The 576716-nt window shown below is 34.5% G+C and overlaps 1 protein-coding gene across 1 annotated transcript; it reads left to right on the forward strand.

The window, feature by feature from the left end:
• Positions 1-65536: 65536 nt before the first annotated feature.
• ZNF804A (zinc finger protein 804A) lies at positions 65537-343237 on the forward strand. Its single transcript, XM_070581636.1, has 4 exons — positions 65537-65812; positions 279337-279480; positions 336664-336794; positions 338884-343237. The coding sequence occupies exons 1-4, from the start codon at positions 65702-65704 to the stop codon at positions 342122-342124; spliced, it is 3627 nt and encodes a 1208-aa protein (XP_070437737.1). The 5' UTR covers positions 65537-65701; the 3' UTR covers positions 342125-343237.
• The last annotated feature ends 233479 nt before the right edge of the window (positions 343238-576716 follow it).

The following is a 576716-nucleotide window of genomic DNA, read 5'->3' on the forward strand; positions in this document are numbered from 1 at the left end:
TGACATAAATGTTTATGGTCATTCTGGCTTTCTCTTTTTTGAAACACTTTTCTCTAACTTTTGCCTATATCCATTACATCCTTCTTCCTTTCTTTCAGTTTTCCAAAAGATTTGTCAATGTTACTTAAATATTGCAGATGCTAAATCCTTGCATTGTTGGGTTGGCTGTTCAGAATTGTACTTTCTTGGCTTGTATTTGGAATGCAATTTATATTACAGCATGTGTCTCCAGAAATTGTGGGAGAGGAGCAGGATGTGTTGCCAGGCAGGTAGTCTCAGCAATTTGTCTCCTAAGATTCAGAGGAGGCAGGATTCTCTCTCTCCTGGTGTTCTCTAAGCCAGCCAGGATTTTGTATGATTGGCTGCTCAATACAGCAAAGGGAGATGACCTGTCCGTCTCCTGTTCATCATTACTTTAGGCTTTCAGCACTGCCATAATTGGCTCCCTACCCTCTAACTCAATGGAAATTCTCTCCTGGGCTATGTTTGGGCTCCTCTAACTCTCTGATTTAATCTTTTAAAAATTATTTCAGAAATTTCCTAAATATCTAGCCTTCTGATAACATCTGTTCTTGATTTCTAGTACTGTTATGGCTTTAACTTTTTATTCCATGTCTTTTCTGTTATTTTTAAAGGTTTAAGCAGGAAGAGAATCAAGGACATATATTAATCTGCCATTTTGATTAATTGTCCACACATTAAAAAAAAAATTTTTAGAGTGGTTTTAGGTTCACAGCAAAATTGAAGGGAAGGTGCAGAGATTCCATATACCCCTGGCCCCACACCCATAGCCTCCCCTACTATCAACTGTCAACATTCCCCACCAAGGCAGTACATTTCCTATAATTAATGAACCTACATTGACGCATTATAATCACCTAAATGCATAGTTTACCTTCAGGTTCACTCGGTGTTGTACATTCTATAGGTTTACACAAATATGCAATGACACATATTCATCATTATAATGTCATAGAGAGTATTTTCACTGCTCTAAAAATCCTCTGTGCTCTGCTGTTCATCCCTCACCTCACGCCAAGCCCTGGTAACCACTGATGTTTTTACCGTGTCCACAGTTTTGCCTTGTCTACACGCTTTTAAAATAGATTTTAGCATTATGAAGACATGCTTTTCCTTAAATCTGTCAATCTACACTGTGACTAGCTAGTGACTGTGGAATACTGTGTTGGTTGTTCCCCATTCTAAGCTTTTTCTCAGATTATTTTAAAAATAAATAAATAAAACAAAACAATCAGATACCCTTAACTTCAATTACTGGAAATATAATTGGAATCCTGATATTAAAATTGAAACTTAAATGTTAGCTAGCAGGCAATGGCTCCATGTGGTCGCTGAGATCCAGATTCATTAAATTGTGTATGAAAGACCAAATTTCATAACAAAAGATGATTTATAATTCTCAATGTAGAATACAGGTTCTACAAAATAGTAGATAACTTTTGGTTATATAGAGCTGAATCTACACATTTTTCTCCTCTCCTTATAAAATCCTACATTAATTGTTGTTAAGGATCAAGAATGGTATCAATTTATCACAAACAAACAAAAGTAAGATGTTTATTGAAATTTTACAAGCTAGAAAGCACATAGACAAATAGTAAGTGATTTATGTGATCAGAGGAGAGGGAGCAAGAAAGAGTGAGCTGATTGGCTCAAGAATTATAAGCACGACGGACTCAGGAAGAGATGGAGACTCAAGCTGTCAACAAACAGGTTACTTGAAAGTATTTTAGGGAAGTTAGACAACCAGAAGTCCTTTCCTAGCCCATGTAGTCAGCCAAATACTCCTCCCCTCCCATCGGAAGATGAGATGTCTACACTTTGGAGAGATTAAAAGATAAACTGGCTTAGAAGGAACCAGGTCCTGCTGTGGGGAGAGATGAGTCAGTGTACTGAAAACTGGTAGGATTAAGTGAAAATCTTCATATTGAGGATGAAACCACATACAAACACACTTCTTTCCCTCCCTGGACTCCTAGAATACTGGTTTATATCTACTAAATAGGAAATTGGAGTATTTTTGAGGAACAGAGCAAGTTAAGAGAAAATGCGTATAAATCTCCACACTTTGGTACTCACCAATGAGATGGTCCATTCACACTACGTGAGGTGTAGCTGTCAATAAGCCTCTATAAGGAACATAGAGCTCCTAAGTGGTTCTTAAAGATCTTCCCCTTTTCAGACAGCCACAGCTCATTATACATTGAAGAAAGTTCTTGCCTGGACAGAAAAACAATGAATGGACAAAGAAACAAACCAAGGCACATTACTGTATTTTAGACTGACAAGGATGAGAAAAGATCCTAAAAACTTACAGAAAGGGAAAGGAGTGCATACAAAAGAATTAGAAGCTGAATCTGGAGCTGGCAAACAGTAGGGTAACGCCTTCATGTTTTGAGGGACTCAAGCTAACATGCACTGAAATGTGAGACCCTAATAAAAATGTTTTCAGGTATGAAAATCTCCCCAAATTAACTTGCAATGTATCCTTTCTCAGGATACTCCAGGAGAGGGATTGAGAGCTCTCGGTCAAAATGAGGGAGTAAAATAGAAAGAGAAAATATGGACTCCAGAAAAACAGGGTCTCTAATTCAAGAGAGAAGTGAAAGGAATTCTAAGGATGTAAGTGAGGGAAGTACAGAATGGCAGCTACATGAGACTAGAAAGCAAATAATCCACAGTAGAGTAGGGATATTAAGTTTCCCCTAGGCGATTTTTATAAGAAAACACATAATAAATTATCTGATGTGTTTGAAAACATGAAAATTTGAGAATGTTAATGAAAAAGTATCAAAAATTAAACACATATTAATCAAAACAATTTTATGTCCAAAGAAAACAAAAAAGAAAATATTTTTTAAAAGAAATGCACTATGATGAGATATCACTACACATCTGTCCGAATAGCTAAGATAGAAAATAGTGACATCGCACAATGGTGGTGAGGACGCAGAGAAACTGCGTCACTCTACACTGCTGATGGGAACGCAAATTGGTACAGCCATTGTATAAAACAGTTTGGCAGTTTCTTAAAACACCAAATATGCTACTACTTTACAACCCAGCAGCTGTGTTCCTGGGTATTTATCCCAAATGAATGAAGACATATTCACACAAAAGCCTGTACATGAAGGTTCATAGAAGCTGTATTTGTAATAGCCAAGATGTGGAATCAGTCCTGGTGTCCTTCAAAAGGTGAATGGTTAAACAAGCTGTGGTACATACATATCATGAAATATCACTCAGCAATCAAAGAGGGCAAATTATTGATGTACACAACTTGGTGAATTTACAGGGAATTAAGCTGAGTGAAAAAAGCCAATCTAAAAATGAAGCATTGTGCATGATTCAACTTATATAATATTTTGAAATGATAAAAAAATATTAATGGGGGACAGATTAGTAGTTGCCAGAGGTTAGAACAGAGGGCAGTGAAGGTGGGGGTAAGAGGAGAGAAATGGGTATAGTTATAAAATGGCGACACAAGGGATTCTTATGGTATTGAAACTGTTAGTCATCTTAGTTATGGTAATGGGCTAGGAAGCTACATATGTGATAAAAATATATAGAAAGTAGTATACACACAAACGAATACCAGTATAACTGCGGAACTCTGAATAAGATGGGTGGGTCATATCCAGGGCAAAATACTGTTTATAGTTTTATACTATGGTTTTGCAAAATGTTACCATTGGGGAAAAGTGAGCAAAGCGTACATGGGATCTCTCTGTATTATTTCTTACAGCTGCATGTGAGCTGCAATTTTCTCAATAAAAGTTTCAATATAAAAATTTTTAGAAAAATGAAAGCAGGGTACTGTCTGGCTCAGCTGCATAAAATATTCATATTGCCATAATTGTGAAGAGAGTAAAGGAATGTAAACTATGTGTGTGCGTGTGTGTGTGTATGTGTGACTGTATATGTTTGTGTGCATAGGGGAGATAAAAGAGTTATGTAGCTTTATGTACTGTATAGGAAACTGAATGATAATATATAAAACTGAAATATAATTAATGGATATATAATGACGTTACACAGAAATATGAAAGAAAATGCTACCAGTAATAGTTGAAGGAGTTCAAAGTGATTGACTGGGAAGAGGAAATCTGAGAGAGTGTTAGGAGAGGCAGAAGATGGCTATGTTCAATTTTAAGCTTTGTTGTGTTGTTTTCATTTTAAAATTATATTTACAAACATCCTTGTTAACATTAAAAGTTAATAAATTAAGAAAAAAATCACCCAAACATTAAGTGAAAAAGCAGGCTGAAAAATTTAGTGTTTTAAAGTAAGCATCTGGTTAGTACATACATACAAATACGTAAAAATTGATACATTACAAATATTAATTACTCATCTCTGAACAAATGCATTATAAGTAATCAATAAGCAATCCACTTTACAGTAAAAAATTAATAATGATTAGAGTATTAAAAATCAGTCATTTATGTCTACTTTTTTTTAATTCCCAGGTATATGCTGGTTCCTAGACACTTAATTTTTAAAAATTCTTACGTAATTTTTTACTTTGTGTTTACAGAAACAATATGCCTGTACTAGAGATAAATGTAGACCCCCACAGTTGTAAATAATGTTTTCCTAACATGTCTAGAAATAAAATTGCTTTAAAGACAAACAATAGATTTCAATATCATAGGTTTGGGCCTGTTAGTCACAGCCAGTGTCAAAATATTATTCCATTACTATGTCTGATTCCTGCATGTCACACGTTCCTCAGCTCCAGGAAACCTCTTGTAGGTAATGAGTCAGGGATTACGTCTGTTTTGCTTATCATTACATCCCCAGGAATTAGTGCCTGAAATATATTAGGTCCCTAGTAAATATTTATTGAAGACTTAATACATTTCTATAGTTATAAACACTGCTTCTACCTTTACTGCCATTTTAGAGAAACTTTCGCTATTCCAACTTTAGGAAATATTCATGTGTATTTTATTTTTCAATTAATATTATTTATTTATTTATTTTACATTATCATCTTAACAAATCTAGAATTTGATTCTCGTGTGGTTTTTGAGAAGTGGCCAAGTACTTTTTCTCCAAATACGTAACCAGTATTTCTAGCACTACTATCTGAATAACCACAATATCTCCACTGATTTCAAATGATACTCTCATGGTATTTCAAAATGGCACATTTCCTTATTTGCCATTTTGCAATTATTTGCTTGCCTTTTCTAGTACCAGTATCATACAGAATTCATCATTGTAGTTTTGTGAAATGTTTTAATATACAACAGTTTTTTCTTTTTTCTTTCATTTTAAATAACTCTATTTAAATATGAATAAACATTCAGTGTCACAAATTCAACTACACGGAAGCACATAGAATGAAAAATTAAAGACTGACGTATTTGAATTGTGCTTTTTATACCACATTTCCCCATGGAATGCTTTCTGATTTGTATTCTATTTTATCCAATGATCATATTGGTACACTAGTGTATATTATTTTTATTAACTTTTTCATGGTATATTTCTTGCCATCTTTTTTCTCCACTGTTTGCATTATTTTATTTCGAGTGGATCCCTTATAAGGAGTATGTAGTTACATTTATTTTCTTTTTAATGTGAAACTTTGTTTTTTAAAGAAACAGTTTTCTAAATGATAAAAAATCAAATTTAAATAATCAATGCTTTAGTATATTACCTTAGCCTACATCACATTCTATAATTTAGAAAAAGTCACCTTATCTCTGTTATGAAAGTTGTGACATCATTTCATCCTGTCTCCCAGCCCTTCTCTTTATCTTTTTAATATTTCCAAGAAAACTGACAGCTATTCAGAGATTTCATCTTCAATTTCTTTTTCAGCATTCTTGAATGGATGTCATCCAGGCCAAGAGATTTGCATTTTTATAGAGCAACTAAGTGCTCTCTAAAAATATCCTTTCTTAAAACATTCTCTCCTAGCTTAGAATTCATATCACTTTTATCAACGTTGAGTCTACCTTTTACTGTGTGGGTCGCCATCCACCTGGCCAGAAAAAGCTGAAAACTTGAGTAATCCTTTGCTCATATGTTAGCAATAAACCATTATCCTAAAGTAAACTGGGCTTTGTTTTCAGTATTTCTTGTTTTATATTAAATATAATTTAAAAGATCATTTTACGGTGATTTAATACTTTTTCACAAGAATCATTTCATATTACTTTTGCTTGAAAAATCTATTTTTACAAGTTCATGCCAATTTGTTATGATTACCTTTGATTATCATGCTCTTTATTCTTTTACCCTTTTTATTTCAATAACTAAACTCTTCAGATAACCTTACTATTTTCTTCTCTCTTAGGATCATTTGTGGCTGTATCTTCAGAAGTTTATTTCTGAAAGCAATCCATTATTATCATTATTTTTCCTGTTAATGAGTCCTATATTGCCCCATAAATGTTAAAACTTCAATAACTATTTGTGTTATCTATCTCTTATAATTAAAAAAAAAAAACTTTCCTTTTGAAGCGTGTATATTTGACTAGACTCAAGTAACCAACCTTCACAATTATAAATTCTAGGAGTTCAAATTGAATCTCTTCCAGATTTTCTGTCATTTCAACTTCCCTGCCAGTCAGTTATTTCTTGTTGGTTGGAATTAAGTACAGAATAGCAATTCCTTTCATCATTCTCTCTAGCTTCTAAGAGATTAAATTCACGGTAAGGTCAGCCAAGTATTTACCAGCCCCAGCTTTTAACAGAATGAATTTTGTGGAAGGTCTGGAAGATTAAATCTTCCCTTTTTATAATATTGTCAGTTCCTTAAACTCTGTGAATTTCTGTTTCCTTATCTACAATATGAGAGAGTGATACCTTCTCTTGCTTGTCCATTTTACATTTTTTCAAGGACTGAATGAACCAAAGGACATTGAAATATTTTGAAAATCTTAAAAAATGCTCTACAAACATGCTATGGATTTTATTTTATGCATGCATTTCGAAAATGGTTTTATTTGGCCACAAATCCTACAAGATCAGAACTCTTAATTTCTTTCGCAATGTGGAACAAACCTAAATAGGTAGCTTATCAAACAAATAATTTGTTTTAGTATCTATATAACTAATCATACATAATTAAGTTAATAAACAATTAATCCATACACTAAATTAATGAGTGATTCATTCAGGGTTTAATAGTTACTCCATTTGGTAGGAACAGTAACCATCCCCAAAGATGTCTACCTCCTAATCCCCAGAACGTGTGAATGTGTTAGCTTAAGTGGCAAAAAGGAATTCAAGTTGCAGATGGAATTTGAGCTTGCTTATCTGCTCAGCTTAAAATAGAGACACCCTGAATTATCCAGGTGTACCCAATGTAATCACAGCATCCTTAAAAGTGGAAAAGACAGGTAGAGGGAGGAGTCAAATTGAAGTGATGTGATGTGATGTGATGTGAGAGCAACTTGATCCACTGTTCCTGGCTGAAGGAAGCTGATTGGATGGAGGAAAATGGCCATGAGCCAAGAATTGTAGTGAACTCTAGAAGCTTAAGGAGGTCAGGAATTAGAGTCTCTCTTAGTACCTCCAAAAGGAATGCAGCCCTGACACCAACTGGATGTTAGCCCAAGGAGACCCGTTTCAGATTTCTGACCTCTGAAACTGTAAGATAAATTTGTGTTGTTCTAAGCCAGCACATTTGAGGTATTTTGCTTCAGGAGTCATAGAAAACTGATATAATCTATATTAGTTTGTATTATTAACACGATTACAAAATAAACTTGTTTCTGAATAAAAGTACTTTTGACAATGTAGAGGAGGAAGACAATTCCTCTACCCTTTAGGTCCTTCTGGCTGGTCTAACAATTAAATTGACATGAGACAATTTAACAGGAGAAAGTCAAACAAAGTTTAAGATACCACACATACCTGGGAGAAACCCAGGAAAACTGAGTAACTTGCCAAAATGGCCAAAGCCCTCACCATAATACTATTCACAGCTAAAGACAGGAAGATGTTGGGGGTAGTGGTTTGGGACTTAACAGGGGAAGAAAGCAATTTACATGGAGATAGAAAAGCAAATATTTGATAAACAAATGTTTATTGGGTCATCTATAACCTATGTGATTTTGACAAAAATGGGCTTAGGAAGGATCTCCCCAGTCTATCATAGCCAGTTATCTATGTTGATGACCTGTCCTGGCGACAGTCCTTTTATCTGAATTCTTTTAAGGAAGGTCAAACTTTCTTTCAGAATCTTTTGTCCTGAAAACTAATCAAGCCAAAGAGACACATTTTGGAGTGGCCAATTCTGATCCCCCACAACAACTACATAAATTAAGCAATCCTGGTTGTAGGACTGTGGGAGCAGATGTCTTTCACTGTTGTATCCTAAGTGCTTCACTTTGGTAAAGAGACCAAATGGAAGAGAGACAAAACAACGCTTTCCGTCTTTTCCAAGACAGTTACTTAAGAAGATTTCCTCCTTGGCAATTCTCTTCTAACTGATGCGAAGCACTTTACTGCTTACGGAAATTGCTAACCATTCAAAAGTTGAACATTCAAAGTAAGAAAATTCAAGACTTCTTGTTTTTATTAGGTGAATCTCTAAACCATATTTTTTTATGAATATCACTACTAACAAACTGGAAACTATAAAAACAAGTTAGATGAAATCATAAAATTAAAATAATTAACCTAAAAATAAATATTACAATCACAAAATTGCATGCATACATACATGCACAAGCACACACATACACTTAAAGATAAGTTGAAGGGATTTCATGAAAAAAAAATTTGGCTGTATATTACACAGATAAAAATCTCCAGGAAGTACGAGCGTAATAAAATCAGATAGGCTTTCTTGGAAGACTAGAAGATATATATTTTTATAAGAAATTTTTTCATCATAATCAATCTATGGTTTGTTGTTTCTCATATGTTCTTAAGAAATCTCTCCAGTAGTACTGATGTTTTTAAAAGTTATGAAATCTTTTCAGAGCACATGAGTTATTTGATGCATTTTTTTGTTAATTGATTAATATCTTTTTCCCTCAGTATATCATGAACTCAATTGGAGCAGGGTTCATATGTGTTTATCGTCATTATTTTATCTCTAGAGCCCAGGATTTTTGGTAGAATAAGCATCAATAAATATTTGTCTAATGAAAAGTTTTTGTTATAAAGTCCTAATATCATTGAGGTCCTTCATTTTCTGAATGTTCTGGATAAAAAAATTTCTATCTTACAAAAAACACTGAGCCAGGTTTGTTCTATGCCAAATGACAAAGAAGCTAAAGACTAATATTCTGTAGCTTCTCCTGGATGATGTCCAGGAAATACATGTCTATCATCAGGAGAAAAAAATCCATATTTAAGCTCCAAATTAGAGACTTCTAAATGAATCACTGGATGTCACAAGTGGTCATCTAAGGTACAGATATCTAAGACTCTTCTGGCATTATAAGCCAGTTCAGCTTGTGGTGTCTTCTGTTAAAAAAAGAATGAAATAGAAGGAAATAGTCATTTTAGATAACTAGAATTTGTACCTCTAGACTAAAATAATATTTCAAATTGATAAAAAATGTTTTGAGATGTTAGGTTTTTAATGTATTTTCAAACGTAGTATAAGTAAATTCAAAGTAGGAAATTACAAATCAATGTGATCAGATTTCCAACTGGATTTTTAAAGTATGCTTCTTTTTTTTTTTTACCTTAGAGACATTAAATAAATCCTTCAAAATGCCTACATTCAAATGAGGTTACTACATATATTTATGGGAAATGAAAATGGGAAAAGGCATGCCCAGGGTGATTATACTGTTAACAAAGGAGTTTTTTATTTTGAAGCATCATTACCAAAGCAAAGGCTTTTCAAAATTCAAAGCAATCTATTGGGAAGCAGAAGAAATCAGAGAAAATAAACTCAATATTTAAAAAGAAAGTATGAATACAAACTAAACTCTCCAAATATGTTCTCCTCTGTTACATGTTTAAATCCTTCACATCTTTCCAGGATCTAGGTAGTGTTTAATAATGTCAAGGCTGCCAGGGAGAAGAGATCAGGAGAAAGAAAAATCCTAATTCTGCTCAGTAAAACACCTGGCTTATTGCAGTTCACGGAACTCATCTTTTTGGCTAATGCCCTGTAAATAAATATGCAATTTCTCTTTACCGAATTTACACTCAACTATAATTGATAAATGCACATAAAAATGTATGGGTATATGTAGTAAAATAATGGAGAATACATCTGAAAATTAAAGGAGATACTGCATTTATTCTTGTGTTTGTCAGACCAAAATCAGAGGAAGGAAATTCAAAATAGAAAGAAGAAAAACCAAAGTGTGCATGAGATTAGGAGTAGTTTATGAAATATGTGTTTATTTTAAAACTAACTAAAAGAAGTTCTTTAATCTTCAAAAATTGTGGAATTTCTTACTGTATTGATCATGATGATAAATCTTCAACTGAAATGTGAGGTAATGTGATATGAATGTTTACTATCTTGTGATAATCACTCAGGATATGATATAATATATACTTAGGTAAAATCTCAGCTCTACTGCTAAATAGTTGTGCAGCCTGAGTATATTACCCCAGTGGCCTTATAATATTCTTACCCTAAACCTTTTTGGTGAAGCTTTGAAATATTTGTAAATTGCCTCAAATGGTATATGGTACATAGCAGAACCATAAGACATGTAATATAGAAAAACACATTATTCGTTAGATGTGACTGAGTGAAAATTGAAGAATATCAGTTCCATAACTAGTAAGGATTTTATAGTTAAATAACCATGAGATTTCTTTATTGAACAGAAAGGGTCTTAGACACACACACACTCTAAGCATGGTTTCATTTCAAGGGACATCAGGCTTAGCAGCACGAGAGTGAAGTTCATCCAGATAAAATTTACCCTTATATTCACTGGCCAAAAGACTATAAAGTTGTTTTTTTTTGGTGATCTACTGGTAAACATAAACTGGGCCATTGATTTTGTTGATTTTTTTAGAGAAAAATACAAATAACTAGGATTTTACAGCTCTAACAGCCATGGCAAATATTTCAATAGGAAACAGACTTTCTATAAAAGTGGACTAAAATAAGAATATTCTTTTTCTATCCCTAGAGTGATAAACTTTACTCATACGCCCTTGGCCTAAACTCATTCTGAGAATCACTTCAGTGTTCAAGAGCAATATTTTGCTTTTTAACTGTCGTGATTACTAAGGGTTTTATTATTCAAATGTGAAATACTTTTTTTTTAAACATAAGAGCTTTGGCAGTTGGTTCATAATTTCACGTTGTTTCACGCCAGCTCCATTTTATTATGTGAAAATTGTTACTCTTATCTGTAGGGCTCTTGGGATTTTAGTGTATCATTGCTATATCATATTGCAGTCCATTTTTAGAAAATATCCCTTTTAGTTTATGGTCCACTGCAGTACAGAAAGAAATAAAATAAAACTAGAGGTTACAAGCAACACAAAGCAAAAGATTAACTTTTGCTTTTGTTTTCCTATATATCCTGTGTGATTCTCATAATGCATCAGATTCAAATAGCCAAAGTTCTTATTAAATACTAATGCTTAGGAATATTTTGAGAACAGTTTAATGAACATTCAAAGTATTTTGAATGTGTTATTTTCATTCATATTAAGTTTCTATGTGCAGTTTGCCTATAAATTCTAGAGAAATGTGACCATACCTAATACATATATATGTATATAATATATATACGTTCATATATGCATATAATATATATATAAATATATATTTATTTAATAAAAATATATTTTTATGGTGTCCATAACCTTATACATTAAGAATAATCTGATTTCTAAGGGAAGAAAGACATGTAATTTGTCAATAATGGTTATGTTAGTCTACTAGGGCTGCCATAACAAAATACCACAGACTTGGTGGCTTGAACAACAGACATTTATCTATTTTCTCACAGTTCTGGAGGCTAGTAGTCCAAAATCAAGGTGAGGGTTGGTTTCTGGTAAGGCCTCTCTTCCTGGCTTAGAGACTGTGTTGTAACATGGCCTCTTCTCTGTGAGTGCACAGAGAGAGAGAGCAATCGCTCTTGTTGGATCTCAGCTGTATTGGATTAGGGCCCCACCTTTACGATCTCGCCTAACCTTAATTGACTACATACAAGTCCTATCTCCAAATCTAGTCACATACAGGTTAGGGCTTGCAAAATATGAATTTGAGGGGGGCACAGTTCACTTCATAACGACATATGTTTTCATTTGTAAATTTACTCAACACATTTATTAAGGATCTACTATGAGCCAGGACTTCTGTCCTGTGCTAGAATACAATGTTAAATAGCACTGAGATCTTTCCTCCCACGTGGAACTTAAAATATAGCCGGGAAGACTCATATTGGATGTGATGAGTGTTAAGAGGGAAATGGTCTAAAATGAAAACGTAAGTAGGGAGATCTAACTTAAAGTAAGTTAATGGTAGTACTAATCCCTACTTTCGTAAAACATCAACCTAGACGAGATAAAAATGTGGTATATTTCACAATTTTTAAATTTCCCTATTATATCTATGTATGTTTCTCTCTTTGGTTATAATGATCACAGTAATTGAATGTGAAACACGCAAATACGTGTCAGCTCTGTAGTCTGTATGAGAATTAACATGTGCTTAAATGTATAAAGCATGTTAAATCACATTGTACTATTGGATTTGCCCAGAATATTATGAGGTGGCTGATGTGGGTGATGTTCAAAAGAGGTAGGTTTTTTCACTTGAATAAAACTTTGGCTTAGGATAATTAAGTGACCTGCTGAAGACAAGTGGTAATATAATGATTTAAATCTTGATTGATTAGTTAAAAATTTAGTTATAGATTTATTACATCATGCTGATTCTCTTAGTCTAATTTCCAGTCCCTTTGCAGGGAACTGACAGAAAAATTTAACGTTAATTTTCATTTTATAAATATATTGTCTCATACTTCCTGTAAAATTTTTTCGCAATTTCTCATTTTGATTGACTTCCTTAGGGAAAACATATATGTAAATAAATAAATGTGTAAGTAAGTAAATCTGAACTTAACACTAACTTCTTAATAGGGAAATAATTTCACCATGAACCCATTTGTTATTTGAAGGAGAATTGATCATCACATTCCATTCTCATTATATATCTAAAACATATTGAAAATGACAAAAGCACAGGAAATTACTGCTTTGTTTCAGAGGGAAGCTTACCACTAGTGCAGAATTCAAACAATTAAACAAGATTTTTAGATAAATATGATAAATATTATGATAAACAAAGTATATGGGCCTAAGTTGATACATAACAGAATTATCTCATATGTTCTTTCAGTGGGCTTAGGGGTTTCATATCTTGGAATATTTACCAGGAAAGATTAAAATTTACTGAGGTAAAGAGGAAGTTAAAGATGGAACAATGTTTACAAAGACCCAAGGATAAGGGAAAACGTAAATCCTAAAGCAACTGCGGTAAGTGCTGTATGGTTTATGTACAAAAGGTAAGGTGAGAACCATCAGAGATGGCACAAGAGAGATGAGAATAGCTAACATTTCTTGAGCGCTATGCGCCAGACCTTTCTTCTAAGTCTTTTATATGGATTATTTCAGGTATTCCTCAGAATAACCCTAGCAGTTTTTCAAGAAATGTAATACATTCAACAACATATTATAGTTGGTAAGACAATGGCACTGGAGCCTGATGGCCTTTAAACTAGTAGCTATGCAACTTTGGGGAAGTTAACCTCTCTCTGTCTTATTTTCCTCCTCTGTGAAATGGGGGTAATGATAACTGATCCACTTGGTAGTTAAATTGTGAGAATTACATGAACCAACAGATGGAAAGTACTTAGCTAGTACCTGGCACATAGTAAGCACGTATTTTAGTTATTAATGGTGTTATTTTCCACACTTTATATTTGCGGAAACTATCAGAGTGTTCCTTTTAAAATACAAATCAGAAGATATTAGTACTCTACTCAAAAGCCTGGATTGGGTTCCTAGCTCACACAGAACAAGAACCGAATTCTGAGCCCTCAAAACATCCTTTCACCACCCTCTTCCTCCCTTCACAAGAGCTTCCTTGGTCACCCAGCTGTTCATTAAACATTCTGCTTCAGAAAGCTTATCCGCATTAGTCCCTCTAACCAAAACACTCTTCCTACAGATATACTCATAACTTGAACCTTCATTTCTTTCAAGTTTCGTACTACAGAGATTTTTAAAGACCCCCTTATATAAAACAAAGAGGCATCTCCAAGTGGAGGGAATTCAACTAGACACACATACAGCTTTATGGCGTACACCAATGATTTTCAATACAAAGCCCTAGATCTCCAAGGGGCTTTGCCTTTCCAACCCAGGCAACTGGAAAACAGGACAATACATATGAAACAACTGTTTTCAGAAAATGGACAACAGACAGCACAGGACTGTGATTCCTAAAAGAAGGGAAATAAGTAAGATGAGGATAAAGATTACCATTGTTTTCTGCTCAGAAGCAATTTTCAAACTGAGGGGTCAGGGAGGGAGAATCCAATCAGAATTTAGCAGATTTTCTAAGTTGAGGAGATAGAGGTCAGAGTCTGGGGAGCCTGAGGCGGCTAGAAAATGAGAGCGAGAATAACAAAGAGGAGGGAGCTACACAGAGAAAGAAATCCCAGAGATTTCCAAAGGGGTCCCTTGAGTTTTTGTAGTACGTGCCTTGGGTGAAATGCCATTCATTTGGGCAAAAATAGACCAGAGAGCTGTAAGCTTAAAAATCCCCAGAATTCACACAGGGTAGGAGATGTCTGAGTTACAACCAGCCAGTGATCACAAGGGACAGTCAGTAGCACCCCAGAAGGAAAATGCCTTAGTAATGGGACTGAACTCTCCATAAAGTGTAGGGAGGATACTTTTGGTGACTGTAACAAAGTTTTAGCAGGACTATAAAAGATCAGACTAATCCACATGTAACTTAATGCCTATCATAACAGAAAACAGCACTCATCAAACAAGACAACAAGATCCAAACCACCAACTATATAACATCCCTAACATCTGCATTAGTTTCCTTGGGCTGCCATGACAAAATGTCACAGACTGAGTGGCTTAAATGACAGACATTTATTTTCTCACAGTTCTTGAGACTAGAAGTCCATGATCAAGTTGCCAGTTAATTTGGTTTCTGATGATAGCTTTCCTCCTGGCTTGTAGATGGCAGCTTTCTTGCTGTGTCTTCATAGGGCTTTTCCTCTGTGTGCATGCAAAGAGCAAGAGAATTCTTTTCTGTCTCTTCCTCTTCTTATGACATCAATCCTATTGGATTATGGCCCCACTCTTATGAACTCATTTAACCTTAATTCCTCCTTAAAGGCCTTATCTCCAAACACCATTACATTGGGGATTAGGATTTCAACATATGAATTTTGAGGCGACACAATTTGGTCATAACAATATCCAACACGTAATCAACTATGACAAGATACACCAAGATGGAGGGATATGTAATTACCAAGAGGCAAAGATCGGTAAATAGAACAAACCCAAAAATGACAGAGGTGATATAAATAACAGGCAAATGTTTAAAAGTCTCCTTATGTGTATTTAAAGGAAAATATAAACAAAATTAAGAGTTCAATAGAGGACAAAAAAGAATTAACAGAAACTCCTAGGAATAAATAATATTTCAAATAATCATTGTATTAGGTGAGATTAACAGATTACATGCTGCAGATGAAACTTGAAATATAGTCATGTGCTACATAACGTTTTGGTCAATGACAGACAGCATATACAATGGTGGTCCCACAATATTAGTACTATGTAGCGTAGGTATGTAGTAGGCTATACCATCTAGGTTTGTGTAAGTACATTCTATGATGTTTACACAATGATGAAATTGCCTAAGGACACGTTTCTTAGAATGTATCCCCATTATCAAACAACCCATGACTGTATAGCATAGGAATTATCCAAAAGGAAGCACAGAGGGAAAACAATTTAAAAAAAAAAGGAAAAACACACAGCACAGGGACAATAAAATATGATCTAACTTACGTGTAATTACATTTGCAGAAAGTGATAAAACAGATGGTGGGCAGAGAAAAATATTTCAGGAAAACAATGACTGAACATTTTCTACAATTGATCAAAAGTATAAACTAACACATCCAAGAAGTTAAACCATCCAAAAGCAGGAAAACAAACACACGAATAAAAACTAATCATATTTAAATAGCTAAAAATAATATTGATAAAGAAAAAATATAAAAAACAAGAAAAACAAAAAGACATTATATATAGTGAAACAAAGATAAACATTTCTACAGACTTTTCATCAGATGTTATACAACCAAGAACAGAGTGGAACAATATAAATATAGTATGAAAAAGAGAAAAAAAGTCAATCCAAAATTCCACATTCAATTAAAAAATATTCTGCAAAAATTAAGGCAAAATATAATTTTTTCAGGTAAAAGCTGATATTTGTCAATAACAGCACTGTACTACACAAATTGCTAAAGGAAGTACTTCAAGTAAATAGAAAATAACAGCACTTTACAGAAACTTATCTATGCAAAAAATTATGCAAAAATGATAATAATATGGATAAATTTGGTTTTTATATTTAAATTCATTAAATTTAATTATTTTTCCCCATAAGAGGTTATACAAACAAGAGCAAATAAAAAGCCAGAATAAGTACGAAAAGGGGGGGAAAACTCTAACGATAACAGTGGAAATCAATGAAAGGGAAAAATGTACAATCAATAGAAAAATTAATGAAATACTCATTTCCTGAAAAGTCAATAAAATGATAACCTTTTGCTGTACTGATCAAAACAAAATGAGAAGGATAAAAGAACCCACAGATAATCAATATCAGGATTGAAAAAAGGGGCATAACTACAAATCCTGTAATCATGAAAAATGGATAATAAGTAACTACTGTGAACAACTTTATGCCGATAAATTTGTCAACATAGATGAAACAGAGATAATTGCTGAAAGATACATTACCAAAATCAATTCTCGATAAAATAGCGAAACTGATTCACCCTCTGTTTTAAGGAAATTCAATTTTTAATTAAAAGTCTTCTCAAATAGAAAACTCAAGTGAATTCTGTCCAGCAATTAAAGAATAAATGGTATCAAAGCAACACAAACTATTTCACAAAATAAACGGTTGACCACACAACTTAATTTATCAAGCTGGTTTTACATTGAAACTCAGATTAAACGAAGACTTTACAGAAAACTGAAAATCAAAACTTCTAAGAAACACAAATTCAAAATTACTTATAAATATTAGTAAATGATATCCAGTAATACTTAAAGTGGATAATACAAACCATAAAGAAGCAGTCTTATCAGGAAGGCAAAGCTGTTTTTTAAAATTAGTTAAATATTTTAAAAATTGAAAAGTTCGATATTTATTCATAAAAAAATAAACTTTCAGCAAACTAAGAAAAGAATGTAACTTCCTCAGTCTAATAAAGAGCATCTCCAAACCTATAGCAAATATCGTACTTAATGGGGAAGTACTGAATGTTTTCTTTTGGGAAAAAAACAAGAATATCAGCTCTCATCACTTCTATTCAACACTGTACTGGAGATCCTAGTCAGATATAAAAGGCATATAGTTTGGAAATGAAGAATTAAAACTGCCTTATTCTCAGATTTTCCGATTACATACATAGAAAATCCTAAGAAATTTGCAAAGAAAACTCTAGAACTAACAAATGAGTTTTTCAAGGTCAAAGAAGACAAGTCAGTTCATATTTTTGTATATTAACAATGAGCGATTTTGCAATAAAAAAGGATGCCACTTTCAATAGCACGAGGAAACATGAAATATTTGCAATAAACTTTAAAAACATACATGCAAGCTCTGACATTAAGAGCTATTAAGCATGACAAAGTAGAATTCTATACTAAGTTCATGGATTGGAAGACTTAGCGTTGTTAAGATGTCAATTCTCTACATATTGATTTATACATTCAACATTATCCCAATGAAATTTTCAGCATGTGTTTTTGTGAAAAATGACAAGCTAACTATAAATTTGTCGGGAGATAAAAAGGACAAAGAAATGCCCAAGAGAGATCATTACAGGACAACTTCTATTACACAACTGCAAAGTTTAATACAGTACCACAGTAATCCAGATATAATGGTATGGATATAAAAACAGATATGTAGGTCAGTGAAACAGAATAGAGAATTAGGTATTAGAAATATATTCATATATCTATATGTATAGTGTGTGGGTGTGTTCATCTTATTGTTAAAAAAGGTGCCAAGACAGCCTCTAGGATGGCCCACATGATCCCTGCTTCGGGATATTTACAGCCTTAGGTAATCCTCTGTGTTTGAGTAATTTGTTTCTAACCAAAAGAAAATGGCAATGTTGAGATGTCACAACTATGATTAGATTGCAAAAGATTATGACTTCCCTCTTGCTATTCACTCTCTCTCCTGCTGGCTTTGACTCAGCATGCCGCCACGTTGGAGAGACCCACACGACAAGAAACTGAGGTCAACCTCTGACCAATAGCAGGCCAGGAATTTAGGTTCTTAGTCCAAAAACTTGTGAGGAACTGAATCCTGCCAACAACCACATGTGTAGCTTAGAAGTAAATCTTTTCACAGTCAAGCCTTGAGGTGATAACACCATGGCTAACACCTTGATTTCTTCCTTGTGAAAGACATTGAAGCAGAAAATCAGATACCCGTGCCCAGTTCCTGACCTACAGAAACTGTAAGAAAATAAATGTGTTGCCTTAAGAAATTGCATTTTGGGAAATCATAAGAAAAAATTACAAGAAATTACAGGGGAAGTCCCCTTCTCTTGTGCTCCCTTTTGGTCATTCCCATCCAAGGGTAACTACTCTCATGATTTCTTACTGTACAAACAAATTTCACTTCTTTTTGTACATTTATATTTTATATAAATGGATTGTACAGCACATATATTTATTTTGTGTCCGGCTTATTACATTCAAAACTGTGATTAGAAAATGTCCTTAATGATTCATAATAGAGGTCATTCATTCTCATTGGTGTGTAATAATATACTGTGCGCATAGGACATAAATTGTGTATTGATTTTACTTTTAATGGCACTTTGAGTAGTTAGGTTTTTTTGGACCTTGCAAATGGTGCTGCTGTGAACATTCTGGCACATGTCATTTGATAAACAGGTATTATGGATATCTTATAGGTATATTCTTAAGACAGCAATTTCTGGGATGTGGAATAAGCATTTAACTTTAATAGATAGAACCAAAATGTTTTCCAAAGTTTACAGATAGATATAATAGCTTTTTTTTAGTCTAAAAAGCTAATTTTATAGAAGAAAACTGAGACCTTTGTGTACAAATATTCAAAATTTATTTAAGTATTTCAATGAATTGAATGCCTAGATTTTGTTTTGTTTCTTTTAAATATATAGGTGGTACCATACGACCCATCCATTACACTTTTGGGTATTTATCTCAGGAAAATGGCCACATAGGTTCACACAAAAACCTGTACATGAACGTTCATAGTAGTTTTGTTTGAAAGACTACAAACTGGATACACAGATATACTTCAAAGGGTGAATGGTTAAGCTATATGGGGAAATCTACACCATGGAATACTACTCAAAAGGAATAGACTATTGATACAATTTGGACAAATCTCAGAGAATCGTGCTAAGTGAAAGAAACACCAACCCATAAACTTACATACTTCAAGATTCCATTAATCAACATTCTAATTTTATTCTACTAGTTAAAAATGCAGTATTTTTACAACTGCATGTGAAACTACAATTATCTCAAAAGAAAAATTTAATTTAAAAAATACATACAGGTTCCAGTACCTGCTGACTAGCGGAGAGTAGGGTTCAAATTTGATAAATGAATGGGAGATCAGAACCATGTTGCAAAACACGTAACCGCAGTTGCCTGGAAAGAAAATTACATAGATAATTTCCTTTATTTGTAATTTGCTCTTGCAAAATTTTATATAAGGGAGGAGTCTGCAAAATAATTTTAGGTCTAAGGAAAGAACTGAAAAAACTTAGAGGCAAAGCTAGATTTTAAGCAACAGAGATTAGAAATCCTCCAAGAACAGGAAAATCATCTGTCTGGAAAAACACAATAAAATTTATTTCATTTCAGAAGTCACCCCTCCCAAAAGACTGACTTTCTCTAATTCCCACTCCATTCTCCCTCTTCACATTCCTCCCACCCCAACTGGGGAAAAGGAGCTAGGATCTCAGTGATAATGAAATAGCTAAAAATAAATTCTGGAAGCTTCAGTGTGCTTTGTATTTCAGACCATTTTAAATTTTGTTTAGTAGCTTTGAGAAATTTTACATTTGTTTGGGTATTTATTTTACATTTACTATTTATTATAATATCAGCAAATTTTTGTTTTATCACTTTGTCTTTTTTCTCAGGGGTTCTAAACCATTTTTGGGGAGGAGGATGGGGTGTCCTCTGACAGTCTTGCAAAGCACAGGCCCCTTTATTAGAATACTGTTTTTTAAGTGCGTGAAACAAAATTCATAAGACTACATGGGGAAATCTATTTTATTGGAATGCATTGAACATAATATTATAAAACCAAAATTATGATGTAGCAAATTGTGTGCTTCATTGTTAATGCATTAATTTATAAATCAAGTCCACAAACGACCATGATTTTATCAGTGATGAGAGTAAATGATATTTGTGATATCTGCAACAATTCTATGTTTTCTATTGGTAAACAAGCAATTCTAATACTAGTGTTGTGTGTAGTCTATATATATGATTTTTTTAAATGATCAATTTCAAATAGAGTTAGTGAACATGCAAATGTAGAGTTCTTTTATTTCAATCTAAGTTATTAAGAGAACATCTGAATGCTCTCCATGCATCCCACGGGACTCTCTGCGCCCCAGGGTAAAAACAGCCATCAGGTGTTTTGAGTTGTTCTTTACTTCAGTTCTTCCATTCTAATTCAGTTTGAATTGGGAAAAGAATTTATGTAAAGATTATAATTATTTTAGTATTTAATGTTTTAAAGATGTCTTGGATGACACTTTCAAGATTTTCTAAGATGCCAAAGAATCAGGTTGCTTACTCACAATATTGGTTTTAACATAATTTTCCCCCGGGATAAATCCTATCGTATATCACCTAATTCTGTGTTTCAAATATATTAAGCCTACCTTGATATTATATTTGACAGAGAAACTGTGGAAATTTAGGGAAAATAAAGAAAAAGGACTTATGGGAGTTAGTTTGGGGGAAAGAAAAGAAACTGTAAAATGTCAAGCGAGCGGCATCTGTTGCCTATTATCAGGAATAGAAGTCTGAAGACTTCTGCATGTTGGTGTCAGAGTCACCAAGGAAAACACAACACAGTCAGGCATGGATGGAACAAGGCTTTACTCACATAGAGAAGAGACAGCAAGATCAGCTTCAATAGTGGGCATCAGTCTCCCACAGCCAGTGGGTCCTTCCCTCTTGTGTGGCAGGATAAAAGGTCCTGGTCCCCTTCATTCAGGGGACAGACAGAGTAGTGGGGCTGCCAGGTGCCATATGACCCACACACCTAAGCAGAACAAAGGAACACACATTGATCTGGCACAGAGAAAGGATTCCCACACAAGAGGATCAGCCCAGCACAGGCTGTAAGGACTCTTCATGTCTTGGCAAAGAGATGTTCCAGGCCCAAGGCCCATTCCTATGTGGCCAAGTAGAGGTCAAGGGGTGGAGGGACAAGAGATGCCCATGAATCTTTGCGTTTGTGAAGACTCCTTGAATTCTTTTCCCAGTATTTGTAGTCTCTTAGTCTTCTATTTAGGAGGCTTGAGCTTTAAATCTGACTACAATTGACTTGGACATCACTTTATTTTAAAATTAATAAATAATGCTTTAAGTGCCCAATATTCAAACTTTGATGGAACCTTGCCAAGATAGCTGAAAGAGTCTTGTGGCATAGGAACAAAATAAAGGAATGGCATTTCCCTACCTTTCACTCTATCCTTACTCTTGGATCTCTGTTTTAATCTACTGTGTATGAGTCCTGGGTAACATGTTATTAGACAAAGGTGGGGGCGAGGCGGAAGGGGACTCTACTGCTTAAAATAATTAGAAAACATTGTGTTTATTTAACCAAAAGTAAGCGAACTTCAAGTCAAATTGACTTAGGAGAAACAAAAAATGCATTTGTCCTTCTAACTAAGAAGAACCAACGTGGAACGAATTGATCCAAATATTTAGATATTAGCACCAGGTTTATCTGTCTATCTATCTATCTATCATCTATCCATCTATCACTTGCTTTGTTTGTATGTTGGCCTTATTAGCTCAGACTGCAGATGGACTTTCTCTGTATTACAGGAAAAGGGAACCATGACTAAAACATTTCTAAGGTTTTATAATACCAGAAAGCTTTCATTAGCCTGTATATACCAAAGGACTTCTCTATTCTTGATTTTTTATACATGTGTATATATATGCATATCCCTTATTATATATATGAATATATGTATTCCAATATTATAAATGTATATATTATCGATTATATTCCATATAACATATATAATATATTATATGTCCATATAATATACGATATTATATGGAACATTGAAATATACATATTCCAACTGGTCAAGGGATAGGCACAATATGGTTACTCAGATATGATTTATGAGCTTTCCCCTGAAGAAGGGAAGGGCAAGGGGTGGCCATGTACTTTGATTGGCATCTCAGAAAAGGTAGGAATAATTTCATAACAGGATGGTGTAAGAGTAGATTGCTGTTAGTAGAGGGGAGAAGGGATACTGGATGACCAAAAGTGACATGTACACTACAACTCTACCAGATGATTTATAAGATCTATTTCAATTTTAAAATTATGAGCATAAAGTCCTGTATTCTTTCCTTTTTTTGGTGAGGAAGATTTGCCCTGAGCTAACACTTGTTGCCAATCTTCCTCTTTTTGAAGATTTGCCATAAGCTAACATCTGTACCAATCTTCCTCAATTTTTCGTTTTGTTTTGTTTTGTTTTGAGGAAGATTAGCCCTGAGCTAACATCTGCCTCCAATCCTCTTTTTGCTGAGGAAGATTAGCCCTGAGCTAACATCTGGGCCCATCTTCCTCTACTTTATATGTGGGACGCCTGCCACAGCATGGCTTGCCAAGAGGTGCCATGTCTGCACCTGGGATCTGAACTGGCAAACTCCGGGCCATTGAAGCGAACGTGTGAACTTAACCACTGCGCCACTGGGCCAACCCCTCTTCCTCTATTTTGTATGTGGGTCACCACCCCAGCATGGCTGATGAGTGTTGTAGGTCTGTGCCTGGCATCTGGGCCCACAAACCCAGGCCACCAAAGCAGAACACACCAACTTTAACCACTATGCCAAATTTAACCACTACGCCACAGGGCCGGACCCTAAAGTTCTGTATTCTTGAATGCTCCTATTGATTTAGTGGCAGCATGGAATCTACTTCAGTACATTTATGGAATATTTTACTAAATTCTATCTTGAGACGTTTTTCATCTCAAAATTCCTTGGAAATTTCCTCTTAACAGATGCAATGTGATATACTTTAGGTTCACAGTTCTTTGGTGAGAAAATCTGATATCAATCATTCCTATTGACATTGTTACCTTGATATGAAGAAATATAAATGCCTCAAATATTTTTGCCACTTTGGAGGAAAAATAAAACACTTTAATTCAACACTTAACAACTTGTAGTTTAGTTAAACCTTTACTTTGTTCTTAAACTAGAATGCTTAAGTTCTGTTCATTTCTTCTCTTTTTGAATGTGATATCTTTATGGAAGGTAGGAGAAGCTTACCCATGTAGTCTAATGTAGAGTAACTGACTATAGCAGAAGATACCACTGTGAGGAGCAAAAAGTGAATTCAGAGATTATTTCAGCAACTTATTTTTAACCATTAGCAAGTCCCTAAGCCTCAACTATATTTCTCCTATTCATGCTGATTTTGTCCTTTTAACTACTAAAATTGGTATCAAAGATGCACAGAATTGATCATTTTTAAATATCATTTATTCTAACACCAATTTGTTTTTTTTCAAACTTGAAAAATGAAATAAATGGAAATTTTAGCAAAAACTCTGGTAAATTTTCTTTAACACTTGCAAGATATCACATAAACAATAAAATTAAAATGTATTTAAAAGATTAAAAAATAAACAGATGACTAATTAATTAATCCTATTATATTTAACTTTCATTCAACTCCAAGCTCCTGATAGCTCCTGCAAAAAACAAAGTGATGTGATTTATTATAGAGTTTAATTAAGAAGAAAGGATAAAATTCACAAAGAAAAATTCTTGAAACTAAACTCGACAAATAATTAATGATTGGCCAATATATGCGGCATGTAAAAAAAAAAAAAAGGCAACCTTCAATTTATGTCTTATAGAAGATACTAATGTCCTCTTTATTTAATTTTCCTTCATTCCAAAAATAAATTAGATGTAATAGTATTGCTAAAATTCAGAAAAGTCGTTTCTTCAGGGGATTAGAAATGCAGGACTTTAATCTAAATTGATTCATTAATGAAATTTATATATTTCCAGTAAGATAGGTATTTAGCCTGTCTCTGGGAAAGTCTCCCACTACTGTGTGTTGTTTAAATAGGTCTGTGAAGGCAGTTATGCTGTAGCCATTGATTTGAGGCTTAGCTTCTAAAATATTAAAGTTTTTGGTATTTCTTGAAAAGAGGATCCCAGGCAATTATATTTTTGCATGTGGCTTTTATATTGACTAGAACCTGACCTGGAAAACAGTCCATGGTCAATAATATTTTTAATGAACAAATAATAAGAGGCTGTCACATTTGCAACAAGCTAGAAGGTAGACCCCCAAACTGTCAATTTCAGAACTTAAATTTATCTAAAGCATAATTCAAGAGCACATTTAATGCACAAACCAATATTTATATAACTTTTTCAAGGTCAAATATATAGAATACTTTTTAAAGCAAAGTACTTTTTAAAAATTTTTGAGAGGGTCAATTCAATTGGAAGCAGAGAGGAACAGAAATCTGGATAACACAGTCCATGAAGGGTCCACTCAACATTCATAGCAGGGTTGAGCACAGTGCAGATTGGATTGGAAAGGGCAGACAGGGAACATGATTTACCTGTACAATTAACTATGAGCTGAAATAAAGACCCATTATAGTACTGGAAGTCCTAGCCAGAGCTATTAGGCAAGAAAAAGAAATAAAAGGCATTCAAATCAGAAAGGACGAAGTAAAATTTTCTCTGTTTTCATATGACATCATCTCATACATAGCAAACTCTGAAGGTTCCACTAAAAAGCAGTTAAAACTAATTTAAAAAATCAGTAAAGTTGCCAGATACAAAATCAAAATCAGTTCCATTTCTACACACTGATAAGAAACTATCCAAAAAAGAAATACAGGAAGCAATCACACTTACAAGAGCATCAAAAAAAAAAAAAAAATACTTAGGAATAAATTTAACCAAGGAGGTGAAAGGTCTGCACACTGAAACCTATAAAACACTGATAAAAGAAATTGAATAAGACACAAATCAATGGAAAGATATTTTGTGTTCATAGATTGGAAGAGTTAATAATGTCAACATATCCATACTACCCAAAGAGATCTTAGATCATTGGAACTGCGTTAACAAAGACATCAAAGTTGGAGATAAGCATGTTTTCTTTCTAGAGCTTAGGGTGTATTTCTGGTGAGTCTAGATGAAATAGGTGAAATAAAGTCATTTAAAGGAAAATTAATATATTTTATATATATATATTAGATATATATATATAAACTATGTGTAAACCAAAAGATAAGTTTAAAGAATAAAGAAACATTTAGCCATAAAAAGTAATAAAGTACTGATACATGCTACAATGAGGACGAACCCAAAGCCTTTATGCTAAGTGAAAGAAGACACAAAAGGTCACATATTATATTATTCCATTCTTACGAAATATCCAGAACAGTTAAATCTATAGAAATAAAGCAGATTGGTGGTTGATCGGGGCAGGGAAGAGCCAGAAATGGGGAGTAACTGCTTAATAGGCATGGGGTTTTATTGTGGGGTGAGGAAAATGTTTTGGAACTAGATAGAGGCAGTCCATGCACACCGCTGTCTGAGTTGTTCATTTTAAAATAGTTAATTTTGTGTTATGTGAATTTCTCATAAATTAAAAAAAAATTAAAAATGAAGAAACAATTTCCAGAGTGGGCTGGTGAGCACTGCCATAGCAGAGTATTTACAGGGATTAAATTCCTTTGAAATCCCCTTTCAAAAATGTTTGGGACATATTTTCATAAATTAATGTGTCACACTCAGTGAGTTCTAGCATTCCAATTGTACACATTAAGTACCTTTGCTTGTCATCCCACCATTGTTTTAATTTCAACATATCTTTAAAAAAACTGCATATTTACCCCCAAAGTACACATTCTCAGAAGTTTCTATTATTGTAATCATTCTCCTAGAAAACAGTACAATACATATATCCTCCTTTTGCCAAATTCAGTCAATCACAACCTATTATTGATCATTTATTCATGACAGCTTTCTTTTTTGTGAGGAAGATTTGCCTTGAGCTAACCTCTGTTGCCAATCTTTCTCTTTTTGCTTGAGGAAGATTGTCCCTGAGCTAACGTCTGTGCCAATCTTCCTCCATTTTGTATGTGGGACACTAACACAGCATGGCTTGATGAGTGGTATATAGGTCCACACCCAGGATCCGAACCTGAGAACCCTGGGCCGCAGAAGCAGAGTGCACAAACTTCACCACACCACTAGGCCAGCCCCCATGACAGCTTTTACAGTTAGCACAGCCTTCTTCACTCTCATCTAGAACATCATTATTTTACTAGTTGACAATTCAAATAATGCCTGATTAGTTACTCCTTCATTTTTCCCCTGTTACAGAATGTCAATGCATTGCAAATAGATTAATTTTACTGAGAGTGGTATAAATTTTTTCTTAGGTTAAAAAAAACTACAAAAGTAGACTGATTAGTGGACCCAGCTTCCTTGTATCTTTCTGATGCCTAATTCTAAGCCATGACTCCCATCCTTAAGGTCATTTCACAATCCAAGATATCTCAAAACATCATGTTCAAGATTTAACCAGCACTAAAGAAAAAGTGTGTGAAGTAAGATAGCAAAATAGGGACATATCCAGCTGAGTCAGCTCTTTTTAAGAAACTTTCCAAGAAATTTCAGCTAACACTTCCGTTTCTAGCTCAGTGGTCACAAATAACTGTGAAGGAGTCAAGGGAATAAAGTGTTATAATCAATCACTGCCCTGAATAAAATTGGAGTTTTTGTCATTAAATTGAATTACAAAATGTCTATCAAGTAGACAGTTAGCAATCTCTTCCTTTTGCATCTACGTACTAAATATTTAAATATATTACATTATGTCTTTTATGTTATATATTATGCATTATGTGTGTCTGTGAACTATAGTGGACATTATGTCAGAAAGTATAATTTTATTCATTAAACAAATATTTTGACTGCCTACTGTGTTTTTGGCACTAGATTACATAGTGAAGAGCAAAATCTGACTTGGTTCCTATTTTCTCAGGGAGCTTATAGTCTAATGAGGGAAACACTCTCTAAGGCAATAAATTGTACAAACAAATATTCAAATATAAATTAAAGGGCAACCTTCTATGAGAGCATATAACCAAGAAATCTGACTTACACTGGGGAGAGAATCACCTGAGAATTCACTGTGAAATTGGCGCTAAGCTGAGATCTGAAGGATAGATGTTAGATAAGTGGTGGGAGTGTTTCTAGACAGAGAGGAAAAGTGGACAAAAAACCAGTAAAGGGAGGGAGGAACTGAATATAACTGGAGAGACTGGAGTTAAAGGGCTAAGGGCAGCAAGATAAAAGAGTCTGGACAGTAGACCCTAAGAGACCATAAAAGGCCTTTTCAGCAATGTTAAGGGTTTCTATAATTACCCTATAGGCACTGAGTGCTACCGCTCTCTGCTTCATACTTTGTCATGATTCCAGAGGCACTTTTTATAATTCCACACATACGATGCTTTCCTTGCCTCTACATCTACTGCATTTCTTGTTTCCCCTTCCTAGCCTGTTCAGGTGCTGCCTACTCCCTCTCTGCAGACCTCACCTGTCTAAACCATGTACATCCTTTGATGCAGCACGGGGAGAACCTTCATGATGTCTTTCCTGACATCAACTACATTCCCTTTGTTATGGTTGCAAAAATACTTTATCATAAACTGTACATATTTCTGCTTTGATTCTTTCCTCATTGTTTTACATTTTCTGTTTTTATATCTGCCTTCTCTATTAGACTTCAAGCCTCTTGAAGCCAGCATATGACTTCTTCAAGTTTATTTCCCTAGCACCCACAAAAAGCTTGGCACAGATAATGAGTCAATAAATAATTTCTGAATGAAGAAATGAATGAATGTTGGTCATACTGATTTATTTTACTTTGTAAATCTAGTTCTAACACTTTACCTTATTGTGCCAATCTGTCAGGGACTTCAAAATATCTGAGGAAAATAGTATAAAATTGTACTTCTAAACTTTCAAATGTAATATTCTCACTTAGGAACACCATTGGGATAGTTTGATGAAACTGTTCTGACACTAATACTGAATCTCTTTAGCATGAATGAAAGTAAATTGTTTTTATCTTAGAAGCAAAAGTGTTAGAAATTTCTGCTGAAGATGCTTTCTATCACTTAAAAAACAGTTTATTAATCCTATTATTTATTAAAAGCTATGTGTCCCTCAGACTATCTGAAGTGGAGGAATTTTTCTTATCTGCAGTCTGCGTCTGCTATGAAAAACATATTCATTGAGAATTGAGATGATGGCAAACAAAACCATTATTTTGGGTTATGGTCAATATGTTCACTTGGAAGGAATTCAAATATGTACATTTTGCTATAATTTCTATCTGCTTACAATAGTATTTAAGAGTTCTGGACCCAATTCCACTATGGGGGAGGGGTTCCCTCACACCACCAAGCCAATCTCAGTGACACCAGCTGGGTGTACTACAATTTAACTCAATTCCTACACTATCTACCCAGAGATAGTACCAGATTCCACAGCTTAAGGTTCAGTCCTATAAGACTGTTCCCCACCCACTTCAGATGGAGTGGCAAGTCCATATTGTTACCTGTGCTTCTGACCGACTGACTACAGGTTGGGGTTTTCATGACCCCCTCCTTGGACTTCAGATGCTGGTCACAAGTCCAGGTTGTCACCTGTACTTCTGACTGACTGGCTATGAATCAAAAGGTTCCCACTACGTCCCTCTTGGGTTCAATTAATTTGCTAGAGCGGCTCACAGAACTCAGGGAAACATTTTACTTACTGGATCGCCGTTCATATAAAAAGGATATAACTCAGGAACAGCCAGATGGTAGATTTACATAGGGCAAGGTGTAGGGAAAAGGTGCAGAGCTTCTGTGCCCTTTCCTGGCACATCTCTCTCCCCAAATCTCCCTGTGCTCACCAACCTGGAAGCTCTGTCCCTTTGTTTTCTTGTGGAGGCTCATTACACAGGCACAATTGATTAAATCATTGGCCCTTGGTGATTGAACTCAATCTCCAGCTCCTCTCAGCTCCCTGGGGTTCAGAGGGTGAGACTGAAAGTTCCAACCTTCTAATCACATGGGTGGCTCCAATAGCAACCAGCCCCCATCCCAAGGTGCTTTCCAAAAGTCCCCTCATGACTGTAACAGAAGACATCCTTATCATTCTCAACCCTTAGGATGTTCCATCAGTTCGGGGAGCTGTGAGTCAGAAACAATGGATGGAGACCAAATATGTCTGAGAAATAGATTTTGGTCGTCTGAATGACCAAATACATATATATCACATATTAAAGTCTCACCCTAAACGGACTTTTTACCATCATTGTGAGGGATGAGGTGTCTCTGAGTAGAGGGGCACTGGTATATATCTCTACTCCCTTCACTCCCCAAACCTGGAGGACTCTCCGTATTTTCCTTCTTTTCCTAGAGTACTCGAGCTATTTTTTCTCCCAATTTTTTCAGTTTTTCTCAAGTTCCTGGATTACTTTGCAAAATTGTGCTGCTGAGATACCTCCATCCTGTGATCCGCTCTGAAGACTGAAGTTGTTTCACAAGTTAAGCAGATAAATGTATATACCAATAAACTGATGAACAGGACAGTTAGTCTAGAGCAGAGAAGGGGAGCAGGAGGAGAAAGAACTATAACTTTTATCACATTGTCCTTCTTAATCCTGAAGAGACATTTTCACTTGCATTAACTATATTTATCTTCTCTGCAACCCTGAAGAATAAGAGAGGCAGGTGTTATCGCCTCAAGTTTACTCATCTGGAAAATGGGGGTTTATAACGCCAATCTCACATGATTGTTGTGCATTTAAATGACACAAACATGTAAATTGTTTAGAACATTTCTAAAAGATAGTAAGTGACTAATATATGTTAGCTATTATTATCATATTCCCGATTCCAAAGAAATAGCTTAAGGCTAAGAGATGTTTATTAATTTGTCCAAAGTAATAGAGGTCAAAGCTAGGATTCAAATTAATGGCTTCTGGGTCCAAATGTGGTGTTGCCTGCGTTGTGTTTCTCAAAAGAGATTGCCATCTTGAAAAGGCCTTTGGAGGCACCTGCCTTTAAAATCAAGTTCACTAATGGTTTTAGTGGGCAGAACTGCTCAGGAGTTGGGCAAGGTGGCTGGCCACACCTGTATCTGATCAGGGCAAGGCAGAGGAGACCGACTCTAAGAGGAACAGACTTCAGCAATCAAGGTTAATTGGAATGGAAATAATTTAGTTTGGACTGCACTTCAGTACTTAAATATCAAAATTTGACTTTAATTAAAGCATCAACTCAACTATAAACTGTGATACTATGTTTTCCCAAAAAGACAGTCTCTTTGACAAAATACAGATAGCGTGATTCATTAAACTCCAGTGATAAAGAGTTAGCATAAAATATAGTTATCTATGTCAGAGAGGCAGGAGCGAAGCCTGATGTGAAGAGGAGGTAATAAGGAGTAGATAAAGGCTTATAAAGCTCTGTCTGAATTAGAACTTATTTTAGCTCATCAACCATGACGGCATTGTTAGACGAAAAAAAATTGTGTGTTTATATTCTTCTTATTTTTTTTAAATGATCCCAATATACTAATACGTAGTAAAGTGCCTGATGGGAAAACACTCATTTAAAAGCAAATTGCTAATCCTATCATTTCTACAGCTAATATAAAAATGAGAGAGGAGTGAGTTTGGGCAACAGCTAAACAGGGAAACTGTTCAGTTAGCTCTTATTATCATGTCTTAAGCATTGAATATCAGTTCTTAGACAAGTGATGACAGAGTATGTGCCGGGACTAATGACTGGGTGCCTCCAATTCAGGTGAGGAATATATTAACCAGCATTACAACAGGGTGTGACAGTTCTCTCAGTGCAACATTTAAAAGTGGGCTTTAGATAAAAAATCACTATTATGATATTAGTAGTATAATAATCAATTGCTCAGCAAATTGGCTGCTAATAATATAAATATGGAGAGAATTTATAAAGAGATTTAAGAGAATGTTTTTGTTCTCTTTAATAAATAAATCTATAAGAAGTCATGCACTTGGAGAAAATCCCCTACATCTAATACATTCTAATTAAAATTTATTAAATATATATGTAGCAATATAATAAAATTGAAAAATTAACTTTTGACAAATATAAGCTTTGATTAAACATTTGGCTCATCTTAAGTACTTACAAAGTAATTGTAATTACAAAATAATCTGATTATTTTGAACAGGTTTATAAAGATTCTTAGATTTACAAAGCTATTTATTTCAATACCTTCCCCGGTTTGCTGCAATAAGACCAAGAAAAAGATACCCACCTCAGCGCAGCCAGCTTCATGGGACATGGATTAACAATCCATTGATTTTGGGTCAGGGTCTGGGATCTCGTTGCCTCTCTCAAGGGGATTAACAGTTTTTCAAAACGACGTTTGTAACTGCACTGAGACTTTGCTTAATTTTTTAAAGTTAGACTTGCTAAGTCAGAGAGACTTTCTTCATCATCCACGACTTTCACATAGGTTGTATCGTATGAAAACACTTTGTCTCCTCCTTAAATCATGCATTTTTTTAGATCAGATAGGTCAACGTTAGACAACCCACCGTGCTGTCATCTGATCCTTTCATTCTGTTTTGTCAGCGTTATTAAAAACTGTGTATGCCTAATTTGTATTTTATTATATTTTGAAGGTCCATACGGAGAATCATCTGCCAGATGATAAGGATTTTATTCCTTGCGGTCAGGTCTCCATTTTAGGGTATTTGGATAAAATATTGTTTAAAATGTCCCCATGAATGCTCCTTCTATCGGTGGTTTCACAAAAATGCTAATTAGCAGTTTGACTTCCTACCAGGTTATAAAGTGTGATGAGCGACAGCGATTGTTTTGTTTTCTATTCTTGGTAGTGATTTCTACTTTTTTTATTTATTTGTTTCTTGAGGCTATTTGGTTAACTCAATGTTCTGTATGTTTATTACTTTTCCTGCTTCAAAAAATGATTCATCTGAGTGAAGAGTAATGAACTTCAAAATACATGTATTACTGTGTTTAAGATTGATGATGGCCAAATATGCAACTGGGTTTCTAGGAAATAGACTCTGAGGCAGAGATGTGAGTTCAGGAATTCCCTGGGGAGTGATCTCAATATCGATACATGTGAGGAGGAGTTACAAACAGGATTGGGCAAAGAGAGAAGCCCAGGTGGCAAGTAGTCACAACAAAGTCCTCAGCCAATCCCATGGGGAGTATTGAAGCTTTGATGGTTCTGTACTGTTGTCCCAAACTGAGGCAGTGGGACCCCACATCTACCAGCTGTTGGAAGTAAACCACCTCTGGGAAGTGGACATGAGCATAGGCAAAGGTTGACCAAAAGAAAAGGACTTAGCTGAGAGGAGCAGGCAGCCAACACTCCCAGGGGATGGGGGAATGGATGCTTCAATCTTGAAAGCTTCTTTTATGATTAATAATGTAACATGAAGTACACTCATTAAGTAGTTGTGGAATTAAAGGATTTAATCTTTTGTCTTGTTTTGCACAGCAGCAATTTAAATTTAGTTTTATAATAAGAAAGATGATGGGTGTTTCAGTAAAGATGAGGACTTGAATACATGTTACTGAGACCTCTCAACTTTCAGCTGAGTCAATTTAGCCACTAGAGCAAAGATGGCTGCTCATCTTATAAAACACTGTGGAGATTAGAAATTTGGATAATACCTTCCTCCTTCTTGCAGATGCAGATACAAATATCAGTTTTTTGTGGAGAGAAGAAATAATAGAGACGTGAGAATTGAAAGAAGGAATCTCATGTCTCCAGTGGCACTTGGAGCTAGCATCTCTGGTGGCATTGCTGTCGGGAATCATCGTGAAATGGATATGTGGTGTGACTGAGCTAACCAGTAAGAGTTCTCCAGGCTCAGGGAAGTGGGCTGCTCTCTCCTGCTTTCTGTCTATGGCTGTAATAGACTGAGAAAAAGATTTTTAAAAAGCTGGATCATGTTGATAGACAAGGAGTTAAAATTAGTAATATAGCAAGAATCCAAAATGGTGACAAAGATAAAACAACTTAATGGAAAAATTACGTTACAGATATAAAAAGGATATTCATAGAAAGGAAAACACAAATAAGCTTTTGCAAATAAATCCCCAAATACTAGAAATTGAGGATGCCATTATCTTCACTAGAATTCAGGAAAAATAAAGCACTAATGATATGCTATATTTTCTCATATAAGATTAGGAAAAAAAATAAAAAACCTCTAACATGCAGGAACACAGTAAACATGTACCTACCGTTTCTGCCTAGGCCAACATAAAAATTCTTCCATAATACTGCTTAAAATGTTAGTTTGCAAACCCCACTATTTTATAAATTCACTATTAAAAAATTCATGTATATAGCCATGATAACCTGACAAAATATCTTACATTATATGAGGTGTACTATATCAGTTGCCTTATAATACTACTTATTGAGACTTAATGAATTTGTCCTACATTATGGTATATTAGGTTACTGATAAGCATATTCTGATGTCCTTGTTTGACAAAAGAGGCCATTTCCTATCATTTGAAATATCCAGTGATTGAATAGTATGGGTAAATTTTTATGTAAATTGTTATATTTATTCTGTTATTAAAATGTATATCATAAAAATATGTCATACAATCGACCTAAAAATACCCATATTAAAGTCAATGATTACATTTCATAGAATATTTTAAACAGTAAGTATCAGTAAATTATTTGATAAAAGTATGGATGATTTATCAATTTTTCCCATATTTATACATTGAACTATTTAACACAAGAGTTTTGTTCAGATATTTTGACAAAGTTCTATTTTTACTTTTTGTTAAGACTACTGATGTTGTCAAGGTTGTTCATTTTCCAAAAATGGATAAATTTTAGCAGTTGGTAATATAAGTCAAGAACATTGAGGTTTTTTATCACATTCAGAATATTTAATTTCCCCTCCATCTGATAATAATTTTGCATGTAAAAAATAACACAAAACTATGTCAATTCGAAATAACCACCCACACACCTTATGGAATTAAAATATTGTGTGGGATTGAAATCATGAGTATCTTCTGTAAGCATGATCTCCAAAAGCATATTTTTCTAAAAAAAATTATAATAATGACAGTTGTTTGAACCAAATGATTTGATATTTTAACATCAGGAACTTGCTCAATAGTCTCTGGATCTTAGTTTATAGTGTTAACTAGAGCATTTGGATTGTAAGGACATAAAGTCTCATGGTAGTAAAATATAGTAACAAGATTTTAGAATGAACAGGGAACAGAAAGTCCATTAAAAGCTATCATCTTTTTAGCATTGCATTGAGGGGTTTTTTTAGGTGCATATTTTTGTTGTAGATGAAAGGTTATGTTCTCTACCAAGTTAAACAGTCGGTACTTTACTAGCATATGGACACAGTCTAAGACATAGGGTAAACATTTGCAGAATGCCTCTGAGAACTAGCTTTACTATCAGAACAGACTTGGCGTGGTACAAATGGAATGTAAAGCATGCTTTACAATTTCCCATAACTGATTGATGCTTAAAACATGATAAAAATAAATTTGGGAATTTCCTTCCTACTTGCCATCCATTAAATGGGTAAAATTATTTACTGTATATACATGAGCCATTTGGAGCAATTTTCAGGATAATTTTTCTGTTCAAAAGCCCTTGAGTACTAATGATTCCTTTTATATCTAGTTTAATAGTAAAGGCAAGGGAGTAGTATTCTTTTAAACATGTCTCATATTTTTCTCGTTAGGATAATTTGCATACACAAAACAATATTTTAAGAAATATAAAAAAAGAACGGATTTCATTAACTGAAAATGAAACGTAAAACTAAAAACAAAATCTTACATAGTCATTTAAACATTCGTCAGCTCTGTTCTTCTAGTGTCTTTATTAAGTTTAATTCACCAACTTACACTCCAATAACTAAAGAGGATTTATAATTTTTAAAATATATTGATTACAATCTTCAGACGTTCTGGAAATTTGTGATTTAAATCATTGTTTTGGGGAAATTACCATCCCATTTTGTCTGACAAAAAAATTAAATGGATCAAAATAGGAATTTGGTTTTTATTTTAATATTCTTAAACTCCAAGTAGGAGTACCTTAGTTTACTCCTTAGTCAATGACTACTGTTTCATCTATTTAAAAATATTGAGCACTAAGGTGTCTTTTAAAGGCAATCACAGAATTACAGGACAAATTTTTAATTGGCATCTTCTAGGTCCCTAGTACTGGATATATTATGTGACACCACCTCCATTCAGATCCTCAGATACATCGTTGATGACGACATGGCTTATAGATGAGGAATGCTCAAATAATCAAGGGAAAGAAAACAATAAAAGATAATGTCCCAGTAATTAAGCTGAATGTTCAAAAGTAGTAAAAAAATAAAGATCTATGTTCTACTTATAGAGAGTTGGTTAAATTTAATAAAATGCCCACCATCTATGTTCATAGTTAGTAAGTCTTGAGAGGTCATGTTAGGGCCAATGCTATCAATTACCAGTAACTTTAAAAATGTATTTATGTTTTTTTATTTGTTTTATGAAGTTAGTGTATACTCTTGATCTATTTAAATGTCATTAAATTGACTTTCATTTCTTCATATTATCAAGGTTTAGTTCTTGAGTTGAAGGAAATTATTTAATTGTGCCATCTGTAAGATATTACCACCAAATCAGCCCATTAACATAGAAAAAAACATATCTGTATATTTATCCAATTGCTTGTTACTATTGTGGAATCATTTTGTCAGAGGAAACGTCGGAAGGAAACACAATAGCTGTTCCATGAGCGCTCTGCCTTGGGAGAAGAGCTATAGGCAGATTCAGAGGCTGGATTGTCTGCTGTTGAGCCACAAATTCAATTCAATTGAGCTGAAATTCGTTAAGCACTTATTATATATTATATAAGCACTTTACACACAGATTATATGAGAGATATGAGGAGGATGTGGATGCTCCTTTTGTATAGTTTGCAAACCTTGTAGGTGACACAGATATGTAAACAATTAATTAAAATACTTTGCTATAAGTGGAGTTTATGTGGGAGGCTCTACACGGGGTGCTTAAGAGCCCAGTATCCCAGAGCTCAAATCCAAGCTCTACCACTCACTGGCTGTGTGACATGAGAAAAGTCACCTACACTCTCGCAACCTCAGTCTTCTCCTGTGTAAAACAGGCATAATAAAAATTTCCTCATGGAGATGTTGTGAGAACTAAGTTAGACACCCACATGTAAAGTTGTAAGCTCAATGACTGGTATACTCTGGGATACTGGGCTGCTTAATTTCCGACCATTTGAGGATTATCTAATCATCTTTATGTTACTAATTTCTAGTTTTCTGTTATTATAATTTGCTTAAATCCATTGAGTGAATTATGTCTGGCATGCAAATTCTTTAAAAGGAAAACTACGTGTATTCCGTGATTATTTTCATAGCAGCTGTATACTCACACTTGCCCTCACAAAATACATGTACATATAATTAATTAACTCATGTTGCTTAACTGTGTTCTTCAAGTCTATATCCTTATTTATTTTCTGTTCTTTCAAACACTGAACAATTTGTATTAAAAACTTCAACTATGATTGTGTTTATTTCTCGTTTTAGTTCTGTCAATTTTTATTTTACTTTTTATATTTTGAAGCTGTGTTAGTAGGTACATCAGATTTTACTGGTATAGAGAGAAACGTTGTCCAGCTCAACAGCTACATACTAGGGGGCCAAGGATTGTATGGAATTAATCTAGCTAGAAGACTATATTGCATCATAATTTACATTAATCTACTTTGATATCCAAGATGCATTCACTTTTACCACTAACAAACAGGAGAATAAAAGAGAACTGTAACAGCTATTATCACTCTGTACCTTTCAAAATTTTAAATGTAGTGTTAGTCTCTGTCATTCCGTGAGGGATAGTGCACTGTTTATTGGTATATTATTTGGTAAAAGGGGGCAACAATTTTCTTCCACTTTGCTCTTCTTACCATAATAGCTTTTGCTCCATGTGTCAAAGAGTCAATGTAAAGATTCAGTTGCTTATGATAGCCATCCTAACTATACGTTCAGAAAGTGGGAAAACTTCTTGCTGCCATTGTCTTCCTAGGTCATGCTGAAACCCAGTCTTAGTTAAAGGCGAAAACAGTGAGGTGTAGGAATTTGGAATAATGTATAAAGAACAATTGCCTTTCTCTCTTAAGGTAACTATGTTAGGTGAGAGAAATGCACCATTAGCTTCTCGTTTAATAGAAGAGGAGCTTCTTTCACAGAAAGGAGGAAGGGCTTTCTGGCAAATATACATCCTCCAACACCTAAACTTTCCTAATAAATGCACTAAATTGTATATAAGGAACATAGACCTGTGAATTTAACTGATAAAGTGCTGAATATCTTTGAATGGAGAAAAATTAGAGAGATTCTCTGATTGGGATCCTTTGCTCTCACTCAAGTGTAAGGTTCTTCAAGCAGACATGATATCGTTCACTCTTTTATTCTCAGTGCTTGACACAGAATAGTAAACATTTATGAAAAGAATGAATGAATGTTTTTGTCAGACACCATTTTATTTTTTTCCATCAAATATTACATTGTTTCCAAGGAAAAATGAGTTTCAAGTTCTAAACATAAGATTTAAAAATGGACATTTAAACACAAGCAATGAAAAAGTTAGGAAGAAATTCATAATCAAGACCTTAAGGGTTTTAACTAAAAGGGAACTAAAAATTATTTGATAATCACTATAGATTTCCAGTCCAGAAAATGTACTTTAATTGTCTCTACATGTTTGAGTTATTTTTAAAATACAGGTTAAACATGCATTTTTAACTTACAGCAACTTTCCATTTCAAATTTATTATATCCAGAAATTACAATATTTATAATTAATTTTAAATTTTGCCAGAGCAATCTTTTAACAGAATTGAGATACACCGAGTAGAGTAAATCTATTAGGTGATTTGCATATACCTTCGTAGACACATTAGAATGTAAGCAGTGGCTGGGAATTTCTTTTGTTCCTTTCTAAAATCTTCCCCTTGAGGATTAGCTTGAAAAGAAATGTGTCTGAAGCTATTGGCAAACTATTTTTGTCAGCGAGATATCAGCAAAAAAAAAATTCTTCTAGCAGGGTGAAAATCACTAGACAAGAAATAATTGCTCCTAAAAAATGTTTTCTTTTCTTTGGCTCATACATAATTTGAAGGCCATACCAGAATTGTTTTGGATGGAATGCTTCCATACATCAGCTTAGGGCCAATAATTATTTGCCAATGTGATTCTCCAAACAGATAAAGTAGATATTATCTCTATTCCCTACAGCCAGAACCTCTGCACTTAATTTGTTTACTTCAAAATTTGATTCAGAGTACATTTTAAGGTTCTACTAATTTTTCCTTCCCTGGGAAGAAATTTTTAAAAGTCTAGAAAACCAATTATCCTTAAATAGTTGCATGCATGCATCTGTAGACCAAGTAATCAATGAGGCAGGACTTTAAAAGTTGAACTCACCTCAAAGATCTGTGACAATGTTACGGCATAAAACTGGGGTTCTCCCACCCAATGTGCACAAACAAGCCAATTAATTACATTATCAGCTTTTGGGGAAAGAATTCAGCTTTAATCTGCAAGATGGATCTCCATGGAGATAGGGGGCGTGTGCCCTCAGATCTGTCTCCCCTATTCAGGATTAGGGGCAAAATTTAAGAGGTTAGTGAGAACAGGATAGCACACAGAAATGCTGGCAGGACAGATTTTGATTGCTGGGCTTCAAGTATTTCTAGTAAGATTCTAAACATTTATGATGAGGTTCTGAGCATTTATGGTAAGGTGGGGAGGGCATTGTAATACGGGATCTCCCTCGCTTCAGATAAGAGTTCAACTTTCAAGTTCTGGTCATTTCCTGGTCCTTTGGTTCTGCCGTCATTTCAGGTCAAGATTTCTTCTTCTGAGCACGCTCTGGCTACGTAACTTTGCAAATTTTCTGAAAGACAATTTCTTAATTACTCTGTTGATAAGATGGGGTCAGTTGAACTGGTCCTGGAGGGCCTGAAGTTACAACACACTAAAACTTGATTTTCTAATGTTTCTAGAACTTTAGCAGCATACTTTTTAGGTCCTATAAAATTTATACTACTTTTTCTTCTTCTTGACAAAAGTGTTTTGAATTCACATCCACGTAATTTATTACCTACTTAATAGATTTATAAAATATAAAAATTTAGTGCTATTAAAGGAACTGTGGAATTAATCTTACTCAATGTTCTCCTTTTACAGATGAGAAATTAGCATCCAATAAGTTTTCAGGACTTGACAAAATATGATCTGGCAGGGCCAAGGATTAAATTATGGTTTCTCGATTTGTAGGAATCATATCTGGATTCTTTAGGCACCAACTTAAAGGTCAGATAATTTAGGAACTATTCCCTAATTCCACAGACTACTTTAAGTGCTACAGCTGTGTGATCTTCATGTACCTATGCATCCATTACTCTCAAAGTCATTGTTTAATTATCCACCTTTATCACAAGTTTATGAACTTCCAGTCATAGCTGAAACTATGACTACCTTGTATATCTACTTATCCCCAGTGTATTTTTTGTCATGGTGATTACACTACTTTATTCATTTGCCAAAAGTTGTAGAACTTTACACACACACACACAAAAGTGAATTTACTCTATGAACATCATACCTCAGTGAAATAAATGTGGAACAAAGGAAACATATTTGTTGTTTTACAATATTTATCTTAAGTGTCATAGTAAAAAGACTGTTCCATAATTATATTGATAATTGACTACTAAATTTAAATTAAATTGATATTTACTATGTGTTTATAATTTACACTTTTTGTTTTGACAGTATATCATTCAGAGTTCAGCAAGAAAAAGAGAACCAGAAAGGGATACATATTAAGAGATTTATTGCATGTAATTAGCTTAAGAAATTGTCGGGGTGGCTATGCAAGTTCAAAATCCAGAGAGCAGGACATCAGGAAAAATAGGGTAGGACTCTCAGTCATGGGCTGAAGCTGCTGTCCACAGGCAGAATTTATTTTTCATCAGGGAAGCCTCAGTTCTGCTCTTAAGACTTTTCAACTGAAAGAATCAGGCCCACGGGATAACATAAAATAATCTCCCTTACTTAAAGTCAACTGATTATGGAGTGTAAGCACATTGATAAAATACCTTCATATCAACACCTAGATGAGTGTTTGAATAACTGAGAACTATAGACTAGCCAAGCTGGCACATCAAAAGACTATCACATCTTTAGAACTCCTTTGAAATCAACATAATGATTAAAATAACAATTTTGTCTCCAGGGAAAAAAAAATCTTCATTTCTTTTATGCAATTCTCTTCTGGTTTTAGAAAAGAGCTCCAGAATTGTATTTTTTCTAATCTATGGTAAGTTTAGATTCAGCTTATATTCAGCTGCACTTTCTCTATATGTTTTTGCTAGGTGTCTCCCAAAACCATTTAACCTCAAATAATGACTCTTTGTCTTAACTAATTTACTCTCCGCTAAACATTGGCCTCATTTATTATAAGATTCTTTTAGCATTATGTCTATCATAGCCTTAGAGAAAGTCTCCAGTATCTATAAAAGGCAAAAGAAACAGAATTTAACAATTGTTTATTTGTGTCCTTGATATTCACATGTAAAATTCGATGGTTAAATTTTATTAGGAAACAAATACCAGTACTTATAACTTCTAAATAAATGCACAAAACTTCAATCTCTTTTTACCAAGGATTCATGCAAGAAACTTGCTTCTTCTAGAACTCCATTTCAGAGATACTTATCCAATCCTAGGGCTGTCAGGCCAAGTAATTTATTAAACACTACAACTTCTCCCAAATGTATCTAAAATAATAAAGAAAACCAGTCACTCTTCAAGAGGAATGCATCTTGTGTACAATTATGTAAATTTTTAATATCATGCCTATAAGTATTCTAGAATGTTTAAAGAGACCATTCTTTAGAACTAAAAATGATTTTATTACACTTTTTAAAGGTTAACATAAAAGTTAAATGAAAAGGTAAAAAGAAAATTAAATGAACTATAAAACACATACAGATTTATAAAAGGCCAATATAATTTCTAATCTATTTGAAGGTTTGGATATAAGGATACTGATAGAGTGCTCCCTCTCTAGGTTCTGTCAATAATAAGGAACGAGAAATAACTAAAAGAAAAATGAATCACATTTCTCTTTTTATCAGATAGAAAAAGTTCAATAATTGAGTCTTTTGGAAAAGCACCAAAATACCAGGAATCTAGTGTCCTGTTCTTGTTCCTGTCATTAAACTCTTTGCTTTCATTCGTCAGTAGATAAAATTCAAGAAAGTTTTTACTACATTTTTGTAGAAAGCAAAAAGTTCAAGGACTCTACTAGTGATCTCAAACAGGGTGGGAATACGTTTCCAGAATAGGGCAAATGAGGAGCATCTCAGTGGGGATGTCCCTGGATATAGTATCTTATGCTTGTGTTGCATGGTATTAGGACAAAAAATTAAATTGAAAATTGAAAAGTAAAATAATATACACTATTTTACATGTTTAAGATTTTGTAATGAATTGTTAAACAAAATATTTGATGAAAAAACTTTCAAGAGGAATAACTGACAAGAAGCAAATGGTGATTTGGATGCATATTTTTGCTTTTTAAAATCATTATTCTAAAATAATTTTATAAATTCCACTCTCTTATAGAGTGAAAATGATAATGCAAGTTTTGGGAGAGAGAGGGAGAGGGCAACTGGGAACATTTAAAAAAACTTCATCTGAAAAAATAATCTCCTGTCAATAACTTTCCTTTCTTAATTTCATAGACTAATACTCCACAAAATTTCCATCAAAGTGCCCTTAATAAGAAAGGAGAGTAAAATGTTCATTAAGGATGTGGGAGTATATCTCAAAACAAAAATTTACCTAGGCTCATGTCTTTTTTTTTTTTTTTTTTTGAGGAAGACTGGCCCTGAGCTAGCATCTGTGCTCATCTTCCTCTATTTTACGTGGGATGCTGCCACAGCATGGCTTGACAAGCAGTGCGTGGGTCCACACCCAGGATCTGAACCAGTCAACCCTGGGCCACCGAAGCGGAGTGTGAGAACTCAACTGCTGTGCCACCAGGCCGGCCCCCTCATGTCTTATTTTTAATGTTTACATTAATTTTTGCATTCCTTCAGTATGTAATATTCATCATGTTTTACTACAGAAATTTCACCAAAACTTCCAGCAAAACTGACATTCCAGGAATATGTGCCAACTTCATCCAGTGGCTCTTCACATCCTTGGAGGTATTCATGGCCTTATTAGAACAAAAAAACCCAAGAAGCTTTGTGAGTTTTTGTTTAATTTTTCATGTGTGATTTCTTTGCAGGTAAAACTTTTTATGTAAACTTGTATGTTCCATTACAGTATATGCTTTTGATGATTAGACTTTGGAAATCCTTATTGTTCCAGTATGGCTATTATCTAAAAATGGAGTCAAAATAAGTACTGTAACATCTGTTCCTGCTCCTCTAAACAGTGCCGTCACGCCCCAACTCATCCCCACCCACACAATACACATACCTTAGCTTCTCAGGTAAAACGGTACTAAATCTTAGAAAACATAACAGATTTCTTGCTTCAGTTCCAATGTGTAAAGAGTGTGGAAATTGACAAATCTATCATTATAACAAGGTTAAGCTAAGAACTCTAAAAAAGAAAAAAAATCTGACTTTTCTTGGACCCATCAGAGAAAGGAGGTTGCAGGGCAAATCATCATCCTGAAAATCAGAGAGGGAGATGCATTCAGAGTCACAGCTGAAATCGGCTTACCTGGAGAGAAAGCCACTCCAGCCATAAACTGGCAGAAGCACTTAAATGGTAATTGTTACAAACTGCTGGAGTGTGACAGATTGTACTAGCTTAAGAGTGAGAAACTCCTGGGGGCCTGCAGTCTTAGATGGGCCCTCATATTTTTGTGAGCCTTGTCTCCGGTAACCCCACCAGTTTCTCATGATGAGGACCTGACAAAGATTTCCGTGTGGAACTTACATGGGGAGAAAAAGAGTAACGATTGTGAAATACAGCCAGAGCCTGCTCTGTAACAGCAGCCAACTCACTAAGGGAAAATCATTTACTAGAGTCTATGCCAGCTGGAGAAGGGCATGTCTCCCACTCCAGCCCTCTCTACCCTTCTAATATCACCTAAGGGGGCAAGGAATAGTCAACAAGGGTTAGGGTTTCAAGAGAATAGATTGGGAACACTATAGCCTAGTACGAGAGTAGTGGGAAAGAGAAAATAAACCTAGGTCACTGGAGAAACACTTGTGGAGGTTGGATCCCTGAAACATAGGTCTGGCTAAAAGAGATCCAATTGAAAACTTACAGAAGTCTTTTCATCCTACATACTTTACCACCACACGAACAGTGAGTGCTCCAGCACAAGAACAAGAGATTTTAGCTGAAAGAGCTGCAAGACATGGACTCTCTGAGGAGTACTTAGAGAAGCCTAAAATGAGGAGGCGAGATAAAACGAAGGGCACTAGAGGAATAGTGTCCCCGCAGGCACCCATAGCTACAGCAAACATTGAACACGGCCCCTTCCTAGCCATATTAACCTATTTACCTCAATTACTATTACCTGACATTCCCTATCACTGGACATTACAACATGCCTGGATTTCAACAACAACAACAACAAAATCATAAGGCATGCCAAGAAGGTAAGAAAAACACATACTCTGAAGAAACAAAGTAATCATCAGAAACAGACTCAGATATGACAAAAATGTTGGAATTGTCAAGCAGGGAATTTAAAATAACTATGATATCACCACACCAAAGAATGGTAAATATGTGAGGTGATAGATGTGTTAATGAGCTTGATGGTGGTAATCAATGTATAGGTACATCAAATCATCACGTTGCACATACTGATTATATACAATTTTTATTTGTCAACTATGCTTCACTAAAGCTGGGAATAATGAAATAAAATAACTATGACAAATATGTTAAGGGCTCTAGTGGAAAAATAGACAACACCCAAGATGGAGGATGTAAGGAGAGAGATGGAAATGCTAGGAAAGAATCAAAAGGAAATGTGGGAAATGAAGAATACTGTAACAGAAATGAAGAATGCCATTGACAGACTCGTCAGTGGACTAAACACAGCTGACAAAATAATCAGTGAACTTGAAGACAAGTCAATAGAAATTTCCCAAACTAAAATACATATAGAAAAAAGAATGGAAAAATATATAGAACATCCAAGAACTGTAGGATACTTATATCAAAAGATATAACTTACACATAATTGGAACACCAGAAAGAAAGAAAAGAGATAACAGAGCATAAGAAATATGTGAAGTAATAATGACTAAGAACTTTCCAAAATAAATGACAGACACCAAACCAAATTCCAGGTGCATCAATCTCAGAGAAGATAACCAACTAAAATAAATACGAGCCAACAAACTTAGGCATATTATATGCAAACTCCAGTAAATCACTGACAAAAAAAATTTTTGAAAGCAGTGGGGGTGGGCTTACTTATAGAGGTATGAGGATAGGAATTATAGCGGAATTCTCATAAGAAATTAGGCAAGCAAGAAGAAAATGGAGTGAAAGGAGACCATTGATCTAGAATTCTATATACAGTAAAATTATCCTTTAAAGTGAAAGAGTAATGAAAACTTTCTGAGACACACAAAACCTAGGGGAATTCATTGCCAGCAGACCTTGCCTGCAAGAAACTGTAAAAGAAGTTTTCAGGCAGAAGGAAAATGGCATAGGTCAGAAATAAGGATCTATATAAAGAAAGGAAGAGTTTTACCACTGGATTTGTAATTACTGTAAGACATTTAGAAAGAAATATATTTGGTATAATGAGAGAAAATAAAGTGTACTCATATAAAATGCTAGTTAAAACCAGAGAAGTCAGAAAAAGAGGAAAAAATAAACAAGGAATAAATGTGACAGAGGGAAAATACTAATAAAAATGCTAGATATTAACCCAAGCATATGAAAAATAATTTTAAATACAAATGATTAAATACATCAATTAAAAAATAACGTCAGTCAGGGGGCTGGTCCCATGGCCGAGTGGTTGGTGTTCTACACGCTCTGCTTTGGAGGCCTGGGTTCAAGGGTTTGGATCCCAGGCATGGACCTACTCCATTTGTCAGCCACGCTGTGGAGGTATCCCACAAAGTGGAGGAAGATTGGTACTATATTAGCTCAGGGCTAATCTCCCTCAAGCAAAAAAAGAGGAAGATTGTCAATGGATATTAGCTGAGAGCAAATCTTCCTCACCAAAAAAGAAAAAAAAAAGTCAGTATATAAAAAAAAGAGAATATACTACATGTTGTTTAGAAGAAACCTACTTTAAGTATACAGTCTAATAGGTTGAAAGTAACAGGTTAGAGAATGATATAACATGATAACACAAATCACAAGAAAGCTGGTGTAGCTGTTTTAATTTCAGGCAAAGTGGACTTCAGAACAAGAAAAATTATCAGAGATAAAAAAAGAGCATTATAAAATGAAGAAGGAATGTATTATCCAAAAGACAAAACAATCCTAAACATATATGCAACTAACAACAGAGTGTCAAAATATGAGAGGCAAACTGATAGAACTGAAAGGAGAAATAATGAATCCACTCTCATAGTTGGAGACTTTGAAACCCTGCCTTAACTAATTGATAGATCAAGCAGACAGAAAATCAGTAAGTATATAGAAGACTGGGACAGCCCTATCTATCAACCTGAATTAATTGACATTTATAGAATAATCCTAGCTATTTCTTCAGTTGAGTTGAAAACATATGTCCACACAAAAACCTGCATAAGAATGTTTAAACAGGCTTAATCATAATTGCTCAAAACTGGAAACAATCAAGATGTCTTTCAGCAGATGTATGGATAAACAAACTATAATACATCTATACCATAGAATATTATTCACTGATAACAGAGAATGAACTATCAAGCCATGCAAAGGCATGCATAAATCTTAAAGGCATATTGCTAGGTGAAAGAAGATAGTCTGAAAAGGCTATGTACTCTATCATTCAGTTTATCTGACATTCTGAAAAGGGTTAAACTACAGAGACAATAAACAGATCAGTGGTTTCCAGGAGTTTGGGTGGGAGGAGAATTGAATAGGTGAAGCACAGGGGATTTTTTAAGATGGTGAACCATTCTGTAAGATGCTCCAGTACTGGACACACGACAGTATTTGTCTCATAGAACTTCACAGCACAAGGAGTGAACCTTAATGTATGAAATTTATAAATCATTTAGGAGGTTGGAGATCCCAGGATGGAATGCATAATGTGGCAAAGGAATTTATTTGTATTATAAACATATGAAAAATCGTCACTGAATCATGTGAGGAAATAGATGTTCACCTAAGTAATTTTGGAAATAAATTGATTTTCTAAGACTAAAAGCAAAATTAACTGTACATAAACACTGTATTCTAGTTGATAAAGTTGTTTCCCATTGGAGTAAGGGTTAACAACTCTGAAACAATTATATATGTATACTGAAATTGAAGAACTAAGTAAATGGATGGCAAATGGTGGGGATTGCTTTTCTTATTGTTGGAGTGGGAGGTTACAAATAAGCAAGGGGTTCCATGTAGCAATGGATTAGAACTGGAGACATCAGTACGAACTCTTGTTAGGTTTAATATAGATACTGATGATTACACATAAAATTATCAATAGATATTTGTATATACGTGGGTTAGTATACACACCTATATTTCCTTGCTCTCTCAGCTGAGAGATCCTAGAAACCATGTCACTCCAGTAGCAAAGAGCATACCTAGTGTCCAGATCTTGCTTTTTAATACCATTCCCCGGTAAAATGAACCAAGACTTTAGGTGTAATGTCTGATTTGGGGGTTGCACTGGCAAATATACAAGATCAGCTTGGAACATTTTGAAGTGACAGAAAGCAAGGAAGTACTCAAAAAAAAAGAAAAAACCCTGCAATGATGGGAGGACATAGGAGACAACTGAAAGTGCTCCCAAAGGACTTTGGGAGGCAATTTACTCAATAAAGTAGTATTGGATTATAACCAAAGTGTAAAATAAATATACATGAGTCCATAATAGAAATAAATGATTGAATAAATAAATAAATGAGAGAGAATGGATGTCCCGTGCCAAAGAATTCCAAATAATTTGTGTAGATACTCCCCACTCAAGGAGAGAGAAGACAAATCCCAGTCCTTAAGCGTAGCCTGCTCAAAGCGATTTCCTTCCAAAGAGCACAGTGTGGAAAGGGACAAGAAAAGAGTAACTTTACAGTGGAGAAACCTGAGAAACACTACCTCAACCACGTGATCAAGGTCAACACCAACAGTGATAATTCATGTTGACAGCATATACCCTTGATAAAATGGGAGGAGAATGGCAGTTTACCATTGTGGCCTTCCTCCCTCAAACCCACTATCCCAGTCTAATCATTAGAAACACATCAGATAAATTGCAACGGAAAACATTCCACCAAATAACTGACCAGAATGAGAAACCGACAGAGGCAACAGGAGGGTAAAAAGACATGATAACTAAATGTAACACGGGATCCTGGAGAGGATCCTGAACAGTAAAAGGACACAAGGTAAAAACTAAGGAAATCTGGATAAAATATGGATTTTATATAATAATAATGTTCAATATTTTTTCATTAATTGTGACACAAAGACCATATAAGGTAAGATATTAATAGTAGAAGAAACTGGATGTGTGGTGTATGGGAATCCTATAGTATCTTCACAATTTTTCTGTAAATTAAAATCTATTCTAAAATTAGAAAGTTTATTTAAAAATTCTAACAGTTTTCTGTTTGCCTGTGAAAGCCGTTAGCTTCTTTTCTCTTAAAATTAGAGCTCAGCCAGTTTGAAAAAAATAGAGGAAGCAACATAAACACGCCCATTTCGAATTGACAGTGCTCTCAAGCGAGCAACATAGGAGAAAGGATTCTCACGTCTAGCATCAAATATACATTTCTCATCCTTCCGCAAACTGTGCATATCTTACAGAGCAGCTCACATTTTGGTCTTGAACAAGCAGCCTCAAGTCGTCATTGTAACAGAGCATAGTAATTGATATTCATAATGACAACTCTAAATTTATTAACATACCAAATTTTATTAGAATACTCTGTTTACTAAGTCAGTGAAGTATGTAATGTATTTAAAATGAATGAGTTTTTAAAATTTTAAAGGTATTGAAAATTCACTTAACTAGAACACTTAAATCGCTAATGATGACAGTTAAATTATTTCTTAACTATATGGTAAATTATACGTCCTGAATTCCATAATAGCAATTAGATTATATATAAATGATGTTTCCATTAGCAAATCTCCTAGGGATGAAGTTGCATTATATGAAAAGTATATTCTCATTTGACCTTTTGATGCAATATATTGTTTGATTCCTGATGTTAAACTTTCTTGTATTTCTGGATTAATAAATGGACTGTTACACTCTTGCATTAGTTAAAATGGTTTTCTATCGCCATTTTGCAATGGTTTTCTTATCGCCGTTTTGCATAGATGATACTTTATCTTGATCTGGAAACACTATGTCAAAATGTTTTCTAAGAAAACAATAGCTTCTGAGGAGTTTATGTAGCATTGCAAAGGAAAACTTGAGGGAAAACTTTTCCCTCCTCTGTAGAGTGATAATTAGCTGGAAGATATTTGTAGATTATTTTCTCATCCCGGAACTTTCAAAATGTCACTCGCCATTATTTAATTGTAGGTTAATTTGTTAATTTCGCCTGTATCACAGGCAATCTCACTGTACATTTTTTAACCCAAATCAAGGGTGTACAGTGAGGGTAAATCAATACTCTTTCATACCCTCCTGGTCAGCTTTGCGATTGGTATTTGGTGCATTTGCGAGTTTGAATGAATTTGCTATTCATTGTTCTTATTTTGCATTTTAATGAGAAGTTGGAGGGGAATATTCAAGCACTACTACTATACTAATCAGTATTAATTTTGTAATGCCTTGAATATTCACATTCACCTACTGCTTTCTTTGTTCTTCTAGAACAGAATTTTGTAGAAACTGGCTGACTCTTCAAGGCCCTGTCTCTAGATCCTGCCTCCTCCATTATCAGCTCCTTTCAGGACCTAAAAGCCATCATACCCGGCATAGATCTTCAGGCTAATGCATGATTTTTCTCCACTCATTTTGTATCTATTACATTTGCATGGAAAATGCTAGTTGGATTTCAGCTACCTCTCCTGTCCTAGCTTGAACCTTCCTCTTGTCCTTTATTCTGCCCACTTCTGCTTTTTATTCTCTGTGTGTGTTTGTTATCTGACACAACATTATTTTAATTAGTTTTAATTTTTATTGAAATTAACTTAGTTAATATCCTTGGTATAATACTTCTATATGCTTCATTATCTTTTCAATAATTGGTATGACAACTCAAATATGTGCTATTCTAACATTCTTCCTCACTGATAACAGCACCTCTGCAGCGTATAATAGTATCGGTCTAAGCCACTGTCAAGAGTGTGGCATTACAGGTGATTTTTAAAAAATTATTTATGTTGAAGAATTGAATTTATTTTGATTAAAGTATCTTAATATTCAGTACTACCTCTCATCTTCCGGATCCTTTTCTCAATCCTTTAACAATATTTTTCTCATAACTTTGAAATTTTCAAAGGTTCAACAATTCTTTTTAAAAAACCTGGTTACCATTTCAGTGTATTACTGTCCCAGTTCAGGAAAAGTCTGGCTACCGATTTTAAAATAAAATAAAAACAAACAAAACAAGGTAATACAAACAAACAAAAATAACTAGGCATTGCGAAAAACACTTTTTTGACGGGATGTTTTACTTTTAACTCATGGTGAATATCCAGACCTTTTAAGATATGCGATTGCATGAGACTTTTCAGTTCAGCAACAATTTCTTTACGATCTTTCTCTATTTCTTAGATCAGTGGACTTTAAAATGGGCTTCTTAGAATGCTGAGCCTTTTCTTCGAGAAGCTCTGTGTCCTAACTCCAAGCTTCAGCTGGATCAGCTTGTATAGTATAAGGCTTCATTTGAACAAAGTATTTTGCAGCTAAAAAGAATGCCTATCCTATTGTCCTCAAATTGGCAAACAGACAGTGTAAAGCAGCTACTTTAAAAATACCTCAAGTCTTTACTGGAAATATGACAGAATCAGTCATTTAACCTATCAATTGTAACAGAGTTTTCTTGTAAATAACATCTCTATGCTTCAATATAACACAATCACATGTGGGAAAATAAATAACACCCATCACACTCTACTACACATGTATTCCATTAGAGTGAACACACTAGTTATTTCTACACCAAATAAGGAAGTCTTATGTTGTGTGGTTCATCAAATTTTAGTTGAGAGCTTTGAAAATTTATACAAGCTCACAAGGATCTAGTACCTTTATCTACCCTTGGTTATAAACCTGTGAGGACTTTATTGTCTTTGCATTTTTAATAACACTGTTATAATTACCAGGAAAAAAATCTCAGGTTTACTCAACAGAGCCAAATTCATTTAGCATCCCTGATGTTCTGATATTGAGACCCTTTTCCTTTTCCTCCCCTCCCCTCTCCCTTCCTCATTATCATTCTGAATGTTTGTCTGCATTCAGTGGAATAACTGGATATTCCAGACCTATCTATTCTTCTATACTGATGGATTTCCAGTCCTCGGATTCAAACCCCAAACTACCATGCCTTCCTAATTTTATGGCTAATCAAATTTCCTGCACTTCCTGGATCTAGAACTTTGACTTCAAACCTGCTGACTGCTTAAGTTTGCCATACCCCATTGAATTCCTCTTGTCTAAATAGTCTCCCAGACTTTGTATCCTCTGATCTGCTTAATCCTATTATTACTTATGACTTGCTGTGCATGTGCAATTTTATTTTTGTACTCTGATAGCACAATTATGCGCCCTATTTCCAATAATACAATTACTAAGATGTTCATTAAGAGTAGCTGGATAGAATTGGAAACTTAAAAATTTGAAACTGAGGCAATGTAGTGAACTCGCTTTTTCATTTTTAGCCATGTAAAAATCTTAGCATACTGGAAATATCCAAGTTAATGCTTATAGTGTAAAGTATTTTGGCTTCGATTGAGTCAATTGATCTGTGTAGCCATTATGAGTTGCTTTTCTTTGTTTCATTCTGTATTTTAGTAGTATTTCAGCTTTTCAATGTATAAAATGCTGTCACAAGTCAATTTTTCCATAGGATGTAAAATAAGGACATTAAATTCATTTTACACTGACTATGATACTTTTAGCTGATTAATACTTAGGTTGGCCTTTTCATTTTATTTTTTTTTTATTTTTTATTTTTTTTTTTAAGATTTTATTTTTCCTTTTTCTCCCCAAAGCCCCCCGGTACATAGTTGTGTATTCTTCGTTGTGGGTTCTTCTAGTTGTGGCATGTGGGATGCTGCCTCAGCGTGGTCTGACGAGCAGTGCCATGTCCGCACCCAGGATTCGAACCAACGAAACACTGGGCCGCCTGCAGCGGAGCGCGCGAACTTAACCACTCGGCCACGGGGCCAGCCCCTGGCCTTTTCATTTTAAATCAATCGTGTACAATTTTTAACATAGAAATTGTCCACATTATTGTGAATTAATAGAGTAACTGCAAAACCATGTGCGTTTTCTCACTTTTCATATGATCAAAAAAAGCAACTATAAGAATCAATTGAAATGAACCAACATTTTGATTAAATATTAATCAAGTACTGTGCATATATGTAACTGTGCATAAATGCATAATATGTAACTTTTTCTTAAGTGTAATTTTATATTAATAGACTAAACTAGTCCAACTAATATATGTGCTAGTTTGTAATAACATCTGTGTGTGTGTGCTCTTCTGTTATGATAATTCATTACGGTCAAGTACAATTACATGTATTGGGAAAAGTACATTACTGACATAAAAAGTGATAAAAATTAATTAGTGGTCGCTAAACTAAAAATTATCAAGCACATTAACAATATTTTTTCATGTTGAACATCATTTCTGAGATATGATCATTGTACTTTAGAGTATGGACTCCAGGCTATCAATCTTAACTACACCAATTACTTGAATATCAGTTTTTCTACTATAAAATACAAATAATACTATTGTTTAATTCCTGGTGATATTGTAAAGATTAAAGGAGATAATGCATATACAGGTTTAGGCACAGTATACATTACATAGTAAACATTCAAATGTAACATAATTAGTATCATCATTTTCACTATTAATACTATCACCTTTTTCATAGCATTCCCAACAGGGCAGAGAATTCAGAATGACATATGCACCTCGGAGAGGGAAGGCATCAATCAAAATCTCTTTTCTCAGCTCTTGAAGAGAAGACTGTAGTTATCACTTCAATTACAGAGCTCTTAGACACTGTAGCTCTGTTCAGAGAAAGAATTCGCAGCAGTCAGAACACTGGCTGTGCAGATGTAAGATTCTCAAAACATGGTCCCCAGACTAGCGATCAGCAGTCTCAGTATCACCTGGGAACTTGCTAGAATGCAAATTACTGGGCCTTATCCATGACCTCTGGAAACAGAAACACTGGAGATAGGGTCCAAAAATCCGTGTTTTCACAAGTCCTGTTGTGAACCACTACTCTACAGCTTTGAGTACAGATTTTAGTCTCAACTATGAGGTTATCAGTCAAAGAGTAGAACAAATTAATGCAATGAATAGCAGCTAATGGCAGAGCACATTATTAAAAGTTTCGGGGCCAGCCCATGGCTGAGTGGTTAAGTTCGTGCGCTCCACTTTAGCGGCCCAGGATTTTGCCAGTTTGGATCCTGGGGATGGACATGGCACTGCTCATCAAGCCAGTTTTAGGCAGCGTCCCACATGGCACAACTAGAAGGACCTACAACTAGAATATACAACTGTGTACTGGGGGGCTTTGGGGAAAAGAAGAAGGGGGAAAAAAAAAAGAAGGTGGGCAACAGATGCTAGCTCAGGTGCCATTCTTTAAAAGAAAAAGAAAGACAAAAGTTCCATACAGCAGAGTATCCTTCAGATGTACATAACTTTTTTTTTAATGACTTCATTAAGATTGGCCTATAGTAATGAGAACTCTTCCCATTGGGCTTGAAATCAAAGATAGCTGGAGTTAATAAATCTCTGTCACAAAATAAGATCCTAGTTGGAATAGTACCCCTATAAGTTAGTTTTCTAAAATCAAGTCAGTGATATTAGGGTATAAGTTTTTGAGGCTTAAGGTCATTTGCTAGATGACACTTATTCCTATGGAAGGAGGAAGATGAATGGGTAAATTATTTTCTATTAGTCAATCATTAAGCCCACACATTATCTTGAGTGGCCATGTTCATACTTTCTTTCCTTTTCTGAAGAAAGCAAAGAATCTTCCTTGAGAAAATGCTAATGAACGTACAGTAGTCAATATCACTTTCTTGAAATAAGTTAGCTCATTGGGAGAGGAATTAAGTTTCGTTCATGAAGCCAACATTTTAAACCCAGACAAGTAATACATTAAATGCAGACTAATGGCAGAAATGCTAAGTTTCTGTGGAATAGTTAAGTCACGAAGAAAAAATATAGTTGAATATCAATGTGAAATTGTTCATGTTGTGGTTTTCTAGCCTATTGCCCTGACATTCAACAACACTTGAAGGTTAACTGTTACAGATTTATAAGATTTATTAGAGCTGTATGTAAAGTAACAGCTCATATAAATGGAATGTATTTCCCCTTATCTCCAAATTCCCTCTAAATTTCTTTTTGTCAAATATTACATTCCAATGTTATTTTCTCTTGTCTAGGATATGTAACATAATTGAAGTGTTCTCAACTGCATGTATGATACTATTTTCACAGAAGAATGTTTTTTAGAAATCAGTTCCTCGCAGTCACATATTCCTAGATAAATTGCCCCATCAATTTAGAACTTAATGATCTGTGGCAATATCAATTCTCTTTTCTTTCTTTAATAATACAGCTCTTGAATTTCACTTAGATACATAGCCAAGCACTACATTCCCAAGCCTCCTGCGTCAACTTTGTGTGACTATGTGACAAAGTTTTAGCCAAGTGAATATGAGCAGAGAAGTGTTATATGCAACTTCAGAGCCATTCTCTTAAAGAGAAGGGCCATGCCCTCCATTTGCCATCCTCACTTTCGAATTTGCTCAAACATGTATGCAATGATGGAAGCAGGAGGAGTTAGATTACAAGATGGAAGCCACATGTTTAGCGTGGCAGAACACTAAGGTAAACCCCCTGGCTCACTGACACTCTGTCCTCCATTACATATCCATTTCCCATCATGGATGAGAGAAATAAACTGTTTTGCTTAAGTTTTCATTGTTTTGGGGTCATTTTAAAGAATTTGATGTTTATTCTCATTGATACACTGAGGAAACCTAATTTATACTTGTTTATAAATAGAAAGGCAACAAGTTTGTTGATATAAAATAAAAATGATGAGATGTATCACGGGGAAAAGCACTGTTATAATGCTTTTGCTTTTTGAAATACTTGTCCTAATTCCTTTGCCCCTGAAACTCAGTAAGTCAACAATAACTATCGAGCACATTCTAAGCTCCAAGGTACTTACCCCTCAAGGCCCCTGGGATGCAATGGTGAGCAAACTAGCCAAAATTGCTGCCCTAAACGTGCCTTAATAATGTTGAGGAACTGAAAAAGTAAGTAGATAAATAAATTCATTGTACGCATAATAATCAGGCTAATTTAAATAGGCGTAGATTTCTTAATTTCTTCTAAAATTCTAAGAAAAAAATCCTGAACAAGTATTATTACATCTCCACTTAAAATCACTAAAAAATATTATCATTTAAGAAATTAAGGCCCCCTTCACCCAATCTCCCTGACCCTTGCCCCTAAGCCATCCAACTTAATCTTGACTGTGTTCATCACTGTTAAGTGTCTGTTGTACATGTAGTCTTTCTGCCTTTTTCCTATGCTTATCAATATCCACCTGTTTATCTGTCTGTAGAAATACATATGCTAATCTATTTACCAAAATTAGACCATACTGTGATTATTGGGCTTGATGTCCTTAGATGAGAATCTTGCTTAAAAAAATAGAGACATACCTATTTATTAAGAATTGATCTCTAATATACCACTGCATGCATTTTTATTAATTTCTGTGAGTTATTCTCCTTTCATGGATATATTAGTTTTCAAATTTTAGGTATCATAAATATTCTGCAATGAGCACCCTTGTGCTTACATTTTTCTCTCTTCATGATATTATTTCTGTATAACAGTTTGCAAAAAGTAAGATGGCTGAGTCAAGGAATATGCACTTTTTAAAATTTTATAAACAAAGCCAATGTACCCTTCAAACAGTTGTATGAATTTACATTACCGCTAACTCTAAACAACCAGTACATGCTATAAATTTATTTTTATTTCAGATAATCTGATAGAAAAAATATAGTCAACAACGTTTCACTTTATTGGATATTGATATTTCTTTTGTGAATTGTTCTTTTATACATTTTGCTTATTTTCCTAAGACTTTTTGCTTTATGCATTTTGCTGTTACGTTGTTTGGTGAACAAATGTTTGTGAATGTTATATTTTCTGTATCAATTGTACTCTTTGGTATTTTTGGTTTTAAATTCTACTTTATAGGGTAGAAATTTGGATGCTACGATTTTCGTCTGTTTGCATTTAATTACTCTGTCCTTGCCCATCTCTTTACTTTCAACTTAACTATTGCTTTAGATTTAGGCACGTTGCCTGTTAGATTTTATAATCCGAAAAGCTTTCCCTTCTATGGGATCATTTAAATTATTCTCATTCATCGTCAAAACATATATGCTTGTCAGATGCCCATTATTTTCTTTTTTACTTTTGTTATATTTTTATAATTTCTCATTTTTTCTAGATCAAAACAATTATTTTCCTAAAATTTAATGATCAGCAAAAATGTCTTTTTCCTTCATATAGAGAAAAATGACCAATTAAAATATGAATATATAGAAAAAGTAATCAACCATAGTTTTACTATTAGGAGGTTATCTATTTACACTTTGTTGTAATATCATAAAGTCACATTTTTTTGTATGTATTGTGAGTATGCATAGGGGTGTTCTTTTGTGTATATAGATGCAATTTTATACCTGCCATTTTTATAACATTATCTTCATGGGCTTTTTTTGTTGTTTTTTTTTTGAGGAAGATTAGCCTTGAGCTAACTACTGCCAATCCTCCTCTTTCTGCTGAGGAAGCCTGGCCCGGAGCTAACATCCAATGCCCATCTTCCTCTACTTTACATGTGGGACGCCTACCACAGCATGGCCTGCCAAGCGGTGCCATGTCCACACCTGGGATCCGAACCAGCGAACCCCAGGCGGCCAAGAAGTGCAATGTGCGAACTTAACCACTGCGCCACCAGGCCGGCCCCAATTCATGGGCATTTTTTTCACAACAATTAAAATATTATAATATTATTGGCAGTAATATATCTTTCAGATTACTTGTATTGTTCAACCATTTTTCCATTGTTTAAATTTTACATTGTTTATACCGTTTGGCTATCTTACATAATGGAAAAACAAATAACTGATTTCTTCCTTAAGATTCATAACTAGAATTCAGAATCCTTGTGAATGTGCTTAAAAGTTGAATGTTATAGATTCAATCAGTTGTGAAAATCCAATTCATACTAACAACTTAAATGAGTAATTTTATCATAAAGATTCTGATAGCAAGTCGATCTTAAAAATATGTCTTTAGGAATCTTCTTCACTCTTCATCTTCGTAGGAGAAAAATACATGGTGGTAATAATATCCATCAATTCTTCCTGACCTTCTTAGAGTGCAGGCATGCAAAATATTATTGGCCCATCATGAAACTTAGCATGGGACTCTTGGACCTGCAAGGTTCAGGGGCCCACCATGGAACAATCCATTTCGGTTGTGACTTGGGTCATTTGACAGAAAAGCTCAAGCTTTGTGGCTGGTGAATGGGAGTGAGGTTTATGATATATATTTTCAAATTTATTTTCATAAATATTATACTACTCAATAGTCCCATCTATGGGGGATAGTATTGAGTCTTGATCTTCTATTCTTTTCTTAAATCTGTCACATCTGTTCTATATACAGCAATATATCCACAAAAGTTCTCTCATATGAATACCACACATGCCTGGTTTCTTAGCTCTGCTACAGGATTTAATTTTTGTAAATTCTACACAGTCTTTTTGGTATATTCCAGAGACTGCTTTGCAGGGATCACCAATGACCTTCAAGACTACCAACTTGAGATTACTTCTCTGATCACGTCTTATTTGAGCAATCATAGCATTCCTCACAGTTGATCAATCTCTCCTTAAATCTGGTCCTTTTTCTCTTAAGGGAAGAGTTTCCAAGGCATTGTATTCTCTTGGTTTTAAACACTCTTCGGCAGCTCATTTTCTGTCTCCTTTTTTAGTCGCTTTTCCTACAGTTAACCCTGATCTATCCTCCAGCCCTCTATCTATCTACAACACTCTCATGTGAGCTCATACAGTCCCATGCCTGTAAATGACACCAATATGCCCATGGATCCCAAATGGGTATCTGATCCTGACTCCAGACTGTATACCTTGCCATCTATACTCTCTCTATTTGTACTTCAAAGAGTCACCTCAAATTTATTAAAAATTAATCTAAATTTTAGCATTTTCCCCAATCTACTTCTCTCTAGACTTCCTCATCTCAATAAACTGCATCAGTAACCCCTCGTTTGCTAAGAGCAAATTCTCAGTTATTCTGTATTAGGCTTTTCATCACCTCACATCCCATCTATCACTAAACCTTGCCAATTCTAGTTCAAAAGCATTTCCCCAATTCATTTCTTCATCCCCATCTCTACTCACCATTGAGACAAACTGCTTACATTTTAGTATCTTATCAGTATTCTTCCTGCTTTGACCTCTTAGAACTCTTGACGTACTAACTGCGGTGATATTTGTACCTTCCTTACTTCCTTCCATTTCTGTTTTTGGTGTTTTTACCCAAATATGTTTATGGATATCAGTCTTATCTTTTTTCTTCCACTTCCTTAACATTTTCCTTCTCTTCTAGTTCTTTCTTCTTCCTCATACCTGACATGAACGTATGTTAACAAACTACATTTACCCTTATTCATGCCAGCGTCAGCTTATTTTTTTTACAAATATATACACGTTCTTGTTTTTTTAATACAAAACCAGATTTTATTTTATACTCTTCTTTCATTTGTATGTTACATTTCTTACACAATAAAACAACTAGGTAATCCTACCAAGTCAATGGGTATAGATACACTTTATTATTTTAATAGGCACAAGGTCTATGATATATACAATAATTCATGTGACTATTTCCTTATTGATGATAATTTTCTTTGTTTCCAGTTTTTTATAACTATAAACAAACAATGCTGCATTAAGTATTCTTGTGAATATCCTTTTATTCTATGTAGAGTCTCAAGAATGCAATGGCTAGGTCAAAAGTTATATGCAATTTTCATGTTAATAGAGGTTGCCAGATTGCTTTCCAAAAAGACGATAATACATAGGAATGTAATATTTGTTCATCTTGACTTACAATAATTTATCTTAACGTTGCTCCTTTTGCTAAGTTAGTTATATAGCATCCAATTACATTAATTTCTTTGGCAACATATTAGAAATGTAGCTTTGGCTCTTAAATTAGCATTGTTCTGGCATCAATCCCAATGCTACTTATTAGGATTGAAAAGTAAGGGGACAAAAAAGATAAAAACCCATTATCAGTATCAGATAAATAAATCACATTGTTCAGTTGGTGATCTACTGTTCTTTTAAGACGTGAAAGAACTGTATAATATAAATTGTCTAATTTACTTCTTAAGATTGAACCTAAGAAAAATTGTGAAATTTCTTTCTAATCCTTTTTACATTTGCTTTAGTTTCCACATTTCCACAATTTCTACATTTCTACCAGCTATTCAAGACACATATCCTCAAGCAGGAAATTAAATTGGTGCTCTGTGCTGCCAAGCCTGCCCAATATCAGCTCTAGGGAAGTTGCCAGAGAATCAGAGAAATTAAAGCTTGAAAACACATAAGATACTATCTCGCTCATTCCCTTTCGTTTAGAGGTGAAATCCCTGAGGCTAAGGAAGTTGAGTCACTATTCCTCCAATATCCATGGTCGCTTTAGTTGGACATATCTTAAAGTGGTTTCTAGTAAGCTATTACTTGTGATAGTGTCTACCCAAATTTAGGTTCCATATTTATTGATTCTAAGATGTCTTTTTGTTTTTTACATCTCTGTAATTCAGATGTGTCTTATAATCAGTGGCTTCTCACAGTTAATTGGCAGTATCTTTTCATTTATATTAGAGATAAAAAGGGTACTTCTTATATTTGATGGGGTACTCGATTTCTTAAAATACAGTGTTTGTTTTTAACAGGCCCCACATTTCAACCCAGAAGAACTGAATTACAAAAACAGGAATATGGGGGATAGACCTACTTTTAGGTAATAATTAATAATTACCTAAAAAAGTCACCATCTCCTTTCAAATCATACAATAACAGTATCAGCTACAGATAAGGTCAGTACTGGTTATTCAATACATATCCCATGGCTAGTTTATTTTTATTTATTTATATTTTTTTGCTGAGGAAGATTCGCCCTGAGCTAACATCTGTGCCAATCGTCCTCTATTTTGTATGTCAGTTGCTGCCACAGCATGGCCACTGACAAGTGGTGCAGTTCTGTGCCTGGGAATTGAACCTGGGCCCCCAAAGTGGAGCATGCCGAACTTAACTACTAGGCCATGGGGCTGGCCCCCCATGGCTAGTTTGTACCAGTGTTTCTCATACTTGAATAACATATAGATCCATTTTAAAGATTCCCTAGCATAGATTAAGTTCATCTGTGGCATGATTTTACTTAAATATGTTAACATCAAACCAATTATAAAACCCCATACGCTTATATCTCTTATGTAAATACAGAACAAAAAAATAGAAATAAAATAAAAATACAACAAAACACCCAAGTTTATAATCTTAATTTAATACAACAGATGATGTTGTTTTGCTGAAACCAAGTCCTATCTCAAAACATGAATTTGTTTGTGAGTATTTGTGTGTCACTGCTGATCTAAGCATGTCTGACGATTATGGTGAATATGGATGCTCTATGTGATGCATCTTAGAATAAACAAAACCTCTGTATTAAGTTCCTGGATTTTTCATTAGTCTGAAAGAATAAAAGCTGTAATACTTGATATCAATGTGATCACAAACATGAACGCAAACACAAGAGATATATAGTGTCAGAACGTAGTTGCAAATTACCATTATATTATACGGTTTTACAAATGATCAAGAATACTCTTATTATGTTAAGATTATGATAGTATTGAAAAGGAAAGTTTTAAATCCCAGTAATATATTCTGCAACTACTAAGAATATATCACAGACGCATTTGAAAAACATTGGGATGTGCTTTTTTTTTGTTTTCCCAGGATGACAGGAACAGGAACTTGGTTCACAGAAGCTCAGGTAAGGCTGAGTTGCTGGCACTCAGAAGTGCACCTAACTTGTGGGTCTTTCACTTTAGTGATGGGAAGTTATCCAGACAGACAGAGTAAAAGCATCCAGAGATTGTAATGACAGGAAGTAGGAAGTCCAGGCACGCGAAGATAGCATCAATGGTCTCAAATAGCAGTAGGCAAAGTCAGGGAATATTTACTCTCCTATAGAAGAACTGGACAGAGTGAATAAGGGCTGGGATTCACGATGTAGGTGTCCAGCTACTGGTCTGGGAAAGGAGACAGAACCTTGTTTTTCCATTCAATTGCAACAATGTTGTCCTGAAATCTTGTGTGAACCAGGAGCAGGTCAGGAACAACGCTCAGCTGCTGAGCAGAAACCGGGTGCCCAGATTTAAGTTAAGTAAAGCAAGATGACGAACAGGGAGTGCGGCAAATCAGTACAAGCACAGAAGACAGGGGATCTTGATTTGAGCCACAATTGTAGAGGGGGAAAGATTGAAGAGGAAATTGCAGCTGCAGAAAGGGCAAAATGGAAGTATAGTGGTGGCAAAAAATAAACTGCAACTTTTTTAGACTAATGTCACTCATTTAAAACTTTTATATTTAAATTATTAATTGTAATTTTTTTCAGCTGGAAAGTTGGCAATTAAACCCATATAATCTATAATTATCTCCTAAAATATTTTAAAATATTTTCTGATTAAGAAATATTGATTCTGCCTGTTTAGAATTGCAGTTAAATATTCAACCTAATATAAATTCGCAAAGGCATTGAGAGGAACATCTTCTATTTTTTAAAATTAGAGTGGCATTGTTCCATAGAAATAATCCATGTCAAAATGGTTACTGATAACAGAAATCCTAATTGTTTTGAATAATGGGAATAGACCATGGATTCAAAGAGATTGCAACACAGTACGAAATTTAAAGATGCTTACTTATGTACTTACTTTCTGATTTTAATTTATTGCCCCCAAAAGGTATGCTTCCTCTGAGAGGATGGAGAAGTGCTGATTTCTTACTCAACTTCTCTCTTCATTTTTAGCAAAATTCAAATGAAAAGATTCTTTCACATTTTAATATAAGAATTCCATTACGTCTAGTAGTAGTTGTAGTTAGAAATCAGATTGCCCATGGTGGTGGCTCATTATTCTCCTGAACATTAAGGTTGATGTGGGGAAGACTCAGCAGGCATCAGAGCTCATTGGTAATGGCCTAGTGAGGATCATGCAGTGTGATTAGTAGTTTTATTTGAATGACCATTACAGATGTGGCTACTCAACTGCGATAACGGTAAACAAAAGGAATCTGCACTCTCTTCTGAAATATGTCTGTGCAAGAGCAAGGTGTAGGTACAAAATCGTGTTGACCATACTCAGTGTTAGGTAATTTTGAGATCGATTATCTCATGTGGAGAGAAACAATAAAGATAAATTTTATGCAAAAACCTATGTTCTTTCTTAACTGTTAGCATCCTTCATGTACCAGCAGCAAATCTATGGTGTGTTTACTACTTTTTATATATACATTTAGATTTGGCAGTCAAATGCCACCCCACTGTATCATCAAGCATTTAAGTGGCAAAGGCAGACTATTCAGACAGTAAAGTGCCTCTTTTCAGAGAGTTTTAAGATATTTCATTTATTGAATAATACATATAATTATTTATTATTTCATAATCAACTTTATGTTTATTTTATGACATATGTATCATAAGATAGATATATGTACACACGTATGTATATCATGTATATGATAGATAAACTTTGCCACTGGAAATACAATATGACGTTCCATATAGATGATATTCTGTCTCATGGAACAATGCATGTAGTTGCAGTTCCTGTTTCCTGAACTAGAAATGGAGTTGCATGATGTAGATAAAGATATGAACATTTTGTCAGAAGTATTTTGAGAGAAAAATATTGTGAAAACCCTAGCTTAGATTATTATGACTTGTACACACAAGAAAACTACACTATCTGATTCTTTCATGTATGGGACATCTTCCATTTCTTTAGGAGATGCCTTGGTTCGGTTGAGTAATAGTGAAAATTTTATCTCCTGTCTAATAACTGCAAGTTTCCAAAACTTCAAAAGACATAATGAAAATCATACAGGTCATTAGTGGTTCCCAAAGTGATGCGTCCAGAGAATGACTGCATCCTCAAAATATAAATAAAAAATAACTGTAATGATAGGAGCCAAAAATGGATTTAGTCTCCACACAATATTTAGTGGAGATCATTTAAATGTTTTTTTCTAATTGGATTGTGTTCATACTAAATTCTAACAAATTATTAGGTGATCTGTTCTATAGTGCATAGAAGTTTGGTGAATTCTTGCTCTCTCTTTCTCCCAAGACTTCCAGACTCCCCCAAGTGGATATCTGAGAAATTTAGCCAAGTATCTCCAAATAACTTGGACACTTCATAATGAGCTTTGATCAATCCACACCAACTTTTTTTCTTTGTTTGCATTGAAGCATGGCACATGGAGAATTTCCCTCAGATGAATCTAGCACTCCCCTTTTCTACCCCTGTAATTTAAGATTTACTCACATGATTACTGCTTCTCTTGTAAAAACTCTTTCTCTCTTCTTCTGTCAAAGAGTGAAATTAAACGGGCAGATTATTTAAGGACCATATTGCAGTTTGCAGAGTCACTGCTCTCTAAAATCCTTTATATAGGACACCCGGAATGTACTGTCTTGAAATCTTGACCTTCAAATAAAGAAGATAAACACAGTTTATATGAAAGCGCAGTTTGCTATGACATAGGAACATCACAATGTCTGGAATCTGCTTTAACCAATTGAGCCATTCAAGGCAAGAGGAAAATAAAGCCTTCAGCAAATCCATTGTCTCCCAGCCTCCCACTGCCTGTTATCGATCTTTTTAAGTGCGGACTAATGAGTCGTATATATACCTGACGAGACGCTCTCACCCTACCACCTCACAGGAGTTAAACTTACACAAAGAGAAAATCAGCCGGGCGAGAACGGGGGTGGGAGGTACAACCAGGCTGATGGCTGCCTTGGCCCCTTCAAAATCAGCGCGGTGGTCTGTCTTCAGGGAACGAAGCAGACCCCATTCCCTACTTTCCGTAACAAACCCATTAGCTCCTTTGCAGATTTTCCATTCAGATCGCTTCTGGGGCGAACGCTTTTGTTCGCTGCCACTCTCTGTAATGGGAAAAGAACTATAGAGAAATGCAAAGCAAGCTCGTGGCAGCAGCCTCTTTGCGGCAAAGCATCCCTATCTGTTCAGCTTTGACAATTTAGGAAGAACTGAGGTTCTCCGGGGAGGTGAGTGAAGGGAGCGCCAGATCCAGGAACACATAAAGCAGGGAGTCCCGATTTTTACCTACTATCCACTTCCACTTGGATCGCCACAACTCTCTCTCCTCCCCCAAACTATCAAACAAACACTTAGGATCTCTACAAATGGGTGGTGGTGCTGCTGGGTGGGGGGACATTTTCTTTCTCTAAGGTTCGGAACAGGATCCAGCCTCCATACTAAAAATACATTAAAAACAAATAAAATCAAATAAGCCAAAAGCAACGGGTAGCAACTACCTCGAGAGAGAAGCAGCTGCTGGCACCTGCGCGGATACGCTGCAGTTGGAACCGGTTGGCTTTTGGTATTAAATTATTAATTTATTTATCCCCCATGCCCCTCCCCCATCCTCCACTGCCAGGCAAGAAATCTCCGTCTCTAAGACCGCCCCCACCTTAGAGGAGTCTCCCGCTTCTCGGTCGCGGGCCGCTGTGCCGCCCGCCCGCGGTGGCCGTCGTGTCCCCGGCCCTCTGCGGCCGCGGCGTTGAGCGGGGGGCGTCCCGCTCGCTGCGCGCTCCCCCTCGCGCCCCGACCGGCGCGGCCGTGGGTCCCTGCGGCGGCGGGGGAGGGCGGGGGAGGCAGCGGGTGACAGATGTACTCCTCTGACAGCTCTCAGTATCAGCCCAGTGGCTCCCTGCCATTGGCTCAGTGCAATGGACCGGCAACGCCGCTCACTATAATAACACTCATGCCTGCCAGCAGCAGCAACTCCGAGTGCGGGCGCCGAGCGCGGGGGATGCTGCTGCCGCCGCCGCCGCCGCCGCTGCCGCTCGGGCGGCTCCCGCTACCCGGCTCCACTCGGCCGCCGCGCCGGCACTGACGCCCGCTCGGCCCGGTCCTGCCCGGCCGGCCGGCCCCTCCCAGCCCGCTCCTCCCGCGGGGCGCAGCGCCCCAGGGCGAATTCGGAAAGAAACCCAGCCTGCCTGCGAGAGGGAGGGCGCCGCGAGCATGCGGAGGCGGAGGCGCCTGGGCGCGCGCGGCCGCGGGGCGCAGTGAGCCCGGCCCCGGAGGGCGTGCGAGGGCGGCGGCGGCGGCTCGCCGGGGCGCCCGCGGGTCTCGAGCCCACCCTTCCCGGGCTCCGGCGCGCTGCGGCTGCGGGCGCGGGTGCAGGGAAGAGGCGGCTGCGCTGGAGGAGGCGGCGGCTGCCCCATGGAGTGTTACTACATTGTCATCAGCTCCACGCATCTCAGCAACGGACACTTTCGCAACATCAAGGGAGTTTTCCGGGGCCCTCTCAGCAAGAACGGGAACAAAACTCTGGTAATCGCCTCTGTTTCTCTCTCTCTCTTTCTCCGTCTGTCTCTCTCTCTCCTTTCTAAGAGGGCATTTGGAGGATTAAGGTTACGATGAGATTTTGGAGGTGGCATGATTCGATTTGGTTTACAATATATTCGTTTATTTATGTCGTGGGCTTGCGGAGAAAATTAGGTGTAAAAAAGGGCAGGCATCTTAGGGAAGCTGTGATCCATCGCTTTGGTTGACTCTTCGACACCTCACCGGACTCTCTCCACCTCACTCCATAATGCTGAAGATGACCACAATTTCTCCTTATATGAAGCAAATTGTGTTAACAGGGCCTCTTTTTAAGAAAGAAAAGAACCCTAACCCAGAGTGACCCCCTAACATCTTTCGGCTGAGGAAGGTGAAGGTGAATGAGGATGTGGTTGTCTCTGATGGGGGCAGGGAGCCATGTGGCTGGTGGCGCGGAGCAAGTGGCGGGATTGAGTGATGGTCTCAGAAGGAGTTTGTATTCCGGCTGTCTCCTGAAGGACTGGCAGCAAACTTCTCTAGTGAGGACTTGTCAGTACTAAATGTAACGGAGTGACTCCAGAACCCCATGCCATCAATTTTAAGCAATTCACTCAAAAGAGGTTGGAGATAAGTATAAGGGGCGAGCATTATGTCACAATCAGAGCCATTAGGAAACATGCTAGGCAAACAGAACCCAGGCAATCGTTAGGAGGTCCTCGCTGGACCACAGAGCTTCAGCTTTCAGCATCCTAGTAGGAAGAGCACTCCTGATTGGTGGGAGAGGATGTGCTGAGCATTTGAGATAGTGCAGGGTGATAGCTCTTACTTTTTCTTCCAAATCCCCTCTTAGCTGCAAAATCTCCCTACAGAACTGACTCTCGTGTATTGGTATCTCCTAAGTATACACTTCAATAAAGAACAAGGAAGTAGAGGGAAGGCTCATTAGGCTAAGTACCGCAAAGAGAGTCCAGCCAGAGCAAGATGGTGATATGCAAATATCTCACTGAAGTCTGGGGCCATTAGCAAGCAGCACCTCTCCCCCCTTTTTTACGAAGCGGTTACTTAGCCTGAATAGATTGAGTAGAAGTTTAAGGACAGACTCAATTAGTTTAAAAGTAAATACAGTATTCTTAATCTACTTTTCTTTATATATCTTAAAATATGATTCTACACAATTTTTTTTTAAAAGTGCTGTGATGTGTTTTTCAAGAATGAAAAGTTCTCATCTGAAGTTTTACGCGAATTCTAACATTATGTGATACATGTGATTTTTTTCGTTTTCCCTTGAATCTATTGGCCTTCTCTCAGTTCCTTTAAGACTCAAAGAAGCGGGGTTAGCCTGTTGTTTTTATTACTATTCTGGATAACTGTTTGTTGTTGTTGTTGTTGAACAAAGAAAGAAAATACTTTCTATGATCTTTCTTAGTGGAGTACTATACAGAGCAGTAGGCAAAGGCTTAAGGCAATTATTGACGTTGTTCTGGCTCAGCTTAGAGAACTCAGTTATATGGGAAAGTAAATATTTTTTGGGAAAATTACTTTCATTTTGAAGAAAGTATGCTCTAGTTTGTTTTTTTTAAATCTAGTTTCACCTATGAGAAAAGGCAAATTTATTGAACAAGGTCTCGTCTCCGTAGTTACAAACATGGTGTAGGAGTTAAAACCATACAATAGAGTTCATAGGAAAAAAAATACTTGTTTGCCAAACCTCAACTTGTTAAAATTCTGTTAATCTTGATTCTTAAGTCAACCTTGGATTTCTAACGATGGTTGAACTTGCTTATGCTGATTGGTTTGTTGTGGATTTGAAGTTATTAGTTCTTTATCACTCATATTGACAAAAGATAGATTAAAGTCTAGATCTGGGATAAAAATGGGTGTTAAAATGCAGCTACCTATATGAGAGGGATAAATCTAAATATAGGCAAATGTCAGAAGCAACAAACTGGGAAAAAAGGCTTCCAAATAGCTCCTATCGTATTTCTCCTGGTTACAGTAAAAGGACTTAATTGGGACGTCATAGCTAGTCTTTCTAGGTTGTTTATAAACTGCCAAGTTTGTATTTCCTGTGTAAGAGATTTACACTGATTGAAATGATGTGGGGTCTTGTATATGATTCAACTATATTTGAAACTATTACTTTATAAGTTAATAAAAGTCATATGTTTGTTTTCTATATGCCTTTTGATGATTTTGTTATTGAAGAGAATAAGATTTATGTCTGTCTTTAAGTGTAACAAGAGATTCTAAATATGTTCATAAATGAATGTTTTAAATTAAATAAAGAATGCTTATTCTTTATGAGCATTCTTTATTAACATTTATACTTACCTAAAAATGTATCCTTTTTGGCACATGGGGTGCTAAGGGGACTTACTAGAAGCTAGAACGCACTATAAGCTAAAAACAGAAAACTGAACCTGAAACTTCTCAGAATTAGCAACCTTAATAAGAAACATGCATATTATCTTAAGAATGTATATATGCTACATTTTGAACATTTTCAGATAAGAATTTATGGTTGTCATGTTTTTAATCTCAGTTTCATGGAGTAATAATTATGAGATCTTTTCTACTTTCTTGCTTGTTTGATTTTGACATATTTTGAATTTTGCTTTTAAAAACATCATCACATTTTGCATTTTGAAATGTGTGTTAAAAGGATTTTAGTAATATCTCAAGTGTTTTTTTTTCCTTCTCATTTCAGGAAAGCACAACTTAAAATCATAAAACCATTTAGGGAAAAGATAATTTGAGTTTTCCAAAGAAATTCCAATTATTTTCAATCACTGGATAACTAATGGATATTCTGAACATTTTTTAAATTCCAATTTTTAAAAATGATTTTATAATCTTCAGAAATCATTGAACTGATTTAGGATAACCTGTTACTATTACCCCAAGGATTTTTCATAAATTAGAAGTTACTTAGAGAATAAAGTTACTTAAAGAGTAAAACTCAAATTCCAGTGACATTGATTAATTGCTTTAGTTCTAAATCCAGAAGGTAATCCTGCCACTCATACTGAGGTGATTATCAGAATGTACAGTCTTTCCCATAGGTCGTATTATGCCACTCACACATAAAATTAAAAAAAAAATACTTTAAAGATTAAGCCTCTTGTTATCTTGACCCTATTCCTGAGCTTTTAAATATATTCTTGACGATTTTAACTGAAAGTATACAAATTTTCATTTTGCAGTGTCTTACAAGCAAAGAGAAAGGTCACTCTGCTTGTCATGATTTCTGTTATAAATAGCATCATATCTGTGATATAGCTTTAATTCCATGGAATAATAAGCTAATAGTTCATTAGTGCCCCAGACTGTGTTTAAATAAGTTATATGGATTAGTGGCAATGAATTAAGTTTACTTTCCATGTATTCTCATTCTTTTTCCTTAGATTATCCCAACCACCATTGGGTATGCAATTGTTTATTGGATAAGGACATTTTGTTATACTTATGTTTTGCAATTGCTCCACAAAATTTCTTTAACCTAATTATATGTTTAAAAACTTTTAATACAAAATATTTAAATATATATTATAAATAGATACATATTTAATATAGAGTTTAAATATATATTTAATGACTTTTAATATGGAATTTGGGGTTTGCCTTTGGAACTTTGGAAATCATTACCAATTTGTTCATTACATTTTGTTGGTCAGCATCTTTAGATCTTGTAATAGTATTATATCTATTTTACTGACTATGGAATTCAAAAGAAATGAGTGGTGGTTTTGAGGTCATACAGTGAGTCAATGTTATAATGCAGGTTTCCAGACTCCAGATGTATTTCCTTTATAATTTATATACTAAAGTAGGGAATCCATACCAATTGATATGATAATATTCATACTGATAAAGAGATGGTAGAGATGTCAACTCTTGTTTAAAGACACTCTCCTTGTTCACTTGCCTCCAGATGTGGGGAAATAGTGCCAGATTCACAGAATAATTTGAATTAAAATTTATTTTATTTCTCATCCTCCAATAAGCAAATACCAATCATTTCTGTCTGGCCTCAGCCCTGTTTCTGTAGGTTGCCCTCCATTTCTAGTATCTTAAGTATCAGGTTGGCAAGAAAAGAAATATTAATTCATTAATCTGTCTTCAACATATTTGTTATTTAGTTCATTTGGATTTATTGAGATGCCTCAATTGTAAAGCACAGAATATTCTAGGCCCCACAGGCTCTGTGTTAAGTATGGTATACTAAATATTATTCATAAAGATGTACTTAGGGATACTTCAGTTCATTTTGAACGTGTTAAAAAATATTCACATATTTTGACACATTTGCAGGTTTCTTGTCACTCAGGACATTTTCATACGTGTTCATTTTGAAAAGTATGAAAAAATTCTGGGTTTTTCCCTTTGTGTATACAGGAACTCACTAAAATTAGGTAGGTCTTTGAAATATACTATATGGCCTTTTCTTCTAATTATCATTAGCTAGTATAACATTATTATTCATGTCATTCCCTCACATTCCCTTACACATTTCTATATTTCCTAGGGAATGTAATTTAAAGGTTTCTCCACTCATTGGAAACCATTTGTGTGGCACATTTGAGATTGTGCATAAGATTAAAGAGACTAGTTGTTCAATTAGTGCTGCTGAAAAATTATCACTGTTGGATTAATATCCTCAACAAAGGTCAGGGGTGAGGGTGGATTAGGGTGATATCTTAATATATCCTCAAACTTTCCCACTTTATAAACTTGTTCACATAAACTGTCAGTTATATAGTCTTCCAAGTTTCTTTCACACTATTATGCATTCAGTGTTAAAGACTGTCTTGCGGCTCACTTTCCTGAATTTAAGGTATCATATATTCTTTGCTATACTTGTTTTTTATTGTAGCAAAACTTTGCAACATGTGCATTTTCAGAACACATTATTCAAGTAAGGAAATTAATTTATAATTGAATTGTTGATAATATGACCAACCCAAAAATGTAAGCAGTATTTTAAGGCAGATGTAGTCAAGTAATACCCATGATTCCAACATACCTTGTTTAATTTCTTTCGCTTATCAAATATTGAGTTGTTTTTGATAGCTGAAATTCAAATAGTGACATAATGTCTTGTCTTCACTCATCAGTTCTACGGCAGCATTTTTTAGGTTATCGATGACTGCAATTATATTTTTACTGAAAATACAGATCAGCAGGAGCCTTGGGGACCACCTAGCCAAAGGTTTCATATGCTTGTATTCAGGGTCAAATTCAGGCGCAGAAGTAGTTTGTTTAGCATGCACCATGTTTTAAAATATTTGGGTTTAAATGTCATTCAAAGAAGAATGCGCTTGACAGTTTGCTACTGTCTACATTGCTCTTTATTGTTATATAGGTTTTTCACTTACTTACGTTACCTTCCTAACCAATAAGGGCACTTGAATTTTCCACCCTTTGTTTAGTCCGAGGACCAAATTTTACATGTGGGGAGATGGAAAGATTTTCATCAGTCTACATGTGCCCTTTGTTGTGCCAACTTTCAGATAGACAGTGGTTTTCAAAAGACTTTTCTGTGCTATCTGTTTACTGTACATTGGTTGAACTGCTTAATAGTATTCTTCACATCATATATAAAGAAATGGGTGTGGATTTGAGGGTGATGCATTTTTGCATTTTAAAATTGTAAATTTTTGCTCACACCACACACTTTTTTGGTAATTTCTTGTTTTTGGACTTTAAAAAAATTAATTTTGAATGTACTTTTATTCTTTAATTTATAATTTTAGTAAACATGTTTAGCTACAGTGACATATTTGGAAAGTAGTTTTCTGTAAGTATTATGCAGGGGGTAAATTAAATTTTTTAATAATTGCAATGATAATACAGTGTTGGAATAATTTCCTCCAATAATGCTATTTAACTGCTATGTTACTATTGAAGGCAATTGTTGTATATTAGGAGTTTGAGTAATCCTAGAATGAAAAAAAATAGCAGTTTTAATCTGTGATGGACTGCAGTCAAAATGCATGAAGAAATGATGTATATCTATCACTTTTTTATATCGCTAACTACAAAAAGTAAAAAATATAATTTTATTAATTTTCCTTTCTAAAAATTGTAGCCTGAAACCATTTGATCTGTTTTATCTCATTCTAAATTATCGTTTGATTCTGAGAAAATTCTTACCATATACACTATATTATGATGGTGTTTTCAGCTAGCAAGTTTTCATTAATTTTGTAAGTGTATTACCGTACACTTCCTAGCACGGTATAAGATAAAATGGGGTAATAAATAATTAAAACTCAATCCTCGTTGTCAGAGTAAACAATGTCCATTACCTTATGTAGTACTCTGGACTCTCATAATGGTTTGGCACCATTAGAAGAAAGTTATATACTTTTCTAAATGTAAGTACACTTAATGTAGTAAATGTTTATGATGACAATGCCATATTCAAATTACAAGAAAACTTTTTTTTTAAATAGCTTTAGAAAAATGAGCTATGCAGAGTGTGATGGCTACTTTTGTGTCAACCGAAATAGTAGCCAGTTATTTCCTCAAACACTAACCTAGTTGCTGTGAAGGTATTTTGTAGATGTGGTTAATGTCTACAATCTTTTCACTTTAAATAGAGGAGATTACCCTTGCTAATGTGAGTGGTCTCATGCCATCAGTTGAAAGGCTGTAAAGCAAAACGAGATTTCCTGGAGAAGAAATTCTGCCTCAAGACTACAGCATCAAATCCTGCCTTGAGCTTCCAGCCTACTGGCCTGCCCTACAGAAGCCCCACAAACCCACAATCACTGAGTCAATTCCCAATTTCTTCAAATAAATCTATCTTCTATCTTTCATCTATCTATCTCTCTGTCTATCATCTATCTATCTCTCTGTCTATCTATCTGTCTATCATCTATCTTTCCATCTCTCCTATTGGTTCCATTTATCTACAGAATGCTGATTGATAAACTGAGGATCAGTTTATGACGTCTCTTTTACAATAAGGCAACTCAATATTTGAAATAGAAATCATACTTGGATTTAATTGGAAATAGGTGAAAATGACATTGTTAGACTATTTAGGTTTAAAATTGATAGACCTTGTTTTGGAATGTTTCTGTTATTTTGTAAGGAAATTTATATAACTTTATTTAAAAATTTTCCCTGGATTACAATCTATTTCTCAATTAATTCCTCCCCAAAAACCTTTATAACGTGTAGAGTATAGTTACTCTTATCTATTCAGCTCCAATAGCTAATCATACGTGTATTTATTATACTTGAAGATAATCAGGCTATCTTTAAATGAGAGAAAATATTTTTAAACGATATCAAAAGTATACAATTTGGTAGCCTAAATTTAAGAAAATAGGCTTTAAGGGGTGGCTGTGTAAAATTAAGTACTTGAATTTTACAAAACAGAAATGTTTTCATGAAAAATCTACAGAATGATGTCAGTGCCCACCAGCTAAAAAACACCAGGAACACAACTGTAGTTGAACCAAGTTGGACATATTGGTACTTGTTGGAACAAGGTAAACTGCACACCTTAGAGGTCCTTGATGCATCTCATGAAGAGGGAATAAGGGATAGTTTTATAGGATTTGGGATTGTGTAAGTTGATTTTGTGGAGGGTTGATGAAAGCATTGTTTTTTTTCTGGATTGTACTGTGAGAAGGAAGTGCCAATTCTGTGGTTGGTTATCTTAGTACTTTTTATCTAGGAGGCAACAAGAACAGAGTGGGGGTAAAGCTGTCATTTGTAAAGAAGCAGCTTTTGCTCATGTTGGCTGGCAGATGGGGATGTTTAATAACAAAAACAGTGTGTTTGTTTTTGTCTGTGCTCAGACATAATTGTAGAGTGGTCTTGTTTTTTTCTAGTTCCATCATACTCATAGATGACCTTGTCTGACGTTAGTGGACTATGAAACTGGTCATGTTTGATAAGAGAACACCACGCCTTACTCTTAGATCCAGACAGGCTCCTAGCCCGCAGTCCCCAGGGACTGCTTTTTTCTTACTCAGATGTGACATGAGAGTGTGTGGTTGCAAACAAGAGGGAGGCAAGGCCATCAGAGAGGAGAATTCAAGGAAATTAGACCCAAAGCTGGGGATTTTTAGGGATGTGGGAGAGAAGGAGAATGGTCGAGAATTACCAGGGTAGAACAAGTAAGACATGTGCCCTGCGCTAGCATGTTAATATGAGGACATTGGGAGATAAAACATCCACCCATCTCTTGAGAGAGATACTAGGGGAACAATGTTTTCAACAGAGACAGACCTCAGCTGGAGCAAAAAGGTGAAGTGAAACTTCAGTGAAAAATCTAAAGCTGTAGAGATTTCATTAATAATGGACACTTCTGAAATCAAGGAGATACAGTCCAAGTGTTTTAGAACATGTGAAAATATAGAGAATTGTGTCATAAAAGAGGATGTAACATAATAACATGGAGGTTGAAGTCCAGAGAATGAGAAAGAATTTGGGAATTCTGGGCAAGTAACATTGAAAATACAGGTAGGACAAAGTTCATTCTGATAATCCCAGTGCAAGTAGCAGTAGCAATGGAGTGGTGGAAGATGACAGAGAGGTAGGAGTCCTGTGGGGAGCACTCAGAGTTCTTGGGCTCACCTTTGACTCCACCTGTGAGACTTTGTTGTGGATGGTCCTACTCTGAGGCTCAGAACCTTCTCCTGCCCCCTGCTGAAGTGTTATGGCAGAGGGGCACGGTTAGTCCTAGGGTGCAGATTTCCTCCATATTCAGCCACTGGGGGTTCAAAGTATTAACAATGATTCAAAGTTAACCCATCCAAATTGCCTTGTTTGTGTCTTTCAGATAGGAAGCGCCTATAGAATCTGATGTGGAGCAAACAAATTTTGGTTGGAGTGACTTTAGAAAAGGTCTGGAACTCTGGGCATTTCCAAGCACCTTAGATGGATTATGAAAAGCAGGAGAGTTTTGGACAGTAAGATACTGGGAAGGAAGAAAGACCAGTTGCAGAAAATGATGGGGGTTCATGATGAGAGGTTTGTGCTGAAGGATTTTTCCTACAACTGATCAAGGATAGAAAGATGGGATAAAATATGCATTCTCTCTTTGTTTAATGAAAACGTCTCAAGTGACGTAGTTCAGTGGCCTCCAAGGAAGTATCAGCAGAAGATGGGTAACGTTACCTTTGTGGTATTTCCCTCAAAACCTGATTTTGGCAAATCACCTCTTCTTATTTAAATGAGACACAGTAGCTTCATGGTAGGAAAGAGAATGGCTGCTTTCTCTCCAGGATTGTGTTCTTGTGTCCAGTTTAGCATGTCTTCATCAAAATACTTACTGTCATACTTTTGCTTAGTGGTTGAAAGCATAGACATTTTATAACCAGATGAATCTGAGCTCAAATCCTAGATATACCTCTGTATCGGTAAATAGTTAGTAAGAAAAAGAGATAATTGGTCAGATGAGACAAATCGACCACAGCTAGTCGCTAGCTTTATGACCTTGATCAAGTTCACTTCTCTCACTATCAGTTATATCATCTTTAAATGGAGATGATAATAATACCTAACTAGAAAACAGCTTTGCAGATCAAATGAGATGAAGCATATAAAGTAATTTGCGCAAGATTTGACACGTAGTAAATTCTTAATATGTGATGGTAGCTATTGACAATATTTCATCCTGGAACATTCACATCTATATTAGAATCTCATTCACTCAATTCAGTATGTATAAATTTACATTATTTGGATGCTTTTAGTATTGAACAATATCAATATTTCCTTTTTTTTCTCAGTTTACCCATGGCACCTCTTACATACTTATCCTTACCTGAACATTCACTAAATCTCCTCCACTAAATATGGATTGGACCCTGAATAGTCTAGGAGATAAAGAAATGAAAATTCTATGGAAACCTTCAGATAGCCATTTTTTTGACTCATAGATTTCATGGAACGATACTTTGTGCTCATAGGAAGCTGGCTCTTTGGGAAAACTTAGAATTTTTCTTAACTCTCTTCAGTAATGATTTCCATAGCTCTGATTCCCTTGCAAAGTCTTGGATCACTGCAGTTCTGGTGTTACAAAATTAATATTTACACTAGGGGGCAGCATAACATTTCCTCTTGCTCTCATATAGACAGGCACTATAGTAAATAATCATGGATTCATAAATTTGTCAAATATAGTTACCACAGTTTTAATAGCTAGAAGTCACTTTAAAATTTCACTCAGCAGGAAGTCAGTATGGATATATGACATGGGTGTGATGTATTTGCTATATACTTTATTTGTACACTTCACCAAGTAATTATTCTTGACCATTCTCTACCTCAGTCACATGTGATATACGTAGTAAGATGGAGCTGACATAGAGTTGATGTCCAACTATACCTTACTAGGCTATCATTTTGGCTGTACAACTGTCAGTTTTCACTATTGAAGTTGATGTTTCTGGGTTCATCTGAGTACTTCTAAACTACTAGTTTTATGATTCTTAATGCCCAATTTATTTTAATGTCATAGTTAATTTATAATTAAACTTGATTGACGTTTTTCATGGAATACATTATTAAGCAAAATAAAGGTTGACTGGGATGACCATTTCTTGTTGAAACAAGAATAGCTAAAACACGAAATACGAATACGTGACATTCTGAATCCAACTCTATTTTCGTGATTGCCACAAGCAATACTACAGAAAAATAGTTGAAAAATATCTGAGACTCAAATTTCCCAGTTTTATTAAAATTTAATAGAATTTCCTCCGTAGTAATTGAGATTACATTTCTTCGGGAAAACGTGCAGGTTGCATAAAATAGCACAAACTGTTCTATTTGTGCCACTAATCACTGTGAAATTGTTGATGCAACAGGAGAGATGCAATTTTTATGGATCAGGACTTAGAGGAGTTGGTATTATGATACATGCTGCTACCCAAAAACTCAGGAGGCTATTTTTCAGGTAGAATGATATTAGTAAAATTTCCGATGTAGCATATTACATATTGCTGTCCTGGAGAGCCACTTTTAAGACAATCTGTTAACATATTATTCCACAGTAAAGAGTTAGTGAAGTAAATAATGATAATGATAAATCAAAACAAATTGATCCACTTAGTACAGTGCCTAGTATAGCTGTAAGCATAATTTGATGATATAAGAAAAAATTAGAGACTGATGTTGTTTACTTATATGTTAAATTGCTTTAATTAAAATACTATATCAATAATTCAATTCACATACGCTACAGTCTGAATAATTATTTGCCTTCCAAGTACTAAACATGATAACCATTTTGCATTATTAATAAGGTGCCAATACAGTTCTATCAACTATAGAAACTATAGGTCATGTGAGAGATTATTCTCTGTTTTCACTAGTACTCTATGTAAAATAAGTATAATATGTATTCATGGGCGCAGGCAAAATTGACATGCTCACACACAGCAAAATCATTCTCTCTCTTTCTCTGCCTCTCTCCCTCCTTCTCTCCTTCTCTGTCTCTCTAACTCCCTTCTTGCTACACCCCCACTCTAGTCTAGAAAAGCAGAGAAGATATTGTTATTCCGATTTCAACCTGTCTGCCTATTTCTTTCTCAGGAAGTACACAGCATTGTACTAGCAGTTTGGGCCAGGTCCAGAGATTAAAAAAATTATTTATTTGAGAAGTAATTAAGAACTTCTCCCACCTCAGCCACCAGATATAGTATGAGAGGTCTGAAAATAGCACTGGTAAGATCTTTGGAAATGTGAAGCAATTCGATGGCCAAAGTTCCACTGGATGACCACAATGGTAGGAATTAAAAATAAATAAACAGAGAGAGAAGGAGAGAAAGGAAGGAAGGAGAAAGGAAGGAAGAAAGGAAAGAGAGAAGGAAGAAGGAAGAGAGAAAAAAAGAAAGAAAGAAGATCGTTAAATTTTCTTAGTTAAGAATGAAAACTAATATAAGAAGATCTATCACCTTGAATAATTGGATGAAGATACATCCAGGTTTGTCTGGGAAAATTCCAGTTTAGTCTGTTTTCCTGGAATGGTACTGCCTTTAACTCTCAGAATTATGCTGAATTTGGATGATAATCTATACACTCATCCTGCTAAATATAGAAACCGCCACAGTGACAGGAATCTGCCTGAAATGATTCTCCATTCTCTATCCTGGCTTAAATTCTGTGTTCTTTTAGGATTTGTAGATTCCTGTGAGAATGCTATTTACAGATGATGTCATTAATATGATACTTGGCTATTTTTTCAACAACCCTAAGCCCTATAATAGGCAATGATAAAAGAAATGTAGTTACTCTTTCTCCCACCTTTTGGCAGTTTGAGTTTAGCCACGTGACGGAAGAAGGGATGTTCAGAAGCAGGATGGTGCAAAGGCACAGGGCCAGTTGGAAATGATTTGAGCAGCTCAGTGGGATTAAGAGGAGAAAGGAATCACAGTGAGGGTCCAGTGGCCACAAACGAGTGAAGCCTTGCCAGTGAAAAGTTCCTGAGGCTGAAGAGCCAGCTGTGTTGTTCCAAGCTGACTGTTTTATTGGCAGAATTTTGCCCAAGCATTGCCAGTTTTGGTTCCTCAACAAGCCTCATTCAACAGGGTCACCTTTGAATCTGTCAGCTACCTAATACTTCAGTAAGGGTATTTTATGCTTCATTTAGTGTGTTAATTTTGGATGATTTTAGCTGAGAAACCTGAGTAGAATTAGGACAACTGTTGAATTGCACTTATTTTTTTCAAGAACTTGAATATTTTGCTGGGTTTTACATCTAGAGAGTTTTGACAGCGTCACTCCCTCCTTTGCTTCGGATCATTCCTCTTCCTGTTCTTCTACAGTGAAAGGTATCCAGCCTCTGGAACTAGAGACACTTAGATTTGAATTCTGGCTATGTAACCTGGGCCATTTACTTAACTTCTCTTAGTTTCCGTTTCTTTATCTATAAACAACAAAAATTGTAATTCACTTAGTCTCTTCTATATCCCAAATGTTATTTTAAACATACTATATAAAATATATGTAATTACTGCTGAACTAGTCTAAGATGGGTATATGTGAACAGGGTTATTGTCAGTGTTAAATAATATAAGGAATTTCTTTACGTCAGTGGCTGGCACATAATCAAAGCTATTATTTTTACCATTATTGATGTCTTGAAGATTTGTCCTTCCTCCTTTCCAAAGCTAATATATGGACTTGTGCTTTTCAGATAGAACATGAAAGATGCCAAAAGAGTAATACAGAACATAGGTGCTTTAGGGAATCCAATGAAAAATAGGCCAGGGAACTGATCATAAAATTTAACACCTATATACGTCCTATGAGTGGATTACCTAGTTTATTTTATGCAGAAAAACTAACGTCCTCAGGTGTACAGATTCCAAACTAGATGGTCATAATTATCACCTGAGGATTTAGAAAATACAACATCCTAGGGGCCGGCGCGGTGGTGCAGCAGTTAAGTGCGCACATTCTGCTGCGCAGGCCCAGGGTTCACTGGTTCAGATCCCGGGTGTGAACGTGGCACCACTTGACAGGCCATGCTGTGGTAGGCTTCCCACATATAAAATAGAGGAAGATGGGCACAGATGTTAGCTCAGGGCTAATCTTCCTCAAAAAAAAAAAAAAAAGGAAAGAAAGAAAAGAAAAGACAACATCCTAGATTTCACTTCTTAGCTACTAAATCTTAATATCTATGAGTAGGGTCCCGGAATCTAGCTTTCGTAAGAGTCCACAGATGCCTCTCACTATTCTAGCATAAAGTGCATCTGGCCTGGTTTCAGTGGATGTGTTCCAGAAGGATGTTTGGATGTCACACACTCATATTTAGTATGAGCGGTGAGACCCTGTTCTTGTCCTTTCTTAGGTTCTCTGCCCAACACTTTTCCTCATCCCACCCATGCCCCCAAATAGATCCTCTAAAAAGCTAGCGGAAATACATTTGTTTCATCGTAAAGAAAAATGAAATTAGAAAAAGTGCAGCTAGAACATAGTCTAAGTCCTAGCTTCAACCTCCTGAGGCAATGTAGTTAACTTGGGCAATATCCTTTTCAGCAGTATTATGAATATTTTATTAGGGGTAATAATGCATTTGATAGTATTCAATGATTTTCAGTGTATTTTGTTTTAAATCATTGTGTTGAACAACAAAGCAAAGGATTGAGCTAATAAAACAGATAAACATCAGGTAATTTACAAAATAAAAGACATAAAGTTGAATAGTTCTATGAAATCTAGAGTGGTACTAGGTACTTTTATGAAAAGTATATCAAAGATTTAACATTGGTAACCAGGATTTATAAATAAAATCATATGTACCAATTATATTCTTATTAAATCAGCTAAAATATCTCAATTACCTTTTGGGATTCAATTTAATTATTTTGTTTTTAAATTTCATGTAATTATTCTTAAGGTATTGTTAGCTTATAGGGGATTATTTTTATCACTTTTTAGAATTTTTATTTGTAGTGTGATTATGATTCCATTAGAATCAATTCTGTAATAATTGTGTGGTTAAATCAGTTATTTAATATAGTTTGAAAAAGTATCTAAATGCTTTGATTAATCGATCTAAATAATATTTTCAAGTCCTAAGATTGAATCAACTCATTTAATTAAAGTTTTCAATTATTGAGCACTTATTCTGTCAGGTCCAGTGCTAAAACAATAAAATATTTCATTTAATCATTTCAGCAACTCTTTAATTTGGTATTGTTACCATTGCCATTATACAAATGAGAAAACTTAGTTTTTAGATTTTATTCAAGGTCATCTATGTTGTTTTTAATTCATAACTGTCTTGTGGATACTGTAGACAGTGGATAGGAATACTAAGACTCAGCATATGTATGTCCATGTCTATTCCATTTGTTTAGCTCAGCGCACAAATAATGAACATCATCCATACTCATATCCTAGAAAACATGGCTGTGCCCAGTTATAGAGATTTAAAATTAGGAAATCTATATATAAATCCTTAATATTTCTCCAAAATATCATGTTTTTATTCTCGAAAAGAATTTTTAATTTTATTTCTCTGATTGCTTTCCTATTTTTGGTACCAAATTCTGGATACTTAATTAAAATTTGCATTATTGCCCATTTGTTTGCTCATCAATAAAGTGTTCAATAAAGACATTTTCATGTTTCTTTTTCTTTTTTGTATAGGTAACTGAACAAAAGCTAGTTAATTAGATTAAATAAATTGTGTCAAATGGTATATTTTATTTACATTATATATTCCACCAAGGAAGAAAAAAAGATTATTTAATAAAAGATATGATTTCAGTAAAATTTAGGACTCAAGATATTTTTCTAGTCGTTTCAATTCACTGTGCAATTGATTTCCCTCAGCTTTTTTCATTCCTAGTGTTTGCGATCTTCTATTTACTAAGTGTTAAGAGTAAGACAAGTTCTCAAACTAAAGCAGATAGCGAATTATTTGCAAGTCATTTATAGCTGAAAGAGCAGCATCATTTTCTGGGCTGTATTATTGGGTTTTTCATTTGTAGGAATAAGATAAGAGAACCTGTCCATTTTCTAATCACAGAGCTCTGCAGCGCACGTTTGTAAAGGGTTGACTTTCAGCGTTAGACAGTTCGTAATGGGTAGGTTATCCTCCCATCTTTCTTAGAAGATTATTTTCAGGGAGAGTACAAGAAAATGAAAAAATCTGAAGCCTTTTAATATGTTTTTTGGTAAGATGCTGGTGCTTCTAAATTTTCTCCTAATTGCTGGCTGTGCTGCAGAGGAGAGGAGTTGGGTGGGGGATGCGGGGGTGATGAGAAAAGCACCTTGTGATGTCTGAACGGAAAGGATCCTTTGAGCAGCCCTTTGGTATGATCTGTAAAGAGCTTTCTGCTTTATCCTCATCAGTTTGGTCCAAGACTAAACTGTGTGTGTGTGTATTTGTGTGTGTGTACACACATATATCTGATCAAGATAAAACCTCTAAATGTAGTTACAAGCTTCTGGGGTATCTTAGGGAATAGGAACATTTTTAAGGATTAAGGATGTCTTTATGCTGAGAACACATTATATATAGTAACTTTTTGAAGTAGAGAATAAAGGAAGTCAACATAATTCACTGCAAAACTGAAACTAGAAACAAAAACTGTACCGCTAAAAATAATACTGATAGTAAAAATCCTTAGAGTGGACACTCACAAGATAATCACATACCCCTACATCACACCCTTTGTCACATTTCTTCAAAGTTCATATTTTTATATAAATATGTATCCGTAGCACAAAAAGCATATGCTTTTTAACCATTCAGTTACCATTATTACCTCCATTTTACTCATGAAGAACTGAAGAGAATCTAAGGATCTTAACTGAGATTACAAAAGTTCACAAGTAGTTTAGCTTAATTCTGTCTTAGAGTGTGTTTTAATCACAGACACAAGAAGTGCTAGCTATTTATATTAACTTTTATAATAATAATTGCTATAAGCACTTCCATTTTACAAAGAAGAATAACTGTAACTGAGAGGTCAGTTAATTATGCAATGCAAATTTTATATATTACTTGCAAAATATTCTACATTCTACCCTTAAAACTGTTTACGATTAAATCTATACATAATAACAAAAGTATATCAAATTAGAAATCTCATACGTATTTCCCAAAATAAGTGTACAAGTATTCCCAGGAAAGTATGTATTCTAGCTTTTATAAGTTTTAATTTCATATCACATAATTCTATTGGTTTGTCAGAGAATCAATAGTAAATACTCCACTAAATTAAAAATGTGTGCTATTAAAGACAGTTTGTATGGAAACATTTAAAAGTAGAGAATAATCATATTTAATCATACCTTGTTGAGCTGTTGCCTGTAAATCCCTCAGATCTGTTTTGTGTGCTAAATATTGCACACCAAAAAATTATAACTCATTAACTTTCTTTAATACAAGTTAAAGGAATAAATAGTGTTACAGAGATTTGTACAAGTATAAAGTAAAATATATTGCTTTGTATTCTCCTAAAAAATTGCTAGCTTTGCAAATTGATTCTCAAAAGGGAGAAGGGGGCAAGCAATGATTTTCACCAGAAAGAAGGCTATGAGTGTGAAAATAGGGTTGCATTTTTGACAGTGGATAGGAAGCTAAGTGATTTGATTTTTATTTTAGCAATTATCTCTCATCAAAAATTGGCAAAATGGACTCAAGTATTTCTTCATCAAATGTGAATTAAGCAGGGTAGTAACACCAGCTGATGATTTTCCCTTTCTCCTCCAGTGGTTGCTTGGTCATCAGGGTGTGGAATCACACTTATTCTTCTTGCTCAAGCCTGTTGAAAGTAATCTTCAAGTCATGATTGGAGAAACACGAAAAGAAAAGTCAAATGGAAGGAAAGAATAGTAAATAAAATAAGAGATTTAATAGACATTCTACAGAGAAGAGTTACAATTATTGCTAGGGTAAAAAGTATCATAATTACTTGATCAATTTCATCAGCTATAAACACGAACATCCTACTGATAGTTTTATAATTTGAGAATCCAAGGAAAAGGGTAGACTGTTATCTTCAATTGTAGTAAATGTTTAGTAAGAAGATAGCTGTCATTTATTTCAAAATTGAGTATTTGGATTTTTCATGTATTTTACTTTTCTATATATTTCATATTTTGTACCAATAATAATTGATGATTGGTACATAAGTAAGTAGATAGATAGATAATGACATAAATGAAACAGACTATAGTCTATTACTAATTTCTGTCAATTTTGAAATTTCAGAAAGCTAGAAAGAAAATATCATACATACACATTTAAAATGCACTTGAAATTTTGTTATATTTCCACAAACATTTTTTCCATGTCTAATTTTTTGTATAGAATCCTTTAGAAAAGCTACTTTCCCGATAAAATATTTTTCTTTCTATTTTTAACAACACTGTCAGATAATTTTTTTTTAATATTTAGGTACTTAAGATCAAAGTTTGGAACTCTGACAATTTTCTGGCAAAATACCTCGTGAACTTGCATATTAATCCCAGTAACAAATTATTTCCTGTTATCAGCATTTGCATTCATGATTACATATGTACATATATTTGCATAAATTGTATATCTTTAGATGGACAAGTTGATATTAAGTGAAAGAGCATTGGATTTAGAATTTGAAGATTTAGTCCCTAATTATTCTGTCTAATTAACTATGACCTAGTTTCTGGATAGTTATGTATGATGCTTGAGAAACTATATATCTGCTCAGCGGCACATCTATTCATCTATTTCCATATTCCTGTAACACATATTTATAGATTACCTCTACATATAAGATTCTGTACTAGGCGCTGTTAATGCAATGGAAAGCTATAAAGACTTGGTTCTTTGCTTCCAGAGTGTATTGACTAATGCAGATGTCTCCAAAGTGGGATGCACCCTAGAAAGTGTACAGTATACTTTACAGAGAACAAGTAGAAATATTAAAAACAATCTTTATATTTGTGATTATCTAATTTCAAAATGTTTTTATAATATTTTATACTGGAGAAATGCATGTATGTATTGGTATGTATTAGCTTGAAAGTCTTTTGTTAATAGGGTTGTACTGTCAAAAAAATTCAGAGACTGGATTAGGATAAGGGAAAAGAGTTGAATGAAATATCTTGTATACCAAAGACAATATCATTTTTAAAGAAGAATTAAAAATTTTTTGGCTTGCATAGTTTGAAACATCGCCTATTCGATGTCCCCTCTTGTTAGGGAATTAAGCATCGATTTGTACATAGTGTGTTCTAGACATATTTCCAAGTATTTTGTTTGAATTAACAAGGTTTCATCATCACAACAACTCTATTTGGAAAGTACTCTGCTTATATCTAACTCACAAGTGTCATTCAAATTCAGGTAATCTATCTCCAGAGCCAGAGCTTGGATCCACTATGCTAGACTGTCTCTCATGTGTCAAGTTCATTGATAGAGTGCAAAGATAAAGCCGGATCTGGAAACAAGAGTAGTATCAATAGTTTTAATCTATTTTTTATTATTTACATCTTTACATCGTGTCATGAGATAGGCAGTCTTTCTGTTCTTGTGAAGTACCTCTTTCCCCATAGCATTAATTTATAGTTTTCTGATCATATTGTTTTTAAGTGCTGTTTGAATAGTCATCCAAGATTGAATCAAATTTGAGCCTTACACCGTGCCGAGCACTGCATCAGGACCCGGGAAAATGGAGCTTATTGAGATAAATCCTCTGCACCAGTAGGAACTTTCACTTTGCACTGAATATTAAAATAATATTTTATTATTTCTTTTTAAAGATTGGCACCTGAACTAACAACTGTTGCCAATCTTCTTTTTTTTATCTGCTTTTTTTCCCCAAATCCCCCCAGTACATAGTTGTATATTCTAGTTGTGGGTCCTTCTAGTTGTGGTGTGTGGGATGCAGCCTCAGCGTGGCCTGACAAGCAGTGCCATGTCGGTGCCCAGGATCCGAACCAGTGAAACCCTGGGCAGAGCGCGAGAATTTAAGCACTCAGCCACGGGGCCGGCCCCGTAAAATAATATTTTAAATTACATATAAAATGCTGAGTGAAAACCCTGCCTAACTCCTTCAGTAGAATTTCACTGTATTTATTGAAACTGATTCATAACATATATACTTTGGGGTATATCAAACTATTATTTTGTTTTTATGTCAATTTCAATTGTATATAAATATTAGTGTTGAAGTTGCTCTCAGATAACATTGGTAATTTTACTTATTTTATGTTAGAACTAAATATAAAAGTGTTTTGGGTGAGTTAGGTTGTATGGTATATTCGTTTATTGGGAAATATTTATTAAGCACGTCCTGAGTGTGCACCTGTGGCGGGTTAGGTGCTAGAAATGTCGTAGTGAGCAAAGGCTCACCAATTCCCTGCCCTCAAGAAGCTGATGGTCTGGCAGGGGAGGTAGGTGTTCATCACTAAGTGTGTGGTCTTAGGTTCCTAGGGCCGCTGTGACACAGATCCACAAACTGGGTAGCTTAAAACAACAGAAACTTATTCCCTCACAGTTGGAGTCTGGAAGTCAGAAATCAAGATATTGGCAGGGCCACCCTCCCTCTGAACCTCTAGGGCAGGACCCTCCCTTGCCACTTCTAGCTCCTTGGAGCTGAGGCATTCCTTGGCTTGTGGCGGCAGAACTTCAATCTCTGCCTTTATCGTCACATGATATCTTTGTTTCTGTGTTTCTGTGTCTCTGTATCTTTACATGACGTTGTCCCAGTTTGTCTCTATTTCTTTTCTTATGAAGACACTGTTCATTATCGGATTAAAGCTCAACCTATTCCTATTGATCTCGTCTTAACTAATTACATCCACAAAGACCCTATTTCCAAATAAGGTCATTCTGAGATGTTGAGAGTTAGGGCTTCAGCTTGTCTTTTTTGAGGACACAGTTCAACCCATAATAAGTATCATTGCAAACTATCTTAAGTGCCATGTGGGAAAGGTACAATGCAACTGGATCATTTATTCAGTACACTTTCATAAGAAAACCCAAATCTTGCATATTTTGGACCTACACACTGTTCTAGTCTCATCTCCACCAACTCCTTAGCAACTCTAAAATTTCTTGTCATATTGGCTTTCCTTCAGTTTCTTAAAGATGCTAAACTTCCTCTCTCCAAAAGGCACATGCCATTCTGTTTTCTCTGACTGAGTCCCACCTTCTGCCACCTCTACCTACTTAGATTTACCCAGCCTTCTTTACATTCCACACTAGACCATATTCAAGACTTCTCAAGTATTTTGTGCCATTCTACTAAGTGCATGTAAATTTTAAACAAGGACATGTCACATTTTTCATATTTGTTATATTAGTTGTTCCAGGAAACATTTGTTTTATTGATTTTTGTGTATTTCTTAGGATCAGAATAATGGTTATCAAAACCATGCCAAGTTTTCATAACTGATATCTGCTGAATATTATAATAATACACATTTTTTAAAGATGACATCCAAATCCAGCATTTAACACCAGTCCATTACATTTCAAAGCATGACTGTCATTATACTGTCTATGATCTTAAAAAAATAAATGCACACACACTCTCCATATGTAATATGTGGCAAATGTCAATACCAAGATAATGAATGATGTTGTCTGGTGGATACATTAAATGCAAAATATTACTCAAATTATGACTTTCTGCTAAGCCCCAAAATTTAAGTAAAGAATCTTATTTTAAGGAGAAACCATAATCAAGAGACACTTATAAAACAGTATCAAGAAATCAGTATGTTTATTTGGACAGTCAGTCAAATGGGCTGAGGATTCTTAGGTACGTCTGGTTGTTCCCAGAGTTCAAGCATGTCAGAATTCCTGATAATTGATTGACGAGAGTAGTTAAAATAAAGCTTGCCCATTGATCCATTTGTAATGATTAAAGCAGTTTCAACCCTGATTTTATTCAGCTATTCTTTCATGTGATGTTGATTAAAAATACGATATGAACGGTCGTGTAACAATGTTAATGCACTTAATGCCTATGAGTTGTACACCTCAGAATGATTAAATTGGTAAATTTTATACTATGTATATTTTGCCGCAATAAGAAACAGGCCTAAAAGTACTGTAAATCTATAGTCTAGCTGTAAATTCAATGCTTCTGGCTTTGTGTGAAAGTTTCTCATCTCACTTTGGTACAAATATAATCTTAACTATCTATATTCCAGTATTCCCAAGAAAATGTACATGCGTGTCTGCATGTCAGGGATGTAGTAAGTCTGTATCATATTTTCTCAGAGCACCAGCAATGAATATAAAAGACTGAGTTCATGTGCCAGCTTGGATTACTTACAATCTGGAGAAGACACACACGTTCATACATTTTGAATTATTCATAACATAGGTTCCAGGTTGTAACTGAAAAATGAGACTCCATCTGTACTGTTCTAACTTCTAGAATACTATAGTAAGGTTTTTTCCTTCTATGGGGAACCACTATATTTTTTCTTCCTCAACTTTTAAAACACCTATTTCCCATTTGTTTTAATTTATGCAACGTTCTTCATGAAAAGTTGGTTATCACTGGAATTGATTTCTGTACAGTATTGGCATTTATAACTAGGAAGCGTAACAGCTGATTTAATTAATGATAAGTAGTGCTGCATTATGCAGTTGGAAAAATCTACCACTTTGGTGAATGGGGGTGGATGAATGGCATGCAACTGCTTCTGCATATTGGGTTTCAGTAGTATTATATGACTTCTAGCACGAAGTGATTGTTCCATCTGTGTTGGGAATGTTCTCTTATTGCTTCTAATCGTTAAAAGAAGCAAGATACTTTGGTTATACCCAAGGACACTCGTGATATTATCAGAACTATTCAGTCTTTCAGATGTCTGCATTTTTAATTCAAGAGCACCCAAGTGAAAACGTTAAGTATCAAGCTGATAGGGGTGGGAGGACAGACATAATAATAAACGTGGTTTTTTCCTCTACTAAATATCAATTCCAGTAATACAATGTGAGGAATATAATTTTAAAGTTTACATTTTATAAAAATGTTGGTTACTAGATTATAAAAAATCATTAAGCACTTATTATTGCTTTCATATCTTTCTTTTTTCCATAAAAGAATCCTATGTGTTAAACTTCGTTGGAAAATTGTAGTCAACTTGAAACTTTAAAATCATTATATAATGTAATATTTTATCTTCAGATTGATAAAGAATAGATATCATCTAGATCTGTATTATCAAAATAATCTACAGAAAGGACTTGTTTATTTTTATTACATGAAGATAAATACAACATGAATAAGTTGTTATTTATAACGAAAAATAGAAGACCCGGGTGGAGAGGTAGGTAAATAGTTGGATAAAAAGGTACAATTTTAGTGTGAACAGATTTTCATAAATTTTATTTCAAGCTATTTTAACTTTTATAGTGTAGGTTGAGTGGAGTAAGTTAATTTACATTATATTATTTTGTTACCATTTTATCAATTAATAATATATTCTTTCATCAATTTATTTTGAGCATATTGTTAGAATTTACATTAATATTATTCCTGGAGATAAATTTAAATAAAAAATTTAAAGACAGTTTATTTTATTTGAATTTTCATACAGTTAAACATCAACAGACAGCCTAACAATGAGGATTTCTTGATATATAATATTCGGAGGGGAATTTTCCAATCCTTTTGCTTATGTCTCCTAGTCTCGGGTGTGGTGATTAAGTTGAATTTTGCAGTTCATGTTCAGTGGTGTACTTCCTGCATTGTGAATGGAGTAAAATGTTCATTTAATAAATTTCTAAATGCCGTTCTTCTGTTTTAAGCCCTATTAAAGACTGTAGAAAAACTACTGAGAGAATTTGAGCTTCTGGAATTTTTAAAGCTATTTTGGATAGTTACTACCTGATAGCAGTTAAAATCCATATTTTCATCCTAAACTTAATGAGCTTGGGAAATATTTTTTCCTTAACCATAAAAAGAGATATATGCATTTTACCGTAATTATTTCTGCTTCTGAATACATAGAAATACAATACCTCCAATGTTCAGAATATCTTCTCAACAGATAAGTGATTGTGTTTTTTTATGCTGTCTTCTTGACAGCTTTTTGTAATGGTTGCAAATCTAGAAAAGATGTCTTTATGACTGAAAATGAGAGCGTAGCCCCCAGCCTCTCTATCTAATTACCAAATGGTCATGTTTTACATAAATACACAATGTGGAGTTCAACTAGTGTACCTTAAAAATGTTTTGATAGAATGAAATTATAATACTAATAGGAGTTAGAAAAATTTCTTTCCTTCAAAATGCTCACTTATACAAATGAACTGTTTAATGTTATAAAAATTAAAATGAATATCAGCAGAAAAACAAGACATTCAAAGATATTCACGTAAAATCGGAAAAGGAGAACAAAAACTCATTAAGAATAAATGCATACTTCTTCATCAATAGATAAAATTCTAGTATCTCATGTGGGTCTGTGCATGAAATTTCTCCCAATGTCTAATTTAGCCCCAACTTCAGTGGATAAACATACAGTTAAAACACATGTTTAAGTTGGTGCTTGGTGCTGGCAATGTAGTCTGGTATGATGCCAATAGCAGAGAAAGCTAAATAGAAAATTCACTAATTATGCTCTGTTTACTATTTTATTGTCAACTCTGATCATAAAGACGATCTATCTTGACTACTCTCATTAGTACATGAAAGTGAATCATGATACAATTGGATTTAATCAGTATATCAAAATTTCATACTTATGCCTTTTCCAGAAAGAATAAATGTGTTGATTTATTGCTATCTAGAATGAAGATAAATTTATAGTTTATTTTAATTACATATCTCTCTAATTAATTTGCTTTTGAGAAGCTGTTTTATTATACAGAAACTTTTTGTTACTTAAACACTTTGCATTTTACTGAAAGCTTTCGCATCTGTGTTCCATTTTCCCCTAAACAAATTGTATTATTTTTTAGAGATCTTGCCTTGAAATGAATTACATCTACAACATGCCCACACTGAACCAGTCTAATACTTAGCCTGAGCTTGACATTTGTTGGAAATTATTGAATGTATAAACAAATACACCATATAAATCATGCACATATAAGGAAGGGGAGAATATGCTATTTAAATAATTTGTCTTAAGTATTGTAATTGCAAAATTTTCCCTGATTATTAAGCATCCTTTAAATTGTGTAGGTACCTAAGATTAGGAATGGGTTCGTTCTAGGAAGTTATTCAAGTTAATGTCTCAGCTAGGTCAAAAGCCCAAGTCTTGAGAAGTACCGGTTTCGGCATTCTTAAGTCACGAAGCCAATATGGTAGGGAACTGAGCTTCAACTTCCTAGGAGAGTCTAGAGAGAATTAAAAAAGAAAAAGGAGAATTGATTCATTCAATATTTATTCAACATGGAATTTCTCACATATCCCTGTCACAGGCTCGGGGAAAACAAATAGCCCCTCTTCCTATGTGGTGAAGCTTGGATCTGCTGAATTAGTCAGGCATTAATCCAAACGATTACAAAAGCAAATCTAGCATTGCTGTTGTTATAAGAGCTCCATAAAAGAAGAGCTTTGTGCCCTGCAAGGCTGTAATAGGGATTTGCTATAGCAAGGAGATCATAACATTCTGTTCAAGATACACTGTAGATAATAGCGAAGGATAAGTAGGAATTAATTTAAGGTGGATTGAAGGATTGGAGGCAAAGCGTCCCTTAATGTCCCATATCAGAAAGGAAGAATGGTTTATTTGAGAAACTTGAAAAACACATATGTGACTGAAGTAAATATGGACGAAGAAACTTGTTTAATATGAAATCCCCTCAAAATAGGTTAAGAACCAGATATGCCAAACTATTTACGTATGACTACACAGACTTTTACTTTTCCCTAAAAGCAATGTGTTCAATGAAGCCATTCCTGAATGGTTATGGGCACGTGTATGAAACCATTATATTTGTGTTTTTATAGCTCATTCTCACTATGAAATGAAGACTAGAAGGTATTCAAAGTGTATATGGGTTGGCTAAATATAAGGCTATTGCAGTAGTTCCGACCGGTAATAAAGACAGTTTGAACTTGAGTGGTGATGTTTGAGCTGGAGAGAAAGCTATGGCTCAAGATCTTGGATTTTGTAGAAACACTCAGCGAGAATGCTGGCATTGGTAGTTGCTTACTTCATAGACCTCTGGTTTCCAATTTTTTGAGATCTCCAATGTCTTTATGTTCATGGTAACTCATCAATGAACTTAAAATTGTTTTTATTTTTTAAAATTTTATCCAATGTTTTAATTACCTGAGTCAATAATTAACATTAATCTCTAAATCCATATTTTCTTATAAAATAAAGTACCACATAAACCTCATCATCTAAATTTTTTATACTAGAATTTTCCTGTTTCAATTGTATGCTTGCACTTATTGTATGTATCAAAACTACAAATCAACTTTTCTTATGTGATGTAGACATTTTTATTGAAAACAAAATTTCAAAATTTAATCTATTTTCTTGGTAAAATTGATTTTCTCTCTGAGAAATTATAGGATAATTTTTGAAGTTTTTTTCCCCCAGGTGCAGAGGAACATGTGAATTTGGAGAAGCAATTTAAGCATTGAATTTAAAAAATTTGGTCCTATATTTTATTTGTTTTACTGCAGTAAATCACATTTCGTGATCACTGTGGCAACGAGGTTCTTACAAAATTTAAAAGCATAAGTTTCTAAAGCCACCCACATCAGCTAGTATCAACAGAGTAACCATTAAAATTGTCTAAAGAAATACATTTCCAACTGTACTGTAAAGAATAAATAAATAGCAAAATCAAAACAATTAGTCACATGCTAAATTATATAATTTTCACTAAATATTTTTCTTATTGAACTGTATCTCTGATTTAGGGAAAAAGATAAAAGGGAATTATTTTTAAAGTCTTTGACTCCCAATGCGTATCAGTCCATTTACATTAACAGTTTTATAATTTGTTCACCTTAGGATCTCACGTGCAATAAATTTTCAGAAGTAAAGAATTAAAAATATTAAATTCTATACATAGACATAGGTGTAGCATTAACCATCTGGACATAGCTGAAAAAAGTCTATATGCTGGGGGTATTGTGAAGTGACTCAACACATAAAATTTAAAATGTTCACTTGGCCTTTAAAATCATAGTGTAAAGAAATGTAGTAACCTGCAAAATTATATAATATTACTAATATAATATTAAGGAGAGGAGAAAACATCTAAAATATAAAACATGCTTGCACATGGACTGATAAGAAAATTTAAAAAGTAAAAATATTTATGTTGGCATGGTGAGATAGTGTATGCTTTTAAAGCATGCTTCATGTATTATGATTCTGTTCTTACAATCAAGACAACCTTGATATGCCTAACTCAAGATAAACTTAATCAAGATTTACTATTTTATTAAAATATCCATTTGCCATCTAGAACTGTAAACATCTGTTCCAAATTGGTTAGCTTACAAATTTATATGATGATGTAGCATAATTTGACATGTGGACCAGTTATCATTTCTGGCATATGGTCTTCAGGCCAATTCATAAAATCAAATTTTAAAAATTAAAGGTCTAGGGAGATTTTCCAAAGCTATATGTGGAAACTTTATAGTAAACTAGATAGATATTTAAAAGGAATGAATTCGGGATAATGAGTGTTGTTTGATGAGCAAATAGAAAACAGTTGCATAAAAATATAAAATAAATACTTCAAAGTACAACTTCAATTTTATGTACCATCGAAATGGAAAATCTGTTGAAGTTGGTTAATCATAATTGCTACAAACTAATATAATATTAGCTGAAGCGTCAATGTTAAAAATAATAAATTCAGGGCATTAATTTCTAATCTGTTTTATTGATAACAACTGCATTGAATATTCTGAATTTTCTTGTTGTACTAAATAGCAAGTGCTTTTACTCAATATGCATGTTCTTTTGGGCATAGAAGGAAAGAAAATGAGAGGGTGTGTAATGTAATTATCTTTTCTGGTTTATGGAGCATTTATGATGTCTCTGGCATTATACTGGATGCTGTAGATATGAAGATGAATTATCTCTTAAGGGGCTTTAGAGTCACAAAATAGAAATAATATTTGACCTGAAATCAATATACTAAAAAATAAATTACAAGCAATCTCTGGCTAAAATAGTGACTGCAAAGCAGTGTTGATCTTGCAGGACCCCCATTTAGTCTTTTTAGTCACTTCAATCCTCCCTTATGGTCCTTTCACTTTCTCATTTTTAACTGTCAGGTCCTTTGCACTGCACTAGGCTCCAGTGAACTCAGCCTAAAATCTAAGTGATTGATAGAGACTGGTATGTTACATTCCTAAAGGATTCTTCTACTTCTGCTAGATTTATACCCTTTTATACCTAGGTAAGATCCTAGAGATAGTTTATTCAACCTCTATTCAGAAATTTGAACACTGAGGTCCAGAGACAGGCTGTGATGAGTCCAAGGTCATTAGCTATTAAGTCATAGAATGAGGACTCCTCCATTCTCTGTTTTAATATGGGTAAGAAATCTAAGCTAAACATCTCCCTGTTTATTTCCAAGAACCTCTTGATGCCAAACACTTTCCTCTAAACTCACTTCCTCAAACGAATATTGTGTAGAAATGTAGGAATGTATAATACGATGCTTTATGTGTTTTGTAGTTCCAGATTTTTTAAAAAAAGAGATCCCAAATTCTTTCATTTACAAAAGAATTGCTTTTGAATGCAATCCTACATGAAAGTAACATTACAGGAAAATTCTAAAGATATAAAACCCAAAGTTTAGTCTACTCATCTATCACTTATAATGGAAGCTATGCAACTAATGATCCATTCATCATTTTGCAAATCTACTTCCAATGTATTAGGCTGCTAAATGCCTGGAGATGCAGGGGACTGGAATGAGGCTATTGTATTAAAATAAGTACTTTAAAATTGGAAAGTGTGAAAAATAAACTCTTTAAAATTACCAAGAGCTATTGAAGAACTTGTAAATACATTTTTAAATATGTAACACACAAATGAAATAATCCGTTTAGAAGACAAATTTTGAAAATGTTTGATTGTTAAAATTCATTAAAACATGAAATGGCAGTATTTTATGGTTTTCTTTACAGATTCAATTTAAGAACTATGTTATACAATGTTAAAATATATTTTTAGTCTGTGAACACATTCTAATAACTATGTCACTGTTGAAGTAAAGCATATTGAAATTTGATATAACCTTAGATAATTTTTAAAAGTGCTGGATTATATGTTAACATATTGTTTATATATTTTATGAAATATTAGCAGCCATTCATGTATTCCAAACCAGCCTGTAAGCCTTGTACATTTCTGGGTCTCTTTGAACTTAGTGTGTCTCTAGGCAGTGAAAACAAATTTTACTGTTTCCCTAAGCAAAGCATGGATGGGAGTCTGTGCCTCCTTCCACTTGGCTATTCCCCAGTGAAAACAAAACAATATTGGAAAACAAATATCAAGAATATATTCCAAACTAAATATAGGGCATTGGAGTTACCCATTATTGCACTAGATTTCAATACTGTAAATATGTTCAAGTGCAAAATGCTATGCCTGCTTCATTAATAAGTTATTCTAGGTAATAATACTAAAAGCCAGTGGCATAACATCTTTAACTGTAATTGATTCTGCATTATTTAATGAGACATTTAATGCTAAATTTGGGAGCTTTTTCATCATATTGAACAATCGGGACATTACACGTTGATCAAATGAAATAGATACAGGCAGCACATAACCTACACTTGATACCTAGTTAATATCAGGGTTGAAGATATTTATCCACTTTTCCAAATAAAAGAAATGAAATGTATGAAACAGTAATCACATTGTTAAATTGATAAGTTGAATTTTAATCAACAGATTTCTTTGTCTCTTCCAAAAAAGATAATTTTGGTTTATGAAACAAAAAGCACCCCCTCCTCCGGTTTCTTGTATTGAAATAAAGGCAGATTATATATTAAACTAGCAAAAATTTAACTTTGTGAACCTCAGAGGCAGGACACTTGGATTTGGAGAATGTAAATATAGTTTTTTGGATCAAGCAAACAGATTCCCATGAAAAGGGGCAAAGTATATGAAGAACTAAGAGATAAAACATAACTAACATTTGGCATATAAAGTCAAATAAAATATAAAGATAGAAAAGTGCACTAATTGCTTCAGAAACGTTATTAAATAATAATGGAATATCAGACTTGACAAAACATTTAATTTCACACTGGTGTCAGGAAGTGGGTATTTTTACAAGTGGTTAATAGGAATATATAATGATACAGGACTTTTGCAAGTAAATAAGGAAGTATCTACCAAAAATTTTAAATGTTTGTACACTTTACCTCAGTAATTCTATTTGTAACAAATTTTGAGTAGGCTTCTCCAGTGAGATATAAATATGACATAGTTTTATATTTTCAATCATTGAGTTCAACTATATTCTTCTCATCTATCCTTCATTCTCCTTTAATGACTACTTTGGCAGATTCTACTACATTTGGTAGCTTTTAGTTGTTGCATTAAATACCATTTATAGTTTTAATTGTCAATATCGTATTCAAATGAAATCTCCAAACTACCTTATGTCCTCTTTCTAAACCTCAGCGGACCCAATTTAATTGGGGTAGGAGAAGGGAAAGGGAAAGGAAACGAGGTAAGTATCCCTTTATTTCCTTGTCTGGCCAGACTTGTAGCCTTTTAGTCCTATACAGAATCTTTTCAATCTAACCATGACTACCTCGGCATGCCTTCCTGTAGCAGATATATTGAGTATTGGGAATGAGCTCTCAGAAAAGTTATGTTTGGCTGTTTTATTGCAGGATCCTCTGATGTGGGATAGCCAAATGAGGGTTAACCTTAAATACCTGACCTCAGCTTTGCTTACCAGGAGCTCTTCCCAAAATATCTTCCTTCTGGCAGGTCATTTCCCTATAGACAACCCTCTTGGATAGAGCTTTAGAAGGATGGCTCAAATCCTGTTTCCTTCCATGGTGTCTACTTGACCAACAGGAAACTTATCCTGCCTGCTGTTCCCAACAGTGAGCTTGTGAACTACATCAGTTCTGCCCCCTATCTATCCTGCTACCTCTCTTAATTTTACTTTCTGTAATCAGGGGCGGATAAATGGATCTACTGCTTAAGCAGAATTCTAACCTGGGATAAAATATCAGTTCTTCCATCTAGCCAATATCTCCCATGTCTATAAGTGAATCTTTTGGACCTTTTCCTCAAAATGAGTTGCTGCAGAGCTAGTTGGGGAACCCCTCATTAAGATTACTATGTTTCTCACCAGGCACAGGAAACCGCATACTTCCTCCCTTCCTCAGTTCTACACTTAGAAAAACTGGACAAAGGAAAGGGATAAAGGTGGATTTGAAGGATAAAATAAGTTAATTGAAGTAGTGGCCTTGAAGGAATGTAAATAACCCTAAATGTTGGTTATTCTTCAGATTATAAGGATCTTGGGTTTCTTGTTTTGAGGACTAAAAATCCCACTCAACATCCTGATACAGTTCTTGCAACCTAACCTAAGTATATAATCACAAACGCGCAAAAAGATATTTGTACAGGCCTCTACATTTTAACATTGTTTTTTGTAAAAACAAAATAAGTAAAATAAAATAAAATGAAATTTAATATGAGGGTTAAGAGTTGGAGTTAGCTTTACTCTAACGCTAAACCTTAGAATTACTCGCCCAGTTTGAATGAATCCCATCCAAGCTCTAGCATGGACCCTAGAAATGTGTTTATATAGCCATATGTTTTTGTAAAATTTGCAAAAGTAAGATATTTTAACTGCAATTGGTTAAGACGTTTTCTTTTTCAATTTCTCCCAAATATATAGGTCGTATCGTAGTATATCTGACATTTCTTATGCTATAGGAAGTCTGATGGTTCCAGAAAAAACATGTACAATCACCACTGATAGTGACATGGACTGAGGAAAAAATATTGAAGTTATAAAACTGATATTCCCCAAATTTCCAATTCCGCACTGTCTGTTGATAGATAAAAGTAAATCGCTTACAGGATTATGTGGTTCAATACAATGTAGCAATAATTTACAAATTCACTTTAATTGCTCTTTTATATGCCTTAATTTCTGATAAATTTTGTATATTTTAAAGAATCATTGATCATATGCAAATTCTGTTACAATAGAAGAGCCTTAACCTGGTGGAAACAGACACTATCTGTATGGGGGACACAATAATAGCTCCCCACAGATGTCCACATATTAATCTTATATTAATCTCATATTAAGCTTCAGGCTTGTGGGTATATTACTTTGTATAAGAAAAGTGACTTTATGTGATTAAGTTAAGGATCTTCAGATAGGGAGGTTATCCTGGAATATCTGGATGAACTCAGTGTGATCAAAAGGATCCTTATAGGAAAAAGAGACAGGAGAATCAGGGGCAGAGAAGGAGATGTGCTGACAGAAGCAGATGTAAGAGGGAGGGCGAGAGAGAGAGAAAGGCATTGGAAGATGGATTCAAGGAATGGATAGCCTGTTTCCTACAGAAGCAGGAAAAGACAAGGAAATGAATTCCCCTTTGGAAGGAACACAGCCCTGCCAACACCTTGATATAAGCTAAATAATACCTATTTAATAATAATACCTATTTTGGACTTCTGACTTCCAGAATGAGGTAATAAATTTGTGTTGTTTTAAACAACTAAGTTTGAGGTAGTTTGTCAGAGTAGCAATAGGAAACTAATACAAACTGAAAGGAATTTTTTGCCGTGTTTGGCAGCACTAAATTTTCATTTATTCTTTATGTTCTTCATTGAAATTGAATATTTATTTTGTTTTGAAATTTTGTATTGCTGGTTTTGTTTTCTTTTTCTTAAAAAAAAGTTGTATAAACACGAGACTTACAGAGATTGGATCTTCCCTTGCATAGAAGAGTGATTAAATTTTACAGCCTATTTTTTCCTTTTTAAATAATCCAATATAGTGTTCTGGTTATCAAGTAGATATTATTCCTTTGCAAAGTGCTTTGGCAAAGACCTAGAGCTTTTGTAATTCATTTTCTTCTTTAATGGTCTGTACCTGTTGAGAAGATAACATATACGCATTCAACAAGAGAGTTTCTCCTCTTTGACAATGCACACGCTTTTTCATCTAAAACAACTACATATTGTCTGTCTAACACCGGAAAGGATTTCTTATGGAAGTTTAACAATTAAGTCAAGCCAGATGCTCCACTTCAAGAATAAGGAGTAGCTTGGCAGTAACATTATAAACCTGTCTACTTGTTTTTATTTAGAAGTCGTTAAGCACTACAGCAAAGTAACTAATTACCACTGTTCAAGGTACTGTAATCACCTTGCGTAGAGCGTCAAGTATGGGAGATACAATAATAATGAATCATATTTATATCTGAAAGTATTATTAAAGAGGCAAAAAAATTATGTTCTCCGCAGTCTTACCCCTTATAATTTAGTAAATCTGAATTAGTTAATAATAAGTTGAGCTCAATGGGTATTGATTAATTTAACATTTCAGTATCTCATTTTTAATTGCTGAAATATTCTAACTGAATTAAATTTTAAATTTTTTTTTGTAAATCTCGTTGTCTTTATCAGAATGCTTGGACTAAAAATGTGCAAGAGTTTTCTTATTGGGAATCATAATGCTACTTCATCCTTCTGGCATGAATAAGTGCTTTGTTTGTTTATTTGTCTGCTTGCATGCTAGGTTTTTAGTGCCCCACAATCTACAATGGGCTGTTTAAAGTCACAGACTTGGCATACACTTATTGAAGTAGTTGATAGATAATGATATGTTAAGGAAGGACTAAGAAATATTAGTAATTCTCAATTATTGTGCCTGATAAAAAAATGAAAGAAAAACTTTATTTCTGAAATTTCACTGTTTAAAAACATTAGAACTCTCATATTTGTATTTTGTTATTGTCTCTTCTTTGTCCAATTTTATAATTCTAACATGGATTATTAAATAATTCTTAAAGTAAGTGAAAATTATTTTTAATGTTTCCAAATAGCTCTTAATTTTTGTATATGCATGGACACATACATCCGCTATGTAAATTATACAGAAGGAAAACAACTTGCTTTGATGAACATTAGTCAGGACTGAAAAATCTAAATGTCTTTATTCAAATGTTCATTGACTCAGTGTCTAAAATGGAATTTTATTTATTTATTTATTTATTTATTTATTTTTAAAGATTTTATTTTTTCCTTTTTCTCCCCAAAGCCCCCCGGTACATAGTTGTATATTCTTCGTTGTGGGTCCTTCTAGTTGTGGCATGTGGGACGCTGCCGCAGCGTGGTTTGATGAGCAGTGCCATGTCCACACCCAGGATTCAAACCAACGAAACACTGGGCTGCCTGCAGCGGAGCGTGCCAACTTAACCACTCGGCCACGGGGCCAGCCCCAAAATGGAATTTTATTTTAATGATTCTTCCATTAAAACAAAATGAATACCATGCCAGTGAAATACTCATTAATTTAAACTTTCTTTTTTTCTTCTTCTGGTTAGGCATCTGGGTTGTTCAACATAATTTTTGACCCTGGTGCAATATAATTTAATACATACTTACTCTTCTATGTTAATAGATGATGTTTTCTCTCATTTTATTACTCTTTAATTATTCACTTTGAATTAACTGTACTTGATAGTGATCATTCTTTTTGTATTAAATCTACATGCACAGCTATTCTAGCATAAAAATTCAAAGTTATTTCTACTAAACTTAGAAATTTTCCTTAGAAATCCTGTAAATATTTTGCTGACAGTTTATGGAAAATATTATTGTGTATGACTATGTATTGGACATAGAATAGTCTTCTTTTAAGAATATCACACAAACATTCTATGTTAGTGTTTCTCATCTTTGTTGAATAGAGAGGCATGGGCACTACTAGAAAACAATACTTCTATATGGAAGAACCTATTCATGCTCTCTGAAATCATGAATTTGACAAATTAATTGTTATCTTTTCCCTATCTATACTGTTTCGGCATAAATCTGCCACTGATGTTGGCAACATCAAAACAGAACAGGGCATTTATATGAAATCATCTTTATTTTAAGGACAAAGAGTAAGAATTGAGAAAGATTTCCCTGGGGCCTAAGGTTGTCAGTCACAGAAGTGAATATTTAGGGTTATAGACTGCGCTGTGCCAGCTCTGAGCATTTGATCCCTAGTGAAGGAGTCTGGAAGCAAAGACACCCCAATACCAATGCACACACATACTGGCCAGATCTTGGCTTCTAATACCATTTCCCACTAAAAGGAGCCGGGACACCTAAGAGAAATGGCTGATTCCAGAGCTGGGTCAGAGAAAACACAAGATGAATCTGGAATATTTTATTATGAAAGAAAGTAACAAAGTATTCAAAAAAATGATGCCGGCATATGACAAGGACTCAGGGACCAGTTTGAAGGGACTTACACTAACTAAATCTGTGATGAATTGAACCTCAGAACAAACGACAATATGGACAATAATAAATTAAAAACCATGAAAAAAAAAAATCCCTGAGAATCCATGAGTTCAGTGGGTCCCAACATTCGCACATTGGAACCACCTGAGGATCTTTAAAAATAAGGGTGTCAGGCTCTCACCTCCAGACATTCTGTTTTTATTGGTATGAGGAGCAAAGAAGACATATGGGACATCAGATTCATTTGTTTTCTTTCTTAAAATTTACCATCGAATTATAGGTAATTGGACAAAGAATAATATTTTTCTAAAATATATGCTTTTTTTTTTAATGTTGGTCCTCTAAGCAGAGGAAATTTAGTTTTTTTCTAGCTTTCTCAGTGATAAGATTAGGAAACTGATGTCCTCAACATGTGTATGATTTGAGTAAGGTCAAACAAACGTTTTGGGGCAAACTGGAAAATGTTCCTAATTCTGAAAATAACTTGTTCCAGTAAACCAGGCTTTCTACTTTGCCGTAGTATACCTTGTGTCAGATTATATGTTCAAAGGCTCCAGTGGATTGTAAGAAATTAAATGCATAGAATAATATGGCCCTAGGGGTTAAATAACTTACCTTTCCCTTTTCCATTATTTCTTTCCATTTGTTTGCCCTACTATTTCTAGCACACAAGAGCCTTGAACTTTTAATGTTCACGGTGGTTTTTTTATTTTTAATAATGCATTTCAATGGCACTAGTTTGGTTCTTAAAGGTCAATTTTATAAAAGAAGATTCAACTTAAGTTAATTCCATTTTTCTTTTATCTTCTCTGATTTATTTTTTAACCTCACTTGTTTTACTTTTTTTTACTAGAAATCATATCATGTTATTTCATATTTTAATTCTTAATTAAACACTGATTATCTTGTTTGTATGAAAGTATCAGAAAACCAGAGAGATCTTGAGATATGAATGTGATAAATATTTGAATTTTCTCTATCCCAACTAAGTGCTTGGGCTAAGACAGAGCATGGGAGATGGGCACAAGGTCTGGGTGTGTGTGGTACGTGTGCAGTGTGTGTGGGGTGTGTGTGTGTGTGTGTATTTACCCAATTGTAAGGCAAACTCTTCCACAGCAACCTCTCCACGTCACCTATTCTTTTTTTCCTGTTATTTTCTCAGTATACTTTTCAGTGTTCAATTCATTTAATGCTTCTAATTATGAAGTCTTTTTAATTATCAGAGTCTATACTTTTCATGACTATCAAAATTAAGTTCTTAGGTACTTTGGGATATTAAGATGTAAGGAAACATCTTACATAAGAAAATGGGGTTCATTTTCTAGGGTATTACTTTTTAAAAGTTATGATACGTCAGATCATGCTCACTTTCTTCCTAATATATACTATTGCTATTTGAATTCAATGGCAATTTAAAATAGTGTGTAAAATGTTTTTACATTGCTTCATAATGTTGTAACCATGTAATTTCAATTGTTTCTGAAACAATATCAGTTTCTTAACCTTCGAGTTACTCAAGTATGTCTTATTTCATTTTTAATTGCAGTGGATGGAGCTTAAAATTAAAATCTACTTTTAGTACTAGGGGCATTTTTCACTTAAAAGACCAATTTTAATCTGATGTAGGTGGTTCTTTTAGAACTCACGGTAATTATCTAGTAAATGAGGAGAAGATAAGATGTGAATTACTTCATGAACTATTTTCCCCAGCCTTGGAAGATGTTTTGGGCCGAAGGAGACTGAGTGCTATGCTAAAACATGCATAATGTTTACAATGACTACCTGATATTCTCTGGGGAGAGAGACTTAGGAGAACATTCCCAATAAAGTCTGAGCGATTATATTTAAAACTTTTTCATATTTGCTGAAAACGATTTTCTGTTTAATAACTAGTTAACATTCTATTACTGTATTCTAAATATTCAGAAATGGAATAATATAGTATTATCATCTGAAATGAGTTATGGTCAGGTTTCTAATGTGCTAGTAATTCTGTTTAAAGCAGGAATGGGAATAGTGCAGTAACTTAAAATAGATTTATGTTGTGTGCATTTCTACCCAGAATTAATACATTATAAAATACTCTGCAGGCATAATACATTCTTCTCTGTATTTTTAGAAAATAAAATCTTTAGTGGATTTCAGAATTATAGTGTTTAACAATAATTAAGCTATCTATTTTGAACTAACCATTTTAATGTATCTTAAAAAAATTGTAACCAATGTCTTGCTGGGACACAGTAGCCTGAGGGTGTAACAAAATTGTAAAAGCAGGAATCAAACAAGTTTTCTAATCTAGTACTCACGGACAGAAAATTAGGAAATCCCTATTCCTCCATCCTACTCGATACCATTTCATTCTGGATCCCTGGGAAACTAGAGAATGGTGTCCTTCTTCTCTACCACTTCCAATGGTGGTCATGTGCATTCCTACCCAGTTAGGCTTGTGAATATTGGAAATTGCCTATTAAGGACTTTCCTTGTCTAGAATTGGCTGCATGGGTGTCCTGCATACTGCAGAACTTGCCATCGTTCCCTGTACTGTGTGCTAATTATCATCCCCTTGGCGGTCACATGGTTCTTTGATCCTTCCTGCCCCACAACGTAGAGTTTGCCCAGGTCTCGCAAGGATTTTACCAATACAACCCTTCCTTCTTACTTATTGTTTATTCCATACCCTCCACTCATGGCTGTGAATCCACTGAGGTATGATTAGGGACCAATCTGAATGACAGACTTCGAAAGTTACCTCTTTCTGATGACAAGCAGACTTTGTATGTGAGTCAAATTTGCATCAGGGTTCATTGGTCTACCTATGACCCAGTCTTATAAAAAATTTTTGAGGGCTTCAAAGTTGAGGATATTACTCTGGGCCTTCAATTCACAGAGACATCATAATGAGTGGTTTACAAAATATGTTAGATCTTTGGGTATATTTTTGGTCATTTTGTGGGTATTCTTTAAACTCAGTACAAACTTCAAAATTTGAATTTCAAGGGGCTGGCCCCGTGGCCAAGTGGTTAAAATTCCACGTGCTCTGCTTAGGTGACCTGGGTTTGCAGGTTCAGATCCTGGGTGCAGACCTACTCCACTCATCAGCCATGCTATGGAGGCATCCCACGTACAAAGTAGAGGAAGATTGGCACAGATGTTAGCTCAGGGCTTGTCTTCCTCAAGCAAAAAAAGAGGAGAATTGGCAACGGATATTAGCTTAGGACACATCTTCTTTATACACACAAAAAATAAAAAAATAAAAAAATTGAAGTTCAAAAAGCTTTCTATCAGATTTTAGTTACATTTACATGACTACTGAGTATATACATTTAGTTATAATATAGAGCTTTTTAGATTTGATATATATAACCTTAGGTGGCTTTTTTAATTGTATTATCACTGAATGTGGTTCATAAAAATCACCATTTCCAATGTTCGGCCTCCATTTTTTCTCATTATTTTGTGAGAATAAAGCAGAATGAATACTTCAAAGGCGTAAAAATGATGGACATTTCTATGTTTATCTCTTCATTGCGGCTTACCATCCACCATTCATAGTCCCAAAGGCTACATGCTCACGTTTTCCTTCCTTTACTTTTCTTCATGAATCCTTAATTCTAGCAAGATCGATTCAGAACAAGAAGATTTAATCATAGACTCTTAATTCCATGTTAAAGTTTGAATATGGGCCTTCGTAGAATAGGATTTTTAGTAGTTGCTTGAGTGATAATACTAGAGTCATTATTTAATTTTTGTGTTTCAAAATATGTCTCTCTCTAATAAATTCCATTTCTTCACAGAATATTTCTTCATTATAATCAAATGTTTAAATTTTACAAGTGCTGATGGACCAAAGGAAATCTTTTATGGTGCTGTTTGAAAATCTTATGTTATATAAAATGGACCTTAAGAAAAACTGGCGGATGATGAATAATAATGTCACCTGCATAGCTTAATTTGGAAGATTGTACTTTAAATGTGCACATTTTTGTGATTAAGGTCATTCGAAGTTGAAGTGCTTAAAGGGAAAAAAATTTCACATAATTGCAGCTCATCTTCTATGTTCTCTAAACAGAAAACCATGTGGATATGTCCGTAGTATTGAGGTGTATATGTGAAAGTTGTACTGCTTGTCATTTCCTACAGAGAAGATGGCCTAAAGAGCACACCTGCTTCTAGCCTTTCCCAGCTGAAAGAGTGTCCAACCTGAAATGCATATATGTCTTCCGTTTTTCACTATCACTCTGAGAACTAGGTCCAGGTTCTATAATGTGGCCTACAAGGTCTCTAATAATTTGGAAATTGCTTCTCTCGTTAGCCCCACTTCCTTCCTCCCTTAGCTTCATACTTCATTCATCTTTGCAGGGTTCTAATCCAAGCAAATTTATACAAGAAGTCCTTTGGTAACAGATACTTACTGCAGTGAGTGACTATCTGTGGGGCTTAAACCATGACAGAGCCCCAAGGAGCCCCCAAGGCTGAGGAGATTGAGTCATCTATTCTTGAAGTCTAACCTAACCCTAAAGTAGTATGATGCTTCTCTAGGGCAGAGCTTCTCTAACACTGTTGTGAAACACCTTTGGGAGGCTCTGAATGAAAAGTATATCAACACTCTTTATAGTTCTCTGTGTACTTCATGTCGTTCTTTGCCTTCATGTACTTATTTGTGCTGTTCTTTCTCATTGAAACACACTCTTACAAGGTTTATTTTTCTTTCTTTCGTTTTTTTTTGTTGTTGTTGTTGAGGAAGATTTGCCCAGAGCTAACATCTGTTGCCAATCTTCCTCTTTTTGCTGAGGAAGATTCTCCCTCAGCTAACATCTGTGCTAATCTTCCTCTATTTTGTGTGTGGATCACCACCTCAGCACGGCTGCCAACAGGTGGTGTAGGTCCATGCCCGGGAACCAAACCTGGGTTGCCAAAGCAGAGCTTGCTGAACTTAACCACTAGGCCACAGGCTGGCCTCTCACAAGCTTTGTTTCTACTTATTTGTTAACTATCTTTTTGGATTTAGCACAGGCATCACCTTCTCTAGGAAGTCTTTTTTAAACTTTGAAGATTCATGAGATGAACCTCCTCAGCAACACCAAACTATAGTTTGTAAAACTCGACCACTGTTCTTAATATAGAGTTTTATGATGCTTCAGTTGTCTTACACCATTGGATACTGATACTCTTGAATATTAAGTATTTATTGAATTTATTTTTGGATTTCTAGCAGCTGTTGCAGTTATCAATGAGTGACTTTTATGTGAATGGATGAAAAAGAACAACACAGGAGATATTTTACAAATAATGGAAAGTTGTCAGATTTGACACATTTTAAAATTCATCTGTATTTTAAGTATTAAAGTTGTTAGACATTTATTTTCAGGGAAGATAGATAAGTAGAGATCAAGGTAACTGAGGAGACATATGCATTTGGCCTTGGTAATGTCATAGATATAAACTCAGATATCTTTCAAAATGGAAATGAATGAACACAGTTCTAGGAAATGAACATCATTAACATTTCTTATGAAAAAGAGAGATGATGACCTTTATTTTATACGTCATTGTTAAAAACTTACATAAAATGCTTTGATTCAGGGTTTCCATTTTTTTTAAAGTAATTTGTCAGGTGGATTCATTGGTGAATTCTGCAATTTTTAAGACAGAAATAATACCAGCACCACACAATTTCTTTTATAAAATCAAGGAGGAAAAATGCTTCTCAACTTATTTTGGGTAGCCACTGTTTCCTTGGCACCAAAACTAGGCAAAAACAATACAAGAAAACTATGGACCAATATCTCTCATGAACACAGAGACCAACATCATTAACAAAATATTAGCAATTCAGTACATCAAGAAATAGAAAGAATAATATGCAATGACCAAGTGATGACTAAGTGAGGTTTATCCTAGGAATGCAAATTTGGTTTAACAAATAAAAATAATTTAATTTGTTTTATTAAACTAAGGGAGGAAAAAAAACACATAATCTTAAAGATGTAGAAAAACTTCAAGATTGATTCATAATAATGACTCTAAATAAACTAGAAGGGAAATTCCCACCCTAAAAAAAGGGCAGCTATAGACAATCCACAGTTGGCATCATATTTACAGATGAAAGACTGACTGATTTCCCCCCTAAATTTGGGAATAAGATGAGAATGTCCACTCTTACTACTTTTATTCAATATTGTACTACTTGATAATATAAAATATAAACAACAGTTACAGGAACAGCAGGCATAGATCTCAAAACATTGTGCTGACAAAAGCATTTAGATGCAGTAGTATAATCTATAGTGACAGAAAGCAGATCAGTTGTTGCCTGAGGCCAGGGACAGAATTGACTAGGAAGAGAAACAAAGGATCTCTTTAGAGCTATGGAAATGTTTTATATTTTTGAGTGTGGTCACCTCCTGTATACATTTGTCAAAACTCATAGACATACATGCTTAAAATGAGTACATTTTATCATATGCAAATTATACTTCAAAATGTTTATTTTAAAAAAGAAAGTACATTGTTTTATTATGGTATAGAAAATATATATACACACAGATATCACTGCATTTAATAACAAATGATTTCTGAAAGAGTATACCGAATTGTTTCTTAACTTTTAAGGATTTTTAATTCTGCCATGAAAACTTTTAGCCTGTGTCTTACCTTTATGGTGTTTTACGTTACATTTTCTGGTTTTTAATTGCAACATATGCAGAGATAATGTTTTTCTTCTTCATAGAGATATGCTCTTTATGGTAGGTTTTCTGGCTTCATTGGTTACCTAGGATTAGAAATCAAGTATTCTATGTTAATGTATGTTATATCTTTTACCCCAACAGATTTGCCAGACCACTGACAGAATAAGTCAGAGTCACACTTCTCTGTGATTGATCTTATAATCTGAAATGTCATCTCCTTTAACTCTCAATGTCTGCCTGTCTTCTCAAGACATACACACACACACAAACACTGCACACACACACACACACACACAAACACTACACACACACACACACACACACACACCACACAGACACACACACACACACTCTTGATATGCCTCCCGTTCACCTGGCTAGAAATTCTCTTCCAGGGCAGAAAATCCTCAAACAACCTACAAATTACAATGTTTGCAGGCACTGTTTTCTTTTTCTTGATGCTAAGTTTAATTATATAATTCCGTATTTGTGTTTTGTTTCTCTTACTGAGTTTTTATGGTATTAAATTGTTTTAATGGGTTCTCTAACTTCATTATTTACCAAGAGAAATAGTGTTTCCTTTTATTTGTTCTTCATCTGTCCTCAAGTGGCCGTCATTTAACATTCCTGCCATATACTCAACAGCCTCTGTCCTCCATTCCTTTGACTTTCCTTTCAATAGATAGTCTCTTCTTTATTAAATCTTAGACATATAGCAGAGGGTATATTACTATTCTCTATAACAAGGGATGATGCGTCATATTTGCTTTCAAATACTCTTCTAAATATTCAAAGTTTGCTTGTCTATTTAGGACAATGTCTTCTGAAAATAAACTATAATAGTTTTCAAAATACATCAGTTAGGATATAACAGGAAAAAGAACTGTAAAAGTCAGGAAATATATTTACTTCTTTCTTCTCTTTTCTGTTTTGTTTTTCTCTCTTTCTACATTATCTTGTGTAGGCATATGGCAACCACTTGCTCAGGAAGCCAAGTTTCATTAAAGGCTCTGGCAACATCCCCAACTCATTCTTCCTACCACTCCAGTCCTATACACACAATTTAGGCATAACAGTTATAGAATTTCTTGTGTGCCAAATATGGAAGAAGTCTAAGAGCTCATACCTGAGAGCACACTCTCAATTCTTGTTCCTGTATTCTTAAAAAGGTAGATTCTTTGCATGTTAAAATCAGGATCTTTTAGAATGATGGCCTTTGAATTTTCTTGATATGATCGTGCATGATAGTATGATATATTTAAGAGGATTTACATTATCTGACATTAAGTTAACATAAATATAAAAATTATTTTAGTTCTATTCTATTGATTTGCTACTTCTGTAATGAGAACCATATTTATCTAGAATGGTAAAACTAGATGAAAAATTATAGACACAGAACTTCACATTAGAAAAACACATCTACCCATTTTTTGACACAGCATAGAGGAGCATATCCTGGTAGAAAATATCACTTAAGGCCCTATTGTTTATTTTCCTTTAAACATTAAATACTACTTTTTTATTTATTTTCTTTCTGTGATAAACAGCAGCATGTTGATATGCAGAGAATAGTGCAGTGGAAAGAATGAAACCTAGATCTTAGTTCTGTTTTGTCATGTATTGTCGCATGATCTTGGTTAAGACATCTAAACATTTTGAACTTTGGATTTCTCTTTTATAAATGAGAATTAAAATACTTTCTAGCAGGCTTTTTCTCACAGTGAATTTATGAAGAACATAAAATATGCTCTTGATAAATTTGCTTTGAATAACTAAAAGGAGATATACACATTTGAGTCCTCTTGGTTTCCTGATTTTATCTTATTTTTACAAGATATTTGCAATAAATAACTCAGGTATAGTAGGCATATTTTACTAAAACTTCAAATAAAAGTGTATTTGTAAATTTTCTGGCTCTTCTCATAGTAAGGAACATAGAAGCTAGAAGAATCATTTTATTATTGATTCTTCTAACGTTAATATTACATATTGAGGAAGTTACTAATCTTATAGAAAGTAACTATATATATCTCTATATAGATATATATTTATGTATATATAATGTTGATATAAAAAATAATCCAAAGGAAAAAGCACTGGGAAGCTGAGCCCCACCCACTGACAGTGTGAGTTCCCTGGAGTCAAGAATAGCCCATGCGGGGCGGGCCCTATGGCCTAGTGGTTAAGTTCAAGCACTCTGCTTCAGTGGCCCTAGGTTTTGCTGGTTTGGATCCTGGGCGCGGACATGGCACCGCTCGTCAGGCCATGCTGAGGCGGCGTCCCACATAGCACAACCAGAGGCACTCACAACTAGAATATACAACTATGTACTGGGGGGCTTTTGGGGGGAGAAGAAGAAGAAAAAAAAGAAGATTGGCAACAGTTGTTAGTTCAGGTGCCAATAAAAAGAAAGAAAAACAAAAAGAATAGCCCATGCAAAATAACTTCCATTACCAGCTTGATTCTAAAAGCATTTTACCATAAAATTCTTCAGAACACCTTAAAGTGCCTTTAGAGTGAATCATGTTAAATCAGTTGTTTGTTTTCAGTGGAGGGAGTAGAATATGGAGTTAGGAATCTCTTGTCCTACTTCCTAGAAAACAAATAGTAAAAGAAATATGCAGAAATTTAGCTGTCAGGGTTAGAGGCAGTATGATAATCATTGGCAGAAAAGCAAGAACCAATGAGAGATACGAAGAATGCAATATAGCTAAAAAGTTTGTGATCACTGCATTTTCAAAAGGAATAATTGAATAGATTATTTAAATATCATTTTTAATCTGTACTAATGCCAAAATAAAAATGCTCGTGTGTATATAATTTTACTTTCTCGTTATTTTGTGTTTTGGAAAGCATTTGTTAACCAGTCTTTATTTTTTAAGTGTAGATGCGCTAATTGTAAAGTAAAATATTAAAAGGCATAAAAATTCATCCTGATTTATAGAGTAATAAAATCTACAAGTGTATGTCTGGCACATAAGATCAGATTTTATCAGAAAAAAAATTCTGTAGGCATTAAATCCGATACTGATATTTAATATTTACGTCTGATGTAGGAAAGGTTTTTTGTTCCTTTTCAATCTGTTATATAAACAGAGAAAAGACCCTTTTGTATTATATGAAAGCATTTCAACCCTGTGAAAAGGTAAACAAGATGCTGCTTTCTCAAAAAGCTGTAAAACTTAACTTCTCAGCTTGCTTTTCTCAAACTATTGAAAGGACCATGTCAGGGAAATGCGCTGGGCAGATACTTTGCTTCTACTGCTTAAGTCTCAGGTGTTTAATATTGCACCACACTGGGGCAGCAGTCAGCAAGCTCAGTTTTCTTAAATAAAAGTCTATCACAAGTACCTGGTGTTTGGCTTTTATTTAAAAGAGTAACAGGAAGTGTAGATTTCCTTTCTTCCTACATTTGACTTCAAAACTATTACCTGTTTGTAGTTTGTGAGAAACTAATACAGAGACGCTTCTGATTCATCAAAGAATTTTGGGGACCAGGTCAGCCACTAAAATCCTGTACATGGCATAACCACATTAGTGTAACCTACTTGAGGCATATTTATCTTAAAATTAATGACAAAAAGCATCCCAGCAGTTTCATTGGTTTCGTGTTTACTACTTTCTGCATGATTTCTGTATTTTCATCTCTGGTAAAATGGTTCATACCTTTTTTTGATATATTAGGTGTTCTTTTGCTTTTAAATAAAATGTGAATTCTGTTTTTTGTGTATGTACTTAAATAATTTGAAAGTTTAAAGAAACTCTAAGGCCACAATCATATTAATGTGATTGTATTAACCTGAGTCTTTTCTTTCTGTCTCCTCTATCAACATTTTATCCTTTTATGTATTAAAGCAATACTATCCATGTGGACTGTTTAGCTGCAAATGTAGTTTTCAACACCAACGACACTTATTGGCATAACATTTTACTTTACATTGAAAAGTTATATTGGCTCTGGTTTATTGCTAAGGGTATGATGACCAAACAAAGCCATTTTATTAGTAAGATAATTAAAGTGACTTTTTTGTTTTTCATAGAGGAAGACAATAATTTTTTTAAATATTCATTTCTTGGATACAGCTATTTACAATTTTTTAAAAATAAAGTTTTAGTGGGAAAATAGTTGAAGAAGAAAGCATTACACTGAATTCAAAAAGAAATGCTTACTATGTTAGAGGGTTGTAACAGCTAGGGAATGTTACAAACTGAGAGCAAGACACTAACAGCATTTAATGAAATATTTTAAACTTTTAAATTATTTCATTCATTGGAGTTTGAGAATGTGGGATTTTGATGAAATCTTTGATTGGTTAATTTCTAGGTGGTTGAAATAAATTATTTATGAAAGAGGGCCCTTTGAGTTCCTTTGTTAAATAGCACACTTCTCCAGTATCTTTCTAAGCACTTGTCCTGCCTTTGTTTGGTGTAGAGTTATCTTTTGATCTTTGTCTCTAACTCTTTCTTCTTTGTTCTTTCATGTTTCCTCATTATGGTGTGAATCAATGTGATAGCAATTGAAGTCATTTTGCTTGATTGCAGATTCAAACAACTGTTAGGTGTTCTCATTTAATGGTCTATAAAATAAAGTAAAAATTAAATATTTATGTATACAAATTTCCTGAACACTTAAGTGTCTACACTTACTCCCATAGTACACAGCCATTTTGGATATAAACAAGGACAACCCAAATAACAACAAATAAAGATATTTCCTTGGCTGTTACTGTAGCTATTAGTTCAGATACCAGTAAATTTTTTTGACAGAGACTGAAAGACAGACAAGGGAGTGGGAAAACTTTATAGTGTAAAAAGGGACTCAGCAAGAAGAAAACAAACAATTCAATTTAAAAATGGGCCAAAGACCTTAACAGACATTGTATGAAAGAAGATATACAGAGAACGAATAAGCATATGAAAAGATGCTCTACATCATGTGTCATCAGGGAAATGCAAATTAAAACAATGAGATACTGCTACACACCTGTTTAGTGGCCACAATCCAGAACAATACCAAATGTCGGTGACACCAAATCCTGACTAGGATGTGGAGCAACAGGAACTCTCACCCACTGCTAGCGAGAGTGCAAAATGGTACAGTTACTTTGAAAGACAGTTGGTGGTTTCTTACAAAACTAAGCATACTCTTACCTTGTGATCTGGCAATCTCTCTCCTTGGTATTTACACAAAAGAGTTGAAAACATATCCACATAAAAACTGGCACATGGACGTTTATAGCAACTTTGTTCATAATGGGCAAAACTTGGAATCAACCGAGATTTCCTTCAGTAGGTGAATACATAAATAAACAATGGTACATCCAGACAATGGAATATTACTCAGTGCTATTTTAAAGCCATAGAGTGGCAGGTATGGTGTCCGTCCAACTGACTTTTTGCAATTCAGCATCCAGCATTTGAGATTCCTAACTATGTGTACAATTTAATATAGGTCAGGTAATTGTGGGTTATAGGCACTAAAATGAATTATATATTGTTCTATTAATAGTGCTATTCTTGTCTGCATTTTGGGAAATTCTTAATTGTAGTTCTTAATCCACTTTGTGTCTGAAGTTTAAATTCTACAGTTACCTGCGTACCTTGCTCAGGGGAGGGATGGAACTTTAAAAGCAGCTGTATTCTTGGGGTCTTAAGAGAGTCATTGGGAAAATATAGGAGTGTAGACTAGGCACGAGGAGGGGGGAGGTGATGGAGCACTGCAGAGAGAGAGATGGGAAGAATAATGGGGTGTGGAGAGCAGTATATAGGGAAGCAATTGAAGGACAAAGAGAAGGAGAATTTAGTAGGGAAATTAGTTTGTTGTTGCTTAAGGTTGTCAAATTGCATTTTAGTGAAGGAAATTTGTTAATCAGAAACACTAAAAGGAAGTTGCTTATTAGACCTGAAAAACCATACTCTCTTTCCTTTCTAAGGTGTCTGTCAAATGAAGATCCTTGTTCAAGTCAAATATTTCCCAGAGTAGCCACTGAAAGCACTGTAGTATTTTGCAAAATGTCAAAAATCTGCAACAAATGCATTGTGTGATTTGGGGTTTTAAATTAGTCAGTCTACTGACTACAAATGTCAGTGTTTTCTCTTTGAAAAATAAATATAGTGCCCCTATTCCTTAAAATTTAGCAAAGTTGACAAAGGGTGGTTACACATGGGTACTTTGTTTTTCTCTCAGTTTGAAAGTGTTAGACTATGAAGTTTTGGTGTCTATGCTTTTCTGACTGTTACTTAAACATTTTCTGACCTAATGTGTGCATAAGGAAAGCTTATGCCCATTCTAATTAGCTTTTATTTCAAGGTTAATTTAAGTCATGGGAGAATAGTTCATTGTAATAATAGGAAATTGTATCATTTTCTTAGTATTTTTATATGCTTCTTTTTTAAACTTTCGTTTGCCATATAGTGTTTTTTTATTTGATTGTTTTAATTTATTCAGTGTTTTGAAAGTAACAATCCTTTAAGTATACCTAATAGTAATTGTCTTGGAATTTTACAAAAATTTTACAATTTTACAATCAAAAGATATGATTCAATCTATATTTCCCAGTTATCTAAGTCACAAAAGAGATATCTTCATTTGTCTCTTTGTGTGACGTGGCAAATTCATTGTGCTTTTATCCCATCCCCAAGATTTTCCCCTCTTCCACCTGAAGATCCATATAATCTGGGATGGGGGAATCAAATTAAATGTTTATAGATTACCTAATGTGTTTGGTGTCAGGATTATTTTTGACATTCTAAATTTGATATCAGATGTTTAGAATGTAATTTTTATACTTACCTTTATTTTTAAGTATTCAAATGCTTGCTGGAAGTTTTTAAATTATTTTGCTGGAAATGCATTATACCTTTCTTGTCTCCCATTTCCAGTCTTTTTTGATGAGAAAATTCTCTTCAATTATGATTTTGAACTTTATTTCTATTCCAGTTGGTGTGGTTTCTGTAATTTTCTCTCATTATTTTTAATTCTTCTATCTTTTTCTTCTACATTTGTATAGTTCTTGTTGCATCTAGGTCTATTTTAGTCCCAAATTATATTTTAAATATCATCTGAGTCCCTTTCTTTTGTCTTTTTTTCCTCTCATCTGAGCCTTGTGTCTTCTGTTTCAATGAAGCCATACATTTTTTCCTTTTTTCAAAAGATTCAAAAAGTTTTCTGAAATGATTCCTTCCTATACTGAACACTGTCTCAGGACATTTATTTTTTCTAAGCCAAACTTGCTTTCATCTTTTCATAGACATATTTTTAGAGTCTCATATTTACCCATCCTTCCATGACAAAAGACAGGTGCTGTTTTTCATTAAAATAAGACTTAGATGTTATAATCACTTCTTTTTTAATTTATTCAAATTTTTATGCTTCATTTCATTTACTAATACATACAAATAATTGAAGAACACAGAGGAAAAAGCATATTAAATGATCAAGCATCACAGAAAGATCTTATTAACAATTTGTATTCTCAAATCCAGAAAAGGGAAGTTTGATGGAAAGGGTTTTTGTTTGTTTGTTTGTTTTTTTAAAGGAACATCAGGAATTTTAGGAGGTAATAAAACATTTCCTCTTTAGAACACTTAAAGACAAATGGAAGGGCCAGCCCAGTGCTGCAGTGGTTAAGTTCTCACATTGCACTTCGGCGGCCCGTGGCTAGCAGGTTTGGATCCCTGGTGCAGACCTACGCAACCCTTGTCAAGCCTTGCTGTGGTAGGTGTCCCACATATAAAGTAGAGGAAGATGAGCATGGATGTTAGCTCATGGCCAGTCTTCCTCAGCAAAAAGAGGAGGATTGGCAGCAGATGTTAGCTTAGGGGCTAATCTTTCTAAAAAAAAAGACAAGTGGAATGTGGAAAATGTTCAAATATCCGCTAATCAATCCTATCTTAAGTATCTTCCAGTATCAAAAATGGAGTACCAGCAAAAGTTATCTCAATATTTGTAAGCCAGGAGAACACGTTTTCTACATGTAGTACAAACTTAAACTTACGAAAAAGATGTTGTTTCTGGTGATGAAGCTCATTGCAGGTGATGATGCTAAAAGAAGCAACAGTCCTTTCCAAGATAAGATATGTCCACCCCAGTTAATAAAATACATTTCCAAACACTATTAGATTTCATAACTTAAAATTAAACTTATAAATGGATAATATTTTCTCATGAGAAAACTGATTTTTGGTGATGATGCTAAAAGAAGCAATACTTTCCAAGGTAAGATATTCTCACCCTAGTAATTAAAAATATATAAAAATAAATATTAAATTTTACAACATTTAACTTTACAGCACATGAAATACAGTCATATTTACAGTATTACAAATGAAATAAACTCCTTAGTATGATGCCTTTATTTTAACATACACACAAAAACTTGGATATCTTGCTTCAAATAAAGCACAAGTCTTTTTTTATGTAGAATTGCTTACTTTACTGTTTGTACTGAATTGAAAACCAAATTAATCAGATGACATTGATTTTTTTAATTGTTTTTTCTGTTGGTTTAACATCTTGAGTGTGCAATTAAAGACAAAAGTATTGCTCTTTTCTGACTTTTATTTTTTTGAACTTAATATTCACCTCATTCATGATATGGGGATATATGTCCAAATTACTGTATCCTTACCTAAAGGAGAAGTTCGGAAGATTCCCCACAGTATTTCATGCCAGTAATAAATTGAAATTTCAACCATTCTCACTGTTGAATGTGAAATTTCCTTAAGCTTGCTGCTTGGCTTTGGTATTTTAATGTCGTTGTTAGATTTTTTTGAGTTGCCATTTGAATGTAGTTCAAATGGCATCTTCATGCAGTTTTTAACTAATGCTTTCTTCCAAGTTTATTTTCACACCCAAATCCACAACTGGTTAAACAAAACAAAAAAGAAACAAAATAAGGATTCCTATGAAAATTTCTTAGTATGGTTCTTATCGTATCAAGGGAAAGTACCTCATTATGATAAAAATGGAATTTTTCACATAATAGACATCTTTTTAGTCTTATAATCATAGTGAATCAAATCTAAAATAAGCTACACCTTAGATTATTAACATGTGTTGCAGCTCCCAATTGTTTTCATTTATTATACTTAAATATATTGTATTATACCTTTCTGTGTAGCCCTTTCTCAATGTTTTTTTTTTTTTCTGATTAGGACATAAAATTCCAGGAAATCTCTAGCAATCACGAACCAATATGTCATGGAAATAATATTCTTAATAATTTACTATCTGAACTTCCAACTCATTTGTCATTGCCCTTTCTCCAAACACCACCAGAAGACATCTGTGCCAGAACGAATACCCTTCATCGCTCCTTGCAGCTCACTGAAGCGCCACCACCGTAGGGGACTGTGGACATACTGGTATAAGAGTGTTAGAATAACATATTATGGGATTTGAGTTTGTGGTACCTGATTTGGGGGAGGGTGTAAGGAAGTAGTCTTTGTTCTGAATTAAGGAGCAGGGTGTTTTTATGACTGGCTGTCTTAAATCTTATCAAGAAGGAGGAAAAACTGGGGCGAGGCTAAATCTATAATTAGTAAAGAAGTGTCAGTGATTCATATCAGCCTGATGGAGAATGCTGATCATTTCTGTGTTTTGGCCAGTGTGTTCAGATACGATTATAGAGTGCTCTTGTGTTTGCTTTGACCCAACATGGTGACAGAGTGGCCTTGTTTGATATTCATGATTTGTGAAATTATGTTCGACAGGAGAACACTAGGGCTCAGTGGTGAGGGCCATTAGTTCCTAGGTGTCAGGGGCTGCTTTTCTCTTTTTCAGCTCAAACTTGACAAGCCAGAAAACATATTGTTTGTGTGTCTGTGTATTTCCCCCAAATTAAATTTCTTCTTGCAAATTTAGGGTGAGAAATTTTAAGTCAGAAAAATTGTATTGAGACTTGAAGTTAAAAAGGCACAGAAAAATAAAATTAGTAAATGAACCCTGTTCACAGCCTAAACTCAAGGAAATATGGAAAGAAGAAGAAAGGAAATGAAAATCTAAATATTTATGTCAATATTTATATTTATACACGTTTATATATAAAGAGAACTGAATTCAGCAACTGAGAATTTGATATATAATTATTATTTAGTAATTTTATTTGCCTAATTAGATAAAACTATTGAAATAAAGCTAATCAATTCCATGTATTATTTATGTTATTTGAGAAATGCATCATCAACTGAATAGTATTGTTAAATATTTACATATATATGCATGAGAATTTATTACAATTAGGATATTAATAATGTTTCATTTACTATATTTTTAATTAAAGAAAATATTCATCAGAAGGTCGTATCATTAATATCTGTGTTAAGACGTATTTTGTCTTATTTGAAACTCATATCAGCAAAGTTTTAGTAGTTATTATGGGTAGAAATAATAAATGTGACTATGGAAAACCATTCTAAACTTGTATCACAATTCAGGATCACAACACACATCGCCTCAGGAAAAATTAAATAAGGGCTTTATGGCAGAAAGTGATCTTGAATATGTTATGCAATTTAACCATGGGATAACCCTTCATTTAATCCACCAAGTCTTTCTGAACAATGTATTACTTTTTCCTTTTAATTTATTTTTAACCTTATAATATTTGAAAAATTGACAAGTATTTAGAATGCTATTTGTAGGAAATCTATCTAATATACATTTTATTAGTTTTCCCAACTTTTTATTTTGAAAAAATTTGAACTATATGAATAATACAATGAATACTCACATAATTTAGATTCTCCAGTCAGTAACATTTTACCATATTTTCTTTATTTCTCTTTATATTTGTGCGTATTTCTGGGTGTGTGTATAAGCAGAATCATTGAGAGATATTTGAGAAATTGTTACATTTCACCAGCAGCTATTTCAAAGACCAAAGACATTCACCTAGATAATCATAAATTAACACTCAAGGTATTTCTCATTATTAGAGTATTAGATATACACTCCATATTCATATTTTTCCAGTGGTCACAAGTTGTGTTTTAAATGAGCATTTTCTATTATTTTGTTGTGCTTTGTTTCACTTTGCTTTGATCCAGATTCCAATCACAGATCACACACGTAGCATATATATTTAAAGCATTTTTTAGATTCTTAATAGCATTGTATATATTTTTAGATTTAGTGTATTTCTTCCCTTCTTTTGATGCCAACGCTTGCTAATATGTATATCAGAAGAATCTCAAAACTAACCTGGAGGAGACTTCTTGTAAAATGATGATATGATACTGTAATAGATTAAAATACTAAAATACTTTATTAGATATGTGTTTATTAAACTAAACATTAATTCGAGTTGTTGCCAGACAGAATTACCTGAACACTGAGTCTTTAGGGAGAGATCCTGTCTTTGTAAGCTGTCTCTACTTAATGTCCACTCATTTCCCCATATTCACCTAGATTTTCCCCCCTTATCTCCATAGTATAACCTCCCAGCTATATTTTCATAAGAATCCTGAAATTCTCATCTCATTCTTAGCAGACTGCTTGCAACACCTTTTCAATTTGGTGTGAATTTGTCCTTGCTACACTTTAGTGATTGACTATATACTTTTGGGGTGTTATGGGAGGGGAAAAGGAATAGCTATCCAAAATCAATGTGCCTTGTGAGGCCACAGTCTAGTTGGGGAGCCAATAGAGGTCACTTCTAATATCGGGTAAAATCTGGGTTTGGTGTCTGCTCCTATATCCTGTTATCATAACTTCTGTCATGCGGTGGTTAGAAAATGCACAGTAACATCTATTCTTACTCATTTGGTATCGCAGTTAAACTAATGGAAAGCAAGTCACCAAAATAGTGTTTTTGAAAATAAATTATGAATGAAACTCAGAGTTACTAGATAAAGGAAAATTACTAATTATCTTCGTGCATGATTCTTTTTTTTAAAGAATTTCCAAAGCCCAAACTTTCCTATGAATCCTTTGTAAGTCTTGGTAGAAAAAAAGTGTCTGAATACACTTAACTTTAATACCACATATGCATTTGCCCATACAAAATTGTATTTAGAAACTGGTAAATATGGTAAATTTGAGTAAAGATGAATAATTGGAGAATAACTCTAAGGGTAAGTTGATGTGCGTATGGCTTAGGACAGGGTTGGCAAATGCATATATGTTGCCACCCCCTCATTCTCTGCCCTAGGCAGACATCCCAAATAGATTATAGCAGTGAGATGAAAGAATGTTTTTTTCTGGGAATCTAGTACTAATCTCAGTATCCTTCAGAGCACACAGCTTAATTTAACAGTTTTCCAAAAGGCAGAGAGAATGATTATAGAATAAAAAGGAAGAGAAAGGAATCCTTGCAGAAGAATTAGAAGAACATGGAAGGCAATGGGAAATAGTTGAAGTCACAAAGTAGTAGTTTGACTGATGAATTTGGCATGAAGGTATATTTTGTCTTTTTTGCCTTGTGTTAAGAAATTATTTAAACATCTTTGTATAGAGCATATATTTCCCATATGTTTTGTTTCTGTTACCTGTCTAGTTTGTGAAGGCATTCATTTAGGTTTCAAAGAATGGTAGTGAAACACACCAGAACTAAATGACAGCATTTGTATCAATATCAGTATTTTATTTTTAGAAGTGTTCATATTTCATAAAGTTTAAATAAATCAGTGGAAATAAGTATGCAGCAGAACCAAACTATACGTTTCAAAGAAATTTCTATACAAATAGAAATCATTGAATTAGACAGTCATTCATTTTATATGCTTAATAGAATAAATTATGAATTATACATTAAAATAACAGCTTAAAAATCCACATACATAACATTAAAATTAAATTTTATTTATGTTTCTAGATATATTCTTTTTGTTTCTTAAAGCTTCAGTGCATGGTTTGGTTGTGTATCCTAGTTGTTAGTTTAATTCTCTGTGGGAGCTCCCACCACAGCATGACAACTGACAGAAGGGTGATGTGGTTCCACCACCAGGAAAGGGTTGTATTATGTAGAGAAGAATAACTTGATACAATCCACTGTATCAATTTCAATATATCATGTTTACATTCTTCTTGTTCAGAAAGTGTTTGAGCCAGAGGAAATATTGTTCCTGCTTTGGCCACTTTGCAATACAACAATATTGTCCTTACTGCAACTCTTGCAGCCGTGGTTTTTATATTTTATAGACTATAATTATGTGCCCTTTTATACTAATTAAATAATTGAATCATTGATGTAAATGATTCCAAATGTAAAGACTTTGAAACTTAAACTCAGCAGGGTATACCAGAATCTGGGATATCTCTAAAGCTTTATAATAATTATTATTATTATTTTGTGTGTGAGCAGGGAAAGATTCATCCTGAGCTAACATCTGTTGCCAATCTTCCTCTTTTGTTTTTTCTTTTCCTCCCCAAAGCCTCACTACATGATTGTATATCTTAGTTGTGGGTCATTCTCATTCTTCTGTGAGCCACCACCACAGCATGGCAACTGACAGACGAGTGGTGTGGCTCCCTGACCAGGAAGTGAACCTGGGCTGCTGAAGTGATGAGCACCAAACTTTATTCACTACACCATCAGGGTTGGCTCATAATAATAATAATTATTTTTTTAAATATAGCATAGTATTCAATTAGTTTAACTCTAAAATAACAGAGAATTTGAAGCTGTGTCACATATCATCAGAAAGCTACATGAATATTTACACACATACAAACTCCTGCTGCTGAAAAATGATTTAAAATACTAACGGCAAAACATTTTCAGAGTTCTTAAAGATAACAATTCAAACGTTTCAAAACGATAGTGAGTAATAGGTTTTAAGCAGTTACAGCGGTTATTGATGACAAGAACTAGCGTTCTGTTATGGAGACCTAGTTAAAACTAGTTAAAATTACTGCTTTTATGTGATGTTTTATGATCATGAAGCTGCCTGTGGGGATGCTAGAATGCACATGAAGCCTGCCTCTATGGAATATGCTATTTCTATGCCCCATCTCAAGGTTCTTTTGAGAACAATTCTACTCTCTTCACGTAAGCAGCTCACCAATAGAAAGCACTCATAAAGATGGGAATTTTAATTTGGAGCTACTGACTTGAGTTACTATATTAGTTTTCTCTTGCTGTGTAACAAATTGCTACACATTTAGCAGCTTAAAACAATGCCCATTTATTATCTCACAGCTCTGTAGGTCAGAAGTCTGGCGCAGCATGGCTAGATTCTCTGCTCAGTTCTCACAAAGTCAACGTCAAGATCTTAGAAGGCCTGGACTCTTATCTGGAAGATGTAGGGAATAACCCATTTTCAAGCTTGTTCAGGTTGTTGGCTAAATTCAATTCCTTGAGAGTGTAGAACTCAGATCTCTGTTTCCTTACTGACTGTCAGTCAGGAGCCGCTCTCTCCTGGAGGCTGCCTGCATTTTTTCTCATGTAGCCACTCTCCATCTTCTGTTCAGAAAAAGCACATCCTGAGTCCTCCTCATGCTTTGAATTTTAATGACTTCCCCTTCTGCCACATCTCTCTCTGGCTTTCTTTTCTACCTCCTTCTTCTGCCATTAAGGGCTCATGTAATTACCCACCAAGATAATCTAGGATAATCTCCCTATTTTAAGATCAATTGATTAGTATAGTTAGTTACATTTGCAAAGTCCCTCTTGTCCTGTAACATAAAATATAACCATTGGAGTAACACCAAGAAGTGGAGATAATGGAGGCCAGAATTCTGCCTACCACAGTTACTTTCCAAAGGAGATTGGCACATTTAATACAAGACACTCATTTATTTTCAAATATTTTCTTTAATCAATAATAAAAAATTAGAGCAATTTCAGTGTATAAGGAAATACGATCGAATGTGAATGTGAATTTTATTTATTGCAGGTTTTGATGTATATTCTAAGTTGATTTTTTCAAAATGGAGTCTTTTTAATTACAATGGCAATATATTCTTTCTTCAGAAGCTGGGAAAAGAGATTCATTCCAAAGCATGCACAGAAATACTAGGAAGTATCTTAATGTACAAGTACAATATTATAATCTATTACTCCAGATTCAAAATACTTGTACCCTGGGGCCGGCCCGGTGGCACAGCAGTTAAGTTCACATGTTCCACTTTGGCGGCCTGGGGTTCGCCAGTTCGAATCCAGGGTGTGGACATGGCACTGCTTGGCAAGCCACGCTGTGGCAGGCATCCCACATATAAAGTGGGGAAAGATGGTCATGGACGTTAGCTCAGGGCCAGTCTTCCTCAGCAAAAAGAGGAGGATTGACAGCAGATGTTAGCTCAGGCGTAATCTTCCTCAAAAAAAAAAAGAAATAAGTACCCTAAATTTTTAACTAATCAAATTCAATGGTAACAACATGTACAAATAGCAAAATAAACAATCAATATCTAAAATGAAAAATTATATCCATGTACTCCCAATTTTAATTATATGTTGTAATATAGTTAAACAGTGCAGTAAAATGATTTTGTGGTAATTTTGTATTGCAGTAGTTGTATGATTATATTTTCTCATGATCAGCAGAAATTCTAAATTTTCAAATTGCATGCTATCGTCTGAGGCAGATTAGCATAAAATTTAATTTGTGCTAATTAGCTAGAGGCAAGGGAGGAAAATTAACTTGACACATTATTTTGCATTTACAGTAGTCTTATAATGTGCATGGGAGAATTTATTAATTATTCTCTTTGCATCAATATCAGAATTTACTTCTTAGGATATCTTAACTGGAAGAAAATATTTGTTTACAAAATATATTGCAACGAAAATTGAATTGCAGAAACTGGCTATCTAGAAAGTAGTTCCACAAGAAACCTGCATGGAACATGGTTTTTGTTAACCACATGTAAATTTTGGTTTTGATTGAAATAAGGATACATTTAACTTTTGAATGTTTATAACATTGAGGGTCTAGGAAGACAAATAATCCTGAGTAGTGGATAATTTGAATTCTTTTGTGAAGTGTGCTTACCTTAAAATGCATGTTATGAGGTAGAAAATCTAAGAGTTTGACTGTAATTTGAATTTTAGTGCTGTATGCTATACTTTCAGTAAATATAGCCTTTTAAGAGTATCTTATTAATTTACTTTATATCATTCATTAATTAGCCAGCCCTGGTGGTCTAGTGGTTAAGATTTGACGTTCTCATCACCAGGGCCCTAGTTTGTTTCCCAGTTAGGGAACCACATCACCCAACTGTCAGTTGTCATACTGTCATAGCTGCGTGTTGCTGTGATGCTGAAAGCTCTGCCACCAGTATTTCAAATACCAGCAGGGTCACCCAGGGTGGACAGGTTTCAGTAGAGCTTCCAGACTAAGACAGACTAGGAAGAAGGAGCTGGCCACTGACTTCCGACATGACTGGCTACGAAAACCCTATGAATAGCAGCAGAGCATGTCTGATATAGCGCAGGAAGGTGAGAGGATGGTGCAAAATGACCAGGCAGGGTACCATTCTCCTGTACACAGGGTTGCTAAGAGTCAGAATCTGTTTGACAGCACTAACAACAAATTCTTTAATTAGTATCATCTTTAGTTGTTAAACAATAATTCTAATTGTTCTTGACATTTCAAGATTTAGATCTACAGTACTGACTTTCACTAACTTTCAGTAACATTATTTCTTTGATCTGTGGACATTCAGCAGTTGTGAAACACCAGTGACTAATTAATGATTTTTTTAGGTTTCTCTTCTTCCTTTGACCCAGTTAGCCAGAGTTAGATTTTATGTTAGGTAAAGCTTATCACACACATATTGACATATAATGATTTACGTCATCTGAACTTTTGGTTACAGATCTGCTGTGTCCCAGACACTATCCTGGGAGTGATTATTGCTCGGGAATATTGCCCTCTGGGAGGATTACATAACGAAACGGGCCCTCAAACATTCATGTATATATTAGAAGAAGAGGAAAAGCCACTAAAGAGTTAAAATCAGCAATCTGTTTAAGTTATATTGCTTCTTTTTTTAGATTTTTAGAAGTAACATAATCCAGATAACAAATCTATATAAATCTCAGTGTTTTTATATGTAGTATGGAAATACATGTTAATTCACATATCAGAGAATTCTTGTTAGGATTAATATAAATCTCAGTGTTTTTATATGTAGTATGGAAATACATGTTAATTCACATATCAGAGAATTCTTGTTAGGATTAAATGAAATAATTTTCATGTGAAAACGCTTTAAAATTTCTAAAAAGCTGTTGTGTAATTTATCCAATTAAATTTAAAGTCACATATGTTTTTCAAGATATCTTCAAATTATTAAAAAACAATCTCTGAAAATGTCAAAATATCAAGCATTTTAAAATCAATACTCATTGTCTGAGGCAATGTGATTTCTTGGAATATGAATTAGTTTTTAGTGTTATCTAGTTCAAAAAGGATTTAGAAAAGGTAACAAAAAGTTAAAAAAAATAAACTCCAGTTATCTCAGATTTAAATTAAAAATATTAATTAGAACATTTATGAGATCCCTTAACAATTCAGAGATATTATTTTCTGTTTATAATAAATTATAATTAAAATACAATGACATTTATTTTTTTTGCAATTACATTTAAACAGAACATCAACCTTTAGTTGATTATATAATTGAAATAACATTATTACTTCCTCCACCTACCAATTTTCAAAAGGAATCCTATGGTTTTCTTTTTTTCCACAGTAAAAGCTTGGCAGGAAATTTAGTCGCTAGAAACAACAGGAGCCACTCAGAAGGTTTGAAGAATCATGAAATATACTATTTTGGGTCCTTGAAGAAGGGAAAATATTTGTTTCAAGAGCTATTTGGAAAGTTACACTACTTGAGTGCGATGATCAAGATTAGCTAAGCTCAAACCAAGGTCAAAAGACTTTCCTGATTGCAGTTGTCTATTATTTAAAACAGCTAGAAAGAAGAGTATATCTACAAACTCACAGAGGACATATTCCATAGATAGAAATAATAAATATAATTTTTGAGTTTAATTCATTAACATTGTAATTACTATTGCCCTAAAATTGAAGAGCCTAGGGTTTAGACGATGGAATTTGTCATTTAAGCTTCTTTCTTGGTCAGCAGAATGTCTGAGAGACACTATTCCCCATTCAGTACCAGTTCACTGAGAGGTACTGACCTACACACCTGGTCTCCAGCTTGCACCGACTTTCCTGGCCTTGCAAGGGAGCTCTCCTGGTGGTTGCTGAAAACAAAAGTAACAACTATGCTCCCCCCACCCCTGCTCTTTCATTGTATGAAAATGAGATTATGAGACAAAAAAAGAAACTTTATAAAACAATTCATGTGGTGACAATCTTGGCAGAGTCTCCAAAGGATAAATACCCATTTCTGTATTTATGCTGATATAGTGGGTAAAGTTTTTTTCCTGGAAATGTAGTCACATGAGGTTTTGGGTCTTTATTGATTAGGTGAGATATAAATTACTTCCTACAAATGAGGTTCTCACACATTGTATAATTGTTTGTTGGTTATAGGTCTGTCTTTGCTTTCCTGATCGTGGGTTCTAAAAGAGGAGATAGAGTTTTAAATCACATTCTACCTCTTATTAGCTCTAGTTCCTTAGACAAATTATTGGATTTTTTTTCTGAGCTTCTGTTTTCTCTTCTATGGAATGGAATTAATAATACATATTGCTCACGTTAAAACATGTAGGGTACGACTGACAAAAAGAACTCTAGAGCGGGCCTGGTGGCATAGTGGTTAAGTTCTCACATTTCCCTTTGGCGGCCCAGGGTTCGCCTATTCAGATCCCTGGTGTGGACCCAAGCACCGCTTGTCCAGCCATGCTGTGGTAGGTGTCCCACATATAAAGTAGAAGAAGATGGGCATAGGTGTTAGCTCAGGGCCAGTCTTCCTTGGCAAAAAAGAGGAGGATGTGGCAGATGTTAGCTCAGGGCTGGTCTCCCTCAAAAAAAAAAGAAAGTCTACTCTAGAAAAAAGAGGAATTCTAATAATTATTAAATTCTTCCTTTACCACCATTTTTCTATGTGAATATCCACTATCAACACTGAAACATTGAAAGTGGCACATGAGTAGTCACAAAATAACTGAATAGATCAATTAACACATGAATAAGGGAATTCTTTTCAAACTCTTTTATAGTTAATTTTAAAATAATATTAACTGTCTTGAAGTCATGTGTCAGTGACCTTTTAGATGATTTAGTTACCAAATCTAGTTTTGTATATCAGGGAACTTGTGAATGAAATTGGACATGATTCTTAACAAGCAGAAAGCAAATATAATAATGTAAATTTAAGTGGGTAATGCCACCTCATGTTTCCAATAAAAATAGACTCTTCTTGAACAAGTAGAAGATATGGAATAATTCTAAAAGTTATTATCCAGTGCTTATTTGGTGTTAAGAACTGTTCTAAATACATAAATTGTCTCATTTAAAACTGAGAAAAATTTTGTGAAGAACACGCTATTGTTAATTGCCATCTACTAGTAAGTGACCGAGAAAGTACTCAACCTAGGCATGCACACATACGTGCGCGTGAACTCACACACACACACACACACATAAATAATCAGAATTTTTTAAGTTTTTCTCTAAATTAGTTTCAAATTTTTAAGAAAAAATTTGTTTTTTTACGTTTGAGTTCATTACATTTCTCTAACAAATATGAATAATTTCTAGATCCAAGAATTTTTTCTTGCCTTTCCTACCCTCTAAGTGGTATACTTTGTTAATTATTTCAGTGATGAGCTATGGCTTTTAAACTGTCCTACTGTTGGTTTATATGAAAATGTGTTTATTTTCCACTAATTCTTGAATAATAGTTCAGCAGGGTTAAAACTCTAGTTTAATATTTACTTTCGCACAGCATTGTGAAGATTTTACTGCATAATTTTCTGTCATCGTTTGTATCACATGAGAAGTCTATTGTCAGCCTATGTGCTGTTTCTTTTTATTTTATCTGATAGTTTTAATTCTTCTCTTTTTTCTGAATGTTATCTATTATCAGGCCAAGGCATTCAGCTGCTGATTTGTTTTAATTTACCTTTTCAGCACATAGTGTGTACCTTTAATCAGAGTACTCCTGTCATTATATTTCCAGAAAAATCTTAATTTTTCCTCCTAAAAAAGGGCTTCCTGATCACTTCCTTTATTTTCTGGAACTTCATTAAGACATATATTAGAGCCTGTCAACTTGACTCTCATGTCTTTGATGAGTCTTTCAAGGTTTTATTCTTTCTTTTTTTTAATATTGCATCCTGGGTGATATTCTCTATTTCAGTTCTCTAATTCCCTATTTGACTGTGACTGTCTTAGACATTATAGTGTGTATTAAGTTGTTTAAATATGTATATTTCTATTTACTACCATTTAATATTTCCACTAATAATCCATATCTGTTGAATATAATTCAATGTTTTCTTATTTCTATGGATGCTAGATTTTATCTCTTGGAGGACTCTAAATTTGCTTATTTATATTGCACTCGAATTTCTTCTAGCTAAGCACATCTATTGCTTATTTGCTGGTTGTCTTTCTTTAATTTTTGGATTTTAGAATGTTAGTTATAGATTCACTTTAAATGCTGCTGTGTGTTGTGTGTATGCGTGTGCACGTGTGTGCGCGCATGTGTGCATGCGTGCATTTTTCCCCTCTTCTTCTTTCCCAGCTCCCTTCTTCCTTGCCTGGTATATTTGCAGATGCCTTCTTCTGACTCCCAGTAGTTCTCATTCAAACCAGGTTTTACTGTTTACCTGGGAATCCTTTCCTGTGGTAATATTAGCTATATTATATATTTGATGTCTAATCAATAATTTTTTCAGGTCTTAATTACTCACCTGCCTCTCTAAAGTGCTCAGGTTTGTATAATAAGTCAGGGCCCCAGACAGTGATCAGTGCAGGCTTTTCAGCCATTTCCTTGGATGGGGGTGTGTCACCTCCGGTTTTGTTTTGAGTCAATAAGCCCAGACTTTTATTCCCCATCTATGTAGATATGATGTTGGCCCCTCTCTATCCACTATTGTGGTGTTCAGTCCGATCTTATTCAAGGAGACTAACCTGTATGGAGCCAGTCAATGGTCTTTCTTGTCCTCTGACTACTGACTGGGTTCAGCCATGGGAAGCCACAGTCAGAGATAAATGGGAAGACAGAGAGAGTGGCTGAGGTATTTATTACTTTGGATACTTCCCTGAGTTGTCAGAAGAGACTGGAGATGTTCTCAAGAGAGAATGGCTCTTTATCTCAACTAAACTGACCAACTTTACACTGTATGACCCTAACCTTTCATGTTCTGGTAACCACTGTTCCCCTTCATGACTTGGGATCTAGAGTGATAGCAGCCTTCCCCTGGGATACAGCAGTAGCCCTAGTGTTTTCACAATATTTTGACATTAGTCGGCATTCAGTCCCTTTCACAGACCTTCCTGAACTCATGTCAGTGTGCACCAGTTTCTGCAGACTGGTTAGTAAGCCGTCTCTCCACAGGCCTACTGTAGTGTCCCTTGCTCGATTCTGAAGCAATAGTCTCACTCATCTGCAGGTTCAGATCCACTTAGCTTTGTTTTTCTCTTCCATATCCGTCTGATGAAATATTTAATTCAGTTTATGAGATTTATCGTAGTGTGCCATTCTCCGTTTCCAAAATAATCCCTCTATCATTGCTGTGTGCTTTGAGCAGGCAGTAGAGTGAGTCACTTGTTCATAAAATGAAATTAAAATGCTATATTGCCCGATCTCTTGGCTTCCTCCACTTATGCAGTATTAAAGTTTCTGAGGCAGAGAAAACTTAAGATTTTACACCTGTGATAGGTGGGGGAAAATACCTTCAAATTACCCAGGAAGCTATTTATGGGAATGAAAGTCAAATGAGTGTCTTCAAAGGCTGACTCCTGAAGTGAAGTGGAAATAGTGGAGTTATAAAGATAAATATAGGCTACTTTTATAATATCCTTACTTGTTGCATGTATTTCATACCCTAGAGACCTAACAAATTCAGAAAAGAAAAGCAGATAAGAATATGAGGAACTGGAGATGAATTGGATCATGGATCCAGAATCAGGCAGAAAGAGACTAGAGAAGTCCTATGGAGAGATGACGCATCAGTCGGCAGCTCTTAGGCTGTTTCTATAATGCCCTTGCTTGTTGTGATTATTCCATGCCCTAAATTCCTAACAGTAGATCATTTAAATTTAGGATAATGTGTATAAGCCTGTACCCAGATACATATAAACCCTGAAAACATCAATAAAAATGTATTTAAATAATTTATTTTATGATAATTTCATAAAATGTATTATCATTCAAAAAAATCCTCTGGATTCTGTATGATGACTAGAAATTTAAGCATTAAAATTTATTAAATTCACTTCTTTAATTTCAGTTGCATGGTAGTTTTTGTAAGAATTAGGATGACTTTGTTTAATGATAAGAAAGCAAGTATGACAATTTGCCAGGTGGGCAAAGGGCAAACTTGGTTTCTACAAATGTTTTAAATCTCATCATAGGAAAAAGAAGAAAAACTTAGATGAAGAAGGAAAAAAGAAGGGAAGGAAGAAAGAAAGAGAGAGCAAGGAAGGAAGGTAGAAAGAAGGAAAGAAGGAAAGGAGAGAGGGATGAGGGAAAAGGAAAAGAATAAAAGTCAGAGCCAATTTATTTCTCATGTGTGTACATTCCTCCCAATTAAAAAGAAAGGCATTGCTTATGTTTGGTATTCAAAAGGCATTTCATAGCCCATTTTTATGCTTTGTAATTAACCTATATCTGCCCCTCCCCAGTGTTTACAATCTCCATAGCTCCATGTGGCTTTTGTCTTTACTTCAGGTACCTTTGTCATGAATAAGGGTACACATTTACCATATCCTGATTCCTCAATTGCCAGGAAAGCTTTGCTTGCTTAAATCGGATTCAGCTGTGGTGAAACTTATGCAGAATAAATATTGCTTGTGAGAGCAACTAGTTTTCTAAGGCCTATGAGATGTGACAGTATCCTGTTTACTGATAAATTGCAGTGTAGCAGAAAGAATGCTACAATAAGTATTGATTTCTTTTGTGCATAGAACTCATTTTGCTACAGCTTGTGAATTGCCTTCATGTGCCGACAATCCATTAAGTATTACTTTGTGTGTCTCTTCCTTCATTATTGCTTTTTTTTTTTTTTTTTTACTGCTTTATGCTTTACTACCATTAAAATAGATTGACAAAGAAGAATGAATAAAAGGGAAACGTGGTAGCACCACAATTTGGAGGGAGATAGATGACTTATTAGGTAAAACTGAATTTCTGCTAGTACCCCCAAGGTTGAACTGTAAAGAAAATAACTTAAAAGTTTGCATTAAAACACCTTACAGAAGAATAGGTAATAGAATGACTTGAATTCTATTCTAAAATCAATAATTTTACTTTGATATTTTATATTTCTTGCAATCAACACAAAATATCTTACCTGCTTTGACATTATTGTAGTTTTATTCCTTTCTTCATGTCAGGTCTTTTATTTTATGTGTATACACAGAGAAAACACCTTAGAGTTTAACTCCCACCTTCCTAAACTGCCAACTCATATTTTTGTTATAAATTTGAAGGTTTAAAACATTTTATTATTACTGCTTTGTGTCTGTTCCCTTAATTTCTTTATATTGTTGCATCTCAGAACAGCAGTTTAAAGTTAAAAATGTGAAATATTGTATTGTCAAAATTTAAGATTTTTATGCCATTATTACTACTGACTTTTTTATACTGGCTGACTTCATCTTTGTCAGAGAGTGGTAGAAATACAGTAATCCTGAAGCATATGAGAAAAAGCATATCTTTCAAGATAGCTTACAACAACTAGAAGAAAATGCGTCACTATGTTATGTGAAGGCATGAAAATGAAGAACCAGCAAACCATAGTACGAATAAAAAGGAAATGCATTTTTATAAAGCAACATAACTATATAAAAGAAGCAAGAGACTAAATTTGAAAGAGAAAATTAAAACACTGGAAAACATAATGCATTGCATTGGAAAACATAATGAAAATTGAGATTGTGGGAAATTAATTTTAGGATGAGGAGGAGTAATGAGAGGATTTCAATATAGACACGTAAGGTGAAGACCATGGTGGGGAGAAAAAGGAGGAGGAGAAATTGAACTATGGGATGGAGATAACTAGAGAAAATATGATAAGTGTGGAGTAAAGAAAATGCTGATCAACCTAAAAATTATGTATTTTCCTGAGTTATAGACCAGAAGGACAGGAATACAAACATGAATTTAAAGAAAATTATAGAAAATATCCCAAATCTAAAAAAAAAATCCACAAACATCTAAGTAAGAAAATAAGGAGCCTACACTGTAAAAAAAAAAAAAAAAATCTCACATCCATAGCTGTTTATATTAAAGGATTAAAGAAAAAATATTATAAATTTTTATCTAGTATTTGTTGTCAATCATGAACAAAATAAAATTATATCAGTGGTCTGTACCTACTCACCCACCCACTTCATAGCTAAAGCCACACAGTATTCTGTTAAATCTTATATATACCTTAATCATATATGTGTGTATGTAGGTATATATGGGTATATGTACTTATATTTATTTAAGGATAGGTAGAGAGATAGATAAATAGATAGATTATAGATGATACATGATTGAAGATAGATACATGCATTTGGATGTGTGTGTGTGTATATATATATGTATGGAGAGAGACTATAGGCATATATTTATTTGCACATGTATATTATGCACATACATGTATATATTATGAAAAATAATACATTCATTAAAAAAATATATTGATAATTATATTATGATAAATAATCATTGTTATTTTAATTAAATTTAACAAACTATATGTTTAATTGCAATTCCAGAAATGTGATTACAGGGGCCAGCCTGGTGGCACAGTGGTTAAGTTCACACATTCAGCTTTGGCGGCCTGGGGTTTACTGGTTCAGATCCCGGGCACAAACCTATGCACCGCTTATCAAGCCGTGCTGTGGCAGGCATCCCACTTATAAAGTGAGGGAGATGGGCACAGATGTTAACTCAGGGCCAATCTTCCTCATCAAAAAGCGGAGGATTGGTGATGGATGTTAGCTCTTGGCTAATCTTCCTCAAAAAAAAAAAAAAGTTGTTACATGTTTTTAGCTGCATGAGGAGTTGCAACTAAGTGTAATATGTTAATTTCTTGAGATGACATTAAATAGTGGTTTAGACTAGATAACTGACTCTGAAATCACAATACCTGAATTGAAATCTTGGCTACACCTCTTACTAGGTGTGTGACCTTGGCAAGTTATTCAGTTTTCATTGCTTCAATATCCTCGTCTCTAATTAAGAATAATAATCATACTCAATTCAAATAATTATTGTCAAAACTAAATATAATAAAATATGTAGGATATTTAGCATATAGAAAGCACTGAGTACCTGCCTGTTGATATCGTTGTCATTACTGATCCCCTTATCACTGTTACAGGTGCTACCCTTACTGCTATTACCTCTGTTGTCCTGTCTCCACCATCCAGCACTCTCCCTTGACAACATTTTTGTTGAAGGAATGAAAGTATGTCTGAGGCTGATAAACTTAAATCTTAAAAAAAGCCAACACACATACAAAATATTGTTTTACTCCAAACTAATGATGAGTCATTAGCAGGAAATCACTTAGGTAAAAACGTAGAAAAAGGACTTACAAATTACTGTTACAGAAGTATAAACATAAATTTTTCGAATACTGTGTTAATTTTAACCTTGCTTTGGCAATAAATCTGATTTATGTTCACACATACAAACACAAAAAACATACAGCTTTTTTAAGAAGAAATCACATGTATTAAAAAACCCAACATTATAAAATATTAGAATGATGCATTTCATTTTATCTTGTTACATATATATGAGGATTATTTTTTAAAAGGTGATACAATAAACCGCTGATTATAGAGCAAAAAATGTGATGCCAATGTTGTTTTTGATATTATTAATAAAATTTAAAAATTTTTGAACCTTACTATCTATCAGATATTATTGGAGTTATTTTTCACTATTAACTCACCTTAATCCTCGCAATTATCCTATTTGATGGTTACTATTTTTAATCTTCATTGTATAGAAGGAGAAAGTGAGCACAGAGAGATTTAATAATATTCTGATGGTTTTGTAGCTAATGAGTAAAAAATCCAGGACTACAATTCAACAGCCATATTCTGCCTGTATTTTTCCTATCATTTCTCTTGTCATTGGGTGAGTTTTTTTCCTCACTAAACAGTTAACAAAAAATAAAAAATATAATTTTTTAACTGGATAAGCAAATGTACATACATTTTAATATATATAGTATCACTAATTGTTCGTGCTTTTATGTTGTAGTCATCGAAACTTTAAGAACATTTATTACATAAAAACAATTATTCACTAACTCTTTCAATGACACAATACTGGAAAGAGTGACAATATTCACTATATGTATAGTAATGGCTTTTACGCTCACTACTTATGCATTACTTTTGTAATAACATGAAAAATAAAGTGAAAGTAACTGAATCCTGTTGACTATAGCTGCTATAAAGAGTCCTCATAAATAATTTAGTTTGTTAAGTTAAAGGTAATATGGTTCCATCCCATGAGAATGTTGAGAAGTTTAGTTTTAATGAAAATGTGCTTAGAAAAAATATCAAGTAGAGTTTATGTTGCATTGAATATTTTATCATGCCTGTTATATGGATTCTTTAGTAAGGAGAAATATATTTTGCTTCACTTTTTCCAAACAATAAAGATCAAACATTGGAAATATTTTTTAAAAGCACTTAAAAAAACATTAATGAGAAATACATATGTGTAACTAAATTTATTAACACATTATTTACTTAAACTTACTCAATTGGTTAGATGGTGTTATAAGGATGGGATAAATCTGTAATACTGGCTGTTAAAAATCAGTTAGTTTTGCATAATTTAAATGAAACTTTGTATATTTACAGGTACTTTTACTTTATGCATGAAGTGATACAAATGAATGACCTTTGGCTAAACATTGGTTCTATCACTGCAGTAAAACAGAAAAGAAAAAAATCTTTTTTTCTCTAATGTCACCAGATATATCTAAGCTGATGATTTGGGCTACAACCAGTAGAAATACGAAACCTGGCTGATTCAACGGATACATGATTTTATTATCTCACCTACAGGAATTTTAGAGCATAGAGGGATTCCAGGTATGGTTGATTAAGGAGATCTCAGCAGTAACATAATTTTCTTGTAGTTTTCTAGCCTGCCATTCTTGGTGCTGATTGTGGTAATTGCAAACACATCATTTAAATAATGATATCTAGAAGATGAAGAGGAACCATCTCTTCCGGTTAGCAGCAGACTCACCCTCTCACCCTCACATCTCATTGGCCTGAGTTGGGTCAAAGAAGCTATCTCTGGCAAGAGAAATGATATTATTGTGAGCAAAGTTGATGGTACCTGATCATCTACATGGCAAAGATGTTGGGAATTAACTACAATGCCAAAAACACTGAGCATACAAAACCAACCAACCAACAACAAACTTACATATAAGAGAAAAATTCAAAATGGTTTTATTGAGGGAATAAATCTCTAATGCATCTTGCAAAATTTACACGTTTTATTCACATTATTCTTTGTTTCACTTCATGATTACTCTTGAAAATAATTCAGTTGTCTGAGGGATGGTAAAAAATTGTTTTTTCGAGGTTTCAGTATGCTAGAGAAAACTAGTGTTGTCTTATGCAACTTTTAGTTAAAGTTACTAAGTGAAATTTCACATGTGGGTTTTCGGTACTCTTTTCCACCTATGCAGTGTATACTTGATGTTGGAGGTTGAATGATAAACACCCATAATAATAAACAGCAGGCATTTTGAACTTACTCCCACGGTAATCCCTTTTACAATTTATTGTCCTTATTTATTTCCCTGAATCACTGCCCCAAGGACTTTGATTTTTCAGAATATTGCACGGCATGATTTTTTTTTACCCTTCAGCTTCAAAGGCTAGAACAGTTCTTAAAGCAGAGTTGCTAAATGGAAAAATGTATACAAATAGAGGCAAGGTTGAGGTAAAAAAACAAAACAAAACATAAAATTGTAGAATGCTAGATTTAGGAGCATAGTATTATATCCGAGGATATGTGAATATAGGTAAAGATTTTAATAATTATATTGGAAAAAATATCCTATAATTTCTTTCCTTAATATTGCAAAGCCTTTAATTTATTACATTTGTAACATTATCAGTACTCTTATCATATGTGCCATTTAATGTCTTCAGTAATATCTAATTGGGGCCGCGTCATTGTCCTTTGCTCTAGATAACATCCTGTACTCATCAGTTTCTTTTGTGGCATGTGTGATTAGTTTTCCTCGGTAACCTTTAATTGACTGCCAGAAATGTTTATTAGCTTGATCTCCTCTTCCTTATTTAGTTAGCTATTCCTTTAAAGCATAAGTCTGGCCAGATGTAACGATAAAAGAGGCAGATGGCTCTAGAGTGATTCTTTTCTGATAAGGAAGTAGCTTCCTCTGAAGATGTGGCTCCACAACCATTCTGGCCCAAGGCATATTGAATGATTTGTGAGCTTGTACAGCAGGCCTTTTAGTCCCATGAAGATAGAAACATTGAACATAAACACATTTAAGAATAAGGAACCTGCATTTCTATGTGATTATTTCATTTCCTGGCAGCAGGGGTACACAAATGACATAAATGGGTAGAAAATTAAGTTTATGTGAAGGAATAGAATATCGTTGCTAATGACTACCCAATTAGTACAGTTATGAGAAAATTTATAATATAAAACTAAATCTATTTTGTTACAGGGTTGGTGAAACTCTGATTTTATTGGGCATCTTTACTCTTTGCATATAAACCCTACAGCCATTGCATGTATGAAATCTGTATTTTCCTTGTTTTGGAAATATTGTGTATTTACATGAAGAAAAATGGTAGTGCATGTATTGCTGGAAGTTGTCAAAGGTCAATACCTACTTATATTTGATTTATTCAGCATTTGTTATCATTTGAAAAGATTTATTGAGGGTCAAGTCTGGACAACAGGTAAGGCAATAGTGAATGCTGAAAGATGTCAATATGTTGAAATCTTTGAGGAAATGAAATATAAATTGTAATTCATACCTGTTTAAAGGATTTAACATAAGGACTAAAATCCGCTGCCTTGTTTTAAAAGTGAAATTATAAAATTCAGCATATTAGAGATTACCAGGGGCTGGGAAGAGTGGGAAATGGGGAGTTATTGCTTAATGGTTAAGAGTTTCTGCTTGGGCTGGCCCAGTGGCGCAGCGGTTAAGTTCACACATTCCATGCTGGCAGCCCAGGGTTCACTGGTTTGGATCCTAGGTGCGGACCTACGCACCACTTGTCAAGCCATGCTGTGGTAGGTGTCCCACATATAAAGTAGAGGAAGATGGGCACAGATGTTAGCTCAGGGCCAGTCTTCCTCAGCAGAAAAAAACAAGAGAGAGAGAGAGTTTCTGCCTGGGCTAATGAAAAAGTTTTGAAAATATATGCTAGTGATGATTATATAACATTGTGAATGTAACTAATGCCACTGAATTGTATACTTAAGGACAGTTAAAATGGTAAAAGTTTATGTTATGTATACTTAACACAATAACAATATTCAGACAAGCATACCAAATGTGAAGACAATTTTGTGAACATATATTCAATAAGCATTTCTAAGCCACAAGATAAATGCAATATAAAATAAATATTTTTTAATTTAATGGTAGGATGAATGATGTACCTTGTTTTCCCTATTCTCTGTTCAGGATGCCTGGCAGAGTTTGTAAGCAAAATTTATGTACTAATGGAGTAATCCTCTCTCTCTCTCTCTCTCTCTCTGTCTGTCTCTCTCTCCTATGCAAATTCAACAATATGTTTTAATATCTGGTATGCATAATTCATCACACTTTTAATAATATGCTCAAAAATTCTTAAAAAAATGATTTTCAAGTTACTAAATCTCTTTCTTTCCTTCTAACCTATCAGCAAAACTCAAGCTGAAGATCTGGATTGCTTTGTCATTCTTGCTTATTTCAGTATTTTAACTGTTTTTAATAATTTTATGTTTTAAATTTTCCTCAATACACAATGCTTTAAAGCTGTTTAGAATGTTTATGTGCCTGGGGGTATAAAATTATTTTTGTTCCCTGGAAAAGATCATTTTCATAGATAAAATATCATGAACAATTAAATGAAATAACGATGCATTTTCATGCTAAAAGGAACATTTTAGAAAGTTAGAAAGTAAAACACTCAATGATACTTTTAAATCTATTTTTAAAAGTCTCAGTTTGAAATATGCTACATATTGCCTATTCTAAGAAAACTCAAAAGAAGAGAAATGAATTATAGACTGCAGCATATATCTGATACCATTGAAAAACTTCTAATTTTTTATGGAGAGAAGCTCTAGATCTCTTGTTCCTAATAACCAACCAATTTGTTGACTCATACAGATATGGATATGAATCTATACTCTGTGTAATCAAAACAAAAATTACTAACCTTAAGTAAACACTTGTGTACACCGATTGATGTAAGAATATGGCATCCATCAGGTCGTGTGCCATCCTCACAAGCACTGAACTCACTGTTGCTTTATAATGTTAACTCTTCTGAAAGTCAAAGCATCTCTCAGTTGAAAATATTCACATATTGAACGATACTCCAAATATGAGATTTCTAGATGATTTATTTTCAAATAATGTTCACCTAAAATTTTTCTCAAAATAAAGTAAAAATAAGCTTGAAATTAGCAGGTAGTTTTTCAAGTTTAGTCTTACCCTTTCTCTTTATTAATTATGGGACCATTGGAAATACATTCAGTCTCTACAGTTACTTTATTAAATATACACCAATAACATAGCTAGAGTTACTGAAAGAATTTAAAACAAAATACATTTGGAAGCTATTGGTGAGCAATAATATATTTTAAGAAAATAGAGTAATTTGAAAAGCTTGATTATAACAGTAGGGCCATGGTTTAGGACAACATGAGAACACTTAGTTCTAGAGATAGGTGATTTAATCCTTACTACATTTGAATATGTAATTAGATCTATGTAATGAGATTTTTACAAACATAAAATCTTAAGCTCTTCTTACGTCTTATTTAGCCTTAAAGTCCTGCCCTTCCACATGACTTCCAAACAAAAACTGGATATATGCAAGTGGCTCCTTAGAATTTTTCTTCTCTCATATTCTGTGTAGCCTGGAATACACTCTTTGGTATAAAATCCATGGCTGTATGTAAAACAACATATAATGTAGAAACAAAAGAATTGGGCAGTTAGCCATTCGATGGAATGATTTTTCTTTTTCTTGGAAATATATATAGAAGTAGACTATCCCAGATTTTTACAGAACAATTTTGCTAAAAGAACTATTCATATCAGTAAATATGAATTCTAAGAAGCAGAACATTTCATAAGCTATAGTCTATAGGGAGACCTGGAATAGGAATTAGTTTGTCCAATCAATGATAATGTACCATTGGTTTAAGAGCGTCTCAGAAAAAATGTGGTGCAATATAAAAAATTAAACCTACCATGAGTTTGTAAAGGATGAATGGTGGCAAGACTATTGTGCATTTTGGGACCTAGAATTTGACTATCATAGCTCTGTGCATTTTGTAAAGACCTCAAGGAAAGCTTGATTATGTAATGTGATTGCTATTAGCTTTCTAGTCATCCATCAAATCCTCCATGCCTTGTATTTTATCATTCAGTTACAAGCCTTGTACAGTGATACATGAATAATTTGACAAACTGTTGTTTAATGAGTTTAAGTGAGTTGGCAATAACCTATTAAGAGATAAGACTTACGACTGCTTCTTTAGTAAAATATTTTAACTCAGAAGAGAAATTCTAACAATGGAAATTCCTTATGAAATGGCAGGCCACTCTGTGAAATATTACTCAAGTCATTCCAGAGAAACAGCTTTTAGCCCTCCTATAGTAAGCCATTTGTTAAATCAACAAATACTTACTGAGTATACTGAAGTAGTCTTCTCTTACTTAATCTTCAATTAAGATGCATTGATCACTAGTGTCATCACTGAAATTGGCCCTCTACTGAAAGCAAACATCTCTTTGGAGACATGTCCAGTTTTACTGTGGGTGGCTTAGAAAAATATCACTCCTGTATTTTCTTTTGTATTTGCTTCTGTAACCATACATGTTAAACTACATTGTGTAAGCAGGCATATAAAAACAGATTCCACCAAATCTTTGTTTGAAAATAATTCATAGAAAAATACAATACCTATTTTGGATACAGCCTCCTCCCCCCCCCCCCAAGTAATTTGTTAAAGTAAGATAGAGTTATTGAGTATAATCTTATAATTAAGATATATTTAGTGAGGCCCACTCCATCCGTATGGCACTTTGTGTATGCCACTTTTTTGTTGGCACTTTTGAAGAGATGGTCATTATTTTCCTTAGCATAATTTTGATAAGGTGTTATTTAGGGCCCATGTTAATATCTACAGTTCATGTCAAAGGACAAGAGAAGAGACATTCACTCTGGTCTTGCAACTTGCTCAGCACAAAATCCTTGAAAGCTTTTCTATCTTTTTTACCAGAAGTACCACTGTTTATAATAAACTAGGAAAAAAATACCAATAATAGAATAAGCTAATGCATTACAGGATTCATATTCTAAGCTAATTACTATGAGATATAAGGTCACCTACAAAAAAGAGGTGGTGAACACAACGTGGTCTGTAAAGAAGTCGCAATACAAGGATGTACACCTGAAATTTATATAATGTTATAAACCAATGTGACCTCAATTAAAAAAAGATATATTCTAAATGTTGATATTTAAGATACAGAGTTGGATTGTATTTGTTTCTATATGTTCATTTATGAAATGTCTCCTCTATTTAAACAAATTAATTTACAAACGTGAGTCTGCACATAAACACATACATAAATGCACAGAATCATGGACACACCTCTATGTGACATACCTAGTGTTTCTAAAAACAAATTTCAGTAATCTGATTTTGACATAGTATTGATATGAACTTTCACTTTTAATCTCATTATGCTATTGTGAAATAGCATTTATGCTTGTTTTTTACTATAGGTAAAGTGTAATTAAAGAACAGTCTGCATATTTCTGTTTTATTAGTTGTTTTATTTTGGGTTTATATTTATTTTTATTTTTTGGTACACATTTTTTTCTGTATATCGCTCCAAGGACCGCAAGTGAGAGGACAATACTCCTGTCCAGCTGGAGGAAATAGAACACAGAGAAATGATCCATACTTTCTGATGAGAGAAACAGTAAGAGATACTTTACAATTTCCTCATTAGATAACCTGCCGGTAAATTGCAGTGAAAGATGGTTTCTAAAGGTGTATATTAAATGTTATTTCCTCTAAAAAGGGAATTGAACTATATAACGTACTAAAAGCTTCATATTCACTTACGTATGTCTTTGTTTAGAAAACAAATTGGGCATAGAAATACATTTTAGGAGACAAAAGCAATAACAGTTCAACAGTGTGTCTTTATACATAGTAACTGGTGTGTGTGTATGTGTGTGTGTGTGTGTGTGTGTTTAAATCCAGTGCACAGCAGTTACTGGCAGCAACAGTTCACACACACTGATTCAGCACTTAATTTTTATTAGAAACCCCTAACCGTCTTCCCTCATGGTGTGAATGTGTCTGCCTCCAGGACTAGCACCATGTGTTGAATTCATTATAGTCTTTCATAGGATCCCAGGAGAGTTTATTCACAGATGTAGATTTACTGCCAACCACCTATAACTGTCTGTTTGGCCTTCATTGTGAGCACAAATTCAAGAAATTATCCAGTGGAAATAATTCATAGCAGTGTATTAAAAATAATAAGCACTACTCCTAGTCAGTGATGCTGGAGGTTTATAGTTTCTGACACTTGACTCTGGTTTTGTGGCAGCCCTCAGGATTTATGTGTAATATCATATGTCGCTTCAATGTCTCACAGTAGAGCCTGAGTTTTTACAGCTTCAAAGAAAGCTGAAGGATGCTGGCACCATAGATCTGTCTGTTTTATTGATTTTCCCATAAGTGTATTTAATTATTCAACGAAGGATCCATTTAACAATCCCATCTATTTTTAACCAATTAAATTCATATTAAAGATTTACCAATATCATTCTAATAATAGAATGTTTCATGGCATTTAGCCAGCAAGTACCCAGTACTAGGATTCTGTATTCATGGATATAAAGATCTAAAATAAGAATGCTTTAAGATAAATAAAAAAACATTCACAGCTATCCTTATAAAGAATGAATTGTTTAATTATTGAAGTATTATAAAGCTATATGCCTTTTTGACATCCATATAAATATTGACAAATGGAAATATTATTCTTATAGGAGTAGAAATCTTTACATGTGATATTACAAGTCTTAGAGAAAGTATGATCATGCAAGATTAAGGGAGGAAGTGCAATAATAATTTGCTGTGGAGTCAGAACGCATATCTTATTTCTGCTTATCTGCCAAACGTTTACTAAAATGTAGCGTTCTTATTTCTTTGTATTATTGTATTCCTTCTATTGCTGGAGGAAAATCTTAGATTAAGATAATTTATTAGATCAGGGCATTCTCAACTATCTTTTTTAAAGGGTCATACAATTTATGAGTTGGAGGGCCTTTAAAAACCGTATACTACATACACTTGGTTTTATAAATAATCGAATGCCCATAGAGGCTCATCCAAGGTAACCTAAATATGAGTGATATGATAGCTAGATCTCACACCTTCTTACCTCTGAGTCCAGGGTGATTTCTACTTATATTGTATTTTATAACCTCAACCTCATAATTTATCTGTTTGTTATTTTTCACTCACATGCTGTTTCCTCTGAAGCCCAATTTCTGGATAAATATTCATACATGCAGCGTTTGTTACAATTGGCTCCTGTTACTTGTCTATATTCCCAGGAGGAAATTCAACTTCAGTTGCCCAATGTTGACTTCTAGGGGGTTTAGGCCTTAGCTCTGACATATGTTTGATTTTAAATCCACTTCAAAAACAATAGTTCCCATCTATGCCTATGCATTGCATTTTCTTTATTTTTTCTTCTTGTATTTCTTTTTTAAACATGTATGTGGCTAGTGTTTCTCTATTGATAAATTATTTTCCTGTGCCTTTTTATCTTCCTGTACTCCTTTTCCCTTTTTTACATATGATGTCAGCTTGGAGTCAATGGATATCAACATAAAAAAATAGGAAACAAAATAAGATAAAGAAAATCTTGCTAATGGTCAGCTACTATGAGAACAAAATCAATGGTGCAACTAAGTTTACTTTTATTGTTATGTACTGGAATGACTAACGTAACATTCTGTTGTAGACTGACAATGATCTGAGAATTTCAGTGTAAAATGGAGACACCACAAACTTCTTTCACAACTGCTATTTTCTTGTCCATGGATTACTTCTTTCAGCAGCTTGGTGTTTACTTCTCCAGAACTAATTGTTTGTATAATGCATATATGCTCTATATTCATTACTATTGTTATATAACATACAGATATGTGTATATAACATACATTTACGTAAATTGATTAGCATGTATATGCATATAGAGTTATATAGTTTTGAAATATGTTTCATGACCTAACAGTATGTAACTGGCGCTGTCTAGATTGGCTTTCCTAGAAGCAGAGCCTGAGACAAGAACTCAAGTACATATAATTTATTGAAGAAATGCTCTCAGGAATAGGATTATGAGATTTAACCAATAAAATTTGCCTAGTGAAATTTGAATTTCAGATAAAAAGTGAATATTTATTTGAAATATTTGGGACATATTTATACTAAAATAATACTCATTCTTTTTCTGAAATTCAAATTTATCTCAGAGTCCTTTATTTTACCTGATGACCCTAGTCAAGAGAGAGGGAGTGAAGAAAGCTAAGGCAAGGGAAGGAGCTAAGGAAAGGTGTGGGGTCATTTGGCCAGGAGCTTCATCCTGATTCTGTGTGGAGCACTGATTCTATTGGAAGTAGGAACTACACTGGGAAGTTGATCCCACACTGGGGCTGACCTTTTGTACCAGCACCACTCACTCCTTGTCTACAGGCTGTGAGGGGTTGGGGTGGGATTAGGAGGGAAATAACCTCCTGAATGGGCAACTCCCATTCTAACAAGGGCAATTCTCTAGAGAAGGCGGTAGCTTTGAGTCGTTACTAGCCAGCAATCACTCTAAATACAGATGTGTTTATGTGTTCATGCCCACAAACCTATAAACGTACCTCATCTTCCCTGCAATGGAAATAGCCACGTGTATCCTATCAAATGGGATACAGATTATCAACAAAATACAAGGAATGCCTTCTTATAGCAGGCACTTAGGGCATCTCATAATCAAAAGGTAGATTTAGGTTTGTTCTTGTTTTTTGTAGTATTATCTCTTTGTCTTTTAGAATCACTTTTAGAATTTTTAATAGTTTTTACTAATAATTGAAACAATTACATCCTCTGATTATTATTATTTTTTTTCCTTTTTCTCCCCAAAGCCCCCCAGTACATAGTTGTGTATATTTAGCTGTGAGTCCTGCTAGTTGTGGCATGTGGGATGCTGCCTCAGCATGACAAGATGAGTGGTGCCATGTTGGTGCCCAGGACTGGAACCTGCGAAACCCTGGGCCTCCACAGCAGAGCGCGCGAACGTAGCCACTCGGCCACAGAGCCAGCCCCAGCCTTTTTTTTCCCTTTGGTTATTATTCTTACAAAACTTAGTTTGCGTGATTTGTTGAACAGAGTGAGATGACTGTTTTATTATCTGTTCCCAACATTTATATTCTCCATAAGGCAGTTCTAATTTACATAAACACTATATAAGTGTTCTACCTGGAGTAACCAATTATAATATTTATTGGGTTATATTACTACTGAGGGAGAAGTGTCATTTCTATACTTCTATAATAATGTTAATTTCAAAGATATTTTACCTTTTCCCAGAATATGATGCATATGTGTGTCCCCTGTGCCAAGTGACACCTGCCTGGCCAGAGGACAAAATAATTGATTTCTAAGGGGCTAAAAGTAGGTCAAATAATACTTTTTCAGCAAAGATAGGATTGGGTTAAGAATGCCAGAAGGTGAATACCAAATGAATTATGTGTTAGGAAAATAATTAATTTCAAATGATGGAAAAACCAAGTAACAGCATAGAGTTCAAACTAGAATTGAAGCCTTGTGTATAAAGCATCTAGTTTATAATCTAGTGGAGACAAGGCACGAAGATGAGGGCAGGTTGGAGAGAAATGATGGAAGTCAGGTGATTATTGGGAATTGTAGATGTGTCTGGGACTTGCCTGTGTTGGATTTCTGAGGTTTGCTCCAAAGGACCAGAGGTTCAGGAGATACCACCTCACCCACATATAGATTGTTATGAAATGCTTGTTAGTCCTGGAAATGCAATATCATTCAGCGTACTTCCCATTGAAATAATATTTTAAGTTATCCAAATAAATCAATTAACCAATCTTTTAAATAGGTTGACAGTATAGGTTTATTATAAAATTAACATATGTTTCTTCATGGGAATTTGAGATACGAAAATGTGCTATAAAAAATTCAGCCTTAGGTAATCACTCCAAGACAACAATTATTAACCTCTTTTTTTCTCTCTTCCTTTCTTTTTACTTTGCATATCATTTTTACTTAATTATGCTCAAATGCTGTATATAAAATTAAATATGCCAATTAAAATATCTGTTCATCCTGATTATAAATAAATATTTGCTTGTTGCAAGTAATTTAGAAAATGGAGAAACAATTACATTTGTTGAAGAAATATCACTCATAACCTAAAATAACAACTATTGCTATTTTAGTATTTCAGGATGTTTATTATTATTCACGATTTAAAAAATAGTCATTCCAGTAAGTCAATATGCACATCATTAATATAAAATATTGCTAATTTTTGCAATGAAAAAATTATATGATGATTTCTTCATGTGTGAAAGAGGGAATTGTATTTTAAATTCTATTAAAACAAGTCCCAATTTTAAAATTATAGCTATTATTATTATAAGATATAGAATTAAATAGCACATAATGTTGACTTAAGTCCTCAGATGGGCCAGCCCCAGTGGCCTTGTGGTTAAGTTTGACATGCTCCACTTTGATGGCTTGGGTTTGGTTCCTGGGCACAAACCTACACCACTCGTCTGTCAGTGGCCATGCTGTGGTGGCAGCTCACATACAGAAAGAGGAAGATTGGTAGTGGATGTTAGCTCAGAGTGAATCTTCCTCAGCAGAAAAAACAAATGTCATCAGAAAACCAAGAGAACCTATGTGATTTGTCAAGGGAATACTGAAGCTCAAGAAAGCCATTTTCTGTAGCATGAAGAGATGAGGAAGGAAAGAAGCAATTGAATCATCCACTGTATGTCCTACCTTTGTTTCTGGTCATGGAATCTGTATGAAATAATTGCAAAATCCAAATGAATTCCTGAATTTGGTGTCCCAGATGATTAGCAACCACTATTTATATTAAAAATGTTAGAAAATCAGAATATATTGCTAATTACATTATTGTATTTAATCTGCTAATGTATAAATCTAAGTACAGTGTTAGATCACAGAATAATATCATCCACAGGAGATGCTCTTATGGAAAACCCACTGATCACGGTACAGTAATTCAAAGAACTAATACTTATCAAAAAGGAATGTTTAGTAGTTCTTCTAAAATTAAATAATGTGAGAAGTTACCATAGGAAAAATCACTCAAACACACATAAAAAAATCATCAAGCATGGATTGCATTTTGTAATATTTTAATACTTAGTTTTTCCTTTGATTTGTAAAACTTTATAATTTAAGAGCTAGAAGAGGGCTTAGGAGATCCTCCATCTAGTTCAGCAGCGTTTAAACTGTCCTCAGTTGAGCATAAAGATTCCACAAAGGAGACGTCAGAATGTGATGTGGATATTCACTGAGTGGCTCTAGGTGTTCTGCTCTCAATTGTGCCAAAGCATATCTACTTTATATCACATATTTATTGGACTTCTGCCTTTGGATTTTATTTGGAAAAAATGTTAACTTCATTAAAAATGAGGTGAAAAATTTGGATTTAATTTGGTCCTATTTTATGTCCTATGTGAGAAATTAATGACCATTCCAGTCAAGTTCATACACTGGTTAATTCAGAACCAACAATAAGGCTTCTACAAGTGCTAAACCCTTTCAACTGCACATCATCACTGTCTGTGTGCACCTGAAGACCTGTCTTCTAAGAGTGCTGGGATGGTCTTCTTCCCACTACACCATAATAATGAATACAAAATATACGGTCTAGTTTGGGGTACAGAGAACACGAACAGTTCAACCAGTATAAAAGGTTAATATTCTTAAAGTTATCAAGTTAAATTTTAATCCTCAAACTTCATTTCTGTAGATGTGGTAATTATACCTTTGATAATTTCTCCTTTAAACCTAAAAAAAAAGTTTCAATCATATTTTTGAAAAGAAATGTATCCCCACTACCATTTAAACCATATAATCACTCAGCAGTATAAAACTAAAAGTTCTCGTTGACTGACTTAACCTACTCGGCGTGAATCTTTGTGCCTTCATCAGTTTCATGAAGGGAGGATTAAATGATATTAAATGACCCTTTCCGTCTTGTATCATTTAGGACGCTTTGAACTACAAATGGCGTGAAGTGCTCATTTAAACTGGCTTAATCAATGAGGAAATTTATTACCACACATAATAGAAATTGCAGAAATATGGTAGAATCTGAGGTTTGTTGACTCAGCAGCTCAAGTATGTCATGTGTGACCCACGATCTCTTCATCTCAGTCTGGTACTGTCTGAGTTTGCAACATTCTTGGCCAGTAATAAGATGCCTGAAGAAGTTCTAGGTAGCATATCCAGACCCAGTGAATGTCCCATAGGTAGAGGGAAAAATATATTTTCTCATGAATTTTTTATAGAAGATAATAATGTTTTTGTAGAAGCAATCCAGCTGACTTGCCATCATGTCTGACGGATTAGAAGTGATTCATATGAATATTCTTGTACCAGTCAATGGCGAGGAAGAGGAAGTGCACCATCCATGCCCACTTTTGGGACTGGATGTAGGTTCACTTTACCATGAAACACATAGTTATGTACATGGTGCGTGGAGGTGGACACCTGGATAACGTTGGGAATCTGTGACTGAAAAGAGAGCAGGAATGATGATGGTTAGACAAATATCCGTGTCCACTACACAATGCTCACAGCATATGGCTATATTTATAATCAGCAATTACAAATGGTAATGAAATCAGACCAAGTAAAACTAATCTGAATTTGAATAGAGTCCTCAAATATCTTTGTAGGCATTCCTACCCAAGCCTTCTCTACCATTTAAACCTTTGTTAGAATCAGCTTAAAACAAAAGAACAAATTTGCATTGGTGATACTAATCTGAGGGCTTTCAATGAATTAAATATTTGGGCATCACGATGCTTAATGATTCATTTATTAGAGAGAAAATTAAACAGTGAATCCAAGTAACCAAATGACGTTGGGAAATTGGCACAGAAAATGACCAAAGCTGATGCTGAACTGCAGACCTGCACCATCTCTGCTCTTGAAGCCGTCAGCTTTTTTTTTTTTGAAAGTATTTTATTGAGGTCATATTGGCTTAGAGCATTGTATAAATTTCAGGTGTACATCACTATATTTTAGTTTCTGTCCAGATTGCGTCGTGTTCACCACCTACAGTCCAGTTTTTATCCATAACTATACATATGTGCCCCTTTACCCCTTTCTCCCTCCCCCCACTCCCTTCCCCTCTCGTAAGCACTAATCTGCTCTCCTTATCTATGTGTTTGTTTATCTTCCACATATAAGTGAAATTATGCGGTATTTGTGTTTCTCTGTCTGACTTATTTTGCATAGCTTAGTACCCTCAAGATCCATCCATGTTGTCGCAAATGGCAAAATTTTGTCTTTTTTATGGCTGAGTAGTATTCATATATATTCATATATATATAAATAAAAGTACATATATTCATATGTATATATATGTATATTTATTTATATATATATATAAATAGAAAGAAAACGTCTTCTTTATCCATTCATCCAGTGATGGGCACTTGGGATGCTTCTACATCTTAGCTATTGTGAAAAATGCTGCGGTGACCTTGAGGGTGCATGTATGTTTTTATATTATTGATTTCATGTTGTTTGGATAAATACCCAGTAGTGAAATAGTTGGGTCATATGGTATTTCTATTTTTAATGTTTTGGGACATCTCCATACTGTTTTCCATGGTGAGCCAGCTCTTACACTCCCACTACTTAACTGGTTTTAGCAGGGAGCCCTGTGTAACGCTGAGTGGCATATCAGGATAACCATAAATGTAGTCCTGAAAATCAAGCTCATGTTCCCATGATCATCACACAAAATAATTCCACTGAGCAAATTGAATCAGAGCAGCTAAGATGTAAAATAGACAATTATAAACATTGATAGACAACATTTATTGAATCCTTATTGTACGGTACCGGTTCTGTGACAAATGTAAAAGACAGGTGCTGTTATTATTGTTATCATCTTCATTTTATAGAAGAGAAAACAAGTCATAGAAAAGGTAGGAAAGCATGTGGTTAGTAAGTAGTAGAGCTGGTCGTCCTACCCAAGCAACATGGCATGAGAGCCTACATACTCTTCAATGCTGTACTATCCTGCCTCTAACAGAGACACATGGGAGAAGAAAGATGAAATTTTAATATGAAGAACTGGCTTCACTTCTGAGAGGAGAAGGAGTCTGTCAAAACTGAATTATTTTATTATTCTAGAAGATATAAAATGAATTTATATAAATTATTTTGTAATATTATTTAGATGGTGACTTTTTTCTGTTTGCAGTATAATATGTGCTTATTTGTATTACTAAGTGAAATCTTTTAAAGTCATGTTGCTTCAAATAGTTTCCAAACTACATAGTTCTTAGAGAATATGGAAGTATGCTTGGTGTAATTTCATAAGAATAACACCAGAATTCCAAAATCAAATTTATAAAATTATTTTAAGTCTGGGTCAATTTTTTCTCCTAAAAATAATGTCCGGTATTTTTATTAGATGCATAATTGGCCTAATGAATACAGAATTGTTCTCATTAAATGCATGAATGCCTAAGTGAATAAATAAATTTAACTTAACAGATAGATAGAACATCTGTCAGTCCTACAGTTTCCATTGTATCTACGGAAAAATATTTTCTGTATAAAAACTATTTCTCGGGATCCTTGGAGCTCATATAAGGTTGTAAGCCTTTCAAGGTTCTAGGCAGCCTATAATCAAAATCAAATACTAAAAATCCTATAAAGTCCATTTGAAAGTGATGAAAGTTAAAAATAAATGATTGACAGTGAAATAATAAGCAACGTATATTTAATATAGGCTTAAATCATGAAGAAAAGACTTAAGAAATGGCATCAGGGAAGCCACAAGTTTCACCCTAGAAGTCCATTCAAAGGCAGCCTTGAATGATATAAAAGCAACCTGAAGACAGCAATTTCTGGAAAACAAACTCAACAAAAAAGACTGAACTGTTAGAAACTGCCACTGGAAACATGTGTAAGAGGAGGGCACTTCTCACTTGACATGAGGCATTGTCTGAACCAAGTCGGAACTGCATCAGCAAAGAACCTGCGGAGATTCTAAACAGTAGGTGAATATGTGTATACAATGTGGAAAGGACCATTGGTCACTGTTAGCCTAAACTGGAGATAAAGAAGAGAATGTTTTTGCAGTGTGTGCCTTTTTATATTGGCATGGATATCAATGTAAGACAGTGATTAAACCCTCCTCAAATAAAGTTTTATAGTGAATAGAATACCAAGAGGCACAAAAATGATATTACAGAAAAATACAGCCAAAGACCTGCAGAGTGTCTATGGCAAAGTTTTAGGGATTAACTACAAAGATGCTTTATAAGACAATATAGGAAGGCAGTAGGGCCCTTTCCAGTCTACTGGAATAAATCTTCCGTTTCTCTCAAACTCAAAACTTCTCCAGAACAAGTTGAATGTGTGCCTTTTTTTCTTCCAATTATATTTTAGTCATTTTAGATTGCTGCCTATTTCATTGGTAAGAGGGCAAATTAGCATCGAGTTTGATTCAAAAGAGGTTAGCTGTTTGCCTGCCAGTCCTTTCAGTCATCTTATTATGCCTTGGAAACATTTTATCTAAAGGAAAAAAAGATTTAGTGCCACCGGATTTCTAAAATAATCGAGTGGACATTAACAGCTTGATTTTCTTAGAAGTCAGCTTCATTTTTTTTCTCCAACTTAATATCATAAATATCTGAAGGCAAATGAAATGTTACAAATTCATAGAACAGTCTCCCTGGGAATTGCTATTAGTGCAGAATTGCTAACCACTAACGAATTACTGCAATTAGGGGTACCTGAGTGGCATTGTAAGGCCACTTTACCTCTCTCAAGTTATATGATCCCAGAATTTGTGTTCCTTACGTTAATAGTAAGACTCTCTGAGTGAATAAATGGAGATATTTAATGATTATTCATTTGACAAGGTGATTTGGTGTCAAAAGGAGTTCTTTAGAGTTTAGACTCTTATAAATCTGAAGTAATTATAGGTCCTCTGGGAAATTCAACTACATTTCCAACTTGAAATAAGAGCTACAAGGAAAATTACTCTTTATAAGCTAGTTGTAGAATAAAAACTGTGCTTTTTTATAAAGAATCTTGAATTCTCCACTGCTGACATGTGTGCATAAATTCATATGTACCAGTGTACTTTAATTGTAATCAAGGACTGCATGGACCCTTCGTTTGTGATAATCTCCTTTAGTAGTCTTTGTCATGTTTTGATTTGATGAGATAATTGAAATGAAACTGTTTAAAAACTGTTGCATACCATAGAAATATGAATTTATAGGCAAGAAACTGAGTCAAGAATAAATCAGAAGTACTATAGAAGTAAAGATACTTCTAGGCTCCAATGAGGCTAATAGGAGAGTAAGAGTTCTCTAAAATTCATACAATGCCCTCTTTCTGTTTCTCTCTCTTTCTTTATTATCTATCTATCATCTAGTTATATCTATAGATAGATATAGAGGTTGATAGTATATAACTCATTTTAACTAAACCTTTAACAATGAAACTTTTACTGAACTCAATAATGAAGAATTACAAATATCTTAGAGAAAATGTTACAATTTTTTAAAATTTGGATTCTTTTAAAAATAACTTTTCTTTTCTTACAGTACTTGGTAGCTTCTCAAATCTGTGTCTTTGGAACTATCCTTTCGAATTTGAAATTCTTAATTAACAACTTGGATAAAGACTTTGAATCAATTTTCATCAAACTTTTCAGGAGGAATTATATGATAGATGACAGAATTAGAATGAAAGAGTATCTCTAAAGACAAAAAAAAATGTTCAAATAATATGATGAACTTTAACAAGAATAACTATAACATCCAGTACTTTGCATCAATAAATCAGTTTTGTGACTTTGGCTACCATAAATTCAATTTATTTTTTATTTTATTTTATTTTATTTTAAAGATTGGCACCCGAGCTGACAACTGTTGCCAATCTTTTTATTTTCTTTCTGGTTTTTCTCTCCAAATCCCACCAGTACATAGTTGTATATTCTAGTTGTGGGTCCTTCTAGTTGTGGCACGTGGGATGCCAACTCAACGTGGCCTGACGAGTGGTGCTATATTGGTGCCCAGGATCCGAACCAGTGAAACCTTGGGCCGCCAAAGCGGAGCATGCGAACTTAACCACTGGGCCATGGGGCGGCCCCAATAAATTCAATTTAAATAAAGAGCATAATGGATCTGATAAAAGTGGCTTTTTCCAATTAGGAATCATTACCAAAATTTCTAGAAGGCTAATCAAATAATTAATTCAGTTAAAAAATTTTGTAGCTGCTATATGTGAGACAGGTATATATATAAATATAGTATACCCCCTGCCCTATATTAGTTCGTAGTGTATTGGAGGATATAAAGAGATAATGATGATACAGTGTAGGATGGCCATGACTGTGATATGATGAGGGTTGTGAGAGAAGGCACACCTCTCCCTGATTGGCAGGAACAGGAAATGACTCCTGGTAATGATGACACCTAAACTGTGTTTTAATAGTGCTTCTTGGCTGCATTGTAAGATATAGGGAAGAGACAAATGGGAGTTAAAGTTGGGAAAGTAGAAGCGTTGTAGATCATCAGAGTCTTAGTATGGAATGCTAAAGATGTTGACTTTATCCTGTGAATGATGAAAAAGCCATTGTGATATTTAAGCTGTGGAATGACAAGTGTACGTTTTAGAAAGATCACTTTAGAAACAGGGTAGAGTATGAAACAGAGTGTGAAGAGACACTAGGGTTATTAAGGAGTCCTACATGAGAAGGGACTGCAAACAAGACTTACAAGGCTAATTTATTCAGGTATTTAATACTGTCATGTTTCTCTGTGTTGTAATATCACTTTTATTCATAGATGAAAATAGACGATGTCACTTTTGCTTTGAGGATCTAATCTGGACTGGTGCTTTTCAAACTGGCTTTGTGTGTGTGTGTGTATGTGTGGTCCCTTCTAAGTGCTGCAGAGCCGACTTCAAGAAACAATGGGGAGGCGGAGCTACCAGCTCTTTGGGGGTCTACAGGTTAAAAATTATTTGGAACTGGATTAGGTATATTAATGAGTCTATGTAGTCCCACACTGAAGAAAGAGTTTGAACGACACTGCACTATGCATACATACTTAAGAAACCCGTCTTAGTTCTAAAAGGTGCAGGCACTCATTCATGTGCAAATTTGCAATCTGATAGTAATTAGAAAATTCAGCAAAAAGTTTCTAATAGGTCCGTATTTGCCATCATAAGTATCACTGTGATATGTGTGTATGTGTATATATACATATACATATATATTATGCATATATCTACTGGTGTTTGTGTTTGTATATATTACATATATATAAAAATATAGCTACAGGTGTTCATGTTTGTATATATTATATATATACATGTATAAATATATAGTTGAATAGATGTTAAGGAAGTTTTCAGAGTTATTTTTTCTTTAATTCCAAGTGACATGCCAACAGTAGGATGTATTCGCTTTTCCGCTGCTCTCCTATTCTAACAAAATAGACACTGCCATGAAGAAACAAAAAAGTTCAGAAAGCTAGATTAGCTATACAATTGGCTTTTATTAGAAGTGCCTTTTATTGATAACGATTCTCAACTAGAGACTGCAGCATCCTTCAGATGGCATCTGGGTATGAGGATGTTTGAGGATTTCAGGGAGTGGGGGCTACTATAGACGTTTAATGGGAACGGCTGGGTACACTAAACACGCACGATGTTCACGACAGTCTCACTCAACCAAGAATTGATCCCCTTTAAGTGTCAATAACATTGAGAAACGCTGGTATTTAGGTTTAGGCTGAAGGAGATATAATGACAGTTGAAGCTAGTATTTTTAGTGGCAGTTAGGTGCATTTCATATTTTAGCTCTTTAAGCAGCCATCTCTTGACATGTGTTTTCTCCAACTTACCCTTCACGTTCCAATTTCGAAGTCCAATATCCCTTTACTTCCTCCATTTCCAGTAATTTAAGTCTCTCGATCTGGCTTCTCTATTCCCTCTATTCTCTATATTCTTGTATATATCTTTTACTTACCCTTCTTTGCTTCTGTGTTTATGAAATCCATCTGATGCAATGTACTCTGAACAAAACAATACTCATGTCCTTGAAACTTTGATTTCAGAATTGTTCTGGTTCATAATAAAGATATTATCCTGATTAGCAATAAATTTAACATTACTTTCCCTCACAGTCATGAGCACATGTAAAAAAAAACCCAGTGTGTATCTGGCTTTTTCTTTTCACAGTTGCTCCCATTTGATTATGAGCAATTAGACTACTACATAAACATTAGGACTTATCATGATAGCTTCTTTTTCTTGCATGTTCATGAGGAGTTCACCACATAAATGTTTTTTAATGGAAAAAATTCTACTATTTACTATTAAAATTCTGAGTGTCATATATGTTTTCTCAGAACAACAATTACCGTAGGTAAAAAGTAGTTTCCTGGGGCCGGCCTGGTGGTGCAGTCGTTAAGTGCACACATTCCGCTTTGGCAGCCCAGGGTTCACTGATTCGGATCCCGGGTGAGGACATGGCACCGCTTGGCACGCCATGCTGTGGTAGGCCTCCCACATATAAAGTAGAGGAAGATGGGCATGGATGTTAGCTCATGGCCAGTCTTCCTCAGCAAAAAGAGGAGGATTGGCAGCAGTTAGCTCAGGGCTGATCTTCCTCAAAAAAAAAAAAGTTGCTTCCTTATTGTCTTATTTACTGTGGAGAACCTATCTAATGTGAATGGATCTGTTATTGTCTCATTTAAAATAAACACAACCACAAACAATGTATTGCTAAATACTATTACATAAAATATTTGGAAAGTGAACATACTCACTGTAGCTATAGTTAAAAATCATAGGAATTAAAATCTCCTTGCATGAGGTATATTAGGGGATGAATTGCTTGCAAATAGGAGCTGTATATTTTGAATGAATGGTACAATGTAGAGAGATCAGGTGCGCATTTAGCTTTGAAAGGAAATGCCAAACAAAATTATGTTTACATAAAATATAGAATAATGCTTTTTGAAGACAAATCTGTTTTCTAAATAATCTAGATAATCATCATGATGAAACTCAGAAGCACATGCTTATATCAAAATCACAGAATTTTCAGTATAAACTACTTGTTTTATTTCAAAGATGGGAAGAGTATGAAGTATGATTCCTCACTTAAAGAGAGTTGTAGGGGTGACATCTCCACCAATTTTAATACATTCAAGATAAGACCATAGTTGATAAGGGAATTCACAATAATTATTGAGTTATAGAGAAGAGAGTTTCAGAAGATTAAGAAGATTGAGTTTCCGGAAGCCTTCATAAAAGAGGCAGAAATGCATCCTTAAAGGATAGGTAAGATTCCCAAAGGAGAAATAGAGAGGAAGGACATTGAAGGCTTAGATGATTATACAGTGTTTTGAAAAGATGCTTTAAATAACAGTTTAGGTTGAATTCATATGGAAAAGTAAATCAGAAAGCTAGAGAATCCTTAGTTTGTGAAATTCTTGGAATTAAGGAGTTATGGGGCCTGGACTTTTGTTAATAAAGTTTTTTGGAGAGAGAATGAGAAACTCAAATCAAATATTTCAGTCTGGGTTCCTAAGAAAGCAGAGCCTGAGGCATAAACTGATATGCTATTACTTTCTTAGGGAGTGCATCTCAAGGAACAGCAGTGAGGGACAAGGGATTAGAGCTGGGGAGCACAAAGAGTGGAACTAGGCTATTCACTTTTAAGCTACTGATTGCTCCATTCTTGAGGATGTTCCCTGAGCCATATAAACTGTGTCAAGACTGTTCCTCAAGGAGAGAAAGGAGAAAGTAAGAATAATTTAACCGCGTCTTCTCAAATTACATCGGTTAAACGTTCGCTCATGAGTTGTTAATACTCCTCCTTTTCCGGATTGTAAACCGGACAAGAATTGAGGCAGTGTCAGATTGCGCCTGTTTGAAGTTGATCAGAGCCTAACAGAGCTGGAACTGCAAGCAAGTGAGGCATGAATGGTAGGAAATATATAGGAGATTTCTGATATAGTGATATTTTGGAAAAACTGACATGACAACATAATTGAGAAAAAGATAGTAAAGACAGGAAGCCCAATTAGAAATTTTTAAAAAATAGCCTAGGTGAACATATGAAGACCTTCCTTAGTATAGTAGTATTTGGAATGGGAAGAAAATAATGACTATAAGAAGTTGTAGAAAAAAAAAAAAATATATATATATATATATATCAGGGCCTAGTAGGTGACGGGATACGGAATGGTAGACATGACATTACGTTTTCTCAATCTGGTTTGAATGGTGATACTGTTCCCACAGGAAATGATTTTTGTTGTTGTTGTCTTTTTTTTCCCAAGTAGATGTTCATGTTAAATGTTTTAGACATACAGAATTCAAAATGCACAGATCTCATTAAAGATTTTCTAACCATGTATATATACAAAGTGTAGCTAAACAGATAGTATAGAATATATTCTCATTTCCACAATTAGTAAATATATTTTCTGCTTCCTTTCTCGGAGTACAACTACAGTTACAATCTTACTCATTTGAGCAGTAACGCAAGGGGTCAGAGAATGACTTTTCTCTGAAAGAATAATGATGTCTATTATTTCTGTTTCCCAGAAGTGTAGGATTATGCTGCATGATCAAAAGTTAATTTCAGAGAGTTTCTATAGAATTTCTTATAGAAAAATAACTCCCCACCCCCCCACCCACACAATAACTATGAATTTTGGTACATGAATATTTCATGTGTTGAAGTGGGAGCAAATGTGGTTCAGGGCTTAAAAACATAAAAGAATAGCTATTATTGAATGAAAGTTAACTGAGCAACAAACTGATAACTGACATAACCTCCATCCCTGCCAACATGGTCACTTTGTTGATGAGCCCATTGGGTGAGGACAAGGATGACTGGGGAGAAGCAGCCCAGTATCCACAGAACGGGTCATCCTCTCCACTTGATGTTAACATCCTCCTCTGCTGAGGTGATCCTTTGGTGAGCATTCACATGGGACACAAATATTTTCACATTTTTCCTCATTCAAAGAGCTCTAACCACACACATCTTCCCCAGACTTCCTTGTCACCATTCTTCCAATCATGTTCCATCCAAGCCCCATCCAGCCAAATCATTGGCCACAATCCATGAATCAGTATGTAATCACATGTCTGGCCATTTCTCCATCCAAGCAAAATGAACAACTGGGTGCACTGCTTGAAGCTTTGTCTATTGGGAGGATTTCACTTCACCACTGTCCTTCAGGGATGCTCCAGAAAGGGGCTGTGGTTCTGCAGCTGTCCACCCCCAGGTGGTGCTTGCATATTGTGAAGAACCATCAGTAAAATAGGCCCAAGTCTTCTCTTCCTCTGTCAACTTGTTGAAGGGAACTTCCTGTGAGGTCACAGGTTCAGGATGGGAGAGAGGAGATAATGCAGTAGGAGTACAGACCACGGGCATTTGGGCCACTTCATGTAACTTGCTTGTGCCTTCAGGGCTTGCTTGGGCCTACTCTCATATATGCTATTTCATTTTGTGATGTAGTGCTGCTGTGCACGCCCAACTTTATGGCTTGGTGGGTCAGGTAACTGAGCATCTGGCTTTAATGACATGTGAGTGACCGAGAGTTGCCTGGGCTGACATATCAATGAGAGCCCAGGGAGGCTTCAGATAATTATCTCCTATCTTTTGTAATACCCAACCAGCAGGACTGCTATGTTTCAGGACTATGTATTGGGCCATGTATCCTCTCATGGAAATATGCTAACAGGATTTTATTTAGGCCCTATGTTCTAATATCTTTTGGATATCTAGTATTCACAATACTCAACTTTTTCTATGTCACTGAGTCACGTGTTCAAACATTTGGAACTTTTGTAGAAAATGTGTCCCATTACTGCTTATAGATTTACTAATTTGCTTTACAAGATAGAACTAGAACTATGTCTATATCTTAGCAGCAAGCCAGGCATAGTTTATGTATATATTTCATTAGTTTAATAAGTAATCTCAGTCTACCAAAAATCATTGTATGGCACCTTTTATATTAAAATTCTTTACCCAAAGTGCCATGTTTAGTAACTTTATAGCAATAAACAGATTTAAGGTTAATTATTATCTACTGCTTTAAAACCCATGTTGGCTCGTTAGGACTAACCTTGAGAATCCAAATATAGTAATGCATCAAGTTGAAAATATTTAAATATTTTTTAGCATGGAGGCTTTCTTGCCTTAACCCAAAATTATCCATCTAGGTACTTTCAATATGTATGCGTAGGGAAATGTTTTATACAATATCATCTCAATAAGCATTTAGTATTATGATCTATGATAAGAAAATGTATACCTGTATAAATATGTAAACTATGTATAAATAACCTTCACTCATTTAATAAAAAGCCTCATGGGATTTTAACATGTGAACCACCTCATGTTTCCTTCCTGCCTAAAATATCTCAAGAATCTCCGGCTGCACCCAGAATGATATTCAAACTTATTATTTTAAGTCATTACATGACCTGCTTGCTACTCCAATCCCATCTCCCACTTCACACTCTCTAAACTGCAGCCTTACGCCTGTGAGCCTTTGCATGGCTGGTCCCTTCTTGTCAATCAGCTTTCAGTTCAAGCATCGTTTCCCTAGACAGAACTTTACTGACCACCAAATCTAATCCTCTTGCACCTAGTTTCTATGACTTCACCGACTTTATTTTCTTAGGAAATATATCACCATGTGAAATTACCTTATTAGTGTCTTTGCTGTGATGTGGAAAGGTTTGGAAAGGCTTTGTGCTGCTCCTTGGGGTATAGCCCAATCTTCCACAAGGTGTGAAGTTTGATGTCAAAGTGTCAGTGTCTGTTTTCATTCTCTGAAACTAAGGAATTTTAATTCAAGAAGCAACTTCTCTTAGGATCTTCTTGTACTTTCACGAATAAGTCCAAGCAAAGTAGATATGAAATAGACATAAAGATATATTGGTGTGATGGCTAATTTTATATGTCACCTTGACTGGGTCATGAGATGCCCAGATATCTGGTTGAATATTACTTCTGGGTGTATCTGTGAGAGTGTTGTCAGAAGACATTACCATTTAAATTGGTCTACTGAGTAAAATAGATGGCCCTACCCAAAGTGGGTGGGCATCATCCCATCCATTGAGGGCCTGAAATAGACAAAAAAGCAGAGGAAGGTTGAATTCTCTCTGCCTGCCTGGATGAGCAGGACATTGATCTTCTGCCTTCAGCACTCCTTGTTCTCAGACCTTCAGAACCGAACTGGAATCTACACCATCAGCTATATGATGATCAGGCCTTCAAACTATAGGACTGACTTTCACGGGGCTCCAGCATGCAGATTATGGCATGTGGGAGATAGCCTCAATAATCATATCGAGCCAATGCCTTATAGTAAATCTCTCTATATAAATATATGTATATTTATATATATATATACTAATTTTCTCTCTATATAGATAAAGATTGATATAGATGTAAATATAGATATATAGTCAGCACCATTTAATGATGGGGATGTGTTACGAGAAATGTGTTGTTAGGTGATTGTGTCACTGTGTGAACATCATAGAGCATACTTACACAAACGTAGATGGAATAACCTACTACACACCTAGGCTATATGGTACTAATCTTATGGGACCACTGTTGTATATGCTGTTCATCATTGACCAAAACGCCGTCATGTGGTGCATGACTGTATCTAGATAGATACATAGATATATGCATTGTCTTGGTTCTCTTTTGCTGCAGAATCCTAACTAATACAATTGGAAAGTATTTAGACTTTATTAATCTATTTTATTCCTAGAGAAAATTAAGTTAATTAAAAACATATACATATATCTGTCCTCTCTGAATCTTTTTTCCTCTGTTTCCACTGTTATTCTGAGAGCAGTCCTGTAAATGAATGGGAATTTAAGAAGACTGACATTAGTTGAATTTAAGGAGTACTTTTGTATATTTGAAATAATTGAAAATTGTACAGGTTGCATATGAGTTTCAAGTTCCCTAACTAAAGAATTTTTAAAAAATAACTGATGGTCTTCTGTCAGAAACAAAAAGAATGGCTGGATTAAATTAAAAAGAATTATTTTAATAGATGAGAAGTTGTAAGATAATCCCTAAAGGTGGTTTCAAGATACGTAAAGTTTGTTTTTGAGGTGAATTTTTTTTTTCTCTGTTCTAAATATAAGGTTTATAGTGTATAGCTTTCCTTTCTATATTTTTTCTTTTTTCTTTTTTTTTGGTATTACATATTTTGGTGCCAGACAAATATATTTTCACCATAGGAGCCGACACAACAACAACAAAAACATGTAAGACCATAAATTATGGAAATTGTTTTTATTTATTTTGTATCTATATATAACATTATTTTATATGAAGATATAATATTTATATTGCTTGTGGGCTTCACACTAGAAGTTCAACTAACATTTATTAGAGGGAGTTAGCTATCTGTGTCTAATTTATATTTGTCATGCCATCTTCTTTTTCTTAATACCGTGGAAGAATCTTCATGTTATTACCTTCAAAGTGGTATTTTTTGGCTCTGAGGTAGTGTGGATCTGTGCCAGCAGTTACGATGCTGTTTCTTGATTTCCCAGCATTTTGATTTTGACAAAGATTGCTATTTTCTTCACAAGTCAGCTGTACATGTTGCTCTGGGAGCCACTCTGGGCAAGCCTGTCTTCCACACTCTCCATTGACTTTATATGTGTCTAGCTCCCTCTATTAAAAGCTCTATTTGCTTACTATAACTGGATTGGATTTTGTTTTCTGCAATTTAAGCTTAACTGATAAAAGGATCCAACCCATCCTTCAAGTACCGCAAATTATGTAGAAATCTCCCTTGCTGAAACGTTTCATCTCAGTATTGAAAAAATACTGTCTCTCTTCTATGAATAATAGTAGGTTGTGTATGGCGCCCTAATGAAACTTATCTACATAGTCATACTTGTTTTTCCTTTTTTTCCCTCTATGTCATAAGCTCCTTAAAACAGTAACTGTGTGCCATATGCCATTGTATACCTTACAGTGTCTGCTTCTCATATTTGGATAATATTTTGAGAGGAAATAAAAGCATTAGTTAGATTACATTACAAGAGTATTACCAAAATCCTAGACAATAAAAATGTTAATGATGCATTCGTTTCTTAGATATTTCATTATAAAAGGTATTCTATCTAAAATCAACTATTAAAATACTGCCTTTTATATTGTTATTGTTCATTTTCCTTTTATATGAAATGCATATTTAGTACAAGGCAATACAAAAATGTCCTTAATGCAAAAAAGGAAATGATGTGTCTTTTGAGATGGAAATTAAATTTTTATTTGGGTTATTGCATATTCAAGTTAATACACATGAGGAATTAACCAAGGTCATTCTGAGACATTTTAGTGATGTGCAGATGCTTACTAAAGAATAGGCTGAGCAATAAGATTTTGTTTAGAAAACTTTTGTGTAAAGATTTAATCGATTATATCATTAACAGTTGTAATAAATCATTCTACTGTATTGTAATTTTTAACTCTAAAGACCTTTGATTAACTAGAATTACTTGTAGACGATAGGGTTGTTTATTGTTAAATTGTGTTGGAAAATGGGTTATTTGTTCTGAATAGTTGCCTATCTAACTTAAAATATAAAAGCGATCCAGAAAGATTCAGATGTCTTCCTCCTGCATCACTTACTGTTCCTCTCACTCTCTCTGACAATCTCAAATCAGCAAAAACAAAATCAGGTGCACATGCATACGCTAGTCTTTTGCTGCCAGCATTTAAATTTGCCATTTTATTTTAATGATTGCAAATTGTTAAATATGCATTATTATTTATATATCCAGAAGCTACATTTCTAAGTTTTATAATTGCTACCATATTTTGTTTGATTTTGTATGTTAAAACACATTTAAATTTAATCAGAAAAAAAAAGCTAATCATTTAAAGATGACTTCTGTAACTTGTGAACTATTCCCAAACAGCTGAGAGGGCACATTCAGTAAGGAACTCCCTCAATATTGATAACAAAGTCATTTATAGAAAAGTGAATGTCTTCACAGGTCATCATGTCACATATTTAATCAAACACAAACAGAATTTAAAAGTTCTGCCTGGTATCTATTAGAATCATCGGAGCAGGCCAGCATGGCCAGAAAACCTTGTTTTGTGAGGAGATTGAATGGTCCATAATCTGGCTTGTCTGAATTTGAATTTTTTTTTTTTAATATGGGTTTTTCCCTGGCTTCCTTGCAAAAGGACAGCTTACTCTGAAATACATGGATAAAGATGATACTCTTCTGTATAGTCTCAAAATTTTCATCCTTAAATAGATCTTAATGATCCTTGCCTTCAAAATTTTTATTTAATAGATGATGACACTGCAGCATAAAATATTAGTAACCCTGAAAAACAAAAAAAAGAAAAGTGAGTGTTAAGACCGTATTCAGGGCTGTAGTGTTGAGGATGATCATTAAAATAAATAATAAGGCCCATTCAAGATTTATAATAAGAAAACCCAGGTAAATATTCCTTTATCAAGAGGATAAACTAAGGTTAGATACACTTGATAAAGAACAAAGATAAAGGAGATTTGATGTTACTTGCTTTTCTCCATGCCTTATTTATGCTAGAAAAGAAGGAAATATTAAAGGATGAATGTTGGAAGGCGTGAGAATTGCTAACTTTTTCTCTCTGGCTTTGGCATGCTTTCGTATGACTGGTAGCCAGATTAAAAACCTATTAAATAACCAGCACCCCAAGGGAGTGGGTATGGAAAACTTTGGATTCTTTTTTAGCAAAATTGCAAAATCTCCGGAGTAAAAGTTTTTCTAGTCCCCAAGGGTCAAAATAGTTTGAGGCCTCACATGTTATTGCTTCTACAAGAATGAATGTTCTGCACCATGAGGGGAACCTGGAGAACGTATTGTTCTTGGGTAATGAGGACTAGGTGGCACAGACACAAGTTGGTGAGTACCCAAGATGTTTAAAGTTTAGTTAAAGGACTCATTTCTAGGGAAATATACCTAATTTGGCCTGAGCTTTGTAGTTCTTCGTAGTCGCAATAAAGAAGACTAAATGACATAAGTGCAATGCTTCCTAAAACGTCATTGGGATGTTATTCCCCGAAGTATTTCTATAAGTTTATCAATATGTTACAGGTGTTTTGATAAATAATTTTATTTTAAAGAAAAATTGGGTGTAGATTGATTTGGACTGATAAACGATCAGGAGATTTTCACATTGATAGTTCTTCGCTGAATCTGCATCGCCTCACACAGATACTGGCTTATAATAGGCAATGAAAGAGAACATGTTTCAAGCATATGCTCAAGCATCGTTTTATGCCAACAAGACTAACACCAATGAGACTAACATTTTTGTGAACAAGTCCCTCAAAATTCCATGCTTCCTATCAGCTTTGTTACTTATAAGTAGTGAATCGTGTTTAATTTACATCACCTTACTTGGGCATAAATATCAGAAACTATTATTTAATTTTTAACCTTAAGAACAGTGATAGACTTATTTAGAACACAAAAGAAATATTATGGCTCTGGAGTCACTAAACATTTCTCTGAGGAATACAACCATAATTTCATATGTTACCATTGTTCGTGATTATTAATATCTGGGATTACTTCCTTCATGCATTTTCCCCAGGCAGTACTTTACATTGTTGTGATGGTTTTGCAAATATTATTTTATATTCTGTTTTGCCCAACTAATTTTTTAATACACGCATGTCAATCATGTTACATTTTCTTTTGATTATGCGACAGTATCTAAATAATCAATGTAATAGTTGTATAATGTATAATAATTTGTGGACCGGTAGAATCGTTAAAAATTACAATCAACAAAATAAAGGCTCATAATGTAGAAAGGCAGAATGACGTGAAGATCTCAGTTGTGAGGTAAAGATATCATTTGGTTTTAAAGCATATAACTTATTGGATACAAGGTGTGCAGGTTAGAGCCACTCACCTTCAATTATCTGTATTTTATTGCTAGACTTGATAAAAGCTCACCCAGGTAAAACTGGATTTAAGAAAAGTTGTGGTTGGGGTGTGGGTGTGTGTGTGTGATGTGTGCACATGCATGCAAAAATATAGAAAGGTGCAACTAGCATAAATGGAGAGAAGAGGATAAATGTTAAGTGATTTTAAAATGTCAGGTGAGGTCCTTTGTGTTTTATATGTGTTAATAAAATCTCCTCCCCTCCATGTCCTCTTCTGACGACAGTATGGAACACTCTGGAAGAGCTTATGTGCCAACCATATCATAATTCGTCTAAAATCATAACACCTAAACCCAAAACATTGCAGGCATCTTATCCTAGCAGGATGTCAGACATAAAGACAAACCAGTTAGACATCATGAAATAATTGGAATAACTGTTTGCTGTAATTTGTTGGGAAATGGCAAAACGGAGTCCTATTCATATAATAGTATAAATAATCTTCTTAAAATGAGTTTTTGTGTGGTATGTCTCTCAAGATTGCTCTTGTCTTTCAATTGCCCTAAAATCTCTTTATTTCCAAATTTCCAAGTTCCTTCCAATTATTATTTTTTCCTCCTGCTTTCTTTATTTTATTTTTTTGTCATCAGAACACTTAAGATATAACTTCTTCTCATCATAAGAAAAAAACATTTGCGACTGTGCAGCAATGGATGTTAACTAGACAGTGTGGTGATTTCTCAAGATATACAAATATCAAATCATTATGTTGTATACTTGCAGCTAATATAATATTAATTGTCAATCATATGTTAATTTAAAATAAAAATATCCTCTTAGCAGAGTTTTAAGTATACAATACAGTATTGTTAACGATAGGCACTATGGTATACAGTACATCTCTGTTTGAATGTTCTTACCTTTTTCCATCTCCCCTTCCTTGTAGATCTATTTGTTGTTGTTGTTGTTTATACAGTAACCCTGTCCTGTCTTTCCAAAACAAGTTAGTCAAGATTCTTTCATGGCATCTCAGTCTTTCACCTTGTCCACTTTTCACAGTCTTAACAATAAATGTCCAGCCCCAATCTGGCAAGCATAGAATTTTTCCTAGGCAATGATATGTGAGAGAAGAGAGGGGTTGTGAATTCACACAAACAAGATTCTCTTTTGTTGCCCTACATCCCTGGAACTGGTGAAAAGGAGTTATCACATTAAATAGAAGGTGTCAAAGAAACCCACGGTCCTTTTTCTTAGTGTACTCATAATTATATGTATTTGTTAGTAACTGGAGAAATCAGTGGGATATTGACAACAAAAGCAAAGATAATTTTTCCAGATAGTAAGAAGTGGCTGCTTTGGTCTGCAACACCTAACTTTATGTTTCTGAGAAAAGATTTTATTGCTCAAAAATAAATTTGACATCAAAATGCTGTGTGAAAATAAATCCAGGCTCGCCTCTGCTGCCTCAGTTATCCTATGCTTAAGTAATCTATTTGTGTGTCTACTGCTGCAGCAAATAATTTAAACACTGCATTGTAATTAATACTGAGGACAATGTACATGAGCCATCACAGAAGTTTACGTTTTCTTCTGTATGTAAGCTTTGTCTAAAATGACTGGAAAATAAATAGTGCACAGAGAAATTTTCTATCTGAAAAGTTTGCTTTAAGAACTTTGAGTTAAAACTTAGTTAGTTAGAAACTGTGAATGTTTAGTAAAAGCTACTGTGAATGTTCCCAAGAACTGAAGTTTGATTCTGAACTTTCACATCTGTAACTAAGCACATTGTATTTAATTTACCAATTACATTTGTAATTATTTCAGAATTGCCCAGAATCACCTTCAGAGGACTTAGAGAGTGAAGATACTATGCTCAATATTGACACATGAAATTGCTAAATATATGTTCTGAAAGTCAAATAATGTCATTGAAATACTGCAACAATGGAAATTATCTCTTTTGGTTTATATATCTATAACTTCAGCGTCACAGATAGCTCTATACTGATAATTAAGGTGAAGTTCTGTTTTATCTTTCTGTAGAGGAGGAAGAACTATCCCTCTGCCCTCTAGGTCCTTCTGGCTGGTCTAAGAAATAAATTGACATGAGACAGAATAACAGAAGAGAATCAAACAAAGTTTAATAACACGTATACATGGGAGAAACCCAGGAAAACTGAGTAACTCCACAAAATGGCTGAAGCCACCACCTTAAATACCACCTTCAGCTAACGACAAAGGAGGATATTGGGGATAGTGGCTTGGGACTTCAAAGGAGAGGAAGGAAATTTACATGGAGATGGAAAATCAGATGTTTGGGCAACAAATGTTTTCTGGGCTCTCTATAGACAATGTGACCTGAGAGAGAACTTGAATAAAAATGGATCTTGCCAGGTTCCTCCCAGTCTACCACACCTAGAGTTATCTATGGTGATAGCTGCTTCCTCGGACAGGCCTTCTATCTTAAATTCTTTTAAAAAGATAGGAGGAAGGTCAAAATGTCTTTCTAAGTCTTCTGTTCTTCAAAATAATCATTCCAGAAAGAGACATTTTGGGGTGGCAAATTCTGATCTCCCACATTTTTTAGATGCCATCAATTTAACACTGAAATGATATTGTAATATAATAATAATATTATATAATATAGTAATAAATAGATAAAATAAATCCCAAAAAAGTTTCATCAGAGTGTAAAATTTGGGCATTGAGCAAGATCATAAAATAGTTCTAAAGCTGTTTCATGTTAGTAGTATTTGCCCTACAGGAAAATTTAAGCTTCATTTACAGTGTGCAGCCATTCAAAACAGCATAACTTTGCCTAGGCTATTAAAGTAATCATCCAATTTAAGAACATATTACTGTGAAGACACCATCTGGCATAATACAGAATCTAGAGGGCAGGATTGGTTTTACTATGGATTTTTAAAGAAAGTATAAAATAACATAGATAATCTGTTAAATAGCTCTGTACAATATTAAAAATTATCACAAGCCCAGGAGGTAAAGTAGGTATACAAGCACATTAAATAGTATATTTTCTTTCCTAATGGAAACTCATTCTAAAGCTATGTTTAAATAAATCATACATTTAAGTGGAAAAGGATCTACATGACAGGAATTTAAAAAAACTGCATTTTCTGACACATATCACATGCTTAGCAACATACCCACATATTTCACTGTTTGGCGTATGAGGATGTTCTCCAAATGGAAGTGAAGGGGAACAGAATATACCATCCCAAAATAAGCCTCTTTGGCACCAGGATTATCTTGAGCTGGTTATTTTTTAAGACATAGCATATACAAGAGAAGCTCTGAAAACCAAATAGAAGTTACCCTTTTTTAAGAGAAATTAACATTTATAAGGGAAATCTCCATTTGTAAGGATACCTCGCTCTCTGTACCAGGAAGAGGAGGATGCCTACATCTCTAGAAATTCTTATCAATGAAGAAGGCAGCAGGCTTAAATCTCTGTAGCAACCATATCCTCTTTGTTAACTGTGCTTTTCCTGATAGCCTCCCGTAACTGACTCCCTGCCCTCCCCAACATCATCTTCTGTCTTTAGCTGGAGACGGTATTTAAGGTGGTGGCTTGGGCCATTCTGAGGAGTTACTCAGTTTTCCTGGGTGTCTCGCATATATACAGGAGGTATACATGCTTTTAAACTTCTGTTTGTTTTTCTCCCTTTAGTCTGTCTTGTATTACAGGGAGGTCTCAGCCAAGAACCTGGAAAGGTAGAAGGAAAATTATTTTTTTACCCCTACAGAAGACATAGTCTTTTTATTGCTCAGTGTTAACATAAAAAGGCTCACCAAATGTTTAAATTAAAGATGATGAGTAAATGAAAAGCAATAGAATATATTGGAGTATACGAGGAAGCCATTTGGTTTAAAACTAATTCAGCCTGACCTTGTTTTTCCAGAAAGACCTGATGTGGCCTGTTGAGTATGCATTGTACATCTGCTTTAAACATTTGCAATATCCCAAAGCCAGGAATGATGTCCTTAAAGACAGAGATGTTGCCTCCCCCATATTAGCATTTCTTTAAGGATAAGTGTTTCTTTCCAGAAACTAAGGATTAATTGCTCACCTGCTTTAACTCGTCTTGTGACGAAGGATCTGCTGACCATCTACTAGCTGTTCTCACCTTGTGACCACTGACCTGCTGTGATAGGAAAGCATCTCGTGACAGTAGTAAAAGAGATCCTGCCATATGTGACGTATGCTCTTTGTTCCAAGATGGTATATAACTACTCTGTCTGTCCCACTTCTTCGGAGAGCTGCTTCCCTTGGTGAAAAAGTTCTCCCAGGCTATAGGCATTAAAGTGGTGCATAGTAAATGTACTCCAATTTTAACTTATGGATTTGTTATGGATTATTTATGTCAAAAAGGATAAAACCTATCTGTAGAGAAGAAATTAAAACAGGTATACGTGGATTAAAGGCTCATTTCATTTTACATAGATTCATAAAGGCTACTTTAGGAATAATATAATTACAAATATTGAGACTATCTTACATGGATATGAATCTCATTTTTAGAGATAGCAAACCTCTCAATATTATACTTTAGTATTTTGGTTTGAAATTGCAAAAATCCTGCTATATTTTAATAAGGATATTTCTTTAAGTAAGCTGTTTATTTCAAATACGTCTTGCTTATTGCTTTCAGTTCATGTATTAGTCTGTTAAATGCACATTTTAATCACTATGAAAACAACAACTGCTTTCTATACGGTTAAGCAACAATATTGTACAATGCATAACAAATTGCAATGATTAGCATTAATGTTTGCAATGTTTCCAAAGATATTTCGGTCACTAGGTTGGCTTATGATGGTCTAGAAATCTGAGTATTTCTATCTTGAAAATATTGTTTGTTTTCCTGTTGTTCAAATATTTGTAAATGACAGATTAGATGGATGGATAGGTAGATAGATTTTTAAAGTCCCTTTATTCTGCAAAATCTTTAATTGGCACACTGTCTTGAAATTGAACACATCACTGTGTAGTATTAGAAACTGACAAAATCCTTGTATAATGTTAAACTTGTGAGATTCAAGGTACTTTTGGAAGTTTTATATCCCTCATAAATTTTTGTTTATTCTTTTTGTTTCAGTTTTACTTCTACTCAAAATCTCTCAACATTTGTATATAAATTAATTTTTGCTAAGCTATGTACCAGGAAAAGGTCATTATGATCTTGCCTCAAGCAGCTTGCAGTAAAAGAAATACATTAATAGAGTCATGTGCATAAATCCTTAAAAGATGGACTAAGAAAGGACTTAAAATTACACTTATTACCTTATGTAAGTAAATGAAGTATATAGAATATATTCTTGGAATGCTCATGTGCATTTATTTGAGTTTTAAGTGGCAAGGAAATGACAGTGGCTTCAATTTAAAAGAAAACTTATGAATTTGAAATCATGGTGTTTCCCCTAGAAAGCAGAAGGAGGGCATCATGGATGTGATAGGGTTACATAACAATGGAAATCAGGTCAATAATCAGAGGATCTCCCAATACGGTACTACATAGAAGCAAGAGAAAACTTAGGTGGATGTACGTTAAGTAAAATTACCTGGTAAACAACTCAAGTCAAAAAAGATGCTAATATTGGAAAGTGTACCTAGTACGGGGATAGCACAGATAAAGAAAGAGTGGAAGGATGGGTAGAAGCTTGTCAGACAGACAGGAGAGTAATTTTACAAGGAAGAATAACAATATTTGGAAAAGTTTACTTCGAGAAATAAAATAGTGTTGTGGGTTTAGGGCACTAGGCTAAAGCCTTAATTATAAGATTAATGTGAAACAGTCACATTTCAGTTTTATGCAGAGAATTTTAAAAAATTTATTGAATACATGGAGTTATTCCTGGGGAAATTTAGAATTTTTTAAGAACTGAAGCTTTCATCACCAAACATAGATGGTTAGCTGCTAGGACTTTGGAATGAGACAATTTTGTGAAGAAGATATTGAACACATAATTCTCTGTCTGCAAGCATCATTATTATCTTCTCTATTATTTAATAAAACTTAAATATACTTTGCTTATCATCATATGTAATAGGATTTTTATTACATGGGGGAGTAAAATGAACATAAATCTGATATGACTCTGACATCAATTTGAGTAAACTTCTCCTACTTCCAATCATAATCTTCCACTGCCTAACATTTTTAATTAGAATTTTTGGAAATTGTTTTATTTTTAAATATTTATAGATTCACAGAAAGTTGCAAAAATAGTGCAGAGAGTTCCTTGTACCCTTCACCCGTTTTCTCTCATTGGTTGCATCTTCCATAACCATAGTACATACTGAAACCAGAATATGACAAAGATATAAAATATGGGTATAATTCTGTCATTTTACCACATGGGTAAATGTGTGTAACCACCACCGGAATCAATATGCGATATTATTCCATCACGAAAAGATCTCCCCCATGCTATTCCTTTCTAGTCACCCCAACCCTCTCCTTCATCCACCATCCCTAATCCATGGCAACCAATAATGGATTTTCCATCTGTATAATTCATTTCAAGAGTGTTATATAAATGAGAAAATATATTGTGTGACCTTTTGATACTGCTTTTTTCTTTCAGCATAATGTCTCTGAGATGTATTGAAGTTGTTGGTGTATGTCAGTAGTTGATAGCTTTCCTTGCTGAGCGATATTCCATGGTGTGGATGTACCACAGTTTGCTTAACCCTTCACTTATTGTAGGACATTTTGATTGTTTCCAGTTTGGGGGTTATCATAAATAAAATTGCTATCAACACTCATTTACATGTTTTTTGTGTAGCCAGAAGTTTTCATTTCTTTGGATAAATGCCCAGAAGTGCAATTGCTAAATTGTATGAAATGTCTATTTTTAGAGTTTTAAGAATTTACCAAATCATTTTCCAGAATGTTTGTACCATTTTACATTCCCACCAGCAGTATATGAGAGTTTTTCTGCATACTCACCAACATTTGATATTGTCACTATTGTTTTATTTTAGCTGTTCTAATAGATGTTTACTGATACCTCATTGTGGTCTTAAGATATTTTATATCAAAATAAAATACTAATTTTCATAGAAACAGATCTCTAAATAGGTCAGAAACTCTTTGTCTTTTTAAAATAGAGCGTTGAATTGACATTTGTAGAAAAGAGATCATTTTGCTGTGAGTTATCAGGGAATTAAAGAAATATGAGGAAAAAAGATCTATTTCACGTCAGTTGAGACTGAAACCAGATTTTTGGACTAGAATTAAGAGACATTCCACATTCTCATGAGAAAATAAATAATTTTAGCAATGAGTTTCAAGAATGGCAATGACAAAATAAAAGAACTGATCTCACTTATATATGAATCTAAAATAATTGAATACATAGACGCAGAGAGTTGACCAGCGGTTACCAGGTGCAGGGAGGTGTGGGAAATGGAGAGGTGCTGGTCAAAGGGTCCAAAGATGTAGTTACATGGGATGAACAGTCTAGAGATCTAATGTGCAGCAGGATGGCTATAGTTAATAATACTGTAGTAGATACTGGAAATTTGCTAACACCACACACAAAAAATGGTAACTATGTGAAGAGTAGATATGTTAATTAACTTGACTATTGTAATTATCTTACTACGTATATGTGTACCAAATCATCACGTCGTACACCTCAAATAGACAATTTTTATTGTAAAATAATAATAATAAATCATGTCTATTATCTGTCTTCCTACTGCATCATCCCCAGAACTTACACTAATTACCTAAATATAGCCCTTAAAAGAATACTTTTGAAAACATACAGAGTTGTATCCCTTGGGTATGACTGTCTTAGATCATAGAAAAGTATATTCCTAGCAATAGTTGTGAATTCTAAGAATCCCAGCTCCATATCCTCTAATTTTTTTTTAAAAAGTCTATGTGTAAAACATATTAAAAGAACAATTGTTTTTAGTATGAAATGTGTTAATATAACATAATAACAGAAATAGATTAAAACTCAGGATTTATGTTTTCTAGCATTACTAACATTAAAGAATTAAATGGAACTGGAAAATAGTTTCCTTGGTAATTTCACCAGTGTAAATCTCATCTATAACTGAAATAGCACAAGAAACACATAACATTTCCTTTGCATTTTCTTAAAAGGAACGCTATAATTTTTTTGAGAACATATGTTAGCATTTCATTTAGGGTCTTATTAAAAATGCCCTGGCATTTCTGCTTGTCTGAATAGAATTTCACTGCCTCACACATCTTGTGCATTATAAAATACCACATTAACCTTTCTAACAGTGCTTGATATGACACAGAAGATATATTTTGCCAAGAGAATGTATTATTCATTAAGTAAATAGTAGAAGCAATATGAAAGAATTGTCTTAGTACTAAAATTTAATCAAAGCAATTAAAGTCAAAAGCATTAATATATTGCTAGACATATTAAAGTCATTAAATATTGTTGGATTTTTCCTTCAGGAATGAAGTAGACTCTTACAAGTACTCATTTGAACTTTTATTGTGTCTCATCATTTTTGTACTAACTCATGGTACTGAATTCATTTCAAGTACTTGTGCATAAGATACTGTGAATTTTATTCTTCTATTGTGTCTGTAGTTGATAAATCATTTCTAGCTCACTATTTATTTTAGTACCACTTTACAGATCTACTATAATAATATACCAGAGGAGACATTTTAAACATAAATAGAAATGATTTTATATACCATGACATTAATAATTTTAAGGAAAAAATTGCATGCAATGTTTTATGATTTTATAGTGGATACTTGAATGCCAAATGCTGTTTATGTAATTACACTAAATACTTTTACTTACAGTCAAATATGGTGACAGGAGTTATCAGTTTATGAGCATCTACAATGTGTCATATCTCATACTAGATATTTTATATTCAGAATCTCATTTGATATTATTATTATTGTCATCAGAGAATAACTTACCCAAGAACATAAAACTCGTAAATAGCAACTACAATCTGTGCATTGAGAATATATTCAAAACAACCTTGGGTGGTTATCAACTGTGAACAACAAATGCTATGATAGGAAAAACCCAATATACAGCAGTCAGAAGTCCCACACCTAAAAGTTTGCTGGTTGAGTAAAGCTTTTGAACAGAGTTTCAAACAATATATTTAGTAGTTTAAAAAAAAGAGATAAAATTAAGAAAGTATTTAAATATGTTATTCTTGTGGAAAGTAAACATGTGATATATGAAATCACAAGAAATATAAGTAACTAACCCAACAAACTTTTCCAAATACCTAATTTAAAAAGACAAGTATGATGCAAATATTAATAAAATGTTACGTGGGGATACCCCAAATTTAAAGCTGATTTCCCACTGTAAGCTATGCTATAGTTGGATCCTTTCAATTACAATGAATAGGAAAACTCAAATCACTCAATGACAGAGATCAGTCAATGTGTATTGTTGCTTCTATGACCCATCAAACTAGTTCCCAATAATAGGAAATATCCATTCTGCTTCCAGCTTTAACCTGGTGATTTCAGAATGGGAAATAAAGAACGTGCAAGGACTGCTGGTTTGCAGCCCAAGTGCAGCTGTAGGATGGGTTCCAAGGCTGCCTGGGGTTTTCTGGTTAGGGTTGAGATTTGGGTGGGACTGGATGCTATCAAATCATTGTTGTACACCTTAAACTTATACAGTGTTGTATGTCAATTATATCTCAATAAAACTGGGAGGAAAAAAAAGGTACGAAGGCTTTACACCAGAGATTCCCTCTGGTCTGACAAACTGTTTTCCACAGACCGGTGGTGTTCTTATCCCTCCGTGCAGAAGTCTGAGTCTTGTGGAAAATTGTCACAAATCTCTTATTTCATTAGTGACACTGAGTGAAAAGTTTCTTTCCATTTTGCAATAGAAACATGAAAAACAAATCACCATAGTTTCTGAAAAAAGATTCAAATAAGAAATGAGGTGGTTTATGCTTCCTTTGTACCTTGGAGTTCTGGAAAAGAGGCATGGAAATCTTGATTAGCTTGCTTAAAAAAAGACAAAATAATCACAATGTGTTCATCTCTTTTGTTTCCCTTTAGTAGAATCTCACTTTATGAAATTAGAAGACTTCAACCTAGAAGGACTACGTGATGATCTCCCAAAAAAGATACACGAGTATATGTCAACAATGAAGCTATCTTTAAAAATAGTCCATTTGAAATGGAATCCATGATTCCAAATGACTCAGTTGGTTCAGTTCATTACTCAGCTGCTTATTTTCGAAATTATCTTTAAAGTGTTTTAATTTCCTCAGTGTTATCCCTTGTAAGCCAATTTACAAACCCAAGTAATCTAAAAATCATGTTGCTGTGCAAATTATTGAATGCAAAACTGAAAAAAATAGATTTGTTCATCTGATGGAAATGAAATGCTTAATCGAATGTTGAATGTAGAATGTAGAAATCACTTTGTTGCTGACACATTTTTTTTCCTCAATTATATGTATTTATGTAGCACTTATTACTATAGTGTCTAGACATCTTGACAAATGTGTCATGCCAATATAAAACACTATATTCTCTGGCCAAGCCTATGGAAAACCATATGGCGTACTGAGTTATTCAAAAGCAAACACAAAAATAAATCACCCTGTGTGATCAGACATTGGGTATTATTATTAGATTATGGTGGTGTGACTTTCTCTTCACATGTTCAACTTAAATACTAATATAATTAAAATATGTCACGGAAATTACTAGCATTGACCCTGGCTCATAATAAAAGATTAATAAATAGTAACGAATACTATTAATATAGCTACTAATAGGGTTACCCTTACTTGGCCAAACTCCTGAAAAATCTTGATATTGAGATTCAGCTAAGCTTCAGGAATTATTTCCTCCCTCTTCAATTTCAAGAAGTTTGTAATCTCAGAAGCTTAAACTGTTTTCTAGGTAATTGACTAGAAAGACAAGATTCTTTGACTTGGTTACTTTTAAATGCATTTTCAAAAATCTTTCTTTTTCTTTCTCTCATAGATCCAAAGTCAGGCTATAAATACACTAAAGCCCAGGTCAACAAAAGGAATATTTATATTACCCACAAAAACAAGCTTTCTTACTTATACACACGTTATTAAATAAATTTTGTAGTCCTCAGAGTTGAAGAATATAAATCAAAATGAGGAACGTAATGGGACTATGCACACATTTTACCAGTGGCAGAACCTGGAATATGGAAGAATTTTGTGGGAAATGGTGACGCAAAAAGACACATATTTCTTTATATGCTTGTAGCTTCCACCACTGCCAGGCACAGAGACACAGAGTGGTATGGATAAACAGTCCTACTCTTTTCTATGTCATTGTAGTTTACTGCAATCTGAGATGAGATTTAAATAGCCTTAAGTAGGAGAACATACCAGATCCTGAGTGAAACTTTGGCTAACTGATTATGTAGGACTTTTCATGTCTTTCAGTTCTGATGTTCAGTCTCCCTTCAGATTGATTCCAACACATGCATATGCCCCTTGATGTCTAGGCTGTGCCTTCAGCTCTGTATTGATTGCTTACAGGATGAAAAACACAGCCTAGGGCAACAAAGATGATTAAGATGTAATCCTGACCTTATGAATTTCTCAGTATGGTGAGGGGGAGAAAATCTTGCCAACCTCTCTTTCTTGATAATATTTTTGTTGGATATTTTATACTTGCTGCTTTGGAACTCAAAATGACCATTCTTTTGTGAAAATATGAAAGTAATAGATTATAAGCATATAGATAATAGTATCTATTAATAGATAGTAAGCATCTGTTACAGCCGCATTTTCATAAAAGAATACTTAATAGTCTAGTACTATAATATACTTAGTATTATACTTAGTATAAGTATATTGATACTATTATTACTTATAGTATAAGTAATAATGTTTAGTATTCTAGTATTTCTTTGTATTTTTTACTCAATATTGATTAATTCATTTTCTAATAAGATGCTTTTATCATTCATAAATCATGAGTTCTATCTCTTCCCTTCTAATATTTAGATTCCTTATTTCTTTCTGTTTTTCTACACATTGATGGCCAGCACCCTCAGTATTATGTTAGACGGTTGTGGTTAATGAACATCTTCGTCCTTTGCTCAATTTTAAAGAGAAGGTGTTAAACATTTGTTTATTAAGCCTAAGGTTTGCTATAGGTTTTGGTATTACTTACATCAAAATGGGAAAACTTCCATTTACCAATAGTTATCATTTTTTAAAAATCATGAAAGTATTGAAACTGTCATATGAATTTTCTGTAACAAATGATAAATTGGGTATGTTTTCTCCTTTACTTTATTAATGTAGTGAATTACAATGATAGCTATTTCTGATGTGACACCTTATGCTATAATTTTTAGCTACATTTTTATATAATCATCATTAGTGACTCTCTAAACTACAATATATACTTTGATTACCTGAGTGTAGACTTGATTTTAATTAAGTATGTCCATTATTCTTTATAATATTTATTTCGAATTTTATTGGTCCATACCATACATAAGAACTGAGGTATAGTAAATATTCACTCACAAAACTTGGGCTTTCGGAATGATAAAGTCCATTTGTCTAGCCTAGATGAATGAATGAACTTGAGATGAATAAGTATTAACTCGGTAAAGGACTAGAATTGTTTTTGAGAAGAGCAAATACATTTTCTCAAAGACAAAAAAGTTAGATCCAAATAGAAATGAAAGATAATGAAATGAAAGTTATAGTGGGAAAATAAGCAATAGAGATTAGCAGCAAGGAAAGTTGAAAGAAGAATTAAATAAGCTTTGAGTAATTGATGGATGAGCATTGCTCAGGACAAAAACTCTAACGGTATAAGCTTGGATTTATCTTCCTAGGGCACCCAGATTCAGGAGCGGTTGTAGAAGCTTTTAGGAATTTTGAAGAACTAAAAGTTCATGGACTATGTTGGCATCAAATTATCTCTGATGTCCTTTTAGATAAATTAGATTACCCAAGGATATTGAAATGGTTACTGTGCAAAGACATATGGCATTGTGATAAATCAGAACATACTTCATTTTGCACCCCTTGGCCAACTTAGCATTAATATATTCTTTTTAGTCTTTTTAATGCTCCATTTGCTGCATTCACTTTCCTCTGTGCATCTTAAGGACTGGTGATTCCATGGACCCTGCCTTTGGAAATTACCATAAACAATTATCAAATATACAAGTGGAGTTCCGGAAGAGATGCTATCTAAGACTCAAATGTAGCTGCAAAATGGGTTGTCCATGCAAAATTTGGCAAACACAATGTGTGGAACACTTGATCAAAAACAAAAAATTGAAGCAACACTCTTGGAAGCGCACAGTGGGTGAAAGAGGGAGCAACACTCTTGTAAACGCGCTTTCAGTGAAAGAGGGAGCTGAGCATGTTATATTTGTACGTATGTTTTGCAGATGTAAAGAGACTACTTTCTACAGAGAAAGAACAATGAAAATAATTCTTAATTAAAATTCAATTAACACTTTGTTATCAAAGTACACCATTTATTTATTATCTTACTTTGGAGGATCATTAATAAAAATTAGCAAATAAATATGCCTGAAATCTCACACTTGATTCTCCAATTTGATTATAGTATAAATAATAAGAATTTTGATCCAGTAAACTATTGTGCTGGCTAAACTCAAAGCTTGAGATCTTATTTTAGCTAAAATGATTAACATGAAAAACAGTGGTATGAACAGAAAATTAAAGTTTTATATTGATTTAATTAGGTTAATTCAGTCCTTAATTTTATACACTGCTTATATAATTACACACTCAGAAAAAAATAGCCATTTGTTCATTCACCAGAGTTACAGGTTACTCTGAACTGTAGTTATATGCTGATTTGAAAAGCTTAGAGACTAAGAATATTCACTATTAATTGCCTTGTGTTGTGTGATTACCAAATAAGACAGACTGTTCTATAACTATTCTTGGTACTAGTATTGCCAAATATGGTGATACAAGAGCCAATCCCCAGCACCCAACGTCCCAATACTTCGTCTTCCCTACTTTAAAAACTTTGTATGTTTTAGCCTTTTTGTCTCTTCCTGTATGCTTCAGTCCTTTCTGGGTCAAACATAATCAAATAATGGAAACCTGAGTATCATTAGAACCAGTGAAGGCATTCTCCAGCACCCACTGCCATATTCAAATAGAGTTTTTCTTTAGAAAATTAACTCAGTTGTTGAATTAGTTGAAACGGGGGATGACAGACAGTTCTTTTCATATCACTTGTTAGTTTTCTGTATTTTAGCCAACAATCTGTAACAATTGTGTTCATGTTTTGGGAAATGAATCCTGACACTCATTCAACACTTTTTTAATATCAATTTTTCAAGGGCCTCATGGACTCAGACTGTGCTACTTTAGTGCCAGGATTAGTAATCCTCAGTCAAATCATAAGTGAAATTTCACATGTGTTATATATTCTTAAGAATCCCCTGGTTACCTTCTTCCAGAGTAGGGCTCATGTACATTCCACTAGAGATATGGAATGTGATTAACACCAGGTGAATGTTTTCTGGAAATACCCAAATGATTCATGAGATTGCCATAAGCAAGGGAGATGAGGGAGTTGTTGTGAGGATGTTAAGAAGTACCAGCATCTGCATCTTGATGGTGCCCATATGTTTATTGAACACTATCCAAAGACCGCACGCTGTCTTTGTGATGACTCTGGAGAACAGGTCTCAATACACAGAATATTTCAGAACCCAATCTTTTGTTTCCCAAGCATAACGCCAAAGTGCTATTTTTTCCTTAAAATTCTATTTCTTTATAATTATGTAAAATACCAGGAAATTTACTATAAAGACTATATCTTTCAGAAACAGAATAGAGTCACAGGTTCACTTGTTGATTAGGGCAAGAGAGAGAAGTGTATTCAAATTTTTGTATTTTTTGTAAATTTAAAAATTCAATAATACTCTGTCTTATATTCTACTTGTTCCTAATTCAAGAATTTTTATTATGTGCAAGATTAAATAACATCATGAAGTTGGTATAAGGAATTTTCTCTTTTTTAAAATTGAGGTATAATTGACATATAACGTTATATTAGTTTCAGTTGTACAACATAATGATTCAATATGTGTATACATTGCAAAATGATCACCACAATAAATCTAGCTAACATCTGTCACCAGACATAGATACAAAAAGTTTTTTTCTGGTGATGAGAACTTTTATATTATTAAACATAGTTAACTATATATAGTAATAACTATAACTGTATCTACAGTTAATAATACTGTATTGCATATTTAAAAGTTGCTAAGAGAGCAGATCTTAAAAGTTCTCATCACAAGGTAAAGGGAACTTCAACTACAAAGAATGTAAATTACTCAAACTTTTCAGTTGCTTCATCTGTAAAATGAGTTTAATAATAATACTTAATATTTCAAAGATTAAATGTCCAATGGATATACTTAATAAATATTAGTCATAAGATTATGAATATGAGCATTAAAGTACTTTTAACGTCACAAAATTACAAAACAATTGACAATGCTACCCTCACTTCTCACACCAATTGTAAATTCAGGGTCCTCTAGATCACAACTTCCAACACAAATGCAACTTTAGGGGTTTCCCAAGACCACCCTCAATTTCCATAATTTGCCTGAAGGACTCACAGAACTCACTGAAAAATGTTATCCTCATAGTTACAGTTTACTTCAGTGAAAAGGTGCATATTGAAATCAGCCAAGAGAAGCAATGTATGAGGTAGAGTCCAGGAAAGTATCACGTGCGTGCCAAGCTTCCAGTTGTCCTCTCCCACTAGAGTTGCAGACATTGCTAACTTTCCCAGCAATGATGTTTGAAAACACAGAATATTGCCAACCAGGGTAACTCACTGGAACCTTGGTGATCTGACCTCGTATGGGGGCTCTGTCATGTAAATATGGTTGACTACCCATGTGATTAACTTTAGTCTTTAGCCTCTCTGAATGTAAACTAATTCTGAAAGACCCAAAGACTCTATCATAAATCCCATCAACAGATTATTTAGCATGGCCCCATGCCCCTAGCTGAACAAAGACACTTTTATCAAGCAAGACAATCCAAGGATGTAGAGATTACCTCCCAGGAGCTCAAGGCAAAGGCCAGATCTCTCTTTGGGCTAGGATAACTGTTTACTATACATTTGAAAGTGCTGGATGCTAATGTCAGTATTTTAAATGGAAATTAAAATGTATAGACAAACTAAATGTTAGTGATTGCAGCTCTGTAAAATAATTCTGTAAAATAATTAATAGTATATTGTTTATCCTAGGTTTTGCATTGAAGTAAACCAGTAATTTTTTTAGAAGCAAGATGTTAATTGTGCTTTAAAGTAGTTTCTGTTTTGTTGCACAACCAACTAGAATTTTATTTGCCCTCTGGATAGCAAGAGGCATTTTCAAATTATAGATAAGCAATATAGTTGCCATTTGGTGCTTGTTTATAATAAAGGCTTTAGCATTTTAATTTACATGTTGTCTAATCTTATTTTTTTTATTCGAAGTTGAGTTTTAGGTATTGATTTTTATCAATAAGATACAAAGTGTGCTTTTAAAAAAGTAGCACTGTTGGCGTAAATGCAAAGTACTAATTTACATATCATTTTGAAAGAGGTAACCTTTCTTTTTAATCGTTTAGTCTCAGATATGATGTGTAACTGTACAACAGGTATTTTTGTGCATTCATTTCAATCATTATGGTAATAAGCTTAAAGAGATAAAAGCTGTTCTATTTCTTATTTTGCATTGTTAAACCTGTGCAAGTGTTTCAATTACCATAATTCTGAAAAATTTTATGGCATAAAATTCTAAGGTAATATATTCCCTTTCTTGTATTCAATTTCATTTTTTGTATTCAGTCTAAAATACCTGACAGCTGCCTTTGAATATGTTTTGCAGGTATCAGAAAAGAGTAAAGTGTAGGGTAGAACTGAAAAAAGGCTAGAACAAAGTTGATTCTGACAACTGATCATGTGATAAGAAAAAGTAAGAAATTTTGGCTTATTACATGTTACTTTGATAAAAATAGCATGACTCTACAGTAAAACTACTTTCTCTCTCTTTTTTTTTTTTGGTGAGGAAATTGGCCCTGAGCTAACATCTATTGCCAGTCTACCTCTTTTTGCTTGAGGGAGATTGGCCCTGAGCTAACATCTGTGCTAACCTTCCTCTATTTTATGTGAGATGCCACCTCAGCATGCCTTGAGGAACCACTCTAGGTCCGTGCCCAGGATCCCAACCTGTGAACCCTGGGCTGCTGAAGAGAAGCACGTGAACTTAACCGCTACGCCACCAGGCCATCTCTTAAAACTGCTTTTTTGAAAGGTTTTTGTTTGTTTGTTTTTTAATGTCACATTGATTTGAACTGCCTCTGAACATGCTTGCTGCCTACTTGGTTAATAACCATTTATAAATGTTTATTGATCAAAATCTACTAGGTCCTGGGATTCTAGTGGTAAAGACTACAGATACAGTTTCCAACCACTAGAACACCAGAGTCTAGTAGAACACATCTCAAATAACCTGGTGAAAGTGAGCCACGTTGTATACAAATAAAAAATATTCTATAGCTCCCAATTTGAGATTCACAAAATGTTACCCTCTGCCAATCTGTCTAGTATTGAGTCTTTTTATGTTTGAAAGCTTTTCTCTTTTTAGGCCCTGACAATTTCTAGTAGACGTCTTTGCCAGCTAGTTTGGAACTGTGAGCTCTGGTCAGCAGATGTTTCTTGTTTCTTCATTAATAATCACCCAACGTTAACATGACCTAGTTGCAACTTTATATCTGCCTCTTTTCCTTCTCCAAATCACTAGATGTGCATGTTTTCCACTCTTCTCTGGCTCAGTAAGCTCCACCATTATCCACTCAATTGTTCCAGGCTAAAATCTCTCAATTATCCTTAATTCTTCTTTCCATCACTCAACATATTCAATGAATGAGCAAGTTTTCCTGAATGCCTCAATTTGCCTCTATAGGGGAGGAGGACATTTCCTCTCCCTAAATGGGGGTTCATCTGGCCAGAGAACGAATTAAATTCACATGAGACAGAATAGCAAGAGAAAATTAAACAAAGCTTTATGAGGAACCATGGCCCGGGGCCTTTTTCCTGAAGGAAGAAAGGGCACCGAAAAAGTGGGGTGCACATAGTGGTTATATACCCCCAAACAGGGTGTTTCACATGTGATTGAAATGTCCCTCTTACAACAGTCATGAGGCTGCTCTGTCAGCACAGCTCTTGATGGAAACGGCAGATAGGTCTGCTGTCTCAGTGAGCACCGCAGGTGGCAGGTGTGTTGCCTCGGGCTGGGGGGGGGCGGTCACAGATGAGCGCTGCAATGGTTCCCAGCCTAAAGAAAGATGCTTAATCTTTACAGAAATGCCAAAGTTGGGAGGGGGAGGGAAGTCAGTTACAGGAGGTTACCAGACAAGCACAGTAAAATGCAGATTTAAGTCCTTGCCTTTGGTATTGATTAAGAGTTTTTAGAGAGAAGGTCATCTCCTTTCTTCTTCCTGGTACAGAGAGGGAGGCACCTTTTACAGATAGAGATTTACCTTACAAATGTAAACATGTCCTAACAAAGGGCAAGTTCCATTCCTCAGAACCTCCTTCCCTGTTCTAGTTTATCAAAAGCAATCAGCCTCAAATAATCCTGATGCCAAAAAGACATATCTTGGGGTGGCCAGTTCTAGGTCCCCACACCTCTATTTGTCTCTAACAGAAATGGTATTCCTGACTCACTTCTCTATATATTGCATAGGCAACTTCTCATTAAACTATGGTTGCTTAGGCATTAATTTTGATCTCTGGAAATAATTACAACCTAGATTCTTTCGTGGGGCTTTCCAAGTGACAGGTCTAGCCAGGGATATCTACCATTATCCTAATTTTTTTCTTGAAGTGTAATAATATTTGAAATAGATTAAAGATGGAGAAAGTTAAAAGCTAGGAAACAAACTTTAAAATTCAAAATGAAATTGTATCACTGGATACAGTTATGATGCCATATGTCATAGGCTCAATAAATATCAAATTTTTAGAAAAGAATTTGTTTCACAATTTTGAATTTATGTAAATTATTAAATATTTATATATAAGTAAATACATATTTATATGTAATATAAATGTATATTACATGAAATATTAAAATCGGAGAAATAGGAGACTTTCAACCTATAAAATATCAATATTTAATGATGGCATATTATGTGTATATCTCTCCTTAGTTTATTCTTATTGAGATTTCTTCTATTTGTAACAGAAAAATTGGAAATACTGGAAGTTAGATAAGAATGTTTTGAGGAACAATAGTAGTAACATTCAAAATAGGCATGAATTATAAAAGTCTAAGGTGAAGTGAATTTAGTAGCATAAGAAGTAATTAGCTGCCTGGGAATCCTATAAGTAATGTATGGTCACCATTATATCAACGTTCTATATACTAGTCCTAGAATGTGCCAGAAACATAAATGCCCTGGTGAAATAATTCCTATGGAACTCAGCTGCCAATACTAGTGTCAAAATTATATAGTGATATATAATTGTAAATAAATATTATAGTGAATCCATTTAATGTTACTTGAAATATTCACCTGTTAACAGGCAAAAATAACAAGGAAGTGGACAGATTTTCTATTTAAGGGTTATCACCTCCTAGTCAGTTGAACCTAGATAAATGTCTTTTCCTCTCTGGTCTTCATTTCCTTTATCTACTAATTAGGGCTAGCCATACCTGCCCTTTGTAACTCACAGACTATTATAAGGATCAAAACCAACATGTTAAAATTACTCTTATTAAGTAGAGTGCAACTGCAAATTTAAAATATTATTATAGAATGTTTTCAAATAGAGTAATATGATTGACTCAGAAAAGTACTAACACCCCAAGAAAACATCGTTCACCAGTATGTATAAAATGGAATTAATTAACTGCAAATACAAACCTTACCTCCAACATTACTCATCTGCCAAACAAATATCCGTATAAATATGTAGTTATTTCTTAAATATCAGCTCCCAATTATTTTTATTTTTTCAGTAGATTTGCCCTATGTAGTGCTAAGCCCAAATAATCATGTGCAGGAAGAAAAATAAAATTGGTAATAGCTCAGTCAATACAATCAGAAAGCCCTGGATTATAATCTTGTTTCTGCTATTTAATAGCTTTTTGACTATAGGCAAGTTATTTGCAAATATATCCAATGGAGATGATAAATATCATTTTTTTTGTGTGTTGTTTTAAGGGTTAAGTGAATTTTTATATAGCATTTTATAATGCTTCTTTATTGTATCTACTACATGCTTACTATATTTCAGCTTTTTTTTATATCATGGTAGTACAAAATAGAGATAACACGTAAGATGCCCAGTATTTGCTCAGAAATAATAGCTATTGATATTATATTACTCTAGAATGTCACACTATTCAATCTGAGATTATGCTCTAGATTAAAAGTAACCTTGATCCAAATGATGAGACTGGGGCGATCGTATGGATGGATACTCCATAAATACGAGTTTTGCTGTACCATTTACCATGTTTACTAGCTAAAGTTTTCCGTATAAAGAGCAATTTGAAGATTCAATAATTTTTTTCAAAAACAGGTAGTTATATGTTTTAAATTCTTATTTAAGTCGATGTTCATGTTCTACAAACATGTTTTTTCAAGAATGTAATTATCACTATCCCTCAGGGATCATATTTAAACTAACTTATTTGTGTTGAGATATCAAGAACAAAAGCCCCAAGTCTTATTTATATGAAAATAAAGTCCTCCAACCAAATGTACAAACAGAGCATGAACTCATGCATATTTAATTTTTCTTCTCTCCTCTAGGATTAGCAAATATCCCATTCTTAGAATATTTCATTTTCTTAGCACAGATGTGGAGGCAAAGTTAGAAATAAAAGTATTACTTGCATTATAACTTCTCCTGGGCAAGATCACGTTTAACCTGTTTTTCCCTTATCTCCTAGAATAGTTAGTGCCTGGGACAGAGGAGATAGTGGAATATGTTTATTGGATAAATAAATTATGGCAATAAATAAAATCAATTTTATCATATCAAATATCATATAGTGTATGAATTATTCAAAGTATATGTTAGTATTTTTTCTGTCACAAATATAAGAAACTCTAACATAATTAAATGAAAGTTTTGTCGTTCTTTTGTGAATCAAGTTTTTTAACAGTAAAGATCATAATCAAAAAGGGTATTTTTGATGAATCAACCTGAAAAGGTTTTCATTTCATTTCAGACAAGCCCACAAAGGATTACATGGTTACTGAAAACTTATCTGAATAAACCCAAATCCTTCTTCCAGAATCATACAGGAATCTGTTTTTTTATAGCCTTTAAGATATTTTCCCTACCTTTCCTTTGTTAGTTTATCGGGAGTTTTTTAAAGCTGGTTCAGCAATAACGGTAGTAAAATTTAATTACTTTCAAAGAGTGGAAAAGTTGCACAGTCCAACCTTTCCTGCTTGAGTCTTTGAAGAATCAAATACAAAGGAAACAAAATGGAAATCCATATATGAAATGTTTGAATAGAGAAACACCTTTTAAATGTGTAAATGTTTTCAAAATAGAATAGTTTTCTCTCACCTTTTGAAACATGTGTAAACAAGCACATTTATAATATGTTCTTACATGTTATATTTAGAATAACATTTTACATATGAAATAAGTTGATTGTACCCTTGCATATTTAGTGAACAACTTAATGTTCCTTTACCTAAAATACATTGAAATAGAAAAGTGGAATTTACTTTTAAATAGGTTTAAATTTAATATAATAAGTTCTAATTTATTTTAAGAACAAAATACTTCCATATCAGATATTTAAGAACTTATCTACAACTAGATTCTACTCTTGTTATTAACACCTACACTTAGAAATATGTCTCTCTCTTATATTTTAAAGGTTAATATATAAGACTAGCTCACAATTTTAATTATTTATTATTAAGCTTTGGAATAGACTAGCCACATTTTAGAAGGAAAAATGATGAATTCTGTAACTCATGGATTTATGCATTTCTGCTATTTTGTTGGTCTCATACGTTCTACTGAAGTTAACTAACACAGTATTCAAATAAAACATTGCTTTTCCATGTATTTCGATTTCACATGAGATTCTTGCTCATTGATTAACTTAATACTAAGAAACTCTTGCAAAAGATTTAAGATTCCATAAATGTACAAAGAAGATGTTAATTCTCACAGTTGGCAAAAGAGTTTTATTTGGATTTGTATAAAGATAATGAATATTTATATGATTATTTAGTTCTAAAAGTATTTCTAATATATGATGGTCCTTTGGACAGTTCAAGATTGGGGATTACCAAACTTCAAGACTGTACAGAATGTGCTGTTTTTTTCCTTTTTATTAAATTTTTGTGTTCTGTACTTATTTTTATTGATTTTTTAAGTTTTGTATTTTGAGTTCCTAGATGGCTGATGACTTAGTTTTATTACATTCTTTAAATGATTCTGTTAACTAATGTGGGTATATGATAATCACAAAGAAAATAATCTTATTTACAGTTCAGTGTGGTGTAGTTGTGTGGCCAGACTCACCTTAGCTGTCATTGACTAAGCAATGGAAAATATTCAAGTCTCATAGTGAAAAAAGTATTTGTATGTCCAGTAATGTATCCTGTCCTGTGCCAATCACTATATTATGTCTCATTTTGAAAAATTAATTGGGTTTTATTTGTGATGAATCCCATTGAGGACATGGTCAGGAAAGTCAGTTCCCAGACACAGTAGTATAAGTAGTGGTATAAGGTGGTGATGCTAGGGTAATAAAGATGGAGGAAGAGGACCACAAAAGGAAGATTCCATGTCATGTTTGTTAGGTTGAAGTGATGGCTGCACGATTCTGAAATTAATTGATGATAACACAATGATTTGATTAGGGTTCTGATATTTGCCTTTATCGTTTCATACGTGTTTAATATCAGATTTTCTTATTTTAAGAAAAATATTGGAAATTTGATGCCAATTTTAAAATTGGAGAATCAAGCTGGTGAAGTTTGCTTCTGAAGTCAGTAGGCTGGAGGGTTCCCCCTTCCATGGCCTCCTAGGATGACAGTAGAATTTAAACATAGCCAAATGTATAATCTGGAAAACAATGCTGAATGGCATATCATGAGTACAATTCAACTCTCTTAGTTCTAGGCAATGCCAATCCTGTTATAAATTTACAAAAGATGCAGCTCTGTCCATCATTTTAAAAAAAAAAAAATGTGATGAAAGGAGCTAAATATTATGATCTAGGGCTAAGATTGCATTTCTTGGATGCCTTTATTGGCATGTGATCCTCTGCCACTGCCACTCTGTATTCTCTGGTTGAAATCTAATCTATGGCAGATAGGGGTCCTGACAGTCTAGTTTTACCTGTGGCAGTAAAAGCCGACTGTGGATTATTCAGGTGTTAATTCCCGCAATGTTAGCAACTTCTCTTTGAATGTTCTCCTAAATCTAATTTAGTAATTTCTAACATTATTTTGACAGAAATTCAAAACAGGAGAAGATGCTTAGGGGTGATGCTATACAAAGTTTCCCGAAGGAAGTAGGTCTTAAACTAACATATGGAGGAAGGACAAAAGTTTATTCTTCTTCCTTGAAGAATAGTCTGGGATGAGGGTTGCCAGATTACCAAATTAAAATACAATATACTCAGTTAAATCTGAATTGTAGATAAACACATTTTTTAGTTTAAGTAATGCCAAATGTTGCATAGGCCACACCACACACTACATCTATATCTATATAATCTGAAAATGAAATTTAATTTAATATCCTGTATTTTGTCCACGAAAGTAATCCATAACCAATCTATAAATGAAAATATGGCTGAGTTTATTCTAAGCTGAAATCTGAGGACCATGGCCCCGGGGCCTTTCTTCCCAAAGGAAGAAAGGGCACCAAAGAAGAGAGGTGTACAGAGTGGTTATACACCCCCAAGCAGGACGTTTCACATATGATTGAAATGTCCCTCCCACAATAGTCACAAGATTGCCCTGTCAGCACAGCGCTTGATGGACACAGCAGGTAGTGGGTCTGCTGTCTCAGAGGGCGTAGCAGGAGGCAAGTCTATTGCCTCGAGCTGGGGGGTCACAGGTGAGCTCAGCAATCAGTTTCTAGCCTAAGGAAAAATACTTAATCCTTAAGGAGATGCCAACGTTGGGAGGGGGAGGGAAGTTGCACCTTTATCTCGAGGGCCTTTGTTCTTGCCATAGGGAATATCTAAAGCAGATATACAATGCATGCTCAACAGCCATGGTCAGGCCCTTTTGGAAAGACAAGGTCAGGCCGAATTAGGTTTATACCAAATGGCTTCCTCATATTCTCCAAAATATCCTATTGCTTGCCATTTTTATTTGTCAATTTTATCTGGTAACCTTACTTGGGACATAAGTGTGGTTGGTTTAAGACTATCCTCTATCCTCTGTACTCCTTATCTCACGTCCTGTCCTCAGGATGTGGCCGTGGCTTATCTAAGCAAAGTTAGGTGCTCCTTCTCTGCTAAACATTGGACAAAACAGCTCTGATGGATATTGGACAGCTCAGTTGTAATGTTCCAACTTCGCATATTTATACTTGGCAATAAATTTTACTCACTTACAGGCTAATACTAATCTGTGAAAATGTGAGGTTAGAAAATACCAATCTGTAAAAAAGTTTATGATTGGAAAAATTTGTATTTGTATCTGAGCTCACTTATATAACCCTTTCATCACTATTTCTCCTACAACTGTCTAGTGTTCACACATATGTCATTCAAGGTCACTTACTCATACATCTTCAGGAAAGACAAATTTCAAGACATTCCCTATTTCTGCTACGCATTTGTCTTTTAAATCTTATTTTCCCTTAGGGTAATATCATAGAAATAAAGCCATATTTGTGGAAATGCCAATAGCAGCAATTAAGACCAGAATTATCTCAGTGTTAAAGAAGACCCTCAATTTACAGCAAGACAAATTTGAAAGATGAACCAAGCTTAGTCTTCAAAGTTGCCTTCCTTACACACAAAGTGGCCCTTCCTTCTCTGGGGAATATGAGCTGTGATCCATGATGTATGAGCATGTTCGGTGGAGGTCTAATACTGGAAAATACTGTTGACCTACTAGAAAATATCAAGGCTTCTCCTTAGGACTTAGAGCCAATTCTGGCCAACTTTCTATAAGGTGAATCTTTTCTATGAACTGAGGGCCTGTCTCTGTCTATTCACAGGAGCCTCAGCGAACTCCAACAATGCACCTAACTCTGCCCGTAACGCAGTTGTGTTCATATTTTTTATTTTTCAGCACATTTGTTGTTTTTGTACTGTGTTCTCCACACATGTATGAGGCTGCGGGATGAAACGTTCTGCTTCCTATATCAGGTTTTATTTTCCCCTTGAATTTAAATGGTGGATTTTAGAAGGCAATAAAAAAGGGTTCATTACTCTTATAGTGTTCTTAAAGTTATACTGAGAGATATAGTGCTGTGATTTACAGATTTATTGATAGATAGCTACAGACTTGTGGATAAAGTGAACCTTAACACACCTGATTCTTAGCAATGAATATTTTAAAAGCACATATTAATGTAAAATAATCAATTCTTGGTGCATTTGAACAAGATTCGTGTACCGTCTCTGACTTTATTCTCTTCGAATGCATTCCTGATTAGTTGCTTTGTTCCAGAATGGCCAATAATGCTTTAACAACCAGAAATATTTTTGAATTCTACCTTTAGAAAAGGGGAAATTATATTTGGAACAGTTTTCATTTAAATCCTGTCATTATAAAGTATAGAAATATTTACATTCCCTTCATTGCATACAAATAATTTATTTCATGTTTAATAAAAGATTAGTTTGTTTTATTGTATTTAACCCTTAAAAAAAACAGTGCATTTTCACTATAGGCTCAGGGAAATATAGTTCTCAGTATTTATGAGTATTTATTTCTTACTCTTGCCTTCTAATTCAGTAGTTTTCATACTGTAATTTTTACTTCTTGGCTGAAGCTGCGTGTTCATTATATAATGAAATATTTTGGTAAATTTGCTTAAATTATATTTAGTAACTATGTTTCTGTGATTATAATATTTTGAGCCTTCGCATATCAAATTGCTATATTTGCAGAATACTTTAAGATATGCTCTTGTCCCTTCAGATTTTCTTTTTTTATTTTATATATAAATTTCCCAGATTTGCAGGAAAATGTTTTATTCGATTATTTTTGGAAAGATAATATGACTTTGCATATCTGATATCCATAAAAGAGTGCTTAAAGTGGAAAACAAGACTAAAATGTCTCTGGATTGTTTAATGTGTACATTTTTAAATAATACTCCAGAAAATGATTAAATGATTTTAATGTATGTGCATATATATACGTGTGTGTGTGTGTAAAATGTCTCTCTCTACATATTTCTAACTTGGTATTTTTGCTGAATACTATCCTTAATTTTTTTCTCTGCTTTTATAATTGGAATGTTGACCACACTAGAGAAAAGTAGGAAATTGAACAGTTTAATGCCATCAAATTTACGAATTTAAACCTCATTTCAGCCTTCAGTCTTTCTTAACACTCCTTTTATGTAGATTTGATCAACAACCTCTCCAGTTCCTTCAAAGTCTAGTCTAAACATTCAGCAACTCTCAAGGCCTCTCTAAATTCTTCCACCTTCTTCCTGAGACCACTTCTTGCTTCCTCTTTCATTATGAACCCTTTCAATTTCAAGAAGTATACAATCTCATCGTCTGAACACATGTCCACATCCTTAAATATTGTAAAACACAGCTTCCCATGCTCATCATTCAGTGAAGAATCAGGAAAGTGATCTTCAGAAGATCATCAAAATTTAGGTCAGTATCAACTCCATGTTTTGTTTCCTGGATCAAAGGTGAAACTGGATCTGAATCCTTGCTTACAGCCTTTATTTTTCCTTTTCCTACAGGCTACAAATTGTAGTCACCAGGTCATACCTCTTAAACACATCTAAATTTCTTCATCACCTTTGTCTGAATTATTGCAGCAACCTCCACATTGGTCTTTCTGGTTCCTTGAGAGATCCGTTTCTTGCAAGTCAATATTCTGTATTCCCAGTGATTCTTGATTGTGCCCTTTTCTTTAAAGACCAGATAATCTTTACATTTTAGGTTTATTATGTTTTTCTCTTTCTGTCTCTCTAAATGTCCTATGTATGTATGGAAAATGATGACATTATGCAATCAAATGATTTGGAAGTTGTTATCAAATAAGATGTTTGTCATAGTTTGAAGAGTGGGACATTAAACTTAAAAAAATTAGCCAGTTGCAAAATTATCTTGAATTTGTATAATAAAATGTTCTCCAGAGGATGTCCTACTTATTCTTTCATCCTTTCCAAGAGTTTCAAAGTGATTATTTGAAAAAGTGGTGGAAAAAACCACAAAAAACCTAATGCAAGCAGAACGAACTTGCTGATCTCTCTAGAGTATGAATAAACACACATGTAAGTCTCTTTCCATTTGGAGTTTCCACGATTTTCTTGAAGGGAATTATAGAAACTTAGCAACTTTTTGAAGAGTTTCCCTACTGTGTAACCTCCTTTTATTTTATTGATTAACTCTATTTCAAACATTTCAAAGCCTGAAGTGTATCGCTGATTAGCATTGTGCTGGAAAGGCTATTATAGTTTGAGAATTTTAAAAGAAGGCATTGTAATGAGTTTTTTGAAAACTACTATGGGGAAATTTGAAATCTATTTTTGTGTATTGCTGTGCATTTCTGGGGATTTTTGAAGAATCACATGAAGATGAATGTTAAGCCTCAGTTAATGTTGATTTCATTTGTTTTTAGTGTTGTGACATAAGGAATGAAAATATATCATTTGAGATAGCAAATAAGATAATGTGAAAGTGTTCTGGCGATGCAAAAGACTGATCACTAATAACATTTGTATGTAAAGTTGATATATAAAAATGGTAACTAATAGTACTTCTCATTTACAAGTCACTATTTTAAGTGTTTTATATAAGTTCACTACTTTAATCCTTCCAATAATCTTATAAAGTAGATACTATAATTAACTCAATTTTATAGGTAAGGAGACTAAGACTTAAAGAGATTAACTGATTTTCTCAAGGCTACTTGTAAATAATAATGCTGAGATTCCAAGCAGATTGTCTGCCTTTGTATTCAAGAACCTAACCACAAAATTACAAGTAATTATGTTTTTATCTAATCCAATATTTTAGGGAGAGTTTCTCCAAGCAACAGTCTCATTCACTTAAGCTGATTTTGAAAATTAAAAAATGGATTTATACTCATACACACGTCTCTATGTTATGACATAAACAATGATGTGACACACTACACTGTTAAAATAGAATAGCGTCTCTCCATTGTATTTTATGGACCACAAACTAAATAAGTATTTATATTTATAACTTAAGAAGTAGAATTTAGGTAAAAGAAATTGTGAATTTCACAAGGTTAAAAATTTATTTACTGTTCGACTTCTCAGCCTTTATATTTATACTTATTTATATTGTATCTCTGCGAGAAAGTACTAGACTATGCAATTTTTTCAAACTTATTTGGTGAGGGATACAAACTCAGAAACACACACATGCATTATTGTATATTTATATAAAATATATATGCACAATATTTTTTTTTTTAAAGATTTTATTTTTTCCTTTTTCTCCCCAAAGCCCCCCGGTACATAGTTGTGTATTCTTCGTTGTGGGTTCTTCTAGTTGTGGCATGTGGGACGCTGCCTCAGCGTGGTCTGATGAGCAGTGCCATGTCCGCGCCCAGGATTCGAACCAACGAAACACTGGGCCGCCTGCAGCGGAGCGCGCGAACTTAACCACTCGGCCACCGGGCCAGCCCCTATGCACAATATTTTATATAAGTATGGTAGTACTATAGTACTTAGAGCATGTAAGATATATATAATATGTAAGCTATATATTACATATAATATATAATACATAAGCTATATACATGTAACATGTAATATATAATATGTAATAATACTCATGGAGGTATTATTGTTCTCATAATAACCTTTGGGAACTAAATATTAAGAACAGTATTTGTTATTGAAAATAAAATTTGTGCAATTAACTCATGAAATATTGCATTATAAATTTATAAAGCAAATAAAATGCATAGCATGCTAAATGCAGTTTATCCTAGATTGAATCCTTATACAGAGAGAAGACATTAGTGGAAAAACTGATGAAATCCAGATAAAGTCTGTAGTTTAGTTAATAGTAATGTACTAACATTAATTTCTTAGTTTTCTCAAATGTACTGCAATTATGGGATTATTGCTGTTAAGGAAAACTTATGATGAGTACATGGGTACCCTGCATACTACCTTTGCCTCTTTTCTGTAAATATAAAATTATTCCAAAACACAAAAAAATCTTTAAAGGAAACATAACATGAATATTCAATAGTGAATCTCTCTATCGTTGGGGAAAATAAAAGATATAAATAACTTGATGTTATATGGATATTAAGCAATTTTTTATTTATTCTCTATGAATAATAGGATATATCATGTAAAACTGACATTAAAAAATCAATGTTATGACTTTACATACTATCAAAAATGAATCATATATATATATATGTCCAAAATTATATATATGTATGTATATATTTTTACTGAAAGACATAGAATTTTTTACTGAGATAATGTAGCTGAACTAAATGAAATCTGGGATAATTTCACTTTGAAAAAACATTTAACTTCTGTACTATTTCTACTCTATTGCAAAGAGTTTAGCAAGGCATAATGTCTGTTTATGGTAGAACGTAGGTGGGCCTAATGTGTGAATTTTAAGGCGCTATGTCTTATACTGGCCAAACCTTATAACATTTCTTTAATATTGGGTCATGTAAAGGTATCCCAAAGCCCCTGCCTCTGTCTCCTGCCTCAAGAAACAGAGGCACACTCTATCACAGGTTTCCTGCATTTGGCCGCATGTTTGGAAGAAAGATGACTGGGCAACCCAAATGCTATAGCAAGGCCCCTAGAAGGGTTTGTTTGTTGTTCAGGTTTTTTCAGTAGTTCTCCTGTTTTGTTTTTTATTCTTCCCCCGGTGTACCATATTGATTGCCCGACTTTCAACCCCAGGGTCTCATCAAATGTGTGAGACCTTTCCACTCTCCCAGCTTCAGTGTCAGCATCTGAAGAGGGTTTGACTCACTGCTTCACACAGGACATACGTGAAGTGTTAGCTATTATTGTAAAATTAACTTGCACTTAATTTACTTTTCTCTTTGTCATGTAACTAAAACCATGTGTTTTTTTGTGTTAGTATCAGAGCAGTTGGGAAGCGCTAGAGAGCCGAATAATGTTTTGCTTTCTGAGTTCTTACTGGAAATACTTTTCCCAGAAGTTAAATTAGGTTTACTACTTCAGCACATTTTACTCGAGGTCTGTTTGAAAGTCAAGAGATAAAGCTGGTTTGTGATTTCTATAGAAATTTTGCCAAACATAAAAGTGGCATAAAACCATTATGCATACAGGCAAGTACAGTTGGGATATTTTCAGTCTGTCAAGTTTGCATTTTAAAAAGTGTAGTAAGGCTTTATGAAAAAAAAATTGCTTTTCCCCAGTTTTGTTATCTCTTTCTTTGAATGTCAGGATACATTTGTAAATCAAATTGTGCGCAGCCAGATAATGCTCAAACCAAAAGCTTAAAGCTTTCAGGACGGTTTTTAGGTGCTTGCATAGGTTAGTTTGATTTACAGAAAGTGGTTAAAATAACATTGCGAGTTTTCAAGGCAATACTGGCAGTACAATTTACTACTAATAACAGCCTATTCAGGTACATATTTTTAAACATAATGGGAAAATCAATCCAGCAATTGTTTATTGAGTCCTTTCCGTGCTAGTCACTGTGCAAGAGGCTTAGAAGGCAAGTGGGAAATAAAAACATATAACTAAACAAAAAGAAAACGAGTTCTCGACTCTCCATATATCACCAGAGAAGTGCAAATAAATTTTGGGCAGTATTTCTAGACGCCACAGTGGAAGTGTGCTTATACGCAGAATGTATGCAATAGAAGCATCTGAGATTGTGCAAGGGTGTCGAGGTCAGGTCTGTTAGCCATAACATGAGATGGACTTTGGATATTTTGTATGAACCTGACAGTGGTCCTGGCTGCTAGTTATCTCAGGCCCCAGTGAGATTCTGAGATTGGAATTACAAGACTAAGCGTTTGACATAACTTTTCTCAGGAAGACTGTATCCTCAATCCTTGCAACCCAACGGAAGCGTATTTTGCAGCTATTACTTCCCCCAAACTGCTGATACACACCTTAGATGTTGAAAAGAGGATGGAGATATTTCTATTACATTCCATGATGTCTCTTTTCCTTTTTTCACGTGATCTCCATCTATCTTCTCCCTCTGTGTCTTCTTATTGTGCCCCACCCATAGCCCATCTTAGTGCTGATCTTTCGCCACCTTGCATAGCAATGTTTAATGCTGTCTTTGCCCGTGGTCTTCCTCCTTCATTCAGTAAATTTTTATTAAGCACTTACTATTTGCTGAGCATTGTTCTCAGTGATGAGAATATAGCAGTGTACAAAACACAAAAATCTTTACACTTCTGGGTCTTAATGAATACATCTTATAAGGTAATACATGTTAACAAAGAAAAAAAGTCAAGGAAAAGCATCTGATTTTTTTTTTCTAGCTGATATTCTATTTCACAGGGTACCATCAACTCCTATCAAATCTAAAGAGTCTTATTTCTAAGAGCAATTAATTTATTCAATCACTTATTTATTTCTCTGTTTATTCATTTTTGATTTAGACATGACCACTTAATGACATAAACATTTAAAGACAGGACTAGGCTTTTGTGTTGGATGCCACAGCTTCTTTTTATGAATTGGTTTATGAGGCTCATAGATACTGTCTAAAAGTTATTAATACTTCACATGGATGACAAGAGTCTAAGGAAAGAGCTATACCTTTAAAACTATAGGTATATTAGCCAAGACACAATTAATCCCCAGGAGAAATGACCTAACTAGATGGAGAAACACTTAGAAATAACTGGAAGAGAGGTCCCTCAGCTGAATGTCCCTGGGTGATCCCCAGCAAGTAAGGAATGCCAAAGATGTGTGCAGTTACATCAAAGACAAAGTGCCTAATTATGTGAAAGACCCAAATCATAGCTAAAAGGATGTTCATTTATTAGACTGATAAATTGCTTTGTAGCGTAGGATCTACAGTCAACTAAACCCCACTGTGAGTAAGAATTTTCAGACTACATCTGAAACATTGTGTTTATCTAAGGTATTTTGGAGATCCCTTCGTACAACCCCAGGTCTAGGTGACAGAGGAAAAGTGAGACACAATTCTTAGCAAATAATTTTGTCATCTACTGAGAGAGAAAAATTTGTGAAACAACTATTTATATACTATCACTAGATTAAATGTGAATTAAAGTGAGCATACATGCAAAGGAAGGAAATTTATTTTGATCTGAGGTGTTTAAAAGATAAAACCTTGGAAGAAATAAATTAATACTTAAATCTACACTTAAGGAATGAATCGGATTTCTATTGGCAGAAAAATGAAAATTTGAAACTTTCATAATATCACATTTTAACAATGCCACAAATCACTGAACTTTCAAATTGTGAGGAGATAATAAGAGGAATGATTGAGAGTGTCTGAGAATGTTCAACATTGTATCAAATATTTGAAAGCTTCCACTCAGGAGAAGAAAGAGTTTGATCTTTCAGAGACTAGGAATTGAATGGATATTTAAAGGAAATAGATTAAGGCAAAAATATTGAAATTATATCTGCACCTATCAGGGTTTTTATTCATAAGCAATAAAAACTGACTATACCAGAAGCAGGAAAAGGAAATTAATGGGAACATAGGAGGTAGCTAATAAAATTGGAGTGAAGAACAGGCTTAGAAAACTGGCAAGAATGAAGGAAGAATGAGCCACATAAAACAGGCTGTCAGATGCGCAAACATCTAGTTTAAGGCTTCACGTGGCCATGCTGCCAAGAAGACTTTGGACAGTACAGCTGCAGGGCACTTGACACTGCTGCTGCTGGGGCCCCTAAGCCACACCAACCTCCCCCTCTTTTTTTTTACTGAGGAAGATTTGTCCTAAGCTAACGTCCACTGCCAATCTTCTTTTTGTACGTGGGCTGCCACCACAGCATGGTCAGTGATGGATGAGTGATGTAGGATTATGCTCAGGAACCCAATCGGGGCCTCTGACGTGGAGCGTGCCAAACTTAAGCACTAGGCCACTGGGGCTGACCCCGCACTGCTGCTTTTGAGGAAAATTTCTGAAATGTTCCTACTTCTTTGAGGCCTCACTTAAGAAAGAATCAGTGACCTGTAGGTGGTAGTATTTAACTGCCCTAGTTCAGGTCAAATGTATACTTGTATTTAAAAAAGGAGAATCATATACTGTTTGAGTCTCTCAAAATTACCATCTAAGGGATTTTTCCATTTTAAAAAATTATTTTGCCTTTTTCAATTGTTTCTATCTCTTGCAACCAAAGTAGTTTCCATACATTGATGCAAGCCCGTGAACTCACACCTGTATTATATATATGACATTGATGAATAGTCTATAAGATTTCCATCCTAAATTTTATGTAAAATTTTGGAAATCTGTGTATGTGTTATACATTTTATCAAATGCCAAAGTGAAGCAAGGACCCATTAAGTATAACAGTTGTCTATTTTAATTTGTTATCATCAGTCATTATCTTTCAATTATGCCCAATTTCAAATTCCAGTTTTTTCTAACCAAGAAGGAAATAAAATTGCAAGTAAGTATTCACAACATAATAATTTAACAAATGATTCAAAAGCTTACAGTTGCAAGGGGACAAGTTCCAAGCATCTCTTCAATTGTTAAATTCCTATGCAAGGAGCCCAAGCATTTTTTGCATCTTTTAAATCAGAAATGTTATTTCTAACCATTTAATCGTTAGAGTATGTTAACTTTGTATGATATCATATAACTTTAAACAGTGTATTTTTTTCCATGTGTATGAAATCATGCCATCTACCTAAATGTTTCTCAAATCTTTCCATTTATCTCAATGCTTATGGCTGTCTCTAGATCTAAGTTGTTATGGGTTGAATTGCATCCTCTGAAAAAGGTATGTTGAAGTTCTAATACCCAGCACCTCAGATGTGACCTTATTTGGAAATAGGGTCTTTAGAGAGGTACTCAAGTTAAAATTAAGCCATTAGGGTGGGTCCTATTTCAATATGACTAGAGTCCTCATAAACAGTGGAGACAGACACACATAGCAGGATGATAATCTGAAGACCACATGAGATCACAGCGGCTGAGATTGACCCATGCAGCTACAAGCAAAAAAACATCAAGGATTGCTGCCCATCACCAGAAGCTGGGAAGAGGCAAGAAAAGTTTCTATATAGAATCTCAAAAGAAGCATCGCTCTGTGACATCTTGATTTCAGACTTCTAGACTCTAGAACTGTGAGACAAGGCTTTCTGAAGTTTTTAACAGGTTATCATACTTTGTTACAGCAGCCCTAGCAAACTAATAAATAAGCCATCAGGCCGTCACTGTTTCTAGCTTGGATTAATGCAGTACATGACTGCCAGGTACTACTGTAAAGGTAGTGCCGTGCATGACCCTAGGGGGAGCATTCACAGAGATTACTATAGTGAGGTTGCCTTATAGTGCTGTAATGTGCACAATCCACCTTGTATGCAAACTCCTTGCTCTCCTAGCCTGAATTAGGGAACTTTCTTCTGAATTCTGATAGGAATTTATGCTTCTTGCATTTATCAAATTTTATTGCAACATTTTATTTATCATTCTCCCTCATAGACTCTGAGTTAAACGAAGTCAGGGACATATTTGCCTTTTACAAGATATATATCCTGAGACTATCACAATTATCTATTCAGTAAACAATTGACAATCACATTATCATAAGTTTACTTCTTGTATTAGCCATGAATTCTAGATAAATAAGGTTTCTTTTATGAATATAAAATGCTGCATAATATTATGGATCATCATCATAATAATTCTCTTTAAATTCAATGACTTCCAGAAAGGAAATGCATTTTGAGAGTAAGGAATTCTCATGTAATAAATGATAGTTTGGTATCTGGAGTAGCTGGATTCTTTTTGACTGCAAATATTCAAGTTGTAGGCATTTAAGAGATAATGTTGAGTTTAAAATATGGCAAACAAATAATTAAAAATAAGGCAATAATACTCAAGACTAAAATTTATTTTTTATATTTGAATAGTGCTTTCAGGTTTTCGGTTTGGGAAAATGTGATAACAATATAAAAGTTATTAAATGGTGCATATTACACATGAACTTTAATATCTTCTTAGGAAATAGTTCAGACAAGAATTATCAATAGCAAGGTTGAATTGGGTTTAGAAACAGAAACAAAAACTCCTATAAAATTTCTGAAATTCTAGAGTAATCAATAATATATATAGTTAAGATGAGAAGCAGGATATAGGATTGATCAAGAACTTCAGATATAGGGTCTCAATCCAGAGGAAAAAAGATTAAGGCTATGAAAACTTCTTGGTAATCAAAGTAAAATTGCTTGAGGATATACAGTTGACAAATTATTTCTCATAACTTACTATTATGAAGCAATAATGTAGTAAAATTAACACATCGTTTCAAAAGTGTGATAATAAAGTTTCTTTTTGGAGTTATGGTAATTGTTTCAAATATAAACTACAGTTGTACTGGTTAGCTATCTAAAAGTACTGTGATATTGAATAACAAACTGTAAACATAAGCATATTGTTTCTAACCAAAGTAGAAATTAATAATATATAGAATAGGTAAATTATAAAATTATATATAATTAAGTTACCAACTTTAAGTAGAGTGTAAAAAAAAGAAATGGCAACTTCTTGCTACATGCTTAAATTTGTACTTGCGTTCCTAGAGGTTATGGTTTATTTTAAATCCCCTGCATCCTTATCAATGCTATACTATTAATAAGGAAAAAAATGAAGAACACAAGACTTACCACCCTGATTCAATATAGCTCCTTAGTTATTGTTCTGTTTCTCTAAATATCACTCTTACGACTTTCTCCTCTCTCATTCTTGCCAACCCCTCTAAAATCAGGCTTTTCCCAGCCAAACCCATCACTTATCCAGATCATTAATTACCTTTCCTGAATATTTAATGTAACTGCCCCTCCACCACTCTCTGTCACTTTCCTTTTTTCTTCAAATAGCTTTCGTCTTTAATGGTGTATGTCTCTAACTCATATTCGTTCCTGCACATGAAAACTGGGACTGAGTCTTCACTGCTCTGAATCTCTAATCCCTGAAACACATAATCATTGCTCAATTATTTTGTAAATAGCTCAAGTCAATGAATCTGTGGTATAAAACCCAATTAAATACAGAAGACTTGTGAAAATCAAAACCACTTTTCAATAAATAAAAACATAGTAGCCATGTAACTTTTTTTCATTTTTCTGGTCTACACGCTAAATGTGTCTTTACTAAAATAGTCATTAAACCATCTTTAGTTGGGCTTATGTGAGAAAATGTTTTGATTAGTTGCTCATTAATTATAGCGAAAAATTTGTGTGCATTGATGATTTGAATTAAGAGACTCATAGAACCAACCAAAGGAATTTCAGCATTTTGTATTTTGTTCCTTATTTTCCCATTATGAACATACTACATTTATTTTCTTGAGGCTTTAACCATCAAACACACTCCTAGGAGAAACTGTGACTTGACTTTTGGGTTCAAACTGGACATATGAAACCGGCCAGCAACTGAACTTTGCATCTTCCATGACATCTAGTGCGGGACTTCATGAACTTTTTGCTGTATAATCCACATGTGTGATTTCCTCACTTCGCTTTAGAAAGAGTCCACAACAGAAATTTATATAAGTATGTCTCCATTCCCAGACGGAAATGTAACATCTATAAATAGACTATTTACGATATAAAAGCATGACAATGAAACTGTTTTTATAGTACCAAATCATTCCCCTGACATTTGTCAGTTACAAAATGACAGTTGAAATTAAAATCAATGTAATAATTTCTGAAAAAAGTGTGTGTAATTTATGCTGTTTCAAATTTCTGAATTTTATAGTTCATATAATTTATGGTAGTCATTTTTTTAATATAACTCTTCCAAGGAAATGTTAAAGCTACTAGAGTATATTGGTAAAATTTTTATTTAATAAATACAAAGCTATCAAAAAATATTTTCTTTCCTTAAGAAAATGTCTATGAATTAAATTTGATGTTGAAAATTCATACAAGTAAGTGGTTTTGAACCAGGTTTAGAGTTGTCTTTGTTATCAACATATTTGTAACAATATAATTTTGTTGGTGTCATTGCTTTCTGAAAATTTTTGTAGAGAATCGTGAAATGATAGTGAATAAGCCAACTTGATCTCTTACTTCAGTAGCTGTGAATAGCTGACCTGGTTGATCAAGTACACAGGATTAAACTGGAACATGCTGCTGAACCACAGTTCTACGGTTAGAGACTAAAGCTGAAAGAAAAGTCAGTCCTTCCACTTCTATTACTTTTTATCCCATTGATGAGACTCTAAAATATTTCCCACAATAAACAGGACCGATAGGTCTTTGTGAATTTACCTATTTCAAGTAGAGTTATATAACCATTTTATTTTCTACTGAAAAATTACTTAGAAAAATCAACATAACACTTGCTTCTACATTATTTGTCTAGAGCAGCAAAGCAAAATTCTTTTTGTAGAAATGAAATACCAACATGCTTCTAATTTAAAGAAAAGTAGGCCATTTTTTTTCTCCACAAGTACAGTCATGCGTCACTTAACAACGGGGATACGTTTTGAGAAATCCGTCATTGGGCAATTTCATTATTTTGCAAACATCGTGGAATGTTCTTACACAAACCTAGAAGATATAGCCTACTACACACTTAGTCTATATAGTACTAATCTTATGGGACCACTGTCATATATGCAATTTGTCATTGACCCCAGTGTCATTATGTGGTGCCTGACTATATATCAATGTGTAATATATCACTTCAAAAGGATTTACATGTCTAAATTTGCTTATTAACTTATTAAGTTTGTTTTACTGGAATCCTTATGTTGGTAAACAAACCAAAATAATTCATTGGTAAATCATTATTTTTCTAGTTAAATAGCAGAGCATCTTTTGATGATAAGATGGCCGTTCAGAGGTTTTGAATCTTAGTAATTCAATATAATGTATTTAACATCCTGAAGCCTTTATATAGAATCACACATCACTTGAATGATAATTCCTAGATTCTGGGACTAAACACAGATAAACAACCATAAGGATACTCAAAAGATTTCTTAGATTATTTTCTATGGTACAGTATTTGATTAGGAAACATAAATATTGATAATTAGGCTAATAGAGCTTTCAAATTTAAAGTGAGTACTTAACCTTGTCTTTGAGTGCTTGGGAACTAATAAGTTTATCCAACTAAATCTGTCATATAGTGACTATAAAATACTTGAGCAACCTTGACTTAATTACTGTGAAATTAATTTTATTCAGTGAAAACATACTCTATCTTAAGTCCAGCCTTGCAGATGTTTCTGTGATTTACAGTTAGAGCATTTTTGAATAACTGATGAAAAAGAAAAAGAAAGAAGCTAATCAAAGACAAGCCATGACAGCTATTTGGAAATAAAAGAATTTATAAAGTGAAGCTAAGCCTCTAGAAGAATAGAACTTATGCTCAAGAGCATGTGTAATGAAATGTAATTAGGCACAGGACCCTAAACAAAGACTGAAAATGGGTTTTGACTATAACTGCTATACATATCCTATAATTATAAGCCTTACATTTTTTTCTAAAGTGAAATAATAGTCAATTGTATCTGTGTTCTCAGCCTTCACACCACACACACACAAACAATCAGAAGACACGTGATCAGGTATTATGGTAACTGAAAATGAGAAAAATATAAAATTCATCATTATTTGATGCTACCACTTCTTTCATTTCCTTTATAATATGAATTATCTTTATTGACTAAGTAAATAAAAAATAATTTTGTTTCTGATTTCTTCCTGTAGGTCAAATCACGATTTCTTTTCTCTAATGGATATTACTATAACTTCTTATCACTTTTGGGGGAAAGGTAATTCAAATATATATCATAAACTTTATAACATGCTTACTACATAGCGTAAAACAGTAATTAGATATACATATTTTCTTTATAGACATATGTATGTGTGTGTGTGTATATATATATATGTGCACTGGCCTGACAGCCCAGAGCATGTGGAGCTTAATAACAAGTAGCAGTAATGATAGTGGTAGTTGTTTTAGAAGGGCAGCTGTTACTCAAAACCCCTCACGTATTTCCAAAGGACATAACAGAAGGTCATTGGTGAGTTGCCGAGGCCCCGAGTGACTCTCTTCCTGTAGAACTCTGAGGTCTAGCTGGCCTGCTACAGCCCTGGGTCATGAGTAGGTGGATCCACACCACTGCCTTTCATGAGCAACCCCTCTCTCTCTTGACTGGTTTCTCTCTCCTTCTTTTGTCCTTCTCGTCTCTTTTTTCTCTCTTTTCTTCCCCAAAGGCCCCATCAGCCCTACTCATTCCTGACAGAACAACTTTAGGAAAGTGACCTCATGATGCTGAATTCCATCTACTTCTTCTTTTTAAAAATTTTTACTTATTTGATTGCAGTAGCATTGGTTTATAACATATAAATTTCAGGTCTACATCGTTATATATTTCAATGTCTGTGTAGATCACAATATGTTCACCACCAGAAGACAAATTACAATCCATCACCACATACATGTGCTGAAGCACCCCTTTCGCCCTCCTCCCTACCCCCTTCCCCTCTGGTAAGCACCAATCCAATCTCTGTCTCTGTGTGTTTGTTTGTCATTGTTTTTATCTTCTACTTATGAGTGAGATCATACGGTATTTGATTTTCTCCCTCTGACTTATTTCACTTAGCATAATGCCCTCAAGGTCCATCCATGTTGTCACAAAGACCAAATTTCATCATTTCTTATATCTGAGTAGTATTCCATTGTGTATTTATACCACATCTTCTTTATCCATTCATCCCTTGATGGGCACCTAGGTTGCTTCCAAGTCTTGGCTATTGTGAATAGTGCTGCAATGAACATAGGGGTACATGTATCTTTACACATTCGTGTTTTCATGTTCTTTGGGTAAATATTCAGCAGTGGAATAGCTGGATCATATGGTAGATCTATTTTTAATTTTTTAAGGAATCTCCATTCTGTTTTCCATAGTGGCTGCAACAGTTTACACTCCTACCAGCAGTGTGTGAGGGTTCCCTTCTCTCCCCATCCTCTCCAACACTTATTGTTTCCTGTCTTGTTAATTATAGCCATTCTGATGGGAGTGAGATGATATCTCATTGTAGGTTTGATTTACTTTTCCTTGATAGTTAATGATGTTGAACATCTTTTCATATGCCTGTCGGCCATCTGTATATCTTCTTTGGAGAAATGTCTGTTCAGATCTTTTGCCCATTTTTTAAATGGGTTGTTAATTTTTTTGTTGTTGAGATACATGAGTTCTTTATATATTTGGGGTATTACTCCCTTATCAGATACATAGTTTGCAAATATCTTCTCCCAGTTGTTAGGTTGTCTTACGTTTTGTGGATGGTTTCCTTTGCTGTGCAGAAGCTTTTTAGTTTGATGTAGTCCCATTTGTTTATATTTTGTATTGTTTCCTTGCCCAGTTTCATGGTTTCAGGTTTTACATTCAAGTCTTTAATCCATTTTGAGTTAATTTTTGTGTATGGTATAAGATAACGGTCTACTTTCATTCTTTTGCATGTGGCTTTCCAGTTTTCCCAACACCATTTATTGAAGAGACTCCTTTCTCCATTGTATGTTCTTGGCTCATTTGTCAACAATTATCTTGCCATAGATGTGTGGGTAGATGTACATATTTTCAATTGTATTGCAATTAAATTTTCTATGTAAACAATTCACTAAAGTATGATATTTTAATGCAGATTATAAAATAGTCTATAGACTTTTAATTACTAATTTATAAATTGATCTTTAATCATTAATTTAAAAGTATAGCCTTTCAGTGAGACATGGTCTGTTATGTTAACATACTCATTCTGCTTAATTGTAACTCAAAAGTCTAACATTCTATGGAAATCAATATCTTTTTAAGATGAGAAGCAGAATATAAGATTCCTTTTGAAGTAACTTAACAATTTTGCTTCCATCTCAATCCAGAGAAAAGTAGTCAAGGGGCTAGTAAAACTTCTTGGTAATCTAACTTAGCAAGATATTAACGGCATGCATTAAATGGAGGTTAGAAATTCTAGATATGTATTATGCTCACAGCAAAGTTTATATTGAATTCACCACTTGTACTGACTGATGGAATCAGTCCATAGTGAATTGCAAAAAATATTCAGTTTTAATTCAGAATGATCATCTTTGTGTACTTTAAACAGTGACATCAGTAATTCTTTTTCACTTAATGTTAAATAAAATATTTAAAAAAATACTTACTTCATTAAGGAAATCTAAATCAAAACCAAAATGAGATATCACCTCACACTTTTAGGATGGCTAATGTCAAAAAAAAAAAAAAAAAAAAAAACCCAAGCAACAAGTGTTGATGAGGATGTGGACTATTGGAACCCTTGTGCACTGTTGGTGGGAATGTTAAATAGTGAAGCCTGTATAGAAAATAGTATGGCAGTTCTTCCAAAAATTGAAAATAGAATTACTATATGACCCAGCAGTTTTACTTTTGTGTATATATTCAAAAGAATAGAAAATTAACTGAAAAAGAATTGAAAAGATATTCGCACATCTGTATTCATAGCAGTATTACTCACAATAATGAAAAGGTAGAGGCATCTGGTAACGGACCGGATTATGTTCCTTCAAAATTCATAGGCTGAAGCCCTAACCCCAAATGTGGCTGTATTTTGAGATGAGGCCTTTAAAGAGATAATTAAAGACATTATTCCAATAAGGCTTGTGTCCTTATAAAAAGAAGAAGGGACACTAAAGTGTGTGCATGCAGTGAAAAGCCCACAAGAGGACACAGCAAGAAGGTGGTAGTCTCATACCCAAGGAGCAAGGCCTTGGCACCACCTTGATCTTGAACTTACAGGCTTCAAAACTGTGAGAAATAAACATCTGTTCTTTAGGCAACCCAGTCTGTAGTATTTTATTATAGTAGCCTTAACTGACTAATACACAACTCGAATACCCATTGACAGGTTAATGGCTAAACAAAATGTGGTATAGTTGCACAATGGAATATTATTTAGCCTTAAAAAAGGAAGGAAATTCTCATGTGCTACAACATGGATGAAACTTGAGGACATTATGATAAGTGAAATAAGCCAGTCACAAAAAGACAAATACTGTGTGATTTTACTTATATGAAGTATTTAGAATAGTCAAATTCATAGAAACAGAAAATAGAATAGTATTTGCCAGGGGCTGTGGGAAAGGAAAATGAAGGCTGTTATTTAATGGGTATTGAGTTTCAGTTTGCAAAATAAAAAAGTGCTAGAGATTGGTTGCACAACAATGTGAATATACTTAACGCTACTGAATTGTAAAATGATTAAAATGGTAAATTTCATGCTATGAGTATTTGCCACAATTTAAAAAAAATCAGAGGAAAAACACTCATTTATAGCAATGATCATGGTATAAGATAAAGATAAGTCATTAAAACGGTTTTCACTTTTGCTTTTGAAATTTCAAAGTGAAATGATAATTTAAGTCTTAGGAGTCAAAAGTATCTTAAGTGAAATGTAAGAAACTATAAGGAGTCCATTCTGTCCAAAAGTTCAAGCCTTAAAGAAAATCAAAGGTGAAAAATGTGAATGGTAGCTGTGAGTAATCCAATTGTTGCGAATAAATAAGGCACTTGTCAGTGGTTTAAAATCTGTTCACCATTAAAGCCCCCTTTCAACTTCTTTTGTCATGCTTTATAGGCTGTTGTATATTAAACACAAAGATTTCAACAGCTTTTTTCTAGTAATCATAGCCATATAGACATTAAACCAAATATGAATATTAAACCAAACTGGCACAAAGTAATCAGTGATACTACACAGTACATTTTAATCACAGCCAATATACAACCAATGGATTCTATGACACGTTGAAAATACATCCTTTGAAGATCTATGGTTGAGAATTTGGGGCACATATAAAGGAAGGTGAAATTCAATTTCAAAGAGTAGTGGTTCTTAAACATTAGGATGCGTTGGAATCTTGAGAGCTTACTAAAGCAGAGATTACTGGGCCAACCCCCTTAATTTCTGTTTCAGTGGGTCAAGGGTGGAATCTGAAAAACTGTCTTTCTAAGAAGTTTCCAAGTGATGCTGCTGGTCTACGGACCACATTTTGAAAGCCACTATCATAGAAAATATGGAGGGATATTAAGGAGTAAGTTTTCAGTCATTGAAATTAGAACATATAGAATTAAAATACTATAATTTTTGGACTATTGTTATCTTGATATTTATATGAATTTAGTAATTATCGTGACATTTTATACAAATGATTCCCAAATGATAATAACAAAGTATCTACATGTAGATTTATTAACATTATCTAATAAATGTATCCTGTAACGTACATCATCTTAATTAATGGCCCTCTTTTAACTGCATACATATAATACAAGAATCAAATCATCCCCATGGTTTACAGAATGAGAAATATGCTGTATCTAGGTGTGATGTATCAGGTTTCAGCGATCATACTCTTGTTCTGATCATCCTTTTATGCAATTATTTATAGTACCTCCCTGTCTTGTGAAGAGGGTAGTGATATTGTCTCTATCACATTGCTTCTGCTTCACAGCCACTGAATGTTCTTGAGATTGGCAAGTGCCTACCGGAGAATGACCTGAACCATATGTACATGTTCTCTTTGCAAGGCTCTTGTCTTCTTTCTTTATGGAATGAACACACTGCCACCATCTACTTTAAGGATTATGTGTCTAATTTTATGGCTAAGAATTGTGTGACTCAAATGATTGAATATTAGGGAAACTACAATAACAAAGTATGTGGGAGTTTTTAAACTTCCCTTTCCTTTCATATTTAGAATGCGAATACTTCTCAAATACAAACTACTCAGAGTACTATAAAACACATATTCTACTATAATCTGATAAACCATTGCTCTAAATTTTAAATTTTATGAGAGAAAATGGGTTATAAGATTTCCACAAATTGGTCAGAAGCTTACTTGTAATAGCATTAGTAGCCATATACTGTTGTACATCTCTCTTTAGAAGTACTTTTAAAAAAAGTACATGGGGAGGGGAAATGACTAATTATTTGTGTGAGTGGTCTACTAATTTATGAAGCCATTGCATAAGATGCTGAGTCTATAAGTGTAAAAAAAGCAGACGGAGTTACTATTTCAAGAAACATATACAGTTTTTAGAAGAGAAAGATAAACAATGAACAAATAAGTTAACATGAAAAATGTCAGAGAATTAAAAAAGCATAATGTGTTAGCAAGTTATTTACTAGGAACTATAGATTACGATTGCCAAATGTCTAAAATTGAGACTATCTGAAAAAAGGAGATGAAGCAACTCAAATTTTTGCACCCTCCTGGTGAGAGTAAAATTACTATGTAAAACTGTTTGGCAAGGTCTAAAATCCTGAATATGTAAATGCGCTATGTTCTATCTATCACCCCAAAATCCCACCTGTAGGTATATCCAATTGTAGTATGTGTTTGTGTTTGTGTGTATTACACCAAAGACATGTACACGAATAAGAATGTTCAGAGTAGTATAACTCAAACCCTGGAAACAGCTCTCATTTAAATTTATATGCAATAAATAGATTATGATGTATTCACACAGTGGGACACTATACAGTAAGAAAGATGAACAAATTAATGCTACACACAGGAAAATGACTCTCATAACCATGATGGTGGGCACTGGAAACCAGGCTCAAAAGTATTTATGATTCCGATTATATAAAGTTAAAATAGGCAATACTATCCCAACATGTTAGAAACAAAGATATCTCTTACCTTTGGGAATGGGGCTGCAGTGCCTGGGAGGGGATAAAGGAATTTTCTCAGATAGTGGTTTTATTAATGACCTATTGCTATATAAAAAATCACTGTAAACTTAAAAAAAACATATGTGGCTTAAAACAACACGTTGAGTGTCTCAGTTTCTGTGAGTCAGGAGTTTGGACTAGGTTTAGTTGGGTTCTTTGCTTCAGAATGTTATCAGACAGCAGTCAAGGTGTCAGCTGGGCTGAGTTCTCATTTGTAGGATCAACTAGGAAAGAGTCACTGGCAACCTCACTCAAGTTGGTAGTATTCAGTACTTTACGGTTGTAGGACTGAGCTGCTCAGCTCCTATAAGCGACCTGCAGCTCCTTAGCATGTAGACCTCTTCATGGACAGTTCACAAGATGGCTGTTTGCTTCCTTGAGGCCAATAGAGAGTGAGAAAAACTCTAGCAAGATAGAGTCGTATATAACATAATATAATCATGGGAGTGATCTCATCACCTTAGCAGTATAACATAATCAAATTATGAGAGTCACATCCCATTGCCTTTGTCATAATCTGTTGGTTATAAGCAAGCCAAATGTCTCACTCACTCTCTGGAGGAGGACGTACTCCAAAGTGTGAACATAAGGAAACAAAGATCATTGGGAGACATCTTAGGGTCTGTCTACTTCAATGGAATGTTCTATTTCTTGTTAGTTTTTATTATTGTACATGAATGTAAGGTATTACAATTACTTCAAAATAGACAACAGTTTTTCTTTTTTGGTAACACCTTTACTGAGATGTAACTCACATAACAGTCACAGAATTGTGCGACCACAGCCGCAATCAATTTTAGAACATTTTCATCACTCCTTCAAAAACAATTCCATACCCACTAGCAGTCACTCTCCTTCCTCTTCCACCCAGGCTCTAGGCTACCACGATCCTATTTCTGTCTCTATAGATTTGCCTGTTCTGGACTTTTCATATAAATGGAATTATACGATATGTTGCCTTGTGTGACTTGCTTCTTTCACTTAGCTCAATCTTTTCCAGGTTCGTCCATGCGGTAGTATATATCAACACTTTATTCCTTTTTTTATGGCCAAATAATATTGCATTAAATGGATATTTCACATTTGTTTACCCACTCATCATATGATGGACACTTGGCTTGTTTCCTCTTTTTCGCTTTTATGAATAATGCTACTATGACATTTATATATAAGTTTCTGTGTGGACATATGTTGTCATTTCTCTTGGGTGTATACCTAGAAGTGGAATTTCTGAGTCATATGGTAAATCTATGTTTAGACTTCTGAGGAACAGTCAGACTGCTTCCGAAGGGGCCGTATCATTTTGGGTTCCTAGCAGCAATGTACAAGGGTTGCAATTTTTTCATATCTCTGACAACATTTGTTATTATCTTTCTTATTATAGCCATCCTAGTAGATGTGAACTGGTATATCACTGTGGTTTTAATTTGCATTACCCTGATGGCTGATGATTTTTTTTTAATATGGATGTGTTTACTAGGAGAAAATTTATTGTTATACCCTGTGATTTAACTATTTTCTGTATGTTATAATTCGTTAGGTTATTTTAAAAACAGTGTTACTGGTGCTACCTATGATGTGCAGAGAAATAGAAAATCATAATTGCTCAGACCCAGTCCATATGGATGTAAAGCAGTTTTTTCGGTTTTTCTTGTTTGTGTCATCAATTCTCCTTCCAGTCACCAACAGCATTCTCCCACCTCTGCTGTGTGAATACACCAATAAGATGGAAGTCTTGGTGAATCATTGCCATTGGTCTCTATTCCAACTGATGCTCCACTAAATGGGAAAGAAAAAGAGAATATACTAGTACCTAATATTATCTATCACCTAGTCATAATCAGGAAGAAAAACCAAGTAACTGATCAAGACTCATAGCTATAATGATGTAATGTGACATAGAAAGAGTAAGTAGAAAACTCCAATGAGACTGGAATTTGTTATTAAATGTTAACATAAAGTCAGGAGAAAAATGGTAGAATTTAGGGAAATATTGATCACTCTGTTCATTTGCACACATTGAATCTGGATAGAGAGATTTATCAATAAAAGTGAGGAAAATGCATAGTCTACTGTACTCCATAGATATTTATTCAAAGCTGTCTGTCATCAACTTCTCTGAAATTTTGTCTCTCTGAGGTAATTTGGGTTTTAGATAAATGTTAGGAAAGCAATTCTACATTTTTTTTCTAAAGTAAATGCCATGGAGAATACACAAAATTTAATTCTATCACTTTGTTGGTGATGGCTAAACTGTTTTTTGCTGGTGAATCTTAAACATAATAAAAATATACATAATTAACATCTATCATAAGGTAACTGGTAAATTATGTAATCCAGTGGCAACTGATATCAAGGTTGGCGAATGAAAATTATGTATACAGCATATGTCTTGCTCCTGTGGACATAAAGGAAGAACATATATTGTTACAATATACTTCTTCATTCCAGGAGTATAAAGGATTATGTTTTGAAAATATTATTTCTTTCTTTCTGGATGGGTCTCACGGGTAAGAGAAAAACAATCTTTCCAGGAAAGAACGTAGAACTTTTTAAATTTTTGGTGATTGGATTGGTTTAGTCAGAGATTGTGAAGGAAGAGTCTTCCCTCCTCACCATGTGCTTGAACTTTCGCACTTCTGTTCTTTTTCCTTCAACTTGGGGCAGAGCATATTTTCTTATATGAATACCTCCTTCAAGGTCCATTTCTGCAGTTCACCAAGGTAGTTTGCATGTGTAAGATGAAAAAACAGCACACTTAATCATTTATAAAGTTTTTTGGAAAAGGATAAGTTCTATTTTTTAATCCCTTTCTTTAAAATACTTGCTCTGTCTAAGGGCACCTGATCTCAGCAATACATTTTTTTTTCCTTTTGGTGAGGAAGATTCACCCTGAACTAACATCCATTGCATATCTTCCTCTTTTTTTGCTTGAGGAACATTAGTCCTGAGCTAACGTCGTGCCAATCTCCCTCTGTTTTCTGTGTGTGGGATGCCTGTACAGCATGGCTGATGAGTGGAGTCGGTCTGCACCTGGGATCTGGACCCATGAACTTGGGCCACTGAAGTGGAGCCAGTGGAACTTTAATCACTCTGCCGCTGCGCCAGCCCCCCAGCAATACAATTTAGCCTTAAATGAAGTGATAGTAATGAAAGAGGAAAGGGTCAGTGAGTATACAGATGTGTGGAGAAAATCAGAGTGAGAGAGTTAAAGGATCGCAGCAGGTGTCTTCTGGATATTGATAATATTAGAGATCCTTAATGACGACCTAGAATCGAAAAGAGACTACACACCATGAGGGAAGAGATAATTACTCTCTCTTTCTTTTTCTTCTCAATGCCAGATTTTATTTTTTACATTCTACATGAAAATGAAATAAAAATTTTTAAAAAAACCTCTATATTTGTTTTCTAGCAGAATTGCCTTAGTACCAGTGAGAGAATGATTGTAAGATATTTTAATCTACATTTCCTAATATTCCCTTCTGATTTATTGTAAAATCTCATGTAAATATGTGACTGTGAGCATGTTTAATACGTATAATTTCTTCAACAGTCTCTAAAATCATTATTGAGCTCTTATGAACTTTAAATATGTATATTGGCAAAATTTCTAAAATGTCATTCAAATTTATAAACATCTCACTGAGAGCTCATAGGATCTTTTGAAATCAAGTTGTTTATGATTATCTTAAAAAATACAGGTTATTTACCCAGTTCAAAAAGCCGTGATGTGAAACCAAAATAACCATGAAGAAAGCAGAGACTCCTAATTTTCATTAAATAGGGCCAAGTGTGGTGATAGTCACTTTGAAGTAAAGTCATAGCTTAGTCAGTTAAGTACATGTGATTCTCTGTGTTAATCTTAGCTGCCTGCTAGGGCTGTAGAGTAAAGGCTGACATTTCCGGGTCCTAAACACCCTCTATAGAGAACACCATACTATCTTCTATGAATGTCACAGGATCCCAAACTCTGAGTTGATTTTGGTAAATGCTTGTAAAAGGAACATTTCTTTTTTGAGAGTTAGGAATATTGGTAAAAAAAACAAGTTGTTCTTCTTTTCATACTCTGAGATAACTTCCCTCATGCGTCTCTCTATAATTTGTCCACAAAAGCTTGACTATTTGGTATCTATAATGACATGGTGAAGGATTTGTACTGCTAAAGCATTGCCTAGCCATGCAGCAGATAAAATTGCACTAAGTCTCATTACCAAAAATGAAGACGGGTAAATGGGGTGGAGCAATAGATGTTTGGATATAAGAGCAAATCTGCGCTCAGCTAGATATTAGTATTTCATGGATGACTCACCAAGTGCAAAAACTGTAAAACTCTAATGACCTTCCAGAAGAATTCTTCTTTGAAACATTATTATATCACAGTTATTGACGGTGTTTACAAAACTGATAGAACCAGGATCATACTTTGTGTGTGTGAGGAAAATTGGCCCTGAGCTAATGTCTGTTGCCAATCTTCCTCTTTTTGCCCGAGGAAGATTATCCCTGAGCTAACATCTGTGCCAACCTTCCTCTATTTTGTATGTGGAATGCCACCAAAGCATGGCTTGATGAGAGGTGCATAGGTCTGCTCCCAGGATCTGAACCCATGAACCCTGGGTCACCAGAGCGGAGAGTGCGAACTGAACCACTATGCAACTGGGCTAGCCCCAGGTCATTCACTTTTATACAAATATTTATTAAGCAGCTTCTCTGTGACAGGTACTATTTTAGACAACACTGAAAATACAGTGGAGAAATAAGAGAGAAAGTATTTATATTCCAAAGTGGTTTACTTTTTCTTGGGTTAGGAGGACATTTAAACAATAAGCAAATAAACAGTTGTACACACAAATGAGGAAATACACAGCAATATGTGCAATAAATAAAATGAAACAGTTTTGTGATAGAAAATGCCTTGTGGATACAAACGAGTTCAGAAAAGTTTTCTTTGAGAGAGAAATCAGAAATCAGGCATTGAAGAAATACAGGAATGAAAGGAAGAGTCAATATGGAATGACTTAGTAGTAGAAGGGTGCTGGTGCAGATGGAGAGGGTCTCAAAGTTTCTTCTGAATTTTCTTCTGTTAAGAAGTTCTTGTCATTCTGAGTGAATAGATGGCACTTTAGAGTCCCAGGTTTTCTTGGCTGATTTATATAGACCTCGTTATCTTTCTTGTAAACTTTTATGTAAAAGTTAATTCTTCAGAATGAGTAATTTTTCTGTTTGTCAGAAAAATTAGTCGTGCCTTTTGAAATAAGGCAAATTTGGGAGACACACCTTCCAGTGTCATAAAAGGAAAAAAGTCACCTGAGGATTAGCTAGGGAAATGTAATTAGTTCATTCATTATTGCTATTGATTAAAGTCCCAGACTTAATGAATTTGCATATTAATTTGTATATTGCTCCAAGTGGGACTAATAACCCCAGATATTAGAGTTCATGGTCCTATTGGACATTAATCAGTTATTCTAACATTGCCTAGCTTCGTAAATATTGTTTGGACTGGTTTTAACATCTGTTTCCTTCATTAATTAATGAGTAGAAAAATTCTTCAATGCATGTTTATTTTATATTGGATTTGGAGTCATGATTTTAACTTTTTGAAAATTATATTTTGATATGTGAGACACTTAGCTAAAGTTTGGTTGCTATGGTCAACAGTATCCTTGACTCTCTCTTTTCTTGCTTATCTAGATGTAGGAAAGAACAGAGAATTGCTCTCATCTCAGGGTTATTCCAGTATGTTTGTAGACAATGTTGATACATGGGTCTATTTTCATTTTCATTTCACTGATTTCATGGGACGTCCTTACTTCCCAAAAGACACCTCAGAGTTCTTTCACTTCCTAAACTATAACAATGTCTGCTTCTGCTTTCTTCAGTCACCCATTCACATAGTAACCAACTGGATCCATGATGTACCAACTCAGAAATCTTAAAGTCATTTATCCTAATTCCTGATAACAGTTCTTATCCTTTAGCGTCTCAGTTTTTAGTGCCACTATACTTGTTTCTGAACCTCAGAAAAACTCACAGGCCTTAATTTTTTCCTTTCAGATTATTGACTCTCTTTCACCCTTTCTGCTGTATTTCCTTATTCTACATGGCTTAAATGACATGATGAAGTTTCTGAGCTGCTTTCTCACAATCACCTTTCACGTTTATCCTTACTGCATACCCGCCAACAATACCTTAACCCTAAATACTTACTGGATTCACTTCCTCTGCTTCTATGTAAAGGAGGCTGAGCCCTATTTTAAAAACAAGACAAAAATAAAAAAAAGAACCAACTCTTTACAACCATTATTAATAACTTTGAGTAGATTCGAATCCAAATAAAAGCCATGCATTTGTTGATATGTGTTTTATCTTCTAATCTATAGTTTCACCCCCATCTTTCCCTTTTCATTAGCTTGTCAAATAATTTCATAAAGTGAATTTTGTATTTGAGTTATTTGTCCTGTAGAGTTTCCCATAGTCTTTTTTCTTTTCCTTGATGGATGCATTCTCAGATTTCTATGGTGTTGTTTAACATCATCCTCTGTCCACTGTTTTGAGAGTTTATTCTGAAGTCTTGTGATTCAAGGTGACTTCGTTGATGTGTCTTCCATCGGGAGGCCCCTGTGTGGAGGCCCTCTTTCTGCATTGTTTTAGCCATTCATGATGACTGCCTAAATGCATCAATTAATTAGAGGCTTCAAACTGATGATATTCTAGTTCTACCATTACTTCTTCATTAATTATTTGGAATACTTTTAAAAAGGAAACTTTTTGTATCAGCTGTTTTGTTACCGACAGGCGGTTCATTTAGGAAAGGTAGAATAAATACAACATTCTTCCTCTTTATTTACCAGTTTCCAAACTAAGGATTTGGTTCCCTTGCATCCCACAAAGGGGATGATGGGGCTGTGTGTGTATCATTATGAACTCATGAATTTGTACATTTGATGTGTTTAAATCTGTTGAAGTTTTTATGCTCATTTTTAAAATCTTTGGTCATTGGGAGCCTCTTTAAGATGGCTGCTGAGTCCTTTGATGTAACCCTGCTAGCATTTGATAGCTTTTATGCTTTCTATTCTTTCGATATACTACAGACTCATTTCTGGGTTGTTACACCACAATCTAGGACGACAGTGGTGCTGATCGCTGCTAGATCTTTAAAAAAATTGTTTCCTGGCCTTGTAAGGGGCAAAGTTAGCAAATATGTGTTATTTGGTTTATTTTTGAAATTAAATACAGTATAAATTCATGCTGATAGCTCTAATTCAACTTCAGAACTACAGAAATGTTTACCCTAACCTCAGAGAACTTGAATATTCAACACTAGCTGCAAAATTCTCTTAAAGCTTCACAAACTAAAACATGTAAACTTACAATTAAATTAGTTTTCTCTGATTTGGGAGAAGAAAGTGTCTAGTTCTAATACAAACTGATACTCGTTGCCTTTTAAAATTTCCCTTTAAAAACTATTTCCGAAAACCCGGTCAGTCATTTCCCTAAAAAATGATGTTGATGAGTTGATTAAAATATTAGCTAAATTCTTTGAGTATATCCAGTGAGTATTAAGATATAATAGACTGAACAGCATATTGTAGTTTATGTGATTAATAACTCATTTATGAAATTAGAATTGAAGTAGTGTTTTAAGGGATTATGTTAGCTTTTCTGGCATGACTTTTCCCCTGCACTTTAGAGGAATCTACTTTGCTTCAGACTAATTCCAGAATTATGCTGCCAAGCAACTATGTTAAAGCTCCCGTGAGTCCTGAGTATTGTCTTGCTTTGCCTTCAGATAAAAAGCTTTTGACGTGCACAAATTGGTGGTGGCTTCGTTCTGTTATAATGATTTGTTACGTTCCCATTATATAATTTTCTCATTTGATAAATATTTTTGAGCCCATAACTTCCAGGTGGCACTTATTCTAGACACTAGGAAAATTGTAGCAGAGAAGCCTAATAATATCCCACTTCTGGTTGGGCTTACATTGTAGTGATGAGAGGAAGTGCGTAAACAAACACGTGTCAAGTGGTGATAAGATACAATAGAGCAGGATAAGAGAATGAGAGGGACAGGGGTGATGGGCGTTACTGTCGATGGGGCTGTCAGGGAACACCTGTTGTTTGTACTGCCTTCATAATTCTGACACCATTTAAAAAAATATCTCAAAATTGACAAGAGTCTATGCTAATAGCTAGGATTCCTGCTAATTAATGAGAAACACTATAGACAGCAATTATCTTTTAAGGTGTAACCTGTTTCCAAGGTCCCCCCAGGCTTTCTGTAATAATGTGCTTCTATCTATAGTCATTCCACAAACATTCCTTGAGTACCTGGAACATGCTGGACACTGCTCACAGATATTTAGATCTTGCCAATAGAAATATGCATTTTGTTTGTCCCAGAATTCTAAGATTTCGAGAATACAGAGACATCACTATAGGAAATGAACCCATACATAAAAAGAAATTTATTTTCTCATAGTTCTGGAGGCTTAAAGCCCAAAATCAAGGTGTCTGTAAGGTTGTTTTTTTCTGAGGCTTCTCTCTTGGGGTGTAGGCCTCTGTCTCTTGTATCTTCACGTTGGCTCCCTCTGTGCGGGCCTGTGTTCCAGGCTCCTCTTCTTACAAGGACATCTCTCATATTGGGTTAGGGCCCATCCCAATGAACTTATTTAACTTTAATGACCTCTATAAAGGCCCTGTCTCCAAATACAGTCACATTCTGAGGTACCAGCATTAGAACTTCAATATATCAATTTGGTGGGAGGGGCACAATGTAGCTCATAACAGAGTTCTAAAGTAAGCATTTGACATTTAGTTTTCCAATAAAGAGATTTTTTTCTTCCTGGCTTCTTCTCTTTCTCTTTGTTTTGGTTTCTGAAGTTTAGAATAAACAGAAAAAGTTTGACTTGCATTGATGATGATGTCAACAACCTAGCACGCTCCCTGCCTACCCTGCTCTATTTTTGTTCGTATTTGATTTTAGTAGTAATACTGTCCTTTTTCCCCCAGAGCATGATTTCAAATTTGTAGTCAAAATCTTTAAAAAATTTGCATATGTATAAAATGTGACTTATTCCATGTTTTAAAAAATATGTTCTATAAGAAGAGTGAGTCTTCTTTTTTTTAGGTAATACATTTTTAAAGGCGGATAATCCTACACTTTAAGTAGATAGACTACCACAGGGTACTAGAGTATGGGGGTGGGGTACAAGATAGGGCAGAAAAATATGATAGCCCTAAAGTTCAAGAAATCCATATAAAAATAAGTGAGGTAAGTGATTACCACAATCTTCCAAGTTTGTAATATAAAATAGGCATCTCTTTATTTTATGTGTTAAATCTTAAGTATCATTTAAAATATAATGACCATGAAAATTAAAGATAATACATTTCTAGAGAATGTTTTTTGAAAAGCAATAGAACTCATGATACACTGAGTAATCGTTGTAAAGTAAACTGTAAGTGTTGTTACTTTTGTTCCCCTCCCTTTTAGACCAGAAGGTAAGTCTAGAGTCACAGGTTCCTGTTATGTAACAAATGCACTTGAGTTTGGTAACCAGTCTCTTTCCCCCTCCATCTCCTTTCTCTTTTCCATCTTCTGCTCTTTCTCCTCTATGATTTTCTGATATATCTCTGAATAGGAAACCTTCTCAAGAGTCAGCTTCTCTGGTTTCTCTTATAAGTTGATAAGATCCTGCCTTAAAATTTTAGCATCCCTACCTCTGGCAGAACCCCCTCTCCCGCAGTGTCCTCCCCAGAGCATGTCTCGCCTCTGGGAGCCATCGTGTCTCCTTTGTTTCTCCACATGGAAATCCTCAAGGGATGACATCACTATTGTCCTCCTCTATTTGGCCTGAAGCTGTCCCTGTTGGAATTAGAGAAAGTGGTTTGTTACTTTCTGCAATAGCAGATAAGGCAGTTGCCTCATTTAGATGAAATAAAGTATTAAATGTTTTTTCACAGTATTGCTAGAACTAGAGAATTATTTTTCTAGTTTTCTTTCAAAATAGTGTTTACTAGTGAAATTCTCATCGTGCAAACGTCCAGTTTGGTTATCAGAAAGTTACTATTACATAGATTCACAAAGAAACAGAGATGAAAAGTGGTCATTATAAATCACTAAGCTTCATGTTTTCCACGTGGCTCAATACCGTTTTGGTAGTGTGAGCTACATTGTCTTTTAAACGTTGAAGACTATGTTACCCTGAGTGCCCTAAGATGGCAGTTCCGGGAGAATATTGGGTTTCAAACTTCTTTTTAGTAGCAAAATATTTTTGCTACATAAAATCTTAGATAAATAGATATCAACATCTATCTATCTGTACATCCCACATTTGTATAAATATATATTTCATATTATATATTATTATATTTATAATATAAATATGAAGTATTCTCATTAAAGATCTGCTTGACGTGCCCTTCATTCTCTTTTACTTCATTCTCCTTTGTAACCTCTGAAAAGTCTTTTTTTTATATCTAAGGCTGTGGGGAGTAGGTTTCTCTCTCAGCAGCTGAACCTGTGCTGAAATGGCTTGTAAGAGAATCCATGGTCCCAGTGTAGTACCATACAATGGGATTCTAAGTTTGGAAGTGGACAAAGCTGTAGAGTAAGAGAAATTTTCTCAGTACTCCAGTTTTCTCTTTTCTGTGAAACAGTTGCATTCGGCTCTAAATTTTGCCCTCCTGAGACATGTGTTGTCAGTCTTTTTTTCTCTGAAATGATTGAAATTTATTTTTAGTTTCTTAACTCACCACTTATAACAAATTTCTGCTTACACATGACCCATCCCAGGAATATTTGCATTTCGAAAGCAACAAAGCCATAGTTCTGAGAAAGTAGAATCCAAGACCTCCATCAAAGGTAAATAAACTTGGACTTGGGTGCTGGCTGGGAGCTTTCCCAGTGCCTCCAAAATCTAGTCACTGGAGATGTGGGCTTGACTACCCATTCATCCCCCTGGCCCTGCCCTTCTCCCTGCCTTTGCTACCTTTGTTATCCATATGCTACGTATATAAAAGTTTGTTTCCACGTGAAGATTTCTATAGCTCTTAGAAATTCCTGTATCATTGGCTGGTATCCCTATAAGGTTGCCTTCTTAGAGTTTCGGTCCTGGAAAACAAAACTCCCTGTCTTAGTCAGTTTAGGCTGCCATAACAAAACATCTTAGACTGTGTGGTTTAAACAATAGTAATTTATTTTTCACAGTTCTAGAAACTGGAAGTCCAAAATCAGGGTGCCAGCATGGTCAGGTTCTGGTGAGAAGCCTCTTCCTGGTTTGCAGACGGCCGCCGTCTCACTGTGTCCCTACAAGGTGGAGAGGAGAGAGAGATCTAGTGTCTCCTCCTCTTTTTATAAAGGCAACTAATCCCGTTATAAGGGTCCCACTTTCATGACCTAATCTAGTCATAATTACCTCCCAGGGGCCCTGCCTCCAAATACCATCACATCAGGGATTAGGGCTTCAGCATGTGAATTCTACGGGTGGACACAACCATTCAGTCCACAGCGCTCTCAAGTATCTACAAGTAACTCTCCAGCCTCCTTATCCCCTATTTACCCATCTACTTATCTAAGTTTATCAGGAGTATAATTCTTGGACCAGTAATATGCCCTAAAATGTTTAATACGTCAATCTGCATAAATTAATAGTAATTTACTTTAAAAATGAAAAGAGCTTTCCAAGTCTGAATACACTGTTATTATTTAAATGCTCTTAAGTGCAATTAATATAACTATTAATGAAATCCAACCACCACATTTTGATAGTGTAATGTGCCCCAAATAACTATCACTTTCCATCTGTTAAAACTGCATTTATTATTCACACCATTGGGTTTCGTGATATTACTGAGAAGAGCAAAAGTTATTAATATTTATTAAAATTTCAAATGAAGACAGTCTGCTCTTTTACTTTAAATTCTATATTAACTTGTAAATGATCAGGCTATGTAGAAAGCCATTCATCATAAATATGAAAATCTAATATAAGATTGGTTTAACTTGTTAAAAAAAGATTGTGAAAGACGTGTAAACATATAGATAGAGGTATAGATATAGATCTGCATTTGTAAGTACACATATGTATGTGCACACGCACATCAATGTATGTATACATTCATATGTATCAAACATATATGCCATATATAAATTATATTAGATAGACTTTGGAAATAAAAGTCAACAAAAAGAGCTGAGGCAACTCGAGTTTTCTCCAGTTAAGATCGCTTAGTCATCTGCACGAGATAGGCTGCTTTATGTCAGCTGCAGCCGGCAGAATTTGGAGCACAAATGATCAATACTTGTAATATTCGTTAAATTATGATCTAACTGAGGTCGGAGGCAGAGTGTCTTAGATGATGCAAAACAAAAACGTGGGATTGTAAATTAAGAAAAGACATGAAAAAACGTCTTGTGATTCTAAAGAAAATCATAACTCTAAAGAAATTAAAAGAACTTAAGTTTACAGAAAGCAGTACCTTAGCTTTAAGTATTTTTTCCAGCCTTATTGAGGTATGACTAACAAAGAAATTGTGTATATTTAGGTTGTACAACATGATGTTTTTTGAAGTATACAGTATGATGATTTAATACATAAGTACATCATTAACTGATTACCACAATCAAGTTAGTTATCACCTCTGTCACCTCACAGTCACCTTTGTGTTTGTATGTGTGATATGAAAACTTGATATACTCTCTTACCAAATTTTAAGTATACAATACATTGTTTTTAATTATAGTCACCATGCTGTACATTAAACCCCCAGAACTTATTCATCTCATAACTGAAAGGTTGTACGCTTTGTCCAACGTCTCCCCATTTCCCCCACCACCCAGACCCTGGCAACCACCATTTTACTCTCTGATTCTACAAGTTCAACTTTTTTAGCTTCCACGTATGAGTGAGATAAGCAGTATTTGTCTTTCTGTATGTGGTTTATTTTGCTTAACGTAATGTCCTCCAGGTTCATTCATGTTGTCACAAATGGCAGGATTTCCTTCTGTTTTATGGCTGAATAATAGTCCTTTGTATATAATATTTTCTTTATTCATTATCCATCGATGGACACTTAGGTTGTTTCCACATCTTGGTCATTGTGAATAATATAAATGAATATGGGAGCGCAGGTATCTCTTCCAGATAGTGATTTTATTACCTTTGGATGTATACCCAGAAGTATACATACATATACGTGTATATTAGATGGATTTTGCTCAACCATATGGTAGCTCTATTTTTAAGTTTTGGAGGAACCTCCATACTGTTTTCCAATTTACATTCCCATCAACAGTATACAAGAGTCCCCTTTTCTCCACACTCTCTCCAATGTTTGTTATCTACTGTCCTTTTGATAATAGCCTCTCTAACACATTTGAGGTGGTATTTCATTGGGTTCTGATTTTCATTTCCCTGATGATTAGTGGTGTTAATCACCTTTTCATTTACCTGTTGGCCATTTGTGTCTTCTTTAGAAAAATGTCTATTCAAGTCGTTTTCCCACTTTTTAATTGAGTTATTTGTTTTTGTCCTATTGAGTTGTATGAGTTGCTTATGTTTTTTGATATTATCCCCTTATCAGATATATGTTTACAATATTTTCTCTGATTTCATAGGTTGCCTTTCCATTTTGTTGATTGTTTTCTTTGCTGGGCAGGAGCTCCTTAGTTTGATGTAGCCCCATTTATTTAATTTTCCTTTTATTATCTGTGCTTTTGATGTCATATCCAAAAAAGCATTGCTACAACCAATGTCAAAGAGCTTTTTCCCCTTTCTTCCAGGAATTTTACAGTTTCAAATCTTTCATTTAAGTCTTTATTCCTCTTTGAGTTAGTTTTTTGTATGGTGTAAGACAGGGTCCAGTTTCATTCTTTTGCATGTGGATATCCAGTTTTCCCAACACTATTATTGAAGAGATTGTGTTTTCCCCATTATGCATTCTTGGTGTCCTTAGAAAAAGGTTAGTTGATCATATATGTGTAGGTTTATTTATGGGCTCTCTACTCTGCTCCGTTGGCCTATTGTCTGTTTTTATGCCAGGCCACACAATTTTGATTACTAAAGCTTTGTAATATAGTTTGAAATCAGGGAGCTTGATGTCTCTAGCTTTGTTCTTCCTTCACAAGAATGCTTTGGCTATTTGGGGTGTTTGTCATTCCATATAAGTTTTAGTATTATTTTTTTCTGTTTCTGGGAAAAATGCCATTGGAATTTTTTTTTGCTTTTGGTGAGGAAAATTCACTCTGAACTAACATCTGTTGCCAATCTTCCTCTCTTTTTGCTTGAGAAAGATTAGCCTTGTGCTAACATGTGTGCCAGTCTTCTGCAGTTTTGTATGTGGGTTGCTGCCACAGCATGGCTTGATGAATGGCATAGGTCCATGCCCAGGATCTGAACCCACAAACCCAGGCTGCCAAAGAGGAGCACAGTGGACTTAACCACTAAGCCATGGGGCTGGCTCCACCATTGGAATTTTGATAGGGATTACATTGAATCTGTATATTCATAACTTTGGATAATATAGACATTTTAACAATAGTAATTCTTCCAGTCTACGTACATAGAATATCTTTCCATTTATTTGTGTCTTCTTAAAGTTCTTTCATCAATGTCTTAGAGTTTCCAGTGTACTGATCTTTAACCTCTTTGGTTTAATTTATTCTTAAATATTTAACTCTTTTTGATGCTGTTGAATATTTGATTGTTTTCATAATTTCTTTTTCAGATAGTTTGTTGTTAGTGTATAGAAACACAACTGATTTTTGTGTGTTGATTTTGTATCTTGCAACTTTACTGAATTCATTTATTAGTTCTAACAATGTTTTGGTGGAGTCTTTAGGGTTTTCTATATATAAGGTCGTGCCTATGGCAAACAGAGACAATTTTACATCTTCCTTTCTAATTAGGGTGACATTTATTTCTTTTTCTTGCCTAATTGCTCTGACTAGGACTTGTAGTACTACATTGAATAGAAGTGTTGAGAGTGGGCACGCTTGTCTTCTTCCTGATCTTAGAAGAAAAACTTTCAACTTTTCACAGTTGAGTATGATGTTAGCTGTGGGATTTTCATATATAACCTTTATTATGTTGTGGTACATTCCTTCTATACTCAATTAGTTGAGAGTTTATCATGAAATAAGGTTGAATTTTGTCAAGTGCTTTTTATGCATCTACTGAGATGATCATATGATTTTTTTTATCCTTTATTTTGTTGATGTGATGAAGTACATTTATTGATTTGTGTATCCTGGACTACCTTTGCATCCAAGATACTTACAGATCTGGTCATGTTTTTAATGTGTTTATTTTAATCAACTATTTTTTAGAATATTTTTAGATTTACAAAAAATTTTAGCAATAGTATAGAGAGTTCTTACATACTCCAAAACCAGTTTCAGCTATTATCTAGCATTAATATGGTCCATTTGAGAACAAGTAATGAACCAATATTGATACATGATTACTAACTAAAGTGCACACTTTATTCAAATTTCCTTAGGCTATATTTAATTTGCTTTTTTGTTTTTTGGGGAAGATTAGCCCTGAGCTAACATCTGCTGCCAATCCTCCTCTTTTTGCTGAGGAAGACTGGCCCTGAACTAACATTCATGTCCATCTTCCTCTACTTTCTATGTGGGATGCCTACCACAGCATGGCTTGGCAAGCAGTGCCATGTCCACACCCGGGATCCAAACCAGTGAACCTTGGGCTACTGAAGTGGAACATGAAAACTTAACTGCTGCGCCAGTGGGCCAGCCCCCTAATTTGCTTCCTTTATTCCAAGATCTCATTCAGAATAATGCATTACATTTATCCACCCTGTCTCCCTAGGCTCCTCTTGGCTATGGCCATTTCTCAGAATTTTATGATTTTCTATTACCTTGATATATTTGAGGTATACTGGTAAAGCATTTTGTAGAATGCCCCTCAATTGGGATTGGTTTGATGTTTTCATCATGATTAAACTGGGGTTTTGGGCTTTGGGGAGGAATGCCACCCAGGTAAAGTGCCATTTTCATCACATCAACACAAGGCTACGTGTTGTTATCATGACTTATTTCTGTTGATTTTATTTTTGGTCAACTGGCCCAGATAATGATTGTTAGGCTCTTTCTGTACAGTTCCTCACCTCCTGCCATTCAAAATTGTCCTCTTTGGAAAAGAAGTTACTGTACACACTACTTATGCATATACTTAAAGAGTGGGGACTTATGCTCTACCCCTTGGAGGGTATAGTGTTTACATAAAACATTTGGAATTTTTCTGTACATGAGATTTGTCTCTCTTCCCAATTTATTTATTTAATTATTTTTTTATGTCAGCATAGGCTCATTAATACTGATTTTATACTTTGGGTTATAATTAACACTTCTTTATGTATTTTGGTGCTCAAATTATTTCACCTTTACCTTTGAGAACTCCGTCAATTGGCTCCTGAATGTCTCTGCTTTACCTCCATCATCGTGCATTTTCTTTTGTTGGTTTTTGAGCGCTTCCTTGCTTTCTGTCACTATAGTGTGCTCCAAGCTTATTTTATATATTTCCTTTACCATCCTAGAATCATTCACTTTTTAAAGGAGCTCTGATTCCTTTTATGGGAGAATGGCATTAGAAACTAAGATCTGGACTCTAGGTGTATGTGTTGCTATTGGGTTGTCATTGCTTCTTGGTCTTCTTAGCTGATAGAGCAAGGAAATATATGTGTGTATACTAAGTTGTATATATAACATATCTATAAATATTTCTGTAAGTTTCAGAATAAGAATTGTTAACCCATACTCCAGTAGGAAGCCATTTTATTAAGTAGAATACAGTGCATATGTACAATTTTTTTGCTTTCAGTCTTAAGACTGAACTTAATTAAAAAGTTACGTGGCACCCTTTCCTCTACTCCTTTCAGTGATGTTGTGTCATACACTCATATTATAGTTAGATTGTTTTTTCACATTTGACATTCCACACTGAGATTCTCTCAACCTCCCAATTAAAATTTTTAATTGCACGTATTAGAATTTACTCTTCGTGCTGTAAAGTTATATAGGTTTAGACAAATGCATATTACTATATATCCGCAATTACACTATCATGCAGAATAATGTTACTGCTCTAAAATCCCACTATGTTTCATCTAGTCAAACTTTACCCCTTTCCCTGAACCTCTGGAAATCCCTGATCTTTCTGTTGCCCCTATAGTCTTACCATTTCCAGAATGTCATATAATTGAAATCAAATGGTAAAAGCTTTTTAAGACTCGTTTTTTTTTCACTTAGCAATGTGTCCTTAAAGTTCCTCCATGACTTTTTGTGGCTTGATAGCTCATTTACTTTTATTGCTGAATACTGTTGCATTCTGTGGATGCACCACAATTTGTTTATCCATTCACCTATTGAAGGTTGTCTTGAAAGCTATACATAATGTTAGGGGTGCTAGACACTGAGGGTAATAGGCCTTCAGTTGAGGTTTTATATTAATCTGGCTAGGAGTTAGGCTGTGTTTAATGTTGCTATAGCTATAAGTACCAGAGGCTTCAAATTCCTCATGTTCTTTTATTATCTTTATTATTTTTGTCTCCACTGTTGTCTTTGAGATTCTTTAAGAACTAATCCTAAGGTGGAGTCTGAGTCTTGCAACTCTTTCTTCTGTGTTCCACTGTTACTTTTCTGATCTGTTGTCAGGGTGATAAGCTATAGGAGACAGGACACCTTCCATAATCTTATAATTAAACCTTATTGACTCTTGTCCCTATGCTATGACTTTCACAAATGTCTTTTTTCCCTTCCTCCTCTCCTAGGAAAGTTAGAAGGGGCTGGAGTTGGGGAAATGCCCTTTACCCAAGTGGGATTAGACTCTGCCTATGTCTTTTTCCTTGGAAAGTAAAACTTCATTATATAAAATGCCCTAAATTACTAAAAAACTCTTAAGGATCTTTCTTGGCCCTTCACAGTGAGAATCTGGTGAGTTCCTTAAGGTAAAACCCACAGCAATGTGAGGACTCAAACTGTGGCCTCCAAGAGCTTCTCTTTCTCTTGTTGTCCACATGCAGCCTCTAGCAATTCATCACCATCACTGTTTAAGTGTTCGTAACAGTCATGGCTCCAGCGACAGGTGCTCCAGGTAAGCACATCTCGGCTGTGGTTCTCTGAATTCACCTCTCCAGATTTGAGGGTTGTGGTTTGCCTCGCAACTGCAGTTCTCTGGGTCCAAGGAAAGTATGTGATTTTGTTCTGTTCAGCTTTTTTTTCTTCTTGGAGCTTCAAAATGTTATCTTCTAAGTTCTTTATATGTCAGAGCTAGAATAAAAATTTCCCTGGTCATACAATTGTAATTGATTATTCCTAAATATTTGCTATTCATCTTCCGGATATTAAGTTTCTTAACTTCTCCCAATTAGGAGTCATTAGTGTATCCTGTTAAGAGGATGGACTCTGTAGTCAGACTTTAGATTTAAATCGTGACTTCCGCATCTACTAGATATAGCCATGGGAAAGTGATTTTACCTCTAAAGGTTTAACCTTCATCTAAAAAGTGAGTACAAATCTCTGACTCGTAGGGTTATGGAAGGGTTTCATAAAATAATCCATGTGAATTATCTGGCACATAGTAAACTAATTCCTAAATAAATGTTAGCTATTAATATGTACTATTATCTTTACTTTCATTATTACTCTCAGTCTGTTACAACCACATTGGCTCCTTATTGTTTCTTGAGCATATCAGGTATTTCGCTTGATCTTTGCCCTGTCTGTTCACTCTGAAGAACTCTTCACACAGATAACTGCAGAAATAACTTCCTCATCTCCTTCATGTCATATTCTAGTCTTCTTCAAATATCATATTCTGATGGAAGCATATCCTGGCCATCATATTTAAAATTGCAACCAACATCCACCACCCTCTATTACACTCTTGATACCCTCTTACCATGCTCTACTTTCCCATAACATTTATTTTCTCCTAAAATTCTATATTATTTATTTTTAATATTTTTTCTATCTCTTCCATCTTTATTTAAACTCCATGAGTACAGAGTTCTCTGTATTGTCTAAAATTCTCTCAATATTATCTAGAATAATATCTTATATATAATCTGCGCTCAATAACTTCTTACTTAAAGTTTGAATACTGCTATCTAATAATTACATAAGAAAGAAGCATTCCATTACAGAATGTGGGCATGTGACAGTGTATTAGTTTCTTAGGGCTACCATAACAAATTGCTGTGAACTTAGTGGCTTAAAACAACAGCAATTTATTCTCTCAAAGTTATGGAGGCCAGAAATACAAAATCAAGGAGTCAGAAGGACCATGCTTCTCCAAAGACTCTAAGGAAAATCATTCCTTGCCACTTCCAGCTTCCAGTGGCTTCAGGAATTCCTTAGTTTGGGACTGTGTATTCCAAACTCTGCCTGTCTTCATGTGGCTTTCTCCTTTGTGTCTGTCTTCTCTTCTCTCTTCTAAGGACATTTGTCACTGGGTTTAGTGCCCACCTGTGTAATCACAGATGATCTCAACTTGTGATCTTTAACTTAATTACATCCTTAAAGCCGTTTTTCCAAATAAGGTCACCTCCACAAGTTGCTGGTGAACATGTCTTTTGGGGGAACCACCATTCAATCCACTACAGATGGAATCATTTGGTGTCATTGCTTAAACACTTTCTTAATTGTGTCTAGATGTATAGGAAATACTTTGTTACTCAAAGTCTGGTCTCTATATCAGCAACATGAGCAACATCCAGAAACATTTTAGAAATGGGGAATCTCAGATCCCCTAATCTTGTAATTAAGTCAAACCTGCATGTTAATAAGATCTTTACCTGTTTCATATGCACATTAAATTTTGAGAAGTCATGACGTAGAAAAGAGTGGAACAGAACCTAGGTAAAAACACGTAGAAATTAGGGAGCTAGTTAAATTTGAAACGAAAAGAAGAGAAATGTTACAAGTTTTATGAAAGTAGCTGACAGGCAAATTACATACATTGAAAAGCAAAGGAAGGTGAGTAGTTTAATGAATTCAGAGAGCAGAATTCAGGCAATCTATAGAGAAAGGAAAGTTTGATCAGATGAGTTACATAGCAACAGGAACAAACAAACCACCCTATAGATAAAGCAGTACACTTTGCTGAGATTAGCTGTATCTATCTTCTTTAACCCCATTCAGATCAGGAGTGCATCAAAATCACCTGATCGGGGTAAAACACATATTTTGATGTGTACCCTCAGAGTTTCTGATTTAGTGGGTGTGGAGCAGACCCCAGTGGTTTCAGTTCTAACATGTTCCCAGGTGAAGTTGATGCTACTGGTCCATGAGCCACAATGCTTTCTGTCGTTCCATTAAAAAATTGTCATAGGGGCTGGCCCCGTGGCCGAGTGGTTAAGTTCGCTTGCTCTGCTGCAGGTGGCCCAGTGTTTCGTTGGTTCGAATCCTGGGCGCGGACATGGCACTGCTCATCAAGCCACGCTGAGGCAGCGTCCCACATGCCACAACTGGAAGGACCCACAATGAAGAATATACAACTATGTACCAGGGGGCTTTGGGGGAGAAAAAGGAAAAAATAAAATCTTTAAAAAAAAAAAAGAATGTCACCAATGGAAAGTTGAAGAGAGCTCAGGGGGAAAATGTAGGCACTTCATCATTGTAGTCAAAACGCTTAAATTGTTTTGAAATCAATGAGACATTCTGTTTTTCAAAAGGTTTTAGCCTTGATTTCGGTAAAGAGAGTTCAAGCATAAAAATAAGAAGCCATCAGCTACCGAACTAAAGAGAGGTATGCAAACATTTAATGAGTTTGAAATTTTGCCCTTTATCACGTTTGGGGCAAGGATTAAAAAATAAACTCAGTCAGTGAATTTTCAGGCCAAGGAATTTGTTCTTTCTGAAACATCTAGGAAGTAAATTAGTCTCTTATAAGAAATTATGTTTCTGACCAATATGTAGAAATGTGTTATATCACTAATTAGGATTTTTAGTATTTGCAACTATCATCTACTATTCCATAGAGAATCAAGAAGCTGAACTAAGACTTTGAAAATGTTTAATTAACTCTGAACCAAACAAACAGAGAAGATAAATTCATATCAAAGGGAATGAGAAAATGTTCACTGTGGTTCCCTGGGATATTTATAATAAGACTAGTAATTATTTTGTGTATCCATTACTACCGACTTTAGAAGGCACTTAATAAATGGCATTGAATAAGTGGGCAATTCCTGAGAAACTCAGAATAGAACAACAATGAGCTTCCAACACAATATGGGAGAGGAAACATTTCGAAGGCTACAGCTGCTAGCAGAGTAGTTCCACTCTTATCCTTTCATAAGCCCTTTTTTCATGAGTTCATTTCTTTTTAATGGGGGATTATTAATAGAAATATTGAAAGTTAATATTGCTATCCTTTAGAATTCACACAATTTTAGTGACATAAATAAACGTGTGTGTATATTTAATATATATGAAAACATTTCATCAAACTTTTTCAAAGGAACAGATTTTTTTTTTTTTAATTTATTAAAGATTTTTTTTCTCCCCAAAGTCCCGCGGTACATAGTGGTATGTTCTTCGTTGTGGGTCCTTCTAGTTGTGGCATGTGGGACGCTGCCTCAGCGTGGTTTGATGAGCAGTGCCCTGTCCGCGCCCAGGATTTGAACCAACGAAACACTGGGCGGCCTGCAGCTGAGTGCGCGAACTTAACCACTCAGCCATGGGGCCGGCCCCTTAAAGGAACAGATTTTTAAAAAATTGTCTTCCTCTTAGGAATACTTTTAGTGATGATTTGATAAGTGTTCCTAGTTGATCATCACCATCAGGATGATGAATAGGAATTTTTTCAAGTAAGATAAAATAATAGGACAAATTGCCATGTCAGCTATATAATAATGGATATATTCTTTAATATATATTAATATTTAATATATACCATCTTTATTGTTTATATACATTTATTGTTTCAATAGTATTAAAAAAATGAATTTATAGCACTGACCCTGAGTTCTAAGATGGTTAAAGATAATATTTTTCTCAACGAAAAATTAAATTTGCCCATAAGATTATCAATGACTAAAAAGGAAAGTAAAAGTCAATTATATGAAAGCCTTTATTTAAATAGAACAGAAATTGCATTGTTATGTTTGAATTAAATTCTAATGAATTATCAAAAGTCATGAAAGAAATCATGTGTTTATATTTTGCTTTCAATGATGAGGAAACAGTGGTGTGAGTAGTCTTATAGCTAAATATTACCTGTGTTTTTTCCAGATAGTCCCTATCCTATTTAATACATGCTTTTGTAAAAATTTAGGTATAAGTGACATATAACATTATATTAATTTGAGGTGCATAATATAATGATTCGATGTCTCTACATATTGTAAAATGGTCGCCACAATAAGTCTAGTTAACATTCATCACCATACATAGTTACAGAATTTTTTTCTTGTGATAAGAACTCTTCAAGTTTATTCTGTTAGCATCTTTCAAATAAGCAATACAGTGTTAACTATAGTAGCCATGCTGTACATTACATACTCACGATTTACTTATTTTATAACTCGAAGTTTGTACCTTTTGACCCCCCTCACCCATTTTGCCCACCGCCCCCCACCACCACCTCTGGCAACCACCCATCTGATCTCTGTATCTATGGACTTGTGTTTTTGTTTTTGTTTTGTTTTTCACATTCCACATATAAGTGAAACCCTACAGTATTTGTCTTTCTCTGCCTGACTTATTTCACTTAGTATAATACCCCCCAAGTTCATCCACGTTGTCTCAAACGGCAAGATTTTAATACATCCTTTACCTTGACTATCTTGAAAAAAATGTACGCTACATATGTATATCAGATCTAAATCAGAGGCGAAGAAAACATTGTAACATTCATTCTAACCATATTACTATTCCTGTAGTGTAACAATAGAATTCTAGAAAATAAAATTGCAGGACGCAAAACTCAGGTGTCAACTTGTCACCATGTTACACTTAAAGTAGTTATTAAAATCATTATGCTATCAACTCCTGAAGTTTGGATGCACCAAATATAGCAACCTGGTTTAATAGCTCACCATTTTATTTTGAGTGAAAGAAAGAAAAGGAGGGGGCGAAAGGGTGGAGAAGGCTGCATGAAAGATACTTGTAAAGGTGTCTTTCTATCAAAATGCAATGAAAAAATAATTCTCAGCCTGAATATTGGATAATTGAAAACTTGTTTGTTGAACTTAGAATTTTTATTGTCTACACAATCAGGAAAAAAGTTACCTGCATAGCTTAAAGAAAATCTCAGAAAATGCTAAATAGGAAGTACAAGACAGCCAACTTGATATGGTATCATATTTGTGATTTAAAAATTAAGCAGAAACAAATGCCACAGATTTTTTTTTTTTTTTAGAGGAAGATTAGCCCTGAGCTAACTACTGCCAATCCTCATCTTTTCACTGAGGAAGACTGGCCCTGAGCTAACATCCATGCCCATCTTCCTCTACTTTGCGTGTGGGACGCCTACCACAGCATGGTGTGCCAAGCAGTGCCATGTCCGCACCGGGGATCTGAACTGATGAACCCTGGGCCACCAAAGCGGAACGTGTGAACTTAACCGCTGCGCCACCGGGCCAGCACCAGCCACGGATTTTTTTTTTCAATCTTGTTCGGTGATTGACTGATGATGAGTAGAATTGTCTCTGTAGAGTGTAACTTGTGTTGTTTATAATTAGTGTCCAATATAGCAGTGTAGCCTAGGAAAAACACTTCCTACATCATTCACTTTTCCAGCTGTTCCTTTTAGCCTTGCATATTTGTGAAGATTAATATTTCTTAATGAGAAAGAGCAAGAAATTGACTTGAATTCAATATTAGGCTTAGAATGCAAGCATGAATTTGGAAGTATTAGTATTTTGTTTTTATCACTTTTTCATTTTATTTTTTCATTTAAAATGGAAAATTTATATTTTATAATGATATGTATATTTGTATGTGAAAAATGCATTTCCTTTAAATTGAAGAATTACCAATTAAAAGGTAACATACCTTAACTTTATGGGAAGAGTGTAGATCAATATTAAAGTTTACAGGTAATATGAGGCTATCAGGTAGCTCACTATAGACTTCTTTAGCTTTAATTATTTTAAATATTATAGGATTGTGAATGAACATATATATTATAAGCATATATTATATAATCTCATATTTCTTATCATATTTTATTTTATGATAATAATAAATTATATTTATTATTTTATAGTATGCTTTAGAATTGTTTAGATACATACTTTTTCTCTGCTCATTGAGAACTAAAACTATTATTTTTAAAAAAATACATTTTAGAGCTGGCCTGCTGGCATAGTGGTTAAGTTCATGTGCTCCACGTCACGAGCCCCGGGGTCAGAGGTTCAGATCCTGGGCACAGACCTAGCACTGCTCCTCAGCCATGCTGTGGTGGCGTTCCACATAAAATAGAGGAAGATTGGCACAGATGTTAGCTCAGCGACAATCTTCCTCACACACACACATAATACATTTTATTTTTATTTTTTGTTTAATTTTTATTGGTTGGAAGATTAAATTGATTTGTGCATAAAATCACATATTTTGGCAGAAGTGATACTAAACAAAATTTGAAGAGAGAAATTATTTTCAGAAAGAAATATGAAGCATGTTTAAAGCAAGACATAAACTTGAATTCAGTATTCAGGTTTAAAATAATGCAGATATGAAAGTGGATTATATTTTAGTGCTAAAGCATGTATTGTTTCTCAAATTATTTGTATTGTATAATATTCTTAAAACATTTAATTTGTGCATTAATACACTTTTATGGCTGAAAAGGCATGAAATACTTAACAGTTGAAGAGTTAAGTAATAGTCAAATAGAAATGTCAAGCCCACATATTTAGTAAAAACTTATGTTAGAATCCAGAAATAAATATTAAAGTTTAATAAAATGCTTTACAAAATACAATGACGTTTAATGTTTGAAACATTATCTATTTATAATAGTTAGTTTTTATTTTCCACCTCTGGCATATATGTTCATAAGTGTATTTCTTAACACAGTCCATTCTAGACATGTTTCTTTCTCTGGACAACAAAATAATACTCTGAGTTCCTGAAGTTTGACTTTTTAGGGGATTAAAATATATTGCCTTAGTTACTTTATATGAAACCATTTTCAATGCAATCAGAGCTTTAATTTAACAATATTTTGTACACCCAAATCAAGGATTGAAAGAGTTCATTATTGAAAGAGCATCTTTTTGATAATATTTGGGTAAACCAGTTGGAGAAGGCATATGCCATGCTGTGTATGGTATAATGGATATAATTTTATAAAGATAAAAAATATAGGGCATTAATTTTGTTATAAAATATTTTAACAGGGGGCCAGCCTGGTGGTGTAGAGGTTAGGTTTGTGTGCTCTGCTTCCACAGCCCGGGGTTCACAGGTTTGGACCCTGGACATGGACCTACACACCACTCATCAAGCCATGCTGGTGGCAGCGTCCCACATGTGAAAAATAGAAGAGGATTGGCACAGGTGTTAGCTAAGTGCCAGTCTTCCTCAAGCAAAAAGAGGAAGATTGGCAACAGATGTTAGCTCAGGGCCAATCTTCCTCCCCCATCACCTCTCCACCCCCTAAAATTAAAAAGATTGCTATAGCAAAAAAACTTGCTCCCAAATAGTTAAATAAATTTTAAAAAGATTTTTTCTTTTACAATTTACTTGTAAGATTCCATGTCCTTAAATGAAACATTTATAGAATTTACAGCTAAGTTAAAAAGACCCAACCAAAGGAAGAGGGAGTAGAAGAAAAGTGATGCAGGAAGGAAAACATATACCTAATATTGTTGCTGATATGAATCAATATTAAATAATATAGGCTAAAAAATAAAGTATTCTGAACTTCCTAGGAAGTACAAAGGCTAAAAGTATGAAAAACATAATTGGCATATTTGTTTAGAAGATTCACTTATCCTGGTTGTGTTCATTTATTAACTTAAAAGACACATTTAAAGTGTTCTACAAACCGTCAAAAGGTAGCCATTTAGTTCTCTGACATGTCAATATTTTACTTTTAAATATTATGCTAGGGCTTTTAAAAAATATATATGCATTTGAGACATATATTATATATATATATATATTAGTAGTAATATAATCAGTATGAGTGTTTAGTTTTAAGGTGGGGATTAAAAGTGCTCTAATAAAATTATCCCTGTGTGTGTATATATGTGTATATGAATATGTATTTATATGTGTATATTTAATTATATAAACAATGTATACTATTCAAGTGACCTCAATACCTTGACTCTTCAGATACTCTTTCATATCTTTGATTTATAAGTGGCAAGTGTACTATATAAATCTTTGAAATTCCAAATATCTTTGCAAAATATAAATATAAACATTTTGATTTTTGGTGACTCTCCCATAAAACTCCCCAGTGAATTAAATTAGTAAAATGGATTAAGGCAATCGATTCTCACAAATGGTCAACTTGAGTCATTTGTTAAGTAGGACACATATTAGTTTTTGTCCATAGATGGAGAACGGGCAAACTGTGGCTCATGAACCAAGTCCAACCTGCCAACTGTTTTGGTAAATAAAGTCTTATTATAGCCCAGTCATATCCACTTGTCTCGGTATTGCCTATGACTGCTTTTCCCCCAACAATAACAGGGTTGAGGAATTGCAACAAATACCATATGGCTCGTAAAGTCTAAATGCTTGCTATTTTTACAGTGTGTGCCAGCCTCTGCTATTGATGATTATCAAACCCGGTTGTAAGGTTCATCTGGATTACGTTATTAACACATCAGTTATATATGTTCACAGCTGTTTCTTGCAGTCAACACACACATTCACATGTGTAGTCACACAGTTACATCAACACAAATGAGCACACATACTCCTTGTATATATATTTTTTTAATTTAACACTCAATCTGGGCAGTTTTATAACTATTTCATTATGATAATAGTCATTATCACCATTTCTCCCTAAAATTGGAAACATTTTTATTCCCGTAAGATCAAGTATACTGAAAACCATTTTACTATGTGAATTTATACCAGAATAAGAAATGTAGAAATAGTGATTATGTGCAAAGAATGTCTGAAAATGCGTCTTCATATGTAAAAGAAACTTTCATTGTCAAATGTCACTAGTGCTTTCTTTACAATGTAATTATTTCCTCACACAATGTTTTTTTCCAGACTCTTTCAAATTAGAGAAGAATAATAAGATACTGAATCTGCAGGTGAATTTCTCAATGATAGGCACTGAGTTGTCACAAATTTTCAGTAAAAAGTCTGCTTGCACATTTGTCAGATGTTCCACTTTGGGGATGGCACACTATGAAGGTGGCAAATTATGTTTACAATTAAATGCCAGGATTCAGCCAAGCCCATCAGGTATATAACATCAAAATTGTTGACGAGGAAATGACACATTAGCATCAGCTGTACTGCATAGCAGTGGCATGCTCTGCATTCCTTTATTGTGTCAGCAGCCTCTCATAGTACTTCACTTTCTAAGTTTTTCACAATTCAGCTATTTAATTCAATTTATTGGTAAATCGAATCAAGAACAAATGATAACCACCCCTTTTCAGTTTTATGCTAAACTGGTCAAATATATATATTACTGGGTATATGAGTGTCATCATTTTCTAGATACCTAAACTACAACCAATTACTTTCCTTTGTCTTTTATTTTACTACAATTTATAGAGCATAATAATAAATGTATTGTAGCACCATGATTATATTAGAAATTAAATATCCAAATTTAGTATAACTGAATCTATATAGAATTTCAGCCTCTACTTTAATTAATATTGTAATAATAAAAAATTTGCAACATGGCAGTCAAAAAAATCATTTTAGGTATTTGCTTCCTAGCTATGCAGATCAATTCAAAAGAGAGTTACAAAAAGCATTACAAATAAGTTGTTGTTCTATTAGAACAGATCAGAACACTATTGCCTATTACAGGGGAATCACTCAAACTTGGGCCAAGTATTAATTATTTTATGTAATTTGAGTCATCTGTAGCTTATAGCGATATCTACATAAAATGCAAATCAAGACCCCTGAATTCTAACAGTGCTAGTGGCAAACTATAAAGATATTCAGTTTCTTTAAGTGTATGTTTAGGAAGCCTGTTCTATATTCACCTTCATGCAAATTTGATTATCAGCTACCTGGCCCCATAAGCTGCATAATATCCTGAGAGTGACTAATATCCAAACAGAAAGGAAAATGGCACTGTGAGTGAACCATCACAATATTCTAGCTCTGCTGACCCTAGTAGAGGGGCACACTGGCAGAGTTGAGAGTTTCTGTGAAATCTCATTAGTCAGAGAGAGGAGAAAGTAGAGGGGACCTCTGCGTGTGAGGCAGAAATCAGCAAAGCAGAAAACAATTCTTTGCATTTTTTGTCCCTTCCCTCATGACAGTTCCAGCTAAGATGAAGATAAAAAACACCGTGGAATGAAGATTTTTTGAAAATTATTGTCCTCCTCTTTTCTGACAACTCTCGGTGTCGGATTTGACTTGGGAGGATCACTGAGTTGAGTGTGGAGGAACGATGCCCTTCAGGAAAGTTTACAGGCCGTGGCCAGCAAAGCCTTCAATCACAAGGAACCATGGGAATACAATTCCTAGCCATATCATCCAAAATACAGGCTGCCAGGGGATCTACCTCCTGGAGGTATGGCATTCTAAGGTATTTTTCTGTCTAGCAAAAAGACCTAAAATACAATTAATTAAAACCAAGGAGATTATTGTTGATTATGCAGCTGTTGCTCTGACTGCATTTGGGGCTACTTTGTTGATGCAGGACAGTTTCTCCCATTCACCAGAAAATCTAAGAAGTATTGCTTTATTATGTTTGCTATCATTGGTGGGATAATAAATAAATAGAGGTAAATAAATAATAAAAATATTAACGGGTAAAATGGAAGAACTGGTATTTACATCAAGCAACTCCATCTTGCCAATGATGTGTAAGTGAGCCACAGTACAAGTAATCAATCATATAAACGGCATGTTCGTGTTATTGTGAGGTGAATAATATCAGAGAAACTGGATGAAAGACCCAGAACTCTAGAGTCAACTGCCAGGAAAGAATGTCAGACATTACATTATGGCTGGATTTTACTAGATTTCCATGTTCATTTTACCCAGGAACTTATTCCTAGAGGATAGTTATTTTTTTTGTTTGTTTTACAGTTTATAGGGCACTCTGGTAGTCTATATGAGAATTAAAAAAAAATACGTGTGTAAGATTAGCCTCTAACCTCCAGGTGCTAATAATCTATTTGAGGAAATAATATGTATTATTCATGTAAAGATAATGAATGTGAGAAAACCTGTAACAAAACTGTCCAATGCTCATTTCTGAATCAGCTGATCAGGAATTTTGGGAGAAGTAGGATTTGAATTGGATGTTGAAAATTTGGCAGAATTTAAATTAATAGAAAACAGGGCATTTCTGAAAGGAGAAACATGACAAATTTGCTTGGAGAATCTGGCCACCTTGTAGAAGATTTTACCTAAATTGAGAGTTTTTTATTAATGTAGGAAGAAGTACTGGGTGCAGAATTAAAGGACTGATGAAAGATCTTTTTTATTCTGATTGAAATATGAGTTTATGAAGGGAATGAAAAGGTATAGTTTTACTTTGTCATTTATTCACCATTTTATTTAGCCGTCTGTGAGGATTTTTTTACAACAAGATTGAAAGTTATGTGACACCTGCCTGACTCTACAGGTCTCTCTCCCAGAGTGCTCTGCTTGCCCCTGTGCTAACCACCCAGAACATATTACAGGTCACAAAACATACTTTGATCTTCTTCCTGATTGTGCCATTGTGTAGGTTATTTTCTCTTTTAGCCTCTCCTATTGGTCCCAACAAGATTCAACCTCATCTCTTTTACCTTTCTCAGATGCTTTCAGTACACGCATTAGATTCTTTACCTCTACAGGCTTGAAACACTTAATGGACACTTTAAATATGGTGTGTTTTATGTCTGTGTAGTTATTGGTTATGCTCAATGAGAAAGGTAGACGTTTTTGTCTTGTCCACTGCTCTATGCCCAGTACCTAAAATAGTAGCTGACTCACAAAAATTTCTCAAAAATCTATGCGTTGGGGCTGGCCCAATGCCCTAGTGGTTAAGTTCGCGTGCTTCTCTTAGGCAGCCTGGGGTTCAGTGGTTGGGGTCCTGGGCACGGACCTACACACCACTCATAAGCCATGATGAGGCCGCATCCCACATAGAGGAGCTAGAATGACCTACAACTAGGATAAACAGCTATATACTGGGGCTTTGGGGGGAATAAGAGAGAGAGAGAGGAAGATTGGCAACAGTTGTTAGTTCAGGGCCAGTTTCCAAAAAAAGAATACTGTTAAAAAAAAAAAAAGTCTATGTATTGACTGAAGACTATGACCTCCTTGAGGGTAGGAAGTGTGTTTTACAAATCTCTTGAAAGGTAGAAACTACCATGCAGTACCACAAATTTCTTTATTTGGAGTTTGTCTTACATACATCAATTAATTGTTGTTAAGTGAATGAATGGTTGGAAAGACAAATGGCTAACTTGAATCATTTAAAAGTTCAAAACTACCATTTTAAAAGAAAGATCACCAGCCTGAGAATTTAATTGTGAGTTCCAGTGCTGTTCTGATTTAAAATTGCTTTGTTACACTCATCCAGTCAGTGAAGTTATTTGGACATCAGTTTTCTCATTTGTTAAATCACGGAGCTGGACATTGTACAACTATTCTACTTGTTAGGAGCTATTTTTACACGTTTACCCAATACATTCTTCAGCAAAACCTCTGCTTCAAAGGTTGCTTCTTTGCTCCACAAACACGTAATTTAACACCTAATTGTCTCCACATTATAGGAAATGAGAAAGTTGTCATGAAAAGGTCATTGAGGAGAATTTATTCAGCACAGCATGGCAGTTTCTGGCTTTCAAGCGCTGCCTGGGATGTAATCACTTGTCTAGTAGCTGAGAGGCCCTTCTAAACTTGAGTGGATTTTTCTGACCTATTTAAAACCCACTTAAATTTCTGGCATCTTTTTTTGCAACATGGGGACTTAATTTGACGTATGTAAATGAGATCCCCTTCAGCTGAGTAGCTGCTCTTGCATATATGTTGACTTCATAGGGATGGCTTTAAGCATTTCCTTTGTTTAGGTAGAATTTTGAGGATAAGGGATAATCTTGTCTATCAAGGACGTGACATTTTTAAAGTCCTGTAGCTCCTATCAACACCATATCATTATTCAGACATTTATTAGTCTCAACTCTGAGCTCTACTTTGGGATAGATAGGAACTAATTTTTAGAAAATTAAAATTACACTTGAGGGAGAAATTTCCCAATGCAAACAAGGTAAAATTTTTTTAAGTATTTTGGCACAAATGTTAGTGTTCTGATGAATGGTTACCAATTTATAGAACTTGAAAGTCAGAAACAATGCAGTTACTGTAAGGATTTCAGAAATCCATATTATCCACTGACTAAATAATTATCTATATTCATCTTTTGTGGATGTGTATCTATGCTGTTGAAAAAAATAGCAAATTAACTTATAATTATTAAATGCGCAAGATTTTGTCATCTAATATTTTCTCAAATAATACATGCTAAATATAATACCATCATATAGTGTACACAAAATATTTGATATTCCTGAAATTAAAACATTAAATAAATATCAAAATTAAAATATTGAGTTCATGATAAAAATAAATAAATTATGAGCATGTCTTGCTGTATTCATAATTGTATACATTTTCTTATCTGTTAAAGTAAAGCATAATTATAGATTATTATAAAGTGACAGTAACATGTTATCAAAATAACTATATAGTACATTGCTACTTGAGTTTATTTTTGTAATTCGTATTTTCAAAAATATTTCTAAAATAAAGATAGGTTGCAAAATCAGAATGTATAGTAGTTTATTATTTAATATCTAATTTAAAAGTAATTATAATTTACTGATATGTTTTAAAGAAGTTTTTAATTTACTCATATATTTTACATTTGCTGTGTCCATAATCTCAGGATACAGTGATTTTTTTCATGGACAGAAACCATAACAGGGTCTGTAATATAAAATTAATGTACTAATATTTAAAATAATCATGCCACATAAGATAGATAGCCAACACCTTACAAAGAATGAAGTGCTGTCACATTGAGTTTACTGAGATGAGAAAGTGAGATCTGGGTGCCTGTAAAAGAAAGCCCGAGACTTGTTTTGATTTTCGTTCTTGTGGTATAACTATAGCATGTTAGTTTATGGCTCCTTGTCAATTTTTCTTGCTTTGATACATATAAACACCAAGTGCCTTAAATCTCTGAAATGTCATTTTAAAATATACAAGTACAGTACATAGGCTGTCATTTGACAAATGCGTGTGAACACAGAGTCAGGAACATAACATCTTTCACCATCCCATTTTCCTCACTGCTGATTCTAGGTCCCCTCAGGCAATAAAAGACTCTAGAGATTCCTTAATGGAATACAACTTATGGCCACAACTTTATTATCTTAAACGAAGAACATGGCAATTGTTCCCAGATGGATTCAGCAAGTCACTAGGCAGCAAGATACCTAATTCCCTCAAATGACTGTTTGAGATCTCTTTTAACACCAAATTGCCTTGTGCAAAGGGAATTGGGCTATCAGTCCTGCCTTATACTTATATTTGGAATATAGTTCTACCCTTGGAGCGGCAGCAACTATCATTTGGCACTTTCTCCATCAGAGAATTTCAAGACTTAAGAGAAGTGGGCTCCATTTCTTTCTAAAATACTTGTAAGATTGTGAAAGCATAATAATATAATGTTCCATCTCTTAAAAGCAGTTCAGAAATTTCTCCTTTCCTGGCTATTTATTTTCCAATTATTCATTTTCTAATGCACCAGTCACTTAACACAGTTGCATATTGGCAAATATGTTCCTTTTTGTGTTCTTCATGACTACTTCAGAATTTGATGTTCATTAATTTATGCCACATTTAAATGTGCTCAAATCTGTCATTTGTCAATCAAGCTTTCCTTAGCTTCCTAGTGTTACCCTTTACCATTCTTTATGACTCAGCTCTTGAAAAAGTTGTCTCCCCATGGTGTGTTCTGTTTTTGTGTTTGTTCATTCGTTTTGTTTTGTTTTGTTTTGTTTTAAAATCTCTCCCTCAGTCTTCTACTCAGATAAGGGACAGCATGGATGCTTGGATCAACTTGAGTAGCTACAAGTACTTTCTTCTCACTGGATCATAAGTTGTTAGAGTTTAGAGGGGAGGTTGAGACCAGGAAGGGTGAAATTATAAGTGATCATTATGATAAACTAATGACCTTGAAATTTATCTTAAATAGATTGGATAATTAAAACACTATAGCAGAGCAGTGAATAATTAAGATTGGCCCTTAAAAAGGGCACTGTCAACACTGTGGACGTTGTATTTGTAAGGAAAAAGGAAATTAGAAGACTAATTAATCCAGGAGAGAAGTGGAGAAGTAGCCATGATAGTAGGGAGGGAGAGTAGGAAGTTGAATGGAGAGATACTAAGTAGGTCGAACACATGAAATTAGATTTAAGAGATGAGTGAAAGAGTAGTGGCTAAGATTACCTCTTGATTCCTGCATAAACTCTTGGGCAGATTTTGTGGATTTTCATTTCAAAACCTATTTTAGAAGATAGGGTAGGTCTTTGGGTGAAGAAAAGTGATAAATTCTAGTTAGTAGAATTAATATTTAATAACCGTGTGGAACATGCAAGTTTAAATATTTAGCAAGCAACTAGATATATTTGTGCATTTAATGATAAATAAATTTGTTGCTGCTCCAGTCAACTATTGTATTTCAGCTTATCCAAAAGCCAAAGTAATAGCTCTATTCATAAAGATTCTTTGAGATAATTCCACTTGACCCAAAGAAAGAGTATTATGTGTGTGTCTGTGAGTGTGTCTGTTATGTAGTACGTAGCAGAAGAGTACCTGTATTTTAGAAAAGTGAAATAATAGAAACAATCATAGAAGTCCTCTAATCAGAGAGCCATGATTCTCAAAATTTAAAAGTTTCTGGCAGCATGATACTGATGCCGGTGGTCCTAGGACCTCACCCAGAACCACTGATATATCCCAGAACCATTGACCTGTAGGATAAATTCAAAGTGATAACATTAGTCTCTAACACGTGATTTATTACTGATGTTTATTAAATCCTTTTGTCAAAATATGTATATCACACATTAACGGGATATTTGTTATAGACAACGTATTTTTGTTCTTTTGTTATTGGATAAATAGCCTTAGAATGGGAGAGAAGAAAGAAATATGCTCTGTTTTCCCTCTTGTGCTTTATTTTCTTAGTCTTATGAATGTATTGATTTCTGCATTCACCATTGGTGGCATACTTGAAGGAAAGAGGTCCCTTTTTGTAAGCTGCTTCTTATAAAACAAAATGTGTTTAAAGTAGACTTGAATGCATTTCTTATGGATTCTTGTTATTTTTATTAATTTCTAATATTTATAATTAAAACATTAGGCAGATGTTAAAAACTGGGTTATTAACATGTACATAACTTGAAACATGTAAACCATAAATCAACACTAAAATTCTTGATATTAAAATCATGCTAAAGAATATGGCATTAACAAATAAGCATTTGTTTTCCAGTTAAGTAATTAAGTATGTGCTTATTAAAGCATACCAAAACATATTTATTTACTGTCTCTTTGTTTTAATGCAGATTTCTACTCTCATCAAATCCTATACAATGAGCCTAACCCAATGGAGAAGATATATACATAAATCTATTCATTATACCATTAATTTAAAAAATGGCAAAATCTAAATGTTATCATAAAGAAATGGAGAGATTAATTATGACCTATCCACTAGAACAGTATATGCTGCATAAATGTATTTGTGATATTCTTATAATTAATGGTCAGTAACAATTGCTTATGTAATATAATTTCCTTATATTTTTAAAATCATTCTCCACAACAAAAAAAAAGAAATTAAGAAAAATACAAGAGTATATTAGGTAGCAGATTACATTTCTGAAAATTATGGTCTTCACTGAATCCAGCTGGTATGAAAAATTTATATAAATTGTCTTTCAAATAGTGTATTAAAATAACAAAGAGCAAAATACATTCTATCCCTTTACAGATATATTTTGCAAGTAAAATATAAGATAGCTTTAATGTAAATGTGAAAAGTTTCTTTTTTTTTTTTCTCATTTTGAGATTTCATTTTTGATGAACTCTTTTTTACAAAGATTGACAGACATGTCTGGAATGTTCTCCCAGTGTGAAAACAGGATGTCTCCCCTCTGGTTGGCAGTCTTGTTTCCAAACGTGTAGCAGCTTACTTCTCAAAAATACAGGGAGAGATGAGACACATCTGGTTATATTCAGTGAATTGTAAATAAAAATCTCATTAAATGAGGACGAATTTATGTTATGTTTGCATTTTGAATGCATCAGTGACAGTACATAATGCAGATATCATTTCTGTTACAACTTTGACTCTTTAAACATTAAAGGGGCTTTTCTGTGGACGGTCACTAAAATGTGAAGTGAGGTAGTCAAGCTGAATTTAAAAGTATACCTTGACAAAGTTTATTAAATCTTTATATGTGAGGAAAACATGGTGATATATGAATATTCTTGGCAAAAATACCAGAATAGGCAGTTTGATGTGCTTTTACGGCAGTAGAGAGCAGTTTATAGATCAGAATGTGACTGATTGTTCCCATTCTGTTCTTGCTAAGCACAGGGGATCCATTGGTGAACGATAACAACAAAAATGTCACACTTTCTGCTTTCTTGTACCTTGTAGTCCACTGAAGGAGACAGACTTACTCAAATACAAAAATTAATGCATTTATCCAACAGGTTTGATATCAGGGCTCTAAGAGAAAGAAACACCAGATTGTCATACCTCAAAATGGTCAAGGGGTCATGAAAAGTCTTGTTTGAGCAAGGGACGCTTGAGCAGCTAAGTCAGGCGAAGAGGCGTTTCAGTGGCATTTCAGGCCCCAGGGACTGTTATACATATTCAAAGGCCGTGGTACAGGTAGGAGAGTAACAGGTTAGGACTGAGAGTTGACACAGTGGGATTTGTATTTTCCAAATAAATTAATGGATAAGATACATATTACATATATGCACATGTATGGTATGTATATGTGCATATGTTTGTCTGTATCCTTTCCTTATATGTTTCTTTAATAACTGAGTGCTGCCAATTTAATACATTTCAAAACTGTACACTTATTTGAACATATTTAACAGTTCCCACTTTGAAAACTTGTATAATTTGTGAAGATATTTGACAGTTTCCTCTTAGAAAACTTGTGTAATTTAAAAGAGACATAGTTAGGCACTATAGAATTAAATGGGCATATTTAACGCGTCCTGTTGTGTTATGAGAAACGGATTTTCTAAAGTTAGACTTTAAGATATTCCTACTATTCTGATTTTTGAACATAAAGTTTCTTTCCTTACAGGGAAATGCATTTTCTCCTTAAATTGTATGGAAATTAGTGAACCAAAATATTACTTTCCTTAAATTTGTGGAATGCTTAAAAATTATCAAAATTGTTGCATTTCCATTGTTTCCTTCCCATCTGCTTCTTAAAACCACAAACAAACAAAAAGAGATAATTGCAACATTGCTTTTCATTAATTGACTTCATCCAAGGCAGAAGTTTTTATTTTTAATAGGTCCTTGAAACTTTATTAATAGGCACTTGGAACCCCAGTTGATTATTTATTTGAAGCTTATCCTATGACCTGAAGAATTTAGAAAAGCCTGTAAAAAGCATTATTTTATCAAAGCCTGCTGTGATTGTTTATTCTTGTATTCTTTCACAGCAAACCCATGTTTCTACTTGGCAACAGTATTAAAGTGAATCTGTTGAAAAATGATACATGGCACCACCAGGAAACAATTAACTGTTTGCCGTCAACCCTTCGGGAGGCTATTTTAACTTTATATACTTTTTACTTAATCTGAACAAGGATACATGAAATTTTGTCCATCACATATTTTTGTCCTACTGACAAGGATTCAATTAATTCACCTAAGAAAATATGCTAGTCAAGATCTCTAAATATCTTTAATCTGTTAAAAGTGATTTCTACAGGAAAGGTCCTAATGAAGTATTCAACCTGAAAATGGTCAACATGTTTGGCTGAGTGAAAAACTAGTTTTATTAAAATATAGAAAGTTAAATGATGTAGCTTATTTTAAATGAAATGTATGACTATAATATGCCTTTTCATTGGAGAATAGGTAATACTATATAATGTTAAATGTGAAAAGTCTAGTTACATTTTTCTAGCACTCTCCCACACACATCTCTAATATTCCCTTTTTAAATCAACATGTAGGTGCAATTTATGTACAGAAACACTCACACATTTTATTTGTTCATGACAAATACATACATCTGTGTAAATGTCACTCCAATTTTAATATAGCATATTAACCTCTCTCCAGGAAGTTTACTCAGAGTCTGTTGCAGTCAATTGTCTCACTGACCCCAAACCATCCACTCCAGGCAACCAATAACTGGATTAGTGCTCTAGATGTTATATGCTTGAATCAGATAATAATTACTAATCTGTGCCCACTGTCTTTTGCTCAGTACAATATATGGGAGATCCATTCAGATTGCTGAGTGAATCAGTAGTAGTTTGTTCCTTTATATAGTGTTAGTCCCCTCTATGAAAATGCCACAATAAATGTTTCCATTCACCTGGTAATGGATATATGATAATATGTATGTGTGTGTGTGTACATGTTGCACACACATTTTGTGCAAAATCATCTGACATATATGTCAATATACAAATATTCTAATTTCTCATTGTTTTTCAGTTGGTGACACACCATGTGGAAATTCCAGTTCCCAAAAGAAAGTGAAATTCATAATAATACTGATGAACAAATATATCTATGACAATGATTGACTTTATGTAGTCCATTAAGATGTTCCAATTTTTTTCTGTTATACTTTGATTAACTGGAATTCTAGTGTATCTAAATTTACATCTGCCTGTTACTCCCAATATCTTATACTATTTTTGTTTTTCCTTCAGATGCATAATTACAATAAAATAATTTGGTGGTCAGATAATCCACCATGATGACCATATCATCCTACCATCTATTCCATTTAGTAGTTTACCAAGAATAATATAAAAGTTACATAAAGGATGATTAATGATGAGATTAGGATTTATCAAACATAATCATGATGACAAAATAATACTAGATAAATTTATGGACAGTACAGTGCACAAAACATAAGTTCCTATGCAATATTTTATTTAATCCTCCCAATAAAAAACAAGATAAGTTGTTCTCTGTTCCCATTTTAAAGCAGAGGAAACTGAAACTTATAGAGGCTGCAGAATGAGCCCACAATCACATGGTTAATAAATAACTAAAAGGTTTTCCATCCAAAACACTCAGAGTCCACATACATTTTTATTTTGCTAGTATAATTTCAACATGGTAACAAAACAAAAAAATTTAAAAGTTGAGTAACAGGAACTGATGATATTAAATAAAAACAGTCCTTCTTTTCTCGTCTCCATCCTCTTTCCGCAAAGAATAAGGCCCTACCCTTTCGATTGTCTGTTATTCAGTGATCACAATTCTAAATAATACCTTATACAGGTAGGTCTTGATTTGTCAATTCTATCTAAACTTTTGTTTATTGAAAAATAAGGAATTATGTAACTTCCTCTCCAATTTTCCACTCTTCATTTTAGTATTTATGCTTTATCTGTTGATTACTTTTGTACCTTTAAATACTATACTTAAATGCTTATTTTCTAGTACATCAATTTTTACAGTTCCTCTTGACTTCATGCTGTGTAAAATGAGAAAATTAAGTCCATTTCACTTCTGTGCCTCTCTATTTTTCAGCTTCTGTCGGCTCTACTTTACTTAGAGTTTAGTAGATTTGAGTTCTGTTCTGGAACTACAGTAACATCTTGCTCTCATTACTTACAATTTGAGTCTAAATGTTGACTATCAATAAATGATATTTATTATTATTATTTTGGGATATTTATTATTGAACCAAGTAGTGGACCTGTAAAGAAGTAAATGCAACCTTAAGTCATTAAAATTGTGTTTCTTAAAGGAGAATCATGCAATTATTAAACTCAAATGACTTGCCTTTTCATAAATTTTATGAGTTGTACATCCTATGCACTTAGCCATCACAATATACATTACATATTGCCTGTAAAACAAAATTTATTGGTAGTAATTTTTTCATGAAGAAATGCTTGAACTCAAGTATAATGGGGAGAATGAAACTTGAACTCATTAATTCTAAATACATTATATGTAAAGTTATATATATAATGTATATACTATATTTCTCTATATAATAAGTATAGAATCTATATAAATTCTCTCTTATATATAACATAATATTTCATTTAGCTTTAGATTATATGTGTGCATCCACGACTTGTAATTAAGTAGCTACCACAAAATTAAAATCTTTTTTATAATATTTTAGTAATGTGAAAAATATTTTAAAGAATAAACTTAAGTATTTAGGATCATTAAAATCTCATATTAATAGACATAGAGACATTAAATCATCTTATGAATTTCCTACTGATCTGGTCACTGTCATCTTAAAGATAAAAGAATAAGAACTGTCATACTGGAATCTTTAAGGAACATATTCTGTTTATCAGAAGGCATTTCATGAGACAATTGTAACAGTGTCTTACAAAATGTATGCTCTCCCTTCAAAGATAATAATTATTTTTGGTTTGCTTCCAAAAGAATTTCAGTTAGCTGCCATTCAACTTGCAAGTAGAAGAAAATCTAGGATCATAATATCTGATATAGACAAATAAACAAGTAGTAGGGGACATAAATTGTTTTTACTGAAATTGTTAGTTTTATTAGGCAATTTAGAGATTGTCTTTTAATCTGGAGAGCCAATTGATTAGATTTTTCTCATTTTTAAACTTAGAAAATAAGAAAAGAAACTTCTTTTTAAGTCCACTTGACAAAAATGTTATACTTTGTAAATACTAATGTAAAGTGTAATTATAAGTAGTATGGAACAAATATATATATTTTCAGATTTCACCATCTGCTAAAACGTGACAGTGAATGATTCTGTGTCTATTTAATAGGTAAATTTTGAAATCTACCTGATTTGTTTATTGTGAGAAGTCTATCTTGAAATAAGTTTTAAAATATTATAAACCAATTCTTTGCCTGGAGAAATATGTGATCTGTTTGCTTAACTCACAAGTCCCAGGTTTAATAACATATTTTTTTCAGGGGTGAAGTCTGAGGATTTTTTTGACATAGTGTTGCTTTCAAGTTTTAGTTGTTAAACTATGATTAAAGATAGAAGTAATTGCCTTGATGTTTACCTGAATTTTTTTCCATTTGAGACAGATCCTTTTTCTTACGAAGTGATTAAAATAAGGAATTCGAGTGCCGCAATGGTGTTGCGGAATGCTAAAATAATGACATGTTTTAGTGAGTAGTCAAATAACTCTAATCCATCTAGCAGTTCATAGATGATGAACTGGGTTTAAAAGGAAAACTTGGTACACAATTAGGAGTACCTGGCATTATGTAGTCACCAAAACTTTAATATAAATACTTCATGGTGAGCCACCTTCCATCCTCTACTAAAGAACTAAATTCGGTTCTCTGAAGCACTGAAAAGATTCCTGTCAGAACACAGCATCTTACTAGATGGTGGAATCCAACTTGAGTGGACAAGTGGCTGTAATATTTACCAGATACTCCTGAAAAACTTGCATGACACAATAAGATACAAATTCTCTTTAACTGTAGCCTCAATTTGTGGAAGTAGGTTAGGGGATAAAGAAATAAAAATATACTTATTCTGTTAGAATAAAGCTTCACAACAAAGTATGTTTTGTAATCTCCAGGATATACTGACAGAAAAAAACTGGTATATTTCATACATCTTGGAAAACTACTTTTAGAGTGAAAAAGAACTGCAGAGAATATTTGATTTTAATAGTTGAAAGGAGAAAAGCCAGATTTTCCTTTAAAAGTACAGTACTAGCTGTTTATATACCTGCCTGTTTGTGTATGTATATTATTGACAAGTAAACTTGTATTCAACTTAATGGTTAGTGTTAGTGCTAATAACTCCTCTTTTATGGATTTTGAGAATTAATATTAGAGGATTTTTTCTTTTTTCTTTTTTACTATGCTATACTTTTTAAATTTTAGAGTAAATGTCAACTGATTATTTGATTTAATTGCTCTTTCTCTGAATGGAGCTGATTATTGATTATGCTATCAGAGGTTTCAACCAAAGAGGAAACTGACATTTTTATATGATTTTCAAGCCCTTTTGAAAAAAATAAAAATATTTGAAACATTTGATGTTAGAGTAATTTAAATTTTCCACTCAAGTTGCATTTTCGTAGAATTAATGTTGCTTAAGAACTTAGAAATTCAGAATCTCTGCCCCAACCCAGACCTACTCAGAATCTGCACTTTGACAGTTGATTCGAATGCACATTCAAATTTGAAACACACTGATTTAAAATAGTCTCCAGTTGGTCTAATAGCTTTCGTGTCTGAGGAAAAGGAACATCCTCATATGTGAAGCTGGCTTCACTAAACACAAAACAGAGCAATCACTACAACAGCAAAAAGATACTGAAGGGAATGGAAAGAGTACAATTTTGGCAATAGTTTTCCTTTCCGCTGAAAACACTCCATCAGTTTCAGATTCATGGATGATGCCATGAACATAAGTGAAGCCCTGGATTTCTTGTTGTAGAAGTCAAGGATTCTTTCTAAACTTTTAACACTGACAGCTACGCTTGATTGGAGAGTTTTTCAGTCTGACCACATGTAGAAAAATAAGCAGTTTCAAGGATACAAAGTCAATCAAGGATCCATTATACTCTGTAGGGTTTTTATGCAGCCTCTCTTATTTTAATGACCTATAAATTCATCAAAGTATACTGGGCTTTGCCATTTAATTATGCAATTTATCCTTCTCTGTCATCTACATCATAATCATGCATCCATTCCTCCCAATCCAAGAAATCACTGAGAGGCTATAACAACTTAGTCCTTTGGTCAGTGGGTGGTCCTGGATATCTAAAGATATCCTGTTTGGGCAATTATTGACACAGCAGGACTTGGCTGTGTGCTTAAAAAAGGCAGACTTATAAGGTTCCTTTAGGATTCAACCCTATTTTAAGTCCATACAGTATAAAAGATCAGTAGGAAAAGTATAATTAGAACTTAGTTTAAAGAAATGTCAAGTTCTTTCCAGAAGTTATTATACCATGTTGCTTAAATGCTTATTTTTAATGCATATTTCTGTCAGTAAAACAAATATTTTTGTTTGTTTTTAATGTGATCACAAATTACAATAAAATCAGGTAATGCAGGGAAAAATGTATGTTGTTTAGTCTTTAAAACTACTCTGGCCTAAATTTTGGATACAGTTATTTTCCCCTTTTATATTGAGACTTAGATGTCAATAGATGAGTTGATCACATTCTCAGGTCACAGCACGTCATTATCATTCATTTATAGAAGGCCTCACTCCTGTTTTGTTCTTTTTTTATCCTTGATTCTCACCCCAAAAAGACATCTATTCTAACTAATTTAATAGGTGTTCTTATATATTCATGAGTATTGTACAATATGTAGTTTTGATACGTCTTTGATGTTTTAAGTGTATATAAATATTATTGTTCCAAATTTTCATTGTTTTGTATTTTTTCCACGTTTCTCTCTATGCCTAGCTGATGTTTCTTCCTGTTGTACATTATCAGTAAAATTCATTCATAGTTTACTTATCCATTTCCCCAGGAATCCAGACATTTAGATTGCCTTCTAATTCATGCTACCACAAACAACTCAAAAATTTTATTGAAAGTTGCATTGGACTTTTGCAAGAATTTATCTGAAATATTAACCCAGCAGTGGAATTCCTGAGTTGCAAGCATATGCATTCATAATTTCACTAAATACTCTTGGAAAATTTCTTTCTAGTGTAACTGGCCCAATTTATAATCACGTCAGCAATGCCCAAGAGTTTTGTCCTCCCACGTTTTCCCCAGCACAGGCATAAACTATTTTTTTTAAAAAAATCGCATTCTAGTTTGTGTTATTCTTGTCTTACTTTGCACTTATCGGATTCCATGTTAGTCATTGAAGTATCCCTTTTTTGTGGATTATATGTCTTATCCGTTGAATTTTTTTCTATTAGGTTCCATAATGTTTTCTTGTTGTTGGAGTTTTTTGTGTTGTCTAGAACTGTAAACCAATTTCCATCCAGCAGAAATTTTTGCAATGCTGAAAATATTCTATATCTGCCCTATCTAATATTGTCACTGCTAGCCACATGTGGCTGTTGAATACTTGAAATGTGGCCAGTGTGACTTCAGAACTGAATATTTACCTCAATATATTTCAATTAATTTAGATTAAAATTTATATAGCCGCCCGCATATGACTACTGGCTACTGTATTTAACATGCAGCTCTTGATATTGATGCCTTGGTGTTAGATAATATGTTTTCTAGTTTATCATCTGTTAATTTCAAATCATTTTCTTTTAAGCAAAAATTGTTTATTTTGATAATTCCTGAATCTTTCACAAGAATTCATGGAAGTGGTGGAATGTCCTTGATGCATCATTTCAGGAGGCACATAATGCCAGTTAGTACCATCACTGCTTATGTTAGCTTCGATCACATAGTAAAAGTGATGTCTGCCAGGATTCTATATTGTATACTGGGCATGGTTCCCTTTATAAATAATAAGTATTTTCTGGGGAAATATTTTGAGACAACGTAAAACCCTGATTTTCCTTAGACTTTAACTCACTTGTTTTAGTATCTATTAATGATTTTTGCCTGAATCAACTATTACTGTGATGTTTGTGAAGTGATCATTTTCCTGAATCCAAAATCATTTCCTCATTTAGTGGTTTGCGTCATACTATAAAAAAGGTTTTTTTCTTCTCTACCATTTATTTACTCATTTACATTAATATATGTTCATGGATTCCTATTTGATCCAATACTTTATTAATTAATAAAATATCATTAATTAAATATCATAGTTTATTTGATGCTAAATGTGTCCAGTATTTGGCCAGTGGGAGACTTTTGAAGCTGGCTTCTCTTTATTTCTGACATGTCCATAATTCTTCAGATGTGTCCTTACTTGCTGTCACAGCATAATATTCGAGACTCTTCTTTCCTTTTCCGCCATTGATATAGAAACAAGTAGTCCTAGAATGAGCCATTTATCCAAGATGCCCTGGTGCTTGGTATAGGAACAAATATCTGGGAGCTAGGTATGTTGTTTTCTACTGGAAGCTAGATTGTGCTCTCTCTCTCCTATCCCTGCCTCTATCTCTATCCCTATCTCTATCTCTATCTCTTGAGTTCAATTTTTGTCCAATATCCAACAAAGAAAGGGTTCAGTCTAACTTCCCCATTTTCTTCTTCTTCTTCTTCTATGAGCTGCTTCATTTTGTTTGAAAATAATCTGTAGAATTTATTTGAGGCTTGAGGTGAAGGTAGCTCTCTTCAAAGAAGATGTGTGTTTGCTTTTGTGGGAGCCTAGAGTACTGCTGCTCTAGGATCTCTGAAGGCAGGGTTGTCAATAAAGTTTCCAAGGAGATTTCTCATCCTTGGTTCTGCTCTGTGGTAAGGAAAATTTCCTTGTATAACCTGTGAGTTGGTGGCAAGGCCGAGTTTACCTCCCATTTACTCTGACCCTGGTGCTGAAGCTTTTCTCAATCCGATCTTTGTGAATGGAGGGTATCCTGTGAGATTTTCAGTTGAGATTTCCACCTACACTCCTTGCTAAGGGGTCAGTAACTCAGTCCAAGTTCCTGAGATAGTGAAAATGCACTCAGGACAAAAGTCGCTTTTGAGCGTTTATTTCCTCTCTGGGTTCTACTTCACTTATTGTTCTGGAGATTTCTTACCCTCTTATCACTTCTGCAATGATTGGAGAGGAAGTTTTTGTATTTTACCCAGCTTTTTTATTCTTTTTCAGTGGGGGCATTGGCCCCAATAATTTGATAATCTTATTCACACAAATGGAGGTTTTAATCTTAATTCTCCTATACATTTTTTTTTCTTGTAAGAAGTTCTCTTCTATTTATGCAAGCTTATAAACCACCTTTGAATGAAACTAGATTCATGCACAGTCCAAGACAATATTTCTTCCTCTATAGATTTGCCTATTCTGGACTTTTCATATAAATGGAATTGTACAATATGTTGTTTTTAGTTGCTGGCTTATTTCACAAAGCATAATGTCTTCAAGGTGTACTCATGTTATACTATGTTTCAGTACTTCACCCATTTTTATTGCTGAATAATATTCCACTGTTTGGATATACCACATTTTATTTCTCCATTCATCACTTATGGATATTTGAGTTGTTTCCACTTCTGGCTATTATGACTTATGCTGCTGTGAACATCTTTGTATTTGTGTGGATATGTGTTTTCATTTCTCTTGAGTGAAACTGCTGGGTCATGTGATGACTCTATGTTTAATAATTTAAGGAACAGCCAAATTGTTTTCCAAAGTTGTTGCACCATTTCACATTCACATCAGCAATACACAGTCTCCAATTTCTCCACTTTCTTTCCAACGAGTGTTATCTATTTCTTTGTTTGTTTTGTTGGTTGGTTTTTAAAAATTATAGCCATCAGATGGCTGTAAAATGGTATCTCATTTTGGTTTTGATTTGCATTATCTAAATGATGATATGGGGTATTTTTCATGTGCTTATTGGTCACCTGTACTATATCGTCTTTGGAGAAATGTCTATTTAGATCTTTTGCTCATTTTTAATTGGATTATTTATCTTTTTAGTATTGAGTTATAAGAGTTCTTCATATATTCTGGATAAAAGTCTCTCATCAGATATACGATTGCAAATATTTTCTCCCATTCTGTGGATTCTCTTCTCACGTTTATTTGTGGTATCATTTGTGTAATAAAAGTGATTTTTTTAAATTCTGATGATGTCCAGCTTATCTATTTTTTGTTGTTGTTGTTTGTGGTTTTGGTGTTCTATCTAAGAAGGTTTTGTCTAATCAAGGTCACAGAGATTTATTCCTATGTTTTCTTCTAAGACCTTTATAGTTTTAGCTCTTACATTATGGTCTATGATCCATTTTGAGTTAATTATTGTGTACAGTGTAAAAAAGGAGTCCTACTTCATTCATTTGCATGTGAATATCTTAGTTCCATTTCTTGAAAAAGATCATTTATTCTCCACTGAATTGTCTTTGTACCCTTGTAGAAAATCAATCATAAATGTAAGAGTTTTCTTTTGAACTCTCATTTCTATTGCATGAATGTGTATGTCTATTCTTATGATAGTACCACAATGTTTTAATTACTGTAGCTTTGTAAGTAGTTTTCAAATGGGGACATGTGATTCCTCCAATTTTACTCTTCTTTTTCAAGATTGTTTTGATCCTTTACTGTCACTTCCCTTTCCATATGAATTTTAGGATTAGCTCATCATTTCTGCAAAATAGATAGGTGAGTTTATGAGAAGGATTGTACTGAATCTGTAGATCCATTTTGGAATTATTCCCATTTTAACAAGATTAAGTATTCCAATATGTAAATATGTGATGCATTTCCATTTATTTAAATGTTCTTTAATTTATCTTAATAATTTTTGTAATTATCCATTTAAGAGTTTTCCACTTCTTTTGTTAAATTTATTCCTAAGTATTCAACTCTTTTTTCCTTCTTTCCTTTTTTTTTTTCCTTTTTTGCCGAAGAAAGTTTGACTTGAGCTAACATCTGTGCCAATCTTCCTCTATTTTTTAGTATGTGGGCCACCAGTGCAGCATGGCCACTAACAGAATGGTGTAGGTCCACACCTGGGCTGCCAAAGCAGAGCACACTGAACTTAACCACTAGGCCACTGGGGCTAGCCCAGTATTGTGTTCTTTGTAATGCTATTGTAGATGGAATTTTCTTATTTTTATTTTTGGAATGTTTCTAGGTAGTGTTTAGAACTACAACTGATTTTTATACTTTGATCTTATATTCTGCAAACTTGCTGACTTGTATATTAGTTCTAATAGTTGTTGTGGTTTTAGTGGATTTCTTAGGATTTTCTATGCATCCAAGATCATGCTATCTGAAAATAGAGATGGTTTTACTTCTTCCTTTATAATCTGCATGCATTTCATTTCTTGTTGTTGTCTAATTGCCTTGGCTAGAACTTTCAGTGCAATGTTGAACGGAAGAAGCAAGATCAGCTATCCTCATTTGTTCATTTTCTTGTGGGGAAGCAGCTTCAGGCATTTCACCAGTCAGTCAGCTGCTGTCTGTGGGATTTGTGTAGATGTCGTTTGTCAAGTTGAGGAAGGCGCCTTCTGTTCTTAGTTTGTGGAGTGTACTTATGATGAAAAACGATTGAATTTTGTCAAGTGCTTGTTCTGCATTTATTGAAATGATCATGTATTTTTTATCATCTATTCTATTAATATGGTGTATTACATTGTTTGGTTTGAGAATGTTAAACCAAACTCACATTCTTGAGATATATCCCAAATGCTCATGGTGTCTAATACATGTCATCTGTTACTCGATTCTGTATGCTTATAGTTTGTTAGGAAATTTTGTGTCTATATTCCTAAGTAATATTAGTCTATACTTTTCTTTGAAATCTTTATCTGGTTTGGGATCAGAGTAATACTAGCCTCATGGAGTGATTTGGGAAGTTTCTACTTCTATTTTCTTTTCTTTTTTTCTTTTTTTTAAAGATTGGCACCTGGGCTAACAACTGTTGCCAATCTTTTTTTTTTTTTTTTCCTGCTTTATCTCCCCAAATCCCTCCGTACACAGTTGTATATCCTAGTTGCAGATCCTTCTAATTATGGGATGTGGGACGCTGCCTCAACGTGGCCTGAGGAGCAGTGCCATGTCCTCGCCCAAGATCCGAACCCTGGGCTGCCGCAGCAGAGCACACGAACTTAACCACTCGGCCACGGAGCCGGCCCCTCTCTTCTATTTTCTGCAAGAGTTTGAGAAGAAGTGGCATTAATTCTTTCAGCCCTTGGTAGAAGTCACCAGTAGAACCATCTGAGTCTGAGCTTTTCTTTGTTGGGAGTTTTTAAACTACTCACTGATCTCTTTATGTGTTTTACGTATACCAAACATTTCTATTTCTTTTTACGTGAATTACAGCAGTTGGTGTCTTTATAGGATTTGTCTATTTCAGCTAAGGTATCTAATATGTTGGCATCTTGGTGTTTCTAGTATTATTTTGCAAACCTTACTGTTTCTATAAATAAGTAGTGATGGCTTCTCTTTCATTCCAGATTTTAGTAATTTGATTCTTCTTTCCATTTTCTTGGTAAGTCTAACTAAAAGTTTTCCAATTTTGTTGATTTTCTTCGAAGAAACAGCATTTTTGTTTTGCTTTTGTCTATTGTTTATCTGTTTTCTATTCATTATCTTCTGCTCTAATCTTTTCTATTTCCTCTCGTCTTTTTGGTTTATCATTTCTCTCCCTTGCAGCGTCTTTTTTTCTTCAGAAAACTTGATTTGTAATTATTTTTATGTCTTTGTAATTATGTACTAATTTTCTTCTTTATTGTTCATCCAACCCCACTAAAATATAAACTCCATGAAGACAGAGACCATGTATAACTTTTCCTCCATTGTTCACCTTTTCCAGTGAGAGGGAAGTTCAAAATACTAAGGAACAGACTGGACAAAAGGATTTCATTGCTCTTTTCTTCACCACAAATGTAATACTAAGCAATATTTGTTAATACCTGCACTGCTTCCAGCCCTCTAATGGTTTGGGACCTCAAGCCCTCATTGCTGTTGGTAAGCAAGAGCTGGCAAAGAGAACAGATTACCTATGCCTTCCAGTTGAGTCCCTGAAGTCCGTCAAAATGGGAAAAGTTCTGACCCTTTCATTACACAGGTCAGATATTGTGAGTCTTTGGTAACACAATCATAGCTCTATTAACTCACTTGGGACATTCTGGGGCAAGTGTCTTATTTTTCTAAAATGGAAACCCAGAAAATAAGCTAGCAGAATTTCTAAACAAAAGGGAACCTTTATTAGGAACTTTTCAGACATTTCATATCTTTGTTCTTCTTTACAACTATTTTTTGCTATATAATTTCTTTATATCTATTATGTTACATGGTCTATCACTTCGAAAAAAGCATAGTGTTCTTGTTTACATTTCTTGCAATAGTTGACAAGAGGCAAAGTTTATTGGTTCTTTCTGCCTCACATTAAAAGGAAAAATTATTATGTGTGATTGTTGGACAATATTCAGAAATGCTGTTGAGAAGCAGAACACCTGATAATGTAAGCATTTACTAAATATTTAGTAAATATTTGTTTAGTGAATGAATATTTGAGAACTCTTTGTGGCTGTGTAACTACCAAGACATATGACCTTGTAAGAATCTTTTTAAACTTCTAGATTTAAAGTCTTCCTCTTTAAAATAAAGAGATTGGGTCAGAAAATAGGAACATCACTTATTCAGTTTTCATCAAAAGTTGCTTTTAGTGATTTTTCCTTCTAATTTAAAAACATAAAATTGTAAAATCATGCTCTATTTGGGAAGACACATGATGCAATCATTTATAAAAGATGCATTGATATAAAAGGGAAATAAAACTTAAACATATGCACTATCCATTCATTCTGCTTGCAACAAAGTCGGACATACCGAAGATGAAGCAGTTAGCACCTCTCTGTTACTCTCCCTCCCTCTGAACCACAATTATCATGACTCGTTTTCTGTCCATTGACAATAGAAATGAATTAAATCTGAAACCGCTTTCATAAATGGTTTTCATATATATTGAATAACCTAAGGATCCATTTTCATTTCCAAAATTGGCTTGAAGAAAGAAGTGTTGAGGGAGTTGTAATACTTGCCCAGATAAGTCTAATCAATTTCTTTTTCCAGTTCAAAACTTCTGATGGCTCTCCATTGTCTATAAAACAAAGATCTCATATATTATCATGACATACAAGCCTTCCCAGCCTCAGGGCAGGGTCTCTTCACAATTTTATTTTTTGAGTACATCTTCACAAACTCTCTGGCAACACCAAACATCTTGTTGTTCCCAGAACTCTCCATGAACTTTCAACTTCTGTCTTCATTGCTGGTCTTTCTTCCAACAAATGTTCTCCAGCTGGGTTGGAGTCTATCAGTCTTTAAAGTTCCACCTAATACCATCTTCTTTTCACCTTTCCCTGATTTTCTTTGCCTCCTTGAGTTAAATGAGTTATTTGTTTCTCATTTATTTTCTGATAGTACTTATGGCATGGCATGATAGCCATCTCCCCAGGTCTTCTCCTACACTGTTTGTTGAGGAAGGAACAGTTTGGTTTTCATGTTTGCATTCTCAGTATCTAGTTCTGTGCCTGACACATAGCAGGTACTTAATTTTTTTTTTTTTTTTTTTTAGTGTTGAGTTGAATTGCGTAACTTCAAGATATAAGTTAATGGTTAGGGCTTCGAAGCTGAGGCAAATAGAAGTGGATTTAAATCCTAACTGCCGCCCAATACCTCTGAAATTTGGAAGAGCTGCTTGATGTCCCTGGACTTCCTTTCCTTAATCTATAAATTGGGATTAATCATATCTATCTTGGAGGATTATTGTAAGAATTACATCTTTAAAATTTAATTGTTTAGTAACAGTGAAATGTGTCCTGGGGAAAGAGACCAAGGATGGACAATGAGTGACAGTGCAGCAGAGTCTGTTCTTCACAGGGTACCTGTTACTGAAAACAAGGAGCCTCCTAAGCTGGACAGAAACCCAGGCCTGAAATCTATCCATATCCACAAACCTGAGGGAGTTGTTTGTGCACACATCCTGTTATAGACACTGGGACTAACTCATGAAGCCAGGACTTAGAAACAGTGCCTTAGAGAAAAAAGTAGTAAGCATAGTTGGATTATGGGGGGCTATTATGATTAAAATCGGTGAGGGGCCAGCCCTGTGGCATAGTGGTTAAGTTCAATGCTCTGTGCTTTGGCAGCCCAGGTTCGTGGGTTCAGGTCCCGGGTGCAGATTTACACCACTCATCAGCCATGCTGTGGTAGTGACCCACGTATAAAGTGGAGGAAGATTGACAACAGATGTTAGCTCAGGGATAAGAATCCTCAACAACAACAACAAAAATCAGTGATTTTAGACATTAATTCTATGAAACTTTTAGAACAGAGTCCTCAAAGTAAGATTTGATAAGCTCATTTGTTATAAATTACTTAAAGATAAATATATCATAGAATTGTGTTATTAAAATCAATGTGACTTTTGATCTTAGAATTGAACAAATATTTTTTACCTATAGGTTTGTGATACAGACTCTCAGCATCTTTTGGTTGAGCAATTTGAAGTGTTTTAACAAGCCTCCCTATTCAAAATCTCTCTTCTTAATTATAAATGATAAGCTAAACAACAGCAAATTCCTTAGTGTACCATATACTTCATGATCATGAGTTTACCTCTCTCCCCATCCGTCTTTCTTATAGACTCTGTGCAGTGCTTTAAACCCTAATAATATCAAACTGCTTTTGCTCCCTGACCTCATCAAGTTTTTCAAGCCTCTGCAACTATGTACATGATGTCTCTTCTTGCTGGGAAACTGTTCAGACGTTTCTTTTCTTGGATAATCACTACTGATTCTTTACAGCTCATTTCAGTTGTCACCTTCTCCAGAAACCTCCCTCAACCCCTAAGTGCTCCAAAGAATCTTGTGAAATCATTTCCATAGTATTTATGCTACTAGGTTGACAACATCTGTTTATGTGAGCATCTGTCTCACTAGTTCTCATATTCTTCTATTCCAGGAACCCTGCTTATCCTTTGTTGTAAACCTAGAATCTAGCCTCATGCTTGGTAAACAGTAGATCAAGCACAGAACTGGGTGGTCACCTTTGTGTCCTGAATAACGTAGCTTTGAGGTTAAACATTACCCAATTTAGTCCCCAAATTACAGCATGTTCTGTAGCCTCAGTTTGACTTATTTTTTAATGTTTGCTACGGTTACATCAGATATTATAGCTAATTTTCTCTTATAAATAGCATTCATTTTGTATTGAATATAATTCTCATGTATATTTTTTCAGGCTTTTCTGATTTTTCAGTCTCTGTCTGGATATTTAAAAAGAAGAGTTAAAATGATAGTGGCACATACTGATGCAATAAAAGATATAATTCTAGTAGTGATTGCTTCCTAAAGATACAGAGAGAGAGAGAATTCTATGAGAGTTTCTATGGAAAGATTTAAGGTTCTAAAATGTTATAAATTAAAAAGAGAAAAATGGTCTGAAGAAAAAGATTATGTTCTCTACTTTCTATTTAGTATTTATTTTGTAAATTCTTAATTTTGAGTGTTACCTTTTCATTTTAAAAAAGGCTGCATATGAAAGCTCACTGAGAGTATTTTACCAGATGTAAAAGCATTTCTACATTTATGGGGCGCCTGGCCCGTCTGACTTCGCTCTCATCCACAGCAGCAGAGGCCTCCGCAGTGGCTCCCGTCATGACAGGAGTTATTAGTCGTAGTATGATCACCAGGGCCCTTGGGAGCCTGCCCTGGGAGGAACAGCAGGAACAAGCTGGTCTCACGGCTCAGTGGGCAGAGGAGCCCTGGCAGCAGACATTTCTGGAGGCAGAACCTGGTAGCCCAGAAAAAGAACATGCTTGAGCACGTAAGATTCTTCATGAGAGGTCTTTGCAGGGAGTCAGGGCTAGTAAGTATCAGGTAGGAGTTTAAGACAGAAAAATACCTTTTTATTACTGTATTTATGATCCCATTTTTAAATCTAGAGTATGATAGTTTGACAATCATAAATCGTGTTGAGTTTTGCTATTATAACTCATTGTCATCGGCTTCCATCATTATAGCACAGCGTTGGAGCCAGGCTGCTTATGTTCAAATCCAGATTCAAATCCACCAACTAATTTATGACCCTGGGCAGACTGAAATTCTGTGTGTCGCAGTGCCCTCATGTGTAAATTGGCCATAGTAATAGGACCAACCTCATAGAACTGTTGTGAGACTTGCGTGATGTGATACGTGTGGAGTGCTCTGAAGTGAGCCTGGCACGCAGTAAGTGTCACAGAAATAGTCATTCTTAGTAGTATTGTTATCATTTATTCTACAGATAGCTCCAGAAAGTTTCTCTATTTTGCTAGTTGATTTTTTTCTTCCGGAAGTCATAACAAGGGATAGAATAGCCCAGAATATGTAAGTTCATATTCTCATTAAACATAATTTATAATATTTAGATATTCTTTCTGTGTATGCCTTATTTAAATCTTTTCTCATAGCATGAATATGAACCTTATAGACACCTTTATCAAAGTACAGCCATAAACAGTAGCAGCCTGGGATTTTTTAAAATGAAAAACAGGGATATTTTCTCTATTGTAGAAAAAGTTTAATATTGCCTAGGCAATTCACTATTTGTTCTTAAATGCATGCATGTTATATTTCCCAGAAATTGAATATACAGAAAACATTGTTTTCATAGTTTTTTTCCCCCTATATTATAAAACTAGAGTATAAAACTTTATTCAGCGCCATGATGAATCCACCTAGGCTAAAGGTCATGTGTGGGTTACATGGTCATTTCCTTTCCCAGTCCAAATAATGTTCAGAGCATCGATCATTGAAGTATCATATCATTCTCATTTTGTTATCCAAACTAGTGTTCTCATATTTTTAAGTATAGATGCTTACTGAATAATTTAGGTAGTATTTTAGAAAACAACAAAAAATGTAAACCTAACCTAAACTGCCACAACGCTAAAGCACAAATATAGCACTGTAAATAAATAGCTAGGGACTTCTATGCATATATAAATGTAATTTCAATAAATGAAGTCATGCTATATCAGCACATGCCAAAAAATAAATTTACATCATCATTTCAATAGCTGCATAGTAACTTATTACATGGGAGTATAATATCATCACTTTAAAATGAGTTTTCAGTGACTCATATACAATTTAAAAGCTGGACCCTGTGCTAGTGTGCTAAGTTAGATATTTTCAGATTTTTAAATATTATGAATTTAAAATGTATTTTCTGAAGTAAAATATTAATCCAGATCTGAAAATATTACATTGCTTTATCAGTAGGATACTCATAACAGATTTATCACTGTTTCACAGAATAGAGAAGCTAGAAATAGGTTGACTTATCTTTCAAACGTGACTATATCATGGAATAACTTTGATAGTACCAAAGGAAAAAACATAGTGTCTAGAATTAAATATACATTTTAAGAAGTTCAGTAGCCTCTAATGTACTGGATAAGGAATCTATGATATCATGGGGTGATACATATTCTAACCTAGGATGTTCAATACGCATAAATAATTCTATAGCAGAAAATATAAAAATTTTTGTTTTTAAAAAAACAAACAATTTATGTTTTTATATTTAAAAAATATACAAAAAACTTGACTGTGAAAGTTGAAGAATTTTGCGATTTTCCAATCTTGGAATAATTATCCTTCATCAGTTCTCAATAAAATCCATTTTTTGAAAAATTGCCTGACCTGAGTTATTTGTTAAAAAAAAAAATTACAGTGGGTAACCCTAACCAACTGAGATTGATGAGTCCCACAAACTCAGATGTAGGGCTGCCTACACAGTTGCTAATGCAACCTAATAAGAATCTTCATAGTATTAGGATGGACTCTCTGGATAAACCGATTTAAACCTATTTGTCTAATCTATGAATGAAGCTAGGTTATACAAAATTGACAAGAGTAAATGAGACTCCACTTTCAACTCTTTCCTGTTATTCACTGCGTAAATTAGTTTAAAATCAAACTTTGTTTCCAATTTTCAGCAAATACATATTTAACACTGAATTGAAATTGAGGTTCTAAATTAGCAGCATCATTTGTAATTCAGGTATCCAATTCTGTGTGTCTTCTAAGTTCTCCAATGTCAAAGAATAATTCTTTCTTTTAGTAAAAATCAAAACAAAATTCTTTACTGACCCCTTTAGGTGGCAGGAAACCCAGCAATCAATTCTTCCCTCAGAACACACACACCACCTCACAAACCATTGTCTTTTAAAGGAATTAATTTCTTCCAGTTGTGTCTTATTCTGTTTCCTTTCTTCTGTATTAGAATTCTTAACTTTTTGCCTAACATCTAAGGGCTCTCCCCTTCTCTAACATTCTGTCTATTCGAACATAGACCATAGTTATCAACTAATTTGCTTTTACCCCTGAAATACCACCATCTCTTGGCGGTGTCTCTTGGTGAATTTTATTAAAGACCGGGGGAAATAGAGAAGAGTTTCACCATAATGTTGCAAGTGAACAATTTGAAAATGCAATATGGGTTTTTCCCTTTCACAAAGACTTTTCTCTTATCTTTGCCTCAGTGATTTTCTCTCTGCACACATTGTCCCTGTGAAACCTGTCATCTAATCATCTGGCTGGAATTCCTGCCCTATCTTTCATGTTTGTTTTTTTTCCCATTTGTCCTTGTATGTTTCTTTCCAAGAGCCATAGAAATGCGGAATCTCTCAACTTCTTCAGGTAAAGCAATTCATTCCTGACTTTTCCTCACAGGTAAAACAATTCATTCCTGACTTTTCCTTGCCCAGTCCATTCTAGGAATGTAAAGGCAGGAGGCAGCGATAAAAGATACTTCTGCTTTCATCACAGAGAATCCATCAGAGTATCTTTTAAATAAATACTGTTCTTTTACTAAACAGAATTCCAATTCCATTTTTTAAAATGATATTTTCTCACTACACTTTGATTCATGTTTAATTACAGCTACATTTTATGTTTCTAAATCATCATACTGTTTCCATTATCTAATTAATGCTGCAACAATTTATGATACATTATATTCATGAATTAATTTTAACAACTTATAGTGTCTAAGGAAAACTACATCACTGATCTACTCCTTAAGATTAGTGTAGTTTTATTGTAGCATTTGTATAGCTTTATATAAACGTTATTATTAAAAATGACATTTTCCTGTAATAAACTGGTGAAGCGGCAATCATACCTTTAAATTCAAAGACAGGATTAAGTGTTTTGCATTATCATATGTTTAAATTTTAATTAAGTTTATATTTTAAAAAAGATAATTTATCCTTAAACTTTTAGTTTCTTTTAAAATCTATATTCCACATATATCTTTTTGCTCCAGAATTTTGTTAATTCTTTTAGGCCACTGTTGATTCCTCCTGATAGAAAGCAATGTCAGGCATAGAAAGAGGGTTAGTGGTAGCTCCAGAAGAACCAACTGAAAGCCCTACTCACCATTCCACAGTATAAGATCTTGGGCCAATTATCCTCACCCTTCTAGTCTTGTATTCCTCGTACGTAAAATGGAGCCAGTAATCTTCACCTGAGGATTAATATTGTCAGCGCAGAGATAACTCGAGTGTAGTGCTCATTTGTGGCAATCGGTTAATGTTAACGCCCTTCCCTTCTTCATTGTGTCTTCTCCACCCAAGATTTAGTTCTAAATTTTTCAAGTTAAAATGCTGCTCTTTGCAAAATATCCGTTTTCTTTTGGGTACCTGAAATATGTGATTATTTCTAAATGGGTTTTTCCTGCTGTGCTAACAACGTATCAAGTGCACAGACTATCACTCCCATTCGGAGTTCAAGACAAAGCAGATTTAACCACAGGGGCAGAGCCTGCTGGCACTAATGGGAGGGACAGCAGGTCTCCATATATTGTTCCTCTTATTATGGAAGTGGTAGTTGCATTATGATCTTTGCAAGGCGTCTGGGAACTCCTGTGATGTGACACCTACAGGGGCGTGCTTGCTTTTTGAGAAAATATTTTCTAAAAATGCATAAAGCTAAATGTTTTGAGGACTATTATTTTACCTTATTTTGTTCTCAGCAAGACAGTTTCATTTTGTAGCCAGGAAATGAAAAGAAAGAAAGAAAGAAAGAAAGAAATGTATGTGTTTAGGAAGTAGTTGAACTAGTCTTAAATATTTAGGAGTCCACTTTTCCCTTTTTTGAAATCCGCATTTTATATCTATATAAAGAGCCCTTTTAGGTGCTCTTCTTATCTGTCCTTTTCCATGTGACCATCTTTTTGAGTAATATATATTCTAACAAATATGCAAATCTTTTTAGATCTTCCCTTCCCCAAATGCAGTATTAGAAAATATACGAATTTCTTATCTAATCCAAAAGAATCCACCATACCATCTTGACCTTCAAGGAGCCCTTGTTGAATTTAGTCATGGACCATTCCAGTCCAAGTTGCTAGAGGGAGACTGACTATCTTTATTGAATGAATATAACAAACTTCAAGGTGCTTTGATTTTTAAAATGTTTATTATATCCTTTCAATTTTATTATTATATAATAGTAGTTCTGAACGTCTTAATTTATTGTATTTACTATGTTTATAATATCTAACAAGGAAAACAAAGAATGAACTGACATATAGGGAAACATTATAATTGAATGAAATCAAACCTGAGTAACAGAAAATATTAAATATCTCATATCTAAGCTCTAGGAAATTTAAGTCTTGTTAAAAAGTTCGAGAACAATTCCACAGGCTCAACAGAGTAGTCATCCCAGGAATGAGTAGCTAGTGTCTTTCCCTTTTAAAGGAAGATGGAATCTACACTTTCTTACCTCCCTGTCACTCATCTTTGTGGAAGACCTTGACCTCTGTCTCCGTCATTCAACTGGAACAGTTCTCGTCTGTATCCTTCATTTCATCAGTCACAATCTCCTGTGGTGCTCTGTCTCAGATTTTCCTATGCATTCCCATCTATGCTCCAATTGCCACACTTTTTATTAAGGATTTTACTTTTTTTCACCTCTTTGCTTCCAGTCTTTACTCTCTCCCAATTTCATTCTCTATCCTGTAGTCATATCCATTTCCTAGATGCAAATCTGATCAGCTCCCTTCCTTGCTTAAAAATCTTTACTGACTTCCCCATCAGCTTTTATAAACATTCAGACTTCTTAGCATACGTAGAGACGTCTTCATCACCTGACCTTTGCTTTATCTTTCTATCGTTGCCACCAATAACAGTCCCTTGCTCTACTCTGCAACATGCACCAAATTCTCCGACCACACCAAATGCTTTCAATTTGTCAAAAGTATATTTCATATTTTTTACTTTTCCTGGCATATAAAATACACTGCACCCTTCTTTCACCTACTGAAACCAATTCAGTTTTCAATGAATTAAGCATTATTTTGAAAGACTGTATTGATTCCCTCAGCGAGAAGAATTTGCCTATCACTGTGCTCCCACCGTAGCCTTCTTTGGAAATCTGAATCATTATAACTTATATACAGTAATGTATGCATAATGAAGTTTTTGTCGATGAAAGACTGCATATATGATGGTGGTCCCATAAGATTAGTACCATTTAGCCTAGCTGTGTAGTAGGCGATACCATCTAGGTTTGTGTAACCACACTCTGATGTTCACACAACAAAATTGCTTAATGATGCATTCTCAAAATGTATCCTCCTCATTAACCAATGAATGACGGTATGCCGTAATCAACACAAGTTGTCTTTGTTTTTCATCTCCAACATAATGGTGTTAATACAAAACAGAGATTAGGTTATATATATTTGTGTCTCTAGGATGTACATAATACCTATAGGCACTCCATAAATGATTATTGAATGAATGGACTTAATATCCACTATCTGAAATATATATATTATACATATATATATAAATGTATATAAATAATATCCATTATCAGAAACTTGTTTCCGCTGATCATGAAGGGCAGATATTTGTACCTCTGAGTGCATCATTTCTTCTCTCCACGGCAAAATAAACCAATCAGTGAGTCATAACTTCATGTAGAGTTGACAGTGTTGATTTATATTACAATATTACAAATCATTCTTTGGAAAATTATTGTGTAAAATGGATTAAATTCTGCACAGATGTTTAGATAGCCAGGATTATAAGTGGTAAGCCTCTAAATCTCAGTAGAAAAAATGTGTGCATTTTGGGTATTTCAAACATATTTTTCCACGCAATCAAATAGTGCAGACCACCAAAAGCATGATTCAAGACTATAAACAATAAATGACATGTACAACCTCCAAAATTATAGTTACAGTTCATTCATTTATTGAACAAATATTTTTTAAAGACTTGTTTATTCTAGGCATTCTTTTAGGCATTGGGGATATGGCAATGAACAAAGCAGGTAAAGATCCTGCTTTCATAGTGGTGAGAGATTACAATAGATATGTAATGTAACATCATGTACTGCATAACAATGTTTCGGCCAACAATGGACTGCGTATATACAACAGTGGTCCCATAAGATTGTAATGGTGCTGAAAAATTCCTGTTGCCTAGTGACAGTTGTAGCTGTAGTAACATGATAGCCTTACACATTACTCATCTGTTTGTGGTGATGATGGTGTAAACAAATCTTCGGTTCCTTCAGGAAATATTCCAGAAGAAGGCATTGTTATTATAGGAGATGACAGGTCCATACATGTTATTGCCCCTGAAGACCTTCCAGTGGGACAAGATGTGGAGGTGGAAGACAGCAATATCAATGATCCTGACCCTGTAGGCCTGGGCTAATGTGTGTGCTTGTGTCTTACTTTTTAACAAAAAAGTTTAAAAAGGAAAAAAAATCTTAAACATTTAAAAACAGAAGAAAGCTTATAGAACAAGGATATAAAGAAAGAAAATATTTTATACTGCTGTACAATGTGTTTATATTTTAAGCTTTAAGTTTGTGTAGGTGCACTCTATCACGTTCACATAGCAACAGGATCACCTAAGGATGTGTTTCTCAGAACATAGCCCAATCATTAAGGAATGCATGACTGTGCTATTACTTTACTTTTAAAGTGGGTTTCTTGTAGACCACATATAGTCTGTTTTTTTCTTCCCCTGACTATCTTTGTCTCTTCGTTGGTGTAATTAGACCATTCATATTTAAAGGGATTATTGGTGTAGTTGGTGTAATAGCTACCATGTTTGTAGTTGTTTTCTATTTGTTGAGTTTGTTCTTTATTTCTCTCTCTCCATATCTTTTTCTGCCTACTCAGTTTTTAACTGAACAATTTATTTGATTTGATTTCATCTCCTCCCTTAGTATATCAATTATACTGCTTTTTAATACTTTTTAGTGATTGATCTAGAGTTTACAACATACATATTTATTAATCTAATTCCATCTTCACATAACACTACGCCATTTCATGTGTAGTTCATGTAGCTTATAAGAGAGTATTCCTAATTTTTCTACCAGTCCTTTCTGACATTACTGTGATTCATTTTACTTATCTATATGCTACAATCACCCAATTCACATTTAGTATTATTGCTTTAAATGAAGTTAACTTTTGAATCAATTAAGAACATATATGTAATCACTTTACCTGAATTTATTCCTTCTCCAATAGTTTTTCTATGTCATGTTCTTCATGAAGAACTTTTAACATTTCTTGCTGAGCAGATTTGCTGCCAATGAATTTACTCAGTTTTTGTTTATCTGAAAAAATCTATTTCTACTTCACTTTTGAGGGATAACATTTGGCTGGATATAGAATTCTAGGTTGGTGGTGTGTTTTTTGTTTATTTGTTTTTGCCTTTCAACATTCTAAATATTTAAATCCAGCATTTCACTATCTTCTGATTCGCATGGTTTTTGATGAAAAGTATGTTATAATTTTTATCCTTGTTTCTCCAGGCTTTTTTCCACATTTTGAAATCTAAATTCAAGATTTTCTCTGTCTTAATTTTCTGCTGTATAAATATGATATGTGTGGGTGTTTGTTGTTGTATTGTTATTGATAACTTTTTGTGTTGTCTGAGCTTCCTAGATCTTTAGTTTAGCGTATGTTGTTAATTTGGGAAATTTTTCAGCCATTATTACTTCAAATATTTCTTCCACTTCATTCTTTCTCTCTTCTCCTTCTGATATTCCAAATACACATTGTACCATTTGATACTGTCCGATAGCTCTCAGACGTTCTTCTGTCCTGTTTTCTTCCTTCCTTCCTCCCTTCCTTCCTCTTTGCCTTTCAATGTAGTAAGGTTATATTGAAACATCTTCAGGTTCACTGATTCCTTCCTCAGCTGTACCACGTCTACAGATGAGTCCCTTGAAGGAATTCTTCATTTCAGTTAAAGTGTTTTTGATTTCTAGCATTTTCTTTTGATTATTCTTTATAATTTCCATCTCTCTGTTTGCATTAACCATCTATTCTTTCATGTTGTCTACATTGTCCATTAGAGATCTTAACACATTAATCATAGTTATCTTGGATTCCCTCTCTGGTAATTCCAATATCTATGTAAGTTCTGAGATCCAAGCCTTGTTTTAGTGCTTGTCTTTTTCTCTTCAGACTGTTTTTTTCTTACCTTTTAGAATGCTGTGTAATTTTTTGTTGAAAGCTGGACATGTGTAAGATAATAGGAGCTGAGGTGAAAAGACCTTTAGAGTAAGTTTTCTGCTAATCTGTCTAGGTGTTGGGCTGTGTCTAATGTTTTCTGTAGCTATAAGTACAAGAGGCTTAAAATTCCTCTAGTGTCCTTGATTGTGTGTGTCCATTTAACTTTGTGCTGCCCTATAGACACTTCCTCGGAGAGAGTGTGTATCATTCAACCCTTTCATCTCTAACCCGCTTTTATACTGGAGCCCTGTAGTTGTGTTGGTAAAGTGTGGGCGAAAGGAAGCATTCTATAGCCGTTGATTAGATATTAATCCTTTAACATGTTTGTATCTCAGGGCTATGACTGTCCTGTGTTTTTCCTGTTTATAGCTTCTTTTTTTCTCTCTAGCCCAGGGCTCTACTCCATTTTTTGGCTATGAAATTCCCAACCTATTTTCTTGAAGCTATGACCGTTGTTGACAATGTTGCCCCCACAATTTGTGTGAAACAGGAAGACTGTAGGGAGAGTAAATTCTTCTCTCTGGAATAAGGTTTTTGAATTAAGAGAAGGTCTTAGTTACAGAGGAGGTTCTTGGCTTATTTCACAATGGTTATTCTTCCCATCCACCCTCCAGGACACAAGAGGTTCTGTCTCAGATTATCATCATGAGAACCTGGTGGGATTTATGAAAGGAAAGCCTGCAAAAGTGTTTTTGAGTTATTCTAAGATTGTACCCACCAAGAGTTTCTGGCTAACACACTAGACCTTACTCAGCCTGTAGCAATACATCAAAGTTGATACTTGAGTTCCTACCAGTTAATGGCTCCAGCAGTTTCTGATCCAAGTAAGCAGACATTAGTTTCTATATTTCTGAATGTGCTTCTCTCTCCAGATTTTGAAGTGCTCTTTCACCCTGTGACCTCTGTTCTGTCCAAGAAAAAGAATTATGTTCATTTTCCATAGGTTATTCTTGTTGTAAGCACAGGAGTGATGACTTTCAAGCTCTGTACCTGTCAGAGTTGAAACCAGAAATCTTTATCAGCGTCCTCCTCTCTCTCCCTTTACCACTTTTCTACCAGTGTTTCCTGAGATCTCAGATAAACCGCTTAAACTCAGCTACTTTTCTCAGTGTCTATTTCTGGGAGAATTCAAGCTAAGATAACCAGCGAGAGAATTTACTACAAAAACTGCTCTCTGTTACCCTAGATTACTGTTGTAACCGAGACAGTAACAAGTATGCATCAGATCATTGCAATGCTTTTCTTCTACTTTTCAGAGAAAATGGGTGCTGCCTGTAAATTTAAGATATTTCTAAGGAGAAACAAATAGCCTACATTACTACCACTCATATTCTACTCTGAGACTCTTTGCAAAATCGATTTATATAGAATTCCGTTTATATATTTGAATGAGATTTTATATATATGAACTGGAATCCTATACACTTCAGCTAGCATTCAGCCTCAGAAAACCTGACATACTTTTTCTGGTTGGCCTTGAAAACAAGATCCTCCACAGCCTTGCTTTACGCACAAGGAGACTGCAGAGTGATGTTAAATTTCAGCCAGCTATTAAAACATACTTTCCTCAGATTTTTCCAAACGTAAAGGAAAAAGTCTAACTCAGTCTTCTGGTACCTTCTCAAGTTGTAGTAAATTCTGGCTTAAATTAGCAAGCGGGTCTAATAAGTACTAGTCACAGGATAGGGCTTCCTGTAGGCGTGAATGAAAAAAGAAACACATGCCTCCAAAGAGGCATCGTCTTGATGATGAGTGTAGCCAAGTGAGGTGGACAAGACTGTACTCTGACAGCTGAGGTTTGGGAATCCATCCTTATTTGATGTGAACAGCTTCTAAGCTTAGAAACCATGCTATCTATCTGATGCTTGTTATCAGCTAAATAATCACAGAATAGTAGTAGATAAAACCTTATGAGTGAACTCTCTTGCCTTGAAGCTAGTTCTGAAACAAGTTATCAGTGTTGTGAAAGTTTATTTGCTCCAATTCTTGTCAACATGGATATTGAGGTATACTTCGTCTTACTCTTGGCTTGTACTTGGTTTAGCTCACCAGAGTTGGCCATTGAGATATGATATCCAATACACAGCCTTTTCGGTATTCAGTCTCTGCCTTCACCTTTGGTGGTCATGTAGATAAGTTTGCATTTCGATGGAATCCTTTAAAAAACCCTCACATTTAAATGCTCACTTTTATTATAATTCTGTTCAATGTATCTGTGACTTTTGATGAAATTGTGACTTTCTGACTCAACCTGTATTTGTCCCTTCTATATTCCTCAAAATCATGTTGTTATCCATCCTTTAGCCTTTGAGATAATAGAACCTAGCCTTTCAGAACAAAATGAAATATATTTTGAGACAATAGCACTGCCTTTTACCACTCAGAAATGGTTGCCCTCTTGCCTAGTAGGAAAAGGATTTAAACCAGATAAAGACTAACGTCAGTTTTTGCACATGACTACTTTTTTTTTTTTTTAAGATCATTAGCCGTGAGCTAACATCTGTTGCTAATCTTCCTCTTTTTTTTCCTCCCCAAAGCCTCAGTACATAGTTGTATATCCTGGTTGTAAGTCATTCCAGTTTCTGTATGTCAGATGCCACCTCAGCATGGCTTGGTGAATGGTCTGTATGTCCCCAGCCAGGATCTGAACCAGTGAACCTCAGGCGGCCAAAGTGGAACATGCAAACTTAACCATTCAGCCACAGGCTGGCCTCCTCCAAGCGACTTCTTTTGTACTCCATCTCTCCCTTATTGTTAATATAGCTTTCAGACTCCAGTGCCCAAAGCATTCAAAGGTATTTTCTTCCTGAATAAACTTTCTCTCTTTTACATTAACAGGAAAGATAAAAGAGGGAAAGGCGAGAATAAAAAGTGTCTCTCTTCTAGAAAAATGACAAAGGAAGTCATCTTTGAGGAAATAGCATTTTAGCGGAGATGTGCAAGTGAACGAGTGTTTGATACAAACATCTGGTCTAAGAACATTTTAGGGAGAATAAGAAACAAGTCCAAGTGTCAAGTGCATCGATAGTTAAGAAAATTTCAGGAATATTAAGGAAATAAAGGTGGCTAAAGCAAAGTGAGATGGAGAGAATGCTAGAAGATGATGACAGAGATGTAGCCAGGATCCAGGTAGGGTAGGACTTGTAGGTCATAACAAGGATATTTATTCTAATAATGGGTGGGGACCATTGGAATATTTTGAACTGAAAAATGATATCATCTTAAATTATTCTAGAAACTGTAGCTTTTTGGGAAGACATTCATAGAAAACACCAAAAACCTTACAATCTTATCCCAGTTTTTCCTGAAAGTCAAGCCCAGGAGAGAGGCTTCTGTGCAGGTAGTTAATTTGGAAAGTGATCCCAGGAAGCAGAAATGAAGTTCCAGAAAAGTAGAAGAAGAAAGAAGGAAAAGTAACATGCGGATAGACTGTTTGCCACTATTACAGGTAACTGGTGCTCCATCTCTCTGGGACCCTCTGTGGAATCTTGAAAGTGTGCTCAGAGATGTATGTCTGATAGATAAAAGAGGAAATAATTTATCCTTGAGTTCTTACCTTCCATAGTAATCAAGGGTGGACGTATCTGGTATTACCTCCTCAGCATTCCTGGGTTGTGCCTTTTTTTAGTGCTAAGGAAATCCCGCAAGGTCCCATATCATGAGTTAGAGAAAACCTTGGACTTAGCCAGAAAGGAACAATGTCTTGACACAAACTGGGGCAAAAGGCAGTCAAGTGGTACTACGTGCAGCTGCTGGAGACCGTCTCAGAACTAATCACTTAAGTAATGACTGGAACAAGAGATATGGCCCAGAAGATGGGTACTATTTTATAGGAAGTAAAACTATGGATTTCTAAATGAAATGTCTTCTGTCTGGATATTCTTCTAGAAGATGGAACAGTTGTGCCATCTCTTCTTTGATTAATATTTCCATTATAATCAAAATTTCACAAAGGCTTTCTTTTTTCTTCTTTTCTTTAAAGAATCTATAATAAAATTTAGTCTGAATATAAATCATGAGGATGTTTTTGTTCCTTTTTTTTGCTTGAGGAAGATGGTCCCCAAGCTAACATCTGTGCCAATCTTCCTCTTTTTTCTTGAGAAAGATTGTCCCCAAGCTAACATCCATGCAGCTCTTCCTCTACTTTGTATGTGGGATGCCGCCACAGCATCGCCAGAGGATTGGTGTGCAGGTCCAGCCCCAGGATCCGAACCTAAAACCCACAGGCAGCCAAAGCAGAGTGCAGAAACTCAACCACTACGCCACGGGGCTGGCCCCAAAGGATGTTTTCATTCTTTATGGAGTAGAGAGGGAGAGCGAGAGAAAGAGAGATTTTCCAAACTATTTTAAGTGTTAATTACATATAAATGTTCCTTTATGGCACTGAAAATAATCATATATTAACAGAGCCCAATCTGTTTATATCTTTGCAATTTTAACTACTCTAAATAGACTATTTTTAGCAGAAATATCAAGATGTAATATATGATTACAACTACTATTTAGCAACGATAATTTGTATATGACGTAACTTGGTGTTAGTGCTACAAGTGTTCCCCCAATGATGGGGTACCACAATCCCAAGCATGAGCACAACTATTTTCATAATACTATATACCTAGTGCTGCTAGTTTCTTTTCTGTTTGCTTTGTATATACACACAAAACAAAAAGGGCAGTGCTACTATATTCTTTAATATTATTTGTTGAGTGTCTGCCAATGCTGGTCTCTGTTAAAAGCTCTAGAGATACAGCTGTAAACAGAACAGGTACAAATCCCCGCCCTCATGGAGCTCACATTCCTCAGGGAAGGTTACTCCAGTGCACCCAGTTATCGATGATGCCTTTCAAGAGAGGTTGAATATCATTTGATATATGTTATGCTGAAGCCACCATGAGATGCGTCATTTTGGAAAAAAAAAATTTTCTCCCTTACAAGCCCTACTTTGGTACAATTCACTTTTTAATAAATAGTTATATATGTTGGATGTATATATAATGGATGGAATGGCCCTGGAACTGTGGATAAACCATTGACTTCTCTGTTTCAGGTTGCTATCTGCAAATGTATTGTGCTGCACAGTTGCTAATGTATATTAAAAAATTCCTGACTTTATAACTTAGGAATTATATACTGCTTTCCTTAAAGTAAAGTTTCAACCTTCACCGCTTTTAGTTATATGTGAAACGCGGTGGGTTTGGACGACCTGACTAATTACAAGCAGCCTGTCCCTTTCCTCTTCCCTTTCTGCCATCTCACTCACTGGCACGTTACAGAAGTTCTGTGCATAGTTGAACGGAATGGCTTTGCCAGATAGAGGGGGAAAGTTTGGGATTGAGAATATATGAGCAGCTGTGCTCCTCTTTCATCCTATTCAAATGTATTTCTTACCTTCTGCAGTGGGTTGGCTGTATTGAATATGTGTTATTGTGCTTTATAATGTCAGTCAATGCCTCTTTCAGTACCACCCACCATGGAGGAAGGAGAGGGACGATGGGCATGTTGCCTAACGAGGCATGTCGCCTAACAAGGGCTGATTTTTGTGTTCATACATTTTAAAAAATGTATTATCAGTGGCAATAGATATGACTCCTTTCCCTTATGACACACGTACAATAACCAGCCCTTCTATTCTAACATTTTCTAGAATACAGCACTGACTCTCTACTACAGTTCATATCAACTTGAAAGTTCTAGCCCAGAATGTTCCTTACTGTGTAATCTATTGCACCCTTAGCTGTAGCTATACTGTATTTTTTTTAATATCTTAGAAGAAGAGAGAGATAGAACAGGAGAACAATTGTGTGTCAAAATATTAGCAATGATTTTATTTACATGAAGTTCTTATGAAGATTTGCTGTCATATTCTTGTAATGTTTCTATAGTTCTGAGCAGTTTTTTCAAAATGTGCAGTATAATTTAAATATTTCTCTGAAAAATAAGTTCCAATGAGGAATAAAACAAAGAAAGGGAAGACGTATAGAATAAAAGAGACAGAGCAACATCAGATGATGGTAAGATACGGTCCTTAGTGAAACCCTATTGTGAACAAACTAATTGAAAATATTAGACACTTGTAGTTATTTGAACACATTGGCTGGATTTTTGGTGATAAGAAATGATTGATGTTTCTTTATTGTTTTGTTTGTTTGGGTCTGATATTGGTTTATTGGTTTTGTGATTATGTTTTTAAAAAGTCCTGTTTTAGAGATACATACTGAAAGATTTGCAGATACCGTTAGATGAACTTGGGAATTTCCTTAAAACCTATGTAGGGCAGAGGAAAGGATGTGAGATAGGATAGGATAAGATGAAACCAAGTTAGCCTGGAGTTGATCATTGTTGAAGCTGAGTGATGGGTATGTGGGGGTTATTACACTGCTCTCTCTACTTTTTTATGTGCTTAAGTGTTTAAACGTAATGAAATGCTATGGACAGGATTATTTGGGTTCAAATATGGGCTGCACATTCCTTACCTGTAAAATGAGGAAAAGTCCAGAATATACATCTCTATAATTTTCATGAGGATTAAATGAGTTAATACATCTAAATTCTTAATCAGTGACTGACCCTAAACAAGCCCTGAATAAATCTTACCTATTATTTTTAGATTTGTTTTTCTCTTCAAACCTGGGTGAAGGCTAATATTTTTGGAGAATGCAATTTACGTAAGAATCTCAGTTGGCTTTACTCAAAAATTCCCTATGTTTGTGGAAAGAATAAGTGGGAAACAATTATTGCTTCTCTGGAGGAATATCAGTCTTAGGAAGAAAAAATGCAGCATAATAAGAAATAACCAAATATTTAGAGAGATGAAGTAGCTTAACTGTAATTATAATTAATGGAGAGAATCAACTAGTTTGCAAAGAAATTGCTGTTCAAGAGTATTATTTTGAGAACTAATTCAGCTTTGAACCAAAAATTATTGCCATTATAATATAACTCATATTGATTGGAATTTTATCTCTGCTTCACACACTTTAGCCATGAAATCATAGTACTTAATTTTTGTTTCATTTAAATTGGCTAATCCACAAAGTATTATTTTGAAGGTTTTGTAAAATTCAGAAAGTAGTTTAGGTCTATATGACTTGTTTTCAAATTAACTTTTTTAAAACCTATTGGAAGTCATCAAGAAAATAAGAGAATATTTCACAAATCTGCTGAGAAATGGTAAATCAATTATTGAAGTTGATGGAATCATGTATGAACAATTTGATTTTGTAATTTATCTCTTCTTGCACTGTAGTTGATAAAACTAATAAAACATAACAATAGATGACCACCTTTAAAGTGAGAAAGTGGAGAATATATTTATGGATTATGGCAAATGTACTTATTGATTACTACAGAGTATACACAAACAACGGTGAACATTATGATATGTGATGTGTGCACAAATATGTAGTACAATAATACAATAATATAAGGAAAGTATTAGTCATTCATTAAATTACAATTAACAAACCTCTTTTAAATTTTGTAGAAGTAATTTAAACATTCAAACTATGAGCCCTCTCCAGCCTCTATATTTAGTGAAAGGACAGTTGTCATTGCCATAGAAAAGACTGTGTCACTTCATCTCCACATCCCAGCGCTTGAGTGAATGAGTGTGTTACACTAGCACATAAGAGGCCTGAAAATATGTAGTTATTTTGAATTTTAAAGGAGTTGAGTATGAGAGAATCTGTAAATTAGTAACATAATATATTCTATGGTAGAGATTGAAATTTAGGTTTTCTTCATATCAGCACTTCAGTGAAAAAGACTTGGACTGTGTCTCAACAAGTAAAATTTATTCATGTCTAGCGATGTTAACATTTAAGGAGGTATGAAATAGCAAGTAAATTTAGATTTAAGAAAACCTAAAAGTTACAGCCAAACATTTTGCTATTTTATGCCTTGTAAATGAAAGCTAATGATAACTGACTGCATTTTTCATTTTTTCCGGGGTTTGATTGTATAACCATCTTTATTTACTGTTAGCGTGATGAAAGCAATCTGCTTACACAGTTTAATCCTTTTCAGTTTAGGTAAATAACTTGAAGAAAAGAATCTCATTTTCTAAAGACGAGAGACTACTTTAAAGTTCAACCTAAATTGATATGAGTCAAGATGAAAACATTAGTGGGATGAAATCTAGTTGGGATGAATAAGTTACTCTATAGATATTTAAGGAAACAAACAAGCAAACAAAAATACTGAGCTTGAATACTGTACATCAGTATGGACCCCTTCAAACGGGGCACATTTTAGATGTTGTTTAGAATTTACAAGTTTTATGTTAACTAAGCCTTTGCCCAAAATCAACAGTGGAATCAACATAGCTATAAAATTTTCATTTCTTTTCCTATGCTAACACAGCTTGGAACTTGTTCAAGCAAAAGCTTCTGTTTCTTTCTATGGTTTGCTTTCCTTCTCTCTGTTTGTGCTATCCTTTTCCACCATTTTTATTTTGGCTTCTTCTGTTAATCTTTTATTTTATTTTAACTCGTAATTTCTTCTAACTTGGTTTGCTGGTGTTTGCTTTATTTTTCTCTTTGTCTCTTATAGTCTATTTCTAACTCTAGTTATTATACTAAAGTTGACAACTGTCAGAACAAAGTCAACTCAGGGGAGAGCTAATTGCTTCCTTCCTTTAAATTGTATTTTTCAGGACTACGCTGAGAAGGAGAACACCATAGCGAAAGCCCTGGAAGATCTGAAGGCCAATTTTTACTGTGAACTCTGTGACAAGCAGTACTATAAGCATCAGGAGTTTGACAATCACATTAATTCATATGACCATGCTCACAAGCAGGTAAGAAAGAGATGTCAAAAAAATCTAATATTTCTGAACTTTTGTAGTAATTTTAATTGTGTAGATTGTATGAATATGATATTTTTATTAATTTTTCTTTGTTATACAGTTTTTAAAGATGTCATTCTGGGATGATGATTTGATGACTTGTAGGAAAAGATACTGTTTTTTTTAAAGCAACAAAAGCAAAGTCTGAAATAAACGACCAACACAAAGAAATACCATTCAGTTGCCTTTCAGTGACTGATAGTATTTTAAAAATTATATTCTATAGGTGGTGATCCTCTATCTATATTCAAATTCATTAATTTTTAAATATTTAATCAACTAATGCATCAAATATAAATGCATTTATTCACAGTTCTTTATAAAAAGCATTTTCCATTTAAACTACCATAAAACATGAAAAAAAACTTTGGTATGGTAAAACTAATGCAAGATTATTGGTTAAATCTTAATATGTATAATATGTGTAAGTACTTAATATGTATAAGAGTTTGTTTATTTTAATATTATTTTCATTTCCCTATCTGTTGTAAATCCAAGATTGATTTTTTTGAGCATTCTATGTAAAGATGAGTTTCAAACAATGATGTCAGAAATGAAGTTAATAATACAGGTTCCATTTTCTCATATGCCTTACATTTATCAATGCAACTTCATATGTTGTTTAGCTAACTTGCTATGATACAGAAGTTTTAGTTATCATCAATTTATAAGTGTTTTCCTTTCTGGTCATCACTGGCAAATATCATCCCCATATCGCTTTGGTATTAATAAAAGACACATTTTTACTCCATGAATTTGCACTAAATTTCCATTGTCATTAGTTATTTAACATAAGCAATAAAGAGTAGGGGGAAATGATCACTTTAAATGCTTCTGAACCAATTGTATATATTTTCTTTTGCCATCAATCCTTCCATTCGCTCAAACCGACAAAACTGTGCTTGGGGAGGCTGTTGTAGGAGAAAGTTAGCTTTCATTTACATGCATCATTAATTAATGCACACTAAACTTAATGATCTGCCCTTGCCTTTTTTTCCCTGGTAGTAGATCCACTGGCACACCAGTTAAGGGAAAAGTTTTGATAGAAATATCATTCCTTTTCTTACGTAAAAATGCATACATATAAATATATCGTTGCTTGATCTGAACATTAAAATTCATCAGGAAATAGTAATCATTTCACTCTACAGTTACTGCCATTTGTTTTATGAAAAGATTCTAGAGTGCTGTTCTTGATGTGGTAAATCTGAGAAAGTTGTTGCTCTGATTTTTCCTAAGTATCTAAAAGCACAAGATGTGTTATTACACGTTTGCTTCATTGTGTAAACTAGGTATTTGGAAATCTGTGTGTGTATGCATGTGTGTATGTGTGGGTTTTTTTTTTTTTTTTTGAGGAAGATTGGCCCTGAGTTAACATCTGTTGCCAGCTATCCTCTTTTTGCCTGAGGAAGATTGTCCCTGAGCTAACATCTATTCCAATCTTCCTCTATTTTGTATGTGGCAAGCCGCCACAGCATGGCTTGATGAGCGGTGTGTAGGTCTATGCAAGGGGTTCAAACCTGCAAACACCAGGTCGCCGAAGCAGAGTGCACAAGGTTGACAACTACGCCAATGGGCTGACCCATGTTTATGTGTGTTTTAAGTACATCTTACCAACAATTAGTATCCTTTGTAGAAGAATGCTGCATTTGGCCATAGGTTGCCTGGAAGATCAAACTCAGGTTATCATGAGGACCTTTCCAGTTCCATATTCTTAGTGAAGTTAAGATACTATGTACTGTACACAGATAAGCCAAGGGAATTCAAGCTGCATCTCGGTTGTTATTTTGAAGGTTCAGAGGGTCACTTTTGATAATGCTTAGGAGCATCAGGCCCTAGAAACCGATATACTGTCTAAATGGCCATGAACTCTGGCAGAAGGCAGTCTTAATTGGTTAATTTAACATGAAACAATGTGATAGTAGCTGAAAATATCTAATATCTACATGATCATTACATCCCCCACATAGGATAGTGGCACATCTTTGAGAGTGTCTTCCTAGAGAATACTGTCCCTTTTCTGGGCAAAGAGCTAGCCCCTATGACAGCTATCTATGTTTCTACCACATGATTCCAACACCTTGGCCACTTTGAATGAAGTAGAAGAGGACAAAATTTGGAGATAGCCAATTCAGATTTTTTTCTCCTGAGAGCTTGAAGTTGAAATACAAATAAAAAACAAATCTGTTTACTGTCTGACTATAGCTGTACCTAACGCTTGAAAATGTAATTCTGTGGCATGGCTAAGTGCTTTGAAAAGTTGAGAAAGTCGGTTTGTATAAAGACAGAACAAAACAAAGGTACAGAGAAAGAGGTGGAAGTAACCATGTGACAATTCAAAGAAAGTGAGTATGGAAGTAGCAATTTTGATTCTCAGTGGCTTTTGGATAAAAACAGTTTTACAATAATTTATCCATAGATCCTATCCTTGGATTCTGAGAGATGTTTCAGCTTGCTGCTAATAAGTGAACTTATAGGGGGAAAAATGAAACTTCAGCTTAATACTTATTGTTCTTGCAATCAAAAAAAGAAAACTATAAAATATTCACCTGTCTGATGAGTAAAACAATCTTTTTGGTTTCCAATAGGAAACACTTCCACACAAATCAGGTATACCCAAAGTCCACATTACCAGCATTTAGAATTCAAGTACGGAAACCTATATGTGGTTAGGACAATTCTTGAATGGAATTAGAAAAGGACAAATTGGCCACACATCTGATAAATCCCCTCCCGACAGAGATATGATTCCAAGGGCCACCAGATACCGGGAGAAAGAGAGAAGTTATTAGTGGAATAAGTCCCAGCCCTGCCAGTTACCCGCCGTGAGTAAATAAGCAAAAGTTCTGTGAACTCAATTATTCGTTCGTAGGAAGAATAAATGAGAGAGGCACATGAGTACATTTTGCAGTGTACTTGCAAAATAGTAAAAGCTCAATATTTAATTAGTTTTGATAATTACTACTTACTAAAATTTCTTTTCTCCTAGTATGTCTAGGACACTGACAGTTTGCCTTTGAGACTGCCTTTGTTTAGGTTTCCCAATAATGATCTATTTTTGCTTCAAAAATGCTAATAGAGTCTAAAACACATCCAGGTAATCTTGGCCTAAGAGCTGTTTTACCTGCCTCATATATCCTTGCAAATCTATGTTATGACAGAATATGTGTTGCATTTGAACTCTAAGCTTCAAAGAAAATCTTTTTCTCTCATCCACGTATCTTTGGTTGACTTCAAAATGTCTCTCCAGCTCTTATCACTAAGACTTGCTAACAGAGTTTAAAAAAGGAAGAGGCACAAGTGTACGGAGGTGATCACAATATTTCACAATTTAGGGTTCATTTTTGGAATATTTTCTTTTTAACTTTTAAACTCGAAAGCCATTGGATTGTAACCCTTTAAGAGCAAGGATTATTTCCTTTATGTCTTTATCTGTCACAGCTTTTAGTGTAGCATCTAGCACAGTTTAGACCCCAATCAGTGCTTCCTGTATATAGGAAGAGTCATATTCATTTTGAGATTTTGTAATAGGTCGCAGTTTCGAGGTAGGTAAGAGATTCAAAAGAATAAAATGATCTATTTATAGATTTATACTTATGTGAAACTGTTTGCAAGGAAAATATTATTTTTGAGCATGGAGTGACTGTTACGAGATGGATGAGTTATTTGAACTCTTCACATTCAGGAGTATTTTTCCTTCATAACAGTGATGTTATAATACAGCGGTAGTTTAATATCATATATTATGTGCATTCTTCCAAGGGCTTTCTATACATAAAACTAATCTCCATGTATTTTGGATTTATATTGTGAGTGGTTTTGTTTTTAACCTGAGAAAATTATTAAGAGCAAATAATTATTAAGAGCAAAACTTTTGGAAATACTTAGAGGTGTCACTTTCAGTAGGGTAGCACACAAGATCCTCCAAAGGACCCTTGCACTACAAAACAAATAGCTCTTGCACAATACAAATTTTGTATTGAATTGCTGAGTTTCTAGAAAGGATGATATCTCCAAAGAGCCATTCCACCGCCACGGGGTGGGTAGGGTGCTGAGGAATGGGAAGCTACTGGATAAAGCTGGGTTATGTAGTAAGAATAGCCTACAGCATGTGAAACTGAGTCAAGAGTAAATGCCACTATGTGAGCTTCATAGTCTGGAAATGTACTGTGGAGACAGCAGTTGGTAAACTCTGACTAAGGCCTCTGGATTAAAATGAATACTGCCCCGAGTTCCTGACTGAAACACACCCAAACTACTCTGGGAAAAAAGCAACCTCAATTTAGATTTTCCACTGAATGTGATTAACAAAATAGAAGATAACAATCAAATATTAAAACACACACAAACACACACAAAGAGGATAATGACTGAGAGTCAACAGCACAATAATTACTTGGATATTGGAATACTTAAATATAAATACACATATAAATCTATATACTCACATATATATATATATATATATATATATTTTTTTTTTTCTGCTTTATCTCCCCAAACCCCCGTGTACACAGTTGTATATCTTAGTTGCAGGGCCTTCTAGTTGTGGGATGTGGGACGCCGCCTCAACATGGCCTGACGAGTGGTGCCATGTCCGCGTCCAGGATCTGAACCCTGGGCCACCGCAGCAGAGCACGCGGACTTAACCACTTGGCCACTGAGCTGACCCCTCACATATATATTCGTTTCATAAAATTCAGTAACTATTCAAGAAAAAATTCTTTTTTTTAAATTATTTTCGGATGTACATCATACTTCTAATTCTGTGTACATTACATCATGTTCACCACCCGAAAGCTAATTATAGTGCATCCCCTCACATGTGACCCTAATCACCCCTTTTGCCCTCCCCCCTCCCCCCTTCCCCTATGGTAACCACCAGTCCAATCTCCAATGCTATGTGCTTTTTTTTTTTTTTGTCGTTTTTATCTTCTACTTATGATTGAGATCATATGGTATCTGACATTCTCCCTCTGATTTATTTCACTCAGCATAAGACCCTCAAGGTCCATCCATGTTGTCACAAATGGCCGGATTTCATCATTTCTTATGGCTGAGTAGTAGTCCATCGTGTATAAATACCACATCTTCTTTATCCATTCATCCCTTGATGGGCACCTAGGTTGCATCCATGTTTTGGCTATTGTGTATAATGCTGCAATGAACATAGGGGTGCATGTATCTTTATGCTTTTGCATTGTCAAGTTCTTGGATGAAAATCTCTTATTAATAGTAATATATATGAATGACAAAATTTGTAAATAACTTGTGATATATTTACAAAATGCAAAATTATTTTGGAGTGCAAATAAACTAACTATAGGTAAACATAACATGAAAGAATCTTAGAAATATAGGATTGAGACAACAAAAAGTTGCAAAAGACTAGACACTTTTTATATTGTTCAAAATAAAGCAATAATTAATACTATTGTTTTTAAGGCTATAAGCATGTGATTGATCTCTCTTTGGAAAATGGAAAGTGCTGAATACAAAACTCAGGATAGTGGTTACTTCGAGGGGCGAAGTAGAGTAATGTGATACCAAAGGAGCATATGAGTATGTGAAATATGTTCTAATTCCTAAACTGGGTGGTGGAATCAGGATTATTCAACTTAGTACAATGCTTCGTATAATTGCACTCATCAAATACTACAAAGAAAATTTTTAAACGAGCAAATATCATGGTCAAACAAATATGTTCTCAAAGTCTCTGAAACTGTTCTATCATAGTTATAGAAGCTGTCTTAATTGCAGTGAAGTAGTAATTGAATAGTAAATAGAGAATTATAGTTAGGGTTATTATTAACTCTTCCATGTGCCATTCAAAACTTTCACCATTTTTTTTTAAGTAAACAAATCTCTCTCCTGTTTAATAATTACTAGGATCAACGTGTTTGAAATTTGATTTTATTAAAGTTCAACCAATATCAATAAAGTTTTCTAGGAAAAAATTTAAAATGTAGAGGTACATTTCCATTGCTCTTTCTCTCTTATTGTCTTCTGACGAGGCTAGCCTATTACTGTGAAAAGTGCACAAATTTTCCATCATACTTATGTTTTTACAATACACTTTATTCAACAGCCCAGAGAAGTACAGAATTTTGTTTACACACATAAAATATAATTTTAGACATGTAAATGACAGTTTAAATGAAAATTATTATTTTAAGCTGCATACACATACAATAATAATTAATTTATTATTTAAACATAGGAAATAGTTTTCCATAATAGGAAATACAGTATTTTAAGGATAAATATGCATCCCAATATCCTAGGGCAGTTTCACTTTATACCCATCATCCTGGTTTAATTATTAATTGTATCTTTATTTAAGATAATAAATAATATGATTGCAATAGATATGTTTATGGAAAGCAGCAACATTTTTGGATACTTTTCAAAAGATGGGAGTTTAAAGGCAATGGTCTAGTAAATCTGACTCTTCATTTTAGTTATATATTTACTCACACTCTGGAATGTCTAAAGGGAATTTTTTTTAAAGTCTAAAATGTCGTTTACTTAGCATATACAATTTTGTTTTGGGGAAACTATGTAAATATACATTTGTTTGCGTAGCAAATGCATTTGAACAGTCAAGAGACCTGAGCACCTCTGACAGGCTCCCTCACGAAGTTCTGTTATTGGGTAAAGCTTTTTCTTCGCTTTCCCAGGGCTCCGCATCTGCATCTATTTACAGAGAGTTCGAACTTGATGACTTTCACTGCCTTTTCTGGATCTAAAATTTGAGAATTCTATGTCATCCAATATAATCCATAGATAAGGCCTATGGGTTCATCATAAATAATCAATATGTATTTAATTCTCAGTTCCACATTTTCCAAGTGATTCTTTCATATGAAAAGATGATTAAAATAGTTCCCAGTGAAGTTATGTCATTCTGAATACTAGTCATTGAGATTTAAAAAAACAAGTGGGAAACTCAGCATCAGGTAAAAAGAAAAGATTTTCCTTTAAACCCTTCCCCCTGTTCATCTGCCCTTAAACTAAAGCCACACTGTGTCTGTCTTCTCACCTGGTAGCCTATGGGCCATTCAGAGTTATTTTCACTGTGAGAGATTTGTCACACTGATGCTATGAAGAGATAGCAAAGGGAATGATTGCCTTACTGCTGCTGCCCCTCAAACATTTTGATTTTTGCTTTAGCAGCTTCAGCGTGTCTGAAATATCTCCCAAAAGGCACTCAAGTGACCTTTACGCAGCGAGTCAAGATCAGTGCTTTGGAGCGTGCTGTTTTGTTCTGCTCCAGGGGAGGTCCTGCTCAGGCTGGGTTGTCGGAATTTGCCGTTCCTGCGGGCACTCGTATTGCTATAGAAATGGAGCCACTTTATTCTCATATGTGAACGTTTCCTAATAATTTAAACTTCTGTTCAGTGATCTGACAGTTGAGAAAGAAATCACTTCTTGATAATACTTGATTATAAATTTGCATCTGCAAAATAATATTTAAAGGTTAAAAAGAAAATATGAAATATAGGTAAAGCAATGCATAATTCAATCCATTTCAAACATCTTCCCTGGGATTTTTCTTGTGGTATATACTCCAAACTAATTGTACTCTTATTTTTTTTAACCATTTTGAGGATGAGAACAAGGAGAGAACATACAATTCCTCCTACAGAGCCTCTCCACCGGCCCAAAATGACTGCCCCCAAGAGAAGCACACATTTGTCTAGCTCATCATGGAACTGTGCTGTTTTGACATTTGAAATTCAAAGCCATGATTTGAATAGAATTAAACTGAAGGTTTTATCTGTTCTTGAGTCTGAGCCAGACTCTGGATAAAATAGTCATCTCTAGTATCTGACCTGATGCCATTTTCATAAACCATCCCCCATGAAGTTCAAGACTCCCTTCTTTCCATCTGCCACCATCTCTTAGGTTGATGGCTGTCTATTGAGTCAATCAATGACGAGGATAGCTAAAAAATACTACAACCTTTAAATGAAGCTTTCTACCCTGTTACCTAAATATTCTTCTCCCAAAAAGAGTAAAAAAGAAATAGACTACAGTAGAGAAATGCACCTAGTTTTAGGGATTTCATTTTATAAATGTCAATTATGCATTGTAAGCCAATAAAAAAATGTTTTTCTACCCCTTTGTGTTTGTTACTACTAAAATTTTTATTTTTCTAAAACAACAACTATAAGGAAACTATTTTAAGCCAAACTGGTGTATCTTTATTTTTATTGTAATGATTATTTACTACCTCTTGGAAGAATATGCTTATTGTAGGTTACATAATGACTTGGTTGGTGGTGTCAATAAAATTGTATACCTCTATTTTACTATTTTATTTTTATTGTGCTGTGTTAATGATGATTTAAGAAACATGTTTTTTGAGAATATATCTATTTTGGGAAATAGTTTATTTGTAGATTTTTATACATATTCTATTATATGGATTGATTTATAGTTTATTTTTTAAGAAAAAAAGAATTTTGAGACAGAGTCTGAGAATTATTCATGACAAAATCAAATTTTTAAGAAGAAAATTGATCCAGAAAAAGTTTAAAATCTAAGATTAACATAATGTGAGAATTTGGGAGCAGTAGTTAGCTTCGACCTTCCTGAGAATCAAATTTTTATCGCCATCTAATCAGATCAAGAACCAAACCTTAAATTATCTGCTCAGAGGATTGTCTCATAATACATTTCAAGAGTCTGCTGGATTCTAAAGAAACTAAAATATCAGGAGTTTTGCTCTTTGTTGTAGGAATTGGAGATGGTATGGAGCAAAGAAAGTTTAATTCCAGCTAAATTGAAGTTTGTGATTAGAATCACCAAGAAAGCTTGAAAAAACACTAACTCAGAGTCTGCTAGAGGACCATAGTATATGTCTTATGTCTGAAGCTTTCCAGGTGAATATGATATGAGGCCAGGGTTGAATAGGAGAGTGGAGACAGCAAGGATCATGAGGTTACTCTGTAAATTGCCATCTGATGACGTGTTGCATGCTTCTGTGATGTGGAGGGATAGCAAAAGTACATTTCTTCTTGTTCCAAAACAATTTTTTGAAAAATAATAGAAAGAAGATGCAGAAAGAAGCAAAGAGAATGGAGAGAGAAGCAGTTAGACATACGTTTTCTGATTTCTTCTCTCTAGGCAATGACCCAGAAAGGGGGAGATTCTTACAAAGATCTGAAGAAAGTAGGACTCTGGAAAGAGAATGCCTTTTGGGCTGCCTGCTCCATACCAGTATGAAACTCAGCCAATATCAAAATAAACCGGACAGCAGAATGTGTTTAAGCAACAAGCTTTGCTGTTTGGTCTCCCTTGGATGATCTATATAAATATACAATGGATAGGGCCCAGATTTTCCCCTTGCCCTTTTGGGGGAACCCAGAAGGCAACTGATTTGAGAGCTGGTGATCTTGCCATGGAGAGGAAAGAGACGTAGGTAGATTACCTAAGTCAATGAGCAGGATGGAGAGTATGACTAAATTCGCAGATGTTTATCTTGCCAGTGAGAATGAACATGGAGTTGAATTTAATTCACCTGAAGAGGGCTACTGAGTCCTCATGCAAGTGAGAAAAAACAGACAGTGGGATACACCAGGTATTGACTTCAGAAACGAAGGCAGCAACACACCCTGTGGTTAGAGAAATCAGGTACTACATATGGAGAGTGTATGATATTGGCTGCCAAAATCTCATGTAAATTCTCTCCTGTCCCTCCACACTCCAGGGAACTAAGAATACTTGGATGGAATAAGTAGAACAAATAGGAAATTAAAGATACTTAGCAGTTATACCAAAAAACTTGTCATCAGTAAATTATCCATTTAAATATGTGTTGGAATACCATTTACTTTCTACTACCTAGTGGGGGATGGCTAAGGTGGTGGGGAAGGTAATTTATTTAGAAAATAAAGAAGTAAACATGTCTTTTCACATCTGTGACATAATGTACAGAATTTTTTCACCCAGCTAAACATTTTACCAATGAGCATTTTATTGTTAATTCTACAAATATACGTGTAGAATTAACAATAAAATGACCAAGCCCAACCAAATTGCCAGGATATTCTAAATTATATCAAATTTGATCACGAATAAATGAAAAATAAATAGTCTATGGATGGTTCACTTAGTATGTTTGCTTGACTACTTTAGTGTTTGCCTATGTTTAAGCATAACATGAACTATTACATTTAGAAGTCTCACCAGCTAGCATCTTATACATAACTAAATTTCAGTAATCTGGATAATTTGTATAAGAACAAATTATATCGATATTTGTACAAACAATAACACCTCATGGAGTACTAGAAATAGAGAAAAAGAAGATGAAGGCAAAAAAAATGTGTATATACATATATATTTGTATATATATGGTTTTTTTATATATTGCAATTCACCTGCGTTCTTCCTTTATCCAAGAATACAAATATTTGCAGTCTTGGTCATTTTGAGGTTGGTGACGTTAGAAGTATTTCATCTCTCTCTGAGCAGCTTTGATGGAGGAGAATTCTGGCAATCACTGCATTTATGTAAGATTGATTTCTTTATTGTGATCACATCCTCTGCAACTCTATCTCAAAGAAACATTTCCTTTTTTGGAATAAATGTTTTGTTTTTTTACTGCATGTTTGGATCATCGATGCTTTTTCAAGTTGTCAGAATTTTGACACTTTTAAAAAAATCTAGACTTTGGAAAAGACATAAAATTGGCAAACACAAGTTATCGTGTAACCTGGTATCATCAGTTCTTCATATGTTGAGATTCTCTTATCACCGTAAAGCATCCTATGGACAGACAACTTCTGAGATGCCATGGATGAGTATCATAATATTTTTATCTAGAAGTCAAGATGACTCTAATAGAAATGTTTATTCTAAGAAAGGCAAGAAATAGGCTTAAAATAATATGGATTATTCATTTTTGAATCACATAATCCTAGCAACTTTCAAATCACCATGGCTTAGAAATAGAATCACTCTTTTCATATTGCATTAGGTAAGGTTCTGGTTACTTTCTCACCATTTTATCCTAAGCACTTAATACAATATCTTTTCCTTCTAAGAACACACATAGCTAATCATTGAGTATTTAAACACTTTCTATTTTCCAATCTTCCTTCTTTTAATTTCACTATTATCTAATCTACTTGAAAATATCACTTTTCCCTACCGATGACATTCTGTTCTCTGCTGTGTGTGTCACCCTGGCTTTGCCTTGTTTTTTCTGGGTGTAATCAGTAGTATTCAAAATCTTTTTCTTAGTGTGTAAAAAATTACCTAAGGACAATTTGAAAATAGTTGATGCTACGGAAAGATAATTCTGCATAGAATTTATCTTGGAATATGTTCAAATATCATTATTTAACATTAAATTATGATAATTAGTACACCAAAGTAATGATGAAATTTGCCCTGAGAAGTAAAGCGGAATTTCAAGCAAAACTATCCATGAATTTTCCCAACCTCCACTCTGTATCTTACCTCTCATCTCCATCTTCTGCCCAGTTGTTGAAAATCAAACACATAAGAAATATAGCATATATGTGTCCATTGGAGAGCATATGCAGAACCCGTTTTCAGGATATGGCCTGCTGTGCCCCCCATCTCACCAAAGCAACCTGCTCTTTCAAATCCTTTGCTCAGCCTCATTCTCTGGTATCTCTATTTGTTAGTGGGTTTTCTGAGCAGAAGCACCTAATTTCAAAAGAGAGGTATGTATGTGAACTTTCAAGAATTTAACCTGAACCTGTACTGCGTTAAGTTTGAACAGCACTGTGTCAGAATCACGGCATCCAGAGCTTCTTGCAAATGCTAATAGCTGCCTACCAATGTTTCAGGCACTGGGAACTCAGGGATATTTTGTTGTTGTTTTGTTTGTTTGTTTGTTTTTGTTAGAGGACTATGAAAAGAAGGAAAAATGGCAGAAAAGGTAGAATATGAGGAGAAAAGAGAGTATCTAGCCTCAGTTCCTCCTGGTAAATCGAATTGTTTCCATACGGTTCTTTTTGTTCAAAGACAAAATGTTAAAGCTACTTATATTTGCATAACTTGCTGTTTATTTTCACTTTTTATTTCATTTAAATACATATATTGCTATATATATATCTAACCATTTTGAGACCTGAAAAAAAAATTCTCACATTTGTTTACCCCAGTAACAAACTAATTTTCTCCTTTCTTCATATTGTGTGCATATTTTCAGATACATACAATTTTGTACACATCATTCATTTTAATATTTTAAATAGAATTTTTACACTTTTTACATAATTTTCATAATAATTGTTTTAATGGATTCCTAATATCCCATCAAGTATTTTTTTTTTTTTTACCTAAGCATTCCTTATTGTTGGATTTGATTCTTTCAATTTTTTTAAGATTCTGATGATCATATTACTCTCCTACTTGCCTCAGATTGTCAATTTTCAAACCTGTAAGATCCCGGAATATGAAATATAGAAGTGATGTTAACATTTCTTGGTTTCATAAAATACCTAGCAATCTAGTGGAGACCTGAAAATAATTTTATAGAAATAATTTTCAAAATGGTCACACATCTCAAAATTTCCTTAAATAACAGTTTTATTTTTGTCATAGTCTAAAGAAATCATTCCCTTTTTTTGATATGGGAGGACTCATTTGATATGAAATTAACTATTAGAAGAAATAAAATAAATTTGATAAAAATTTGAATTTATAGTTTTGTAATACAGGTACTGTGTATGTTAGCATGTATGTATATGTTTATATTTATGTATAGATATAAATATATATTAACATATACTAAAGGTAAACACACACAAATACATATGTCTGTGTGTATGTTTTGGTGAGAAAACTGTTGTCACTGTTATTTTAATGTTGCCTCTTACTCAATTGCATGCCTAACTAAATATGTTGTCCCCAGTAAGTACTCTTTACTCTTTAGCAAACTTTGATATGATATGGTGCAATACTCTCTCATGATTTTACTCCTATTCAAATGCTACCTCCATGTATTGATAGCAGTTTGGAAAATGCTGCCTATGTTTCAGTCGGGGACAGCTGCTTCTATTTATAGGATAAACAGGGGTATCAATGGGAAAATGGATGATACCTCTTTATTGATGTTTCCCAAGGCACCCAAAGGTAAAGTTCAAATCATCAGCATGATGTCTTCCAACCAGGATGTTTTCCAAATATGATTCATGTCACAAAATCTGCTAACAAAATCCTCTATCAATATTAAATATTGCTGTTCTCAGCAGTTCAGTGTATTTTTTTAATATAAAAATATGTCACTGTGTTGTCTTATGTCTACAAAGATGTGTGCTAATAGGTTAAGTGACATGTCTGATAAAAAGAAGATGTACTAGGGGCTGGCCTGGTTGTGTAGTGGTTAAGTTTGTGCACTCCACTTTGGCAGCCTGGGGTTGGCAGGTTTGGATCCTGGGTGCAGACCTATGCACCACTTACCAAGCTATGCTGGGGCAGGTGTCCCACATATAAAATAGAGGAAGATAGGCATTGATGTTGTCTCAGGGCCAATCTTCCTCAAAAAACAACAAAAAAGAGGATATGCTAGGTGTTAACCACAACTTTATTTTCACCTCAAACATTTCTGTGGGCTACGGAAACTCTTTTGCCCTTGAGTCCGTAAGAAATCTTATCATCAATGTTGCAACCCAAATGTGATTCACATAAGGGGAAAGTTAAAGAAAAAATATGGCATTCTGTCAGAAAGGGTCAAGACAGAACGTTTCAAAGAAAAGATCACACAGTTTTTATTTAGCTCATCTTTGGCCACTATGTTTTTATAGAGTAAAACAAAGAAATATAGTAAAGCAATTTACAAAAATTCTATTTTGGAAGCATTACAATTAACAATTGCACATATACAATTAAGAAATGCACAAATATATGTATATACATATGGGTATATGTTACCTTTTTTCCCTCAAAAGGTAAAATCATGACCGTCATAAAATATAAAACGACGTGTTCAAACATTTTATTCAGCTCATTAATTACGAAAGCAGAAAGAAACTAAGACTGGTTCAAAGGACCATTTAAAGAACAGCTATATAGTTTTTCTATGTAGTTGAATTCTAAATGGTCAATCAGGAATGCTGACATAAATATTTTAACGCATCAAAACTTTAATTTCCTATAGGACAATAAAATATAATATTTTGGATCTTTTCTAAAGGACAAAAATCAATTGTGTCTTTTGGGTAAAGTATATTTGCATTGCAGTGGGCAATAATCATTTGTGTTACTCTCCACAGCTTAATTTACTGACTTCTAAAGTAGCCTTCTCAATGGAAACAAAAACAAAGATGACCACCCTTGTGGAATCAGATTATCCCTGGAGGGTTCCCTAGACAACGCCACCAGCGCTTCACTGAAAAAATATTCTTTTGATTATTTTCGAGTCTTGGAAATTTCTTATTACAACTTTGAGTTCAAGAGTGACATTAACACCCACGTTATAGGCTTTCAAGCAGTTGAAGGAAGAATTCACTGAGTTCACACAGTGCTCCTGCCTCGTGGTGTGTGCGCTGTCTGTCGGATCAGAGCATGCTGTATCACGAATCCCCAGTGTAGTGAAAACTGTGCTATAATTCAGGAAACTTCATTTTAAAACTGAGCTTTTATAATTTTATACCATGACAAATGTGGAGAGACTTGTCTTTTGTTTTTTCCACGTAATAACAATAATATTAAGACTGCCATTGAGGGGCAAGAGACAGGGAAAGATAATTTATATAGGATTTGATTTTATTTTATTGCTGTAAATACAATGCATGTATCTAATAAATTTATTATAATTATATACATTATATGTGTTTCCTGAAATGATAAAGGGAACTGACAGAAAAAAAAGGAACTATGCAATGGTTTAATCAGACCTGGTCAGATTGTAAATGTACATACACATGAGGAACTAATCGATGTCAAAAACAATAGCTAAAAATAGAAAAATTTTCCTTTCCTAGAACTTCATTTTGGTGAGTTGAGAAGCACACCAACAACTCAATAGTTAAGTTTAGCTATTTACAAATTGGATGAAAAATAAGCAGATAGAGGCAAAGGACAGGTACCTGTTATTTTAGGTAAGGAAATAAGTAAAGACCTTGCTGATGAGGTGGCAGTTAAGCAGAAATTTAAAGTGCATGAATAAGTAATAGAGATAGCTGCTGGAATACTTCCCAGAATACACTGGGACATACTTGTGCTTGTATTCTTTCAAGAACAAAAGGAGGCCTAAGTGATTGTCAAAAAGTGTAAGCTAAGGAAATCTATAGAAGATGAATTTGGAAAAGAAGCTTGGGGCCAGATTAGGTAAACTTTTGTAGGCCATAGTAAAGATTACGGGATTTATTCTAAATACAGTAGAATGATGAAAAATTTTCCAACTGGAAGGGAAGATCATGGGATTTGCTATTTTGAAAAAAATGACTCATTCCTCTTTTTTTTTTCATTGAGTTGATGATAGGTTACAATCTTGTGAAATTTCGGTTGTACATTAATGTTTGTCAGTCGTATTGTAGGTGCACCACTTCACCCTTTGTGCCCACCCCACCTTTCCCCTGGTATCCCCTAAACTGTTCTTCGTCCATAATTTTAAATTCCTCATATGAGTGGAGTCATACACAGATTATCCTTCTCTAGCTGGCTTATTTCACTTAACATAATTCCTTCAAGGTCCATCCATGTTATTGCAAATGGAATGATTTTGTTCTGTTTTACAGCTGAGTAGTATTCCATTGTATATATGTACCACATCTTCTTTATCCATTCGTCTGTTGATGGGCACTTAGGTTGCTTCCATGTCTTGGCTATTGTAAATAATGCTGCAATGAACATTGGGGTGCATAGGACTTTTGGGATTGCTGACTTCAAGCTCTTTGGATAAATACCCAGTAGTGGGATGGCTGCATCATATGGTAGTTCTATTTTTAGTTTTTTGAGGAATCTCCATACTGTTTTCCATAGTGGCTGCACCAGTTTGCATTCCCACCAGCAGTGTATGAGGGTTCCTTTTTCTCCACAAACTCTCCAACATTTGTTACTATTAATTTTAGATATTTTTGTCATTCTAATGGGTGTAAGGTGATATCTTAGTGTAGTTTTGATTTGCATTTCCCTGATGATCAGCGATGATGAGCATCTTTTCATGTGCCTATTGGCCATCCGTATATCTTCTTTGGAGAAATGTCTGTTCATGTCTCCAGCCCATTTTTTGATTGGGTTGTTTGATGTTTTGTGGTTGAGTTGCGAGAGTTCTTTACATATTATGGATATTAAGCCTTTGTCAGATATATGACTTGCAAATATATTTTCCCAGTTAGTGGGTTGTTTTTTTGTTTCAATCCTGTTTTCATTTGCCTTGAAGAAGCTCTTTAGTCTGATGAAGTCCCATTTGTTTATTCTTTCTATTGTTTCCCTTCTTTGAGAAGGCATGATGTCCAAAAAGATCCTTTTAATACTGATGTCAAAGAGTGTACTGCCTACGTTTTCTTCCAGAATCCTTATGGTTTCAGGTCTCACCTTTAGGTCTTTGATCCATTTTGAGTTTATTTTGGTGAATAGTGACAAAGAATGGCCAATTTTCATTCTTTTACATGTGGCTTTCCAGTTTTCCCAGCACCATTTGTTGAAAAGACTTTCTTTTCTCCATTGTATGCCCTCAGCTCCTTTGTCAAAGATAAGCTGTCCATAGATGTGTGGTTTTATTTCTGGGCTTTCAATTCTGTTCCATTGATCTGTGCACCTGTTTTTGTACCAGTACCATGCTGTTTTGATTACTGTAGCTTTGTAGTATGCTTTGAAGTCAGGGATTGGGATGCCTGCAGCTTTGTTCTGTTTTCTCAGGATTGCTTTAGCAATTCGGGGTCTTTTGTTGCCCCATATGAATTTTAGGACTCTTTGTTCTAATTCTGTAAAGACTGTCATTGGGATTCTGATTGGGATGGCGTTGAATCTGTAGATTGCTTTAGGTAGGACGGACATTTTAACTATGTTTATTCTTACAATCCATGTACATGGAATGTCTTTCCATCTCCTTATGTCATCATCCACTTCTCTCAGAAAGGCCTTGTAATTTTCATTATATAGGTCCTTCACTTCCTTAGTTAAATTTACCCCAAGGTATTTTATTCTTTTTGTTGTGATTGTGAATGGTATTGTGTTCTTGAGTTCTTTTTCTGTTAGTTCATTATTGGAGTATAGAAATGCTACTGATTTATGCAAATTGATTTTATACCCTGCAACTTTGCTGTAGTTGTTGATTACTTCTAAGAGTTTTCCAATGGATTCTTTGGGGTTTTCTATATATAAGATCATGTTGTCTGCAAACAGCGAGCGTTTCACTTCTTCCCTCCCTATTTGGATTCCTTTTATTCCTTTTTCTTGCCTGATTGCTCTGGCCAGGACCTCCAGTACTATGTTAATTAAGAGTGGTGATAGAGGGCATCCTTGTCTCGTTCCTGTTTTCAGGGGGATGGCATTCAGCTTTTGCCCATTGAATATGATGTTGGCTATGGGTTTGTCATATATGGCCTTTATTATGTTGAGGTAGTTTCCTTCTATGCCCATTTTGTTCAGAGTTTTTATCATAAATTGCTGTTGGATCTTGTCAAATGCCTTCTCTTCATCTATTGAGATGATCATGTGGTTTTTATTCCTCAGTTTGTTGATGTGGTGTATCACGTTGATTGATTTGCGGATGTTGAACCATTTCTGTGTCCCTGGTATGAATCCCACCTGATCATGATGTATGATTCTTTTGATGAATTGCTGAATTCTGGTTGCCAAAATTTTGTTTAGAATTTTTGCATCTATGTTCATCAGTGATATTGGCCTGTAGTTCTCTTTTTTCGTGGTGTCCTTGTCAGGTTTTGGTATCAGTGTGATGTTGGCCTCATAGAATGTGTTAGGAAGTGTTCCATTTTCCCTAATTTTTTGGAATAGCTTGAAAAGGATAGGTATTAAATCCTCTCGGAAAGTTTGGTAGAATTCCCCAGGAAAGCCATCTGGTCCTGGGGTTTTATTCTTTGGGATGTTTTTGATTGCTGTTTCAATCTCTTTCCTTGTGATCGGTCTGTTCAAATTGTCTGCCTCTTCTTGAGTGAGCTTTGGGAGATTGTAGGAGTCCAAGAATTTATCCATTTCCTCTAGGTTATCCATTCTGTTGACATATAGTTTTTTGTAGTATTCTCTTATAATCTGTTGTATTTCTGCAGAGTCTGTTGTTATTTCCCCTCGCTCATTTCTGATTTTGTTTATTTGAGCTTTCTCCCTTTTTTTCTTTGTAAGTCTGGCTAGAGGTTTGTCAATTTTATTTATCTTCTCAAAAACTCAGCTCTTTGTTTCATTGATCCTTTCTACTGTCTTTTTCGTTTCAATAGAATGTATTTCTGCTCTGATTTTTATTATTTCTCTCCTTCTGCTGACTTTGGGCTTTATTTGTTCTTTTTTCTCTAGTTCAGTTAGGTGTACTTTAAGGTTGCTTATTTGGGATTTTTCTTGTTTGTTAAGATGTGCCTGTATTGTGATGAATTTTCCTCTTAATACAGCTTTTGCTGTATCCCATATGAGTTGGTATGGCATGCTATCATTTTCATTTGTTTCCAAGTATTTTTTGATTTCTTCTTTAATTTCTTCAATGATCCATTGCATTGTTGTTTAGTCTCCACATCTTTGTGCCTTTCTCAGCTTTTTTCTTGTAATTAATTTCTAGCCTTATAGCACTATGATCAGAGAAGATGCTTGTTATTATTTCAATTTTTTAAAATTTGTAGAGGCTTGCCTTGTTTCCCAACATATGGTCTATCCTTGAGAATGTTCCATGTGCACTTGAGAAGAATGTGTATTCAGCTCTTTTAGGGTGAAGTGATCTATATATGTCTATTAAGTCCAAATGTTTTAGTTTTTCATTTAGCTCCACTATTTCCTTGTTGATTTTCTGTCTGGATGATCTGTCCATTGATGTGAGTGGGGCGTTGAGGTCCCCTACTATTATTGTGTTGTTTTTAACATCTTCCTTTAGGTCTGTTAATAGTTGCTTTATGAATCTTTGTGCTCCTGTGTTGGGTGCATAAATATTTATAAGTGTTATTTCTTCCTGATGAAGTGTCCCTTTGATCATTATATATTGTCCCTCTGTGTCTCTCTTTACCTGTCTTATTTTGAAATCCACTTGGTCTCATATAAGAATTGCAACACCTGCCTTTTTTTCCTTGCTATTAGCTTGAAGTATTGTCCTCCACCCCTTCACCCTGAGTCTGTGTTTGTCCTTGGGGCTGAGGTGTGTTTCCTGGAGGCAACAAATTGTTGGATCTTTTCTTTAATCCATTTTGCCACTCTGTGTCTTTTTATTGGAGAGTTCAATCCGTTTACATAGAGAGTGATTATTGATGCATGTGGACTTCATGCTGTCAATCTGTCGCTCATTATCTTGTTTTCCTGTGTTTCTTTTCCTGTGTGCTTTAGACTACCCATTTAATACTGCAATTTCTTATGCTGGGTTTCTTAGATTTTTCCTTATTTATGATTTGTGACTCTGTTCTGTACTTTATTTTAGTGTCTACCTTGAAGTTTGTATTTAGACTCTTGTGTATAATATAGTCTATTCTCTGGTGGTCTCTTACTTACTTGACCAATACTGATTTAGACCCTTTGTTCTTCCCCTCCCAAATAATTATTTTCATTTCTTATTCCAACTCATGTTATGAATTTGTAGTTAGAGTGATAAGATCGTCCTTGCTTTGGTAGTTTCCTTACCTTTACCCTAATGCTATAGCTGAATATTTGCTATCCTGTTCTGGTTCTATCCATCGGTCTCCCTAGTCTGTGGATTGTGACCCCTCTCTCCCTTTTTTCTTTCTTCAGGTATGAGAGCCTTCTTGAGGATTTCTTGTAGTGGAGGGCTTTTAGTTACAAATTCCCTTACTTTTGTTTGTCTGGAAAAGATTTAATTTCTCCCTCATATCTGAAGGAAATTGTTGCTGGATAGAGTATTCTTGGCTGAAGAGTTTTATCTTTTAAAGCTTTGAATATGTCACTCCATTCTCTCCTAGCTTGTAAGGTTTCTGTAGAGAAATCCGCTGACAGTCTGATAGGGGCTCCTTTATAGGCTATTCTCTTCTTTTTTCTTACTTCCCTGAGTATTCTTTCCTTATCTTTCCTTTTTGCCAATTTTACTACTATGTGCCTTGGAGTAGGTCTTTTTACATTGACAAATCTAGGAGATCTGAAAACTTCCTCTACACACATTTCTCCATCAATCCCTATATTTGTGAAGTTCTCTTCAATAATTTCATTAAGCACACTTTCTGCTCCATTTTCCTTTTCCACATTCTTGGGAATTCCTATGATCCTTATGTTCTTACTCCTCATTGAATCCACTATCTCTTGGAGATTTTCCTCATTTTTTTAAATTCTTAGTTCTCTTTCTTCCTCTGTCTGGAGCCATTCAGCCTGTCTATCTTCAATTATGTTAATTTGCTCTTCTATGGTGTCTACATGGGCATTCAGGGAATCCGTATTCTGTTTTATTTGGTCCATTGTGTTTTTCATCTCTAGTAATTCTGTTTGATTCTTCTTTATGATTTCAATCTTTTGTGAAATAACTACAGAACTCGGCTTGTTTCTCTATCTTTCTCTCTACCTCATTGAGTTTCTTGATTATAGCTGCTCTGAACTCATTATCACTTAGTTTACCTAATTCGAAGTCCTCGGGACTTAATTCTATGTTTTTACTGTTTTCCTTCTGGTCTGGGGCTTTTACAAATTGCTGGATGGCAGAGGAGCGGTTTTTTCACATGGTGGTAGAATTCGGTTGCAGTTACAGCCTGTCGCCACTAGATGGGGTCGAGAGCCACGTGTTATGAGCTCTCCGCCTTCAGGCAAGCTGGCTGCGCCCACTGGCTTTGCCGGGAGGGAGGAGCGCTATTCTCGCATGCCGGTCTGGATTCAGATCAGTTCTGTTCTCTGGTCTCCCGAGGCCCTGGGTTTATGGGGTCCCTGCGGACGGAAGCTTACCCCCCCCATCAGCAGGTTTCCACTGAACCAGTGGCAGGAGTCCTGGATGATCCCCGGTCGTGCGGCCCCTCCCCCGCTCCTTCCTGACCCACGCAGCAGCAATCACAGACTCTAGGGGAGGGAACCATGTTCTCTCCTACTGTTCCAGCACCTCCGAGGCCGTAAGTAGGGTTTATGATCTCCGCCTTCTTGGTATTGTAGGTCTCTAACGTGTTGGCATTAGATTTAGTCTCTGAAATTCAGTTTTTCCAATCCTTTGTTGTATTTTGGAGGGGAGAGAATCCCGGGTCAGCTCACCCCGCCATTTTGCTCTGCCCCTCTTCAAATGACTCTTATTCTTATGTGGAGAATAGATTGGGAGGAAGGAAGTAAAAATGGCAGAAAGAAGACCAGTGGGAGGCTAATGCTACAATTCAGGTCACAGAAGATAGCTGCATGAGTTAGGGAATAATGGTACCCATGGTGAGAAGTGATCAGAATCTAAGTTTTTGAATGGTATGAAGTGCTAACAGATATGTTGATGGGTTAGATTTTAGGTGTAAAAGAAAGGAAGAATGTTGAGGTCAGAGCCTGTAAGTTAATCGTGCTGAAAGAAAGTGACAAAAATAAATGTCTGTGGGGTTACAGTCAGGCATTTGGTTGTGGACATGTCAGGTCTGATATGTTCACTAAGCATCTAAATGGAGATGATGATTATGACAAAATTGATGGTCTTCTAGGGAGTAATCAGTGATAGAGAAGAGATGTAGTCAGAGGAACGAACCCTTAGTATAGATTTAGAAGTTGGGAAAATGAAAAGGACCTAGCTATGGGGCTTGAACAAGTTTGGCAATGAAGCCAAAGGAGATCAAGACAGGCAAGGAGTAGGGGTGAACAATTGAGTTAAAGAGAGATGATTACTTGATGTTGGATCTGGAAATGTGGAAAACTTGACAAGAAAGCTTTACTGAAATGGTTGGAGACAAATGCTTGACTCTCTTAGATTTAAGTAGGAATGTAGAAGAGAAAGTGTGTTCAGTTTCTGCTCCTTAGAAGCAAATGCTTTTTAGAAGTGAATGGCACTGGAGACTATATTAACAATGAAGAGAGAGAATGAAAGCATAGAGGCGGTCAAAGTTTTAGTGCAGTTTTAGACTTCACTAGCCTTGCAAGTGATAGAATGCAAGAAGCCATTTTTGTTCAATTGTAAGTATTCTAAATATTTATCTTCTAATTTATATTTTCAATTGTAACTATCAAAGATACTTCACTTTGGCTTAAAGCCCAATATAAGTACCTTCACTTTTTTCTTCTAAGGTTATCTCAAGGAAAAGCTATTTCAAAACCATGTCTGGTTAATTTATGAACTGAAACAAAAATTAGTGAAGACATCCAGAAAGTTGACTGAGTTCTCATATGCCTATTTGACATATTATTCTTTTTTATTTTTATTTTTTGATGAGGAAGATTGTCCTGAGCTAACATCTGTGCCAGTCTTCCCCTATTTTGTATGTGGGACACCACCACAGCATGGCTTGATGAGTGGTCTGTAGGTCTGTGCCCAGGATGTGAACCCGAGAACCCTGGCCCGCCAAAGTTGAGCACGCGAACTTAACTGCTATGCCACCAGGCTGGCACCTGACATGTTATTCTTGATGTCTAAATGTCATTCTCCTCTGTAGGGAACCTCCAATTATTATTCTTGTTTCTTGGACTTGACTCTATCTTCAAGAAAAAGGTCCATTTTCTTTCTCTAATTTCAAAGCATTTTCCCATGTTCTTTGCACCCAGAATCTAGGGTACTGAAGCTAAGTGGATGGAAAAGTGTTTTTCTTATTTATTAGTTCTGTCCTGATTCTAAGAATCCGGACCTGAGAATCTTCAAAGATGTAACTCTATCCAGGATTAACAATATACATTCTTATGTAAAGTTATGTCCTTGTTCATTATCTACGATCTCATTAATTCAAAATTATAAGTTAATATGACTTTGACAAAACCTCAGTCACATTGTGGTATTTTTCCTAAAACAAAAAGCGACTTGAAATCAACACCTCTAGGAAAATCCAAACTGCTAACAGATGAAAATTTTTCTCAAATTATGGAAATAACAGAAAGAAATTACAGTGAGAAAAAAAACTAATTGACAGATTACTACTGAACTCTCTGTTGGTCATTCTCCTCTGCAGGAACTTCCTTACTTCTATTCATCAAAGTTTATTTCATAATCATCAGTTTTGGAAATTAAAGCAAGATTTTTACACAAATTTTGTTTTTTTAATTATATTCTATTGCAAAGAATATTTATATTTGATGTGCATGGGCATTTTCTCTCAATTTCCTGTCACATTGTAATTATTTAAGGGGAAAGATGTTCCTAAAGTGCAAATCTTTGTTCAGTAATCTTAGTGGAGCCAAGCCACATGGTGCACCAGTAGTCAGAGTCAGAGAAAGAAAAGGTCAATGTGCAGTTCTTTCTTGATTGACAGGCTGTATAGACTGACTGAGAAAGGATGAGAAATGTTGGAAGAGGAAAGATGCCCTAAAACTTTTTCTCTCCACCTTTTCTTCCTCATATTGTTGTATTTCTCTGAAAACAAACAAACATATCTGAAATTCTTGTCTCATTTATCTACTTGCAATCATAAGGAGACTTTAATTCCATCTGGCTAGATCTCTAATTATATTTAGTTGACTATTGCTTGCATTATAATCAATATTGTTGGTTTCATTGTTTCTTTATAAAGTAAAATGATCAACAGGAAGGCTAGAGACAAACTATTGAGTTACAAAAGTAGCATTTTTTTTCATTTTGACTGAATAAATATAATTTTTTAACACTTTTTTTAGAGTAGTTTTAGGTTTACAACAAAATCGAGAGTAAGATATAGACATTCATTGTTATACTCCTGCTCCCACTCGTGTAACTTTCCTTGTTACCAATGTCGCTCATCAAAATGGTACATTTTTTATCAAAGATGAACCTGCACTGATACATCATAAATTGATAATTTATGTTAGGATTTACTCTTAGTGTTGTACATTCTATGGGTTTGGAAAAGAGTATAATGACATATGTCCATCATTATAATATCATAGAGAGTATTTTCACTGCCCAAAATATCTTCTGTGTTCTGCCTATTCATCTCTCCCCCACCCCATTCCTAGCAACTACTGATCTTTTTACTGTCTTCATAGTTTTACTTTTTCCAGAATGTCACATAGTTGGAAGCATACATTATGTAGCTTTCTCAGATTGACTTCTTTCACTTAGTAATATGTGTTTAAATTTCCTCCATGTCTTTTCATGGCTTGATAGCTTATATCCTTTTAGTGCTGAATAATATTCTATTGTCTGATGTACCACAAGTTATTTATCCATTCATTCACTGAAAGACATCTTGTTTACTTCCAAGTTTTGGCAATTATGATAAAGTGGCTATAAACATCTATACATATGTTTTTGTGTGGATATAAGTTTTCACCTCCTTTGAGTAAATACCAAGGAATGTGATTGCTGGATCACATGGCAAGAGTATGTCTACTTTTGTAAGAAATCCCCAAGCCATCCTCCAAAGTGGCTGTTCCATTTTGCTTTCCCACCACAGTGTATGACAGTTCCTGTTTCTCCACATCCTCACCAACATTTGGCGGTGTAGGTGTTCTGGGTTTTGGCCATTCTATAGGTGTGTAGTGGGATCTCGTTGTTTTACTTTGCATTTCACTGATAAGATATGATGTGGAGCATTTTTAAAATTTATTTATTTGCCTTCTGTGTATCTTCTTTGATGAGGCTTGTGTTAAGGTCTTTGGCCCATTTTTTAATTGGTTATTTGTTTTCTTATTATTGACTTTTAATAATTCTTTGTATATTTTGAATAACAGTCCTTTATTACACGTGTCTTTTGCAAGTATGTTCTCCAAGTCTGTGGCTTGTTTTATAATTTTCCTGACATTTTTTTGTAGGGAAAAAGCTTTTGATTTTAATGAAGTCCAGCTCATCAATTATTTCTTTCATGGATTGTGTCTTTAGTGTTGTATCTGAAAAGGCATCACCATACCGGAAGTCATCTAGGTTTTCTCTTATGTTGTCTTCTAGGAGTTTTATATTTTGTGTTTTACATTTAGATCTATGATTTATTTTGAGTTAATTTTTGTAAAATGTGTAAGGTCTGTGTCTAGATTCATTTTTTTGCATGTGGATGTCCAGTTGTTCCAGCACCGTTTGTTGAAGAGACTGTCTTTGCTGTCTTGTATGGTTTTTGCTCCTTTGTCAAAGACCAGTTGACTATGTTTGTGGCAGGTCTATTTCTGGGCTCTTTATTATGCTCCACTGATCTATTTGTCTATTCCTTCACCAATACCACACTGTCTTGATAACTGTAGTTTTATTAAATATCATTTTTCATACCTACTTTAAAGTTCAGAACTATTCTTTAAAAAGTGCCCCAATAATCAGTTGAAGATACATTTTCGTTTTTTTGTTTATTTTCAATTTAGTGTGTGAAGTACACTATCAGCAATTTTATCTTAAAATAATTTACTGTAGTACCACATATTCTGAAAACTTAAGAACATAGTATTAAGTAAAAAATGAACATATCTGTCTGATGATAATGTGTTTGTTGCGGAATATATTAAAAATCTGATAATAGTGTAGCATGTTTTAACATTGGAAATAATATACTCAAGGTTACTCGCTACTTGTTTACATACTTTTATTACTGTTTGAATGTTTAGATCATTTGAAAGAATTTCTTAATTTACATCCTAAGTTTTCAAGCACTCAGTTTATATGCTTATAAGTTTCCTGTCTTTTGGTATAGAAGTATATCATACAATTATTTTTATTTTCTGTAAATTGCTGAGATAATTTAAATATTAGAAATCTTCCAACAACAAAACGTGTCAGATGCACATTAATTATTTATAAAGTCCTGCTTTTCCAAAACTTTGCCCAAGATGGCCTATAATATCCCCGAGGGAACAGTGTTACCAATGAAAGACACAAAATTAAGATATTCTTGAATACTTAATAATTTCATGCATTTTTATTTTAAAACAACTAAATAATAACAGATAAAATGTTTTAAGATTCCTTTTGAATTTCAAACCATTAGAAAAAGTATTGAATTATTGATGGTATATTGTATGGGACTTTATAAACATCATGAAGGTCCTATTTTAAAATATCATTTAATAAGAATGCACCAATTATTCAATATATTATGATTTTTTTTGTCATTCAGATATCTTTAGTGTAGTTTATTTTACTTCCTGGAGTATGTCTAACTGATGATAACTTATTCTATAACACTTCGTATTTCCAAGAGATTGGATAACCTTTGAATATAAAACAGCAATAGTTTCAAAGTGTTTAACTACAGTCCATAATACTTTGTTCATAGAATGCTTCCATTAGAAAACAAGTCTATCCTTAAAACCTTCCTTCTTTCCTTTCTCGTCCTCTTTTCCTCCCCGCTCCTTTTTCTTGCCCTCTTCTTCTTTCCTTTATTTAGTAGAAATCTTAATATTCAAAAGGTGCTCTTTGTAGAAGTTTCCTGAAACCAATATAAATATTTCAAAGCTTAAAGTTTGGACAGATTGTTTTTATACACATCGATTCATAGTTGGGATCACAGAAAAACCCCTGATTATAGGACATAGTAATTTTATAGCCCTCTATTTAAAATGAGGCCGTTTCATCACAGGATAATACGAGTAGCAAAAAAAAAAAAAAGTTTAATTATGTATCATTTACTGTAAGTACTATGACCTGGGATGTAATTTTTCTCTCATTTTATCCATCACTTTGAGCATGAATAAATGAGATGAAGGTTTTACACGAGCAAGAACTCTATATTGTTTGAAATACATTTCAAGAAAATTATGAATTATATAAATGTTAAGCAAATTATACATAAAATTAGAAGTGTAATAAATATGAGAATTCATATTTCCTTGTGTATTTGCTTTAACTACACAATCATTAGTCTTTGAGCAGGTAATCCAGAGATTCTATGAAAGACATGGTTCATTCTCTCACTTTCATAACTTGCTTGAGATGAACCCAAAACTATATGAGAGGTTGAAAAAAGATTTTATTTGCCCTATTCATGTTGCTTATTATGATTAGTAATCCTGTTTAGAAAAATTATTTTTAAAAAATCATCCTTTATAAAGAAACAGGAATATATTCAAATGTTTGACATAGAAGGAAATACCTTGTTTTTCTATTTATGGTTTCATTCATGCAATCATTCATTTATTCAACCACTTTAATTGTCTGTGAAGGAAATAATAAAGACCTCTGCCTTCTAGAGTCTTAAGATTTGATAGGAAGTATATATTAAAATGAAAAATAACATTCTAAGGCTTCTAAAGACAAACTTTAACGTTATCAATACTACCATGCACCTTAGAAGGAGAGAAATAAATTATTGAGAAATAGAAAGATTAAACAAGTTCTTCTGGAAATGGTATCATACGTCCTGGACTCAGAATTTTGGGTAAGGTTTGATTGAGTGTAGAGAAGAGGAGAAGTTTGGATTACTCTAGAGTATATGTTTATGGGAGGTTTTCTAGGAGGTTAGATGCAGAAATAATTTTAAAAACATGTGCACCCCTCAATGAGGGAAAAAACATCCTTTGATAAAGGTCTTGGCATAAGGACTGAGTACAAAGCAAATACCAGAAGATTTTGGAGGGAAACTTGAAAAGAATTGGTGATAGGCTGGATAAATTTGAAAAGAATTGGTGATAGGCTGGATAAAGGAAACTAGGTAGAAGTATTTTAAAAAATGTGGAAAGTGTATGACTGAATATAGGAATTTGGAAGGAGTTCTGATTTGGAGGTAAAATTGGATACAAAATATTAGGTATAATTTGGTAATCTACTTAGAAGGATTGAACTCAGTGAAGAAGACATGCAATATTTTTCTCTTTTTAATGTATATACGTTTAAAATGTCCAATGATTACTGGTTAATTACTTTAGGGTTGGACCACCTATTGAAAATTAAAAATTTGAGAATAAAACACAATGAAATAGCAAGCATCTAACAGCAACTTGCAATTTTGAAAAATATACGACTGTTATGTCTTACAATGCTTTCAAAGTCTATTGGTTCAAAATCACAAGGCGGTAAATATGTTAAGATTAATTTGATATCATTTTTATTTATCTTTATTAATAGAATTTTCCAATACTAAATAGATGCCTAATTTACCAATTATTATACTGCATCCCTCTGTCCACAACTTTTTTTTTCAAGGGTGAAAAAAGTTTTCAAAGGTTTGCTTCAAGGGTGGAGCCGTGATTTGCCTGCAAATGAAATAAGACAAGGAGATAGTGGAAGAGACAGGTTTCCAAGAGAATGTGTGTCCTTGAAGGCTTTGGGTGCGAGCTGATACAGTATCTTATGTTGCTGGAATAAGCTTGAGTCTAGTTTCTATCGTGGCACTGAGAAGCCTCACTCGTCAACTAACCTGGAAGAGAAACTTACATTTAATACACGACAGCTGATTCAGTTATATGTATTAAATTACCATTTTCTAGAGTACTCTATTGTTTTTCTTTAACCTATGGATTGGTCAAAATGTTTCTGCAAAGCTCTGCAATCAACTCTTTCAAATTATTTTCTCAATTTTTTAAAATATAGATTTTAATTACCTCTTAGTTTTCATTAATTCACTTGACCATTAAATCTCTCAAAAGTTTCTTCCAAGCGTAAAATAAGTCAGTCTTGGGGATGTGATGTACAGCATCATGACTATAGTAAAAAAAAAAAAAGTTTCTTCCAACCTTAATAATCTAGCCTTAAGAATTCAGATCATTTTTTCCTTGTCTCTCTTATCAGAGTACCTGTTACCTGACTTTTCAAATAAAAGGGTGTCGTATAAATATATATTGTATTTAGCTGATTTCCTATTCATATAGAGTCTCTTTCACCCTGGAAATGATTCCTCCATTTCCTTTTGTAGATTCTTAATGTGAATAAAATATTATTCCTTTTGAATTTTAAAAATAACGTCAAACCAAACAGAGAAATGATTAAAATTGGAGTTAAGCAATCTTTCCAGATGCTCTGTTTGACATGTGGCAATAATGATGAGCTGAAAGTGCTATTAAATCATTAGCAGGGATCTGTGAAGTTAGAACATCCCAATGAGACATTCATACTAAACTGAATCATTAACAAAAGCAGAAAGATTACCAAAAAAAAAGTCATGCAGCTAGGTGCTTGTTAAAACAGAAACAGAAATAAACAACAAGATATATTCATTCAAAGGGAATTGTGCTGTTTTCTTGCCCAATACTAGTCTAAAAGCACACTTTTAATCCTGTGCCTAATCTTTCCCAGAGGCTCTCAGGTCATTTAATTAAAAAGATTCTGAACTAAGAGAAGGAAATGTGCTTGAAGTTCTCAACTCCAGCAAAGAAACACCATGGGGCTTAATTCACACCTTCCTTCTCTTCTGTGTCCAATTTTAAAGTGTTCAGTAATCTCATTAAGAAAACGCAAGTAAAACTAAAACACTGTCTTCAGTTCAACTCCTTAATAAACATTCTTTTCACAAAATGTACTTGTTTTTGCTCTGCGATTCGGTCTACATGGACATTAAGTCCTGCCTCCTTTTTTGAATCTGTAACTTGCTATTCTTTAGCAATGTAATAGAGGTAGATTAGAATATGCATTGTGTAACACAAAAATGCATTGAACTATTACTGCTGTGGACACGTGATTGAAATACTGAAAAACTACAGTTTATTAAAAATATAAGGACCCTGCTCAATGCTTTCTGCAATCTCTCTTTAATTTCCATAATTTTTCTGCAAGTTTTTGAGTGCTTGAGATAATAAAAATGACTAGATGGTCAAATCAGACTCACACAAAACAGAAGTCTTACCTAGGCTGCATCACTGTTGATAATTTCAAGAATACAAGGACTCATGGGAAATGGGTGAAGCAGGAAGAGGCCTGGGGCCTCAAACATAGCTCTCAAGGTCCTCTATTTCCATATCAGGTTATATCCATGTCCCAAATTTATGTATGAAGTCTAGGAACTATGTGTGAGTCATATCACTTACACATAAAGGGCCATTCTGGTCATGAAACATCTTCATGTTATACTCGGATGGTGATGGACCTTCCCTGACATTTTCCAGAGAGTCAGCTCTTTGGATCAATAGTTTTGTGCTTTGTTTGCCATAACCAATACTAGGTAATCAGGTGTACCCTGCTGAAAGCATCTGTAAATAAGGACTTGACCACTCTAATGAATGCTATGAACTTCTTTGCCGGGAGCCTGTCATCAGCCTGTTTGTAAGGAGATTTGCCTAGGTCACTTGTGTTCTTCTATTTTGAAAACCTGCCACTTAGCCAGTTGTTTTTTTTTTGAGGAAGATTAGCCCTGAGCTAACATCTGCTGCCAATCTTCTTCTTTTTGCTGTGGATGACTGGCCCTGAGCTAACATCTGTGCCCACCTTCTGTATTTTATATGTGGGACGCCTGCCACAGCATGGCTTGATGAGTGGTACCTAGGTTGGCGCCTTGGATCTGAACCAGTGAACACAGGGCCACCAAAGCAGAGTGTGTGAACTTAACCACTACGCCACCAGTCAGCCCCCAAACTTAGCCAGTTTCTACCACATAGACAAAACATCATCTGTCATGACAATTTTAAGTTTTTCTTTACAAAAAATGTATTTTTGATTTTTTGCTTTCTAGACTAGCTAGTCAATACAGTACAAAGTGTAATAAAAGTAATCCTTACTCGTAAAATACAGGAGAAAAATCCAAATGCAACATTGCCACTGGTATTTGCTATGAGTTTGCGTTAGATACCTTTTATCAGACTAAGAAAAAGTTTTCTTTGCTTCCTTTATTGCTAAGAGTTTTATTAGGAATGGTTGGTAAATTTTATTTAAACTTCATGTTTGCTAAGGTTATTATTATTTATCTTAATTTCCAAATGTGTTGAGTATTAGTAATTGATTTCTAAATGTTAATTCTCACTTGAATTCCTAGAATAACTAAAATTGGTCATATCGTGTTATTTTTTAAAATATGCTAGTAAACATTTTTCAAATATTTGTTGCTATGTTTATGCATATGATTAGCCTACAATCTTCGGTAAACTGATCTAGACAGATTTTAGGATGGGGTTGGGGAATGTTCCCTCTTTTTCCATTCTCTAGAATAGTTGTGTAAGATTGGAATTATGTGTTCCTTTGATATTTGAACTTTAAATGTACTGTTTGTTTGTTAACTCCTTTGCTTTATTTGTTGGTGGCTTTTCATTTTTGTGAATGACAGGGAGGGAATTTTAATTACCTACTCAATGTGTTTAATAGTTCTACATTTATTCAAGTATTTGCCGCTGAGTAAGTTTTAGTAAGTAGCAGTTCCTGATGTCCATTTTGTATAAATTTCACATTTTTTGGCATAAACCTCTTCAAAAAATTTTTCTTTTGGATTATCATTCTCAATGTCTTTGACAAGTTTGTCATGTTTTCCAGTTTTTAAGTCTTTTCAAAGTACGACTTTTTGGCTTCATTGACAAAGCCCCCCACCTCTTGTATGATTGTTTTCTGTATCTTTAATTTCTTCTTACATACTTCCTATTTTCTTTCTTCCATTTTGTTGAATTTACTTTCTTATCTTTTATCAACTTCTTACCAATACCAAGTTTTAGCCTTTCTCAGTTTCTAATGTAGACGTGTAAGTCAACAATTATCTTCCAATTTGTGCTTTATACTGTAGGTTTTGCTACTTGCTATATAGCATTTTCATTTCATTTCTAAATATTTTCTAATAAAAGTATTTTTTAATCCACAAGTCATTTATAAGTTTAGTAATTTTTAAACATGAGATATTTTCTTCTGGTTATTGTTTCCCTCATCTGTTATTATTTTTAATATATTTTATTTATAGCACAGTTTTAGATTTACAAAAACCCTTGAACCGATAGGACAGAGTGCTCTCATATACATGCACTCCTCTCACAATTTTCCCTATTAATGTCTTGTATTGGTATGGTATTTTTGCTACAATTGATGAACCAATGCTGATATATTATCATTAACTAAAAATCTGGGCACTTGATGTGCTAGTTTATTTGCTTAGTTTTCACCTAATGTTATTTTTCTCTTCCAGCATCCCATTCAAGATGCCACATTACATGTAGTTGTTAGGTCTCGTTGGGCATCTCTTGGCTGTAAAGCTTTCTTAGATTTTCCTTCTTTTTGATGCCCTTTACAGTTTTGAAGAGTACTGATCAGGTATTTTGTACAATACCCCTCAACTGGGATTTGCGTTATTTTTTGCCCCATGATTAGATTGGGTTATGTTTTTGGTGGGAGGAATATAACAGAGGAAAAGTATCATTTTTGTCACATCATTTGAAGGGTACATACTATCATCATGAATTATCATGAATATTGACTTGATCACCTGGGTAAGGTGGTATTTGTCAGGTTTCTCCAATGTAAATTTACTCTTCTTTTTCCCCTTTCCATGCCATAATTTGTTGGGTGGAATCACTCTGTGCAGCCTACACTTAATGAATGAAGTGTTATGATCCACCTCCTTGAGAGAAAATGTCTGTATAAATCGCTTTGGAATTTTTCTGCATGGGACACTTGACCCTTCTTCCACATTTACTTATTTAGTCAGTCATTTATTTGTATTAGTATGGATATTTATTTTATACTTTGTGTTGTAATCTAATACTACCTGAGGTTCTTGCTCACATTATTCCAGCTTTGGCCTTTAGGATCACTTTCAATTGACTATGTCCCTTTGACATACCCCTATACTGCCATTGTTTTTCTTTCTTTTTAGCACTTCCTTACCTTCTGATGATCCATGCTCTTCTTTTGTATTTCCTACCCCAGTTCTAAAATCAGCTGTTGTTCCAAGGGGCCCTGATTACTTTTATTGGAGAATGATATTAGAAACCAACATCTGGGCTTAGTTCTGCTCCTTGCCACTTAGGTGCTGATTTTCCTAGCCTTTTCAGCTGCCAGAGCAAGGAGATACGTGTGTATATTGTAACCCATGTTTACTCACGTAATTGCAAATTTCTATACCTTCCTATGCTCTATTTCTTTATATAATCATCTGTATCTATATTGAGCTGCATATATATTTATACTGGTGTCTCCAATTACAATCCATTAAGATATGGATCATTTTAAGCTATTCTCCTTGTTTATCAGTATTTTCTCATCCCATCAATGAGAAACTTGGCTCTCATCATCTGTGATCTATTTACTTAATAGTTCAATTCTAGCATACAAGTATGGCAATATCAGAATTTTTAACTCATACTCCGTGGGGAATTCTATTAACTAGAATACAGTACTTATGCGGTTCCTTTTACCTATAGGCTTATAGACCAGTAATTTCCAAAGTTACTTAGGTCAGCACCTTTTCCACATCCCTTCAGTGAGATTGTTTCATACATTTATAATAGTTAGATTTTCTGCGTTCCTTTCTAAGATCACTATCTTCCTAAGTGATTTTTTAAGTTTGCATATGTTAAGGTTTACTCTTTGTGTTGTAAAGTTCTATGAATTTTGGAAAATACATATTGTCATGTATCCACCATTACGGTATCACACAAAATCGTTTCACTGCACTAAAAATCCACTATTCTCCAACTATTCATCTCTATTCTCCTCCCCTTGAATGCCTGGTGACTACTGATCTTTTTACTGCCTCTATACTTTTTTCCTTTACATGTCTTATAATTGGAATCATACATTATGTAGCCAGCCCTTTCAGACTGGCTTCTTTCATTTACTAATATACATTTAATATTTCTCCATCTCTCTTAGTGATTTGATGGCTCATTTCTCATCTTGAAGTAATATTCTATTGTGTGGATGTAACAGTTTTTAATCCATTTAGCTAAAGAAGGACATTTTGATTGCTTCTAGTTTTTGGCAATGGGAAATAAAGCCCTTTATAATATCAGTGTGCAGATTTTTTATTGGGTGTATATTTCAACTGAATTTGATAAAGACCTGGGAGTGTGATTGCTGTATTGTAGGGTAAGGTGTGTTTAACTCTCTAAGAAACTGCAAACTGTATTCGGAAGTGGCTGCACCGTTTTGCACTCCCATCAGCAATGAATGAGAGTTCCAGCTCCTTTAGGTCAATACCAAGGATCACAATTGGTGGATCATATAGGAAGCATATGTTTACTTTTATAAGAAACCACTAAACTGTCTTCCAAAGTGGCTGCACCATTTTACATTCTGACAAGCCATGGAGAGAGGTCGTGTTGTTTCACACCCTCATCAATATTTGGTGTTATCAGTTTGCAGTGTTTTAGCTATTCTAAATGGTGTTTAGTGGTATCTCACTGTTGTTTTTACTTCGCAATTCCCTAATGATAAATGACGTTGAGCATATTTTCATATGCTTATTTGCCATCTGTATTATCTTTTCTGGTGAGATGTGTTTTCAGACCTTTCACCTGTTTTTTTGTTTTTTAATTCTCTTGTTTGTTTTCTTAATGTAGAAGTTTAAGAATTCATTGTATGTTTTGGATACAAATCATAACCATTTAAATGTTTTTGTTTCTTTAATTTAATATAAAAAAGATCTATGTTTCTACTTGAAGATACTTGCCTCCGTATTAAGCTGTGGTTAGAGAGCGTTACTAACATATAGACAGTACAGAAGGTAGAGCATAAGGAAGTCATATAACTTTGCTTTGGGCATGCTTTTGCAAAGATATTTGAATACAGGTTATTTATATTCTCACACTTTGCATAATCTGAAAAAAAGAATAGGAAGCCACACTAATAGTGGGTAAAGTAGTGAGGAATATTGAAGAACTTTGCTGTTTTCACCCTTTTCCAGTTCAATAGGTCTTTAGTTTGAAGTCTGTGTTGAAAACTTGCTCCACCACCTCCTCACGGAATATAGAATACCAGCTCCAAAATGACATTTTTCTTATCTAAACTCACTATCTTTCCAGTTCATACCTAAACTGGGCCTGGGGAGAAGATAAAGGATTCATATTCAATAGCAAATTTCTCACGTAGTGCAAGAAATCTTTATACATAGTAAAAGCATAAAAGGGACTGAAGAAGCATTTGAAAAAATTGTTCAATTTGTTTTTATTTCACTTTTTCAGGATTGAATTTAAGTGGCTTGTAAAGGGAGATTCGAAAATAATTGATAGTTTTCTTTTATATAGGATATAAACTTCTAAAGTATAGTATTTAATTTTTATTATTTTCTTATAACCTAACTCTTCTTTTTTCTCCTAAAGGAAGAAATACTTACAGAAAATACTCTAATGTTAAGTCATTCCAATTTTATAAGTGTAAAGTTTCTGTTGCCTCCATTATACATTTTTTACATATATAAAAGATGGTAAAGTTCTGATCACAGACCTATTTTACAATAATCTCTATGATTAGTAGTATTTACAATGTAATTAATTGGCTTTGTGTTTATAAATGTAGTTAAACATTACACTTTTTTGAACTAAATATTAGTAGGTGTTTAATTTTATATTTTTAAAAAATAATCATTTATTATGATTGTGAAAGTAAGATTATTCAATATTTTAATATTATATATTATATTTTATTTTATATTATGTATTATATTTTATATTAAATCATCAAAGGATTGTTCTTAATATTGTTGATTTTTATAATTTTAAATGGAGTTCCATTTTGTATTCTAATTAATCTACCTCCAATTTTAACTTCTTAACAATCTGTTTATACACAATTAAATACAAAATATGTGTGTTTACGTGACTATTGGTAGGAATCAAATGTTGGCTTCTCAATTGACACAATATGTGGAGATCACTCACTGAGGTCAGTATGAGTCCCACAGGTTTATAAAGGCATGTCAGTGTATCTATTATTTTTAAAATTTCTTTTTTATAGGGTAGACAAAAATAAAAGTCAAATTCCTATTTGTGTTTCTTGCTAAATCCAAGCAAGAAGTTTGTGAGTGGATTAGTCCCACTGATTTTAAAAAATCATGCTGCTTTTCCTAGGTGTCCTAATGCAAATGGACAGGTTCTGCAGGACTGAAAAAAAAGGGGTATTTTTTTTGGAATTAGGAATTATTTGTTGGAACACTTTAGATGAAACCATGTTCTACAATTAAATAGTAGAAAGAAAAAATATATTTCCCTATTGAATCCTCTTATACCTCAGTCTAGTTCATTCTAAATTACATTGAGAAAAATAATAACTTCAAAGGTGAATAGTATTTAAAACATAAATATTCTCTGATACTTATTACTTTTCTTTCAAAATGTCAATATTAGTTTTTCCTTTTAAAATGAATACAAAAAAGTTAGATAGTACATTCTTGATGAGAATCACAGGCAAATATTGCCTCATGATGTTACAAATGAATATACCTATATATTGAGATTATGATATTTTTACAATATGGTTATTTTTTTAAAGAAAAGAAACATAGATACATTTTTATAAGATAAGTAGAACTGTTTTTATTTATATTTGCCATTTGAACCTGTGTCTTAAATAAAACCAGCAAATACGAAAACGTGGTTGGCTCATTTAGGACACATGGGAAGAACTGAGAGAAAACTATACTTAAAAGAGTTTAAAAATAGAATGTAAGGGGGGTCGGCCTGGTGTCACAGTGGTTAAGTTCACACGTTCCGCTTTGGTGGCCTGGGGTTCTCCAGTTTGGATCCCAGGTGTGGACATGCCACTGCTTGGCAAGCCATGCTGTGGTAGCCGTCCCACATAAAATAGAGGAAGATGGGCACAGATGTTAGCTCAGGGCCAGTCTTCCTCAGCAAAAAGAGGAGGAATGGTGGCAGATGTTAGCTCAGGGCTAATCTTCCTCAAAAAAGAAATAAAAATAGAATGTGAGAAGAAATTTTTATGTGGGAGAAGATGTCACATGGGGGAGGTGAACTTCAGATGCACTTTGATCAGGACACCAGCTCTGGCACTTTGTGAATCTCTCAGTCTTTTCATTGCTGCTAGTCTGTCTTGCTAGCTTTCCCCATAGTGGAAGGTTGTTTTCTTATTTGTATCTGGTAGAAAATATTATTTCCCTCCTCTTTGGAAAAAAATCATGTTTCATATTACTGGATATATTTAGGTCCAGTGCCCACCTTGAGCATTATATTGTAGGCATGCTATAAATCAATGGCTTATTTTAATCCCTGAATTAAAAATTACCTGAAGAGGGGTGAGGAGGCTAATTGGCTTAAGCCATTCAGAGCATACTTCAGGTGTAGGGGCTGGGTAAATCCTATCAAAACCTCACATCTGTCATACAGTTTGGTAGGAAAAAGTAGATACTAGACAGGTATTCAGAAATGTTCACCCCTTATGTCAAATACTATTTTTCCTCATTTTTAAATAGTTCAAATGATTACTTGCTATTTTCTCAAATCATGGGTGTGTTAATTTGGGTCCTCACAAACCAGAGGCTAAAAGAAAATAAATGCATAAGATGGAGGAATAAATAAATGTTTGCCAGGAGAAATGCCATAAAGGATAAAGTGTTTGGAGCCAGAGGAGGCTGGGAAAGCCTTTCAGGCTGTGATACAGGTCTGGCACCTGCGAAAGAGATGGTAACAAAAGGAGAAAGAATTGGGTTAGAATTATCCATCAGATTTTCTGTCCGCTGTTCAGCTCTGTCAGTTCTTCCACTGCAGGAGATGAACGCCTCTTTGTGTATCACCAGAGAGGCCCTCTGGCTCTTTGCCTTTAACTATTTGGTAATGGCCCTCAGTTTTTCTTTATCCTTCTGAGGAACTTCAATATAAGTTGGTTGTAACCAGCCAATGATGCTGTCCTTATAGGGATTATTCACTCCACATCTTCAAATGCTTGAACCATTGTAGTGGCATTCCATTTAACCAGAAGGAAACTTTTAGGAAGTAAGCTCTCATTTTGTGCCAGGAGGTATCCATACCTCCCACACTAAGTAGGATGACGTCTTTACCCATCATGCATTGATCAAGCCAGTTACAAAACTTCATCTTACCACCCGTTTTCTCACACTACTTCTGGCATAACTTATAGTTGTTTAGATTTTCCGTGAAGCTCAGTGTAAGACTGGATTAGACCTTCAGGATATTTATCGGAGCAAATGACTATAAATGATGAAGAAGAGGGAACCAGAGAAGTTAAGAGGAACCTTCAGACCACAATGAAAGTCTGAAACATTTTAAGGATGGGGGAAAGGAAGGAGAATTAAGTAGATAGATTCTGACTGAAGTAGAACATAAAGAGAGTTTTGCCAGGCTTCTGTGGGACCTTTAAGTCAAATTCAGTCATTACAAAAGTCCCAGTTTTTGCAAAAATGGGCCTGCAGTAGCACTGATGATGACACCAGTACTGGTGTGATGCATAACGAGAACGTGGTGATCATTCTTCAAGGCAAGCAGCTGGCGCCATAGGTCAATTATGCTCTCCTCAGAGGGAGAACTGAAGGGTGAATATTCATGGTTGTCACTCTGGGGACTAATTCCTAGGGGCATCAGTAGGTTGTTATGGTATGGAAGGCTTTTGTGATTTATTAAACGATCAATGAATATTTTTGCTGTAAACATTATCATAAACCTAGAAAACTGTTCATACCCATGAAAAATCAAGGAGATACCAGGTTTTCTTCCTTTTTTCTTTTCTTTTTTATATTTTGTTTACTCTAAACCTTTGTCTTGGAACTTTTATGTAATAATAGCATAATTTCAAATAGAAGTGAGATTTGAGGTAATGTATCTGTGTGTGTGCACAATATTGTATGATACCTTTTTTTATTTTCCATTCATATGGGTACATTGGCTTTTAAAGAATCTCCAAATTCTATGCACATTTGGCTACCTTTTCCTCCCAGATGTACTTAAGGACAACACCAAAGTGTAACTCATACATATTTGGTTACCTAATGTCTGAAAGTATATTATTTCATTTTGTTGTCATTCTTGTACCTAAGAAGTAGCCGATTGTTTTACTTAGGTTCCTTTTCATGATTTTAAGATGTACAACATGATGATTTAATACATGTATACATTGTGAATGATTACCGTAATCAAGTTAATTAACACATCCATCATCTCACATAGTTACCTTTTGTTTTGTTGTGAGAACATTTAAGATCTCTTCTCTTAGCAAACTTCACATACACAATACTGTAGTACAGTGTTGTTAGCTTTAGTCACTGCACTGTCCGTTAGATCTCCAGAATTCATTCATCCTGCATAACTGAATATTTATACCCTTTGACCAACATCTCCCCATTCCCCCCACCTCCCAGCCCCTGGAAACGACGATTCTACTTTCTCTTTTTATGAGACCAACTTTTTAAGATTCCACATCTAAGTGAGATCATACACTATTTGTCTTTCTATGTATGACATTTCACGTAGCATAATATCCTCCAGATTCATCCTATTCATCCATGCTCTTGCAAATGACACTATCAGAAGGGAAACGCAAATCAAAACCACAATGAGATATCACCTCACACCTCTTATGATGGCTATTATCAAAAAGACAAGAGATGACATGTTGGTGAGGGTGTGGAATGAAGGGAACCCTTGTACACTATTGGTGAGAATGTAAATTGGTATAGCCATTATGGAAAACAGTATGGAGGTCCTTCAAATAATTAAAAATAGAACTATCATATGATCTAGCAATCCTATTTCTGGGTATATATCCAAAGGAAATGAAGTCAATATCTCAAAGAAATATCTGCACTCCCACATTCATTGCAGCATTATTCACAATAGCCAAGATATGGAAACAACCTAAGCAGCCATTGATGGACAATGGATAAAGAAAACATAATATACATGTATACAATAGAATATTATTCAGCCATAACAAAGAAGGATTCCTACCAATAGGAACTACTTTCTTAAGAGAGTTGTGGATTGTCATCAGCGTCTTGGTCAAGTGTCAATAATATAGTAGGTCAATTTCCCTACTATACAGATCCGTACTCCTCTGGTTTTATCAGCCCCTTTTATTTCCCTTATTTTCTATTACCTCCCCCCCCCCAGCAATTCAAATATCTGATTTAATGCTTATCAAATACAAATCACTAAAACCCAATTACAGCATAAAAGTCACTTCAAATGTAGTATAAAAGTTTGGAACATTTCAACACTCTTCCTCTAAGGCAGAAATTGTGCTATAAGTTTGAGTGCTTTAGTTTAATTTTAACCCAAACTGTATCAAGTAGATATATTTATAATCTCCATCTTACAAATGATGAAACTGTTTAAAAAGTGGTAGAATGGGGAGTTTGAACAAAGGTTTGTTAGAATCCAGTCCCATATTGTCAACCTTTGTCCAATTACATAATTTAGAGGTATAGATGCTAGCTAACCAGTTGATTAAATTTTTTGACCATGGCTTGGCACTTGAAAGTAAATATGTATTGAGGGTCACAATCATGGTTACAGCATTAATTTTTCCAAGGATATAAAATCTACTCCTTTGAGTCAATGAGGAAAAGCTTTATTAGCTTAAAAGAAGTTCAAATCTTTTGTGTAACTGTCTCTAAAAAGGCTGACAAAGTTAATTTCTAGGTTTCTTACTAATCTATCATTAATAAGTTTAATTGAGTCATGACTTAGTCTCGGCACCATTTCTAAGCAAGGACTGATGGAGAATTCTTTGTAGTATTAGTTCATTAGTATTCTTTGAAGCTTAGACATGGATCTCCTTCTGTCTTTACCAGGTTTTAAAATAGAGCCATTTTACATTTAAAGGTAACAAAGACAGTTAGCATTACATAGAGATAATTAAATTCTGTCCATAGAACATCTTCCAGTTTATTTTTATTGCATTTTAAATGTTTGCTCCCAACCACTTAAATTTGTGAGGTTTTTTTTTTATGTAAAACACGTTTGAACGTTGTGAATAGAATGTGCCAAATACTTTTATTATAATGTATGTAATGGTCCAGAATTATATAGAAAAATCCTGTCCTTATCTCTCCATCTCATTCTCAGATGCAAGAGGTAATCAAATTTAACGATTTTTAAAAGTTCTCCTTATTAAAATTATATATTTAAATATTATATATACTTAATTGATGTATTAATTTTAGACTGGTCTCTGTCTCATTATGAAAAATGAATAAGTTAGTATTTTTATCTCCCACTTTCTTTCCCCTATCCACTTATGATTTTTATTAAGTATACTATAATCCATATGGTACCAAGAAGTTTCCTTTGTAACTTTAAAGAATGTTTTCTTCTTTCTTTCTTGATTCATCAACATTAGACATTATATGTTGACCAACTGATATAAAAGATAAAGAATTTAGTATGCCTGCATTTTAACTTTTCTCTTAGTTCATGGCTTTTTTTTAAGTAGACAACTTGAAAGCGTTAAAAGAATACCATTAAATTTATTCTGTTCTACAACTGCGATTGTCTTTAATGCACAGTTTATATATTGAATCATTTTATGCCCAGCACCAATATACATGTTATTATGATTGAGTCAGTGTTTTTTACAGAACCAAATTGGTAACTGAACACATAAAGAAAGGAATGTAATCCTTTGTTACTAAATCCTACTGCTTGAAAGAGACTGTCTCTGCCTTCAAGATTCAAAGGACTTCCTTTTAACTTCTTGTAAGCTTTCTTTGATTCTTTTTGATAATACTCAACTGCCACTGATTCTTCTATTTCATGTTGTTCTTTCTTATGTATTCCTTTTTCTTTTACTGTGGTTTATCCTGACAAAAGATCAGATTTATGAGAATCAAATAACAATATGTTTTCCTCTGGCATGTTTAAAATATTTTCTTTCTTTTCAACCAGTGCCTGAGTATAGAATTCTGGCTTCAAATAATTTCTTCAGAAATTTAAATCTGCAGCATTTTGTTGTTGTTGTTCTTTTCTGTCATTCAGTGTTACTGATTATCTTGTTTCATTGTCACTTCTTTATAGGTGATGTGTTTTTTGCTTTTTGGTGAGGAAGGTTGGCCCTGAGCTAACATCTGTTCCCAATCTTCCTTTGTTTCCTGGAGGAAGATTGTTGCTGAGTTAACATCTGTGCCAATCTTCCTCTATTTTTTGTAGTTTTTGTATGTGGGACACCACCACAGTATGGCTTGCCAAGCAGTGTGTAGATCCGCGCCTGGGATCCAAACCCACGAACCCTGGGCCATGGAAGAGGAGCAGGCAAACTTAACCACTATGCCTCTGAGCTGGCCCCTGGTGATGTGTTATCTTTTTCTCTGGAAGGGCTAGAATGATGAGTACAGAGAGCCAAAATGAATAAATTTGTTTCCAGTGCGTCTCTCCCTTGAACTGGAGTGCAGACTCTGGGCTTTGTGTTTATTGATACAATGTCTTTATAGGCATATTTCCATCTGGGGTGATTGTATGGTGACTACCTAGCTGGAAGAGATGGGCCCCTTCCATTGCTAAAGTGGGAAGTCTTTATTTTGCTGGAAGGGATCCATTGGTCTACCTGTTAGAGTCCAGTTTTGAAATTAGGCAGATAATCACCTCACGACCCACTCATCATTTTTATATTTGTCAATCAAGCTTGCAAATTCTCTGCCTTTCCCGTTGGAATCACCACATTTACCTCAGTGTTCTGGACTGCCATGTTCCTTATCTGTATTTCCTGTCACTCCAGTCTCAGATTTCCATAAATCTGGATTTCTTCACACATTTAGGTCCACTTTTGTCTCATTTTCTTGGTTTGAAGAAGAGTTATTTTTCTTTTTCTTAATTATATTTGTCATCTTACTTGATCACTGAAAAGAAAGAGAAGGAAAATATTTTCTGTATCATTCTTCAATTCACTTGAAATTGCTAGTTTTCTACTAAAAGCTTCCTAAAACAATATATAAGAGGATCATTGCCCCAATTCTGTGTAATTATAGAACAGAATCCAGGCATTTTAACACAATATTTAAGCCTGTCTATCCTTGAGAGTAATGCATTTTCCTTTCAATATCGTGTTGCTTTATTCCTGTGGTAGGTGGGATTCTACCAGGGCTCTCAAGACTCCTGGCCCCTTATGTGCACACAGCTTCTCCCAGTTATTCAATTATGTATTAATCTATGTTCTACCGTGAAATGATTCTGCAGATGTGATTAAGATCCGAAGTTAGTTTATTTAAGATTATCCAGTTGTGTGACCTAATCCCATAAGCCCTTTAAAAACAGTTTTCTCTGACTTGTCTAAGAAGTCAGAAATCTGAAAAATGAGGGGCATTTGACACATGAGGAATTCTCAGTTGCTGGCTTTGAAAGTGGCAGGAGCTAGATGACAAGGAAGGCAGCAGCCTGTCGTGGTTAAGCGGGGTCTCTGGCTGACAGCCAACAAGGAAACAGGTATTTCAGTCCTACACCCACAAAAAACCGAATCCTGCTGATTATAAGGACTAACTTGAAAGCAGATTTTTTCCGCCAAGCCTCCAGATGAAAACTCAGTCTGACTGACCCCTTGATTTCGGCTTTGTCCACCTGAGCAGAGGACACAGCCACTGTGTGCCTAGCTTTTGACCTAAGGACATGTGACTAGTAAATGTTTGTCATTTTAAGCCATTTGGTTTGTGATGATTTTTTAGACAGAAATAAAAAAAACTAACCTTCTCTCACCGTTGTACATTAGTTCTGTTAAACTCCAAACATTCCTTCCACATCCTCATGTTATTGTTTCTGACTTGAAAACTACCTGTGATGTCCTTTATTCTGCCTCTTAAAGGGTTTTTTTTTTTTATTGTTGTTTTGTTTTTAATGATTACTCAAAGCTTATTTACAATTCTTCATAAATCCCTTTGGGAAAATATGATACCTCCCACTTCTGAAAAATATTACTTTGTATCCCATATATGAGATATTTTATTCTGCCAATTTTATGTTGCTGAGTTTAGCAGGCATTCCTTTATACATCTCTTTGCCTCCATAGCACTTTCAATAGTGTCTTCTATCTAGGAAATAAACCATATCGTTGAATTAAATTGTGATACCACAGGGACAAACACTTTAACAAGTTAAACATACTCCTTAAAAGGGAGGAAAGATTTTAACAGAAAATGTCACATTGTTGACTCTAAAATACAAGAATCCCATTAGAGGTGTAGGCTTGCAGATTCAAATTATCAAAGGTTTCATTGCCTTAACAATAAAAATAGCAATAGTTATGCCATATAATTACACAACATTTTGTAGTTTGAGAAGCATTATCATATATGTTGTTTTATTTTGATTTTCAAAAAGATTCCCAAAGGTTGGAAGTTCACATTTAATGAAGACACAAACTTCTCTATAATATGACTTATAAAGTCATATAGGTAACTGTTAATTAATCCTAGAGTCCTGATCAATCTTTTGACTTAAACTTCATCTTTTCCTGAAACACCTCGTATTCTCCTATTATGGCAAGTTTCTACTAGAAAATGATTGTCTTTGGTACGGTATTAGTTTCCTACCTGCTGCTGTAACAAATTACTACAAGGTTACTGGCTTAAAACAACACAAATGTATCTTACAGTTCTGGATGTCAGATGTTCTAAAAGCAGAGTGTCAGCAGAGCTATGTTCTTCCAGAGCTGGAGGCTCTGGAGGAGAAGCCATTGCCCTGCTTTTTCCAGCTTTGAGAGGCCACCTTAATTCCTTGGGTCTCAACCCCTTCCTCCATCTTCAAAGCCGACAGCAGCAGGGTAGCCTTTTCAAATCTCTCTCTCCCTCTCTTTTTCCACCTCTCTTCTCTCATTCTCTGACTCTGACTTTCCTGCTTCCTCTTTCATTTATAAGGACATTTATGATTACATCTAATCCACCTGGATAAGGAAAATATCCCCATTTCAAGGTCCTTAAATTAATGACATTTGCAAAGTCCATTTGTCATACAAAATAACATCTTTGCAGGTTTGGAGATTAGGATACAGACATCTTAGGAGGATTGCTATTCTGTCCACCACAGGGACCCATCGTTAGAACTAGGATAGAACAATAGGTTTTATCATGTATTAAGATTAGCAGACTTTAAAAAGACAACTCTTCATTAAAACCACTACAATTAAACAGTTCCACATGTTATGTCTAAAGAGAAAACAATATAGAAAATTTTCTTTACTAAATGTACTTCATTTACTTAGTAAAATATATATTTCTAATAGACAGACAACTCTTTATACTGTTTCGTTGATGGCACAAAATTAGGTTATGCACAGAATGCAAGTTGCCGTTCTGTTGTTTTAGTTTAATGTGAATTATTTTTAAATAGATATCCCGTAAAAGGTCAGATCAGTAGTGGAGTCATAAAAATAAAGATAACAAACATCACTTGCCTTTGTTCTGTGACTTTGAACAAGTTGACAGCTAACATCAGCTTTTGGAGGTGAAATGTCACCACCATTCTTTTTTTCATATTTATAACTCCATAATTTGCAATTTTTATACAAAAGTTCCTTTGGAAGCTACCCAAACTCTTAAACTTATTAATTTATAAACTGATTTTTGGGTTTTTTTGCAAGGAAGATTGGCCCTCAGCTAACATCTGTTGGCAGTCTTCCTCTTTTTGCTTGAGGAAGATTGTTGCTGAGCTAACATCTGTGCCAGCCTTCTTCTATTTTGTACGTGGGATGCTGCCATGCATGGCTTTATGAGTAGTGTGTAGGTCTTCCCCCAGGATCCCAACTTGTGAACCCTGGACCGCTGAAGCAGAGCATGTGAACTTAACCACTAAGCCACCAGTTTGGCCCCGTATAAACTGCTTTTTTTATTAGAAAAAAACTAATAAAAAAATTTAGAACTCATCTGTGTACGATTGTACTGCTTTATCAGGGACAAGTCTGTTTTCAACAGAAAACAACAATAAAGTAATACTGGCTCAATCTCAGCTGGTTTCATTAAGAAAATTTAGCAGAACTACCAGATAAATTAAGAAGACAAATTAATTTCTTTATAATTAGCTATTGAGAGCACTTATTTTTAATGATTTATATAAAAATAAGCAAAAGAAAATATTTGCTACATACGTGTTTTTATAAATTTATTTTTAATTTCTTAAAACATACATATATAGACCATTACTGCAAAATAAATACATGATCAAACTGACAAGTTAACATAAATGAAATATGATGACCTTCTAAAATATAAGATGTAAAGTACATTTGAAAATATCTTCTACTTTCAGAAATGCACTTGGTATCTGTGTGTTCCACAAATGAAATATCATGTCTATTAATAAAAGCATACCTTTTAATATTTACACATTAAACTGGTTTAACTCAAGATATTTCTGATATTTACTTCTATAAATAATTATGCCACTTGATTAATTACTAGTTTTGAAAAAGAATTTTTGTCCAGGTTTACAAGATAAAGTAGCCTTTGTCCTCGTGAACCCAATCTCAAGTGAAATATGTACACAATACCTAGAATTCTACCTTTTCATGTTAGGGTTAGAATAAGGAGGAGAAGAAGCTGATATTTATTGAGTGGTAGGAAGTATATGTGCTTTTACAGAGGTATTTTCTTCTCCATTTTATAAATGGAGAAAGGATCACTAAAGGTCACACAGGCAGTAAATGGTGGGGTCAAATTCCATCCTTTGAAATATTCCCAAACTCATAATTTTTCCATTATAAATATGGTCTTCATATGGACTTGGTACTAGAGACATAAATTTACAGGGAAACTAAAGTTAACAACATGTTACCACAGAAATAGTGTGTAGAATTTGGGCAATTTTCTGGATATATCTCCAATTCTAATTGTATTTTGGATAGTAATGTACTCAACTAAATACAGAAAATCCAGCCTCCTGGATATACCTTACATTTTCTTGAGGACAAAGTGGCCATAAGTAACGTCCCTTAAATATGCCTGTAGTTCTCAGGAGTCTTCTGAAAACCTCTAAGAAATCTCTATAGTTATTAGGTCAGATATTATTTTAACCCCAGGCACTGTAAATTACACTGGCCGTGGGCTTGTCCCTCTCACAGGGACCAGAGAGCTATGCATTTTAGCCTGAACTTGTTTCTAGATTAGATTATGCCAAGAGTTTAGGTGGTGCCTGCAATGTTCAAGTGAAAAGCAATTCTGGAATGTGCAATGCTTATTTATTAAAAAAAGAAAAATGAAAAAGAAAACAATATAGTAGATTTTATGCCAATGATTTTAAATAGACCAGATTCAACTAGATTAAAAATCTCTTCTTAAAGTAAAACATGGAAGTAAGAAAAAAAAGGAAAATACCAGAAAATAAAATTTTATAAAATAAACAATAAAAGGAAAATAAAATAAAAGGACAATTCTTCTGATTTTACCTTACAAAAAGAAATATCATTAACATTTTGTGTATCTTCTGGCATTTTTACTCTGTTTCTATTTTTTAAAAGAGCATTATAATATAACAGTATTCCTAATATTTTGCACTTCTCAGCAATGTTGGAGTAGCTGCATAGTATTTGCTTATAAAATTGAACCATACTTCTTAACTATTCTTCAATTTCTGGCCACTCAAATTGTTTGTGTGTTTTTTAAAACAAACGTGTCAATATTTCTTATACTTGAGTTTTCATTGCTTTTCCTGTACTACCAAAAATCTTATTGAGATTTTTGTTAGCAAATTTTCAAAGCCTCCTATTGTATGAGGAAGTTAATCACCGCCATTCTGTGCCAATTCAATTTGACAAGCATTCATGAGCACTTACAATGCATGAGACACTTCTGATCCAGCACTTAAGAAAATGAACTGAATGGTGGGAAAATCAGTTTTAGACATAACACATACAGATTGCAAAGACTTTTATATTAGAACTAGAATGAGTTTTTGTCCACAAAGAGAAACTTGAGTTAATGGAATCTAAAGAATGAGAGGCCTTGGGGAAAGATATTGTTCCGATCTGATATGCCGTTAAGAGATTAGATACTTTTAAAGCTGCCATGAGAAATGTCCAAATGATACATATTCGTGATAGTAATAGGAAAAGAAATTTTAAAAAGACTCTTCCACAGCTTCACTCAGCGTAATGCCATTGATTAAATAATGGCTAGGAGGAAATTACACCTTGAAGTGTGATACCATTCACTTGAATATCTTAGCCTTCTCTGAAGAAACATATTTGCTAACATTCCTAAAGAACCCGCTGCATAGTATCTTCTAAGAGAGATAAATTGATTCAGGAAATAAAGACGGAGATTGACTTGTAATTCTTTGAGGGTACTACTTCTATATAAGATGGAAAGCATACTTAGATTTTCCAAAAACCTTTGAAAATAGTTCTTGATAGAAACAACTCTTGGGAATTCAAAGGAAATTTTGAGCCTCTGGAAACAGTAAAAATGGGTAATTTATTAACTTACTAAGAAATAAGAAACCGGGAACAGAAGTATTGGAACAATTCAAAGGAGCAAGGCATTTACTTATAATAGGGAAAACACTTAACAAGGTAGGTCTTATAATTGTTCTAAATATCCAATTTATGGGGCTGGCCCCGTGGCCGAGCGGTTAAGTTCGCGCTCTCCGCTGCAGGCGGCCCAGTGTTTCGTTGGTTCGAATCCTGGGCGCGGACATGACACTGCTCATCAAACCACGCTGAGGCAGCGTCCCACATGCCACAACTAGAAGGACCCACAACAAAGAATATACAACTATGTACCGGGGGGCTTTGGGGAGAAAAAGGAAAAAATAAAATCTTTAAATATCCATTTTATTTAATACCAACTGAACTCATCTTAAAAGATGGTATTGAAAACACAGATCTGAGAATGTCAAAACTGGAAGGAATTTTAGATATCATCAGCATCTTCATCTGGGGAGACAGAAGTCAAAGAATATAAAGTGAATTATCCAGTCACACATCTAGTAAATGGGTATGTAAATTAAGATTACATTCAGCTGCAAATAAGGGAAAACACAAATAGAGTTGGCTTTTACTTTATGTTTTTCCCAAACTACATAAGTAATCAGTCCTCAGATGATGCAGTAATTCAGTGATGCTAGTAGAGAACAGGAATCTTTTCTATTTTTGTCTCTGCTATCTTTAGCATCTGGGCCTTCTCTGCCAAACTGATAGCCTTACAATTGAGATAGCTGCTGCCCATCTAAAATTCACAATTTTAAATTTTAAAAACGGGTAGGAAGCTAATATCATGGCGAAAACAACAGAAAGGGAATTTTTCTTCTAACGAGACTTCACTTTTTTTTTTTAGGGATATCCTCCTCAGAGACATCTGCTTACAATGAAATTAGTGAGGACAGTATCACAGAGTCACTCTTATTCACAAAGGAGGCTGGCATTTTTATTACTGTACTTGAGTATCTTTCTGTTCCCCACAAATTGGAATTCCATTAATAAAGTAAAAAGACGTAATTGAGAAAGTGAACACAATTTGCTGTGTTCATCACAGATTCACTACTAGACTACCCATCCTCTGGCGAAAACCTGTATTAGTCAGGGTTCTCCAGAGAAACAGAACAAATAGGAGGCATGGATGTGTGTGTGTGTGTGTACATATATATATATATATATATATGGGGTGTATGTGTACATTGTTTGACTTTAAGACTTACTATAAAGCTACAGTAATCAAGATAGTGAGGTGCTGATGAAAGAATAGACAAATAGATCAATAGGACAGAATAGAGAGCCCAGAAATAGACCCACACAAATATGATCACCTGATCATCGACAAAAGAGAAAAGACAATTCAAAGGAGGAGGAGAGAGAGAGACAGGAAGAGAGAGAGAGCAGGAGAGAGAGAGAGATTTATTTTAAGGAATTGGCTCACACAATTGGCCGACAAGTCCAAAATCTGCAGGGCAGGCCGCCAGGCTAGAAAACCAGGAAAGAGTTGATGTTGCTGGCTCAAGTGGGAAGGCTGAAGGAGGTATAATTCTTCCAGAGGGACTTCAGTCTTATCTCTTAAGGCCTTCAACTGAATGAGATCTCCCCGTATTATAGAAGATAATCCGCTTTACAAGGATTTAGTGAGTAAATCTGATTACTCATCTGATATGAATGTTAATCTCATCTAAAAAGTTTCTTCACAGTGACATCTAGACTTGTGTTTGATCAAATATCTGGCTACTGTGGTTTAGCCAGGTTGACATATACAGTTGACCATCAGAAGTCTACCCCTTGTCAAGTTGCTGCCCATAGACATCTCCTTTAACCATGCTTAATCTCCAAATAAAAACAGGAACAGGTCGTATTCTTCCTAACGTGATACAACTATCCTATATACAACCAGAAACTCACTAACTCATTCCCCAGAAGAGGATACAAGGTCTTTGGGTGATGTTTACTCTTCTACTTCATATCCTACAACTTAAATACTATGATGCAAAGTCAATACATCTTATGTTGTATGATAAAACGATAAAGGAGGAAAGAAAATAAGGGTATATATTATACTATTATATGAATAAAATTATATTCATTCATCATAAAATTTGGAAGAAATACTCATGACAAGTACAGTTTTCATGTCTTAACTAGTCATGTGGTCAAAGTTGGTATTTATAACTGTCTTCTACTACCCATTCCCTTTGCCCTCAGCAAGCACCTTCATTCTCGAAGGGTCTGGGCCATTAGTAATACTGCCTGAATTTGATTGCTGTAATTTTCCATTGACTTTAATCACACAGTATGGAAATTCTAAGAGACATCAAAAGGGATCTCCTGTATTTCAGATTTCTTCCTTACCTCCATTGTGGAGTAGCAGTCCCTTTTCCCCTTGGTAATCAAGATCAATCTCTCAGTCAGCACTGTAACTCCCTTCTTTGCCTGTTAATTCAGTGGCATGAGGAGCCCAAAGTGGCAAGGTAGCAGATTTAACTTCCAGTTCAATGGAATCATTGTAGTGTCTCATGGTGGAATTATTCCCCCATTTCAAACTAAGACCTCTAGCTCAACAGAGCATAAGTTGTGAGTATGGGAAGCAAGAATTTTGTTAGTGAATCACTAGAAGTAATAGTGAGTGGTGCCACCTCCATTTCCACCCCTTGATTTTTGGACCCTTCAATCCTGGCTATGAGAGAACTGGCGCCATATACTGGACTCTCATTCAGAGCAAATACGGTCTTCTAGAAAACCTTGCTCCAGTCCTGCAAGGTATTGCCACCTAGCCAAAGGTATAACTGAGTCTTCAAAAGGCCATTCCACTGTTCTATCAAACCAGCTGCTTCAGTTTGGTAAGGAACATGGTAAGAGCAGTGAATTCCATGAGCATAGGCCTATTGCCACACTTTTTTTGCTATCAGGTGAGTTCCTTGATCAGGAGCAATTCTGTGTGGAATACTATGAGGGTGTATAAACCATTCTGTAAGTCCACTGATCATAGTTTTGGCAGGAGAATTGCATGGAGGGAAGGCAAGTCCGTATCCAAAGTGAGGGTCTATTCTAGAAAGAACAAAGCACCACCCTCTTTACGAAGGAAGCTGCCCAATGTAATCAACCTACCATCAAGTAACTGGCTAATCACCCCCGAGAATGGTGCCATAATGGGGGCTCACTGTTGGTTTCTATTGCTGGCAGATTGGGCACTCAGCAGTAGCCATAGCCAGGTGGCCCTTGATGAATAGAAGTTCATGTTGCTGAACCCATGTATAACCTCCATTCCTGCCACCATGGCCACTTTGTTCATGAGTTCACTGGGCAATGACAAGAGTGGCTGGGGAAAGAGGCTGTCTGGTATCCACAGAACAGGTCATCCTATGCACTTGTTTATAAAAATCCTCCTCTACTGAGGTGATCCTTTGGTGAGTATTCACATGGACACGAATATCTTCAAGTTTTTAGCCCACTAAAAAGGATCTAGCAACATACCTCTTCCCTAGACCTCCCTGTCACTAATTTTCAATCATGTTCCTCCAAGTCCCTAACCATCCAACCAACCCATTGGCCACAGCCCATCAATTGGTATATAATCTCACTTCTGGCCATTTCTCTTTCCAAGAAAAATGAACAACCAGGTTCATTGCTCAAAATTCTGTCCACTGGGAGGATTCCCCTTCATCTCTGTCCTCCAGGGCTTTTCCAGAAAAGGCCTATAGCACTGTAGCTGTCTGCTTTCGGGTGGTGCCTGCATATTGTACAGAACCACCTGCAAGCAAGGCCCAAGTTTTCTCTTCTTCTATCTGCTGTCACTTGCCCAGTGTTGTGGTTCAGATAATTCTTCTTTTCCCCACCCTTTATAAACTTGCAGCTAAGGAGCATCAGTGCTAACTTGTGATAAAGAGCAATGATCAAAACAAAAATGACCTGCAATCCACTATTACTTTTATTCTGGTTGTTCTTTCTGCCTGGAGATTTTTTTCCTGACATATCTTTTTGGCTTGTTCCTCACCTCTTACAAGCCTTTGTTCAAATGACACCTTCTCAATGAGGCTTTCTATGGAGGACACACCCTAAGGTGATCCCCAATGAGTCCTGCCTTTATATAATCCCCTTCCCTTGAGTGTGGATGGAATCTGTGACTTGTTTGTAACTGATAAAATATGAAAAAAAGTGATGAGGTGTCACTCTGTTGATTTGGTTGTTTTACATAGATTTTATGTTATATAAGACTAAGTCTTAGCACAACGGAGAGAGAGACTTCCTTTCTGATGTTGAAGAAGCTGTCATGTTGTAAGAGGGCTTGTGAGTGGACCCTGGGGCAAGAAACTGCTGGCAGCCTCTAGCTGTTGAGTGGCCTTGACTGACAGTCAGTGGGAAGCCGGGGCTATCAATCCTACAACCACAAGGAAAGGAATTCTACCAACATCTTTAGGGAGTTTGGGAGATGATTTTTTCCAAGACAGTTCTCCAGATGAGAATACAGCTTGGCTAACACCTTGACTGAGCAAAGGACAGACATACTGACCTATGGAAACCATGAGATAATCAATGTGTGCTGTTCTAAGGTGTTAAGTGGTGGCAATTTGTTAAACAGAAATAGAAAATTAACTTAATATAAAACCTTCCCTAATCACTCTCTTTGAAATTGCTATCCTTCCCCTCACCACATACCCTCTCTGGTTAGTTTTGTTTCAGCCACAGTGCTTTTCATTATCTGCTATGCTATACCACTAACTTATATGTTTTAATGTCTGTCTCTCTCAGCTATGATGAAAATTTCATGAAACAAGCAAAGCTTTGTCACATATATATCAACTGTGCCTAGAATAGCTGCTGGCACATAAGGAGCACTCAATGAATACGGGCTGAAAGATAAGTGAATATAAGTATCATAGTCAGATCAGCTTGACCTAAAGAGTTAGACAGCTTGAATAGCATAGCGCACAGTCAATATGGGAGATAGATCACAGGAAATGTCCCAGGAAATTCTGATTCCTGTCCCATTTCTACCACTTGCATGTGATTCTGGACAAGTCCCCAAAATTTGCTTAGCTTCAGTTTTGTCTACTTTAACTACAGATAATAATGCAAACCTTGTTTGCGCGTATGTTTATTTTCAGACTCAAAGTAGTGTATAAAATACTGCTTAATACATTTTAAGGAATGATGTTCATTCTAAATGAAGAAATACAGATGGCTAATGTATGTAAAAATATTCCAGTTTTCCTAGTAATCAAATGAATTATAGGCCAAACATTAATGATATATCACCTATGGACTATCAATTAAAAAGTTGAGTGATGCTATGCAACATTGGATATGTATACAATCTCAAATACTGTTGGAAGGTGAACAAAAATGGTGATAGGTTTAGAACCTCAAAAAGAGAGCAAGTATACCTTTCATTCCAGCAGTTCTGCTTTTAGAAACCTATTTTTTAATGTAATTAGACAGGTGTACAAAATATAGATTTGAGAACATTCATGAAAGTTTGGTTTCAATTGTAAAACAATGTAATTTACCCAAATATTTAAGCACAAACTACTGAGTTATCTAAATGGTAATCTCTCCCCTGTCCGTCTCGTATTGATTAACCAACTTTGCCAGTCTCTAAATACCATCCTCTAACCTGAGGCCAAGATCATCATAACTTCCCTAACCATCCAACTCCGTAGGTTTCCTGAGACCACATCAGGATCAATGACCTATGTTGCCCTATGACATTTTGGCTGTCTATAAACTAATAAAAGTAAATCAGTGGGAAAGTAAAGTAGGCCTTCTAAGATAGTGGTATAACCAAAGAATATTGATTCTTTATGTTTTTCCGTTCTCTACTTGCATAATTCCAAAGCACGTATTGAATTGTACGTCAATGTGCATTATAATTTTTGTAATACAGCAGCTAGACCACATCTTTCCACAAATTCCTGTGAACATTCTTCTGATTTTCTAATTCTTGCTGACTGCCATTCCTGTCTTGACATTTATCACTAGATTTCTTTTGAGTGATTCTCAATAAATTGTTTAGGAAGCTTTTGAAATAGCATTGATATTTCCCTAAGCCTCACAGGTCTTATCTTGTATATTTATTTGTGTGGAACTTAAGTTTTCTTTCCATTTGGCATTGTTGAAAAAAAGTTGATTTGGTTTATATTATTTATCTTTCAAAATTATTCTACTAGAAATAAAATATGAAAAGGGCTTTATTTTTGCTGCATAAAAATACAAGAAACGATATTAAGACACATGAATTCTAGCCACAAACTAACCAAAGTATTTGGCCATGCCTATAAGCTCAACAGCTGAATAGTCCCTAAGTATTATCATTTACCTTGATATCAGGAAGTCTGTCACTGAGATAAGAGAATTAGTTGCACATAGAGTGAGATTGAGATCCGTAGGAACAATTGATTGTAGCTTGGTACTTCTTGACAACCTCTAGAAGACTAAAACAATATTTACATTCTAAATATACACAGTTCTCTAAATCAGCATTTAGGGCTGATTTCAGTAGTGTCTATCTTTCAGTTACATCACAGACAACACACAGCAGTACTGGCATTTGATAATTGACAGACTCCTTGATATTTAACTACTATGTCAATGGAAACGGATTAATTCAAATCATAATGGTTAATTTGAAACAGTAAATAGTGAAAGTTTTGGCATTTCATATAATTGAAATTGTTTTGTAATATGATAGACAGGATCTCCCATGATTTGATTGGACCCTATAATTCATCAATTTTCCTCATTTCTGCATATACACTCTGCTGTAGCCATTACATGCATTTTTTTTGTTTTTTTTTATAATGTACACTCTTCTATTTCCATGTTTATACAAAGCTATTTATTTTCCCTGAAATATCCTCCCACCCTCAACATCCAACCCTTCTTCTTCAGGCTAATTCTTCTTGTATCCTTCAGGACCCAGACCAGATACCACTTTCCCAGGTGGCCTTCCTTGTGAATTTTTAGGCACCCCTCTTTGGTCCTAATATGGCACAATAAGAGTACCTCAACCAATGATTGCCATTATCGATTTCAGTGTGTGTTCTCTCCCTATTGCTGCGAAATGCATGTAAACACACAGTCACACACACTTGCCTACACATACAGTCACAGATACACAGATACACACCAGACAAAAATAAAAACATTCTCTTTAATCTTTTAAAAAAACTCAGCCATTTAACAGCATGCCTGTTGCTAATGCTCAATAATTGTCTGTTGAATGAGTCTTGATATTGCTTCAAGATTTTAAGAAATAGAGATGACCAAAATAATAGATATCTAACATTTTAGAAGTAAAACTTTATTTACCTATTATATTCTAATCCTAGATATACTTTTACAAATAAATAAATTATTTAATGCATATTATAAAATTGTAACCACTTTTAATAGTCATATCAGAGTAATGATATTAAAATTTTACTTTCTATGAAATATTTGTACAGTTTAGATATTTATGATATGGTCTACTTTTTATCTAAATTTAATTCTTTAATAAACTCCTTTTTCACAAATCTGCCAGGGCAAATGAGCACTCTCAAAATATCTTTGTATTATTTTAAAATAATTATTCTAGAATAATCTCATGTATATATTACACACACATACACCCACACATCTTATATAAATCCCATCAATTAAAATATTAGGAATTATTTGAAGCTTAAGCTGTGGTACTATGTAGGTGAAATTAAGCAGATACAATCCAGGATCACCACGTGTCTAATATTATTTCATCAGACTTTTTGCAAGATAGAAGGAACATTTCTAAATCACAATGCATAAGTGATTTATGCATAAATCAATAGATATTGGCTAAGCAGACGTTTTACATACTGGGTGTTGTTCTGAGCCCTTGGCATACGTCAGTCTATATTTGTAAGATACTCATTACGACTCCACTCAATCACCTCATAAAAATGTGATTAGTATATGTTTTATTCTCATAGAGTGCTACACTAAGACTCTGACATATCACAACTGCATAACAACATGGGCTTTCATGAGAATAAAATGAAGTTTTAATCATTTTTAATAACTGTGGCTCTGTGAAAGTCTATAGCGAAAATATTTGGGGCATGAGACCACTTCGGTTTCTCTTAAATCATGTCACATTCATAGCTATTTATCAATTCCATCCAAGTTGGCGTGTTCTGTTTCTGGCCTTCAAGCCAGAAAAGGAGCTTTTTCAGTACAGGTGAAAAATATGCGCCATGTAAAAAGAATTTTCAGAAAAACACTATTAATTTTCTTCCCAGATACTGAATTATTTGGGAAACACACCTGATATTTGAGGGGAGGGATTTTTTTAAATCATGTAAGTTGGAAATCATTTGCTTTATGGATTAACATAAGACGTTTATTCATCTTCGAAAATATGAGAAGGACCAGATACCTTTCTAATATAGACATATAAAATATGATGGAATTTATTATGTATAACTGAAACACAAAAGCTAATTGCATTTGTTTGAAAATTAGGGGTTTATAAGACTCCAATGCTTCACCTGAATTAGGCAGAGAACCTTTGCAGGAAACAATCATTAAACAGAAATGAAAGTTTTCAATTCCAATTCACCTAAGGCAGAGGTATATCTTTTCATATAATGTAATAATATGCTTTGGCATTTTCATAAGCCAAAAGTGCAAGAAAATGCTTTTGTCAGAAGTGGATTATCACAAATGTTGTATTTTCCTTAGATGAGGTTGAAGAGGATGTATTCTGAAATTCCAACAATATCAACAATAGTAACTTTCAAATTGCCATACAGTCAAATACTATTAATCATTTCCATATTTTTTAATAGAGGCTCAAAGAACTGAAACAAAGGGAATTTGCTCGAAATGTAGCATCTAAATCCAGGAAAGATGAAAGAAAACAGGAAAAGGCTCTCCAACGCCTGCACAAGCTGGCCGAGCTAAGAAAGGAAACTGTATGGTGAGTGGCCAATGAAATGTTAAGTTTTCTTAAAATATAATGACCCTAAAACAAAAAGGGATGTAGAAATCAAGGGTACAGATTTATTTATTTCTGTACCCAGAATAAGACACTCACATTGTCATGGCTTTCTGTGGGTTGTAAACAGTGATTTGAATTTGAATTTTATGCAAACACCTGTTTAATGCACATTTCAATAAAAAGCCAAAATTACTATAATTTTAGTTTGTAAAGAAGTAAATTTCATATTATTCTACTGTTTATGCTATCTTAGTGGAAAATTATTCTATTTCTTGGTGGAAATTCAAAATATTTGATTGAAGAAGAGACCAAAGCACTATCTTATGACCTTTGATATGAAGGAGTTTTAAGAGGAACTTATTTTTTTAATTGAAAATTTGGAAACTTTTGTTTAAAATTTTCTTTGCAATTATAAAAATAATAAAGGTCAAGAAGAACTTGTGCATTTCAGAGGCAGGTCAAAGTTAATTTTGCTGTAAATAACAAAAACTGGACTGCTAGAAGTTCACAGCTCTTATACTTTGTCCTGCTTCTAACAGAGCAGCTATAGTGTTACAATTCAGAACTTACAATTTAGGCCAGGGCTACATTATGAAAAGAAGACCGCTTTTTAGAGTGTCCTTCCTCATGCACTCCGATTAAATAGGATTCTCTTATTATTGTCTAAAACAAAGCTATGTTATACCAAATCTATTTGGTACCAATACTGTTAGGGAATCTTGATATATCAAAAGATTGTTTGGGATATCAAATTTAGAAAAAATCAAAATCAATTTAAATGTAGCTGGAATCCTATAGGATTAAAATCAAACATAACTGCTGTTCAATTACACCAACCAGAAGTTTTTACTCTGTTTGATAATAAATGATAAATTATACAAGCGTAAGTTTATGTTATGGAGAATCATAGGACCTATGTAATTGAATATGCTATAAGTGGCATTTGCAAATTAAATTCTAATATATTAAAAGAACTAGAGTTAATAATAAGTTATGTACAAAAAAAAGCAACACTTCTTATCTAAATCATTTTCCTAAGTATACAGTATATATTTCACATTATACATGCACACACACGCACATACACAATTTTCCCATTAAGTGGGTGCCTCTAAAGATATGCAGACTAGGAGTGTTGTTTCTTACTATCAAACAAGGCAATGAAACAGTCCATCGTATTAGAGATTAAAGGAAATATTCAATTTAAAAAATTGGGGGCCATTTATGACTTCTAAGCAACTAACATTTGAGAGTAGCATGGGAAATTTTGCACAGCTTGATTCTGTTAGGGTAAAGACGATGTTTAGGTAGCTCCTTGTTTATGTGCTGAACAGTTTAGTTCTTGTAGTCAGAACTCACTATATACGATATACTGTAATGCCAAATAAATAGAAATTACATCTTAAGTCAACAGTCTTCTATCTTGCATCTACTGTATATTATTATATAATTGATAACTTCAGGGTAATTTTTAAATATTAAGAATAGCAATTCCAAAAGACTCAAAGCTCTCATTGAGCTATTATTGTCTTTTAGTCATTTTTGCATTACGCCATACCACCTGGCCTGTGGTAAACTCTCAGTGGAGGTTGGTTGAAGTGAATTGTTGAACTGAATCCCTAGCCCTTCTAAAGTCATGAGTGAGGGGTTTTTCTTAATTTCCTTCATATTCTCCACACAGTATCAATTATGATAAGTATTGGTGAATTAAAAGTAATTTCATTTTAGAGAATTCTACAACACTCCAAAATGTCACTGAAGAGGCCATAAGGGTAAAAAATCTTGGTCAGAATGCATTGGTTAGGAGCGTAGGAATGTCCTTGACATTGTTGTTGATAGCTATAAAAGTAACCTCAAGACAGCATCTCCAAGTTATCCCCCCAAATAACCAATAACTAAATGAAATTGTGGCACTATGGAAGGTAGTTGTACCAAATGAAAGTAATTCTCTTATAAAGATTTACAAATTTGAAAAAAACATCTTATAATGACATTTCTAAGGTGTTAAGTGTTTGAATATTTTTCTCAAAATGCCCTATCTAATACACACTTTTGATTCTTTGTGTAGTGCTCCTGGAAGTGGCCCCATGTTCAAGTCAACAACTGTTACTGTGCGAGAAAATTGTAATGAAATTTCCCGAAGAGTTGTTGTGGATTCAGTTAATAACCAGGAAGATTTCAAATATACTCTGATTCACAGTGAAGAGAGTGCTAAAGATGTTACCACTGTTACTACAGACCCAGAAAGCGCAGGTAATTATACAGCAAAAAATAACCAACGTGGAGATCAAGCCCAGGGACTTCACAGACACAAAATTGGCTTTTCTTTTGCATTTCCAAAGAAAGCATCCGTGAAGCTGGAGTCCTCAGCTGCAGCCTTCTCTGAATACAATGATGATGCCTCTGTGGAAAAAGGATTTAGCAGAAAAAGTAGATTTGTCCCCGGTGCTTGTCATCTTCAACTATCTTCACCAACAGATGTGCTTTTGGGTTCTGAGGAGAAAGCTAACTCTTTTCATATACCAGAGGGAATGTGTACTGACAAAGAAACTGCTCAAACTCAAGAGATGAAAGAAGTTTCTAGTGAACAAGATGCATTATTATTACCTTCATTTTACCAGTTTCAGCTTCCTTTATCTTCTGATGTAGACAGTTGCCAAAATTCAGTCCCATTGGCAGACCAAATATTACAGGAAGATGTTATTATTAATGAAGACATATCTATGAGTGATAATAGTTCTGAGTTGTTAGGAAATAAATCCACAGTTCTTGACATGGCTAATGATTGCATATCTTTGCAAGCTACAACTGAGGAAAATGTTAAGGACAATGATGTATCCGTAATTGAAGTTGAAAATAAAAATCATGGCCCTGAGATGTTGGCCCCTTCTAATTCTGAAGAAGATAACACAACCTTACATAAAAAAACAGATCCATATAAAAGACCAAGTGAGCCATTTGTACCAGTACTTAACAAAGACAGATCCACAGTTCTCCAGTGGCCGTCAGAAATGCTGACTTACACAACTACTCAACCATCAATCTCCTATAGCTGTAATCCTCTCTGTTTTGACTTCAAGTCCACTAAATTAAACAACAATCTAGATAAAAATAAACTGCCCTTAAATGATCTTTATTCCCAGCAGAATGGAGAAGACATTTGCAAGAGACCAGTCTTAGATTGCAAGGACACATCTACTGCAGGACTCACTGATTATGAAATTGGAGGTAGCAGAAATGAATACACCCAAGTCACTCCTCTTTTAGCTGATGATAATACTCTCTCCAATACTTGTGATTCTGGAAAAAATGAGAATACAGATCAGAGGTATAAAAATATTTCCTGTAGGATCAGAAAAACAAAAAAATATAATCTTACTAAAAATCAAATAAAACAGGATACTGTAGATGAGAAATACAACAAAATGAGGTTAAAAGATACTCATGAACACTGGTTCCATAAAAGTAGAAGAAAGAAAAAAAGAAGGAGGTTATGTCAACATCATGGTGGGGAGAAAACCAAAGAATCAGAAACTCACTTCAAAATGGAAATGGAAAATAGTTACACTGATACAACTAGGAAAAATCTACTGGAAACAATTACTGAAAAGGAGTATTTAGCTGCAGAGCAATTATTGGACTCATATCAACTCCCTGATAAAAGGGCCAAATCAGCATCTATAAACTTAAGTGCAAATGAAGAAATATGTAAAACCTGGAGCAGTGAATACAATAATGATGATGCTGTCAGTTCTAAAACCCACTGTAAAAAGAACTCAATTGTTTTAAATGGAAAATCCAATCCAACAATGATACATCCTGGGAAACACAATTTGACATATTCCAGAACTTACTGTAATTGGAAAGCCAAAATGTCCAGCTGTAGTCAGGATCACAGATGCCTGGTTCTCCCAAATGACATGAAATGCCTGAGTCAGAATCAGGCTGTTAAAAGAGGTTATAATTCTCTTATTAATGAATCAGAAAGATCCCATCGAAAACGTAGACAACATTCACATTCTTATTCTTCAGATGAAAGTTTAAATCGACAGAATTATTTACCAGAAGAATTTTTGAGGCCACCACGTGCTTCTGCTCCCTGTAAGCCTAAAAGGAAAAGGAGGAGAAAAAGAAGCAGATTCCACACCGGATTTGAAGCTTTGGAACTGAAAGAGAATACAGATTATCCCATGAAAGGCAATTCTTCCTTACATTACCAGGGTGAGTTAATAAGTGAAGATAAAAAAGAAGAAATTAAACCACAAGAAATTGCAAATGTCGAAAGAAACTTGGAACAAACAGACCAAGTAGAAAATAAACTGCACCCTAGCAGTCCCCTTCCTTCTGAAATCAGTGGAGAAACTGAGCCCTTAGTGATGGATACCACTCCTGGTGAATTGCCAGAGATTTCCAACGAGCCCACGAAATCTGTCTATGTAGCCAGTGCCCCAACAAAAGAAGAAATTAATAATACCTTGCTTAAACACAAAGAAAGAAGTGAGAATAGAGATGTTAATGAAAAGCAAATTCCTTTCAAGGTGCCTAATATTGAAAGAAACTCTAGACAGTCCCGACCTAAATCATACCTTTGCCATTATGAACTGGCCGAAGTCCCTCCACAAGGAAAGATGAATGAGGCATCAACTGAGTGGCTGCGTTTTAATTCAGGAATCCTTAACGCACAACCACCACTACCATTCAAAGAAGCACATGTCAGTGGTCAGACCTTTGTAACAACAGAGCAAATCCTGGCTCCATTAGCTTTACCAGAACAAGCATTATTGATCCCGATAGAAAACCATGACAAATTCAAAAATCTACCATGTGAGGTCTACCAGCACATCATCCCCGCGAACATGCTGGCCAACAAGGTCAAATTTACTTTTCCTCCAGCTGCCCTCCCGCCCCCTAGCACACCTCTGCAGCCTCTGCCTTTGCAGCAGCCCTTATGTTCTACCTCTGTAACCACTCTCCACCACACTGTTTTGCAGCAGCACGCGGCAGCTGCTGCAGCCGCAGCGGCAGCGGCAGCCGCAGGAACGTTTAAAGTGCTTCAACCACACCAACAGTTTCTTTCCCAAGTCCCAGCTCTCACCAGAACATCGTTACCTCAGATCTCAGTAGGACCAGTGGGACCAAGGCTTTGTCCTGGGAACCAGCCAACTTTTGTTGCTCCTCCTCAGATGCCAGTCATCCCAGCTTCAGTCCTTCATCCTGGCCATCTGGCTTTCCCGCCTCTCCCCCATGCACTTTTCCCTTCTCTGCTTTCCCCACACCCTACTGTCATCCCACTGCAGCCCCTCTTCTGACCATCACCATCAAAGGGAAAGAAAACATTCATCTGAAAACTATTGCTATATGCATATATGCTCATCTAAGTGGATAATTGCCTATTTAAATGGTGGAAATAAACTAGCCAAAATAGGGCCTCATTGGTATGAAATCATTTACTGTAAGTGTAATGATGCAAATAAATTCTTAAGTTTCTGATATATAATATTATTAAGGCACTGAATAGTTTGAAAATCAATACAATATATGCTGTATATTAAACTGATGTCTTAAGAGTATGTATAATGTACATAAAATATATTTATAGTATTATAATTTCTGTTGTAAAGTATGCTTTGGTTTTTTTTAATCTTTGTGTATTTGCACCTATTTAATGTTTAGACAAAGCTGATGGCACTATGTTTTGTACCATGTTCCTTGAAACTGTAAATTCAGTGAAAAATATCTCTTGCAATAAATTTTTGTTAAATATTTATGTAAATCAAACTTTTGTTTTTAGTTGGTTTTCACTGTTTTAGGAATGTATAGTAACAATAAGATTTGGATTTGCGGCATATTTTTTCTTCTATCCATTGGCATCTCTGAACCTCAGAGGCCCAGCGAAATATCTTTGGAGCTCTATCAATACTTAAATTATGGTATCTTCTTTCAGAATAAGTATAACAGGTCCATTTGTTTTTCTGTTCGTTTTAATGTTGTTTGTATTCAGAGTTTACTATTTTTCCTGAACAATTGGTTCTCTAGACAATAAACCATGGAAATTCATGTTAAAGTAATGGTAGTATTTGGTGGGGAAATAACTCAAAAATATGCAAAGTACATAGTATTCTTCCAGGAACTGTAAAACAGTACTAGTAGACAAGAAATAGCAAATAGCCAATATAAGTTCTTATGACATTTTTGTGTGTTAAAATTCTCAAATTTATGATGTTTGTTTTCAATTTTTGAAGGAAATACACATATATATGAATGTTGGCATGGATTAAAGAATAGGTTTAATTAATAAATCAGTATCCATCATATTACATCTTGGGAAAAATGACATAAACATAATCTGTATCTGGATATGCTCTTAATTGAGAATCTGGAAGTGGGAAGGAGAATAAATAAATAGCTCTTCCTTCTGCAAATCTTTCTAATAGTCATGTTTGTATCATATTTCTAAATCACCCAGGTACAGTTAGAAAGTCTTCATCACCCTTCCAGATTCTGCTGTATTTTTAATGACCTCTACAATATTTTCACTCAAGTGCTTCTGCGTGTACTGAAGAATATAGCTATGCAGTAGAAAGCTAGGTAGCATCACACTTTTCCAATGAGAGTTTTCCAATATGTGCCTGCCCCAGTCCATGCCAGTTGGTAAGAGAAAGTCTGCATGTCTGATAATAGAGGTTTCACCTCCCCAAGTGTGAATGATAAAGGATTATGGCAGCCTGGCACTAATCCTGGCATCGAGGAGCCAGCCAAGTTCTTCTAAAGGGAGAACAGCATTTAGGTGACGCTGTACTAAGGAAATGCTATTTCATATATCCACCCATAGGAACTGAGTTACCCTAAATAATACTGAGCATAAACATATGTTTCCATATCAAAATAATCTATATTGAATTCTATTTTAATTAGATTATGATTAATTAGATTTATGATTGATGATAAGAAGATAAAAAATATAAGAGAAGCAATTTCATTTCAAATTCTCTAAGATAACATGTTTTCCAAAAATGGGTACTAAAATTGGAACACATGATTTTTCCTCAAGCAAAATACTTGAAACTATCTTTGAAGACACATAGATGGATATATCTACTGGGGAATGCTGACCCAGTTTGTGTTTAATCTGTCAGAGCAGGATTATTGCTTCTGCTGTTTAAAATCAAACCAAATGTTTGACTTTAAAATATCCAGATTTTCCTTCTTCTTTGGTCATCTTCAGAGTATCATTCCTCTCGTTCACCTCTTACCTCTTGTTCTTATTCTTTCATTCCTTTGCCCCTGATATTTTCCTTCTTAATTTCATTGTAGACATCAATTGTGTGAAGTGTGTCTCCTCCTCTTCTTTCTCTATGTTATCATTTCTTTTCTTTTTTTCAATTCTATTGCTCTCTTACATTTATTTTTGTTGAATGATATGGTTAGGCACACTTACCTTTTTAGTTGTAACAGAATACACCTGATTGCTAGATATATGCTAGAAGTTTCTGGAAAATTTGAGGGGGGAAATTCTCAATTAAGACTAATCGAAACTCAACTTTTAATTGATTTGTTTTGGTAGATACCAGTGGCTGGAAAAGAAATGAATGTTAGTTAAACACATCAAAGCCATTCTGATTATACAATTCATCTAGATATTTGATATCTTTGATAAGATATTGCCTACATAGTCTGGGTATCCATTATATGTTGGAGACATAAAATGAATGTGTGATGAGACATTTGTTCATCTGTTCTGATAGATGATAATACCGTGATAATACCAACCCAGAATCAAGGGAAAGAGGTTGATGGGCTAAAGATCAACAATGAGCAGAGCAATTAGACAGGTAAGTCAGGGTAGACCCATCAGGCAGTGGGGCTGTCAGAGGAACACCAATCAAGCTCATATTAATGGCAGCAAGAGTCAGACCAATGTAACAGTCATTCTCTGGAAGTATGTTTGGGCACTGGCTGATGGCTCATCCGTAAATCCTAGAGCTGAAATCCCAGTCCTATCCAGGTGTAAATTATTGTACATCCTATATAATTGGGAAATTTAAATGATCCTAACACTATCTCTTACCTATCATCCTTAGTCTGCTAGTTACAGGCATTTCTATAGCATTTGTTATTGTAAAGATGAATGAATTGGAATATAGAATAAAACCTGCACATGGAAAGTAACAAGTAACCGCAACCAAGCAACAAAAGGATTCACATTGGATGATAGGAAGGAAACTCATCCACAGCTTCAACTAGCATGCAACACCCCCTCCACCACCACCACCATATATACATATACGTATTTCCAAGTTCTTTTATGAGTTGAAGACCTATACCAAACCGTCCTCAGGGCATATCAACCCGATATCTGCCAAGTATTTTGAACTCAAAACTCAAACTCATGATCTTTCTTTATAGGTAACACTGAAATCTGTTCTTTGTCCTGTGTTTCTAAGCTCTGTGAATGTCATTATATATTAAAAAAAAATCCTATTATCCAAGTCAGAAGCCAGCATATTATTCCCACATCAAACCAATCAATGAATGATTTTGGCTCTATTTACTTAATTTTTCCTGCCTGTACATTCTATAAGGTTTTAGCCATAGCAGTCCATAAGCTGACTTGCTGACTTGCTATTATAAACTAATGTCTCTTTCCCTAATTTCCCATTTCTACAATTCATCCTCCCCGTAGCTGCCATGGATACATTTTAAATGTAATTTTATTATGACACTCCTCTAGTTTAAAAGCTATTATGGATTCTCAATTATTCTCAAGATAGACATCAAAGTCCTCAGCATGTTAGGAAAATCTATGATGACTTAGGGCCAGCCTCCCTCCTCAGGACAATCCACTCCAGCAATCCCCTGGGTTAACCATTCTAATCTACTTAGTTATGATCACCTTTGAGTTTGTGTGATCATGTCTGTTGTCCTGTAATGCCTTCCTCCCTGTGTTTTTGTTGGCTTGGATAACTACTACTGAGTCACAATTCAAATTGAGTGTCAGTCTCTTTTAGTGATTTTTTTCAGAGGTTCCCTCTTTCCCCAGATAAGTTAGCTTGGTGTCCTCTGTCCTTACATGGCATGCTGTGCACAGATTTTGTTACAAAGTATTCTCTGTGTTGAATATATTTTCTTGTTTGTCAAATCCGCTAAATTAAGAGTTCCTTGAGTCGATGTAGGATGTGACTCATAATAAACAGTAAGAGTTTGTTGAATGAGAGAATAAAATGAGCTGAAAAAATGTAATTAAAATCTATACAGATTGTATTACAGAGTTCCAGAACTGTTATCCGTTTTACTCCAAACTGGTCCTAAATCAGTCTAAATAAAGTATAATTTTCCCCTAAAATTAGGACTTCAAAACACCATTTAGCATGAATAATTTCTCTTTAATGGAATTATGAATCATTTAAAATAGAACTCCACAATCTATAGTTGAAGCACAACTTGAACCCTTTCCTTTGCCCAAGGAGGAAGGCACAAGCTTCATTATATCTCTACATATCCATCCATCTCTCTCTCTCTCTATCTGTTACCTATCATCTTTCATCTTGCTATTAGTAATTGTCACCAAATATTAATATACGATGTGTCAGACTCTAAACTAGCTCTTGAGGTTAAAGAAGTGAATAGAACGCATCTACTACTCAGATATTCAAGTCTAGTATGGAGGGCAAACCTGCAAAATCTTATACTTAGCTATTCGAAGTTTGCTATTTCATTATTAGTTAATTAAAATGGATTGAATTTATATTCATCAATGTTTTTTCCCCACTGTACTCTATTCTCCATTTCTCATTCTTGTTTCTACTTTTTTTCCTTTGCTTATTTGCCTAGCTAAGCCACTGTCCTTGGGAGTGAAAGTTGTCACCACAGATGTTTTCCAAATAACCTGTTTACTTTCTTTCACAAACAAAATTAGACAAAGGCTTAAGGCTTGCTAGATCATCAGCTGAGGCCAAAGGTCCTACTTTAGAGATGGTAGTAAAGAGCTGTGCGATTTGTTCTGAAGTGTTGACCGTGGCTGTTCTAGCCCAGCATTCGCCAGCCCTATGGATTGTGTCACCATCCCCCAACTGGGCATGGTCTGCATTGGTACAGAGGAACAGGCTCCTTTTTCTTCACACAAAGGGACCATTGCTCACAAAGCCAAAAACCCCAAACAAGATCCTTCTATTTTTTCACAGGGACATCTTCTAGACTAGCGCCCACCCTGAACTTTGAACCCTTGAGAACACGAGCTATGGGGTCTACTTGAGCCTGGAAGCTCCTGGTGGAAAACTGACAGTGTAACAAACTTTTCTTCTCCTTTAATCTCCTAAAATCTTAATGTTAAACCTAATTTTTTTTATTAATTGTATCTTTTTGTGGTAATATTTTGAATGTATTGTTTACACATTTTACTAACATTTTCCTTTTTTAGGATTTTGGTTTCAATGGCTGCATTTTAATTTTTTATAAATTACTTCCCAACTTTTCTTTATGGAGTATATTTTCTATATCTTTATTATCTTCACACTATCTGGAATATTATATTATATATCTTAGATTTAAAAAAATAGATTTCATTACATTTCAACTGAATTAATCATACTTGTTTAATATTGTTTCCATGTTTTGTTTATATTGATTACCTCAAAGACTATTTTAATTCCCTCGTTGAATATGAATTTCATTTCATTCTTCAATATGTTTACCGATAATATGGGTGGGAAGCATAGCTTCTTTGGGAAGTGCCCATATATTAAGGAGTTTTGATGACAGGACTTACATTAACCCTTCAGGCTTCTTCAGATAGGTTCTTTTATTCTCTTCAATATTTAATTCCCATAGTATACCCAGAACTGAATTTTCACCATACTCCACAAGAACTAGGATTCAGTGAACTAGAGGCGAGATTTTAACGTTCATGTATGAAACAATCCATTTCCACTTGCTTCACTGGTTTAGTTCAACAACTGGGCTTCTAACTGGAAAACTCTCTCAATGCATAAGCTCCTTGGTTACCCTACTTAGTTCTCAATCCCCTTTAAACAAGGCTACGTCTTTGGCTCCCTCCCAGCTCGCATCCTCACTGCCTTGTGTTCTGAAGAACTGACCTGCTGCCTGGTGTTTGCCCTTTTTGTGTTGTCCCAATTGATCTAACCTTTTTTTGTTGCCTAAACTTGCTACCTGGAAAGTATGTCTCGATTCTTGTGGTTGTACTTGTTGGAGCTAACCTTCGTACCTGGTTAATTATGTCAGGCTTGAATGCTTATTGACTTACATTGCACATTATCCCTTTTTAAACAAATTCTCATCATGTTTCTACTTTGAACCTGCCTAGGTGACATTTTAAACTCAGGGAGAGTGAGTTTTTAAAAATCCAACATTTTGGCTGCCTTAATTTTGTAGCCTATATTAAATTGACCACATGCTTTTGCAAACAATTAAGTTTCAAATTAATGCTTTGAGTTTCAACTAAACTGCTTACTTTTTTTGACTTATTTTTTAATCGAAATTATTTTAGAAGTGGCTGTTACTTTAACTTACATAAATTGGTAGGGCATTAATCTTCACATTAAAATGATAAGCCTAAAGTTGATCATAGGTTTTATTAAATGGCTTCCATCTCTTCAACAGTTGTACTGAAACAAAAATGATAGAAATATTAATATGTTATACTGATAGGAAAAATCTATATTCTGTCTTGAAATGCAACTATCCTGACCATGACCTTTGCAAAGCCATACTATTTCTTAGGTAGTGTGAACATAATCTAAGATTTTAAGTACATTTTAGACATTGACAGTTTTAATTGTGTTTTCTATATCCAAGGATTGTAAATGTGCTTGCTTGCCTATATGCTTTGCTAATATATAACACGATCTTTTTCAATTGCTAAACAAAGACTTATTTGTCAAATTGAGAATCAGAATGCTTCTACAGTATTCATATTATAGAATATTATTCTCTCATACAGATAATCTTTGCCCAAACATGTCAACATGGGAAGGACTCTAGAGTAATACATTTGTATACCAATAAATGTAGCTACAGTTGGAGGTAGCTATTAAAGCTTATTATAGTTATCCTGTCAACTTGTTAGAGTCCTCATCTATGTTAAGAACTGGTTTATGCATTTTGACTGGAATGAGAATTTACTAATGGTAAAGATGTCTAAAAAACTGGCTATGAATACAGAGTTTTAGAAGGACTATCAAAATAAAACTCTCTCTACATGAAAAAATAATACATTATATTATTTCTATACACAAATCCAAATTGAATCCACCTCTAAACTGTGAGCTCAGAGCTTAGAGAGGGCAGGTGGATTTTTACTCTCATAAATTGTTACTTGGAAGCTTAGAAACTGCTTTATAGTCCTAAATGCTTTCTCCCTTCCCTCCCAGGGACCAGTGCTCATTGTACTGCATGCTATGACTGCCTGGAACTCCTGGACATTGTCCCTTTGACAATGCTTCTCTCTCTCTTTACACTCATGCTCAAGAGGTTGCACGGAGCAGCCCACACTGCTTCTATGTCACACTGTCCCATAATACCTTCTGAGAAGAGCACATGGTAGCTTTCTCAGTTGAAGGTTTGAGACATTTTGAGGGAGTGGTGGGCTTACAAAGTCAGAGTGTCATTGTTAAAATCAGGCACTGATTTTGACTTCCCCTGGTAATGAACTCAGCCATTCACAAGGGGATGACCTTACTGGGCTCACTTGCCCTCGGGTGTGCTGCATCCCTCTCTGTACCTTCAAATCTTCATCCTATTTTGGGAGATTGTTACTGCCATTCCTGCCTCAGCAAATAATGCATTTTCTTAAGTCCAAATCATTCAGTTAGATTAGCACACAGGGAGGGCCCTGGCAGACTGTTCTCTGCTGGTCATCACTCCTAATTCCACAAGAGTCCAGAGCTGCAGGATGACTTTGGTCTCTTCAGATATAGTTTGTGGGACAGATACACACACACACACACACACACACACACACACACCTCCCAAGGACTTCCTGATGGTCACTGCCTGGAATTCCTCAGTGTTGTCCCCTTGACAGGGTGCTACTCTCTGTCTCTCCATGGTCACAGTCAAGAGGTGGAATGGAGTATATTCTCAGGTACATATAGTCTAAGACAGAAAAAATAATTCTTCACTGCTTAGAAAATTGTAAGATGCCTTCCATTTCCATGTCATCAATAAATCCCATGTTTCCTTAGGTCTTCCATGGAAAATGCCATGATAGCTATTCTAGTAAATTATTGAATAAATGCTTAACTGAGATTGCTTGTCCTCAGTTTGGATCAGTGACGAGGGGAAGGAATAAACTATTTGTGCCTAATAATATAATTTCAGGCTATGTCTACACTAGTCTCATCTTTGAGATACTCCTTCAATTTAGTACCTTGTCCAGACAAACTTGTCTCTTGTGATCATTTATATCTAACATATTCTAGGGCTCTACTAGGCTCTGGAGAGACACAGATAGAATTAAAACCTATCAATAATGAGTTTAGAGTAGAAAGGAGGAAATAGATAAATAAATAGGCAATTTTAATAAGATAGGCTATGGAATACAATAAACGTGATAAATGATGTTATGGAAGAGGATATGACACATTAAAGAAACAAAAGAGTTAAAAGGGAAATTTTTGATAGATGTGTCTGAGAGATAAGTAAGGCAAGAGATTTAGGACTTTATGGTTAGAACGACAGTCATTAACAGTTTTTAAACCATGAGATGAATGGCCCTTATCAGAGAAGCAGATTAGAAATATCACTAGGATTACACAAGGGAGAATAAATTAGTGTGTGTGCATTTGTTAGGGAGTGTTGAGGATGCCAGCAGGAGGTTTCAAGCAAGCAAATAGACATAACGCTGGAGGGAAAATCTGGAAGATAGATAATCTACAGCTATTTAGGAGTTGACTTTACAGGGGAAATTTTGGAAGAGAGAGAGAATCTAAAAATGAAATTTAAGCATCAGGTCTGGGCAATTAGGTCAATGTGGTCATTCACAAGTGATGGAAAGGCAGAAAACAGGAGCAGAAGAAAGTTTCCAAGAGTTGGAGCACTTTTAGGAAAATGGAGGATAATATGTTCAGTTTTGGATACATTAAATTTGAGGCACCTAGGATATATTCAAGGAGAGCTGTCTTGAAATACTTCAATATGTTGTAGAAATTCTCTTATCTGAAGCCTTCAGAAATGTTTTTTGTCAGTTATTTGATAAAGAGAGGACGCACACCTTCAGGCTTGTATGCACACTAGGACAGTCTAAGCATCATACATTAACTCACATTATCTTATTATATATTAAGCTCACAAACATTGTGCTATAGGCCTAAGGTCTTTTCTTGGAATATTTGTTTACCCATTGAAATTATTGGTCATCTTTTCTCATATAGTCTACACTCAGAATAAATCATCTATGACTTCCAGACATTAATTGAATGTGTGCTTCATAACAATTCAAAATATTTTTAAAATTATTTATTATCTCCAGTCTTACTCTGTTGCCATACCCGTGCCATAGCTGACATAATTGATTTAGCAATCCACTTTAATTTAGAAGTTTTAAAGCACTAAACTTCATTGTTGTGGGAATAAACTCTATCTCCTTGCACTCATATTTCACCGTTTAACACTGAATTAAATTATGTAATTATAGTAATAAATGCAACATGCACAAAGTGATTTGAGAACAAATATATCTTATTCTGGAAAGCAAATTATCAACAGCAGTGAAGGTAAGTATAATGGTGTCCTACAGAATAGTCTAATAGTTTCGCATTGTGCCTTGGGATTCAGTTTTATAAGAAATGAAAAATTTAATAACTCTGAGATTGAAACATAGGTCATTTGAAAAACAATCTACTGCATAGGTCTAAAGTTCAAAAAGATATATACTAGAGAAATGTCTTTTGAAATCGTCACCTGATCATTTTAATTAAAGTCTTGGAAGGTTTAAGGTTACCCAAATATATCAATAGATTAAAGAGAAATGTGGATCCTGGGAATAACAGCCAACATTTAAGCTTGAAAAGAGGAGAAAGCAACTATGGGGGACACAGAGAATTTTCCATAAAGCTAGAGTATAACCCAAAAGATTAGAGTACCAAGAGACAAGTTTTAAGTAAAAGAACGTGCTAAGAGTTGCCAATGGTTTTAAGTGGTTAAGTAAATAAGAACTATACATTTTTCATTTAATGACCTAAGTTATTGCTGGTGAGTTTTGATACAATAAAGTTAATAGAATGGTGGGCCTAGAAGCCACATTGCACTGAGTTTAAGAGAGAATTGTGGGCAAGAAAGTTTAAGCAAAGCTTTTTAAAATATCTATGAAGAGGAAAAAAGATATGGAACTCTGGTTGTAAAGACTATAAAAAATAGTTTTCAATTTGATAATGATGTCCAAGGTTACTACAATACATGAAAGTTTGACTAGGCATAAAACTAAGTATTAGTCAACGAATTACTGTGCAACTTATGTTCCTTATATACTAATTTAGAGATTTGAATGTATATTTGGAGCACACTCTGGGCTCAGATCGTACAAAGCAGTTTCATGTTAATTGATGTTATCCAGTTAAAGTGATTTGGCAGGAGGAATTTTCTAGCAAAACAGATATGACATTGTATCTTTTCTTTTAGAACCATCGTACATGACATAGTTGAATGTGAGAAATGTGAGGAAACATCATTATATAAGAAAACCTGGCTAAGGCTAACATACTATACCGTATAAAAAATGATTGTGGGTACTCATAAGTCTAAAAAGGTTTAGTTGAACAATACTAGAAATTACCACAAGCAAAGCTGGGCTTTTTTTAATGGTGTAATCTTTTAACTTTATATGGCATATCTGTTCTTTTACAATTCCTTGTGAATAGAAAGTCAATGCATTGAATATATTTTACTTGATATCATACTCTAAGAATCAAAATATTCCATATCCTTTATCATTTAACATGCTTCCACTGAGATAACATAGTCAAATAAAATCATTCACAATTTTATCAGTTTCATGAACTCAAAACCTTTTTTCATTTTCAACTTTAAATTATATAACCTACTACATTTAATAATTAAATTTAATTTTTTCCTTTACTATTTTATTGACCAATCAAAATAATAAGACCAATTTCTGTGGCAGGAATAATTGCATGTATTGTTTCTTAGAAAACAGAGAAACTGCCCGTGTTCCCCTGTGTCCTTGCTGCTGTTTTGCTTTTTGTTTTAAATTAGTGAACTATAACTTGAGATTTTTATAATTCATAAAGTGACTTATAATTGTTTTGTTTATTAAAAATATTAATTTTAAATAAATTGGGTTGGCTGTGGCATTCAACCCCACATTTTGAACTTTCTAACTCTCTGTGGATTGGTAGCGCGAGGACTGGCTGGAGGGATCTGTCCACACAGATGCTGAAATCAAATAAAAGCAAGCTCATGTTCAGAGTAGGAGGGAAGGTAGAAGACATTCGTTCAGAATTAATCAAGTCATTTCAGTTGCTGATGATACAAAGATATTACATCAAGAAATCTGCTTTTGTGTCAATCAGCCCGGTGAGTTAGAATTTAGAAGAATATCCATCTAGATGCCTCTAGAAATATATGCTTTCCTTGCAAAGACCGTGTTCTTGGACACTTCAGAGTGGTTCATCTCAGTGTCCTCTACTTACTAGAGATACATTTATTGCAGCATAGGCAGAAAAGCTGGCAACCTCATTAGAGGTTTTCAAATATCATAGGTCAGGTAATCTAACATTTCCTTAGGATCAGCTCTTGTACCCCGACTGAAGTATATCTATATTGAAAATAAGGGAAAAGAAAAAAAAAGGTAATTAGAATATAGAACAAAAAAAGGAAAAGAATATTGGAATATTTAAAATGAATGTGTAAATATTTTCTAGTACTTGACTATGTTAGGATAAATTAACATCTCTCTTTTAAGTATACATTGATTTTCTTTTTTGCCTCTTTTGACTATCTTTAGTTCAATTCCATAATGCAATTGCAGATGGCTGAGCTGTCTTGCACACTGGTTAAATCAAAGTCTCTGGGGTTAAGACCAGCGAATTTGAATTTTGTACAAGCTTGACTCCATGATTCCAACCTCTGTGGACCAGGGAATTCTTTTATTTTTATTCATCCTAACATTTGAGGAAAACTGACTACAAAGTTACTTCTAGATGGAGTGTGTGGTTACAGAATAGAGGGGCATCAGTACCATTTGGGAAGCATTATTCGTGTATGTGAGGTCACTACTAAAATATCTCCGTGAATGGTTTTCTTCCATTGTGAACATTTTAACCAAAAGATTCATGAAAATATTCTTCAGAGTTTTCTTTTAGTTTATGAGTAAAGTGCAGAGACTAAAGTGGAACAAGATTTCCTAAACTCTGTAGGGGAAAAAAAGAGTGACAGAGAGATTCGTCTTCCTTACAACTTACAGGATAGTATTTAGAAGCACAGTCCTTGGATCCAGATGGCTCCAGAATCAAGCTCTGCTACTTACTGTGGATGAGACTCAGACAAGTTAGTGAACCTCTCTGAACCTCTCTTTCTTATAAGTAAAATGGAATGATAATGCCTACCTCACAGTGTTATTCTGAGGATGAAATAAAGTGCTTAAATAGTGCCAGCATATAGTAAGCACTCAATAGTGGCAGCAATAATTTTCTTTAATCTTTCCTGTTTTTGAGTGGTTAACCAGAAGCAGAATTTAAAACAAAAATTTTTGTGAAAATCATTTACTGAAAAAGTGCTGTCAGGAGAAACTAGGAAGGTAACAGAGAAAACAGAAAAGGAAATAGAAGCCAAGAAGTATGTTATTTCAAGACAGTTCCATGGAGGGTAAATATAGCCTGATCCCTCAGGAAAACTTGGAAGTGTAAGCTCCCCTTCAGTGTTTGTCTTGATTAGAAGCATAGTGAGCTTTCCCAAGGAAGTTGTCTAGGAGAATTGCTGGTGCAGACCCTTAAAACAGACTCACAGAAAAGCCAGGGGAGTGGCACACACAAAAAGTAAAAGATCCTAAATAAAATGTTTTCAAATAGATTCCAGAATTTTGTAAAGAATTATATACTACATTTAGAAGGGGTTATTTTAGGGACCCAGGGATGTTTTGGTAACAAGAAAAACATTACATCTGTAGTGCAAAAATGTGCATCTAAATATTTTGTAAAAAGATATTTGACTAAATTCAACATTTATTTCAGAATTTAAAATTTCTTAATAAAACAAATAGCACACTTTGTCATTCCAGGTTTTCTAGCTAAGGAATGTAAATATTTGAAAGAATAATTACAATGATTTCAAATATGTGACTTACATCTAAAAAAAAAAAAAAGAGGAAATTCCCGTGTCTGCTACACCGGCTTTATTTTCTATTTTTCTTTTATAGTTTACTTGATCAGAGTGATATAGCAAGTTTTGTTTGTTTGTTTTGCTGAGGAAGATTAGCCCTGAGCTGATATCTGTGCCAATCTTCCTCTATTTTATATGTGGGTTGCCACCACAGCGTGGCTAACAAGTGGTGTATGTCTGCAACTAAGATCTGAACCTGTGAACACTGGCCACCAAAACAGAATGCACTGAACTCAACCACTAGGCCACTTATAGAACACTTTTGTTTCTTCATCTACAAAAGTTTCCAAAATTAGTCTACCTTAGAAAGAGATCATAAGAAAACATTTTTTATAAGGTAGAAGGTGTTGACAGACAATTCTCCATGTGTCTCTCACATTTCTGCATGCTTTATAAGTGCTTTTCATTCTGAATTATTTTTCAACGATGTTTTAATAGTGAACAATCCTGAAGAAGAATGTTAGTTGCTCTCTCTGGAAGAAAGTGTAAGTATGCTTACTGTCCATTATTAAAAGAAAGTCAGGTTTGGGGCTGGCCCCATGGCTGAGTGGTTAAGTCTGCGCGCTCTGCTGCAGGCAGCCCAGTGTTTCGTTGGTTCGAATCCTGGGTGCGGACATGACACTGCTCATCAAACCACGCTGAGGCGGCGTCCCACATGCCACAACTAGAAGGACCCACAACGAAGAATATACAACTACGTACCGGGGGGCTTTGGGGAGAAAAAGGAAAAAATAAAATCTTTAAAAAAAAAAAAAAAGAAAGGTTTTCTAAGCTCAGTATTCTTCAACACAAGCAACTTCGTGTAGATGTTGTCTGGTTCTTTTTCACATTAACCTGTCGGAATTAGGGCTCAGAGAACCTGAACAAAAATGCTCACACTCAGGCTACTGCTATTGCTGTGAATAAGAAGTTTTGTCCTTCATCTCTAACCTAAGAGTCTCATGTCTTCTTTCATTATCCATGAAACCGTGGCAGGCCAACTTGTTATCTTTCAAGTAGGTTAAATCTCAGACCCTTCATAGCTCTTGATTGAAAGGATTTTGTGTAAAATTGTTTATATAATTTATTTCAGTTTTACCTCATTCTTGTTTATTTTAGTCTTTTCTCTTTGCTCTCTTCTCCATAAATAAAGTAAAATTAAAATGAAGAAAATACTAAATATTTGAAGAAAAATTATTTCTGTGTCTGAGTACATAGTTTATTCACAAAAGAAAACAACTTAAAAAATAATTTTATCTATTGAATATACCTTTCTTCTTTAGTTGTATTTCTATTTTATAGATAACAGATAAAATTTCCAATGTGTCAAGAAATGTTGGGGCCACAGCAAAGGCATTGATCCACATAGATAAATAAGACCCTAGTGTCCACTACTATATCGAGGCTAGTAAGATGTGCCACATTAGGTTGTATACGGGTCCTTGTCTATAACCGTCACTTTGGAAACTTATTGGGGAGACCTCATTCTCAAAACTTCAACAAAAACAATTAAAACAGAGACAGACAGGCAGAAGGAGGAAGGAGCGCATAAAAAATGGTGAAAGAAAGGGATAAATCTTTGTAAGTTAGAATTCTCCCAACCAATGAACGAAGACAGGTTACACGTTTGAAAAGCTCTTTTACAGGCCATGGACACACATCAACATGTTTTCTTCATTCATTTTGTAGTGTGGTAGACTACCACCTCATAGTGGGGAAAAACCTGATATGGGAGTGAGTCAGGGACATAATTTTTATTTTCTAGCTATTACGGTAACTAGGAACATTATCTTTAACAAGAAAATCTTCCTGAGACTTAAGGATTTCCCCCTTTATAATCACTAAGCTTAATTAAATGATCCTTAATCACATGAATGACCATATTTTGTAAGGAATTATGCTATTTGTTCTAAATTTTATCTCCATCCATCACTGGATGTCTTGATTCTGAAACACTTAGTAAGAAATTATGGTAATTCTCAGAATAGTACTCACTGGAAAATAATTGGTTCAAGTCTTTCAAAAGAGAATATATCATATATCTGGAATAGTAACTGGCATATAATGCATAGGACTTTCTGGCACCCTCCGTATTCCAAAGATGGGTTATCGTTGATGCTTTATACACTGATTACTTGTACTTAGTAGATATTAACTTATTCTCTGTTTATGATTTTTATGACTTAGAAATTGTAAATATAGAATTTAACGGTGGCTCAGTTCATTGGAAATATAAATATGTTTTCCAAAATTCTAACATTAACTTTGACCTGGAGTAATTTTGTACTCTGACAGTTAGCCTGGGCATAAAGGCATATTGTGAAGGAATGGGAATAATAGCACTGGTCATAACCATTTAGAAAAAGAAATGTTTGTAAGAAAAGCAATATAGCCTTTGCTCTTTTTAGCTTCAGTTTCATGATGGTCTTAGAAAAATAGAATGGATTTAATAATAGTGTTCTGCCTCTGCTATAAATCTCTGGCACCCCCAACTGAGATACTGCAGAAATAATATGATTGAAAACCAAGTAAAACTGTGTGTCAACAAAAACACTCATCTTTCTCTGGAGTCAGAAATAGATGAGGAGATTAAAATAAAGAGCATTATAGACATTGTGACTCTACACAGTTGTCAAGGAAGGGGCAAAAATATATTCATTATTGAGCCAGTTTTAAAACAAATTATAGCAATAAGACTATATTTCACATAATGTCAAAATGCTGGATAAAACAAAAATTATTATAGGACATTTCCTAGATGTCTACCCAATAGTCATTTTTTTTCTCAGGTGGCCACTCCTTATCCATGTAACCCCTGCTATAAGAGATAATAAATCTCCCTTATTGTTTGTATTTTATGAATTGAATTTCTATTGTTCGTATGCTTACATTGAAAGAAATCCTCTTGATACAGCTAAGTCTCTATATATAGGGAGATGGACATGTTGCAATGAATTAGGTAAAATTAACTGAGGCTCAATAAATTTATGATATTAATATATTTAGCATTCTTACAGTTTAAATTAATCCCCATAATAAATAGTATTAGATCTGTTTGAACATCCCATTTTATTAATGAATAAACCACAGTTAAGAGGTTAAGTAATTTGTCCAAAACTACACTCTAAATAAGTAATAAAGGGTATGGTGTGTGTGTGTACTTAGACTTTAATTTTATGACAGTCAAATATTTACAGAAAAATTGAGCAGGTTGTACAGGGAATTCTCATATACGCCCCTTCTCTATCACACAATTTTCTCTATTATGAACAATTTGCATTACTGTGGTATATTTGTTACAATTAATGAACCAATATTGATATGCTACCATTAACTGAAGTTCATAATTTACAATAAGGTTCATTCTTTGAGCTGTACGATTCAATGGATTTCTGCAAATGCGTAATACCATGTATCCACCACTCCACTGTCTACAGAAGAGTTTCACTGCTTTAAAATTCCCATTTCTTTGGGCCAGCTCGGTGGCACAGCAGTTAAGTTCACGCACTCCGCTTTGACAGCCCAGGGTTTGCCAGTTTGGATCCCAGGTGCTGACTTACACACCACTTATCAAGCCATGCTGTGGCAGGCATCCCACATATGAAGTAGAGTAAGACGTGCCCGCATGTTAGCTCAGGGCCAATCTTCCTCAAAAAAAAAAAAATCCCATTTTTCTTCTATTGATCTCTTCCTCCCTCCCCCCGAACTGCTGACGATCACTGCTCTTTTCACTTTCTCTAAAGTTTTGCTTTTTGCTTTTTCCAGAATGTCATATAATTGGAATCGTACATTATGTAGCTTTTTAATTCTGGTTTCTTTACAAAGTAATGTGCATTTAAGTTTCATTAGTGTATTTCTATGGCTTGATAGCTCATTCTTTTTACACTCAATTGCACACCATTATATGGATATACCACAATTTGTTTATATATTGAAGAGTATATTGGTTGCTTCTAGGTTTTGTTGATTATGAGTAAAGCTTCTATAAACATTCAGGTGTGGGTTTTTGTGTCAATATAGGTTTTCAACTCAATTGGGTAATAGGTATTTAGGAGTGTGATTGCTAGATTATATGGTTTGACTATGTTGAGCTTTGTAAAAATCTGCTAAACTTTCTACCAAACTAGCTGTCCTTTTTGTATTTCCACCAGCAGTAAATGAGAGTTTCTGTTTCTCTATATCCTCATCAGCATTTGGTATTATTGGTTTTTAATTTTAGCCATTTGAATAAGTATTTACTGATACCTCATTGTTGTTTTAATTTGCAATTCCTTATTGGCATATGATGTTGAGCATCTTTTCATATGCTCATTTGCCATCTGTACATCTTCTTTGTTAAGGTGTCTGTTCAGAAGTCTGTAAGAGAGTGTTTTAATCTCAGTTCTGTTTGATTGCGAATAATGAAACTATACCCAATAGTACATGAAGAAATTCCCTATAAAGAAGGAAAGTCTCTAAATAATTACAGTATGGAAGATTGTGAGGAAATCTTCAATACTATCTTTCTTTCTGTTTTATAAATTTGTTTTTGATTCTTTTTTGTTTTTTACCAATCAGGAATTTTTCAGGTACAAATGGCAAAAAGACAACTTAATTTAACTAGAGCCGAACAATGTTGCTGACATGACTTGGAAGTCCCAGGGCCAAGTTTACTTTGGACTTGACTAGGTAGACTCGGGGCCAAAAATCATAGTTAGGGGTTTTTCTGCTTTCCCAATGAGGTAGGAAGTGGAGCATGATGTTTGATATCCCAAAATTACCATGTATATGCCAACTATCAATTTATTATCTCTCAGCTCCAAATCCAGTCTTTTTTCCCCTGTTCTGCAATGATAAACCTGGACTTACTAAGCATTTCTCCTTTGCAGAGAGCAAGATATTAAGTTTTGTCAGTATAGGGTGATATAGGCACAGGACTGGAGAAAAGGGCATTTCTTCCTGTTTCCAGTGTACTTCCATTTTTATTTGTTCTGCTCCTCTCACTGCTGCCAGCGTTGTGTGTTAGGGAGACATCCAGTTGCATTCTGCCCAGCTTTAAGCGTAGAGAATGTATTACCTCAGTGAGCTTACAGCCCTGGCCTTGGCTCAGTGACAATCTCAATGAAGCTGTCCCACCATCCATACCATACATCCAAACTGTGTGCTACCCAGCCAGCACATGAGCTCTTGACACTTCTGTTTCTTCCTCGCACCTGCCCTCCAACCTTGGCCTACCTCAGCCTGGAGGAGTGTTTTCTGCTTGCCAGTCTCAGCCATAATAATGAACTATAAATATTACAAATATTATGTAACAATGGGTTACAAACAAACACTGCCTTGGTCCTTAAAAAAATCGAATGTAGGGCTGGCCCGGTGGTGCAGCAGTAAAGTTCGCACGTTCCGCTTCTGAGGCCGGGGGTTCGCCGGTTTGGATCCCGGGTGCAGACATGGCACTGCTTTGCAAGCCATGCTGTGACAGGCGTCCCACATAAAAAGTGGAGGAAGATGGGCACGGATGTTAGCTCAGGGTCAACCTTCCTCAGCAAAAAAGAGGAGGATTGGCAGCATATGTTAGCTCAGGGCTAATCTTCCTCAAAAAAAAAAAATCTAATGTTGAAATTCTCTGCCTCAGCTGTCCAAAGAATGATTACTCTGTTTAACACAGGAGGTCTTTCTTCTCCATTTCAGTATTTTGTGGACTAATAGTTTCTGGGTTATTAGTCATATAGCCTTGAAATACTCAAGAATCCAAGATACTGTTCATAAAATATTAGTGTAGGATGTCCTGATATGTATGTCTCCATGGGTGTGGGAAAGAGAAAGTGATGCTTTTTGTCTCAAACCGATAGCCACTCTCCCACTCCTACAGAATGTCTGCTCCAAGATGTTTTCTTGCGGTAATCCAAATTCCAGTAATAATCTTGCCAGGTGGCACAGGGATAATGTAGAATTTCAGTGGCCATTCTGGGAAGTTTTTGGCTTCTGAACTATAATGCATCTAACAGAGGCCCTAGAAAAGAAGGGAGGGAAAGCATCAAACAAAAAATGATTGGTATTTTTTGATTATTATGCTGAGACTTAAAAATGAATTCTGAAAGTCTTCTCTCAAAGACTTTCTAATAAAGGCCAAAGGACAGAGACAACTTCCCTTTAAAATCTGAAACTTGTCCTTCTTGCGCTCCAAATTCCATACCCTACTTTAACTTCACCACCTATTTATACAGCTTACATCCCCTCTCCCGCTCTCCTAAATCTGTACAGGAACTACAGTTTCATTCCGGATTTTCTGCAGAATGCTACCATTTTAGTAATTGGCTAAATCACTTTCAAAAGACTTTCACGAAATATTTTGAAGTAGTCCTGAGAGCGTGTGTAAAAGAACCACTGTCCTCTGCTTTCTGGACTAAGCCCAGAAACGATGTATTTAATTAAAAAAAATAAGTTAGAATGGGGATTTTCAGACTTAGACAATCTCTAACAAAAGGCCAAATATCTTCAGAGGGCCTTGGAAAACTGAGAAACTATGAACCAAAACAAACTGATGGCTTTTCAGAAAAAAAAACCAGACTCGGAAATACAAACAATATGGAAGGATCATCTTTTAAGAATCAAGGGTCTTCTGGGAAGAGTACTTGCAAATATTGCAAGGAAAAGGGCCTTTGGAAGAGCCAATACCCCATATTAGGATAACAAAAAAACAAAGGTATGATGGCATAAAACCGGTTTTCCCGGAAAAACTCGCTGCTTCTCCTTTACTCGCTCATTACCCACAGAATACTTCTGCACCTTCAATACTACTTCACATCTGCACCAAATGTGTGGGTTTATTCCCACACTGACTGAGTCTCTGACACCAGCTCAGGGTCCCATAATTCAGTTCAGTTCTGACACTAACCAGAGTTAGCACAGACCCCACAGATTAAGGGCTCTATCTCATAAGACCCTCACCCCCACCACCACATCAGACACCAATTGCAAGTCCAGGTTATTACCTGTGCTTCTGAAAGATTGGTTATAAATCAGAGACTCCCACAACTCTCTCCTTGGGTTCAATTAATTTGCTGCAGCAGCTCATAGGAACTCAGGAAAGTAGGTTACTTACTAGATTACCAGTTTATTATAAAAGATATTTAAGGATATTAATGAACAGCCAGATGAAGAGATACATAGTGTGAGGTTCAGCACAGTCCTGATCACAAGGAGCTTCTGTCTCCGTGGAGATGGAGTGTACCATCCTTCCAGCATATGGATGTGTTCATCTGCCCAGAAGTTCTCTGAACCCCCAACTGTTGGGGGTTTTGCGGAGGCTTCATCCACCCATGATCAATCATTAAGTCAATCTCCAGCTCCTCTCCGCTTCAAGGAGGATGCGAAGGGCAGCTGAAAGTTTCAAACTTCTGATCATGGCTTGGTCTTTCTCATGACCAGTCCCCATCCTGAAGCTCTCCAGAACCTCACCAAGAGTCACTTCGTTAGAAAAAAGACAGAAGTACCACCAAGGAAACTCCAAGGAATTTAGGAGCTCTGTGTCAGAAATCAGGATCGAAGATCAAATATTAGAATAAAACATGCTCCCAATGCTCTTATCACTCAGGAGATGGCAAGAGTTTCAGGAGCTCTGTGCCAGGAACCAGGAGCAGAGACCAAAATATATTTTTGCCACTATTTCACACCTAGCCAACAATGCTGTTCTAATGGAGAATGTAATGTCCAAGCACTCTCTGTTTTTCTCTTGAATTCCCAAGGAGAACTAAATATAAATATATATGGACAGTGATTGTGATTCCTCATAGAAACGATGTCACTATTTTTTCCACAAACGCGGTTACTACACAATAGCAGACTTCTCGGAACACTAAAGCTCCTTGGGTAGTGTGAATTTCTAATAGTCTCAAATCCTTCCACACTTTTCTACTTGTAACTATTACTCTGGGACCACTCTCAGCAGAACACTTCTTCCTTTGCTACGAAACTACTCCAGAAAATGTAATAGGCAGATGTTTTGCTTTGTAAATTTAACTGTCAATAAAACAATTTGCAGAAGAATTTATTCTTAGAAGTCTCACAAAATCTGGTTGTCCTTAACAAAATTGTTTAGATATTTGCATGCGTGTCATAAATATGATTTAAGAAGAAATTAAGAGTTTAGTACAGTTCTGAAATCTTTATGGACAAAAAATTCTACTAAAGTAGATAGAAGACCAGGACTTGAACTTATTTAAGTTCAGGTTGACCCTTGTAAACCATTTCCTAAGCTTCCTCAGTATTCTCTAAAGGCTGAAGCTGGAGAAGGTATCAGACCTCTGTGACTAGCCCTGGTAGAGAAAGTACTAACCAGACCTTTCATTAGTTCTTGGAGTAGTCCTCTCTTGTCTGTAGAAAAAAATAATAACAAGGTTATAAGTCTGATCAACCTTTGAAAGATCTTAATACCTCACTTTATGGTAGTGTCCAGTCCAAACGGCATACTTGGTTCCACCTTTCCAGGGGCTTTCTTCTTTGTGATAGTATTGTGTTTAGCTTGTGTGTGTGTGTGTGTGTGTGAGTGAGTGTGTTCTAATTGGATAAAGAGAATATATATTTATTTGCCTTTACCCAGGAAAACCTATACTTAGACAGTAATGCCTCAGGCTTTACAGAGGCTCTATCTTATTTCTCTCCACTTCAATGATAAAAATTTTCCTTCTTGATCTTTGTTAATCCAATATGTAGATGGTTGATGCTTTTCTATGTTCTGTTGATTTGGATCTCTCTAAGTCAAACTATCTATCTACCTTTCTATCTACATGAAGAGAGAGAAGTGATTTATGTCAGTATATACATAGATAGATAGATAGATACATACATACATGCATACGGATAGATAAGATATAGTCTCTAGTTTTAGAAACTTTATGCTCCTCCCTAGCCAATTAGCTGTTCTGCATAGGTAGATAGGTGAATAAATATATATTCATATATTATATTATATTCATATATTATTTGCCTATACAGAGAAACTAATTGGCTAGGAAGGAACATAAACTTTCTGAAACTACAGTTTAGGACTACAGTTCATTACCTTGGTAATGATTCGTCAACTGAAGATGGCACATCAGCTAAGGAAAGATCATTGGCTATTCAAAATTGTCCAAAACCAATAACAAAAAGACAACTAAGGAAGTTTCTAAGATTCCTTGGATATTATAAATAATTTTTATTGTTTAAAATTATATCCAATTTTTCCGAAATAGTAAAATCCTTATATGATTTGACTAAATACTTTTTATATTTTCCCCACTTAATTCTAGTATGCAATGAAGACTGAGACCCTCTACCTTGGAATACAACCAGAAGAGGACGGAAAAATAGAATGGTGATGCTGGAGTTCCCAAAGACAGAATGTCCTACACTTTTTTTTTTTAATAAAAAGAAAGTTACATCGAGGAGTTAATAGCTGAATGTTTTTCTTTTTCTCCCTGTATGACGTGAATCTTTATGTCCGGCTCTTGCCCTCAAATTCAGCAGGTGATTTTCTTGCATTTAAAAGAGTTTTGAATGGGAGTATTTTGTGGAACTAACTTTGATGCACTGCAGTTTTCTATAGCAAACATCATCCTCATATTAATCAGATCTATCATTGAGAAAAATCACAATTGATTTTTCAGGATTAGAGTTTCCTCTGGATATTTAAGAAATAGTAAGATGACTATAATTTTACTGCAAACTTTTTTTCCTAAATTATATTGTGTCACTGTAAAGATTTTCTAATTTTTAAAGGTTTTTGCTAGTGATTCTATGTGCAGTATACTAACTATATAATAATAATTAGAAGTAACATCTCCAAGAACATAAAGTGTAGCTGAGTAATTTAACTATAATTTTTCAGATTTATTTTTTGTTACCGTGGCTTTTTTAAGGATGAAAAATATAGAAAAGAAAAAAAATTAAAATTAAGATACATTTTCCACTTAAAATATGAAATAAAATGTTAAAGTCAATTCTTTTCCCTATCGAAACTTACCACTTTGTCAGGAATTTAAGATTATCTTTGATTGTTTTTGCCTATGAAATAGCGCCTATATATCTATATCTGCCCACACAAACACACACATGTACACATATATACAATCTCCACACAAAATGTATTAGTTGATTAATAGTACATTGGACTATAAATGTCTATTCATCTTTAATTTTATAACAAATATATTTTCATACACTGTAGATCAACTATTTTTACAACGTTTATATTTTTAAATTTATCAACAAAATTCGCTCATCTTATTCCTTCGTAAACCTTTTAAGTAATTTTATCCCATTCTCTATCCTTAGCTAATTTTTATTTCCTTCTTTCTCTCTCTCTTTTCTTTTATTGGTCATGCTTTCCAAAAAGTAATGTACTTTTCAGTGAACCCTCTGCATCTTTTTACAATCAGCCTTGAGGATCTCTAGCTCCGCCTGTTTTGTCGATTCTTCTATATAATGTAGTTTGTTAGTTTTCCTTATGTATTTATTAGTTTCTTAATATTTAATTTTTCTTGTTTCTTCCTTTTAAAATTTAATGAATTTGTTTAAATTATCTCATTTAGTAACAAAAACACAGCTTTCACATTATCCATAAATTTGAATTTAAGGCACTTTAATATCAAACTTTCATTTGTATTTTTAATTTTGATTTACTCATTCATCTAGTAACTATTTTAGAACAATAATGATCAATTTTTTCACGTATCTTTATCTTTTTATTGTGGTAACGTTGGTTTATAGCATTATATAAATTTCAAGTGTTCATCATTACATTTCGATTTCTGTGTAGATAACATCATGTTCACCACCCAAAGGCTAATTACAATTCATCACCAGACACGTGTGCCTAATCACCCCTTTTACACCCTTCCCTTCTGGTAAGCACCAATCCAATCTCTGTCTCTGTGTGTTTGTTTGTTGTTTTTATCTTCTACTTATGATTGAGATTATATAGTATTTGGCTTTCTCACTCTTACTTATTTCGCTTAGCATAATACCCTTAAGGTCCATCCATGTTGTCACAAATGGCCAGATTTCATCCTTTTTTATGGCTGAGTAGTATCCCATTGTGTATATATACCACATCTTCTTTATCCATTCATCCCTTGATGTTGAAAATCTTTTTATGTGCCTGTTTTCCATCTGTATATCTTCTTTGGAGAAATCTCTGTTCAGATCTTTTGCCTACTTTTTAATTGGGTTGTTAGGTTTTTTGTTGTTGAGATGTATGAGTTCTTTATATATTTTTGGATATCAATCCCTTATCAGATACATGGTTTGTAAATATCTTCTGTCAATTGTTAGGTTGTCTTTTCATTTTGGTGATGGTTTTCTTTTCTGTGCAGAAGATTTTAGTTTGAAGTAGTCCCATTTGTGTATTTTTTCTATTGTTTCTCTTGCCTAGTTAGACATGGTACTTGAAAATATGCTGCTAGAACCACTGTCAAAGAGCATACTTTCTTCTAGAAGTTTCATTGTTTCGGGTCTTACATTCAAGTCTTTAATCTATTTTGAGTAACTTTTTGTGTATGGTAAAAGATAATGGTCTACTTTCATTCTTTTGTGTGTGACTGTTCAGTTTCCCCAACATCATTTATTGAAGAGAATTTCCTTTCTCCATTGTATCCTTTTGGCTCCCTTGTTGAAAATTAGCTGTCCATAGATGTGTGGGATTATTGCTGGGCTCTCGATTCTGTGCCATTGATCTGTGTGTCTGTTTTTGTGCCAGTACTATGTTGTTTGGTTACTATAGCTTTGTAGTACATTTTGAAATCAGGGAGTCTGATACCTCCAGCTTTGTTCTTTTTACTCTGGGTTCTTTGGGCTATTTGGGGTCTTTTGCTGCTCCATATAAATTTTAGGATTCTTTGTTCTATTTAGGTGAAAAATGTTTTTGGAACTTTGATAGGGATTGCATTGAATCTGTAGATTGCTTTAGGAAGTATCAACATTTTAGCTATGTTAATTCTTCCAATCCAAGAGCATGGAATATGTTTCCATTTCTTTGTGTCTTCTCTTTCCTTCAACAATGCTTTCTAGTTTTCAGTGTACAGGTCTTTCACCTCTTTGGTTAAGTTTATTCCTAAGTAACTTCTTCTTTTTATTGCAGTTGCAAATGGGATTGTATTCTTAATTTCTTTTTCTGCTACTTCATTGTCAGTGTATAGAAACAACTGATTTTTATATGTTGGTTTTTATCCTACAAATTCACTATATTTGTTTATTATTTCTGAAAGTTTTTGCTGGATTCTTTAGGGTATTTTGTATATAAAATCATGTCATCTGCAAATAGTGACAGTTTCACTTCTTCCTTTCCAATTTGGATCTCTTTTATTTCTTTTTCTTGCCTGATTGCTCTGACTAGGACTTCTAATACTGTGTTAAATTAGAGTGGTGAAAGTGGGCACCTTGTCTGGTTCCTGTTCATAGAGGGATAGCTTTCAGCTTTTCCCTACTGAGAATGATATTAGCTGTGGCTTTCTTTTATGTGTGCTCTATCATGTTGAGTTAATTTCCTTCTTTACCCATTTTATTCAGGGTTTTTATCATAAATGGATGCTGTACTTTGCCAAATGCTTTCTCTGCATCTACTAAGAAGATCATGTGCTTTTTAATCTTCATTTCATTAATGTGGTATATCACATTGATTGATTTGTGGATGTTGAACCATCCCTGCATCCCAGGAATAAATCACAAGTGATCAAGATGTATGATCTTTTCAATGAATTGTTGTATTTGATTTGCAGGTGTTTTGTTGAGGATTTTTGCACCAATGTTCATCAGTGATATTGGCCTATAATTTTCTTTTTTTGTGTTGTCCTTGTCTGGTTTTGATATCAGGGTATTGTTGGCTTTGTAGAATGAGTTAGGAAGCTTCCACTCCTCTTCAATTTTTTTGAAAAGTTTGAGAAGGATAGGTATTAAGACTTCTTTAAACATTTGGTAGAATCCACCGGGAAGCTGTCTGGTCCAGGACTTTTACATTTTGGAAGGTTTTTGATTACTGTTTCAATCTCGTAACTGGTTGTTGGTCTATTCAAATTCTCTATTTCTTCTTGATTCAGTTATGGAAGGTTGTATAGTTCTAAGTATTTATTCATTTCTTCTAGACTATCCAATTTGTTGGGGCATAGCTTTTCACAGTATTCTCTTATAATCTTTTGTATTTCTGAAGCATCCATTGTAATTTCTCCTCTTTCATTTCTGATTTTATTTATTTGAGCCTTCTATCTTTTTTCTTGGTGAGTCTAACTAAAGGCTTGTCAATTTTGTTTATATTTTCAAAGAACAAGCTCTTTATTTCATTGTGTTTTTTTCATTTTTTTTTTTTAGTCTCTATTTCACTTATTTCTTCTCTGATTTTTATTATTTCCTTCCTTATACTGATTTTGGGCTTTGATGGTTCTTCTTTTTCTAGTTCCTTTAGTTGCACCGTTAGATTGTTCATTTGGGATTTTGCTTGTGTGTTGAGGTAGGCCTGAATTTCTATAAACTTCCCTCTTAAAACTGCTTTTGTTGGATCTCATAAATTCTGTCATGTTCTATTTTCATTTTCATTTGTCTCCAGGTAATTTTTTATTTCTCCTTTGATTTCTTCATTGACCCAATCGTTGCTCAGCAGCATTTTGTTTAGTCTCCACACATTTGCAGCCTTTCTGATTTTCTTCCTGTATGTTGGTTTCTAGTTTCATACCTTTGTGGTCGGAAAGGATGCTTGATATTATTTCAATCTTCTTAAATTTATTGAGACTTGTTTTGTAGCCTAATATGTGATCTATCCTGGAGAATGTTCCATGTGCATCTGAAAAGAATGTGTGTTCTGTGATGTTTGGATGGAATGTTCTGTATATATCTACTAAGTCTAACTGGTCTAATGTGTCATTTAAGGCCAATGTTTCCTTATTGATCTTCTGTTTGGATGATCTAGTCATTGGTGTAAGTGTAGTGTTACAGTCCTCTATATTATTGTGTTGCTGTCTATTTGTCTTTTCATTTTTGTTAATAATTACTTCATATATTTAGGTGCTCCTATGTTGGGTGCACAGATATTTACAAGTGTTACATCCTTTTGTTGGATTATTCTTTATCGAATATGGGCACTACACTATAATATGTAGTGCCTTTCTTTGTCTCTTGTTACAGTTTTTGTTATAAGTCTATTTTGTCTGATATAAGTATTGCTACCCCTGCTTTCTTTTCATTTCCATTTGCATGAAATATCTTTTTCCATCCCTTCACTTTCAGTTTGTAAGTGTCTTTAGGTCTGAAGTGTGTCCCTTGTATGCACCATATATATGGGTCTTGGTTTTTTATCCAATCAGCTTCCCTATGCCTTTTGATTGGAGCATTTAGTCCATTGACCTTTATAGCAATCTATATTAATCTATATTAAGTTAGTGGTCTCTTTAGTTTGACTTCTTGCTAAAAGCTCTACTCTTTTACTCCTCTCATCCACATTTTATGTTTTTGATACCATATCTAACCTCTTTTTTGTGCATGCGTATCTGTTACCCTCTTATCATGGGAATAGATAATTTTGGTACTTTTGTATTTTGACCTTCATATTAGCTTCATAGATGTTTGATCTGCTACCTTTATTGTATATTTACCTCTACCAGTGATTTTATTGCTTTTTCTTTTTGGTAATTTTCTTATTCCTATTTATGGTCTTATCTTTTCCACTTAAATAGGTCCCCTTAGCATTTCTTGTAAAGCTGATTTCTTGGTGATAAACTCCTTTAGTTTTTGCTTGTCTGGGAAACTCTTCATCTCTCCTTCATTCTGACTGATAACCTTGCTGGGTAGAGTATTCTTTTCTGTAGGTTTTTTCCTTTCATCACTTTAAATATATGTTGCCACTCCCTTCTAGCTTGTAAGGTTTTTGCTGAGAAGTCAGCTGATTAGCTTCATAGGGTTTCATTTGTATGTAACTTGTTGCCTTTCTCTTACAGCTTTTAGGATTCTCTCTTTATCTTTTATTGTTGACATTTTTATTATAATCTATCTTGGTGTGGGCCTCTTTGGATTTATCTTGTTGGATGCTCTCTGTTTTTCCTATATCTGGATGTCTGTTTCCTTCCTTAGGTTAGGAAAGTTTTAAGCTATTATTTCTTCAAATAGATTCTCCGCCCCTTTGTCTCTCTCTTCTCCTTCTGGCACACCTGTAACACTGATGTTAGTGCACTGGATGTTGTCCCAGAGGACCCTTAGAATGTCTTTGTTCTTTTTAATTCTTTTTTCTTTTATCTGTTCAGCTTGGGTGATTTCCTCTAGACTTTTGTCCAGCTCTCTGATCCATTCTTCCGTATCATCTTCTCTGGTATTGAGTCCCTCTAGTGAGTTTTTCATTTCTAGTATTATATTCTCCACTTCTGATTGGTTCTTTTTTTTTCTCTTTGTGGAAGATTAGCCCTGAGCTAACTACAACCAATCCTCCTCTTTTTGATGAGGAAGACTGGCCCTGAGCTAACATCCATGCCCATCTTCCTCTACTCTTTACGTGGGACACCTACCACAGCATGACATTTGCCAAGCAGTGCCATGTCCACACCTGGGATCCAAACCAGTGAACCCTGGGCCACAGAGAAGCGGAATGTGCAAACTTAACCACTGTGCCTCTGGGCTGGCCCCTGATTGGTTCTATTTTATATTTTCCAATTCTCTGTTGATGTTCTCGCTGAGTTCATCCTTTCTTCTCCCAAGATCAGTGAGCATCATTTTGATTCCTTGTTTGAACTCTGTCAGGTAGATAGTTTATTTCTTTTTCATTTAGTGGTTTTCTGGGGTTTTGTCCTGTTTTCTTACTTGAAACATATTCCTTTGTCTCCTCATTTTTCCTTTTTCTCTGTGCTTATATCTATGTATCAGGTAGGTCAGCTATGTCTCCCCATCTTTGAGAAGTGGCCTTAAGTAAGAGATGGCTTATGAGGCCCAGCAGTGTGCTTCTCTCTCATCACCAGTTCCAAATGTTCCAGGAGTGTCCCCTGTGTGGGTTATGTGTGTTCTTCTGTTATGGTAGGGTTGCTCTTACTGCAGGTGCCTGGGGAGACTAGGTGGTCCCCTGGCCAGCTGGTTGTCATGTTCAGTGGTGTGTGGCTTCCGTGGAGGCTTCAGTTGCTTTATTGGATGTGGATAGCCCCAGCACAGTTGGCTGCAATGTCTAACAGCACATTCCTATTGAAGTTTTTCTGTTAAGTGAGTAGACTTCCAGCATCACTGGCTGCTAGGCTCAGGGGCTTACAATTGCTGTAGGTCTCTGGACTGCAAGCCTGTTGTTAGCTCCCTGAGGATTGTAGCTGAGTGGGGCTGACCCCAGGCATGGGACCACTCAATTGTTTCAGGCTTTGGAAGGTGGGGCTGTTTGAGAAGCACAATCTGCTGCAGTTGACAGTTCCCACTGTCCACAGGGCCACACACCCTCTCAACACAGTCCTTCCCCATGCATGCAGCCTGACCCGTTGATGTAGATTCAGTCACCCCACTACAGAGGCCCCACACACTCCATCAATGCAGGCCCATCCTTTGTGTACACCCTGTCCCAAAGAAGTAGACTCCCTTTCTGGGTTGAAGAGGATTCAGGCACTCAGCCTATGCCAGCCTACATGTTGCCCAAGGGCTTGCTGTTGGGTAGGACAAATCCCTAGGGTGGGCTTCTTGCCCTGGCTGAGCTGGATTAAATCAATGCTCTAGTGAGTGGGGCAGACCCCTGAGCTAACAGGCAGGGAAGAACTCCAATGGCGTCTGCAGCATGTGTGTCAGCATGCCTGGACTAGATCAGAATACTGGCTGCTGCCAATGTCTCAGTCCCGGAGAGGTCTCACCTCTCACCCAGATGCATCCAGAGCCTATCAGGTGAGTCTATTTTCACCAAAGGACTGTGCACCTTTCTTTTTAGTGATTTTAGGTTGCTTTCCAAAAATGGGTGAATTTGTGCATGGGCCCTTGAAGAGCAGACCCCTTTAAGAGCCCTTGCTTTGTCCCTTATGTCTTATAGCTTTTCTGGGGGTATTCCTCATTGTAGTTAATAGCCAGCAAAGCCAGGTATTATGACAGTGATCTTGGTTGTGCTGAGTCCAAAAGCTGCTTATTGTTGTAGCACTCCCCTAATCAGATCCCCTATTCCTCCAGGGAAGGCTTCATACCTTAAATTTGTTCCTGGCCAATAGTGAAATTTTGTGGCTAGAAGGTGGCTTTTTTCTCTCCAGAAAGGAATTTCTGCCTCTTCCGCCTCAGTCAGTACTGTCCCTTTGTGTGGGGGTTCTTTTTATCTAGTTTTTATTTCTCTTTCAGGGGTAATTGTTCCAAGAGTAGTTGTAAATTGGTTGTGTCTGTGGGAAGAGATGAGTTCAGAGTCTGCCTACACCACCATCTTGACACCGTCTCCATATATATTTAAATCAAACTTCACCTCCAGTTTTATTACATTTTGATCAGAATGTGCTCTGCAAGATGTCTATTTGGAACCTACTAAATGTGTCTTTGTTACAGTGTATTATCTTTAAACTATAGATCAAATATTGAATTCAAGACCCTATAAACAGCTAATCAATTCCTAAAGCTATGATGCACTCCCTCCCAGGCCAAGTCAGACAAAAAAAAAATGTTGCAAAGATGCAGTAAACAAAATGTGGAGCTCATCACTCACCTTTTACAGTTCTTTATGTTGGCCTACCAGAACTTTTCATGTAAATATTGTAAATGTCAGAGATAGGAGGTAATGTTTTATAAACATTTGATCATCTTTGTGGTTGAATATTTTCAGAAATCAGGTTGTACCTCTAAAGAAATAACTTATTTCTGATTATGGCTGAAATGTTAACATTTTCCCTCTTTGAAATAAACTTCATCAGAGAGGGACTTATTGCTAATACCAATATTATGTATTCTATTTGCTTTTTTTTCTTCATGGATAAAAGTAGTGATAATTAAGTTGAAGTTGTTCATCACATCCCTTTATGTGCATAGCTTCTCAAGCACCCCATTATTGGTTAACCGCTTAATGCTGGAGGATGGGAATTCCTGACACCAAGTTACATCTCATTAGCATGAACAGCTGTAGCCTGAAATAGAAGGCACCATAGGGACTAATTACCTGAAAAGATTTAAATAGCAAACACCTACCAGAATCTTTTTCACAGAAAGCAAAGCTCTGTTAACCCATGTATAAAACCTCTGTATGCCTAAGACTAATATTTATTTGAAATTTAAATGTTTTAAAGTCTCTCCATTGTAATGCTGCTCTGTGACAAAATCTATCCAGGCCACTTGCCTCATTCTCTCTGTCTTATCCTGTGGTATTACGAGCTTAACTTGACTGGTGTATTTGATGTGGCAGATCTCAGGGATACGTGTCAGTGAAGACCTCAGAGAAGCATTTGCATTTTCTCATCACTGCTGTTGTGAGGCACAAAGAAACCATTTGAATGTATTTGAGTAGAAGATAATCAAACATTTGTCAGCTATGTTGAACAAGAGTTCTGATCCCAGGGTCCCTGGGCTCCAGAGCTCTGTGAAGCCCCTGAACTTATAGGCAATATTTTGTGTGTATGTCCATTTGTGCCTTTATTTTTCAGAAGAGGTAGAGTCTCCTGAATTATACACATCCCAAAGTATTAAGAAGCTCCAAAGTAAGTATTACTGCCACATACCACCCTCCCCTCAAGTATTAAGGACCATTCACCTTGTTGTTTCTTAAACTTTCAAATTAGAAAAAAAAATTACCTGTATTTCCAAAAAAGAAACAAAACAGACATGGCATATATTTTCAAGAGGAAGAGAAGGGCTCATTAATGGAAAGGAGGAGAGATAGAACTTATTAGTCGCATGAGGCAGAATTCATGCATACTGGTCAATATGTCAGTGGGGGAAATTTTTAACTACCTGTGAATAAATGAGAAAATACACTGTTCTCAATTTTAAGGACTGTCCTTTTATCTGAGATCATATTTTGCTATATTTTAAAGTTAAATTTTGATATCTTTTATTGAATTATAGTGAGAATAGCATCATGAGTTTTTATTTGTGTTTTTTGTAATCTTACATATTAAAATTCAAAGAAAGGCCATGCCCAATCTTTTGTTTTTTCAAAAGCTATAAAACTTAAAGCTCGAGCCAGCCCCAGTGGCCTGGTGGTTAAATTCAATGTGCTCTGCTTCTGCAGCCCAGGTTTAGTTCCCAGGAGCAGACCTACACCATTTGTCTATCAGTGGCCATGCTGTGGTGGTGTCTCACATACAAAAAGAGGAAGATCGACAATAGATGTTAGCTCAGGGTGAATCTTCCTTAGCAAAAATCAAAAACAAAAATATTAAGGCTTAGGTACTACAAGTCTACATTCTTCCCACCCCATCAGTGCCCCCCATTTTAAGAATCACTGCCTTGATCAGTTGCTGGTTGAGGGTGACAAACCCTCTGATTTTCCCAGGACTGATTGGTTTCCTGGGACACAGAACTTACAGTGCTGACAGAAATAAGTTTGAAAAATACTCAAATCTACTGACATTCACAATAAAACTTGATGATTAAAAAGAAAATCACCTGGAAGTTTGGTATGTGTGGTAATGTTTAAGAAATATATATTGAATCCACAGTATTATGTAATGATGTTTTGTGAGTTTCTTTGAAATTTCTAGTCATGGTTTTACCTGAGATAATTCCTGTCCTTTATCTTGATGATTGCTCAAATCACATTACACCTTGTACCTTCACCTAGGCTGGATCCTTGTGGCTATTGAAAAAATATAAAGTAGCAACAGTTTATAAAATGCTGTCACAATGTAGATTCTAATGGTATACATTTCCTAGGCTTTTACTGCAGAAGCTTTCAATAGTAGATGTTTGTGTTTGGGGCATTTTCATGAGAAGAGATAGAGAAGGCAGCAATGCAATTCACTACAATCTCTTACCTTACCCATTACCTGCACATCCAGTGTAGCCTGCAGTCTAACCCATATGAATAGTGTTTGCAAAACAACTTCATGCTCTCTGCAAAGCATGACTGTGAAAAAATGGCCTTTGTCATGTTAAGATAATAAAGATGAGCAAAGTGGTTATGTCTTATATTTCCTGCTGTTTGAACGAGTGTGTAGATTGATTTGATTGTAATATTTGTAATGTAATCTACACAGTTCATATTTAAAGTATAAAGGATTTCAGGAGAGTGTGAGTGTGACGGTTAATTTTATGTGTCAATTTAGGTGTGCCACATAGCCCAAATATTTAGTCAAACACTATTCTGGATGTTGTTATAAAGGTGTTTTTTGAATGAGATTACCATTTACATAGGTGGATTTTGAATAAAGTAGATTATCCTCCATAATGTGGGTAGACCTCATCCAATCAGCTGATGTCCTTATTAGAGCAAAGAGTGACCTCCCCCAAGCAAGAAGGAATTCTGCCAGCAGACTGCCTTTGGCCTCAGACTGCAACTCTTCCTTGGGTCTCAAGGCTGCCAGTGTACCCTGAAGATTTTGGACTTGCACCTCCACAGCTGAGTGACTCAATTCCTTAAAATAAATTTCTCTGAATATATATAAACACATCCTGTTGGTTCTCTTTCTCTGGAGAGCCCTGACTAACCCAGTGTGTCTTTAAGTCATTCTTGTTCAGGAACTATTTTTCTTACCAGCATTCATATTTTCCCAATTTATATCATATTGAAGGATGTGGAAATTTGTATCTTGTATCACAATGTATACAATTACAATAGAAAAAATTTAATTTGCTGTCCATTCGCCTAATTAATGTGATAGCTTGATTGTCTCCTATGAAGGGTGCCTGAATAGAATTCATTAAATTTAAGAAGATGATGATTAAAACTCAAATATAAAAATATGGGATTCTTAGGATAAACAAGCAGCTGTTTGTTGGCATGTTAATAGAAGACAGGATTTATGTCGCCTTAATAGAGGTGTAATTATTGAACTGCAGCAAAGATTAAAGTTGGTGCTAATCCATATGAGGCTGTAGTAAAATGAAAGAAGCTGAGAATAATCAAAAAAGATGTGAAAAAGGGAAAATATATGTGTTCTAGCAAAGTTTAAAAAACAATATATCCATTAATTATCAAAAAAATGAAGAATGAGTATATTTTAGGATACAAGTTAATGATTATTCTTGAGTCCAGAAACTAAAAACTAGTACAACATAGAAATTGATGCCCAAATATAATTTAAATTTAAGAAGTAGCAATAAAGAATTCAGATAATTTCAATAATTTTCTCATTTATGTTACTATGTTATAGAATAATGAGTATTATATTTCAAAAAATTTGAACCTCGTATCTTTCACTAACCTTCACCATAATTCTCATTCCCCCTTACCCTGTCTATCATTTGGAATGAGACATGGGGCTTAGTGCCACCAGAGAAAATGGATATAACCTTGTAGGATATCCAGCTAAATAGTAGTCAGAGTTAATCCAAATAGGAATGGAAAGAAATGAATCCTTTGGAGTGGAAGAGAGAAAAGAACTAAAAATTAATTTCCTCTTTTCTTTCACAGGCTTTTTATCCTGGCGTTGAATCTGGAGGATATGACGCTTGGGGAGAAAAAAAAAAAGAGAGAAAAAGAAAAGCAAAACCAGGGAAGACTTTGTTCCAGTTTAATTTGAGGCACAGGGAATGGATGTGTGTTGTGTCTAGGCTTTAAAAAGACCCCGGGCCATCAAGAACTGCAGGAGAATCTGATCAGAAAGGGGAGAAGACCAATATCCCTGGAAGCATCAAGGACAGAACATGCCTTGAGTTGGACCAGATACAAAAATAGGCAGTGTAGGTCGTTGAGGACCCAGGGAATTAAATCTATGTATACACAGATCTGAGGCATTTCACTTCCCTGTTTATCATGAAGACATTTAAGACTTCTGCTCTACACACACACTTGTAGGGTGGGGGCAGTAGGAAAGGAAAAAACAAGCAGATCTGGAAAGCCGTTCACATTTCAAGAGACTGCTATAGATTGCTACTAAATTCAAAGTTCTTCCCAACCTACCCCTTCTCTCTTGCCCATCCTCTTCAGCCTCTAGGCTGTCAATGGGACTTCCAAAAAATGAGGAAATTTAGATCAATTACACATAACAAAAACAATGGTATATACTACTTGTACAATTTGATTTCTAGTATATGAAAGACATATTTAAGATCTTGGAAAACTTCACCTATGCCCTGAGGAACCCTACTCTTGCTTCTTAGTACCTTTCCTAGGAATAATATCTGTTATGTTTTAGATTTATGGAGATGAGAGAAGATGGATTCATTTAGGTGAATTTGACTAGTTACAGCTCAACAGTCAATGTAGCTCAAAGTCTTGGTAATTGGAAACTTATTGAAAAAACTCCAAACTATATTTTCAAGTTATATTTTTACTATCTGATAACCCAGAGAATATAAAATATTGTTGGTTAGAGAGAAGAGTGCTAGTTTAAATAGAGTAATTGGAGAAGACATCCTTTCATCAGAGCCCTGCTAAAAGAGGTAATGGAGGAAACCATATGATTATTGGGAGAAGAATGTTCCAAACCAGTGCATAGTACAAAGGCCCTGAGACAAGAGCATGCCTTATATGTTTGAAGTGTAACAAGGAGGCTCATTTTTGGAACAGAGTGAAGAAGTGGGAGATGATGTCAGAGAGGATGGGAAGGGAACAGCTTATATAGGGCTTTGTGCAGATTTTTAAGGAGTTTTCTTGTTATTAAAAACAGGAATAATTGAGGATTTTGAGCAGAAATGATCTAACTTACTTTTTTCTTTTCATTCTGAACATTTTCAAATAAATATGAGTAATGAATGCAGTATCAGTACTCTATTGTACCTATCACTTGACTTTTTAAAATTTTAATTTCCAATTGCTCACTTACTGTATATAGAAATATAATTAATTATTTTTATACTTACCTTATGTCCTATAAATATGCTAAACTCATTTTTCAGTTGTAGTAGATTTTCTGTAGATTCTGGGATTGTATAAATAGGAATCCATGTTGTCTGTTAGTAGAGACATTTTTATTCTTTCTGTTATAATCCGAATGCCCTTTATTTATTTCTTTTTCTTGCCTTATTGTGTAGGTGAGGACCTCCAATACAATATTGAATAGTAGTAGTGAGATGGGACAAGGGAAATTGTTACTGATTTTGGGTGAAATACATACAGCCTTTTTTTTTTATGTTTTTATTTAAGATTTTTTCTTCCTTTTTCTCCCCAAAGCCCCCCAGTACATAGTTGTATATTCTTAACTGTGGGTCCTTCTAGTTGTGGCATGTGGGATGCCGCCTCAGCGTGGCTGGATGAGTGGTGCCGTGTCCATACCCAGGATTCGAACGGATGAAACACTGGGCCACCTGCAGCGGAGCGCGTGAACTTAACCACTTGGCCATGGGGCCGGCCCCTGAAATACATAAAGTTTTTAACCATCAAATATTATATTAGGTTTAAGTTTTTTGTAGATGGAGTTTATCAGGTTAAGAAATTTCCCTCTAATTATCATTCTCTTAGAGTTTTAAATTAAAAATAGATATTCATTTTTCAAATGTTTTTTTCTGCATCTATTGAATATTAAAATAATCTTGGGATTTTTGTTTTTTGTCTGTTGATACAGTGAATAACATAATTTGATTTTTTAATGTTAAATTAACCTTGAATTCCTGGGACAAATCCATCTGTTCATAATGTATTATTCTTTTCTATATACTGCTGGATTTGATTACCTCATATTGAGGATTTTTGCAAGTATGTTTACAGGGGATATTTGTGTATAGCCTTCTTTCCTTGTAATGTCTTTGTCTTCTATTTGTATCAGGGTAATTCTGCCTTCATAAAATAGGTTAGGAAGAGTTTCTTCTTTTCTATTCTCGAGATGAGATTGTGTAGAATTGCCATCATTTCTTCTTTAAATGTCTGATAGAATTCACTAGTGAAACCTTCTGTACCAGGAGCTTTCTTGTAACGAGGATGTGGCTAGACTTCAATTTCTTGAATGAAATTCTTTTGGTTATATAAAGTGTTCCTGAGCAACATTTGATAGTCTGTGACTTTCAAAGAATTGTTCATTTCACATAAATTGTCAAATCTATTGGAATAAAGTTGTTTGTAATATTCCATTGTTATCCTTTTAATGTTAGTATATCAGTAGCGATATCTTTGTTTCATTGCTCATATTAGTATTTTTTGCTTTATATCTTTTGTTCTTGTCAGTCTGGCTAGAGATTTATTGAATATATTGATCTTTTCAAAGAACTAGTATTCAGTGCTATTGATTTTTTTTTCAGGATTTCATTTATCAATGCTCTTATTTTTATTATTTTCTTTCTTTAGATTATTTTGAGTTTCTCTCTTCTTTTTCTAGATTATTCTTTTGAGTCTTTCTTCATTTGTAATGTAAACATTTCACCTTATAAATTTCCTTCTAAGCACTGCTTTACTTACATCCCACAAATGTTGATGGTATGTTTTTATTGTTATTAATTAGAATATTTTCTAACTTTTCTTATGACTCTCTATTTACCTGAGAGTTAATTAGTGGTATATTGTTTAGTTCTGGATATTCAGGGATTTTCCAGATATCTCTCTACTATTGATTTGCATTTTTACTTAATTGTGGTCAGCAAAAATACTTTGTATGATTTCAATTCTCTTAAACGTCTTCAGGTTCATTTTAGCTTCCGGTGTAGGGTCCTTTTTGGTGAATGTTTCCCTTGTACTTGACTGTATTCTGCTGCTCTTGGCTAGTTTTTCATAATTGTCAGTTAGAACAAGTTCACTGATAGTGTCATTCAGGTCTTCAATATCCCTATTGATTTTCTGTTTCCTTCTCTCAATTCATGAGAGACAAGTGTTATAGTCTCTAACCATAGTGCATTTTTAAATGTAAGTTTTATTATTTTTCAGCTATGGTGAGGCCAATAGGTCAAGAGATGATTGACATTGAAAAGATAGTTTGCTTCTCATAGTTTCCAAGAGGAGGGGGCATGCCATGCCACACAGAGACACACAAGGAAGCAACAGGGTTGGTCAGGAGGCAGAGGGAGCAAGGGGAAAGTGTGGACAAGAACATTTATTAGGGTTTCTGTGGCAGAGAACAGGTGATACAGGGTAAATAGGTTTAAGGCTTAGCTAGTTTGAATAATTTCAGTGGTCTCTGGTTGCTGGTACCTGGCCTGGATGGGTTATTAGTGGCCCTGAGTATAAGAGCCTGGTAAAGAATGCAGTGGGGGATATGAGCTCTGGATTGGTTAATTTGAATATGAAAAGTGTTCTCAAAGACAGGTCATTTACTATCTCTACCAATTGACTAGGCCTGAAGGGCAGTCTCTAGAATTAGCAAGGCTCCAGATATCAAAGCAAGAGAACAACAAAAATAAAATTAAAAAGACACGATTAATATAAAGTGTGTATGTGTCTATTTCTCCTTTTACTCATTTTACTATGAACTTCATTGTGAAGTTCTGTTGCCAGGTGCTCACGTATTCAGGGTTGTTATATCTTCCTGGTGACTTGCCTTTTTATGTCTCTATCTCTAGCCATATTCCATGTACTGAAATCTACTTTCTCTGATATTAATATAGCTTTTCTAGATTGCCTTTGATTAATTTTGTATGGTTTTGGCATTTTACTTTTCATCTTGTAACTTAACTTATCTATGTCTTTATACGTAAAGTGGACTTCTTGTAGAGAGAATATAGTTGGGTCTTTTATAAATTCAATCTAACAATCATTACTTTTAATTGAGATATTGAGACTTTTCACATTTAACGTAATCATTGCTCTGATTGACTTTATTTCCTGTCTTGTAGTTATTGTCTAGTTGTTTTAATCTGTTCTTTGTTCCTTATTACTTAACCTACTTTTGGATTGAGTATTTTTTATTACTTAATTGTATCTCCAGTATTGGCTTTATATCTATTTTTCTAATTTTTAAAAGTTTCTTTAAATTTAGCATGTATGTTAACTTATTACAGTCTTCTGTTAGATAATATATCACTTCACATGTAGTCCATGAATCTCACAACAGCATACTTCCAATTTCTCCTTCCCATCCTTTGTCCTATTGCAATCTCATATTTTACATACATTATGTACCCCCATCTCTTGCTACTCTTTGTCTCTGACAATAAATTACCTCTTAGAGTTATTAAAAATAAGCAAAAATGACTTTTCTATTTGCCTTTATTTTTACCAATTCTAGAGCACTTCATTTGTTTTTGTAGATGTGAACATCTCTCTGGCATTGGTCTTTGTCCTTGAAAACTTCTTTTAGAGTTTTTTGAAGCATGTGTCTGCTAGAAATAAGTTCTTATAACTATTATTTATCTGGAAAAGATCTGTGTCACTTTCAGTTATAAATGTATTCTCACTGAGTGTAGATGACAGTTTTTTATTCTTCTGCTGCTTAGTTATTGCTGTCCCGTCTTTGAGCTTTCATTGTTTCTGACAAGAAGGCTTGTATATTTGTTTCTTTGTTCATCTATTAGTAATGTGTCTTTTTCTCTAGCTGCCTTCAAGATTTTATGTTTTTCCTTCAACAGTGATGCATCTACTTGTGTATGTATCATATTAACTGATATTAATAATGGTAGTAAAAGTATTTATCCTATATATCTGCACTACTCAGCTATGTGACTTTTTTCACTGTTCTCTTAGTGTACTCGTTTGAGTGATTTCCATTGACCTGTATTCAAGGTCGCTGGTCATTTACTCAACTGTGGCAATTTTACTGATGGGTCCATCAAGGCAATTCTTCATCTTTGATACTATCATTTTCATTTCTAACAGTATATGTGACTCCCTCTTATAGTTTCACCTCTCTGCTGAGATTCTCCCATGTTCACACATGCCCATGTTTTCCACTAGATTCTAAACATATTATTCATAGTTACTTAAAAATTCACACTCTTAGTTCCAATATCTGGATCATCTCTGAGTATGAGTCTGTTAATTGCTTTATCTCTTCACAATGGGTTTTGTTTCATTTTCTTTTATTTTGTGTGCCTTTGAGTCTAATAAATTTTGGTTGAATACTAGAATCTTATGCAGAGCAGAAGAAACTGAGGTAAATAGTATTTATCTGTGAAAATACATACTTCTCTTTTCATGCAGTAGCATGGGGGACCAAATCAATATTGTCAAGAGTTGAGTTGGGTTTATGATTTGTCTTGCTGTGTTTTCCTTCAGTGCAACAGAAACTTCAACTTGGTCTACTGATGCCTCGTACTTAGGTGGAGAGACGGCATTTAAACTGCATTTCTCAGTGTTTGTGCTCCACCCTCAGATTTTAACTATTCATCTATGCTTGCACAACAGATGGGCTCTCTCTTAAAACAGGTAAAGGTTTCCCTGTGGTAGGTTTCTGATACTTGAAATTCTGTACTTGCTAGGGTTCTACTCGTGTCCAGGGTGGGGGACAATTTGCTTCACTGTTGTCCTATTCCAGCCTCAGTCTTGGGCTTCCACTGGGGGATTTTCTCAGCATTTCTGTCACTTTCCCCATGACAGGCAGCAAAAAAATCTGCTTTGTATTACTGCCAGTTCTTGCTGGGTAGACCCTTTTTGATGTTTTATCCCTAATTTAAGACATTTTGTCATCTTCTCCAGGGGTGGAGAACTTTTTCCTATCTCCTTCCCCTGTACTCTGAGGCTATGAGGATTTGCTAGCTGTCCCTTTGATGCTTAATGCTTTTAAGAGACAGTCCATTTCCTCTACAGGGGCTTGATGCTCTTCCCTATGCCTGCTCCACTGAGGGTAGCGCTCAATGGTTTCCAGCCCTGTCCTCAATTTTCTCATGAGCGTACAACGGAGTTCTGAGGAAAAGAGACTGTGCATGGGTGCAAATTCCCGTTGCATGTCATTCTCATGGGCCCTATACTGTCAAATTAGCTCCCACTGGGCCTTCAGATATTTATTAATATTTTAGTTCATTTTATCCTACTTGCTTATACATTGGCCCGTCTTTCTTTCTTGCTCGGCCACAGTTCAGATAGTGGACATATGCAATTTCTTCTCGAGAGAAGGAGCTGCCCCTCCTTAGATTTCAAACTGCTTGGTTCCCTACAAACTCAGCTTTCTTATGGTTTCAAGAAAATTTATGATTTTTTTTTGGCTTATTTCTCATTATTAGAGTAGGGATGCTGCTCTCTCCAGCTGGCTACAACCTAGGCGGAAGTGCAATCATCCTCTTACATTTCCTTCAAACACATTCACTCATTCATCAATTCATTCTGATGAATAAATGAAAAGCAATAGGATACATTGGAGTATATGAGGAAACCATTTGGTTTAAAACTGATTCAGCGTGACCTTGTTTTCCCAGAGAGGCCTGATGTGGCCTATTGAGCATGCATTATACACCTGCTTTTAAATATTTACAATGTCCCAAAGCCAAAAATGATGCTCTTAAAAATAGGGATCCCTATATCAGCATCTCTTCCCAGAAACTAAGGATTAATTACCATCCTGCTGTGTTCACTGTGACCACTGACCTACCGACAACCAACCTGCTCTGTTCACCTTATGACTACTGACCTGCTGTGCCAGCAAAGCAATCTCGTGATTATTGTAAAAGGGATATTCCTGTCGTATGTGATACATCACATGCTCTTTGTTCCAAGGTGTTATATAACCACTGTGTACACCCCACTTCTTTGGAGTGTTTCCTTCCTTCATGAAGGTACTCTCCCTGGTTATATGGTTCTTAGGTTTGACTCATAAAAAACTCACCCCAATTTTTATTTATAGATTGATTATGGATTATTTGCATCGACAGTTCAAATGTTCAATCAATACATTCCAACAAACCAAATTGTAGACTCAGAATTGACAGATTAACTACAAAATTGCCCTCAAGAGTAACACATTTAGAAAAGAAATTTTGAATCTGCCCTTCCTACAATTCATCTATATTCCATAGCCATCTTAAGAACCTTAAAACTGGATTTTTGTCATGTAATTAACTGGCTTAAAAAGTCACTATTAATTTCCTACCAACATCTAACCTACATTTACTTGCCTGATTCTCAACTGCCACCAAATTAGCTTGCATCTTCATGCTTCCATGATCAGAAGATTTTTCTTCATCTTTATGCCTTTCCAAAGACTTATGGCTTCCAATTTTCTTTTTATCAACTGCTCCAGTTCTCATCAGTATTAATATCTCTCAGCACTTTTAAAACACTAACATTCTGGACCATAAAACTTAGTGCATAATTATAGAAATATTTTTTCTGTTTTATTTTTCTCTAGTTTTTGTCTTCATGAGGGGAAAGGAGGCAGAAGTAATTCCTCATAGTACTGTAATGTCTCTCATGTGGCTTAGAAAGTTCTGGTATCCTTTATATTTTTATTACAAACTAGAATACTTAGTAAATAAGTTTGTAATAAACTCATGTACTGGTCAAAATATTCTTAACTACTCTACTTGAATAAATATATGGAATGTACTTGAAATCCTGAAGGGAAAATATGTGTTTTCTGACAGCTGGGTATCAGATTAATATAGTGTACAAGTTTAAAGTTTCTAAAAATGACTTTATGCAAGATGAATACTTTTCCTTACGGCTACATTAATTACTTTGGGTCTTGCTAGAGTGATCATGGTCACAATGTCATCATTTCAACATATACGTAGAATATGCTCATTTTGACATTTTAAATAAAAGATCTATGCTTGTCTCTATCTTATTTGAATGTTTCAATAATCTAATTATTCTCATTTTAATTGTTAGTGTGAAAAGGGGAAAAATTGAGATTATTCTAATTTCTCTCTTTTCTGGGGTGATAACTCTCTCCAAAGAGAAGAATTGGAACATTTCTATGATGGTACTAGTTCTTTACAAGTCCAGCCAGGGACAGACTTTCTGGAGAAATGTATAAGCCATTCTTTTCTAAAATGGTGATATTCAGGAATAAATGGAAAGTTAAAAAACCCAGACTCCAGCAACTTTAAATCTGTATGTTAGGACAAATAGCAGATATATATTTATTTATTGGGTATGTCATTTGCTCATAGATCCACTACATCCTATTAACTAAGGTAGGCTTGATTTATTGATGCATTATGATAGGTTTCATCTGTTTTTCCCTTTTTAAAGCCATTTAAATATTTATCTTCTGAACAAGTTAAAGTTTTTCCTAAGGCCAAAGATGCATGCCCCTAAGTAAATTATTGTGTTAGTCCTAGAGAATTCATTCCTATTTTTCCTCAAACATATGTCTAAAACCTTAAATTTCAGAATCTAATTCTCTTACTTAGAGTTAAACTCTAATATTGGTTGTTTTTAGCAGATAGTCAGGGTAATATTTGACCTCATATACACATTACAATCTCTTTGATTCCCAGAATGAGAATGGATGGTTGGGAATCATAAGGATGGTGAGCAATGTGGGCATGAAGTTGTGTGGAAAAATTGATCTTGAAATGCTGTAGCACTAAGCAATTTTTCATTTATCAAAATAAACCACTTCATTTAATGCCTCAGATATGCACAAAGTCAGACATCTATAAATCTTTTAAAATACCCAAATATCACGTCACAAATATTAATAAATGCATTTTCTTCAGTTAAATATTTTATGTGTTAGTTTTTATTTTTATTTTATCTAAACTTATTCGTATTTTGTAACAGTTAGAAGTAATAGGCAGTGCTTGATAGTGACTCCTGGTGAACCAAAATTTTTGCAATAAGAATTTTGAGATGAATTCTCATTGATTAGCCCAATATTTCCTTTAATTTAAAAGATTCTACATTTCACTTTCTCTCTCTTTCTCTTCTTCAGCACTTCAGCATTCAAAAGATGACATACACATCACTAAACAAATCAACGAGGAAAATCAATTTTTCAAGCTACTTCTCTTGTTTCTACATGGAAGAACATCTTTCATAATATCTGGGTCTTGTAATGTAGTGAGTACAGCATCTGTTGGACTCCCTTTACGATTTTCTAAATAACTTCCTAAAATTGCCAATTTCATGCTATCTTTTTTATTTTACTCTCATATACCATCAATTTAAGTTTTTGTTTCTATTAATTGTATCAACTATTCCTCTTAACATATTTGCTGTGAGGGGAAGCATATAACATACTAAATCCTAGAATAAAAAAATCCTAATTGAGGATAAACTCTGAGCCCAACCATGGAAGCCAAAACTTATTTGTATTACTAGATCAAATAATTTATCTTTCTTTGAAAATACAATTATAAATAAATATAGATGTTGACCAGAATAAGATTATGGTGTTTTGATTTATCTCTTGGAGTTTAAAAATAGTAATGCTCTACTTCCCTCCAATTTCCAAGATGAAATAATAATAATTATAATCTTTGAAAATATCCTGTTATAAGTAGGTTTATGGAGGGAAATATATAAGACAATCCTTCTTTAATATACTATGGAATATCCTATATTGATAATTATTAAAGTGTAGAGGAGGATTTTATGATAGTATTTCATTTGCCTTTGGAATGTGTTTAAAAATTCCTCTTAAAATAACTTAATTTTACTTTGGCTAAAGAAAATGGAATTGTTTTCTTATCTTTATTATTTGTCTTGAATATCTCAAATCTGATACAAAATAATCTAGCAAACCTGATACAAAAACTGCAAAAACTAAGATAGGAATGTAGGTGTCCGTTTGTTTGCTGCTGTCCAGAAGCCTGTCAGCCTTTGTGTTCAGATGGAGACTATTTTGGTTTTACATGAAACTGATGGTTACTTCTAGATTTCAAGTATAAATCCACCTTTAATAATTATGAATCTGCAATTTATTAATTGGAAATATGGTCCCAAATTCCATAGTTACACCCTATGTCACTCAGTTGAAGGAAAATTGACAAGTAAATGATGTGATAAGGATGGTATGGGCTTGGGAAAGAGCGCATGTATGAACTGTTTCTGTAAGCTTAGCATCTCTTAAGATTTTAAGGAAAACAGAAACATACACCTACATGGTTAACATGTTGAAGCTATGTGTATAAACAGGAAGACTTTAGAATTCTTCTCCAACCTTGTTTAGCATCAGAGATTTGATAATCTACTTAAGGCATAATGGTGTGAATAAATAAACATCTGTGTACAGATATTCTTTTTATTTCATCATTAACGGAGTTAATTGTTTTCCATATATCCCTGTTTGTTCCAAATATCTTTCAGTATGATAGCCTTTACTGTTGTGATAGGAACCTAAATTTTCCTCTAAGGAAGTCAGTTTAATGAAACAATAGAAAACTGACTGAAGTCTTGTTTGCCCTCGATAAGATTAATATATGGAAATTAGAGACATCACAGCCCTCTCCTTAGTTTTGAACTGCAATTCACGGTGGGGTGCTATAGGCGGTTTATCCTAGCACATCTCTCCCCCTTAGGCAGTTTTGGTGGAGGTGGTGGTGGCAATTCTTAGCAGGCATCTTCCCCTGTGCACATTCCCAGATGCGGATTCAGTTGTACCCCTGTGAGCAGCTGGCAAGTTTTATGAGTGCTCCGGCTTGCTTCAAATGACAGCTTTCTACTGAATTCATGAACACGTCACATCTCCTGTAACTTTCCAGCAAGTTTGACAGCAAGCAACCTCCTGTCCCCACCGTTAGCTTCCAGTCAAATTTCCTTAGACACACTACAACCAGTTCTTTTCCCATCAGCATTGGCCTTCTGACAGTAGAGCACCTCTGGCCAGGGGCAGTCCAGTGAACTGCCCTGACATCCAGTGGGCTGAAACAGTATTCTCTCCAATGTGAATCCCAACCTTGGGAACAATTCTCCTCTTCCAAATTTCTCTTTACTTGGCTACTCTCTCTCATCACCCCTAAGATATTCTTTAGTTTATTTCTTCTTAGCCAATTCCTCATTACTCCAATCCCATATTAATAATAACTTTCACTAAAGTTTTCCTACTTAAACGACTGCATGTTTTCTGTCCTATGATTGGACCCAAGTAGCAGAAATAGGAATCAAAAAATTGTGCAAAGAAGATAGGTAAGTTTGCAGTTGGAATTGTATGATGCAATGATCAACAGTTGGGATTCACTAATCTGTACCAAACAGATGTGATGGTAAAAGGGATGAAACAGAAATCATAGCCTTCCTACCTTCCAGTGAGGAGAAATCCACCAGTGCATTCTTTATGAAGTGTGCTGTTGAAGTTCTGAACTTCCTCATCTTAGACATAGGGAGAGCGAGACCAAGAAAGCGTTAGTCTTTTCTTGGCTATCTTTCAGATAGCTCTATCCAGAGTCCCTTGGCTTAGTTTGATTAGTTGTTTTAAATTGTTCCTCTACTAGCTGGGGCTCAGAGACCACAGAGGCTCTCTGGACTCTGTCTCCCTGGCATGTGTGATTGTAAGCACTGTAAACTATGCCTTAAAATAATTTTTAAAAATACAAGAGGTAGAGTCTTTTATTCCACTGTGGTGCTGAGAGAGAAAGAAAAGGATGAAAAGTTTTTGTTTCAAATTAAAAGTCCTAAGAAGTATTTCACCATGTTAAATATATTGCTGGTCTTATTTTAAATAATATAATATTAAGAGCTATAATGAAACAATCTTATTTTTAAATTAAGAAGATTATGTATCAGTAAATGAAAAGACAGAACAATCATTTAAAATAATGCCTTGCTCAACAGAGACATTTATTGAAAAGTTCAGCTAAGATCTTAATGACTTCAGTATAAGAAATTCTATTTTCCCCTTATGCTAGTTCCTTGGGCCGTCTCACTGGTTCTTCTCCTTCAGTCTGTCTAGCCTGAGTTTCATTTCTCATGTTCCCTTCCTACCATCACTGGCAGTGTTACAGCTGAGCTCCTGTCTTGCTCTCTCTTTTTTTTAGTTGAATCTTTCATTATCTTCCAAGCCTGGATAATGGTGGCGTTCTCAAGAATAGAGAGTTATTATAACTTTTTTATATGGAATACAAATATTCAAATAATCAGTTTATATAAAATAATCTGAATATTAAAATTATGTATAAGATGATATGATCTTTTTATGATTCAGATTATCCTTCCCACGTTCTCAGTCTCGAGTCGTCACTGGGAACAAAAAGTATTGATAATATAGATATGTGCAAACATTTATCACACTCTGTGTTACTTATTTCTTATAATCTCACCTTCATAATTGTGATCAATAATAACAGTACTTGTCTTATGTAACTCATATCACTTGTGCTAGTATAATACCTGAAATGTAGTAAATGCTCAGTAAATGTCTGAAAGTCAATGCTAAGCTAAGGAGTAGCAAAATAATAATCCCACATACCTGTTTTATCAACTCGCTATATATATAACTTTTTCCTGTGAATATTATTTATGTTCTAGTAACTTGTTTATATGGTTATTCCCAAATATTTGCAAGAATTCAAGATTTGTCCCTAATATGACTTCATTCATTTACCTTTCCTTTTTGCAGTGTCCTCAAAGAAAATACAGATATAGGAGACAGTGTCAAAACAAGCCAAAGAACGCTTTGTTACTGGTTTGTTCTTGGCCTCACAATCCAATTCCAGAACTCTATAAACTTCTCTGGGCATTTGAAGGAAATTTTAGTTAAATTAGCTAACTGAATCAGTTTGAATGTCCTAAATACAAAAGTAGAACACATCCCTAACTTAGAGATTTTCCTAAGCCCAAATATGAGCCTTGAAACTTCTCATTCAATGAAATGAAAACACGTCTATAAGTAAAAAGGCAATGGAAGCAGAGAGAGCTAAAGGAAGAATGAGTGAGCAAGGCAGTTTTACTGCCTCCAAATGGATAATTTTGATGTCAACCCCAATCTTCAACAAAGTACAGGCAGCAGGCCTAGCATACTGCAGTAGCTACATGGATGACATAGAACCCAAAGAGGGGAAGAGAGTCATCTGAGCCTGAGCCAAGGTCTTTTTACCCTGGATACACAGAAGGAAGAGAGCTAAGAAAAGACACCTTGTTAATATATGCTGACTTTGTAACAAATTCATGATTTCTACCTTTTTAAAAATGAGTTCAACCCAAACCCATTTGCTTGAGTCAAATTAATCAAGATTATGGCTTCTTCACTCTTCCTATTTTAAAATGGAGAGGGTTGGCCTTTGATCTTCCCTGGGGATGAATTAGAGTAGGGACAATTTATGAAGTGTGGAGGAAGATGAAAGAAGACAGACTTGATGCCTCTTGAAAGTCCATCATGTATTTATTTGATCACATGTTGACTAGCTGTCATTAGACCTTGTTATTCGTACTTCAGAATTAACTAGATTTGGTTTAAAAAAATAGCCATTAGATTGCCAATGGAGACTAATTCTAAACTTTCATTATTACATTTTTTATCTTATGTGAAAATTTACCCAGTTTTCATAAATAATTATTATCATATTTAGATAGCTAATATTTTAGTAGTATATATTTCTTCAAATGTGCTTTTTAAATTAGAGAAGAAAAGTATTTTTCTTTTTGAAATATAGCATTTTTGTTACAGATATTAAGGCAACTATTACTTTTGTGGGGAATCTCAATGTTAATTTATATTTGTTTCCAGATAGAATGAGTCACAACATTTCAGAATTCTTTCATGCTAACAGATAATTTAGCATATTGTGCAATTACAAAGGCAAGACAATTCCAGGTCTTGGTTCAATCACTTGAGTTTCACTTTTGCTTCAATTCACATTAGATTATTTTGCTTATTGCTAGCCGTGTTTCAGACATACCACTACAATCAGCTATGTAAGAACTCGGAGCTTATTATTCGGCTCTAAGTGTGTATTTAATATCAGTTCTACCAATTCCTTATTTTATAATAATCTAGTCTTTTTTCGAACACCTTCAATATTTTTTTCCAATAATGGTAGACTTTTAAAAAATCAGGCATTTATAAATAGTCAAAAAGTACTTTTATATTCAACATGGGATATAAAACTCATTTTTATATATGCCGTACTAATCTGTTTATTTAACAATATTTACTTTAAAATAATTAGAAATAGTAATGTTGTATTAGTTGTTAGTTGGGCACTAATTTTTAATACACAATTATTTATATTTGCTGTTTATACAGTTGTTTCTGAGTATTACTTCTTCAGAAGATTCAACTTTTTGACAATCATTTTCATCCAGCTATATTAAGTAATAGCATAGAATTGGATAATCTAAATCATTCTATTTCAAGAAACCCATCATTCACTAAGCATCTTAGTTATTGATATCTTGAGAGGATTAAGAAGTGTGCTGGCTTATTCAAATTGTTTCGTGAATCAGCTCAAATAAAAGATGATTTTTGGAAAACTTTTAAAAAAATACCCCAAAAGCAACAACAAAAAAATCATTTCATAGAAATAAAATATTTGTTGAGTGCAGTTTAAAGAAATCATATCTAACTTATTAGTAAATTTCTAGGAACTAGATCTGTGGAAGATTTAGTATATATCTCTGTTTACCTATTTCTTGTTTTTATTTCCAGGGTTAGACCACCCCCTACTCTGAACCAGTTAGTCCACATAGGTTAAAATAAACTCCATCTGCCCCTTTGATCTTGTCTCTCTTTAATTTAAAAGGTCTTCAGGTACAGTTACAAATTTTTGAAAAATTACAGTAAAAGCAATCTTATGTAGCAGGTCAGAAATGGTCTATTGAGAGTCTTGTTTTAGTGGAGCTACTCCTAACATGAACTACTGATCAGTAATTTTCTAATAACTGGATTATAATAAAATACATTAAAACACAAATATTTCACATAATAGTATTTTTATATTACAGAATGCCTTATGCTGCTTCAAAATTATTGCTATGACACAAAGGATTGTTGGTATTCATACCATACACAAGAGTCATATATATTACATTAAAACGTATATACTTTTAATGTAATGACGGCATAATTAATTTGTATGGTGGATGTGTAGAATCTCATCTTTGGATATCAGAATGCCAGACACCCATCTATACAGACAGATATTATCACAAAGACTTTAGACTAGTACCTCTCACTGTATAGGATTTTTTATCTTTTGATTTTCAATCCACTGACTGCATATAATGTGTTTCATATATTTAACCACCTGTTAGATTATTGGTACACCAAATAATTTCTCCAACTTAAAAAAAACGGAAATTGGGAAAACCCATCATTTAATTATAATTAGGTCTTGCATGTTAGAAATAGTATTTCTGAGGTTAGAAAACAAAGAATATAGTGCTAATCACAACTTTTAACTTTTTTTAAAAAAAGGTGCATTTAATTTGATAGCATCATTTCGAGATGTAATATTCAACGTATAGAACAACTTGACCAAGAAAGCAATTATTCAAGGTAAATTTTTAGGCATACCTTTCCACTAAAGAAAAATAAGCAAATGGGCATTTCTATAAACAAGAGAGGTTAAATTTAAATTAACTTAAGTGGTGAGCCAATAATAGAAAAAAAAAATGATTGCATTGTCTCAGTGAGGGGGATGGGAATTCATGTAGTCATATTGCAGTGGGAATCATTTAACCAAGTATTTGCTAGTGTATCTGTACTGGTTTCTGACAGCCAGCAGCCCTTCTAATTGTTTGGTGCCCATGTCACCATGAAAGCAGACATGATTAAATCTGCAGAATAAATTTCAAAATTAAAAACACCATGAACTGTATGCTATTACACGTGTTAGCTTATATAAAGTGTAAAATATTTTAGAAAATAAAAGAGAATTTAAACTTTTGTAGAATCACTAAAAAAATTAAATCAGCACAAATTTTGCCTCAAAGAAACCAACTATGAACTCAGAGCACAGTGTGACAATCATAAGGCAAAACCCTCACCTCCTGCAGCTGGAGAGATGACTGTGCAGAAAACTGGACTAAAGTCTGTTTGAGAATTTTTTGGTTTGCGAACTCAGGAGCTCCCTGAGTGAAATCTGAAACTGGTCCCTGTACACAGAGAACAAGGACAGACCAAAGAACGGTAGACCACTCCTGATTGGTAGGTGGCAGGTTTAATAAGCAAGAGAACTTACATATGAGACTTGTCTTGAGCGGCCACAAGATGAGTTGATCTCTGTGTGTGTGAATCTTAAAAGTTTACATCGATGACGTAACTGGCTTCAGTCACGTATTCAGTCCAGATGGAGTCAACAACACATTGCTCTCTCAAGGCTGCATCCTTGAAAACGGCTCCCATTGTGGGAATGGGGGGTAGAATGTGCATTCCAAGGACAAGGGAGCGGGTGAGGAGACGTTGAATGTCCTGGTTCAACTTGCAGGTCAACCAGCGGTCACGTCCTCTTGATGAACTCTTCCAACAGGATTAACAGAAAAGAAAACTGCATTTACAGGCCTGATATTCTTTCTGTGCAAAAGTAACAGCTGTGCTAGGGAAGGAGTGGTACCTGAAATAGGGACACCTCAGTGGATGCACTTGAGAATCTTGAAATCTCAGATTTGCATAAACCCTCTAGGCTGTCATACTTGGCTTTCTTTCTCTTGCTAGAGAATATCAAAGTACCTTTGATTGGAGACCATGAAAAAGTAACATCTGAGGCAGATGACTTGTCCTTCTCAATTTCTGACCTCAATGCCCACTGCTATTACGTCTAGAGCAATGATTAGGGCCAAGTCAACTATAGCATGACAAGGGTAGAGTAACAGGGCCTCAGACCGCTCTGGGATGAAGATCTGGGTTACTCTATGAGGCAAGTAACTGAAGTTGGCAACTAACTTCAAGAGGAGGAAACTCTAGAATAGATGGCAGAGAAGGGAGATGATAAATAGCAGTTGCATCCTCAGGAACAAAACAACAGCAGTTGCTATAGCTTATGGTACAAAACCTTCTAAAGTAAATCTGTGTTTTAGAAAATGTCACTAGCAATCACCTTGGAAAATTGATGATAAGATGGAATGAATTTAACATGGGCTGTGGATATATCTGGGCAGTCTGAGGATTGTGTCAGTGCCTTGCCTTTATCAACTCGACACATCATTTCTATGTACATCAGCCCAATTTTCAATTGCCAACAAGTGCATCTTTGCATCTCTGGCAGAGAGTGTATCAACCAGAGAAGCAGAAGCAGAATATACATATGTATATCACCAAGCATTGGCTTGGCTTACATAATTGTAGGAGTTAATGAAGCAAGTCTGAAATTCATAGGGCAGGCAGAGTCAGGAAGGGAAGAACGTGGTATGCTGGAACACATGAGCAAGGGTCAAAGCTCTTGCACACAGGCAGAATTTGTTCTCTTTCTCAGCAAAACCTCAGGCTTTCATGTAAAGCCTCTCAACAGATTCAGTCAGGACCAGCCAGATTATCCAGGATAATCTTTACTTAAAGTCAGCTGAGAGGCACTTTCATTACATCTGCAAAATTCCATGACAACAGTACCTAGATTAATATTTGACAGGGGACTGAGGGCTGTAGTCTAGTCAAGTTCACATATCACAAAAACCATAGTAAGATTTTCTCTACTAAAAAGAGGGCACTCTGCCTACTTTTGGGCCAGGTTAGCAGAGTCAGGGGATTAGCTGGCCCCTTCTGAACAGCCATCAACCAATGATGAATGAGTATTCGTGGGAAGTACCACAGCTCTCTAGCCCCTTAGGTAGACTAATTCTAAAGTCTGTATCCCACACTGGCTCTCAGAGTTCCTGAGTGGGATTAAGTTCCAGTTGCCACTGGGTATACTTGTTTGATAATCTATTCTTTACTGACGCTTTCCCCCTCGACTTCCTGCTCTTCTACTGGTTTCTCCTATGATCATCTTCTAAATAAACTACTTTCACCAGAAACCTTGCAGCTGAGTTTACTCTGAGGGAAGGCTAACAAAGACAATAAGTAATATATTGCATTACTGTTTAAACACAGTCAAGAAAATATCGTGTTTATTTTAACTTTTCTTACATCATATTTAATTGTTGGTATCTTTCCTAAATGAAAATAAAAATAATTGATCAATATAGGATACCAAATAGAAATTTTTGAAAATATTTTAAGTCAGAATAATATGAATTCTAATACAAACATAATCATGCTTTATTCTTTGTCCTTCCACGATTAAATTAATTACATACGTGTACATGTGTTGAACACCGTTGATTTTCCGAGCTGTATGCTCTGAATATGTTCTGAGCCTGAAAAAAACATATTTATCAGGATAAGAGAGTGTTGAAGGCTAAGCAGGACTTTTTACTGTAAATTCCAGCATATTTACATATTTATACGGCCAATTTAATTTATAAAGTTCTGTCATATCTTTTCACATATTTTTACTATCTGAAATATTGAATTAAGGATGAGAGTAGAGTGAGGAGTGCAAAGGGATGGGTAATTTGATTTGGCTGGCTAGTAGAAATTGGTTAATTTCTTTTAATAAGTAAGATGATTCTCTAAAAACTTGCAACTAATTGATATTATTCTTGATCTTTCAATATGTAATTTTAATCTGTAATGTGTATTTAATGTTAAGCGCACCTTTACTGAGAGTCTTTTTAAGTTGCTGAAGATTTCATTGCATTATAAAGACATTTTTGTTTTCTTCAACTTGGAATTCAGTATTTTTATATAAGCTATTGCTATGTGTTAACTGAGGATTATAGAGAAATTCAAGACATGTTCTTAATTCCACTCTCATTATTGTATCTGCAAAAGTAAAACTAAATCAGTATGACTATGGGTTAGGATATTAAAATAGTCCATGTTCAAGATTATTAAAGTATTGCCAGCAAAATGTAGCAATTTCCCTTCATTTACCTTAGTAAATTACGGGTTATTTAATGGATTGTTTCAGATCAGGAAATAAAACTTGTTTCTTGGAGCAATTTAATTTGTTCAATAGATTAATATTCTTCATGATGTTGTTTAGAAAAAAGGTATATATCAAAGTTAGAGGAAAGATACAAAAAAACAGTATTATAGATTTTTAAAAACTTTTTAAAAGCAAATATGCAACCTTTGGAAGCCTATGTAACTATTCATTTATCTATATATTTTTATTAGAAGAACATCTGCTTCATGAAATTAATCACCTATATTTGAAAATAATTCAATAGAACACTATGTCTGATATTCTTAAGGACAACTGTGAAATTGTTTTATCTTCATTTTCTGGAGCTCTTGAGAGCTGATAAAGACAGTACAGAGAGCATCTGCTGCAGGGGTAACTCCTGGGATACTTGTCAAATTGATTGTGTTCAGAAACAACTGAGACACAAAAGAAAGAGAGCTTCTGATCACATCACATTTAGAATGTTGTTCAAATTAGAAACTATGTAATTTAGAACTAAATAGCTTTGCTGGACATTTTAGAATTTTTAATTAACAGATTATTCTATTAGCTCATATATTTCTGTCTCGGTGACTGAAATGGATTTCCACTTGGGCTTTGTTTCCATATGTCAAGAAATTTTTTAATAAATAAGTAACACATTTGATGTATTAATTCTGGCTTCATAAGCAGAATGTCATACCAAGGGCAGGAAAGTAAAAGCCAATCCACCTTATTACATTCTCCTTTTAAAAGTACATTGCTAGTGATTTTGTTTTGTTTGTATGATGGCAGTATTTTTCAGTGACTAAAAGTCATGGATACCTTATAAGGTAATTGATTTTTCAGAGAACAATGAGAATTATTTGGATGTTATAAAATTCTTTATAAATTCAAGCATATTTCATTTTTTCAAGTGTATGTATACTTTATCTGCTCATACTATGGTCATTACCTTCTTCCACTGATTGTTTGAACATAGAGGTTCATACACTATTAGAAGAAACCTAAAGAGTGCTAAATTGTAACAGATTCTTGTTTTTGTTATTATTTGATTTGTTGCTGACTAAATGTCTGGAAAGAAAAAGAAGTCATTGTAAAAAGCTTGTAATAAATTAAAGATGATTGATTAACAGGGATGATTAGAAATCCCCTGAGGAATACAGTAAATGTGAAGGCCAGGTGTCCCAGATAGATGACAGCGAGAAGTATGATTAGCACTTTTTTTCTCTCCTCCATTCTTTCTTCACCCAGTGCAACTTGGGACCGTTAATGAGAAGATAAAATGATGAAGGAATCCAGAATATGCAACTGTGGCATAAAAATTATTTTGACCTGAAGATGCTTGGGAATCAACAGATGCAGAAAGAAGCTTTGTCTGAACGCTAACCCCATTTCCTTATCTGTCTAAATGCAGAGTCTTCCAAAAAAAGAAAAAATTCAACTTCCATAAATCACCCTTCAGGGAAAATTGACTCCTCTCAGTAGAAAGAAGTCAGCATCTGGATGAGAAATCAAGTAAACAAAAATGGTCACGATACTATCATACCTCCCATAAAATCTTCTAAAGTTCCATTTGTCTTTCCTAAGTCATTTGTTTTTCTTTATGTGACCTTTCTCCCCCTGGCCTTCCCCTATTAAGATGGTATATAAACTCTAACTTCTAGTCATTTTTATGAGCCACTTTCTTTGTGAGCTTCTGTGAACCTATATGAATAAACTTTGTCCTTTCTTCTGTTAATTTGTCTTTTATCAATTTAATTTTCAGGCCTCAACCGCTAATGCTAAGGGGGTAGAGAAAGTTTTTCCTCCCTGATAAATGACAATGACAATGAAATAATTAATCCTATATAAAACTCCAGCTTCTAATAAAAATCACGTGATCATCTCAATAGATGCAGAGAAAGCATTTGACAAGATACAGCATCCATTTATGATAAATACTCTAAATAAAATGGGTATAGAAGGAAAATACCTCAACATAATAAAGGCCATATATGACAAACCCACAGTTAATATCATTCTCAATGGAGCAAAACTGAAAGCTATCCTTCTAAGAACAGGAACCAGGCAGGATGCCCACTTTCATGACTCTTATTTAACATAGAGTTGGAAGTCCTAGCCAGAGCAATCAGGCAAGAAAAAGAAATAAAAGGGATCCATATTGGAAAAGAAGAAGTGAAACTGTCACTCTTTGCAGATGACGTGGTTTTATATAGAGAAAACCCTAAAGAACCCACTAAAAAACTTTTAGAAATAATAAATGAGTACAGTCAAGTCACAGGATACAAAATCAACATACAAAAATTGGTCGCATTTCTATACACTAACAACGAAGTAGCAGAAAGAGAAATTAAGAACACAATCCCATTTACAATAGCAACAAAAAGAATAAAATATGTAGGAATAAACTTAACTAAAGAGGTGAAAGATCTGTACACCAAAAACTATAAAACGCTGTTGAAAGAAATTGAAGAAGACACAAGGAATGGAAAGATATTCCATGCTCTTGGATTGGAAGAATTAACATAGTTAAAATGTCCATACTTCCTAATGCAATCTATAGATTCAACGCAATCCCTATCAAAGTTCCAACAACATTTTTCACAGAAATAGAACAAAGAATCCTAAAATTTGTATGGAACAATGAAAGAGCCCGAATAGCCAAAAGAATCCTGAGAAAGAACAAAGCTGGAGGTATCACACTCTCTGATTTCAAAATATACTACAAAGCCATAGTAACCAAAACAGCATGGTACTGGCACAAAAAAAGACACACAGATCAATGGAACAGAATGCAGAATCGAGAGCCCAGAAGTAAATCAACACATTTATGGATAGGTAATATTAGACAAGGGAGCCAGGAGCATACAATGGAGAAAGGAGAGTCTCTTCAATAAACGGTGTTGGGAAAACTGGACAGTCACATGCAAAAGAATGAAAGTAGACCATTCCCTTACACCATGCACAAAAATCAACTTGAAATGGATTAAAGACTTGAATGTAAGACCCATTACCATGAAACTTCCAGAAGAAAACATAGGCAGTATGCTCTTTGACATTGGTCGTAGCAGCATATTTTCAAGTACCATGTCTGACCAGGCAAGGTAAACAAAAGAAAAATGAACAAATGGGACTACATCAAACTCAAAAGCTTCTGCGCAGCAAAGGAAACCATCAACAAAATGAAAAGACAACCTAACAATTGGGAGAAGATATTTGCAAACCACGTATCAGATAAGGGGCTAATATCCAAAATATACAAAGAACTCATAAATCTCAACAAGAAAAAAACCAACAACTCCATTAAAAAAAAATGGGCAAAAGATCTGAACAGAGATTTCTCCAAAGAAGATATACGGGTGGCCAACAGGCATATGAAAAGATGCTCAATATCATTAGCTATCAGGGAAATGCAAATCAAAACTACACTGAGGTATCACCTCACTCCTGTCAGAATGGCTATAATTAACAGGACAGGAAACAACAAATGTTGGAGAGGATGTGGAGAGAATGGAACACTCACACACTGCTGGTGGGAGTGCAAACTGGTGCAGCCACTATGGAAAGCAGTATGGAGTATCCTCAGAAAATTAAGAATAGATCTACCATATGATCCAGCTATTCCACTGCTGGGTATTTATCGAAAGAACTTGAAAACACAAATGCATAAAGATACTTGCACCCCTATGTTCATTGCAGCATTATTCACAATAGCCAAGACTTGGAAGCAACCTAGGTGCCCATTAAGGGATGAATGGATAAAGAAACTGTCGTATGTATACGCAATGGAATACTACTCAGCCACAAGAAATGATGAAATCCTGCCATTTGTAACAACATGGAAGAAGCTTGAGGGTATTATGCTAAGCGAAATAAGTCAGAGGGAGAAATTCAAATTGCATATGATCTCACTCATAAGTAGAAGATAAAAACAACGACAAACAAACACACACACAGCAATGGAGACTGGATCGGTGGTTACCATAGGGGAAGGGAGGAGGGGGGAGGGCAAAAGGGGTGATTGGGCTCACATGTGTGGTGAGGGACTATAATTAGTTTTTGGATGGTGAACATGATGTAATCTACACAGAATTCGAAATATATTACAATGTACATCTGAAAGCTATATATTGTTATAATCCAATGTTACTGGAATAAAAAAATAAATATTAAAAAAATAAATAAATAAAACCAAAAAGACAAAAAACCAAAAAAACCTCCATCATCTGTTTCTTTGTTTTTCTCTCCACTTCTTGATCTTAATATTCCCCAATTTAGCATGCTTAAAGATTGAGCATTTTTTAAAAATTTCTTTCTTAGCACTTTGCTTCCTTCTTTGCCATTCTAAAAATCTATCATAGCAATAATGCCAAGTATTCTGAATTATGAATTTAAGTTCTCTTGTGACATCAGCTAAAAGTGTGCTTTCAATCACATAACCTGCAGTGAGTTGAAATACTTGGTAGAACTGTTTTCACGGATTTCTGAGGCAGCAGCATCCAGTGGCTGTGCACGCGAGTGCTGAGAATGGAAGTCAGGGCAATGCCATTCATGTGTGTTCTCCTCCAGGGCACATTGTGATCTTGACACAGATGTGAATGACTTACAAGTATTTTGTGGCCACTTTAGTTTGCATTCACATTTTGGGTGTATACACACAGGGTGATATATTCACTCTTGGGACAAGAGACGAAGCAAAGGATTTCTATACCATTATTAGATATTCCCGAATAGACTCAATATTTAAAATAATATTTTCCATTACTTTAATAATAAGCATGTATTCTCCATTAATATACTTAAGCATTAAAACAGGTAACATAAGATGTAGACCTCCGTGTTTGGCTTAATCAATCTTTGATATTTATTTCCAAAATAATGTTTTCACCTATGGCTAGCTAATTTATATTTGCAATCCGTCTGCAGTGATCATTGCCACATCATTGGTGTTACAACCCAGGATATGGTAGCATATTATATAAATGACAATTAACTCAAATTTCCCTTGCAAGTTCATGCCTCATTTCTTCTGGCGAAGGAAAATGACACAAATTGCCAGTATGGTTACAGGTGTTGTATTTATTGCTTAAAGAGATCTTCTCTATTAATTTTGCAGTTTCTGTGTGACCAGGTGTGAAATTAACTAGTTAGGATACTTTGGGGGAATTTGTTTTTTTCACTTGATATAACATGAGTGGAGGGAAAGGAAGACGGAGCAATGATCTTGAGTGTTCCATTTACAGCATCTGTCTAAAAATATTTCTCAAATAAATCTGTTCAAACTCCTAATTAAAATTATCCTATGCTGAGAGTTTTCAGAAATCACCTGAATGACCATGAATTGCCACGTTTCACTTTCTTAAGCGCTAGTATCCATGGTTATAATATTACCTAATAAGACATGTATTAGGAAACAACTCTGATTTGAAAGTAAACAGACACAATGTTCAAACTTTCATGCATATATCCTTGATTGTGTTAATAAATATAAAATAATAAAAAGTGATTCTCTTTCTATGAAAATGAGTAGAACAATTAAGATATTTGAATAGCATTTCCATTTCATAGATTAGAATATCAAAATCACTTGGGAGGTCCCCTTTTGAAAAGTTATGTCCGGGATTGGGAAATAGCATAAAGCAGTGATTCTCAAAACTTAAACATGCATAAGAAACATATACAGTGCTTATTAAAATATAGATTGCTGAATCCATTCCCAGACATTCTGATTCAGCAGGACTAGGGTGAAGGCCCAAGAATTTGCATTTCCAACCAGTTCCCAAGTGATGCTGAGGTTGCTGATCTGGAGACAACAATTTGAGAACTACTGCCACAAGGTGGAAAAAGTTTCGCAGATGATTCTGATTCTATCAACACTCCTACAGTTGAAGTTAACTTAGATTTATACAAAGCAATAAGGAATGAGACAAAGTTATATCTATGATTTTTCCATATCCAGTTTGAAATAATATATCCCAGACACCTGTGGCCATTCTTAACACAGAGAGATAGAAGTATAATTAGCTTTTTGATGTAATTTCTCTCTCTCACACACACATATACTAAGGACTTCCTACTGGTTATAAAAGTGTTACTGAATGGCTTCATACTAGTTAGGCTGACATTGAAATTAAATCTATGAAATGATATATTTCAGGAGAGTCTAAAAATAAGGCCATTTGCAAAGGAAACCTGATGGTGTCTACTTGATTATGACTTTACTGTAGCAATGATTATACAGACATCTCTTTAATAAAGACAATTAGCCAGTTATATATTCCAAAATGGTTACTAGGGGGAAAACACATTAATATGTTTAATTAATATTGACTATATAAAACTAAAAGAATAACAACTTACAGCTGTTAAGGTTTTCCACATATTTGAATCACAAGGAGCATTGAATTTTCTACAACCTGATAGTAATTAGCTAACCACGTTCACTACGCCTTTACTTAGCTGAATATTTGTAAATAAAACCAGAAACTAATCAATAATAGATATCCTAAGCATATGGTAATAATATAAGCTGATTTTCACACTTTCTTATTATAGTTCTGGAATCATTAAACGAGAATTATAACTAGTCACTAAATATGGCTAAAAAATGTTATAAACATGCTGATGAAATATGAGACAATTCTTTTTCCTAAAGCAATAGGACGTCATATTTTGAAAAATAACACTTCAGTGTAGCTTAATCTGGTCATGATTTACCCATGGATCACTAAACTAATCAGAAAAAAATAACCCTTAAATAGATAATCCAAGTGACAAAATGTTTCACCTTTTTTCCAGCTTTATTGAGGTAAAATTGCCAAATAAAACTGTAATATATTTAAAGTATACAATGTGGTGACTTGATATACATATACCTCGTGAAAGGGCTTCCACAATCAAGTTAATTAACACATCCATTACCTTCCATGGTTAATTTCTTTTCTTTCTTTTTTTTTTTTTTTGGTGAGAATGCTGAACGTCTACTCTCCTGGCAAATTTGAATTATACCATAGAATATTATCAACTATAGTTACCATGCTATACTTTAGGAGATCTTCAGAATTTACTTTTCTGACAACTGAAAGTTTGTATCTTTTTACCTACCCCTCATTTTCCCCACCTGGCTACCCCTAGCAACCACAATTATACTGTTTCTATGAGTGTGACTTTTTAAAAAAATTTTTATTGAGTTAATGATAGGCTACAATCTTGTGAAATTTCAGTTGTACGTTATTGTTTATCAGTCGTGTTGTAGGTGCACCCTTTCACCCTTTGTGCCCACCCCCGACCCCACCTTTCCCCTGGTATCCACTAACCTGTTCTCTTTGTCCACATTTTTAAATTCCTCATATGAGTGGAGTCATACAGAGATTGTCCTTCTCTATCTGGCTTATTTCACTTAACATAATTCCCTCAAGGTCCATCCATGTTGTTGCAAATAGGACGATTTTGTTCTTTTTATGGCTGAGTAGTATTCTATTGTATATGTATACCACATCTTCTTTATCCAATCATCTGTTGATGGGCATTCAGGTTGCTTCCACGTCTTGGGTATTGTAAATAACGCTGCAATGATCATTGGGGTGCATGGGACTTTTGGAATTGCTGACTTCAAGCTCTTTGGATAGATACCCAGTAGTGGGATAGCTGGGTTGTATGGTAGTTCTATTTTTAATTTTTTGAGGAATCTTCATACTGTTTTCCATAGTGGCTGCACCAGTTTGCATTCCCACCAGCAGTGTATGAGGGTTCCTTTTTCTCCACAACCTCTCCAACATTTGTTACTATCAGTTTTAGTTATTTTTGTCATTCTAATGGGTGTAAGGTGATATCTTATTGTAGTTTTGATTTGCATTTCCCTGACGATCAGCAATGATGAATATGAGTGTGACTTTTTAAAAATTTCACATATATATGATATCATGAAGTATTTGTCTTTCTCTGTTTAACCCTCCACATTCATCTATATTGTCATAAATGACAAAATTTCCTTATTTTTTAAGGCTGAATATATATATGCATATATGCACATTTTATTCATCCACTATCTGATCTGTTGCTAGATACCCAGGTTGTTTCCATATCTTGTTATTATGAATAATGATGTAACGAACATGAGAGTACAGATGTCTCCTTGAGATAGTGATTTTGTTTCCCTTGGGTGTGTACACGGAAGTAGGGTTGATGGATCAAATGGTAGTTCTACTTTTTAATCTCTTGAGTACCCTAAAGTTGTTTTCCCTACTGGCTGTACCCATTTCCTTTCCAACTAACTGTGTACATGTGTTCCTTTTCTCCACATTCTTGTCAACATTTATCTCTTGTCTTTTTGATAATATACATCTTAACAGGTAAAGGTAATATCTCAGTGTAAATTTTGATAGAGATTGCACTGAATACGTAGATTGCTTTGAGTAGTATGGACATTTTAACAATATTAATTCTTCTTATCCATGGACATGAGATATCTTTCCATTTATTAGTGTCTTCAACTTCTTTTATCAGTGATTTATAGTTTTCAGTGTATAGATCTTTCATCTCCTTGGTTAAATTCATTCCTAATTTATTATTTTTGATGCTATTGTAAGTAGGATTGTTTTCTTAATTTCTCTTCCCAGAGGTTGTTATTACTGTATAAAAACACAACAGATTTTTGAATATTTTTTATCTTGCAGCTTTATTGAATTTATTAGTTCTAACAATAAAGCGAGTCACACAAATTTTTTGTTTCTCAGTACGTATAAAATTTATGTTTACACTATACTGTAGTCTATTAAGTGTGCTATAGCATTATTTCTAAAAAAGACAATGTATATACCTTAATTAAAAAATCTTTATGGCTGAAAAATGCTATCCATCATCTGAGCCTTCAGCAAGTCATAATCTTTTTGCTAGTGAAGGGTCTTGTAAAAAATGCAATACAGTCATGTGTTGCTTAACAATTGGAATATGTTCTAAGAAATGTGTCATTAGCAGATGTTGTTGTGCGAACATTATAGGGTGCACTTACACAAACCTAGATGGTATAGCCTAGGCTATATGGTACTAATCTCATGGACCACCATCATATATGTGGTCCGTCACTGACTGAAACATCATTATGCAGCACATGACTCTATCTGTGAAGTGCAATAAAAGGAAGTGCAATAAAATGAGCTATGCCTGTATATAAGATCTGGCCACTGGCAAACAGAGACAACATTCTTCTTTTCTGATTTCTATGCCTTTTCTTTTCTTGTCTAATTGCTCCAGCTAGGTCTTCTAGTACTATGTTGAATTGCAGTGGCAAGAATGGGCATCCTTATCTTGTTCCTGATCTTCCTGATCTTAGAAAGCTTTTCACTGTTGAGTATGATATTAGCTGTGGGCTTGTTGTTTGTGGCCTTTATTATGGTTGAGTTACATTCTACTTATTCTACATTTGTTAAGAGTTTTTATCATGAAAGAATGTTGAATTTTTTCAATGGTTTTCTGCATCTATTGAGATGATCATATGATTTTTATCCTTAATTCTCTTAATGTGCTGTATCGCATTTATTGATTTGTGTATGTTGAAGTATCCTTGCATCCCAGGATTAAAACCCACTTGATCATGATGTACAATCCTTTCCTTTTCATGTGCTGTTGATGTTTTTGTTGTTGTTAATATTTTATTGAGGACTTTTGCATCTATGTTTGTCAAGGATCTTGCCCTGTGATTTTCTTTTCTTGTCGTGTCCTTGTCTAGTTGTGATATCAGGGTAATGCTGGCCTTGAAAAATGAGTTTAGAAGTGGCCCCACCTCTTCAATTTTTTGGAAGAATTTGAGAAGGATTGGTATGAATTCCTTTTTAAAATGTTTGCTAGAATTTACCAATGCGGCCATCTGGACTTTTCTTTGTTGGGAGATTTTGGATTACTGCTTCAATCTCTTTATTCATTATTGGTCTGTTCAGATCTTCTGTTTCTTCATGACCCAGTCTATTTAGGTTGTATATTTGTTGGGATTTATCAACTTCTTCTATGTTAGCCATGTTTGTTGCCACATAATTGTTCATAGTAATTTCTTAGGATCTTTTGTGTTCTGTGGTATCAGTTGTAATGTCTTCTCATTCAATTCTGATCTTATTTATTTGGGTCTTCTCTCTTTTTTTCTTAGTTAGTCTAGCTAAAGTTTTGTCAATTTTGTATATCTTTTCAAAAAAACAGTTCTTAGTTTCATTGATATTTTCTATTGTCTTTCTTTATTTCATGCATTTCTACACTGATTTTATTTATTCCCTTCTACTAACTTTCCAGTTTAGTTTTCTGTTCATTTTCTAGTTCCTTGAGGTATAAAGTTAGGTTGTTTATTTCAGACCTTTCTTTTTTCTTAATGTAGATGTTTATTACTATAAACTTCCCTCTTAAAACTGCTTTTACTGCTTCTCATAAGTTTTGGTTGTGTGTTTCCATTTGTCTCAAGATATTTTTTATTTGCTTTTTGGTTTATTCTTTGACTCTTCGATTGTTCAGGAACATGTTAAATCTCCACCTATTTCTCAATTTTCTAATTTTCCTCTTATAATTGATTTCTAATTTCCTACCATGTGGTCTGAAGGATACTTGATATGACTTCAATATTCTTAAATTTTTTAAGACTTGTTTTGTGGCCTAAAATATGATCTATCCTGGAGAATGTTCCATGTGAGCTTGAGAAGAATATGTGTTCTGCTACTACTGAACAGAATGTTCTATATATGTGCGTTAATTCCCTCTGGTCTAACACGTAGTTTAAGTCAAGTATTTCCATATTTATTTTCTGTCTGGATTATCTATCAATTATTGAAAGTGGGGTAATGAAATCTCCTGCTATTGTATTGCTGTCTATCTCTCTCTTCACACCTGTTAATATTTACTTTATATATTTAGATACTCATGTTGGGGGCATAAATATTTACAACTGTTATATTTTCTTGATGAATTGACCCCTTTGTCATTATATAATGACTTTCTTTGCCTTTTGTGACCTTTTTTGGCTTAAGGTCTCTTTGACTGATATAAGTATAGCTCCCCATGCTTTCTTTTGGTTTATATTTGCTTGTAATATCTTTTATGTCCTTCTACTTTCAGGCTATATTTGTTCCTTAAGCTGAGATGAGTCAGCCTTTTTTACCTGTTTTGTTGTGAGTATTTTCTCAGTTGCTCAATGTGAAAGCGTAACTCAACTAGTTAGAGTCTGGTTTACTCTCAGAGGGAAATGATTCATGTGTAGCTGTGTATGCAGTATATCTGTGGGAGAAGGGAAACTCAGGGCCCTCCTTTCCTGCCATCTTGGTAATGTATCCCAAAACGACAATATTTTTATAATGCTAAAATAGCTCTACTTCAAAATATCTGGAGCTAGTTAAAAGATTTCATTATTTTTACTTCATTTTATCTTGCATTTGAATTTATTTTGTTTTTATTATTTAGTTTGAAGTCACAAATTTGGGGAATCACCCAGGTTCCACTTTTAAAAATTTAATTTATCATGCTGTTGTCATTTGACATCTTCTGCAACTTTAATAATTTTATGCATATTCATAACCTATTTCTGCCAACCAATCATCTTCCTTTTGCCCCAACTGTAAGGCATTATTTTCTTCAGAGTCTGCAGATGTCTTCAAATTAAAAAAAATATGGCTTCAGTATCATAGAACACTTAAAGCCTCTTTCAAAATGTTACTCCTGGTGCTGTGTAAATTGCCAGAATAGAAGTTTATTTTGTTTAATATGTTATCAACTTAACAGATGGTATTGATGTGTGGGCATCCAAGAGACCATCGATGAGCATCAGGAATGTATTCTGAGAGAAGAACTTCAGGCCAAGAATGCTGAGGTTGTTATCTTTCTTGCATATCTGCACCTCAGTGTCAACGAAATTGTCAAATCTGGAGCAGTAAAAAGGTGAACTTCATAATAAGCAGCAGAATATGGAAAATCTGCAGCTGATCTCACATTCTTCACCTACATACTTTTTTTTTTTAAAAAAAAACAGCTTTTCTTTAACATCTTGGTGTAAAACCCTCCTTATAAATGAATTTGCTCAAATAAGACAAATGATTGTGTTGTAAAAGAAAGTGAATGACATTTCATATGTCATATAAAAGTTGTAAGACGATTTTCAAAATAATATAATAGTGTTGATTTTTGTTTCCCATATATTTCTGAATTATGTTTTTTATAAAATATAGCAGAAGATGTATATATTGAGTATATATTTTTATGAAAATACATTTGAATTTATTACACATTTTCAAGCTAGCTTGAAAGTTGAACTTTTCAACTTCTGCTTAAAAAAGAGGAAAGCTGGGACCCACAAATGCTAAGAAAATTTCTCAAGGCCTTCTGTGAATTAGAGCAATACTGAAGCTAACACCTGGTTTAGGACTCCCAATGTAATATTTTTTCCTTTGTTATTTGAATGACTAAAAAGTACTTTGTGAACCTTTACTTTTGAGGTTTCTGCAGACAGCAGCTGGAGACAATACATTTCAATATAGAGGATTAAATTCAAGGTACAGGTCAAGAGTCACAATTTCTCAACAGATTAAGAGTGTTAAGAGTGATGGACATGGATCCAAAATGACTTGGGTTGTACTGCATCTTTGCCATATTGTAGCTTTGTAATGTTCCACAATTCATTTTGTTTTTATGTACTTTCACCTCCTTATCTGTTTAGTGGGGACTTTAGAAGCAATTGCTTTATCAAGTTATGAGAGCATGAAGCAAATACATGCAGTAGAAGCACGTACTGCAGTGCCTGGAATAAATGAACATTCACTACATGTTAGCCATCACTATTATTTACCAATGGGTTAAACTTGAAACCGTCATCACCATTTCATAGATGAAGAAACTAAAGGTTTGTGGTTAAATGATTTGCTCAAAGTCACACAACTCATAATTGCTGGGGCCATGATTTGAACAATGAAATAGCTGAATTCAAAGATTATGCTATACCATCTGGTCCATCAGCTACAAGATCTTTCTTTCCTCCAATTCACTTCAAGCTATTTATATTGATCCAGGGAACCTATTAGGCTCTAGCCGATGAGCTATTCTAAGTGGATATGCCTGGTTCATGTTCTAGATTGTGCCAGAGGCAGAGGTTCAAGGCCAAAAGCCACACAAAAATGGGGATGAATATTTCTCAAATCATGCTGCTTTTGTCCCTGGATACATTAAATCCATTCAGTTTTCTGTTCAAGGCCTAGATTAACATGTAGTATAAAATGAAGTCGATAATCTAATATACATAAACTGTAGAAGAAGACTCCATGCAGAGGCATGTGAGAATTAACCACAGAACCAGGAGAATTAGGGTTATTAAAGGCTCCTCTTTCCTAAATAAAAATTTCCATAATTATTTACGATATTCCAGAAAAGTGTTAAATTACGGCCATTTCTGTTCAGGTAGATATATAACCATATCTTTATGATGCACATGACTTAGCTCATGTTAAAAACTACATGAAATATTTTGTAAGGAGATTTGTACAGAGGGAAATTAATTGATTAATGTAATTGTATAATCTACAAAATTTTTATTGCAGCCTTATCTGTGTTGGCAATCATTTGGAAACATTTGTCCCCCAATAAGAGAATGGATAAAGAAATCTATTTATTATAATTACCTGTAATAGTGAAGACAAATGAACTATACAAAATGTATCAATATTCATAAATCATATAAACAAAATATTAAAAAAGAAAGCTAGTAACTTTGATATCACTCAGTTTTAAAATGCCAAAGATACAATGTATTTTTATAAATATATAAATATTTAATAGCAGATATAATAATATTCTTAAGAATAATATATAACAAACTTTAGAATACTTTGTTTTTGTCACTCTGGGGGAAGGAAATGAAGTGGGACGATGACAGAACACCTTGGGAAGTAAACTGTACTTGTAATATAGTTTTCTTTGAAATACAATATGACAATATGAAGCAAATATGACAAAATGTTAATGTTAATTACATCTAGCTATTTCATACTTGTACTTTATTGTCTTATTTTCTGGTTTTATGTACTTTTTCTATAAGTTTGTGATACTTCAAGTAAAATATTAAAAATATTACTTACAACCCAGGTAATAAATATCTACACTCAAGTTTTTCAATAAATATTTTAGATGTTATTTTATTTCAGTGATTTTTTAAAAAATGGGCCTGATAAACCTTCTTTATAAACTTTCCCTGATTTTCTGTCTCTGAAAAAGGTAAGAGGAATTTTGTATGAATCCCCTGAAGAAATCCTACATTCTGTTCAGTAGCCCACATTCCTTTTAGTTTGAAATCCCCAGATAATTCCCCAGCACTTTGTTTTGTGTTTCCTGTATACTAGCCATTTTGAGAGCAGCAGTATTCATTACGTTGATTCCTGACCATGTTACAGCAGTTTTTTCTAGCAGTTTGTGTTGGCATGCAGGCAAACAACAGAAAGGCATTCCCTCGGGCTCTTCTCTCTACTCCCTTACAGCACAAGAAAAAAAAAATTCCCACTTTTTAATAAATACTTTTATTAGAATCATGTGGAAGAGGGATTAGATTTTTTTTTTAACTATAAAGGGCAGAATTAGGGCCAATAGTTATGTTTTACAGACATTTTTTTGTTAGTTATAAGAAAGAACATTTTGCAATTTTATGACTGAGATTGTAATTGGTTTTCATTTGAAGCAGTCAAGTTTCTGTTATAAAGAAAGAGATGGAATGACAGGTCCTTACCCACAGCCCTCACTTCCCCACCCACTCACAAAGACACACTTCAGAGATGTTGTATGAGTCATTCCTGTATTGTGTCAGAGACTGGACACATTATTTCTAAGGTACTTCTAAATATACAATGTATTTCACAAATGTATACTTTAGATACCAATGCAATAGTTCATTTCCAGAAATGTAAGAAAAAATACTAGTTAATAGGGACTTTTCTTGTATGCTATTTTTAGTAAATTATAGAAAAACGCATCACCATTTTATGTTTCTGGAGACTACTTATTTCTCAATTTTTTAACTCTAAAAGACAATATATATCATTAGCACCTCTCTTTTAAAACAGTCTTGATTATCTCTTTTAAGTAATTGACAACATATTATTTAAATTAATTAATATTATGAATGTTAAACTCCATTAACCAATTCTAAATCAGTCTGTTTGTAAAAACATAAAGGAGAGAATGCCATGAGTTTTCTTTTTCATTCGTTTTTTGTCTCCCCGCATTATGTGACAGTCCACATTTATCCTCAAGGAGCCTTAATGATTCTCTTAGGCTGTGTTTATTTCTACCGCACTTTTGTGTCTTTTTTTTTTTTTTTTTTTCTCCTTTTTCTCCCCTAAGCCCCCCGGCACATAGTTGCGTATTCTTCGTTGTGGGTCCTTCTAGTTGCGGCATGTGGGACGCTGCCTCAGCGTGGTCCGATGAGCAGTGCCATGTCCGCGCCCAGGATTCGAACCAACGAAACACTGGGCCGCCTGCAGCAGAGCGCGCGAACTTAACCACTTGGCCACGGGGCCAGCCCCACACTTTTGTGTCTTTAATGCCTTGTGTGGTATTTTGATTTGTCAGGCTTTCAGATGACTTCATAGGCGAGTGAATGAATTAATGAATGGGCAATATCCTGAATGTTAAGAGCATATAGGCACAAGGATGACTTTGAATCCCAGATCTACTATTAGCTAGCTGGAACATGGGCAACTTACTTAAATTCTCTAATCCTCAGTGTCTTTAACTGGTCAGAACTAGTTCTTGTGCCTACCTTATAGAACTGTTGAGCTGATTAAATATGATTACTGCATGGATGGCCACTGAGTAGGCTAGCTATAAAGTTTGGGGAACAAAGTTATCTCACTCTGTCTTGGCCATCCATATGGGCTCATCAAATAAAATACATTGAAGATGTAGGCTCTTAAAGCAGAGTTTAATGTATTGAGAGTGCATAGCATAAAGGAAAAAGTAAAGTAACCAGTCACTCCACCTAACCTACATCCCATAATCCTAACCTAAAATTTCCTTCTGTCTGGGCATTCTGTCTCTAGGAGGCTATGGATAGTGATGTATACACTACAGTGTGCTTCTCCATGAATGTGCCATATAGAAGAACCATAGAGTGGAGTTAGGACTGAAAGCACCATCTGAACAAGCAGGATGGGCACCAGATCATGCAACCATGGTCAGCCTGTATGTAAAGTCTGCTCTCCCTGGTATCACCAGACATCAAGACCTGTTCCACATAGCTTATTCATTCCTTCCTAATTGTTTTACTTATCTTCAGGATTGCTCATTAGAAACAGGAGAATGAATAAGAGGAGTGTTTTTGTTCATTTATTTCTACGGGTTTTTTCTTGCATAAAACACGATTTATTTAAATTAAAAATGAAAATTGCTCCCTTTCATATACAAACTTTGTACAACTTTGTTCTTTGAAAACACTGCATTCCAGATTCCTAAACATTTTCAAAATCCTCATGACTTATTCTCTTTCCATTAAATATTAGTTACTAATATTCTCCATATAAAGATCTAACACATAAACAGTCAAAAAGAGTAGGCTAGTATTATAACCAAAACAAAAATATCCCCTATAGAAATTATTATACCATATATTAAATTTATGAATTTTACTATATATGTCAATACTAAGATTTACCTTTGAGCTTGATCCATGGTGACCCAAAGTCCACGTACAATAAGATCCCATAGCAAATCTTTTAGTCAGACGCAAAATATGACATCGCCCCTTTCTAATGCCCTTGGAATTAACCAAGACATTCTATCCTATCCTGTCCAAATGCTGTCACCTTCTCCAGCTTATCCAAGTCTTGTCTATATGTTCCTTATTTAATGCGGAGTTTAACAATGGCCCTATAGGTCACTGATTCTTGGTCATTCAGTATCTTTTAGATTCAAAAGTTGCTATTATTACAATTATCAAATACTGTTGCTGGGCTGCCTTTTTTAAAACAAACCTACCTACCTAAGAACTTTTACTAATATATCTCTCCCCAAGTCTTCCAAGAGCCTCTATGTCTTTAATGGCTACAAATTCTCATATAGCTCAACATCTTGCTTCCCTGGCTAAAACTTGATGCCTTAGATCCTATTTTTTGCTGTATCCTGTAGAGTTTTCATGATATTAAGTCCAAGTTCAAACTCACTGATGTTTAAGCCTCCAGTCTCGTGAGCACAGGTCTTCAACTAACACCCTATTGGTCTCTGAATTTCTCTCTTTCCTCTTACCCTCAGGTTCCCTGTCCTTCCATGACTTTGCCACGTATTCTCAGCTTCACCTCATACAGTGTGAAATGAATTCCTGTGTCATGAAATAACTATGTAGAGAGTCATGGTATAACAATATCAATTCTTACTTGTTCAATATTTTTTTGCTTGGATGCTTACTAAGACACCATATAGTTCAATTAATGCATGCTTTCAGTTAAAGTAATTTCCTAATATAGTTTATTGATATGTGAATGCATATTATACGCAAACTCTGTCACTTGTTAATTTACTGCCTACTTGTTGAAAGACGGTAAAAGTCTTACTGTTTATTTTGTAAGACTTTTCACTCCTTCAGGCCACTAGGAAAAATTTCCTAGTTAAATCACTCTTGTAATAATGCTCTAAAAATGAAAATAATGATTTTGTAATATGCCTCCCCAAAAGTTCACTAACAGTAAATTATTTTCTAATGCTTGTGCTTTGCCAATAATTGCATAAATATGTCCATTGAATATATAGACATTGAATTTTAGCTAGAAGGTTTCTGCCTTCTGAATTGTCAATATCCAAGTAAATTTATATAAAACCTGCTCTTTGAAATATTTCAGTACCATATTTTATCTCTGTTATATATAAATGCAAAAATACAAGAAAATAATTAAAAAATGCTGAGGTCTTCAATATTTATATTAATTAAAAAATAAAGAAAGAAAATCTAACTCTTTTTGATTATTGGGACAGGTTTTAAAATAGCATCTTTTGTAATGTATTAGCTGGTTACCATGTCGATTGATCAGTTCACTAACATTATGTTGATACATGTGCTATATATGTACTATTTTGGGAAAAAGTGGTTCCATTTTATTAACTGTCTTGATTTTAGAAAATAGAATATGAATGTTTATGATGACGGTCATAATTTGAGATGGTAATTTGAGGAATAATAACTAAGATCATGAATGGTTTCCCTCAGACATTGAAGTATTCATGTATCATTTCACAGCCATGAAAATTATAGTGATATACAGAGTGAAAAAAATCTATGAAACCTTAAATTAAATATTCTAACCCATATGAATTGTGAAAGACTGATTAGAACATTCAATGGACCTTGATTTCAAAAACAGCTTAACGGAAATTTTATTTACCATTCATTTAAAAAATTTCAACTTGTTTTATCTTTAGAAATAATATATAGTTATTATACCTTCTGCTTATTCTACCAATTATTATACCAATCATTTGTTTTATGACTTATGTCCAATAAGATGAAACACATCTACCTCAGGAGCTCTAGATTATTATTATAGAAACATGATTTTGGAAAGCAGAATGATAAATATATGGCTTAAATCAATTGTAATGCAATTTGTCTGATTCACACTAATTCAATTTTTAGTCACTCTGTTTTCCTAATTTCAATATAACAACAAAAAAACAAGTTTAATACTAAACAAACTAGTGGAATAGAAAAGCATAAAAGACAAAAAAATCTTCTATTCAGTGGTAAGTACTTTCAAATGTCTTTCTGCTTTTTCGTTTTTGACCACTGACATTTTTTTGAATTTTTTCTCTTGGCGAGGAAGATTGGACCTGGGCTAACATCTCTTGCCAATCTTCATCTTTTTGCATAAGGAGGACTGTTACTGAGCTAACATCTATGCCACTCTTCCTCTATTTCGTATGTGGGACATTGACCATCTCAGCATGGCCTGACGAGTGTTGGGGAGGTCCAGCCCCAGGATCCAAACTCACAAACCCTGGTGGCTGAAGTGGAGCCTACGCACTTAACCACTATGCCACCAGGCCAGCCCCTTGACCACTCACACATTTTTAGGACAATTTATATGACATTAAACATATTGCTTTATAAGTGCTCTTTTAAAACATTAACAAAGTATAATGAACTTCATCACATATTTGATGATAACAGATGTATAGTATGTCTGTTTTTGGTGGTATTTCAATTGCTTCACATTTCTTTCTTGGTCTTTAGATTATTTCCCATTGATCTCTATTTTAAATAATGCCACCATAAAAATTGTTTACCTACACCTTTGTGTGCCTCTGTATTGGTGTTCTAAAGATAAATTCCTGGATTTGAAAATGCTGGATTGAATAGTTTGTACAGACTTCCCGATTCAGTCCTGACATGTAAAGAGCTTGGAAGTCATCACTTAGTCTTAGACAAGAGAAAAGCTGAGCAAACTGAAAATCAACAACTTTTCTTGGATACCTCAGAGAACTGAGGCTGCAGAGCAGAGCAGAGCAACACTCTGATATCAGGAGAGACAAATCTAGAGTCACGGCTGAGATATTCTTACCTGTAGCAAAAACTGCTAGAGCCATAAACTGGTAACAACATTACATGTTAGTCACGGCAAATTGCTGGAGGTTGAGTGTGGGCTGGCATGAGAGTGAGAAACTCCTGGGGTTGCAATCTTATAATGGGAGGTGTGAGTTAGATGATGTGGCACACTGTGATGGGTTTTATGTTCAGGAACCACACCAGGTTATCATGGTGAAGAGCCAGAAAGAGCCCCTCGTGGCTGTAACAGCTAATGAGGAAATGTAACTGAAATAGACCCAGAATGTTCTCTATAAAAAAGGCTAACTCTCTAGGAAAAAAAAAGAAAGGAAGGAAAAAAAAACTTTCCTAGGTTCTTATCTCGCTTGAAGGATGAGCGTTTTCCTGACTCCAGCCCCTCCAGCCTTGTTGTCTCATCTAAGAGGAGAAAAAAAGCTACGAAACCCTTGTAAGGGTCACTGCCCAGGGATACATTTTTAAAATATTATTTTAAAAATATTAAAATTTTAATTTTAAAAATATTCTTTAACAATAAGATTATAAAAGACTCTCCTCCCCACACTTTACCCCCAACAAAAACAGGATCCAATGAAAAAGTATATTCAAGCTGCAAGTGCTGTAAGACTCAAATTCTAGAGTTCTTCAAGAAGGCCAAAGACCATAGGAGAGAGAAAACTAAGGACAGGATGGAAATTTGACACCTCTGGCACCTAGAGCTATGAAAAACATTAAACAGCTAACTCCTAAGCATTTGAACATAAAAACCTACACTAAAGTTCCATTCCTCTTGGTTCCTATTACCTATTACATCATGCTTGCCTTTCAAAAAATGAAATGAAACAAAACATAGCAAGACAAAAGCATATTAAAAGGCAAAAAAAACATGGTCTGAAGAGACAAAGCATGTATCAGAACAAGACACAGATGGACACAAATTTTGGAGCTATCAGATAGGGAACTGAAAATAATTATGATTATACTAAGACTTTTAACTGAAAAAGTAGAAAACTGCAAGAACAGATGGGCAATGTGAGCAGAGAGATGGGAACTCTAAGAAATGATCAAAAAGAAATGCTAGAGATAAAAAATACTGAAACCAAAATGAAAAATGTCTTTAATGGTCTCATCAGTACACTGCACAGGACTGAGAAAAGAATCAGTGAACTTGAAAATACGTCAGTATAAACTTATGAAAACGAAATGCAACCCCCCCAAAAACAAAAACAAAACAAAACAACCAAGTACTATGGGATAATTTCAAAAGGTATAGTCTACATGTGTTTGGAATAGAAGGAGAAGAAAGAGAGAACAGAGCAGAAGAATCAGTTGAAATAATAAAGGCCAAGAATTTTCCAAAATTAATGACAGACACCAAACCACAGATGCAGGAAACTCAGTGAACAAGGAGCATAAATACCAAAAAACTACACTAGGCATATCATGTTCAAACTTCAGGATACCAAAGACAAAAAGAAAATCGGAGAAGAAAGAGGAAAAACAAAAACATTTACCTATGGAACAGCAAGGATAAGAATTACACTGGACTTCATTTAAGGATATTTTCTGAGAGAATCTTCAGTAGGTAAACATTTAAAATATTCATTTAGACTAGGTTTCTTTGATATTTTTGATAATGGTAACTTTTTTAGAGAGTACTTTTTTTTTAAGTTATCATTATAAGAGCCTAAAATATTGGAATCATTTTTGATTCCTCACTTTCTCTAACACATTACATTCAATCCATCAGCAACTCCTAATGATTCAAACTTCAGATGATTTCCAGAGTCTGGCTTATTTGGACTACCTCCAAAGGTAACATCCTGGTTCATGTTTTGGTCCCAAACTCACCACGGTTCTAAGAGTACTCTTCACCCTAGAGTCACATTCTGATGGTGCACAGAGTTCTGATACCAATAGTGGCTATCAAAATGAGAGATTATCATTTAGAATTTGTATATTTTATGATGAAATCCTGACACAATACTCAGTGTTTTCACCTAACGTTAATTTAATATATTCAAGTCCATCTTAAAACTGCATGATGAACACACACACATTGGTGAGAACACGCCATTGATAATGCCACAGTAGTGGGTTTAATTGGCCTTCTCTTTCAGTTTTCCATTATATGTCACTTTTGCCTTTTCTAGAATCTATCGCAAACTTATTCCAATAATTATAAGAAGAATGAATAAGTGAATGAACAGTGTGTTTTGGACAATCTCATTTCCTCCATTCAAAAAGTACTTATGGTCTCCAACAAGAATAGGCCAGTAGCATCATATTTAATAATGAACAAAAAACTGTCATATTAAAACTGTCTTTAGTAAGGCCCCTCTCCAACTTCCCACTCCTCCAGAGAGAATATTTTTGCTATAAATTTATTAAGTGAAGAAGACTACTAGAGGTTACCCTGTTCCTTATAAATTCTCAGCTTCATTTAGAGCTGCTCTTCCTAGTTGATCCCTCTGTTGTTTCCATGCACATATGTTTTTCTGATATTTCAGTTATTTTATGAGTGCAAATGTTCCAATGCCTGTCATTCTGATGTTAAAATTAGTGTAATCATCAACCTTTATAAAAAATTCCTCTTCCCTGGCATTCTACTCAATAATTTCCAATGACTAAAATGTTTGACTGACAGTAGCTGTGTAGAGCCATTTATTTATGAGTCATGAGAAACATAATGTTAGAAATTAGTAAAATTCTAATGGTAGCAAAGTTATCTTATAGGTGTATTTTTAAATACATTTTTAATATTTCATACCCAGAAAACTTATATGCAATTATTTTTCTATTACTTCATGTCATTTATTAAAATGCATACCAGTGAAGCTTAAATTTTCATGTTACCAAGTAGCAGCTTTAACTACACTCTAGCTGGTTGTTGATAAGCAAGAATATACATGCATGGCTACCTTCATGTGTGGCAAAGTGGGAAAGTAAAAAAATTGCAATGGAAGATTTTTCTAGGAATTTCTTAATTTGTATAATAACCTCTCATCCAAACTAGGAAAGTTTCAAGAAAGAGTTATGAAATATTAAGAGTCTTTCAAGACCTTGTAATTTATTCAGTTAAGGCTGCCACCTGGTGCAAAATTATCTTTTCCATATTCTTCACAGTCACTCACACATTTCCTCTTTAAACACCTTAATCAGTGACAAACTCACTCTTTCACAGGACCATCTAGTCAATGTATTGACACATTCTAATTTTAGGGAGATATTTCTTTTTATAAAGAGTTATCCATAGTTTCCTTCTCTTATTTTTCCTTTTCTTCCCCAGCACTAATATTTTCCTTTCCGTCCTTCCTTCCCTCATTCCCCCCTTCCCTCCTTTCTTCCTTAATTCTGTCTTCTTTTGTCTGTCTTTCACAAATATACACCAAAAACTTCCTAGGTACTAGACACCATGATAGATGCTACAGATATCATTATTAAAGTGGAACCTCTCTTTCAAGAACTTCAACACCGTTGAAGAGAGAGACAAGTGATGGGTAAAATGGAGTGCACTTTACAGATGCCATGTGAGCACACTGAAAGGCAGATAACTCAGTTACAGAAAAGGGAACAGGAGAAATAGAAGTTGTGTCTATGCTAAAGCTTGAGGCTTACTCTGAAAGTAGATAGTAAAAGGAGGAAAGCTATTCTAGGAACAGGGTGCATGATGTGCAGAGCCATTGAAGAAGGGCCAAATATAGTTCCCAGGTTTAATTTTAACAATTAATATTGCATATTTCAGTTTTCAATAGTCACGTATTGCTAATGGCTAATGTATTGGACAGCACAGATACGGAGTATTTCCATCATCATAGAAAGTTCTTTTTGAAGTTTTGCCTTAAAATTTACCATTGTAATCTCTCCATAACCTCAATTACCAATCACCTTTTTCAACGAGTTCTAGCCCTAATATCCAACAATATTTTCATTTCATTGGGACCTACAATACATTAATCTTCTTGCTTTTATGCAATTCCCAACTTCCTTCATACCATCTTTGTCTCTTTCCCTGTTTAATCATTATAGTCAATATACTCCCATATTGAGTATTGCCCTTAACTTCCTTGTGTCCATGTATTGCTTCTTTGCTTTCCATATTTGCTTGACAAAACCACAATTGTAATTATCCAACTCTGCCTATCTCTACATTTAAACTATGTAGCTGACAAAGATGGAAAAAACCATACAACCATGCTAACTGTTCACACATTATCCTGTGATCACTAATTTCAAGTGGATCTTCATAATGACTCACAATCATACTCTATTATTCCATTCCACTCACTTTCCCACTCTCTTGGGTAACGATTATATATGTTCTCCAAATTTCCTCAAACTTCTGCTCACATCTTAATTTATTTCACTCTTAAAATAAAAGAAGTCAGGGAGCCAGCCTGGTGGCGAAGCAGTTAAGTTCGCGTGTTCCACTTCTCCTCCGCCAGGTGTTCACTGGCCCGGATCCCGGGTGCGGACGTGGCACGGCTTGACAAAAAGCCATGCTGTGGCAGGCGTCCCACGTATAAAGTAGAGGAAGATGGGCATGGATGTTAGCTCAGGGCCAGTCTTCCTCAGCAAAAAGAGGAAGATTGGCCGTAGTTAGCTCAGGGCTAATCTTACTCAAAAAAAAAAAATAATAAAATAAAATAAATAAATAAAAGCAGTCAGAGAAAAACTTTGAATAGCTTCCTCTACTGGGTCTACCAACCCACTTCTTCTAAGGTCTGCTTCCTCTTCTGTTACTGTGGATGAAATTTCTATGCTCAAAACAAATGCCAAACCTTTCACTTGGTTAATAGAGAGCATTCTTTATCATTTACTCAAGCATTTGAACAAAATTTTTATGACCTCTCTCTTTTGCATCGTCAACTTTTCTCTCTCCACCAGAGCTTTCATATAATCATACAATAAACTACCATACTTAAAATGAAAATCCACTTGACCCCACCAGCTTCTGTAACTACTACTCTATTTCTCAGTTCTATTTATGGAAAAACTCTTCAAAAGAATGTTCTATATTCACACTTTTCAATTCCTCTTCTATTTTCACTTGAAGCCACTCCAAACAACCATTCACACTCACGAAACTGCTGAAATTGTCCTTAAGGTCATAAGAAATCTCTATTTTGCTAAACCCAACAGTCAATTCTCAGAACTCTGGTTAGCAAACCTCGCAACAGTATTAAACACACTGGATCAATTTCTCTCTGTCTCTTTAAAACTTCTTTCTTTTATTTGCCTCCAGAACAAAGCAATTTTTAATTTTTCTTCTTCTTTAATTTTTCCTCAGTCTTCGTTGCTGGTTCTTCTTCATATTTCAGGACTTTAAGCTCTGCACTACCCTGAGAATAAGTCATCCATTCTCTTCTTCCCCACTGTATTCGTGATCTCATCCAATTTCTTGGCTCTGAGTGATGTCTATACACTGACAGCTTCCAAATTTACCTCTCTAGCCAAGAGCAATCCAATTGCTTGACTTCTTCACTTGGATGTCTAACAGGCATCTTGACCTTAATGTCAAAAGCCAGCGCCTGCTTTTCCTCTCTAAAATCTGCTCTATTCATTATATTTTGATCTCTTATCCTAAGACTCTTCTCCTCATTGTTTTTCTATCAGATTGGCCAACTTGCTATTTCGTAAACATACCCAGCACGGTCTTGCCTTCTGGCTGCAACACACGTTGTGTAGCTTTGCTGTTGCCTTGCTCTCTCACCTATTTCTAGGTCTCTTTTCAAATGCCAGCTTCTCAGTGAGACCCCCTTCCCTAACATTCCTATATTTTTCCTGATTTTTGTTTCTCTATAGCATTTATCAACATACCACATATTTTAAAGTGTTCACAGAGGAGAAAATATAAATATTATGAAGGATATATATATTTCTCTATTTTGTCATGTGTGTATGTGGAGAGGGTTGAGTATTGATATTCCTCACTGAAATGGGCTGACAGTGAGTGCTGCTGATTGGTCCATTAAAACAGTTTTGTTGTTGTTGTTCCTGTCCTCATGGTTGCTGAGTAGCTTACATTTTTTGCCTCCTCTACATCCATGTTTAACATTTTGTTCTCTGTATCCTAGTTTGGTAGCAATCCCGTTAACTACACTAATAGTAATGTCCTATGACCCTAGGTGGAGAAGTATTTAGATTGCAAAGAGAGGAGTAAACAGAAAATAGGAGGAAACTCAATGCATCAAGAATCTGAGGAAAATATTGCTTAAAAATGGAGGGGAAGTGACCAACTTCTTCAATAAATAAATTGCAAAGGAAATAAAAAAGAAAAGAAGAAACTATAGATTAATAAAGACTTAAGAGATGAATCAATAACTTACAAAGTTTGCCCCTTTTTTGGTTTCTGGTTCAAAGGGGATCTTAAAAATTTATGAGATAATCAGAGAATTTTGTAGTTATGTTTATAAAGGGAAGTTTTGTTTTAGAGTTACATGTAGCAAGATTTACTAAGGTGATATGATTCCTGCAATTTACTTTAAAATAAGACAGTGGAGGGAGATAGTGTGTAAGGATGTATATGAAACAAGATTGAGCAGGGTTGGTAATTGTGGAAGATAGGAAACAGAGGCATGAAGACTTATTATATTACTATATTTTCTGGATAAATTAGAAATTTTCCATAATAAAAGTTGAACAATGCAGACAAGGTGGTGGCAAAAATTCAACTGAAATATATTCAGGCACACTAACTGTGTGCACTGTGTTTCATATCGTTTTATTGCAGTTACATAATAGAGTAATGGCTGCATTAAAGTTAATAGTAAAGGAAAAAAACGGAAATAAGGAGTAGATAAATGAGGTGATGTGGCACTTCAGAAACGTACCTTAAATTGCTTTTGTTCCCACAACCAATATCCATGCAAACACAAGACGTATGTTTATCATGTGCATGAAGTGTGTAGAGTTGCCAAAAACCAGAAAACAAAGATGATAACATGGTAACTTTTGAGATTCAGAGTCAATTGTTACTGAATTAGATGATAGACAGGGAGATTGGATATCTTATATTAGCCAGAAGAATAAATTTTGTTTTCATCCTTATTCCCCACTTTCTGGCCTGGGAAGCAGAATACAATTTTTGAAAAGAGAAATAGAGGATCAATTTGATTTTTTTTACACATCTGCTTTCCAAAGTTTAGGATATCTGAAATAAAAGGAACACCCCCACCACCATTTTTCAGGCTACAGTTAGAAAATGGTAACTATTATATGCATGGCACATCCATGGATGTAGGAAAAACAGGAGAGTTGTTGGCATGGTGTACTTAGTCCTAAGAGAGCCCTGGTGCCAGGAAAGCAGTTGAGAAGGTCCTTCGAAAGGTCTTCATGGGCTCAAAAGGTCTTCTAAGTGAAAGGATCACGTAGCAGGGTTAACTGGCAAGAACAGGGAGTGGTATGAGTGTCTGTGAGATGACCTTGACCAGAAGACTGTGTGAGACTTTTATTTGATACTCTCAACTACCTCAAACCTTTTCTATGTTTGGAAAAGGATGACAGTCAATAGTAGATTATAGCATATAAAATGGGCCAAACACTTCTAGACACTGTGCTGCTGTCAGCAGTGGGTGCGTGACTTCCCTTCCCACCCACTTCCTTTACTCTTGCATATAAAACCTGGAACCTCAGGAAGAGATTAAAAATGGAAAATTTTAACTAGACTGTGACTAATTTATACATCTCAAATTGATTCATTAATCACTGGATTGGACTAAATTTAACTGAAAGCAGTTATCTGTCATTAGACAAACTGACGACTTAGAGTCAGAAATTAAAAGTCAGTTCTAAAAATAAAGAATAGCCCATTTTCTAAATCTGAATTAGTGGATCAGCAAGTTATACTTCTTTGGGACAACTATAGGGAAAGTTTTTGAACACAGAGCAAGAAATAAGGTGGTATCTGTAAGGTAGTGGTTGGATCAAGATAAATATTTTATTTAATTCAGGAGACAATTAATCATGTTTAAGAGCTAATGAGAAAGATCTTAAATATTCAAGAGGAATAAGGGGTATTTGTCCATTTAAGATTTCTGAGAACCCACGAAAACAATTACAGGAAATATACATGAAGTTATTGACATTACAGTAGATACCAAGGTCAGTTTAAATATAAGCAAGTTTGTAAGGCTGGTAGCCAAATTTAAGAGAAATCATATCTAGAGAAAATACTTGATTTTGTGGTATCCAGAAAATACAAAAGTCATCCAAACCCATCTTAGGATACTTAGGCTATTTTACTAACACATACTGTGGAAAAATTTTCTGTTATTTCTCATTAGAATATCTTCCAATCAAAAAAAAAAGTTGAGGGAATGAATAAAAGAGATATATAATTCAGTGGGGATATATTTAGAGCACATTCATTTTTTATATTTTATTTTGCATCATACATATGCAATGTGTGCACAATACACGATTTTTGGAAAGCTCTGCAAATATAAAGAGATATTAATCCATTCTGTTTCTTGACTTGGGTGCTGATTACATAGATATATTCAGCCTGTGAATTTATTTAGCTGTGTACTTATGATAAGTGCACATTTTAAAATGTGCACTACACATCAATAAAATGTTTAAACAATCAATGATAACTTCACAGCCCAGAACAATCATAACTAATATTTGGCATTTTTTAAATGAATTTTTATAGTACAAATAATAATCTTTATCAGGGTTGGTAAACTATGGACTGAAGCCAAATCCAGTCACTAATATTTTTCTGTTAACAAAGTTGTATTGGAACACAGCCACATCATTTGTATATATACATTGCTTTTGGCTAATTTTGCCATACAACAGCAGAGTTGAGTAGTTACAAAAGATACTACACGGCCCAAAAAGCATAAAATATCTATCATCTGGCTCTTTACAGAAAAGGTTGCTAACTCCTTTTGTATATCCAATTCTTTTTTTTTTATTAGATGGAATTATGCCGTGAGTATGTTCATAAATATGCTTACTTTGACTGAATCATATTTTACCATATATAATTTATTTAGTTATTTCCCAAATTATGGAAGTTAAGTTGTTTTTAATTTTTATATAATACCTCTTTACTTATGAGGTTTGGTCTAAATTTCATAATATTTTCCTAGGAATAGATTCTGAGAAGGATAAGCATTAAAACAAAGGGCACAATCACATAAAATTTCTGGGTATATACTACTAAATTGGTTTCCATATATGTTGTATCCATGTATTTCCCATCAGCAATCGTATAAATATTCTGGAACCATCTACATTGTTTTCAGCAATGAGTGTTATAATAAAAACACTCATTAAACATAATACGGTTTGTTAGTTACTTTAGAAGTAATTTAAAGTAGAAAATCATAGAAGTACAACTTATGGAACTTGTTTTGTCTATTTTTCCAGATTTGGATAACCATGTATTATTCACCAATAGTTTAATTTTGGTTCAGACACTTACCCGGATAACAGCTTAGCTTTGTTTATCTGTCATAAAAATACTATAAATATATTATCTATAATTTCCAGTTATATTGTCTCCCCAGGGGAGTTAAAACTTGAATATACGTTTGAAGCAATCTTAGTTTTAGATTAATTCAAATTGCTACAATTTTATTTTAAAATTTTAAAATTTCCATGATTCTTTTGACCAAATCTTGTTTGACACGTTTAAAAAAATTAATCGGAAATTTTCATTGAGTCTTTCCAAAACGTCCAACTCGGTTTTCATAGAAACAAAGCTCTTTTATCTCAATCATAGCTCAAGGCTTATATAATAGTTAATCAACATAATTTGCATGTATATTTGAGATGAAATCTACTGGCTACTGAGAAGCACACCACTTAGTGGAACATTCTAGTGCTTAGCCTATTAACTATGATTGCTCTGTACTCAGTGGGCATCAATTACCATATTTTACGGTTGAAGTAGTGGGCTGTACATTGACTAATCTTTTATGTTGGTTAAGTCATTTTGCCTAGTTTTTAATAAGGAAACAAACCAAAAAATCTACCTATGCTAAGTTTCAATCTGTGTTGCTTTTATTACCAAAGATTATATACTTTTTTGGATATTTATTAGTTATTTGTATCTGCCTACTTATGCACTGTACCTATTTTTATTAGGGCTCTAAATTTTTATAATCAGTTTTCTAATTTTCTCTGTTTAAGCTCTTATATTTGCCAAAGTTTTATATCTATAGTTTGATCTTTGAAAGTTTTCTACCTTGAATTTTCCTCTATCTGGAGTTAAAATGACCACTATTCTGTCTGACATTAGAACTACCAGAATAAATAGAATTGAATAATACTTTATCTGATATTAAAGTGACTACAGTTAGATATTAAAATTAGAACTGATTTCTTTTCATTGAACTTTCTTGGTTATCTTATTGCATTACTCTTCTGTTCGTTTCAGAATTTCTCCTGAAAGTAGTATATTGATTTTGTTATTTTATATAAGCTGAAAGAGTCCATCTTTAAGAGACTAATTTAAGTCATCCACATTCACTGTGATTACTGACATATGCGAATTTAGTATTGTTCTCACTTTTATGTTTTTATTTTGCTAGGCTCCTTTTTTAAAATACCTTTTACTGGATTGATGTAGTTCTGTTTGTTGGATGTATTGTCATTTTCCTCAAGTGGTTAAAAGTAATACATATTATTTCTACTCTTTTGTTAGTTGTTTTTAACACTTTAAGACATAGATTTAAACTTTTGTTTCTTTAAAAATCTCTAGAATTTGTCAGGGTGTGTATATATGAATGCATGTGTGTGTGGGGGGCTTCCTTACTACATATAATGCTAGTCAAAAACATTAACAAACTTTTTAGAAATATATTTTCTCCTTGGTCCTACTCATTTTCATTTCAAGATCATCTGAGATTTTATTTTCAAATTATTACTTTTCAAAAAAATAATCAACGGTTAGTTTATTTTAAATAATATTTTAACATTATTTCTTGCATCTCAGGTTGTGTTTTAGATTTCCTCAAATGTAGCTTAATCATAATACATTATAGTGAAAAATATTATCAAACAATGTTGCTTTTAAAACATGAAGATGGATGAATGAGTTTTTGGTTCAACAAAACTAAGGATACATTGGAGTTAAGCATATGAGTACAATGGCCTGTGCATATATGTGTGTGTGCACACATTCAGCTGTGAGTATTTTAAAATAATTCATGCGCATAATGGCATATGCTTAAGGATAATAGTAAAATAACGTTAGCGCTCACAATATTTGTCAAATGTTACACTGAAGTCCTTGACTAAAATACCTACTGAAATGTAATTCATTTTGTTTCCCTTTGTGCAAACTCTCATCACTTCTCTAAGCAAATTTGAAGAGTTTTGCTTTCCCCTACTGAATTTGGGTATTATCATATATATTGTAGATTTATTAAAAAATCTGAGTTCCAGTTCAGTTCATAAAAGATTATATAACTTCTTGGGAATCCTGTAAACATAATCAGTATTGACTGGGAGTTAATCTGAATATATATCGGCATTTAGAATGATCTTTAACAGGAAGCCACATTAGGCAAACGTTGCACCATTGATGTCATTCGAGAAACATGATAAAATGCCTTCCCATGAAAAATATTTGAAATGTGTTCATTTCCGTTTTTCAGAGACAGTGTGAAACCACATTAAAAAGAAATTTAAATACAGTTGAATTTAAATTCTTGAGAGTTTTATTGAAAGTTAAGACATGAAAGTTTCAGACTCAAAGTCAAAAAGCCCTTTCTGTTTACATAATTTTAAAACTTAATTATTCAAACAAGATAGAATTTTTCCAAACATTTTCATCTTTGTGAGAAAGAAAAAGAGTAAGGAGATATCAATTATGAGAATGGCCTAAATAAAAGATAAGTGACGTAGACAACAGAATCGCTATCCTGCTGTTTTGGCAGCAGCATACATGCATCATTTGAAATGACTTACCTTAGAATGTTAGAAATGTACTACATTCATAACGCGTTAGGACCAGGCGACATGTATGAGGTATGTGTGACTTTTTCTGAGAATGATTTAGGGTGAGAGAGAAATTTCAATCAGTATCCATTCTTCTGAAAATATGAGTGAGGTCATATCCACAAAAGCAGAGGAAATGAGCTTACAAGAAGCAGAAATTTATACAAACTTTAACCAAGGCATAATGTGGTATAAAAAACTAATTATTGAAAAGCCAAGAGTACATATAAATAGCCCAAGGATTCTTTTTACTGTTGCAGTCTGTGAATATACCTGTGCTCAGAATTACAGGAACTTTGTGTGATTGACCTCTTTACCATCCAGTGACACTACTGTTAGAGGAGATTTCAAAGTCATTAAGACTGTAATGCAAGCAGACTGCTTTACTTTTTATGATAGTGGCACTTTGCTGGTGTGCATATGATAAAAGGGATTATATAACACCATATTTAGAACCTAAATCACACATGCACGGGGCTTTTGACATTTCACAGCTATTGAGAGTTGAATTATCCAAACAATGTGGAATTGGTCTAGAAATTTCACATAAATTCTAAATCGTGTTCTCAGAATTCACATTCAAACAGGAAGACACTGATTATCCACTGATGGTAATCAATCTTTTTGTGTTTTTGACACAATTTTGAATACAAGAATTTGAGTGGCATAATTGAAGAAATTAAAAGATTCAAAAGGAACACAAAAGAAGTCAGCATTAATTACAGTAAAATTAAGCGCTAAAGTATAAAAATATCTTTCACTGTCTATCAACACATCTAAGTTAATGTACTATTATGTGCTTGGTTGTCCTTCAACATTTTGATGTCACTGTTTGAATTAAACTAGTAAATTGCCTAAGATCCTTAAGGCAAAACCGGACTTCACATTGAGAACATTTGCCTTTCCTGATTAGGTGGAATTTCTAAATGATTGTGAGCAAAGAGAAAAATAGCCGAAAGCTAGTTGCCATATTTTTTCCTCACATTGCTTGAGCATTCTTTGGGGAATTAACAGAAATGTCAGTGCAGGCAGCAATATCAGTATAAATAATTTGAAGGGAATTGACACATCGGCCCAGAAACTTGTCCCAACCCTATTTTTCCGAGTTTCATGGTTTTTTAATATTTTTGAATTGTGAGAAAACTGTTACAAATCAAATTTCAAGTGTTTAATAGACCAGGAAAAAAAAAAAAAAAAACCAAGAGAAAGAGAAAGGACTTGACGATTTTGATTGAAGTCAAGTTGAAAAACAGAAAATATCTCTTGCTTGAAACAATACAAGAAAGTATAGAGGACACATCATATGGGCATGGGGGAGTGAACAGGGTAACAACTCATACGTAGAGAGAGATTGCGCTCACTTCCCAGTTTAAGATTATGCATCATGAGAATATATACTATGTAAAAAGATAGACCCCTAGTCTAAGCCCTGGATTTCATGTTTGAGAGTCCTTTAAGACTTCAACTCTGACTAATCTTGACTTTATTTCTTTAAATGCAGCATACTAAAGTATTTCACATTATGAAAACACAGAACAACAACAAAAATCTCAAAACTAAAGATTCAAAGCCCCACCATCAAGAGATGATTGAGGCTAACATTTGAGCTTATTTTATTTTTAAAATATTTATTTGATTTTTGGCATAGTAATATATTTTTATAGTTTAAGATTATTGTGAAACCAGTCTGCAATGAAAAAATTCTCTCACTTCATCCTTGTCCATAACCGCCATTATTTTCTTCTGTCTTATTTGAAAGGGTTTAGCCATATGTATAATTTTTCATATTTGACACATGATTAGTGGTATGATATACACACTGTTCTTTAGTTCACTTTTATCAATTAAAATATAGCTTAGTCATATCTGTTTTTATAAGTACATGAGTTTTTTCTTTTAAAAAACACTTTATTGAGATATGATTAGCTTATCTCCCTCAACATGTCCTCCAGGTCTATCCATGTTGTTGTTAATGGCAGAATTTCTTTCTTTTTTAAGGCTGACTGGTATTCCATTATATGTAAATACCACATTTTCTTTATGTGCATGTCCAATCATAGACATTTAGGTTGCTTCCATGTCTTGCCTATTGTAAACAATGCTGCAATGAACATGGGACTGCAGATATCTCTTCGAGATACGGATTTCAATTCCTTTGGATATATACCCAGAAGTGGAATTGTTGGATCATATGGTAGTCCTATTTTCAGTTTTTTGAACAATCTCCATACTCTTTTTCAGAGCTGCTGCTCCATTTTACATTCTCGCTAACAGTGTACAAGAGTTCCTTTTTCTCCACATTCTTGCCAACACTTGTTACATTTTGGTTTTGGGTTTGGGTTTTTTTTTTTTTTTTCAGAAAGAGATTTGCCCTGAGCTAACATGTGTTTCCAATCTTCCTCTCTGTTTTTCTCTCCCCAAAGCCCCACTGCATGGTTGTCTATTCTAGTTGTAGGTCCTTTGAGTTTTCTATGTGAGCCAGCACTACAGCACAGCAACTGACAGACAGATGGTGTGGTTCCTTGACCAAGAAACGAACCCGGGCCGCCGAGTCGGTGAGAGCGCCAGACTTTAACCACTAGACAACCAGGGCTGGCTCTGGGGTTTTTTTTTTTTTAAATAAGAGTATCCCTTTATTTTATTAAGATGTAATTAATATACAACACTGCGTAAATTTAAGGTTTACTATGCATTATTTGACACATTTATACATTGCAATATGATCACCTCTATAGCATTAGCTAACAACTCTATCATGTCACATAATTAACATTTCTTTTTGTGGTGGGAGCAATTAAGAGCTAGTCTTTTAGCGACTTTGACGTTTACAATACAGTATCCTTGACTATAATCTCTATGGTGAGCATTAGATCTCCAGGACTTATTTATCTACTAGTTACAAATGTGTACCCTCAAACAACCTCTCTCCAAAAGTCCTCCGCCTCCCAGCTCCTAGTAACCACCACTCAATTCTCCGTTTTCACAAATTTGGCTTTTTTACATTCCACATGTAAGTGATATTATTCAGTATTTGTCTTTCTCTGTCTGACTTATCTCACTAGCATAATGCCCTCAACGTCCATCATGTTGCTGTAAATGGTAAGATTTCCTTCTTTCTCAAGGCTGAGTAATATTCTATTGTATCTCTCTATATACACTATATCTTCTTTAACCGTTCATCCATTGACAGACACTAAGGTTGTGTCCATAGCCTAATAGTTGTGAAGGGATATCTCACTGTAGTTTTGATTTTCCCTGATGATTAGTGATCTTGAGCATCTTTTCATATACCTGTTGGCCATTTGTACGTCTTCTTTGGAGAAATGTCTATTCGAGTCCTTTGCCCATTTTTCAATTGGATTATTTGGTGGTTTTACTATTGAGTTGTAGGAGTTCCCTATATATTTTGGAAATCAACCCCTTGTCAAATAAATGGTTTGCAAACATTTTCCCTCATTCCCTATGTTGCCTTTTCATTCCATTGTTTGTTTCCTTTGCTGTGCAGAAGCTTTTTGGTTTGATGTAGTTCAACTAGTTTAATTTTGCTCTTCCTTGCCTTGCTTTTCATGTCATATCCAAGAAATCGTTGCTGAGATCAATGTAAAGGGATTTTCCCCTATGTTTTCTTCTAGGAGTTTTACAGTTTCTAGTTGGTTTTATGCATAGTATAAGCTGGAGTCCAATTTCACTTTTTTATATGCGGACATTCAGTTTTCCCAACACCAGTTCTGTTTAGGTTTTTTTTTTTTTTTTTGAGAAGATTAGCCCTGAGGTAACATCTGCTACCAATCCTCCTCTTTTTGCTGAGAAAGACTGGCCCTGAGCTAACATCCGTGCCCATCTTCCTCTACTTCATATGTGGGATGCCTGCCACTGCATCACTTGACAAGTGGTGCCATGTCCACAACCAGGATCCAAACCAGCGAATACCAGGCCACTGAAGCTGAACGTGCAAACTTAACCGCTCCACCACTGGGCTGGCCCCCCAACACCGCTTCTTGAGGAGACTGTCCTTTCCCCACTGTGTATTCTTGGTGTCCTTATCAAAGATCAGTTGGTCGTATACATGTGGTTTTATTTCTGGACTCTCTCTTCTCTTTTTCTATGGACTCATCTATTCTCTGAGTTTTTATGTTTGTTTTGTGATCTTTTTATATATAAAATGACAATTTATCAAACATTTTCTATAAAATTTTGTTGAAGTATAACATACATTGTATACAGTGAACTAATCTGAATTTTATAGTTTGAGGAATGTTTAAAAGTTGTGTAAGAGAACACGTATGTTTTAGGTATATATTACCAGCAATTCTATGCCTGCGTTCCCTCATAAACCAAGTGTAACTGCTATTCTGACTTCAAAAGTCATACCTTAATTTTGCTAAATATTATATGATTTCTGTTTAGTAACGGGTTATATGATTATACTACATTTTATTTAGGCATTCTACCGTTGAAAATTATTTAGTTTCCATATTTTGGATATGACAAATAAAGCTGCTGTGAGTGTTTCTTGTGCACGTCTTTTGATGAATATACATCTTCTCATTTTAGCCATTGCGGCAGGTATATAGTCCTACTTCACTGCGGTCTAAATTTGTATTTTTGCTCTAATGATATTGAGCACCTGTTCATATGCATATTTAGATATTTTTTTCTGAGCAATTTTTTCGTGTTTTTGTTGATTTTCTTATTGTGCTATATTTTTCTTATTGACTTGAAGAATTCATTCATATATTCTGAGGCAATTTGCTCCTACTTGCAGATATTTCATGACAGATGTCACAGGCCCTCATGAGATATTAGAGGTAGAATAAGAGACTGGATAAGGCGTCAGTGATGGGAGAGATTTGGGAAAGTGTAGCAGCCTCCACTCGGGGAAAGTTATTAAGGCCTGCCTGGATCCCTCCTCCTCTTCTCCCACTCTCCCTGTGGAGGAAAGGCCATATTTACCCCTCACCTTTTGTGGAGTATTCTTACAAGAGTAAAGATAAATGTCAGTGGAGGGCCCAGTACCAATACAAACAGACTAACTGAAGTGATGAGAATTGAAGATTCCTGGAAAATAGAGCTGCCCATTCACATGTCCCAGTCTTGGTTTTCTGACAACCTCATTGCCTTTTAGTCTTTGGGTTAAGGCAGCAATGTGTGTTAAATGAGAACACGCAATTTAGAAAGTGAATTGTGAGAAAATTGTTGCAAAGTGAGTTTAAAATTAAAATAGAGCAAAAACCCGAGAAAAGAAGACAGGAATTGACGACTTTGATCAATGTGAGATTGAAAAAGTCAGCGAATAAGCAAGTAAACAAAAGTCTTAGCCTGAAATAACACAGGAATCATAGGGAACTTATGGGAGGGGAGAGTGGAGATGGTAGCGTTGCATACATAGTTACATTCAGTCCAATTTTTTTTCTCTATAGTCTAAGGAGACTGCCTTCAGCCATAATTTATTTTCTGTTAACCTCATAAATGAACATATTCTCTGGGGTGCAAGGGAGGAAGGCTGTGAAAAGATCCAGCACACTTCAATGTGATTCTCTTTTGGTAATTAATTTGGCTTCACAATTTCTGTCTTTCTTGGTTATTCTCTAGTACCTCTAAGTAGGTGGGGTTTTTGTTTCAAATTGTACTTGTTTTTGTTGTTATTTTATATGTTATTTGTTGTTATTGGTTTAGTAGTTTATCAATTTTTTTTATAGTTCTTTTTGCAGTAGAGTGTATCCGGCACCTGCCAACATATATAGAAACATAATTCCATCAATTATTTTGAATGCATGAGGAACATTTGATCATAATATTCATCTGTTAGATGGGTGTATTTTCTCTGGTACACGTTCTTCATCTATTAATAGTTTTGATACTTATTAGTTCATGTTTTTTTTATTATTGAATCTTTGCATGATGCTATACTAATTCGTTTTGTCATTATCTTTTATTGAATTTGTCGGAATTTTCTGAATCAGTTATTTGCTAGTTTGGGAGGAGGGTATCACAGGGCATCATCCTAAGATGATTGGTTTTTATAAAGCCAAGTGTCAATTACCTGGAGCCCCAGCTTTTGCTGCTTTCTTCAAGTTTGTCTATGTTCTTACATAACCTTGTTTCCTGTAACAATTTGAATTCTATCAAGTCTGTGGAGTACTGGCGCAGCCCTGTTCACCCTACTGGCAAAATCAACTGATGCAAAGCAGCTATGCATCTGTCCACCTTAGATAATGCACATTTTATTTAGTGAGTATATTTCTTGCTGGGTGCTAGTTTTCTGAGATACACCACTGCGTGGCATTTTCATCTAGAAAATTGCTCTCTGAGGCTACTTTTCCCCACTTCTTATTACATGGTTCCTTCTTGATCTTGCAGTTTTTCTAGTATTTGCATGCTCTTTGCAATCTTAGTTAATAACGTAAGTAATTATACTCTGCTGTATGATTGAAACATTTTACAATTTTTTTAAAAAAAGAATGGTAACATGATATTAATGAGGAATGAGGAGGAAATGCCCAAGATATTTTCAGAAATTTTTCTTTTGCAAATAAGAATTTTATCTGTCTCACATTAAATAACTGGAAACTACCAATTCTAAAAATTATCTTTTAATATCTTCTTTTCATCAGATATTTAAATTTCCTCTCATCTTATACCTGAGTGCTAATCGATCTATTATTTTGAAACGTACCTTATCAAAGTCTTCATATTATCTCTTTCACTTGTTTGATTCTATGAACAGTATTTTGATATGTGCTCTGTCTTACAGATTGTTTATTGAACTTCTAAAGAATAAGATCTGTGTTTGATTGTTTCTGTTTGCACAGGGTGCTGCACACAGTGATGATGTAGGAAGATCTGTAAATCACTAACCAACTAGCCATCTCTCTTTGTGTTGGCACGTCTTGCTAAAGAGGCCCAAGCTTGTTCATATTGGCAATTTGGCCTCTTGGAGTAGACTGCAAGCTGCGATTAGTTAAGTGAGGTCTCTGTTTATAACTGCTGACTGTTGGTATGATTGTTCTAAAGCTGCAAGCCTATAAATGCTGATAACCTTACCATGTGACTTCAAAATTTGCTAGTATTTAATCCTCATTATTTTATTTAGCTACTAGTGAAATTGCAACTAATTGTCTTAATGTACACACATTGAGTAAATTCTTTTTTCATTTAACCTCTCTGTTTTCAAGCAAGATTTTAAGAGTATCTTTTCTAGTCTGAAAAGAAGTGATTGCTTAAAAAGTCCCAAATGACTTTGCAAGTGAGTTTGGGATTTAGATGGAATAATATTTAGATGGAGTAACTCATTCTCCACATGCTGAAACAGCTACTTCCCCTAAATTCACTAGACTATCACATGATGAAAAGTTTTTTAAAGAAACCCTTTGTTGAAATAGTTTTCTGTACAATGCTATTATTCATGTCAAACATCACAACAGACATATTTTTAGCAAAATTGTCCCTTTTTATATCAAAACAACATGATAGATAAGGTCAGTGTCTACATGTACCAGTAACATATTCAGACATTTAAATCAATATGACATTATAAATATTGTTTAATAATAGTATCAGTGTGGAATAGATACTATTAGCTTCAAGTGAATATTGATGAGAAAATAAGCTTAGTAGTTCTGTTGATGTTTACTTTCTTTGGTTATGACAGCATTTGGTTCAAATAATTAAAGAAAAAAACATTTATTTCAGAGTATATTATAATTAGGATTTTTATATATCAAAATAATATTACTAAAACGTAATCTAATTTAGTTTACTAAATTTTATATTTATGAAATATAGATAAAATCAGAAAAATAACTATTGAGGCTATGATTAAATTTTTATCTCTAAAACAATAAGCCTATTCATTTTAGTGGCATGGCCAGGTTTCACCCAGTAGTATATAAGTCACGGAATAGAATTATACTTTATGTTTGAATTTATTATCCTTTGAAGATAAAATGTTACCTTGCCATTTGGAACAGGCACTCCAACTCTGAATTTTCCATTAAAATATTTCTTTTTATAATCACTTCTTACGGGAATGAAAAAAATTGTATTAGAACATAATCCAATAAATAGTGGATTAGCGATGACGCATCTTAAGGAGAGACTGACAGATATTTGATTTTTTATGTCTGAAAATCCTGTCAACATCGGCATTTTTGGACTATACATGGTCTCTGGGCTGCCGTTAGAGCCATCTGTCTGAATGGCAAACTGCCTATTCATAAATTAGTTGGACCATTTCATCTGGGCAAAAGTGCCAAAGAATAATAACTACAAAAGAGCAGATTATATATTTCACCAACTGCTGCTGCTCTATGGGAAACTCACATTCATACTATATTGTTGTCATGGATAATGACGCCATCCAATCTACTTGAAGTGGGGCTCTAAAGAAAGGCATGATGGAGACATTTTAGATTATCTAGGATGTTGAAATCCTTTACACATCAATCTTGAACTGAAAGGAATAGACAAAGATGATTTGTGAATCATACATCCAGATGAAAAAGTCCAGGAGACGTTAAAAGTAAGTTTACACATATAAAACACCAAAGTGATGGTTGCAGTAGTTATACAATTGTGATACCTTTCTACACGGGACAACTCCAATAATTACAATAATACTTTAATAGTGAGAAAGGGAACAGGAATGCATGTATGTATGTGTACGTGCATTTCTTCAGGAAAAAAAATAGTGTGTTTGGGTTTTCATATCAATAACTTATTGGAAGTAAATCACTCCATGTAACTTCAGTTAGATAAACAGTTATATAAATTAACATAATTTATGTATAATTTATTTTGTAATTCTTCTAATGACTGCCTTGATAAGTTCACTCAAAATTGTTGCTCCTTCATGTAACTTCATAGTAAATCGGAATTAGTTTATTTTTTGTCACAAATAGTATGTGTACTAACCTTCCACTCGAGTCATTCATTCTATTTCCCAAGAATACATTTACTTTGCACAAGAAATATACAGAAAAATGTCCCATAAATTAACTGACTACTTTAAACATTTTGGTTCTTATTTTATAATGATCTCATGTTTTGACTGTGAAAATATTATAAGCCTGGGACTTTCTCTGTCAATTTCCATAGTTAGAAAGTATATTTAGTATTTTCAAACCATAATAGCATCTCAAAGCATGCAGAATGTACCTAATATAACAATGCAGACTTGTAAAGTTGATTGTGAAAGTACAAGCAGCTTTTACATATTCCAAAAATTCCTTCACTGTCAATTAAAAATTTTCTCTATGATGAACAATGGAATAGCATATGGATGCTAATGCAAAGGAGCTAAGAAAATACACATAATTTCTAATATGTTATTTGGAATCCTGGCATTAGGCCATAATGAAAGTGCTCAACTGTTACCATAATGGGAGTGCCAGTGTCCCTTCAATATCAATTCAACAGCTTCACTATATCACTTTCCTTTTTCACCAAATAGAATGTACTATAAGGAAATAAAATATGCTAGTATTGCAGAGTCAGCAAAACTTTGTGAAGCTGTACCTTTAAAAAAAATTGATCCTTATCTTACCTTGAATGCCCCAGAAGTTTTAATTTAATTAAATAGCATGAAATGTGGAGTCAGTAATTTAGGAGAGAAGTCTATGAAACAATATTCAGACTCCTTTCCATCTAATACTTTTATTCTTATTACACATGAAAGCGTTCATTTTAGAATGATTAGTTTAAGCTATAAGCTGTTGACACTGAGTTCTGCATGCATCTCTCCAAATATGCATCACACATTGGGTTATATTAAAAGGTGGTTTTATTCTTTAGGTATTTACTGATAACTCATTGTGTTCTACCTACTCTGGGAATTTTAAGATTTGTAAGACAACATTGTAAACACTTAAAGTCCTAATTCCTCATAGGAGAGAGAAAATTTTTGCATATGTATCACAAAATAAAATGTGGAAATCACCAGTAACAGGAATAAATCAAGTTCTATGGGGTTCAGAAGAAAGAAAGTAGATATTCACCTGAAGGGGGTTAAAAAGAAGATCTCCATGGGGAGAATTTTGCACTTGCATTTGACTCGGGGTAATCATTTAGGTAGGGAAACAGAGCCTGCCTAAAATGAGGATGAAAAAGGACAACAGAAAATTCCAACTATGTCTCACCACCAAATTATCAAGAACAGAGTCACAAGCAATAGTACTCTACCCTGGAGGGAAGGTCACAAGCATAGACAGAGATCCACTCTGAGTCAAATGTGTAAATGGAAGACTGCACATTGAAGGTAAAACAGGATCATTAATTAAAAAAAAAAAAAAAAAAAAAAACTCCTTTACTATCCCTGGCTGCACAATGGAGGTTTATCCCAGTGATGCAGTGAAAGTAACCATACTAGGAGAAGTAAAATGTAGAAGCAAAAAACAAAAAAATCCCAAAAACAAACCCACTTCAACTCTGGAATAGATTGACTAAACCCCCACAATATTCATCAAGCTAAAAAAAGTACGCCCTTTTCCAGGCACGAATGCTATTTACCTAAGTCTCTGCTTTTCCATGTCCAGAATTCATGTGCAGCACTTTAAATAAAATTAGAAAAAACACACACAAAAAGAAAAAAATGTCAACTCACTTTCAAGAGATAAAGCAAACAATAAAACCAGACTCAGAGATGGATCCAGTTGGTGGAACTACAATACAGAGAATTTTACGTAAGTATTGCATTGTATAATGGGTAACAAAATCTCTAGCGGGAAAGATAAAAAATATACATAACTTGATGGGGAATTTCATAAAGTATTGCAAATAATAAAATTTAAATAGAAATACTAGAAATTGAAGCTATGGTAACAAAGATAAAGAAATATGTTGAAAGGCCCACAAAGGGACTCATCGTAGTTGAGGAAAGAATCTGGAAACTTGAAGATAGGTCATTAAAAATTATTCCAGTGAACTACACAGAGAAGAAGGATTCTAGGGAGAAAAAATAGAAGAGAGCATTCAAAAACTGTGGGATAGTTAAAAAGCACGTACATATGTGATTGGAATCCCAGAGGAGAAGAGAGAGAAAACAAGAAAGAAGAAATATTTAGAGATAATGGCTGAGAATCTTCCAAAAATCATGCAAAAGACATCAAACTTCAGATCCAAGAATCACAGTGAGCCCTAAACATGATGAACATCACAAACTCACACACACATATACACACATCACCTAGACATTTCATATTTAAACTGTTTACAATCAAAGTTATAAAGCATTGAAGGTACCCAGACAAAAAAGATGCATCACATACAGAGAAGCATAGATCAGCAACACAGCAGGCTTACATTTTGAAACTATGAAAACCAGAAGACTATAGAGTGATTTCTTCAAAATACTTAAAGAAAAAAATTCTCAACCCAGAATTCTGCACTGTGCAGCAATAACTTGAAAAATGAAGGAAGAAAAAATTTTCAGCCAAATGAAAACTGAGAGAATTTGCTGCCAGTAGATCTGTGCCATAAAGAAGATCAAAGGAAAAAATGTACTAGGTAGAAACTTAGATATGAAAGTCTCTAGACGTATTACAATATAGGAAACTTGCCAAACTGGCTGCTGATACATGCCTAATGAAAATAAACAGTATTTCAAAGGGAAGCACAGGCAAGAATGATGTGGCGCTGTTTCTACAGAAAAAGAAGTCTCTCGTGACATTTCAGCTGTCATTCATGGATAGACTTAGCATGTGTTTTAGAATGTGTGCTGGTTCAAAGGTGAATCTTCAAATTCCTAAGATTAAAAATGAACAAAAATAAACAGAAATCTATGAGGGAATAGGGCATGGGAGATAAAAAACATGTTACAAGGAAACAAAATGAACAAGGCATAAAGAAAAGAAAACAAAATAGAGAAAGAGAAAATAATTAGTAAAGTACTTTGTTTAGATTAAGTGACAATAAATAGAAAATATGAAGTAATAAAAACAGTTTTTAACCAGATCATGAAAAGTCTGAAAACCAGACGGACAGGTTTATACTGTATTCAGAAGGCACTTCACACTCAATGAGGCTTTTGAGTTTTGTGTTTATGGCTGCATGTATGCTCTATTTATTTTTAACTAAATGTACAGTATTTGATACTGAAGGTATCAAATGACTAAGATAATGCAAGCACCTTTAATATATACTATATACTAAAAATATATATTATTTTAGTGAATATTTAAGTAGCTCCTCTCATCATGTAAAAGAGGAGAAAAAGAGATAATGACAAAACAATGCGATAAAGATGTATTTGTGGTTAACATGCATTGAAGGAATACTTTTATTCCAGTGAGCAAGAGGGAGGCACCCAGGGCACTTGCCAGGGAATATAAATGGGGCAAAATGAATGTGATAATGAATTATTTGACTTTGAGTTGGAATGTGCAAAATGCAGTGCATGTGATTTTGATGCCAAAGGAAGCAATTTAGAGAGGGATTGTCAATTTTGGAGGGGTAGGCATTTAGAGGAACATAAAAAACCATGCCATCATTCAGAAACTGTCTGGAGATTGAGAAGGACACTGGAATTATAGTCTCGAAGTTGAGTCCAGATATGAGGAAATTGGATAGACATAATTAAAGTGGTTTATGTGAGCAGTAATGAAAATTTCTCTGGAAAGATGGCAATGGAATTGAAAAAGTAATAGATTAGAGAAATAGTTCAGTACTCAAATGTGCTAGACTTGATGATAAATCAATGCTTTTAAAATTTATAGAGTATATAAATTTTAACAAATTTATAATATAAATATGAATAATATATAAATATATATAAAACAAGTATAAATTTTAATAAATCTATCTATTCTATATATTATATATCTATATTTTATAGAGAGCTTTGTGGAGTTTTTTTTCTGATTGTATATTTGAATATTAAGTTAGTTAACCCAATAATAATATATATTAAATATTAATATACTTTTTAAAATAAACATATTATATATTAAAATTTTAAATTTGTAATGATTGATTATATTGTAAAATTTTATGCTAAGTTTTCCCCACTCACTGTATTACACATTTATAGATCTTATAAAATAGATGGTTATAGCATCTGCTCTTATATTAACAGCAAATCAAAAACCTTTAAATAGATAAGCACTTTTCCGTTAAATAAATTTAAATAGTTCTTCTTAAACTCTAATGGGCATATGAATCACATAAAATCTTGTTAAAATACAGATTCTGACAGTATATCTGGGTAGAAGCTGAAATAATGCAATTCTAACTACACAGAGGCAGCATCCTCGCTATTGTCTACAAACCACAGTTTGAGTAGTAAAACAACATCAAAATAAATGATAAGCAAATTCAAAATTTTAAAGCAGTGTGATTGATGAGACATTACCAAATATGATGCAGGCAGAAGCTTGACAACTGCCTGTGCATTCGATTTTTGCTTTTCTTGCTGCTCTCAGAAACCAAAATCACCAGGTAAACACTCAGAGCTAGCTTAAGGGGTGAAGAAACATCAAATGAAAGAGAACTGAGGTGCCTCATAAAATAGTCATCCACCCAAACGATGAACATATGAGTGAAGGCATCTTAGGTCATACAGGTACCAGCCAACATACAAGCTGCTCAGAAAAATTAATGAAAGTGCCTAACAGAGGTTATTTAAATTGGCTGAGACAAAAAATTGCACAACCAATCCATGGAATTATCAGCTAAATAAATTGTGGTTTCAATGTGTGAGTATTTGTATGGTTTGTTACGCAGTAATAGCTAAATAGTAAACTTAAACACCAAATGTTTATAGGTGTTTCCAGAGTGTAAAAATGGTGTCACATTAATAGTATCCACGTAGATTTTTCTGCCTCTTGATTCATCAGTTTAGGTACGACTTTAGATGCTCTTAAAATCTCCCTTGCTATGTATTTTTGGGTTCACAGGAAGTATTCCTTTTTTCTTCTCCACTTCAATGATTCTCATGGCCTTAATCTCCTTTTTCCTGTTTGTTGCCTATGAGATCATTCCAGGTAGGGGCCTCAGTATTGTCAATACATGTGGTGCTCGCTGTGTCAATGTCAATATCTCCACTTATGTTATTTCCTCATTCCCCCAAGCAAGGCCCCTAACATGCCAAACTGGTGTTGCTTTCCCAGGAATCCTGTCAGAATTTCTCTCTAGTATTACACCATTGCTCTCTCCCTTTTTATTCTTTATCCTTTTGCTCTGTCATACAAGAATTTTTGAGGGGAATACAGTTCAGTCCATAAGAAGGAGTCTTTGTGTTTTTGAATAGAATTGAATTCTTGTGTGATGTCACTTGCTTTTAGCCTCAAGAGCATCCTTTGCTTCTTGTTGTAACTTGGTTCTGCTACAATGAATTCTTTTAGATTTCTTGATCTGAGAATGTGTTGATTTTATTTTATTTGCAAAAGATGATTTCGCATCTGGTTCACTTAACTATGTCAAACTTTTCTCAGAAGCTCTGTTATTTTTTCACTCTTTTTTTTCTCCTCTTCTTTTCATGTTAAATAATCACTATAGACCTATCTTTGCATTCATTGATTCTTTCTTCTGACAGCTCAAATCCATTGTTAAGCCCCTCTCATAAATTTTTATTTTGGTTGGTATACTCTTCAACTCTAGAATTTCAACTTGGTCATTTTTATAATTTCCATCTCTTTATTGATATTCCCTATTTGATGAGTCAGTGTCAACTTCCTTGAATTCTTTAAGCATGGTGTTTTGTTCTTTGAACATTTTTGCAACAACTACCGTAAATTCTTTGTCTACTGAGTCCAACATCTAGGTACCCATAAAGGTAGTTTCTATTGTGTGTCTTTTTCCTGAATGTGGGTCACACATCCCTGTTTCTTCTCATATCTCATAAATTTTGTTGATAACTGACATTTTAGATAATATGTTATAGCAACTGTGGATACTGATCCAATCTTCCTTTCTAGGGCTTGTTGTTGTTTGCTTATCTAATTAGTTGGTGACTTAGATGGACTATTTTTGTGGAATTTATTTCTCTTACCGTGTGCACTCTGTGATATTGCTCCTCAGTGAGTGCAGCCTTGGGCATGCACAGAGTCTCCCTGACCACCAGAGAAGACTGTGGTTTTAGTCTGGCTCTCTTTACTGTGTTTTTCCTGATCTCCCTAGTAAATTTCTTGCTGATCTGCCTTTATTGTATAACACTCAGCTGTTACTCTCTTCTAATAGACAGTTGATGCTTTATTCTTTTTGACAACATCGAGGAGCATAAATTGCTTCTTCACATTATGATGCAATAAGATTTAGGCCCCGTTGCAGGGGTAGGGTGTTGCTCCTATTTGAGGCTGATTCCAGAGGGTTCATTTTAGCTTCCTCTTTTCCTAGTTCTGTGTTAAACTTCCACCTGTTTTGTCATTTTCTTAGAATTTTTTATCATAGAATTACCAGCCCCTTCTTAGTTGCCTTTGGTCATGAACTTCCCCATTCTCTGTTCCAAATAAAGGCAATGTCCTTAGACAGCCTGGGCAGAACCTCTGTACCACTTCCCTGGAGCTCAGGTTGAAGACAGCAGTCTGTTTCTGCTGTCATCCTTGCTTTTTAAGCTGGGCACTGGCCAGGGATGGTAGAGACTGGTCTTCTTGGCTTGTTCCTCCAGATATGGAAACTCCACCTCTTGAGAAACCTCTAGTAGGGCCAAAACAGGCCCAATACTCTGAGTCTGCTGTTTGGAATAGAGCTCCCGCTCTATGAGTAATTGAAGGTGTGTTAGGGGAAGCAGTCACCTTAGCCCCAGCTCCTTGGGATAGAATTTCTGCAACTCAGAGTTGGACATAAGAGATGTCAGCAACCTCGCCCTCCTGGTGTGAAACTGAAGCTCTAGACTGAAACTAGAGCCCTACACTAGGAGTTTGTGGAGAGAGGGGTTTGGTCTTTTGGTCACATCTGACCGGTGAAGAGCTGCTGTCACAATGAGCTGGCGGGGAAAAGGGAAGTAGGAAATTTAAGTGAGTTGTGGCTCAAAGGCCATAGACTCTCACTTATTTTACTGGGATTTAGTATATATTATTGAATAAGTATTCCTCCATTTACTGTTTTCCCTTAGGGGCAAATGTCTACATATGACATATTTGCTTTTATAATTTTTACCATTTCACAGACTGTTTCACCAAGGATAGTGTCCACCAAGCTCCTCTTACCACCTTTCTGGAAGTCTCCTCCACCAACCATTGAAGTTTCTAAAATCTGTTGACCATTCTCACGTACAGCATTGCTATATAAAAGAAAATGAATATGAAGACCTTTTTGTGGAGAAAAATTGCCATCAATTCTAACCTGAAATATGAATTGAGCATTTAAAGGATGATTGTATGTAAATAATATAAAAGGGGTAATAGTCATACATTGGCAATGTTGAGTTTCAAAGTTAGTTTTAAAGGAGATGCTTTATGTGTAATAGTGAAAAGTAAAGATAAAAAAATAAAATTGAGAAGAATATATCTATATCTGTAGCAATACCTATGCCTATAACCATATCAGAGTAGAAGCGGGACAAAATGATTGATAAGAGCAAAGTAATTAGCAGTGAAGTTGTACAGAGGGGTATGCAGAAATGACACGTGGGCGATGCAGAATGAATGTAAATTTGAATGCTAAATATAAAAATTAATAAAATATTAATTTTTCAATGATAACTTATCACAACGTTATACATATATTTACTAAATATATTTGTTTTGTTGGGGAAATTTATTCTAACGTATACGTACTGGTGTATCTATATAACTCTATCTAAAAGTTTGCATCTCTTGTGTATATGTATGAATATATCTACAGGATACATTTGTAGAAGTTGAATTACTCTGTCGAACACATGATCATTTAAATTTTGTGAGCTATTGACACATTTCTTTAAAAAGAAGTTTGCAGCTTATTCTTAGGAATGGGAAAAGGAAAAGATAATGTATGTTAGGAAATCAGTCATTTTGACCTGAGCACGTGCCTTAATGTGTACCTTTTTCATGATTGAGTGCTTGTGATGCACTCCTTCTGGCTATCTATTCTAAAAGCACAAAGACAGCTAGCATGTTTCGTCTCAATATAAATTTGAAAATAAACATAATATATTATTTTCTGAATATTAAATGTATATTACTAAACATTAAGGGTTTGTTTATTTCAAATGCACTAAATAAATGCATTGATTTATCCTGTTAAGTGTCCTCAGTAATGTTGTGGAAAGATAGAGTCATTCAGAGTGAGTCAATATCAAATGTAAAATAACTGTGAAAAATAAGCAAATTTATGAAGAATTAGATAAATTACCATCAAATGAACAGTATTATCTCTGCTATAGATTTCTGTGCAACATTTCAAAGTTCATAATTTGGGTAATAATCCCAATTTGTTGATTTAATTGAGTATCTTCAGCCACTGCTAAGAGAACAGATGAATCATTTCTGTGCCAGAATGAAATTCTTTAAATAAATTATAGATGAATATACAAAAAGTCATTGAGTGGGAGAAAACTGATATCTGTATCACTGTGTGATGTGTTTTGCTCTCCTACAAACTCACATAAAATGCTCAAAGTGAAACTTTGATTGGGGAATATTTACTTAGGAGTATTTTAATATGGTGAGAAATTTCATGGTTTTTACAGCATTTTTTAAGAATCCAAGGCCAAGAAGAGAAGTACAGAACTTACCTACATGGTAAGTCTTCTCTAAAAAATTTGGTAAAAATTATTGAAAACAATCATTTTGAAATAGCCAATTTGTGGGAGTATGTACGCAGATGGATAAAACATACCATTTAGAAGTTTTATAAAGAGGCTTAGTTCATGCTGTTCCATTCTCTGTTAGTAATTTTATTCTAGTAAGATAATTTGACTTAATAGTTTAAAAATGTTTAATTTCCTTGCAGTTCTGGCCTTATATGGAGGAAAATTATTTGGCTGTCTATATACACCATGGTTTGCATGATGGAAAATATGCCCCCTTCTGCCAACTCAATCCCCTCCTCACCATCTGCCAGAGAACTTTGATTAAAGCATAATGTTAGAAAAAACCATGAAAAGATTAATGGGAATTGTTGATAATGTCATAAATTACCAACACACACACACATATATGATTACATTGGATAACTTAGATAATATTATCTAAAACCATCTTACGTCATTTTTTTAAGTCTTTATGAGTGATTTTTCTTCCTCTTGATTTTTATTAAAATGTCTCCAAATTTCTTGAAATGCTTCTCTTATATTCATCTAATTTCCCTTTAGTCTACATAGCTTTCTTATGCAGCAGACTTCCACATCGTTTTATATCTCTAATCCAGTATACATTTCTGAAACTGGATTCTCTTTTCCAATACTCTACTTAATATTTCTTCTTAGATAGTTCATTGTCATAAACATTTCATATCTTAGCTTGTGATAGGGAGGTAGCTTCCTTAGGGAGAAAGGAGTACATTTTTTGCAGACTAGAACTAGTCAGGGGCAAGAGGGCACACAAGTGGTCTCATAACACTATGATCATCTCTCTTTTATAGCACTGAGCCAATTCTACTATTAAATTTATATATTTTTTGAAATATTTGCTTCCTTTTTCAGAATGTGCAACTGAGAAAATAAAGTTGTCCTCCACTGACGCTTTTTACTATATCTTGCACAAAATAAGGAGCCAATAAATTTAATGTTTACTCATTCTGCATTTATTCTGTTTCCACCCTGTAATGCTTTGTTTGCTAAGTTTTAGAAGAAATTTTTGGGTTTTATCTTCAATTAAATCACAGCATAATAAGGAAATAGATAAGTTTATTAATAAACACAACAGAAGGTAGTCCATGCTATGGTACCATGAACTCTTCACATTCTGTACTCTTGGAGAAACACTAGGCTTCTCCTCTCACTCCTCCCAGAATTAAAGCTCTTGTGTGGTTTAAGGATATGACAATTGCATTGTACCACCAAGCTGGAAGGCAGAACATTTAATGAGAGAAGTCTGTTTGGTTTTAATCGCTTTTTTGCTGGTTTTTGTCTTTGGATTCATTGTTACTCTTGTAACTTGTTCCACAGTTAGAGAAATTGGGATCTCCTTTCACTTGAGAAGAACGTCTTAGTCAGCTCAGGCTGCCATAACAAGACACCACAGAGGGGTGGCTTAAACAACAGACACTTATTTTCTTATCATTCTGGAGCCTGGAAGTCCAAGATCAAGGTATCACAGAGTTGGTTTTTGGTGAGGCCTCTTTTGCTGGCTTACAGATGGCTACCTTCTCACTGTGTCCTCACATGGAGTTTCCTCTGTGCTCACACACAGAGAGAATGATCTCTGGTGTGTCTTCTTCTTCTAAGGACGTCAGTCATATAGGATTAGGGCTCCACCCTTGTGACCTCATTTAACCTTAATTATCTCCCTAAAGGCTCTATGTCCAAATGTAGTCACATTTGGGGTTACAGCTTCAATATAAGAATTTTGGGAGACACAAATTGGTCTGTAACAAAGAATGTGTGTAAAAGTCCCAACAGCAGTGCATGAGTTGACACAGTTTCCTCTCATCATCACCAGCGTTTTGTGCCAGTGCTTTCGAAATTTTAGGCATTCTTATAGAAACAAGTCATAATATCCAGTTATGGTTTAATTTGCGTATCTTTAATGGCTAATGATGTTGAACACCTTTTCAGGTTCTTATTTGCTTTCTGTATATCCTCTTCAGTAAACTGTCTTTTCCTCACTTTCACCCATTTTCTAATTGGAATTTTTTTTTAATGCTGAGTTTTGGGAATTGTTTGCATATTTTGTATACATGTTCTTCATCCAATAAATGATTATCAAAGATTTTCTTTCCATCCTGTAGTTTGTTTTTTCATCCTCTTCTCAGGATCTTTCACAGAGCAGAAGTTTTTATTTGTAATGAGGTCCAGTTTGTATATTTTTTCTTTTATTTGATCTTTCTTTTGGTGAAAATTTTTAGCTAGCCTAGGTTTCCAAAATTTTCTCCTATTTTTTTTTCCAAGAAGTTTTATATAAATACAGGTTTCTGGAAAATTGTTTGGTAATTCCTCTTTAAACCAAAAATTGACTTACCAAATGACCCAGTAGTTACACTCTTGGGTATATATCTTGGAGAAATGAAAATCTATTTTCACAAAAAAATTGTACATTAATGTTTATAGCAGCTTTATTTGTAATAACTAAAAACTGAAAACACCCCAGATATGCTTTAATGAGTAAATGGTTAAACAAACTGTGATGCATCCTTACCATGAAATGCCACTCGGCAATAAAAAGGAAAGAACTATTTATATACCTAACATCTTCAATGCATCTTAAGGAAACTTTACATAAAGCAGTTTTCAAAAGGATGTATATTGCATGATTCCACTTATCTAACATTATGAAATAACATATTTATAAAGATGGAGAATAAATTAATGATTAAGACATTTTAATACTAATTAATAACTAACTTTGGTCAGTACATCACATACACAATAAGTTTATGAAATCCCTCACTAGATTCAGAGGCAGAACATGTATCACACCTCTGTGGCTCTGACTTAGACTTAAATTGATGAGTAATTGAAGTCCAACTCAATAACCAGGGGAAGGAGCTCAATGTGATGGGGATATCCTAGAGAACACTCAGACAATCATAGAGCTCCAAGATCAATGTTAAGATTTGACGCTCTCACCACTAAGGCCTGAGTTTGTTTCTCGTTCAGGGAACCACACCACCTGTCTGTTGGTTGTCATACTGAGGCAGCTGCATGTTGCTGTGATGCTGAAAGCTATTCCACTGGTATTTCAAATACTGGCAGGGTCACCAATGCTAGACAGGTTTCAGTGGAGCTTCCAGACTAAGACAGACTAAGAATAAGGACCTGGCCACTCACTTCCAAAATGGCCATGAAAACCCTGCAAATAGCAGAGGAGTATTGTCTGATACAGGGTCAGAAGGTGAGAGGATGGCGCAAAAAGAGCAGGCAGGGTTCCTTCTGCTGTCCACAGTGTCACCAGGAGTTGGAATTGACTCAATGACAAGAAAAGTAACAAAGACACAAATATTTCTACTATAATTGCTACTACTACTGCTGGTGCTAATGACAGTATCAGAATGCTCTCTTCAAATTAAAACATGGAGGAAAAATCAATATATAAAACTGACTAAAATAGAACTATTCTGTTTAAATTGGGGGATTATAGCAATGCCTCCTCAGGCCCTACCCCTCACCACACCCCTGGAAAACCATTAGGCATAAATGGAGTACAATTTGGAACCTGTGTAGGATGACACTTTATGCCAAAAGTTGTGTTATAAAACAAAAATGAAATATTTTAAGAAATTAAAACTAACACTTGTGTTTGGCTATTTTTATCAGAGAGAAAATAATGCAAAAACAAAAAAAATCAGTTACCAGACCACTGAGATAAAGTAGCTATTGAATAAATGGACATAAAAAAAGAGAAATTAAGATGAGAAAAATATTGCTAAAAAAAAGAAAGAAAGAATGAGGCTTGGTAATTGACTAGATAGGACAAAGAAAAGTCGTCAGTCAAGAAAGGTGGTCTATATCTACATATGCTAATGTGATAGTAACACAAAGGGCCTTTGAGTGAGGTTGCATCTAGGTTGCATAGAGAAATATGTGGACCTTAGACTCCCAGCTCTGCGACTTATAAGCTATGTGATGGTGGCATGTTACTGAAGCTTGCTTAGCCTCAGATTCTGCATTTCTAACAATAACAATATCTTCCTCTTCCAATCATTAACTTGTTTACTCAACAAATGGTTATTGACCAAATGCATTGTGACAGGCATATTATTATGAATTTTCCCATAAAAAAGGCATATACATGTCAAGAGAGTATTTAATATGGAGCTTACAAATTAAGTGGAACAAATAGAAATTGAATATGTACTTTCAAGTATAGTGAATATGAGAAAACAGAAATAGAGTGTGCCATGGTAGCATACAATGGGATCATTGTGAGAATTAATATATGACATAACATAGGTAAAGATCACAATACAATTTCAAGCCCATTCAGAACTGTCAATGGTTATTGTTATTGTTTGTGCTTTGGAGATAAATAGGACAATGTTGAGTGTGAAAATGTTTGAGTGATGCCTGGCTGGATAGAACCAAGAATATCTGTCCAACTGATCAGCAAGGGGAAAGCTCTCAAAAAATAAAACAAATTCTGATTATTCATATTTGGTTTGAGAATATGCCTAAAAATCTTATTCTAAAAAAGGAGAAATATAAAACTACATAGAAAATTATTACTTTTCAAGAGAGATATAAATCACAGTCATTACGTATAGATGGTGGAAAAACAAAAAATATCAGTAAGAACAAAGGAGTATATAACAGGAAAAAAAGACGTCCAGGATAGATACCAAGAAATTCTAGGTTTTATTGAAGTAGTTAAATATGTACTTTTAATAATGCTGCTGTGTTTTTTGGTTACTGCTGCAAAGCAATGATTAAAAAGGAGGCAGAGATTTGATAAGGTTCATTTGGTTATATAATGAAGAGTGAAGTTACTCTCTAGAGTACACTTAAATTAGCAAAATAAGACATTTTTAACGGAAGTTTTGTCTAAATGCAAGAGATTGTCAGAATCTGAGAATTAGATAATCATTGTTAAGTGAATCTTTTAAATCAGTATTTCTTTTATTATATTTTCTATTCATAGTGTGAAGATGTGACAATCATTTTTTGCTGCATTGAATAATTTTGGCTGGTCATAAAATTATTCCAGTTATTTCTTGTCTTCTAAATTCATCTATTGAGGAAATAAAAAAATGTATGAGAATATAAGGTATTCAAATAACCTTTACCTCATCGTATATTTTTGGTTACATCTATCATTTGTTTGGCCTATGCGTAGTTTCATTTTTACCAAAGCATATTGAGAAAATAGAAACCATTTTAAGATACTTATAATTAGATAATAGAAAAAGCATAAGTTCTTTAACCCAATGTAGACATTATTTAAATTTGGATGCTAAAGGTAATAGAATTCTAAAAGCCATTACGTTCATGATTTTATTACTTCACACTTCCAGTTTGCCATACCACTATGGTACCGAGGACAGAAGATCAGGCACAAAATAAATGAATAAAAACTAAATATATTTCACCATAGAGAACAAATAAAATAGAAAGTTAGGGTGTCTTGTATTCTATAAAGCTAAAATGCCTATAAATCATTTAAACTAAATGTTCATTCCTTTATAAGTTCCTTTCAAATGTGGAAAATGACTTACACAGGATCTAGATTCCCTACCGGCAAAAAGGCACCATGGAGTGAAGAGTCAATACATAAAATGTCTCAGAATCCTTTGGCACTTCACTCAAGCCTTCCACATTTTGTCCTCATATAGTTTCTTTTTAAACATCTGATTTATTCCTTTTTGGAATAGGGGAATCTTCTGATTAATATGCACTGGGGCACCACATGGTTGCCCATCTGTGTGGGTCAGTTTTGAATCACTGATCAGGGCTCAAATTGAGTTGAAATTTAGCCAGATATCCAGCAACACTGACCTTCAATCCTGCCATGGCTGGCTGATGGGCAGCTCTGGGGAATTTAATTTGCTTTAGAGCTTATATCTCACATTCATGTCTGATTTTTAAAATGAATTTACTTCTCCTATTGATCTTTGCTTTTCTGATATGTAAGTTTGGAGAGTTTTCTTGTAGGTTTCTACTAGCAGACTCATCTAATAACTTTCTCTAAAAATAATAACTTGAGGAAATCAATAAATCAATACAATAACTTACATATTTATGTAATTTTGGTAAGAGAAATACTGTCTTATTTTTTTCTTCCTCAGATAAAGGAAATTCATCTATTGTCTCTTTTCCTTCAATAGCGGCTGACATACTCCAATTAATAGCTAAGTACTTTTTATTATCTAGAATAGACAAAAACAAATAAAGGTAGTTGATTTATTTAAGAACTAGGATGGATGACCTTTGAAAAATGATTTGAATTTAGCAAAATATGTACATTTTGAAAGTAATCTAGGAGCTAACATTTTCGCATCTTTTATTTGCTTTCTAATCCTCCATATTTGAGAAATAGATCTATGAAATTTCCTAAGGCATAGCAAAGCTAATTGTCTTTTCATGTTCGGTAAAGACCATTTTTATTTTTTATAAAATTGAGAGGAGCATTTCCATGTCCCTATATTTCTATGTATGCAGCCAGGACAAGTTTTATGTTGTCAAGTTAAGTATCAGATTATCTGCATTAGAGGGGAGATAACTCTAATGCTTTCTAGTATAGAAAACTTACCAGAGTCATCAATAATTTCTGCCTTCCTCATCTCACTTTCCTTATCTCAATTTAAGAAATCTAGAATATGCTGTTAACTTTTTACCAATAGGTTCAAAAACAATAGTAGTAGGCTCAATAAATTCTTTTCCTGGACAGGACTTTGCTTCAGATTGTGGGTGGTGCTATGAATAGACAAATACATGAATGGAACAGATTAGAAAGCTGAGAAATAGATCCTCATAGAAGCAATCAATTGATCTTTAACAAAGGAGCAAAGGTAATACAATGGAGCAAAGTTTTTTCAACAAAAGATGCTGAAACAATTGAACATCTATATGCAAAAACAAAATGAATCTAGACACAGAACCCACACTCTTCACAAAAATTAATTCAAAGCAGTCATAGACCTGTATGTAAAACACAAAACTATAAAACTTCCAGAAAATAGCACAGGAGAAAACCTATATGAACTTTGGTATGGAGATGACTTTTTAGATTCAACATCAAAGACATGACCTGTGAAAGAAATGATTGACAACCTGGATTTCATTAAAATTGAAAACTCCTGCTCTGCAAAAAAGATAATATCAAGAGAATGAGAAGATAAGCCATAGACAGGGAGAAAATATTTGTTAAAGACATATGATATAGGACTATTTTCCAACATATACAAAGCACTCTTCAAACTCAACAGTAGGAAAACAAACAATTCAACTAAAAATGGGCTGAAGACCTTAAGAGACACTTCACCAAAGAATGTATACAGAATAGACATATGAAAAGATACTTCAGATCATATGCCTTCAGGAAAAGGCAAATTGAAACAACAATGAGACACCACTAGACACCTATTAGAATGGCCAAAATCCAGAAGACTAACAACACCCAATGCTGGCAAGGATATGGAACAATAGGAACTCTCACACATTGCTGGTGGGAATGCAAAATGGTACAGCCACATTGGAAGACAGTTTGGCACTTTCTTACAGTAATAAATGTGCTCTTACCGTACTATCCAATAATAGTGCTCCTCGGTTTTTACCCAAAGGAGTTGAAAACTTATGTCTACACATAAATCTGTACACATATGTTTATAGGAGCCTTACTCGTAATTGTCAAAACTTGGATGCAATCAAAATGTCCTTGAGTAGACTAATGAGTAGACAAACTGTGGTATTTATAGAGAATGGAATATTATTCTGGGCTAAGAAAAAATGAGCTATCAAGCGATCAAAAGGCATGGAGGAAATTTAAAAGCATATTACTAAGTGAAAGAAGCAATCTGAAAAGCCTATGTACTGAATGAATTCAACTGTATGACATTCCGGAAAAGGTAAAAATATAGAGACAGTAAAATAATCAGTGGTTGTCAGAGGCTGAGGGCAAGGACATGAATAGGTGGAATCCAGAGGATTTTTAGGGCTGAAAAAATACTCTATGATATCATAACAGTGGATACATGTCATGATACATTTGTTCAAAACAATAGAATGTACATCATCAACAGTGAACCCTAGGGTAATCTGTGACCTTTGGGTAATTATAATGTGTCAGTGTAGGTTCAAGAATTGTAACAAGTGTACAACTCCAGTAAGTGAGGTTAATAATGTAGGCTATGCATGTTTTGAGGCAGGGGGTATATGAAAAATCTCTTTATCTTGATCTCAGTTTTGCTGTGAACGTACAACTCCTCTAAAAATACAAAGTCTTAAAAAAAAAAAAGCTCAATATAAAATCCAAACAAAAACTCTTAAATTCTAAATATGAGTTGATGATTTGTTCTTCTCTCCAGAGGTGAAGTCTGTTAATAGTTTTGCCTGTCTACTTTTGGACCGTTATTTAAGAATTTACAACTCTACTCCTGTACATATACCACCACTTACATTTGATTTCTTTTCCCAAAGTATGATCACGCTAAATCCTGGTACAAGCCCTCATCTCTCTCCTAGAAGACTTCATGGCCTCCTAGCTTCTGGTTAGGCTCTCTACCTTCTGCTCTTGCGCCTCGTATCTATTCTCAATACGCTAGCCAAAACAGTCCTGTCAAAGTTTATTAGATCATGACATTCCTCTGATCAAAACTCTCCAAATATTCCTGCCTATTTACAGTTAATGTATTTACATTTTAGTATAATGTACATTTAATTTATGTGTTTTAAACATACAATTTATTCCTTTAAATTTATAATAAATCATTTTATATTCAAATTTGTCAACATATTAATAACTATTTCACACATTATCTAATTTTCGTTATTTCAGAGTCACTTTTCACTTCACAAATATCCAGTTTCAGACAACAAATTATGCTGTCGTCCTACTCTTAACAACCCGTGAAGCTCTAGACAGTCTTACTCCCGTTTCCATTCTGACCTCCTCTCTTACTAAATGCCCTTTCTCCCACTCCCTCTGCTCTAGCACCCAGCGAGGCATATGCATGGTTTGGGGCTTATTCACTGCCCGTCCCTTCCAGTAGCAGAAAGCTCTTTAATTAGATATCTATATGGTTCATTCCATTGTTCTTCAGGTATTTGCTCAAATGCCAAATTCTCAATGAAGTCTACTCTAGACACCCCGTTTAATTTACAACTACATGCCCCAGTACCTCACCCCAAACACTTCACAGGTTTAATTTATTTTTCCATAGCATTTATTACCTTCTTACATAGATTATTTATTTATTCATTTATTCTGCTCATTGTTTATTTTTCTCCCATTAAAATGTAACTTACACAAAGGCAAAGACTTGTTCATGATATTTGGCTCTTGGCACCCTGTAAGCACACAATAAATACTGGTTGAATGATTGAATTGTTGGTGGCTTGTTTTTGTTTTTAGCATAGCAAAAATGCATGGAGATATTCTATTGTCCATAAATAAAGAATTATAGACATTTATTTACATATTCACACAATAAACATTTACATTTACTTACATTTTTGTATGTGTACTATTGTACAAAATCAATTTACAATAATTGGTTATCTATTATTACATTGATGAAAACTTGCTTGTTTTTCTATTTTAATTTTAGAAACTGGGCTGCGACTAATATCTTTTTTCACGAATCTTTGTATATATCTGCATTTTTATAATAGATATCTAGAAATGGAATTGCTGAGTTAATATTTATATATGTTTTGTATTTTTAAAGACATCTGCCAAAAGTTCTATACTTTAATATTGCAAAAAGGGTGCTTATTTCTTTTTACTCATATACCAACTTTGAATATTTTAAATCATTTAAATATTCATTCTAATATGTATATATATAGTTTTTCCTCTTGCCTTACTTAGCATTTCTCTGATTACAAGTACACTGAAAACCTTTATAAATGTAGCTTGAACATTTTTGTATTTCTTCTGTTAATTGTCTATTTACATCCTCTGCTTTCAACAGGGCCACTATAAGCCACTGGGCACCTTTGTTGAAAATAGAGAAGAAAGTCTACCTCCAGGTGGACACAATGCTGTGCTGGTCTGGTTTGGTGACACTGTGTAGACTGGAATCCAGGCCCCTTTTGCCATTCAGTAATCACCCTTATATGAGGTACAACCTAAGCCAACGTATGTGATGGTTCTTACTCTCTTAACATTTCGTATACTTTCTTTATATATTAATTAATGAATATTAGTTCATGACATGATATATAATATATATGTATATAAATATATATGTATATTTATAGCAATTATTTTCCTAATATGTTGCTCTTCTTTTCGTGTTGTAATCTTATATATGAAAATTTAAAAATCCGAGGCAAAAATGTTTCAATATTTTCCTCTCTGATCTCTTCATTATATTTAAATACACATAGATAAACATATATACTTTTATAAATATTTATTCTTCATAGTACCATTAAAATATATCCTCTATCTACTGATTTAAAATAACTTCATCATATATTAAGTTACCATACGTATGAGTCTTTTTGGTGACACTATGTCATTATTCTTTCTACTTTATCATTAATATTATTCTGGTTACTTATTATACTTCCATTATCAAATATAGAAAGAACTGAAATATTTAAGATATTGAGTCTTTCCATTTGTTAACATGATATTTCTATGCATATTTTTAGAGCTTATTTTTATTCTTAAACAAACTCTCATCACTTTCTTCATAGAGATTTTGCACATATCTTGGTAACTTTATTCTTAAGTGTGGTATTGATTTTTTTTACTCTATGAACAAAGAATTTATCCGTGACACATTCTATCTGGTTATTTCTGATTCGTTGGAGAAATATTAATTTTGTAGATTGATGATATAGCATGCTACCTTGCTGGCCTCCCATATTAATTCCAATAGTGTTTTAGCTGATTTTCTTCACCTCTCACATGTTCTCTCAGTGTGAACACCCTACTTGTTAAGATGATGTGTTGTACCCTGACTCAACACTTTGGTTTCTCCCTTGAAGAAACAAATGAAAAGAGCTGCCAAGTAGCTCTCAGTTTGTGATCTAAGAGGAGTCACATATTACTAGCATCAGTAGGCACCTCCATCTTCATGTAGAACACCCAGACCAAGAGAATAACCTGCCCTGAGACAAAACATGGGAGTTTAGGGAAAATGGCAATTTGGTATTACTTCTCATGCCTTTGCCTACTGCAACAATGAAGCAAGCCTTGAAAAAAAGCAAGTGACTAGTATATTTTGAAATCAGGGAGTGTGACACCTCCAGGTTTGTTCCTTTCCCTCAGGATACGATCCAGCAATTCCACTGCTGGGCATTTATCCAAAGGACATGAAAACGTGAATGCATGAAGATATATGCACCCCTATGTTCGTCACAGCATTATTCACAATAGCCAAGACTTGGAAGCAACCTAGATGCCCATGAATAGATGAATGGATAAAGAAGATATGGTGTATATGAACAATGGAATACTACTCAAACATAAGAAGCAATGAAATCCAGACATTTGTGACAACATGGAGTGACCTTGATGATGTTATGCTAAGTGAAATAAGTCAGAGGGAGAAAGTCAAATCCCGTATGATCTCACTCATAAGTAGATGATAAAAAGAATGATAAACACACACATAGAAACAGAGATTGGATTGGTGGTTACCAGAGGGGAAGCAGGGAGGGAGGAGGGCGAAAGGGGTGATTAAGCAAATGTGTGTGAGGGATGATGGATTGTAATTAGTGTTTGGGTGATGAACATGATGTAATCTATGCAGAAATCGAAATATATAATGATGTACACCTGAAATCTATATATTATAGACCACTGTTACCACAATAAAAAAGAATAAAAAGTCAAAGAAAGAAAGAAAGAAAGAAATTCATTGACCAGTTATATGTCTTGAACCAAAAGAAAAAGTGTCTGGAATCTGGTGTTTAGAATGCTCCATTTGATCAGTTAATATAGGATCCATGAAAGAGGATTCTGAAAATCCTTTTTGTCTTACACTTGTTCGTTCTAACTCTACTGCCAGTTGGAATTCATGTACCTGGAAAATATCCACATCATTTCTTGCACTCTAATATAAAATACTATTAATCAATTTAATTGAACAAACATACTCTAAAACAAATATACGTCATTGAAAATGTGTCAATTACAAATGAAATCTGAAAATAGCTAATATATCTCTAATTTTCCCATTCCTTTTTTTTTTATGAGGAAGATTAGCCCTGAGCTAACTACTGCCAATCCTCCTCTTTTTGCTGAGGAAGACTGGCTCCGAGCTAACATCCAGGCCCATCTTCCTATACTTTATATGTGGGACGCCTACCACAGCATGGCTTGCCAAGCAGTGCCATGTTGGCACCCGGAATCCAAACTGGCCCACCCTGGGCCTCCCAAGCGGAATGTGCGAACTTAATCACTGCACCACCGGGCCGGCCCCTAACTTTCCCATTCTTTTCATTTGTTCTTTTTACTCCTGTTTACTGACAATTCCATGTCAAAATTTTACTTTATTGTTCTAGGTATCCTAGCTTTCCACTGGGTAAGCTAGCTGCCTCTGAAATATATAAATGTAGTGTGTTATATTTCACATGCTTTTCTTGCTCACCTTCCCAGATCTGCCCTTTACCAAGGTAATGTTCAAAGTTACTGAAGCAAATAAGAAAAATTATCTTATATTCACCCAAGTGGAAATATCTCTTTTCGTTCAAGTTGCCTGCTCTTTTCCTTCATTCGTCATCTTCTCTATCCAACGCCACCATATGAGAAAAATCCTTTTTCTTTAGAGTTTCTGTTTATTTTCTTTGTTTCAGAAGTGTATCCTCATCTGGCATATCCACTGTAGGGTACGTGTGGTTCAAGTGTGAAAGCACGTATAATATGTTGTGCAAAAAAGGAAAACTATCATAGCAGACTGGCGAGATTACATGTTTAGCAAAATCATTGGGGCATTTAGAGTTTATTTTCAACAAAAGAGAAAAAGGAACTTAGTTATTCCAATAATTAATTATTCAAAAAATCAGTTAAATGTACTATCATGTACCCTGGAATAAACTGGGCATAATTTGATCAGGGAGTAAAAATAAATTTCATACCCATCTGAAAAATAAATGTTGAGATATTTGGGAACATAAAAATCACTCCTAGAGTTCTTTTTCTTTTCATGTTCATTTTTACTATGCTTGCATAGTTCTAAAACATGAAAGCGATGCTCAGAATTATTTTTGTCTTTTTTAGTCTTGACCAAGCACAAACAGTTTTCACATTTAAAGTAAATGAGTATGTCAAGCTCTTACACTCTTGCATAGACAAGAAAATTCTTCCCAACAGCAGTTGAAGTTCTAAAATCACCAGTTCTTCACATGGACAATTTTGTGAGCATCTCAAAACGAAAAAAGAGAACGGTATAAGAAATATGCCCAACAATAATAAAATATCTCATGTCACTACAAACTTTCAGCTTTTCATTCCAATTCATATTCTTTGGAGTGTAATAAAATAGAGAAGACAATCAACAATATTAGAAAGCTGTTCAAGTATTGCATAGTCTCCGTGTGTGGGTAGGGTAGCAATAATCCGGGACTCTGCTCTAACAGATGGACATCAGGGGGAAAAGCATCACGAGATTGAAATCGAAAGACCCAGTGAAAAAGTAGCAGCGCTATTCTTCCTAGGAATGTAAACGTTTATAAGATTTTTTAAAAATGTTATTTAAAATCTAAGTGGGTTGGTGTAGCCAATAAGACTTGCAGGTATAAAAAATTATCATAATATAAAACAATCTAAGTCATCACGCTACAAGTTGAAAAACTATTTATAATAGATTGTCATCTTTCAAATGTACTTTGAAATACTCTAAGGATGAGAAAATGTTGATATCCTCTTTAAAAGTCTGCTTGTTTTTGACAGATATACTCCCTGAATTTTTTTAGAATAGATGACCAAACACACAATTATTATTTATACTCCTATTGCATAATGAAAGAATTGCTTTGTCCTGTTCAAAATGTCATTTCAAGTGTACACACATTTACTTTAGTGTTAGTATAGACAATAGTAGCTGTGAATACACACACACACACATATACACACACATCCTTTACCTTTCTGTACAAAATACTCCAAATATTTTTCATAAACATTATAGGTCTCCATCTAGACCCTTCATATTGCTAGTGGACGGCATGCTGTTACTTTGAATATGTGGAGCTAGTGTTAGGTCAAATTTGCTGAACTCCTTTATTAATTAGAAGTGTTTATTGATGGTTTGATGATTAGTTCTATTTGTTTTCTGTGTAAACAAACATACTATTTACAAATAATGAGTTCTGGCTCTTATTTTTGCCTGATATTTATACTTCATTTCTTTTCTTATCTCATTGCATTATCTAGAATATCCAATAAAATCTTGAATATATTCACTATTAGTGTGAATCCTTAATTTTGACTTTGATAGAGATGTTTATACATTGTTAATTTGGATTTCTTTTCCCCTTCTTAGAATACCAATTCATGAAGATTTTTTATTTTGAAAAATCAGTGTATTTCCAGTGCCTATATTAGTTCTTCCCATATTTTAAGTATTCAAAAATATATTGAATGATTAAATAAATTAAGAGAGGTCTGAGATAAATTTAAGAGGCATGTTCTCTGTGAAGTTCTCTGTGTAAGCCTGGTTTATACAATTCCCAATCTTGGAGATTTTCATTAATTGAGAATTTTATCCATCCTGTCATGATTTATCCAGTTTCTTGACATCTTTGAGGAATCAGAAACATGGATACCAAATCTGATTGATATGGAGCTGACTTGAAATACATCTTGTAGTGGTACTACCTTTTCTTCTTTTATCATTAACAAAAGTGATTCAGAAACTAAAGTGTTGTATCACTATAATGTCACTAATAAAGTTGACATTGATTTCTCAAACCATTTTAGTTTTAATTTAATTGTTAGTATAATAAAACATAGAAAGATCATAAAATGAAGTACAATTTTCTGCATTCCAAATATCTCTCAAAAACAGCAGCTCTGTCTTCATAAGAATGTCATCAATCCTCTTCCAAATGACCATAGCAATAATCCTTAAAAGGAACATAGGTCAGGCTGCTGTGTGTATAGTAGGCACCATCTGTGCATAGTCTTTGTGCCTCCAGGCAATGAATTTTGGGGGAAATTGTAAAAGCCAAGAGAAGCACAGGAGAACAGCGACATGGCAATACAATGACATAGTGCAGTTTTGATTGCACATATGAAGAAATTAGTAATTTTCTCTAACTCAGCGCAAATAACAGTGAGGCGTCCAATGCCCTTTTTGGACAGCTTGCTTTCCCCTCAGAGGCAAAAGATAATTGGGCTCATGGAGTTGTACATCTGTCCATCCTTGCCATTTTACAAAGAAGTTCATAGTCATTGGGATTATGTTCACAGAATCGATGTGAAAAAATTGGATTGATGTAAAGGAATATATGCAAATTTATATAGAGAAAGATAAACTATAATTTGCATTTCTGTCAGCCAGAATCAGTTGGAATTTGTTCAAAAATGTTTTTGAAACCCATTCTCTTTGTCAGGCACTATGCTAAGTACTGCAGATAAGAAAGAATATGTGCCTTTGAGAAGCAAACATATAAGTAGATGAGGAAGTCTCAGAAACAGATAATTTTAGCAGAGTGATTTAAAGAATATGATAAAATATCATGGGTATACACAAAGAGATACTAGAGAGGGTAAAGAGCTAACCAACTCAGCCTCAAGGGTGGGTGTTCTAAGGAAGTATACTTGTGTACTCTTGAAGGATAATTAACTGATAATTAGACAAATATTAGGGAAAGGTAATCCATCCATTGTAATTTAAACGTTCCAAGTTGCAGAGAGGTGAAACAGTATGATGTGTACTGAGGAACTACACACAGTTCCATGTTACTGAAAGATAAAGCACAAGCAGGAGGTAGTAAAGAGGAGGCAGAGAGGTAGGATGGGTTTAGATAAGGTAGAAGATTATACAGTCATGCGTCACTTAACAACAGGCAACATTCTGAGAAATACATCATTAGGCCATTTCATCATCATGTGAACATCATAATCTGTACTTACACAAACCTAGACGGTATTGTCTATTACACACCTGGGCTGTAGGATACTAATCTTATGGGACCACCATTGTAGATGCAGTCCATTATTGTCTGAAATGTTAATCAGTGCATTGTAATTTGATAGAAGTATTACAGTTCCTGTTAAATGTTTAAGCAAGTATGTGTGTGTCATGGTTAGATTTATATATCAGTCAGATTCTATGATGGCAGTGCAGTGGAATATTTATTTTAAGGTGGTCAAGTAAGGAAATCAGTTAGGAGAGATGATATTTTTCCTGAATTAAGGCAGTATGGAATGGAATGTCCTTATTCTGGGTTCTGCACCCAATTCTAATGTGGAGAGAGGGGTTTCACCCACACCACCACCAAATAAGCCATTCTCCAGACTCAGTTGGGTGTCCTACAATTCAACTCAATTCTGTTACTATGTACCTGGAGACAGCATCAGATTCCACAGGGTAAGGTTTCAGTCCCACATGACCGTCTTCCGTTGCAGACGCCAATCCCAAAGCCAGGTTGTTACATGTGCTTCTGACCTACTGGCTATAAATCAGAGGTTCCCAAGACCCAACCTCCTCCTTAGGCTCCATAAATTGGCTAGAGCAGTTCACAGAATTCAGGAAACCTCTTTACTCACTAGGTTATTAGTTTATTACAAAGGATATTGAAGGATACGAATCAACAGCCTGATGAAGAGATACATAGGGCAAGGTCCCTAACAAAGGAGCTTCTGTCCTTCTGGAGTTTGAGCCCAACACAGTAACATGTGGAAGAATTCTGGTTCCTCAGCTTGGAAGCTCCAAATCCTGTCCTTTTGGGTTTTTATGGAGGCTTCATTACCTAGACATGATTGATTAAATCACTTCTCATTGACAATTGATTCAACCTGCAGCCCCTCTCCCCTCCCCAGAGGTCAGGCTGTGGGACTGAAATTTCCAATCCTCCATTCTTGGTTGGTGCCCCTGGCAACCAGCCCCCAACCTTAGAGGGGGTCCAAAAGTCACCTCATTAACATAACAAAAGGCACCTTTGTAGTTCTCAGAACTTAGGAAATTCCAAGGGGTTTAGGAGCTCTGTGTCTGAAACTAGGAAGAAAACCAAATATAAATTTATTATAAATCACAATATCACCATCCTAATTAAAGAATGTTTAGCAATAAGATTGGTGACAATTTGTGACTGATTACGTATAAATGAGGTGAGAAAAGAAAAAAATAAGATATCCTTTATTTAAGCATTTCTAGGAATGGCTTTTCTAACCTTAGGGATAGGGATCATTTTATACATCTAGGGGCATTCTTCCTAAAAGTTTGGCCTCTGAACTTGGTGCCAATCTGAACAATGAGAACAGAGTTTTGGAAGGAAAGGAAAACATCAGCTTTTTAATCATTTTCTTTGCCAGGCAAAGGATGTACCAGCCGGCTAATGCCTTAGAAACTGCTGGCTCCCGGTTAAGAAGTGGGTAATGAGTTTTTAAAGGTTTGTGAGGAATGTGGCTGCTTGTAGGGACGGGGGAGCCTGTGACTTTGCTGGTCAGCACTTTCCCACTGCCTGTGTTTGGCCTTGTGAGGCTGTGGCCTGTGTTTGGCCTTGTGAGGCTGTTTTCAGGAAGGAGGGATGGTGAGATAAGGGATTCGCAGGTGGATGTCCTGGGTTGTCTGCCTCCATGGTGGATGGTGGATTTCAGTGCCAGGAAGCCAAGGAGTTGGGGTCTGGGAAGCTGTAGTTTCTTGATAGTCTCTGGACATCAGTTTCTCTGTAATAAACTTCAAGGACCAGTGATTAGCCAAAACTTTAGTGTGAGCCCAGCACGAAGCCATCTGGGCTTTAACAATTTGTAATTTCTATTTGGTTGTAATGCTCAGGGAGTCAAAGTTTAAAGAAACGAATATTTACATTTGAGTGTTACTACAAGAGCAGAGAAAGGGGATGAGTGCTTTTGGTTCTAACCCCATATATGCTGGGTTTAGTGTAGGGGAACTGATATCAGGGCCGGTATTAATCAAAAGCCTATATCACCATGAAAATTAGGGATAAAAAAGTGTAGAATGTGCAGGGAGTAGGATTTCCAGAATGGCTGACTGAGGAGTTTGGTTGATCTTAATCTTCTCCCTGCAAAACAGTGATAAAACTGAATAAAATTGTCAAAACAACCACTACAAGACTTAACAAATCAAGAGGTATTATTTATTCATAAAAACCTGCTAAGTCATGATAAGATTAGAAGTCCATGGCATTTCGCCCAAGGACTGCCTCCATCTCCCCAATGCGGAGGGCAGACTTAAAGCACCAGCAGCCCTGCTGCACTGCCAGATGGGCTAATTTTATTTGGAGTCGAGTGTGGAAAAATCCACGCCAAGGGCACTGTCAAAAACAATAGGGATCTCAGTGGCAAATAATATGGGCTAGCTTGAGGTGATAGTACTGGTTGGGGCAAGCAACACAAAGGCAAATCAGCCAGAAATTTAACAGGGAGATCCAGGATAAGAGATAGCCAGAGGCCTTGCTAAAATCCCACTTATCCTTGGTGGTCTGGAAGGTTGTGCACAGGCCTAAGGCTGAGCCTGCTCAGGAAAAATCAGACAGGTCCCCAGTGGATTATTCACACCTGGCTGAACATGCTTACTGAATATATAAAGTTAAAAAAAAGGGGGGCAGAATTGTAAATTCTCTGAACTTAAGTTCAGCAATCATTAAAAGCAATCATTGAAGAAATAGAGACCATTGACTAAGACAGCCTTAACTTTCTGTCCACTTGTCTAAATGTTAGTTAGATAGGTCTCCTGCTGCCCATTGGCCCTGACCTCCCTCTCACCCTGTCAGGAAGACTGGAGAAAGTCTACCTTTCTTTTGGATAAAGCCAATTAGCAAACACGATGGGCTACTATCCCACCCACTCCAGCTCTTAAAAAATATCTCCAGCCATTGTTTCAGTGGAGTTCATTTCTGGTTGCATTATGGTTTCTCTCACCTATTATGATTATCTTCCTTATCTGTTTAATTTTGTCTGGTGCAATTTTTACTTTGACTCCACCGTTTTCAGAAATATACATTCTTATCTAGAAATTCCTGGTGAAAAGGCAGGTAGCAAAATCTCCCCATTATTTTTAGAAATCTAATGTGATACTCTGCCAAATATCTTCTATTTGCTCATCTAGACCCCTCCTCTTTGCTTTAGTGGCTGATTGGTAGAGCTATATCATCTGGCTCCTCATCTTATGGTTTCTGGTTGATTTCAGTCAACATGTAGCCCCCGAATGCGATTGAAGGGAGGGATCAGAGTAAGGTCAGGAAACTTAATACCCTGGATTCCTCCCTGCAAGTATCCTTGGTTGGCTATGCCATTTTCAAAGTGGTGATCTTCTTTGGTTTCTCATAACTCCTCTTTCCTCTAATATCTTCAGTTCTCAGTATGGTAGCAACTTATGGTTCTCATACACGCTCTCTGCACTTTTCTAAGTGGTTTCTTTATTAAAACTTCTTTGAATTATTCTAATTTGAGAGTGCCATCTGTTTCCTATAGAGATATTGACAGATAAAAGTACTGGGGGCAAACTCTGGAAAAAGAGCATCTGGAGCGAGGTGGGGAGTATAGAGCATGAGGTGGTAGGAAGAGGTAGAGATAGTTTTATCATAGAATTTGAAATTATTTAATATAATATAAGAATATTAAATCTAGAAATATTTTATTTTGATTATACCCCAAGATCATGAATGTAGTATTTTTCAGTTCTATAGGATAAACTCTGTTAATGTAATTTAATGTATTACAATGAATTTTTTTAAATGTGATAATTTAAATAAATATCAAAGATCATTTAATTAATTTAAGATCATTAAATAAAAGTCTTTTCAAAAGATAAGAATAGCAGTAGGAGGTACACTCAGTTTTATGATAGTAATAGGTTAAGCATTTTTTTTTTTTTTTGATGAGAAAGATTGGCCATGAGCTAACATCTGTGCCAATTTTCCTCTACTTTGTATGTGGGATGCTGCCACAGCATGGCTTGATGAGTGATGTGTAAGTCAACACCCAGGATCTGAACTCGGAAACCTCAGGCTGCTGTGGCGGAGTATGTGAACTTAACCACTAGGCCACTGGGCTAACCCGCTTAAGCATCTTTTTAAATACTCAATTAAATGCGGCGGAATACTTTTTATACTTTTTATGTTTCTCAATATTTTTTCCAAGTTTAATATTATAAAATTTAAATATTGACTAAGAGTCAGAACTAAGTCAAAGTTACAATCATGGCATCTAAAAAATACATGCACACACACAAAGTTTTAGCTCTAGTTTACTCCAAAATAAAAGAGGAGTATACAACTCATATAAAATTCTACTTACTATCCAGTTTAAATCCCCAATTTAATACTTTCTTTGGAATCTGTTGTGTAACATCAAAAATTTAATCTTGGTATACATGTGGTAAATTCTTGTTTTGGGGCAAGAGTGTGGATATTTTCTGTATTTGGCTAATGTTTATGAATAAGAAAGCAATAAGAAAGTTTTTATATTATTGTTTACAAAATTGGTTTTGTGTTTAACTGATCATAAAGGTCTACACTTTTTAAAAAAAGATATAAAACTCAAATATAAATATATTCATTAAGTGTCATAATTGAACTATAAGCTTTTTGCTTCCAAAAGACACATCTCTTTCTGTAGACAGGGAGTGTGTATGTGTATACATATGTATATTCATATATATACATAAATATAGACGCACAGGCACAGATACAATATATAGTATAGACTATATGTTATTAACATGATTTACAATCTCTTAAACTGTAATCTAAATATGATTTGGTAAGTTCTTCCTATTTTTTCTCCTTGAAACTACAAATTTTTCAGAAAGGTTTAAAAAGCAATTTATTACTCAAAATAATTTATAATTATTATAAAAAACAATTTATCACTTGTTAGAAAGGCTATTGCCCAAAGGAAAAGTATATATCTATATCTGTATATAAATATATGCTGTTACAATAAAAATTCCTCTGGATTTTAAAGACAAAACTCCATTCACTAATATAATTTATTAAAATAGGATATATTTTGGCATATGCAAGCACTCTCATACAAGCTTAGTTTAATACTGAAAACAAATATTTTAAATAAATTATTTGTAGATATTTCAACTAGCTAATTCATATTTTAGAAAATAGAATGATAGATTCCTGAACTAAATAACTCATTTTTCTTTTGAACTTGGGAAAGATGAAGCAAGGAAAATTATGGACCTTCTCATAGGAGTTTCCTTCTGTTTTTTCCTATGTCCTGAATTTCTTGTCGTAGTATCTATTCCTCCCTTTCTGTAGCCAGGATCAGCTAGCATCAGGAGAAATGATCTCTGATAGGCTCCATACAGCAGTAGTGTGCCTTTTAGAGTGTCAGAACACAAAGTGAACTTACTGGAGAAAACTTGTGAAGATTACTAACCTTTTGAAGTATTTTTAAAGACCTAATTTCTCTAAAGAATCAGGCTTATTTATTTATAAAAGCCACAGTATTTTTTATCTTTGAAGAGAATGTCTGAGTTGACTTAGTCTTTCCTCACTTTATTTCCTAAATACATTTCTAACCTGTGAGATATTGGGATGTTATGCACATACATACACACACTAAGAGATGTAATTTGCTATGAAAAGCAGAAAGCGATACAGACGGGAAGAAAATCCACAACTTGGGATCCCGTTTAAAATGTTCATAATAAACTAAGATAATAAGTAGTAACACCTCTTCTATGAAAATAAGTGGTTGCATAAGATGTAAGACATACCAGCAAACACAATATCTCAAATAACAGAAACACAGAACATCAAAATCCCTAGGTTATTGTGAAGGAATGGCTTTTAGTTTTTTATTGAAAGTTATTAATCTATATCATTTAAAAAGTGTTTCTTAAATCAAAGAACATGATAAATGGATTGATTGGAAAGGAAATTGATGTTTCTAACAATTTGTAATTATTTACCACTATTTCCTAGATAGTTATTCCCAAAGAAAAAAATATATAGATAAGTTTTATAGTTCTCCATTTCTTGGTGTAAAACATTGGTAAGACCACAGCAAAATATTTGAGGAAGAAGAGTTATATTTTCTTGTGACAGATTCTGGGAAAGTTTATTTTGCATAGCTATATGATACGACTCTTTTACTTAAATTACCAAAAAATAAAAGTCAGCACTTTAATTTGCCTACATTGTTAAAATTAATAAATTATAGTTCCCACCCTCCATTAGCCCTCTACTCTTTCTAGGAGAAAGGAAATACTCATTGTCCTGCTGCCTTTTACTTAAATCCACTGGGATAAAAATCTTTTAATGAGGATTTGAGTTCAGAAAAGCTAGGCTAAGCTTGACTCATTTGTAAATCTCTCTAGCATATAATTTGTTTTACATGGCTTGATTAGTGTTTTTGCTAGTCATGATTAATTTGGTTATAATCAAGTAATGATATTGAAAAATTGCCTTATTATTTTTTTAGTTTGACTATTTAATGCTACTGTCTATGGTGTTCTGTAAACCACTCAGCTTAAAACCATAAGCAATCTTTGGCCGTCAGTGTCTTCTACTGAAAATACATAGATATTAATTACTTCCTTTATCCTTTTTTTAGGATACAAAGGATGAATGGATGTAAAGCCTTCTTTAATATGTGTCATGTACATATTTTTCATTAATATGTTCATGTGGAATGTCAAAACTTCATGTGCATTTACTATATTAAAGCATTTTAACTATTTCACAGTTAACTCTAGCAAATGATCTGACGCACTGGACCACATTTCCTCAGCCTACATGATTTAAGCACAGTTTTTGTGGTAGACAGACTTCTAAGAGGACCACAGTAACTCTGCCTTCTAATATTTACACTCTGTGTAATTCATTCCATTTGAATGTGAGTGAGACCTAGTGATCTTCTATTTTTATTTCTAAAAAATAGAAAGCAAGAAGAGCAAATTCACTCCTGTGATTAGGTTACAGAAGATATTGACTTCCTTCTTGCTTGTAGACTCTTTCTGTTGCCTTCTTGGCTTGGATGCTTTGATGAGGCAGACTGCCATATGGGAGAGGCTTTCATGGCAAGAAATTGGGAAGTCTGTAGCCATCAGTCAGACAGGAACTTAAGCCTTTAGTTCAAAAGCTCATAAAGAATTGAATTCTGCTAACAACCATATGCGTCAGCTGGGAAGCGACTTCATCTCTGTTCAAGTTCTAAGATGACTGAGGCTTTGGCTGACATTTTGATCACAGCCTTTTGAGAGACCCATGAAGCAGAGGACCCAGGTAAGCCATGTCCGAATTCCTAACCCATGGAAGCTGATATAATAAATATGTGTGGTTTTTTTTAAGTCACTAAGTTTTGGAATAATTTGTTATATAGCAATTGATAACTCTTACAGTATGATTGACAGGTCCATGCACTTTTGACTTATTCAAGCTATAGAGAATCTCTGAACAGCATACAAGTATATCCCAGAAGTAATTCCCTCAACCAAATGCAGATAAGTGTCAATGGATAAATGTCTTAGTCTTCTCATCCTCCAGGGGAACAATCTTGAAGCCTGTTCTTTGTGGCTTATCGGAGAGTCTACAATGTGTTTGAGTGCTCTTCTCTCACTACCTGACAGATAAATAAAACAACACATTCCCTAGGAAATACAGGGTATGGGCATATGTTGCATGGGGTAAACATAGCAGCAAACAGCAAAGTATAATTAATATTCTTGGATGGGAACTTAGCACTCTGTGGTATCCTACTGCAAAACAAAACAAAAAACCATCTGTGGTCATTTGAATCTAAGGGTTTACTGAGGGTCATGCTCTGCTTAGCTAGGTAAAGTTTGCTACTGAATATGATTGGGGATTTAGGGAGGTTGTGAAGACAGTGATTATAAAGCAAGAGAATAATAAGCTTAAATTTCCATATTGTTAATTTAAGAGATTGAATGTAACCCCAAACTTGCTAAAATAATCTCTTGTCTTAAGCACATAGTATCAAAATTCTTGAAAAACAAATTTAAGGTTTGATTCTGAGGGTCACTACATTGCAATGCCAGTAAAATTCATAACTTCCTAGGTGTGATATATGAAACTGAGGATGTTGATAAGGAAATGTTTAATAATGGCCTCCGTGAAAAAATTCCCTAATAATTTTTTTCAGACTCCATTTCCTGTATCTCTAAGCCTAGGTATGGAACCATATGTCAATAAGTCAAGCAAGCAATTTGGTAGTTAGTAGGAGTCCGGGTTTGCTTTTATCAGATATTTCACTTTTGCTGGTACTGCCATTCATGTATTTATTAACTGTCTCATATTTCTTTAAAATATTGTACCCAACAAAACATTGGAACATGAACCTCATTCATAGTGAAGAATGTAAGCCAATAGATTAATACCTTTGGGATTTAATGGTCCTATCATGTCTCTCATCACCCAGAAGCAGACGGCTTTCCAAAACACTGGATGATCCAGTGTCCTAGTAACTGTGTTGGATGGAAGACAATTCTTGGTAAGTTTCAAATGCTGTCCTGAGGAATGATACTACAAACCACCGAATAATATAGAGGGCAGGGTCTCCCGGATATTTCAAATACACTTGCATTTCTTTTTTGCTTACTATCTAGTCACGCCGGCTCAATTATAGAATTTAAGGCTTATAGATGAAACATTTCTACCAGAGAAACCATTTATGATATGTTCCATTGGATTAGATAACAAGGCTATCACTAGGCTATTTGGAATCTTTGTGCTACAAGAAAATTAGGCAAAAAAATAGTGGGTTGTGAGCTCGGACCCATGGCCTGGTGGTTAAAGTTTCACGTGCTCCACTTCAGTGGCCCAGGTTCATGGGTTTGGATCCCGAGCATGGACCTACTCCACTCACCAGCCACACTGTGGCAGTGTCCGACATACAAAAAAATAGAGGAAGATTGGCACAGGTGTTAACTCAGGGCTAATCTTCCTTAAGCAGAAAAAGAGGAAAATCGGCAATGGATGTCAGCTCAGGGTGAATATTCCTCTGAAAAAAAATTTTTAAAAATGTGAGTTATGCTTTGTTATTAAAGTGATTGACTCTGTCAGAATTATGCATATGGAGTTGGAGTAGACAGGACATGGATGAAAAATGGAGCATCCTCTGGGTTTCACCTTATACTAACACACTCTGAAAACAGTCATCAGAGGCTTCTTCAAACCTACTCAGGTAGTACAAACTTGGGCTCAGATTCACTAAGAATGAATGTTTGGGTCATCCTATTAAATAAAAATGCTTCAGTCTTCTGAAGTTGTGCACAAAGAGATTATGAGGAGTGGATGAAGGATGTGGCAAATATCTGCCACATCTAGATGGTCAGTTGCAGACAAGAGAACTAAGTCTCAAGTTATGTTTACTATCTTGCTGTGTCATTTATTTAACCATGAAGTTTAATTAACTTATTTTCTCTTTCTCCTGGGCCCCTCCACACCTTCCATTGTGCATGTATGCTGTATTGTAGTAGTTACATTTACGTTATATTTTCCCTGCCAATTACTAGTTATGTGACTTTGGATGATTCACTTTGAGCAGAAATATTGTGTCTCGGAGTCTATAGCTATAAAATGGAATTCAGGATTATTATAAGAAAAAAAACAAGTGCTATGACAATTGTCTGGTAAATTTTTAGTATTCAACAAATAACGGTTATTACACATACTATTATAATTAGATGAGAGGACCTCCAGGAGGATCCAGCATTACCCTGTAAGATCACAATCCTGGAACTAGGATCTAAAAATTATGTCACTTTTGGCTTTTCTTCTTTTGTGGAAGGGACATGTTTTTGTTTTCTATGGTATAATTGCCTTGTATCATGTGGGGATATCGTGGAAGCGTATGTACAGGAAAAGATGGTTAATTTATGTTCAGCATCCATAAAGATGGACTATAGTAGAATCTTGAGTTTTGTTTATTTGCTTGTTGTTTTTTCTCCCCTGAAGTCATTCCTCCTCCTTAAAACCACCCTAATTTCTTCTTGAGACTTAACCCTTTTAGCACTGGATACTACCTGGTGAGACCAAGTTTAGCTACATTTCTTCCTCTTAGGTGGGTAGTATATTTGCAAATACCCTCCACCTCCACCCCACATTCATATTGGCAACCCAAGTAGAGAGACAAAAAGACTGATAAACATTGGACTTCCTTAATCTCTCCAAGGATTCGGTGCTATGAGAACATCTGCTATGAGATTTTTCTGATGGCTCTTTTTACTTACACTTCTGTGGCCACCTTGGTCCTTGCCTATATCCAAATCTGGTTCTCCAAATAGCTCTTGATTTTGTGTGCTGATCCCTATATTCCTCTCACAACTCCCTTTAACACAAGCTATCTAGCAGCAGTTTCTATTTCTTGCAGAATGCTATCTGATTCAGTTATGGTGTGGCACCCTGAATTGACTTTTACATCAAAATAAATGCAAGATGTTTGTAAGAATAAGTAGTTTTATCAATTTTTAAAGATCAAACATAAAATTTTCAATAATTTTTTTAGTGGGCCACATCAAACTAAATGACCTCAGATGTACCAAGAGTCATTTTGTTTTTATTAAACTCTATAATTAATATTACTTTGAAGGAGGTATATTAGAGCCTCTGCTGGAGAGAGAAAAATTGTCATATTATAATACCTAGGTTATAATGTACAGGAATCAAATTGACTAAGAAAAAAGTCACAGAGAAAGGAACAACAAGTAGAACCTTAAAATTCTATTCTATGTGTCAATGGTTGTCAAAGTGTGGTCCTCTAACCAGAGGCATCACCATTACATGAGAAATTGTGAAAGTAGAAGGTATATCTAAGAGTTAAGAAGTTTCAAAAAGTCTGTTGCAAAGAATATTGATAATGACAGTGATCACAACCTTTGTCAACTAAGGTACTGAAAAAAATAAAAGATGTATGACTATTTGTCCAGGGAAGCAAAATAATTTAAGTTCCATAAAGAGGCCAGAATCTTGATCTAGGGGAGAAAATATTGAAATACTTTTCTTAGCTAAGATTTTTAACCATTAGAATATGTAATATGAACTTGTGTTGTTAATGGAAAAGGCTAACATTTTCACCAATCTCCAAGAAATAATTAATCAACTCCAAATGGTTTTCTAAGAATTGTTTATAATAAGTAGTTTTAATTTGCATTTGTATTATCATTTATGATTTTTAAGATGCTCATAGGGCCCGTCTGTGGTTGACTGGTGAGTGGTTGTTTGTGCACTCCTATTCAGCGGCCCAGGGTTTCACAGGTTTGGATCCTGGGCACGGACATGGCACCGCTCATCGGGCCGTGTTGAGGCAGCAGCCCACATGCCACAACTAGAAGGACTCACAACTAAAATATACAACTACATACCAGGGGAATATGGGGAGAAAAAGGAGGGAAAAAAAAAAAAAGAAGAAGATTGGCAACAATTGTTAGCTCACGTGCCAATCTTTTAAAAAAAAAAAAGATGCTCATAAAATCATCTTTGTAAAGAAGGAACTATAAAGACAGATTCAAAATAAACAAGTTTCAGCACGTGCAGAGACAGCCAATTATCCACTCAATATCTGTATTCCTTACCTTTCCCCGAGTTTTGCCTGGGAAGATGACAGCCCACCTAGAAATAGCATGCCTCAGCATTGCTTGTAGCTAGCTTTGGCCGTGTGATCAAGTTCTGACCACAGGCTGTGACCAGAAATTATGCCAAGTCTCTTCACAATCTCTAAAAGAAAACCGTTAAATACATTTTTCTTTCTTCATTCTTACTATGAAGTATTCTACTTACTATGAAGTATCCTAGAGCTTATGCTTAGGACACAGAGATGAGTACTATATGCTGAAGATGGTGTGGTCAACTCTTAATTTCTCTCCTCTGGATTATTAAGCAAGAGAAAAATGAATCTCTATTTTATTTAAGTCCTATTCGAGATCTCTTTCTTACAATGGCACTGCCTTCATGTAACAAGAAATCTAGTATTAGAGGTAATGAGGTACTGCTGTAGCCAAATCCTAAAATTTGTGTCTTACAAATTGGACTCCTTGCACTATGAAATAGATATTGAAACTGGAAATCAAATGGCCTTTGTTATGCTATGGCAAAACATGTGATAAATTTCTTATCTTTCACAGCTTGGAAGGCATATCATATGCTTAAAAAACCTGAAGATCTAGCAAAAGAGATTAGGAAAAGTCAGACACATGTTTGTTTGTTTATCACAAAAGAGAGAGAGAGAAGAAAGAAAAACCTCGGGAAGAAATCAATCACTTTGAGACTGGAGATAAAATGGAGTACAGCTGTGCTAACAGAGGCATTCTCTGCCGATAGCCCGCAATCAAAATTGAGTAGGAGTCTAGTAATTGGGAGATTTGCAGGGTTAGAAAAGCCAACTATTTTCAAACTCCAAACATCAAAAATATGAGTGTCACCCCAAAACTTTTTCATGATCTTCACATTAAATATATTTTATCTGGGAATCTTCGGTCTATGTTGAAGTGTTTAATTTGTGATCCAATAACTTCCTTGACGATAGGAGGAGGCAAATGTTGATGCATAAAACAGAATCAGTAACTACATGACTCCCATTTTCCCAACCTAATTTCTAGAAAAGAGAAAGGAATCTAATTGATAGAAAACAAGATATCAGCTTTATTACTTATAAAAAGTAACTTTTAGCAGAAAAGCTTATTTAATTGGATACATTTGTTTAATAATATTCCCACCTGAATCAGATAGACTTGAGCTCCAGTTGTAGGAAAATTGAGAAATTGAAAACCCTCCACTCCTCTTCTGCAGCTCCCTTGGGGACTGCTGATGGCAATATAAATTTTACTTTCAAATGATTTTACCACCAATCAGTAAAGAACATTAATAAATTAGCTCCAAAGTTATTCTGTACTCGAGTCTATTCCATTTCTCATCCCAAGTTTGGTTCAAGCATATATGTAGAATATAGTTCTTCATAGGGATGGTTTTGAGATTAAATGACGTTAGGATACATCAACTTTTAACATTACTGTCTCCCATAATGAAGTTCCTAGCAATATGATAAAGATGAAAGAGAAATTTCTTAGAAAGTTCAATTCCAAAGTAAAGACCAAGGGAATTGCTCTCAAAATTATCTTGTGTGTTACTTGTCCATAGTTCCAAATTCCTTCTCCCAAACTTCTTGTTCTGCTTAGCCTCAGCAGAGGGAAGTTACGCTAATGGAGATAGGGGTGAGTTTCCTGAAGTAGGTGCATGGGTGTAGTTTCCTTGGTTGTGGTTCCTTCAGAATCTAAAAATTTAAGTTAGTTTCTCATCTATGATGTGGCTAAAGGAACTATGCAAATTAGATTAATACAACACTGACTGCTTACACTGTAAGTTTGGAAAATAAATAATTCTCAGACTCCATTCTGCACACTTGAATAAGAAATATAGTAAAACAGAAAATCTTTGTTATTGATGTTTATCTGTTATCTGCCTGCACTGAAAATGGAAAACTAATTTTTCCTAAGAAGCCAATTCTTGTCACATCCGTGTGTGCTTAGATAAGAACTATATATGATTTAGTATCAACTGCAGCATCCAACACACTAACAACCCACCAAAATAGTCGCTCAACTTTGTATAAACCTTCTGTAATTTACAGTGACCTGAAAAATATGGTATTTTCCATGTATGAATTTTTCCAAAATTTTTATGGAATTCTTACACAATTCTCTGTAGCATTCTTGCTAAACTTGCTAAACTTGAGTCTAAATTCATCCTTCATGTGTTATTTTTATAATTTTATTTGCTATTTTTCAATATTCATGGCGGATACATCAGATGCTGTGATTGTATAAGACTAATAAATAATAATCCCTTTTTCCTCCCTGAACCCAGACAGTGGGGTCAAAATATTGGCTCTATTACTAACAAAGATTGACTGGAGAATGTGGCTTTTATACGTAGGCGTATGAGTTTGTGAATATTTTATCCCTAATATAGGAAGGCTTATGTACTTGTCAACAACAGCTCTCTCCAAAGCGGTCAGTCCCTAACTTTCAGATACCAGTGAGCTGAGAATATGTGTTCTCCGACAGCAGGAGAAGTGCAAAAGTAGAAAAGAGAAGGAACTGAGAAATGCATATTAAGTTCTTCCTCCAAAACTCGTCAAACACGTAAATCATTCTCTTCCCTTGGGGAGTAGTGTAAGGTCATGCACGGTTCTCTTAAAGGATGGTCTTTCATTTAGAACTTAAATCAAGGGACAAGGAACCCCCATTCCAATCTCACCCCAATATTTGCCATATGCCAAGTGTTAAATTGGACTGCATCTATAAGATTATAGTACTGGCCTCAGGACATGTATAATATAGAATGAAATACAGGCATATGTAAATAATTAGAACATGGTGAGTTGAATGCTATAATAGAGATGTCTAAAAGCCTGTGCTAATGAAATTGAGGCATGGAAAATTCATTCTTTTTCAGTGGGGAAGGGAGAGGACAACAGGGTAAAATTCACAGTATATTGGTATTAAACGCACAAAGACTATAAAGTGCCAGAAAGGAATATGTAATTTTATAAATTAAACAAAAAACCTGTCAAAGGTATTTTGCATTCTTCCTCTGAGCCTACACAAGCTGCTCAAGTTCTAAAATGTTCACTATCTTCAATGATAGATGTGAAGTTTGGTCTGGGGCAAAAGACTCTTATTTCCCAGGATCTTTTAAAATCTATGAGAACGTAAACATTGCCTTCTCTGTGAAATCGTTGGGTTGCATAATGAAAAAGGATATTGACAACCATGACCTACCAGACATTAATTAGTATCGTGCCTGACGCTGAAACCCTCTAAGTCTCAGTATAATTATCTGTAAGATAAAGTTAATACCTCCTATAACTCAGTGTTCTCGTTCAAATTAAATGAGAGGAGATAAAATGCCTGCAACACTCTATAACACAATTTGATAAATACTAGGGTTTCAATAAATGCTAGCTGTGCTTATATTTTTTTCTCATTATTATCAAACACACCAAAGAATTATCCATTTCCATTTGTTAATTTTTGAGTAGATTCTATGAAGAAGTTAATATCCCAGTTTTTGTGAGGGAAACTCATAAGAATATGCGTTAATCTCAGACCTCGAGTCGCTTCAAGTTCACACGAGCATGATACAGCTAGTATTTGTTACTGTGGAGCTTTTCAACAAATTTTCAGGAAAACTTTCCTACCTTACAAAGAAATGTTCTGCCAAGACCTGAAAACATTAACATATAGTCCTAATTCCATGCATTAGTTGGGAAATTTTGATTTCTTGTGAATTATCAGACTGATTGGATCATTTGTCTCTGTAAGATGGGAGTTATGAAACATTGTCCTTCTAGGCAAGTGGAAATAACAGTAAACAATTGAGACTTCTTTATTTCCATCCCTAATATGCAAGATTTCTGGAACTTAAAGGAGGATACACCACAATTCACTCAAAATAGTAATAAATTAAAAACCAGGAAACAATTTCGAATTTTTATGATAACATGAGAATCTGAAACAGACCAGTATATAAAGTGAAGTTTTGCTCATAAACTACTTACTTTTAATAATGTATACTGTTACCAAAATGCATTCTTCTCATGATTCAATTCAAGGAAAAACACATTTACGTTGGGCAGAAGGCAATATTGTGAAGGATTCAAAGATACCTACATCAAGTCTGGGACTCACGAGCTCACAGCTTGTTGCGTGATAAATAAATATCTACAATAAAAGGCAGATTTTGAAAAGGCTAAGGCTAAGAATAAGGAGGAGAAAAAAGGAAGGGGACATTCATCCAGGAGAGAAGGAAATATTTGTTTTACATATGCAATAGGATAGTGTGCAGCTTGCAGAAAAACGTAAATGATAAAACAAGTCTATGATATATAAAATGAATATTATAATGGGTATGTACATAATAACATCCATACATTTTATATATATATATATATATATATAAATTACATACCCTCATTTTCATATTGCCTTCTCACTCAGAGTTTGTATGCCACAACAATTCTTCAAAATCCCTATATTGTCTTTCTTCTCTAGTCCTTAATACAAGATACCACTTCTTGAGTTATTCTCCCTTGAGTCATTCTTGAAGCTTAGCTGTCACTTTGTCTGGAATTCCTTCAAGGCAAAACTACCTGTTGGTTAACATTATGTCTATGTTAATTCATGCCTCACTATATTACCACATCAAAGCATTTATAACACTAAATTATAAATGTCTTTTTACTAGCCTATCTTCCACTCTAGAGGCTTGTTCAGAATAGTGAATCCATCCATACTGCCTAAATTCTTTTCCTAGCTGGGTGATCTTGGCCTGTTACCAAAAACCTCTGTACCACTACAGCCTTTGTTTATAATTTGCAGGTAATGACATAAGAACATAGCTTTGGAAGTTAGAGTAAGCAATAAATGAATCAGTACATGTAAAGCATTATAAACAGTATCCAGAAGATAATATGTAAGCAATTTTATTATTCAATATTACATCACCAACATCCACTAGTTGGCATTCAATACATTTCACATGTTTTTGTGTAATAAGTTAACATATCATTATGCCTAGACAAAGAGTTTGGAAAAATGCATGTCAAATACTAAAAATTATTATGTTCCTATGGTAGGAATTCAAGCAATATTATTTTATTTTATATTTAGTTTAGTTGAGTGTTTCATTATCGAAGTTTGATTCTACATGTATTATTTCACAAGGAAAATTATACCCATTTAAAACAAATTTATTCATTTAAAATAAACGAGATATCATTGTGAATTCTGTAGTATTTCTTTGATGTTCCAACGTTGAAAAATTTTATCTTATCAATCACTCATTATTTTGAATAAGTTCTTCTTGTTGGAAGATCTTATGCCTTTTGAAGAGTTTTCAAATATTAAAATATATTTTCCAATTTTTATGGTTTCATTTTTCTTTTACCGTCAAATACTTAATCATGGATGTTTAAGTTGTCTGTTTACTTTAAAAAATGTATAGTCAGTGTTTGCAACTTTATTTTTTATTGGGGTGACTACCACACAGGTGCCAAACACTTTTTACCTACTTATTTTTTATGCCATTTTTAAAAATATGCACCTGGACTCCATATCCTGATCCATTCATCTCTTAAATAATTTGGTGCCTATAGCAATTTATGTAAATTTTTGTAGATAGGCAATGCAGAGTGTTATCAGCAATGGTAAATTCTTCATCAACCTTCTCTCTCTCTTTCTCTCTTTTTTCTTTTTTTTCTCTTCTTGTCTTTACTTTCATTTCACAAGGATGATATAAAAGTTCAGGGTTTTTTTTTGCCTAATATCGAAGTTCAGTTGACTAAACTACCAGAACAAATACAATCTTGATAGCAGATTGTGATATCTCTGTGTCTCTAAGTCAAAATGTGGTTGTCAACAAATTTCAAAGATTTGATGTTATATATTAGTTCTGTGACTGCTTTGTGTTTACTGTAAAAAGTCTAGTTAAAAGACAACTGGAAAAGATCATATGTTTGAAAATTAAGCCATATACCTCGAAGAAAAATGAGAGTAAAAGAGGATAACAAAAAATTTAAAAATATTCTAATTAATAGAGGTATTAGCTAATGCTATTGTGGTAATCATCTTGCAATATATAAGTGTATTGAATCAACACGTACACCTTAAACTTGTACAACGTTATATGCCTATTATATCTTAATGAAGGTGGAAAAAATTATTTTTTTAAATTAAAAGAGATAATGAAAATATAACAGCAAAACCTACTGGTTGTATCTAAATCAGTACTTTAAGGGAATTTTAAAGTTACACATTTGTATACTAGAAGAGAAAAAAATCTGAAAATCAGTGATCTGTGCAAATATCTTAAACATGTAAAGGCAAAACAGGAAATTTGATCTAAAGAAACTGGAAGGAAAAAATTACAAATTTGAGTCAAATTTTTAAAAATATTTGAAATCTTTCGATGATGCAAAATTTTTACATTAGATTATTTAAAAGATCAATGAATTGATATACCTCTGGATAAGATGATCAAAAAAATAAAAGGAGAAGGCAAAAATAACCACTATCAGGAATTTAAAATAATTACCATTATAAACCCCACAAACATTATAAAGATCATAAAATTATATCAATGTAAAAATTGGGGTTATCAAACAACATGAAAAGAAAAAGCATCCTGCACACAAAAAAGTCATTTGATCCTTAAGAGGGTTCAATATCTTAAAGAAAAATGTGAGTAAATAAACACAAAGAGCTTATAAACTGTCAGCTTTACAAGTAACTAAGAAACGCAAAAGTTAATTATTGAATATTATATTCTATTTAAATAAAAATGCTAAACAATATAAATCAATTTTCAAGGGAAGTAAAGTAATAGCTTGAGATAATCATTTTCTGTAATTTAGCAACAGTATTAAATTAACCATTCCTTTGACCCCAAACCTCTATTTCTGGGAATTTTTCCTAGGAAAACAATGCAAAATGCTGCCTGCAATGTACAATCAAAGATAGTCAACCTTTTCTTATAATTGCTCAAACCAGCAATAATCTAAAAGTACAGGAAAAGAAAATGACCAAATAAATTAGGTAAATGCATACACTGGAATAACACACAGCCATTGTGAATGTGAGAAATCTAATGGCAGGATGATTCTTACATGTAGAGAGAAGACAGCAACATGTAAATTATTTATACAGTGTTGCCTTATGTGTATAAATATATGTTTTTCCATTTCTCTGTTCCTCTATTAATTTATATGTTAAATTTCATGCATTAAGAGCTGTAAAGGAAAACATAAAAACATATATCTCAGCAGTCTCAGCGTGATGAGACTATAAGTGGTTGTGATTTTATGTTTTCCTCCTTGTATTTTTTTCTGCTTAACACATTTGTCTTTTTGTGTGTGAGGAAGATTCACCCTGAGCTAATATTCATTGCCAATCTTCTTCTATTTTGCTTGAGGAAGATTAGCCCTGAGCTAATGTCTGTGCCAATCTTCCTCTGTTTTCTATGTAGGATGCCTCCACAGCATGGCTTGATGAGTGGAGTAGGTCCGCACCTGGGATCCAAACCTACGAGCCTGGGCCGCCAAAGCAGAGAGGGCAGAACTTTAACCACCTGGCCACAGGGCTGGCCCCCTCTGGTTTTCTTTTAAATCAGCAATTGATAGATAAACATTAATGACCATATGTAGCAAATCTAGGAATATAGACTTCATTAAGTAAACTGTTTTGACAAAACTTTCAGTTTGAGTTTGCTAAACATCATACACTGTAGATTTCATTTACCGTTTGAAGCTTTAGTAAAAAAATAATATTTTGTTATACACAAAGAAAGCTTTCAAAAGCATGCAGAAATTAACACATACAAGTAATGAACTCTGGTGATTAGAGTTGTGGATGGTCGTGAATGCTCAGAAAAGGCAGCATGATCCTTTTATGTGGGGATTAGCAACTCCCACATAGCGTGAAGTTTCACTGGTCAATGGAAAAATTACCTCAATTAGCCTGTCACCTTAAGTACACATCACAAAGTGTTTAAAACCAGTGGGTTTTGCTCTGCAGTCATTATTCAGCACAGCATCATTGACTGTAATAGTTATTACGTAAAAAGTAGAAATGAGGCAGCATAGAAATTTCCAACAGATCCAGATTGTCTTAAAAGTTATACCTTTTCCCAAAGACCAACTGTCTCCGTTAGCTCCAGAAACCCAACATTAAATCAGTTTCTTCTGACTTTGGTCAAATTGTTGCTCAAGCACAAGACTGAGCACATCAGGGAGAAGATGTAAGGATAATAACATCTTGGAAAATAAAATATTAGAATACTTTTAATCTAAGATCTCCATGCTTTTCTTCTTTTATAAACTGAGGTGAAGTCTTATTTTATTATCGCCGTAAGTTTTGGATAAAGTCAAGTCATCTGGCAAGGTAGATTTCATTACTTAAATGCCAAAATAATTGAAATTAACAGATTTAAAAAATAATTATATCAGATGATCAATAAAGACAGATTTTATGAAGCCATCTTAATCATTTAATATGGCATGTTTAACACATACATATTGTTTATAAACACCTACCATTTTGAAGAGTTTTGTTTTATCATAATGAAGTAGTAGGAGAAAATTTTAATGAAAACTACATTAAGTGGCATTTTTCAGCTTCAGGATGTTTTAACTTACTCTATCCCAATCTCCTTCATCCCAGCTCCAAATATTCATTGAACAAGCAGCTTCACAACCACGGCAACTGCGGAAAATGGTGGCCTAGCAGAAACTGAAGGAGGTGGATGGAGTTTGGAGTTCCACAAAAGCCCTGTCCCGGGAGAATTAGAAGTTGCATACTGTGAACAACTACAGGCCAATCAATCAGAGAACTTAGATGAAAAGGACACATTCCTAGAAAGACACAAACTACTGAAACGGACTCAAGAAGAAACAGAATATGGGAATAGATCTGTGACAGGTAAAGAAATCAAATTAGTAAATTTAAAACTTCTCACAAAGAAAAGCCCAGGCTCAGATGGCCACGCTGGTGAATTCTGCCAAACACTAAAGAAAAATTAATCCAATTCTTCAGAAACTATTCCAAAGAATAGAAGAGAAAATACCTCGTAACTCATTCTGAGAGGCTAGTGTGCCCTGATGACAAAACCAAAGACATCTCTCTCTCTCTCTTTTTTTTTTTTTTTTTTTTTTTGGTGAGGGAGATTGGCCCTAAGCTAATGTCTATGCCAGTCTTCCTCTATTTTGTTTATGGGCTGCTGCCACAACATGGCTTGATGAGTGGTCTATAGGTCTGCACCTGGGATCCAAACCCACAAACTCTGGGCTGCCAAAGTGGAGCACGCAAACTTAACCACTACACCACAGGGCCTGTCCCCAAAGACATCTTAATTAGATAATATCATAGATTAATTTCCTGATGAATGTAGACATAAAAATCTTTATAAAAATAATAGCAAATTTAATCCAGTACATAAAAATACTATGCACAGTGATCAATTGGCTTTTATTGCAGGTATGTAAGGTTTATTTGATAGCTAAAAATCATTCAGAATTTAAGCCAAGATATTAATAAAGGAACAAAGAATATGGTTATTTCAACAGATGCAGAAAGAGCAATACCCATTCATGATAAGAGCAGTCAATATACTAGAAATAGAAGGGAACTTCAACTTGATAAAGGGCATCTAGAAAACTGATGAATGGATGAACAAAGTATGGTATGTCTGTACATGGAGTAGTATTTGGCAATAAAGAAGAATGGAGTACTAATACATACTGCAATGTGAGTGAACCTTCAAAACATTATGCTAGGCAAAATTTCAGTCTCAAATTAGCACATATTGTATGATTTCATTATACAAAATTTCCAGAGTAGGCAAATTATAGAGACAGAAAGTAGATTAATGGCTGCCAGGGACTGAGGGAAAGGGAGTAATGCTTATGGGGTTTCTTTGGGGAATGAACAAAGTATTCTAAAATTAGACAGTGGTAAGAGTTACACAACTAGGTGAAATCTAAATGTGACTAATTGTATGTTTCAAAAGGGTGAATTGTATGGTATGCAAATTAGAACTCAATAAAGCTGTTTTGTGTCTGTTTTTGATGAGGAAGATTCTCCCTGAGCTAACATCTGCGCTGATCTTCCTTTACCCTGTATGTGGGTCACCGCCACGGCATGGCTGCGGACGAGTGGTTTAGGTCCACACTCAGGAACCAAACCCTGGCCACAGAAGAAGAGTGCACTGAACTTAACCACTATGCCACAGAGTCAGCCCTCTGGGGTTTTTTTAAGAAGAAAAAAGAGCAATTAGTACTTACACGTTGAAAAGTAATTGCAAAAATTGGGATTCTAGATTGGAATATTTGGGGATGCAAATAGAGGGAATGTATAATATGTCAAGAAATTTTATATGATGATACTTTAAATGTATCACAATGAAAAATTTTATATATAAGTAATCAAACATTAATTTTACTTGTAATTAATAGAAATTGTATTATCTGTAGGAATCCCTCAATTAACTCAGCAGAGAATGACAAACAGAATGAGCTGACAGTTTCCAAAATTTGCCACTGTCTACTTACAAGTGCTAATTAAGGCAATCTGCTGGTGAAGCTTAGAACTTTAGCATATTGTATGCTCAACATGGATTATATTTGATTTACTCAAATCTGTGTTTTCAAAACTGTTATAAATTTCTTGAAAATTAATGTGCCTTTACTTTAACATACAACCTATCTTTCATGCTTTTTCCAGATAAATTTAGATTACAAAATTAATCAAAATAATGTGTATAAAGTATCTAATTAAAAACAATTCCAAGACAGTGAGGAGTATCTATAGAATGAAGTTAGTGGTAGGTAGCGGCAAATATTGCTGCTGTTGACTAGTATAATGGCAGGAGTGACAGTTGGGGGTGTCAGGCCCCAGGGAGATCTGAGCTCAAGTTCTAACTTTGCGATTAATTTGCTCTCGTGATCTGGTCAGCATAAGGTACTTTCACTGACCTCCAACCTCTCAGGCTGTAAAATGAGGAGGGTGGGCTGCACGATTACTAAGGCTGCTTCCAGCTCTTAATTCCTAATTTTCACATTTCTAGTTTGGGATTTTTAACAGGTATTGTGTCAATACAACTGAACAGAACATGGAGCACATCCATTAAAAAAAAAATGACATATATAAAGCCTCTCAGATCACCCTTGAATAAGGAATATGATTTCTTTTGAAATTAAATTAAAAAATATTACTTCACTATATCCATTTAACAAAGGAAGCTAAATATTTATAACCAGGCTAATTTGAGATTCAGGAAGAGGAAGTATATTAATGCATAGATTTAGTAAACACATTCTAATATTCCTACTTTAAGCATTTTTATGTGCTGCTTTAATATCTTCAAAGACAATTTAAATGGTCTCTGTCTAATATGCATATATTCTATTTCTTATTTAGATTTTAGTGCAATTTCTTCATTTTAGCTTTCTTCTATGCCAAATGACTTGAGAATATTTTGGTATATTTTTTATGCTGATTACACAAATTTATAAACCATTGCAACATAGCCAGAGCTAACGTTAGGAGAATATAATCTAAATGGTAAATAAAATGACTGCTTAAATAAAAGACTTCATGCATGTGGATATATTTAATAAAAATTTTCAAGAAGTTGTATTAAATGTAAATCTAAATTGTTTCAATATAACTGTGAACAGAAGAAGAATGAGTCAGTTAACTCCTGCCATATCAGATGCATAACAAATTTTTAAATTGAAAAAAAAAAACAGCTTTGGAAGAAAGGGAAGAGTATAAAATGTCCTTGATACTAAATATGGATCATGCAAAACATGAAAAATCTCCAGTGTAAACAAGATAATTAGAACAGTAAGTTTTAATTCTGTATGCCAGTTATTTAGCTGAAGAGATACAATTCCCTGATTTGCGCTTTGCGTTTCTATGTCTTTGATATTCTCCTTGTTGTCTCCCCTAGACAATGTTGCTGTGTCTGGGAAGAGTGTCTCCATTCTTTACTTTGTTGCACTATTGGTGAAGAAAAATCACACGTGTCAAACTTTTGTTAAAATAACTTGTAACCCATTTTTGACAATGCAAGCAAGCTCAAGGTAACCATAAAAATAGCTTTTGGAAAAATATCCAGCAGCAATGTAACCCTTGGGATAGCCCTGTTATAACACAATACAAGTTAGATAATGGTGTTTCAGAATTTAATTAAGTCTGAAGGATTAAGTAATGTAAAAAAATTGATTTAAAGCTGTTTTTATGGTAAGAAGAAAATGATTAGAAGAAGACATTAGTTAGCAACTGATTTCCAATGAACCATAATTAAGAGAGATTTAAAGTAATAATGATGTTAGGGCTAAAATTTGATAATGGTTAATAAAAACTCTGTAGCTAAAGTTAGATTGGTGATCTTAATAGGGACTTCAGTTTTTCTGTTTTCTGAAAACCCTTTAGTTTTTCCTAAAGTTGTGTTTATATAGCACTGTTCAAAATTATACTGGGTGTTAAAATTCAATCTAGACGTTATTCTACATATAAATCAACATATCAACATTTTTTTAGTAGCTAATAAAGGCATGAACCATAACTTTCAGCATTCAAATTGCAAGACAGTTGTTAACATGGAGTACTACTGAAATGCAAAGAATAAATTCAGCTAAGAAGGAAAATTTGAAATTTATATACCTTAATCAGGGTTTGATTTCCATTGAGGCTAATTCTTTTTTGCCTATTTAATCAAATAATACATGACATTTTTCATTTTTGCATTTGTTTTTCTTTGTTTTTTAATTAATTTAAAAGTATACACTAAATAATTCCGCATTGTTTGAATATAGCTTTTATATTAAATTCACTGTGTACTAGAATCTAAATAAACAAATTTTCTACCATGAGTATTAATATTTATTAATTTAGAGATATATCTGATAAAAAGAGAATGAGACACAAGTAATATAGAGTATTTTATTTTCCAGTATGACACAAGATATATCAGAAAATTATTAATGTGTTATGATTTTTTAATCATTATATTTGTAATGATAGCTTTGCTTTAAACTGGCAGTTAAAGCAGTTACTATGACATTATGGGTAGGGAAAGTTTTCTTCAAGGTGATTTATTAAGATCATTAGAAGAATTAGGAGCACATTAATTAAATATATATTTCATCTTTTTTTCTTTAAATATATCAGTTCCTTGACAATTTTGGCAAATTGAACAGATCTTTTACTATCTCAAATGACAAAAAAGAACATTGATTGTACAGGGAACCATACCACTCATCAGTCCATCAGTTGTCATACTGTCGTGGCTGCGTGTTGCTGGAATGCTGAAAGCTCTGCCACCAGGATTTCAAACACCAGCAGGGTCACCCATGGTGGACAGGTTTCAGCAGAGCTTCCAGACTAAGGCAGACTAGGAAGAAGGACCTGGCCACCCACTTCTGAAAAAATTGGGCATGAAAATCCTGTGAATAGCAGCAGAGCATTGTCTGACATAGCGCCAGAAGGGGGTAAGACGGTGCAAAAAAGACTGGGCAGGGTTCTGCTCTGCTGTACAAGGCGTCACTAGGAGTTGGAATCAACTTGGCCCTACTAACTGGTGGGAAGGTAAAATGGTAAAGACAGATTGGAAGACAGTTTGGCAGTTTATTACAAAATTAAACATAGTTTTATCATATAATCCAGCAATTGCACATGCTTGATACTTACCCAATTCACTTGAAAATTTATGCCCACACAAAAACCTGTACATGAATGGATACAGAAGCTTTATTCATAATCACCAAAAAATGGAAGAATTTACGTCTTTTAATAGGTTAATGGATAAAAAAATTGGTACATTCATTAATGGAATATTATTCAGCAATAAAAAGAAACAAAGTTTCATGCCACGAAAAGACATGGTGGAAACTTAAATTCATATTGCGAGTGAAAGAAACCAGTCTGAAAAAGCTACATAGTTTATCATTTCAATGATATGACATTCTGAAAAAGGCAAAAGTATAAAGGCAGTAAACAGATCAGTGGTCACCAAGGACTTAGAGGTCGAGGAGAGGGCTGAATAGCTAAAGAACGAGATTTTTTAAGGTGGCAAAACTATTCTGTGTGAGATTGTGATCATGGATATATAACACTATGTATTTATCAACACCTGTCGAAATTTGCAGTACAAACAGTAAACCTTAATCTATGTAAATTAAAAAAAATTATTTTAGGAGGTCAGAGTATCCCAGGATGGAATGTAAGGTGTGGCAAAACGATTGAAATGTATTGTAAATATATGAAACAATCTAACTGAAGATGATGAGGGAATAAGGTAGTGACCCAAGCAACTTTGGAAATAAGTGGCAATGAAGGCAAAAGTAACTGTACATAAACACTGCACTCTAATGGATAATGATTTCCTCCACCCCCCCCCCCCAACAAGGGTGCATAGGATAACAGTTGTGAAAGTTGCATAGGATAGCAACTGTGAAATCACCATACTTGTATAACAGCATTGAACTGATAACTAAATGTGGAGCTAGCAGTAGTACACAAATTTCCACTGTTGGAATGGTAGCTTACAGACAAGCAAGTGGAAGAACCTAAAATGATTCATGTGGCAACAGATTAGATTTGGAGTCATCAGTATGAACTCATTTTTAGTTTAATAAAGACATATTTGATTAAATATAGAAGTATTTATAGACATGTATATATAATAAGGCAAATTTACAATCATATATCTCCTTGGAAAAAATGTCTATTTCTAGAACTAGAGCAAGAAACGTACAAGATGAGACAGCGCAATCTTGTGGTGCCAGAAAATAAGACAGAGTTCATAAAATAAATAAATAAAATAATGATGGGAGTATGATGTCAAAGGAACACAGGAGCCCTGAAAGTCTCTCCAATGACCAAATAGGGAACAGTTTGAATATCAAAATTAATAAGTAGTATTGGATTATACTCCAATATACAAAATAAATGTCCATGAGTCTGTCCTGATATAAATCAATGATAGAGTAATAAACAAATGAAGGAGAATAAATAAATCTCCTGTGCAGAAATCCAAATAATCTTTTTGATACTCTGCCTTAAGGAATTAGACTACAACTCCCTACTTCTTAAGGATGGACTACATTTAGTGACTTTCTTCCCAAAAGTACACTATTGGAAGAAGAAATAATAAGAGTAACTTTCCAGTGGAGAAACCTGACAAAGACTACCTCAAGCCATGATTTAGATTAACATCACAGGGATAAGTCATACTGATAAAACATACACTTAAGATGTGATGAAAATCCCAATGGAGAGACATTCTATAAAACATCTAGCTAGGAATATTCAAAACTGTCGGTCATCAAAAACAAGGAGAGTCTGAAAAACTCTCACAATCTAAAGGAGCCTAAGGAGACAGGACTTCTGAATGTAATGTGATGATCTGAATTGGATCCTAGAAGGAAAAAATAAGTCAGGAAAGAACTGAGGAAATTAGTTAATAATAATGACTCATTAACTGTGACAAACGTACCATACTCAGGTAAGATAGTAACAATAGGGAAACTGAATGTGGACCATAGAGCAAATGTTTGTACTATCTTCACAATAATTCTATAAATCTAAAACTACTCTAGTATTAAAAGTTTATTTTGAAAAAAGTTTGTTTCCATATTATAATTGCTGTCAAACCCTCTTGTGTGGCTAATTGTTTAGTTTATTATGGTGGATTCTTTTTAATGTTATTTGCCTCAAATGTCTGATAATCATTGTTGGTATGACATTATGTGTGGATAATAAATAAAGTTATACAATCCGGAGATGGGAGAAAGAGTTTCTCGACAATTGAGATAGGTATTCTGATTAATACTCTTTTATTTAGGGAGCACCTGCAGAGAACAGGAAAATGAGTGCCCCCCAAGACTTTCATCCATAAGGAGACAGCCTTTGCGATTTTACTTATGTGCAGAATGCATTTTCTTTTGTATTCCACATCAATTTTGAAAATAAGAATTTACCTCAGGCCGGGTTACAATTCTTTCTGACAGCCTATGTAATTTCCTCTGCTTCTCATCAAACCTCCCTTTTTCTCCTGTATTTTGTTTGCTCTAATTGGAGATCTGCATTTGAAGGGTAGGCCAATTTAGGCCCACCCTGTTCTTCAGACGCGTGTTCATCCACTCTCTCCTGATGACAGCCTTAAGGCGACTGTTCCCTAGATTCTTAACAGTGAGCTGCTTCGGGGCCCACCTGGAAAGAAACATTCTCTCCTAGGTCTTGGCCGATTTTGATTATAGTTTCCTTTGTCTTTTTTTTATTTTTATTTTTTTTTCCATCTGTTTGCTATCTTCCTGAAGTTTCTTAAATATTTTCATCTACCAGTGACATACATACCTATTTTATTCTTTGGTGATATCATGTGATTAATTTTTTCTTATTTTCTTTCCCCTTTCAAATAAGAATCTTGGAAGGAGGTCTGGTACATATGATGGTTCTGGTCAAGTTTTAAATAAGAAATCTCTAAGAGAATAACTTGTGAGATTGCTTGAAATATCGTTTCCTTCTGTCTATCATAATATGATCTCTTATATAAAGTTTCAATATGTTTGATTTAGAATAAGTTCTACTAGTCCAATATATAATGCTGAGGAACAGAATCTGTTTCTAGAACAAATTGGAAGAGCTGGGAACAAAGCAGGACAAAAAAATAACAAATATTTTTATCTCAACATGAGCATTATAGTCTGAAATTATGTGACTAGGAGAATAATGCCATCAACAAATGTATATCAATGAAATGGAAATACGAAAGTCCTGGTGCTGTTTTTGCATTGAGATAGTTCACTTACTTTTCTCTGCTTACACGTTCTCTACCAAAGTTCAAACACGCATAGAACCTTTTCATGAAGGTGAGAAGTTTTGGTTGGACAATGTGGGAATGGCCATTAATAACTGATTTCAACCTATATATTTATGATTACTAAGGATAAGAACCAGATAAAAAACATTTTCCCTCCTATCATTTGTTATCCTATTTTATTTGTTTTTACCATAAAATGCTCGTTGGAAAGGTCAAGCCTATGGGTCATTGACTAAGCTTTTCCATGCTGACACTGAAGCAAGCTGCCTTCACTGACTAATGTGTGAAATATTCTTTAAAAGGAAAAGTATTTTATTACTCATCCAGTATTGCTTTAAATTATTTTCATTATAATATTTCTTAATTATGTAGAAATATAAAATTATGATTAATTTACTTGGTATTAACACATGAAATGATAAACCTAAAAGTCAAAGTAACATCAATTTAATATGACTGAAGGTGTTTTTCTGCTGTCATTACATTTCTTTGTACAGATTATACGACACTGATATACACAATGCAGTTTCTTTTGAATTTTATATATCTATTTTACTTGATACTGTGTGATAATTTAATTTTCCCACTACTTTTCTCTATTCAAAGTATTGCACAACTAAAATGCTTGTTTAGCAAAGCATGGCTTTTTTTGGCCTTACTTATTTAGAATATGTTATTTACATTAAAAGTCACCTCTGTCCTTTTTCCATTTATAATACGATATATATTTTACTATGTACACTAAGGTGGTCCTAATAAGACCAATATAACTGTAAATGGAAAAATGATACAGCAAAACAGAAATTGTTTGCAGCACTTGATTTAAATTGCTTATACAAATGATTCAGAAAATGTTCATATGACGTTTTTGTATCATTATCTAAAATAAAACTGTAAATTGTACACATATATATACATACATTAAGTGTGTATATATATATATATATATTTGAAACATAACCTGAGAAAGTTGGGAAGCCTTCCTCCACTCTTCTCTAAGTCATTGGAGGATTGTAGAATGGGTAATAACGAGCACCTTTCCATCATCCTACTGTATGTTACTGGCAAAGGATAACATTTTCTAAACAAGTTTTGCTAAAAAGGAAGAATCCTTATTAGCAGTTGAATCCATGGACATTTAGCAAAAAGAATAATGAAATAACAATCTGCAAATTATACTTTACCAAGGATGTAGCAGTCAGTTTCTTGTCAGAGCTGTAGAGTCAATTCTGACTCACAGTGACCCTGTGCACAGAAGAACGGTACCCTGCCTGGTCTTTTTGCACCATCCTCTCACCTTCCAACACTGTATCAGACAATGCTCTGCTGCTGTTCACAGGGTTTTCATGGCTACTATGCATAGTTACATATGTTGGTAATATTGAAATATAGTTCATATTAAAAAGAACCATCAGAGTTACTTCTTTTACTTGAAGGATGTCAAGGTACTCCATTAAAATTGTCAAAGATCATTTATCCTATCTTTAGCTGAATATTGTCAACTAAATGTGCCTCACCAGCAAAAGAGCTTGATCGGTCTGCGTTTCAGACGTGTACTGGGACAGCATTAATTTTATGTCATCCAGAGCTATCTATAGTGATAGAATTAGGGGCAATTTCACTTTCTTAATGAGATTCCTCCTAAGAGAGTTGGATAGAATGAGAGACAAGCTAGGAGATTCAGCATGGATACATTTTTTTAAACAATACCTGTGGGGAAAATGTCATTCCTTCAGAAGTGCAAAATTAAAAATAAACAACAACAACATTTAGCCTAGGAAGTATCGTTTCTCTGAAACTGATGCTGAATTATTGAAGGCTGGCACTGCAATATATGCTATAAGGATTATTTTGAGCTAAGGGCACTTGAAAAACAGTAGGTGCGAGAGGGCACACTGAGCTTCCCTTTTCTTCCTGAAAGCAGAAGATAAAACTCCCACGTGAAAGATGCTTTCCCTGCTCCAGGAGGAAAGAAACATTCATATCACCAGCGACGGGGAGCAGAGGCCAGGAGAAATCCGTACACACAGTTGTTAAAATAACTCTTACCCTTTACTCTCCTTATATGTTTTAGTTACTTTTCCACAACTGTATTTCTTTGTTCAACCTCATATAAAAATACTTAGGCAGAGCCACCTCTTTGGGTCTTCATTTTTTCAAGGGGGTTCCAATGTACATGTGAATTCTATTTTTCCTTTTAATCTGGTTTATGTCAATTTACTTCTCAGGCCCACTCAGAGACTATAAGACAGTAGAGGTAAAATTTTGTCTGCCTTACGATATTAAGGCAATTTTAATATAATAGATCAACAAAAATGATGGGGCTGGTTTTCCTTTTATTAATTGGGCATTGCACATGCATTGAGATGACAGTTGTACATTTTTATTTCACATTAACCAAAATAGTGATTGTTTTAAAACTATTCCTATGTGTCAGTATATTGTACATATTGCTTAAATCCATATTATTTGTCTATATTTTATTCTTATTAGTCCGGCTTTGATCTCTCAGCACATTTGAAAATTGTTCTAAAATGCAGTGATAGCAACAAATCACAGAATACTTGAAAAGATAACTGAAATATTAGGCCTAAGCTATCAAAACACTTCTTATATATTTGTGATCAAATGGACTGATGGAATTTTTAATCTTGTTTTAAAAATAATTTAGTACATTAAATTTAAATATATACAATTTACGTTAGAAATGGAACAATGATAGGGAGATGATAGGTAGACAAAGAATAAAACCACAAGTAGTCATATGACTTTGTGTGTATATATATATATAGAAACAAAGATAGATGTTAGGAGTAACAGCAGAATATAAGCAGCAATTGGTATTTGTAGCTATGACAGAGAAAGAAAACAATTTCCCAAAAGAATCTGAGCTCAAGTAAATGCAAAATCATCTGAGAATTCTTGGCAATTGGCAGATCAGAATTGCTCTACAAGCCAACGTGGAATCTTCAGTCCTTTGCAGTCTGTCTTCCTACTCATCTCCCTTCCTTTGAAATGTTTAACAAGACTATCAAAAGCCTCCTTACTGCAAAACCCAAAAACACTCTAGTTTCCTCGCAGCAGCATTTGAAGTATTACACATTCTCCTCTTGAAATAAGTCATGCTGGAGTCTCAAGCCAAATGGAATGATTTTTTTTCTAATTCCCTTGAATCTTTTCACGATTTCTTTGCAGTATCATTTTCCTCTTTTCAGCAGTTGTAGAATTGTTCTTAACTCTCTTCTTGTAAACTGTTTTTCCATATGCTCTAGCTCACCTACTCTTCGTAGATTGTATCTTCCATTCCCATGGTTTGCATTATGTCCTCACCAGATTTTCTCTTCTGAACTTTAGTTCTAACTATCTTCAGTCAATTCCACTGGAGTATTTTGCAGGAACCTCAGATTTAGACAGAAAACAACTGAGGCTTTTCAATTTTCTTCTAAACTTGATCATTCTCCTAATGTGTAATCTCAATGAGATAATCTAGCGCTCAAGCCAGAAACCTGGGTGCTATGGAGGTAATTCTTCTCCCTCACAGGACTGCCCGCAAATCTAATTAATCACCAAGCCCCATAGTTTTTTCCTTTTAAGGTGCTTTTAAATTCATCTGCCTCCCATTGATGGTGCTACCATTAAGACACTCAGGAAGAGTTTACATTGTTGCAGCTTCTAGTTAGTTTCTCAGCTTCTATTCTTACTTCTCCGGAGTCAACTTTTCTTATTGTGAGTAGAGAAGACATTTTGCAAAAATCTGACCTTGTCAGAAGTTTAAAATCCTTCAGTGACATTTACTTATACTCAGATTAGTATCCAAACTTTAGAAATCAGCTTGGAAGTCTCTTTTCTTGCTTCCTCTTCTATCGATTACTTTTCACTCCTCTGAACTTTACACTACAGCCACGTGACAGGCTTTCATTCTCTCTTATCCCAAGCCTTCCTCCATCTATTTCCTATTCCCTGGAAGATGCCTCTCCTTTCCCTACTCCAATTTCATCTGGCCGACTTCTGCTCACTCTTCTGCCCTAAACTAGCATCGCTCTATCCAGGAGGATGAGTCTAGGATGAAGTCTAGGTTAGTGAAGCCTTGAAGCCTCACCACACTATGCTGTGCCAACAATATTCTCACTTCAGAAGTGACAAAAGTGCCTCAGAGCAGATTAATAACATGCTCAAGCAACAACATCAGACAGGTTTAAAGCCCAGAATATTAATCTAAAGCTTCCTTCTTACTTTAAACATGCTAACTAACACAGGTATATACAAAATAGGATCCCTCTAGAGGGCTAAATTATAACTTGTATTTAATGTAGCTTTTCAAAACTATCAAGATTAGAAATTCATTGGGATAGTTAAGAAAACATAGATCATGGGGCTGGCCCGGTGGCCGAGTGGTTGGGTTCGCGCGCTCCGCTGCAGGCGGCCCAGTGTTTCGTCGGTTCGGGTCCTGGGCGCGGACATGGCACTGCTTGTCGGGCCACGCTGGGGCGGCGTCCCACATGCCACAACTGGAGGAACCCACAGCGAAGAATACACAACTATGTACCGGGGGGCTTTGGGGAGAAAAAGGAAAAAATTAAAAAAAAATCTTAAAATAAAAAAAAAAAAAAGAAAACATAGATCATAGCCATACAGGATTGATTAAGCGTTTCCAAGAACAACAAAAAATTTAAATTGACGTGTTAAAATTTATTCCATTCGCAAATATATTTAATCTTACCCTTGGCTATCTATCTACATGTCTGCCTATCTGTCTACCTATCTGCGTATCAACTATCCCAGTTCCTGTCCTGCCAAATGATGGCAAAATTCAAATGTCTATCTCAAGTTCTCAGAAAGTTCTAGATTTAGTTATCTCTACTGTGGTAACACTTAATAACATTAAAACATCACCAACATATATTGACAAACGTCACATATCAACTAAAGGTCACCCTGCATCAGCTGTGGGTCTTCTTCATGTGTCTTTATATAATCTAGAAGGTCCCACTTTCCTCGTTATATTTTCATTTCTGAAGAAAAAGAGCAACAGAACTCGTGGAAACATGCAATGACTCTTAAATCATCTGTTCAGATGTGGTGTGCATTATATTTGCTCTCAGTCTTGGCTAAATCCCATGTCATTACGGATGACATTTCTTCTAATAAGCCTTTGTCTAATCACACCTATCTTTGCACTGATAATCGTGTGAGTAGCGAAAATATTGATGATGTTATAGAATATGCAGCAGCTAGCTACGTGTTGTACTGAACTCCATTACAAGATGAGACTTCAAAGACTATTCAGTAAAGGAATTTTGTTTCATTTTCCATATTCTTATATTAATGTTATTTGTTAAATTTTCATTTTTGCCAGTTTGTCAGTGAGAATTATTTTTTCAGCCAAGTTTCCTTCCATCATTTCGTCCTGGATTCCTTGATGATTTATCATCTGCAGATTCCTCAGAGGGTCCTCCCCACTTGATATTTTTTCCCATATCCAAGCAAAAGAACTGAAACTTTCATATATCCCCCCTAATTTTATTCCCCCTTTAACAAGGAAAATCTCTTTTTCTTCGTAGAGGACCCATTACTTCTGATTGGATTTTAATTCATCCCTAATCATTTTTGTCTCAAGGATGGGATGTACTGATGGAATAAGTCAACTGAGTCTACTCCAAGAGTCATCTCTGCTCAAAAGTACACAGAGTGAGTGTGCATGGGGATGGTAGTTCTCCAGAGGAAACAGAACTTTTTTCTAAAGAAAGGGGAACAAATAAAATCTGAGCATTACAGTCCATCGTAAATCACTAGTTTTCTACCTTTGGCAATATCATTTGTGTTAATAATAACATTACATTACATAAAATACCGGGTGTGAGAATGAGAAACTAGATAGATAGACAGATAGAGGATAGATACTTAAATACACAGAAATACAGAGATATGCTTACTTATCACAGAAATTTATATAAACAAAGTTAGTAATTTAATTGGTGTTTCTTTGTATGCGTAAGAAATTAAAGTGAAGAGAATAAGATGGAAAAAAATCTAAATTTAACTTTTAATCTTAAAATGTTAGTTATGTTCAGTTAGAATATGTTTTCAGAGAATCATATATTGGCTTATATATGGAATTTCTATTAGAAATCCAAATTGCATATCACAAATGTAAATTTACTACACATTTTTATATTATCTTTAAGAACAATCAGCACTAGAAACACCTACCTACAAGTTGTAGATGTAAGCTTAACATTATTCATTGTTTGTCCATCATTGTGGTTATGATGAATAACTCATAAAATCTTCTTGGAGGGCTCGAAGCATATGTCCAATATGTAAATAGCTTATGCTTCAGTCTTTTAATTATTTTCTTCAAGCACTTAATAAGCTTTACTGATCTTGTTTGATTTTTTATTCTTTTTTATACATTCTTTTATGCAATTTCCCATCTTAGTTAAAATACTCTTTTCAAAAAGTAATATTACAAACACGTGTATTATATACCTTCTAACTGCACATGACTAATGTGATAATACCTCACTCTAAAGACATTAATGCATTGTTAAAAGATGAATAATTCTTTTCCCACATTAGCAAAAATGAAGCTATTTTTGCATGTAATCTTCCAATTACTGTACTATGCATATTCATCCATTTGCCCAATAAAATATTATTTAGTACCTACCATACACCAAGCTCCATTTTACCAATGGAGATAAAGTACTGTAGAAAGCAGATAATGTTTTTGCCATTTTAGACTTAATATTTTAGTGGGAGGACACAACAAAATATGTAAACAAAACCAAATACACCAGCACACTAATTCAGAGAGTAAATAAGTGCCATGAAGGAACTTAATGATGTTACAGAGTGACTTGATGGGTGGAAACTATACAATGGATGGCCAGAAAAGGCCTCTCTGAACATATTCTATATGAGCCAAAGAATACAAGGTCATGTGAAGTTTAAACTTACTCGATGTCTAAAAAATTGGAATCATGTAACTCATAAAAATTATTTGTAGTTTTCTCTAAATTAACTGAGTTCTTATCAGAGAAGTAACAAAATACTTTCTTAAATGGTCATTCTTAAAACCACGTGAAGAAACAACTGAAAGTACAAGTACAGAAGGGACAGCAGAGAATCCAGTTAGGTTACTAATGCAGTCACTGTGTGATTTAGACCAAGAAGGCAGCAGTAAAGACAGAAGGAAGATGAGTTTGAGTTTTATTTCAATAGAATGGAGAGGACTTGTAGTTGCAATGGACATGACTGTTTAGTGAAAAAGGAGAATCAAGACCTCAGGAGTTTTTGCTTCAGCATCTATGTTAACAGAGGAGCCATTTATTAATATACGAAGAGTGTGGGGAGAAGCATGTCTGAGAGAAGGGCTATCGAGTGTAAGGTGTGATGCATGCTCATACTGAAAAACAGTTGGAGACATTAAGGAAGCAGCTAGAAAAAATATTTTGAAACACATAGTAGAAGCCCTCCTGAGATACATATTTTGAAGACACATGTAAATAGACTACTCTAAAACCTTACAGGGAGATGGGCTCAGAAATATGTTCTGGGACATCCCAAAATTTAGATATCATTAGGAGATAGAGGATCCAGAGAAGAGGAGTAAGAAGTGGTCAGTGAGTAAAAAACAAACAGACAAACAAAAAGTAAGAGAAAATAGTCACATCAACATAGCATATCAAAAAACAAATGTGTTTTAAGAGAGAGAAAATTCTAAATGAGACAAAATGATGTTAATTAAGGAATATGCCAAAAGAAAAATACTCAAAAGATTTTACATTATGGAAATCATTGAATCTGATAAGATTAGTTTCATTGGAGTGGTTGACTGGGAAAGGAATTGAGGCTAGATTAATACCAAAAGAGAGCTGAGGAAATGGCTACAGAGTTTCATCAGTCCTTGAAAATATGTAATTTGAGGGAAATTATCTTTATAAGTGAAAATGTGAAGGTTGAAATTGAAGAATAAGGAAATTATCAAGTACTTAGTCATAAAAATAAAATTTCTTCAGGAGCAAACTTCTTGAGAAAGTAAGGACAGATTTGTTCCAAAACATGAGCATGGAGTTGGACTCATAAGCGTGGTATGTTTGACCTATTATAGAAGCAGAAGAAGTTTATTCACTGTACCATTAAAGAAAGAAGATTACGTAAGCAAGAAGAGACAAGTTTTGTAGCTTTGGCATTATGTAAGAGAGGGAGTTTCTGCCTGATTGCTTCCATTTCATTAAAAGACTTAATATATGTAAAGCTCTTAGAACAGCGCCTGGCCCCAAGAAAACACAACTTAAGTGTTAGCTATTAATATTTCTCAATGAAGTATGAAAGAAATCCATCAGATGAGCATAAAGGAGAGGGCCGAAAAGGGTAAGAAGAAAAAAATGTGAAATAATAGCTGTTAGGAAGCAACACTTCTTTAATCTTGGAGTCTTTTTTTCTCCCTGATGTGTAAAGGACATTATTTGTGTGGCTCTGTTGCCTTTCTTTGATCCTTTACTCACTATGCCGCTAAAGAGGTTGAAAACCATACCTTCTTGGCAAACTTTGAAATAATACATTGGGAATGTATAGTTTGGTTACACCTAAGTTTCCTCTTGGCACTAATCTCTTGGAATGAGTAAGCTATCTCCCTCCCTCCTCCATGACATGACATTAATGTAACTGGGTTAAAGCTCCTTCGGTGTTAAGATCTTTCCTGGTCCATCACTGTCCCACACTGGAGTTTAGGATGAGTTAATCTGCTTGCCTGTAAATATAAACCTTGTCTTTCAACTTAGACTTTAAGTACAGTGAACAAAATTGATGATGTAGCTTCTGTCTACCATCACTTGGTCTTAGCGGTCACTTGGTCTAGGAAAAAAGCAAGAAACAAAGGAGATATTTAATTGGTCTCCTTAGAGATTACCATTATCTTCCTAAAGATTACTAGTTGTGTAGTTTTGGGCAAATTAATTAATATATCTTAAAATAAATTTCCATATCAATTAAATATGGATAATAAAACAACTAGTCTCATGGAGTAGTTTTGAACACTTATAATGATGATTAAAACTATCCTTTCAAGTTAGTAAATGCTTTACAAAATAAGCTCTTTTTTATTTAGTGTGAATCCGTAATAAAAATAAGAGTTAACTGAGTGAAACCAAGGACCAAGGGCAGAGAAATAATTGTGCAGAAAATGGTTGGAGAAAGGGGAAGAGAGTGTATTATACATATTTAGAAAATCTCAGTCCATCGACATTTTTAGACTCAATGGGAGATAATTCTTCAAATGGCACATCAAATATCAAAAGCTATTCTCCATTTCACATCCCAAGCTGTTTATAAGGGAGGTGACAAGTTAAATGTGGGAGGACTATAAATAGCTCTCAATCTAAGTTGGCAACATAACACCACGAAACTGACAAGATTGTCTGCTAGAGTCCAGATTGGATTCTATTGTGCTGTTTGTTAAGCTTAGTGCTAAATATTCATTGATGTAAACATTCATTCAACAGTATTATTGATAGAGGTCATTGGCTTGCTTGCTAAGGGAGAAAGATTTAATTGTAGCAAGGCCTAGCCCAATGTTTGAGTAGTGAGCGGGTGATCACCAAAAGTTCGTGAAGTGAATTTGTTTTGGTTTTGAAGTTTGTTTTCTACCCTTGAAAAGAAACAGAAGGAGGTGACATGAGAGAGGATAGTATTTAGACAGAGAGGAGAATCATATGCAAAGGTATAGAGGTAAAAGAAGTGAGAAGTATTTAGGAAATAGAATCTAATATACGGGGCGGTGTCAACTGTAAGTAAGCTGGGGGTTTATTGTCCGAAAAGAAGCTTGAATTTTATTCTTAAGATGATGGAGACCCAGAGCAAGATGGTAAATGAGCCAGTGATGCGAGATATGAAAAGATTTGTGTTATAGAAAGCTATTTCTTTTTTTTTTTTTCCTGTTCTTTTCTTTTTGACCGGAAAGAATGAAGGCCTGGAAAGAGCTTGTTACCATAAGTCAGATGAGGGTGGAATGGAGCCTGCTTGTGGCAGATTGCTTTATTCTGTATCCTAGAAAAATAGCCCATCCCTACTCCCCAAGTGACTTGCAGGGATTCCCTGTAAGCAAAGTATACTTCCCTGGCCCACTGACTGGCTCGGCCGTATGACTTGCTTGGACCCAAGTACAGTGAATGGAGCAACAGAGTGTCAGTTCTGTAGAAATGCTTTACGAGTCAGTGGGTATATCTTCCTTTCACTCACTCATTTCCCTCTGCAACAAAAACTGTGTCCTAAAGTGGGGCTGCTTCTTCAGCCTGGATATCAGAATGTGAAGACGTATGCAGCTGAAGATGTTCAGTCTACCAGCAACTGCTGACATAACATGAGAGGAAAAAAATGTTTATTGTTGGAGGCCACTGAGATTTTGGATTTCTTGTTATCTCTATAGTATGTTGACAAAACATACATAAAACTGCATTGTAAGAGTGAAAAAGAATGAATTGAAAGAGATATAAACAGTTTGATAAAAAGTAATAAATGACTAAGAAAAATAAAAGGTGATTTTTAGTCACCTGGGTGAATAACTAATCACTATTAAAGCGCAGGCACTGTACTCATTTTATCATCTAAACAATGCTGCAGTGTAAATGTATTTTTCCTTTTGCAGGTGATGTAGCTTACACTCAGAGAGTCTATCCTAGGCCAAACAAGTCATTAGTAGGAAAACAAGGATGGCAAAACCACACTCCGTTGTTAATGAAGGTAGAGGAACAGGTTCGTGGATAACAATGGGTAGCAAAGACAGGATTTTCTCAGTTGCAAGAGAGAGACCCTCATTTTAAGCATAATCAATTGATCCATGTCTCTGGTATGTTCAAACACTTAATCAAAACTACTGTCTATTAGAAACAATATTTTTAAGTTGCTGTTTCTCCTTCTACATATCTTGGATCTGATTTCATTTTCATGGATTAATTCTACTTTCCAGTAATGAGTGACAGTATGGCTGCCTGCAATTTAGAGATGATGGTCACAGAAGGAGATAGCCAAATTAAAAGGAACTTTTTGAACAGAATCTTACTTGGTCTATTTAGACCAGGTGTCTCTCTCCTGGACTAATTACTGTGGACTGAGGAAGGACTGACTAGGTCTGCAGCTTGAGATGTGCAAAATAATGAGATGGACTGTCCCTTGAGAACTAGTTAAGTGGTTAAAGGTTATGCAAAGTAAGCAGGGGTAGATAAAATAAAGTATAAAAGATGTCACTACATACAGTAGTTTCTTACAAATTTATTTTGAGCTTTGTGTGGTATACCCAGTGACGGTTGGCAATATATTGCTGGGACTCAGAAGAAAGACCTGCAGGGAAGCTATAGATTTCTCAATTATTGGCAAATAGATGGCAATTAAAGACTTAAGTCTTTTTATACTATTTCTATGATTTTTTCAGTGAATTTATATTTATTTACTTTTCCAATTTAAGTATTCCTCATGATTTAAAAATTAGTTTCAATAGTCATTGATGAATACATTATAAATTCATATATATGTATATATATGTACACACACATCATGTTTGCCTTGATGGAAATATATTATTTAAATTATTCTCCTGTTTTAAAATTTTCATCACATTGTAGTTCTTAAAGTATCAAACCATATCTTCACAATGAAACAGCAGGATCAGCATCATCATGTACAACCAAAGAGGGGAAGAAAGAATAAAATAATTTCCAGCAAGCATGTTTAAATTGGACATATATGGATCTTTGCTCAAATGCTCTTTTAAGCTACTGTGAAGGGAAAAATCAAGAACAACCACCCACCTGTTATGGAAGTGAGAGATTTAGTATATGTTATTTTGAAAAAAGACTTAAAAACCTGATGCTTTTCACCCAAACAACTTGACAAACGTTCTTACTGTAAGGTCTGGTAAGATAAACGTTTTCTTCCTTTGAACCTAAAAGGCAAGGAGTGCCTTGTTATAATAAACATATGCTGTTTTAAAAGAAAGTGATATAGTCTTCAAACATTCAACACAATAAGAATTAGCACAAATTAAGTTTGTTATACCAGGTTCGCAAATGGCAAAAAGAAAAAACAGAATACTGTCAATGTACTAAACAAAGAAGTGTTCTAGGAAAGGCACATTTTAAAAGACAAAACATAGTATCTATCAAGGCAGCAATTATTCTAAACAGTCTGGATTAATGTTAATGAAAAATTCATTTGCCAAGTACCCTGTGAAAAAGAAGAATTAATATAAACATTAATTCAAAGTTGATACAAGAATTTGTTCCCAAAGCCCTTTCAACACGAAATTTCCTGTGCGGTTTAGCAGAGCGTCTATATGCAATGTTCCCGCTTCCCTGCTGACGATAAATGTTGCCTTTGTTCCCACCGTCTCATTAATGCACTTACATCCCTAGGCTTCTTTCTTTACAGCCATATTTTTATTTCAGTTCACAGTTGTTTTAGTTGTTGTCCTTAACCATTCCGCATAAGAACATCATTTTAAAACAACTGAAAAGAGATAAATGGTAAAAACATCAACACAAAACCATATTCTCACATTAATTAAAGTACATGACCATTAGGTTACTCTGAGGTAACAAGTACCATAAACATTTCTAAAACCAATTATTTTCATGGAGTAGAATTTTTATTAATATTTTCCCTCAGAGTTTGTGTGAAATATACTGTTCTAATTGGTTTTGTTGTTGAATTTTCCTTTGTTGTTTCTGTTGCTATTAAAGATTCAAGGGGAGACTGATGAAAACATTTGAGATGGCTACAGTATTCACTAACAAAAACCTTCAGTAGTAAACTTATAAAACTCAGTAGCAGGCTGTTCAGTTAAAGAAATAAAAGACTTCGTGATATGATATCCTATTGTGGGAGAAAAATAGGCAGCTTGGAATGACTTCTTTCCATACTGAGCTATAAGCAGGCTAATATATGTTGAATATATAATATAAATATTGAGACGTCATTGTTACAAATGTTACTCATAAATACCAATCTCTATCAATTATAGCAATTTATATTTAAGGAACTTGAGAGGTTTTCTTTACCTTCTGAATCTTCTTTATAATTTTCTGGCGAATTATGTGCTATGGTTTTTCTATCAGAAGTCATACGACTGAGACACTAGTAAACTCTATTTTTCTGTGAGTAATAGTAATAGCAATATCACTAGCATTTCTTTTTAGTAGTTAAAATTCAGATTAAAATGATATCTTTACTGGGATGATAATGAAAATATTAAGATAAATTATATGTTGATTAATATTATAAACCAATGATGATCTATTATGCCCCAAGAAGTAGCTGCAGTAAATAACACAAGGATTTCAAACTGTTTAGGCAACAATAACTACCAGCTTGGTGCATTATAACCTAATGGACCTATGGAGAAATATGCTATGCATATGCTCTATTTGACATTGATATACTTTAATATGACTCCAATCAAAACTAATTTATGTAGGTAGAGAGTAAAGATTGAGTCAGTTATGTCTAACAGTAGGCTTCAGATATAACTGGGCTTGATTACTAAACTGGTAATTAGTCCAAGAAAGTTGATATGACTGCAAATGTGGTGTCTCCTAAGAGAGGACACACCCCAGGAAAAAGGACCTAGGCTCTATGAGTAAATCAATAATTCAGTACCAAGGATTCTGGGAAAAAGGGGTATGTAAATAAAACTTAAAAATATTTTTTAAAAAGCCCCAAAACTACAAGCCCTTAGCCACAAAAACATTATGTTGATACTGGCTAAGAAAAAGAAAAACAAAAAGTAAAGATGCACTCTCTTATTTCACTGAGAAATGTTATACAACCTGGACACCGTGATCCCACTGTTGTCAATGAACAGTGACATGACAGTAGGGACCAATGGGAGACATAATTGTCCATTAAGAGATAGCAGGGGAGTTTCTGTTCCTGATGGAAGAACGTAATGACAAGGAGGCAAGAGACAGAGGAAGGGGAGGATGAGAGGAGAGGGAGGGAGGGAAAAGGAGAGAAAGGTGAGGAAAAACGATCATCGTCTAGACAAGAACAGCAGTGATGTTTAAAAAGAGACTATTGCACGTGTCGAGAGAAACTTCACCAGTGGCAACAGCCATGTGCTCAATGTAAGACAGTAGAACAGAAGCCCTCAGTAGTCGATTGGAGTGATACAGGAGAGTAGCAGAAATGCTCAATAGAAAATACATTTTTTGGTGAGAGCCAATTTTCACCTGGGCATTCCTAGATTTTAGTGTATTCCTTAAGGTTGGGGTGGGTTGTGGTGGATGTTGTAGAGGCTATCTATTTTACATCAACATGTTTGGGCTAAAGACAGTGAACTCTGAGTTAACAGAATTACTAATACGCAAACTGTACACATAAGAAATAAAGTTCTGAGAAGAATGCATTTTATTTAATTCCTAAAGAAAAACAATGTTGATTCTTTATCATTGAATATAGAAGCCAGGCTCAGTAGGGTAGGATAATCCCTAAATAGTGGATTGCTCTAACCTAAGAATATTTACAAAAACTACAGAATGATTGCCTTAAAAAGCAATTATGACTGATGTTTCAGGCTAACTGATTGCACTAATAGTTTGCCTACAGGCAGCTGTCAGCAAAGGCCCCAAATAGCGTTTTTTTCTAATAGTGCACTGAAAAAAAGTACATTTATATAAATTACGGTCACAATAGTTTCTTGGACTATTATTTCTATATTAATATATATGACCCAGCAAGACTCATTTACAAAGATTTTTGTATTTTCAGCATAGAAAATATATATAAGACTTTCACAAGATTCTCTGAAATGTCTCCAAGTTGGCAAAAAAAGTATCCCAAATTATAAATTCTTCTCTTATCCATTTCAAGTTAAAATACATGTAAAAATAACATATGGTGAGTAAAATGACTTGCTTTCACAACTAAGCGAAACTGCTCTGCTTCATTCTAAATGCATCCATAAAATTCTAAGTGCAATAAGCGTGTCTTTTTTTCATCTTTGTGTTGCTCACAATGCCTAGCATGGTAACTGACATGAATTAGTGGCTCCCTAAATGTGAGCTGACTTTTTGCTGTTAGTGATTTTTATAGATATAGGTATAGATGTAGATGATATAGAGATAGATAAAAAGAGATATCTATATCTATCTTTTAAAAATGTTTGTACATTTCTTAAAACTATAACAGTTTCAGAAGTTTGAGCTTCACTAGGGAGTTTGGGCATAAATTTTAGTGTCTGAGTGTGTTGCAAAGCTTTCTGCAGGAAACATGTCTTAGTAAGAATGAGGAAACATTAAATATAGTTCAGGAATAATATTGAAAGAAGGAAAAGCAAAAACAGAAATAAGACAAGTTAGAAAGTTGTGGCTTATGAATTATGTATAACGAAGCGGAAATTTTTTTAAAAAGGCTGATTGAAAAAGAAAATTCTGAAATGCTAAAGACTTAGAGACTTGAACTACGAATGACTACAAAGCCACTGGTCTGTATTATCTGTTTTAATTTCTCTTCACAAACTGTTCAGCTATGATTTACTTGATAAAGCAAATGCTATACTGTTAGTGAAGGAAATGATAAAAGACTCTGATGGTGGCTTCTGTTCAAATCAATAATTCCCAAGGAGCTCTCCATTGAATACGGAAGAATCTAGATCTATTTTTGTACATAGGATAAAGAAATCACATAGGTATAAATGTAGAACCCAAGAGAATAGGGATCACTTATTCCACTGTCGTTATAAACCAGAGTATGTAGGGCAGGCCACTCTCCACAGAGTATATTTGAATTGGAATCTTGTTCAAAAGTGTGCTTTGGGGAGATCTAACGTCTTAAAGATATGCGGTCTTCTTATTGATCAATAAAAACGTGTCTAGTTTTAGTGATTACTTCTTATCCCAATTCAGAGGGTTTTATATATCTTTAATAAATATTTTTGGACTTGGTATATTTAATGTAATTTTATTTTATTTATGTGTTTTTGAAAATATTCTCTATTGTTTTTCCTTTCTTTGAAAGATTGGCACCTGAGCTAACATCGGTGGCCAATCTTCTTTTATCCTTCTTCTCTTCTTCTCCCCAAAGCCCCCCCAGTAGTTCTATCTTCTAGTTGTAGGTCCTTCTGCTTCTACTTTGTGGGACACCACCATGTGCCAAAGCAGAGCACGAGAACTTAACCACTCAGCCACGGGGCTGGCCCCTATTTAATGTAATTTTAAACGTGCAACGTGTTTTAGAAGCACACGTAGCAAATTTATACCTTTGTAGAATGATTTTTTTAGCACTTCCATGTAAGAGAAATAAGCAATAGATTTTAGTAATTTACTATGTTAAAGTAAGTTTTTCATATTTAAAGAAAGTATTTTCAAATAAGGATAGAATTTGGAATGGTAAATTTAGGGGCTGGCCTTGTGGTGCAGCAGTTAAGTGCGCACTTTCCTCTTCAGCGGCCCGGGGTTCACTGGTTGGGATCCCAGGTGCAGACATGGCACTGCTTGGCAAGCCATGCTGTGGTAGGTATTCCACATAGAAAGCAGAGGAAGATGGGCATGGATGTGAGCTCAGGGCCAGTCTTCCTCAGCCAAAAGAGGAGGATTGGCAGCAGTTAGCTCAGGGCTAATCTTCCTAAAAAAAAAAAAAAAAAAAAGAATGGTAAATATATATTCTAGAAAAATTTCACAATAGAGAGAGGATAAAGCTGAGAGATCAATTAAGAATGCTGTTCCAAAATGTAGTAAAGGCACTGAATTTTTGAGTTGCCTATTTAATTGAAAATACATGGCTATTTTTGTGGGTATTTCTTGCCTTACATCTCTTTGTACAAATATAAATTAACTTTTTATGTAAATTTTCCTTTTATGTATGCAAGTCTTGTTTGGCATTAATAATCAATTTCACCACTCAGTTCCACCATCTAAGAACCATGGAGGTGATAATTATGTTGAGGAACTGAGGCTGTCATGGGTTTATTTACCTATGCAGGAAGGTTTGAATTGATAGTCTTACATCTTGAAACCAGAGAGTCTTTTCAAATCGACGAATTTTGAAAAGTCCTAGAAAGGAAATATAGAAAGGAAAGACATTTTGAAAGAATCTTAGAAAGGAAAGCCCAGACTTTGTGAAAAGGATATACATAGTCATAGGTTTCTCACTAGATGAGGTCATTGGTAAGTCCAGGGGAACAGAGTAGTGTGACTGTACCCCAACCAGACGAGGACACAAAATTAGAGTCATCTGAGAAGATGAGTAAAATGACAGGTATATGTTGAGAAGCCTATTTACAACTGAAAACATTAAGTCTCTGGAAAAAAGCAAAAGTCTGCAAATTCCCAAGTTACCGGCATTTATTTCAAAGAAATGCTTCTGGGAAAATCTGCAGTTGTGTCTTTAAAGGTCATCTTTCAAAATTCTTTGGTCATTTAAAAATATTTTTTTAAAGTCTTTACTTCTCAAAGAATGTATGCATATGCCTTGCCATGGTGGTGAAACCTAAGGAGAAAGACCATTCATTTTCCGGTAATGCCAATGCCAGTCAAAGATTACTATGTAAGCAGGACTTAAAACAATTAACAGGTAAATTATTTAAAATATCATGTTTGTAAACTTTTTGTTGCTATCTAATATAAACATAGAACAGTTGAAAAATCTTAAGTATAAATTTCATTTATTGCCACAAAGTAAACACACCACCAAGATTTATAAACAGAATAATATCAGAAAATCACTTCACTTCTCTAACTTCCTTTACTCCTCTAACTTTCTTTCCCTCTCTAACCCAATGGTAACTGATATTCCTACTTCTAAAAACATTGCTTAATTTTTCCTGTTTTAAATCCTTCTATAAATAGATTGAATTACTATGTATTATTTTGTGTCTATCATTTCACAATCAACATTTTTGGTTTTATCTATTAGGTAGCAGTAGTCTTTTATTTTCTTCTTGTGGTGTAAAATCCATTGTATGAATAATCCATGATTTATGTATTATTCTACTGTCAAAGGACATCCGGATTCCTTGAAATTTTTGGTTCCAAAAATATAATGCTACTTTGAAATTTTTTGAAATATGTCTTTTTTGTGTATATAAATATAAATAAGTATATATCCTCCTTTGTTTTAGGTGAAGATGGTATTTAAGGCTTAGGCCATTTTAGGGAGTCATTTGGTTTTCCTTGGTTGCTCCCATGTATACACGTTATTAAACTTGTTTGATTTTCACCTGTTATTTGGTCTCATGTCAATTTAATTCTTAGGCCAACCAAAAGAACCTAGAAGGGTAAAGGACTATTTTTCCTCCCCTACAGTACCAAGAATGCCAAATTCTGTGCCTTTTCCTCATATTTCTCTGTCCTTCTTTAAAACCAGAATTCCTTTCTTTTCAAGGGAATGTATGGGGTTGTATTTATGCCAAAATCAGAAAATTAAACATATTAAGAGTAGTATTAGACAGTATTGTTGGTGCTTGATTTCATGTTGATGTATTGGCTTCCTAGCTCTCTTCAAGATTTGAAACATGAGTTCTCTGGGTATCTATCTGCCAGGAGACGCATGTCACAGAAACACCAAGAATCTCTTGTAAATCATCGTTACCATTAAGCTTTATTGGTTTCCTTAGTAACATACCTATTGCTGACACTGACAACTTAGAGACAGGATGCTTCTGCTAAAAATGATGATATATTTCATTGCTTTCAAAACCTTTTTGGCTCCCTTGATGGCAAAACTTTCCATGACTTACTGGCTACTGGCAGTTCATACTATTGCATCTTTCTAAAATATACACTTTACCTTATCCATCTTTTCCCTCTAAGAGATCACTGTCTTTTTCTTTTTATAAATGAGTATATTTCCATATATTAAAATTGGAAGTTTCTTTTTACATGATTATTCTTTAAGCATTGTATTTATCTTTTCCAAAAACCTAATAATGGAGCATTTATTCCTTGTAGATTGATATGTTGTAATCATTGATGGTTTGGTATCTTTTTTAAATTAAAAACGAAGACATTTAAAACTTTGACCTTACAGGCTTCTTTTATTATATTTGCAGCTCTAACATTACCTCAGCATTTTTTCTCTTTATTTTAGTAAGCTATTGAATCTTTTAACCTTTATATAATTATTATTTTAACTATAAAGTTATTGGCAATATAAATAAAACATTTGTTATTATTACTTTTTATTCTGACCTTATTTAAATCTCACAGTTCAGAGTGTTTTAATATATATGAAGTCTCACAAGTCATATATAGTTCTGTAAAGCTATTTTAGGCATCTTGACTAAATTGAGAGCATTCCAAAGCCTTTGTTCTCATGATGTGTTTCAGAGGATGTTCTTTGATAAAAATATTCTTTGGGGAACGGGATGTTCTAAAGAAGTTGCCTGAGAGTATGATGATTGAAGGGTCAGAAAATCTGATGACATTTCATATCATATGCTCCTTGTATCTTGAAACGATTTGTAAATCTTCAGATTTGGATGAATACTGACTTATCTTCCAGCATTCTTTAGATATTCAAACCCACCTTATTCATGTGAAGATAATTTCCCTTACTGTCAGAGCACCTGACTGGATTCTTCCAAGGACTTTTAGCACTGACCTAAGGCAAAATAAGACAAAGGATGGCTAGAAATCAGAAAACAGTTTTGTATTGTGAATTACTTGGAGGGGATGTAGGTTTTCATCTGCGACAGTCACGGTCATCTGTAGTTATCTTGGTATGTGCCTTAGGCTAACTGCAAGGAAAGGAGACACGAACCTTGTCAAAAAACAACTTTTGGTGATACGACCTTCTTACCCATTTGGAGCATTATAATCTTTAATGTAACAGCTAGGCAGAGTCCAACTAGTCCAAATAGCTATTTGCAACAAGGCCAAGAATTTAAAGCCAAATTCAGCAAATCTCAAGAGATGTTTAATTACTCACAGGTGATGTTGCTAGGCAACCACTTCACCTTCCGATTCTGCTACTTCATCTAAGTGTGGTACTCAGTTTGCTCTATTGTTACTGAATGTTAAAAGAGATGGAGAAGTGCAGTATAAAGAATTTATTTTAAACCGGGTGAAAATAGAGAGTTAGGGAAAGAGACTTTAAAATTCTGTTCTGAATTGGAAGGTGCGCAAGAACAGTTTTTAAACATTTTTTTTTTCCGGGTTCAAGAGATTCTATTTAGCGCATAGAAAGTTAGGGTGGAATTTCAATAAGAATAGAAAGATTATTTGAAGAAAAAGTGTTATATTTGAAGTCATGAGTGGTTTAGAGCAGACGTGCTTGGTGGCGAGATCAATGAGCTGTGCCATTGGACAGACCAGGCAGTTCCCACAGTTGCAGGTCCCTGCTATTTCAATAGACTTGCCAAGGACAACAACTCCTAAGGATATTACTTCAAACTTTCTGAACCTGAATTACTGCTCCCACACTGTCTTTAATTTGCAATCATCAGTTCTTGACTTTAGATTTAGAATCTTGACGTTTTCCTGCTAAGAATTTCCCATTTCTTGCTTGAACTACGAATAATTTACCCATGACCATGGCCCTGATTTTGCTTTTATAGTATACATAAAATTTCAATACTCTCTAGGCTGTTTCAGCATGCCTTTTCACAAACCAGCTTTCCATTTTCCCACGTCTTCAAGGCAGTTACAGTTCACATCAATACTGTTGTTTGAAGTGATCTGGATGGAATGGGCTTCCCCAAATATTTGATACCAAGAGGAAGGTACATTCTCATGCTCCACTAGCTCATACCTGCACTTGAACGGCCCCCCCCCCATAAATTCCTTCCCTTAGGGTAGCTAGATCAATGAATATGAAGATAGGCATTGCATATGATGAGGATCTATCCTTTGTGCTAATAAATTTCTTAAATTATCAATATTAGTTCAAGTGACTCAACAAACATTAATTGTCTACTGAGTGCCAAACATCATCATCATCCCATGCAGACCTTAGTATCAGTTGAGTACTGGTCTGCCTTTTTGCATTATACCCTGGAAGGGAATGTGCCTACCTACCCATTTCTTGTTGATATTTAGATTTTTTATTTCTTCACCAAGACAGAATGTTATTTTTCTGTGCTAAGCAAAGCAAAATGGTGAACTAATGTGTAGGAGGCTCTCTAAACTGCTAATTAATGGACTTGTCAGATTATCCAGTCTCGTAAAATATTCTGTGTTATGTCCATTGCACACTAAAGGTTTATGGCTAGATGAACATCTACACACGTCTACACCTACCAGTTAAGATATACATTTACCAAAATCACAAGCTGTTTTTATTCACAACCTGTTTATACTTATTGCATTTGGTATTGAAATTATATAATAGGATAAAATGTACTTGAAAATAAGAATATAATGGCAAAAAATGGTTATCTTTTTCTGTGGAAAAACATTTATGATTTATGATGTCAAGAGTCAAGAAAAAGCCAAGAAATAATCATGCAACACCTGTAAAAGACAAACAAATCATAACGATCTAAAAAGACCCTTTACTAGGATTGTTTGTCAAATATCTCTGAATCCAAAATCTACATTAAATAAATAGGAACTGCATAGCTAAGACAATGAACTCTGTGTGATTTATGTTTTTGCTGAAATCTTACTTTACTGTACTGTGTGGTGTACTATTCATTTGTAAATTCGTATGTTAGAATTTGAAATTTATTATCAACGTAGAGCATTCATTTCTAAACAATTTTCAAGTAACCTGGACCATAAAAATAATCATCCTGAAAGACAATTGGTGGAAAAGTATCTTTAAGACTTAATTTTAAGTAGGCTGCTTAATCCAGTTTAGAAAAGAAAGAAATAGTGGTCAAATCAATTTGCGAACCCTACAAGAGGCATTCTTCTCTTAGCTATGCACCGTTCATATTAATTGTTATGAAGAGTTCTAAAATAAAGAAAACTCTTTAATTTTGTTTGCCACGCAGCATTCTCTATCACCTTTGATCATGGTTCTTGGTTTTACATAGAAACTAATAGCATCCTAAGAGCTAGTGACTGTTCAACCTGGTTTTAGAAATGGTGATCTACAAAATGCCTTTTGTACACAACTGTGGATTTTAGTCTTCTACGTGAAATTCATCCACATCACCGTGGATTACATCCACCAGCTGCAAATGAAAATGAGTTACTGAAGCAATGATTTGAAAGTGGCCATTTACTATTAGGAACACTCTTTACAAAATGAAAATTTCAAAACATTGAAGATTTCTCTAAGTAAATTCTCACACTGAGCAGTTACAGCATGGAGGACATATTTTCTTAAAAGCTGATTTAAAATATTTGGTCTTACTCTATTCCTCAGGATTTGATTTGAAAAATGTGGTAAAAATAGTAGTAAGAATACCGAAAATACATACACTTTTTATTGGTATTACAAGCTCTAAATCTGGGAAGATTTTATTGTAAAAAGATGTGAAAACAAATTTCTTCTCAATAAGTTAAAATGCTTTAGATAGGATTTAAGATGTTAGGAGTAAATGTAGATGAGGCTTTACCATATAAAGCAATAAGAGAAGTGTGTGGAGTAGTTTTCAGATAGGGATCAACCATGTTCATCAATCTTTTCATCCTTCTCTGCATGCAAATGTAATTAATAAATGTACTGTGCACCAGAATAAAGGCATACCTTTCACACTATAAATATTACTTTATCAGTATTCAACAAAGAGAATATAAATATGCCGACTCTTATGTCAGGCAGATCCAGGTTGATGTAAAGTGCTTGCCAGAATATGCATCCACTTGAACATAACTACAGCTGCTGTCACATAACTCATATTCTTAATGCAGGACTTGGCACAGATAGGTTTTTCGCTGAAGGAAGGGAGGGGCCAGAGCTTACATTCTAGGCAATAGCTTTTTGATAAATAGTATAAAATGAGCTACCCTTTGCATGATGGTGCATCATTTAAAAGTCCAGGAACGGACAGTCACCATCATCAGCATATATCACACTGTAGATTTTTTTATTTATTTGGTACAAGCCCAAATAATATGATTAGTCATTTTAACATGGAGATTCCAGATAAAGCTAATTTTATGTACTCATATATGGGTTTACGTGTGTGTGCATGCGCATGCATACATGCATACACAGCACACATATTCACACAACAGATACCTTTTGCCTCACATTTAAGATTATAGTTTGGGTAGAAATGTTACAAACACTATTGTTAGTGGCCTTACCATAAGCTCCTAGCACTTTTAAATTTAAAGTTAATGCTAGAAAAGTGATCTATATTGTAAAATCACCTATGTATAAGGAGCCAGGAAAGGTCGAAGAACTCCAGAGCTTCAGAAACAGAAGAGGTGACCTGAAAGTAAGGCATTTTAGAGGTCTCAGCAGAATGGACCCATGGATTTAAGCTTTAGTTTTTCATCACCGAAAAGAATGATTTACTCTATAGATGTCTGTGTCTTTTGATCTTCCTGGCAGGTGGTTTATTCTCTCATACTTATAGCTTTCATTCCTCATAGTACTGCTGATTTTACTCTTAGTTTCTGTTTTTTCATTACCTTAGCTCAAAATCACCACACCATGGTATCTTCTAGCTCATGGGTGTTTTCAGTTTCAACTCCTGCTAATTGGTTAACTTTGTATTTCTCAATTCATCTTCCTGAGAATAAAAAACTATGATATTCCAGCTGTGTTTTCACAGGATACAATATCACAATGATTAAACATCCTAATGCAGCTTGGGGCCCTGCCTTGCTGATGTCTGATCATTTTTATTTTGTGTTGGGGGTCCTGTGGCTTGTATGGATGGCCCTATATGAGCATCGGCACGTGGAGTGGGATTGCAGAGAACTCAAAATAATGTGTCAGGATCTATGATTAGCATGTGAACTATAAAGTCTAATTATGTTGTGCTATAATTATATCTTGAAGTTAATGCTTCAGTATGTCTGTATTTACTAACTAAAATGTGGTAACTTGCTATGCAAATATAAATTGGATGCTTCTTCTATGAAACATAGATGCACAAAAAAAGAATTATAAGTCCCTATATATATTTTATTATGAGATATTCCTTTGTTATTGGTGCTATAACATTTAAAATTCTTTATCTTAAACATTTACTAGATGCAATAGAATGTTTATGAAGCATGGATGTGTAGGTTAAAAGAAGTAGAAACAAGTAATACCTCTATGTCTTTGAGCTTATTTAAAAACAAAAGTATCCTAAATCTGGGGGGTTCTTGTGAACCCGTCCCTGATCTCATTCCCCCTCTCTAACCTAAGTGTGAGCACACCCTGAGTTCTTAATATTTAATACTTTCTTTTGCTTCTCTTCACAATTCTACCACACATTTCATATGTAGACGTAATATATTACCTTCTAGATTTTTTCTCTGTAAAATTTTTGGAACCATACTACATATATATGTTTATACCTTGCTTTTTGCACTTAATATTATGTGTCTGAGATATATTTATATTATGGCATATAGTTATAGTCTATACATTTCCACTGCTGGTATTCCATGGGATGAATAAACCAAGAACTTTATTCATCTATTTGGATATTGAGGGACGTTTCAGTAGGTTTCTGTATTTTGCTATCACAAAGAGTTCTGCTATGAACACTCTTGTATATATATTTTTTGGATATGTGCAAGTTTTTCTCCAGGGTACAAATCCAGGCGTGGCATTACTAGGTTTTAGTATGCACATTGCAAAACTTACTATAAAGTGAATTTCCCAAAATAGTTCTACTAATTTATATCATGCTAGCAGTGTATAAGGGTTCCAGTTTTCTACATTATTGTCAACACTTGATCTTGTAAAATTTTTATTTTTTGTGTATGTGGTAACCATTTAATGGGTAAATAGTATCTCATTTATTTTGTTTCATTGTTGTTTTTGCATTTATCTGATTACCAGTGTTGCCAATAACCTTTAGATTTTTATTTGCCAATAGAATGTTTCCCCGTTTATTAGGTGCTTACTCAGGTCTTTTGCTTACTTTTTCCCCTGGATTTATTTGCCTTTGTTCATATTTGTTTTAAGAATTTGTATATATACCAATCCATTTTCAGTTATATATGTTGCCAATAACTCCTCCTCATCTGTGGTTTGTCTTTTCACTATTTTACACCAAACTTTGATGAATAGAATTTCTTAATTTTATTGGATTAAATTTATCATTCTTTTCCTTTGTCATTTTTCTCTCTGTTTCTTGTTTAAGATATGCTTTTCCATCCCTAGCTTATATAAGTAGTCTCCTATATTGAATATTAAAGTATTTTACTTTTACCCATCAATGTTAGGTATTTACTCCACGTGGTATTAATTTTGTATATATTTTGACAGAAGAGTCTTATTCCATTTATTTTACATATTGATTACTGTAGTTTAAATTAACAAGTTTAATTCAAATTTTGTATGCCCTTAGTGAGTTTTTATTTTATCAATTATTGCATGTTAAAATCTCCCTCTATGTTGATGGATGTGTCTATTTTTCTTTCTACTGTTTCTTTTTAGAAAAAAAGAAATTAATTAACTTAGTAACTGTGAAATCACAGGTATTCTTCCATCATCTCAATTTAGGAACTCGCTAGGCTCCATCTGAGCTACCCACTCTTACACTTCCCTGGAAATGACTCAAAGCTAAACGCTGAAGTACTTGTAGCACTCACGTGGCGTTTCTCGTTTGATTCTGGTCTCACAGGACTACTTTCATTAGTTGCCTGTTATGAGTTGAACTGTGTCCCCTCCAAAGATGTTGAAGTCCTAATCCCCAAAACATGTGAATGTGACCTTATTTGGGTCATTGCAAATGATCAAGTTAAGTTGAGGTCATTGGGATGGGCCCTCATCCAATATGACTGGTGTCCGTACAAAAAGGGGAATTTGGGCATGGACAGACATGTACAAAGGGAAGACATGAAGACACAGGAAAAATGCCATCTATAACCAAGGAACATCTGAGGCTACAAGAAGCTAGGAGAGAGGAATAGAATAGATCTTTCCCTCACAGCCCTCTGAAGGAAATTACTCCATGACACCTTGATTTTGAACTTCTAGTCCCCAGAACTATGAGGCAATAAAATTCTGTTGTTTAAGCTGTCCTATTTGTCAGTTTTGTGTTACTTTGTTACAGTAGCCCCAGGAAACTAAGACATTGCCTTATGTGCAATGTCTTGGAAATCATTACACACACACACACACATACCCTTTTAGGCTACTGTGTTTTATTTAGCATATATAGATGCAGAGGCTTTCCCTAAGGCTTCTGTGAGCCTGTAGGGTTTCCCCCTAGGCTACTAAGCTGGGTCTCTGGAACTCTCTCCAGCCCCAGTCCTCTCCGAGATCTCCGGCAATCCCTAGCCTCACCGGGTGGGCAACGGCAGCTGGGGGTCGCCCCGCCCTCTGGGCTTCTCTCCGGGCCTCTGCCGGGAGCTCTGAATGCTCAGCGTGGCCCCTCTGCTACCGGCAGACAGAGAGTTTTGTCTGCTGCCTGGCGGAGCTCCGGCGCTTCCCCTCCGGGTCGCCGATCCGGCCTTTGAAAGTTCCCCCGCCCCGGTCCTCTCCGAGATCTCCGGCAATCCCTAGTCCCCCGGGGTGGGCAACGGCAGCTGGGGGTCGCCCCGCCCTCTGGGCTTCTGTCCGGGCCTCTGCCGGGAGCCCTGAGTGCTCAGCGTGGCCCCTCTGCTACCGGCAGACAGAGAGTTTTGTCTGCTGCCTGGCGGAGCTCCGGCGCTTCCCCACCGGGTCGCCGGACTCGCCTTTGAAAGTTCCTCCGCCCCGGTCCTCTCCGAGATCTCCGGCAATCCCTAGTCCCACGGGGCGGGCAACGGCAGCTGGGAGACCTCCGTGCCCTCCGTGTCTCTCTCTGGGACCCTCCGGGCGCCCCGAGCACCAGGCCGGGTCTCCCCGCCAATGGCGGGGAGAGACTCTCCCCGCGGGCTCAGGTGTGCAACTCCAAAGTTTCCCTCTGCTTTTAGGAGTAATTGCGGGGGGTTTAAGTAGGGTTCTGGTCACCTGTTTCCACCGTCGCTCCTCTGTTGTGTTCTCGCTCCTGCCCTAGATGTGTGTGGATCCTCTGGGGGCGTCCGTTGGAAGAAAGCCGCTTGCGGGTACTAGGCTGCCCGTCGGGGTCGGAGAGTTTTCACCTATTTCCACATCCTCCCGGAGGAAAGTCCGTCCGCCTTCCGATGTATAGTCGCGTGGGTGTCTCAGACGTCCTGAGATGCTGTCTGGATATCCTTTGTCAAGCGATAAGTGTCCAAATAATTGTAGACTCGAAGGGCGAGAGACAAAGAGGACTACTCACGGCGCCATCTTGGAATTCCTTTTTAATAGCTATTTTAAAGTCAATCTCTGCTTATTCTCATATCTGTATCAATTCTCAATCAATTTCTATTGACTCAGTTTTCTCCTTATCATTAATCATTAAGCCCTGCTCCTTTACAAGTCTAATACATTTTTAAATCATAACTGTATATTATGAAAGCCACATTGTAGAGTCTGGCATATGTTTTCTCTCTTTAAAGAGGGTTGTTGAGTTTTCTTCTATAAGACCAATGATTTACTTGCCCCCAATCTTGACCTATTCTGTGCTTGGCCTTAGGCTTCTTTATTGTGGGTCTAGGGTAGCCTTTACTTTAGAGTCTATTTCTTATTTCTGAGGCACGGCATTTCTGGTGTCTCAGCTAAAGGCCTATGGTATTCAATGGCATCTTTCTACTCTGGTGACTTGTAACTCCAAATTCTCCTAGTCTTGTACAGCAAGCAGAATCTCTGGTTAACAACAAGCAGTTCTCTCTGCCTGGCCTTGCAGATTCTCCCCTCCACATGCACAGTTTAGTGTTTGGTCAAATGTCCTGCTTGACTTCTTGCACATTTCCAAGGTTTCTTCTCCACCTGGCAACTTGCTTTCTGTTGACCTGTCACACAACCTAAACTCATTTCAGCAGCTCTTACCTCCTTTCCCCTAACCAGCAAGACCACTTCTTTATGTTTGGGCTCAAATACTCTGTGCTGTAGTTTGGGAAATGCCTTTATAAAGAAAGTGTGGGTGAATATGGAACTTACTTCAGATGCTTCTCTTTCTTCAGGGATCATAACTCTACATTGCCAGTCATGTAATTTCAGAAAACTATTGCCTTATATATTTTGTCAAACTTTCAGTTGTTGGTAACAGAGGATAATTCTAATATCTAACACTTTGTCATGACCAGAAGGAGAAATAAAATTTATAAATATAAGATAAAATATTTCAGTATGCAATTGAGGAACTATAATTTTAAAATCACTCAAAGCTAAAGTAAAATTTCTCATTTCCAAGTTTTTTTTGGTAAATGCATCTATAACTATACATTTAGTATTGTAAAGTGGGTATATTTTTAGATCCTAAGCTTTTTAACTATAAAGAAGAAAAATTTATAATTATGAATTATGAAAAGTTTGATAGTTAAATCTCTCTCTAGCTTTACTATATCTTACATTTGATTAATTTACACATACATGAATCATTTCAATCATTAAATAAATATTTATTGGACTACCGTGTGCATAAATTGTTTAGTGTGCCGTGGGTTTCATAATAAACCAGATCAACACTTTTTTCCTTTTGTAGCTTATATTTGATCAAACAATACAAAAATTGAACAGATATTTATGATGAGAATTATGAAAGTACATGATATTAGTACTTATTACTATATAATTTTAAATGTCATTTTTAAATTAAAATATGGTCAATCCTTTATTTTCCCTCATGCCTAATGTACATAATAGAGTAGTATTTTTATATTTATTTGCCTAGACTAGATTGAATTCATGTCGGCACAATTGTTTTTTTGCAGTAAAGGGCTTGAGTACATTTATGGACACCTAACTTGAAAGCACATATGAGAATTTCAATTTCTTGAATGATTTGTTTTTAACTCATAATTGATTCACTTAACAATAAATATTAATAGTTGTTTTCACCTATAGCATCAGTAGAGATTTTTGTAAAAGCAGATGAAAACTTGAGGAAATATATTATACTATGCTTCAAAATTTTTTCATAACAATAATCATAGAAAAGAAGATAAGATGGAGTTCCATTGACCCTGCTAAACCTCTCCCTACCTTCCTTTTGCTACCCTGCTCTGTTTTGAGCTTAATCTTGTCCAATCTCATCTAATTTGATAGAAAGTAGGCTATGAATGATAGATAAATAGAATAAGAAATTAAGTGCTTCCACTAATCATCATCATCATTGGCTTTATCATCAGACTATGTCATCTAGTTTGCATTCAGACTTTACCCATTTTTCTTTTCCTCTGCAACTCCACCATGATGGGATAGTAAAGACCGTTAATTGTACAATATACATTAGCTTACATTTATAATGGATTATTGTATTCTAGGATAAATATTTTAAGAAGTTTCTTCATATGTATTCTATAATTTCATCTTCCAAGCATTCACATGTGTTTGCAGGAGCTGAGGTAAAAAGACGTTAAATAATCTGCCAAGGGCACAGAGGTAATGAAAGAGGAAAGTAGGATGTGAAACCAGGCAACACGATCCAGGAGACACTTTTATCCACTTTCCTTTATTGCATTGATTTTTGGACCCATGGACACTCTTGGACACACAAAAACGCTTTGATGTTGGTTTACTGTCGTCATGGCACATCACAGGCCTATTCTTGGGAAAGCAAGTAGTTAACTGTGGAATTATAATGGTGATACTGTGCTTAATATCAGATTATGGTTTATTTCTCATTTATGTAGAAGATGAAAAAAATGAATCTATAGAACACTTTTTTTTTAAATCATTGTATGCTTCATAAATGACTGTTGACTTTCCTTAAAAAGTAAAAGTTCAATACCAAAACATCTACTTAAGTTCTTGGATTTGTACCATTCCTTCAAATAAAGTAATTTGGTACCTCCCCCCCCCAAAAAGTAAAAGTTCGCTACATTTTCTAACCAGACGTCTGATTCTTTATTAGGAGAAAGGGATTCATAGAAGCAGAAATATAATGAAATCACTGATATCTAGAAATAAAAGGCCTTTATGATGAAAATTCTTGCAAAACTAAAGCTGAATAAACAAGCACAACTGGGTATCTTTCTCTCCCACCCTCAATTTTATAAACATCAACAACCACAAAAATAAACTATTGGCGACTTTAATTGCTCATATATCAGTCACACCCTATTTCTGCTTTCCCTAAATATTTAAATTTTACATTGTAAAGCATAATTCCCTCTCCCTGTGCATTCTATACTATACTCTTTTTCAGTAGTAAACTGAAGTATTTTGTCTTTTCCAATAATCAGGTAAATGATCACTGTATTTATTTTCACTATTTTCCAAAATTTTTCTCAAATCATTGGATGGAAGCTTCCTCACATTTTAAAAACCTTTACAAATAATTAGTTATATTGTATATGTTTTAATTTTGTGTTTATTTGCAAAAATGTATTGATAGAGTTTTCAAAATTCAATCCATGAAAAGGGCATGAATATGTAAGTTAAACATTTGATAGTAAAATAAATAAAGATATAGACCTTATTTACATTGTAACATTGGACCATTCCAGTGAAAGCTGATTGTCACGTGAACACTCTTCATTTTTCACTGTTACCTGGATTTCCCATCCCTACCAGCTAAAAAGTTGAAATCACACTTATCCTTTGAAGTTATAGGAATGATACAAAATTTAACAATCTCTTTTCAAAACTTTCAGTTAAAAGACACTTTTTTCTTCTGTGATGCCATGCCACTATTTAATGAAAACTGATTATATCCTTCTGTCTATTATGGTTATCTACGCACTTAGCCACCTCTCCTAAGTGGCTAAGACTAGAAACTGGTTGATATCATGAATGTATTTTGGGTACATTAGTATCTGAAACTAGGGCTCTTAGCAATTCTGAATGAAATGCACTGAATATCATTGAGCACCAGGGCAAATTATATACGACAGCTCTGCATTACATATAGACATATTTTCTTTGGAAACTAGGCCAGAAAGAGTTTAAGGAGCTTTTCCACAAAGCCGGTATTCAAAAGAAATCACTAACTACAAAGTAGATAAGTAAAAAACACAATTTTAATACACGAAAAGGTAAAGCAAGTAAGACTTTCAGGACATATATGTAATTCATGTTTTGGGAAAAAACGTGATAATAGAAATACTTTTTAAATTTTTTGTTTCTTATGTAATAGTGTGGTTTTTTTTTTTCAGTCTTAGGTTTTCAATACTGAATAGAAAAGGTTAAAATGAACAACAGAAATAGACGTGCTGTTTTCCTTCACTCATTTTTGTTGTTGGTGATTTTTTGATTGGTTTTTAATAATGAAATGATACTGTTAAACATTTGTAACTTTAGCAAGATGACAACACACTCTATGTGCTTTTCTTTTTGAGGAAGATTAGTCCTGAGCTAACATCTGCTGCTAATCCTTCTCTTTTTTGCTGAGGAAGACTGGCACTGAGCTAACATCCGTGCCCATCTTCCTCTATTTTATGTGGGATGCCTCTCACAGCACGACTTGACAAGTGGTGCATAGGTCCACACTCGGGATCTGAACCAGTGAACCCCAGGTCGCCAAAGCAGAATGTGTGAACTTAACCACTGCACCACCAGGCCAGCCCCTCTATGCATTTTTGTACATGTAAATCAACATGAAATTCCTCCAAACGATTAATGGTAATATGCTGAGGAAAACATTTTATGTGTATATCTAACAAATTTGGCATTTTTGCTTATTTAATTTGCATTAATAAGAAAATGTTATAAACTTATGGAAAATAACTTTAAAAATAGTTGTAAAAATTGTACAAAATCTGAGAATATTCCCAATGAAATTTAACATCTATCTATCTTTTCTCCTACAGTACCAGAAAAAGAATCAGGAAGCTGGGTACAAATTATTATCTGTATTTCCTTGAAGGAGTGACATTTCCAGCCTGTCCCTCAGCTCTTAATCTATAAAATAGGAAGAATAAAAATATAAAAATTCCCTCATTTCTTCACTTCCTAATACAGATTTGAATGAAATAGTGTATCTGAAGGTGATGCTTAATCTGCAAACAAAATGCACACATAAATTTTAACTTTTAATTTTTACTTCATTAAATGATTATATATATATTTTTTCTAGTTGCCTCTGTTTTTTGTTCCAATTACTCTTCCATGTTTCTTCTGTCTTTTGTTTTATTAAGCATTTTATAGATGCTATTTTCCCTCCTTTCTTAGCTTATCAATTATACTTATTATTTTACTTTTTGTGTCCTTAAAGATTGGCACCTGAGTTAACGTTTGCTGCCAATCTTCTTTTTTCCTTCTTCTTCTCCTCCCCAAAGCCGCCCAGTAAATGGTTGTATATTCTAGTTGTAGGTCATTCTGCCTGTGCTATGTGGCACAGTGCCCCAGCGTGGCTTGATGAGGTTCCACGTCTGCACCCAGGATTCCAAGTCTGGAAACCCTGGGCCACCGAAGTGGAGTATGCCAACTTACACTCGGCCACGGGGCCGACCCCTTATTTTTTTTACTTTTTTAGCGATGGCCTTAGAGTTTGTAATATACATTCACAACCAATCCAAGTCCACTTTCAAATAACACTGTACCACTTCATGAGTAGTGAAAGTACCATATGATGACAAAGTATTCCAAATTCTTTCCTCCCATCCCTTGGACCACTGCTATTATTCCTTTTACTTGTGTATCAGCATACATACATAAATTTGAATACACTGTTCTTATTATTATCTTAAACAAATTGTTATTAGTTAGATCATTTAAAACTAAGAAAAATAACTTTTCCTTTCAACTTAGCTTATTCCTTCCCCAGTGCTTTTTCTTTCTTTATGCAGATGCGAGTTTCTAAACTATGTCATTTGTTTTCTCTCTAAAGAATTTCTTTTAACGTTTTTTGCAAGGCAGATCTACTGGCAACGAATTCCTTCAATTTTTGTTTGCTCTGAGAAAGTCTTTATTTTTCCTTCATTTTTGAAGGATAAATTCACAGGGTACTGAATTCTAGCTTGGTGGGGTTGTTTTTCTCTCCATACTTTAAATACTGCACTCTCTTCTTGCTTGCATGGTTTCTAAGGAGAAGTCAGACATAATTCTCATTTTTGCTTGTTTATGGGTAAAGAGTTTTTTCCTCTGGCTTCTTTAAAGATTTTTTTCATCTTTAATTTTCTGAAGTTTGAATATATGTGTAGGTGTATTTTTTTTTTTTTGCATTTGTCCAGCCTAGTGTTCTCTGAATTTCCTTCATCTATAGTTTGGTGTCTCACATTAATTTGGGGAAATTCTCCATCACCACCGCTTCAAATATGGCTTTTGTTCCTTGCTCTCTTTCTTCTCCTTCTGGTGTCCCCATTACACACATGTTGCACTTTTTATTGTTGTTCCACAATTCTTGGATATTCAGTTCTGTTCTTTTGTCTTTTTTCTTTTCAGCTTTGGAAGTTTCTATGCTCATATCCTCAAGCTCAGACATTCTTTCCTCAGCCAGGTCCAGTCTACTAATGAGCCCATCAAAAGCATTCTTCATTTCTGCTTTAGTGTTTTTTATCTCCAGTATTTCTTTTTAATCCTTCTTAGAATGTCTCTCTCTCTGCTTGTATTATCCATCTGTTCTTGCATGTTGTATACTTTTTTCCATTAAATCCATTAACGTATTATTCATAGCTTTTTTTTTTTACTTCTTGGTCTGATAATTCCAACATCCCTGCCATATCCAACTCTGGTTCTGATACTTGTTCCGTCTCTTCATACTATGTTTTTTGCTTTTCAGTAAGCCTTGTAATTTCTTGTTGAAAAGTGGACATGGTGTGCTGAGTAAGATGAACTGGGATAAACAGGCCTTTAGTGAAAGGTAGCGGTGATGTGTCAGGGGAAAATAAGAGGTTAGAAAAATATTACCATATTCCAAATCATTATAGGCATATCAATAAGCATCTTTTCCCAAATCTTCAAATGTAGATACTATATTAATCACATGTTGTGGATTAAACTATGTTTTTGGTGGTAGACTCATTAAGTCCTTTAATGTCTAATTCTACTCTGAAATTATAAATTCTACTCAGCCTCCTGCCACAGTTACAGGTGTCTTTGTCTGCTCAGGCTGCCATAACAAAATATCACAGATTGGCTGACTTAGACAACAGATGTTTATTTAATTGTGATCCTGGAGGCTAGAGGCCCATGTTCAACGTGCCAGCAGCTTGAGTTTCCGGTGAGGGTTCTCTTCCCGGCTTGTAGGTGGCCACCTTTATTCTGTACCCTCACATAGCCCTTGTGTGCTTGTGGAGGGAGAGCCCTCTGCTGTCTCTCTTTTTCTAAGGATACTAATCCTATTGGATCAGGGCCCCCCCCTCATTTGACCTTAATTACTTCTTTAGATGCTCCATCTCCAAATACAGCCACACTGGGGGTTAGGCCTTCAACTGTAAATTTTGGGGGGACATCAACATTCAGTCCATAACTCTAGATATCCAGGGAATCTAATGGGACACCCATAACACTGAAGACTTACAAGTGGAATGGCCTCTTCAGCTTCCAGACACTTTACTCTCTGTTCCTCTCGCAAATTACTAAACTATGTTCCCGTGATTCTACTTCCTGCCAAGGAAGAGTCAGCTAGCTTCTTAAAAAGACTTCTGGTCAAAATTAATGGCATATTTGTACCCCAACTTAAAGTCACTTAGATAAATCCCAGGAATTTCAGGAAAAATATTATTCTGAAGGAGAAATAACTTTTGGCAAGATTTGTCTTTAAACCATACCAGGCAAGGAGCAGCTTATTCCCCCTCTATGTGGAACTGGGCTAGAAAAAGATACGTACAATTTATTCAGGCTGTTATTTTGGCCCTGCCTTGGTTTTTATGTACACAGCAGCTAAGTCCTACAGAAAGATAGATAAAATTCTAACGTAATAATATTGCAATCACAAGAGAGAAAAAGTGAGTCAGAATCAAATTGAAAATACTGTAGCTCTAATGAAATTTGAAATATGTTCTTTGAGGTCAGTTTTATTTTGTTTTTTATTTGTATTTAGATTTTAAATGTGTAGAAATAGTTACACACATCAAATTTTATAGGTGTTGCTTTACATGATTTCACTATGGTGTAATTACCAACAGAAGAGTAAGGACTGTTAACTATAGAAGTGTAAGAAAGAGAAGGCGTTCACAAGGTAACAAATTACTTCCAGGACCGTGTAAATTAATCATGATTTTTCATGTGCCATCTAGTTTTCATTTTTTGTGCAAGGCTAATAAAATATTTTATATTTCTGTAAATAAATGTGTTCTTTCCCTCTAGGTTTCTGCTGATCCATGCCAGTGACAAATTATAAATGCTACCATGACCTAGTCAAATTTCATTGCATTTGCATTTTGATTTACATAGGCCCACGTAAGTCCCACTTTGAGTAGACAATTCAAAATTACTTAAATATAACATTGCACAATATGTTTTTTACTACCTGAAATTGAAAAAAATGTTAGGGGCTGGCCCCATGGCTGAGTGATTAAGTTTGTGAGCTCTGCTTTGGCAGCCCAGGGTTTCACCAGTTCCGATCCTGGGCGCAGACGTGGCATCACTCATCAAGCCACAATGAGGCAGCATCCCACATGCCACAACTAGAAGGACCCACAACTAAAATACACAATTACATACTGAGGGGCTTTGGGAGAAAAAGGAAAAGTTTAAAAATCTTTAAAAAAGAAAAAAATAATTTTTTCTAGGCAAAGTGAGTAGTAATCTATTTAAAGCATATGACTCATGTCTGCTATATTCTCAGTCTGATTCTCAGATTGATCACACTTTAGTTATCCTTAACACCCAGCAGTTTCAGGTAATAACTGAAGAAGAAATTTTGTTTTTGCATCTCTATATTGAGTTGATGAGTCAAACAGACACAATTCCCTGGACCTCAAGTAGATTCAGCAAACTTATAACATTTGACTATTTTTCATTTAGCAAAGTCCCTATATGATTCCAATGCACCTAAGTGTTGCAATCATTGGCATTTGGGCTCAATTGTGGTTATCAAAGAATGTGAAGTGAATGAATTCTGGTAACTGATCATAATAAATTTAGCTTTTAAAAGATTAAAATTTACTGGTTAAAATCTTGATGTAGAAACTGTTTTCATGGTGGTTTTTCTTTTCTTTTATGTTTTTTAAAAATTTTATTTATACTAGAGCAAAACTAATACATTATTGTGAACCATATTATCAAAGAATAACTTGGCCATCTGGTTTTCTAGCAGGTGGCAAATATTTAATAAGCGAATGCCCCATACGGTCTCTAGTTATTAAATATAAGCCATTATATTTTTTCAGTATCCTCCCTGCTTATTCTCAGTGTTAGTGTCTAGGCAGTATTCTGTGATGCAGACGAAAACTTTTAATTCTGTTATTTGCATGTAAATATCAGAAAGATGTATTCCAGAGTAAGGTAATTTCATCAGCTAAACAAGATGTTAAATGCACAGTGACTTGACTTGGGAATTGGATTATTTTTCTTTGCATGTCAAAGACTTGTTCAAAAATGATCCATTAGTTGAAATGAACATGGCTAAATTCCAAACTATTTTTTTCTCTTCTGTCAGCTAATGTGGAACATGTTGATAATGGAGTGACCCATTCTAAGAATGCTCTATCCTTCTGAATAAGAAAAACTTAAATTATGGTACGATGTTCCTTAAGAAAAAAAGATGTATTTTAGCATTTAAATCTCCAGTGTAATTAAGACATCATGATTTATCTTTTAAATTCCATTCTAATAATGAAATGCTAAATGCTGATGAAACAAGACTTGACCACACTCCCAACTGTGCTGTATCACCAGAAGTAAGATCTTCCCAAGCATGAATGTTCATAGAGGAAGAAGTCTTTCGTTTCATCTCAAAAAAGATTTAGTATGTATGCAAATTGGATGTTTTTTATAATGTATTCAACATTATTAAAATATTCTTAACTACCAGGAACACTACAGGTGATAAACAATGGCTAATAAAAAAAGGGATAGGGTGACAAATTGGTTATCTCAGGCATACTGGGAAAGTATTAGAGAAAGCAGGTGGAGATCATTAGAACCAGGCCTTACCAAGACCAACCTTGGCTTCTTAGTGAGTGATTCATTGCATGTGAATGTTTCCGTCGGTCAAAAATGATGAAGACAAGTGACATTTTATGGTTTATTTCATTTATTCGACAGGTAGTTTTTATTTATTTATATTTTTATTGAAATATATTTGAAATATAACATGTAAATTTAAGGTGTAGAATATGTTGATTTGATACTGTAATATGATTGTCACTGTAGTGAGAGTAAGCACCCCTGTCATGTCACCTAGTTATCACTTCTTCGCTTAAGTATTTTTTAATTGGTTGTGTCTATCGGGAAGAACTTATGAGTTTCTAGCACAAAATTTTCTGGGAAAATGCTATAAAATTTTTTCATCTTGGCCAAAAAATAAGGTATTATTTTGTTTGAGAAACAATAATACACCTTAGGCTAATGTATCTTATAATACTTTTTACCTCAGAAAAATGTGTATCTTTTACATTTTTTACAATGCTCGGATTCAGAGTTACATTCCATTGAAACTGTAGAGTTTTTCAGCACAACACCTGCAGATTCTAATTTTCTTGAATAGACTTGTGTCTATTCTCATCTCTCTGTGTCTCATCTTATCTCTGTCTCATCTCATCTTGTCCATTCTCATCGCATAACCTGGCACTTCTGGGAGTGTATGCACTATACTAATTTCACTCCTTAAGCTAATAAATAATGTTCAAGAAAACATACATCCAGAGAAAGTTTTTACTTTTCATATAATTATAGTGTATTCTAAGTAATTCTATTTAATAATATAAAAATAATGTTTTATGACTTTCGTTAGTATTTTAGAAGTTCCATTTCCGATGAATTAAACTTCCCTTTGAAAATAATGGCATATTCATTTAAACTCTTATAATGAGGGATTGTTTGCATATAATAAACTGACCAATCAAACCAACTCTTTTAGGCTTTAGGAATTGACACGTACAATTTAGATTTATCATGTTTTCTTAAGTTTTATTTACACATTTATTTATCTGCTAATGAAATTTATGGTCAAACACTTTTGATGTGGTGGGAATTCTATAAGAATAACCCTTTAGAGAATATTCTTCTTCAAGATTTCTTTAATGAGTTTTGCATATCTCTCCATTAAAAAAAATCTCCAATATCTTAAGTTTTCCACAAACCATAACAGGTTAATTCATAATTCTTTTCTTTTACTTTTCCTTTTTTATGATATGTAAATGGTAATAGGCTGCCAAGTAATATGTGAATAATAAATATAATATAACCTGTAGGTAACAATTCAGCCAGTTTGTCATGAACTCTCAAATCCTAGTTCTTCATTACATCAACAAATTGAACTTTAAAACTTTCTCATTTTGCTGAATTTTATTAAAAAACAACAAATTGAATTGGTAGTTTCAATATTTACAATATAATGTGAAAGAGATATCTTGCAAAGAAAAGTCACATAAAGCTGGCCTAACAATTATGATATTATCCCTATGTCACTGGGATAGAATATGACCTGGCATTGGTTCTGGCAAAAGCAAAGAACATCTCTTCTTGCCTGATATTGGATTTTTTCCCCAGGATCATCCCTTTTTTGTAAAATAGAAACAAACAAAAAGCCCCAGTCTGTCACATGATTGGTTACTTAGGTATGTAGTGTCCACAGCTCTTTTTTCATATCCATTTTCATTATATTCTGAAGGAAAACTTCATCAATTTTAATGTTATTTGAGGGACCCTATGTTTGCATCTCTCTCTAACATTTATTTATTTAAATTATATAAGAACAATGTTTTGGCAATTTATTTAAAAATATTATCTTTCTCTAAATGAGTTGTAATAAGAAAAAAGTGTTTAAGTTTAAAACATGTCCAAATACCAAACATCTTGAATTTATGTCAAAATTGGTAACATTGACCTCAGAGACAGTTTATTTGGACCTAATAGATTTAACTTCTCCAAAAGGATAATCTAACAGGTTGGTACTTTATATGCTCAAAGTCAAGGCATAGTTGTTATTTTTCTAAGATCTGTAAATAAAGAACAAACAAGACATCTTGCCAGAATATCATGTAAAGTAGCAGTAAGTTTCAGCTTGCTGTAACTCTCTCTCTTGAGGTGGCAGTGGGCCTTATTGCAGTACATTCAAAGGTGAATGCAGGAAATGACAAATGAGCAGAAGTAGTATAGGAAATAAGCAGACTGTGGGGGAATTTATCATTTTTTTATCTTTTGAGACAATATAATCAGGTGATATTCACATATTCGTATATATTTTGTTGATTGTATTGAGATAAGAAAGAGGAATGAAAATATACTAACAAAAACAAACTGAAGTTGTGTCTTTTGATCTCTATTTGCTTTAAGATTGGGGTGTAAAAAAACAGGTTGTCACCTAAGTGAGTATCAGAAAAATGACAAATCAGCATATTTCTCACCAATATTTTGGAAGAAGACCAGAGAATTCATTCGTTTTCACATAATTTTAGTGTTAATCTAGATGTGTATTTCACTGTAGAGTGCATAAGGCATTATATAAAACAGCTGGGAGCTGTAAGTGAATACAGAGGAGCTGAGTGGAAGGCTATTAAAAGGGAATGTCTTGAATCATAAGTGAAGAGAAGAGAAGGGAGAAAATGAGAAATGGGAAAACTAAAAATAAACAGCCATGAGAAAAAAATCCATTTTACAAAATTTCACAAATTCAAAAGGGAAAGGATTGGAAATTTGATGAGGACTATAAAGAAGTTTTAGAGAGAAAAGAGCCCTTACAGAAGAATGCTGTTGAATGGTATGCTGGCAGAGTGGTGTGACGCAAAATTAATAGATCAGACCACTGATTTTAGTACAGACTTCATTAAATGTTTTGCATAGAATCGTTCTAGACAAGCTAGGAAATTAGTATTGGCATAAAAAGCTAATACCACAGACAAAAAGGAGGGAGGTAATCTTTTCATCTATGAACAAATAAAAAAAATAATGCCATAGAATGATGTATTTGTAATTTCCTTACAAATTATTTTAAAATAGATTATAATTTGTTAGAAAAAAAGTGCTTTTGAGTTTATCTCCTAAAAGGATCCCAACAAGATTGCGAAAGGTGACTCAACTACTTTAATATCAGAATCTGAAACACGATCACAGTGGCTGCAGACTGATTTTCAAAGTGGCTGTCCACTTTCTAGTTCACAGGTGTATGGGGCTTTCTTTAATCCACTCATCATGGCAGGTATATGGGAGCTTTTAAAAAACTGTCTTGGATCTGACCCGTGAGCAGATCATGAGCTTAATATGAAATAACTCGAGATTCTTGGTTTTCTCAAATCAGAAAATGTGCTCAAACAAGGAAGAATAATTCCTAAGCCAACTGATCAGAAAACCAGGAAGACAGGGCTGTCCATTAACTTCACATAAACTGGTTATTTGATGCCAGTTAGAAGGTTGGAAAGCATTCAATTATGACTCGAAATACATGGTTATATTGAAGTTGTTGAATAAATGAAGCAAGATTATATGCAAATAATGATAAGTATTTTCATAGATGGATGAAAAGCAAATGCTTTTAAGATGGGAAAAATTAATATTTTTACTGTTCCTTATAGTCTAAGCATGAGGAAGATCCTTTGGCCCACGGCAATGATCAAATTCACTCACTGACTGGGAAATATCAAACAAACATACCAGGATAAATTATTATTTTTGACACATAAAATGGATTTCTTTAATTCCAAGCACAAGCATCATAGCCAATAACTATGTATAAATATATCAAGCTTAATAAACAGTCTGGCACAGTTTAATTCTGCAAGAGGCATCAAATTAAGAAGATTTCAATTACTGTACTTATCATTAAAAAAATTTATTTGCTGCTCTTTCAAGTGTGTTTTGTTTTCAAATCTGTTAGGTTACATTTTATTTTGTCAATACCTGAAAACATCTTAAAGTTGATCTTTTAAATTTTTTTAATAATTCCGATTGTTTTATCATATATACCTAAAATAATTCCAAATCTGAAATCTTTGTGGATTTCTTTCTATTTTATTGTATTTATTTCTTATGGGCTTCTGCTTATTTTTATGTATACTCCACATTTTTTTTACACCTTGTATTTTTTTTACCCATTGTCCACTAAGGTGCTTGTCATCTACACACCACTCATTATGGTTGGAAATTCTTAGCCTAGGATGAAAGCTTTTGTTTTTTCTTTTTTTTCTTTCCCCATTACAAGATATTTCCTTTTGCCTTTACTACATGCCATTAAATCCACAGATTTAGGTTCTTGCAGCCCCAGCTGACCTGAGTCTCAGATATGCTTTAACCCTGCTCTTTTGCTCCGTGGTCTGCTCACTGTCAAGACAGTCTTCTTTAAAATCCCCCGGAAGATGTTCTTTCACAATAATACCAGGGCTGTGCCCTTTGGTGCCCCAGATCAAAGTAAGCGCATCTCCCCTTCCTTTCCCCACCTTATGCAAACCCTGCTGGCCCTTGATTTCTACCCCTGCACAGTGTAAATCCACCAAAGCCAAAATCAAATATATTTGGATCAGCAGACTTCTTCAGGACAAATGTGGCTTCCGTGGCCTAGTAGCCAGTGTAGCAATCAGAGTTCACTCTTTCTCTTAAAGTATCCTGTCAGCTTTATACTATAACGTCTGTTCTTGGATAATTTGAAGGAGAATCTGTAAAAAATATTTTGCCCAGTATTTTCGGTAATTTTTATCTATTGCTGAAAATGGAAGTACAATATATAGACCTGCTTCAATGTTGTTTATCTGATAAGCTATTTTTCCTTCTCAATGCAGAAACTATAAACATTTTTATATAGCATAATGAATAACTGAGTACTGATTTTTTTACTAAAAGCCTCAATTTAGAAAGTAACTGTCTGATTCTACTTTCCATGATTCTACTATCTAAACAGTATAGATATGCCTTATTAGATCCTACTTCTATGTATTTATGTCTTGATATTTCTCTCTCAAAATCTTCTATTGAAATATTCACCTATTGTTAGTGTCCAAATTAAATGTCACCTTCTACACGCAACTTTTGCTGACTGTTTCAGCTCTGAGTGATGTGACAGTCCTCTAAACTCATTCTTTTATTGAGATATTTTAATATTTAATATATTTTCTTCCAAGTATTCTTTTCTTTCTCAGTGTTGTGTAAGCTAACAAGCAAGGAACATTGTCTTATCGTTTTCCTCATAGTAGCTAAAACATTTTTTTTCACATATATTAGCATGTGCATGCAAACATACACACATATACATACAAATTGATTAGAATAGTGATTTTGTTTCAGACATGTTTATTTTATTTATTTATTTTTTTAAAGATTTTATTTTTTCCTTTTTCTCCCCAAAGCCCCCTGGTACATAGTTGTATGTTCTTAGTTGTGGGTCCTTCTAGTTGTGGCATGTGGGACGCCGCCTCAGCGTGGCTCGTCGCAGTGCCATGTCAGTGCCCAGGATTCGAACCAACGAAACACTGGGCCGCCTGCAGCGGAGAGGGCGAACTTAACCACTCGGCCACGGGGCTGGCCCCGGACATGTTTATTTTTTTTAATTACCAATATCCACTTCTTTTTTAAGAGTGACCAACCTTGTACTCTAGTATAATAACTCTGTTTGATACACATAGTACATGAGGGAGTGCCTCTGTGATCCCAAACAGACCAAACCAATGACATTATTCCATTTTTAAGATCGTAACAGACATATTCAATGCAATATATGTCCATCCAGTAATAAAGAATTCTAATGTAATTTCTAAGTATAGCTAATTTATGTGAAGATTAATTAATCACTAGTAAAAATATTTCCTAAATTATGCTCTAGGGATATTTTTAAATAATAATGTATTTTTGGTGAAGACAATAGTTAGAATATTGTGTGGAATTTCCTCTACTCTCAGGGACAGCTTGATCAAATTTTCCTTGAACATCAGTGTAGAATTTCTAGGAGGTATATAGAATTAGACATAAATGAAAACCAGCTGAAGACAATGTACATACCAAGCACCTGTATATCATTGTTGAAATTGTTTATCAAGTTCTGACTAACTGGTAGTGATAAGATACAACTTGAGAAATGGAAACTAATTGCTTATCCTTGATCTGAAGTAACTACAGAGCTGACATCTTGCCTGAATTGAAGTTGTCTTCTCACACTCAACTTCTCTTCAACTTCATCTTCACGGTCTTTTGGGGTCATCACCTCCCAGGTGCAGAGTGACCTGAGGATATTTGGCTTCGGCCATATGCATTGTTTTTTTGCCCATCCTGTCCCCTTTGAAAGGCTAAATAAATCTAGTATTGAGGAAAGCCTGTCATGTCTCATGAACTTTGATTGGTCATCTGAACCCTAGCTCACTGTTAGAGCAGTGTAATCACGGTGTTTCATCAGATACATGTAAGAAATACTGGGTTAAAAGATGTTAAAGACTTACTTACTGTAGACCTCAAAGCTTGAACGAAGCTGTCGAGAGGGAAAATATAGTATGCCGTATTACTCAATGTTACGTGACACAGAATGCATTTCATACAACACTTTGTAGGGATCGCACCTTCAGAAATCTTTCCCGAGGCTATATAAGACCTGGGTATTATCACTTTTGTTGTTAATTTAATTATTTGTAAGTTAATATTTGGCAGTTACCTAAATTATAGGAGAAAAAATGTAATCTGCTGATTTTCTAAAATAGTTTTCTAAAATAAATGGCTGTAAATTTAAAGAAATAAACAGAAGAAATGTCTAATATGTCATATTAATTAGAGAATTTTCTAAAGGAAAGGAGTGGTCTATTGATACTATGTTGTTTGATTATAAATAATCCAAAAGTTGGTTGAAATTAATTAACAATCAAATTATAACTAGTTAATGGAAGTTTCATTCTAATTAACCATCTGGACTGAATCTGAACAATTTCATTGTTAATTCGATTTGTTGCTGGAGAAATAGCTTAGGTGAGCCCATTAAGCTGGAACAATCAATCCTGTTTCCTTTCTTATTTAAGAATGTTATCACTGAAGCCACTCCTGCCTATCATATTTGCTTGTAAAGGTTAAGATTCAGTGTCTTCAGTAAGAGCTTTCAGATGACTCACATGCAGCTGTTGTTGGGTTGCGGCTAGAGTTCCTCTTTGTAAGGCCTGGTGTCTTTCTGTCTTGTCATTTCACCCTACAGTTTCTTTGACATATTGGTTTAAGAAGAGCCCTTTATTGTGGCTTCCTAGCTTGGCTCATCAGACTGGTCTGTTAAATGTTTTCCAAATCTATTGCATCTTTACGTTTCTTAAATTTGTGCTTCTTGTGTGTGTGTGTGTGTGTGTTTTATTTCCTTGTACTTAATGAACCAGGCCACTTCATGGACTCTTTCCTGAAAAAATTCAAAGCTGAAATTAATTAGTTCCATTTTTTTTTTCCGAAGCATGGAAAGGAATTCATAAACTGCCTTGAATTATTTTCATTTCTACTCATGTATGGATTCATTTATTCATATTATTACAATCTTTAAAACCCAATAGTCCACAAAATTGCAAAATGTGGTTATATAACTTTTTATACTATAGAACATTCTACTTAAGTAAAGATTTAGTAGAGCCCACTGTGCTCATGATATAGCAGATAAAACTTTAAAGAAAGAGGACTAAAATGTGGCATTTGTCATCAAAACTAAGCAGTGTAGTAGGAAAGAAAAGAAATGAATAAAACACAAAATATAACTTAAGGTGTGGTAAGAAATGTAATACTTGATGTAAGAACTAAATCTAATAGGAAGGCGCAATTCTAGTCACTCATTAAACCTTTATTATTGAGCACTCGTTAAGTGTGGAAGTCCTAACAAAGGATATGGTATTTGAGCTAGAAGTTGAAGATGATCAAAACTGTTTAGGTAAACCTGTAGATATGCAGCACCTGGTTAAACACCACAAGGCACAAAATTTTCTCCAAGTTTGAGAAGTTAGCTCACTGTGGCTGGAGCACAGGCGTGTAGCCATTTAGGAGATGGGAATGCAATTGTTTTTTAAATATCAATGAAGTACATTTGGTTATAGTGTTATTCGTAATATTATACTTCATGCATTTCTGTCTGGTCGTTTTATTACTTATTGTGAGATGAGTGTTAAAATATCAAAAGTATGATTTGTCTATTTCTATCTTTAGGTCTTTCAGTTTTTGATTTATGTATTTTGAAGCTACATGGTTAATTGAATGCTCATATAGGATTCTCACATTTTTTTGGTGAATTGGTGCATTTACCATTACAAAATTTTCTTCCTTATCTCTCCTAATATTCTATGAATTTAAATTTATTATTTTTGATATTAAAAAGCCACATCAATTTACTTATAGTTAGTGTGTTTATGGTAAATATCTTCTACATTCGTTCTCTCAACTCATCTGTGTCTTTATTTAATTGTGTTTCTTAGAACATAATTGAGTGTTTTTATCCATTTAAGTCTGCCACCTTGTTTTGCTTTTCATTCATTCACTTGTTCTTTTTCTGCAAACTTTTAGTATTGCATTTTATCTTTTTTGTTGTCTTTTTAGATATATATCATGGTATATTTTTAGTATTTGTTTCTAGATTTTACAATGTGTATTCTTTAAATTATCAGAGACTGATCTTCTTAATATTGTACTCCTTTATGAATGGTGTAAGAACCATATAGCAGTTCCATTTACCCCACTCTCACAATTTGTGCTACGTTTTGTTTAGTTTAATTCTATAAATGTTGTAATTCTCAAAATGCTTTATTAACTTACTTTACTCTGTCAGTAGTCAATAATCTTTGAAATAAATAAATGTGCATTGTAAAATTGTCTTTTATATATGCTGATATTTGTAATCTTTTTTGGGGGCTCTCCAGCCCATTCTCTAGATCCAAGTTTCTTTGGTATTATTTATCTTCAGCATAAAGAACATCCTTAAATATTTCCTGTAGCGCAAGTATGCTGCCAACATATTCTGTCAGTTTTATTCTATCTGGAATATTCTTTATATTTTTTCCTTTTGAAGAATATACTTAATGGATATAGAATTCTAAGTTTGCAGTTTTTCTTTTCTTTAAACATTCTAAAGATTGTATTGCATTGTTGTCTGACATTTGTAATTTCTGCTAGGAAGCCATCTTTCTTTTGTATCATTGTTTTCTGTGTGTAATATTTCTATTTTTCCTCTAGTCACTTTTTACATCTACTATTAATGTTTATTTTTTCATTTTCACTGTGATATACCTGGGTTTGACATTTTTCCTTTGTGTATTTATCTTCCTTGGGGTTTGCAGACTTTGGATGTGGGTAGGTATTTTTGCCATTCAGGAGAGCTCTCAGCTCTAGGCTATTACCTTTTCAAATATTCTGCTCTATTCGCTCTCATTTCTCTGCCAGAGACTCCCATTGCACATATGTGAGGCGGTTTGATGCTATCCCACAAATTTCAGATGCTCTGTTCTTATTTTTTAAACTATTTTTTTCACTTTGACCATCAGTTTGGGAATTTTTTTAAATTGTTTTGTCTCCAATGTCACTGATATCTTTTCCTTGCTGTTAAACCTGCGTATCAAATTATTTATTTCTGATATTATATTTTTCATTTCTAGTCTTTCCATTTTTCCCTCTTTTATAGTTTCCATATCCCTACTAAAATGTCTCATTTGCCAAAACGAGCTGCCCACCATTTGCACTAGGCATTTTATCACAGTTATGTTAAGATTCCTGTCTGATAAATCCAACATCTTCACCACTTCAGCACCTTCTTTTTCTTCTCTGGACTGCACTTCTCATTTTCTTGCTTTTTCGTGTGTCTTTTAATATATAATTCCATGCCAGATACTTTATATAAAGAACAATGAAAAATGAAGCAATACTCTTTTCCTACACATGAGGGGCACTTCCCTTTTGCTTGAGGCCATCAGAGTGGGAATGTGTCAGTCTGACCTTTGGTTGATCTGGGTCAGATCTTTGTTAAGACCTTCTTTGCTTCAGGTTACCACTGGCTGTAAATGTTTTCATGGCAAAATCGGGATTTTCCCATGGGCAGAACTTGGGTTCTAAGGACAGGAGAGGCTTGGTTCCCTGTATCATATCCCATCTGCTCTACTGATCGAATCTTTGGTGAGTTGTCTTTGTTTTTCGTTCCTACATTTGTTCTCTGTGAATGCCCAGATTGTCTTGAAAGGATTTCTCTTAGCTTTTTTACCTTAAAGGCATTTTGTAAGTGAAACATCAAACTTCCTGCCTCAGACTTTACTAAGTGGAGTCCAGAGCATCTTTCATAGCTCTGCTCCTCCCTATACTTGAAGGGCTTTGTAATTGTGAGAGACACTGCCTCCTCCCTTCTCTCTCTTTCTCTTTCTAGAGTTAACTCATTTAAATAACTTTGTGTCCTAAATTTCTGTGATGAGTTTACAAAAATAGCTATGATTTGAAGTTTACATGGGCTTTGGAATTATTCTCTCCTTTACGTAATGTGTTTTTTATTCTCTGACAGCTTTAGCATTTACCATTTATTTTCCTTTTCAGTAATTTGACTATGTTATGTCTAAGACGTACTTTCTTTCTTTTGCCCATGCTCTGAGTTTAGTGAGTTTTCTGGATCCTTAGAAAAACTCTTGTATCTTGTCTTTCAAATATTTTTAGTGCTTCATCCTCTCTCTCTTTTTCTTCTCAGGATAAAATTATATCCATGCTAGAATATTTGATACTGTCTTTCAGTTCATAAGTGTTCTTGCAAGGATTTTTTTTCTTTGTGTTACAACTTAGTTTATTTATGTTGATAATTGTGTCTTCAAGTTCACTGTTTCGTTTTTAACTGTGTTTGATTTTCTGCTAATCCATAGATGAATTCATTTTGGCTGTTACATTTTTTCAGTTCTACTGTTCAAACTTAGTACTTTTTATACTTTCTATTTCTCTGCTGAAATTCCCTTATGTTCTTAAATTTTGTTCGTAATTTCCTCTAGAACTCTTAACATTTATCATAGCTATTTTAAAGAACTTGTATGTTATTTCCAAGCCTTCTGTAGGGCGGATCCCTCTGTTGATTTATTTCTGTTGACTGGCATATTCTCTTGATTCTGGGTTATTTGTGTTTTTGCTTTCTTATGTGCCTTCTAATTTTTTAAAAATTGTATTTCTAAAAGTGTGTGTTATGGGGGAACAGAAGGATAAAGATAGTAACATTTGCTGGCAGAGAAAGTTACATCCACCCCTTACATTATTTTTCTGGTTGTTGGAAAGAGTGCTGAGTTAGTCTCTTTGCAGTTGAGCTGGACGGAGGCTTGGTAGAAGTCGGGTATAGGAAGTTTCTTTACAGTTATTTCACTACTAGATCCAAATATGTTGAGGAGAATTAAGATTTTCTATTCAATTGACTAGACACTCAAAAACTTGCTATGCATTTATAGCCCATTTCTTAGGATTTTTAACCATTCTATACTTTAGAACTCAATGGTCAGGTTTTCAAGACACTTGGACGTTTTTTTGCTCTCCAGCCCACCATCACCACCAAGTTTTCCATGCCACACTGCTGACCTGACCCAGACTTTGGTTGGTCACTGCTTTGTATTCAGTAGAATATGGTAGTGGTATAAGGAGGTTAAATTTTAATTGTCACATGAGGAAATTAATAGATAACATCTAAAGTTGAGAAAATATTGTTTAGCAAAAAATCTTTAAATGGTGGAGGAACTCATTGCAGAAAGAACTTCAAAGGATATAAGTGGGGTTGCCTCATGTTAGGAGTATGGGACTGAAGATCAGGACTGGGGGCAAGTAGTAGTGAGTACTCTTGTTTTTCACTTATGTCATCAGTATTATTTACCTGTATGTATGTATTAATAGCACAAGAATATGCATATGTGTGTGTGTTTAAAAGAGATGTATTTATGGAGAATATTAAAGAAAGAAAATGAGCTACTGATTAATGAAGCAGGGCTGTTAGAGGAAAACTCATCCTTGAGAACAATTTTCTAAACTATGCTGACATAGATGAGTTTTACAGAGTACAACTCATGTTCCCAAGCTTTGTAATTGCAAAAAGTAGACTTTCTTTTTTTTTGTTTTGTGAGGAAGATTGGCCCTGAGCTAACATCTTTTGCCAGTCTTCCTCTTTTTGCTTGAGGAAGATTGTTGCTGAGACAACATCTGTGCCAATCTTCCTCTGTTTTATGTGAGATGCCACCACAGCATGGGTTGACGAGCAGTGCCAGGTCCACTCTCAGGATTTGAACCTGCAAACCCTGGGCTGCTGAAGCAGAGTGCGTGAATTTAACCACTATATCACTGGGCCAGCCCCAAAGTAGACTTGCTTATATACTCATATTTGATCTGACTGCAGAGAAATGTTTCTGGCTACTGAGTTCATAAAACACAGTATTATATAGAGCTGAATGTCACATTTTCTTATTGAAATGTTAAGAAGATAATCATTCACTGTATTGGCACAAGCAAAAACACATATCGACATTCAATACTTAGTTTTGAAATAATTTTATATACACAAAGTTAAAAAATGCAACCAACAGTCATATTTGAGGAAGACACCACAGGGAATACTCTGCAGAAATAAGAGACCTAAACATTCAATTCTCAATGTTAGTCAACCAAGAAAGAAAGAGATGAATATAACATTAGTAAATTGTTGCCTCATCTTCCATCAATCCCATAACACATGGATGAATCTTTTCTACTGTACTAAAATTCAGTTTGCTGATTGGTACTTTGTCATTTTTTCATCATCCTAAACAATGCCAGTTTAAATTGTATGATAGTAGCAATGTAACTATCTCATGTGTCCAAATGATGAAACACCGATCCTTGACAAAAATGATAAAGCAGCACACGGTATCAGTTGTGAAAGCTACTGCAGTTCCTAGGTTACAAACAGTCTTTCCTTAGCTAAACAACAACGCCATTTGAGTACAAGATCATTTATAGGCTTAAAATCCCTTCATAATAATTGTAAAAATTATCTTGTACAGCCTGAAAATATAAACGGTGCAATTCTCATTATTGCCATTTAAAAATAGTAGTGTTTTTCTTTTATCTTAAGATTTTTTTTCTTGCATAATGTCATTCATCAATACTTGGAACCTCTAAAAGAGCTGACAATTGTACCATCTGCAAAAATACTACAATTTTTTTTCATGGAGAAACAAACAGGTGTTTTATCCCTGAATATTTGATAGATATCAAACCGCAAACCATCACCTGACAAAGCACGTATGTGTCAAGGTAGAGTACTTTGATTTAAGGCATAGCACTGATTGATGCTAGATTCATATGCTTTGTGACTACAATTAGCAGGCTTTGGTTTCAGCTGTTACACTTTAAAGTCATATTTTTAGGTTAGTTTCAATATTTCAAGCTAATATGGAATTATTAAATTTATTTTACTATGATATAAATATAAATTAATATATTGAAAAAGCAATAGGAGAAATGAATTACTATTTACCCCAAGTGCTATTGGGTAAATTAACATGCCCTGAAAATATAACAAAAATCCTATTTACGTAAATGTAGGTGGCTTTGTTCCTTTGGATATTTGTTATTTAGAGTAATCTCTAGTTTATATAAGCTATTTTCTATATGCATAAACCTTTAAAATCTTTATCTTAAAGACAAGAATAAAAGTATATCAGTATCTATTTATATTACACAAGTGCCAGTCTAAATATAATAAAAAATGTTTTAATGTAGATAGCATTAACATATGGGGAAAATTAATGCTGTATTTTCTGCCTAGATTTAATGTAAAAATCCAAAATCCTGTACGATTACTAAAATATGCCAATTTCACATATCTCTGAGCCTCCAACATTACTCTGTAGCGTGAGACTTATCTGGTTTTAAAAATGAAAGTTTTTTTGGGCCCATGTTTCCAGTTATAAAAATGATACATTTGTTATTTGAAAAGCAATATATGAAAAAATATATAACTGAGGAGTTTCCAGTTTTGAGTAAGATGAAGTAAGTGCACCCTTTTCTCTCCCACGGAACACAACTATAAAACCTTGACAGAATGCATGGCAGAGCTATTTGAAGAGGCTGAAATGTAAACAGCAACGGGCAGATTGAAATAGAACACCATAAATCAAAGTACCTCCAAACTGGTGGTGAGTTTATCATGTTTGTATCCTTTAGTATCTCCTGGCATGATCTTAACTCAGTTAGGAACGTCAGACTGGGCATTGTGGGGCAAAAATAACAACAACAATAACAAACAAAACAGCTTTAGGAAAAACTGTTCAGTTCTAGCTTGAGAAGTGGGAAAGATAATTATTAAAGTTCCCAGAGAGAGAGGAAATAACATTTTTTTTTTCTCTATTCTCCATACCATAGACTCAAGGTAATCCCGTGGAGATAGTGGTAGTGGTGGCAGCGGTGACAGCAACAACTGCAATGATGGCAGCCTGTAGGAGCCAACAGTGTAAGGGTTAGGAACTTTTCTCTCTATTCTCTGTGAAGCTACAGATTCAGAGGGTGGGGCCAAAGCCAGCTCTCTGCTCTCTCTTTCTGTATCCTCTTACCTCCTGGCCCCAGATATGGCTCAATAGCAGAAGTAGTGGCTTTCTGCCTTCAGGAAAAGGGGCCAAGGGGACAGAAAAGTGCTTGGGAGATTTTGGAGATGGCGCTTGGAAACTCAACCCCATAAAATAGTTTAGGATCTACTGAGTCCATCTGTGGCCTATGCAGGTAAGGATCTAATGCTAATCAGCATGTAAAAGGCTTTAAGAACTGGGATAACAGACCTCTGAGAAAGTCCTTCACTAAAGCCCGTGTGGTGTACAATGCACAGAATTGTACAGCACTGCAAAAAAAGGAACTGACATTAGAACCGCAGCCCAGAGAATGCAAGTTAGAAGCCTGCACATAATCAGTGAATTTAATACTAAAACATAAATTTTGACATTGTCTATAGGATTTAAAGAAGATCCAGTGTCTCAGTATGTAAACTTCAAAGTGTCCAAGATTATCCAAATTTACTCAAAATTATTCCAAAATTTCTCTGTAATAAAAATTACTGAAAATTAATCCAAAACTGCTCAGTGTACAATGAACCATGATAATATCAACTTTCCTGGAAAAAAAACTTCAAAAGATGACAGAGGTGTTGCAAGCAGCTGTTATAAAAATGTTCAAATACTTTTGAAACAAATGTTAAAATATAAAGTACCATATATACAATATAAAGAAGCAACAAATGGTAACTTTAGAATTGAAAAAACCACTGAACAAACTCAGTACCAGAATGGAGATGAAAGAGGAAAGAGTCACTGAACTTGAAGATAGATCAATAGCATTTATTCAATCTGGACACCTGAGAGAAAGAGGAAAAAAGAAAACATTGAAAGAACATAATGAATAGAGCTTCAGGGACCTGTGGGACAACAACACAAGGTCAAAACTTTGGAGTTCTATAAAGAAAAGAAAGATGGTGTGATTCTGAAAAAAACTTGCAGAGGCAATACATTTAAAGTTTCACATTTCATGAAAGAAGTAAACCTACAGATTAGGGAACTGAATGAATCCCAAACAGAATAAACACAAAGAAATCTGTGAGCAGATATCTCATAATCAACACTGCTGAAAACTAAAAACAAATAAAACTCTTGAAAGCAGCCAGAGAAAAATGGTTCATTATCTAGAGGCGAACAATGGTTTGAATGACTGCAGATTTCTCACTGTAAACCATGGAGGCCAGAAGAAAGGGACATGGCATTTTTTAAGGGGAGAAAGGAAAGAGCCATCAAGCCAGAATGCTATATTGAATAAAAATATTCTTCAGAATGTTGATGAAATAAACATATTCTCAGATGAGGGAAAACTAAAATAATTCATAACTTGCAAAATGCTCTAAAATAATTATTAAAAGAAATTCTTCAAACAGAAGAGAAATGATACTGGATGGAAACATGGAAAACCAGGAATAAAGTAGGAGAATATAAATTGTAAACAAACAGTAAATATAATAGATGCTACTTCTCCTCTTAAGTCCTTTAAAACATTGTTAAAAGTTACAAACAAAATTAGCAGTGCCTCATGGGAGTTTCAATGTATATAGATGCAAAATATAAGACTACTATAGCTAAAGGGAGGATAGTAAAGGGAAGCATAGGGTGAGAAGATTTCTATGCTACAGTTGAAGTTATAATATATTGATTCTAAACAAACTGCAAAGTTATGGATGTATTTTGCAATCCCTAAAGCAAAAGATCCAGCTCCTCAGTAGGTGAATGGATAAACAAAATGGACTATATCCATATAGTAGAATACTGGTAGTCAATACATGCAACTACTTAGATATATGTTGATGCATGCAAAGACTTGAATGGATCTCAAAGGTATTCTGCTGAGTGAAAGAAACCATTCTCAGAAGGTTACTAATATATGATTCTATATCAATCACATTCTTGAAAAAAAGAAAAAACTATAATGAAGAGAACAGATTAGTGGTTGCAAAAGTCACAGGAGGATGGGACTCAAAAGAAATAGTGTGAGGAAGTTTTTTGAGATGATGAAAATGTTCTCTATCAGTATTATCTTGGCGATTATGTGAAATTATATACATGTTAAAACTCATAGAATTACACACCAAAAGAAAGCAGAAGTCCATTTTACTGTATCATAATTTTAAAAATTGACAAAAACAAAACTTTATTAAAAGTATATTTGCGATGTGGGTAATTCTTGATTTTTAAAGTTTGCTTTCTCTTTACTTATAGTTATCAAAAATGCATTAGTATTTTCAATCAACCATGTGTTATTGATGCATTTTCAACATAAAAAATCAGTCATGTAAAAGGTCCTATTTTTGTAAATATTTTTTCCTTTTCCTTTTAACTACTAAAATAATTAAATATATAATTTCAACTCTTTTCACTGTTGACCACATGCATTTTCCCCCTTCTCACATTATCCCAAGAATAACTAGAACTATAATTAAAATGAAAACGTCGTTCCTAATATCTCTAATTCTACACTAAAAATTCTATGCCCATTGACCAAATTTGCTTATTTGCATGTACAAAATATTGCAATTTGGTCCAGTTTGTCCCTAAACAAATGGATCACATTAATCTATAATCTGATGTTATTACAGGAAACTTGAATTTTAATGAACTCTATTTGATTTGAATGAGTCAAGACAGGCATAACACAATTGAGTCAATTAGCAAGAATTTTGCAATCAATGTTGATTAGGAAAATGGGATGATGGTATGTGCATAATTTGGAGGCATTCCCTGGCTTGAACACTAATATAATGAGATAAACATTGGCATTTTAAAGATAGCACATTTCTCTGAAATGAAAAGATACACATTTTTGATATATGTAAATGTTAAACTGTATATCTTTTGTTATATATGACTGGAAGTCCACTTGAAACAGACCTAAGAAAGAAAAACAAATTGTTCAGCTTTCGTCTTCTAGTTGAAAATAACCATTGGATCTGCTGTTGTTTAACATGTAAAGAAATAAATCCAGGATATGGTACATAATTACCGTGATTAGATATTTGTCCTATACATCACTGATGGGTACATATGCTTGCTTTGGAGAGTTTTTTTTTTCATGTAATTTGCACATTATATACGGGTGCTGTTCTATCACTGTTACAGACATATTTTTCTTGTGGAGAAACCAATGCACTTAACTGCTTTAGGTTTACACACAAAACATTGTACACATTTTCTATCTATTAATTCTTTATATCATCAACTGTTTTTCTCTTTGAATATATTTACATTTACTTTACAGTATATATTGTATTGGATACATTGTATATACTGGGGATAATTGTATTTTGCCTCCTCTTAATTTTCTTTTAAATTATAATTTAGTTAGCCTATTATCGTATGTCATTTAATATTCTTTTATAAATGACTTTGTGACATTATATGATTTCATATGGCATACAGTTGAACATTGTATGTGCATTTTCTCTGAGAATAAAGTCTTCAAATAAATAAAATCATTGTGTTTAAAATTAAAACTCACGCCAGACAAGAGAGCCATGATTTATATTAATTCATATAAAATGAAGATTTAATAAATTGGAATATGTCAAGATTATAATACTGAGAGAATGACTTAAAAATTAAATATGTAAAACAAAAAATAATTTAGAATACTAAAGTATTTTAAGGGGAGAATGAAATCCTATTACATAAATTTTGTATCTGCCAAACATCAAACCTGTTCTTGAGTAATTGTTCTTGATCTGATTCCATTTTTACATGTAATTTAGTGTTCATCAACCAAAGTAACTGAAAATCCATTAGCATATTCTTTTTACTTATTTTTTGAAATCATATTTGCTTTCCCAAATATTATAAAATATCATGAACACAATTTTGAATATCATTGTGTGCATTCTCCACATTCTCCAGTTTCAGAGATGTACCAGTATTGTCCTTGTCATATAAAACTGAAATGTTACTATATTTTCTCAGATGCTTTTTCATATAGTGATAATTTTCCTTTTCACATTTTCGTCCATTAGGTGAAGAATTGTAGCGCATCCTATGTTACATTTAAAGAATTATTTTTGCAAAATAGATTAATCAAGGGATCTAAGTGCATATTTAGTATGCCTTTTTTTTCTTTTTTCTGGGAGCTATTCTCAGAAAATTCTCCCTGTATTGTCAATTTTTTTGCAAGACTTTTCTATAAAACTAGGACTTGTTTAACAACACTGAGAGCTTATAATAGGGCATTTGCTCACCATTATGATAGGCACTGAGATGATTTTAGGGAAAAGGCAAACACTCTTTCTGATGTCAAGTAGAGCAGAGTCTTTAAGTAATTTGCAACATGCTGAGTACTACAAAAAGTGAAGCACAGTGCTATTATAGAAATTCACAAGGAAATTTGACATGAGGCTTCACTGAAAACTCTCCCTGAAGAATACCTGTCTTATAGATAGCTTATATACCTACGCGTTGTTTTCTTATCCTGACAATAAATCTGACAATCTCTAACTTTTAACTGATGTAGCATACTCATATTTAAGGTGATTACTGATATGCCTGGATTAAAATATGTCTTTATCTTATTGTTTTCAGTTTGTTTTATTTGTTCCTTCCTTCTTTTACCCTGTTTTTCTACCTTCCTTGTTTTAAGAGAGCATATTCCTCATTGGGTTTAACAAAGCATTTCATTTACACAATTATTCATATCTTTTTTTTAAAAAAAATATAGTGATTAGCCTAGTTTTATTATATATATGTTTAAATAATCTGAATTTGCCTTCAAATATTATTATACTTCATATATCATGTAAAGATCTTACAACAGTAATTTTCAATTCCTCCCTCCCATACCTTGTCATGTATCTCACTTTTACATATACTTTAAAGACACAATAATTATTACCATTTTTGCTTTAAACACTCAATTATCTTTTGGAGAAACTAAACACCATGAAAACCTTCATTTGTCCCATTTCAAATGCTCTTTAGCTCTTGGCTTTGATCCTTTTTTCTATGATCTGTATCATATTCCTTCTACCTGAAGAAGCTACTTTAACATTTCTAACAGAGTACGTCCACTGACAATTAATTCCTTTAGTTTTTATTCATTTGGGTAAGTTTTCATTTCAGTTGGATTTTTAAAGTATATTTTTATAGGATATTCTTTAAAACTGTGGTTGACTTTCTTCTTTTTCAACATTTTAACAATTTTACTCCATTGTCTTATTGCTTACTTGGTTTTTAAAGAGAAGTCTGCTAAATTCTCATCCTTGATCTTTTGTATATAAAGAGTGTTTTTCTCTGGTTACTCTGAAGATTTTCTCTGTATCTCTGGTTTTCAGCAATTTGAATGCGATAGACACGTTTTTCTGTATAGTATTTATCCTGCTTTTTATTCTCCAGACTTTTCAGATATACAGTTTGATATCTGTCATTAATTTTGTAATTATTATGTAGGATTGTCTCCTTTCTAATCTACATATACATCTATTCAACCCAATTTCCAATTTGTTGTCCTCAATAGGTATTGTGCACAAGTTGCAGTTCTCCATTTATCAGAAAAAAATAATATGCATTAGTAATTATAATGAATAAGGTAACATTTCAGCTACCTGCATTTACTCTTGTTTCATGTATTCTGTCTTAGAAAAATGTATTGCGTATAGGGAAATTATAGCTACTGTAAATTAAATTATATTGATGTATCTTGAAACCCTTTAATCAATGTACATTTCATTTTGAAAAAGTCAACAAATTAACCATAATCTACTGCTTAATTGTTTTTACTAAAATCTGTGTAATTTATTATTGTAGCAAAGATCAGACTGACATTTTTAGAAGTATAATGGAGAGATAGCAAATTACTTAAAACTCTCATTAGATTGAGTGTGTTACCTTACAAGAATACGTTATAAACTAAGGTTATTTATTTTTAATTATATTTAATGTTTCTAAATTTAAAATAAATTGCTAGGATTTAAAACTCCATTTCAAAATTTTAAGTATTCCTAAAGAATTAAATATACCCCTAAAATCATAGGAGAGGTTTGTTTTATACTGAGATATTTATTTATAATTGTTGTATTTAATGCTGAGATGAAAAGGAATTTAGTATCAATGCAGCTATGAGAAACGTATTTAATTAAATGTTTAATAATTATTACTAGTGAAACTAGTCGTCATCTTGCTAGTGTCCCTTCCTTGGAAAAGTAGCCTTAAAAGTAAAGACTTGAGGGAATAACATAACGGTTAATTGTGCAGATTCTAAAGCCTTAAGTAGATGAGTTCAAATATTCTATTTAACATTCTATAGCTGCCCGAACTTGGGCAAGTTTCTTAAATAACCTGCATCTCAGTTTGTTTATCTGTCAAATGAGGATAGTGATAGTATTTATTTCATAGGTTTGTGAGAAGGATTAAATCATTTAATTCATATCAAGGACTTACAAGAGTCTTCATTAGACAACTATTGCGTTGTTGTATTAGTCACACTTTCTCAATTCCTTAGTATATTTGATGCTTTATGTGAAATTGGTCAGCATCAAGAACGAAGACTAGGGACCAGCCCAGTGGCACAACAGTTAAGTTCACATGTTCCGCTTTGGTGGCCCGGGGTTAGTTGGTTTGGATCCCGGGTGCGGACCCATGCACCACTTATCAAGCCCTGCTGTGGCAAGCGTCCCACATATAAAGCAGAGGGAGATGGATACAGATGTTAGCTCAGGACAAAGAAGAGGATTGGCAACAAATGTTAACTCAAGGCTAATCTTCCTCAAAAGCAAAGAAAAATGATCAAAGACTAGAAAATACTGTGTTCAGAACTGAGGTCAGAATTTAGTGATAGTGATTGGATTCAAACCCAGGTTCTTAGGAATCCAAAGACAGTCTTTCAACATACGAGCTGGCCATGGGTGAAAGGATTGGTGCTGAACATCACTTTCTTTTATCCTTTGCTTTCCTAAGTCACTGCCGCTGGGATTCTATCAGTCTGGATGTCCTACTGCAGGGTTTTGACTATTCTGTATGGCTTTTTTGCTTTCCAAGATTCAATGACTATGATCTTCCTCTTATCTCTCCTACAAGACAAATTAAGTAGGAAGTTTTGAGTGAATGACAAAATGGCTTCTTTGCAGTATGAATTCTTTCTTTAGGAATTACCTAAGTATGCATCCTCAGGAAATATGCAAGTAATTATTTTGGCCCTGACACTTTGCTTATATAGCATCAGATCACTCCTCTAAGCAGTCATTTAAGGCATATTTGTTCATTTATCAAAAATTTATTGAGCAATCGCAATGTGTCAAGAACTATGGTACACATTATTGATTATGGAAGAAACAGATGAAAGAGAAAAGAAATGGTGCATGAAGATATGAATTTTAATTCTGAAGCGTTGAATAAGAGGAGACTTTTCTTTATTTTAAAATAGAGAAAAGTACACAGAAAATAGTCAACCTCACACACAAAAATACATAATGGTAAATATTCCATCCTATTTTCAGTTCCAATATTTTTAAATATAACAAATTAATTACCAACATATTTGAAGATTCCTAGACACAAGAAATAGTTATACTTTTCTATATTGTTTTCAACCTTAAATTTTTTATATATAACAAATTATATACAACTAAAGCTTGTTTTACCTTTATGTTTTCGAGACCATTCTTGATTGATAAACTGCTTTTGTTGATCTGTGGGCTTTGATATCTAAACCAATTTTTAAAGCGTCTATCCTGGCTCCTTGAGATCTTTACCCAGCGTCCACCATCTCTCCTTTCCCCAACTTAGGCTCAATCTGTGTAGTATAGATTATACTTATTTATTTGTTTTTTGTTTGTTTGTTTATTCAGTCATCTTAGCTATGGGTTTTAAACTTAAACATAGAGTATTTATTAGTTCCATATATTTGAATTGATTTGAATGTAGGATGAGAGATTCTACCTGTAATCATTCCACCTTACCGCTTGGAAATGGGCATCATTTCAAAATATTTATTGTGGCACTATCAGGGATATTGAATACAAAATACATGGTTTCTTTAACACAGATGTGAAAATGGTATATTTGAAAATATTATTGTCTACATATATTTTCTTTTCCAAAGAAATTAATTTCATATGTCTGAAAAAACAATGTTGTATTACAAGGAAAATTTCTATGAGGGAAATTAGAGGTGTTCTTAGGAGAAAGTGTTAACTCAAACTCTGGAAATGAAAGTAAAATGGTTTCCTTATATGTCTACATATTATAGATCAAAACAGAACTTCACCTTACTGTGTAATTTACACATAGTAGAAAATATTGACCACTCAATATGGCATATTCGTAAATAAAAAGCATGTGGGCTTCAACTAATAAGCTTAACATTAGATTTAATGATAAAAGTTTTAGCTTTTTGTCGAAATATATTAAAAACAAATTCAAAAACATTGAGACAGTGATATTCACATCTTAGAAATTATTGACTGTATATGATAAAACAATGCTAACTTTGTAATTTCGGAAATATTCTCCGCATTATGTGATTTATTCATAATGTAGAAAGGCGACAGCTTCTATTTTACACTGGAAATGAGAAAAGTTGATATCTGGGCTTCCATATTTTTAAGTTGGGCAATATGTAAACGTATTAAGTTGTTATACATGCATAATTTAGTTATAAAATTAACGTATGCATTAACCTGAAATATCTGTTAATAATTATAAGAAGGGGAAAGTGTCCTATCTATTGTTCTTGGCATTGAGTAATATTTTATCTTCATAATATTAAGACATTTTTATTTGTAATACATGAAAATATTTTTATGGTAACCTAGCTGTGGAATAAATTGTATAGCTATAAAATTTAAATATCAGTCAAGGGTACTAAATAAACATCAAATTCTCATATTTTCAAACAGTTCTCATATGTATCAAGCAGGAATTTATTTTAGTAGATATTAACCACAAATCCTACCCTCTATCATTGGGAAGATATCAAAATATTGTGCAATTTGTACAAATATAAATATATATACAATTGAAATAAAAGCTAATTTTATAGCTAGTTACTTTTTCTTTATTGTAGCTTTTAATTTTTATTTCTATGTGGTTATATCACTAGTGTGTTCCTTATCTATTTTAAAGTAAAAATTATACATATTTAAGGTGTACAACATGATGAGTTGATATACATGTACATAGTGAAATGATATCTACAGTCAAGGTAATTGACATATTCACGTAAGTACCATTTTTTGTGTGTGTGATGAGTGCACCTAAAATGAAATCTACTCTCTTAACACATTTCTAGTGTTCAATACAGTATTGTTATCATTAGTTTGCTCTATAGTCTCTTATTATCAATCATGTTTTAAAATAATAACCAGACAACTCTAATTTTGATAATGAGAAAGGCAAAAATAAAACAAAAATGTGTACCAGTACAAACTGTGTTATTTGCCATTCTGTAAACTTTCTGGCAATCTGTTTTCTAAGAATTGCTACTAGGTGTTTACTAATTATTAGCATAAAAAATGGCTATAATTTTTCAAATTGTAATTAGTTATGGTGACTGATTCAGATCAAGCACTGGGCCGTCAGCTGTCTTAGATTATGAATGCAAGACATTACTTGCTCTCTTCCAGTCAAGACAATTCATTAGTTATGCCGTTTGAGAGCAGCTGTACCCTTTGAGATGTGATTTATTCAGATTCCCTCAATATTACTGCAGAAGCATGGGGAGATAAGTGATTTGATGAGGCTCTGTATTTACTGTCAAATGCCATTATGTTTTGAATGTGCAGTTGCAGTGATAGGAAGTTTGTGTTTTAAAGGCAAAGGATTAAGTCAAATGAAGAAAAGCACATAAAATCTGAATGTAGAAAATCATACCTCCTATAGTTAGGCATGCATTTTTTGAAGGATGTTATAGAAATCATTGAATTTTCACTTTGCCGTTTCTGTTTATTTATTAACTTTGAAGAGTAGATACACTATTTAAAATATAAGCATAGGAAACACAGTTGTTACAAATATGAATCATCAAAACTTTATCAGTCAAAAATCATTTTAACTGTCCTGTTTTCGTTGCCATGATTTAACTTATGCATACACATTTCTCAAAAATAATACACAAAAGAGGAATCTGACTTGAAGTGAGCTATATATACAGACAATTTGATTTTAAAATACTTTTCTGAAGTTGTGCGATAAAGGATAAATAAATCAAATGTTTACTTACAGTGTTTCCCTAATATCCATCTATAAGGTCATTAAAGAAAAATACTACCTGAAAATTTATACATATTCTAAGTATTTCAGTGATTTCAAAATGTTTCATCATTGCAAACTTTTTATATCAATCTAGATTTTTAATTATATATATGTATATGTATTTATAAATATATGTATATTTATATAAATATATATACAAGTGGATACAAGGAGAAGTTATCTAGTTTAAAAGAGCTTCTGATGTCCCCTTCTGCTTTCCTTCATTCAGGCTCTCCCACTTATGAGGCCTGCTGAATCTATTGCTTAAGTCTGTATTGACCATGCATTTTAAACTATTAATCTAGCCCAGTCTATATATGACAGAAGTGGGAAGCTAGCTGCAGAGATTGCAAAGTCGCATGGCACACAAAGCAGCCAGGGCTTGAACCCAAGTCTTCTGACTCTGTGCCCAGTGCAAATGGCATTCTACCAGGCTCCTTCATAGAGAAAAAAATGTTTCAATGATCATATTTCCCAAATCTCTTAATGCATGAAATCTAAGGATTCAGCCATCTCTGTAATTATACAATAGAGCAGATCTATAGAGAATATTTACAAAATCATATTTTCCCTATAGTTATTACATTTATGCACAAATGGTTTCCTCAGCACAGTTTAGATTTTTTTTTCTTTTACCAAGAAAATAGCCATCTGTCAATTTCAGATGATCTGGAGAAATAAGCAAATGATAGTGATTGAAGGGCAGAGGAAGCAGGAAGGGAGAGAGATAAAAAGAAAGGCTTAGGCTAGGATTTGGAATTTGGTAAACCAACAATAACTACCACAAAGCTGAAATCTAAAGCAAATTCCTACAAACATTAACTATAGATTCTTCTAAGTTCAAAGTCCTGAGCCAACAAATCCAAGGGCAGCATATCCTCATTGTATAGTATCTGGAGGAGGAAACTTACACAAATATTTACAATACAGTAAGTTAAGAAGATGTAAGTTGATAAGAGATACAGAAAATGATAATTAAATTTAGTCTAAGGTTAGAAAGTAGGGGTATTTGAACTAGGCCTTGAAGAAGGATTATACATTCAACAAAGAGAAGTAGGGATGAGTGGGCAGTGAAATAGTTCAAGTACAAGGACATGTTTTTTGCCTTTAAAAATCTATCATTTTAGGGTCTGGCCCATTGGCTCAGTGGTTAAGTGCACATGTTCTGCTTCTGTGGCCCCGGGGTTCACCAGTTCAGATTCTGGGTGCGGACATGACACAGCTTGGCAGCCCATGCTGTGGTAGGCATCCCACATATAAAGTAGAGGAAGATGGGCACAGATGTCAGCTCAGGGCCAGTTTTCCTCAGCAAAAAAAGGAGGATTGGTAGCAGATGTTAGCTCAGGGCTAAGCTTCCTCAAAAAAAAAATTAAAAATCTATCTTTTTAGAAGTAATATTCATCTTAGCTAACATTTGAACCATTGCTCTGTACCAGGCACATATGTAACTTACATTTATAATCATTTTTGAAAGACTGTTAAAATATTATGTATTGACTAATTCATACAAATTTTATTAACTCATTTAACCTCTCAACAACCTATGAGCTTGTTGTGATTATTACACCATGTTATAGGTGAGGAAACTGATCCAAAGGGTAGTTAAGTGATTTTCCCAGGATCCACTCAGTTAAGCAAATAGTAAAGCCTGTTCTCACATCTTGTCAGTCTTACTTCAGAGCTAACATTTCTGCTTTTTTTGGTTTTTTTGTTTGCTGAGGAAAATTCACCCTCAGGAATGTCTGTACCCATCTTCCTCTATTTTGTATGTGGGTGACTGCCACATCACAGCTGCCAAGTGGTGTAGGCCCATGCCCAAGAACTGAACCCAGGCCACTGAAGCAGAGTGCACTGAACTTAACCACTAGGCCACAGGTCCAGACCCCAAGGCTAACCTTTTGTGAGTGTGGTGAGGAAGATTGCCCCTGAGCTAATATCTGTTGCCAATCTTTCTCTTTTTGCTTGAGGAAGATTGTGGCTGAGCTAACATTTATGCCAGTCTTCCTCTATTTTGTCTGTGGGATGCCACCATAGCATGGCTTTGATGAGTGGTGTGTAGGTCTGTGCCTGGGATCCAAACCAGCAAACCCTGGGCCACCAAAGCAAAGCATGTGGATTTAATCACTAACATCACCCGGCTGGCCTCCAGAGCTAACATTTTAAGAGCATAGTACTCTGCTTCCTCTAGAGGAATATGTAAAATCGTGACTGTTATTGAATACCTATCATCTATGCTTCTCATCATTAAACAGAGAAAAATTTAAAACACAGGATGAGGGTTCTTAAGTCATAATCAACATGCAGCAATTTACAATTAGAAGGTTAAGAATTTCAAATAAATCTTATGAAAAGAATGGAGTAAAATATATTATAATTAAATTTTACTCAGTTGTTACCAGTTTAACATAGACTGCCATAAATATAAGATGTATTATAAAAGCCTCATGGTAATCACAACACAAAAACCTATAATAGATGCAAAAATCATAAAAAGAAAAGAATCAAAGCATACCAGTATGAAAAATCATCAATTCTCAAAAGAAAACAGCAAGGGAAAAACAAAGGAACTACAAAACAACCAGGAAGCAATCAATAAGATGGCTTTAGTAAGCCCCACATATCAATAATTACCTTAAAAGGAAATGATTTAAATTCTCCCATTAGAAAACTTAGAGTAGCTGAATGCACAAAAATAAATAAATAAAAAACAAGACCCAACTATATACTGCTTATAAGAGGTTCACTTATGCTTTAATGACATTCATAGGCTGAAAGTGAAGGAATGGAAAGAGATATTCCAAGCAAATAGAAACCAAAAGAGAGCAGGGGTGGCTATACTTACATCAGACAAAATAGACCTTAAATCAAAAGCTATAACAAGGGATGAAGAAAGTCATTGTATAATGATAAAGGGGTCAACCCCTCAAGAAGATATAACAGTTGTGCATTTAAATGCACCCATTGTTGGAGGATCTAAAAATGTTAAACAATTATTAACAGACCTGGAGCCAGAAATAGATAGAAATTCAATAATAGTAGGAGACTTCTTCAATATCCTACTTTCAACAATGAATAGATCATCTAGACAGAAAATCAATAAGGTAATAATGGGCTTGAATTACACTTTAAATCAAATGGACCTAACAGACGTATAGAGAACATTCTGCCCAACAGCAGCAGAACACATTCCTCTCAAGCACATGAGGAATACTCTCCAGTGTAGATCATATGTTAAATCACGAAACGAATCTTAAAAGATTTAAAAAAATTGAAATCATATCAAGTATTTCATCCAACCATTATTGTCTGAAAGTAGAAACCAAAAGAGAAGTACAATGGGAAAATACACAACTATATGAAAATCAAATACACTCCTGAATAACCAATGGGTCAAAGAAGATATCAAAAGGGAAATCAAAAACTATCTTGAAACAGATGAAAATAGAAATACAACACACCAAAACATATAGGATGCAGCAAAAGCAGTTCTAAGAAGGACATTTATAGTGACAAATGCTTACATTATGCAAAAATGAAGATCTCAAAGAAAACAACCTAACCTTACATCTCAAGGAACTATAAAAAAACAAAGTACAAAGTTAGCAGGAGGGAGGAAGTAATAAAGATTGGAGCAAAAATAAATGAAATAGAGACTAGAAAAACAATAGAAAAGTCAACAAAAATAAGACAGTTTTTTGAAAAGATAATAAATAAAATTATAAATGAAAAAGAAGACATTACAACTGATGCCACAGAAATACAAAGGATCATAAGAGATTACTATAAAGAATTATATGCTAATACATTCGATAACTTAGAAGAAATGGATAAATTCCAAGAAACATACAATTTACCAAGACTGAATCATGAAGGAATGGAAAATCTGAACAGACCAATAATGAACAAGGAGTCAGTAATCATAAATCTCCCAACAAAGAAAAGCTGAGGACCAGATGACTTTACTGATTAATTCTACAAAATATTTAAAGAATACCAATCCTTCTCAAACTCTTTCAAAGAATTGAAGAGGAGGGGACACTCTCAAACTCATTTTGCAAGGGTAGCATTATCCTGATACCAAAGCTAGTCAAGCATGCTACAAGAACAGAAAATTACAAGCCAACATTTGTGATGAACAGAGATATAAAAATCCTCAACAAAATATTAGCAAACCAAATTCAACAACATTAAAGGGTTCATAAAAAACAATTAAGTGGGATTAATCTCTAGAATGCAAAGATAGTTCAACATATGTAAATCAATAAATGTGATACACCACATTAACAGAATGAAAGGTAAAAATCATATGATCATTTTAATAAATGTAGAAAAAGCACTTGACAAAATGCAACAATCTTTCATGATAAAACCTCTCAACAAATTGGATATAGAAGAAACATACTTCAACATAATAAAAGCCCGTAGCTTTTGTATGATACGTCTATGTGGACTTAACGTATGATAAGCCCACAGCTAACACCATACTTTAATTGTGAAAATTGAAAACTTTTCCTCTAAGATCAGGAACAAGACAAGGATCTCAAAGAGATATCTGCATGCATGTTCATTGCAGCATTATTCACAATAACCTTCAAAAGAGAAGGAGAAGATTAAAATGTGAACCCCTGAGAGCTTAGGAGTGGATAACAACAAGTAGAAAGCTTAAAATGGTTATTTATTACTGGGATCTTGAAAGGATTTGTGGTTTGTAAAGTTCTTGCTCTCCCAAGCCTCACTGACTGCCACTAAAAATATCCTTGTGGTACAGCTTTATGGAAACAACCTAAATATCCTTCGAGGGAGGAAAGGATAAAGAAAATGTGATGTATATATATATATATATATGCAATGGAATGTTATTCAGCCATAAAAAGAAAGAAATCCTGTCTTTTGTGACAATATGGATGAAACCGGAGGGCATTATGCTAAGTGAAATAAGTCAGACAGAAAAAAGACAAAACTGCGTGGTATCACTTATAAGTTGAATCTAAAAAAAACCAAGGACCAATTTCACAGAAGCAGAGTTAATAGAATGTAAGTCAAAGATAAAAGTTTCAAGTTATAAGATGAGTAAGTTCTGAAGATCTAATACACAGCATAATGATATAGTTAGTAACAAAGTAGTATATACTTGAAAGTTGCTGAGAGTGTATCTTAAGCATTCTCACACAAAAAATATGTATTCATAAAAAAGAGTTAACTGTGTGAGGTGATAGGTGTGTTAGTTATCTTGATCTGGGTAATCACTTCACAATGTATATGTGTATCAAATCATCATATGATATACTTTAAATTTATACAATTATATTTGTCAATTAGTCCTCAAAAAAGTTGATGTGAAAAATAAATTACCCTCACATCCAAAACACAGGGGTTTGCAATTCTCTTCATGCAAAAGTAGAGGGTCTTTAGTAGTTACTAAGATAAAATTAATACATTTTTTCGAAGTTTTCAAGGAAACTAGTAGAAAATGCAACCTTGTTATGTTACACAATTTTCTTTGAGCATATAGCTTAGGGAAAAGCTTCCTTTTTATTGAGAGATCTTACAAATATACACAAATAAACTAAACTTGAAAATTAGTAGTAACAATTCATGAAAAATAACTCAGTGTCTTTTGTGACAAGTGATCAAATTTCTGCCATCCATAGACTGGATATTAACACTATGCAAGAATATTGATTATATTCTATTCAAATTTAGAATGCTGGTAGATGATTGCTTACATTGGCGATTCTAATTCTTTCATGACATATCTAAATTCTAGAAGAGAAAAAGAGCATAAAACAACATGCGAGGAAAGTTTTTTCTCACAATACGTCCACTTAACTATTGGAAGAACATAGGGACAATTCTTGTATTAGTACAAAAGTCATAAAAGAGTCTTTCTTGGGTAAATACATAGAAGATATTTTTTCCCAAACTGTACTCAGCATGCTTTTCCCTTTCATGGCATGTTTTAACAAGCAAGTTCTTAATTTCAGTTAAATTTAGGTTTATTATATTTTTCTCTTTGACTTGTCCTCTTTGTGTCCTACTTCAAAATCTTTGCATATTAAGATCACGAGGGAATTTTCCTAGACTATATTCTAGGCGCTATATGATTTTATATTGATATTTAGATTTATGACCTATTTGGAATAAATTTTTGTACAGAGAGTGAGTTAAAGGGGAGAATGCTTGTACTTTTTCCAAAAGAGATATCCAACCTCTGCAGTATGTTATTTAAAAAAGAAATTGTTTTTCTCATAGTAATTGCAGTAGGATCTTTGTGACAAATCAAGTGACTGAATATGTGTGATCTGTTATGGACAATCTGTTTTGTTCCTTATATCTATTTTTCTCTTCTTGTGATAATATCACTCTTTTAAAATTTCTGTAAATTTAAAACAAATTTTGGTTGCTCCTAATATTCTCTTCTCCAAAGTTTGTAATTTTCTGTGTTGAGATTGCATAACTTTTGTAAATTTATTTCTAAGTATTAGGATTTTATGTTATTGTAAATGAAGTAAAAATGTACTACATTTATTGCTATTATATATAAGTACAATTGAATTCATTTAATAATGATACTGGATCCAACAAATATGCTGAATTAACTTGCAGATTCTAATCGTTTATATTAGGCTTTTGTTACGTATATAATTTTGTCATCTGCAAACAATGACAATTTTATTTCTTGCTTTGCGTTGATTTTTTTGCCTGTCTTATTGTACTGAAGAGGGCTTATGGAAAACTGTTTAAAGTATTTGGTGATAATGGAAATCCTTGTCTTGCTCCAGAACTCAGGGGATGATTTTTCATTATTTCACAAATGATTGTGATGTTTTCATATTTTTTAAACATATTCTGCATCTATGTGCTTGTTTGTTGTTGTTGTTGTTTTTGTCTTCTACTTATAAGTGAAATCATATGGGATTTGACTTTCTCCATCTGACTTATGTCACTTAACATAATACCGTCAAGGTCCATCCACATTGTAGCAAACGGTAAGATTTCATCTTTTGTTATATAGCTGAGTAGTATTCCATTGTGTATGTATGCCACATTTTCTTTATCCATTCACTCATTGATGAGTACTTAGGTTGCTTCCAAGTCTGGGCTATCATGAATAATGCTGCAACGAACATAGAGGTGCATATATTTTTATGCATTCATGTTTTTGTGTTGTTTGCATAAACACCCAGAAGTGAAATAGCTGGATCATGTGATATTTCCATTCTTAATTTTTTTGAGGAATTTTCATGCTGTTTTCCATAGGGGCTGTACCAGTTTACATTCCTACCAGCAGTGTATGAGAGTTCCCTTTTCTCCACACCCTCTCCAACACTTATTGCTTCTTTTGTTAATTGTTGCCATTCTAACGAATATCTCATTGTAGTTTTAATTTGCATCTACCTAGTAATTAGTGATGTTGAACATCTTTTCAAGTGCATGATGGCCAACTGTATATCTACTTTGGAAAAATGTCTGTTCAGATCTTTTGCCCATTTTTTAATTGGGTTGTTTGTTTCTTTGTTGTTTTTTATATATTTTGGGTATTAGCTTCTTATCAGATATATCATTTGCAAATATCTTCTCGCACTTGTTAGATTGTCTTTTCATTTTGTTGATAGTGCCCTTTGCTGTGCAGAAGCTTTTTAGTTAGACTAAGAAATCTTAGTCCTTCTATTCCTAGATTGCTCAGAATGTTATTTTGTTTCATTTTATCATATGTGTTTATTACACCAAATATATTTATGCATTAATTGCAATGATCATGTATGTTTTTTAAAAAGAAATGTTTACTGTGTAGAATTAGATTGGTTTTTGCATTGCTAAACAAATTTGTGCTATTGGAATAAAGCTCACTTGGTAAATATGTATGATACTTTTAATATATTGCTCTATTAATTTTTCTTGTGTTTTATTTGGGATATCTTTTTGTCTATTTGTTAGAGAAATTGGCCTGGAATGTTCCTTTCTCATAATGTCCTTTTCAGGTTTGCTATCAAGTTTATTCTAGTGATATACGATAAATTTAAAAGAGTTTTCCTTATTTTCTATTTTCTGCTAACTTCTGTAAGAATTGTAATTGATATGCAGAAAAACCAATCACTGAAGACTTCTGGGTCCAGAGTTTACGCTATGGATAGGTTTTAAACACAGATTCCATTTTTAAATAGGTACAGCATTACTTATTACTAGTACTTTCACTGTGTCTCATACTGTCTTTGCTGTATTTCCCTTTTTCTTTCTCTCTTTATTTCTGTCTGGGTGTTTTATACCAACTGGGTGTTTTATACCAACTTATATTCCAGTTCAGTAAGAACTATTCAGCAAGTAGATTTTATAGTTCCAGAGTTTCTAGTTGATTCTTCTGCATACTTTCTAGTTCTCTTGTGAAATTCTCTTTCATGTTTTTCTCCTGAATATATTTATTTCAGTCACTTTAAAGACTTTATAAGTCACTTCCAGCAATTGGAGCATTGCTGACTTGTTCCCATTTTCCCTTCGTTTTAGGTCATGTGTTATCATTGATTGGTGGACATTGTGGGAAAGTATGGAGGCTCTGAACGAGGTTGTAATCCTCCTAAAGGATTTAATTTCTTTATGCCTAGCAGTTAAAAAGCAGGGATGACTCCCTTGCTCTAATCAGAGATTGAGATTGATCAATTCCAGGGTTTTTCCAGGTCTCGTGAAATCCAGTCTATATCTGACTGGCAATGTTTCTGGACCGCTGGGCACATCTTAGGAAGCAGCTGATTACCAGAGTAGAAAAAGCAACTGGGAAAGTCCAGTGCACCTCACTTTGGTCCCCTACTCTGTGATCTTGGATTCATAGGGTTGGGCTGCCTTTTTCACTCCCTGATGGCTTTAAACAGCCTGTTTGTTTGGTTTTTAACCCAACTTTTATAGACTTTCCTGGTGAAACTTGGCTTTATTAGTGACAGGTGGTACATTTTTTTCTCTATGAACTCCAAATATTTAAAACAAACGTTTATGAAAAATTTTCATATATCTCTCAAACAGAAAGTTCATATTTCACTTGGGAAATATGATAAAAATAGGAAACATATTTAAAAGTTAAAAACAGAAATCTTAACCTTTGAAACAGTAGCACTTAGGGTTAAAAGCACACCACTGGAGTCAGAGGATGGAGAAGACCAGTGGCTCTAACTTTTATGTTACCAAAGCACCATAATCCTTAATGTTTTCATTTATAAGACAGGAACAAAAGTGGTAGCCACTTTGGGTAATTAAACATCATACGTTTTATGTCACTTCACATAAATTGTTTAGCATAGTTTTTGGCAGCTATTAATCATTGGATAAAACATAACTATTATTAAAATAAACATATAATGAATAAAAAAGTTTCAAAGCAAAATCAACTAAGAAAGGACCATCTTATTATTTAAAATATATTTATGGTTCAATTTAATTAAACACATAAAAATATATAAGTGGATCTTTTTGTTAATTAATTTTTTTTGGCTTTTTCTCCCCAAATACCCCCAGTACATAGCTTTCTATTCTAGTTGTGGGTCCTTCTAGCTGTGGCATGTGGGACACCACTGCAGTGTGGCCTGATAAGCGGTGCCATGTCTGCGCCCAGGATCTGAACCAGTGAAACTCTGGGCCGCTGAAGCAGAGCGCGAGAACCCAACCACTTGGCCACGGGGCTGGCCCCTAAGTGGATCTTTTAATACAAGAAAATATGAATAATTTTTTAAAGAAATTACGCCTCTATGTTATATCCCATTTAAATCAAAATTTTCAGCTTGTCTCTGTCAGGTCTAAAAGATAAAAATTGCATGCATTTTCTACCATATGTAGATTAGACTAGTTCTCCAAAAGTTATACATAAATCTAATTTTTTTCTATCCAGCCCATTGATACTATTCATTTTCATGTTATTTATATATGTTTGTGAATGTATTTTCAGTAATGAGATTAAATTTTATCTTTAAGTAATTTTATTTTAAATGTTCAACATACCAAATAAATTTTAAGCCATTCACATAAAACTGTAAAACTGTGAGCTCATTTGTCAGTATTTCTGTCAGAAAGCCTTTAGAAATCAATTATGTAAAGCAAAGAGTTTAGATGTAAAACCATCTGAAATATTTTATGCTAAAAGGATTGTCTACACATACAAAGTCTCAAAGTAGAGGGCATAGTGTAAATTCGTTACAATGAGTAATGTATAGAATTACTGCTGTGTGCCGCTTCTGCATTACTGGAATAAGGCCATTATAAGGTAATCATATTACTTTTCAAAAACGTATATTCTTTCCTTCCTAATTAAAGTTGAGAGACAGCGTGAAGATATTCAGGGGCACTAAGACAAAGTCCTCTTGATCCTCGATAATTGATAGCATTTTCTGAGAGTTTTCTATGTTCTAGGTATTGTTTCTAGAGCTTATGTGGATTTATTCATTTATCCTTACAACAAATCTATGGGTTAGGTGATACAATTATTACATCGATTTTCCAGGTAGTGTAATATAGATACACAGAGCTTAAACAGCCTAGCTGAGACCCATGAGTAGTAAGCTAAAAAGCCAGAATTTTAACCCTGACTCTGCCATGAAACAGTCACTTAACCATCCTTTAATATCGCCTTTATCAAGGAGATAAAAGAGACATGTGAGAGTGGAATAAGGAGTCATTAGGTAGATATCAGCAGTGACTAAGGAAGAAAGAAGGAGAGAATCACCAAGCTAAAGTCATAAATTAAGTCACAAATTGTGTCTAAGAACCAACAGGAAACTCCAGAGTGAGAGTAGTTAATGAATGTGAATGCTGTATCATTATGAGCAAATTTAACTTGTACTTGAATTACTTTATAACTTGCTTATGTTATATCTTGTTCTAGTTTGTATAATTAAGATGCTAATTATTTTACAGTTAGTTCAATATGAAGATAAAATGTATAAAATGCAATTATGAGTACCTGGTACATAGTAAGTGTTTAATGGATGTTAGCTAGAATGATTATTATAATTTCCTAAGTTATCTTAACAGTTTGCAACAAGGTAATAACAACAACGCTAGCAAAACTGCCTGTCTCTGGCATCCTATGACAGCGATGGGATTTGAGAAGCCTTTTTCCTCCCACATACCTTCTGGGCAGTTCCATATAGAGCTCAGCAATGGTCAGGGCTGAGCTTTTCCTTGCTATAGCCACATTCTCCATGGATCAAGGACCAGTGACTTTCATTTCCTGTCACCACCATTAGGGCTTACTTTCTCTCTATGAAGTTCTATTGTCCATTCCATCAAAGATGTTGTAGACACTGTACTGAATCCTTTTGTTCTGAGCTGTGAGCCTAACTGTCCCCATAGAGTCCTCCCTTCTAAATGTGGTCATCATTGTCACACTTGTCACCTGTAGATTAGTGGAGGCATTCATATAAACAACAAAGACTGTAGCTGGCTTACTTATTTAAAACATGGGAATAACAAAACTGAACTTATTACAAGTGTTTTGGAACTGTTACAGACTCCAAAGAAGACTGGAGAAGCAGCCTCTGTAACACAGGCAGCAGAAAATATAACCATCATGGAGCACAGGAATTGTCTGTGAGGATGGCCTGCTGCCGCTTCTGTGCACTCATTATATTGTTGCTAGTTGGTGAAGTTCACCCCTGCTCTGAGTTATAGCTGGCTGTCCTGGTTTCTTTTGGTCCATTGCTCTAAATTCAACGACCAAGTCTCAACCGGGCAAGACTATTAAAAACCTCCATGCCTCAACTTTTAGAAAGAAAAGACAAGGAATACTGTAGTACACTTCACTCCCAGAGTTGGAAAACGGGTCCTACCTTTCACAAAAACTTAATCAATGAGGGATGGGGGATTACCAAAATAACATATATGTGCTGTATGCCTTCTCAGTAAAAGCAGACACATACTGCATCTGAGGCCAGATTATGACAACTCCATGTCTTCTGATTGGACCATGCATTTTCTCTGTCAAAATTTTAGACAAATGTTGAAGCCTTAACAATTATATCAGTAGAAAGGCTGACTACCAGCTGTTATTACACGTCCCCTTCACATTGAAGAAGATATCAAAATACCAATTAAAAAAAGGCTTATCTAAAGGGCTAAACACGTCTTCAAGGGCTTAGTAAATGACAGCAAACATAATGCAGAAAATCATGGGTACTATCTCATATCTAACTGTATCTGCTCTAATATACACAAGATACTTATTCTAAAAAGCCTTTCTTTTTTAAAAAAATTAACTCCTTTCATTATGATTTTTCCAATAGAATCTTCAACTTAAAATGTTAGTGCTGGGATATTTATTGAATACTCAATATACGCTGGACTCTTCTAGATGCTTTACATATATTGTCTCAAAATATTTGATAGATTGCTATTATTATCTTTGTTTTACAAATTAGGAACTGAGTCATAGAGAACATCATTAATTTAGCCAAGACCGCGTAGTTGATAAGAGGTACAGCTAGATTTGATTCCGTAGACCCTGCTGTGAATCATTAATTACACACACAGATACGCGTGTAGATATATAGAGAGAGACAGAGAGACGAAGAAAAATTGAGAGACAGCAAAACACAACTACGTTCGTAATATAGTCAGGTTTAAAGTGTTTTTGAACTAAAATTACAGTTCAGTATGGTCAAAGTCAAATTTGCTTTACAAAATACCAAAACCAACTCCTTTAAGGAACCACCATGGAAACGTAGACTGGGATCACTGGATGGCCCAGCACCTCAGTGTTCAAGTGTCTCACCTGAAACATTCTTAATAAACAAAATAAAACCCAAAACTGACAGCTTGACGTCTTTTGAATTTTATAGCACTGAGGTACTTCTGCACAGAATGAATTAGGTTGGGGAAACTGTTGGTACAGGAAATCATCGATGAATGGATTTTATACTAAGATGATTGGTTTGTCTGGTTTTTCCCTTAAGGTGATTCACTGGTTGGCTGCTCACATCAGGTATCTCAGAGTGTTCCCTCATCAGAGAACATTCTTTATGTGAAAGCAGAAATGATGGACCCTTGGCAAACAGTTTAAATTTGCTTCTGTTCTTGCTGCTGAAATTGTCTTTGGTAGCAAGCTTTTAAAAAATGGATGCAGCTGTTCCATTAGGGTATTTGCCATTTCTTTGGACCACACACTTAATGTGTTGTGAGGTCTCTGAATAAAGTAACTGACTGATGTTCAGGTTACATGATGATAAGAATCTCATATCTAATTTGTGATGTCTGTCATTCGAACAACTATAAAAAACAAGTTTGCTTAAATCAGGTTGTCTTACTGTTTCAAAGAACAAGTAATCAACTTGCTAAATATTATTTTTAAGTATGAAAACCACGGGGGCAGCCTGGTGGCACAGCAGTTAAGTGCGCAGCTTCCACATCGGTGGCCCGGGGCTCGCCAGTTAGGATCCTGGGTGTGGACATGGCACTGCATGGCAAGCCATGCTGTGGCAGGTGTCCCACATATAAAGTAGAGGAAGATGGGCACGGATGTTAGCTCAGGGCCAGTCTTCCTCAGCAAAAAGAGGAGGACTGCCAGCAGTTAGCTCAGGGCTAATCTTCCTCAAAAAAAAAAAAAAAATGAAAAACATACAGCCAAGTGGATAGATGATACGAATCTAAACTACTATGATGTATATTTTATAAAATACCATTTAGTAGAAATACATTAAACTATTGTATATTTTTAAATAAAAATAATTAATTATATCTAATTTTCACTAGAGATAATAAGGATTATTATAAATTTATGTAAAAGAGACCATAAATTTCTTCATTAAGAAAATCTTTGCAGGGGCTGGCCCTGTGGCCGAGTGGTTAAGTTCATGTGCTCTACTTCGGTGGCCCAGGGTTTCGCCAGTTTGGATCCTGGGAGCGGAGATGGCACCACTCATCAGGCCAAGTTGAGGTGGCATCCCAGATGCCACAACTAGAAGGACCTGCAACTAACATATACAACTATGTACAGGGGGGGTTTGGGGAGATAAAGCAGAAAAAAAAAAAGAAGAAGAAGATTGGCAACAGTTGTTAGTTCAGGTGCCAATCAAAAAAAGAAAAAAGAAAATCTTTGTAAATTCCTATATGTTAATTGATTGATTAATTAATTAATCGATCTATTTAAAGATTTTATTATAAGCCAGCAGATGGTAATATTGTTATTACATAACTTGGAAGATACTACTACATGATGGTACCTTTGAATCTTATGAGCCGTCCACGCCAATTACGTGATTTTGCTTATATATTGAATCTAAACTCTAGCCTTTTTAAGACAAAATATTGCATAGCTAATGTTTAGACAAATAATTTATTTCATGCTAGATATTCAAAACTTTTTTGTAGATATTAGACAGATTCTAAATATATCATTGAGGCATTTGTTGTCATAAGAGGTTTGGTTATAGCAGTATTAAATATTATGTATGCTGAGAAGTTACATGTACTAACTCAATATTTTATGTCAGTCACTAATTGAATGGTGATGCTCATTACTGTATTAAAGCTTGTTTACTGCAGATATGAATAACAAATGAATGTCTATTATCCAGGTAACTATGCTTTATTCTTTCTCTAAAGGCTATCATACTTGAAATAGAAATGGAAATGCTTAAATAAAACTTTGCAATTATTTAACATTGTAATAGAAGGAATCAAATAAATGTATAAACAATTATCCTGAGTAGCTGATTTCTAGCTTTGAATCATGGCATACAATTTCCTTATTAATATTTTATAAATACAGTATCAAAAATATCTATTTATTGTCATAATCTTGAATATGTACAGAAACGTTCCAAAAACTATTAACAAATGGACTCCACTGGAACAAAAATAATAAGTAACGTTAAGTCTAGATATTCAAGTACTGAAAGTTGTTCAGTGGTAGAAAACTTATTAATATAATTTATCACAACTACGGTTTAAACAATACAAAAAAATACCACCTCAGAAGCAACGCAAAAAATCCATTCCACATCAATTCTTCATTAACTTTTTTTTCAGACACTTAAGTGTGTCAGTTAGGGCATAAAATCTATTTTAACAAATAGTCCCCAAATATTAGTTGCTTAAGAAAAACAGTATTATTCCTTTTTCAATGTGCTCAGTGAGATTAGGGTTGGAGGTCTGGTAGGACCAATCTGGGTCCAGCCTCAGCGCCACAAGATCATTTGAGGAATCATTGTTCTATTTAGCCTATATAAATCTTCTACTTAGTGGATTCTCTTCAGCCCTCAACTTGATCCTCTGCATCCAGATAACATTTGAAAGAAAGAGAAAATAGTGAAGACACATCTAGTTTTAATCACCTTAGCTCTAGGCCATGTATACAATTGCAGTTACGTGACAGGCACTTACGCAGCCCGATCTAATACAAAGGGCCTGGGACATGTAGTCCAGCAGGTCAGCAAGGTAAAAAGAATGTGGCTATTGGAAAACAGGTTAGCCAGTTTCTACCACACAATGATAACAGGACTATTACTTTAATATAGTTAGAAGTATGCCTATCATTAGCATATATTTCATACTAGAGGCATTCCCAGTAAAGCAGGAAAAAAAATGTTTATCATCACGGTTGCTATGCAACTTTCTTCAAAATTTCTAAAAGTATTGTCAGCAATTAGAGGAAAATTAGAGCAATAAGTACATTTATAAATTATCGTCATTTATACATGATAAGATTATTCTGAAATCTCCAGAAAAACCCAAGAAACTGATCAATTAAAAATACACATTTAAACAGCAGTAGCTGTCTGATAAATTTGGTCCTTCAAAAATCCAACTCAAATGAGTTACAAATAGAACATTTACTCCTTAGATTTAATGAAATACATTAAATAAGTGGAAGAAAACGTTTGTTTCTAGATTGGAAATCTCTATAATGTGATAAATTCAACAATTTTCTGTAAACTTTATAAATACATAAAATACAACCCAAGAACAATAAAAACAAATTAGGTGGCATGGTGAGAATTAAACAGTATAAGGTCAAAAGTCATCTGGAAAAAACAATGTGAGATAGAATAGTCATGATGAAACATTTACCCTGCAAATATAAAACTAGTGGAAGAAAATATAATTATACCAAAATACATACGCCATCCTATAGAAAGAAGTTCTCAAAGTGTTAAAGGAAGTAGAAACTATAAAAAAAAAAAGAAGGGATAGTTTTGACTATTTTTTGTTATTTTGCTATTATATATAATATATACACACATATAACGCTACATTTAAAAGAAACTAGAATAATAAAACATTCAAAATCTTATTGACAACATATTTGCATCTGTAAATATACATATCCATATTTGTTTTACAAATGAATAAAAAAATGAAGACAAAATTAGGTAGCAAATTATGTGTTTTTGCTCTTCATACATTTGTCACAGGAGAATAATTTTCATTTCTGAGGTAACAATTTTTCTATTGACCATTTAAGTTCTCATGTTGTCTCTATTCTTAGAGCAATGACAATTTCCACAGCTAAGAATGGCGTTTTTATAGAAGGCATCAGAACATATCGATCATGTCATGCTGTAATCCTAATTTGTAGTTTTAGTGATTCAGAACACAAGAATTTTTGCTGTTTAATATTTTTAAAAGTATTCAAAAGATACCCTTTATAGGTCAAGTAATTTTTCAAAACCTTTCATGTTGGCTACGGTTCCAGCAGGGTTATTTTGAGTTGCTTGCGCTCAGCATTTTCATATTCTCTGTCTCTCTTTTAGACAACACACATAATATGGGTTTTAAATACCGCAGGGAAAAAAATTATGAAAACTAGAACGAACTAATATATACAGAAATGCATTGTTAATTTTATCTGCAAACAGGCCACTCCATCTGTTCAAACATAATGCTCCAAACCAAGGAATATGTTCCAAACCAAAGAGCATGATATTTGACAGATGGAGAGGTCTGTGAGCTTGTCTGGAGCATGGAATACGATAGAGTTTGTAGCAGGGCCCAATTTTCCACACTAAATGAAATCTAATCGAAATTTCTCCCCGATAAACATCAAAATCAGCACCAATTTTACCAAGTGCTACGCACCATAGGTCAACTCATTTCATCTATTTTCTCTCTCATACACAAGAAACCCAGGTCTCCTTTCTGAGTGAATTTTCTATTTTTATCGGTGTTCTCCTACATAAAGAAGTACAAATGCCAAACATATTTCATATAAAATAAAAATCACTAATGAGTCAAACACAAGACACCTTACTCTGTAGCATAAAAATATCATGTGAATGCTATTTTTAGGAAAATTAATCATTTAAGGATTGTGTCAGAGTATATAAGATTTGGATAAAATCTATGATAGGATTTTGATGTCTCTTCAATTTATTTTTTTAAAAAGACAAAACAAGATGCACAGGATATTTAATTGTCTCCACTAAAAGCATGCAGCCAGGGAGAGACTGAATGAGATTTCTCTGCTCTTGTCCAGGGTTCCATTCTAAAATCCAGCACTCTAAGGTATACTGAAAAACATGAGAGATTTCTTCATCATTATTAGAATTTCAGTGCAATTAAACCAGACAAAAAATTTGCTGAAAATGTCAATTGATATATGGGTTGCTAGGAACTGAGAATACCATTCAACTTTTATAAATTAATCATAGGCTTATCAAATAGAGCATGAAGGCATCCAGTGAGAAATGTGTAATTAGAATATATTGATATATGTTGATAAGTGTCACATGGGATCTTAGTACTTGAAACGGGAACACAGTTCAATATCGAATTTCAACGTTTAAAATTCAGAGCCACTTATGACTTTGCATCTCAGGAAACTTGGCTTCCTTTAAACTCTGCTGCTAGCTCTGCTCAGTTCCAAACCTGGGTAGTTGTGACTATGTCCTATCACCTATGATGGTTCTTGGGGCAAGCAAGAACATTTTATAACAATCTCATAAGACATTCGGGTTTAGCAGGAATTTCTACTGGGAAACCCTAAAGGGAGCTAACTTTAATCTTCTTCAGAAGTACTATAATTACATAGGAACTGCTGCTCTGAGGATATTGCCTTTCACTCCATCACCGAGAAATTGAATATGCCAGTAACTTGACCATAAATTTCAAGCCTGAAGTACTTGGTCTTCATTTGTTGGGTATAAAGGCCTTCATAACATATGCAATATTTCATAGCCAGGTTTGAGCTAGCCTGGTCTACTGTTATTCTCCAGTCATGAAATAAATTATTCTAGATTTTTAAATCAGATATTCCACTCTCGAGTGGTTATACTATTATTTTGATAGTCATTTATTTGGCCATGTCATTTCCATATAAAATGCTCTGAGTACTCTCGTTCTCTCAAATTTACAGGATTTTATTAGACGTAATTTTCTGTTAACATGAACTGCCTAATGACATACCTCAAATTTTGATTCTGAGCTTAATTCCCAATTATATGAAGTTTTACTGGACCTGTACCTGTCTACACCAATAAAAATTAATTGAGAGGGTGTTTGCAGTGCCCAAGTAGCTCTTCAGTTACTTCTTTGGATATCGGTGTAAATTCAACTTGTCTTTTTAGCTCTTGTATGTTACTATGTCCCCATGTCCTTTATTCCCATACTGTTTTATTTTTCTTATGACTTCTAACCTGGCACATGTCTTGTAACACTAGTAACTGCTGTTGCCGGATTGTGTACGTGTGGGCTGAACTTCAACTTTACCCATGAGTTTGAGAAAATAAAGCAATTCAGAAAGAGAAGATAAACTTCCTTGACCAGGAAAAAAGTCTTATTTTCATCCACACCACCAGATTGCCCCATGTAGATCTCTCCTCAGAATTCCAGACTCATATATACAGGTTCCTACTTAACATATCCACTTACAAATCTACTAGACATTTCAATCTTAAGTTTCGGTATAGGTGGTGTAATATATAAGATGTTTGAGAAATATGAGAGAAATAATAACTTCAAGAACAATGAAATGGAGTGGCTATTACTAAGATCAACAGATGCTCTAATAAAAGATAAGGAAAAGCTGAGATCAATTAACAGGCAATTCAAAGTTAAGTGTGAAAGGCAGAGGTATCTGTAGTAGCAAAATAAGAGGCTCTCATCTCCTGATTTGTGAGGCATTGGGAAGACTAAATTGAGAAAACTCAGTGAAATAACATCAATTACAACCACCATGCCAGATGTTTTAGTCTTGCTACAATAAGTCCTTTCCACATAAAAGAGCTAGAAATAAATTTCTTATAAGAATAGGCATATATTGCAGGTATGGGCTTTATTTTCCTGTCTGCAAGGCAGCACTAGCACCACCACATGGCTTATGAAATCTCACAGGATCCAACATATTATGTGAGATCATGGGATCGCCTTTAGAAAAGAGGAAGTACTAGAGTGTGCTCGTGAATAATATATCCACTGACTATACTTATGATCACTCCCAATGACCTTCTTGGGGGAGTTGTGCTTTCCACCCCTACGAGTCTGGGTCCCATAGCCTTAGGAGCCTCAGTCACCAAAGGCAGAACACTTCTTTCAGGGGAACACAGTAAGAATCCTAATGAGCTCCAACCTATGTCTGTTGCTGGGGCACTTTGAGCTCCTTGTATCTGCGGACCACAAGATTTAAAAAAAGAATAATCACTATCTTGGTAGGAGTAATTGAGCCCATCAGAAGGAGAAAGGGCTACTTTCACAAGGGAGGCAAAGAGCAATATGTTTTGAACCCAGATGACCTGCTTGCTTATCTCTTGGTACTTACTCCTTTGAGCAATTGTGACTATAAATGAACTGATATAGGACCCCTGGCCTGAGAAGGGTGAAGTGACCAAGACTCAGGTCACTCAGGGATGAGGTTCTAGATAAGGCCAGTAGAGGTAGTAGCAGAGGGTTAATGGAACCTAGAACAAATAGTAGAAGAGAAAGGTGGTGAGTATTTGTTATGTCCCCAAGACCAATGCAATGGTGGGAGCTATGGTTCTTTCCAATAATCTTCCTCTTCCAAGTACCCCCACAGAAAGAGAGGTCCACCAGAATTCCAGAAGAATGTCAAAAGAGCTTCTCTACAAATGTATATAAAGAAGTTGAATCCAAGAGGCACAAGGGATGGCAGTGATGAACACGGAGCTTTGACACTCAGATTCTCCCTCTAGGAAGTAATTGTCTCTCCATCTGCTGGGCATAATGTTAGCAGAAAGACTTCAGCTCTCAGTCCCTGAGATTGCCTCAGCTTCAGAGACAGGCCTTGCCCAAGGACACACTTGTCCTAGGGTAGCTCAAATCCAATGGCCAAAGAAGGTAGGGATATAAAAGTCTGGCCATTTTAGCAACAGGAAAATTCTAGGCCATATTTAGCTCCAGACTTCTCTATCTGTTGAGCCAACTTTTCCTACTGCCTGCCCTTCCATACTTGTTGATCCCCAAAGAACTCTCCAATAAATATCCTGCACGCTAAATTCTGTCTCAGAATCTACTTCTAAGATAACCCAATTGGCACCTCCTGTATTATTCTTAGCGTTAACCTGGATTTGCTGTTGTCTATGTTCCAGAGGATCAATAATTATATTCTACTCTAGCAGAAATACAATGTTGTTTTCAGATTTCCTTGTTTCTTGATACACTGTTTTTGCATGCCTAACATCAGAATTGATTCATCACACTTGTGTGAGCTATGTCTGTTTTGAGGTCTTAACCTGCTCTGTTTTCAATATTTAACTTGGCTTGGAATTCTGACTGCTTAATTCAGCTCTTTCTAGCCTAATATAGTGCTTGTTTCTTTTTGTCGATACTAAGCCTAAGAGAGACAGATAGAAATAGGATAACATTGTCTACAGGGAATGCTCAACTCCAAGAACAGTTTGGGTACCTCTGTAATCTGATTGGGTGCTCCCAAAATAATTCTGACACTGATTCAAGTAAAGCCATTCTCCAGTAAGCACTGAATTTCTACTATAACTATTTTTATATATCTGAAAATAAGATGTGGATACTTCTTGGTGAGAAGGGAAATATAATAAGATATTTTTAATGTTGCAATTTCTAATTCAGTTGGGAATGGGTAAAAATCAGGCATCTGTGCATCCTCTGCTTGAAATTAAGACCTCTGTTTACATCTGCTGAAAACCTAGGAGTACAATTATTTTACTGGGAATTCTATTGCACGTATCCTGAATGTCCCGATATTGCTGTCTTTACTCTATATATTTTGGATTTTTGAACAGTATGTGCCTAGTTAGTAATCCAGTATCAGCCTATTTTACTGTGTTTTAACTATCTAATTTAGGATTTGCTTAACTGGATTATACTGCATAATGGAGTTCTTGATTCTCACCTGAAAGTTTTTACTTAAAAACTTTATATTTTATATTTATTTTAAATATGTGCCTGAAATCTTTATCAATAATGCCTTCTATATCTATTTCAAAAGCTTGTAAATGTAAAACAAGAAGGAATAAAATATTTCTGAAAATGCTTTGAAAGTATCTGTTATTTTATACAGGGTGTTAATAATATTTGAATGTTACCAAATGATTATTAATTAGTCAATATTGAGAGCTTTATATTAAATAGTTTACTGGTTCTGTGCTCATTTATACTGGGATCTTTTGAAATAGATTTGATTTTGTGCAAACACAGATGTATTTATTAGTCAGGGTTCTCCAGAGAAACAGAGTCAATCGCATGTATATATTAATAAATAAAAATACACACACATCCTGTTGGTTCTGTGTGTCTATATTATATGATACAGATACACAGAATGTGTGTATATATATATATATATATATATATATACACACACATAAGAGAGAGAGAGAGAGGTTTATTTTAAGGAATTGGCTCATGGGATTGTGGAGGCTGTGAGCCCAAAATCTGCAAAGTAGGCAGGCAAGCTGGAGACCCAGGAGAGAGTTTATATTGAAGCTTGAGTCCAAAGGCAATCTGCTGGTAGAATTTCCTCTTCCCCAGGGAAAGTCTGTCTGTTCCTTAAGACCTTCAACTGATTGGATGAGGCCCCCGTACATTACGGAGAGTAATAGCTTTGCTGAAAACTACTGATTTAAAGGCTAACCTTGTCTAAAAATACCTTCACAGCTACATCCAGACATGTTTGACCTAATATCTGGACAACGTGGCCTAGCTAAATGGTCACATAAAATTAACCATCATTACATACAGACACATACATGGTGTCAGAAAAAAAATGTGTCTAGGCTTCATTTTAAATCAGATAGGAAGCAGCATTTCATTTCTAAAGTGTCAGTCTCAATAGCACTAGGCATATTACTCACGTTAACTTTAGGAATATGAAGGAAAACTGATCTAAAATGGATGTATTCATATATTATACATGTTTCAGCCTGGATGTACATGCATGTCTACTTGTAATCTGATCTGACATTTTTTGGTCTCAGTGATGCAATTAACCAGAACCAAAATAATTTGAATAGTAATCTAAATTCCAACCTTAGTACTATGCAATAACTGTTAGTATCAATTATGTTGTTTGGAACAAAACTGCTCACTTACAATATTACAAATAGAAATGAATATTAGAATTACTTACGGACGTGTAAACATATACTTTCCAGAGATCTTACTCATATATTCTGATTTTGTAGTTTTGGAGAAGAGTGCTGCATCTGCATGAATACGCAACTCAACAGATTATACTACTGTGCACTGGTGAATGAGCATCACGGACACAGAGCATGCTGTGGAAACAAAAAAAAACACAAGCAACTTGCTTTTAGAATTAATAATAATCTAGAAAATAAAAGCACTCAGGGCTCATTTGGCAGGCTGAAGAACCAGAATTTAAAAGGACACGCATCCTAGGTAGTACCACTAAAGTAAGGCTTTAAGGAATGAAAAGTTGTCCAGCCAGAAATAAAGAGCAAGATACCTAGAAAATATGATCAGCGAGGCACCAGGTTGGTGGATAAAACAGAAGAGCCATGTTCAACGAAATTAGCAATTGGTATTTATGAAAGTATCTGACAAGAATAAATTCTAGGCATACCTTAGTTATCAAGATGATTTCAAAAGAAAGAGCAAGGCCGGAGCAAAGGGCTTCTGAACTTGAGAGGTCAGGTAGAGACAGTGAAATTTGGGACAAATGTGGGGCAATAAGCAGTTTGCCTAGTTGAAGACTTATATGAAAGATGAGAAGGCTCAAATACTGAATTATTTTTCCTGATGTCCCATGCTCTATTTCTTTGTTGGCATTGTTATTTGAGTATTGGTTTCTTTAGGTATGATTAACATAAGGTAAAATTCACCTTTAGAGGAGTACTGTTTTATGAATTTTGACAAATTGAAAGGGTGGGTGTCACTATGACCAGGATTAATATATTGAATCTTTTCCTCACTCCCAAAAGTTCCCTCATAACTTTGTAGTCAATTCTCTTACACCATCCCCAGCTCTTGGCAATTGTTGATCTGATTTCTGTCCCTGCAATTTCTATCATTATAGTTTCAAAGTGTCAAGTAAATGGAATCCTTCAGTATATGGCCTTTCAAGACTGACTTGCTTCACTCAGCATAATGCTTCTGAGATTCATCCCTACCATTATACGCATTTGCAGATCACCTTTTCTCTTAGTTATATGCCATTATATGTATAAATGACAATTTTTTAAACCATTCACCAGTTGGTGAGCATTTGGGTTGTTTCTAGCTCTCAGTGATTATGAATAAATCTGCCATAAATATTCACATACAGGTGTTGTTTGGACATGTCTTCACAGCTCTTTGGTAAATATCTAAGAGGAGGAATGTTGGGCCGCATGGTAAGTCTGTCACCCTAATGTGAAATTGCCTTATTCTTTTCTAAAATGGATTTATCATTTTGCATCCACACCAGGAATATATGAAATTTTTAATTGTTCCACATTCCTGCTAACATTTAGTATTGTCAAGCCCTTTATTTGAAGCAATCCAATAGATAGATAGAAGTATGTTATTCTGGTTTTAATTTTCCAGTTTGTGGTATTTTTTTTCGTTTTCTTCACAGTAGGTTTAAAAGAGTAGAAAATTTTAATTTTAATTGAATGCAATTTATCAACATTTTACTTTTTGTTTTTATTTTTTGTGTCCTACATAATAAATCTCTGCCCAACCCAACGTCCCAAAGATGTATTTTCTTATGTTTTTTCTAGAAGTTTTATAATTTTATGTCTTTTTTGAGCTAATTTTTGTACGTGATGCAATTAAGGGTAGAGATGCACTTCTTTTGCATATGGAGCTTCTATTTTTCCAGCTTCATTTTCTGAAAAGACTACCTAGTCTTAATATCATTTCCATGATAACTGTGTCAAGCATCACATGGCCATATCTGCATTGGTCTATTTCTGCATTTTCTATTCTGTTCGATTGATCTATGGGTTTACGTTTTTGGCAATACTATGCTGTCTTGATTACTGTCGATTTACAGTCGTTTTTAGGGTCAGATAGTGTAAATTTGCTCTTCTTTGTCAAAATTACCTTTGCTACTCTAGATCCCTTATTTTCTACATAAATTTTAGAATAAGGTTTTTAATTTCCACAGAAAAATGTCTGCTGAAGTTTGACTGAGATTACCTTTCATCTGTAGATTTGGAGGAGAATTGATATTTTGGCAATTTTTTATTGTCCAACCCAGGAAAACACATATCTCTTGATCAATTTTGGTCTTATTTGATTTCTCTCACCCAAGTTCTATGGTTTTCCTTGTAAAAATCTTCCACATATTTTGGTGTAATAATCAATAAATATTTTAAATTTATTGGTATTAATGTGGGTAGTTCTACTTGAAATTCCAATTTCCAATTGTTGATTGCTGCTACATAGAAATACAATTGATTTTCGTATATTGATCTTGTGTCCTGTAACCTCACTAAACCTATTTACTCAATCTGGCTGATCATTTTAGTTTCTTTGAGATTTTCTACATAGACAATTAGGCCATCTGCAAATAAACATAGTTTACTTCTTCCTTTCAAAAAATGAATCCCTTTTATTTCATTTTCCTTCTTAATTTTACTGGCAAGAATGTCCAGTGCATCTTTGAAAAGGAGTGTTGAGAGCTGACATCCTTCCCTTGTTTCTCATCTTAGGGGAAATGCATTCAATCTTTAAGCATTTACTATGATGTTAGCTGTAGGTTTTTATGAAATATTTTTTATCAAATTGAGGAAGTTATCTTTTTATTAGTTTGTGCAGATATTTTTTTATAACATATGGATCCTGAACTTTCCAAATGCATGTATTCATTTCGTATAAATACTTTAAAGGAATATATCCATCTCATATAACAGATCGAGTTGATTGGCATAAAGTGGTTCATAATGGCCCCCTGTTATCCTGTTAATGTCAAATTGTGTCTTCTTTTTTTTCCTGATCCATCTTACTAGAAGTTTATACATTTTAATGCTTTTTCCAAGAACAAGCTTTTGATTTCTTAGGTTTTTCTCTGTTGT

The sequence above is a fragment of the Equus przewalskii genome, chromosome 17 (assembly GCF_037783145.1).
Source record: "Equus przewalskii isolate Varuska chromosome 17, EquPr2, whole genome shotgun sequence".
Classification (NCBI taxonomy): domain Eukaryota; kingdom Metazoa; phylum Chordata; class Mammalia; order Perissodactyla; family Equidae; genus Equus; species Equus przewalskii.

Excerpts from the sequence above, each read along its gene's own strand:
- ZNF804A (XM_070581636.1), top strand. The coding sequence starts at position 65,702 with ATGGAGTGTTACTACATTGTCATCAGCTCCACGCATCTCAGCAACGGA. Across the intron at positions 65,813-279,336 it reads AGAACGGGAACAAAACTCTG|GACTACGCTGAGAAGGAGAA; the intron begins GTAATCGCCTCT and ends TGTATTTTTCAG. Across the intron at positions 336,795-338,883 it reads CTAAGAAAGGAAACTGTATG|TGCTCCTGGAAGTGGCCCCA; the intron begins GTGAGTGGCCAA and ends TTCTTTGTGTAG.